The 556,837-nt window shown below is 41.2% G+C and overlaps 30 protein-coding genes and 2 long non-coding RNA genes across 68 annotated transcripts; 17 read left to right on the top strand and 15 right to left on the bottom strand.

Moving 5' to 3' along the window:
• The first annotated feature begins 534 nt into the window (after positions 1 to 534).
• On the top strand, positions 535 to 3,665 carry LOC110980905 (uncharacterized). 2 transcript variants are annotated; one of them, XM_087138968.1, is made up of 3 exons: positions 535 to 668; positions 1,397 to 1,699; positions 2,045 to 3,665. In XM_087138968.1, exons 1-3 carry the CDS (start codon positions 585 to 587, stop codon positions 2,975 to 2,977), a joined length of 1,320 nt encoding a protein of 439 aa, XP_086995094.1. In that variant the 5' UTR covers positions 535 to 584; the 3' UTR covers positions 2,978 to 3,665. The 2 variants fall into 2 exon arrangements, with proteins under 2 accessions (XP_086995094.1, XP_022093657.2); XM_022237965.2 differs by having other exon boundaries at positions 536 to 668; positions 1,397 to 1,657.
• Positions 3,666 to 3,728: 63 nt separating this feature from the next.
• Positions 3,729 to 11,563, bottom strand: LOC110980906 (mitochondrial dynamics protein MID49-like). 2 transcript variants are annotated; one of them, XM_022237968.2, is made up of 2 exons: positions 11,370 to 11,563; positions 3,729 to 8,708 (listed from the first exon to the last, which is right to left on the bottom strand). In XM_022237968.2, the coding sequence occupies exon 2, from the start codon at positions 8,686 to 8,688 to the stop codon at positions 7,291 to 7,293; it is 1,398 nt and encodes a 465-aa protein (XP_022093660.2). In that variant the 5' UTR covers positions 8,689 to 8,708; positions 11,370 to 11,563; the 3' UTR covers positions 3,729 to 7,290. The 2 variants fall into 2 exon arrangements, with proteins under 2 accessions (XP_022093660.2, XP_022093658.2); XM_022237966.2 differs by having other exon boundaries at positions 11,255 to 11,562.
• An 815-nt stretch (positions 11,564 to 12,378) lies between these two features.
• Positions 12,379 to 15,080, bottom strand: LOC147798654 (mitochondrial dynamics protein MID51-like). Of its 2 annotated transcripts, none has more exons than XM_087138967.1 (2): positions 14,827 to 15,080; positions 12,379 to 14,572 (listed from the first exon to the last, which is right to left on the bottom strand). In XM_087138967.1, exon 2 carries the CDS (start codon positions 14,561 to 14,563, stop codon positions 13,217 to 13,219), a length of 1,347 nt encoding a protein of 448 aa, XP_086995093.1. In that variant the 5' UTR covers positions 14,564 to 14,572; positions 14,827 to 15,080; the 3' UTR covers positions 12,379 to 13,216. The 2 variants fall into 2 exon arrangements, with proteins under 2 accessions (XP_086995093.1, XP_086995092.1); XM_087138966.1 differs by having other exon boundaries at positions 12,379 to 14,576; positions 14,827 to 15,078.
• Positions 15,081 to 15,124: 44 nt separating this feature from the next.
• LOC147798653 (protein flightless-1 homolog) lies at positions 15,125 to 39,659 on the top strand. 2 transcript variants are annotated; one of them, XM_087138963.1, is made up of 31 exons: positions 15,125 to 15,406; positions 16,800 to 16,910; positions 17,818 to 17,970; positions 18,328 to 18,413; positions 18,905 to 18,981; positions 19,480 to 19,564; positions 19,996 to 20,216; positions 20,883 to 21,099; positions 21,567 to 21,651; positions 22,200 to 22,359; positions 22,835 to 22,944; positions 23,161 to 23,231; positions 23,751 to 23,884; positions 24,349 to 24,395; positions 24,858 to 24,923; positions 25,478 to 25,717; positions 26,563 to 26,678; positions 27,227 to 27,356; positions 27,944 to 28,025; positions 28,185 to 28,272; positions 28,751 to 28,864; positions 30,063 to 30,173; positions 31,304 to 31,412; positions 32,202 to 32,288; positions 33,006 to 33,102; positions 33,770 to 34,059; positions 34,621 to 34,826; positions 35,197 to 35,320; positions 36,222 to 36,404; positions 37,033 to 37,146; positions 38,024 to 39,659. In XM_087138963.1, the coding sequence occupies exons 1-31, from the start codon at positions 15,344 to 15,346 to the stop codon at positions 38,156 to 38,158; spliced, it is 3,912 nt and encodes a 1,303-aa protein (XP_086995089.1). In that variant the 5' UTR covers positions 15,125 to 15,343; the 3' UTR covers positions 38,159 to 39,659. The 2 variants fall into 2 exon arrangements, with proteins under 2 accessions (XP_086995089.1, XP_086995090.1); XM_087138964.1 differs by lacking the exon at positions 30,063 to 30,173 and having other exon boundaries at positions 15,126 to 15,406.
• On the bottom strand, positions 38,639 to 46,247 carry LOC110980862 (diphthine methyltransferase-like). Of its 3 annotated transcripts, none has more exons than XM_087138965.1 (10): positions 46,194 to 46,247; positions 45,268 to 45,516; positions 44,761 to 44,882; positions 44,439 to 44,523; positions 43,153 to 43,253; positions 42,551 to 42,714; positions 41,937 to 42,009; positions 41,604 to 41,669; positions 41,188 to 41,360; positions 38,639 to 40,655 (listed from the first exon to the last, which is right to left on the bottom strand). In XM_087138965.1, exons 2-10 carry the CDS (start codon positions 45,469 to 45,471, stop codon positions 40,111 to 40,113), a joined length of 1,533 nt encoding a protein of 510 aa, XP_086995091.1. In that variant the 5' UTR covers positions 45,472 to 45,516; positions 46,194 to 46,247; the 3' UTR covers positions 38,639 to 40,110. The 3 variants fall into 3 exon arrangements, with proteins under 3 accessions (XP_086995091.1, XP_022093581.2, XP_022093584.2); XM_022237889.2 differs by having other exon boundaries at positions 45,268 to 45,522; positions 46,194 to 46,243; XM_022237892.2 differs by having other exon boundaries at positions 45,292 to 45,522; positions 46,194 to 46,243.
• A 5,422-nt stretch (positions 46,248 to 51,669) lies between these two features.
• On the top strand, positions 51,670 to 53,353 carry LOC110980886 (armadillo-like helical domain-containing protein 2). The gene is made up of 2 exons (XM_022237941.2): positions 51,670 to 52,005; positions 52,413 to 53,353. Exons 1-2 carry the CDS (start codon positions 51,795 to 51,797, stop codon positions 52,841 to 52,843), a joined length of 642 nt encoding a protein of 213 aa, XP_022093633.2. The 5' UTR covers positions 51,670 to 51,794; the 3' UTR covers positions 52,844 to 53,353.
• Positions 53,354 to 53,718: 365 nt separating this feature from the next.
• epn1 (epsin 1) lies at positions 53,719 to 66,992 on the bottom strand. 4 transcript variants are annotated; one of them, XM_087139313.1, is made up of 5 exons: positions 66,836 to 66,992; positions 64,664 to 65,378; positions 63,932 to 64,131; positions 59,391 to 60,397; positions 53,719 to 58,842 (listed from the first exon to the last, which is right to left on the bottom strand). In XM_087139313.1, exons 2-4 carry the CDS (start codon positions 65,187 to 65,189, stop codon positions 59,414 to 59,416), a joined length of 1,710 nt encoding a protein of 569 aa, XP_086995439.1. In that variant the 5' UTR covers positions 65,190 to 65,378; positions 66,836 to 66,992; the 3' UTR covers positions 53,719 to 58,842; positions 59,391 to 59,413. The 4 variants fall into 4 exon arrangements, with proteins under 4 accessions (XP_086995439.1, XP_022093630.2, XP_086995440.1 ...); XM_022237938.2 differs by having other exon boundaries at positions 59,391 to 60,301; XM_087139314.1 differs by having other exon boundaries at positions 66,864 to 66,958.
• A 3,064-nt stretch (positions 66,993 to 70,056) lies between these two features.
• Positions 70,057 to 90,743, top strand: LOC110980917 (arf-GAP with dual PH domain-containing protein 1-like). The gene is made up of 8 exons (XM_022237991.2): positions 70,057 to 70,353; positions 72,654 to 72,790; positions 73,121 to 73,215; positions 80,764 to 80,956; positions 83,220 to 83,369; positions 83,761 to 83,847; positions 84,948 to 85,085; positions 85,977 to 90,743. The coding sequence occupies exons 1-8, from the start codon at positions 70,227 to 70,229 to the stop codon at positions 86,184 to 86,186; spliced, it is 1,137 nt and encodes a 378-aa protein (XP_022093683.1). The 5' UTR covers positions 70,057 to 70,226; the 3' UTR covers positions 86,187 to 90,743.
• Positions 90,444 to 95,288, bottom strand: LOC110980907 (N-acetyltransferase 9-like protein). Of its 5 annotated transcripts, none has more exons than XM_022237971.2 (7): positions 95,172 to 95,288; positions 94,001 to 94,110; positions 93,773 to 93,832; positions 92,270 to 92,356; positions 91,985 to 92,044; positions 91,744 to 91,838; positions 90,444 to 91,652 (listed from the first exon to the last, which is right to left on the bottom strand). In XM_022237971.2, the coding sequence occupies exons 1-7, from the start codon at positions 95,246 to 95,248 to the stop codon at positions 91,530 to 91,532; spliced, it is 612 nt and encodes a 203-aa protein (XP_022093663.2). In that variant the 5' UTR covers positions 95,249 to 95,288; the 3' UTR covers positions 90,444 to 91,529. The 5 variants fall into 5 exon arrangements, with proteins under 5 accessions (XP_022093663.2, XP_086995021.1, XP_086995024.1 ...); XM_087138895.1 differs by having other exon boundaries at positions 95,127 to 95,287; XM_087138898.1 differs by lacking the exon at positions 93,773 to 93,832.
• A 29-nt stretch (positions 95,289 to 95,317) lies between these two features.
• On the top strand, positions 95,318 to 106,410 carry LOC110980894 (tyrosine--tRNA ligase, mitochondrial-like). The gene is made up of 13 exons (XM_022237951.2): positions 95,318 to 95,377; positions 99,728 to 99,883; positions 100,427 to 100,571; positions 100,698 to 100,873; positions 101,404 to 101,505; positions 101,841 to 101,955; positions 102,697 to 102,775; positions 103,037 to 103,146; positions 103,299 to 103,397; positions 103,836 to 103,902; positions 104,575 to 104,763; positions 105,076 to 105,201; positions 105,576 to 106,410. The coding sequence occupies exons 1-13, from the start codon at positions 95,337 to 95,339 to the stop codon at positions 105,608 to 105,610; spliced, it is 1,440 nt and encodes a 479-aa protein (XP_022093643.2). The 5' UTR covers positions 95,318 to 95,336; the 3' UTR covers positions 105,611 to 106,410.
• LOC147798652 (uncharacterized) lies at positions 98,028 to 99,684 on the top strand. Its single transcript, XM_087139532.1, has one exon. The coding sequence runs from the start codon at positions 98,073 to 98,075 to the stop codon at positions 99,291 to 99,293; it is 1,221 nt and encodes a 406-aa protein (XP_086995658.1). The 5' UTR covers positions 98,028 to 98,072; the 3' UTR covers positions 99,294 to 99,684.
• Positions 105,877 to 119,688, bottom strand: LOC110980844 (coiled-coil domain-containing protein 40-like). The gene is made up of 18 exons (XM_022237856.2): positions 119,601 to 119,688; positions 118,003 to 118,082; positions 117,699 to 117,781; positions 116,738 to 117,338; positions 116,155 to 116,336; positions 115,623 to 115,926; positions 114,840 to 114,997; positions 114,154 to 114,294; positions 113,892 to 113,995; positions 113,359 to 113,602; positions 112,249 to 112,431; positions 111,602 to 111,847; positions 111,146 to 111,359; positions 110,361 to 110,622; positions 109,627 to 109,777; positions 108,841 to 108,999; positions 108,162 to 108,320; positions 105,877 to 107,050 (listed from the first exon to the last, which is right to left on the bottom strand). The coding sequence occupies exons 1-18, from the start codon at positions 119,618 to 119,620 to the stop codon at positions 106,802 to 106,804; spliced, it is 3,540 nt and encodes a 1,179-aa protein (XP_022093548.2). The 5' UTR covers positions 119,621 to 119,688; the 3' UTR covers positions 105,877 to 106,801.
• Positions 119,689 to 119,823: 135 nt separating this feature from the next.
• Positions 119,824 to 146,433, top strand: LOC110980845 (TBC1 domain family member 16-like). Of its 5 annotated transcripts, none has more exons than XM_022237858.2 (12): positions 119,849 to 119,929; positions 124,827 to 124,888; positions 130,779 to 132,308; positions 134,750 to 134,929; positions 135,907 to 136,055; positions 136,749 to 136,883; positions 137,283 to 137,469; positions 138,269 to 138,363; positions 138,918 to 139,068; positions 139,215 to 139,292; positions 139,993 to 140,159; positions 141,409 to 146,433. In XM_022237858.2, the coding sequence occupies exons 3-12, from the start codon at positions 130,926 to 130,928 to the stop codon at positions 141,452 to 141,454; spliced, it is 2,571 nt and encodes an 856-aa protein (XP_022093550.1). In that variant the 5' UTR covers positions 119,849 to 119,929; positions 124,827 to 124,888; positions 130,779 to 130,925; the 3' UTR covers positions 141,455 to 146,433. The 5 variants fall into 5 exon arrangements, with proteins under 5 accessions (XP_022093551.1, XP_022093550.1, XP_022093552.1 ...); XM_022237860.2 differs by having other exon boundaries at positions 124,827 to 124,903; XM_022237859.2 differs by lacking the exon at positions 124,827 to 124,888 and having other exon boundaries at positions 119,824 to 119,929.
• Positions 146,434 to 151,506, bottom strand: LOC110980847 (peroxisomal reductase activating PPAR-gamma-like). Of its 3 annotated transcripts, none has more exons than XM_022237863.2 (7): positions 151,371 to 151,506; positions 150,873 to 151,054; positions 149,721 to 149,824; positions 149,276 to 149,495; positions 148,656 to 148,748; positions 148,181 to 148,333; positions 146,434 to 147,368 (listed from the first exon to the last, which is right to left on the bottom strand). In XM_022237863.2, the coding sequence occupies exons 2-7, from the start codon at positions 151,033 to 151,035 to the stop codon at positions 147,175 to 147,177; spliced, it is 927 nt and encodes a 308-aa protein (XP_022093555.2). In that variant the 5' UTR covers positions 151,036 to 151,054; positions 151,371 to 151,506; the 3' UTR covers positions 146,434 to 147,174. The 3 variants fall into 3 exon arrangements, with proteins under 3 accessions (XP_022093555.2, XP_022093554.2, XP_022093556.2); XM_022237862.2 differs by having other exon boundaries at positions 151,414 to 151,499; XM_022237864.2 differs by lacking the exon at positions 151,371 to 151,506 and adding an exon at positions 151,179 to 151,363.
• Positions 151,507 to 151,707: 201 nt separating this feature from the next.
• LOC110980921 (ubiquitin carboxyl-terminal hydrolase 22-like) lies at positions 151,708 to 171,295 on the top strand. The gene is made up of 13 exons (XM_022237996.2): positions 151,708 to 151,975; positions 153,437 to 153,569; positions 154,099 to 154,212; positions 156,402 to 156,512; positions 157,328 to 157,497; positions 162,080 to 162,227; positions 163,189 to 163,291; positions 163,558 to 163,691; positions 163,943 to 164,045; positions 164,844 to 164,970; positions 165,381 to 165,538; positions 166,238 to 166,387; positions 167,714 to 171,295. The coding sequence occupies exons 1-13, from the start codon at positions 151,856 to 151,858 to the stop codon at positions 167,754 to 167,756; spliced, it is 1,614 nt and encodes a 537-aa protein (XP_022093688.1). The 5' UTR covers positions 151,708 to 151,855; the 3' UTR covers positions 167,757 to 171,295.
• LOC110980923 (CMP-N-acetylneuraminate-poly-alpha-2,8-sialyltransferase-like) lies at positions 169,369 to 175,800 on the bottom strand. 4 transcript variants are annotated; one of them, XM_022237998.2, is made up of 4 exons: positions 175,549 to 175,800; positions 172,777 to 173,071; positions 171,819 to 172,424; positions 169,369 to 171,575 (listed from the first exon to the last, which is right to left on the bottom strand). In XM_022237998.2, the coding sequence occupies exons 2-4, from the start codon at positions 173,013 to 173,015 to the stop codon at positions 171,311 to 171,313; spliced, it is 1,110 nt and encodes a 369-aa protein (XP_022093690.2). In that variant the 5' UTR covers positions 173,016 to 173,071; positions 175,549 to 175,800; the 3' UTR covers positions 169,369 to 171,310. The 4 variants fall into 4 exon arrangements, with proteins under 4 accessions (XP_022093690.2, XP_022093689.2, XP_022093691.2 ...); XM_022237997.2 differs by having other exon boundaries at positions 172,777 to 173,111; positions 175,549 to 175,799; XM_022237999.2 differs by lacking the exon at positions 175,549 to 175,800 and adding an exon at positions 175,012 to 175,533.
• A 10,357-nt stretch (positions 175,801 to 186,157) lies between these two features.
• Positions 186,158 to 202,770, bottom strand: ube2o (ubiquitin conjugating enzyme E2 O). The gene is made up of 19 exons (XM_022237995.2): positions 202,513 to 202,770; positions 200,378 to 200,545; positions 199,626 to 199,723; positions 199,023 to 199,083; positions 198,604 to 198,744; positions 198,294 to 198,421; positions 195,694 to 197,014; positions 195,292 to 195,394; positions 194,767 to 194,866; positions 193,743 to 194,586; positions 193,093 to 193,188; positions 192,573 to 192,721; positions 191,526 to 192,121; positions 191,158 to 191,264; positions 190,117 to 190,179; positions 189,737 to 189,940; positions 189,005 to 189,184; positions 188,722 to 188,801; positions 186,158 to 188,527 (listed from the first exon to the last, which is right to left on the bottom strand). Exons 1-19 carry the CDS (start codon positions 202,708 to 202,710, stop codon positions 188,326 to 188,328), a joined length of 4,839 nt encoding a protein of 1,612 aa, XP_022093687.2. The 5' UTR covers positions 202,711 to 202,770; the 3' UTR covers positions 186,158 to 188,325.
• Positions 202,771 to 204,274: 1,504 nt separating this feature from the next.
• Positions 204,275 to 231,207, top strand: xpo6 (exportin 6). The gene is made up of 25 exons (XM_022237909.2): positions 204,275 to 204,499; positions 206,327 to 206,417; positions 208,492 to 208,604; positions 209,619 to 209,816; positions 210,310 to 210,469; positions 211,167 to 211,301; positions 211,636 to 212,122; positions 212,534 to 212,660; positions 213,375 to 213,493; positions 213,817 to 213,925; positions 214,183 to 214,275; positions 215,511 to 215,580; positions 216,674 to 216,833; positions 217,087 to 217,179; positions 217,421 to 217,571; positions 217,814 to 217,960; positions 219,886 to 220,075; positions 220,648 to 220,803; positions 221,885 to 221,999; positions 222,247 to 222,306; positions 222,712 to 222,823; positions 224,745 to 224,900; positions 225,253 to 225,351; positions 225,821 to 226,051; positions 227,004 to 231,207. The coding sequence occupies exons 1-25, from the start codon at positions 204,497 to 204,499 to the stop codon at positions 227,106 to 227,108; spliced, it is 3,480 nt and encodes a 1,159-aa protein (XP_022093601.2). The 5' UTR covers positions 204,275 to 204,496; the 3' UTR covers positions 227,109 to 231,207.
• Positions 229,198 to 262,557, bottom strand: LOC110980870 (meiosis inhibitor protein 1-like). 5 transcript variants are annotated; one of them, XM_087139139.1, is made up of 32 exons: positions 262,426 to 262,557; positions 260,120 to 260,394; positions 259,640 to 259,687; positions 258,467 to 258,540; positions 252,036 to 252,141; positions 250,845 to 251,051; positions 249,887 to 249,978; positions 249,416 to 249,594; positions 248,798 to 248,938; positions 248,150 to 248,179; positions 247,743 to 247,877; positions 247,106 to 247,333; positions 246,200 to 246,353; positions 245,104 to 245,215; positions 244,631 to 244,691; positions 243,920 to 244,047; positions 243,223 to 243,382; positions 242,687 to 242,838; positions 241,859 to 241,983; positions 241,554 to 241,685; positions 240,689 to 240,875; positions 239,878 to 239,976; positions 239,597 to 239,707; positions 238,738 to 238,889; positions 238,434 to 238,509; positions 237,556 to 237,731; positions 236,439 to 236,520; positions 236,000 to 236,109; positions 234,735 to 234,872; positions 234,110 to 234,234; positions 232,947 to 233,102; positions 229,198 to 230,455 (listed from the first exon to the last, which is right to left on the bottom strand). In XM_087139139.1, the coding sequence occupies exons 2-31, from the start codon at positions 260,391 to 260,393 to the stop codon at positions 232,970 to 232,972; spliced, it is 3,927 nt and encodes a 1,308-aa protein (XP_086995265.1). In that variant the 5' UTR covers position 260,394; positions 262,426 to 262,557; the 3' UTR covers positions 229,198 to 230,455; positions 232,947 to 232,969. The 5 variants fall into 5 exon arrangements, with proteins under 5 accessions (XP_086995265.1, XP_086995263.1, XP_086995262.1 ...); XM_087139137.1 differs by having other exon boundaries at positions 260,120 to 260,454; positions 262,426 to 262,477; XM_087139136.1 differs by lacking the exon at positions 262,426 to 262,557 and adding an exon at positions 262,156 to 262,419 and having other exon boundaries at positions 260,120 to 260,454.
• A 1,106-nt stretch (positions 262,558 to 263,663) lies between these two features.
• LOC110980848 (myosin heavy chain, striated muscle-like) lies at positions 263,664 to 324,962 on the top strand. 3 transcript variants are annotated; one of them, XR_015426073.1, is made up of 43 exons: positions 263,664 to 263,819; positions 265,814 to 266,164; positions 267,863 to 268,006; positions 275,708 to 275,864; positions 277,348 to 277,375; positions 278,438 to 278,546; positions 281,669 to 281,761; positions 282,123 to 282,186; positions 282,639 to 282,737; positions 283,279 to 283,382; positions 283,693 to 283,831; positions 284,169 to 284,287; positions 284,410 to 284,559; positions 284,921 to 285,091; positions 285,712 to 285,900; positions 286,701 to 286,824; positions 290,032 to 290,081; positions 291,923 to 292,128; positions 292,458 to 292,578; positions 293,222 to 293,358; positions 294,121 to 294,376; positions 294,802 to 294,882; positions 295,656 to 295,784; positions 298,674 to 298,796; positions 299,751 to 299,837; positions 300,280 to 300,425; positions 300,808 to 300,898; positions 310,854 to 310,910; positions 311,572 to 311,825; positions 312,385 to 312,463; positions 313,054 to 313,299; positions 313,883 to 314,079; positions 314,451 to 314,583; positions 315,511 to 315,727; positions 316,453 to 316,693; positions 317,373 to 317,565; positions 317,878 to 318,006; positions 318,139 to 318,339; positions 318,555 to 318,725; positions 319,099 to 319,299; positions 319,644 to 319,922; positions 322,099 to 322,203; positions 322,958 to 324,962. XR_015426073.1 is itself a non-coding variant. In XM_022237866.2 (43 exons), the coding sequence occupies exons 2-42, from the start codon at positions 265,985 to 265,987 to the stop codon at positions 322,156 to 322,158; spliced, it is 5,835 nt and encodes a 1,944-aa protein (XP_022093558.2). In that variant the 5' UTR covers positions 263,664 to 263,819; positions 265,814 to 265,984; the 3' UTR covers positions 322,159 to 322,203; positions 322,958 to 324,962. The 3 variants fall into 3 exon arrangements, 1 of the variants encoding a protein (XP_022093558.2); XR_015426072.1 differs by lacking the exon at positions 290,032 to 290,081 and adding an exon at positions 289,344 to 289,396; XM_022237866.2 differs by lacking the exon at positions 290,032 to 290,081 and adding an exon at positions 289,344 to 289,396 and having other exon boundaries at positions 319,644 to 319,799.
• A 1,275-nt stretch (positions 324,963 to 326,237) lies between these two features.
• LOC110980849 (solute carrier organic anion transporter family member 2A1-like) lies at positions 326,238 to 341,689 on the top strand. The gene is made up of 9 exons (XM_022237867.2): positions 326,238 to 326,949; positions 336,395 to 337,168; positions 337,504 to 337,836; positions 337,926 to 338,090; positions 338,450 to 338,651; positions 338,775 to 338,922; positions 339,212 to 339,411; positions 339,670 to 339,734; positions 340,270 to 341,689. The coding sequence occupies exons 2-9, from the start codon at positions 336,460 to 336,462 to the stop codon at positions 340,563 to 340,565; spliced, it is 2,118 nt and encodes a 705-aa protein (XP_022093559.2). The 5' UTR covers positions 326,238 to 326,949; positions 336,395 to 336,459; the 3' UTR covers positions 340,566 to 341,689.
• A 3,803-nt stretch (positions 341,690 to 345,492) lies between these two features.
• Positions 345,493 to 352,254, top strand: LOC110980852 (uncharacterized). The gene is made up of 2 exons (XR_002598384.2): positions 345,493 to 346,208; positions 349,974 to 352,254. It is a non-coding gene; the product is annotated as an uncharacterized LOC110980852 (long non-coding RNA).
• ccz1b (CCZ1 homolog B, vacuolar protein trafficking and biogenesis associated) lies at positions 351,496 to 368,066 on the bottom strand. The gene is made up of 15 exons (XM_022237870.2): positions 367,832 to 368,066; positions 364,948 to 365,045; positions 364,155 to 364,248; positions 363,007 to 363,129; positions 362,171 to 362,254; positions 361,472 to 361,602; positions 361,030 to 361,074; positions 360,588 to 360,669; positions 360,053 to 360,108; positions 359,583 to 359,700; positions 358,600 to 358,633; positions 358,265 to 358,379; positions 356,718 to 356,864; positions 355,686 to 355,813; positions 351,496 to 353,878 (listed from the first exon to the last, which is right to left on the bottom strand). The coding sequence occupies exons 1-15, from the start codon at positions 367,955 to 367,957 to the stop codon at positions 353,823 to 353,825; spliced, it is 1,437 nt and encodes a 478-aa protein (XP_022093562.1). The 5' UTR covers positions 367,958 to 368,066; the 3' UTR covers positions 351,496 to 353,822.
• Positions 368,067 to 368,602: 536 nt separating this feature from the next.
• LOC110980887 (ras-related protein Rab-26-like) lies at positions 368,603 to 414,591 on the bottom strand. Its single transcript, XM_022237942.2, has 7 exons — positions 414,354 to 414,591; positions 411,143 to 411,253; positions 403,729 to 403,770; positions 390,762 to 390,881; positions 376,917 to 377,039; positions 375,066 to 375,142; positions 368,603 to 374,793 (listed from the first exon to the last, which is right to left on the bottom strand). The coding sequence occupies exons 1-7, from the start codon at positions 414,423 to 414,425 to the stop codon at positions 374,691 to 374,693; spliced, it is 648 nt and encodes a 215-aa protein (XP_022093634.1). The 5' UTR covers positions 414,426 to 414,591; the 3' UTR covers positions 368,603 to 374,690.
• LOC147798651 (uncharacterized) lies at positions 381,371 to 387,826 on the top strand. 2 transcript variants are annotated; one of them, XR_015425925.1, is made up of 4 exons: positions 381,371 to 381,701; positions 386,318 to 386,487; positions 386,733 to 386,943; positions 387,305 to 387,826. It is a non-coding gene; the product is annotated as an uncharacterized LOC147798651 (long non-coding RNA). The 2 variants fall into 2 exon arrangements; XR_015425926.1 differs by lacking the exon at positions 387,305 to 387,826 and having other exon boundaries at positions 386,733 to 387,095.
• Positions 414,592 to 415,436: 845 nt separating the features above from the next.
• On the bottom strand, positions 415,437 to 428,802 carry LOC110980919 (arrestin domain-containing protein A-like). Of its 2 annotated transcripts, none has more exons than XM_022237993.2 (12): positions 428,636 to 428,802; positions 427,892 to 427,995; positions 426,891 to 426,964; positions 425,251 to 425,367; positions 423,068 to 423,130; positions 422,093 to 422,303; positions 420,952 to 421,048; positions 419,551 to 419,744; positions 419,269 to 419,341; positions 418,275 to 418,373; positions 417,916 to 418,003; positions 415,437 to 417,067 (listed from the first exon to the last, which is right to left on the bottom strand). In XM_022237993.2, exons 2-12 carry the CDS (start codon positions 427,951 to 427,953, stop codon positions 417,039 to 417,041), a joined length of 1,107 nt encoding a protein of 368 aa, XP_022093685.2. In that variant the 5' UTR covers positions 427,954 to 427,995; positions 428,636 to 428,802; the 3' UTR covers positions 415,437 to 417,038. The 2 variants fall into 2 exon arrangements, with proteins under 2 accessions (XP_022093685.2, XP_022093686.2); XM_022237994.2 differs by lacking the exon at positions 428,636 to 428,802 and adding an exon at positions 428,291 to 428,533.
• Positions 428,803 to 430,505: 1,703 nt separating this feature from the next.
• Positions 430,506 to 442,124, top strand: LOC110980926 (beta-1,4-galactosyltransferase 6-like). Of its 3 annotated transcripts, none has more exons than XM_022238004.2 (8): positions 430,506 to 431,014; positions 433,758 to 433,868; positions 434,678 to 434,734; positions 435,027 to 435,304; positions 435,660 to 435,776; positions 438,381 to 438,568; positions 439,127 to 439,351; positions 440,070 to 442,124. In XM_022238004.2, exons 1-8 carry the CDS (start codon positions 430,684 to 430,686, stop codon positions 440,278 to 440,280), a joined length of 1,518 nt encoding a protein of 505 aa, XP_022093696.1. In that variant the 5' UTR covers positions 430,506 to 430,683; the 3' UTR covers positions 440,281 to 442,124. The 3 variants fall into 3 exon arrangements, with proteins under 3 accessions (XP_022093696.1, XP_022093697.2, XP_022093698.2); XM_022238005.2 differs by lacking the exon at positions 430,506 to 431,014 and adding an exon at positions 432,458 to 433,242; XM_022238006.2 differs by lacking the exon at positions 430,506 to 431,014 and adding an exon at positions 432,460 to 433,233.
• A 2,687-nt stretch (positions 442,125 to 444,811) lies between these two features.
• Positions 444,812 to 454,240, bottom strand: LOC110980925 (melatonin receptor type 1B-A-like). Its single transcript, XM_022238003.2, has 3 exons — positions 453,933 to 454,240; positions 448,291 to 449,143; positions 444,812 to 446,492 (listed from the first exon to the last, which is right to left on the bottom strand). The coding sequence occupies exons 2-3, from the start codon at positions 448,761 to 448,763 to the stop codon at positions 445,832 to 445,834; spliced, it is 1,134 nt and encodes a 377-aa protein (XP_022093695.2). The 5' UTR covers positions 448,764 to 449,143; positions 453,933 to 454,240; the 3' UTR covers positions 444,812 to 445,831.
• A 620-nt stretch (positions 454,241 to 454,860) lies between these two features.
• Positions 454,861 to 461,122, bottom strand: nubp2 (nucleotide binding protein 2). Its single transcript, XM_022238007.2, has 9 exons — positions 461,029 to 461,122; positions 459,842 to 459,960; positions 459,116 to 459,204; positions 458,670 to 458,779; positions 458,331 to 458,402; positions 458,104 to 458,186; positions 457,360 to 457,470; positions 456,679 to 456,748; positions 454,861 to 456,244 (listed from the first exon to the last, which is right to left on the bottom strand). The coding sequence occupies exons 1-9, from the start codon at positions 461,066 to 461,068 to the stop codon at positions 456,099 to 456,101; spliced, it is 840 nt and encodes a 279-aa protein (XP_022093699.2). The 5' UTR covers positions 461,069 to 461,122; the 3' UTR covers positions 454,861 to 456,098.
• A 28-nt stretch (positions 461,123 to 461,150) lies between these two features.
• On the top strand, positions 461,151 to 505,700 carry LOC110980866 (uncharacterized). Of its 5 annotated transcripts, none has more exons than XM_022237901.2 (6): positions 461,151 to 461,261; positions 482,992 to 483,164; positions 486,379 to 486,474; positions 498,853 to 498,955; positions 501,254 to 501,388; positions 502,164 to 505,700. In XM_022237901.2, the coding sequence occupies exons 2-6, from the start codon at positions 483,039 to 483,041 to the stop codon at positions 503,015 to 503,017; spliced, it is 1,314 nt and encodes a 437-aa protein (XP_022093593.2). In that variant the 5' UTR covers positions 461,151 to 461,261; positions 482,992 to 483,038; the 3' UTR covers positions 503,018 to 505,700. The 5 variants fall into 5 exon arrangements, with proteins under 5 accessions (XP_022093593.2, XP_022093592.2, XP_086995645.1 ...); XM_022237900.2 differs by having other exon boundaries at positions 461,165 to 461,406; XM_087139519.1 differs by lacking the exon at positions 461,151 to 461,261 and adding an exon at positions 461,670 to 461,866.
• A 9,247-nt stretch (positions 505,701 to 514,947) lies between these two features.
• On the top strand, positions 514,948 to 518,933 carry LOC110990976 (uncharacterized). Its single transcript, XM_022256042.2, has one exon. It carries the CDS (start codon positions 517,365 to 517,367, stop codon positions 518,931 to 518,933), a length of 1,569 nt encoding a protein of 522 aa, XP_022111734.2. The 5' UTR covers positions 514,948 to 517,364.
• Positions 518,934 to 526,848: 7,915 nt separating this feature from the next.
• On the top strand, positions 526,849 to 544,801 carry LOC110980889 (uncharacterized). Its single transcript, XM_022237943.2, has 4 exons — positions 526,849 to 527,801; positions 532,557 to 532,698; positions 537,917 to 538,040; positions 543,826 to 544,801. Exons 1-4 carry the CDS (start codon positions 527,528 to 527,530, stop codon positions 544,237 to 544,239), a joined length of 954 nt encoding a protein of 317 aa, XP_022093635.2. The 5' UTR covers positions 526,849 to 527,527; the 3' UTR covers positions 544,240 to 544,801.
• Positions 544,802 to 556,837: the final 12,036 nt, after the last annotated feature.

The following is a 556,837-nucleotide window of genomic DNA, read 5'->3' as shown; positions in this document are numbered from 1 at the left end:
AAAGTACGGAAGACGCACGCGTTGCATAATAAAGTTTCCATCGCGTGCGTTCAGAAGTGTTTACTTGGAAATTTCGAAGAGGGGAATCAAAGTGGAGCAGCACACCCTTGAATACTGCAGTGAGGGAAAAGTACATAAAGCAGTGAAAGGATTTTGGCTGATATCATGACTACTTATTACAACAATCTGCCGGCAGGGACATCTGCCTATGTCGGTGGTACTTTCTCTCAGGGCTTGACCGGGGATTCACGGGGCGAAGTGGAGGCGTTTATTTGGAGATGTAGACAAGATCATGGCAGGAATGTAAGCATTATATGCACCTGATGACATGAGAAATATTTTATATTGTATAAACACGTGCTAGATATATTTTTAATCACCCGAACTTACTCATTTATTTACCTACTATTTGATTGGGGGGTAAGGGACAGTAGGGTTATTTCAGAATATTGGTTTACCTACTTAGTTTGAAATTACTTAGTTTCTCAAATAAAGCCTAAGGGATTCCATTTGAGGTTAAATTTCTTTTCTTTTTTTTTTCAATTGTCTCTTAGTTCTGGTATAAAAACGACAATAATCGCGAGATGGATTCAGCGTCCGTGACAATGTTCCTCAATATGCTGACCGATGTGAACACACGCTGTCGCGTGATGGAAGAACAACTCACGGTAAAAATTCGCAGGGAAATTTAACACCAAGCTCTGATGATAAGCACTGGCTTAACTACGGGAGGGTAGGTCTCCCCTCTTCCAATGAAAATCTTGGCAATCCTCGCTAGTTCTTAGGATCCCAGTATTAGGGACTTTATGACATACTATGTCTGAAACTCCAGAATTGGTGAGAATTTCTCGTTTTCTACCGACGTACAGTCTCCGAAATCACTTTTCAATCCGTTACTTGTGTAAAAGGCAGATTTCCCATGGCTTCAAAGTTAATTATGGATTGATACACACCTAGTAAGAAGATGAAAACTATAAAGTGACACTTTTTTTTTATAACGGGGAAGTGTCCTAAAAGCAAGGATTGCCAAATTCTGTGCCCTTTCAGTCTTCCCGTCCGGATTCCCCATTTGAAATGAACAATTTTGAAACGCACACACCGTCTGTACAAGCCCAAGTTGATTTGCTTTCATTTTTTCCCATGAAAAAAGTGTGCAGCCCTGTGTTTGCCCTCAGAAATTTCACCCTGGGTACCCAACTGTCTCTTAAAGTTTTAGAAAGACTTAGGGGGTTAGAATTATTGTCTGCAAAATAAAGAGGAACATAACAGTCAAGAAAATCAACAAAAATTAAGCTGGCTGTTCGTCGTGTAAAAAAGAACTTCCTCTGATTTTCCAAACTATGCTCGAAAACAAAACAACGTGAAGTCAAACAGCCTGTTTTTACTTGTGTTATAGGATCTTCAAAAACACGCACAACGCGTGACCTCCCAGCTGGACTCCATGGTATCGCAGCCAGCCAAGAGGGCCTCATCATCGTCCAATTCCTCCTCCGGATCGACCTCCGTCTCCACTGCTGACACCTTGAAGGCCATACGGAAGCTGCAGTGGAAGATCTTCGATCTGCAGAGGGAGAATGAGGCACTTAGGGCGGTGTTGGAAATGCAAAGGGCGAAAGAGCAGAGCGCAGAGGCTGAGGTTGATGAGCCTCCTCAGCAGGTGAGAGTCTTGTTTTGCAGATGCTGCTCTCATTGTAAAAAGGTGTGAAAAAATGGTGTATGTTAAAAGAACTGTAATATCCTTGATTATTTTTTTCCTGGGGGGGGCTAAATGAATTTTCGTAAATGTGCAATTTTCATGTCAAGATCAAGGGTCACTGAAAGTGCCATCAATGAACTTTGTATCAGAACCTCTGTCCATAGTTTCAGGCCAAAATAGAAAAGACACAACGCAAAACCCGTAATTAAACTTAACATTTCCCCGACACGTCTTGAAAAGTTCATCTTGAAAACACAAGGCCGGTGTTTCCACTCCTGGCAAGCTTGCCTTGCCTTCAAGACAACATTGACTTAAAAAGCATAATATGTGCTCTTTTATGAATTTTAGGAAGATACAGAAACATCACCTAAATCAGCAAAGAAACCAGCATGGGCACAGCCTGGCATCATGATCAAGACACCCCAGAACACACCTGTTCCGGCCATGGTCAGAAACAGGGGGACACACTCTCAACAAGAGCACGTGCCGTCAGAGACTGCACATGCAACACCCTCAGACACAAGAATAGTGCTTTTGACGAATTCAGAGGATGGTTTAACCAGCACCGAGGATCATCAACAAGATGGTTGTGAATGCCCACAGGAAGGTGGCAGATGCCAACCAGGAAACAGTGTTCATCATTCAGAGGGTGGTGGGTCCAGTGAACTGACCAAAGATTATCAAAATGAAGCTTCTGGTTCATCTCGTGAATTCAGTCAACCTCTCGAAACAAAGGATACGGGACAAAGAAGTGGCTATCAAAAGCAGCTGAAGACAGACTCGACCAAAGAGTCATCATCTACACCTTCAAGGTATCCATACACACGTTGGGTATCATCGAAAAGGAAAAAGACACAACTAGGTGTTCCACTGGGTCGGCAAACTTGGTGTTGGACATCTCATCATCCGAGGCTCTTCCCACAAGTGTCCACTACACCGTCAGCAAGAACTGAAACTTGTTTGGCACCAGAGCCAAGGTATCAGTCTACTCCAAGGAACTCTTGCTCTGTTAATTCAAAGGATGCAGGCCAGAATGTTGGCCAGCCTGAAAAGCCTGCTGGAACATCTGAGACATCTGCCAACCACTGCCAATGGCACAATCCCCGTGAAGAAGGCTTAAGCGATTACGACCGGCATCCCTGTGCAGAGCAACTCACTGATGTCAAGCTGGAAGATTTTACCCTGTATGCCTCGCCAGAGGATATTCAGCTGGTGCAAGGAACTTTGGAGCTGCTGAATTCAATCAACAATTTAGAATACAGGAAAGACGGAGAAGCATGAAAACAATTCCCAACTCCAATGAAAGTGCCTGACTCCAGGAAGCATCTGTTGTTGAGAGAATGGAAGCGAGTGATTGAAGAGCTGACAAATTTCTGAGGCACTCCTCCAATGCCCTTTTTAGACCTTGTGACCCTGATCAGTTCAGGTCTTCCCAAATTGGCCCAAAACCCAACACTGTGATGAAAAAGCAAAGCATTTGATTAAGACAAATTTGAAATGGTTGGATTAAAAACGTGGCAGACTGTTCATGGAAACACAGAAAAATGAAGGATTCTATTTGCCAGTTGACTTTCACAGTAACAGTACCTCACTCTTAATTTTTAAAATCAGACTTTAGTCACCGAAGCAAACCTTTTCTGTGTAGAATGAACAAATCTGAATTTCAGTTTGTGCAGAATACACCTCTTTTACCACTACAAATCAGCCAGAGAGCGCTGACAGAATTAATAATTTGATTGAAAAAAGCAAATTTGAAGGTAATTACAGATACTTGTAGCTACTGATGGCTTTTACTGTGGCATTTAAACAAATGTTATATTCCACATTTTGAAATTTGTAATAACCACAGAAATGGGTACAGTGGCTTTCAACAGGATCCGTAAAAATACAGCAATTCATGTAAATTAAAGTAGGCAATTTGTAAATCCAAGATTAAATTGTAACTGTAAAGAGAAACTCTCAGATTTAACTCTTCCGAGTGCGTGTACTTTGTACGTATTACAAAGGTAAAGTTTAGTGTACTGAGAACAAGTCTTGATGATGCATGTTCACTGCAAATATTTATTAAATCCTGTATGCTCTCAGTCCAAGATCCCTCCTGAATCCACCAAAATCCAATAAAATCCTACACAGTACACAAAGCAAATGGCACAATCTTTGAATTCAACTTTACGGGTCTACCCAGCCGTATGCAGAAAGGGGCTGTATCTTCTTTGACCCTTTGTCATAACAAAACTTTTGCTAGATTTTGAAGGATCATGGAGGGTCAGGGTTAATGGGCACATCTGAAAGCAAATGACTTTTGAGACAATTAATCCATCCCTATTAGTCAAGAGTCTGTGTGTGACGTGGGATGCGGGATGCAGAAGGCGCTACGCATGTACCAAGTCCATATATAGAGATTCTTCTGGACATCTTGCACATGGAATACACAATAAAATGGTAACATGGGGGTGTTTGGGAAAATGGAAATAAAATTCTAGCCGCAAGCGAGGGCACCATAATTATCAGTATTCATTCTCCTGAGCAGGTCTTAAATGCACATTTAAGACTGGCCAAGCGCATATTTATTCCCTTATTAAAAAGATACCTTTAAAAATTTTAACGTTACAGGGCAAGCATCTAAAATACCATGTCTACAATCTTCTGAGTACATGTAATCTTCTTTAAGCAAAAAAAGGTTAAAAACTACAGTCTTCAAAACTCCCACTCCCAGAGATATCAAAATAGATTTACAATGACTGGTTTTAAATCAAACAACACTATGGCCCTAATAATTCACTACACACATCGGCACCACCATGCCCTCATTGCAATTGGCAATCTGCCCAGTGACACATCAAAATTTGAGTGGGGGATAAGATTTTGTTTTGTTTTGTTTGTTTTTTTGAACAACCGACTAAAATTGTTCATCCACAAACAATTATCCTTCCATCATTAGAAATGCTAGTACTGTTTCCAAAATATCGGTGCTGTCAATTCCTCACAAAAATGAGATTACTTACTACCAACACTACAAACAAGCAGTGTATTGGGCAGAGCATGTACTGAAAATACCTGCACAAACTTGGGATAGATGTATGTAAAGTACATGTATTACAAGTCTTTTAATTAGTCTAATCTGTAAATGTTGTTAAGATCACTTTCAAACACACATTCCTCCATATATTTTAGCTTCTTCTGAGTAAATACATGCATTCATAACCAAAAAGTAGCACAAATTATATTAAATTGTAGATTTTAGTCTGTTCTGAGTAAATATTTACAAGCCAAAAGGAGCAAAAATTATATTTAACTGTAGAGTTTAGTCCGTTCTCAGTAAATAAACAGTATATTCACTATAAACAGGCAACAGAGTCGCACAGAGTTACATACACTTTTAGAGATTAGCCACTTCTGATTAAACATACAGAATATTCATTCTTGTTAGAAACGGAGCAAAAATTGAATAAAAAATGTTAGAGTTTAGCCTCTTCTGAGTAAATATATACAGTATATTCATATATAAGCAACAAGTAGCAAATAAACACAATGATAAAGTGCACATACAAATACGCACTGTTGAAAAGGGTAACTTTTCCTGCTTTTCTTAACATAAGAAAATAGTTGCCGGGCTGCATTTCAAGAAACATTATCTTGTCATGCAAAGAATGATGTTCTTAATATAACTTTTTTTTCCAGGTTTAAGAATACCATTTTAAGCAGTGAAGCATCATTGTAACGGACCGTAAAATGGCCGAGTTTAGCCTCTTCTGAATAGACAGTGTATTCGTTTACAAACAAAACAATAGCAAATATACATAAAACTTAAGTGCACATGTGCAGATAAATGTACATGTACACAGGAGCGTGTATTTTTGCCCGTCATATCCAAGTGTAAGATGCAACCATACAAGCTAGAGAGGGACAGTTCAAGAGTGGCAAGTGTAACACTTCCATTTTTAGCAGCTAACCAGCAATTTTAACACACTCAAGAAGTACTAAGTCTAGCTCCTGTTTATTCAATTTTCAAACAACTCCAAAGTGAAGAGAATTTTGTGTGGCGCATCACCCAAGAAACATCCTATAAACTATTCAAACTAATCATTTTCAGAATACTTTAAAAACTTTTATCGGCTTTAAGTATTCAAGGGCAAAATTGTCACTGAACAATTTATGTATTCAACGTTCATACATGTACATACAGGTGTACTGAGAAAAAAATGACTCAAGATATACAGAGAAAGATAAAATAAATATGTATTTAGAACACATACTGTACACATATATTTCAGATCTTTGCAGTGTAAATAAACGCCCAATGTAAACAGCTGAAAGCAAAATTTTTAATCTGAAGTTCCAATAACTTACATGTAGAAATAGTCAAAAACCACAACAGATTAGAAAAATTTAAACATAAAACCCTGTTAACTGTGCAAAATGGAACCTTTCTAGCAACACCCTTTGCACGGTCAGTGTTGATGTTCTTTGTTCGCCTTGAGTGAGCTGGGCATGTTATATTTTAACAGACATTATTCTTTAAACAGAAAAGAGACTGGCAATTAATCATCTGTAAAATAATACATGTACTGTACATGCCCAGAGAATACTGCAATAGTTTTGAAAACCTGTTTTCTGTCCACTCCAGTAAATTTCTGAACCACTAGGACCACTAGTCCAGTGACTTCTGAAATGACATTTAAACCATGAAATAGTGGAAGTGCTGAAGGTCAACAAAAATGTTGGATATTGTGAATTTTTCTTTAGAAGGTCAATCAATTTTGCCTGCAGATAAACCCATTGTGTTTTGCATGCATGTTTGGTACATAGACAAAAGCGCATTTGTGTTCCACAAGGGTGCCTACCCCATGGCATACTGTGTGCCATGCACAGACAGGCACAAATCAATAATGAGGTTTGTGCTAGCAATTCCTATGCTTGGGATAACGAACAATGCTAGCTATTCCTATGCTAAGAATAACAAACAATGCATGTCTACTTGGCACACAGTTTCAGTGCTCACAGAATTTCAAGAACATGTACGGAAAAGAAACTTCACAAAGCTTGAGATATCTTTGGGGCATGATTGGATTTGAAACTGAAAGAGACTAAGGCTGCATCCGAATCTGTCCTCAAGAGCTAGGTCTAGGTCTTTGTTCCATTGGAAATGTGTGGAGACGCGTAGACAAAAGACCTAGCCGTGGCTCTGGAAGCCCGTTTCGGACACGGCCTGAGACAGTGACGTTTTCTAGATATTCTGGGTAAACGTGTACAGTGTACATGAAAGTATAAGAGGCTGTATTAACACCTAAACCAAGTTATTCAACAGGTGGCTCATTACCCTTTGACATTCATTTCTAGAATGTCACATCAAAAAAACTGGGGATGGAAACCCACAGAGTTTTCACCCAGTTTTTCCTGAACCGTGTACTTGCAGGCAAGGAATACGGGACTGCTGCCACAATTTCTTTTTTTAAAAGGACGGTTGGAAATGAAAACAAACAGCAAATAAAAACAAAAAACATGCACATGTCTTGGCAGGTTACCTACCTATGCTACAAGTTTTCACTACGCAAATTTCCATAGTAAATTTGATATGGTGGTCCTGGAAATTACTACTTGGTACCTTTGAAAAGGCGATCGTATATCAGATCAGCAATGCACTCATTTGACTGCAACAAGTGGGCCAACCACTTTAGAGATTCAGCAACATCTTCAGGGGAACAGTGATGAGCTAGATTATCAGCTCTCAAGTAACCTTCCAATGCCTTCAGGAGATCCAAGAACCTCTCTGCCAGCATCTCCTCCTCCCACTCCGTCTCCTCCTCGCAGACCTCCAGGAGGACGGTGAGCAGGTGGTAAAGGGTCAGCATTTTCATTGACGGCTCAGTGGACAGCAGTGACTTCAGGATCAGCAAGCACTTCTTCCGGCATCCGCCGTCTTCGTCCAGTGACTCCATCTCCAGTACGGCCTCCTCTTCCAAGGAGTGAAGCCAGAGGTTCTCCTGTGGGATGCTGGACAAGGCTGCTGACTCCTGGTAAGGGGTGCCTGACTGGGCAATTACAGTGATCGTCTTTTCCCCCTTCTCAACCTTCATACAGGGAATGATCTTGATGCAGAGCATGTCTGCATAGCCTTTGACAGGATTTTCAATGTTCAGTTCAATGCTGCTCCCATTCCACTTGACGTCGTAATCCAATCCCAGCACCTTCTCTTCATCAAGCGAGAGCTGGATTTTCTTCTTCAAGAACCTCTGCAACAGCTCGGGGTTCAAGTAGCTTCCGCTCAGGAAAGGATCCCAGGGGCTGGTCCCAATGCTGAAGTCATCCAGGTTTATACGGCGCACACAAAAGAAGCCGCGCATCTCTAGCACGCTGTCACCAGCATCACAAATTTCCCACATCCGGCAGTCCACTGTGAGCGGGAGAAATAGGGTGCGCTCATCCTGGTGCTTAGTGATCAATCTGTCAGAAGCCGCAGGCACCAGCTCTCCCTCAACGAGACTTCCGTGATTCTTCACAAGGAACATGCTGAGAGGCTGTCTTGCCTTCTCTACAAGGTCCCGTATGGCCATCCGCTTTGCTGAGGAACTTCTGATGACAGAGCGGTAGTACTCATTCAGGTCCTCGACCAGATTGCTTGAGAACTCCCTTTTAGTTCCAGAGTCACAATCTGAAGGTGCTTGCTCTGGGGAGGGTAGATATTCCTTATCTTTCTTCTCCGCATCCCCCTCCTTCACATCACCTCTACAGTCCTCCTCTTCCTCTGGACTCTCGATACTCCCCACAATCTTCAAGGCAGCATAGGCACCAACAGCCACAGCTCCGAGAGCGGTGGCACCAAGAGTTGTCACTCCCAGCATGGCACCAACCTTGAGGGCTGCGCCCACTTTGACCCCTGACCAGAGCCAGGATCCCACCTTATCGCCAGCGGCTTCATCTTGCTCCTGGGTCTTGTTGGCTTTTTCTACTTCTTTCCCATCGTTGCCACTATCTTCTCCTCCTGTTGCCATGATTGCTTCACCAGTTTCAGCTGGTACAACAAAAAAAGAATGACGATGAGATCTCCAGTACCCAAGCTTGCTTATGAATGAAAAAAACATTGATTGGAATTAATGGTGGTCCAATATGATTAGCCCAATTCGCTTCTATTTCAATGACCAATCACACCTCAGTTTTCATCTGCCAGTGACAGGAAAATAACAACAAGACAGGAGCTGTGTTGCAATTAGTCAAGCTGTCATGCTGCTGACAGTGATTGAGAGAGTACACGTACGTGCTGCTGATTTTCCTTGGCGTGGATGGGCAAAATATTCATGAATTTCACCATTTTAATGAGATACAAGGTGAGTAACCTCCCTGGCAGACATCTATCCTCACAAAGAAGGTATGTAAGAAATTTTGTTGCACAAATATCTGTGGTGGCAGAGTAAGTTGACACAATCGAAACAGCCAAAACTGATATACATTGTATGCAAGTTTGTCCATGGCTACAATACAGGTGTTCATTACTATTAGCACCCTGTTCCTGTAATAAGGAAAACGAAGTCAACTTTTTGAAATTAACTGACATTCAGAACTTGAGGATCCATTGCTTAATCGTAGTAGCTCTAGTTAGGGTAATCTTTGACGATATTTAAGCAAGAAACCCAGAATTTTTTTTACCCGAGTTCGACGAAAGACGACCGCATCAAGCCATTTTGTTTCAGGTCTGGTTACCTGACCCAGCCATTGTGGACATGGATTTCATAAAAGAAACATTTATTGGTTCCAGGTCAAGGAACCAGACTACACTGTACATATGTGCGGATTTGTCTTTGTTCACAGTTCTTCGTCGCATCTTTTTACACTGCCGTTTTACCCAATAATTTGGAGATTGCGAATTTGGGAACCCTGTTCCTATAATAGAAGGGGGACAGGGAGAATTACATTTTAACATTTGAATTGACCTTGGTAGATGACTGTGACATCATGCCCAATAACTGTAGGGTTTTAATATGTTTTGAGTTTTGAGGGAAATTTTGAGGGGAAACTGTGAGTGTTTTAACACGGGCCACATGGTGGATTCAAATTTGCATGGTTAGTTTATCAGTAAAAAGGCACATTTTCTCACTATTTACAATTTGAAATTTGCCAAAAAATAGGGTGAGCGCAATAAAGAGTGTGTTGCCTTTGTTTTGGGGGGGATTTATCAGTTTTGCAAGATTAAAATGTCAAAAAAATGTGGGGTCCCCATAATTTCCCTCAAAACCCAAGGCCCTTCCCCACATGCAGCAAGGTATGAGACGGAGAGAACCCCTCCTGCTTTGTGTTGGTCATTGTCTCGCAGGAATCTGGGGAATTCCTTTCAGACATCTTGGGGAGATGTGTTAAGTAACAATAGTCTGGAATGTGTATAGGGATTGGATATGCTGGGGGGTACCCCTCGGTCTCATTTCTTGATTGGTACACCCTTCCCCATTTTCTTTCTGATATGAAAGAGGACATCACTGCCAATTTAGCAATAGGTGGAAAGGCTTGCGGTAGCACCATGCAAAGGAATATATCTCTTATGAGTATGTAGGGTCCTGAAAAGAATATAAAGGCGATCCCATTGGCTTCTCCATCAGTGACATCTGGTAACCCCTGCTCACCTCCCAGTCCAATGGGTCCTCTATAACCTGGGACACCCCACCCCGCCTAAGGGTCTCCTATACCCCCGGCCACCTCACCCCACTCCAACCTATGCCCAACTGACACACCTCACTGACTTGCTGGACCCCGTCCCGCATGAGCGCCCAGCTGAATCCACCACTAGCATCCTCGTCACACCCCACTGCATCCAGTCACCTTATATAAACAGCTTCATCATCAGCATCTCTTCAGTCAAGGGACTGAGCATGCAGTTCGAAATGTTAAGTATAGGCCTACTCCCGGCACTTTTCAGAACCACACATATGGGGCAGCGCGGACATCTGGGAGTTTCACAAAAACACGGGTAGCAACTACACTGCGGCCAGTGAAAACAACTGCAATGCGCGCATACATGCAGATCAAAGAAAAGATTGTATAACCCGATCCTTGGACTGGCTGGTGCATGCGTACATCGCCAAGGTTGCTGTTTTCACCGGCACAGTACCTGTCATTTTGCGAGAATCCCGGATGTCTGTGCTACCCCGTAAGAGATACATTCCTTCGCATGGCGCTACCGCAAGCTTTTCCACCTATTGCTGTCTTTCACCATGAATAGCCTGAAATACCACCGCCAACTTATTTTAGATAGGCCTAAGTTATTTCGAAAATGTAGACTTTGTTTCCTTATTATAGCATTATATAGGAACAGGATTGGTGGTAATGAACGCCACGGTATAATGAGGTTTGTAGGTATTGTCTGAGCATGGAGGTAGAATCACAATTTCTGGACCTTGAGAAAAAACAATTAGGCCTTAAAACGGAAGACAGAGCCGGCTGCCTGCGCCTTTACCGCATCCTACTATAAACTAAACGTCAACATCAGCAAGGGATAAACTTCAGTTCAGGATGTAAACAAATCGGAGATACACAGTCACAGTACACGTATGACACAACGAAAACACTCACTGCACGTTGTCAAAACCACTCTAGCAGGCTGCTACCAGAAGACTGCTTTTCAGCCACTCATGTCACTTTATTGTCAGAGTTTTGACAGATCATAGAGCAGGATTATCAGCCTGACCTGCAGCAAATTGCTCTGTTGTCAGACCACAGACGGAGCGAGGAGATCAGTCGCTGCTAAGTCGTCCAGAGCAAAGATGCCCGACGCTACACAATCTTTGGTCCAGATCAAAAGATCGATGGAGAACTTCACGGTGAATACACGTACAACGTTGTAATCGCATGAGCGCCATTTGAGCTTTGAGCAAGCGATACGCCTGCGCAATGCATATTAATGCGCAGGCGCAGGAGCTGCAGCAGGCAAGGGCACCTGGGCCCTTTTCCAATACTCGACTTGGGCTCCGTTTCAGGCTTCATTCTCAAAAACCAATCCCCGATTGTTGGCCTGAAGCGTTTAGATTAAATTAGATTACTGTAATTTCTGGCTCTCTTGCATCTTATTTGATATTTTGTGGTACTATTTAAATAATTACTGCATTTACAGCTTCAGCGTCAGCTCGTTAAATAACAGTTGAAGCCTGAACGGAGCCGCCGTTGAGAATTGGAAAACGGCCCTGGTGAGCCTGCGCATTACTGTAAACTGCGCAGGCGTATCACTTGCTCAAATGGCGCCCATGGTAGTTACATCTTTTGGGCAAAGTCTAGTTATCCAGCCTGCGCCACGCAATTTACAGCAAAAGTAGAGGAAGTATATGGGAGGCCATATGTGCCAAAATTAATCGTGTCAATTAAAAATTAAAATGAATTACTGAAAGGGACATATACCATGACACAGAAAAAAATTATAAGCTGGTCATGATGCAGCCATTGTTTAAAACAATGAAGAAAATTACTGATGAAGCTGATAAAGCAACATTTGTACATCGGTAAATTTTGGCCTCTCATACAAAACAGCTATCTGTGTTTGTAAACAAAAGAATGGTCTACACAATCCAACCATATGATCCAACCACGCCAGTTGTACAAATCCAAAACTGGAATCAAAAGCAAAGCATCCTGTAATGATATTGACAACCAATCATTTCTTGGTGGGGTGGGGGTGTTAGGAGACCTCTTTAGAAACAATGAAATATGAAAGACTTCACTCAATTTATTTTGCTTTAAAGCATATGCTTACATCCTGCTCATCGCATTGCGAAGTATAATTGCGACACAGCTGCACACAAATTGGCTTAATTCCAACAGGTATCAACGACACTGTGTTCAAAGATCTGCACTAAAAGAATACATGAACATGCAACTTCTATTACTCAATTATTCGGGTAGATCATTAATGTTTTGCTGACAAGGGCCTTAGAAATGCTCTGATTGAAGTTGAAAGTATACTTACATACGTTTATAGAATTCCTCATTAAGAGCATTGAGGAAGGAGGGGATTGTGAACAGCATGCCCAAGTCTAATTAGTGTAATTTACGTAAATATAATGAAGTTTTCTTTATTTACAAATCTGTTTTTTTAATACGAATGTCCAATGACAACACTGCTCTGAAATCAGATACTTTAAATAGCAAAAAATTATTATTAAAAGATTTTCTTGATGTGTTTCACGAGTAATCATTTTTTTTTTCAATTCAAATGGAACACTGCATACTCATTACTCACACTGTACAGATGACAATTATAGCCTCCGTCTTACATTTTCTGGCAATAAATTTCCACAAATAAACCTTTTGAAACTTTGTTGACTTCCTAACTGAAAAAAATTGAATTATCAATATACATGTATAACTTTTGAGATTAATGACCGATCAAAACAACAAGCCATCGATAAATTATTGCAAAATGAAGGACTGTATGGAATCTGGCCATGTAAATTATACCATGCCATTTTTGTTTCAAACAAGAAATTTTCTCCACCAAATTTTCAAAACATTGTCCTTAGGTCCATCTGATAAGTGGTTCAAGAGTTACTCATACAACAAATCTGAAATTCGATCCTTGGACTCCAACACATGAGCCAACCACCGCTGGCATTCTGCAATGCGTCTAAGCGAACAGCTCCTAGCTAGGACATCAATCTTCTCATCGAAATGATCTCTCAGTCCTCCAGCTCTCAGATAACCCTCAAGGGCCTTCAGAAGATCCAAAAACCTCTCTGCCAGCATCTCCTCATCCCATTCTGTCTCCTCCTCACAGACCTTCAGCAGGATGGTTGTCATGACGTAGAGCGACAGCATCTTCAATGGCGGATGGGAGGACCTCAAGTCAGCCAAGATCGCCAGACACTTGCGGCGACATCCCCCATCTCTGTCCAGGATCTCCACCTTGTGCAGAGCCTCTTCGTCTCTCAACTGGAGCCACAGATTCTCGTGGGGGTTGCTAGTGGACATCCTCTCGTCAGTTGGCCCTCCTGGGTTCTGGATGTGGATGGCAGATTGGGTTGTGATTGTGACCGGGTGGCCCGCCTTGTCAACTTGCATGTAGGGGATGATCTTGATGCGAAGCATGTCGGCATAGCCGCCCACAGGATTTTCAATATTCAGTTCCACCCCACCTGCATCACATCTGACAGAGCAGTAAAAGTCCAGCACCATCTCGGCCCTCAGCATCTGCTCTACAATTGTCTTCCAGAACTCCGTCAGCAGCTCAGGGCACAGGTAGCACCCAATCAGGAAGCGGTCCCAGGGGCTTTTCCCGATTCCAAAAAAATCAAAGTTAATGCGACGGACGCAGAAGAAGCCCGCGATATCAAGAACTGTATCGGACGCATCAATGAACTCCCACATCTGGGGGTTGAAAGCTAAAGGGAGCATGAGCCCGAATTCAGTCTGTTGACTAGAGGTGAAACTGTCAAAGGCTACCGGTGTTAGTTCCCCTTTGATGAGTCTACGATGATTCCTTATCAGGTAACTGCTGAGATTCTGTCTTGTTTTCTCGACCAGTGCTTGGATGGCCAACGTCTTAGGCGAGGACGTGCTGACATGAGAAGTGTAGTATTCATTCAGCTCATCCACCAGGCTACCCAAAGTTTTCCTCTTTGGTTTCGACAGTTGGCCAGGGCCATCTCTTACAGTTGGGTGAGATGATGGGGACGCTGAGCCTTCCCTTTCCTCCTCATCATCTGAGCCACTGCAGCATCTGTTTCTCATTGGAGTTTCCTTTTCTTCCCTTTGTGACATCTTGACAGCAGCATAGGCACCCAAGGCAGCTGCTCCAATGGCGGCACCAATCTTCAGCCCTGTCAAGAGCCAGGAACCTGAGCCCGTTCCATCTCCTTGATGCTTCCAACCTTTACCTCCTCCCCCAGTAGCCATGGTTACCCACTTTCTGAAGATTTAAAAGAAAATTTCATAATGCTATTTATTTTGGAGAGATTATAACTTATATTTAAATTTTCAAAATGCTATTTATTTTGGAGAGATTATAACTTATATTTAAATTTTGAATATGTTCCAATATGTGTTCCTGAATGTAATCTTACTTAAGTACATGCTGCCTTTGAAATGTGAAACAGATGACTGAAGACAAGATAAAATACACAAACACTACCGACTTTAATACGCAAACACCAACTTACATTTTCAAAGACAACACAAACCAAAGTGGAAAATCAAGGCAGTGTTCAGTCCTTGTTTTGTGTCAAACCACGAACTGAACAGGACGGCGGCAATCAGAGAACTTTGGAAAAACGGCTTCATTTGACACTCCTTACTGGAAAGAAATTAAGGACTTAAGTCTAGTAATAAGTCTACGTGTACTGTAAATATTGCAACATTCTAGGCGTCCAGTCATACTACTGTGCGCGCGCAACTGATGATGAGGTACATATTATGGGAATCCCCAATCGATCCCGGAAGTATTCACAAAGCTATTTAAAAAAAAAAAGGTTTTTAGGGATCTGCGTAAGTTTTACGTTCTTGCGAGGAAACAAAACTGTCTGGATATTCTTTAGTTGATGACAATTTAACGATTTCGTTGAATTTTGACTGGGACCTAGATGATAAACTGAATACAGGTTTCAAAGGGGAGATATTGTAAAATGACATCCTGAATGTCTTCGATTTTTGAGGAGATCCCTGGAATTTGGATTCAACATGGCAGCCACCGGAGTGTTGCCGTTCGTTCGTGGGGTAGATTTAAGTCGAAATAACTTCAAGGTAATGGCATTAGAACAATCACAAAGTAGATTTAATGATACAGACGTTAATAAAAAATCTTGATTAACTTCGATGGTAGGGCTTATATATAAGTGATGTTTAAAATATTACCGCTTGAAATACCGGAAATTCCAATGGCTTGCTAATAAGGTTATTACAAGCGAACACCGTGTATTTCCGACACATATTTAGTAGGTCATGGATGCATGGAGCTCTATGATTAGACAGGGGATATAGAAATTGAATTTGGACATTTCACGATGAAACTCAGACCTAGGGCATATAGGGAGGGTAATAAATTTTTCAAATATTTGTTTCTGTTTTGTTTTGAAGTGATAATGGAGAGGATGTCTTTAGAAATATTTTGATATAAATTTGGATTCCATCAGACTTTGCAAAGCAAAGAAAGGTTGATTTGAATTTTAAGATGTTTTGTAGGTGTGTAATGCAGAGCAATCTGTGATTATTTTGTATAGAAAAAGAGAGTGGATTTTGACTAAAAAGCTTAAAATTCCCATTTGCATAAAATATTTGTTCTTATTCGTGCCATATTTCAATGAATTACGTGCTGGCTTCACTTGAAATTTCAAAAACATTGGAAATTGGAAATTTAATAGAGGAGTTACGGCGTGCTGAAAAAGACAAATTTAATCACTATCAAGAAAATGAGTTTCTAAATGAACAGCACCCTCACTGTTTTATACATGTCCCCACCTGGTGCAATTTTGGACTTCAGTTTATTCCCCTTGAAAAAAATCCTCAAAAGAGTCTTAAGCTATAAATTATGACAACAGTAAAAGATATTATTAAGACTCTTTTGGAAGAAAGAAAAGCAAAGTTTGTAAAATTTCCATATCCTGTATCTTTTCAATCATAGTAGCCCCAGACAGTGCCACACCTTCAAAGTTACCTTGTAAAAGTGGGCTGATACCAAAGAACCTCAAGAAGATATAAAAATTCCAACACTGATTTTAGTGCACTACATCAAGTGGTTAAGGACATGCCATGCCAAATAGTAGCAGCTTCACCATCTGGGTTCAAATCTTGTTGGAAAAGAGTTCCATAAACGTACATCACTTTGACATCTGTGCACAAACAAACCCTTTGAGAATGGTCTTGAAAATTCTAAGTGTTTTCAAGTAAATGCTTCAAAATTTGGGTTTTTTTAGTACATGTTATCACTTTCTGATGGCTAATAAACTACTGCAAGGGAAAACTAGTGATGTCGGTATGTGGAACTCTTACCCTTTTTTATATTGCACCACATCGTGGATTTTTTCTGTGGGTAGATGCCATGACTGGACTCAACCTTGTTGAATTAAGAATGTTTCCCTCTTCAGCGAAGTTCGTACCACCAGTACATTTGTTTGTGTTCTCACATACATGTATACAGTCAGACCTGTTCCCTAAGGATGTCGCAGACATGTCAAGTCTACGATGGTTGCGTGTCAACAAGACCAGATTGGAGATGCTTCCAGATGAACTGTCATCCCTTTCAAAATTGGTAGGTTGATTCATTGAATGCCACAAAATAAACCATTTCCAACGCTTGTAAGTAAGAATTTCTGATATCATGAATGGCATTTTTTGGATTATGTAATACCAATGTCCTGAATGATAATGATGAGTTTGATACATGAAGAACCATCAGTCTTTAGGTAGTATGGCGTATGAGGCTTGTGTTTACAGTGATATATCCAACAGTGGGGGGGCCAACTTGCTTCCCCCCCACACTTTTTTCCTTTTCAAAGAATAATTCAAAGGTGAGTTGGAAAGAAAGTAAACGGTATGTTGATAAAATATTAGCACCAAAACCGTAAGAAAACAACACCAGCAAATAAAAGCAAGGATGTCGGAACCGTAAGTACGGCTTTTCAATGAGCCGGCTTTTGAATGTTGAATGAGCCCAAAGCTGCATTCACTTTTGACTTTGCCCCCCTGACACCAAAAGCTGGATACGCCACCGTGTGTTTGTCATCTGACATGAGCGAGGATATTATATTCCCTGGATAGGATGCTTTTCAATAGCAGGTTCACTCCTTACCTAGGGCCTGTATTCATTTGCGCTTCTTGGTAGGGGGATGAAAGTGGGGATATAGTGGCTTGTCTCAGGACACAACACACAGCTAACCTCTGGATTCAAACTCTCTGCCCTCTGACAATGAGTTAAAAATCTGCTAGTGGGCCACATATTCTGTTTTGGTCGTCTGCAAGGTAGACATATTACTTAACCAGTATGATACCCCTGTATGTCTATTATTTAAGAACTGATTCATGGAAAACGAGGGATCCAATTACTCTCAACCTCTTGACCCTTTTTAAAAACTTTGCTCCACTACCATGACAAAAAAATACAGTCGCTCTTTCAGCATTCCTGGCATAAACATTCCCATGACTGACTCGCATTACAGGAACATCTCCACATGGCCAGAAACAACTTGATCCAGATCCACGGTGACCTGCCCACCCTGCAGTGTCTACGCACCATCAATGTCAGACACAACAAGATCCGCAACTCAGGGATACCCAATGACATCTTCCGCCTCGATGACATCACAGTTGTCGTGAGTTAAACTACCAACCTGTCGACAAAGAGAAAAACTAAAGAAAACATTAACTGAGATTTTCACTGAAATTTCCGTCCACTGTTAGAAAACTCCATGTCAAAGAAGAAAACAAAAAACCTCCCCACAGGAGAAATATTCGAAGAGCAGAAAAATACTCATGTAATGCAAGTGCCCTTGACATGCAAGACATTTGATTAACAATCTTCATCCATGGAAGCCTCTGGCTGCAAACATGATGTTCCGAACCAAGAACATGTAATGGATTTGTATGATTTGCGCTCCTTGTACAGTTTTTCATAGTTACATGTATCTGCAGCCAATAAAAGAACTGACCCGTGGTGTTCTGTTATTCAGGATTTTAGTTACAATCAGCTGTCGGCCATACCAGAGGAGCTTGAGATGGCAAAGTCATTGCTGGTGCTTAATCTCAATCACAACAAGTATGTAGAGATTCCATTGCATCACCAAAAAAGTCACTGCTAGACCGTGTCCAGTATAAAATACTAGTCTTGTGGATCTTCTGAAATACCAGTCCTGACTTCAATATGTTTGGCGAGAGCATACGTGTACTTGCATCCTCTGAAATCTACCACGCAAGTGACCAATGACATGATTCTTTGTGCATGTATTTGTACTTCAACTTTTAATGGATATGAAACCCCATGCAAAGTAATCTTGTCTCGACCTTTTTCAGTCGTGCAGAGTGCTCCAAAATATTCTTGGGAATGTTGGGGAGAGCATATGCTAGTCACTGGTCTTAGAGATTTTCCTTCTTTCTGGGAATGGGCTTTCATAATTTTTCACTAAGAGCTGATTTTTTCTGGTGGCAAAGCAGAAAAAAGCTAATAGCAATAATGTATGAAATGTGCAGAAAAAGCTTTTTGTCGCAGACATTCAAAAAAATTCCCCTGATTTGCTTTTACTTGGACAGTATTTCCAGCATTCCCCAGCAGCTGTTTATCAACCTGACAGATCTCATCTATCTCAACATAAGTGACAACAAATTAGGTAAGCCCGAGTCAACAGAACCAATTTTTACAATACTCAAGGACAGATCAGTACAAAATTTTCAGGAGGGGGCAAACAGGTTTATGGGGGGTCCCAAAAAGAAATTGAAATTTGGTCAAGTTACCTTTTATGGCCTTTCTGAGGGGTAGGCTATATTTTGGGATACTTTTAATGCTTTTTGAAGGAGCTTTTTTTGGTTCTTTTTTTTGGGAGGGGGAGAGCTATGGCCCCTGTTGCTCCCCTCTCCCCCAATCCACCCTTGGCAGTGCTCACCAAAGGATGTTGCTTGGCAGATTCGTTCACTAAGTGTACATGGTCTCGATAATGAACGCACTGCGACACAAGCCGCTCTATCTGTTTTTCCACCGAAAGGATATCATCTCTTGTTCCTGCGTTCTTGATTATGAACAATAGCATGACAAACGATGATGTAAAATGATCGGAGTCCCTGTCGGTGGTCCAAATCAAATTCCTGTCGATTTCTTTTCTTCCCAACAGATTCCATCCCTCCTCAGTTGAGGCGACTAAGCAACCTGCAGACCCTGATACTGGACAACAATCCTCTTCTTCATGCACAACTTCGGTGAGCTTTCCTCGCCTAGCTTTCACTGATTGAATAAAGATGTATTTTGAAATGATGGGAAAAAGATGGAATTTTCATACCGTTGAATTGTATTTACCACCCCCATTGAAATCGTACGGTGTCATGGGAAAGTTTTCTATTCCTGGGAGTGTTAATTGTAATTCTGACAAGTACAGTCGAGCAGTTACAATGTATGAAGCCTTCTGAATATGACAAAATCCACCATCGAAATTAAATGTCTTTCATAACAAAGTTGAAGCCAGTAAGGTTCAGTCATTGTTCAGAGAGGGATTTCGGTATACTTGCATATGTTATGAAATGGAATCATAGTTTAGGCCAAAGTGTCCGATTGTTTCTACTCATTTATCTGCTAATGCTCGCGGATTTGCTCCCTCACCCGCATGACCCTCTGCCTCTCGTCCTTTCCCCAGGCAAATCACTGCCCTGACCCAGCTTCAGACCCTGCAGCTGCGCAACACCCAGCGCAATCCCAACAACATCCCGCCTCAGCTGGATGCCCTGGTCAACCTGTCCGATGTGGACCTGTCGTACAATGAGCTGACCAAGGTGCCGGAGGGACTGTACAAGCTGGGCTCGCTCAAGAGGCTGAACCTCAGCAGCAACTGCATCACGGAGCTGTCCAGTGCCATGGGTGAGTCTGGACTGAGAGATTGGCCTGCTGGAAGGCATGCAAACCTGCAATGATTTTCAGGATATGAGAACATTTTGAGGACATGCGAAGGATGGCGAGACAGTGCATGCTCATATAGCATGTGATGAGTCAAAATTGTCACATTTTCCATTTGTTTGTATACACATACAAGTTCATGGAGGGAGACAGGGCCGGAATATCCATTAAGCACAGTAGACACCATAGATAGGGTCTTTGAAAGTTTTGAGGGCCTGCGAAAATACCATGCATGCTAAAACCTTTCTCTCTGGATCAGCGATGTGGGAAAGCTTTAAACTAGCTAATTCATAGTTTTGCTCCACATGAAATGCGAGACACCAGAATCATAACAAACCTCTGGCTGGTTTCTTCATCTTGGTTGGCTGAAGCAAGGTCATGTGAGGGTCAGTAACAGAGACTAGTGCATGAAATATGCCTGCCTAGAGCCTGCTAAACACTCAATTTGGCCGTGGAGGTAAATAATGTTTTGCAGTGGTACTCAACTGCCATAAACAACCTCAGAAAGTGGTGGAACATACCACCTCATAACTCATCGACTGTGACAATTCACTTACTATCATTTGGAGGCAGTATCCCATCTATCCGGGTCAAGTCTCAACCCCCAAATGACCCTCTCCTGTTTTACAGACACATGGGTCAACCTGCAGACACTGAACCTGTCGCGGAACAAGCTGACCTCCCTTCCAGCCGCTCTCTGCAAACTCATCAGCCTGAAGCGGCTGTACATCAGCTGCAACAAGGTAGACTTTGACGGCATACCCATAGGCATCGGCAAGCTGATGAGTCTGGAGCAGTTTGTGGCTGCAGACAACAATCTGGAATCTATACCAGAAGGACTGTGCAGGTGTGTTCCATTTATCCTTGTCATATTTATCGTTTCATGTTTTGGCATTTCTTCACAGCATTTCCAGTCCACAAGATTTGAGGTTGGCGAAGTGTAGAGCCAAGCCAGAGTTTACCTACGTGTCTCAAAAGGCTTGAGAGATTTAGTCAAGCATTGGAGTAAACTTGTTCATGAAGCCCACTCTAAGTCTAAGGACAATTTAAATGAAGCAAGAACCAGATGCTTAATGATGAGCCACCATGTAATAGCATTTCTTATGGTTTCAAAAAAAAGTTAACTCAATGTTTCTTATCTTCTGCTTTGTATCTCTGCTTTTTCCAGCTTTCATCTCTGCTCCAACAGCCTCCCTTCCTTCTTTAAATTGTTTTGTCCTCAAATTCATTCGTTATCATGTTTCCATTCAGATGTTTGTTTCCAGTGATGCTGACAAATGCCATTTTCTTCCATTTACTTGTCTGGTTGTGTAGATGTCCCAAGCTCAAGAAGTTGATTCTCACCAAGAACAGAATTCTTACTCTCCCTGAGGCCATCCACTTGATCACAGACCTGGAGGTGAGGAGCGTTCTCTGAAAACCCTGATTCGTAGACAAGGAGTGTTGTTTACGTATTTCAAGTAACAAATCTTTTATATAGAGCATAAAGCAGGCTGTTGGCAAATTTTTATCTCTGTGTGATTGAGGCTCTTGGTTGTGTTCATACAGGGCTTGCGTTTCCATAGAGACATGACAGTTGCATCGAAGTTGTTACACAGCATTGTGTTCCCATCAAGCTTGACAGCATTTCATGTGTGATATTGTCTGCTTTCCATGTTGTCAGGCATTTCACTGAAATGTTTTCCTTTGTGCTCTGTCTCAAAAGTAGACTTCATATCCGACTTTGGCTTTCTTTCTGGCCGTAGGTCAATGTTTAGGCCTTTGAATTCCGACCAAATAAAAAGACCGTGTCTCTTGGTAATGTTTGTGTGGTTTATTGTTTTGCCGATGAAACTTCCACAATATTTAGCCAGAATCTCAAAAGGCAACAACCTAGTTGAAACTCCAAAGCCGCAGTTTCAGAAATGGCCAAAGATTCCTAAAATGAACACTGTCTGCTTTTGAAAGGTTCTTGACGTGAGAGACAATCCAGATTGCGTCATGCCACCCAAGCCCGTCCCCCAGCAAAAGGGTAGTGGGGCTGAGTACTACAACATTGATTTCTCTCTCAGTCACCAGCTACGACTCGTCGGGGCATTGCCTCCCACTCCCGGAGGAGGCTCATCAGGTATGGACAAACTGTTTCTAAAACATCTCATTGCAACCTGTTTGGTATTCCAACTGTGCATGCCCAGAATGAAGCGTGTCAGAGGTCATTCCGAAACATCAATATGCGCGCAAGGGTGAACTAATCTGTGCTTCCATATGCCAACTGACACACAGACTGAACATGTTTATGTTTGCATGCTTTATTCTTAAATGACCTTACCTTTTTGAAATGCTGAACTTGCTCAGTTCCCCTGAAATAAATATTTTGTGGTTTGTGCAACTATCCAAACTGTTCTTCTGAACTGTATAAAAATATATCGTGCGCCCTGTTGGGCTTCCTCAAGTTGATGTTTGATTTTAAAAATATCAAAATATTTGCCTTAGTCAGTGCACCAAATGTACAAATTTGGCTCCGAGGGCAAATGTGTTACTGCTGCCTTCTTGAAGCACACTTCATTTGTGAGTTAACTTTGAGGCATGATTTCTTCTCGCAGCTTCCAAGGATCCCTTGGCTCGTAAGCTGCGTCTGAGACGGAGGAGACAAGAGAGCATGACGCGAGCGCAAGGCAAGGACGATGCTGGAGAACAAGCTAAAGTCTTGAAGGTAAACACCTGTAAGATTGCTGGTTAATTTCACCCTGAAAGAGGCCTGGGGATTGGATGGGGCTGTCTTTTGCGTCGTCTTGATACCTTTTTTTTTATCGTACTGAGCCCTTTTGTGGTTAACTCTTTTCACCGTACATTCAAAAGTAAATGTGCACATCAAGAAATTTCACCATTCCCGCCAAATGACTTCTTCCCTGTTTTTCTTCTTGAACAGGGAATGAGTGATTTAGCCAAAGACAAGAACGAAGGGAAGACTCCAGGTTTAGAAGAGCAAGAAGAGGTCAAGTAAGCATGTTGTAGTCGCATTGGTCTTATTTTCCCAAAGTGTAGCTTAACATCCGGTCGGAAACGCAACGGTACGATCGCAGATGAAATCTGAAGGTTTAAATGGTGGAGGAAGTGATACGGAGTTGCTTGCAGTAGCTTCATGTAAGATATATCTGGTTTGTGAGTTAATACACAGGTTTTGAAATGAACTGGTGGACTCGATGTTTAGGGCATGTATACTCTGCCTGTCATTAGGATATTGATGAAGGACTACTTCGTCAATAAGTAGTAAGTAGTTTAGTCCGGCTGTGCATAGTTGCACTCCTTGTTACCTTTGCAGTGTTTTGAGTCAGTCCGGATTGTGCAGACTAGTCATCTGTTGTTAGCTTGGAGTTTGGAGTCCGTGTGTAAGTGCCTTTTGGTTAACGTTGCATGGTGCTAGATTTAGGAACATGTCAAGCATATGTGCCAGGGGGCTGCAAAACTGAACCCTGCCCTTTTTGCTCTGCTCTCTCTTGCCTCATCGACCCTCCGTAGACCCAAGAGCTGGTTGGATGCTCTGGAGAAGCCCCAGCTGGACTACTCTGACTTCTTCCCTGAGGAGACTGGACAAGACGAGGGGCTGACTATCTGGCAGATTGAGAACTTTGTTCCCCTCCTGATTGACGAAGGTAACCTGCACTCACCGTGTTGTCACCACTACCCCCTAACAAATTTAGCCTCTGTAGTAATTGTGACCCACCATTCCAAACCTGTGCTGTAGGCTCCTTCACCGCTTTCTGGAAAAGGACACCAGTATACACATAATGCAAATTCCACAACATTCACTGACTATAAACTACCGAAGGTTTCCTCAAACAAACTTTGCGCTATGGATCACTTTGAAGTATGAAACTTAATGATGGAGAAGAGAAATGTCAAACATTGAACTGACCTACTTGAGCCTTGTTTTGGAAAAGTGGGTAATAAATGTTTGTTAAGTTGGAAATCAGGCTTACGTCTAGCATTTAAACTGTGGTTTTACCGTGAACTCAAATCATTTAAGAAGAGCTATGTTAAAATGCACACCATGCATTTGTTATTTTTATTTGAGTTTGTTCAGTCATCTAATCTGGTCAAACTTCTTTCTTGACAGCCCTTCACGGGAAGTTCTACGAAGCTGATTGCTACATCCTCTTACATGTGAGTTGCATTTGAAACTCTTGCATTTGGCATTGGAAGCAAATGAAGACTGTGCCCACCACCTGGTTAGAATACCAAGCGGTGCACCTTGTACATGTAGATCTCATTTTTTATTAATTCATTGAGTTTGGTTAGGTGTCTTTTAGAAGAGATAAGCATAATCACCTCGGTGGATGACAAATATATAGCGGTATATAGCGGACTCTGCAGCATCCAGACTTCAGTTGCCTGATGAAGGCTAGCAGCACTAGCAGCCGAAACATCGCTACCAGCAACACGACACCGCGAGTCATCGATTATCTTTTATCTGTATTAGGTGTTTTTTCTTTCTTCTTTTTCGAGTTCTGCTTTTTTTACACGCAACTGACAAAACAGTTGGAATCCAGGAAGGCTATATTATATATATCATCGTTATGGATACTCGAAGGTAAATTTTTTAATACGCTAATTTTCTTTCTGCAGAGTTTTCTTGACGAGAATGACTTGATGAAGTGGCAGATATACTACTGGATTGGCAACACAGCATCGGTAAGAAATACAGGTGTTTGAAACCAATCAGGTCGGTACCCTGGGGACCACAAGTTTGGAAGCCATCATTATTTCTACAACTTTGTATCTTGGCAAGACCTTGGGCTAGGTTCCAAATGTCCTTTCATAAGAATAACTTCCTGTGGTATTCTGGGAATCAGACACCAGAGTTGCTTTTATGGGATATATGTGTCTTTGTGGCTTGTCAACCAATAAAATCTTACCTTTAAGTCACATGCTCCATAACCAAATATTTGATTGTAAATGAGCCATATGATATTCCAGTATTTAGACTGACTTTGGTAATAGGTAACCAAGGGCTGTTAAGCAAATATGGCAGCCAGCAGATTTTCCCCCTTTTTTATGTTTTTTTTTTGGCAAAACAAGCTAAATCTCAGCTAAACCAAGTTTCAACAGGAAATTTTTCAAGTACGACGAATTTCATGTACCTTTTCACAGTTAGCTGCCATTTTGTAGAACTGGCAGTTACAAACCAGTGCTGTCAATTTGTAAAACTTCACTATTAAGACGCACTTTACCTCCATGGTTTTCAGTTGGACAAGAAAGCCTGCGCTGCCATCCACGCTGTCAACCTCCGCAACATGCTGGGCACCCGCACGCGGACCATCCGCGAGGAGATGGAGGACGAGAGCCCAGAGTTCCTCACTCTCTTTGACAACGACATCTCGTACATAGAGGGCGGCACAGCCAGTGGGTTCTTCAGTGTGGAGGAGACGGATTATACCTTACGGATGTACAGGGTGTCAGGCACACAGAGTCTGCATCTTGAGGCTGTAAGTTGATTTCCTTTTTTAACGCGGACAAAGTCTTCAGGGGAGAACAATTAAAGCTGCTGCTCCATGTATTGTTTTATCAGAGAGCTTTGGTTTGGGATTTTGGGTGGGATGTTTAAATGTTTAAACAAAAAAGTTCCAATCTGTTTAAAGATTTTTCCAAATGTTTAAACGGAACCGCCCCTTTTTAGAGGTTTGACATTTGGATGGACTCAATCTGGCGTTCATTTTTATTGCAAACGATGCCTGTTATATACTGTTTTTCCCTTTCAGCATCCGTGTACCTTTTGAGAAAAAGTGAATTCTAAAACAATAAACATTGCTTGTTTTAAATGGCCCAACATCAATCTTCCCTTTTACATTGGCTGGACCGTGTGCATTGTTGAACTATGTAATTATGCACATATGAAAACACCGAGGCAGGCGGCGGCCTCTGCAAATTGGCTTAACGTTTAAATGCTTTGAGAAAGTTACCTAAACGTTTTTCAAATTAAACGGAAATTGCCACCCTTATTTTGGACAGTTAAGGATGGATTCAGTTATTTGGTAAGTTGTCTAATTTCCGACTTTCCAAGATCCATGGATTGGAACACAAACATATAATAGCCCTGAAGAATCTCAAATACAGTGTGGAATTGTAGACAAGTATGATTTATGCACTCACCATGAAGCTGTGATATTTTTTTAGTGCTTTGTTGAATAGTATGGAGTTTTGGTTGCCACAGAGCCCAATGCATTACTGAATAAAAAACATCAGCTGTTTTATTCATTCGTAGAATATTCCTTGTACTGTGAAGCTCCGATTTTTTTCCTGAATGCCTTTTTGACACACCTGTGGATTGTAGGTTGCCATGGAGCCCGAGCAGTTGGATCCTTTTTTTGTCTTTATCGTGGACATTGGCATGAAGATGATGATCTGGTACGGTCAGCACTGCAAGTCCCTCACAAAGTCGAAGACAAGGTATTGGAGACGTCAACAGTCTATGAATGGATTTGCCAATTTTCAGGGAGCAGTATGTCTTGGTTAACCCTGCCCTGAATTTTATGGGAGCAAACTTGGGTCTTTGTGATTAAGTTTCTGTGTATTTTTTTGCATTCATAACATAGTCTCATCGTTCATATCCAATAACTGTAGTTCCTTTTATTTTTTGAAAAAGATATTTGGTAGCATAAGAGTTGACCTCTTTGTATTGAGAGTTTGTGAGAAAAGTTTGCTTGACTGTCACACCCCCCCCCGTCACTAGCGTTGAAGACTCAATCACTCAAATGAGCTAGTTGGAGATAGTTCACTGATTTGAATTTTATATTGTGGGGAAATGTAGTTAGAACCATTGGATGGAACGTCTGTCATGGAGATTCTATTCTCTTTGATTTTGTGGGCCCTGCGTGGAAGAAACACTTGCTCATTGCTATCAGAGACCCTGTAAATAACAGAAAATTAGATGGGACAAAGTCTTGGAGGGATTCAGTGAGATTGTTGTCTGCTCACTTTCTCCTGCGATCAACCAGGCTGTTGGCAGAGAAGATCAACAAAATGGAGCGCAAGAACAACGCCAGCATCACCATGATGGTGCAAGGCAATGAGAGTGGGGAATTCTGGGAAGCTCTGGGCGGTGTAACCGACGACTTTGTCATCAGGGTGAGTCATGCAGTTGGATGAAGTATCAAGGTTTGGATCAGATATTATGCATTTGACCCTTTCAGAATCCGTTTTTAACAGATTTGTTTAATAATTATATTTTGCCTTTAAGGAAGAGTCAACCAGGACAAAAAAATCAAGCCCTCTAACTTTTGATATTAAATCTCTGAGTAATGACAAATTCATTAACCTATTTATTCTGGAAAAAGACATCCAAGGCAGTTTTGAGGATTATTACTCAAGAAAGTGATTGACTGGTTTTGAAGCAGTTCATTACAACCAAACAGGGCCTGGCACGGATGATGGAGGAGGCAAGGGTCATTGTCTAAGGCAGGGATCCAAAATAGCATTAATTAGAGAAGCAAACATTTGTTACTGTGGGCCCACATTTGCTGGTTGGTTATTAACATCTCTCACCAGTATTCAAAACTACCCATGTGACGGGCTGTTGACCAATCAAAGCAGTCCAACTCTAGCAGGCATATGTGAATTACTACTGTAAAAACTTACATTCAGTGCAGTTTCACAGACCCTTCCTGTAAAGTAGATATGACATGTTTGTGATATCTTACCATTTTTTTCTTCAGCCGTGGGTCGGGAACTTTGTGCCTGACAAGCCCAAGTTGTACAAGGTTGGACTCGGCATGGGCTATCTGGAACTTCCCCAGGGTAAGCAAGAATAAAACTTTTTTGATTTGTCAGGAGTAATGTCTTGATGGCAGTTTTCTGATTGTAAGTTTTGCATTGAAGTTAAATTGACGATGGCGTGTGAGATTTTGTGGCTCATTCATTTGACTTTGTGTTTATTTTTCCGCTTGGTTTCATCAGTTGAATTGCCAAAGGGCAAGCTGTCACAGTCGCTGTTGGAAACCAAAAACGTCTACATCCTAGACTGCAATGCCGATGTCTTCATCTGGTCAGTTCCACTCCTCTGGAATTAGAAGAGTCATATGACAAATGAATATTCATAAATACATCAGACAGAGTAGTTAATACTTTTGGACAAGAGCTGTCATTTAGAGTGACTAAGTGTTCAGTACTGCTATGATGGGTTGAGATATATTTGAATATCAAACAGTGTCTTTAGAAATACAAGGCTGAAAAGCATGTAAGGCATGAAGGGTTGTACAAGTGCAGACTACACACATTAAATCTATACATGGACAGCAGTGGAGGGTTTGCGCACTTTCTCATTTACTTCCTTAGTGGAAATCAACATGGTGTACAAACTTATAATTACTTCTCAGGAGAATTTTATTGATAAGCTCCTTGTTTAAGTAAACTTTTTTTGCTCAGCATGCCAGTGTGCCAGGGAGGTTTGAAGCATCAGCTTCTCCAGAATAAGATTCTCTAACCTGAGGTGGTATTCACATTACTTGTTTTTTTCACCTCAGGATTGGCCGAAAGTCAACGAGGCTGGTCCGAGCGGCTGCCCTCAAGTTGTCTCAGGAGCTGTGCAGCATCATCCATCGTCCCAGCTGTGCTAGCGTCATCAGGGTCCTAGAAGGGTAAGTCAGAACATCCAGAGATGGGAGTCTAGGACCGGTCTGACGATGCACTGATCTAACCACAAAGAAAGCAAGTCCAAGCTCTGGAATGTACCACCTGGCACAAGGCAGCAAAACAAACAAAAAAAACACCTGTTCCATGCACAGTGTCACAGCAGAGCTAGAATGTTTCACCCTTTATTTTGCCAGAGTCTTTGAAAGTACTACATAAATGTGCTCCAAAGAATGAATAATTATTTAGTTGATTGTAAATAGTAGTTAGCATCGCACTGCAACTTGTGACAAAATCAAAACGAGTGTTGCACAAAACCCACTTTCCCCTATCATTTCTTCTTGAACCGTCTATTTTGGAGAAGTGCAACCCTTTTAGCTTTTTTTGCATTGTAATCTAGTCACTCACAAGTGAGGTTGAAAACTGTATTCCCAAGTAAGAGGGGATAAACGACGACACAGGAATGCCTCATTTGATTAGCCCATCACTTGACTTGAGACTCAGTGACTAGCGCTGATGACATACGATGATTTGGGACTACATGATCACAATTCAGATTGTAGATGAGTGGACATTGTCTATAGTATATTTGCCATCACAAACAGAAGAGACAATATTGCAATTTTGTTTTTCCTTGAGAACACATCCATACGACAAGTGCATCCATTGGCCTTAATTTGAAACCTCAACAGGAAGTAGAATGGTTACCAGTTGACAGCATACCAGTTTTCTGTACTGAATTTGTGACTCACATTTCACTTTGATGGAAACAGAGTTCAGACTGTCAAGTCCCAGTGTTTGATTGGTTCTGTGAATTCAACAGACTCGGAAAACGCATCCTTTTTCTGTGCTATTTCAAAATTTAATAACTACACTTTCCCTTCACTGACCTAATATTGTGTGTATGGATACGCTGTGTTGTCTCTCTTATCAGACAGGCATTTCTATGCATGTAGCCACTTTGAAATCTTAGCCATCATTTCATATGTAACGAGGGCATTCTACAGGGCCTGCCTTGACCAACACTTGGAAACACAGAGCCTGGTATATAGGTTTTCCATTCGCTTCCTGCAGTCCAAACTTTTATGTGCTCGGGATGATGGCGGTAATCTTTGGCCTTGTTAACTTGTCATCGCAACACTGGTTTAGAGTAATTTAGACTAGTAAGTCCAGCAGACTCAATTTTCTGTAAACCATTGTTCCCAGGTATGAACCCTATTTGTTCAAGCAGCATTTTCCCACTTGGGATGAGATCCTAGCTGTGGACTATACATGCACCGCCGAGGTGGTGCTCAAATCAATGATTGAGCAGATGCGGTAAGCTCCGCCCATAATTCCAACCTTGGCTGCGACCCAATTGATGACCTCCCATCACTCCCACTGACAGCTGCCCGATTGGCCAGAGAATGATGTCAATAGGAGGAGCATGCATATTGATCATTAACTCTTTTCCTTTATGCAGATTTGCTCCGCCTGAACAGTATGAAATAATGACATCTTTTAATTGTTTCGTATGAGTAATTAATTGATCAGTTGATATTAACCTATTTATGTATTGATTTGCATGTTATGTAATCTTGCAACATTCAAAGGAATAATTTTGCAAGAGATTTTATAGTCACCTTCTGTTCATGTTTGGTATAACAAGTGTGGTATTTCCTTGTTAGTTAAGTTTACATGTTCATTGAAAGGTTTTTCGCAATGCAGTCTTTCTTGTGATATCTTTTCCTCTGCACAGCACATTACTGTTTGAAATTATTGAAGTGAATCTACTGACTCTCTATCCCATAATTACAAAAATTCCAAGCTCAGCCTGGGTTGTTTTCTGTTGAGCATGTCTCTTACTTCTTTCCAAAGTTAAAAAAAATGCTTCAGTAAGTTTTTCAATTCTTGCAAACTGACAATTGTATTGATTGGGATACATTTTGTTTAACACAGTTGCGATTGGTTGATTGCATTATTGCCTAACACTTCTGACAGTATTGTTTTTTGAAAAAGTAAAGTTTGAGTGAAACATAAAATTACAGCTATCCCTAACTTCAAAAAAAAGTCAGAAGACGTCTAATTGGAACTCAAGTCAACTGTTAAAGTCTACATTTATTTTTTAGTTTGTGGACTGGACTAACAGCATTTTCACTCCAATATCTGAATGTGGGTTCAAAAACTTCCCAAAGTTTTCCATACCTCCAAACTTGAGGTTCAGTTGGATGTTACACCTACAGTTTTGATTTGTAGTCTACTGACTTGTTTCTGTACCATAACTAAATGTTCAGAGAAACGTGTTGAATTCAGCATGCTGTTGCTCTTAGTTCCTTGGATATTGTTAGATTCAGCTCTTTTCATCAAAGTACCTCTGATAGGTTAAGGACCGATGAACCAAAGGAAGAGTGACGTACAGTCTTGTAACACTTTCCTGAGGTGCTTTTTTCTCCCATTTCATTTGATAGAACTGAGAGTCAGGTCTTCAAGTCTAAGTTCCAAGGCTGGGATGACGTGCTGGCTGTTGACTACACCCGCCGTGCTGAAGCTGTCCTGAAGAAACCTGCCATACAGACGGTATTCATCTCCAGAAATAATATCATGATTGTTCTTGAATGAGCCAAATACCCTGTTGTTGTCCCTTATGCACCTCAGTCCAGCCAAGAATGGTTTCTAAAGACGGCTTTGTACAGTCATTTGCAGAAGTTTAAGACCACTGGAATTTCCTTGGTATTTCTATCATGGGCCTGCATTACATTGTCTGATTGAATGATTACATAACATTTGTTTTTACAGCGGTCCATAACCTCAGAGTATTTCGATGAGCCCATTTGAATGAATTTTTTTGCAAAGGCAGGTCTTGAATGACATTTAGTCTGTAAGGCAGCTTGAGTAAAAAAGCCAGCCAAAGTCATCAGAAACAGAGGAGGGCATTCTAAATATTAGACTGTTAACATTTCAAATTATGTTTTATTATGCTGTTTAACCAAAATACTAAGGTTACACATTGAAACTAAACCTAAGTTGCAATGATTGATTGGTTTAAGTTTGGTTTTTCTTCAGGTAAATTCATTTTGTATGGGTGGTCCTACACTTTTGCAAATGACTGTAGAACGTGCATACTAACTAGAAAGACCCACAAAATATCTATTCAGACAAGGCAATTTGCTGATTAAGTAGAGGTAGGCACATGCTGCCTTTATGTTGTACCAGGTGGGATGGGAACCAGTTTTACAGACAAAGCACCACTGCACCGCACTTGATAACCTGAACTCTTAAGAATTAAATGTTTGATGGTGAACATTGAAAACATATACATGTATAAATTTTTTTTTTCTAAAAGTCTCATTTGCGTTATGTTGATAGGATGCATTGGATGGACAGAATGAAATGAAGACCGACCTGTCAGCTCTTTTCTTGCCTAGGCAACCTTCCATGCCCAGCCATGAAGCAGTAAGTGGATTGGACTCTCAACCATATTGTTACTGGGTTTTCATGTGTCTTCTTTCCCTACCACCATTTAACATACCACCAGCACCAAGGAACACAATGGATCATTTCAGCTGTAGACAAATGCTATTTGAGGTTTAAAAACTCTTCTCACTTTTGAAAGGTAAATCATTTGGTCTTTGCTTCAAGCCACATTGAAAAGCCTGTGTATTTGTTGATAGGCTATGACTATCCCAACAGAATACAAGGAGCAAGATTTCCATTTTAAAACGGGTTTTACCCTTATGCCGACGTATACATATAACACTAGATACTCAGTGCTTGTCTGAGAGTTTGCGAAAGAAGTCACAAGCTTACTCGGGTGGGACTCAAACCCATGACCTCATGCTTACTTGTGCAGACGTCTTAACCACTCAACCACTGAGCTTGCCAGGGTTGACTAGCTGGTCTGGGGTAGATGAAAAATACATCTTGTCAGATTTCCTTTGTAATACCATCCAAAGGTCTAAACAAGCTTGGACACAAAAGAATAAGACATGGGATGACTGTTTAAAAAAGAGCCAAAAATAATGCTTAAAAGGGGGCTGATTTCCACCATATCATCTGTGACTTCTTCGATTTATGTAGCCGGATGGAAATATAATGCATAACTGATGAATCTCCTGTTAAAAGCAAAATTTTGAGATCATTCATTTGGACATTTGGCAATGTTCTCCTCAGGACCAATTGATGGAAGATTGGAACGAGGATCTTGATGGTATGGAGTCATTTGTCTTGGAAGGCAAGAAATTTGTCCGGCTTCCAGATAAAGAAATTGGTAGGTCCTGATCTGTCTTTCTGTAGAGCTTTCTTTGTATTTCAACATATACCAACAAATAAATTAATTTAGAAAATGAGGCACATTTCAAATTTAGCATTCCAATAGGATATTTTCAATGTAGGTGTTGCATTTCTCATCATATAAGGTGCTGAAGTCTGAGGTCATTTGAACCAGCAAGTCTAGAGTACACACATATTGGTTCATGCACTTGTTCTCAAGCTAATGTTCTAAGACACATAATTGTGCATGTAATGTATTCACATCAGTACTCTATAGCTATTGTATTTGTCACAAGCAAGTTCTGCCCATCTGTACATCAACCCCAGAGTATAGTGTTTGGGGTTTTGTGATATTCTTTGCAGTGACGACTTGACGATTTTCTTCTCTTGGAATACTCAAGAACTGTTGACAAAAAAAAAATGACAATGTGAACACCTATTTGAAGATATAACTTGATAGAAATGAGCTGTGTAAAGTATCTAACTCTGTACATTGTAAATAAATTTTGTCCGACTGAAACAAAACTAAAATTCCTTCTCAATTTTTGGGTGGAGGAAGAGAATTTCTGCCAAGAAAGAGTAAAGCCTGAGCCATTTTTGCATGGAGACACTTTCAGTTTCTCCTTTCTTTTTGTTTTCAAAATATTTGTCTTTTTGCCCCAAAGGTCACTTCTACAGCGGCGACAGCTACGTCTTCCTCTGCCGCTACTGGGTCCCAAAGGACGTCCCAGAGGGGGACGAGGAGGAGAAGAAGGCCAGCGAAGATGCTGATGGACACGAGGATGACGAAGAAGACGACGACGACGAGGAGCCAGAGGAGGACTTCCAGTGCACCGTCTACTTTTGGCAGGGCCGGGAGGCCAGCAACATGGGCTGGCTGACCTTCACCTTCAGCCTGCAGAAGAAGTTTGAGTCCCTGTTTGGTGACAAGCTGGAGGTAGTGCGGCTCTGCCAGGTGAGTTTTACCGGGGATTGGCTGTGCTCGGGAGAGCACAGGGCACTGTGATGCAGAGCTTTTCAGCTGATAATGTCGCTCAGCACATTTTCAGTCTTGCTACTCTCGCATGTCCCTAGTTGAACCATTTTGTAAAATGTAATTGTTACTCACATTTTGCCTGCAGCTGTAACTTTCGCTGCGTAAATGATCAGTGACATCTCATACAATAAAATTTTCAAGGGACTGGTTCCCTCCGAACTGATAAATGAAATCAGCTATTGATAACCAGAGGCAGAACAGCCCAGTCTATGGTGTTCATTGTCCTGTGTTCTCAAGAAATGTTTGGGACTCTTGAACACAGAATTTTAAAAATATATTTGCTTATCAAAGAACTGTTCAAAAGATAATATTTTATTAATGAGCACCAGAAGTTTCTTCCATAAAAGATAAAGGTAGACCAGGCCCCTGGCTGATCTGAATTGTCATAAATGCTGCATCAGGGAACTTTTGCTTCATCATGGCAAATTGTAAGTAGGAGAGTTTCATACGTGCAACTCTGCTTTCGTCTCTGTCATCCAGCAACAAGAAAATCTGAAGTTCCTGTCCCACTTCAAGAAGAAGTTTGTGATCCACCGCGGCCGGCGCAGGCCCACATCGGCTGCCGACTCGGAGCAAGAACTGAGCCTCAACCCCTCCTTCTACCACATCAGGTCCAACGGAGGCCCTCTCAGCACCCGTTGCGTCCAGGTGCACCCGACAGTGCAGTGGCTCAACTCAGAGTTCTGGTAAGTAGGGTTAGTTCGGTATTTGTAATTTGGAGCTTGAGTTTAAATATATGGAACTTCAGTTGTCACATTGGTAACATCAAGTCAACCTCAAGAGGCAACTGAACAGGTTTACTTATAATAAGTTTTTCATTGAAGAACGAAAACACAGAGTTCCAAAATTCAACATCTTGAATATCAAATACTACTCTGTGTGAATTGGTCAAACTACTGAACTGAGCAGGCAACCAAGCTTGTCCGTAAGATGATCAGTAAGTTTGTAAATTTATTTTAAATAAACCACTTCCGCTTCTCCCAACGTCACAGCTGTTTTTATCAGTTAGAGCCAATTCATGTTTTTCTTGATTTTTGTTTTGTTTTGTTTTCTTAGTTACATTTTGAAGGTTCCGTTCCGGAACCAAGACAGTAAGGGTATCGTCTACACCTGGATTGGCAACAAAGCTGACCCCGAGATGGCCAGAATAGCAGAGGAGTTGGCGTATGACATGTTTGATGTGAGTTATTGGGGAACTGACCAGTAAATGTCTTTCCAGAATGCTCCAAAAATGTGGTTAGGAGATTCACACATTTTGTTCTGTGACTACGTATATGTCTCTCATCACCATGGTAATATGTACCCAAGATATCATGAAAAAAATGAATTTTCTAGTAGCAGAGTCAGATTACCGCATTGTAAGGTTAAAGTGAGTGGACAGCATTCAGACGAGAGCAATGGCAGAGTTTTATTTAGTGCTGCAAGTAGGTGCCAAGGTTCGGTTCACACTACGACTTTGATCAAAAAAGATCAAACACGAACACAAACCAAGTCTTGTCGCATGCTGGAGTGCTGCAAATGCCTGGCAAAATAAGCATTGTCTGTCTGGAGGTCCTTCGATCGAGCGCTAGTCCGACTATGATCAGCATCTACTCAAAATTCGTTTTGTGCAGCCATTTCTGACATTATTGGCCTAATATGGAATGTAAGGGTGTGGCTATCGGACATTGGCACACATAAAGTTAACTCTGAATATACCTAAGCACAATTGGATGTAGTGAGAATCTGGAATTGTTATGCAATGGAAATGCCGTCTGTTGCATGTTCTCGGTTGATTAATAGTAAATTCTCACCGCGTGCTCTTTACAACCATGGCTTTGCTTAGCAACCACCATCTCTGGAATGGACTGGTTTCTTTATGCCCGTCTTTTCCATTGAGAACAGTGTATTGTTGCAAGGCATCTCTTATGTTACTAAGGAAAAGCTTGCCCCAAATCATGAGGTATAGCAACAGTGGCTTTAGTATGGAGAATTCCAATTGTTATGTTCACGTTATTTTAAAGAACTCAGTGTACCAGATTTTATTCAAATCGAACTTGCAAAGGCTTATTGATTTGATTTCATTTCCCAACCCTTTGTAGGATACCCACAGCTTCCAGCTTCTCTCGGAGGGGGAGGAGCCCGAGAACTTCTGGTGGGTGGCGCTGGGCGGCCAACGCAAGTACGACGAGGATGCCTACTACATGCATCACTCCAGACTCTTCAGGTGCTCCAACGAGAAGGGCTTCTTCACTGTGTCTGAGAAATGTTCCGACTTCTGCCAGGTTAGGCATCAATTAGGTTAACCCATTCAGAGCCATGCTCAGGATACCCCATATAGTGAGAAAAAGGATAACCACCACATCCTGAATGTTTATACTGATTCAAATACCTTGAAATCCTTTACCCAGGATAACCTTTAACAGTGGAAATGTAATATATGCTGCAGTAAGTGTTGAGTGTCATCAAGCTCTGTGCTAGAAGCCACGTAGGATTTGGGTATTGTTAACTTGTGTGTGTTTTTCATAACCCTGCGTGATTTTCTTTGGACATCTAACTGAAGTAGTGCTTATTTTGTAAGTTTCCTATTCCTGAGAATCTTTCAGAATAAAAATACTTCCCTATTCTTTTAGTGAAGTTTAATGTTTGCAAGCTTTCAAGTATATATTGCACTGAAATATGCTCTATTAAAATGTGTTTTCAATTTCTTGAGGAGTTATGACTGGTCATTAATAATTTACTATGCCCAGGATACTGAGATCCAGTGCTGTTTCAAATGTCTCAACTTTCATTTGCTCTTGCAGAGAAATTATCCAAAGAGAAAGTGAACCTACATGGTAAAACACTATAAAACAATGCCTTAAGGAAAGATACAAGGGTTTTTTTCGATCACTGCGATTTTTCTAATACCAGGATGATCTTGCCGATGATGATGCAATGATCCTAGACACTGGTAATGAGGTGTATCTGTGGTGCGGTCCCAGCAGCAGTGAAGTGGAGAGGAAACTAGCCTTTAAGAGTACACAGGTAAGCACCACAAGCAGTTCTCAGTGCAGTGCAGTACGTAGAAATTGCCGTGCCTGGGCCACTTTACACTCAGATTATTTGGAAAAGTTGGAAGGCTAAAGATTATTTTGGTAAACAGGGAATTAAGTGTTTTGGTATGGTTTTACAGCAAAACTGAGGTTTAGGGGAAGATAACAGTCAGTATGTTATTTCAGTAGGATTGTGAGTTTATGTAGATTTTTTATATACACTGGTGTATATCTAGCACTACATATAAACAGTGAAGAACAAATGACATGGTTTGAGTAACTAATGTTGAACTGAAGGATAATACATGTGCATTCGGGGTGTCTACTGTAAAATTGGAAAGCAGTCCCTTGGAGGCAAATACTTACGGGTGCACTGTAGTGTGAATTCCTCGGGCTGGATCACAATTCATCTTTAAGCTCAGGTTGTCGTTGGGCTATCACAGCTGATTAGTGGTTCTTCATTGAGTTAAGTTGGTTGTCATGTCAGGCGTTTGGTGGCTTGTTGTGTTTATGATAATCATAGGGTAAATAAATCCCATTTTACGTTCCCAAAATTAAACATCTGATGTGATACTCCAGGAGGGTAGCATGTTTAGCATCGTATCTTTATGATTGCAGTAAATGGGTGATTTATAAATAAATGCAAACATTGTACCCTGGCATCTGAATTTGAACGGCAGTTTCAACACTCCCTCTGAACAGTAAAACCCCTTCCATTAACACTTTTAAAGTACTCTCCATTCCCGCACTTTCATTGAATTCTAGATACAGTGTCTTTTTACAGTGTAGTCTTTTGTTTTTTTTAAATTTAAATCCTTTTGGGCGCAAGTCTGGACCTTGAGGTCATTTGTATATTGTCCTTACCATAGGTGTATGTCCAACACATGCGTAACAAGGAAGAGGAACCCAACCGCAAACTGGCCATAGTCCGCAAAGGCAGAGAGACCTGGAAATTCATCCGTTGCTTCCACGGATGGGGGAACTACAAGACAGCTCCAAAGTGAATTCATTGAGGAATTGGCTGTTAACAGACCCTGTAAAGTAGTTAGTCATCCTGGCTCAAACTTTGAAGCATAAATTATGAATTATTCAGTTGTGGTTGAAACATTTTGCTACCCGGTCGTTGGTTTTTTTTCCTCGGATTGCTGTGAATGTCATTTTAAAATTTGCCTGGTAGATTTGAATGTCAGCAAGCCAAGCCTGGTAAATCTTTAAGGCTCAGTGGTTAAGGCATTTGCATCACCGTGCAGAGGTTTGGGGTTCGAATCCCACTCAATCCCACTCTGTGAAGTCACCAAGTGTGCACCTTATGCAGGCTTGAAACTCATTTTGCATGTACCTGTAGCTCTTTGTATGTAACACTTAGAACTTGTCATCGCATGATTTCCAGAATTCAGATTGCTTTCAGTGCTGGACCGCTATCTTTCCTATCTAAATACTGTGATCAAACATTTCTGGGTTCTTATGCCGTTGACAAATACATGTTGGTGCTAACAAGGGTCTTCTAATTTTATTGCTTATTTTTTTGTCTTCCAATGGAATGTCCAAAGACTTCTAATCTGAAATCTAACTAATGCAAAGCAGTTAGGCTGGACACCTTCCAAGACTTCTTTCCAAAGTCTCACAGTACTCAGCGTTTGTCTTCTGAATTGAGAGACAAGATTGGTCATTTCCATGTTGTGGAAGTAATTAAATTTAACATGGGCAAGACAATCTCTACAAGTCAGCACACTGGTGTATACAGTACTTGAATTATAGCTGGTGGGATATTTACATTGTGCTCTACATTTTGCCGTGAAAATAGGTAACACGTGCTACTTCAAAGGCTTGGTACCAGGTGTTCAGAATGATGTCTCAATCCAACTTCCTCTTCTTTCTCTTGCTCTCGGAACAAGATGTTTTCGCCAAGTCAACGACTCTTAATTTCTGAGGTGTGATCAAGACTATGAAATATCTTGTTACATTTGCCATGAGACGTTAAAGTAAAGAATTGTGCATTTTCGGCCTTTCTTGGAATTTGAATAGTTCATTCCAAGGGATAGTATGCCATAATTGTACTATCAGTGTGTGTGACCTTTGAATATTTCTAAATTGAAATTCACCATATTTTGTCACGTAGTGCTTTAGCTTCCTACCACTGCTTCATAGGCCCAGAGAAAAATCACATTGTCAAAAATGTGACTTAATTTATTGTTGTACAATACAGGGCGCAATTCTTCAGAAACATTTTTGAGCTTTACATGCATTTGGAAAGATGAAGCCTACATTGCAGTAGGAAAAAGCATGCAAGGCCCACGTTCACTTTCCATCCTTGGCAAGTACATGTACATGTAGAAATTTGTTTACTTGTGGGTAAACTACTAAATTGTTTTGTTACTTATCCTAGTTTTTACGATGTCATTTTCTTGGAGTTTAAATATTGTGCTTGGTTGTTACATATTAAAAGTAAGTTTTAATTAGTTCAATAAAAATGTATTTATCATCACGAGTGACAATTAGAGTCCATGCAAGGTGTGTTAGAAAGTGCCATTCCTTCACAAGTGCTCTTTCATTAACCCCGAGTCCCTAGGGTGATTTACAAGCAATCTTCCACATCCTTGCAAAACTCAACACCATGTAGTAAACTGTGTGCATAAACAGTTGGACTCTATTTGTGGTATGCCTCGTCCCACGTGAAACACAGCCAGTATACCAGTGCAGTACTTATCCTGACAGATTCCAACAAACCCTGGTGTTGGAGTGATTTGGGATTGTTAGGGTTCATGTTGCACAAATATTGGAAAGTGAGAGGCCATGAGGAGCATTACCCATTGTCCAAAAACTGTCCACTATGAACAATGCCGGCTGAAAAGATGACAAAATCACCCCCTCCTCCCCCATCAAAATGATCTTACTACACCACTGGGCTAAGTGTCAGGAAGAGTGATCACTCAACTGTAGTGTCCTTGACGGGGCGTCACACAATCCAGTCTACTTTCCACACATGGAGACTGTGGTCATAGAAAGAGCAAGATGCAATGGTATCCCTCACTGACAACTGGTCTGCATGTCTGTCAAATGCTTTGTCCGTCCGTCCACTCACTTTACAACTACATGCAGGGCCCTGAGCGATAGCTCCCGGTGCCCCTTGTGAAGCCTGTAAGTCATTCCTTGATACATTTGCTCTAAGAAACTGTTCTGTTAATGCCGACACATTCGGAGTTCTCTCTCCACGTTCTTGCTTCGTGCCAGATGTACAGTTCCCCTCTTTTTGACCAGCGCTTCTGCTTGTCCCCTCCAATGCACCTGCCACGTCTCCCTCAGGCAATGATGGTACAGTCCCGTCCGAGGAAGAATGCACTTGTTTTGTTTCAATGCAAGAAGACACTATGTCATCGGGGAGGGATGATTCGGCAAGCTTCTTGTGAGGAGGGTGGGGCTGTATATGTTGGCACCAATCTACTCCATATGCCAGGGACTGGTGTTCCATGTAAGAGGCTACAATAGGCTGGGAATTTCCACCTACGACACAAGAAAAAAATCACTTGTACATTAGAATCAGTCTCAGTTGTCTAATTTATGCTGTCTGAAGCCAGCTGGCAAATCCCAACAGACAAATTGACATTTGACCCAACGGTTTGCAGCGATACATTTTGGAAATGATTGAGTTTTACACTTCTTCAAGGACTGGACAAGCTAGCTACCGAAATCAACTGAAATTTCACCTCTACCCAGCTCCATTGAAAATAAGACAAATAAGGCACTCTTGTTGGATAATTCTGGGTCAGATGATTGTGTCACACTGTCAATAGTCAGATTAGATGAAGTGCGTGAAGCTATCAACTGTTCATGTTAGTTCAGTTCTGGTCACACTCAATCTTCAGCATTTCCTATACAAGTCTTGGATAGTTGATAACCTATACTGCAGAAAACAAACCAGTATGCATGAGCTCAGTGCGAATCAAAGCTACTCTTCTAGTTAGGTCAGAGACACAAGCAGAGACGCAAGCGCTACGCAAAGAAAAGTGATCAGTAAAAAGGGAAACATCAATACCATTTATGTTTGCACAGTCCAGGATGTGGAACCCGTTGTGCATGCAAGCCGCCAGGAGCAAGTGGCCATGGTGAGGGTGCCATTTCAGCCTCCACACTCCCCCGCCGACATTGGTCTGAGTCAGCGGTTGGCGCATCTGTCTGGTATCCCACAGCAACACCAACTCATCGTAGCTAGATGGTGGGGGAGAAACAATTGTCCCTGAGCAAGACAGTGTGTTTCAATCGCTCTTCTTTTATCCAGAGGTAAATGGGAAGAGCTAGAGTTGTGAACACATGGACAATTTGAAAACAGCCAACAGGACTTCCCAACCATGAATGGCCTATCAATCAAGGATAACAACTACCTGACTATTCCCTTTTGTATACGGTATAATATTATTTTTAAATAACAGAGTCTTGCACAATCATAATTACCTTCCTGAGGCTAGGAGATTCTCTCTGTGTGCATTACTATGCAAGCTGCATACGCCCATACTGTGACTGTCAACAAAATTGAATAAGGTATGCAATATAACAAATAGTTTGTGGCCAAATAAAAGGCAGGCACAAAAACATCGGCGCACAATGACAGGATTGTTCACTTCCAGTTGAACAAACCAAACAAGTTCCAGTCTGCAAAAGTGACACTGGAGAGTCTATTTTGGATGTTGCATGTGCATGTTTTGTTGGGTGACTGGATGCAACAAAGGAAGGCACAGTTTGATGCCAAACAAACTTCAGAAAATATTCTCTAATACAGTAGTGTACCTCTTGCTGATGAAGAGAGGTTTGGAGCAAGGTGTCCTCGTGTCCCATCCCTTGAACCGGCAGTCATCACCACCTAACCAGAGACAAGAAGTAGACATGCAAATGGGAACTTCAACAAAAGCAATGGTAATTCCAAGCTACCGGAGGCTGCACAGTGTTTTGAACATGTAAGACATTATGGAAGCGATAAAAAGAAAGAAAGAAATCTACCTCATTTAACTGTGTGCTGAAGTAACAATAAGTACATAGCAAATCGAACATACATATTATTTCAACCATGGAGAAAAATTTGCTTGCGATTTGAAGGGTTCCATATCAGTGAACCATTTGCAAGGAGGAGACAAACATTCGTTGATTCACTTCTTTTAAGTAATACTGGCCTGGCTGGTTGTTCCTGAATCTATCCAGAAACTGCAAAGTCCTTGTGTTAGCCTTGGGCCATGCAGGGTTATTGTTTTAGTAATACACTGCACTATGAAAGGTTCTAAACACTTGACGACAGCTGTGCAACTATTTAATTTTGATTTCACACTTTGTCCAGGAACTGCATGGTATTAAATCCACTATCCTTTCATTTTTATCAAGCTCAGAGACTTGGGGGGAGGTTGATTTACCGGAGTACACGACGTTTGGTTGCCAGTAGTCAAAAGCTGCTATCCATGCCTCAAACCCATGGGCCGGCCAACGAAGCATGCTCTCAACACTTGAGGAATCGTCACAGAGCCGACACAACGTCAGACTCCCCTTAGAATCACTGACAATGACGGAGGGAGTCTGGCTAGAAATGAAAAATGAACAACTCCAAAGCACATGCACCGTGTTTGGTTTCATGTCACCATACATAGAAATTCAGGGAGAATTCAGCCAGTTCAGACATCTGTCCAAATCCACACTGTTACATCATTTGTTAATTAAACACTAAGACAGGATGTCCAATGCCATGTCAAGCATTAATATTGTACATAAAGGGAAAAGTCCACTCGTTTTGAAACGTTGTCCAATCAGTCCCTCGTCAGCTGGAAGTACATTATCATTGTGGTTCCTCAAACTTATCAAGTGCACAGTAAATAAACAAATCTGTCGTATTCATCATGAAAAAAAAAATCAGATATCATATGCCCCGAGCCAAATATCATAGTGCTACTAACTCAGTTCAGCCACAATAAAATCAGTTTTCTTCTAACTTGGCATCAAGCAAATACCCAAAGATGCCTACCTGTGATACTTGCCAGTGTTCCAGTCCAGAGATAAAGCCAAGCAATTGTTATCCTGACTGACTCGATGACAGGCAGTCGGTTGTAGTGTGAAGCCACCAGCCTAAAACACATAAATGTCAAGAAAAGACGATCTTCATTATCCTCATAAGTGTCTGTCTGCGCGAAATGCATAAGCTTGCATTTAGCCTTTCACACACAACTCAGAATTTTAAAAGCCAGCCCTGTACTTCAACCACTGCAGTACCCTCCCATTAAAGTGTGTGGAATGATATAAACTGTAGATAATAAACAGTAAGTATGGTGTTTATGGCTGAGTTTAAACATCAATATACCAGGCTAAGGCTTTCAGCAAAGTGGTAAATTCAAAGGTACGTCTTCTCTCTTTATTCCTGGTCATATTTTCAATGAAGAATCTGCTCCGAGCGGAACAAAAGAGGGCGTATTTTTTGGTACTCTCTGCAGACGCACACCATGAGGGGCGTAAGTATATGCGCGTTTGACGCAGACCACGCCGAGTACGTGTAACTAATTTACTCTGGTATGTATGGTCTTTGTGTACACGCAGGACATGTGCAAGAACCTGCTTGTAATCACCTGTCTTTCTTTTCGCTGAGTGGGGGTGCACTTCAGGTCGGGGCGGATATAGCAGTCAGGTAAGGTCCCAGTCTTTTTTTCTTGTAATTAAATACGCTTTAAAAGTGCATTAAATCGGAGTTCATTACACTCTCTGAATCAGAAGCCAATTTTACAGAGGTTTGTGTAAACTGAATCAATACAAAGAAATGACCAAACAAATTTGTCATGACAATGCACAACATTCATACACACACTTGTTTTACATACCAAGTGTGGACATTCCTTTGTTTTCCTGTGGTTAAGGTAAATGCTCCTTTTTCTCCCACTAGGATAACTCCTTCGAGCTGGATTTCCAGCTGGATTTTTGATGATGATTTCCTGGACTGTTCCTCTTCATTTTGCCACAGATAACCTTGACCCCAAAATGCCTCTGAAACTGTTTTTCAGAGAGGGGAAAACATTGTGTGGACGTGTGCAAGTCCACACAATGCCATCATACCCTGTATTATGTGGACTTCTTTTGTGCAGAGGTCCACACTATATATGGCACGCCTGTACACAAAATCTTACTAACTTTACACAAATCTGCTTTCTGTAGAAGTTTCAGGGAAATGGCCGTTGAACAAAGCCAGGATTAAAGATTGAGGAATTTGAACACCATGAGCTGACTAGTTCTGCTTCTATCCAGACACAAGGTTACTTCATTTACCTTTGAGTTAAGAGAAAGCAGTTGAAGCTCTCCACTGGCGTTAACTATACCCAACAGTGGCTGCTCTGAAATAACATTGTGGCACCTGAAAAAAAGAGATACCAACTACGCGTGCAATTTTTCTGGAAATACTACAACAATATTGTAGACAGATTTAATAAATAAAACTTGATTTAAAGTAGTCATGGACCTCACCTGGACACCTGATGTTAATTCAATTTTTGGCAATCTGCCCAACGAGAGCAAAAACTCCTTAAATTCAAAGTACCCACTCAAAAGATTTGTCTACATACAGTTTAACCAATTTTTTCTTTCAATGTACCACTTCATATCCAATACTGCTGCCATTTCAATCCTCTGCAGTTCTGCCAACGAGGCTTCCTCCGTATCTTGATTCAGATGGTAGAGCCGTATCTGGCCTAGCCGCTGTCTTGGCTTGTCGACCTTTTCAAAGAGATCAAAGGGCAAGATCAAATTGATACTGCTCAATTCAAGGTTCTCTCCAGTACTGTTTGGAGGGGGAAATCTCCACTCATGGCAAAGCATGCTGCCTACAGCGGATACAATTTTCTTCTTTGATTTCTGAACAATTCGGAGGGAACTTAAAAAAAAAAAGGACATATACTGTCATATCACATCGGGGTTTGGGAGCTACATGCACACATAGCGTTCAGCCACACCTGAAAAAAACAAGAACGCAAAGTTTCTTCAAAATGAGTTTGTCTGGTTGGATTCAAAACTTAAAGTACGTCAAATTTGAGAAGCAACGTTTAACCCTAAGAAATATTTTGGGTTTGCACAACACAAGTAGCTGTCAAAAATATTGTACCTGACCATTATCTTCAGGATTCACCTGGTCAACTGAGCTAGGTGATATCCCCTCAGACTCTGCCAGCTGATATGTACCGCTAGCCAGGAAGCCTTCCTGACCAGCTATGGGACAGAACTCCACAGCATCGGCACTGTAATCGGTGTCCACAGTGACTAGCTGTGTGCTAGGAGACTTCTCTTGGCACGACATCCCTGTGAGCATGGAGGACTACCACCAATGCCTGCAGGTTCAAATTCCATGTCCTACCTGGCACTATAAAAGTGAGATTACAGAAATAAAACCTGTTTTACTTACACTAACATGGCCCACTTAGACAGAGAACAAGCATATATCCCAAACTGAAAATAGGCAAGCCGACCATCAAGCTCGTGTATGTGCCCGATCACGTCCAAATTATCATGTTGGAAAAACTAGATAATAGCATGTTTGAAACTAGCCCAGGTTTGATGATGCCTTAATCATGTTGCAAGACTAGATGTTGTCTAACGTAATAACCTGGGTTAGGTTAGACTTTGCCATGGGCATCTGGAGGGGGGAACGCAAAGAAGGCACCTTGCTGCCTTTAATTCCCCCTCCCCCCGAAAAAAAGTTGAAAATAAAAACAGAAAAATAAAGACTTGAATAAATCTCGCAACTGACCACCTTCCACTGTAAACGGTTTGTGAGTCCATTACTGATGAGCGGTTTGTCCCCTTCCCTTCCCTTCCCAAACCCCCCCCCCGAAAAAAGGGCCCCTCTCGTGGGAGAGACTAGTACTAGGAGCGGACGTCGGTTAGTTCAGGGGGTAGCCTACGCCCGGCATGTACGGACTTACATGACTGGTTCAGTCATGCCACTTTTAGCCAAGATATTGAAAATAAATGAAACAATTTACCAGTATTATATAATAAAGAATAAATCACTGATTCAGAGAGAAGAAATACCTCTTTTGACACCGCATCACTTTGATGAACGAGTTGACTTTGGAAAGAGTGTGCCTGTAGAGGGCGCCTTCTCTAAAACCCTTGGGGTGCAGTGTCCCAATTCAAGGAAAATTCTCCGCCAGACGGAGGCGCAGAAAAAGTACCCCCCAGAGCTTGTTTCAAAAAGAGGGGTCTGTCCGGGCCAAGAAATGGTGGAATTGTGTCAGTATGGCCCAGGATCATCTCTGTAGATTCAGGGGCACCCATCTGGGGGCAAAGCAGACAAAAATGGGATTGAAAATTAGTCAGAAGAGCCTCAGAAAGGTGAGGGATGTCATTTGAAAAATGGCCACTGGGAGGCCTTGGCAACATTCACTTTTTGGGGGGTGAGTTTGTTTTGAGCGGATAATTAAAAAAATCATTGGTTAACCTACTAAAAATTGAAAATCAAATGAAATCTGAAGGACCAAACAACACATTGATTTTTGTTTGAGAGGCCTCAGGGACTTCAGTTGCCTGCCATGGGGCTCCAAACTTGGTTGATTTTACACTATTTTCAATGGAGCTTGAATTAGTTCAGTGCACCCTATAGGGGGCCCCGGGGTACCGGTATACCGGGTGCATTCACTGTGGGTGCAGTGCATTCCACATTCCACCAAAATGGTTGTATTTCTGCGCGCGAGCTCATTAATATTTTTGATCCCGGCGGGGTTTACAATAAGACAGGCCATAATCAGCAGGCATCGTAGAAATATTTCTATGAATCTCAAATTTAGGACCAATGGTCTCCAGTTCAGGGTATAAAGCCCGAAATTGCGGACCTGTTTTGGACAGAGGTGGGCGGCTATCTTCTGGCCATAATCTTTAATTTCCAGTTGAAAAAACCGTAAACGGAGGCCAACGTCTTTACGAGAGTCAACAGGCGGCGCTATTTCGGTCCGATTTTGCACTGTTTTCTACATGGGCGCATATTCGGTGTAGTGTAACCCTAGACACGTCACTCACACTCACACAGGCAAGCTGGTCACCATGAACTTCTAGGGATTTGATTTAGTGGATTAAAGAGAACACTGTATGATATAGATCTATTACTACTTAACTACTCAAGTTAAGTTTAAAAGCTGAAAACCTGCGAGCAGTTTCAAGGTCAGAGGGACAGGGGTTTTAGACAAAGGTCAATCCGAGGTTTTCAACTTGAGATCGCGATTGGTCGAATGTAGGCCCATAATACCAAGAGACTGTGTGGGGCCGGGCAAGTATTCGCACCTCGGCTATCTCCTGTATTTTTTTATGCTGGGTGACCTGTTTCTTTGCTTTGATGAAAATATCTTGTAAAACTTACTTAATACAGAATTGGCAATAATCAAGTTTCAGTTTATGATTAGTTGCAGAGTTGGGATAAATTTTCAGAGGTGGTTAAGATGACATTTTGGAGAAAATAAGATCTGTGCTTTCCTTTACAACACAAAAGACAATTTGGGCTGATTAATGGCGCAAATAAAATTTCATTGCATCGTTCGGTTTTGCTTGAAAAAAGGAAAAATGAGAAGAAAAGTACATGTTGGACGCCGGGCTAAACACATTTCTATGAGATGTTAAATGCTTATGTTAGTGAGTAAAAAATACATGCAACAAAAGGTGAGTATCGAGTTGTCCCAGTAGGCTCGCAGCAATCAAGGGCTGCGACCGAAGACGCTTAATGTCTCGTGTTCGAACCACCAGGCCATGGCTCACCCGAAATAAGTGTAGAAAATTGATCATTAAATACATACGCAGTAAGGCTATGGTTGTGCAATAATGTTAATGAATCGACTGCACTATTTTGGAGTGCGCCACCCGTTGTTGAACTTTGAACGGTCTTTACATGTAGCCCGATTGAGCACTGTGTATAGAATTATGATTCTTGCTGAAATAGAGGGTTCCTGTACTGTGTAGAAGTTTGCCATAGCGTTGTGGCACTGTGGATTGGGGCGGTCGTCAACTGTGGCAGTGTTTGCATAATTTCTACAAAACTATACATAAAAAAACACCCACAAAATATTTGACAGCCAACGACTGGAGGACCAAATGTTTACTGCTCAGTGAAACAGACTTGGCACACACAAAAGATGAGCCTGTAAATACCTTCTCGGCGTGACACTAAGAAAACAAAAAAAATTTCAGACCAGTGTCATGGGGTTTGTGCAAAGTGTGTCGAGCGGCGTCCGTACATGGAATACTTTCCCAATGAATTAGGAAATCTGCGGTTTACTTAACACATGCATGGCCAACTTGTGAAATATGAATAGAGAACTATGTATTCCAAACTAGGGACGGACCTAGGATTGTCCAAAGGGGGGCGTGATCCCAGATTTTCCAAAGGGTGGGGGGCTTGAACGAAAGCAGCAATGGTAACATTTGATGCCTGCGAGCGTGTAGCGCAAAGCCTTTCGGCGCAGGGTAGGCGCTCTGTTGTGCAATTTCAGGCAATACGACCCCTCTTTTTTTCTTCTCTCTCCCTTTTTTCCCCTCTTTTTCATTCGTTTGTTTATTTTGGGAAGAAAAAGGGGGCGTACGCCCCCCTTGGATCCGCCCCTGCAAACTATAACAGTCAAGCAAGCTCAAATGAGCCGATCTCCGCCCGGTTACTGATCAAACTATAGCTTGTGCATCGTTCCATGTGATAACATGACACACGTAAACATGGCCCTGATGATGCAGAGCCTGACTTTAGCCAAGGTTGAACTATGCCTTCATTACCATGTTGCAAGACTAGATGTTGTCTAACCTGGGCTAGACTTGTACATGGGCGTCGGGTAGGGGCAAGGGAGACACTTGCCGCTCCCCCGGCTCCCCGCCCCCAGAAAAACGTTCAAACCTAAAAAAGGACAAAATAATGGAAAAACCAAGATAACTGAAAAGAAAGCTGAACAGTGATGAAAATCACCAGTTTGCTTAAATAAATCAGGATATTGATCACCTTCCACTCGTTCCATTGTTAATAGTTAATCAGTCCGTCGCTGATGAGTGGTTTGTCCCCGGCCTCCCCTCGGAGACCCCCTCCCCCCACAAAAATGCTTTCCTCCCCCGGAAAAATCTTGGAGAAGCCTACGGACTTTGACCTTGCCTTAGAATTAGATTAAGCAGTATAAGCGAGGTAAGTTAAAGGATTGCCAATCCTATTAATTTTCTCCAAGGAATTGAAAATAAAAATAAACGCAACAACGGAGAGAACCAAGAATAAAGTAAAGGTATAGAGAAAAACTGCCTCTTTTACATTGCATAACGCGGTTAAAACATAGGGGTAGGTAGCAACTGTGATGCGTTGCCGAACGAGTTTCGTACTATTATTAGAGTACATAAGTTTAGCGTCACTTTGAACCAGAAAGTGTAGTGCAAACGAACGGAGTATGTGCGCGTGTTGGTTCACGCGCTGGTTCTCGCTCTAATGCCTTTTACGCACATACTCGTGCGCCTGACGTAGTCACTTCGGAACTGGTTCTAGATCTCGGCTTGACTTTGAAAAGCCTGTGCGTATAGAGGGCGCATTCTTGTAAACACACATACTACTCCATTTCTTAAACCGAAACGAACTTCCAGAGAGACTGTAAAATGACCATGTTTTACAAGAGCATAACACAGTATGCTATAGATCTACTACTTTAGTTGAAGCCTTGAAAGCCTATAAGCGGATCTATGCGTTCCTGTAAAGAACGAAAGATAGGTTGAATTTACTAATGGCACAACTAAAAGTTCGTTAAATTTGTCGGTTTTCGCCTCAAAAAAAGTTAAAACAAGAGAAGGTATATATTGGACATGATAAACATATTTCTGTGATGAGATATCGATTGCTTATGTTTGAGTAAAAATAATAGCAAAAGGTGAGTATCGAGTTGTCCCAGTAGGCTCGCAGCAAACCTTTTCAAGGGCTGCGACCGAAGACGCTTAATGTCTCGTGTTCGAACCACCAGGCCACGGCTCACCCGAAATAGGTATGGAATACTGATCATTAAATACATACGAAGGATTGTGCAATGATGTTAATGATTCGACTGCACTATTTTGGAGTGCGCCACTCGTTGTTGAACTTTGAACAGTATTCCAAAACCGAAACGAACTTCCAGAGTGTAAAATGGTCATGTTTTACAAGAGCATATTAACACTGTGTGCTATAGATTACTACTTCAGTTTAAACCTTAAAAGCCTATAAGCGGATCTGTGCTTTCCTGTACAGAAAAAAATACAATTTTTTGGATTTACTAATGAGGCAAATAAAATTTCCTTAAATTTGTCGGTTTCCGCTTGCAGAAAAGTAAAAACAAAAGAAGGTATATGTTGGACATGATAAACATATTTCTGTGATGAGATATCGATTGCTTAGTTTGAGTAAAAATATAGCAAAAGGTGAGTATCGAGTTGTCCCAGTAGGCTCGCAGCAAACCTTTTCAAGGGCTGCGACCGAAGACGCTTAATGTCTCGTGTTCGAACCACCAGGCCACGGCTCACCCGAAATATGTATGGAATACTGATCATTAAATACATACGAAGGATTGTGCAATGATGTTAATGATTCGACTGCACTATTTTGGAGTGCGCCACTCGTTGTTGAACTTTGAACGGTCTTAACTCGCGGCCGGGTTGTGCACTGTGTAAAGGATTATATGTTTTTTAAAAAGGCTACCGCATTTCATTCTCGCCAAAATAAAAGGGTTCTTCTGGCAGCTTGAACATCATGTTTTGGCACTGTGGTGTTTAACCAACACTTGCTGATCAACAGACAGAGGTGGTAGTCGATTGTTGCACCTCTTCGGAGGTGCCGCGTGCGAGATGCGGATCGCCTGAAAGCCCCGATGGCCAGATCATGCCCCGTCGGATTAGGGCCTAATAATGGACCTAGGCCTATATTATCAGTTTGGCAACGAGGTAGGATCGTTCAGTTTAGTAAGGCTGCCTTGCCATTTGCTTTTGATCCGTTCCCTTTCCGCCGTCCGTTTCACTCCGGTGTCAACGAACCAATTCCGCAACTTACGCATACGGACACCGTGCGCATTGAAAACGCGTGTTTGCCTTTAAAGTTTAAGTGTGGAAAAACATTTACATGAACTATAATTTTCTTCCGTGATTCGTTGACAGGAAGAATCAATATATCGAAGCAAACATGTTTGCAACTCTTGATGTGCATAAACAAAATATTTTGATATTGTACAGGCTTTCCCCACGTCACTCAAACCCAACCTTTGAAACCCTGCGTTTTTAGCTCATTAATGTAGAGCATACGCTTGGGTGCCGGGGTACATGAATGTTCTTGGAGTGCACATTTCTTGCAGAAACAAAAAAAAAATTGCCGGAGAAAAGGAACAAATGGCTATGTTTACATAATTTCTTAAGATAACTAAGCTCGACGAAATATTTTGACGGCCAACCACTGGACCAAAGCATAAAAGGGTTACTGCTCAGTGAACAAACTTGGCACAGACACAAACGACGCGCGCGTATAACCTTCTCGACGTGACGCGTTTGGTTCAAATTTTGATTATGCATGCACGATTCAGTTTTTAAAAATCTAGATCAGATTGTTGACTGCTGACATAGGTGAAGGTTTTCTTTCGGTCTAAATAAAAGTGAAAAACAAAACTGTGAGTCATGTTCCGGTCGATGCGCCGAGTGTTCGAAAGTGTGGAGAAGACTTTACACACGCTTGCCTCGCACGGGGAAGCGGGTGAGAAGCCTTGGGACGATGAGCCAAACCTTTACAAGAAAGACATCATGATCTGTGGCTCACACCTCAGAGACGGGACGGACGTTGAGATCAAGATAGAAGCTGTGAGGAAGATGGGACATTTGGCCTACACAGGTAAAGTAAGAAGATGGTTTGAAACATTCCCTTGTCGGCTAATACCGCCGTCGTCGTGAATGCTGATGTCACGCTTGCTTTTAACAATCACCTTGTGGTTGTTTTTCATCATGAACACCAAATAAAGACCGTCAAAGCCCTTTTTTTGCCTTAATAGACCAGACTATATCCGGAATGGCTTTGATTTGAACCTGCGACCTCCGAAATTACACACACACCACAGTGTACAACCAACTTCATAATTAATTCGGGCAGTAGGCTTGTCCCAATTTGCCAGTGTTTGTTCGACTTCAAGTGAAAAGTATCGTACTTCAGAATGTCAGCAGACCCAAACTTCCTCGAGATCAGCAGTGAGTTAAACAAGGCCAGTCGGGAACATTTCTAATTTGGGGATATCTTGCCTACAGGCGGAACGGAGGCGGCGAAATGCGCCGGGACCTATCTCCCGATCCTCGCCCAAATACTCAAAGACGAAGCATCATCAGCGACCCTTAAGACGGAAGTGGTCAAGGCTCTGAGCGAGCTCTGCCGAGCACACAAGGACAACTGCGACCGGGTCTACCAAGAGCTAGACCTCATGCCGATCCTGGCCAAGTTCGTCGCTTCCCACTTCGACCCGAGGCTGGTGCGGTGGTCCTGCTACGCTCTGGTCGTGCTTTGCGCGTCAGGCACCAAGGTGGTCCGAGCGCTGATAGACCACACCGAGACGGACGGTGGAAATTTCAAGGAGTGTCTGGAGGAGATGGAGGAGATATCTTGGAAGGGTTGGCCAAGGAATTACGCGGCGGTGCTTAGAGATTTCCTGGGGCACGTGAAAGTGGACTTGAATGTTAAATGAAACAATTTGACGAATGATGTGTCTTACTTGTGGTGATGACATATCAAAGGTAGACCTAAAGTGAAAACATTGAGGTTTAGTTGTGGCCAAAAAGGGTGTTGGATGCTGGGGGTGTTTTGAGTTCATGATGATCAATTCGGCTATGACATAACAGCAGAATACATCACTAGTAAAGTTATCAAGTGAATGTGGTTTGGACATGAACTTGGAAGCTCATCTGTGAAACGCCATGCTATATTAACTGAAAACTGATGAAACACATAATCATGTAAGTTAACACAATTTGTGGGCTCAGTTCCTTTAGAGACTTACCGTAGGAAATCCATTCATTGTAGTGGAAACCAACCAACTCGTCAAGATGAATCAAGGAACTACCGGCCAAACATCTAGTGCAGACCCCTTCAAGTGCATACTTACTTTATGACGCCTGAGACCGCTCAAGTGTCCACTTAATTAACGTGTTGTCCATCACAAAATGCGAAGTCAAGAAGAAAAAACCTGTTGAAATAAGTTGTGCCCTGGACTATCGCTACTGAGTACTTCGTATCCGTCCTTGCTTAGCTCACAAACCAGAGATTCTGCCCCGGTTTGAATCACGAGAACATCGTGCATTAATTAACACCACTCCCACGCGGTCCGGTTCTCTGTTCATCCCTGTTCAGTGGGTGAAAGGGCCGTGCGAAGGACAACAGTGCTGGAAAAAAATGGGGGGAAGCAACAAAATGAACATGAGGTCCGTTGAGCTGAAAGTCTAAAGTGTAAATATCTTCCAACGGCTACTGGAGTCACGGTCTGCACTGCCTGAATCTCATTCATCGTGAAGATCAGAACACAAAGGACTCACGCTCAGTGAACACATAAAGCTAACAGTAAACTCTTGTTCGCACATACTTAAAATGTTATTCGAATCACTATGACGATTGTTAACATTAAGTCGAGCTATTACGAGTATTCAGAAGTTCACAAGGGACCGAACACAGACATCCACATCCAATAGCTCATTATACAGCATTACATAAAGATAATACTCATTACAATGTATTAAACCTATAATACAAGTTCAAAATTTGTCTATATTATGCACAATTAAGCATTTTGTTTTCTTTCACTTAGCTTGTAAATTATGTTGCAATCCGGCAAGCATAGCTTTGCTGGACTATGCTGGCAGCAAACAACAAAAAACCTTATGTGTCTACTTTTCTGAATTTAATCTTTTCAAAATTTTGCTGAATATCCGCCAGTTTACAGATGCTACCAAGCACGTTTGCGGACTACTGAAAAGTCCACGCGAGCAAAAGTGGACTACCGGCTGATGTAATTAGATATGACATCAGCGGGTAATGTTGTCGCAACTGGCTCTGAGCTGTATACGATGCTTAGCAAGGGCACTCATAAGCACCATATCCCAAATGAAAACTTTAAGGACTCATCTTCAAGCAGTAGACTAAACAGTCCAACGCAATTACCTAATACCGAGAATTCATTGCCATAATACGCACAGTAGCTTTGCGAATTGTAGTCATATCAACCAACATTATGCACTACTACACGCATTTAATGTACAAATAGCACAGCTACATTACCAACAATACACCTCATTGTATTTACTACCAAAATAATATACAATATATATTTTATAAACAAATCTTCAATAAGCAAAACAAAAATATGTCTTTACATGAAAAAGAATGCCATATTTTGTCCCAAATCACTATCTAGTACAGATGCAACGACGTTATAAGATACTACGACAGTTTCACCAACCAGCTAATTACATAGTCAATCCTAAACATTACTGAAGCCAAATAAAGTAATCAATGCATATGACTGTCCATTTAACAATTTAATGGTATAAAAAATAATCTGGAAAAAGTATTAATGAAATGTTTTTTGACACAGACATTCATCATTTAACCGACAGCACCACAGCAACTACTCAGCATTGTAATTTTTTTATGATACAATCACTCTACTGTTACAATGGCAAACAAAAACAGTCAAAAACTCACGCACGGCCTAGTTATAGACCAAACCCAAATGCTTGGTTCCAAGGCATTCTGATGCTCCTATTCTTAAAAGAAATAACTGATAACGATGGTAAATAATTGACAGTTACCAGTATTTTTGAGACTCTCTACGTCATTGAAAAGAAAAGAGTTACCTCTATCTTAAAACTGAAGAAATCGCCAACAGAAAAATTCTTCCTATTGCAAAATTTTGTCTACCCTAAAAATAAAAAACATGCAACAAACTAGTTGCTTTGTGTGTGCATGCATCAAATCTTTTCTTTTCCAGAAAGGGCTATAGCTCTTTGTCAATTTTATTCGTTTATGAAAATTTACTGTGGGAGATTCTTTGGATGTCTTTATGCCTTCAGGTGTATGTAAACATTTCATAACAAATATTCCACCAGGAATGCTGTCCATTCCAAATCAGAAGCAATATATTTTTGCCCACTGATACCCAGTCCTGCTATGGCAACCAGTGGTCTGTGGGAGGAAATTTTGTATCAGTTCAAAAAAGTGCATTCTGGAATGCAAACCGATTTTCGTACTTTGTGAAGAAAGCGAAGAAGGAACATTGGAAGAGTCTACATTTATAAACAAATAGTCTTCCCTTGTGACTTGACATTATGGTCGAGACAAACAGTACTGTTCATTGGAAATCCTAGTATATTTTTGATCGTTTACTATTGGGTTGAACAGTGCACATGCATGTTTTGTCTCACATCCACGGACCTCTAGACACAGTTTCTACATGTACAATCAGTGTCTTAGGCAGTGTCTGAAACGGGCTTCCAGAGCTACGGCTAGGTCTACTGTCTACGCGTCTCCACACATTTCCAATGGAGAGAAGACCTAGACCTACCTCTTGACAAAAGATTCGGATGCAGCCTATTAGTGCAACTACTAGCACTTAAATGTGCCGACAAACTTTCAACTGGCAGTTCTTAACTAAAAAAAATATTTCCTTCAAAACAAAAAATGTCAAGGGGGGGGGCTTTCCTCTATTGGTTGGTTTTTAAAAAGATTGAATCTATATGTATAACTTCAACAAGAGTACATGCACATCAAAAGATCTTAATGCTCACATTTGTGCTGTAAATATTCACTAGAATTGAGTCCTAGGTGTATGTGTGTATCCACAATAGTCACAAATGCCAATGAATAACCAGAATTCAATGCTTTTCAAAACAGAAAGGAATTGTTAGACCCACTACAACATTCAATGAGCTACTTTATCATTGTTTTGATGTCTCTTAGAAATTATGATACTGTGTACACATACATGTACGATTCACTTGCTGTAACACTGATGGTGTGGCTATGCTTTCTTAGTTAAAATGTGTAGGATACAGAGACTTTGCTCATAAATATAAAAATGTACTACAATGGTTTTTGAACGATTCATGCATTGTTCTGGTTGCTACTCAACATCCGCATGCTTCAACTACACTTCAACAAAATACAAGAACCCTAATGAACTAATCCATCAAGCTCTTCCCACTGCACACATGGTTGACAGAAGGCGCAATTCTCCAGTGCCATGCTGCATGCCTTATAAGTGCAAGCCTTTGGGGGGGGGAAGGGCTAGGTCTGCTGAGGTTGGTCTCATCAATGATGGGTCCCTGCTTGATGAATTGGTCTGTGAGGCTGGGGCAAAAGGGGGGGAGGGGGAGAGGGAAAGGGGAATGACAGTGTGGAGAGGGTCAAGTGGGCGGCTCGGGACATGCAACATTATGGCTGCTGCAACATGAAATGACCTCATGGTAGTTGTAACGTCAAGCAACATCATTGATTTTGTAACACCAAAAACGACAGCCAACTTAGTACCATGCACAATATATTACACATGGAGGGTTCAAAACCTGGTTGGCAGCAGCAACAGTGCCATAAAAATCTATTATTTTTCAAACTTTCAATTTCTCTCTCTGGTTCAATTCATGCCCAGTGTGAACATTTTTATTCATGTAGAAAAGGAAAGTTGTGGTTTGCAAAATGAATTGGCAGTGCCCTTTCTACAGAATCAAGTGTCTCCCTTCACATAAAAAAGTACATTTGAATATATACACAAGGAAACCATGGAGCAAAGCAAAGAAAATGTGCGTGACAACATGTAAAAGAAAAGCACACGTCTGTGCTTATAAATTGTGAAAAGACTGCTACTCAAACATGTCCAAAAGTTGGATTAAAACCCACTTCGGTTGGGCTTCCAAATGTTATTTAATACCCTAAGCTCTATGGCAGGATCCCATCCAATGGGTATTAGTTTTTAATCTTGCATTTATACAATAGTTGAATACACCCTCCGAATCTGACAGATGGGTTGTTATTCGCATGTCACTGAATAGTTGGTACAAAGGCATGGCACGGCCGCATCACAGCAATAGATGTTCTATTCTACAATCACAAGATACATTCCAACTCAAAGGTGATGCAAGGGATTTCTTCAGGCATTGTTTAAAACAAATAATTAATGCTTGGCATTCATGCAGCGAAAAGAATAACTTCATTTGGTGACAAATAAAACGCTTCATTCCACCTGTCACTTCATGAAACCACTCCAACCACTACACTTCTAAACATTTAATACTGCAGTGACATTGTTTGCAGCACCGTTTGCTGCGGAAGACGTTTTAAATCTTATCTTTCAACTTTTACATGCGGGAGTGACTTGTCAGCTTGTTCTCTGCTCACCAAAGCACATAAAACATGTAAAGGTGTAAGCGCCCACAATAAATGATAAACTCAGGCATTTCGAATTTTTAAATAGATATTGCCAATGATCTCAAATAAATGGTTCCAATCACTCAGTTCTTCCAAGACAATAATATTAAGAAACAATCAAATTAAGACAAGTCAATTAAATTTAAACTCTCAGCAGGGACCAAACCATAAGACCACTTTCTTTGCTGAACATGAACGCGTGCTTTCTCATAAAAGCGTTTCACAGAATCCACAACTAGCATTATCATGCTTTTGATACAGAACTATTTACACAAAGTGTTAATTCATTTATTTGGAAAAAAGAATTGTACTGAAGAACCAAAATGGTCAATTTGTACGAAACAAAAGATACACATATATTGTTGAGACAGGCCTCAGGCCATTTTGGTGGCTAACTCAAAGTGCTGATGGTTAGTGTTCCCTATGCAAACATACAAGTACAACTTGAAACTATAGTAGTAATAACATCAAGTGCGCTTAGAATTTGGACTGTTGGCAGCCCAACTCGGCTCTCGTGGTATTGATTCCCACTTGACACTTGGAAAACTTGGGGGACCCTTGCAGTGTACAATTGAACCATGTTGGCTGTGAGTGTGCATCCGAGCCCACGTTTGAGGGGATTTTGCTTAACATGCACAATCAACCTGCTGACTAGTCAACTGCTGATGTGGATCTTGATGTTGGCTGGCTATGACGTTGAACCAGAGGTCATGCCATGGCCAGCAGTCAAAAGAAAAACAAATTGCATACATCAGAAATAAGGGTGGGAATTTACGTTTGGTTTGAGAAACGTTTACAGAAACTTTCCCATACCGTTTGCAGAGGTCGCCGCCACCACCTGCCTCGGTGTTTTCATATATGCATAATTACATAGTTCAAGAATGCACATGGTCCAACCAATGTAAAAATGTAGACTGATGTTGGGCCATTTAAAAGCAAACATGGATGCTGAAAGGGAAAAAAACAGTACCTAACAGGCATCGATTACAATAAACATGAATGCCAGATTGAGTCAATCAAAACATCCAACCTCTAAATGGGACGATTCCATTGAAACATTTGGGAAAATCTGTAAACGGATTTGGAACTTTTTTCGTTTAAATGTCCCACCCTTAATAAATAACATACCACTCTAAGTCAGGGTTTTTTTTTGCTTGGCACAACTGAAGCACTGCCCTGTGCGAGTACCGGTATATATGCAGTTATCCCGCAGCTGGTAGCCAGAGACACTGGCCATATCAGAAGAAGATTGTGTGCATGAGTAGATAGAATCTGTGGGACAACAGAAAAGATCAAAAACCCATAAATATGTTTCAAACAAAAGTGCCTACACGGACGGGACCGTTCTTTACTCTAATCCAGTAAAAAAAAGCAGTTTGCTACTCTGTCCGGAGGCTTAACTGTAAATGTAGACTTGAACTCAGCCAAATTACGTAAGGCTGGGCAGGAGGTGCTGATACATACATGTCCCTTGACTGTGTCGTACAGGAAACGGTAGAACAATGACTACCCGCCACAAAGGCGGACGCGCCACGATTTGTAGGCTCTCATTGGACAATCGCTGAAGTTGCACGTTTGCTTCTGGTTCCATGGTTCCATGTAAACGGCATGTAACTCTATGTGCAGTGCGCGTGTGCAGTCGGCGTGGTTTAAATTGAAGTGACGTTACACATACGAACCGGACGGAGAAGGCTTGTGGCGACACCATGCAGATAGATCTCTTTTGGAAGAGGTGTAGAATAATGGTTGGCCACAAAGTTTTAAAAAGTGTAATCAATAAAACAGTGATAGCATTTTGGATGGAAGGCATTATGTCTTACCTGTTGATAGAGGCGAGTGGACCTTAAAGGAGGAAAGGGTTGTTTGCTTGCTGAGGCTGCATTTGATTCTGTGACGGCCCAGAACTCATTGGGATTAATGGGGGGGGAAGTGAGCTTCCACCCATCGCTGCACCCCCACTGAAAGCCCCGCCACCTGCAGCATACATCCCACCCTGCTGAGACATGCTCATCATGGGCTCTGCCCTCATCTGGTTGATGGTCGGGGCTGGCTGTCGCTGCTGTTGGAATGGGTTGCTCTGTGGTGCCGCCATGCCCCCTGACACCCCCCCACCCAAGAACGGATTGGGTGCCTGGGGCATGAGCTGGGCGGGCTTCGGGGGGCCCACCAATGCATCCAGGTTGACTAGACTTGAGTTCTCGCCCAGGAAATCCTCTGGTTTCTTGGCGGCCGATAACTTGGAGGGTAAAGAGTCTTCCATGCCTGTCAGGTCGAATGCCCCCGCGCTGGTCATTCCTTGTGAGGTCGCAACGGGCAGGCTGCCAAAGAGATTGCCGTTGCTGCTCGGTGGGGCTGGGGCAGCAGCCGTGTTGGAGCGGAGGAGGTCAAATTCGGCATCGGGATCTTTGGGCTGATTTGAAGGCTGGACAGCCCAGGGATCATTCTGGGGGTTGACAGCAACAGGAGCAGCCACCGGTGCAGGTACTGGTGCAGGTGTTGGTACCGAAGTGGCAGGGCTCCCCCATGGATCGGCAGCGGGTTGGACAGTAGGCGGAGCGGGGGCCCACGGATCGGCTGCTGGGGCAGGTGCTTGGAGTGGAGGTGGTGCAGCCAGGGCTGTCCAGAGGTCGCCCTGAGCAGCTTGCTGTGGTGCTGGCGCTGCTGCAGCTGGAGCGGCTGCCCAGGGGTCATTGGTCGGTGGTGACTGGCTGAGATCCAGCTTGCCTGAGTTCTGCGGGGAATGGTTGGGAGGGGGTCTGTGAGCTCTGGCCATGGCCAGCAGGCTGGGCTGTTTCTTTAATGTTGGTCCAGTTTGCTCACATCTGTTCTGTGCATGGCAAAGGCCGATAGTCAAAGATTTCATTTGTGTTTCTGGTAAAAGCCTTCTCTGTGGCATTTATCACTTTTTGTATCCCTCATGAAATGAAATGAAAAATGAGTGGTAAATCAAATCACTTGAAATCAGAGGTCTGAAAACAGAGATGTGATTTCAAAAAGTTTTTTCAGGCACGGTGAGTAATTAGAACTTTCTTGCAGGTGTAATGACTGGTCATTAGTCAACCAAAGACAAAATTAATATCTGAGTAATGTGACAGTCGGACATTTCAGCACAGATATTCATAATGTGAGCAGATTGAACCCAAAGTTTACAAAGTAAGTATTTTTTTTGTTAAAAAATAAATGTTTACCAAAAAATAAATAAATAAAAAATAACATGCGGTCATATATGTGACTTTCTTATCGTACACTGTATTCCAGGTTTTGTGAAGTAACTAGGAGAAACTGCACGAGGCATAAATATGGCAGAACAGAAAATCAGAATTTTGCACTACAGTCAATATCAGTGGATAATACACGCTAAGGTCATTCCATGAGGTTGAGGCACAATTTGTGACGGTGTCCTTGTTACATCCAAAACTTTTACCACCTGTCATGATCTGTGGAGTGGGTTATTTACTCTGACACACACTTCTGTACTCAGCCTTGCAAGATGTATAACAATGTCAATTTGGAAACCACACGCAGGGAAATAGCTGTTCATTTTTATGGAGCCCATGTAACAATTGACACCATGACAAATTGTGCCCCAACCTCATGGAATGACCCACTATCCGAGAATTATCAGCATGTAAAACTCCAAGAAACTAAATGTCAAGATTATGAACAAGCCAGTGCCTCTAAATGTGGAAATCAAAATAAGTTATTCAAACACAGCACTTTAAAAAAACATTCATTTTCTGCAGTATTAAAAAAAAACACTGAAAATGTTAAAATGTTAGTGTTGTTTCAGACTCCATTGCAAAGATGAAGATGTATCTGGGCATGCTCATTACAAGTGGCTTAAATGTAGGCATTTGTAAAAGCTAAGGTTTTGGACAGGGACAAACAAAAGAAAACAACCACTGGCATTTATCACTTTAAAAAGGTCTGAGCGCCTATCAGATTGACAGTTTGTCATGCATTTACATGTATCTAGTGCTTTTCAATACACAGGCCCTTCTGTCATGGTCTTCCTCCCTATTAACCCTAACCCCTTGGACTTTTTTTGAGAGGCACCTTCCTGAATCCTTCAAAATCCTCTTATTATCTGAGCAAAAAGTTGCATTCAGCCTAAGTCCACCAAAATCCTCAAATATTTCTTGAAAATGCTCTTTTGAGGGGTGCTCACTGTCCCAATCCTTCAATATCCTCTAGCAATTCCTCCCATTATGTTGAGGCAGTGCAAATGGTATCCTGGAGCAGTATGGAGGATTTCACATGTAATGTGGGCCTGAATTTATGCACGACTGAACATAAACAACACGAGGTCTAACCCATAACCTTGAGACAATGCATCCTTCACGATCAGCAATGCAATTTTGCCCTGTAGCCTCAATCCTCCAAAACCGCCCGGAGGATTTTAAGGATTGAGGCTGACTAGGGTTAACCAGACCTGTCAACCTTTAGAATCGCAAAAGTGTATTCGGAGGTTCCAAAATGTGTATTTTCCAATAAAAATGTGTATTTTACCAAACAAACAGGAAAGACAAGCTTACAAGTACCTTTGCGTGACTACATACTATTTGAACTTTAATACTTACTCGTGCAGGCTTAAATGGACCTTATAATTTTCTGGTGTTGCTCACAGCAGTTGCTTTCTTCCATTTACGCAACAGTTCATTTTAGTGTGCACGTTGCTGCCATTGCCTGGCTGTGGCTTGGGTGTATATTTTGTTTGTGAGAGAGTCTGACAGGACTGCAGTGCTGTGGGTTGCAGTCTTCGTTTCAGCGATGACGCGGTGTTTACCGGTCATGCTATTTAGCATCAACACATACAACTAGTACTTGAACTAGCGTCAACAAAGCGTCAACAATTTGAAAATACCCTCTGAGGATTTAAAAGTAGTTTTATCTAAATTTAGAGACTCTAAGATCTGCCACTGTGTAAACGAACGTACACTCCACAATGTATGCCGATCGGTTTGGTATGCGACGTTCCGATTGGTTGATACATGCGCTACAAGGGGCATGTGTACATCGCGTACACCAATCACGAATGCTCTACTTTATGAGTTCGCGATATCTAACTGCGTGAAATGTGGCTTAGTCTTGCTCGCAGCTGCTTTAGCAATTTTAGCTTAGATTTCACACAGCACACTCTTTTTCTCTGTCCGTGTCAAAATTATCGAAATCTGTATTCTAAGGTGATAAAAACGTAAAGTCGTGTTTTCATCAATTTTTCGTACAAAATACGCCAAAATCGTACTAGTTGGTAGGTCTGGTTAACCCTGCCGGATGAAGCATACTACAATGAGTGCACAAGTCTGGTCCACTGTTAGGTCTTGTGGTGGCTGGCAACCACAGACTCCGTGGCTGTTTGGCCTTTAGGATGGTCAACCTGTTAGATCTTATTGCAGTGGGCAGGCAAGCCACTTTGACCATGCTTTGACAAAAATACTCTGGAGGCTAAGGGTCAAGGAGTCCAATCCGATTGGGGGCAAACATGCTTATATGCTACTGAGCATGACACTTTGCCACATTTTCTACTTCCTTCCTTGAAGTAGTGGGAGTGTCAAAACAACAAAACCACACTCTGATGAGAATGCCTATCACGGCTAGGGCTGTTCCCCAAGATTTGGAACGGAGTCAAGGATGAATATACGAGAGTACAACAGTTTTTACCACCTATACAAGTTAGGTATATAGTGATTATCAAGGGCATGGTGTTTGAATGGCAAAGTGTTAACAAAGCATGAAAAAGCATCCATCTATGCAAGCTTATAGATGAGGATGTTTTTGAAATACAGCATGTTCACATTCCAACCATCATCTTGCAAAACGGAAACACCCCACAAAAATGGAATATCCCAACGGGAAATGGAACTCCTCTGTTTTTGAGAGTGACCTGAATTAATCAAGGGCCAGCGGGGTCTGCCTTGTGCAAAATAAAGCAAATGAACACATCCCAAATTACACTGAAATTAGGAACTGAAAGCCAGTGTTACACGCCAACTGCTGTTTCTTATGACAACCTGATTCAGTTTTTACGAAAAGGAAACCTGCATGCCCGGGAGCTCAAGGAAAGTTGGCCCAAAAGGTTGACGCTTTTATCTTAAGCCGCTTGCTAGTCTGAGACAAGAGCCGCTGTGATCAGATCAGCCCTGATTTCATCAAACTGCTAAAGCAGAAACTGTTGCTTAGCAGATTTATGCACCGCTCAAAAATCAGGTGAGAACAAGCCACAAAAATGCATGGCGATTCGCTGGTCAGTGGCTTTTGACACAGAACTACAAAGGGGGAGCCAGCAACTATTTCCTGGGCTGAGGCAATTTCTGAGCTTAGCGGTTCTACAAAACTGGGTCTAGCTTTCAAGCTGCCGTACCTCCTCCAGGCTCTCGTTGATGGCCATCTCCAGTCGTATTCTCTCGTTCTTCTGCTGCTGCCTCTCTTGCTCCGCCTCCTCCTTGCTCATGGCTAAGGCCAGCTGTAGCTGCAGCTCCTCCTCGTTGGTGGTCTGGGGCCGGGCCTGCTCAATCTCTGACGTCAGGTTCCTGGTAGGGGGTGGGGTGGAGCTTGGAGCCGCTATTAGGGCGGGAACAGAGCGATGAGAAAAAAGCGAGTTAGAAGAACACTAATCATGTTTTGATCACATGCAGCTTTCCTCGTTCTACTCATCCATCAACCTTGCAATAACAGCTCGCACAAGTAAAATTTTTGCACATGAAAAGTTAGGGAACCGTGCATACTTTGAGCACAAGAATTGTACATACAGAAGGGGTAATATACATAGTGAAAGACTTCAGGGCAAAATACTGACATGTGGGTACGCAATGCACATGTATCACTGCAAAGCAAAAAAGAAGTCAAACTTAATGGGCAGATATTACCCCTCCTTTGGTTGTACAGCACAAATGTGCACAAGTGCCCAAGGTCATTCTCTTGCATGTTGGTGCAGTGCACAACACAGCACAGATGTGCTTCTTTGAAGTGTTTACCAAGTGACCCAAAGAGTGACTTCAGCATAGGAGGGTTAAAGGAGAATTGATCTCGGGTCAAACATAACAAAAAAGTTACCTCCACTAAGAAAATTTGAGAGTTATTCTCTGAAGATTACCTGGAGTTGTTCCTGCTGACGAAGAAAATGTGTCTGTCCTAGAATTGCTCCCGATACCCTGGTTTGCCTGAGCAAAGCGCTCCTTGGCCTTCAGAGCCGCCACCCGCTCTGACTTCAGCCGCTCCTCGTTCTTCAGTAGCTCCACGATCTGCTTGGACTTCTCCCGCACATTGCGGCCCACGTCCTGGTTGTTGGAGTCATAGAACCGGAAGTCCTTGAGCGTGTTGATGTCCACGATCTTTTCCTTGCACTGCTGCGCTACCCGCTCCGAGCCGGTCTTGATGATGTAGTCCAGCAGCACCAGCGCCTTGTAGACGTGCCGCCAATTCTTGCCCTTGTCGTTGATGCGCTTCCAGATCATGTCCATGATGTCGGTGAAGGCCACCACATTGTAGGTCAGGTCCGCGATTTCTGACATGGTGGAGCTGGCTGGGCCCCAGGGATCATTGGACGTTGCATCCCGCACCTTCCTTTGGGAATCATTGTAGTTTTTGATCACGTTCTTGATTTTCCTGCTGGTAGACATCTTGAGGGGATGATGTTCTTTCCTCAGTCCCAAACCATACAAAACCACGTGCAGTTACTGACTTCCAGCTGTTTTTTTCCCCTTTTCAGTGCACTAGCTAGTAGAGTTTCACACTTGCACTGATGTACATAGAGTTCACAGGATAAAAGACAAATGTTCTACAAATCCAGATCAGGTAAGTTAGTCAAGCTGCAAAACAGATGGGAAGAACTTAGTAACATGTGTCACATGAATATATGCCGCAGGATGAAGGTTTGTAACAAATCAACCCTCACCTCCCAGGTCTTTCAAAAGCGTTTGGAGGTTTGGGAGACACTATTACTTTAGATGGTACTTGATACTACTTAACTCTAACCGCCCAAGGGTTGCTTGAAATCTTTTTACATTCATCATTTGATTGACTAAAAACCACATTTTTATACACCAAAACGATCCATTATATAACGCTTATTACGTTGTTAGTCCTCTTCCCACACCTGCAAAGATAAGTGGACAAGTACTATTGATAGATTGCATTTAAAATGTTGGCATACACAGAGCAGCACACCCAGGGCCAGCCTGCTTGTATTTGGTGTACCATACCCCGATTACATAACGCGCACATTGTACATGTCCAACCAAATTCAATCAACCTTGAAGTGCAACGTAGACTAGCTCTCATTCCGTCTATGATGAATTTTTACGCACACAATTTTTTTCTGTCAGGTTTATAAACTCCCGATTACTTTGCAGCAGTGTTATAGCTACACCCGTCAGGGATCTCCACCACAGCATTCTACCATCCAGCACTGAGCTTGATGAAACAGCATACTGACCGGTACAAAAATCCTTAAAACTTTCATATTATTCATAAAAATTTCATATTATTACCTGGAATAAAAAAAAAATTCTTAATCAATTTGGAAAGAAAAACTCACTGAAAAGTGATCTAGAGTCCCCTTCGGACCCTGGACCCCCAGCTATGACCCATGAGACTCTAGTCACTTCCCTCCCTTCGCCATGATTACTAAATTGTCCTGCACTAAAATATGGCAGGCTATTGCTAGTAGGGCCTGTGGGTAGGCGCAGACAGCCGGGAGTTTCACAAAAATACAGGTAGCAACTACACCGCGGCCGGTGAAAATAACTGCAACGAGTGCACGCGTACGTACAGATCAAAGAAAAGACTGTATAACCCAATCTTCGGACTGGCTGGTGCGTGCATACGTCGCCAAGGTCGCTGTTTTCACCGCGGAGACCCTGTCATTTTGCAAGAATCCCGGATGTCCACAATGCACCATAGTACATGAAAGTCAAGTAGTGTAACATTGCTTTGTTTGTGGCCATTTTTTCCCCATTTCAAAAGGGACAAATAACGACTTTTCTTAATTAATGAAACTTTTGAAATAATAAAAAGGTTAGGCCCTAGTCAGCAGATATCCACAGCACGCATCACACCAACTAAAGTTTTGCACATGTTCCATGATATTTTTTGTAATACTTTACTGCCTAGTGTAATGACGCAGCCCATTATATGCGTAGGCTACTTGTCCGAACATTTCCGCCCTTATTTTCAAAATTTCACACCACAGACAAACGTAAATTAAATCACCAGATAGATCACCGTAAAACCTTATCATAAAAAAATCGGAATAGTCGCCTCTTACCACTGAAACACGCAGATAAGACGCTCACCTTCCAATCTTCGCCCAAAATGTGAGTTCTTCCGCACGACACGAAACATACATCATGCACTAAATGCTGAAACAGTAGGATCTCGCAAAAACTTTACTGTTCCGGTTTACTGGTACTCTGCATTGTGCAGTTTGGGAGTGAATTATTGAAGTGACCAACTTTTATCATTGACATCTCGCGAGATTTTCCATGAGAAAAGACAGGTACGCCAACAGGGGGCGCTTCTGATGGTGACGTAAACGCCAGTCGGCCTTGAACAGCCCTCTGCATCAGATCTTACGTATTTGACCTTGCATCTGTAGGACAGCCTTTCCCAGTCTGAAAAGATCTGTCCTTGCTGGTGAAGAGATGGACATCAAGAAAGTTGAAGGATGGTGTTTCCTCTGCTTAAATTTCCAATCACCTGGCCTTGCATTGTGGGCCGCCCGTTGATTAACTCACAAGGGATAGGAGCAAGAGTCTACAGAGTTAAAATCAACAGCAAGAAAAGTCGGGAGGCTGGACCACACTCCGTCAATTGGGACAGGAATGCCCCTGGAAATGTAAAAAAAAAGAAAAAAAAAAGTTTTTAAACTAAATAAAATAAAAGGACAAACCAACAAGCCCGACAGGCGGGTGCGCCGAATTTAAATGGCTTGTTGGTCTTTGGGTTTGATGTGATTTAGTACATACATGTACAATACACGCACAGTTGTTTTACATACGAAGTGTGGATATTCCTTTGTTCTTCTGTGGTTACGGTAAATGCTCCTTTTTCTCTCACTAGGCCATAGGATAACTCCTTTGAGCTGGATTTTGATGATAATTTCCTGGACTATTCCTCTTCATTATGCTACGGATAACCTTGACCCCAAAATCATGCCTCTGAAACTATTTTTCAGAGAGGGGAAAACATTGTGTGGAGGTGTGCAAGTCCACACAACGCCATCGTACCTTGCATTATGTGGAATACTCTTGTGCAGAAGTCCACACTATGATGTATGACACGCCTGTACACCTTTTTGGTCCGGGTTTTGCAAGAGTTTTGTGGAAAAAAGCCTTTGAACAATTTTGGCCAGTTTTGTTTGTGTCACTGCTTTTCTGGAGCAAATACCGTAGTTTGCCGCATATAAGAGTTAACTTCTCGATTTTGGTAAATCAGTCTCGCTGTTCGATCAGTTGTCAATAACATCGCAACTAAGTATCCCCCTTTCCCCCAAATTAGCTGGTATCATCAAGTTCGCCTGAAGATGGACGTTTACGAGGAAGAACACCTTCTCCGACCCCCCCCCCAAACCACACACACACCCAATCTAATCTGGTACTAAGTTTTGGTTAGCCACGGGCCAACTCATTCTTTCTTATTGTTGAGGTTGGTTGGTCGGTTGGTTGGTTGGTTGGTTGATGGCATGTCACATAAATGCCGCTTATGCCATGAGAATTAGACATGCATCAGATACACGGGCTGTCATGTCATACCATAGTACTAGCTACCACTAACTGGACTTGTGTGCAGCGTGCGTTCGACGTTGAAGCTCTGTTATATGTGGACGACCGAAAACTCTAGGAATCGTTACTGAAAGCCGCCTGATTTTGGAAGGTACCAAAAGAACTGGGGGGGGGACAGGAAAATAGCAGCAGGGGGAAGCTTGTGATCCTCCAGACACAAGGTGTCAAAGTGCCCTGCGAGGTCGGGCCGTGTCCCGTGCAGTTTAAGGGCCCGGGCCCCGCTCGGCTGATTTGCAGGCCCGCAACACCTCCAGGTGAAGAAGTATGACACCATGTTCAGCCAACCACTTATACCACCCCTTCTCGAGAGTTTCACAATATCAAGCAAACCTCAGGGTGCATCGTGAGAATTATATATCAATATTACAGTTCTGAATGTATTTAATAATGTGGTGAAAGTTCTTTTTTTCCGCAAGAATTTGGGGAAGATTTGTATGTATTTCAGACAGGGTAAGAGATTTTTTGAGGATTTGTCTTTGTGTAACATATTTTCGACAGGTAAGGGGAAAATGTTCAACGTTATCAACACATCCACAGATATCACAAAGACCATTTGGGTGTTTAAAAATCTCATTAAGGAAATTGTTAAGACCCTTGCATGTACCTAAATCGTAACCGGTGTATGGCTACTTCCTCGGCACGATTCGTTGTCCAGTTTGGGAACAAGAAAGAGACATCATTGTCAATATTGTTGGTATGTTTTGGGATTGATTTATTCCAGTTATTTTTAAGTTTTTCTTTAAGAGTGTGTTTCACTTCATTAATCGATGAAGGGATGGTAGCAGTTACCGATAATTTTCAGTATTCTTATTGTTAATTACCCTGGAAGACCTTAAGTCTTTCTCTGTTTAATGCACACCTCCAGTAAAAATGTACTTCTACGTCCAGGCCCACAGCAATTACCACAATGGCGCGGCGTTGATGACGTGCCAGGGTGTGGGTTTTCTTTTTGTATTTAAAAACAAGTCGACACTGAGCTCTGTGTTGGTCTGCTGACGCAGCCACTCCCATCCGAGCATACCATCCAAAGCACGCAAGACCTACCCCGCCCCCCTCCACCTTGTAAACGCCCAAACCAAGCTCCTCCGGCCGCGGCTCTGCAGGGTGCAGACCACTAATTCAAGTGAGAATTTCTGACCGGCTATTAGCATTAAAAGTGCCCCCCCACAGTATCTTTTGAAAAAGGAGATTGTTTGGCCCCAAAAATGGTGAGATTGTGTAAATCGTCGCCAGGATCAACTCCCTGGGTCTTTGAGCTTTCATATGAGGGCAGAAGGGCTGAAAACTACGGTTGAAAAATGGTCCTAAGTGCCCCAGAAAGTTGAGGGTTGCCACTTGAAAAATGGCTGCAATCAGACTTCGGAAAAATCACTTTTTTGGGGGTGATTTTGTTTTGTGGGAATGATTAAAAATGTAATTGGTTAACCCACAAAAAATTGAAAAGAAATTGAAAGATAAGTGACCAGACAAGAATTTCATTTGTGTTTCAGAAATCTCAGGGATGTTGGCGTGCATGCTATTGGGCCCTGAACGGTGCTGATTTTACACGGTTTTCAATGGGGCTTGAATTAGTGGACTGGACCCTGCAAAGCAGGCCGCAGGACAGCGCCATCTAGAAAAAAAAAAGGCAGGTACCAACCGGCCTAGTATGGAGAGGCCTACAGGAATCCCCTAGGTATCATACAGGCCGCTCTTACACGGAAATAACGACGATTTGTTGGTGGTACACGAAAACGCCCTGGAACATTGAGATGAATGCGAGATTACCCGCACACGGTGACCGGTGCATATAGCCTAGCCATAGATAGTTGAAACTCCTGCTATTTTCAAAGTAAGCGTCGTCAACAAGGGCTGGTAAAAAAAAATTGCAGGAAAATGTCTGCTGATCCCTCCGTAAAGAAACTGTTGGAAGTTATAAAGAAACCGGGGAACAATGTTTGCGCTGACTGCGGCGAGAGAATCGTTCGGGACGACAAAGATGAAAATCAAGCATGTCATGGGAGTAAGTAGAGCTCAGGCCCCGGCCATGATGAGTCTATTAGTAGGCTCCAACTAGTAGAGTCTAACTACTTTGGTATTCTAGCACCGCTGACTTTGCATTGAACGAATGGGCTCGATTTAAGTTACGGTTGGAGTTCCATACACGGACATCACTCATTTTCCCGTGTAGTAGCTTCCTAGCCATCAGAATTCAGAAAGTGATAACATGTCCTAAAAAGTCAAGTTTAGCAAGGAAAAAAATGAAGCTTAACTTTAGCTTAGGACCTGATTTACATGTATGTAGGGTAAGTGTGGGTATACCCGATCGAGGGGATAACCCAATCAGCCATGATTTTATTCATATAGTAGGGCCTAAACTCTATTCATTTCATTCACGTCACAGTCTGTCCGTGAATGAAATGAATAGAGTGTAGGCCTCACTATATATAAAAAATCACGGCTGATCGGGTTCTACTTTGCTTTTTTCTGGCCAGTCCCATAGTTTGTGCATGGGGCGTCAACTTCAACGGTCAAGTGATGTCTGTATGGAACTCTTTCCAAAGTTACTCGACCCAAATAACCAGAGTGACATTACACAGTAATTAATTTTAGCAACTGTTATTTGTAGGACCCCAACCTTTTGGTTTGCAGCTAACAGTAGGTAATTATAGGCAAAAAATAGTGGCGTCCGTGTTTGGAATTCTTTCTTAATTGTCCAACTCACATATGGCTGTTACAGCAAACATGTATCAGCCCAAATCAACTTCACATTCTACAGTTTACTAGTGCCATGTTAAAAAGTATAAATAACACCTCAAGTAAGGTCATTTAAAAATTTATTCCTTGTCTGTCATCACCACCCACCTGGATTTTCCGTACTGCCCCAACTTTATTTGATATTTCCAAATTTTTAAGAGATTTCCGGCCCTTTTCAACCTTGCAGATGTGTCTGCACCACAAAAATGGTCTTGTGTGTTTTTTTTTAATTTTCTAGTCTTGCCTTCAATTATGGCCGATTGATCTGATCATGCTGTTATGATATGTGGAACTCTCAAGTATTAAAACACTGTACAAGAAAGGTATTTTTAGACTGAAAAGTCGGGAAAATACTAACTTGAAAAACCAAATATCAAAGGTCCTCCCAGCCCAAAAACATAATTTTGGGTGCTGATAAACAAGGGATTAATTGTAATCAGCCTAAGAAGTCTCTTAAACATTCATCATTGTCTATTAAATACCGAGAGCACTTTCCAGTATAACATGCTTATGATGTTGCTCATGAATCAACCTGCATTTTTTCCATTACAACGATGGCATGGCTTAAACTTCTTAAATGTTACAGCATTCCCATGGCTAAAATTTGTTAGGCCCAAATCATATACATTCATGTAGTCATGTACATGTATGTAGTAGTAGTACATCAAATCACCCTTACGTGGCCTTGAGGTTGGAAAACACCAAGCGACTGCATGGCTTGATGGCTAGTGTTATACTTGGAAGCATTGTATGCTGGGTTTGATCCATATTGATGATGCGTTCTTTTTAACATTTTCTGTTTTAATAATAATAATAATAAACTTTCTTTTCTTGTACATGTACATGTACATAGCGCATATCACTTTGGAAGTCCCTATGCGCTTAAGAGAAAGAAATACAGAGAGAGAATTATAGGACATTTGTGCCTCAAAAATAGGAAGCCATAAAGGAACCAGCAACCTGATATATCCCTGTGATTATCTATTAACAAACAAGTGAGTTTTCAACAATGATTTAAATCAGTTTTGTCTTTGGTTTTTTTTGTCCCCAAAAGGTATGGAAATATCTTTTATTTTGTACATTACAGGATATGTCATTTTTTCTTTCTGACTCTCAGCGCTGGAGGATTTCCAGGAATTGAATGAAATGAAAGGCCATTGTGGTCAGTGTTCTAGCTACATAGCCGGACTGGATTTGCACCCTCAATTGATACTGCTGTTTGGCTGGTCTTGAGCCAAGACTACGAACACTTGCATGCTGCCTTGTCTTGTAACAGTGCTAGCTAGATGTTCTCAATGCTTTCTGATGCTTGAAATACAATTGAATTGGTACATTTTCAGTAATATTTCAGTTCATTCTTTTGAAATCCGTGCTGGGCGGCACAGCCAATTTGAACCTGAGAGCCGGGCGGAAATTTGCAGTACCGGGCGGTGCTGCCCAGCGCTACCCACCGTGGCTAGAATACTGATTTTGGTGTATAGGGAAGAAACAGTGTGGCAAGTGGATACGAAAAAGAGGGAAGGTTAAATTTCAGAAATTGAAAATTTGCTGCGATTTCATTTTCAGATAGAGCGAATTGGTCATCATACAACCTGGGTGTGTTCTTGTGCGTGCCGTGCGCCTCGGTACATCGCAAGCTGGGTGTCCACATTAGCAAAGTGACATCCGTTCAGTTGGACCGGTGGAATGAGGACCAAGTTGAAGTGAGTTCCCAATCATTGGAAGTTGGAAGGTTGAAACTTAAAAAATACATGGAACCGCTTGAATAAAAGTATTCAGCCTCAGATTCCAAGTCTACTGGAGAGCAATTTTGACAAGACATAGTCAGCTTGTGCACAGGTTCATTGTACCGTGTATATGGACATGTACATTGTATATGTATGCTAATTTAAAAAAAAAAAGAGAAATATTTTGAGAACATACGTGTACATTTGGTGAAATTAACTGCAGGTGTGAGAAATTGTGACATGTTCGAAGTATGGGATTTTGAAAACGTTTAACAAATAACGTTGATTTGTTCATTTTCTAAAAAGTTTATGGAAGTGAATGGGAATCTGAAGGCCAAGGAGAAGTATGAATTAGACGTACCCGTGAGTTACCGGAGACCGATGTTACCCTCAGATCCTGAGTAAGTACAGGCATGATTCCAGTGATCCATGATAACATTTGGTGTTATCGAAATGCACAAGGCATGGTTGTTAAATGAAGGTCCTAAAACTGGGGGTAATGAAACCTGCAGTGAAAAAAAGATGGATGAGAAAATGTCCTCCATTAACTCTTGGTGAAAGCAGTCTTGCACCCTGTCTCTTTATTCTGTGTTCTTTTCCTGAAATGGGATAAACTCTTGTTTGTAACTGATCACTTTATCAAACCAAGACGTGTTTTATTCCTAGTCTAAACAGTGTTTTTTTTTGGGTAGTTTTGGCAAAAGGTGAAAATCTCTAAACGTGTGGAGTACATGTGCACATGTACATCTAGGTACATCTGAGCTGCTACTCGGATTTCTCTTTTGGAAACCCAAAAACCCAAAACAGAAAATACATCCTGTGGATTCTGTTCCTAGAGTGTAGAGTTATACATGGATAAGTGCAGTTATCTAAGTTATGAACATTTCTACATATATATATATGTGTACTTTTGACTGAGGGAAATAAGTACTGTTAATGTAAGAAATACTTTATACATGTGTGTACATTAAATTTTCTGATTTGTTGACGGGAATCTTAGAAAACGATTCTTCCTGCATATGTTGTTATGAACAGACGGAGACTGCTTCCAGTGTGGTGTCTTTGCATTCATTGTTTTTTTCCTCAAAGAATTTAACAGCATGTAGGACGCTTCGCCCAGTAGAACTGTAAAAGTATCAAATTTGTAACAGTAATTTGGTGAAATCAAAGAAATCAAGAAAATCTGGAGAAATCAAAGGAATTGAGGTCAGTGACTAGAAGTGCTGTACCAGGGGTGGATCTTAAACTTTTTCCAGGGGAGGAGTCAGGCGTCTCATTTTTGTGGATGAGCAGAAATGATGGTGAAACATTATACATGGATTGTTCACAGTGGTATTGATGCACTCTGGACCTAAGTTATTTTCTATTATTTTCCCCCCATTTTTTACTCCTTTTTTGTCACAGAGTTGGGGGAGGGGGAGGGTTCCCCCTCCCCTAATTCTCTGCCTGAGTACATGTATGTATGTAGTACTGACAAAGTCACAAAGAGTTTGGAAAGGTCATAGAAGCTGAAATGGGGGATCAAGAACCATGAATAAAAAGTTGAATTTAAGATAATTGAAATCATATTACATGTAAATCGGGAAATAGAAATAAGGACATAGTACGGTGTACATGTACCCAAACCATTGGAAACTGTGAATCAGAAAAAAAGTTACGCAACTCATGGAAACATTTACAGTACATGTACATGTACACTGTACTGTATTATTTTACGATCTAATTTTGTCTCAAAACTATTAACCAGGAAGTGCACGTACTTGAACGTTTTCCTTTTTAATCTACATGTACACCTCGTGTTTGTATACTGTATACATACCCTTTTCAAGTACTTCATATGTCTGTTTTGTTTACCTGTGTTTCCCGAGAAGCGAAATAAATAAATAAATATTAATGTTGAATTAAGTTGTATTCAACATGTTGTATACATGTACGTACATGTACAAGTACGGTACATGTAATTGTACATGTATGTACCTGCCCTAACCAGTGCCGCCCTATAGGGAAGATTTCTTTTCCTGTGATGAGCATGAATTGAGTTCTAGGGACATTTGAGTGTCCCCACACCATTTACATGTAGTTTCTCTCAATGCTGATGGTACACTACATGTATGTATGGGGTCCTCAGTCTCCACGGATGTATAAGGAAATGAATGAGTACGGTGTACCGATAATCTCGACCAACCAAATTCAGCTGCTAACAACAGAAAGTCTTTCGTTCACTGCTTTGAATAGAAATTTGTCAGATCAACAAAATCCAAGTGAAAACTGCCATTTTGGGATTCAGGTAAATGAATTACTGGCAGCCTCATTCACTGGTTGGCCATCTTAAATCGAAAGTGAGGCAATCCCTGTGTACACAGAAATTTCCTTGAAACTTTGTATGTGAGGGAATGAAGTCTGAGAGGTAATGCGGTACATGTACAGTACATGTACTGTAGGCCTTTGTAGGGGGGGAAAAAATTCCCATCTTTGTGCTTGAAAGCCATGTCATCTTTGTTGTCCAAGTCGACAATACTTCAAACTGAGCCCAGTGAGGCCGTACCTGTAATTGTTGCGAAATAGTCTGATTCCTTCTCAATCCAGAGGGTTCAGTGAATTAAGTGGACTCAGGGACACAATCCCAAATTCCCATTTTGTGAGTAATGCCTATTCAGCATGCACAACTATAATCTTTTCATTCATATATTAAATGTGCATCGCCATATACAGTATACAAGTACATCATGCACTTTTTTTGATCCTAGTCTGGTGAATTGCACATCACAAAAGTTGTACAGTTTTATTTCATTTTTGTGTTTGCTGTCCTTGACTGCATGTAAGTGATCATCAAAACTATGCTAAAGTTCACAAATTCAAAAAAAAAAAAACCAGAAGATAAACGCACCAGCACTGGGGCATGTACATGGAAGTTTCTGTAAAGGTGCACGGAGAAACCAGTCTCCCATTTGTCCAACAGTATCTCTGAATGAGAAGATTGCTGAATAAAACCTGGTTGTTTTGAGGGGGAAGTGGAAGTACAGGTCAATAGAGAATTGCCTGAGACATCTGTCATTTCAAATTCCAAACTGTTTTGTGAAATGTGTAGGCTGCTTTTAAGTTTGACTCTGGGAGCTATACATTCAGGTACATGTACAGGTGTATTGGCATTTATCCATTGTATATGTAATTAAAACCCTCTGGCATAGTCTGGTGCATAAATTAGTGATTCACAAAGCGGGAAGTAAACCGTAGATTGGAACACCAAGCCCTATGCAAAGTACTGATTGCTGGAGTCTACAAAATTAGTGTCGGAACTTACAGTAACGAGCTGATAGGCCTTGTACATGTGCATGTATGTTGGTGTGCTGTGTCGTAAACTTTGCAACAAATTTGGCCATGATTTGCCCGCACAGTTAACATAACGTCTCAAATTAAAATTGGAATTGGACATCCACACTGCAACATGGAGAAATTGTCTCCCTCAGTTGCTGTCCATGCATGTGGGCCTGTATTTTACTTCCTGTCAGAAGTCAGTCCTGTGACAGGTACATGTACAAGTTTGGTTCACAGGCTGGACACCGGTACTTCCTTTTCCGAAATCAGGCAAACTGGTTTCTGTCATTCAGGGTCGTTCTTGCAGTTCCCTGTTTTCATTTCTGGATAGTGGTGCGGTGGATATGCCCTTGTTCAAGTTTTTCCAATTTTGTGGCGAGCAAAATCTTGCGTGACTTTATAATGTCGGCCATCGTCCACATAAAAGCCAGCTGTATTTTGTATGTATGAGTACGGTATGCGAGTACTCAAACAACACTCACCTGTAAAAAAATTTCAAACTACCAACTTTTTAAACATTTCATCAAATTAGGAATTAAAGAAACCTCATGTATCTTCACACAGTAGTTTAGTGTGTGCATACTAAGATGCAAAATGAATATCCCGCACCATACATCCTTGTTCATGTGAAAAAATGATTTGTGTTTTTTAAAACGTGTACCTGTACATACATTGTATGTGCGGTGTGCAAAAATGTGTCTTGACTTAGGTATTCAGTTATGTCTCAGCTTTACTTAGAGTGCTCATTTACAATGTAGTAAACAAGGAACATGTACATGACACTGGACATTAATAGGCCTGCATTCACATGCAAACGTACATGTACATGTACCATACATTTTTGTAGGTGGCACTTGGAAATTTGACAGATGCATGCTGTCATGTGAACAAAGATTTCAAAATTGTTTTTAGAGCAAAGTGCTTGCAAGACATGTAAAAGTTGGAAATGTTCAAAGCCAAAATGGCAGCTTAGCGACGATGTAGGGGAAGAGCTAGAATGGGAATCAGTACAAAGGTACAGTGTACCGGTATGGTAGTTCCCAGGAAACCGGAAATGGAAATGCTGGCGAGGTCCAAGGGGAGGTCTGTGTGGCTAGGGTGTCATCCAAATCTTGGCCTCAGAAATGCTAAACCATATGTTTGCTGAAGCAGTGGTGTCAACTGCTGAAGGCATTATAGTTATACCTGTTTGTGGTTAGAGCACTTGGTTAGAGCACTTGGCACGTGTGTAATAATGTTTCACCGTTAAATATGGAAATGTGTTATTTACAGCTCGATTTGTTGTTCGTGGGGCGGCTGCTAGAATGCTGGAATTGTACAACCTTTTCTCTCTGGTAGTTTGTGGCAAGTAATGAGACAGCATCCAAGTACGTTCTTTACGGGTTAGTGCTTGGATAATTGGGCTGAATTCTTTTTAAAAAGGAACATTCATTTCTGTATTATGGAAAATTGCATGTATTAATGTTAATGTAAAAATTTCCATTATCTTTAGCTCTGCAAGCCATCTCACATTTTTTTTGCGTCAGTTCAAAAATCAAAATCTGGGTAGATTTTCCGTGTGTTCTTGTTAAACCCTGACAAGGAGGTGGTGATCCTGTTCAGAGAACCGTGTTCCTGAGTCAATTGTGTTCCCATCCTTCAAGCCCAAGAACAAGAAACATACATAAGAACAGGCCGCCTGAACTCGATCTTAACACGGGTCATATGAAAGGAGGTCACTCAGTCTCTTCAGCAGAAAAATCCACACTCTTAGGGTCCATACAATTTTCTGAACACTTTTGTGCAAGTTTAGACTCTTTGATATTTAGAAACAATTTGACGTCCTTTTTTTGTTTATTGAAAAAAGGAACACTTAAAAAAAAATCACAATTGTGTATAGATGCTGTTCCTGACAACTTGGACACTTGTGAAGTCATCCAGGGAAGATGAGTTCAGAGGCCCTTCCTGTTCAAATTATCAACCCAAAATTTGCTAACCGAAAACATACCTGAGAGAGAGTCCCCATGAATGATCCAAGAAATGGAAATTTAGAACAGCAATATTCCAGAATTTGTTTGAGTACAAATCATTTCAACATGGATAGTTTCTTCTTAGACTGACATCACAGAATTCCTCATGAATATTCAACCCTAACAGTCCTGAATCCTCAAATTTTAATATCGTTTTACATACACGTACACGTACCCCGGTACATGTACACCCTAAAAGGTAAGGCATGGAAACCAAACAGGCTCCAAAATATGCATTTAATGTCATGACGTATCCAAGCACTTGGATAGAACAATTTCATTGAAGTTTCTAGACACCAACATTTTCCGAAACGAAAGCTTTCATGTATGAATTTGAACATGAACACATATATATGTGACAACTCGGTACACATCTGAAATTCCCATTTCTTGATATGTCACAGTTTGCGGAAGAGATTGGGAAATTCCCCTTTGCAGTGAAATACCTCCGTGTATTGTCATTCTGGCAAGCAGACAATGTAGTGTTTTTTGAACTGCCACTGGTACAAAATCGTGCCCTGCAAATTTCCCCGTAAGCTTTCTTTTGTCATGGAGGCAATTGGCCAGTATCTCATTTTGCCAGACGTTGCACATGATAAGGTCAAGATGTGTGTACTTTACAGGGTACCGGTACATGTACATGTTACATACATGTACATGTATTGTACATGTACTTTACACTTACTTTGCACTGTACTTGTAGTTACTGCATGTGTTAAAGGTGCCTTGTGGGATACCAGAATAATAGGAAGTACCCCCATAAGGAACATTTGTTGTACTTGTGGGATACTAAAATGGTACCCCATAAGAATTTCATGAAACTGATATTTGGAATTTACTCAAAATGGGGAATTTTTTAAGCAAATTAAAGTGTTTTATATGAGGGACGTTCTGTCAAAATTTCATCCAAGGAAAATGATTCAGGACCAACTGCAAGCAATTAGAAAAGTGTGCTTTATATGCTAATTTTTTTTACTGCACAAGATCAAAGGAATTTCCCCACAAAAATACAAGGATAGCAATACAACATGGGGATTTTCTTTTGCTCCCATTTTAATCTTCTATATTCAGTGCATGTAGAATAATGCAGTTCAGCAAAAGTGCGGTATGAGCAACACCGTGAAGTAAATGCACCTATTCTGTGCAGGATGACAATGCAGCCAGCCAGCCGTGTAGGCCTACATGTAAAGTGTATTACCTGCCATGCAATACGTGCAAAAAGACCACAGTTCTTTCAAAGTATGTAAACTGTTTCATTGAACGTTAGCTGCTGATAAAAACTAGCAGAGAGTTTACAGGAAGTTGGGTTTTTTTGGCTGGTGTATTCAGGAATCGTAGTCCAGTGATAATAAGAAGGCACCGTTTGTGTTAAGCAGCACAGCTGTGATAAGGTTTGCATGTTTAGTACTGGTGGTGTGTTTCGTATATATCTGGAGTAGTAAACCTGCAGCACAGGGAGGTTATTACCTTGATTTTGAACAACAAACATCTCATCTGTCCTGTCCTGCAATTGCGCGTACACCTTTGTTTTTTATTTTTTTCAGTAAACCATAGAACAGTGAGCAAACAAGTCAGACATTGACGTCATCAACAATTACGGCCATAACGGCAAATGTTCCAGGAATTTGGAAGAATTTTTGGGAGAATTTTAGCATTATTTCCTTGTAGCGTGGTTTGCCCAGCAATTACATGTACATGCACAGTACCAGTACTTCCTGGTTAAGAACTGAATACTTTTTTCCCAGCATGAAAATGAAACCACAAGATTCCAAAACTTGAAAGTATATGTTTTCCTGTGTAACTACAAAGCCCTTGTTTTATTCACCAATCACCATACAATGGCCTTTATTTATTACTTTTTAAAGGAATTAATTAACATTTTTTGAGCACTCAGAAACTTCCAGGAACTACATGTACATGTACATTGTACCAACTTCCAGCACTGCATTGCACACGTATTTCAGTGTCACTTGTGTCACCTTTTTTTAAAAAATTGTTCATCAGGCCCAATACACAATACTATATGTAGCTCATTATCTCACAGAAGGGTCACCAATTCATGGTGCTTACAAGTTACAGTACATGTACATCGTGTGGATGTGTGGATACCCAACATGAGTAATACACAAGGGGTTTGGTGCACAGTGCCAAATGAACACTCAGAATCAATGGCGGATGCAGAAGTTACATCATTAGTTGCAGCAAGATACAATGTAGTGAAAGTTTAATCAAAAGCAGTGAATCATTATTAAACTGATTGAGAAACTAGGCCTACAATCTCTCCAGCCATCATCTATCCAAGTCAAGATTATAATAATTGTGGCTGGTTGAGGATCTTCAGTCCATCATCCTCGCTATTTTCATGTACAACCAGGACTGGCATTGCTGCCCAAGACACCAGTAGTGGAATGTACATTAAGATGTAGATCATGTCAGTTATATCTTAGCACTTTACATGTATTTGGTGTTCTTTTTTTATTTTCCCTGTAAGTTGTGTTGTGATATACTTGGTCCAAAACTGAGAGCAGTCCTGCAGTTCTGTCTGTATATGTACATGAAGTCCCACGCGCTGGAGTTGGAGTGGAAAAAAATGTTTGTTTCCCATTGGTGTTATGTTTTACTCAGGGTGGTCCGCGAGCAGTGGATCCGTGGCAAGTATGAGAGGCAGGAGTTCGTCAATGTCAACCTGCAGAAGTACCGGACCAAAGAGATGGAAGGGGTGATGTGGAAGAAACTGAGGGACAAGCAGAACTTCATGGAGCGCCGATTCGTCCTCTCGGAGACCGATTACACCCTCAAATACTACAACAGAGCAGATGTAAGTCCGAACAAAGTTTGCACGCGGAACTACATGTACATGTATGTAGAGCCCTTCCCACTCCGCCTCATGCCCCATAACTGGTTTTTAGATGGTAACCTTTCAAACCAGTTGGAAACATTCCAAAATTGAGCCACATTTCAAATAATTGGATCTTCTTTGCTGCAACAAAAATTGAGTTCTGTGGAGCTACCGGTAAGGAATCTTATGTCAATCTTATGTGTGCAACTGATTCTTGAAGCAGAGGGTGATGTACAACTATGATAGAGGCTAAGCCAAGATTCTCCCCCTCCCCCTACCCTTGAAAATGCCACTGCTCCAGTGAGGATACTTCTTGATGGTGATAAGGATAGTGCAGGTTGAATCATGTGCCTGAGGAGTACCGGTAGACACCAATTTACATTTACATGTACATGTATAAGTAGGCACTGGGCACGTGTGGAACACATTCTCATAGAATGTCCACAATATGGTTTTGTGCTGTGAATGCCGAACAGCTCTGTCTTGAGCCAGCAACTGCTTGAGAGAGATATACGTGGCACATAATGGAAAGAATGTACCTCGGTCCACCCAAGCATGACCTCTGAATTTATGCCTGAAGAACAATGAACTCCCATGCAGGCGAATAGAATAACAAAATCCAGTGTTATAGTTGAGTCCAGTCACAAGTCCAGTCACAAGTCTCTTCACAAGTCTCTTCACAAGTCCAGTCACAAGTCCAGTCACAAGTCTCTTCACAAGTCTCTTCACAAGTTCAGTCACAAGTCCAGTCACAAGTCCAGTCACAAGTCCAGTCACAAGTCCCTCACATGGTCAGTAACAGGGTGAACAATGACAAAAGAATGCTTTTGTCACAGCTCATTTGATTAGCTTGTGTGGATTGGCTTAAGATAGAATGACTGGCGATGGATTGGGACCTGTGGTGGACTGGAATACAATACTGAAACAAAAACCACTTTCCACAAGCTTTTGTCCTTAAAAGGTGGCTTCTGTTGTCAACATCTGGGCAAAACCGAAGTATGGTAGTTGAACTTACGCGATCAAAATTGGTATATAAGATGACTTGAATAAAATTCACCAAAATAAAAATTTTCCTCCCCTGCCTTTTAAGTACACACATCAGGAAACAATCACTAGATTTAGAGCTTTGTGAAGAATTGGCTCTTGTATTTGCCAACAAGAAGCAATCAGAAATGCTTAATCATGATCACCAGCCACTTTGGGGTTGTTTTTGTTTTTTGGACGTAATAGCTCAAAGTCATGATTCATCCAATTTGGTTTTTCCACTCAGTTGTGTGTACATGTGTGTACGTACTTGTCATTGATATTATTTTACCCTTTTTTATTTTTGCATGCTTAACCAACTGTGGGAGGGCCATCGGCTTTTGAAAAGGCCAAGGTCACTGGGCAAGGATGTGGGATTTGTATTCATGGAAGCCATATCCTGGAGTGATTCTGTTTTATACTGGAGTAACCCTGTTATTAGTCACATCTGTAACTGGCCCATACATATATACATGTACATGTGTGCCTTTTAGTTTTGACCTGGGACCATGGGCTGTGTATTCAAGGCTTGGGTTTAGATTCATGTAAACATTATTTGAAATGAGAGTCAACTGAAGCTGTTGAGTACTAAGTCTGTATTTGACTCTTGTCTAAAATATACCCAAAGACAAAGTTTGAAGATAATCTAACACATCAAAAGTTACTGTTACCAATGGTGTAAACTCAGGCGCAAAATACATGTATGTGAACTAACGTTAAGTCACTGTAATTTTCGAACTATAAGCCGCGGCTTATGTGTTGATTCTCATGCTGAAAAATGTCTCTGTGGCTTATGCGCTGGGTGGCTTATATTCCGAAAATTGCAGTAGTTCAGACCGGACGGGCTCTCACATATAATTCCCACTTTCCATTATGCATAGTTTGTTGCACACCATATTTTATGGTTTTTAATTATGCTTGTTTGTTATTACAATCAAGCCTTATTCGCCAGAATCCTTTTTGAATGGGCAAAAATGAATCACTTGAATGAGCTCTAAGATCTTAGATCCCAAAACAAAACAGGAGCATATGCTGCAAAATCCTGACACGTGTGTTGGGTCCTGAAGATTTGAAGGAACCAAAATTATTCGGGACCAGATTCAACACGGAACAAAAAATTGGTCATTCTACATAAGATTCAACACAGAATAAAAAATTGGTAGTGAAAAGACAGTTGTTATTGTTTCAATCTTTGGTTTCCCTCTGAATGTCTTTGCAGGCCAAGGAGCCTAAGGCTGTCATTGATTTAGGGAAACTGCACGTCGCCTTTTGTCCGGACAAGGTGGGCAATCCCAATGGAATGCAGCTTTACTTTGAGCAGAAGGGCGGGGAAATTCGTAACATCTTCGTCTACACTGACACTGGAAAAGTAAGTGATCTGTGATTAAACCAACAGAGGCCTGGAGTCATCTGTGTAGAGTTTCTGAATAGGAAACATTGCTGAGCTGAATTACTCATTAAGCAGATGTGAGGAACACTGAATAGGCAGTATGGATCAAATGACGTATTGGCTGATAACCCTCTGTTGCTAAGCAAAATTTGTCTGTGCTCAACAGAGTTCTGTCTTTAGCAGCTCTACAAAAGCCAGCCCCTGATCCCAAGAATTAAGTTACAAACAAGTCTTGCACTGCAAACCTTAGAATAATTAATGTACTGAAGAAATCATGTTATTATTGTTTAAGTTCTACATTTATGTTTGTGAATTGAGTATGTGTGTTCCATTTTATGCTCAATATTTCTTCCTCCTTCTTTTTCTGCAGGAGATCATTGACTGGTATAACGCCATCCGTCACATGAAGTATAACCGTCTGATGGTGGCATTTCCAGGTGGCCTGTGCCAGGAAGAGGTCTGTAAATGGTCCAAACCTGTTACCGTTTTGCTTCCATTTGTGCTCGTGACGTTGGCTCGTTTTATGAAAAGTGACCATTCACAAGTCAGGTTGGGGATTCAATGTATGAATGACTTGTATACATGTACATCCCTTCCACAAAGATTTACGTTGGACAGGAACACTGAGATGGCAGAGCCAGGGTTTCCCGTGGGTCACTGACATGTGTTAGATGCATGGTCAAACAAATTTTGCCAACATTCAAGTTCTTTAAACAAAGCGAGCATTTTCAAAAAGGCCTAAAATAAATTCTCTTTAGTTTAAGGGCTGGTTCATACTCGCAGCATTTGCACACACACACTGCGTTCTGTGAATGCCGCATTTGACATTCACACTTTCATTTTTTGTCAAGTCTCGGGTGCGTTTACGTATCCGACAAAAGTTTTCAAATTTCTATTTGTCTGAATACGCATACATTTGGTGCATACGCACTATCCATTATTTTCAGAAACTGCGTGCAAGGACGCGTATTTTCATTATGCATTGCACTTTCCTTCACACACTGCAGACACCTCAAAATAGACCTCCGCGCTGCGTACACAGTGAATACGCAGGGAGTATGAACCGGCCATTGTAGTACACTTTCTCCAAATTTCTCCTCTGAAAAAAAAATTGATCTTGTATTGTGTGTGCCTCTTACCATTCTGAAAAATTTAAAACAGATCTATTTCAAAATATCCAAGATATTTTGCTTTTTCCTTCCATTATTGTATATTTTAAGTGTGAGGTGGTAAAATTCAACAGAAAAGCCTGAGGTGGTCACTGAAATCAGTGAGGTGGGCCGCCTTACACTTGCATGAGCAGGGAAACCCTGGGGTCCCTGGGTAGAACACTGGAATTGCAGCCTGAAGGTCTCAAGTTCAAATCCTTCCCTTGACAGTGTTTCTGTCAACTGTAGTTTTATGGAACATGTGTCATAAGGATGAGATTCCTGGGCTGCATTCTGTATTTGTACAGCACCAGAAGAGCGGTATGCAGGTCTCAGGTCAAGTCCTGGTACGGTTAAATTTTCTTTGCATACTCCAGTTCAGAAGTGATCCGATTTGCTGTATCCACAGATAACCAAGATACTGAACAAAGGAGATATAATTAAAGAAGGGTGGCTGCATAAAACAGGTTCCAAAGGTAATGAAGCCTTCCGGAAGCGTTGGGTGATACTCACTCACAAGAGGATTACATACTACGAGACACCCCTGGTGAGGAAACAAGTTTGTCACTCTTGATGGTTGCATCAATTGAAAAATAACTCACTGACCAATTACAAATCCAAATGAAAAAACATTTGTTACTCTTCAAAAGAAGTTTGTTTTCATAGTCGAGTCCAAGATTTTGTGTACGTAATGAATAAAAATTTACAGAATGAATTAAGAGTCCATTATATCGAAGATCGTTCCGTCTGTGTCACAGAGAAAGCCTTTGCGAATGAGTTGTTATATTTCAGTTGGAATGTAGATTTAGCGTAATGTAAATTCAAGGTAAAAAGTTACCTCGTCATCGTGAAAGACGTTTCCATATGCATCACATTGTTCGCTCAGAAAGTATGGCTGGCTGCCTTCGAATGAGACCTACAATTCTGGAAGTGTTTGGGGGATGTAGCTGAACAGTGTTTATGATGTCATGTACATTTGACGTTGGTAATGTCGGCACAAACTATGGCTCAAGCTTGAACCAGCATTAATGCCAGTTATATGGAAGAGTAGTAATGAAAACCCAGGGGCGTTTTCCAGGATATTTCCTTTGGGGGGCGGGGGGCAAAGTAATCTCATCCGAACTACATGTATCAAACCATTACTAGTGGGAAAGGAGTTCATTTCAAGGAATTGCCATGGAAACTAATTTTCATTGTCCACTTTCCTTCTTTTTTTGGGGGGGGGTTGCTTTTTCTTTCCTTTTCCTGTTTTTTGTATCTTTTCCCTGGGAAAAGGTTCGTCCTGTTCCCCCTCACAATGGCCATGTGAGAATGGTTCTTCACCTCATTGCCCTTTTTTTTGTCAGTATCATTTTTTTTTTTTGTAGTATCATTTACTTTCTGGTGGATGGACATCAGGCAGTAAATTGTGAGCTTTTTTTCTGTTCATCCCACCCAGGATGACGTTTGCAAGAAGTCGGTGGTGCTTGGTACCAACTTGAGTGAGTACAAGTGTATTGAGGGCGTTCCCCCGGGCAAGCTAGAGCAGGGCTTCTCGTTCACCGTGAGAGTACCCGGCCGGGATTTCTTCTTCTCGGCCGAGACGGGAACAGAGCGCAAGAATTGGATGACCGCCATCAACAAGGAAATAGGCGTAGTGAACGAGTAATAGAGGAACAAAAACACACAAACAAACAAAAATCTCCAAGATATGTTAGACACTTGGACGCAGTTTCCATGGAGTTCTGTTTTCCAATAATTAGATGAATAACAACTGTTTTTAAGTGTTGTCTTGAGTTTCTATGTATTTGCTCAGTTACCTCAACTGGGTTCATGGTAGGAAAGAGTGAATGGGTCATTCAAATGAGGTCACTTTCCCTGGTACCCACCCAGTATTGGTACTCACTGCTTGAATAGAAACAAGTGCAAGTGGATATAAACAGTAAAGAGAAGACTGATGAGTGTAAAAAGGCCTGATTTAAACGAAGGAATGGATCATTATATTTTGATATGACCAATGTAAAAAAAAAAACAAGTCCGAGAAAAATCTGTCAAGTGCGAGGGCAGGTACGAGAAAAGGAGTTGTGACTGATTAACTCCCCTTCTATGTAACTGGTGTCAATTTTGTGTGTCCCCCTGAAAAGAAGTGCCGATCTGCCCTCCCTGAAATGCCTAGTGGCTGGTGTGTGTATGATGATTTGAAAGTATTTCTTGTAATTTGGGTAATTCCAGAAATTAGGGGTCCAAAAGTGTGACATTTGTGTGTCCCTGGTACATCTGACCTTTGTTATTTAACTTGGAAATATCACCTGAAATGATTTCAAACTATTATTTGTTTGGCAGGTTACTTGCATTAATTCATCACTCTTGGAAATTAAAAAATGTGTTCTTACAAAATTGTATCTCAGATGTGACAGGGACACACACAAAAAATGGACCCCAAATTTTTAGAACTAGCCACATGCCTCTGTACTGATGATGCCCCCCCCACTGCGCTGGCTTCTCAGGAATCCGCACATGCAAGCAAAGTGTGATGTCATCAAGACAGAGCTCGATTGACACTTGACAATCGACCACCTCAACCAACCCCCACCAAAATAATTCTGGACCAGCCACCGAAGTACTAGGACTGGTGGAATTGCCCCTTAAGTCGTGCGCACCGCCATTATCTCTCACTTGAAGTCTGAAAACAGGCAGTGCACTATCCTCGCTATCTGTGACATGACGCCATTTCATTTAAATGTAGACCTTGCGACAGTGCAAGTGCAGTTTTGGCCAACTGCAGCAAAACCACGCTGGCTTTTGAGTACAGATTTCTGCTAAATTACAATTCTCTACTTATTGAAACAGCCTTCCATTTCAACACAGATAAAGCAAAATGTATATTTTGAGGCAAAGGTTGTTGCCAACCAATGGTGAACTTTCTGCAGACTTTGGCCACCCATGCATAATGATTGTTGGTGTTGGTAAACAGACATGTCAGTGGGTGCTGGCATTTGCGTGTGTAAAGTCTGTGGAGAGGAACCAGTCCACTCAGATTACTTGTAATCCAGCATCATATAGTAGTCAAGTGTGAATTTGACTGCCTGGTGTATTTATTGTATGAGCCACATCTCCTGTCATAGCTATCCCTATATGAAGTGCTATAGTTTTTGTTTTTTTCCAAATTGTTCACAAAAAGAAGGTAGAAAAAGGTAAAAATAGTATTATTTAAGTATTTGTGTGCTGCGGAAAAAAAGAACATATCCGTGCCCTAGATGTGTAGGGTTGGCAGTCTGGAACCACGCCTCGCTTATAACCAAAGTTTGCTTGCTCCATCCCTTTGCTTAGCAGGACGCCATTCTGAAACTGCTGCCAATTTTGCAGCTTTGAGTAATTAAGAGATCCATAGATGGATTGCTGTAGAAAGTATGCAACTTCTGGCTGCTTAGTTCGTCAAGCAAATCAGCGCTCAATTGGTAATTGACATTTTCACCTGTAAAGTTTATGTCAATCTGTGCATTACTCACTGTTTAATGGATGCCGAGACTTTTTGTGGAATTGACATTCCCTCATTGCTGACATTGGGAAAAAAATCAGCAACATATTTTTGGCAAAGATCTCTTTATACTTATAGATTGAGTCCTTTTTTAACAGCTATTTTTCTATTGATAATGAAATCATACACTTTTTCTATTTCGCATTTGATATGCTTTATTTTTTGTAAGAGATATGTAACTGTTAACATATATTGCAACTTATGTAATCATCTATGCAAACAGTCTATAACAATGTGTCTTTTGACACATGTACATGATCACATGTATTGTTGGGAATTCAACACCTCGGTGAAAACCTGAATTCCTTTATGTAGTATAAAATATCTCAAATACTGAGAAAAAAATCTGTTGCATTTTATTTTTGTTCACAGCATTTGATAAATAATTCGATGGGCAGCCAGTTAAGTAATGGAGCTGAAATATCAAGCTGATATAAAGTATGCTAACTAAACTTAAATATGCAAAAATAAAAATTGTAACTGGCCTTAGAGCTGAATGGAATCCATTTTAATCCCAAGGACATACTTTGGAACAAGAGAAATATTGCATCCAGTGGAGAAGTCTACTAGTACATGCTGATTGGCCGTCACAGTGTTCTTAGGAATCATAAGGGATTGTGGAAATTCCAATCTGAACTAGTGAACTTCCATTAATGAAATGTTCCTAGTGGGACGCCTCATGCTTCACCTCAAAACCAGGTCACCAACCACTCATCAGCTTGCTTGTTTTTGAACCTCTTCCTTATCCAATCAAGCTGCTTTATGCTATCAGTCAATACCAATACCCCCAGTTAAGGAATGCTTTGACAAAATTGAATGACAAAATTTGAACCATACAAAGCTGGCTCATTGCATGTAAGGCATTTTCTTTTCTTTCTTTCTTTTTTTTGTGAGGTGAAAGTTTGTATTATTAAATGTACATTTTACTAGTCAGGATCTGGTAAAACATACGAATGGTCCCAGTGATCATCTGTTCTGAAGTCTTTCAAAATTTATAAACATTTATTTAATATCCAAGAGGGTATATTTGTAATCACTGCATTTTTTTTGGTGCTGAAAACTGTGCTTTTGGTATGATATGAAATGCTGGCATATTTGAAGGCAGACTGTATCTATTCCTGTGTTGGAAATTTAGAATGGAAGAAATGCGTACATGAATATTCAAGTTTCTGAAAGGGTAGTGAAGCAGTTTGTTTCATTTGCATTTGGAAATGTTAAATGGATTTTCAATACAAAAACTAATTTCTAAACACTGTGCATCAATCATGGGGCTGTATCAAATCACTAGAGCTTTAACTTCTTCATGCAGAGAAAATTTGACGCTGTCCTTGGCTGATATTTTGAGTCCATGTGCGTGCTTGTACAACATTCAAAATCAGATAGAATGAACATCAAATTACGTACTCCAAATGCAACGCACATTGGGTACCGCTAAAATCCAATTTAAAAAGTCACAGCAAAATTATCTGAAGTGCATACGCATACGTGTGCGTTGTTTACGCAGAGCAGAATGAAATACACATTTACTGATTGTGCATTAGTTTTGTGTTATCAGCTTTGCTGATATATTGTTTTCGAGTACGGACACAGATATGCCAATAGCCATACAAAATTTTGAGTTTTCCATTGGTTTGTGCATAAACATGGATGTGCCCAGCAGACATCACTTAATACACAAGTCATCGCTTTAGTTTATACATATAGCTCTATGGCATCAATTTATTTGAGTACGGAAGTGAAAAAGTTTACTTTTTGTGGAAGAATGCCAGGTTAATCATAGGTGACCACAGGAAATAGTAACAATTCATTATGTTGTCGGTAAGCTTTGTGAGAACAGATTCTTACCAATATGCTCAGGCATGTACATAACTAGAGCAGTATTAAAGACATCTTTCACATGGCATGTTCTTTTGATAGGACAGTCTTATGTTAATTGAATACACCTTTAAAGGCTCTGGATATACATATACATGTATCTGATAGTCATGTTGATTTCATGGACTACAATTCAGACTTGGCAGTCACATAGGGAAACACGTTGCTGTGTTAAATTATAGGCCGATCAGTCACAAGTCATTTAGACCCAAGTCAACTCACAAGCTTTTCAAATGAAACTTCAACTAAGGTTTCCTTTGTTTACGGATTTGTGATCTGACTTAAGAATTACAGAGAATTGTGGAGTCGCAGTTGACTTTTGGCAACCCCGACATGTACAGCAGTGTATTTCTAGTCTTCCACAACTTGCAATCAAAAATGTCAGGTAGCTTTGTTCTGTTTCTGCTGTCAGCAACTTTTTTAGCTCTGTTTTCCAGCACACCAATTTTCCTGATGCATAAGTTGGGGCTTGTAGTTATGCTATCGCATTTCCATTTTATTCCTCAGGCTGCAACTCGTACTCAGCATTGCTCGTCTTTCTGCTTTTTAAGGCTTAAACCAACTCTCATGGCTTACTCCTCACTCCGCAGTCAGAAGAATCATTCCAATAAACTTACCTTGCTCTGTATATTTGTATAAATGGCAGTGAAAATGTAATATGGATTAACACAATTTTCTTTTGTAAACTTGAAAAGAAGTCATTTGTATGTACCTCTTAATGTGTAAACAAAACTAGTGCTTGTTAGAAAGGACTGTTCTTTATTTTGCATGACAATGTAATTTCAATAAACTTTCTCCATAGGAAACACGTTACACTGACTGAGGGTATGTTGTCTCTTGTTACATGTATGTCAATATAAGAAGGAAATCCTGTGTGATCTTTGGAACCTATCCCTTCCATGAATTTCTATTAATAATAAGTAATGGAGCACTAGTTTGTGGTATGCCATGGACCTGTATTAGTTTAAGTGCCGTGGCATAGTCAGATGAGCTGTTTATATGCAGGCTCAATCTGTGTATGTGCTACAAATGATGGCTGCTTTCCTGGTTGATAAAAGCCAATGGAGGGCTTCTTGTCCACTGAACTGGTGGTTGATTAGCTGACTTGCTAGTAACTTTCATGATTGGCCTCGTGACCAAAAAGACAGGAATTTGAAAAGTGGAATAACCTGGTTATTATTTGGTGACCAGACTGGTCAATCATGTCGTTGTCAGACTGGCTGGCCTATTATTGTAGTTGCTGATCCGGTTGGCTGGCTATTTGCTGGACTAGCTACCAATTCATTTGGCCAGGTCATGGTTTAGTGGGCCTCCTTATGTGCACGGACTCCCGAGTGCCTTGGTCAGTTGATTACTTTGCTAGCCAGCCAAGAACTTAAAAGCCACCGAACCAAGTTGCAACAATTCCACATAATTGCGACCAACTGACTTGTCCACAATTGGTCTTCCATCTCCTTTATGCAGTAATTGGTTAACTTAAGCTGACCAGCACCCTGCCCATGTGGCTAACTGACTTGGCTGGCCATATTGCCGTCCTGTCGAATAGCTAACACAAAGAACAACCAGCTTGCTGCCTTGGCATTTGAAAGTCTGTCCCAGTCACCTTTTTGTCTTATAGTCTCTGTATTTCATGTGGTTTGTCTGCAAATTCAGAGAATGCTGGACTTCCTCAGTCACTTCAAGTTGCAAGGTCACTTCTTGGAAGACTTCACTCACCGATTCCTGAAAATTCAAATACAAAATACTTCGTTTTAATTTAGAAAGACACAAAAAATGCTGACGTCAGATTAAATTTGATACAATGTCTAATTACCTGCTTGAAGCCAAGTTTCTTGAATAGAGCCAAGCTTGGCTGATTCTGGAGCCCAATCTTTGCAATGAATCGGCGAACCTTGAGTTTAGTAGCCCCTGAAGAAAGACAAAGATTCCGGAATTAAGACATCTTGTGCTGAAAACATGCCGTACACAATGACAGAAGGGACACAAGTTAATTCAAATTGCTTCTTAAATGTTGTTGACTTTATTAAGATTTTTTTTTAAAAATTGTGCTTTACCATATTGAATCATAAGTACAAGCGCTTCTCGGCCAATTCCCTTCCTTCTACAAGATGGTTCTACAAAAGAACAATTTACACATGAATTAACAAATCTTGCAAAAGCTGGATATATATTACAATATTTCATACTGTTATGAGGGAAATGGAAAATTCAACCCCACCTCGACATTTCAGCAATTACTGGTTTATCTCACAAAACCTGTGGACTGAGCCTGCTGCAAAGTGACCAACTCTGTAAAGCAGGAGCCGAGTGATTCTTGCGAATAATTGGAATCCAATCACCTGCTATCATGATTTCCACCTCTGCAGTTTTCACACCGCTGTCATCTGGGTCTATGAAGTACAAGTTGACATCTCCACACATGCAATCTGAAAAATGAATCCACACCAATCAAATATGTCTACAATGACATGCCAGATAACACCTCATTAACCACTTCGGGCCGGGGCATTTTTCAACGTTGAGGATGCTGGGCCGGCATGACTATCATTTTTTCTGTTTTCAAAATCCTTCAACAATTCATCATTCCATTTAAGTTGTTTATAGCCGCACGGAGTAATCTTCAGGCACTACTCTAAGTTGACAGGTGACCTTCATTGACGCCCGAATATTTCAGCCAGGCCTGCAGCCTTGTAAACAGAGCCCAGATTGTGCGGTGTTATACAACTGTCTTTTGTTCACGAACCTGGCTCAGTGCACTGCTGACCTCTTTTCAATAGGGGCCAGATTAGCATGCAGCGGTGCTGTGTGGCTCATCGCTGCGGTGGTGGAGAGCTTTTGTCCCCGGTGGTAATCCGCTTGCTCTAAATACCCCAAACCCTGTTATACGGTTTCAAAATAACGCTGGATTATCACCACTTTTGAGAGTGAAAAATGCCGGTCATGCCCAGCAGCCTGGTCTTTTGTTCGGAGTACGGTCTTTTGTTACAGGGCCCTGTTTCCTTTGTCCGAGTTCGGAGACCCCGGCCACACATATAAACCATACGGCTCCGATTTCGGAGTCCCCGGCTGGTAGTGGTTAACCCTAACCCCCTCTAACTCCTCCATTATTGCTATGAACCTTATCAAAGAGCCTGAAATCTCCGACTACAGGTGCATGTAGCAATGACACAGTCTTTGACAAATGACAAGTTTCAGGGAGCATAAAGTACCACGTCAAGTAAAAGTTGCGGAAATCTACCTTCCTCGATCCTTCAACATCCTCCAAAAGCCTCCTGGTGGATTTTGAAGGATCTTGGAGGGTTAGAGGCAGTAACAACTCACCAAAGTATTCAAATTTGCTCATTGATGGATAGGAAAAAACATTGGAAATACGAGAAAGGCCATTTTGGGGATATTTTTTCTTTTCAGAGTATGTAAAAAGCCCCCAAAATTAGCCCTAACCTAAAGGCCACAAAGAAATGACTCCCAAATTTCACATCTCCCTCCCAGCCTTTGTTTTTGCCAGGAGGTTCCCTGAATTCATCCACAAAAATCATGCACTGCACGATAAACAAGTAACACATTCTCTACCAACAAGACTAGGCCATCAAGCCTTGTAGAAATTACAAGTGGCTGATGGCTCCAGCATATTATGGTCCTAGCAAAGTCAAATATCAGATGTCTGAATGTGTTTGAGGAAACAGAACCTTCAAAGCCACAACAAGCCTTGTTCAGTCCATGGGCAACCTGAAAAGTTGATGTAATTTCTCTTCAGTCTCAAGCAAAAAAAACAAATAAAAATTTTCATGTTTTGCTGATTAAGGTGCTGATTGCAACTTATAACTTCAACAGGACAGTTATACCTATCTCGTTACACTCTGGATCATCCCATTTCTCCTTCAGCAGTAGGATAAAAGTACATTCTGAGATATAAACAGAAAAAAGACATTTAAATGAAAGTGGTTTGTTTTGAAACTAAGTTGCAAAAGGGAAGAGATCTCCACAAAACGCACAAGTGAAGAAAAATAGCAATTTCTACATCACCATATACCCCCCTAACAATCACAAGCCCCCTTGTTTATGCTACTGACTATTTTCATCCAGGTGCCAGCTCTTCTGCATTTCATATTCCTGCTGGAGAGTCAGGGGCTCAGACGCTGTCAACTGTTGCAACTCTGTAGATTGCATCCAGTCATTGTACCTAAACAAGTAAATACACTATTGAAAGATAACACGGTACTGACGTCAAGTTTTATCATTTTACTCTCGTAAGTTAATTCCTGTGAAGACCTACCACAAGGCTTCTTTCAAACTGTAGATGCGCAAGGAGCCCTGTAATCAATTTTACATAACTTTATTGTAATTTTAAACATCGGTGAGACATAAATCCACATTTATAAACATGTGGGAAAAAATTCTTCTTTTCTTTTTCAGCATGAGAAATCCAATTTGGAATACAAAACGTCTGATGTTCAGTGCATGAATGCGAGTTGGCATTCCTGTAAGAAAGATGAGAATTTGCTTACAAAAGTCCCACTCAGCCAGCTAATGGCCTTGAAAACAACTGCCAAACTTTCCACCAGGACAATGGACAATAAGGAGAAATCTGCAAACTTCCTACATACACGTAGTCTCAAAGTGAAAACCATTTGCCTAACTTACCACTGAGCCAGCAACATAAAATTTTGCCAGACTTTCTGCTGTTGACCAGTTAACACTACTTGCCAGGATATGTGATGCCACCGATATAAATAGTGGCTTTGTCAGTTTGTGTCTCCTGTATTTTAATCAATCAAAATTAATCCCTCTTTTTCTGACATCACACCACTGATCATGCACACTTGAGCTGGCTGGCTAGTATTAGGGTCAACATGGTTTAGTAAAAATTAAACTGTTCACAGCATCCAGCTGGCTCACTGACCGTCCGAGTAATTGGACTCTATGAATCGCCCGACCATGCCCAAATGATAATAATTAAGCGATTCGTAGGGTCGAAGTTACTGAGACTAGCTCAGTGGAAAGTTAGCATGTTTGGCAAGTATTTCATGACCATTAATTGACTGGCTCAGTGAAAAGTTAAGTATTTCCAAGACCGTTGGCTCTTCAGTACAAGTTCAGTATCATGTTGGGCAAACTTTCATGGCTGGTACTTCTGTCTATGGAAAGTTATGCAAATTGTTTGTTCGTTTTCATCACTCTCTCCAGTAGAAATTCTACCTCTGTCCAGGAAACAATGGGCCCACTACTATTATTTCAGAGTACCTGAGAACGTGGTGCTCTTTGTACGGTACCAAAACAACACAATTTCCTTCAATCGAGAGGCACTCATTCAACCTCATAGTTTTACGCGTTGTCCCGTTCTCTCGTATCGTGTGCCGCGCGCCGGGGTACCGGGACTCTTGGTGGCGCCCTTCCGAAAAATTCAACATGGCAGCCTCCATGGGAATGAATAGTGTGAAATGTTGCTTGTAAGTTAATCGGGGCTTAATTAACTCTACCGAAAGCAAACTTGTGTGAATTTTATGCTGATTACTTTTATTCACCAGTAGTGCTTTTATGCTTGATCTTTTGATTGATGATTCCAAGAAAGATAGGCCTAGAACTTGATGGACTAACGTTATTACGCCCCAACTACAGCATAAGTCCCAACTATAGTTGGGACTGTCCTAACTGTAGTGCTGCAGTTGGGCTGGCCCAACTGTTGTTGACCAATGTCCATGGAAAATGTCTCAACATTATCCAAGTCAATCTGTCTCACACTTGACACAATTCATGTGAAATGTGGCACTTCATCTGTTCATCTAGCCCTATGACCAGTGACATGACATTTGTAAACAATATAACTTTGGCACATGCTGGGCGCATCGTGCACACAGGACCTCTCTGCTGTAGTTGGGCCACCCCAACTATAGTTGGGACGGCCCAACTATAGTTGATGCTATAGTTGGGGCGTAACATTATCACCTATACTATAGGCCTGAATACTGCCTACTGTCAGTGTCAGTAAGGAGGCTAATAAATTTTTTAATATTTTCTCCTGTTTTATTTTTGAAGTTATCTTGAATAGGATGTCACAAGAAATATTTTGATACGACTTTGGTTCCGTCGGACTCTGCAAAGCATAGAAAAATCTATTTGAAGCAGGGATGTTTCAAGATGTTTTTTGTACATTTATTTAGGCTTATTCATGTATCACCTTCCACTGGTGTATTGCAGAGCAAACTGTGATTATTTTTACAATAAAATGAGCGTAGATTTTAACTGAAAACCTAAACATTCATAGTTTTGTAAAGTCTTTGTTCTTATTTGTGCCTTATTTCACTTATATGCTGGCTTCACTTCAAATTTTAAAAATTTTGAAATTAGGAATTAGGGCCTAAATGGAAGAGCTACAGCATGCAAAAAAATACGAATTTCAATCACAATTTCCTATTTAAGAAAATAAGCTTCCAAATAAACAGCACCCTCAGTCATTTATTAATGTCCCATTTACTGTATATTATTATTATAGTCAGAATAGTTGCGTAGGCTTTTTCAACATTGGGCTTGATGGCCTGAATAGCTTCAGTCATGTTAGTCCGAGTAGCTTCCGGGAAATTCCTCTTTTTTCTCTATATTAAAACCTTACCACCATCATTTGAACCTCTGATCCCCACTAAATTCCAAGGGCAAGGTGGGTGCATTAGACAGTTTAAGGACCGTTTTGGAGGTGGTTTCGAGATACAACCATGTACGATACAAGCTATTTTGAGTGAAATTGATTAATGGAATGGAAGGCCTATTATGAAGGGTTTTTGGACTCTACTACCACCTAAGTCAAAATATTAATAAAGGTGATTCATTGGTACGTGTGTTGTCCACGTTTCTCCGACTAGGCTTAAGTAAGCATGCTAAGCCTTAAGGAAAGAGTAGGGCCCTGGCCTAAGCTTAGTGAGCATAAACATGATAAATGTGATAAAACAGATAAAGAGTTGACTTTCCGAAGATGCTTGTCAGGCTTGTGCAAACGAAACAAATTGTTGGACTCTGATTGACGGTCTGGTCATGCACGTCTAGGCCCACGACTGTGTCTGCATACAATGGACACTGAAGCATGTTTGCTTGATGGTATAAGGGAGGTTATGTAGGTCAGGCATGTCAGGAATTATAATAAAGCAAGGTCATGAAGGTGATAATTTGCACTTTCATCTTCAAGACTCATTTGTCGTAAATTTAGCTAAAACATATTTTTCTTCCACCATTTCCACATGTTTTGCCCGAATCTCATTAGCCTTTATGTAGGTATTACTTACTTTATTTGGGAATTTAATCTCAATCCAATTAATTTCAAACTTTCAACACTTAAAGGATAGGCCTGATATGGTTCAAAATTTCACTGTCCTGAAAAGTAGTTCTAGCTTTTATTAAACTGAGTTGTTTTTAGATAAGTCTTGAAGGTTTGCATGGTGAATAGGTACAATAGAAAGTAGGTTTGCGGTAGCACCATGGACGTATCTCTTTTGTGAGTATTTGCGGTTCTGAAAAGAACCAGTGGTACTCGACGTTTCGAGCAGTATGCTCTGCTCGTCATCAGGAGAATGCCGGATACTGACTGGGAGTGGAGCTTAAGTAGTCTGGTGGAGGATTCTAGAGACAGGGGATTAGTCCGATGATGCGGACAAGCCCGTCAAGCCCAACATCTCTAAGACCGAACAGCAAGCCATCAACAGCCTACGTAGAGATCACTCCATCCACATCCTCGCTGCAGACAAGGGGAACGCAACTGTCGTCATGGACAAAGCTGACTATGACCGTAAGGTGCGGGATATTCTTGAGTCGGGTGCCTACCGGCCCCTTCACAAGAACCCCATACCTTCCATCCAAAAGAGATTCCAGGCTAAGCTCCTAGCCCTCCAACGGTCAGACAGCATCTCCATGGCCCTATACCGACAGCTTCGACCCTCAAGTTCAAGATGTCCAAGATTCTTCGGCCAGCCCAAGATACACAAGACCGGTATCCCACTCCGACCCATCGTAGCTTCCCGAGGTGGCCCCACCTACAACACTGCCAGGCACCTCACCAAGATCCTTCACCCTCTAGTTGGCAACACCCCACATCATATCAAGAACTCGGACCAGTTCGCCCAGTTCATCGACGGGTTGTCTCTACGCCCCACAGACATAATGGTCAGCTTCGATGTGGTCTCGCTCTTCACTAATGTTCCCACATTCGAAGCATGCACCATCGCCAAGGATAGGTTACTTCAAGATCCCTCACTCAGCGACCGGACCAACCTCACACCACATCAAATCCACGATCTCCTGAGCAGCTGCGTAACATCTTCCTGCTTCCAGTGGAGAGACAAATTCTTCGAGCAGTCTTCCGGAACCTCCATGGGATCGCCTCTATCCCCGGTTCTGGCAGACCTGTTCATGGAAGAATTTGAGCAGACAGCCCTCTTCTCCGCAGACCTCAAGCCCAGCGTATGGATCCGGTATGTGGACGACACTTTCGTCGTCTGGCCACACAGCCCACAAGACCTCCAGCTGTTTCTTCAACACCTCAACAGCCAACACAACGACATCCAGTTCACCATGGAGCAGGAACAAGACGGTCGCATTGCATTCTTGGATGTCGAGGTTTCAAGATCACAAGATGGCACCCTATCCCGCACAGTGTATAGGAAGCCAACACACACCGACCGCTACCTAAACAACCGGTCTTTCCACCATCCCAGCATCAAGGCCTCCGTCAACAGAACCCTCGTGCGCCGAGCATACAACATCTGCGACCAAGACCACCTGCAACTGGAACTTCATCACATCTCCACAGCACTACAGCGGAACGGATTCAAGTCAAGACAGATCAAGACCCAAGACCCTAGACCCCCTCCAGACCAGCGGGTCTCCTATACCCAAGGTCAACCCATTAGGCACATTAGTTCTGTCACCCTCCCCTACATAGGCAATACCTCCCACCGGATCCAGCGCATCCTTCTACACCATGGCATCAAAGTCTTCCATACCGCCCCCAACAAGATCCAAGCAGCTCTCCAGTCACACAAGGACAAGCAAGACCCCAAGACCAAGCCAGGCGTCTACAGGATCCCCTGCGAATGCGGCAAGGTGTATATCGGCGAGACTGGCAGAGATCTCACCACCAGACTCAACGAACACCGAGCCCATGGACGACGAGGGGATCTCGAGAAATCTGCCATCATCAAGCACTCCAGCACTGAAGACCACCAAGTCCACTGGCAACAAGCCCATCTCATTGCCAACATAGAACAATGGTATCCACGCCGTGTTCGTGAGGCAATTGAGATTTACAAGAACAGAACAGTTCCGCAAGACACAGGCTTCATCTTCAGTGACATCTGGCGCCCCATCCTCAACCCTTCTTAGCTCGCCTTATGGGTCATCTATACCCCTTGGCACCCTGCCCCAGTTCTTCCTTTAGTCTGCCTATGGGTCCTCTATACCCTTAGCACCCATGTTTACCAATCCACACCCCCAACAGTACTGCCACACCTGAGTAAGTTTACCGCCACGCATCACCGAGCCAGCCTAATCCCTTCTCCAGAGTTCCCGCCTTCACGCATCATCGGACTAATCCCCTGTCTCTAGAATCCTCCACCAGACTACTTAAGCTCCACTCCCAGTCAGTATCCGGCATTCTCCTGATGACGAGCAGAGCATACTGCTCGAAACGTCGAGTACCACTGGTTCTTTTCAGAACCGCAAATACTCACAAAAGAGATACGTCCATGGTGCTACCGCAAACCTACTTTCTATTGAGTTGTTTTTAGAACATTTTTTCTCCTTTTTTTTTTTTCCAGTGTGTTTGTCAATCGAGCACTGGCATGCTGGGGTAAGAGGCAGGTTATAATGTCATTATCTGGCCCACATACACTGAGAAGATGGTACAGCAGTAAACGCAATGTCTTGACGCTGAGTGAGAGAGGCGTCTTCCATGACATCTTCCCTGAAGCAAGGTGAATCAAATGCTTGACCTGGTAGAAGTTTCAATCAGTTGTGTGCCTTAAACTTGTTTTTCCTTTGTATTGAAGTGATTTCCAACCGTGCTATGTTAAATTAAACTCTTTAAGATTGTTGCTTTACATCCTTAATTGACTGTGTGAAGATATGCATTTGAAGACCAGAAGAAAAATTTACACAAAAAAATATAAAATTACAATTTAAAAAAAATGAAAAAAGTAACAAAACCAAAATTTACCAAATTTTAAAATACTTAAATATTTCAACTGTTTGCATCACTTATTGGCTAATATTTGTTCACTCCTGATACGTTGGTTTGGAAATTATTTTCGTCGCTCTTATGGCCTTATAGAACTGAAGCTAAAAAGATATGGGAGAGAGGAGATGTATCCAAATATTACATACAAAATCTTCTTTAATTCCATTAGGCTACATTTAAAACTAACGTTTTTGTAATATTTTGTAGAATTATGAAGACTTAAGTAATGCGGTATCTAAAAACTGACATTCTTCATGGTCTGTTTTTCTGTTTCTTGCAGTGATCTACCCAAGTTGCTGACCTCTGAACCTCAGTGTATTTACTGTGGGTTTGACCCTACAGCAGACAGTCTCCATATTGGTAACCTTCTAGCCATCATTGCGTTACTGCATTGCCAGAGGGCAGGACACAACCCTATTGCTCTGGTGAGTATCACTGGGGACACCAGTATTATTTTCAGGGAGAATAATTTGAATACCCCACTCTCTATACCGAAAAATATTACACTTCAGAATTTATTGGTTACAAACTTATCTTATGGTTGTTTTCAGATTGGTGGGGCAACAGCATTGATAGGCGATCCCAGCGGGAAGACAAAAGAGAGAGCACCCCTTCAGTCTGCAGTGGTACAGTCCAGTGCAGCCTCAATTAAGAGCAGTCTGGAGAGAATCTTCACCAATCATGAGAGGTTTTTGTGGCAAGAGGACAGGCCACTGCCTCAAATCAGGTTAGAAATATCTGCATCTGTCAATAAACCCTTTTATGGGGAAGGCATGTTTGATTGTGTTCCCTGAATCTTATTCAGTTCAATCTTATTCAGTGTAATCTTTTAAATGGGATGGTGCCGGACTATTTCTGGTTTCATGCCTTACTTTCACTTTATTTAATGTGGCTTAAAACATTTGGATATAATTACTCACAAATTTTAAATTCATAGTCATAAGTGACTTTAAATGAAGTTTCACTTCAGTGCTTTCAGTTTTATTCTCAGGTGCCTCTAAAAAGTTAATCTCATGCTCAATTCAATAAGGCCGATGTGTGAATAAGGCCAGTTGTGGAAAACCTTTCCCTTTGAGCCACTTGTGTGTCAAAGCAACTAGTTTCTTTCTCCCATCTGTTCTTTACTTTCGAGGTCCTTTCAAATATGCCATTCAAACGTGTTGAAGGCAACCCTTATATTACATATATCAGACTAGAGAATACCTTTTGTATGCCAACTCCTTGTTCAGTTGGACATTTACTTATTTAACTCCCCAGAATTATGGACAACCACAGTTGGTACAAAGATCTGAATGTTATCAAGTTCTTGTCCAGTGTCGGTCGTCAGCTGAGAATGGGCAAGTTGCTTTCAAGACAAAGGTAATATCTTACGTCACTATGACCTTAAACCTTTACTTCAAACATTTTCTGTGATGAACTTCTCCTGGCAAGTAAAGTGTGAGCTGTACCCATGGAGTTGTGGCCAATTACTTAAATCAGCTCCCCAAGAATCCTCAAGAATTGTAGATGCATGTTATCCATAGGATTGGTTACTTCATTGTCATGTAGATGAAATCCTCAAACATTAGAATCTTTGGTTTTTTAAGCTTTCCTTAAAGCACAGAAAAATCAAGCTCTTCTGCTCACTTCCTTGTCTTATATCTTATATGTCCACAAGATCATTTCATGGTGAGAAGGTGCATTTTTTCCCTCAGTGTCCAATCTCGTCTGAGTAGTTCTCACGGAATGAGTTTTGCTGAGTTTTCCTACCAGTTATTCCAGGCCTATGACTTCCTGCATCTGCACCGCGAGTATGGCTGTCTCATCCAAGTGAGTGTTTGTCACTAAACAGGCAATTTCACTGAACATCTGTATTTTGAGTTGCTGGTCTCAATTTGGGAATTGACATGGATAGGTTTCCCGGTACTCAGTGTTTTGCCATGGTAATGTACATGTATGATTGAGTCTTGAAACCACTGATATTTTGTAGCGAATAAGATCTGGTCAACTGAGTAGCACCTACCTTTTCTTAATTCCAGAAGTGGAAGGTTGTCCAATTTTGAGAACTCATCAGGGCTTTTTCTATTTCCACTGTCAGTCTCAAGCATAGTCACTCAGTGGGCCAATTTCATAGAGCTGCTTAAGCACAAAATTTGCTTAAGCAGGAAAAAAACTTTGCTTAATAAACAAAGATCGTCAATTCAAACTATATCTAATTGTTATGCTAACCAAAAAACTGCTAAATACTATCCCAAAACAATATACATCACATGGAGTTTTGGCTGGTTACCTGATTTATCAAGTAAGGTTTTCTCGGGCTTAAGCAAATTTTGTGCAGTTCTGTTAAATTGGCCCCTGCCAGGCTTTTCGGAATACTCAAAATATTTAAATGTTAAAATTAATAGCGATACATGTACTGAGTTAAATTTTTATAAATGTATTTCTGCCGGCTACTGTCTTCTGCTTAAATGACATTTTTCATCAAGTTTGTATTGTTTTCGAGCTTACACTGGGAAGCTGCCATACAGTATTACAGAGAAGTTTCAGTGTGAGATTTTGGGTTTTTTCCAGCTTGGAGGGACAGACCAACTCGGTAACCTGATGACTGGTCATGACCTGGTCCAAAGGGTCACAGGCAAGAATGTCTATGGTAAGCAGCACTTGGATAGTCATACTCTAGTCTGTGTTGGAACAACTGTTTCGTTGAGACAGAACTTAAGCTAGGCTTGGGTGTTCCCAAGTTAACATGCACATATGTGGGCAAATACTGGTGTTCCCACGTAAAACGTTGAAAGTGGTCTTAGTTTTGCAAGTTTCTTGAATATTCTAATGCTAACATACCATTGTGAACGTCTTACAGTATTGGAGTTTTCAAGGCACTTACATTTTTTAAAAATGTTTATTTGAAAAGGCATTGCTATCCCATTAGTGACAAGTTCATCAGGAGACAAACTGGGCAAGACTGCCGGAAATGCTGTCTGGATAAATGAGGACAAGACTTCGCCCTTTGACCTCTACCAGGTAATAATGGCACATGGAATAGCTCTTCCTTACTTCCTGTTTTGCTTTCAAATGATAGAGGGACTGTCTTTCGAACTCATTTCACTGCTGTGTTAATTGAGCTTTCTTACTTTGTATTTTCAAGGACATACTCATTTTTTTTTCCCTCGTAGTATTTCTTGCGTCTACCCGATGCTGACATTGAGCAATACCTCAAGCTTTTCACCTTCTTACCACTGAATGAGATTGCTGATATCATCAGACTTCACAAGGTAGGATGACATTGTCTGCATTGAAAGTTTATGTGAAAGGATCAAGGAAAACTGTGACCTCTAACTCTCATTTGGCCCTCTCGGAGAATGTTGCCTCTGGTTCATGTATCATCATGTATCATTTTCTTGTCCATAACATTTTTCCAACCTTCCTAGAGTTTTGAAATGCCAAAATGTGGGCCCTAAGGTTTTCAGGCAGCAGCACTGCCCACTGTTCACGTGTCTATCTGCATGATAAGCATTCCCTCTTTCTCCTTGTATACTTTTGTCGGTTCTGTTTTTCTCAAAATAAAATTCACATAATATTGTTTTGCTTTTGTGTGTATGAAATTGCTCTAGGTATTTCCCATGTATTCCTTGTGCTTCATTTCCTCTTTATTTTAATCAGGCAAAGTTAACACATGTTTTGTAACCTGACATGGTTCTTTTTTGCCACAGAAAGCACCCAAGAACCGCAAGGCCCAAAAGAAACTAGCAGAGCAAGTGCTGTTACTTGTGTATGGAGGTAAGGATTGTTAACAAAGATCATGGAACCATATTTTTGCTCAAAGTTTAATACCAGCTGGGGCTAATTTCATAGAGCTGCTTAAGCACAGAATTTGCTTAAGCATGAAAAAATGCTTAATAAAAAAAGGTTACCAGCTCAAATTTACCAAAAGACAGGTAAGTACCATTCCAAAACAATATACATCACAAGAGGTTTTGGCGGGTAACCTGATTTGTCAAGCAAGGTTTTTTTCATGCTTATACAAATTTTCTGCTTAAGCAGCGCTGTGAAATTGACCTGTGGATATTTCTTGATGTCTGTTGACCTGTCCCTTTCTGTTCTCACAAGGCATTATTGTGGTTGTACAATTTTTCAGTTTGTCGACATTGATGTATTCAGTGTTTTTTTTAATGTGGATATTTGCGAATGATGCCTCATGCAATTAGACATCCAAGCGGATGAATAATCGATCGATAGTGTGTTGTGACGTTTTTCTATTAAAGCTTGAAACATGTGGAATAAGGAGCCCCTAAATAATTGGACAAAATAGAGAACACATCCTGGATGGTGTAATCAAAGAGCTTAAATGTTCATAGGATGTGTAAGTTTGCCTACTGGTGGGAATCACAAATGGGCCTGAACATGGAGCATCATTTGTCCCGTCATTTGGTTCATTTGAAACTTTTCCAGAGGCTGGTCTGAACAGAGCACTGAGACAGACAGAAGCCTTGTATCACACCAGCCCAGCAAGCCTAGAGCAGCTGAATGATGCAGAGGTCATGGAACTCTTCCAAGGAGCGGCAGTCACCAGCCTCCTCTTGGAACCAGGCTTCAGTATAGAGATGATGCTGGACAAAGTCAAGTGTCTGCCCCAAGGAGGTAAGTCTAGTCTGGACTTAAAAAAATAACACATCATCATCGTGATTTTGACGAGGAACACAATATGGACTTGTTAGCTGTAACTGAATCATACTTGTTGCATCAAAAAATAAGAAACTAAGGCTGCATCCGAATCTGTTGTCTAGAGCTAGGGCTAGGTCTTCACTCCATTGAAAATGTGTGGAGACGCGTGGACAATAGACATAGCCATAACTCTTGAAGCCCGTTTCGAACATGGCCTAAATATGAAAATATAACCCCCATGTAATCACAACCTCAGTCCCGTTCACCTGCTTCACTTTCATTCTGTAGAACGAGGCAAGTTAATTCTACAAAGTGGTGGAGTGTATATCAACAATCAACGCATCACAGATGCCTCACTGGTACTGACCAAAGGTGACCATGTACTCAACAATGGTCTAACGCTCATCAGAGTAGGTAAGCTAATTTAAAGGGTACCGTCATCACATTATTCTCTGTGTACGCTGAATTAGAGCTTATCGTCTTGCATTGGGAATGTGCAATTTGGTGGCATAATTTAGTAAAGATGAGAGACCTTTTGGCCAATGAATGCTGGGTAATGGCCTCAAAGCTTATTTTTGATTGGCTGTTTTTGCACCGTGAAGATTTTTTCCTTTGTGTGTACACCCAGTTGCATGAGAGGTCACCAAAGTTTAACACAAACTGCTTTGAAGTGTTGGTAAATTACAGTTGTGATATCAAATTTTGTTGAATGGAATCATGCTCAAATTCATGCTTTGCAAAGTGATCATGCAAACACTAAGCAATTTTTTTCTTTTTTTTTTTTTTAGGGAAGAAGAATTACTACATAGTGAAATGGGTATGATGGCAGTCGGCACCCAATTCCTGGAGGTCTTTTTCAAATGTCCATGCCAATACCTAAATGCATTCCCTCCACGCTAGTGTATATAATCTGGAATACGGTTCTGGGTAAGCCAGCTACAATGGCTTCACTATTTCAACAGAGAATGCAGTTGGGTGTTTTGAGGTGAAAACAAGAACAGCAAAGATAAAGGTTTACATGATAAGGAATATTTATCTGAACAAGGGTTGGCCAACATAAAAATAAGTTCACCATGACATTATTCAAAATTGTGTCTTGAACTGAAACATCTTTATTCACACTTTTCTTTCCTTAATGAAGGTTAATTTTTGTTACAGCATATGCTAATTTGCTGTCCACAACATGTTAACCCCTTAACGCTGGGACTTTTTTCTGAAAGCTGACTCCGAGAATTCCAGCCTCACTTGGCCACGAAGGCCACCTGCCAAACCGCAAATTCTCGGTTAGTGGCCCTGCGTGCTCTGCACGCTTTGATTTACACAGTGAAAAGGCTGATTGTTCGGTGGCATGCGGCTCTACTCACGCTTCCACATTCCCGTTGCCTCTTTTCAAAGTGGGACTATTGTGAAGCTGGTGATGATGCAAATTCGGCCTTTTTATTTCTTGGCAACACACAAAGGCCAATCACCATATATACAAGAGCCAGGGTGTGCCAAGAATAATAGCTGAAAAGCGGGCTGAGGGATCTCAATTTTTACGACGTCTCTTACCGCTTCCCGATGAGAAGGGGTTAATAGAAGAGACTTTATGCAAATAAATCACCCAATATTGGTACAATTTAACATCAGTCTGTATTACATTGTTTCCATTAAGTGTCATTCAAACAATTTTCCTAGATGTATACCTACTAAACTTTGAGGACAGAGTTTTTAAAGTCTCTATTCACGACAGAAGTTAAATCTCTTAATAAGCAGAGTGTGTTGTGAAATAAAAACATGCCATGTACTACCCCACATAAACAGTGCTTTCCAAATATTCAGATTTACAGCAATTCCAAGGGTTGCAATCACACCCTCTGTACTTCCTCCTCAACAGGCTGTTCCATCTATTGCTCACCACTCACTCCTTCACAAGTTATATAGAAACAATTGTTCTTGACCCTTCTCTTCAAACTCGGTGCTGTTCCTTCAACTTCTCCTCCTCCCCACCCTGTGACCATGGTTGTCATTCCGCCTACTGCTCCTCCTCCCCCACCCCCCTGGAGCTCAGCATCACCATGACCTTGCGCATGGCCGGCTGGACGTGCGGGTACTCCTGGTTGATGCGATCCACGATGGTGGCGATGGTGTGGGTGCGGTCGGTCTGCTTCTGCATCTCCGACTCCAGGGCGGCTTCTGTCTTGCACAGCAGGGTGTACTTGCCGTCCTTCAGGGCCTGGTAGTACTTGACGCGCTGCTGCTTGGCCAGCAAATCCGTCATGTGCTGCAGGTGGAATGTAAAAAGAAAGCATATGAGAAAAAAACTCGGGGGAAAAAATATTTAGGCATTTAAACCCAGGTGACAATCTGGCTTAGTATAAGAACTCGAAATTGTTCAGAGCTGGGAAGCCAGGCTTTGAAATTACCGTGGCTTTTAGAAATATTATCTGTTATGACAGCAAATTAGTTGTTTCTGTTTCGTCGTTTTTTCCTCGTAATCTCTTTTCTTGTAACCTTTGCTGAAGGTGGCGTAACTTCACAGAAGCAAACATGTCAGGGGAACCCTGCTGACACAATCCGACCCAGGCCATTGTATCGTAGGCCGTGTCTGAAACGGGCTTCCAGAGCTAAGGCTAGGTCTATTGTCCGCGTGTCTCCATGTACTTTCAATGGAATGAAGACCTAGACCTAACTCTTGACAACAGATTTGGATGCAGCCATACACAAGTTCATTTGCATGCATGCATACAGTTTTTACTGAACCTGACAGCGTTTTTTGGTTGCATAGGCTCGTGCACAGCTACAGAAGCTCTGTGTACCTGAGTACCCTCGTACATTCCACAACCAGTGCGGTCATTTACAAGTAAGGATCTGCTGAATTTTGACCAGTTCATCTTCTTTTTCTCAGACCGTCAGAATAAGCCACTTGCGAGTCAAATTTGAATAAAATTTGGTACACTGTGTTTGAAACGTAACAATTTGAATTCCCCAGACTAAAGACGGTGTTGCTATACCTCGTGATTTGGGGCAAGCTTTCGCATAGTGACCACCATCTCTGGAATGGACTGGTTCCTTTGTGCCGTTCTTATCCATTGAGAGAAGTGTATTGTTGCAAGGCATCTCTTATGTAACTAAGCAAAAGCTTGCCCCGAATCACGAGGTATAGCAACAGTGGTTTTAGTATGGAGAATTCTAGTTGTTATGTTCCAAGAATTTAAAGAACTCGGTGTACCAGATTTTATTCAAATTTAACTCGCAAATGGCTTATTACCTGCAACAAATTTCCTACAGTTTTCCTAACAGGAAATGATGACCTGACAATCTCTCCATTGGCACTTCACATACCAATGCGCTACCAACACAAGAAATGACCCCGACACGGCCTCAGCACTGACCTTCTGCTTGATCTCCACCAGTCGGTCCAGGTCTCCATCCAGCGTGTCGGCCGTGCTCTGGAGCTGCTGGAAGCCAGTCTGTTTCTCTTCCAGCTGTTGGCTCAGCATCTGCTGGTGGCTACGCAGTTCCTGGATATCCTGGTCACAGTTACCAGCATCCTGGGGGGAAATGTAGGGTAGGGGGTGGGATGTGTTGACAGAATTATTGCCCAAAAATACACTTCTTGCCACTTTGAAAAACGCAAACAATAAACACACTCTAATATTAGACAAGTTTACACCCCCACGCTATGGACTTAATGGGAAAGGGAAAGCATTCAAGGCTTCATAAATGTGTAGATGGGGTTGAATTTCATGAAAACGGTCCACTAGAACAGGTTTTTACCTCAAGAAATGTGCAAGACGAGAATAAATAGGACAAGTGCACTGAAAATATCTAGGTCAGGTTTATCTCGGCTGATGGAAGATAAACTTGAAGGCCACCTTCATGTTTTCTTCCAGGAAATGAGGCAGAAAGCCAGACTTTAACAGTCACTTCGAGATTCAGCTGAAAAAAAAATCTCTCAGACAGGTCAGTGGTTTAGCCAAAGACTCCACAAGATCAAGTGACTTGTTTCAGTGATTTTAGATCCAGTGATCTGATGAGTATTTCAAGCTCCGGGGAGGGGGATCTTTGTACCTGCTGCGTCTGTTTGATCTTCTTCCTCATCTCCGTCAGTTTCTTCTGGAATGTTCCCTTAGTCTCCACCTTCTTGTTGAGCTTGGACTGGGCATCACCACGAGTCACGATGGTGTCCCGGCGAGATACCGCCTTCTCCATGTCCTGAATGAGCTTCTCCTGGAAGACCCAGAGATATTTAGGAAGTAATGGAACCGGTCTTAACAAACGGGCATTTTCTCGAGAAAAAAGATGGGTATTTGTGCAGGATGAAATGCGAAGGAGAATCCTTTTGAAATACGTTCAACTGTTTTCATACACAGTGAAATTAGAGAACACTATGTGGACTTCTAGAACTATCCGGCCTGAGCATGAAGTGCACCCCCAAGTGGCAAAAGAAAGACAGGTGGTAGTAAGTTTTCCAAGTGGGTTCTTGCACACGTTCTACGTGTACACAAAGACCATACATTAAGGAATAAAAGATTTCATTTGTTATGCGTGCTCCGCGTCAGATGCGCCATTGATCTCCATTATAAACGCCCGCCTATGCGGGGAATACCAAAAAACATGCCCTATATTTTGTTGCGGATAGTTATCAGATTAAATCAACGTTCAACAGTTCACAGCAAATGCTGTAGGAAGCTGCAGACATGAGAAGTTGCAGAGCACGTTGTGATTATTAACAAAAAAATTAGCTACAATCAATTGTATCTGAATCTGAAAATAAACTTGATTTTAAATATGCAGCTTCTGGTCGTGAAACATCGCAGTAGTAAGTATAATAGTTGCCTCTAAGCCTGAACTGACCTGTAGTTTCATGAGCTGGGTGTGTCGCACCTCCATGCGGTGGATCTCGGCGGTCATGGCTCGAATCTCACCCTGGCCGACCTCCGAATCTACGGTGGCCTTGGCCTCGCGAGCCAGCTGGGTTTTCTTCTCCCACAGCATGATCTGACGCCTGATGGGGATACACAAAAATGGGGTCACTGACACGGATATGTGAAGCTAAATTTATGAAGACCGACTACTGTAGACACCACTGACTTGAAAGATGTTTGTGATTCTGTTTATACTTCTAAACATCCAAGGTGGTTTAGTAAACGCCTTTAAACACCATCTGACTTTTTTTGGTAGATGTATTTACCCACACCAATAAGCTGGTTGAGTGTGTCAATGAGGCAATGGTCATTCAGAGTGAGAGCACCTGACATCGCACCGGCTCATGTTCAGTTTCCATCAGTGCACAGCCATGCTGATAGGGCCGCTATTGCATTTTCTGCATGAGCTGTGGAAATACTGCATAGTGTCACATAGTGGCCAGGATGATGGAGGGTTTGTGCACATTCAGTTGAAAACTAATCACATGCACTCTGCATCATTTGCCAACATAAATCTATGAGCTCATGCAACATGTGCTTTGTTGGCTGCACCTCTCATTTCAGCTGCAAGTTTGTCGACCGTTAGATTCTCTTTTGTTCAGTCTTGAAACTCCAGCCTGGCTTTTCTCTGAAACCTTATCACAAGACATCTTCCCCACTTACTCCGCCTCCACCAGGCTGTTGAGCAGCCGCTCCTTCTCCTCCCCGAGCCCTTCCAGCTGGTTCTGCATCTCGATGCTCTCCCGCTCCGCCTCCTTGAGCGACAGGATGAAGTCATTCTCCATCAGGACGTTGTCCTGCTTCAGCTGCTCTCGCGTCTTGCCCTCCTTGGTCAGCAGCAGGTTCAGCTTCAGCATGTCATTCTGCATGCTGCGGATGCTGCGCTCCACGTCTCGGTGCTCGTTTTGCTGGGTGCTGATGTCGTCTGATTTAGGAGTTTTTAAGAATTGGGACAAGAATACATTCAACTTAGAAATGGATGGACAACAAAATTCAGGCAAACAAACATAAATCACACAATAACTTCAGTGGTCAAGTTTCTCACCTACTGTATCAATGTGGATACCCTTTGAGATACATTGTTAGTTGGGAAAAAAAATGTACAGTGCCAAACATTTTTTATCTTTGCCAGCATTTTGGTGATTGAAAAATTGTTTCTAGATTTTGATTGATGTTCATACATAAACGTTTTAAATATCTTCATAAAAAAAGGTTGGAACAGCACTTAGGAAATCTGGTTCAATTATAAAATTGTTTCTTTAAATGCTTTGAAATGGATTGTAAAAAGTGACTAACGCATTAAAGAATAAACCACAGGAAAGCTCACTTTGCACTAAACTAAACTCAAGAAACTATGTTTGCATGCTGACTCATTTTGACAGCTGCAGAATGTGTTTGAGGAAGGGCATTTAGAGAATTCAAGTATTCCAGATGTAACAGACACTCACTCTCGATGCGCAGCTTTTTCTGGAAGAGGATGGTCAGGGCTTTCTTCATGGTGTTGACCTCCGTCTGCTGGCTGTCTTTTTCCTGGGTCAGCTTGACCAGCTCACTCTGCTGCCGCAGCCAGTACTGCTGCAGGTCAGCAATTTCCTGCACCCTGGCATCGATGTTCTTTTGCAGGCCGTTGACCTCCTGCTCCAGGGGGCCCAGCTCCTCACCCTAGCAATCAATGAAATTTCAGACAACATCGTCAAACAAATCTGTAGACTGGGAAGTGCGACCGTTTCTTTTGAAAGAAGTTTCCCATTAGCCAACACTGCTGCCAATGCCAATTTGCTAATCAGAGCAGTACACTGCCTTGTCCTGCCTTAAAGTTACATCCATGAGTACTTGCCCTAAGCCAACAGCACCTAACTTCAATCTGACCAATTCTTCCCCTTCCCCCTCCCCCCCCAACTCACCCCTTGGGAGCTGATGATGGCCTCAATTTTTTTGTTGTACTGGTCGATCAGTCCCTGCTTACGCTCAATGACAGCGTTGCGCTTGACGATCTCGTTCTCGCTGCGGGAGATGATCTCATTTTTCTCGTGGATCTCCCTGTCCAGCTCCTGCATGCTCTTGTGCAGGTGCTCCACGCGAGTCAGGGTGTGAGACAGGTCCAGGGTGTCCCGAGAGATTTCGTTCTCCACCTTGGCCCTGGCTGCTTCCTGAACATAAAAGAGGACAAATTACAGGTGAGGTCAGTACTGGTAATGAGACCGACTTCTTTATGTCAAGTTGGGACTCAACAGTCAATTAAAGTAGGATTTTCTTCAAAAAATGTGAAAACCTACGTGAATCAGCAATTCGGTGGTGATAACTTTGGGGTTAAGACACAAAGCTTTCCATCGCACAAATGGCAGTGGATTTTGTAATATGTAAATCACACTACTAACACTGTGTCAGTTTATGATAACTTACTAAATCACTTAATATCAAAGTCTACTGACATAAAAACCCTTGAGTTCATGCTAGTTTGCTCCATAATTACTTTTTGTTTCAAAATTCATTCTGAAATGTCTTTATCCCGATGCCAAATAAAATCAGAGGGGAAAAAAATAACACCCACCTGTTCCGCGATGAGCTTGCGGGTTTTGTTGGCCATCTTGTTGGCATATTGAGACACTTTGTCCATCGTCATCTTCTGCCGCATGGTTTCCATGATGGCCTCCTCCAGTCGCATCTTTTCCAGGAATTCGCGCTCGATCTGCTTGCGCAGGGCATTGACCTCGTTCATCTTCAGCGTTCGGTCCTTGGAGGTAACCCAAACAAAATTGAAATCAAATTTAATCTTGAAGGAAAACAATTTAAGCAAAAGACGAAGGCTTTGAATACAGGGAAAGTACAAATATTTATTGTTTGAACTGAAGAGGCAAGAATCACACATGCCTGTATGACTGTGTGGCTATGTGTGAATAGCCGCAAAGCTGAAACCTTGACTACAAAGACAGAATTCTTGGATTTTGCCTCAAGTACATGGTCTGACTTCATGGACCTCCTGGGCATAAACAGTTGCCAATGAATTTTGACATGGGAAACCAAAGGCTGCTAAAAAGCAGTGAGAACTTTACATGTACATCATGGTTAGTTTTGACTATCTTCGTTTGCTGAGCAACAGAACATTTATCCCAGACAACATGCCTGCACCTAAACCGCTACGGCGTTAGAAAACGCAGCGACAGCTTTATTGATTTAATTTTATTGACACTGTATATAATTTGATATATACACTGCAATGTGGAAATAAATGTTGAGTCAAAACAAAAATACAACAGAGAGTACAAACAACACAGTAACATTTTTGTAGTTCCTAGAAATTTACACGCTGAGGAAATGGAGACTGCAAATCCACTAACGAGGGACAAAGGTCATATTCTGTGGGCAAAAAAGCCATACCAGGCCACAAGGCAACTACCTCATAGAATGACATGGACTAGAACACAAGTTACAAGACCAAACCAGAAACAAAAGTAATTATGAACTATTACTTTATGTCAACACATTTTTGTTCTATACAAACATTTCAGAATAATTTGCAGAAAAACATGAGGGAAAAGAAACCAGCGGACCACCTAGCTTGGACTGTTATTGATGCTGCAAGCCCAGTCATGAAATCGCTGGCTTCAGTCCACCTGGTTCAGTGGGTGAGTATTTTGAACCCTGGAAGGCCGTAGCTTACCGTGGTTGCCCTGTTGAGGGCCTGCTCTGTTTCATGCAGCATACGCGTGTAGGTGCTGTAGTCCTGCTTGATCTGCTCCTGCCGGGCTGTGCAAGTGGCGATCAGCTTGCGCACCGTGTTCATGTCCGCCTCGTTCTTGTTGACCAGGATGGTCAGCGTCTCGTTGTTCTCTTGCTCCTTGGCGATGGACTTGCGGTAGCCATCGATCTCCGTCTGCAGCGACAGGATCCGTTGCCTCTGTTGGCTGTGAGAAAATGAGGAAAATGCTCTGCGAAATGCTGATGAATGCTCACAAAAGCTGCATTTAATGTGAAATACAGTTAGTTGCTTGGTGGATAAATTAGGTTCAGTGCAAGCATGAGAAACCAGATTCAATTCTTCAAAGGGTCAACTTCATAATATTGACACGTAACAATTCACTCAAGCTTAGCTGCCCCTCAGTCCTTGAATTTCAATATTTTTCAGAACCTGAGGATTGGTTAATAAATCCAGGACAAATGTTCCATTTATTTGGACTCATGCAAATGACTAACCTGAGAGCTTCCTGCATTGCAGCATGGGCCTCGTCACGTCGTCTCATGCCAATAATGCTGCTGTTCCATTGCTGGTATAGCTGTTTCCTCTCCAAATTTATCGACTATTCAACCCAAAAAATGAACAAACTCATACCTAAACTGAAGTCACTGAAAAAAAACTGGATATAAAAAAAAAACAGCTCATTCCAAAGGGACGGTGCCAAATTGAATGCTGAAAATCTGGAGTTTTGGGATGATAAATGGGGAGTTGGGGACTGACCTCGATCTCCAAGCGGGCCTCAGCCAGTGCTTCCTTGGCCGCCTTTGTCTCTTCACTCTGTGCAAAACACTGGGCTTCATACAGAGCAATCTGTTCACGGAGCTTGTCGACGTTCTCTGTCAGTCTGTCCACATACAGATCCTAAAAGATAGAAAGGACATTTGTTAGCATTCTGTCGAAATCTAAGTGTACCTTTCTGGGTAGTGTTTTTAAATTCTGCCCCCAGCGTTGTTTCTAGTTTCATTAAGAGCCTATTCCCTGTTTGCCAACCATGGAAGAAGTTTGGAAGTAAACTAAAATGGACTGACGGAACTTAGAAACAATCATGTGAATAGCAACTTTTACTATTCCTTATGTGTCAAACAATGTTTCAGCAAAACTCTTAATGAGTCAACCCTTGAGTTAAAGGACTTTGAACAATTCTTGCAAAATGGAAATTCATGACAACTCTCACCTTTTGTATCAATTTAATGCCTGAATTTATCGGGTTGCCATACTAAGTGATATATCGAAATGAAGCATTGAGAACGGCCACTTACAGCATGAGAAACAAATACCTGAAGCATGTACTGAAAACTCATTTCGTGGGATCCTGTCACAGTTATTTCATTCAATCCTTCCCCCCCCCAAAAAAAAACAAGAGAAAAAGATTGCTGCCTTATTCAGGGAATAGAGGAAATTCCGACCTGTTTTTGTTTGGTGATCTCTGCCTGGTTGACTTCACTGTCAGCCTTCTCTGCTGCCCGTCTCATGACAGCGATGTCCCCCCGGATGTCCTCTTTGGCATTAGTCATGTAGAAAAGATGTAGGGCCAAGTTTTCCACCTCTGTCTGTAGGCTGGAAGCTGTGGATGCGACCAAAGGTACTTCAATTTCAATAATGCTTTGGAGGTGCACTGGATTAACAGTCTGACTTTGCAAGTAGGCACTGCTATTGCTTAAAATTCGTACAATTTCTGCATGAGGGATCTACTGATGGTCTGACAAACCTTATTTACTTCTGGGGGGAAAGAAGGTGGGTTGGTAAAAAAGAATGATAAAAACAAAAGTGAGTCTATTCTTGACAAACGACTCTTGCATGAAGACTTTGAATGAGGAAAAGGTTAGGACTCATCCTAAAGTAGATCTTAAAGCAAGTGACTGTACAAGGTCTGTAAATATCTACAAGCTCTTGAAGAGTGGAAGTAACACCAAGCCATGACAATAAGGCCACGTCTATTGCAACTGTTTCAGCTTAAGCTAATCAAAAAAGCATGCCAGTGAGAACAGCTAGTCACAGGTGTGAACACTGATGACGTCATACTTCATTTGGATATGTCTTGTCTTCATGGGAACTAGGTGGGGATGATGGATTGGGAGCTCCATGGAAAAGTATACATGTCAATAAAGCTGATCATCATCAATACATAGCCTTATTGGGACTGTTGTCTTTGAGCCTATGAATCACTGACACACTTTGCATTGCCTCACCGTCTTTACGCTGTTGTGTCACATTCTCCTGCGTGCTCTTGTACATGCCCCGCACGTCCTGCAGCTGCTCCTCGCACTGCTGGCGCCGCTGCGCTGCACCGCTCAGCTCATCGTGCTGGTGCTCCAGCATCATCTGCAGGCGGGCCAGCTCCTGCTGTAGGCCGTACAGGTTGACGCCCAGTTCCTCCCGCTCCCGTCGCCTGTTCCTGAGCGCCTCAGTCAGCTCCCGCAGCTCAAGGGTGACCTTGGTCTGCTGCTTGGTCAGGTGGTCTTTCAGAGCCACTTGGAAGCGCTTCATCAGGGGCTGTTGGAGTCAATGGGAGCAAGGTTGGAGGGTTACGGCAATGCAAATTTTTCTGCCATCCCTTTATAAAGGATTATCACAACACAGATGCATAATGTTCACATAATAGAACTGCAGCAGATATCAAATACTTAATTCCCAGAATATTTTGATAAAAAACATGATCTCAGACCTCACAAAGGCCTGTAAACTTGCTTTTGCATGGATTTGGGGGAAATTTTGACTTACATGATCGGGATCCAGCACCACCATTTCGCTCTCGTCATCGGACACGTCTGAGTCTTCGCCCACATCATCTTCTCCTTCCTCTTCCTCCTCCTCTTCACCGTCTTCCTGGTTGCTGTCTACAGGGACCAACTCAGTGTACCTCTGACGGTCTCCCCCACCGCCACCCTGGCTACCTTCCGTACCTGGAGAAAGGCAGATCAGGTTAGTTGGAAAGTCACAACCGGTTGTAGACTGCAGCTGAACAGCAGACCCTGGCCTGGTCTGCCGGCTATGGCTGACATGAGCACCAATGACAAGTGGATTCAGCTGCTTCTATTGGCACACAGACCGTAGCAAAGTATTTCAAATGAAGCCAAAAGATAGCTCTTATGTTTGCAAGCCACAGGGAATGGTTTGGACTCAGCGAAAGCAATATAGAATACCAGTCAAAAACAAAAGACATCTCATTAAATTGTAGCTGGTAACCTGTAATCTGCCGGGGAAATTTCTTCCACAGTTTGCATAAATTCGCAAACAATGACATTGGCGCTTTGACCTCTGTTGACCCACCCTGACCTCTACCTGGCCTCTGGGTGTTCATTACCTGTTACACGTCTGCTGAATCCTGCTGTGTCTTCCTCATCCTGGATTGGGCCATCACCACGTCGATCCTGCTCGACTTGAGGGGATCTCCTGGTAGAAGAGCCAGGTCTGGTTGCCGACCTTGGCCGAGTAGCAGAACCTGGTCTACTTGTCATGCCTGAGGCTGGTATTGGGTCTTCTGCTGGTTGTCCACCAGATGGGGGTCTCTGGGCTGAGCCAGGTCGCTGGGCTGAACTAGGTCGCTGACCTGAGCCAGGCCTCTGACCTGATCCTGGCCGGCTGCCAGACGGAGGACGGTCAGGTGTTCCAGCCCCGCCAGCTGCTGGTGATCCTTTCCTTGACCCTGCTGAACCAGGCCGCTGTGCCGAAGCTGGCCTGGTTGTGGATGCTGGGCGGTCAGTGGAGGGTGCCCGCTCAGGTTCTTCATCCACCTGTGGCTGGTCTTTAGGCGATCTAGGTGCAGATGGAGGTCTCTGACCCGAGGGTGGACGCTGCCCACTCCCTGGCCGCTGAGCAGATGCTGGACGCTCTCCAGACCCCGGTCGCTGTGTAGACCCCGGTCGATTTTCACCTTCACCGGGCACTCCAGAAGTATCCTTTTCCTTGATAATGGACAAAAAGATGGAATATTAAAAAAAAAAATCAGCCTGGACCGAAGCCCATGATCCCTGAAAATCATTCAAAGGACACAATATCAAGAAGTTGGTGAGGAGAATAAAGTGCTCAGCAAATGTCCACACCACTGAACATCCAGTGAAATTTGGTCCAGTGACACCTTTCTTACATTAAGCAACCAATGCTAAGAGCATTGGTGTGTATTTAACCAGCAATCAGCTCCTAAATAATAACTGTTCCCACTGCATCAATGATCTCTCAAAATATTAATTTACAGCAAGAGGGGCTGTGGTAACCATTTTACCTACTTCTTATTACAGCTTATTCATCAAAATTTTCCCTTTTACCTCCTTCAGTGCCTGGACATTGATATCCTCGACAACATCTGTTATTCCTGTCTTGTCCTCACCATCAATGACCTCCTCGTTATCTTTAAAGTAATTACATTGAAATGAAAATGTCACATTCAGTACATAAAGAGCAAAATCGTATCAATTATCTGCAAGCCTTTAGGCTCCACTGTACAAAACCCCACAGAGTCCAGAACTTAATCAACTTTGTCAGCTTCAATTTTGGCCTAAACTTTACATTTGACCTTCCATTCTTAGCCTACTTAGGTATCCCCTTCCTGGCCCTTCCTTCACGCCCTACCTTGAGACTGGGGCATTTCTTCTGTTGGGTCGCCATCCTGTGCTGTTTCAGGCTGGTCATTTGCCAGCTGATCTTGAACACTAAACAAAAAACAAGAAATAGGGCCTTATATCCTAAAAAAAATTAACATAAAGGAGGGAAATGGGGCATTCTGTAAAGAAAAGTCTTGGGAAACAGCTCCATATGTGGGTAACACTTGATGCCTTTTGCACAAACCTATCAGACTTGTCTGAAGTGTTTTCTAAGTAAATGCTTCAGAATTTTCGCAGCTAAATTTCACTTTTTGGGACACGTTATCACTTTCTAACGGCAGTCATAACATTTTAAGGGAAAATTAGTGTTGTCCATAGGCCTAGGTTGTAGGTTGGGACATGCATAAATGAGTGGCGGCACTGTTCATTTGGGAACTCATTTTCTTAAATAGGAAATTGTGATTAAAATGAGTCTTTTTCTGCACACTCTAGCTCCTCTGTTTAATTTACAATTTCAAAATATTTCAAATTTCAAGAGAAGCCAGCATTTAATTCATTGAAATAAAGCACAAATAAGAACAAAGATTTTATGAAAATATGAATTTAAATTAAGCTACTCAGTCAAAATCCATACTCATTTTTGTGTACTAACAAATCACAGTTTGCTCTGCATTACAAAAGTACAAAAAGCATCCCAAAACATCTCAAAATATCCCTACTTCAAATCAATATTCCTTTGCTTTGCAGAGTCCGATGGAATTCAAACTTATTATCAAAATGTTTCTTATGACATCCTCTATAAGGACAAAGATCACTTCAAAAAGAAAACAGAAAAAACAGTTAAAAAAATGTATGAGCTTCCCTAGCCTAGCTAATGTTAGGCCTAAGCCCCTAGCACTTTTTTTTTAGTAGGCCGAGGCCTCTCCGTACTAGGCCTATGGGGCAGCACGGACATGTATCCAGGAGTTTCACATGATACCAGGCAGCAACAACACTGCGCCGGTGAAAACAACTGCAACGAGCGGGTGCGTAAGTACTGATCAGAGAAAAGATTGTGTAACTTGATCCTTGGACTGGCTGGTACACGCATACGTCGCTGAGGTCGCTTTTTTCATCGGCGCAGTACCTGGCATTTTGAGAGAGTCCAGGATGTCCGCGCTGCCCCACACATGCCATACGGAACTCTTTCCACGCCTGGCATTAATTTTCTAAACTTAGTTTTACTTTTCGCCCCAAAAAGCAAACCACCCCACTATCCACACAATTTACCCAGTGCAATATCTGCAACAGTTCACTATTTCCACACTGCTACAGGCCTTGAAGTTAGCTTGATCATTTATGCCTCAGACTAAGTCGAGTCACCTGGTCTGCTGGTCATGCATTGTAAGTCACACACTCATCACAGCCGAGCATAATCATAATTCATATTCATGGCCTATGCATGGCCAATGCCACATCTGTTTTAATTCTGTGAAAAAATTCTGCAAATTACCTTTTGTTGAAATAAACACCTTGGGCATATAAAAACTGAAATTAGAAATTACTAAAAATTTCAGTTCAATTAGCGTTAATGAACCCGATTAACAGATAAAATGCTAAATTTTAAGTAGTCTACCCATGGCCTACCTGTCACCGGTATCTGCCATTTTCGCTTGTTGTTGCTATGCGTCGTAAATAGAAGTTAGCTGGTACTATTCGTTCACCTCGATAAAAATGAACATAACATAAGTAGTTGCAAGGTACCAGTCATATACTGTATGACAGTTTTATGTTCTAAATCTTTGTTTGAAATAGCAAAGGTCAGTACATAAAACAGCCGTCATATATTATACACTTGAAGCACGCCCTCATTGGTGATGTCAACCACACAGTGGCCGTACGTGATGTGCACTCGTTCATTCGTTGCATGCACGACATTGACGTGACAGGGTTATCTTCTTTTACTTTGACAACAGGTGGGTAAATCTTCTTAATATTTTGCACATTTCGCTCAGTAAGTGAATCAGTGTAGTCAAATGAAAATATTGTGTTCAGAAGAGGGTATGTGACGTGACTGTGTGTGTTATTGTAATGTCCATGCATTTGTGTGTGTGTGAGAAACATGTTTTCATGGACATGTGGATGTGCCACGATCAACATGATGAGTGAGGCCTGGTAATCGTTATGCGCAACTTGAACTTAACGCACATTTATTGTACTTTCTCCTGAATTGATTATCCTATGAATGGATGTTATTCAAAGGCAAATCAACTCAGGCATGTCAGGATGGAGCACCATAAATACACACAAAGTTCCTTGCTCTGTGGTTCAAGATTGCATATCGTCTGATCGTCATTACCTGATCATGATGATCATGATGATCATGGAGGATTTTCCATACCAGGCATGATAGGGGGGTGATGTCATAATTAATGATTTTAAAATAAAAGTCAAAAGTACGCGGCAAAATTGTGTCAGCGGCGTGGTCAGAACTATGGTGAGAAGGTAGTCTGTAAACTGAGTCAGTGAGTGGCGAATGATGGCTTTTTTACAAGGGCACATCCTCAGTCACGCCAATCCTCCCAAATCCTCCAATTGCCCAGCTCCAAAAACTGCATTCATCCTCAATCCTCCAGTTTTTGGGCTTATGCACAAAATGAAAGGTACATGTACATGATGTACCTGAATCCTCAATCCTCCATGGCCCTACTTGGGTTTTTTTTTGGGTCGTTGTTGTTGTAATAAACAAAGCAGACATGTGCCTTTGTTTTAACACATTGCAGTTGAGGATTGTATAATTTGTGACCAGTAGCAGTGAACAATGGAACACACTCTCCTTGGGTACATGTATTGTAAACAGTATATAGCATGACTATATGTATCATTGTGACCAATTTTTAGTACTTCACTCACCATTCATCCTCAATCCTTGAAAATCCTCCAGCTTTTAAATCAGCATTCATCCTCCAAAATCCTGTGTTCAATTCATCACTCATCCTCAATCCTCCAAAATCCTCCAATACCACCCGGAGGATTTTAGAGGATTGAGGTCGGTTAAAGTTAAAATAAAGCAAACAAGTAGTGCCTACAGTGTACATGTAATCGTTTAGGAAGAAAAATGTAAAAAGAGTTCCATAGCCAACGGACTGGACGTCACTAATTTGGCCGTGCAGTGACCTACATGTATTAATCATCTTAAAGAAATCAAAAGTCCTAAAAAGTCAAATTTAGCAGTAAAAATATGGACATACAGTATTCACTTTGAAAACACAATTTCTCAGACCGGTCTCATAGGATTTGTGCACAGCGTATCAAGCAGTGTTTGTACACAATGTACATGTATATGGAATTCTTTCCAAAAATTGACCAACACAAATTTTGAGTGTCATAATTCATGATGATACCAGTACATGCTTTAGCCAGTTAAATGGAGCCAGGCATTTGGGAGGGATTTTACCTGTTGTCAAGTGAGGGAAGGCATGAATTAAAAAAGTGAGGTGAATGTTTGGAATTCTTTCCAATATTTATTAATGATTTAGATAATAGTTGACAAAATGGAGAACACCATAAATTATGTAAATGTAGAATTAGCATACATGTACATGATGATCGGAAAGAATCATGCATCCCCTTTCTGCTATGCGTTTACCATCTTTACTGTTATTATTGTTGAATAACATAAATTGGGATGCGGAATGGCGACATCAAGAGTGTTTCATGTTTGGCAAAGTGTAGCTAGCTCAGCATCCACAGTTGGTCCCTGATTTTGTGAGACTCTGTGAGTAGCGGCAACAATTTGCATGAGTCATTTGTTGGGCTGTGGTACCTACGGTACACTTCACTTCCCTCGTAAAATAATTCTCCAAGGTTGAGAATAGCCCAAACAAAAGTGATTTTGCCATCAGTGAATAGCAAGGCTTTTGTCTAGATCATGTAAGCACTTCGACCACTGGCTTAAAAGACTTTTACATGTACTTTAAAGCATCACAATCTGAAGTACGTATGCACATTGTTGCTGCTGTTTGTGGAATCTCATGTTCAAGCTTGACTTGAAAATACTGAATCACTTCATCAAGAACAGGCAGCTGAGTAGATGTTGCCCTGAACGTTGTCTCATGAACGTTCATACAACACCTAAATTTCATTAAAAATTAAAAAGCAACAAAAAATAAAATGTGTAATCATTGTTTGTGAGAATTACTGTTATGACCGTGTAAATTGAAAACAAAAAAATCGCAAACGCAAATGTTACGCATGATACATAAGTCTTGCAAGTGCCTATTATCAGTTGCAATAAAATGTAAACAACAAATGGAAACAATAAATATCATAGCTCATTTCATTTGAATTTTGATCAGTGTAAGTTTTAAAATGTACTTTTAGATGATTTGGCTCAACCCAATCACCTTATTGAAATCATACAATTCCATCTCTCTTTTCCTTCTCCTTTTCTTTTTCCATCTGGACGATAATCCTCCTGGCCTTTTCCTCAACATGGTACAATGCGTTAACTTGAAAATTAGTATGAGCACACACGTACACCAAGGTTTTATTTTTGATGGCTCAATAGGCATGATAAATGCTGAATCCAAGCATTTTTACGTGGATTTAGGGTCCTCATTTTAGTTAACATACAAAAATTGTGCCCATGGGTTGTTGCATAAAGAATCTTGAAAGAATCATGAAAGTCCCAAGGGAAAATGAAAGTAGAGTGAGAATGGACTTGCATAAATTCTTTTCAACTTGTTTCCAATGGAAAAACCATACTTTAACCATGTACACGTTGGCGCACCTTTGGGTCTTGGTGTGTGTACATGTGTGGGGTTTTTGGCTAGCTGTTACCAGTCATTTAAAATTGTAGATTTTCATTCATATTTTACTAATCTATTTGTCTTGGGCCCTGAAAGGAAGGCACCAGATTGGAAATTTGATATTGCTCACTCCACGGCGAACTCCTCCGTAATAATTTATCAAGATGGATGTGCCATCGGCTTGGCAAGCCAGTCACGTACTGTCAATGAGGATTTTGCATGCTCACTTGCCTCGCAGATGCTCAGGAAAATGACAAGCCGGCAGGTCCATCTGAGTTGAACTGTGTGTGCATCTCATTGCAGCTTCATGGCCCAGACTATTGATTTGCAACCTTCAGTGCCCTTGAAGTTCTTAGGGACTAGTTACAACAAACAAAAATTAGCCTACCGGTTCATGTACATGTATATTGCACAACTAATGTGTGACTACAGTTTCAAGACAAGTTTTCAAAAGCTTGACGTGTACTCGGAATTGATTTTCACCGCTAATTTCGCCTCTGGTTGAACATTTGGGAGTTCTTCCACCATTGCTTAAATTATGAAGCACAATCTGCACTCGGGATAAACCTGTTTTATATGGGATTTAATCCTTGACTCACTGTTGACTGGTGTGGTCATCTGAACCACTCTACCACTAACAGCCCATACATGTACATGTTTAGATTTACATGTACCGGTACTTACTAGTATGTACAATGTATTTGGGTAATTCCAGAAATTAGGGGTCCAAAACAGTGACTTTTCATGTCCCTATTACATCTGACCTTTGTTATTATATACATGGAAACATCACTGGAATTGATTTCAAACTATTACTATTTGTTTGGCATGTAATTTGCATTTATTCATCACTCTTGAAAATTAGAATATGTGTTCTGAACTTACAAAATCATGTGTCAGATGTGACAGGAACACCAAAAAGATGGACCCCTAATTTCTGGAATTACCCATTTATTAACCTTAACCTTCCCAAATCCTCCTAAATCCTTACATACTGTACATGTAAATGGAAGATTTCATAGGATTGAGGCTGTATATATTGTACTATGTACTGGTACAGTATATGTCACATGTGCATGTATGACTGATTTCAGTGATTTTGACCCACTCATTTGGTCAAGGTCTTTGGCTTGCCAAGCTTTTAGCCGTTTTGCGCATCCATGATGCATAAGCATATCTTCATAGGCTTAGATGTTACAGACCACTCTCATTTTGCCTACAACTTCATGTACCATTCGCTCTTTGCATAGGCACGCAGAGCCTCCATCTGGCAGCTCTCAATAAATATACATGTAGCTGGTTCAGCGATTCGCGTCGATGTTGCTTAATAAATTTGCATGTGTTGCGTTAGTTCTAGTCGCAACGTGCATTTATTAAGCAACATCGACGCGAATCGCTGAACCAGCTACATGTATATTTATGAGAGTTGCCAGTTCGAGGCTCTGCGTGTCTATGGCGGCGGCATGCAAAGAGCAAATGGGCAGCCAAATTTTGCAGAAATATCCCTTTTTGGTTGGTTTTGGATTTTACCTCAAATTTGTTCAAAATGGACATTTGTCCCATTAGTTTTAAATAGGGTTGTATTTTCATTTGGTATTTGATAGCACGTGTACCTGTATTATTACCTGGTGTTTTAATAGCTGCATGGGATTTCAAGCACTTTGTGAGTTAACCTTATTTACTTTTGTACTGATTACCAGTCATAGGAAAAACACAAGTGTGACATTAAAAGATCAGAACCTATGGGGCATTACTTGCACTGCTCTATCAGGTGTTCATTATATTGATTTTGAAAGACAGAGATACACGGAGTGGTCATTCAGAGAACACATTCAAGAAATACAGGTATGGTACATGGACACGTACATGTACATATGCCGGTTTGGGGAGAGTTGAGGCTGTATCCAATTGGAGGCTCTATCCTCAGTCGGAGGATTTTGCAGGACGGGGTTCCATATCAGCAAAAATGCCCCTGAGGGATTTAGGGTTAAGGCTTGACACTACTGTACTCGAATCTAAGCTCATAAGACTGATATTCCAGTGCTCTGCCAACCTATTACAGCAATGTACATGTAGCATGAAGGAACCAAGTGAAAAGAGCCAATACAAATCTTCCAAAACGTCGTAAGTACTGTACAGGTACATGTAGTTTTGTAGTTGACAGTGTAGGCCTACTTTACATGTAAAAATGCATAGCAGAAGTCATGTCCTTACACCAGCACATTGTACTTACGTGTACATGTACATGTACAGGTGTATCTCAGTGTGGAGGTGCAACGCTTAAGCATTTTTATTCAGAGCACTGTTTCATCATGCATGTTTATATCACGCAATAATACTCTTTTCCGATGAAAGGAGAGATTTTTTGGCCTGCTCATTCGTTTTCCCTGCAGCAGTTCACATTCTTCAGATTTAGTGTCATATCTTCCGTGTCTACCGGTGTGTGCTTGAGTTATTGCAGACATTAGCACTGTACTCCACAAAATGCTTCCCCTAACCACAGGTGCCTTGCATTACTATTAATTACAGTGTATTGTGTTGTTACAGGTGTGATTCAAATAGTACCCAGTGTTTGCATATACATGTACATGTATATGCATGATTGCTGTGAAGTCACATGATGATAATGCATCCACGCATCTGACGTCAGTGCATGTACATTGTAACTGTAATTATTGACAGTGTAAGAAATCCAGTCTTATTTTATGATACATATGGTGCATACAATATTTATTTATTCACTGCATCCAACAGCAGAAGGACCACCAGTTACTGGAATGGGATCCATTAACAAATGTATTTACAATGACGATTAAAAACTAAATAAATATTAAATTCTACATTTGAAAATAAAGCATTTATCATCAAACACAAAACAAAACAAGACAAAATTTAACAAAGAGGACAATCATATAAAAATCAGTAAACACAATTCAATTATACACAGAAATTGTACATGTTTACAGGTCTGTAGATCCTAACTTAAAAGAGCAGGGTTAAGCTGTTTGTGAAAGCAATGAAGAGACGCTGCACCAAACACCCCTACCATTCACACATTCATCATTTTATGAATGCGTAATGCTAAATTTCTTGTTTGTCATCAACTGTTAATCATCTGATGGCTGTGTTCTATTGCAGCAAACAAACATGCAAGGAAATAGGCCAGTTATATGTTTTTTGTGCATGTGCTTGATTTCGTTTGTTCGTACGTGTTTTTGTTTTGTTTTGTTTTAATGTTTCCAGCGCTTCCTTTCCAACTTTGATTAGTGGTCTACTCATTAAAAAAAATAATATTGCAGGAGCAATTTTTTTCATTTTCTCATACACTTATCCTTGCACAGCTCTGCAAATTTACTTTGAATGCATGTTTTCAAGGCTGTGAATTAACATGTGGACTTTGTTCTGCAAAAGGAGTGGGAGAAAAAATCAATTTCATACAGTTTTGGAAGAGGAATATGGACAGAAGTCCCACAGAGGAAGAGATTCCTGCTGTGCCAAAATTACTCACAGCAAGGTGCATAATGCATCATGCATGATGAAGACATGCGTATGCCCAACATACAGTATGAGTCATTGAACTGAGTATCAAAGCCATGTTGAAAAATCTATTTTTAGGGTGCATATAACGTCTTCATAAAAGTAGTCGTATGCCAGGCTCACCCACTGCTTGCTTGTAATTACCACAAACTGTTCTTTAGGAAACAGTGGCCTTCTGGTAATTAGACCACTGTTCCATAAACCAGGTTAATTTTGCAGATGATTTGGCCTCATGTAAATTTAAAAAAAAATAATAACAAAGGCCCATCATTTAGCTATATGGTGTTGAAATGTTGCTTGGGCTGTTTTTCCCCCCACAGGTTTGGACAGAAATGTTAAAAACCATTCTTTTATTCTAAAATTTAGAAATAGCAGGTTGGACGCATGCTTGATTGGGTCACCAACCATCCACAATTAGTTTAAACCCTTTACAGGAAGAAGAGTGTGTACGGTACGTTTGAGAGGTGTAACTTAGCTTTGTACACAGGAAGGTTTTGAAAAAAAAAGTGCAGCCAAGCATTGATTAACATTCTTCAACAAATGTTGCAAATGGAAATATCACTTGGTACATACAAGTAAGTATGTATGTGCAATATGCATGTACATGTATACCGGTAGGTACAGTGTATGTGTGTGATATGCATGTACAAGTATTTACCTGTAAGCAGCAAGTGTTTGTTGAGCTAGTCGAGTGGTTTCGTGTGTTGTGACAGCTGTTGCATGTTTTTATTGATCGTCCGCTGCGCTGTGGAGATTCTCAATACCGAGCTTCATTTTTCTATTGATTTTTCTATCCGGCGTCATTAACCATTAATATGAAGCAGTCATATGTGTGCTTAAATTCACCGGTTGGATAGCAAATTATGATATTACTGTGCATGAGCACTGATGCGTGAAACTCAAAAAAGTGGTGAGTGAAACCTTGTCCAAGTATGTACATTGACAAAAGTTAGCACAGTACATCCAGTTTCAAATTTGGAAGTAAATTTGTGTAAAGCATCTCGCGGAGTATGCCCTTGAAGTTCACAGATGAACTGTATGCCCGTGAATTTGTATTCACAGATGTGTGCTGGATATTTTTAATGGAAATACATGTACCAGTACATTGACGGTTTTGCCATTTATTGACCCCCAAAACAGACCACATTTTTAAAACTGCATTTACTGTACATGTGCATTGTACATACATGCACAGGTACGTTGTTCATCGGCACTGTTTTCCAGACAGATACATGTACATGCAATTTTCACTTGCAAGTGCTTGCAAATGATACCGCAGTGTATGTTTTCTTGGGTACCTTGAATATACATGTACATGTACTATACGTAGCGCATGTACGTGTATGTTTCTTCCTTGCTGCAGATGATCAAAAATTCTTCTGTGTTGTGGAATATTGCAGTCGTAATTGTCAGTGTGTTGAAAGTCCCAGAAATGCCTCGAGTTAAATCATGTAGCTCATATTCAATCACATGAATCACGATTTTTTAGTTCCAGTTCAAGATACTGAAGTACATGTGTTTAAAGGCAATAAAAATGATTCCTAATTCTGCCTAACATCTGTGACCATGTACATGTAGTCATCAGGTTCCAAATGTTGCCACCCAGTGTAGAGTCTGATTGGTTTTCACAGTAAGTGGCAAAATAAGGGACCTGAAAACTATATGGTCACAGTTGTCAGACTGTCTAATGGACCACTGGTAATAAGACCACCTGGCAATCCACTAAACACAGCATGTCAGTGCATTTCGTCATCTTTTTTTCAGTACTCTTTTTACTCTGTACATGTAATTTATCCTCAACTGGGATTTTTTTCCCACTAACCAATCTCATCTCACTGTAATTGTAGACTGAAATGTGGGGGAGAGGGTTGATACACAGGTGGCTGAGGTTCTTCAAGGTGAGACAGAGAAATTTTGAGGCTATACAGTGTAACGTCGCTATTCTGAACACCGCTATGCCGAACATTCAGCTTTACCGAACATCATCCTTGGCTCCCAATATTTTGTGCACAAAACCAACCGAACATTATTCAGTTGCAAATCAACTGAGATTCGCCTCAGCATGCATCAGAGATCAATCATGAGCGGTAGCTTCACAACTTTTAGGATAAACTAAATAGCAATTTTGTAACTCAAGATTTAATGACAAACAAAAATAATTAACAGATACATTTCTAGAAACGTCAAAACGTGAATGCAACGGCAAAACATCACGAAAACAGTGAACCATAGTATCAAAAGAGGGTGCACTTCAGTTAGACAAGAGAGGGCGCTATTCAACACGGCAACAAAACGTTCTGCAGTTAATCACGCTATACCGAACGACCACTGTACCAAACATTTCACGCGGATCCCCTCATGTTTGTTATAAAGGCGTTCCACTGGACATGTAATTTCTGGGTATTTTTTGAGATCAAGTTTATAATAAAAATCCAGTATATGTATCTGTTGGAACATTTCAAAGGGCATTGTGGGAAGGGGGTTTCTACATTACAAGTGGGGTTCTGCTCCCTTCCTCTTCCTCCCCCCCCCCCCCGATGCATGCCCCTCCCCTGTAAAATCCTACACTTGGTACTGGCCAGCAAAACAAATACTCTGGTAAAAGAGGCAATACACATGGGAAAATCACTGAGAAAAAATGGCCGTTGTGACAGGGTTCCTCTTTCGTGGTGATGGATTGGATGTTGAGATTACACACAGCCCAGTGATGTACCTGCCAAGATGTGACACAGACAGTTGCTGATAAAAATTTGGTGATTCAAGCAAGGCCAATGCATTTGATGACCTCCAAACAGGTTTAAGGGTCATACATGTACATGTTTCATTGAGAAGAACCCTACTTGTTATCGGGTTATAGGGACAAGGCATGTGTCCAAATGGGACCAAAAATGTCACAGGGACACATTTTTGTCCCCACAACTTGATCCCAACTTTACTAACATGACTAATGAAATAAATCGTCCCCTTAATGTCATAGTGCCTTGAAAGCCAAGCCACCTTGTTATGTGCATGTACACTGTGCTTTGACAGTAATATTGTCATGCATACATGTACGTGTACATGTACATGCACACTGTTAATTAATGAGCCAGTTTGGTATTCCAACAGTGCATGCCCAGTACATGGCTATTTGGTAACAGCTACACGCGCGCGCGACAGTCCGTCCTGTCAGCGCAGCCATACGCTGACTCACTCACATGCTTTGTTCCTGAAAGACCATGGCTCCCTGAAATACCAAACCAACTCATTCTAGAGGCCACAGAGACACTTTGTATAAAAGTGTACATGTACCATAAGACTGAATTTAAAAATCCATACCATACTGTACTGGTACATGTACAGTAAGTCACAGGGTGACATACCGGACACGTCTATTAATTATTTGTAATTCATTAAAAATTTTGTTTACAAATATACATGCACATGTACATGTAGGATAATAGTTGAGAAAATGTTGCTTATTGGTGTTCATTTTATTTTGAGATGGACTATGACAGTTGTCGAAAGCATGATTCATCCAACCATTCTCAGTGAACACCTGTTACCCTGCATACTTGGTCAGCACATGGCACTGCCAGTGAATGAAACCAGATTAAGAGCAGATGTCCGCATGTCCCCTTGCCCTCCTTTTTTATTTCAAGTATCAGGAACACCCATCCATTCAGACTTCAGAGTTTGCCATTTTCATCACATCACTCAATTACGTACACAGGTCAAATTGGTCATTTGGGGCCTTTCTAAACGGTAAGTATATTGCCCGCCATGTACTGTACATTTACATGTATGAGTCTAATTAGAACCCCCTAGGGACCATTGAAATCCTGCATAACCTTGTTGGGTTCAGGATGGTTTGGGTTTTAAGCAGTCGAATAAGACTGGTCTGTGTAACTTGATTCGTGTCTCTGATTGGAATTTATTCATTGAGTAGGTGCCGTCGCATGTTGTATGCTTAGGCTGCGTCAGGCATGATAGCATTTATCAGGTATGATCTGTGTACATGTAATATGCACTTATGTTCATTGTGCAGTTGATAATTATTGCATCCAAGTACATTGTACATGCAGTGAATGGTTCATGTAGTTAATTATTTACTATTTTGAACTCTGTATTCAGTTCTGTGAAAACTGCACTCTAATTTGAAACGCAGATTGTTGTGACTGGAATGACATCATGAACTCATGAATTCATATGGCCCATGCCTAGCCTGCATGTGCTTATATTTACATGAATGGTAGACCCTACCAGATCAATTCATTCGTGAATTGCTTTGTGCGGGTTCTTCAGTACTCTTATTAATAATAGTCATTACTAGGAATTGTATCTCAGTGTGCTTTGAAATGTGCATCTTGATCAATAAATCTTGTTGTATGAGACCACTTGAAGTGAACCTTTCTAACTGAAATCCTCTTTCCAGATGGTGAACATATGTGTACAAGCTTCCATTTTTCCATAATCTTTTTTCTTTATTTGTTAGCAGATGCGGAGCTCTGTCATCCAAATCTCAGTATGAGGCAGATAGAACCAGAATTAACAGCCGTAGGAATTCCAAACTCGGCAGTTTCTACGTGAAAGTTTTCTCTGACTTTCAAATCGCAGCAGCAGCTTTGGACTCTTCCATTTCACCATGTCTTTCCTTCTCAAGAAGTTCAGTGACTTTCTCGGCATCTCCGACCCGGAGTACATCAGGGCGCCCCCGCTGGATGGCGAGATCATCTATTGCAAGAACAACGTCTGTGTGCACCCTCCGTCCAGTCTGGCCAAGACGGCTGAGCACTACCCGGGGTACCTGACCCTCAGGTCTCAGGGTAATGGGCGGGTGGCATCTTCCCTAATCCTCACATGGATACCCAACTCCTCACTCGAAAAGCACCAGCGGATGTCGCCTAGGACCTCCCCTAAGCAATCACCAGTCAAAAATGAGGAGGAAGAGGAAAATTTGAAGCCGCACGCAGCTCCAACAGATGCAGCTGCCAAAGGAGACGCTGAAGCTAGTGTGTCATCAGAAGACGATGCCCCTGAAGCTGCTCATGATGGTGGTGGGGATGCGGGGAGACAGAATCCTGTCGCAATTTCTGAAAGTTGCCAGGACTCAGAAGCGGAAGGTGATGGGTCAGTAGAACTTGAATCTGGCCCAGCAGAGCAAAACAGGTCTGTGTCTGTGGAAATGGAAGATAAGAAAAACAAAGAAGATGCCGATGAGCTGAACTCAAATCCTGAAAGCCCTGTCTCTCCTCAGAGGCGAGATGTTTTTGAGAGACCATGTGATACCAGCCCATCCTCAGAGAGCGACAGCTTCTCAACAGATGCTCGGCTGGCTCACCTGCTTGGCAACAAGAATCCCTGCCCTGAGAAATCTTCAACTTCGACAGAGCTAGAGAGGCCCAAGGACCTGAACGTCGGCCCCGCGGACACAATGGCAAACATCTCCAACAGTAAAGTCAAGGATGAGAGTCTTAGCTCAGCATCGTCCAACCCCAGCTCCTTGCCCTCTCCTCTCCGCAGTCTGATGCGGGATCAGATGCTCCGTGACCTGCAGGACAGCTCGGACATGGACTCGGAGGATCGCGGAGCTTCCGTGTCCTCCTCCACAACCCCAACCACCTCCAACCCTGACCCGGGCTCCCTGCCATCCAGCCCCGGGAATGAACCCTTCGACCCCTTCATCCCACTCTACAACCAGAACACCCCACCGTCGCACATGTCTCCCGCCAGCCCCATAGTCAGCCACAATCTCACCTTCCCGGAGAATTCCATCGAGTACACCTCAGCAGGATCCAAATCTGCAAGCAAGACTCCCAAGGAGCAGCTGTGCGGCGTCTTCTCAGTCGATCTGAGCCACATGCGGTCACTGCGAGTTTTCTTCAGCGGTGAGAACAGCAACAGTGGTCAGTTGGTTATTGCAAGCCAGGAGAGTCAGTATAAAATCCTGCATTTCCACCATGGTGGCTTGGAGCGATTGACCAAAGTGTTTGACCACTGGCAATGTTGTGTCAAACAGAAGACAAAGGTAAGGAATCCACTGTAAAAGTCACACCATTAAATTGATTTTTAAAAAATTCCACAAGAATTCCATTTGTGTTAGGAATTAAAAGAATGTCATTTTAATTTTGTATTTTTGGGGGAGGTTGTCGGTGGTTGATCAGTGTTAGGTGGCTTTGTTAAGAAAAAAGAATGGCCATTAATTGCCCATCTGAACTTCTTGTATGAAGTCTTTGAAATAACTGTGTGAGATCAGCTGCTCAGATTATTAGCTTAGGCTGCATCGGAATCTCTTGTTTAGAGCAAGGTCTAGGTCTTCACTCCATTGGAAATGCACAGAGACGCGTAGACAATATACCTAGCCGTAGCTCTGGAAACCTGTTTCGGACACGGTCTTACACTCTAGAGATAAATCATAGTTTTAACTTAAATGCACAACTTGTAAACTTTGATATTTTGTTGCACAATTTCAAGGAATGGTACATGTAGGTGTTGACTTGGGAAAGCTAGTCTACTGTTTCAAGGGCTGCCGTTTTGAAATGAATGCAACACATACTGTTTAGGGTAATACATGTTGACTTATTCGCAAGACCCAGTGGAGGGCATGTTGCATTCCAGCACCTGTTGAACCTTACAGTAGGCATGCAGTACGTGTACATGTACATAAGGCCACTTTTTAGCTGAATGTGTACAAATCCATGGCATACTTACCCATACCCATAACTCCCACCAGGTATTTGCCAGGGACCCTGCTAAATGCACCAGAATGCACCAGACCCCAAATGGGACCCTGCTCTATGCACCAGAATGCACCAGACCCCGATTGAGACCCTGCTAAATGCACCAGACCCCAAATGGGACCCTGCTAAATGCACCAGAATGCACTAGACCCCGATTGGGACCCTGCTAAATGCACCAGAATGCACCAGACCTCAAATGAGACCCTGTTCAATGCACCAGAATGCACTAGACCCCGATTGGGACCCTGCTAAATGCACCAGAATGCACCAGACCCCAAATGGGACCCTGCTCAATGCACCAGAATGCACCAGACCTCAAATGGGACCCTGTTCAATGCACCAGAATGCACCAGACCCCAAATGGGACCCTGCTAAATGCACCAGAATGCACCAGACCTCAAATGGGACCCTGCTAAATGCACCAGAATGCACCAGACCCCGAATGGGACCCTGCTAAATGCACCAGAATGCACCAGACCTCAAATGGGACCCTGCTAAATGCACCAAAATGCACCAGACCCCGATTGAGACCCTGCTAAATGCACCAGACCCCAAATGGGACCCTGCTCAATGCACCAGAATGCACCAGACCCCGATTGGGACCCTGCTAAATGCACCAGAATGCACCAGACCTCAAATGGGACCCTGCTAAATGCACCAAAATGCACCGACCCCGATTGAGACCCTGCTAAATGCACCAGACCCCAAATGGGACCCTGCTAAATGCACCAGAATGCACTAGACCCCGATTGGGACCCTGCTAAATGCACCAGAATGCACCAGACCCCAAATGGGACCCTGCTAAATGAACCAGAATGCACCAGACCCCAAATGGGACCCTGCTAAATGCACCAGAATGCACCAGACCCCAAATGGGACCCTGCTCAATGCACCAGAATGCACCAGACCCCAAATGGGACCCTGCTCAATGCACCAGAATGCACCAGACCCCGATTGGGACCCTGCTAAATGCACCAGAATGCACCAGACCTCAAATGGGACCCTGCTAAATGCACCAAAATGCACCAGACCCCGATTGAGACCCTGCTAAATGCACCAGACCCCAAATGGGACCCTGCTAAATGCACCAGAATGCACTAGACCCCGATTGGGACCCTGCTCAATGCACCAGAATGCACCAGACCCCAAATGGGACCCTGTTCAATGCACCAGAATGCACCAGACCCCAAATGGGACCCTGCTCAATGCACCAGAATGCACCAGACCTCAAATGGGACCCTGTTCAATGCACCAGAATGCACCAGACCCCAAATGGGACCCTGCTAAATGAACCAGAATGCACCAGACCCTAACTGGGACCCTGCAAAATACACCGGTATGCACCAGTGCATTTTGGTGCATTATGCAGTGAACTAATGTTTATCAGTCTAGGTACCTGTAGTACACTGAAAAATGCACTGGTTGCAAGATTTGTGTTGACTGCTAAATGCACCAATTTGCAACAACTTTTTCCCTCTGGTGCATTCTGGTGCATTTAGCAGGGTTAGGGGTATGACAGGAGTAGTGTACATCTGAAGATGAGCACACAGTAAACAGGGCCATAGCTTGCATTCACTTAAACCACAACCTTTCACATTATTGTCACTGAGTGTTTGCTGTGCTTTATGCATGGAGCTAAGGACTCGGGGCAGATTATCCAGAAATCTTGTTACAAGTTTCAAGACTCTGTCAAATTATGTCGCCTTGTTGAAAATCCACGTGCGTGCAGAGCAAACTGCTTGACAAGGACAGCGACAATCTCTACCATAAGTTCACCATCCTGCAGTCGAGGATGAAGCCTGCCGATTACCACCCCGAGGAAGGGGTTTACGACGAAGTCAACGAGGAGATGTGGTGGTCATACCTCAATGAGAGGGGACAAGTTGAAGACGACTATGAACTCAGAAAGGTAAGGCAATTCAACCTAGCACTGTTGCCTTTATGAACACAGAGTGTGCAAGTCAACCTTTAAAAAAGGTGAAATACGAGGTTTTGAGCATATTGTATAGGAGATACCGGTATGTTGTAAGCGATGTTTGAGTTTTTAGATTTATAATTTTTTGTGACTCAGCCTTGTTGGTCAAGGGCAATAAATTGAAAGAAGAGGCATCACGATTTTCATTACTAAAAATGTTATGATGATCATGATAACATGAAAAAATGTGACACCAACTTCTGAGGTCAGGTGTGCACAAAACCATTTGTCGAATAGAAACACCAGGGATTTTCATACAAAACTGAACTGGAATTGGCAAGACTTGCACGACTTGTAAGGCAAGTTGAATCATGCTTTGTAAGGGTTTCATCCAAGCAGCGCTCAGGGCTGATTAAACAAACATCCATGTACACAGTATCGTAGCTAATCTGAAGAGTGCTGGAGCTGATTGAATTAGCTAAAGCCCCAGAACTGACTACAAGGAAATGAGATCATGTGATCTCATGGCTGTCGTGTTGCCTGAGAATGTAGCAGAAATAGAGATTATGGTTGTGCCTTCCAATAAATATGTAGCTCGGCCTTCATGAATATGAAACAAGAATGGAAAATTAACCTCTGATACATGTACTCATTCCTGGCCAAGTGATTAAATTTGTGCTTTTATTGCAAACTAAAGTTTTGGGTACTGTGCAGTCTGAGCTTGCCAGTGTAGAGGAAAAGTGCAAAGGCACTGTTCAACCGTCATGTCACTTGTCAGGTCATATAAAAATTGGGGGCCTGCAGAAATTCTGTCTTTATATATGTACACGTATAATTCGATGGTATCATCAGGCTTCATCATGCATGCAAGCCGTGCCATGGCTGCCAAACAACATCAGTTCTTTAGTCTGCAAACAGTGACATTGAATTGTTACACGTAACTGTGAGTACGTCCTTTTGTCCTCTGCTAGGCAATCTTCTTTGGAGGGATCGACGAGTACCTAAGACGTGAGATCTGGCCATTCCTCCTCCACTACTTTGCCTTTGACTCCACCCTGGAGGAGCGCAATGCCCTGCGAGGGCAGAAGAGGGAAGAGTATGAGGCTATCAAAGAGAAGAGGTAGGGAACTAGACCTGGCTTTGGCCACTTCAAGTACTTCTCTCTGTGGATAGGGATAGTCACAGTTGGGTGTTTAGGGAATAAATAAAGCCACAGCTGGGAAAAAAGGGAAGTGATCAGCACACAGTTTCTTATATTAGCATTGGTAGAAGGAATTTTATAGTAGTGGTTAGCTTGGTGGAACTTCTTTCTCTGGTTGATTGGCTTAATCTGCCATTAAAAAGTTGCCCTGACAGCCCCAGTGTTCTTATGAGCAAATACATTTACCTCGCCTATGTAGTTTCCTTGGTTATGGGGTGTTTTTTCAATATTTTTCAATTTTTCTGAGAAGTTGCTGCTTCATTTTAGGGGCCTGTTTTGTTTCACGCTGATCCGGATCAAGATCAGTGATCCAACATTGGTTCGCTGACACCAGCACCCGCGTAATGGATAGCATGAACCAGCTTTGGGATCATGGATCGAGATCCAGCTCCATGTGAAACAAAAGGGCCCTGGATATTTTTGGGTTATGTTTGACTGTTTTTTTTTCCTACTGCTCCCAAACATTACTCAGAAATTGAGTTCCGTAATACTGCAGCTATGCAACCACAATGAATATGGCTAGTAAAAGAAAAAATCTTGCTGTTTGATTTGTGACTTTTTGGGCTCTTTTTGTCTGTTTAAATTGTGCCATCCTCTTCAACCTTTTTTCAGGTTGGCAATGAGTGTGGAGGAACAAGAAGTATTTTTCCGAAATGTCAAGTGCACTGTTGACAAGGATGTAGTTCGCACAGACAGAAGTCATCCCTACTTCAAAGGAGAGAACAACCCTAACATCGACATCATGAGGTCAGTAATGAAAAATCTCTGGCCTGTATGTGTTCGTATGTAGCCCGCATAAAAGCTGTCAAATTGACTTTGTCCAGGAAAGGTTCAGCAGTTTTGAATCTGTTCATTCAGCTTTGAGCGATTCACCCCAAAATCCCGGTTTCCTTCTTTTTCTTTTTTTTCCAAGACAACCTGTACTTCAAGGTTTTGCATATACTTGGCGAATTTTCTTTGGTGGTAAATAATGCATTGAAGGTTTCCATGTGGATTGGATACGTGAATTGGTTCTTGTCTGAAAACTGTGATGGCAGTGGTCAAAGTCATTGCCAGAACAATTGGCAAAAGAGCAGCATTCCTTGAAAGACTTTGTGGGACAGAAAAGAACCTCCTTGAGTTCTAAACTTCATTTTGATCATTCAGAAATATCCTGTTAAGTTTTGCCGTCTACAAGCCCACCCTGGGCTACACCCAAGGCATGTCGGATCTCTTGGCACCTGTCCTGGCTGAGCTGCAGGACGAAGCGGACGCCTTCTGGTGTCTGGTGGGTCTCATGGATGACGTCATCTTTGTCAGTTCACCCAAGGACGAAGACATGGAGAAACAGCTGGTGAGCTTGGGGATGTATCTGGGGGTTATATCTGTCTTTGTGTTTCTTTCATTTACATACATGTAAAATGTTGCCGACGTTTGTGAACAATTTCCAGTTGGACGTGTACTGGCATCTCATTTGTTACTCTCATATTCGGTTTCTTGAGACACCGACCAGTTTAGTTCATACAGACACAGCCAGGTCTTGAACCAGCTTTTCTTGTGCTGTGATCGGCTTGCAGGTTTCAATCTTCAAGAGTGTGAAGGCCAAACCATTGACCTCTGTACCACCTTAATTTGGTGCAATATGATTTCATTAGAAATATCCGGTAACCTTTCAAGATAGTAATTACAGATTGGTTATTGGAAATTCAGCATTGTGTGTTCACTTGGATTAGTGAAATACACACTACTGTCGGGAAACAAAATGATGGAAATGTGGATTCAAGTTGATCAGGCCATCCAGCGTGTTATAGCCTGGTGCTGTTGAGGTCAGTTGGCCAAACTGTCGAATGCCTGGACCACTTGGCTAAGGGTATCATCCGTCGACCATGGTAATCCAGATCAGGTGATGGAGCACGACAGCCAACTTTGCTCAGAACTTTTTAAAAAAGACGGTCACAGATGCTTCCTGTTTGCCTCTGTGAAGATTCCAGATTGTTGTAAAACCCCAAATTATTATACACCTTACATTAGGAGTATCCACCACTTGGTAAAATCCGTTATCGTAATCTAGGTTGAATGTCTTAATTGAGTGGAGGTGCACTTGGTGCTGTCACTTTTTGATACTGACCTTTGTATTTTGGTCTCTTTGTCAGGGCTACCTGCGAGCTCTGATCAAGCTGATGTTACCTGATTTCTGGAATCATCTTCTATTCCTCAACGACGCCATGGACCTTCTTTTCTGTCACAGGTCAGTATTATCTGATGAGAACTTTCGACCAGTGTTTCAAACCTTCACCCATAGAATTAGTAGCAGGATTTGTACGAAACTCCAGCATTCTGATAGAAATTCATAATTTACCTTAGAAACAGTGTATTTCTTTGTTCACCTTAACGTTCTAACTGGCAATTGAACGCTTCTTGAAGTTTTCATGTGTTAGATTATTAATTTCTTCAATATTTGCTCTGCTTTTCATGACCTGATTTCTGGAACAGATCCTGTGAATTCCAATAAGTATTTATACCACGTGACTGTAAATCCTCAGTGTTTTTGGAGTGTTCACTCTGTCCTTTGTTGTCTTGTGATGTACAGTCTCCTGGCAACAAACAGAGCATGCTGTTCATTGGGTTTTGGCAGGCTTTTCTCCTTGCCAGCCACTCTTGCTGACTTCACCTAGGACAACTTCATGTCTTCTAATAATTTAGCCCTGTTTTTGGGAGAAGAGGGGTAGGGTTGGAATGGGCAGTGACCACTAACCAAAAAAACCCACAAAACTGGCCACCTTGTCACTACCGACACTGCAGGTGGATCCTGCTGTGCTTCAAGCGGGAGTTCAACGAGCCGGAAGCCCTAAAGATGTGGGAGGCATGCTGGGCCCACTACCAGACCGACTACTTCCATCTCTTCATTTGCCTGGCCATCATTGCCGTGTACGGGGAGGACGTCGTGCATCAGGTAGGATTAGGTATCAGTTGGGCTGTGTGCGTGCACGGTTGAGGGCGCTGTGTGGCTTTCTCGTGGCTGGGAATGACACGCACATTTGTTTTCAAGGTTTTTTTCAGTGGTGCTACCCACACTTAATTGTCTTTCTGTCTGTCTAGAAACTTCCGTCAGATGACATGTTGCTACACTTCAGCAACCTGGCCATGCAGATGAATGGAGATCTAGTCCTTAAAAAGGTCAGATTTCTATCATGCTTTCTAAATCTTGAATTGGCACTTCAGCGGATGATCCATTTTGTTAAAATAATTTTTTGTAAAGTGTACCCAACATAAAATTAGTAAAAAGCATTGCTAGGGAAAACATATGGCTTAGGAGAAATATATTGGAAAAAATTTATCAGAATTTAACTATACCGTTAATAAATATTGCCTTCAGCTGATGTAAATCACTGGTAATTAGGAGGTCTTGGTTATGATCCCACCCAAGCAAGTGTGTGAGGTTCTCTCACAAGACATCAGAAAGTTCTAAGCTGAACCATATCGTACCAGCAGAGGAAAGATTTTGTCTTGGAATCGATGGTGCCTGGATGCAAACATTCCACTCAGTACAGTCGTAATTTATCCAAGAATTTATAACTGCCTTGCTAATATTGCCCTTTCCATCGTACCAATGATCTCAAAGCATGTACTGCCATCATCCTGTTCATTGGTCCAGACCCTTAGGCAGCAGGTATCAGCAAACTTAATGTCTCAAATCTCACAGGTACCATTTATGCTCCTGGGTGGAGAGAAGTACATGTAGAGTTGACTCCCCCTAAGCTGCTAGATTTGAAGCCCTGACCCTACGTTCAAAAGTCAGTCAAGTCACAACCCTCAACCACTACGCCATACGTCCCTCATCTAATCTACCCTTTGGTTTCCCTATTCCCACCCCCAGGCCCGTGGTCTCCTCCACCAGTTCCGTCTCTTGCCCCGCATCCCCTGCACCCTGGACGGACTTTGCGAGACCTGCACCCCGGGAATGTGGGACAGCGGCCATACCCCCGAGGTGGAATGTGTCGGCCTGGGCGTTCATGGAAAGGACTACATTTGCCCGCACATCAGGTGAAAAATACTGCATTAAAAAAAAGAAAAACATTCAGGAGCGGGAATTCCAATGGACGTACATTGTTGAGGTGTATTTATTCTATCATTGATTGGTATCATGACAGTAAATCCCTTAGTGTCTGAAATGTAAATCTGATTGAAGTTTGGATGGGAACCAGGTACCATTGCTCTGACGGCCCAGTGTTTGCCAGCTTTGCTCTCGGACCAAAAATTAATGTCCTATGGTCAACTTGGGTGCCAGTCTAAATTTTCAACCTAACAGGTTATTGTCCATTGGCTGGAGATCACACCCAATTAAATTAACACCCAAAGAGATAGCAAAACACGGAAACTGACAACTGAAAGAGTCCAACATCTTTATTAATTATTTATTGGAAAAGCATGCTGAGCTCAGAAAAGTTTGGCCTGGCAAGAATGGTTACCAACCAAAATGCCATGTGATGTTGATTACTCATGACTGGTTTTCAGCCTGTTTCCATGTGTGATGTTTCCATCACACATGCCTCTGCTGAGCAGGTTGTACTTCCACCAGAATAGTTCTCTTCAATTCAGTTCACCATTTTAAGCATTTTACTCCCATCTTCCAAAATGTGATTAGCCTGTAAGTCCTTTCTGCACACATCTTGTCGGTGATTTCTTCAAGTTAGAGTGTGTTGATATTTTGCCAGGTTTAGGTCATTCGTATTAGGCAGTATTCGAACATTAAGTTTTTTCTGTCTATCTGCTTGTTGGTTGGTTTGTTTTATCGAAGGAAAACATTTGCAAACACTCAGAACTTGAGGATGCATTAGGTTTTGTGTTTCATAGTCAGGTTTCTATTTTAGAAACGTGGGTACATTTCAATCAGTTTGCTTTTCAAAGGATAGAATTTGAAAAGCAACTTCAGCTGAACCGTCGGCCACGGTGTACACTTTATTGTGATTTTAAATTCGTGTGTGGTTGTAGGCCTTTGCATTACAGTGCTTTCAGCTTTTCTTCTGCAATACCATATCAAGTAAAGAAGGCTTGCACTTTTGACAATACCGAAATTTGTTCTTTATTTATTGTGAGAGATTCCAGGAACCAGACAAAGATGGCAGCCATGTGGCAAAGAGTGTACATTTATTAATTACCTTTCTGTCAGAAATGCACTGCTCAAGAGCTTATTCTAAACAATTCAGATTTCTTTTTTCCCCCTGTTTTTTCAGTTGGTAACCTACCATATCTTCTCACTTCTCTCCTCTATCTGTCATGATCCGTCTTGCAGCTCGGATGGAGTTTTGCAGTGTGTGGGTATAAGTCTTCGGAAGTGATTGCATTGCCATTTTCCCTGCACACCACTGCTCATTACTGTTGCTGTGATTTGTGCTTGTTTTTTTTCACCAAACTAAATGCAAGTTATGTCCTAGTACGTGCAATAGTTTCAAAAGATACGGACGGCTGAAGGTATTTCTGGACAGACTATGAGCACAGGTGTGGAAAATGTGGCTTCTAATTTATGTTGCACTTTTGTTTTTGATTTATAGCACCTCCTTATCACTCAGTGGGTTTTTTTTTGTATAGTTGTACCAATAACCCGTAAGGTTGCCTCGAGTCCTGTGATAGTGTTGTGAACATTTCTGTTGTCAAAGGAATTTTATAGACTTGAAAAGAGCTTCTGCAAATTTTAAGCAATCTTTTTAAGTCATAGAAAATATAAAGCAAAGGAATAATAAAGTTGCTGCAGCATTGTGGGACAAAAAACAGTCAGTCACATCGTTTCCGACATTCTACCAGGTTGTTTTCAGTGGATTCATAGATAATATTCTTTCAGTTTTCCTGACCTTGAAACAATCAGGTTTTTATATATTTCTGTATGTCTATTGAAAGGATGAAGCAGATGGAGAAGAAATGTATGTATTCTCTTGAGTTACTGTATCTCTTTGATCATAGAAAATTTTGTGAGGATTCTGTGTCATTAGCTTTGGAAAACGGTGTGATGTTCACCTCTCCATGTCAAAAATAATGATTTTCTTTTTCTTTGAACGTGTGTAAGGCATAGAATTTTCTTTTTAAGTCAAAAGTCTGAGAATTCTCCTTTGTGGTCGTGAACTTTTGATTTTGTAGTAGAAGAGTGGTGTAACGGGGAGAAATATTTGTTTTCTGTTCTTGTGATGGCAAATTCAAACAGACGTACTAAAATCCTTGTTTGTGCCAGCTCTTCCCATTCGGCATCTCACCATGCAGCCATTGTGAGGAACCTCTCTCGGTTTTTATTTGATCCATATTCTTTTCTGCCTCTATTGAACATTATTCATGGTTGGTGTATTGTATGGGTCATTCCATGAGGTTGGGGCACAATTTGTGACGCTGTCCATTGTTACATGGGTTCCGTACAAACGAACAGCTATTTCCCTGCATGTGGATTCCAAATAATACATCCTGCAAGGCTGAATACAGAGGTGTGTCATTTTTACAGAGTAAATGACCTACTCTGTAGGTCATGACAGGTGGGAAAAGTTACCCATGTTAGAAGGACACTGTCACAAATTGTGCCTAAACCTCATGGAATGACCTGTATGTGACATTTTGTAGCACTGCCTTGTTAACATTTACTTAATGACCAAATTCTAGCCACACAGCAACTTATGAAGCTAGGGACCTATTCCTGTTTACATATTCCTTCCGAACAGGAAGTTATCACAAATCATGTTGATGTATTTGACTTTTGTATTTTGCACAAATTTTATTTACAGATCGTCACTTGCCTGCAAACGTTAGATTTGTTTACTTTAATACTTTGTTTAGTAAAGGTTGTTTTTCCTGGCTGAAGTCACTGAGCACAGTCCTTTGTGCATGGTTTATGTTGAAAAGCACAGGTGGATAAAAGACGCAGGTGAAGACTTCTGAAACTTTTTCCCATGTTACTTGTAATTGAAAAGAAATCTTGTCTTGGCGATGTTCCAGAATACCTGCACAGGACTGTAAGTGTCGCCAAATTTTTAACCTGCCAGCTGGCCCCTTGTGTACAGATTTCCAGATCGTGTTTATTTGGTCCTCCAACAAATAACAGTCACTTGAGTCAGCTTACTGGTGTAAGCAAGCTTGGACCTAGTTTGACCAGCAAGCGTCAGTCAACCACTGGTCAATTTTTGCCCAGTGCCCAGGGTATACCTTTTGCATAGATTGCCAAGGGGAATCAACCAGTGGTTTTTTACAATAGCCTCGGTGGTAGAGTGTACAGGACCTCTGCATGAAAGTCATTTCTGGGCATCCACTCCAGTAACTTGGCCGTGTGTTTTCTCACAAGCTTTCTAAAACTTCTTTTGCTGCACAAAATGCACCAAGGAAGGAAAACCTTGATTTTAAATCACTCCCAGCATACTTCATTGAATTATTGTTCTGTTCAGTCAGGTGTTCATGCCAGCTCATTCAAAGCTGACTTTCAGTCTGTCTTTCTCATTCAGTCTAACAAAGTTTCAGTGGGTTTTCCTGTATTTACCTAAGCTGGGCCAGTCATATTGAGCACTGCCTTGAATTTAATAGTGTAAATAACAGTAAGCAATTTATTTATTTCGGTATATCCATACTGCCTTTATTATAGCTGCCTTGCCTAAGAATCTTTCAGTATTTGTCTCTCTAATCTTTGGAGATGTTTAAAATACTGTGCAAAATTCTGTCTAGAAATTAAAAACTAAGAATTAAAATTCAGCTTAGCATGTTGTGTGGATAGCTGGAGGGACTGCACATCCATGTGTTTAATAAGCAGTCTTCACAGACTTGGTTAGAAAAATTAAGATATCGAGCCCTGTTTTTAACTTACTGAAGCAAATTTTGTACTCTTTCAATAGAAGGGTGTGAGTTGATAAACAGCTTGACTGCTTAGCAGAACATAGTGTTGACTACTATAGACATACATGTACATGAGTGCTGAGATGGGTTCAAAAGGGGCCACAGTCCTTGTACTGTACAGCAGCAACGCAGCGTCGATTCTGCTTAACCCTAACCCTCCTCAATCCTTCACCTGTTGGAGGACTGAGGAGTGTTAGGGTTAATCTTCGTGCAGGATATACAGAATTTGGTAACCTGGGTACAAATGTAATATAATATTGTACCACTAAACAATAGCTTGCATTACACTTATTGTGTTCTTTATAAATATGCATGGAATTCAGCTTTATGGTAACTAATGTTAGCCTTGAAGATGTAGATATATAAAGAGAAAATAGATTGCGTAATTTATGTTTTGTGTTAAAAGCAGGGAACTTGTTGAAATCTGAGTTTAGTGTACAGTACTACACATTCCCAGTACCCTCCTAATTTCATTGTAATTAATTGATTGGACACAACTTATATTAGGCCCACTTAAGGAAAGTTGGTTTCCTGCACAGAAAAATAGATAACACATTGGCCAAGCAGGGAACCAATATTTTTCACGTCAAATTAACCCTGTCATTTCTCCTGAGTAAAAAGTAATAATAACTGTTAAAAAAGTACATTAGTGGCTGTGGAATGTTTGCGAAACTGTGCATAACAGCCATGCTAGTCTTGGTGCAAGACGGCATCAGCATGGTGGCACATTAGATTGCAGTGCATTATTGTCTTCAGTGATTAACTGATAGAGGCGCTTTACAGCTCTGAGCCGGCCATGCACGCAAAGGCAGTTGGTCTACAAGTCGGGTTTGTGAATATGTACGGAACACCCTCTACTGGTGAATCGGGGTGTGTGGGTGAGTGATGTGATGATGGCAGGCATGCTGGGTGATTGTACGGTGAGAAAGCAACTTTGAGAACATCTTGCACTAAGACTACAATTGTGCCAGAATGGGAATCCAAAATTTTTACGTGTTTTGGCAAAAATGCACCCCCCTCCTCCTCTTGTGTTTCCAACTTTCCCCCCCCCCCCCATTTATGCTCCCAAAATTGCTCACGATATCCTTAACCTGTCAAAATGTGGCGACTGTTTTAATACTGCACTTGGACCTAGACCCTCCAGACGAGAGGTCCAGGAGTACATACAAGGGAGATGGGAGCAGGGGGCAAGGGGGGCATGTGTCTCCCAGCAGAGGTCGGTGTCAACCCTGGAAATTTCCGTTAGTCATGCCACTGTATCAGAAACATCTTTACCAATTTTTAACCTTGATTAATGAACTTTTAAGATACTGTGCTGAAATTCTGTTGTATTTACTTTTCCTCATGTTTGTACTGAATATGATTGTGGCAAGGAGTTGTAAGCAAAGATCATGTAGCACCGAAGGCGCAAGATGGATAACTCTGCCCGAAAGGTGTAATTACCATGGGCACCATTTGAGCAAGCGCTACGCCTGTGCCGTTTACGGTAATGCTTGGGCGCAGGCTCACCAGGTGCATGTGCCTGCCGCGGCGGCTGCGCCTAAGCAGTAATATGCATTGCGCAGGCGTATCTCTTGCTCAAATGGCGCCTATGCGATTACAATGTTTTACGTGTATTCGCGGTGAAGTTCTCCATCTTGCGCCGCTACGCGGTGCTATACGATCTTTGGTTGTAAGTAACCTACATGTAGCTGATGATGCTGGTCCTCTAAATTCGGCCTGTACTGATGATGTCACACGTTGTTTACATGTGCACTTTCCCATAGAGCCAGTGGGGGCTCATGGTCCACCAAGCACCGTAGGAAAGTTCAGACGTAAACAAAGTGTGGCATCATCGGAACAGAGTTCTATCAACATCGGGTGTGGTCAACGGATATCAGACCACACCCAAAAGATGCTCATGTGAGTGTTAAATTTAATGAGACAACTAAATGGTGAAGAGGCAAATTGGCTGATAGAAAAATGGGTTAACCTTGCGTCTGCTCGTTGGCTAGTTGCCCACCTCTGATTACTGGCCTCATTTGTTGAAGCCTCATTTAGTGAAGCTGGTTACCTGCTCTCTTGGGTGCAGGTGTTCTGCTCACTGTATTGTTTTCGGTGACCTGTCAATAATGGTGAGCATTTTCAGTGCCCACTTGCGGTTTTGTGGCCATGTGTCAATTCCAAACGCCCATTTCCTTCTTTAAAGGTTTTTCAGTTGTCACAAAGTGTCATCCATGATATGTAATCCCCCTTACTTCATTTCATGTAGAAATTGTATTAAATAAACACAGTTCAGGTACAGAACACTGAAGTTCCACAGACCATGGAGGAAGGAACACATGCATAGAGCAGTAGTTTCAAAATCTATTTATTTGTAAATATTTGCTCATGCTCACATTGGTTCAACCTGCAATACATGCTATTGAAATACTCCTGCTTAACCACAAACGAATTAAATAAATTGATGTCAACAACTCTATGCTTTTGTCCAGTGTTTAATTTATTTTCATCAAATTTCCAATCATTACAGGAAATGATTTATCAACTAATAAGGTTTGTATCTGGATTTTTTTTTTGTTTTATCTCAAATTGGATCTGATTACGAAGCATTCATATGTAATGAACTTGAAAGTGTGTGCTAAAATTATTTGGAATGTCTACTTTTTTATTGATAGGATTGAAGTTGAAAAGGAATAGAAAAACTACAAATTTTATCAATGAAAATTATCATTTCAAGGTGAACCTCGATTCTGGTGCAGTGACCATTAGCATGTATGCTACTCTGTCCTGAGTGCTGACATTAAAATAAACCTTGCAGCATAGGTCATAAAAAGCATTTCTCTTTGCCACGTGACCTACATTCAGTTTTTTCCATTCAATGTAAATCAATTGATTTTCCCTTGGAAAGGTATGCCCTTGTGACTTCAACTTTCTCTAATAAGGTACACCTCTGAAATGTCGGAAATAAGGGTTCCACATTATTAGAAAGAACAATATTTATCACTTAAAGTCGTTATTTCATTGAGCTGCCGGGCAGAGGACATTTCTTAGTCAAGTTTTCCACTGAGCAAAAGTGAACGGAGATTCAGTTTGAAGGAATATACTTTGCAAAGCAGTATGGCTGGTAACCAGTTGTTGCTGAGCACCTTTTTACCACAAGTTAGGTGCTTAGCTGATCTGTGAAACTGGCCCTAGCTAGACCTTCAATGGAACAAAACGGTTAAACATCACCTCCACGGGCTCGGAGTGCCATGATCCAGTCGTACAGCCGTGGGGACAAGACCCTCACATAAATGGCCAGTCTGTGGTGGAAGGGACCCAGGACCAGATCACCTTGTTTCTGGATCACTGCCTGAAGTATTTCCTTCACAACATAATCAGTAGACATCCCTGTCGCGATGTTGCGATCCATCTCTGTAGGACATTAAACAAAGGGCACAAACGGTGGGGTCTTACTCTTGAGATAAAGCCCGCATCATGTCCATAGGCTTGGTCTTTGTCTTGGTGGTTGCAAACACATGGGCACAAGCTGACAAGAGACATAGCCGTAGCCCTAAAAGCATGTTTCAGATAGCCTGTTACTTTAGCAGTATTGATGATGACAGAATTTCTCATAAATGAAAATGTTACATGTTTGTTCACATTTCCATCAGGTGCGCATGTGCACAGATATGCTTATATCCTGGCCAGCACTGCAGTGTGAGGAAGATTTCTTTGGGAAAATTTGGATGGAATTTTGGAAGGTGTTACAGTTTTGGTCCACAGAGTGACCATATTAGAGTACGTGTGGTCCCTGTAACAGCAAACTAAAAATGTGTACCGTATATGCGACAACTGTCTCCTGACCAGCGCATGCACAGAGTGTGTCTTAGGAGTCTTATCTCCAGGGGCGTATCCAGGTCGGGGGGAATATGATTTCTCTGTCTAAATTGTTTTATATGAAATAGACTTATCAACCCCTCCCCTAAAAGGTGGCAGAAACACTCTCAAATGCTAGCCCTTTCAATTCCTAAAAAAGCAAAACTTGTCTCAAGGCGGGCACTTTCCTCCCACCTCCACACTGGAAAAGCCACTCCTTATCTCTCTCACAAGGAGGCTGCACAGCACTATGTAGTTTCTTCACAGAGTACAAAGCCTGGATCTTTACTTCAAAAGGCTCAGACTCGTGCTCTTATCAGATAGAGAAAACATAGGTTTTTACTTCCAAATGTCGGCCCACTTCCTACCTCCGTGCCGCGTGCCATCTGCAGTCACTGCATTGTAGGATATGTTGGTCTTGATGTAACTGGGACTGACGACTGTCACATTTATCTTGTGCTGTGCCACCTCGGCACGAAGGCAGTCGAAGAAAGCATTCATTGCATGTTTCGACGCTCCATCTGAGAATGTGATGAGAAAAAGAAAAAGGATTTCCTCAATATTTTCATGATCTGGAACAGAAAGAAATTTTAAAAAGAAAGCCAACAGTTTATCTACATGTAACTATAATACTCAAGATGTCTCAAGATTTTTGTTTCTGCTGTTTTTATTTTTTCAATATATGCAAATTCTACCTCTAGTTTTATGATGACTGATTGAGATTTAGGGGAAATGCAGCTTCTGAGTAAAAATGTAACATCAGGTGTTTATAGAAAACATCAACTGAAAGGCCATATTTTTTTCAAGCATTTTCATAACTGCAGTTTCAGGTGGTAAACCTACATGCTGAACGATATGGAATGGCGATCTTTCCCTGCACGCTGCTGATAGCAACGATATGGCCACATTTGTTAGCAATCATGCTCAGGAGAAGTTCTGAAATAAACAACAGTTATCAGAAACCGACTTAAAAATCTCTGATGAATGACTGCAATGCAGGTGTGCCTGATGGCTGATAAGAGAAAAATTCATTGGGGGGGTACAAAAATATTTGGAGGGTGTCAATGACTCGTGCAAGTTCAGATTTCTTCCTCTAGTTAAAGACCTTGTTTCCTTATGCATTTTTGAGTTGAGACGATTGACATTTCTAGTTAAATGTCGGGGGACTCTCTTGGTACAATGGTAACTTGCCTTCTGCCTCTATGTCCCAAGACTTTGTAGCCCACCAGGCCAACATTGGGCTTGTGTTTCCAAGCCGTTTCTGTGGATTTTCCCTGGAATTTTACCCAGGGTTTTCCTCTCACCACTGAAACTGAAAGTTTATTCTTCGTCCTCTCTATCTCCAGATTTCTTTCAGGCCTCTGGGCCATTGTGACTGCACTTTTGATGAACCTACGGTTTCAGTACCAGACAAAATTAAATTGTAACTGAATTACACTGATTACACGACCAGACAGCATTACCTTTTGTCAGTGCCACCGAGCCGAAATAGTTGATGGTCATGACTTTCTGGTGGACGGACATCTCTGTATCCTCCACGGCCCCTTTAGACGTCATGCCACCATTGTTAATCAAGATGTCCACCCTACCATGCAGGGCCAATGCCTCCTGAGCCTTCTTGGGAATCCCTTCCAGGTCCTCCAAGTCAAGGGGTAGGATGCAGGGAGGATGGGTGGGTGTGGTCTGGGAGACAGCAAAAAATGTTTCTACTCACGTTGAAACTAGCTTAATTGATGAGTCACACCAGCAGTGACACACTGGTCGGCATGAAGGCACTAAATGTATGAATGAAGCAAGGGTTGTAAATTTGAAGTCTGAATCTTGAATGGAGACTAACAGTGCCAGGAAAAAGGCTTGAATTTAGACCACGTGTCAAGATCCAGACAAAATTCAGTTAATCTTCCTCACCAACTTGAGTGAACTGAGGTCATTCTTGACTCGCTCCAACTCTTTGATCCTACGGGCACACAATATGACCTTTGACCCCACCCGGTAGAATGCGTGAGCACATGCTGTGAATAAAAACAGATAAACATTACACCAGGTAGCTTGCATTTCAGGATGTCATGAACAGATGTGTCAACCAAATAGCGATCGTGAAACCATGAGCAAAGGAGATCCATATAATGCAAGTTGCGTGGACTAAGCCAGGTCCACACCAGGTTGTCCACTCTCCAAAAAATAGGAAGTGACATTCAGGGGTCTGGGTTATTTAAAGAAAAAGGGAGGAGAACAGTTACAGACACCATCAACAAAAACCAGCTTAAAAGATGCTCATAGTAGAGGAAGGTTAGTATTTCCACTGAGTTTTCTCAAACTGAGGAATGTCCACACTAGGTAGTGTGGGTTGGTAAGAGTGTAGCTATAGGTTGGAGGAGTACGAACTGATGGATATGGGGATGGCTTAATAACTACCATTTCTACCATTTTACTTAAAATTTTCAAAGCAAAATGTTGTTTACTTTCCTGGAAACTGTAAACAAACAATTACAAAGAGCTTAGTCTCTGTGTTTCTCTGATTTCACGAAGTGACAAAAAGTCACATCATTAGCATGACCAAATAGAGACAATATACACAATCCCTGCATGAGTCTGTGTGTACACACATGAACGATGTTGTGTATGAACACATGCGTGCGTGTTGAAATGTAACAATATATAACAATTTTCTTCAACTGCATATTCTTTTCACAAAGTGACAAAAGTGTGTATGATGCAACAGAAAAAAAAAAGGACCTCCAGGTTTTTCTTTTTCATGAAGTGAAAAAAAATTTTATTAGATTTTATTACTAAATTATTTTTTAATTAAGATGATATATCTGCAGCTAAGTATAGATAAGCATTTTCCAAATCTTATATTTCATGACTTTCATCAATCATATCATAAAAGTGACACGTTTATCTTGGATTGTCCATTTGGCAAGATTTTGAGTTTTTGTGACTTCGTGAAAACAGTGACAAAATGTTAAAAAAGGCAATTTGTACAGTTCTAGTTACTTGGACTAAGAGTCAGTGTAGTCGGGCAAAGTGATTGATTGTCAGTAGTCAGTAATGAATCACCTTCTCCTACTCCTGAACTCGCTCCCGTGATGAGCACCACTTTATCCTTCAGAGCCGCTCTGCCTCGTCTGACAGCGAGCCGACGCCACAGCCAAAGCAGTCCCAGACTACCAAATGCCAGTCCGGCTACAATCTGCAGTTGACCTCTGCTCAGTCTTTCCATTGCAAAGGTACATGTATCTCTGTTGACAATACAAATGAAAATTTGTTAATAGGCCTATACAAAATTAATAAAGCAGAATAATCATCCAGTGAGGAAACACAATGCATGCAGTTTTATAAGAATGATGCATATATGGTGCTTACACCTGGTTGCACTTTTTTCAAAAGCCGGCGTAGAATTAGAGCTGACAGTGACATGACTGGTACAATATAAATTTTCTATCGTCTGCTATTCAAGGTAATCATGTTATTAATCGCCAGATCGCGATGTACACTACTGCTAGAATACGTTCTTCTGAAAACTTCAATTTCAGCAAGGGGTTTTACTGGACAGACCTTCACAAATATACACTTTTCTGAGCACAAAAGTTCACTTTACGTTTGGAGGCTCGTAAATTTTATTATCCAGCTGATCAAACTGTAAACAAAACCGTGAACCCGGAAGGGATTTCCCCATGGTGGTGGCAATCGGTATCCTGCTCAAAACCAATACAGTACAATGGTGAATACAGTTAAAGTGAGCACCAGTCTGAAAGAATTTCTGAATGGCTTCTCCCAACGTCTGAGGGCGCACTTTAAGATTTACGGTTGTCTTATCTCCGCCTCGAGGCGGCACCGGACTATTTTCGGCATGCTTCGAATGCATTTGTTGACAATCACTACTGTGCAACTTGCAAAGTACCCGTGTGTGTGAACATACCGCATTTGAACATTATACGGACGTACATGTACAGTGCGTGCGTGAATGTCATTCCCAACGCTGAAATTCCCGAGAATTGCCAGAAATATTGAGTGCAAAAAACGCGTGTTTACGGCCCACCATGAGCCTGTCTGGGTGCCCGCACGTGGCTAACTTTAAGGCTGTGAACGGATCGACACCGTACCGGTTAATTCTGTCTTATTTCGTGTCGTGTAGCACTCAAGCAGCAGTTAAAAGAAAGGTAGGGGTCGTCGGGGGATTGTTGTCCGGTACACTGAGCTGAGGCGAAGCTCTAACTGTAGCCCTCAGCTGAGTAGTCTCGCCTGTGACCACGAGCTTGTCAATCCTGGTGTATACCTAAACTGTATTACAAAGGATTCTTTACACATTATTTTCGAACTTGTATGCGTTTAGGGGCATATTAAACGGAAAATTAATTCTTGCTTTCGCCTTTAACTTTCAGGGTCCATGTCCTACTTACGTTCGTTTCATTGCACAGTGTGTGTTTCCGTGTGGGGGTTGGGTGACCTTGATTTCGAGTTATTGTTTCGATTGTGCGTGCAACAGGAACAAAGGATTTCATTGCAGATTTGGGACACAAATTTGCAGTTTTTGTAATGGCAAGGATGAAGTTTCTGTGTGCTGAAAGAGTTGACTTTGTTGAGTTTCCTCCCTCAGTGCCTTGTTTCAAAAGCATATATCATTGGTCATTTGGTGGTAGGCTGTTTCCATTTTTCAATTTATTTTCTAACTGTTAATGAAGAAGTAAATGCAAAGTTGATAACCTTGAATTTAACTGTTCAAATGGAAAATATATGCAGAATGGACTTTTTGTAAATTAAAGCTGATAAAATATTGATTTACTTTCTGTGGATCGAAATACTCATTTAATTTTATTCATAATCCTTTCCAGACACTTTCTATGACAGCATTGAGTTTTGGAACGGTGAAACCTGTTTTGAAATATTTCCTTTTTCTCTTCTTGTTGGAGTTGATTCCAGATCACTCAAAGGGGTTTTTCATTCGTAAACAATCCCACCAAAAAGGTTGTCTTTTATAGAGGTCTTCTTTCGATCATTCAGATAAACTATCCTGCATCGAGTCTGGCAAAATGAAGGAGATTTAGTTCTCAAAGAACCCTTCCCCATACACACAAACACTCTCTTTCTCAGCTGCCAAGTATTTGAAAGTCTGTCCTGTTCTGTATTTAGGAGGGTTATGAAAGTTGTCAGTTGATCTCATTTTTTAAAAAGTAACCCCAGTCAAAGAGCAGCCTGTAGTTTAACTTTATCTCCTTGTTGAGCTCACTTGTGAGGTCCACGCACCTGTACATTCATTCCTTCTACCTGCGCCAACATTGATTGCCTACTGTGACCATCTCCGCCCCGTCCGCAGGTGTGCCTCCTCACTTTGGTCAAAGCGAAGCAGTTGCAGTAAATTGCCCAGCTCAAGGGCACGTTGATCTTGATCTCCTTGTACAGAGAATTCTGTCGTGCCCATTAGCATGGTTGAGACGTCTGCATCAGCCCACCAGGCAGAAGGTCATGGGTTGCGACCTGCCCAGATGGCCTTTGAAATTTTTCAAAGTCTGAGCCTCCAGAGCTCACAAGATATCATGATACAGGCTGCTAATAGCCACAGAACCTAAGTGTTGTCAAACTGCCTGTTACATATATCTTTTTTTTTCCTTTTCTGCTCCCAGGCTCAGTCATGTCTATGTCACGTCTGTCGGCAATCAGACCTTAGACTCCACTCATGTCTCTACTGCGTTTTCTTCGGGTGCTACTCTGCAGGCCACATACACGACCATGCAAAGGCAACTAAACACAACCTCGGTAAAAATTTTTAAAAAGTCAAATTTTGGCATTGATTTACGCAAAGATTTCAGATAGGACTGACATTGAATCGACTTCCAGGTCTCAAAATCCCCAGGTTCCAAAGTAGGCATACAGCACACCTTACAATGCCTAGGATAGCCTGTGTGCAGCATCTACAGGAAAGAACATTGCCGGACTGAAGCAAAGAATTATGAGTTATGAAGTTTAAAATTATAGATTTTTATTCTCTCTCTCTCTGCGGCATTCTCTCACACAAACTGTCTGACAGAGTGTCGAAAGATCCATTGACACTCATTTTAATATTCTAGTGAAGTTGGAGAAATTTGTTCATCAATGTTTTTTGCTTCCAATTTTGTAATACTTAGTTACATTCACAGACGAGATAGATTTCCTACCAATATTGTGATCAATGTCTTGTTTTCATTTTGAAATAAAATTTTGACATATGCTTATAACAATTTTGTTACCCGTCCTTTATTATGATCTTGCAAACCACCCATTCTTTTTTTCGTTTTTTCTTTAAAAGCTGTTGATCTTACCTATGGTGCTGTTTACTGTTATTCCTGTGGTGACTATGTCTATGACCTGGAGTTTGAGGCCATTGCCAAAGAAGAAAGAACCAAAGCTGCCAAATTTGTAGGTAAGTCAAACCAAGATCAGAGAAGGATTGTTTCTCTTTGAAGAAGGGCAGAGGAGAGGCTGCGGAAAGACGTTAAGGAGTTCAAGCAATAGGATTGGAGATCACTGTCCATCCAAAGCAAGCAATCAGAAGCAGTCATTCCCAGACTAGCAGAGCTCTGGAAGGCCATCAACTGACTTGAGCTATATCTGGCGGGTGGCTTTTGCCAAGGGCCTGGCAGTCGTAACTGCCAGGAGGGCAGAGCAGTTTGGGCGCAAGGCTGACTGCTCGCTGGGTCTGTAGAACAAGAGGAAATTGAATGCAGAATCCAGGAAAGTCATACCAAAGTTTAGTGCCGTATGGCCACCAAATGATTCAGATTTCACCTCTAAGGTTCCTTTACAATTCTTAAAAAAAAAAAAAAAACTTTTTAAAGTGCTAAACGTATCGTCGTAATTCTTGGGGTATCATTTTTGTGAAAAGAATTCAATTTCACTGCAATTCCTTGAAACCATAAGTATATGTTGGGGGCCGGGGGGGGTGGGTAAACTGTAGGTAATGTAGGGTTTCTCTTATTCAATGCCTAATGAACGGACTAATTACCTGGTACATGTTTGCGTTAATAGCATCAGTGTGTGGAGTATTTCCCTTTATTTCATCACATATTTTTTTTAATTTTCCTGTAGATTTCCCTTGCATATTTGTTTACCTCTCATGAGATTTATGATTGGTAATAATTGTTCCTAAGTGCATTAGGCACAAAAGGGGAAACTCATTCTCTGGAGAACCAGTGTATATTTTGGACAACAGCTTCACTTTTTTTAGAACTGTGAAAATTGCGAATACTTTCAAATGTGTTTGTAGTCTCTGGAATTCCGAAAATCAGATCTTCCATTGCAAGTTAGGCGACCTTATTCAAGTATTTCAATCCAATTAGACTGGGATGGTCTCCAAGGAAAAGTGGATTATCCCTAATCCAGTTTTAAACTGTCTAATGTTGGCTCATGCAGAGAGAGGGGCATGTTGTAGCTGTTTATGTGTACAGTATGGCTGCCCAGATATGCCACAGCAGTCTAGGAAATTCAGAGCTCTCGTTGGGCAGTTCATGGTCTTGGACATACATTTCGGACGCTTCATCAGTGTGTGTTATTAGACTTGTATTCAAGAAGCAGATTTTCATTTTGATAACAGGCATCAGCTAGTTGGTACATTAATTTCAAAACCTACCCATCCAGCATTATTCCTCTTGTAGTGATGGACTCTAAAACTCCACAGTGTCAGAGACACTCAGAGGAAGTTAATTTCACTACTGTTTAATTCTGTGTGGTTGGGGAAGGTTAGGGTTAAAGGCCCCAAATGGTCACCCAAATTCCATGAGTTTAATTACTAAACTGGCTTTTTTCCACCCAAGCAACCCTTAACCACATTACATCTCCTTGACATACCCCATAAATGAAAGGTCTGTTTCCTTTTTAATTTGATTCCACATCATATGTTGCTTTGGTGCCTGTAGTTCTGATGATTTACCAAATTTTGCATTCCTAAGCCATGTCCATTTTTCTGTGGAATTGCCTCTAATTATTCTAATCAAAACATGCAATACAGGAAAATAGATTGGCACGTGTCCACAATCATTTACTTCTACATCAATTAACAGTTTCAAAAGGGGCATCTGAAATTTCTCTTAGGTTATGCTACCAGACTGCTGAATGTCAGTCGTTCCATCTACTCCATGTCTTTAAAATTGAAAATTCTTAAAAGTGAAATCATTTGGCTTCACTGTGAGGTGTAAAATTTACGAAGAAAAGTCCTCCTTAAAGCTTGAAATTGAGACCTCAAAGGTGAAAAATGGAAGACCTTCCATTTGCCTCCTGAAAATTTCACAGAGCTTTATCAGTTGCCACATGTTTTGTTTTGCACTTTCTTGTGCTGGAGGCCTCAGCCTGGAGCTACATTAGAATCTTTCATTCGCTCAGCGAAACCTTGCACGGGTCATGTATGTGTCAAATCATTGTTTACAGTAAATTTCATAGAAGGAAAGCTAGCCACAGATGGCAAGTGATTACAAGAGTCGGTTGGCCACAGTGAACAGGTGGCTTTATGAGAACATTCCAAATTATCAGGAGAAAAAGTGCATTGAGAAAAAAAGTCTCCCAGATTGAGACAGCCTCCAGAAAGTTATATTTGATGACTTTGGAAAAATCTTGCAGGTACCCCTTGTAGCGTGCACGCTTTTCTGTCTTGGGAGGTTACGGCGTCTGAAGCCCAACTACTACGACAGAATCCCCAGCGTAGGAAAATCACGGCCAATTCGACGATAGGTGAGAGTCTAAGCTTGATTTTTAGATTAGTTTCCTTTTAAGGTAGCCTACATGTACATGTACTGGTACATCTACCTAGACCTGTCAGACCACAATGAAATGTGGTCTGGCCATATGAAATGTGTCTGCCAATATTAATTAAAGGGCTTATGCAGTTTTTTGTAACTACATAGCTTATAAATGCACCTTAATGCAGTAACCTAAAATCAGTTTACCTTATTTTCAATTGTTTTTTCTGTTTTGAAAAGTTTACTTGTGTCATTGTAGTTTTTATGCTTATGAGAACTACCATATTCATTTGCAAAACTGTGATGTCATTCCAGGAAGAAAAGCTAAATGTTGTATTCATTTGTTTGCAAAAAAATGCTTGAATTCTGGACATTTTGACATTCTAAATTTCCATTTCATCGGTGAGTCGTTGCTGTGTAAGTACATTAAGCCAGTGAGTGACCTTTTCTGAGAAATATTTTCAATGACCAAATTTTGGGTTCTTCAATGTTTAATAGAAAAGCCTATGAACTGAGCAGTGTCTTCCCTAATTGCCATTGCAGCAACAGCGCCCTCTGTTTTCTGGAAAGACACAGACTATTTTCAGTGTTTAAAAAAGTGCAATTTTCAATACATTTACCCCCAAAAGAATGTTAAATAATTTTTTAACTTTGAAGACGAGTTTAAATTTGCACAAAAATTTGTCTCGGAGAACTTCATCAGAGGACCCTGTGATTACATTTCACGCGTTGATATCCACCACTTCAAGCAACCAACAAGTCTGTGCATCAGCCAAGTTGCAACTGCATTTTGCTTCATATCCACAGGTTTACGTGGGCTCATCAACCTAGGCAATACCTGTTTCATGAACTGTATCGTGCAGGCATTGACGCACACACCGCTCCTACGAGACTTCTTCCTAGCTGATAAACACAATTGTCAGATGGCATCCAGCGACCAGTGTCTAGTCTGTGAGATGTCTAGAGTGTTTCAAGAGGTGGGTTGCGGAACTTTGATCACAAGCTGTTTTTTTTTTTTTCTGATTCCCTGAAGCCTGAATGCTGAATGTATTTGTGGGTAATTTTAACCAGGCTGGTTTTGTCTGCAAGGCTCACGTTGATGTTGCTAAATTATGTTGCAGAAGATAAAGGTCGGCTGCTGCACTAAAGTTGGGCATTTAAAAATTAATCATAAGAGAAATGCAGTAAATCTTTAGAAAGAATGCCGACATTTATTTTACTGGAGCGGTTACACATTTCTTTTTATTGTTATGGTAACCTAAGGATTGATTTAGTTTTTTAATGTCAATTTTACTCTTGCTTAAAATTGATGATTGCCAACAATCAATTCTGTCCTTGCAGACGTACAGTCAACCCCTCCCCGCCCAGTTTTCACCAAAATGCAAAAATTGTTTCCAACTAAAGTGTCTTGCTTGCTCAGAGGACACAATTGCTATGATCCCTTGTTGGCTTGTTTTCAACCAACACAAGACACACTCTTCAACCACAAAAAAGTGTAAAAATCTTACTCTGAAACCTCTAGCACTCTTGCACAAGGCACATGTATACAGTACATGTATGGGTTTTTTCACAGAGTATTTTAAACTTGATCATGACCAACGTACTTCCTCCAAAATTCCAACACCCGATTTTAACTGATATTGATGATTCAGGATTGTATTACTCAGCTCCAGTTTCTTGACATTTGGCTTGGGATCCTCAAGTTTTTGTTAAAGTGTGTACATTTGTGGGTTACTGCACAGTGAGGGAAAGTTACAGGATGTCAAGGGTCTATCCAAATGACTTATTAATATTTATATTTGATTGGATGTGTTAATGTTTGTCGTTGGGGTGGTAGTGGCTTTTTTGGGGGGGAGCTTGGATGATATGGAGAAAACTCTTCAAGTGGATGTACGCAGCTTGTTATACTGGTATACATGTACTTTCAGTACAAACTCAGCTCTCAGACAAATCTGAACTTGATCAGACTTGTTAAGACTGAGAATAGAGTTCCGAAGTGTGACGTCACTGTGAACCAGAAAGTGCAGTGCAAACGAATGGAGTACGCGCCCGTGTTGGTTCACGCGCTGGTTCTCGTGCTAATGTCTTTTACACACTAATTATGCGTGTGACGTATTCACTTCGGTACTCTATGGCAAAATCTTGTATCGGTGTCTTCTAACTGACTATGTCGTGAATCTGACTTCCTCATACTCCCACTGAAAGTCAAGGGTCACAAACTTGCTTAGCATTTTTGGGTGTCACTGCTTGTGTTGCTGCCAACTCCCCTTTAGCAGAAAGCACTTGTGCCTTTTGGGTAAGCAAGACCTTGAAATATTTGTTAACTTCAGCCCAGACATTTAGAGTTCACCTGAACTGGTACACGGTGGTGGAGTCATCTATCAGTCTTTTACTTTTCACTTGAAGCCTGCGTGGTGTAATCCAACTCGGGCATAACTTTGATAAAGAGAGAAACAGACATTGTTCACTTCTCAATGTTCAGTTTTTATGGGTCATTTCTTTATATGAAAGGGAATGGAATACCAGCCACCACCAAAAAAGTCACATGTTTGTCAAATGCCTGCCTGTGAACTTCTTATCACTTCCTGATCTTTCCAGATGGGGGGGGTTTCAAGGTGAAATTTGAGATCGACTAAGTACCTTTTTATCAAAGGTTATGCTGGTGTCAATGAAGTCAAAATTATGATTGTTGTTGCCTGTTTTGAATTTTGAATCTTGCTCCAATCAGATCATCTGTTTTCAATTCTTTTTTACTTTGTTTAAAATTTAGTATTCTTATATTATGACTTCTAACCTGTAAAATTGTATGAAAATGTGATGAAATTAGTTTGACAGAAAGGTTAAACTGAAGCAATTGTGTGAATATCTATTCTTGGGGGACCCAGGATTTTTTTTTTTAATTTACGCTGGACTTATAATGCTCTATATCGGAGCTAATAGTTTAAGATTAGATGCATATAGTATCTTCATTTTTCCAGAAAGTAAGAAAAACAAATTGACAACCGGGGTGGGGTGGGGGTTCTCCCTTGGTTACGCTCAAAGATGCTGATGTGTGTCATATATTCACTTTTTCCAGATGGAGAGTTTTTGTCAAAGGATTAATAGTGGATGATTCTTGACAATTACCGTGCATAGAGCTATTGTCAGAAAAATTATCACATTTCTCAAAATATCTATTCAGTTCTAATGGTTACATGAGCAGTATTAACTTCAGTGCATAAGCATTTACCTGTAGGCTTTTGAGAGCTCTTTTAGTTTAAATAGGTCATAAGGTGCAGGTACTGTTCCTTTTGGGGGGGTGGTAAATATTTTAATCATTCGAAGAATCCAAGCTGCATTGCTCTTAATATGGACTTTTTGGCAAGTGAGACTGACTCTGTATAGCCAAGCATGTTACACTCGGCAGCTGCTTACATTGTTAGCAGAAATGCACATGAACTGAGTGCAGAAATTCCTGCAGGTTAAATTTCCCATCTGTCTAAGTATATTTCTGTCTTTTCCTCAAGATGGATAATTTGGTAGACTTACTGATGCGTTAACTGGGTATGACTCAGTACTCGCCACACCCCAAACTACATTATAGATGTCTCTTACTATTCCACAGGTTTTGTGCTTAATTTGTTCAAAGTAGAAATTACATTTACTGTTTTAAAAAACAAAAATAGGTAAACAAAACATAGACTGATGGTTCTCCTTCCATATCTGAGATTTCCAGGAATGCTGTATATTTTTGTTCAGATAGAAGATAAATTGTGGTTTTGCTTTAGAGACTACCAGGAATTGACTGTTTTTAAGCAGTACAGTCATATCCGCTTTAACCTTTATAGCCAATTTATTCTCAAATGGAAGACTTCTCCTGAACATCTCAATGCTTTGCATTGGGAACCGTTTTGTTTTTTAACAAATGTTATTTCCCCCATTTCCTCAACGCAACTTACACATATGCTGTGTATATTTCACAGTAACAGTGGAGCCTTGCCTTGGTGACCTGATTTTGTTTTTCTGTGTCAGGCATTTGTGCCTGTTTTCTAGTATCTACAATGTAGCGAGAGAAACGTATGCAGAATCTGTTTTGTAATAATCGGTGGGATATGTGGCTTCTCCTAATGAGCAAAAAAGACCTTCAGGGCTGGGTCTGTTGATTTCTTATTGAGCTGACAGTTTTCTGCTTTCAGAAAGATATGTGATGTTTGTTGGTTGTGAACTATCATTTCAGCCATCATGTGTACTGAAAGCTGTCCTGCTGATCTGAATAGCGCCCTCATTAGCAGACATACAAAGCAGACAGCAAGAATTCCATGCTCACTTCCAAGTTCTTTCAAATGATTCAAATGATTGTAACTTTCAGCCTGTGCATTCACTTACATTCTACAGTTTAGAATCCTTTATCTATCAAATTAATAGCCTTTAGTCAAGGCAGTTGCTACAGTATTAAAATGACTTTTTAAGTCTATGTACGACACAAATTGCACTTGAGCAAAGACTAGCATGCAGTACAATTGACAGCCAGTGTAATGACTGCCTTTACCAACTCATTTGTTGGGGGCTTATGTTTCTCTTGAGTTTCTGATACTGATTGTGTTAGCAAAAAAAATCAACAGACACAGTCTTGTTTTGAGCAAGATGGTGGATATACTCAATGGGGGCATGCTGGACCTATGACATTTGTGTGGATAATTAGTATTCTTAGAGAGGGCAGCCGGCCACTCTGAGTGGTCAGCGAAAAGAAATTTGCATACAGTCGGGGCAAAAAGGTTTCATACACTTGGTAGAAAAACAGTTGTCCTAAATTTTTCGCTGCTTGAAATAGTTTGGCCAACTTTTTCTTTACGAGGTCAGACAAAATGTGTCTGAACTTTATGTTCATAGTGTGTACTTCAAGTGAAAATACTTTTGAGACGTTTATTATGGTTTAGACTATTAATATCTCTGAAAAATCATTTTGTGAAAAAATTAAATCTTCCAACTTATTGTGGTTCAAAAACACTTCAGAAAGTGGTCCACATTGACTATGAGATGTGACCAAAAATACAGAAAGTGGCATTCAATATAAGGGTTTGGGTACGTAAAATTTAGATTTTTTTTTTTGTAAATATAAATATGAATCGTATATACATCTCTGGGTGTTTTTATTTGACGCATACACTATGTACATTAAGTAGAGACCCAGGTGGTAGGAATGAGTAAAGTTGTGAAATTTGAGAAGTGTTTTTGTTCTACCAGGTGTATATAAACTGTTGGCCCTGCTGTACATCATTTCCAATGTTGAATTATTCAGCATGAGTCCTCAGGCAAACAAATTAGTAAGAGCATTTGCAGCTAGCTGTGAACAAAACCCACTAGTCTTTGCATTTTTCTTGTATGCATTGAAATCATCGCCACGATCACCTTGGCTAAAGTCTAATTTAGGAGGGTACAGAAGTAACTTGTGCAGTGTAAGTTGACGCAGTGCAGTTGTGCTGAGCAAGAAGTCCCGTGTTCAGATTAGAAATGTTGATGGCATATTGCTTACTAACCCGTTAAATTCTTTTTTTTTCTTCTTTACGTTTGTGCTGACAGTTCTACTCAGGGTTACGTTCAGTGCACATTCCATACCGTCTCCTTCATCTTGTGTGGACTCACGCAAGACACTTAGCAGGTTATGAGCAGCAGGATGCACACGAGTTCTTCATTGCTGCACTAGATGTACTTCATAGGCATTGCAAAGGTGGGACTGCACTGTACATGTGTGTAATGAAATCCAATAAACGGAGCTGAAAGTTGGCTTTGCTTGCGTATGCCGTTTTGAGGGAAACAATGCCTTTTCAAAATTCTATTTAAAAATGATCACAGTGTTCTCGTGGTTGGCATTTTTAGAGACAAATCATCCATTTGATGCAAGAGGTAATATTTTTTTATCATTGCTTTTTAAAAATTCCACCCATAACATTCACACAAGGAGGATCTGAACGCTTTTCTGACGGAATCACGATTCCATAAATGATTTAATTGATGTACGGTGAAGTTACTCACATCAGCAAGCCCAGAGTCTGGCCGTAATATTTGGCAATGGGCCAATTCTGTACTTTGGGGATTCAGTGTATGGCCACACAGGTAGGAGAGACAATTGTGTTCGTGTACTGCTGTTCCCGAATGACCCCTGATGTGCTTTATTTTTAAACATGCCCTGTTGGAAATGGCTCATGGAAAGATGATGAGGCTGCTACAGACGTAGATTTTTGGTGTTGCAAAAATGAAATGTGTAAATAAAGCTGAGGCATGCGCATTACTACCACTGGTCGGCAAAGTTGCTTAAATCTATGACATAACAATACAGATTCCTATGCGCGCTCAACCATGAGCATATACACACCGTTTCTGCTCTGGTATAGTTTGGCATGAGTGCCAAACTTAAAGGCAAGGAATTGTTACTTTCCAATCTCGGGGTACCGAAAAACTTTCGAGTTTCAAGAAAGACGTGCTGAAATATCGGACAAAGGCCATGATACGGTTTTATTGACCTTCATCGCGCCAGGCTATGGTTGGAGCAGCTCTCCTACACTGCCGACGGTGATGACGGCTGCGCTTGCCATCCAGTGGTAGTAGCACGCATGCGCCTGTCTAATTTGCACATTTCATGGGAAAGGTCCATTGGTATTTCCTTCTTGTATCCTTGTGTTTATTTTTAGGCCACAATGGTGTCTCTGGCAACAATCCTCATCCTTGCAACTGCATCATTGACCAAATCTTCACGGGAGGGCTGCAGTCAGACGTAACCTGCCAGTCGTGCAAGTTAGTGTTCATTCTCTCCCCCAACCACCCCCCCCATCCCCAGAATCCCCACAAACAGGAAATTTGGAGTAAGCACAAGCACTTTGATAAAAGGGTGTCGGTTTGATTAGTCTTTTTATAGCTGTTTCTGGTTTTGGATGAAAAATTTCGTTTAAAGTCAAAACGGGGATGCTTGTGATTTCCACGAGCGCATCACCGTCGCCGTTGACAAATTTGTGAGCAGGCTCTTTCAGCATAAGATGCCATCGTTCTGATTGTTGTGACAGGGGTGTATCGACCACTGTCGACCCCTTCTGGGACATCTCCTTGGATCTGGGTCCCTCAGGTAGTCATTCGTCATCTTCTTCATCCTCTGCCCCGATTCCTAATGCTGACCTCTCAGTCGACAGCAACTCCTCAGGTGAGTAGGCACCAGAGATTTATTTGTCGATTTGGCTGAGTCCAAACCTTTCGCCAACCAATGGGTCATTGGTACAAACTTTGGTTGCCCATACGGACTGTAGGCAATAAGAGAATGGCCCATTAAAACTCAGTATCTAAGACGCAGTGCAACAGTACCTGCCAATAGGCCTCATATTGCTCTGCGGTAAGATTTGAATCAGTAACATCCAGAGCTTTTGATTTGACTTTTTGTTCCTCTGCCTTTCGCAGGTTCCAGTACTAGTAGCGGTAGTGTCAATAATGGAGACTCTGGTCTGTTGTCTCCGACGGGTTTTGAGGATGTCCCTACCTCACTAGATGACTGTCTGAGAAGGTAGTGTGTCTTTTCTCCAAGGAAGGATCTGAACACTCAGAACGTTTCGATTCTTGTTTAGAACGCTCCATCTGTGTCTTTGGCTTTGCCTCGAACTTGAGAATTAGTTTCAAACATTTATTGTCTGCCGACGAAGTGGAACTACTCAAACGCTAGCTTCATGTCAGATATTCCGATGCTACGGTGAGTTTGCATGGGGCTGCATTCAGTTGAAGGGTCTTTTCGCAGTGGTCTAATTGAACCACAAACAAGGGTGGACCCACGGATTTCAGAAAGGGGGGATGTAAACTTGGAGGGTCAGATGCGAGCATACACTGTGGAGCCACAGATCATTTAAAATGGAATCATTTAAGATTCATTGTCATGGAGGCAGTTAGTGGGGGGGGTTGCATGCTCACCCGGTGTGCCCCCCTCTCCCAAATCTGCCACTGACAATGCAAAAGACAGAGGCAAAAGCCAGATTTGGACACACACACCGCCGCCGGTCTTTTTCTCAGCATGTGTTAAGAGTAGGCACTTTTCCGTACTACACTTTTCAAGATTTCCTTTGAGGGGCCTTTAAACCTTCATGTACAGTGTTTGTATGCAAAAGTACCATTTTTCTTGATAGAACTGCTCCCTAAATCAAACAGAACATCAGTGACCAAAATCGTAGAGTTGGTATGTGTTATTTAAATGCACGCCAAATAAGCGTGAATTGTCCCAATGCTGACTATAATTGAGTAGCTTTCAACAGTTTCCTTTATCTAAATTGGATATTGCTTCAGTCCAAATAGATTTTCTCTTTTGTACCCACAGGTTCACAAGACCAGAACATCTAGGCACCAACTCAAAGATCAAATGTAGCCGTTGCCATAGTTACCAAGAGTCCACCAAACAGCTCACCATGAAAAAGCTTCCTCTTGTAGCATGCTTCCATCTTAAGGTACTGGCCAACTTATATCTGAAGCAGCACAATTAATAGTAATCATGCTTTGCTACAAGGCTGCATTATAACTTGGTACTCGTGTTGGAACATGTTCCTATTTAAGGTTAGTAAGGTGAAACTGAACTCGTAAGAAAAGATTATAGATATTAAAGTTTGAAATGAATCCATTTGAAACACCAGAGTTAAAAGCCATGTTTTCCGAAATTAACATTTTCATTATGTGACAGCTTTTCATAAATCTCAAATTTTCAAGTTAAGAATTAAAGAAACTAAGAAGAAAGAGGGTACTTTAGTCATTGCAGAAATTTACAAGGAATGTGCTCTTATTTTTTGTTTAAAAGTGAAACGATTGAACTCATGCTATATATGCATAAAGTGGCATTTTCTGCCGATCTGTTCATTTACAGAGATTTGAACACTCCAACCGATTCCGAAAGAAGATTTCCACCTTTATCGCCTTTCCCCATGAGCTGGACATGACGCCATACGTCTCCTCACATCGGCGAGCCAACGGCATTAAGAACCAGTCACACTCCAGTACCTTACTATCTACCTCAGAGAACAAGTGAGTCGACCAACCACACGTGCTCTGACAAAATTATTTGAGCATCAAAACTGCAAACATATTTTACACATACTCCCCTCCTGTTTATTGTCGTTCTTTTTTTTTTTCCGTCTGTGTTCTATGGATGGATTTTTAATCTTTGTGATTTTTTTTACGTATTGTCTTTATGATAGGTCAATCTGAAATACCCCTTTTACCATCCGTGTTTCCTGCATTGTATCTGGCCATTATAACACAGGCCATATCTGAATCATTAGTTACTGCTGGAAGTAACATACATGCAACAGCGGTATGATTTTCAAAGTCGGGGGGGGCAGTCGCTAGACCGTCAGGCATCAGCCATAAATAGGTCAATCCATTAACCCCCATCCAATCATAGGACCTGCAAAAAAGGGGTGGGCTTGAAACAGTGGGGGGCACTGGTCCCCTGCGTCTACCGCCAGTGCATTCATGTCTTTGAGAAGTGGCTCAAGCCACTAGACCATTGTCTTCCATAAGTGCCTGTGCTATTTGGAGCCACAGCCATAACGTTTGGACACAGCCATTCTCCTGTTTCTCTCTTCACGGTCTCCAGTTGTCCTTGTCCTTTTAACATTTACGGGGATGATTAGTGACTGTCGATGGATCGCTGGATTGTCAGACCTTCCTGAAAAAAAAAAATCTGCTGATCCTCTCTTCTCTTTTTGGGTCTCCCACCAGATACTCGCTGTTTGCCGTCGTCAACCACCACGGTACGATTGAGACGGGTCACTACACATGTTTTGTCCGACAGCACAAGGACCAGTGGTTCAAATGTGATGATGCCCTGATTACCAAATCCAGCGTGCAAGATGTACTACATAGTGAAGGGTGAGTAAGGATTACAAGAGTTAGAGATCAAACTTATGAAATCCTTTTTTTGCACAGCTTAGCCAATAAAAAGGTGCAGTCCATCATTTTTCTTTTTTGCATTGTTGTTTGTCTGAAGTAACAAAATAACCCAAAATCTAAAGAAGGGTGTCTAAAGAACAAACTTGGTGAAGGTGCAGCTCGGTGAGTTCTGTTTATTCCGAGAAAAACAGTATTGTAGGATTTTGATTTCGGATTGAGTTTTCTGCATCACGTTTTGAATTGTGCCTGAATTTGGTGTCTGGGACATGTTCTCACATTCATTTGAATGTAGCTACATGATGTCACTAAACTGACAAATTATAGTAACCACACACACATTTATGTCGTGTGAAAGCTTGCGCGCACTTCTAATGGTAATTTTCAAAATGTACGTCTTTTGTTGCATCTTTGGAAATGGCCTTCGTTCATTGTTTTCTTCAAAATGACAGCTTGCTAGAAGAATAATTTCACAGGGATTTTAGTGCTGTAACTTTAAACCAAATATGCTTTTCAACAATATTTTGGTCAGGTACCTTTTGGATAATTGCAAATGATGGACTGTTCCGTTAAATGTATCTATTTATTTATTCCATTTTAATTGTTTTCTCCTGGTAATGAACCAAGGGTTGCTCAAATGTACACGGGCCCTGTAGCCCAGGGAGAAGACAATGTAGAAATGTTCAGTTTCAGAGATGGGATGACAATTCTAGATTGATACGGCAGGGAAACCCATGAATTCAGGCAGGGACTGAAAGCCCAGTCGGCCTAGGTGGGATTCGAACTTGGGTCAACGAGATGGAAGGCGAGGAAAGTACCACAGCCCCATCAGAATCAGATTATTCTGGCTGGACGATTACAGGGTCTGGCTTGTGTTTCCATTGACTCTAGGTAGCAGTTGTACAATAATGTACATAGATAATGCCGTGGTGCGTACGCACAAGAGCCTTTAGTGCATGGCACATCTCATCTGTGCATAAAAGTATGCATGACCAGATTTCATCTGGATGTGCACAAATACACGGCATCCAATCGTTGGTGCTGAGAATAAGTGGCAGTTTCATTCCGGTTTCTGTCGTGTCTCTTTTGTCGCTGTTGAGGGAACATTTTGCTTTGAGTCCATAATTGAGGCTGAAGTCTGAGCGGAAGTTCGAGTCCCATCAGGGGACACACTGCAAGTGTCCATAGGCAAGGCACTTTACCTTATATTTGTTTCACTGCATCCAAAGTGCCAGTTGTAGTATAGATAATAACATTATATTACTTGCAGATAAGCTGCTGCTATCATTTGTGTCCCTGTCATTTCAGGTATTTACTGTTTTACCACAAGCGCATCTTAGAGTACGAATGACGTTTGATGGACAGTTATACCAGCTTGTTCCAAAGTACCAACAAGTCAGTGCAACTGAAATTCTTCACCTCTAGCATAGAAGAGGCCACCCAGGGGCTGGTTACTGTTTAATATTAGTGTGGTTCTCAATGCCAACTATATGCCTATTCCATATTTACCGCCCATAGGTGCCGTACTCAGTAACACACAGACCTTTCTTCTATTTGTGCTTGCCACTCAAGCTTTGGTACGTAAAAATATGCATTAGCATTTATTATTCCCAACCCTCTGTTAATTCCGCCATGGTCTGCAATTGCCAGCCAAACAAAAAGGTTTTCTATACTTAGTATGGTTTCCCAATACCTACAATTTATCGAGACCCGTAGTTGCCATGTTGTATTCTGTTACATTGCTGTGTGCTCTATCTCAAGCATGTAGGTGGCCATGTTGCTGTACACAGTTAGAACATTACATGTATTAGCTACCAAACTTTTGTGATCATATTTCCAGTGTATTTTACCACAGGAAAATATGGCCAAGTAGACTACATTTGCTTCAAAAATTTCCATACCCCCTAAAAAAACAGTTTCAACGCAGTAAAAACAGGTGGTTTTAAGCACGTTTGCAAAGGCTTTCACGACTTGCACATTTGTGGTAATTCCAACCTTTTGTCTTATTTATGAGAGTTGGTTGATAGTCCCAGATATTCTGGAAATGCGCAGAGCAACCTGAAAGTATTAGTTTCTTCTCTTTGATGATGAAGAAGGGAAAAAAGGTAACAGTGACACCAGTGAAATGTGCAATTTGGCTCTTGCCAAATTTTTTTAAATTCAAACTAGGGTACACACCTTGCTATATTAACACAAAGGCAGGAGTCATTTCACCGCCTCCCTTTCAATGGTAGAAATTTCCACTTGAGTCCTGTGATAACCCTCAAAGAAATATGTTCCTCAAAACGTGCTGGGTTTAGCAAATTGTATCAACACTGCTAATCCCCGCCAAGTGTTCCCCTTGAGTGAGGGGCAGTGCTTTGGCTGGAAGAGGGCGAACAGTTCTGGGAAAGTGCATTATCTCATCAATGGTCTTTTTCTTGGTTTCTCTCACGTACACGGATGCAATTATACTCGTTTGATTACTTGAATATTATAATGTGTGTGATATCAACAGTCCTCTGCAGGGAAAAAGAAATACGTTGTAGCATTACAGAAGCTAGTGGCTTTTAAAAATACTACTATTAAGTAGCAGGTAATGAATATTATAATTTCCCGGCAGATTGTCGGAATTGTTATCGTGAATATGTAGAGAATTACCAAGTTTTCTTTAAACTTTTTTTTTTTGTATTTTCTAAGAAGGGCTAAGAATTGTCTGACCAAACCTCGCCGCTTTTTATCTCTGTCTCCCCCCCCCAAAAAAAATGCAACACTGGACATGTAGGTTAGTAGTGTTGCTTATGTATACTTCATTGTTGTTTCCACAACTGTAATGTAACAGAATCTGGAGGGTGCTTTGTGCCCTTTCATCAAGATCAATGCCCCTTTTACAACCCCAGCAAAGTAATCATATCCTCCCCTTCCTATTTGGGTGATTTCACTCACATTTCATGACGAGCGATGAATTCACTTCTGCAAAATACTCAAAATGGGTGATCCAGCACACAGACCCTTTTATTAACTCGGACATTCATATTGACAGTAAGCTGACAAAGCACGTTACTGAGGTACATTATAATCAAGTATATAAAACACTGGAAGCGGTCACAAATTTGTCTAAATTCTATATTTGGCAATTTGAAAATTCAAAATTGGCTTATGAAAAGATGGTCTCATCCATGGAACTGTTTTTCACTCTGGCTCGATGCAAGAAAATGCATTCTGTATAATGATTGTGCGTATTACCACTCCTAGGTTCAGAGCTGAAATCTTCTTCTGAACAAAAGTAAGTCAGTGACAATCATTTCTGTACACTGTTTTAAACTTATAAGCTACAATTTATCAGTCATTCTGCAGAAAAAAAAAGCAGAAATAAAATCTCATAATATAAACAAGCAGCACCGTGCCACAGTTGCATCAGCCCAACTACAGCACCCAAGATGGGATAGTCCCAACTACTGCTGGGACAGATTCTGTTGGTTGGGGGTGTACGATTCCATACTCATCAACTAATAACCAATAGAAGCTTGACTCAAGTCAACTTTGCACGCGTTTTGAGAGATTGTCCAGTTTTTTCTACATTCAACTTCATTAACCACCGTAGAATTCAAATTTCAAGTTTTTTCTCATGATTCTTGGAAGCAAATTTAAGCAGTTGTATTTCTTGGATGCACTGGGTATAAAAGCGTCGACTGCAGCCAATAGGCTGAAAATGTGCACAAATGTCAATGTGGTAACTAAGCTGCACTTTGTCACACACCATAAGCATAATATGGTCTTCCATTTCTTTGACAAAGGAATACATATAAATGCTGCTGTTTATATTGTGGCTTAATTGGGCAAGTTTTAAAAAATAACCAGACTCAAATACTAGATGACCCAGTGTGTAGAGCTGCCAAGTTGTTCCCAACGGAAGACAGAAAGCCAGTGAAAGGCAATGTGCCAGACATCAAGTTCTGTAGGCCGAAGTTTAGAGGAGCAGCAGATTTAGGTTTTTTTTTTTTCCTTCACTGCAAACATTTACAGGGGTTTTGGTGGCTCTGTGTAATTTGGGCCCAGACCATTGACTGGCACACAAATAATCAGTGTGTTGCCTTCATGGTTCAATTTTTGCATGGTTGGAGCTGAGACTGGTCGATTTTGTCATATGAGTGTCTTCATTTGTGGATTGTCAGACTTTCAACAGTGCCTCACAATATGGTTGTATCTTTGTCAAGTTGTGATGTTCGTCCAGCATTGAACCCCTATATTGGAATGAGTGATGGTACAGTACGTTGTTTGTTCATTTGAAAACGTAAATATATTGATCCTTTAGTGAAAAGTTGAGCAAATAGCACCAGTTTGAACAAATATGGCAACTGGATGGCCTCCAGTTTGGCAAAGTTTAGAACACAAGCGAATAACAACTTGCCATCCTACGATTCGGCACAGACATTTTGCCTCGTGGTTTTTTTTTTTTTGGGTCAAAGTTACGTGGCACATTGTCGCTGCAAGAAATGTGATGAATAGACTGATCCATTAACCCTTGCGTGTGCGTGTGTATGATACACGGCTGGAACATGTAGTGTGGCACTAGACAAGAGCACATGCAAAGTGCCCATGTGAGCAGTGGGCGGGGGCTTACTGGATCGGTCTAATTAATCTGTGCAGGATTCTTCCATGCTGTCAGTGTTCTTCACTTCCCCCAAATCACTTTCAGATGGAGACTGACAACCTCGTTCAAAATTTGGCACAGGATGTCTGTTTCCATTGGTATTATTATACTTAGACTGTGTAAGGTATCAGCACTGTGGTGTATGGTGTCACGATTTTATAAAACAAGTGTTACGGAAATATGCAAGGTGAAAGTGGAAACCTGTTAAGTTCAAATAAAAAGCAAGGTGAAAGAATGCCTTGAAGTTAGCGTCAAAAGCGTGCCAATGTTGTTCATGCACTGCAAGCTCTTGTCACCAGTCGCACTTCCCCCCTCGCATCCAGTTCCTTTAACTTCTGATACTCAAGTAAGAAGTTGTGAACTGTTCCATTGTAAGAAAACTCCACGACATCTTCATAGTAATGATGAGGTATTTTTCTTCCATCTTGATCCTCATGGAACGGGAAGAAGCCATACAGGGTGATGTTATCACAGAAGGTCCTAGCCACGGCGAAAATGTCGAAGCCAAGTGTCCCCGTACCTTTCAACGCCCACTCCCTGGTAGAGGGAAAAAAACAATGACATTTGTGTACTTCAGGTAGTGTCAGTGTAGGTTAAACGCAGTTTCTCTTTACTTTGGTCAACAGGGTAATGGCATTGAAATCAGTTAAGTTTTCTTTTTCAAGCCATTCATTTCCTTTCTCCATGGTAACATGTCTATAGTCGTCAGTTTGTAACTAACAGTCAGTTACCTCGCTGACCAACCTACAAACTGTATCAACTGATAAACTAACAACTTACTTCTCCACATGTATGGGCTTCCAACTGTATGCATAATGAATCTTTGTATGTTTGCTGGTGGACTTCAGATACTGCGTGACTAGACGAAACATTTCATCATACGGCTCCCGCAAAGTCTTCAGATACCACAATATTGTCTCATCCAGAGTCGATAGGTATCGCAAATATTGCCCCAAAAGGTCTAGTGTTTTATTGGTGGCATTGGGAGCTAGTCCGGCAGTGAAATTCATCAACGTCATGGTGTTGAATGCTGACAGGTTGGCCGTTCTGCCAACGTCTTTTTCATAGCCCTGTAACGGTGGCAGGTTAGAGCGGACAACGAAGTCGTGGGAGTCGATCTCTGCGCCGCATCCGCTGCCGACGAGGATGCCACCATTCCCCACGACAGCGCAACGCCTCTGCTGCTCGATCAGCCTCATGTCTGGAAAATGATCCTTCATGTAGCACCGCTCAGTGTTCAGTTTTTTGGTGAGAAATTTGGTTTCTCTCATTGCTGGGACTCGTACCGCAGGATACATACGGTTGTAGGTGTGCTCTTTTGCTGGGATTTCATCTCGATAGACGAAAACAGCCAAGTCAAGAGGGACGCAGGTGCCTCCTGATCGCCTACAGAAATGACACAGAATAATACGTTAACCTGTTAACTGTGAATGGGTCAGTGAAGAGAGATGACACAAAGATTACAAGGTTTTATTGAGGCAAACTGGTAAGTTTATTACCTCAGTTGATCAGTTTTTTATTGAAGTGAGATCAAATTTGGTCTACATCAACCCCAACAGAGCTTTTAGCTTCTTTTGTGTGGAATTATTTTCATGAGTACAATCAAGTGCCTCATCTCGCAGATGCTTGTAGCATCATGCCAATACCCAGGAGTCATTTCCCAAACCCTGACCTAAACAGTCAAAATGGATCGGCCAGTGTCCCCCCCAACAAAGGAAAAGAAAAATGAGCCACCTACTTGCTACAGACGGTGCTACACCTCAGCGTAGCCTTCGTCCATTTCTCCAGGCGGATGAATTTCCCTAATTTCTTGCTCTGAAACACACCGGCATTGTCCCTTGTCCTAGCCACCACACCTAGCTGCTGGAGTCGGTCATCACCGACATACATGAAATGTTGGATGGCCCACAGGGTTACCAGCGCCACCAAAAGAGACAGGCAAGAGACAAAGACGTAGAGCACTCGCAAGCACATCATTTAGAGACACTTTGAGATTGGGTAACCTCTGCAACTGGCTTTGCAAGAGAAGCTGACTGGAAAGCAAGCACGGGGAGAAGATGCGAAAGGAGGAAACTTGGGAAGAAATTAATAGTTGTAACTTTCTTCAGTTGTGACAAAGGAGATGAATACTTACTTGGAGCTGGACTTGATTAAAAACAGCATGGGAAAATGAAGCAAAATTATGAATAATTCCCTCACAAACTCACTGCTTTAGCTCGATGTACATGTATGTTGAAACGATGCTATTAATGTTTTTGAAATATCGTTCAAAGTGAGTTTCATAAATTCGATAGAAATTAAGATCAATCAGTGACATGTTATTGGGTGGGAAATGTGAATGGCTATAAAAACAGTTCCTGTTAACATGAAAACTATCTTTCTGTCATCATGTAGCATCATGTTCAGCATCTCACAACTCTCCCCAACCCCCTTACCCCAATCTCCCCCAACCCCCTTACCCCAATCTCCCCCAACCCCCTTACCCCAATCTTCCCCAACCCCCTTACCCCAATCTTCCCCAACTTCCTTACCCCAATCTTCCCCAATCCCCTTACCCCAATCTCCCCCAACCCCCTTACCCCAATCTTCCCCAACCCCCTTACCCCAATCTTCCCCAACCCCCTTACCCCAATCTTCCCCAACCCCCTTACCCCAATCTTCCCCAACCCCCTTACCCCAATCTCCCCAACCCCCTTACCCCAATCTTCCCCAACCCCCTTACCCCAATCTTCCCCAACCCCCTTACCCCAATCTCCCCCAACCCCCTTACCCCAACCCTCAAAAACCCTGCTCTCTTTCTGCACAATTAAACCTGCAGTTATTAAACATGAATTCATCATTACTTACTCGGCGAGTCCAAAAGTTTAGAACTTTCTTGTTCTATAGGTTATGGGTCATTCCATGAGGTTGGGGTGACGGTGTCCTTGTTACATGGGTAAGTTTTACAACCTGTCATGACCTGTAGAGTAGGTCATTTACTCTGTAAAAATAACACACACCTCTGTATTCAGCCTTGCAAGATGTATACCAATGTCAATTTGGAATCCACAGGCAGGGAAATAGCTGTTCACTTTTATGGAACCCATGTAACAATTGACACCATCACAAATTGTGCCCCAACCTCATGGAATGACCCTTATAAATACAAACAAGGTCCAAATACATACAGGTATGTTCAACACCTGCTTGGAAATAGTGAAGGCATGCTGTGAACAGACCAAATCACAACACCTGACAAGATCGCAGTGCCCTGCAGCCAAAATATTTCACTGCACACATATTGACAATAGAGTGAACCAATGTAGTACATCCAAATAGGGGACCAAACTAGATAAAGTTGATTGCCAAGTGTCTGATCAACTGGGTGGGATGTTTATGCCAAGGTCAGGGAGCAGCAGGGCTGATGTCCAGACACAAAAACAGACCCACTGGGCTGTTATCTGGTTTATTTGTTGAGTTATGAAAAGATCCTTGGAGTGACAGTTAAGTTTCCTAGTGGCATTACATAAATTTATACAAGTCTTGGTTTTACGTATGATTGTAACATAAAGACTAAGTTTTGGAAACTCCTTCCTGAGGTCAGGCATTACCACACAATACGCTAGATTAAAAATTTAAATGAACTGAAGGCTTCTGACCTCAGGAAGGAGTACGGCAAGGTTGGCAGATCTTTAAGTGGACATGGTCTCCAGTCATTTTCATTTAGGCCTATTTTGAGCTAACCCAGCAGCCTCGACAGGTTTGGTCGAGTCTCCACTTGCCCCCTAGGTCTAACTGTTTTAAACAGAACCGTCACCAGCTGTGTCCTAAGATCCAGCAGACATGGCAAAAATGGTCCAAGTTCTCCTGAGACACAAAAAAGCCACTATACAAATTATCATTAAATACAAATCTTGCACTTTATGTTGGAGGTAATGTTTAAACTGGGTGCAACAGCACAAGTGTCAATCAGATTTGCAGCACAATGTCTTACTTTATGGGTGAAGACACACAGACCTGTTTTACATACAAAGTGTGGACATTCCTTTGTTCTCCTTAATAAGGGAACCCGAGGAAAATGCTCCTTTCTCTCCAACGAGGATAACTCCATCGAGCTGGATTTTTGATCGTGGAAAGTTCCTCTTCATTTTGCTACGGATAACCTTGACCCCAAAATGCCTCTGAAACTGTTTTTCAGACAGGGGAAAGCAGTGTGTGGACGCGTGTGCGAGTCCACACAACGCCATCGCACCCTACATACGTGGACTTGTTTTGTCAGAGGTCCACATTAGCATGCCACGCCTGCACAACGCTACACGCTTACAATGTACATGTACGTGTACACACGCATAAATACGTGCGCACACCCAGACGTAACACCGTTGTAAAATGTTCATACACTGACATATACGTGTACAAGCAAACGTATCCCAGGTGGACTGCCGCACTACGTACGTTACGGAGGGAGTCCAGGAAATGGAAGGCAAAAATTGGCGAAAAACATTATAACTAAAATTTTCAACAATTCTACCTTTTCCAAGGAGACAATTTCACGTCTTTAACTCCTATGCGTCCTTATCTCCACAGCTGGCGGGATAAGAAATTCGGCTCATCACCACCAAAGTCAAAAACGGGAAAATATAGTCGGACGTAACATTAATTCTTGCCACTGTTGTGGACTGTTTTCAGCCGTTTTCCAGTGCAGTTCGTACAGTGTGCGCGCGCAACTATTCGGCGTACGAGATTCCGACCTGCGTACACGCACAGCGACACTTCATGTTCTGACTGCAACCAGCGAAACTGAAGTCTAACCGACTTCACTCGTTTCGAAAACGCTCACATAAAGCACGTAACGCGCAACGGCACAGTGGTTCTCACCCACGAGTACCATTGATCTCCGCTCCATGCCGAGTACACACAACATCGGGCCGGGGGCCGCCGGCGAGGCTGTGGCCTGCGTTGGTGACAGTTGGCTTAGTTACCTGCACGCAAGCCGAGTCTACAACGGCTAGTACGGGAAAGCTAAAATTTATGATGTGAACAAATCCTGGCCATTTTAGCATGTACTATGTGTTAACAGGTGGACTTAAAATAGACAAAAGATGTTCACAAAATTCGATTTAGTCAAGGGACTCGCGGTAGTTCCGTCTCGAGGAGAGAGGGTATTCAATCCAGCAAGGCTTTGTCACATTTCTGTTGCGAGCAATTTACTCATATCTGTTTGTCCCGTTTTAAAAGTTATACCGAATACCTTTTTAGAGATGGAGAACTTTTCCAAAACGTGCTGGCACAGATAAGTTTTTTTTTCTGTAAACTAGACTGGTTCAATAACGGCAAGTGATCTCTTGGGCCTGAGTGAATTCATAAGTGAAAAATCATTTTTTTTTTTAGATTGAGTATTTTGAAATTGCACATTGATGGGGATTCATCGCCCGATAACCAGGCAGAGCTCCAGCATGAGCATAAACGTCAACCTCCTAAGCCAACGAATTTAAAGACCACTGGCAAAACTGTTCGGCGACATTTCTTCACTGGTGAAAAACATTGACAAGAATATTGGAAGGCACTTATTATTACAGAGGACTCCAAATAACTACATATGAATTAGAGTTTCTCGCTGTTTGATATTGGCCTAAGTGAGGCTGAGGGTTTTAAGAGAGCATCTCCCCCCCCAAAGTATGATTATGAATTAGGAGATTTTTAAAAACTTCGACACAGTCTAGCTCTTTGCCCATTGCTCTAAACTCCAACTCGTCGCTTCCAAATACAAATTCAGTCTACTGATTGTATGTTTAGTTTACGAAAAAAACAAAAGGAAAGGCCGATCAACAGCACGATTTGTGCATGATCGCTACTTACCGCACGTGCGCGCGCCAACACTACCTCTGCATAAAGTTCCCGGTCAGTGTGGCATCGCTCTCGCCTGCTATTCACGATCATCATGCCCGCAATGTAATCCTCTTTTCATTCCTTACTTTTCAAGATAAGTTACTGTTTCATTTTAATAAAAATCAGATCTCTACAACATGATGTATTTATACATCTTTAACCAATAAAACTCTCGGAACAAATTAAACATGTTAAACACTTCAAAGAGAGATCGTTGATGATCATATTCCCGTACAAGAACCCTGCATACACAAAGCCTTCTTCTACGCTAACCGAGGTTATTCTTAAAAAAATAGCAGGTTGTGTCGCAAATTTATGTTTATAAACCAAAATATAAAGCAGAACAAAATGTGAACATTTTAGGGGTAACCAATAGGGGGTTAATTGGTCAGTTTGAAGCCCCCGATCCGACAAAAACGGGAGGCTGCAATTTTTTTTTATCGACGGCACGCGGGTTAAAGCCGGGTACCAGTCACGGCCTCCGTGAAGCAGGCGTGCAACAGACCTTCAATGGAAATGCGCACGCAAAGCGCGTGCACGCAGCTCGGATTCCACGTACATTGTACGTGCGGACAATTTACAACTCGAGAACGGATGAACTACGTCTACAAATGTAACGTTGTTTTTCACTTATTTTCCTCGACTTTGCAGTCCATGGTTCGTTCTGAAATTCCTTAATCCACCAGACGGATAGATAAGGCAACGAAAAACTTGTAAACATGAACAATTAGTTTCTTCAACAAGGTAGACCAAGAACAAATTATAACCAACTTTGTGGTCGTTGAACACAACGTCGAAAGACTGTATAACTTAGTCAACTTTCTTATTCATGGGCCACCTCCCTTTGGTCACATCGCCATTTGCCCTCGGTCTAGACCAGGATTCCTCACAAAAATTGTTTCAACCCTCCTTCAAATCTCACTAAGGAATGAATTGTACAGCAGAATGAGTTACGACACAAGAAGACCCACCAGCCTCACTACCTATTTTTTGGTTAGTGGAGGGCCACTGTCGCACCGCTGTGATTTGCACATTATAAACAAGCTCTGTTAAAGGGGCAGTTTGAGCTCATTGTGCTTAAAGGCAACACACATTAAATTCCCTTCCTTCGTAACTTATACTTGGAACAACTTACATTAAAAATGCCCCGTAGGGCCAAATTCAACGGATAATCCACGAATGATTAGTGCTTTACCTTCGTTAATCAATCTATGCACATATTATTGGAGCTTGAATTGGTCGATCGGTTATGTTATGTGAGTGTCGTGTGGGGATTATAGACTTTCATCTATGGCGTTCCGTATTATGTTCATCAGTGTCTCGTAATATTGCAGTGTCTGTCAGTGTGATGTTAATGAATTCAGCATTAGACCCGACACTGAGATAAACGATGGTGCGGTAGGCCTACATTGTCATTGGTTCATTTGAAAATGTAAAGGTATTGATCCTTCAGGGAGAAATTTAGGCAAATAGCACCAGTGTGAACAAAAATGAAAATAATTTTATGAGGACTTCCTTTTTGCAAAGTTGAGAACGTAGAAGAAATTACTTGCCACTCTATAATTCCGCAAAAATCAGTTATGCCCACTGGCAGCAGAAGGGGGGGACACTCCTTCCCAGGCTCCCCCCACACACTTTTCCGACTGGCGGTTAGGAGATGGGGCTCAATGGATTGACCTATATTGATCTATCAATGGCTAATGCCGGATGTTCTCACAACTCACTCCCCCACCACTTTGAAAATCGTTCTGCTGCCGTTGGCTTTGCCCATTCATTATTTTCTGTTGGACAAAAGTTACTGAGAAAATGCATGCTGCAAGAAATGTGATTCAGCAATCTGTACAAGATTTTTCCATGTGTTCAGTGTTCTTCATTTCCAAATCTACTTTCAGATTGAGACTGATAACTTAGTTTGAAATCAGTGGTGTATCCAGCTTTTGGCGTCAGGGGGGCGGGGGACAAATTCAAAAGCGAGTGCGGCTTCGGGCTTAGTCAACATGATGTTGGGCGAGAAAAGAAAGTCAAAAGCTTTACTCACGGTGCCGACATCCTTTTATTTGCTTTTGCTGTTTTCGGGGGGGGGTTCCTCTGCCTCCCAGCTGGATACGCCACTGTTTAAAATGCTTCCATTAGTGTATAATTACTTGGAGTGTATAAGCTAATTCTAGCACTATGGCATATCCGTGTCATGATCTAATAAAACAAGTGTTACAGAAACGTGCAAGGTGAAAGTGGAAAACTTGTAATTAGAATAACACGTAAGGTCAACGGATGCCTTTAATTTAACATCAGAAGCGTGTCACTGTTGTTCATGCGCGGCAAGCACTTGTTACTAATCGCACTTCCCCCCTCGTATCCAATTCCTTTAACTTCTGATGCTCAAGTAAAAAATTGTGGACTGTTCCATTGTAAGAAAATTCCATATCTTCAAAGTAATGATGAGGTATTTTTCTTCCATCTTGATCCTCATGGAACGGGAAGAAGCCATACAGGGTGATGTTATCACAGAAGGTCCTAGCCACGGCGAAAGTGTCAAAGCCAAGTGTCCCAGTACCTTCCAACGCCCACTCTCTGTTGGAGAAAAACATCATGTGCTTCGAGTAGAATCGACGTTGAATAAAAAATGTTCCTTTTTAAATGCCATTAGAACCAATGCATCTATCTGCATTAATATCTTTCAACACTTGGGATTAAATATAAGTTTACACCAGTCAGTTGCGTGACTGACCAACTAGCAATAGCCTACAATGTATCGTCACCAACACCACGAACTGACACATCTTCACTTTTGTGCCAGTTCGTGAAAACCGCGATTGGAGTAGTTTTGGTTTCACGAAGTGACACAAATGTGTGCGCGCGCATATTGAACACTCGTGCATTATCGAACAATCTCGTTTTCACGAAGAAGCACAAATGTGTGTTTTGTCAATATAGCATGGAAAAAAAGCTTTAAATGTCTAAAATGATTTTATTTTACCCGTAAATGGGTGACTCAACTGAAAGAATTAATGCTCTTAAAACTTGTAACTGTGTAAATTAAGGAGAACGTCAATTTCTGAATACGGCAAATCTCGGAGCACGTGGCGCAAGACATTTGTGCCTCTTCGTGAAAACGAAAATACATGTATCACATTTCTCTAAAATACGCGTTGAAGCGCGCACACATGTATAGATTTGTGTTGCTTCGTGGTGTTGGAGACGGTATGTACACCGAATACACTGTAGACAAATAACTAACCACTTACTTTTCTACATGTATGGGCTTCCAACTGTATGCATAATGAATCTTCGTATGTTTGCTGGTTGACTTCAGATATTTTGTGACCAGACGAAACATTTCATTATATGGTTCGCGCAAAGTCTTGGGATACCATAATATCGTTTCGCCGAGATCAGAAAAGTATCGTAAAAATCGCTCCAGAATGTCAAGTGCTTTGCCTGTGGCATTGGCGGCTAATCCGCTGTTGAAATTCATGAGCGTTCGGGTGTTAAAAGCCGATAGGTTGGCCGTTCTGCCGACGTCATATTCATAGCCCTGTAACGGTGGTAGGTTGGCACGGATAACGAAGTCATGGGAGTCGATCTCTGCGCCGCATCCGCTGCCGACGAGGATGCCACCATTCCCCACGACAGCGCAACGCCTCTGCCGCTCAATCAGCCTCGTGTCCGGAAAATGATCCTTCATGTAGCACTTTTCAGTGTTCAGTTTCTTGTGGGGAAATTTGGTTTCTCTCGTCACTGGGACCCGCACTACGGGATACATACGTTTGTAGGTGTGATCGCTTACAGGGACGTCATCTCGATAGACGAATACAGCCAAGTCAAGAGGGACGCAGGTGCCTCCTAATCGCCTGTGCAAATGACCAACAGAATTTAACAATTTTTAAGATGTACTTTGCGTCGGAGAGATGTTAATTTTAATTACGGGTTTCGGATAAGGGCAAAACCCGTTAGGTATCCTGTGAATGGTACAATGGGGGGTTCTTATGCTTGGGAAAATATGTGATTGTGAAGGGCACGAAATTAGCAAGCACGGTAGAGTTGGGGGTTACGGATGCGACATGAAACAAACAAAAATCAGAGAACTCTGCTTCAAACCCGCTGAGATTCTGGCTTCTTTTTTTCGCTGAGATCGTTTTGGTCATAATTTTATCAAATCAATTCCCCACCGTAATTACCTTCAAACTATTGCATCCTCAAGTTCCTCAACTCAGGACTCTAGGTTTTTTTTAAGTTATAAACTGGCTTACAGTGTCCAAAAACGGACAGAAAAAAATGAACTATGCGCTTACTTGCTACAGACGGTCTTACACTTCAGCCTGACCTCGGTCCATCTCTCCCGGCGGATGAACTTTTCCAACCTCCCGTCGTAAAGCCCACTGCCGCTGTAGTCCCGCGTCCTGGCCGCCAAGCCGAGCCCCAACTGGTGACGGTCATGAAAATCCCAGAAATATCGCACAACCGACAGGGTTACCAACACGACCGATAGAGACAGGCCAGAGACACAGGCCAAGAGCATCCGCAGGCGCATCGGTGAGGTCAACGGTAGGCACGCTGGCAAGGGAAGAACTGTCGGTAGATAAACATCATCTGGCTCTATTGGAAGCATTTTGAGAGCATTAATTAGACTGTGCGCCGCAGGAAAAATGGGACGTTGATGATAACAACGATGAAAACAAGCAACAACGACGGCAACAGAAATACAACTTACGAATTCCACGAAATTGACAGTGCAAGAGTATTCAATAGAGCTCTCGTATTGCCCGCTATCGGGGGGGGGGAGGCGGACAAGTAAGCATCCCCGTACACTTCCGCATTAACTGAGCGCACCATGGTTAAGTCAATTAAACGTCAATCAAGTGGCTGCTCAGAAAGTTTCCCGAACAAAATGGCTCTGTCCATACAAAACAACCTCCACTGAAGACCCTTAATACCTTCACTTTGAAGATATTAAGGGAAAATATCATCTTGGGGGGGTTCCCTTTGCCCCCCCCCCATCCGCACTTGGTGGGCAGTCGGTCAAAGTCTGTGGAAATACACTATTCTTACTTGGTGTCGGGTTTTGCCTCAATGTGTACATTCTCCCCATCGAAGGTTTGTAATTTCATTGAGTATTTAGCAACAGTGAAGGTTATCAGGTATTTTGAAAACGTTGTGATATTTTGAACACAACACAGTGGATTATTCTTTTGTTTTAGAAGTGACGGTAAGACAAGCTGGCAAATTAGGGAAAGAGCAGTCTGCTAGGGTCCTCATTTTCCTACCAGTAGTCGGTGCGGGTGTATATCCATCAAAAATGAGAGTGAGGGGTCCCCCCCCCAACATTTCCAATCGCTATACACACTCTATAGACTATTGTTACCTAACACACACCCCCCCCCCAAGATGTCTGAAAAGAATTCCTCAGATTCCAGTGAAACAATGACCAACACAAAGCAAGGGGGGTTCTCTCTGTCCGCCTTATCTTGCTTCATATGTGCGGGCGTGCTTTCAAAATGGATCATGTGATTTGGGTAAATGAATGGTATTGTTTGATAGGAGACATCTCGTTCAGTTGCTAACCTTCTGTTCCGCACCCAAGCACGTGAAAGCGACTAGACGCGAGTCACTGCTGCCGTGGCCTCTTGAGGCGCAGGGCGATGTCATAATTGGTTTTTTTTTGGGCTACGGCTTTTTTTCCCCTGCACACGTTACGTTAAACAGCCGTATCCGCAGACAAGCACAGCCTTGGTTTGACACATTATCACGTGACTGAAATGCTGAACTCGTCTGTGGTGCTTAATTGGACCTACAAGCGTTCTTCAGTTCGCAAACGGCAAATTTTGCAGTCCTTTTAAGACTTTTAAGCCCGTTTACAACAACACGAAAGGCTAAAGGCTGCACTCCGCGTTGTTTGAGAACAGTTGCATGGTCACTTCCAGTCACGTGGTTCATTTTCAACATGGCGGGTAATAACTGACGGCATTGGAAAATTCAGCACGTGGGTGGTAGCATATCGTTGAAATGGTGACTGGAAATACCATGCATGTCATAAATATACATGTACGCAGAGTACGGACGAAGATACACGTGTCCCGGCATTTAGCTGAGAACGGGAGAAAAGGAGAAAGCAGTGAGCAGTGTCATCACCGATCTCCACACTGCAGTGAGTACCGTATTGAAAGTGATGTTGAGTACTGTATACTGAACAGAATTTATGTGACATTATTGCCTGCACGGGGAAACCCTGGTACATGTATTTTTTTTACCTGACCATAGTTGAATTTTAGCTTTGATATAAACGTAATACTGGCTGGATAGTGGATGTCTTGATGATACTGATCTTCCACTTAGATCATTTTTTTCATCATTGTTTAAATTATCAAAGAAAGTTAGAGGGACGAACGTTAGGGGGGCCTAGAGCCAAACTGAGCGAGTAATTTTTATTAATAAACTAAATACTAGTAAGAATTTAAATATAAACCATCTGGAGCCTTCCCTCGGATTTAAACACTTTTTAGTGTTTCTAGTTTTGACAAAGATGGTATATCGTTCGAGTATAGGCCCTATAACAAGCGAACGAAAGCAGATCCTCAACCAAATTTTAGGGGGACGAACGTTCAAGTTGGGTGGGGCAAAAGATGGAAGATATAATTATCGTTGTGTTGCTTTTTCAAGTTTGAAGCTAAAATTGGAGATTTTTTACAGACTTTTGTCGGTTTAGAAAGGGAAATGAAATCGTTCAAAATCGTTTATTTCTTCTTATGCTCAATGTGTCTTTTATGGGGAATGAATGGTCCCGTTTGCTTCCGAGTTCCCTTTCAGATCTGCCAACGCATGTAAAGTGTGCATTTTTATGGTATTAAAATATAAAGTTAAAATCCACGACAGCGTTTTCTCAGGGCATAGATTTACTACAAAAATGTGGAACCTTTGAGGCTTTATCTGACATGTAGTCTCTGTATTACGATCCCTTTAGGCCCGAAGTGACATCTTTGACCATCGGCATTATTTTGTGCTAAATGTATGACAAAATTATTAACTGAGGCCATGTCGCTCTGAAGTAGTGAACATTGTCACACGGAAGCATCTAGTAAACGTTGATGGAATGACCAAGAGAACTATACGGGACTTTGTGCTCGAGCGACGGTTTCAAAATATTATTCATACTGTTGTGAAAAAAAAAATATTTTAGATTTTGTACAATATTTTTTCCTGAAAACCTTTAAAGCCAGGGAAAGAAATTAGCATCAGATGTGCTATAGAAAAAAGATCTTTTTTTTTGAAAGGTCAAGGTTTCGATATATCCTGTGAATAACAACTAGGATCTCATGGTTTGACTATAAATTTCATGTTATTTTGAAGATTGGAGTTCTGGTTTTTATTATCTTTTCGCTTTTTTGTCCATATTTATAAAGTGAAAAGACATACACGCAATACCATGCATAATTCACAAAATTATTACCCCACAAAAACCGAACAGTCAGAGAATTAGCAGTTTCCAAAAAAATACCATGCATAAATTACTGCTATAGTCTCAAAATTAATGAAATCTGCTTTTTCAGCGCGAATATGTCTATTCGGTCACACGTGCGCCATTTTGAAAAAAACCTGCGTCTTGCTGTATAATTATGCGCGCATTAAAATACAACACATTTTATCAGAACTTTGCCCTCAGCAAAACAAAACAAGACACAACAGACAAATATCAGCAAAATTGTGTGTTGAAGCGATGCAGAGCGTGCACCCATGCCTACCTGATCTAGCGCCAGGGGAATCACTTCCGTCAATCGAGTAGGTTGTAAGCAGACTGTCGACCCGTGATTTCGACTGTTCCTGGCGGTTAAGTCATTATCATAATTAATGCATGATGTCGTGAGTCTGCACCCATGCCACGCGTGTCTATGTCAAGTAGGTCAAATTATTGTGATTCATCAAAATCTCACCTAAGACGCAGGCAAAGTGCGCCAAAAGGTCCGCGGGACGACAAACACAAAAGGATCCTTCATTCATCCTCCCGCTTTCTTCCACCTAATTGAAGTGTTTTGAAGGGTCAAATTGATTTTTTAAAAGACAGCACTCATCGAAGTGACAAATATTATGACTTTCCAGAGAAGATGGGAAAACCAAACAAAAAGACACAGTCACTAAGTCTTGACGCGAAACCAGAAAGGAAAACACACATCAGTCTCTTTCTAGCTCGGTCAAAATAATGTTGAAAAGCAAAACTTCTCATGCGTAATTCATGGCCTAAGTAATGAAGCTTTCCGATCTTGTGTAAACTTAGCATTGATACATCACATGTAATTAATTTTAGAAACGCCCTATCACCTCAGCGTCTTTGACTTCCGTTGGCAAGGTGGTCGCAACATATAGCGGAGTACTAACCTGGCCAAATGTTGACATCCCAGCAATTGCAGAAGCTTCTTCTGGAGCAAGTGGAATCGAGAAGTTCAAACTCCTATACAGCCGTTTTAGCACAAGGCTTAAGCAAGCAAGAAAACAAATACACCACAGTCTATGAAGAGGCTTGTTCCACTACGCAACAAGCGAGCAAACCAACCCATTCGCAAATGGCACAACATAGTAGAAAACCACAAACATGTGTGTTACTTAACCGAGGACACGAAGTCTCAATATTGGTGAGCTCTTGGGCTCCCAAGAGAACATCGTCAACAAACGCAAATTTGAAATCCAATACCATGTTATGTATCGGTCGTTATATAAGGTAAACTGACCTTGGAAGACTAAACGAAGTTTATTTTGGATCGAAACTTTGGCTCAAAACTGAAGACAAACATAACTTCTACATCATGTATGTGGGGGGGGGACATTTCCAGCTAAAACATTTTTTCTGGCAATTTAAATTCCATTTTATTAGCACATAGCACTGGATAACACCATAAAAGGCCTAAACATCGGGACTATAATGATATCCATAATGTACATGCTGTGACTGACCGATTTCGAGTCAAATCAAGCCAGCCCAAAGCTAAATTCTATAAACACGGAATGCAAAGCGTATGTTGCCGTTGGTAATTGGATGAACGCTCCAACATGGCCTCTCTCTTTTCCCTCCGACCGGAACTTTAGCCTGAAGCAGTACATGTACAGGGTTTCAGTGAAGTCTGACCTCTTGTAACTTAGCTGCTATCCGTTTCATTCCATTGGGTACCCGACTTAACTACTCATTTAATACAACCCTAGAGGGGGACTGAGGGACAACGCTATTTATTAAACACAACATGGAAACCACACAGATACAAGTGACATTTAGCTCTCGGAAAACGTCTGCCAAGTCGTTTTAATTGAAGCTAGGCTCTTTCAGAGGAGTTTGAAGCTTACATTGGATTTGTTTTAAAACCAGGGGGAATATATGTAGCTATATTCAGCCAGAAAGGAATCCCATCAAAAAATAAATAAATAATAAATAAAAAAATCGGCCGATCAACAAGCAAAATATGATGTATCAGTGGAACAAGTGACAGACACTACCGACCACCCAAGGTACAATAACTGACCAACTGCCAAACCGTCCAATGCACCAAGTCGTAAATGGTACTGACATTTCTATACATTTCTACAATATGTCTTTTTTTTGATCCAGCGAGTGCTGTAAGTTACCGCGGCGCAAACTTCCACGCAGCATTAAATGGTTCATTTAAAGAGGCTTATTAAAAACTGAGAACATTTTCGTACGATGTTTCGAAAAAAAATTAATAATCGGGACCGAATTTTTCAGCAAGAGCACGTGGCTACAATTCTCACAAATGACCTTGTTAATACAGTTAATGTGGCTGCGATCAACATCACACACACCACCACGACAATCTGCAGTCTCATGGTTCACTTTGGCAAATTATCAGTGCATGGGTTGTCATGGTAATACCTTAAACAGTAATCACTAAAGTACTTGGTGTTAGAATTCGGCCAGATAAATTACATTCATTAATATGTCCGTCAATCCCAAGGAATTTATAATGGAATTTCCACTGGGACAATAGTGCATATCAGAGCAATGAAAAACAATGGGGGGTGTAATCGACAACTCCAGTTCTTTACAAAGTTGATGTATTCTGTGACCACAAATTACGAGTGCGGCAAATTCTGCATGTACACGTATGCATCCGTTAAAGTATATTTCAATTTGTGTTTCATTCCTTTCTTTCCAAAAAAAAAAAGTTACAATGTTAATGATAAATCCAGGCATGTCTGTGAAACGGGCTTAACCACAAACCCCATACACATGAAATGTGGATAAGATTGTACATTTACACAAGACAAATCTTCTGCACAAATCCTATACAAACTCCACAAACATTTACAGAATTCACCACACTTCCACACATTTACAACAATATTACAGCTGTGCCTTGCAGTGTTTGTTTATATATATATAAACTTTGTCAATAAAGTACCTTAATTTCTTGTAAACAAAAGAGATAGTGGCAGCAAATAAGTAAATAAATAATTTGTTTGAAAGATTTACATAATGCATTTTTATGGGGGAAAAAAGATACCAATTTTTGTATTTGGCATTGAAAACTTAAAAAAAATCTTCTCCATCTCGTCAGCACTTCAAGAAAAGTCCACGTGGGCACACACACATTAAAGCATATGTTAAATGTTTGATTATGGCGAATATTTAAGCAGTTATACAAAAACTGTGGTGAGCAAATATCTATCTTTTATCGTTAAGAAAAAGTGAATGGCTAAGTTTCTTCTTAGAAGGTATCACAGCAGTCACTCTGTCTCTGCTCTTAGACTAAACATCAAATTGAGAACTTGTACTGTTCTTACTTAACAAGTTTTCCTGACAGTTACCTTGGTGAAGTGCAGTTAATGACATACCTGGTGACCACTCCATTTGAAGATTTGTCTACTTTTTTTTCATGGAAGTCCCCTTTTCTAAGCAATCTACGTAACCTTGGATTTGCTTGCTAGCAATGAGGGTTGAATCCTCAGGAATACATAAGTTATGAGTTGTTAATAAAGATCCCTCCACTTCAAAGCTGCAACATGGCAATATCCGTCACAAAACCACAACTTTTTGAATCAAAAAATAAACAGAAAGATTCTAGGGCTTAAGACCACTGTTTGTTTTCTTGGCCTGCATTAATCTGTGAGTCAATACGATGTTTCTCCAAAGGAGAGATTACATTTAAACCTTGCGTCTTCTGAATGATGTTTGAAAAGTTTCTCCTCTTGAAATATCCTGCGATTGGGTGACAACATGTCGGTGGCTGTAGGAATTTGAAATCTTTCCCCTTCTGACCTTTGCCCTTTGGATCACCAGGACAAGCTCCAACCTTCCTCTTCAGTGTTACTGGCATCACTGTGAAATGTGAAGGGAACTATTCCTAGCAGAAGCATGGTTCAAACCAATACAGCTTACAGCATTACATAACTCTAGGGACACAAGGTAGCATATGTCAGCCTCTCAGTTGTCAGGTATCCCAGCTACACCCAATGCTGCACGGTAAGCTCGTAGGGCCTGCCTCATACTGAGTATGAAGCCTTTGGAGAGTGGTAGAAGGGTGAAGGCAGGAGTGCGAGGCATGTCCTGGTGCCCTTTCCCTGGTTCCCCACTCTCTGGAGACACACTACTAATTGCAAGCCAGTGTTCAATCCGCTTGATCAACCTGTGCATGAATCACATGAACAATCTATTCATAAACTGTTCACCAGTCCTTAAAAAGGAAAGGGAGAACTCTGACTAAACCTGGACTCTAACCCTAGACTTCTGTCCTGCAACTCCAGTGCTCAACTAACTGAACCGAGCCAAAGGTCAGGCACAATTTCAAGGGAGAATCCCACATTAAAAAGATGTACATACCTGAAGCCATGATTGTGACAAAAGTCTACTGTCTCTTCATGGAATACATCAGGGGGATTGGTCAGCATAAGTGTCATTGACTGCAATGGAAATGAAAAATATCCTCACTGCATCAAACTGATAGATAAATCAAAAATAAATTACCAAAAAATACAGTGTAATCAATAAATTATTGTTACAAAGAGAAAGCAAAACCACAAATCAAAACATTTCAATACATCACTGAAAAAAAAAAAGAACCTGGACAAACGTTAGTGACTGAAAAAATAAAGGACATTATTACCTGAACCATCTTCAGTACAGCTGTCTCATTGTACAGTCTGCTGTTCTCCTTTCCAGGCTGCGTCCCACGGTGCTTCTCATAACCCGCCTCATTGTAGTATGGCTCGCTGACCAAGATCAAGCCTTGAATGGAGACTAGCACTTGCAGCAGGTTGGATTTGCTAGTCCACATCTCACTTCCCTTGGGGTCAGAGGTAAAAAGGACTAAGGCAACTTGTATTACGAGTACCAAGGTAAGAACTAGGTAGCTGAAGTTAAGACCACAAGAAAGTGTTACCGTTGTTTTAACTTTAAAACTTGGCCATTCTTGTCTGCCTATTAAGAGGGATAATGTAATGCCACTTGTTAGTCAAATTGTTCACAGTACGTTTCACAAAAACAGAATGATACACAGAAAATCACCTATCAAGATATACTTTTGGATTCAGGCAATGGTGTTATCAACCTCTTGAATGTCATTGGACAGAAATGACCTGTCAAAAATGGCCTGAGGAGCATTTTTGAAAAGTTTGTTCTGAATTGTATGTTTGTTCAGTGTTTATCTCCAGTTTGTTTGGTGGGAAATAACTGAGAATAAGTTACCCTCTGGACGGGATGCCAGTCCACTGGTGCTGTGAAGTCAAGGGCAAATGTGGGTAAAGTGGCTTGCTCATGGACACGTCACACAGCCAGCAACCAAATTTGAACCCCCCGACCCTCCTATCATGAGCCAGGCACAATCTATGATTCTCACCTTGCCTGTCCAGGTGCCCAGAAGACTGACGCAAACCTTGCCATCATTGTAGAGGTTTGGGTTGAGTCGACCACTGCAGTAGGCGTGGTAGTGCATGACGGGTGGGGATTTAGGGTAGTCCGGGGGGAGGTGGGCGTCAAAGAAAAACAGGCCGTCCTCGTACGGTGTGTTACTGGGCCCCTCAAACAGCACAGAGAACAGATCCTGGGAAACGTGTGGGGAAAAAATAACAGAATGGCAACTCCAAGAGGAAATTTCATCATCCCAGAATCATCTTTAGCACGTTTAACGTCTTTTCATTTTGCTCTCAAGGAAGAATGGATGTTGATCGGTCAGTTCCGAGATGAAGAAGGCAAACTGGTGTGAAAGCCTTCACTTACCATTCTGTCGGCAAAGCCCTTGACTCTGATACCCTGTGGAAGAGATGTCTGCAGCAAACGCATCTACAGCAAAATAAGGAAGGCAACAGAGGAAAATGACTAAAAATTGTTTAAATTGTGGGTCCAAAGCAGATTTGTAAAGAAAAAAGAAGACATATTGGGAAAGTCAGGATGGCAAAGTGGTTGTTTCCTCGCCTTCCTCCTCTGCAGTCCGGGTTCGAATTCTGCCTCCGTCCACACGTGGATTGGGCTTCCAGTCCCTACCTGATTCTGTGGGTTTTACCCAGAATATTCCTCTGGGGGTTTCCTCCCACCTCTAAAACTGTGGCTACTTCTCACTGTCTTCTGTCTACAGGTTTCTTCAGGCTTATGAGCGACAGTGCCTAAGGCACTTTTGAGGATCCTTGGTGTCATTACCAGAAATAATAATAACAATAATTCAAGCTGACCAGAGACTTCCTTGTGGGAAATGGCCTTTCAAGATAAAATTTAAACCCACTGTTCCTGAACTTGATTACCCATGGACATCTTCCTTTTCAGATCCATTTTCCCATAAGGGTCATTTCAGAAACGAGGGGTCTAAAAGTGTGACTTTTTTGTCCCTGTTACATCTTACCTTTGTTATTGGACATGGAAATGTCACTGGAATTGATTTCAAACTACATGTATTACTATTTGTTTGATGTAATTAATACATCACCCTTGGAAGTTAGAACATCGTAACATGTGTTCTGAACTTACCAAATCATATGTCAGATGTGACTGGGACACGAAGAGACAATGGACCCCTAATTTCTGAAATTACCCATAAAACTGTACTTGACTTGCAAGCTGCTTCCAGGGAATTTCTGTGATACCACAAGCAGGCGCCAGGCGTTTAGTTTGGTTCTGGAGAACATCTGCAAGAAATCCGAGCTGCTCAAAATAATTATTCGCTACAGTAAGCCGCAACTAGTTGTGAAGAGAGAAAAAAAACCCTGTCAACTGTCCACTAGGAGGACTGCAAAAAGACTTGATGTTATCTAGGAATGCTGCCTTTACCTCTCTCCTCATTGTCAGCGAAAACTGTTTAGGATCCTCGGGCGAGAAAGCCACACTGGGCATGTTGAAGTGATGGGTCTCCGGAACCTCCTCCATAAGAAAGAAATCTGGCAAATAAAATCGTCAGAAATGTACGGTTTGTTACTAATTTTGTGATGAGATGTCTGTGTGTGATGCAGGAGAGCGGCAATATTGATGTATTTGATTTTCCTGGGGTAAGTTTAAGAAAATAGGCACATCACACGACAGTATTTAAATTTGTAAAGTTGATTTTCTTAAAGCAATGTTTCTGCACACACACAAAAAACCGAATCTGATCGGTACGGGTGAAGTCATTCAGTAACAATATCAGTCCATTCAGGACTTACTATCGCAAGCTTGTCCAGTGGCGGTAGGAGCAGCCCCCTCTGTTGGCAACTTTTGGCAAGTTTCTTGGTTGTCACTGTTTCCTTCCCCTTGACCCACTTCATCTTCAGAGCGGTTTTCCATTTCTCCTTCCACAGTATTCTCTGCAGATGATGACATGGCAGGAGCGGCCGCCTCTGCAATTTCTCTTCCTGAGCTGTCGCCGAGTTTGCCTGGTTCAGACGATGCTGGGGTATCTGATGGAATGCATGGCTCACCAGTACCTGTGCTTTCACTGGTAGCCTCACTTTCGACACTGTTTGCTTTTACAGCAGTGACCTCCTCCTTAATGTCTCCTTCGGGCACCTCCTCGTCTCTCCCCGCATTACCATCCGGGTCGAGCTGCAAGGAATTTGTCCGCTTCTCCAGGATGGAGTTGGCACAGGAGTTGATCCGTCTCATCTTGTCCTCCACCAGGCTCAGCGCAGAGAAGGTCTGCTCGAATGTCGCCTCATCCAGGTTCTCGGGGAGCCCCTCAAGATCTCCCGCCTCTGATGGGGTAGCGTCCCTGTCCGGGCTTCTTGGTGATGAGCTGGCATTTTGCTGATGTGGGGGTGGACTGGGAATAAGATAGAATAGCAACAAATTGCGTCTGTCTCATGAACACAGTTCATTTGAAAACAGGTTTCTCAAAAACTTTACACTGACTGTTTGCCTTCTGTAATTGGTAAAGATTCACTGTGGAACAAACCGTAAGGCAACTACTGTCGTATTTATTTGCATAAATGTTTGGACTTTTTACATTATCTCAACAAAACACACTTGCCTTCATTAGATCTACAATTTATACAATGTACAATGGTAAGCAACCATTTGTAAAGCAAGTATGGGTAAAGTCTCTTGCTTTGGTCTCACTACATTCCCACTGACTGGACTCGAACCCACCACCAGTACAATGACTGACCAGGTCAACAGTCTGATGAACATCACCTGTAGGTCTTAGTCAAGCAGATATCGAGGTTTTAATACCACTCCAGAGGAGCAGTCTTTACGAAATGACATGCAGATACCTGATGACGTTTGTCTCTTCGGCAATATCGGAGGCATCACTGGCCGTCTCCCAGCTGCTTGAGGTGGAATTCGAGGAGTCTACTAACTGGTCTTCATCCTTCCAGTCGTCATCTCCCGCATCATTATCTGACCAATCGGTGTCGCTGTCCTTTTACATGGAAAACAACCACCAGAACCAAGTTTGCACAACATCGCATCCATAGAAAGAATCAATCTTCTGAGGCACTACTCAAGTGCACACAGTCAATGGGGGAAGAAATTTAAAGCAGTAATTTTTCTGCTTTTTTTTCAGTTCCTGTGCCAGTTTCTATTAACCTTGAAGTTTTAGTGTAAATCCATGTCACTCAGTGTTAAGAGGAAGCACTGGGGAAATCTGTCGATTACAGAAAAAAGTTGCTCGTTTCGCTGTATTTGTGAATATAGAAGTTTCATGGGCATTTACAACCACCTAAATGTAGATGCTTGTACATGTACTTTAGAGTCCGATTTTGCGATAGTACCTCATAATATTCTCCTCACCTCCTCCAATTTGTACAGATCCTGTGGCAGCACACTGCACTCAGAGCCATCCACCCACGCAACGTGAATCTCTCCATTGGTACTAATCCAGCGCACCTGAGAAATCCATACCTTCCTCAATCCTCCAGAATCCTCCGGGTGGTTGTGGAGGACTGTGGAGGACTGAGGTTGAACTGCAAAAGATGCCCTGTGTTAAGGTTACCCTCTCTAGGGGTTATAATCTGTTGCTTTCATCATGTGGAGATATCTACCAAGCCAAGACCTAGAAACATTTAGTAAGCTGTGAGAGTGTATTATTGGTGAAAGAACAGAAAGCGGGTTCCTATAGACACTGCTGGTGCTGGGTATTGTTTTGAAAAGATGCCGACTTCTGAACTTTTCATTTGGAAAATGGTAAATAGAGGTAATGTATCATTAGCAACTTCATTTAATCTGAGGATGAATGTTTCTTTGTATTGGTTTTCTTGGGTGCTTGTTTTCTAATTTACACTTTTTAATAGGTTTTGTCAAGTAACAACTGCCACAAAGAATGACTGAAACTAGGACAAAGTAAAGCCCCCGGAAAGTCAATGCAGGAACAGGCTTCAGGATGATATAATGCTTGTAATGTCAATGAAAAAAAGATAGCAAGGAAGAAAAGTAGATGCTACCTGCCCAGCACAAGGTACTGCTGCTTCCTGAGTATCCTGGCAATTCTCAACCTTCGAGGAGGAAATGCTGTCTTCTTTCGACGCCTCTGCATTAAAGTTTTCCAAATTAGCCAAATTCATGCGATGGACATTGGCCATTCCTGCATCGTCAGAATCGTGGGTCCCTCCTCGAGTTGATCCACATTCATCAGTTTGAAACACCTGTTCTACAGGGCATCCTTCCTCTATATGGTCTGGTGCAAACGAGTTGATCTGTGGTTCTTTTACACCAGCGAGTGAGAGTGTTGTTTCTGTATGCTGGTTCTCCTCTTTTGGGCTGTCAATCTTGCTGCTGGCCTGAATACCATCTGGACTACAAAATGGGACATCGCGGTTGTTTATTGTAGTATCGCTGGGTCTCAACTGATCGCCTGGTGTAGTGATCTGAGCATCAGAATTACACGACTTGTTACCAGAGACATCAATGTTGCTGCTAGCATTACCCTCTTGGGTAATGTGATTACCCATCCGGGCATCAGAGTGACCCACTTGGGTGTCTGATTCAATGGCATGGGTCCCAGCCTGATTCCCTCCGAGTAAATGGTTGTCTGTCTGGGTACCCAGCTCAGCAGTATTGGCACTAGCTCGGGTAAGATGGGGTGCACCATTGCCTCTCTGGGTGTCAGAGTCACCCACCTGGGTACATGGGTGGACTCCTCTAGGGTCGGGCTTTCCTTTCTTCAGGGCTGCAATCCCGTGCCTGCTGTCGGCTATCCTCACGATCACGTCCCCCACGTTGAAGGTGAAGTCTGGGTGGGGTGTCAGCTCATAGACACTCACCTCCTCCGAGTTGACTGGTGTGGGTCTGAAACCACAAGAAAACACCATAATGCTACAACAGGCTAAATTACATACTACAGTCCAGCTATATTCAACAGATTCCAAGATAACAATGCCGGTTTCTCAAGATATATATTCCAACTCTGCTACAGACTTACGGCTTTGTGACAGAAATGGGCCTTTATAACCTGGTGTTAAAACTTACACATTGCACTGTTGGTTTGGCCTCATGATCCACTGGACTAGACACGTTCTCTCCTTGTGGTCTGTCTTGCAGACCAGACCATAGACATTCTCAAGATCCTCTGAAACCAAAACAAGTCCAGAAAGAAATAAACTGTCTCACTCCCCTTCTTTGGAAAAAGAGTCCACTTTATTAGGTTTAATGAACAACTTGTGCTTGGTTATACATAGCCCAGAAAATAACTCATTTTTATACCACTGGTGGAATGTCTGACCTTGATCAAGAACATTTGTTTCCTAGAGACAAAAAAGGACTTCAAACTGAATGATAAACATGCAAGTGATGTTTTTGTAAATTTTAGGGCAGATTTTGTGACTTTCCTTGAGAATTAACCCATCTTGTTTTCAAAATGCAATTATCATTACAACCTATATATTCACCTAGATGTACACCCAAACTATAACGGTCAACTGATGTTTTGCATTGCTGTGTACTGAATCAATCATAAACCGATCAACACTAAAAGTAGGGGGAAAAAAACTTTACCATTATTCTTGGTGACAAAGTCTCCAGGAAAGAACTCAAGCTCGTCCAGCTGGTGGTCAGGAAAAAGGTCTGTGGACACCACTCCCTTTTGTAATGTACCATCCTGGAAGGACATGAGAATCACCAATAACGTGCACTGAACTCTCTTCAATCACACTGCATCAAGCATTTACATGAGGGAGGGAAAAAAACAGCTGGGGGCACTTTGATGGGTAACCTGACACAGCAAGAATCATGCAGTGAGTGCAACTGGTTGCCAAACAAATGTTCACATTCTGTACACAAGCACATTTTGTGTTATTCACCGATATCCTGACAAAAGATGCGTTTAGAAACAGAACTTGAAGCTTGGCTGCTGTATTGAGGAGTAAAAGACAAAACTTTGAAGTGAGCCCATCTTACCTGCCACATGACATCTACCAAAGTTCTAGTGTGGGTGACTTCGACACACACTCGTTCACCAATCTCTAGGGGCTTAGGAGGTGGTCGGCGTTTGGAAGCCAGGCGTTTATGCTGCTTCCTGGTGTGTCGGTGGAGGAGGCTGGACACTACCTTGTATCGTCGGCTCTCTCCTTTCGATGAAGCATTGGAGTCTGTGTCATCACTGTCATCCATCCCGTCCGAGGAATCCTCCTCCTCCTCGCGATCTTCCGAGGACTGATCTGAATCTCTATCATCATCCAATTTTCTCCTACCTCTGTTCTTGGCAGACAGTGCCCTGACCTTCCTGAGGCTTTTGCCGACAGCAGTTTTCCCAGATGCGGTGGCGCCCCGGGTCTCCATCTCGATTTCATCCAGCTCCTTGAGGCTCTTCTTGCTGTCCACAAGAAGGCCCTCCGTCATCAGGATCTGCTGCTGGAGTTTCCCCTGCGACTCAAGGAGACGTGCAACCTGTCCACTGATCTCTCGGGCGGACTCATTGGTGGCGCGTTGCAGCAGCGTCCGGAAGTTTCTTGCAATGTCTGTGACGCTGTCGGAGGCATCGCAAAGCTCTCGATGCAGCTCCCCGAGGAGGTCCACATCCCTGGACAGACCCACCTTCAGCTCCTCGGCCCTGGCCAGCAGCTCATCCTTACCCTCCGCTGTGGATTCTGAAGGCTTTTGCTTATCCAGATCACCTTTTGCTGCTTTCTTATCCAGTTTGGACTGATTAGAAGCAAAGCCATCCTGCAATCTGAGGATTCCCTTCGGCTCAAATGAAGCAGCTTGTGCTTCTCCTGGAGTTGCTGCAAAAGCTCCTAGTGAATCTTCTGAGGCTCCTCCTTCCGCGGATTGGGATTCTTGCACGGCAGAGGCTGTGCCTTTAGACCCTGATATACTTCCTGCCATGCACTGGCCTGATGGGTTCTCGTCAGGCCTATCAGCTTGTGTAGTTAATAAACCGTGCATGCACTGATCCGGGTTTTCCACACATCCGGTTCCTGTACTGGTAGTCAATTTCAAATCAACACTCCCTTCGCTGCTATCCTTCTGGGCAAGTTCAGGTCTCTGTTTCGGCTCCTCGTTTGCATTTCCCTGTGATGTCAGGGCCTCCAGGCCACACTCGGCACCCTTGACAGCAGTTGATGCCCCACTACCTTCCCCCTTGGATGGTTGGACATAACAATCCAAGCTGCCGCGAGGCACTGCTTTAGGATAAGCTAGATCTCCCGGCCTGACTTTGTACATTACTTTGTCGCCAATTTGTATACTGGCAGCAATGAAGTATGACAGCGGTCTGACTCTAGGGGAAATATGAAATTGGAAAACAGACACTAAAAACATACAAATAGATCTAGATGGTCCAAAAAGGAATTCAAAAACAATATCTGATTCTGGGCTTTTGAGTATCATTCACAGGCAGGGTTGCCACCAGGCCAAATTTAGTATCGGGTAATATTTTGGCAAATCACAGCGCGAGGAGCTCTTGCGGATCATGGCCAGGGGTCCAGGGGCCTGTTCAAGAGCCCCTGGTGGGCTCAAGGGGCAATGCCCCAGTGGGGGTCGAGGGGGCAGAGCCCTTCTAAAGCTCCACAATTCTTGGGTTTTTCAGGGGGGAAATCAGGTTTTTGAGGCATGTTATAAAGTGTAATTTGTGTTTGTAAAGCATGGAATTATCAATAAATAAAAATTAACACAGGATTAAACAACAATTTTCTAGTATTTTTTTAACAGTATAAAGTAAAAATTCCAGCGTTTTTTGTGCCATAATTCTAGATTGATTTATCTGCGTACGCTGTCTAGCTGTCAAAACACTGTCCTGTCAAAACAAAAAATATTTTATGACCTTTGAGCAGGCGAAGGCAGATCCATTTGTCGAAAACGTTTCGACAATCTGTGCGAAAACATGAGCATGCGCATGCATAGTATGACCATCATTTGCCTCGTACACAGACTTCAAAGTGAATTGTGTACCACGCATACAAGTTCTGAGAAAGAGGAAGTCAGTTGATACTACGCGTCAATCTGCTGTACCTACTCCGGCTGGAATGTGATTGCATGACCATAGACATTTATTTGCGCAGCGGGGGTGTTACTGCTTGAAGTACTGGCGCACATCGGAGCTGAGCTTTTGTTTATTTGTTCATTCATATGTGTACACACTACATGCATCGTGCATCATGTATACGTATGTGTACAGGACAGGGAATACTGCATGGGAAGCCGGCCTCATGTGTTGGGATATGTGGTCATATGGCTGCCGTTGTTCATTTCAAGGCCTGGATTGGTGCATAATTTTAAGCTTACTTCAGTGTTTTTGCAGTTTTAAAACAAGGAATTAAACAGAAATATCTTATAATTGCTAAAGATAGGAACAGACAAGTACATGAGAAATTTTGAGATTTTGTAGAAAGTTTTACCATTTCAGGGAATGAAATACGTGCCAGGCGGTCAGGCTAAAAATTACCCTGAGTGCCGGGCAGGGATTATGAGAGCTGGGCGACCACAACTGCCGCAGCCAGCGTAGCTACAACTCAGTTCACTGGTATACTACCCCCCCCAAAAACCCCACTGTACTGTACCTTGGAAGTATGTCCTTTGAGACTCTTCTTGGAGGTGGCTGCAGCTGATTGGAATCAGTGCAGTCTCCAGCAGGATATCTGCAGAGACCCCTAGTCTGCCAGTGAACCTCAAGCTCCACAACATTAACCTGTTGCCGAGAAAAAAAAACAGACAGACAGTTCCAGAGAAAGATGCTCAGCTTAAACAACAGTTACTGAAAGAAGAAAAATGGTTATCATACAGACTACGTTGGTAGATTTTTGTATTCATTCAGTGTCGGTATAAGCGTGCGAGACCACACCGTTGAAAATGCTATTCAAAATGTGTCACCTCTTCCACGGTAACGGTGAAGTTAGCTTTGCTGCCAAGTATGGGCTGCTGCCCGCTGAGCCATGCTGTGTTCTTGAAAGTTGTGGCTGGACCTCGCAGGACCTGACCAGGGTAGAAGCTGTCGCAGCTGAATACAGAAGCCTTCAATGAAAGGGGAGAACATTTCAACGTAAGTCTGGGTGGACTATCTTCCTCAGGGTCCTGGGTAAAGCTTAGTCCTTTTTTCCCCTCAAAATGTAGGGGATGAAGTTGTGCTAGGACTGACAACAAAATCAAATTTTCCAACGTGTCGCCTGAAGATGAAAAGTGAGGAAGGCTTTGCTGCGGTGAACTTGGTGATTGACAAGTGCACTCATTGCTTAAGAATCAACATACTGAATAAGGTGAGGATATAACATTTGACTAAACATTGGCCTTACATCGTCATCCGTGTCATGGATATCAGTCAATCTGCAGGCGCTGTCATCGGAGAGGGTACACCTGCAGAAATATGGCACAACAAATGGAACATTCGTGCTACCTTCCTAAGATTGTTCAAGACTTCCCGCAATGTGCAGACTACAAATGTCTCCCACTGTGTAACCCTGTATAACACTTCATACAGTTTTCTGATTTGTAAAATCTATCCTGTAGAAGTATGGACACCATGTCAGCCAATGTCTTAACTGATTTAAAAGGACCTCTGCAACATGGTATCCACTCCCTGCAAAAAGTCATCCTTCACCTGCAGCAAGGAGAGAGACCAGTGGGGTGGACTTATTTTAAGTGGGCACATGGTGGTGCGTTCTCTGTGCCATGTGTGTGTGAAAGCCTCAACAGTTGCAGGGTACGTCGCCCCAAAGGGACACTTTTGCTGTGTCAAAATCACTCCATGTCTTGTAAATGCACAGAGGACATAACCGATCTAGAAGCAAGTATATGCTAGGTGCATTATGTCTTAGGGTCAAAATACTGTAACCGAGTTTTCCAACACCAGAATATACCAAAGAATAGGTAAAAACCACCATCAGAATAACCGTTACCTGGCTCCATTTTTAAGCCGCACGATTAGCTCCACATAGATATTTCTAACTACTCCAATCCAAGACCCCATGACGACATGGCACCCAGGTGTATACATCTACACATGGAACAAAAAAAGATAACAATAAATTACATTTTATGTACATAAAGAGTGGGACTGAAAACATATCAAGTACTTCATATATTTGTATCGCAATATAACAATTACTTTTATTTAATGAAGGAGTAAGTTTGTGCTCCTTTCCGGTTGTCTAAAACCCTAACCCTCCTCCCAAAATCCTCTGGGTGGTTTTTGAGGATTGAGGAAGAATGCCAAAACAACGTGGCTGATTGCAAAGGACGCAATGCGTCAAGGTTGTGGGTTAGACCTTGTGTTGTTTTTGCTGGGCCATGCACAAATTCATGCCTACGTGTACATCATATGTGAAATCCTTCATAGTGGTCACGGATACTATTCACACTGCCCCTACACAATGGCAGGAACTGCCAGAAGATTTTGAAGGATTAAGGCAGTAGGCAGCCCTTAAAGGAGCATTTGCATGAAATATGGATGGATTTAGGAGGATTGAGGCCGGGTGCCATTTTTTGCATAGATAATCAGTGGATTTTGAAGGATTGAGGAGCGTGCCTAGCAAAAAGGTCACACGGGAGGTAGGGTTAAAGGTTTTTGTTTTCTTTTGTTAATTGACACATCTTTATTATTGTTTAAAAAAAAAAAAAACCCAGTTTCTGAGGTATTGGAGACACTGACCATTATATTCTCAAGGTCCTGGCTGCACACATCGTAGATCATTTGTTTAGTGCGTACAACCTGAAGATGGCAAGACACGTGAACGGAGCGAACGATCCCTCGCTGTGAGCCCTCCTGGTCACGTCTTACAGCATCGCCTGGCATTAGCGAGCGATCGTACAGGCTCACCTGCAAAGAATGAATCAGAAGTACACGAATGACGAACGTCCTCATCACTGCATAACGTACTTCCAAAGAAGAGCAAGCATTCAAACAATGTCATCATATTGTGTCTTCCCGCTTTGGCTCATATAAGAATCATTTGCAGAAACATTGAAACTCAAACCACGCTGAAAAATTCTTGCTGATGGACCTGAACATGTGCTGTTACATTTCACATGACCTACACTCTAGCATCAGTGTGATGCTTCAGTTAAACTTGTGAAAACTGGCCTGGATATTGGTGAGCACAGCGATGTACATGTAATAATCTGCCACAATACACCTTCATGACCTTGCTGACCATGTGCAACCTGATCTTCAACAATTCACTCAACCTTTATAATCGCGGCACAAAAATGCATTATGGGCAACCACCATCTGGAGAGGTAACTACATGTATTCGCTGCGCTGACAGAGACATGGGCAGGTGAGACATAATATGACAGAATGGAGGGTAGCCATTGAATTCTTTATCTTCCTTTTTGGTCGCTAGGCCAAATTAGGTCCATGTCCACTTCACATACTAGTTTTGGTTTCAAAGCATTGTAGATGTTTGCATTTACCTGCCACTGTGAGAGGGACACTTCCACAACAAACCACCGATGTCGACTATCATGGGCTAATCATAGATTTAATAAGCTTCCATTTTTGTGTTTTGACAAAATTAGCAAGACATTTATGACTGGTCACTGTCATGAAAATAAGTTTATTTCACATTCTGTTTGTGCACAAGTTTTGAAAACTGGTTGCCTGTCGGATTGACTGCTGACAGGATGTAATAGCCTGAAGCATCAGCCCCTAGAATTTGTCAACCCCTAACTGACCAACTAAGGAGCATGCCTGCAGTGCAGTTCATTGTGATAGAGCCCTTTAGCGTTGGTATGTATATGTAGGTTATTACAAACATTTACAATGACGTCTTCTTCAAATCAAGAGTATTCAAATACCAAAAAAGGCTTATTCTGTAATAAACCTTAAATTTGACATTCTCTTTGCATAATGGGATAAGAGGGCAAACAATTCATGCATTTCATGCGTGAATCTATGGGGAGGTGAATAAGTCCAACACCAATTTGTAATTAAAAAAAAAAGGCAACTCTCTCTTTGTTGCATTGACCTCATTTTTTGGAAATTTCAAATTGTAAATTGTGAGACATTGTGACTTCCTTACTGATAAACTAACAGCAAATTTGAATCCACCATGTGTCATGTGTTAAAACACTCTCAGTTTCCCCTCATAATTTCCCTCAAAACTCAAAACCCAGCCCTTTTTGACAACACCAACCCTGCAGTTATTGAGCATGATGTCACAGTTATCTACCAAGGTGAATTCAAAAGTTAAAATGTAGCTCTCCCTTCTGAGTTCTAATTATAGGAACAGGGTCCCCAAATTTACAATCCCCATTGTGGTTGTGCGTGCTTTATGTACATCATGTACGTGTATGCAGCCCAGAATCTTGAACGCCCAATACTTGTGCACGCACACTGTACAAACTTCATGCATAGAGTGATAGAGCTACATGTATATTATATAAATGTACTAATGCTGTATGCATGCACCGGAGAACAGCTGAAAACAGTCCACAACAATGAAAAGAATTCATATTTTTTTCTGTTTCTGTCTGTAGTGGTGATGCGTCAAATTTCTAATCTTAACCCACATCATGACCCACCGTAGGCGTACCTGCCAGTAGAAATTGACAGGAGTTACAGACATGAAATTGGCCGGCTCCTTGGAAAAGGAAAAAGTGTTGAACGTTTTAGTTATAAAATATTTCGCCTCATTGTAGACCCTTTATCGTATTTATATCCTGGATTCCCTCCGTAAAGGTAACGTAGAACGGTCAGGGAGTCCACCTGGGCTAGGCCAAGCTAGGGCCTACATCAGTACATAAATAATGGGCATGATGGGGGGGGGTGGGCCTAGGCCCTACCTTTTTCTCCGGCAAAACATTTTCTCTCCCCTTTGGGTACCAGGCCACCCTGACAAAACCTTTCTTGATCCTCTCCTCCTCATCTTCTGAATCGTCTACGCTGCTGTAGCCATCGTAGTTCCGCACGACAAGACCAAGTTGCAATGTGCCGCGATGACTACGCTGTACAATATCTTCCTCGAACAAGGTAGACGCCATTTTTATGTGTAATAGGACGGTACCCAGAAGGCGATCATGATGTCCCTATTGTGGGCGGAGCCTGCAAAAACTGAACTGTCGGCAGATCATGTGACTTAATCAGTTAATAATATCCATCGAATTGTTTAAAATATCAGTTACTTCATCAATTTCATTGGAAAATAACTTACAGCAGTTCCACGAACTGTGAGTGCCAAACTCTCTGTAAATTTTAGTGAGAAAAACTACTGGAATTTAAATAATAAAAGAATAGTGAATCATAAATCAATCTCTCTTATATCAGTGGATAGCGATTTCGCTTGCAATCAGTCAGTCGACCTTTCTCAAGCCTAACCATACTTGAAAAACAACTGCCAGCACGGCAGCATTATTTGGACATTAAAGAAGCCGTTCAAAATGACGTCATCTCATTTGCTGATAAATATCGACTTTTCTGTTCCACGGCGAAGTCAAATTATTGATTAATTGGCAAACAGCCAATCAACCGGCTGGGTATTGTTTGATAGAGAAAACTTAGACCTCACGCTGAGATGATGTTTTGGTTAATATGATTCCAATTTCAAAGAGCTTGGAAGCCGTCACTGTTCTCTCGCCGTCTGCTCACAAAATTGATTTTTGCATCGTTTATTCCTTACCGTGCTGTTTGATTTTTTATTATGTAGGTACCTAAAGTATCATTAAGTTGAATGAAGTGCATTTTTCGTCCATCCCCAGGTGCGGATCCAGAGGGTGTTGGGGGTGTACCCCCTCCCCGTCCTGAGCCAAACAAGAAAAAAATGGGGAAAATAATAAAATAACTAAAGCGCACCAATACTATTGGCACGTAAAATGTTTCATCGTCGTTTCCGCTTGGCCGCAAAACTGATAGATTTAAAAAAGTCTCTGGCCTGACCCCCCGGAAAAATTCTGGATCCGCCCCTGATCACCCCCACCTTACAGAGAAGTACTCTATTCTGGGGTTTGCATGGTTTGGAAACAACACCTTGACAAGTGTCATCAAGTGGGTAAAGTTTTGTTGTTTGTTTGTTTGTTTTTCAAATACAGATGAATGGATGAATGTGCTCGATGAAAAACACACACAAAACTTTACTGATTTAGTCTGCAAACAAATAGACAGCGGAACAGGGGCGTAACTAATGCTAAATTTCCGGGAGGACCCGGGGTGCACAGATATTTTCAAGGGGGCCTCAACAAGAGAATAATTTGCAGCTGCGTTACAACGGACATTATTCAAGGATTTCAAATGGGGGGCACTCCAAAGTGCACTGCACTGAAACGAATCTTTGAGATTGGAGGATTGTGTTGATACTCTGAAATCTACATTCGTGTCATCGTGTTATTCCGTTGCAATGTTTTCTGTGAAATAAGTGGCAAAAGAGTGACACTTGCGAAACACATCAAACAGGACCTCTCACGGCTAATGAATATCCTGTTCCATATTTGCTTGGGTAGAAGGCAACTTCTACTACTACTGACCAATCACTAGCTTGCCCTTGACCGCAGCTGAGGCACGTGATTCCACATTCGCACGAGCGATCCACGCATCGAGCAAGTACTCAAAAAAAACGGCGGAGGGCGGTCTACATGGTCATGCGCACTACGTTGCATCACACGTTGGTTGCGAAGAAGTCAGCAGCAAACCTGGCAAAATGAGCTGAGAATTTGCCCGTAGAACCACCAAATTTTGGTTTGAAAGTCGCAAAAGGTCTTTGAAGGCTAAAGCAACGCATTCACAGACGTACAGTGCCCAGACAGACGGAGAGTCGCCGTTAAACGATACCGGAAGATGGTAAGATTTTGACACGGAACTGGATGGCATATGCGAGCTTGAAGCGGGCAGGTACAATATACGGACAGGTTGGCACGCACAATGTTGGGAATGCAGGAAGGTTGAAGTAATGCTAATGAATGGCATTAAGGGTGGGCGTAGGTGGTGGGTGGGGTTTGACAAGATTGCTAAGGTTAGATCATTCCATAGTTCCATTATTTTAGTATTTAGGGCCTATGATAAAAACGATATCAATCTTGTTAAAAATAAAAGTGAACGAAATTAATACGGAGTAAAATGGCAGAGCACTCCATGTACATACATCATGATATAGATTTTAGCTCTCTGGCCCAAGTCGGTGCAGTCAGAATGGTCAGCCATGTTCATGGCCATGCCAAAGGAATAGCTGCCTTTATGAGCATCTCCTAGCAGCAGGCTTGAATTCATCCTGAAATTGGATAAAGTTTGATTGGATAAAGATTTGTGTCATTACTATAGGATGTTTAGTTACTCTTATCGCAGTAGTTATCACATTTCCCGATTGAAATAAAGATTGCCTGCTCGCCTCCCTGAATTATCCCATCCTTGCTGTTGTTTAACTCTTACTTTTTAACTTGATTCATAAAAGTTTGTTAGTGGTTGCTCAGGAAATCAGTGTGCGCACCATACATGTGTGCAGCCGGAAGTGGAATCTCTACTATTGCGGTATTGAAGAATGGTTTCTACGATAACCTTTAAAGCACTTTGTTTATGAATGAATAAAGATAAACAGAATGATTTAGTTTTCAGAGGAAACAAAATAACCTCATTTTGTGATAATGTTCCATTTTACCTGTAATTGACTCCATTTGTCAAGTCTCCTCCATACAGATGCCCAACGCCGAGCGATGGGGACAGTTGCATTGCATCACCTTACACTTATTAATCCCGCAAGGAATGACTTCATTTGTTTCATCAGAACTTTTTTACCCCAGTCTTAATTTGTTCAAAATTAATGTTCGAAATTCTAAATATCCCTTGCAAAAATATTGAAGCTGTATTAGATAAGCAAAAAATCTGAGACATTAATGCCGACGTAAAAAAAGTATAATCAATACAAGGCTATTTTAATGTCTTTTAAAGTCTTTCAGCAAGAAGCCCTTATTTTGACCCCCAGACATTTTTGCAGTAAAAATATGTCTTTAGATGCCTTTGACCATTTCGGAAGTGACATGTGAACCAAACCATGGATATCCAAGGGTAGGGCAGCGTTAAAAATAATTGTTAAAGAGATAGATGGTAGGTAATGACTGACATGGTAAAGGAAAATTTTCAAATTAATTGAAAAATTTCAAGTAATCAAAACTTATGGAAACATGCAGAATTTGTCATTCTGTTTTAATAAATTGTATCCTCAGGCCATTATTTATTGATTACCTTGGTAAATATTGCCAATTGGGAACTTACTGGCAAGGCAAAATTAAAAATTTCTGAAACTGCAGTAATAGAGTTACTACAACAATATAGGAACTGAGTATATATGGACATCGCTAAGTTTCCCTTGCAGTGATTTACTAGCAATCGGAAAGTGGTAACATGTTCTAAAAAGTCAAATTTAGCAAGGAAATATTGAAGCAGTTACTTAAAAATGGAGAATTTTTCAGGCCAGTCCCATAGGTTCGTGCACATGGTGTTGAGTGATGTCCATGTATGGAACTCCTTCCACGAGACCAAAACTATCTGGCAAAGAAAGTGTGTAGGCCTACTTTCAGATCATACTCTCCTGTGGTCACGTGGTGTCAGTTTTGTTCATGCTTTTCAGATGTTACATTATTTCTAAGTCCAAGACATTTTGGTTTGTTTCTTTAGGCCTCGAATGAGTCGTCCCTCCGAGCTTTGGAGAGCCTGATGAATGAGTTCTTCTCCCTAGCAACAGTTAATCAACGGAAGCGAGAAATAGGTTAGTATGCTCTGACCATTAGACCTTCTTGAGAGGACTCTATTCTTGACTGAACGTCAGCCCCTGATGCAAAGTAGACCCTGGCCAGAAGTCCTGGCTACAGCTGGAAACAGCATGTGTGTCAATGGAGGTCAATGCCAAGTGGCTAATGCCAACTCCCACTTACATGTGTGTCACTCCTGGCTGCAGCCAGGACCCATTTTCATGGCGCCGCGTACTTCATAGAGGCCGAATGCAGTAAACACGGCAAAAGGTACACTTACCTAGGAGGGAAACTTTGTTTAGCCCAGCGATGTAGTAATGGAAATCTCTATGTGCACACGCATGGGTAAACACAAACACACTACGCAAAGCCATGAAATCGTGTTTACGGTAAGCAAAATATTCTACTATAGGAAGTACAACTTTTCTGCCGACTGTTAAACATGAAACTGGGCTCCATGAAATTGGGCCCAGATCTTTTGGATATAGCTGTATTTCAGAGGCAGAAAAATACAGAAATGCTATTGTGTAACATTGCCCATCTGTTTCCTCCTGTTCAGCCCTTTGATGTGTACGTGTATTTACCGACGTGTATTTAATTGCAGACTAGATTTCCTGCTTCTTCTCAGAAAGATTTGCTGTTAGTGCAGTCTGCTTGTAAACTTTATATTTTGTGGGTTCGGTTGTCTCTCTGTGACACAACCTGTTTATGATTGTGTGCATTCTGTTGTTCTTGATTTATAATTTTGTTTTTTTTAACACTGAAATTGTTAGTCCTGTCACACATTGGGTCCGCTCCTGTTGTGGTGCTTGAAAAGACATATGCATCTGTTGTCAAAATGCTGACAATATATATGTACGGTAATTACAGAAATTAGGGGTCCGAAAGTGGGACGTTTTTGTGTCCCTGTTACATCTGACCTCTGTTATTTGACATAGAAATATCATTGTAATTGATTTCAAACTATAACTATTTGTTTAGAAGATAATTTGCATTGATTCATCACTCTTGAAAATTAGAAAATGTGTTCTGAACTCACAAAATCATACGTCAGATGTGACAGGGACACCAAAAATGGACCCCTAATTGCTGGATTACCCGTATTTCAAATAAGACACATTTGATTTGTAAATTTCTCATTTTTCCAAAAGTGCCTACAATTTTAAACAAAGTGTGAAATTATGTCTGTTGTGTGATGGTTCCATGGTTGAGTTTGGTGACAAATGTAGAATTTCGAAAATTTTCAGCCAACTAAAATGTAAAATTGCTTCAGCTTCTCAAACAGCGAGATAACTTATAGTTCTGGCTTAACCCTAGACCACTTACATCCTTGGGAGTGTTAGGAGGTGTTTTGCAGCAATGAGGAATGTAGAACCCTGCAGCTTTTCCAGGAAGTCTAACCGAAACTCCCAAGTGTCTGTAACTAAGCATTGGACCAAATCCATCACATCCAATACTACTTGTGCAATCCACATTTCTTGCTGAAAAGTCCAGCACTGGTATAATGGTCTCTGTTTAAAATGGACCTCTTACAGCTCGCACAGCTCACATGAAGGTCATCAGTGCCGTTGCCATGACTTTAACCTTAACCTTCCCCAACCACACAGAATTAAACAGTAGTAAAGTGTTTAATTCTGTGGGGATAGGTCTGGTAGGCCCATAACAGCTGGCTTTTGCATTGGGTTTGGCATACCTCAGAAAAACAAAGTCCAAACAGCCTCTGTGCACAAATTCCCATATGGGTGTTTAACTTCGTGTGAATGGGGAAGGTTAGGGCCAGCAACCATTGGGGTGTTAGGGTTAATGACATGACAAAACTGAATGCTCTGGCAGTGCTTCAGGCCTCCTGGACCTAGCTCATCCTTCTCTGTTAACATTGAGGTCGCCTTAGGCCTTCTGGCCCGAGCCCATCAGAATCCTGCCAAAAGGGAGAATGGATTTTGGGGGATTTGGGGTGGTCATGGTTAATGGATAATTAGTTTGGCGTGGGCCTCCTGTACAGTGGAAGGTTTGGAAGATTTTGGAAGGGTTTCTAGCAAAAATGCCTCGGGCGTTGACATTTATCGTGGACGTGTTTTTCGTTGGCTGCAGAGGAGTTGTTGAACAATTTCAGCGCACAGAGTGGCTCCTGGAGACACTGCTTCTACTTCTTGGCTCACACCCACAATGAGTATGTCATGATGTACGCGCTCAGCGTCTTTGAGGTATGTTAGCAAATATCTGGGGGTACATTCTGCCCAGTGGGCAACTCAGAAGAATACCGTTCAGGCTTTTGGAAAGGCCATTTGAAAGTCACAGAAAAGGTCAGTAAAGCCTCACGGAACTAGACACTAAAAATAAAGGCATTGGTTGTTGCTCGTAGAAAGGGTCAGTGAATCTCCCACTGATTTTGTCTGGAACAAATTCAAAAGATCACGCTTACATACATTTGTTTGGAAGATCAAGGGTCGATAGAAGTCATTCAAATGTCAATGGAGTCCACAGGGAAAGTCATCCTGGCTCTATGGAAGCATTCAAATTGAAAAAAATGTAGACATTCAGGAAATATTACCTAAAATCATATAAACACAAAGTGTAAACATGACAAAAATCTAAAAGTTAAAAATGCATAGCATGGAAAACAACACCGTGAACCTTTTTTGGGGGGATGCCCCTGTTTGAAATTTGTTACAGTGGCTTAGCATCCATGGGTAATTGGAAGGGTATCACTCGTTCCCCTAACAATTTAAAAATTGCCCCTTCCCCCCCAAGTGCCCTTTTTCATGAGAGCCGTTTATCAGTGTTGTTCTGCCGTAAAGAGTGTTGCATATTGTTCAGTACTGTCTGCTCTGAACTATGCTGCCATAGAAGATGGTGTCAAGTGCTCATTCCCCACTCCCCGTTAATTTTACGGATGTCAGATGACCAGGGAAACATCCCTGTCTGCTTCAGCATGGATGCACAGAATTAGATTTTGCATCTACTCATGCATATAAAAAAAAATGACCTTTACTTGCCACTGTATTGAGAAATGGCACAACATCTCCCATAAAATAGTACCAGGAAGTCATCCAAACATCCATTTGAGATTTTCAAATTTTAACCCTAACAGCCCTGAATCCTCCAATTTTAATATGATTTTGCACACACCCTAGGGAGTTAGGGTTAAAAAAAAAACCCTTTTGGGATGATGTTGAACTCTTCTTTTGTCTCGTTCCTCTCCTGACTGTCATCCTCAGAACTTGATAAACAGGCAGTGGCTGGGGGTGGAGGCACAGGACAAGATGGAGATACGATCCAGCTTGTCCAAGTTCTTACTGTCTCACCACAAGCTGGTGCCGCCCTTCATCTGCAACAAACTCATCAAGGTCATTGTGTGCATCGGGAGACTAGACTGGCCCCACTTCTACCCGGACTTTTTTTCAAATATTATTCAGGTAGGATTGAGTGGCCAGTGGATTTGGAGCAGTGACGAGAGCAGTATAGGAAGTGATAAACTTTGATTGTATTTGGAGATACCCAGAATAGATTGATAAACAAAGCATTGAAGATCCGATATCCTACTGAAATTTTTGCTAGAATTACATGTAAATCTAGGTGATGGTGGAAAGTTAGCTCCATTTTATCAACTGTGCTATTCTTTCTAAATCATTACACATACGTTTCTTCCGCAAAAATCCTTTAAAATCCCTCAGAAGGTTTGGAAGCGTTGGAATGATTAAGGGTAGCAAGGACCTTTCTATAGTGCTGCACATTGAACTGAATGCTTCTCTTAAATCTAAGTACATATACAGTAAATATGCCGGGGGTTTCACAGCAAGAATGCTTTAGGTTTGACTCGGCATCCTGCCCAGGGGAAGAGACTTTTGTGAAGGAATTTTAAGGTTCAACGTGCAAAAGGTGAAGCTGATTTCTGGTTGATCTTTCCAGCTGATCCATCAGCCCCAGATGGTGACCCTCGGCCTCAGGATGCTGCAGACGACCTCCGAGGAGCTTGCCTCACCCCGGGAGGACCTGAGCGTGGCCAGGAAGGAGCAACTGCAGAGACTGCTGCTGGACCAGATACCCACCATACTCAGTATTGTAACACGTCAGTATTCCGTGTTGAGTTGTGGTTGAGTCCGTGGCCAGTCACAAGACCAGCCACAAGTAATGAGGTGAACAGTGACAAAGGAACGCTTTTGGTGCCGTTCATTTGAAAAGTCTGTGACTTGGAACTCAGAGTGGAAGTTTTTGTTGGTTTTGTGAGGGTCTTGTGGGGTGTTGTGATGGTCAGAAAAGGTCTGAATTACAAACTGATTCCATGTGATGTGTGCTTAAACTATCGAGGATGCTTTACTTATTGCTCAGAAGAGCTAAGTGAGTGAACTTTGGTGGGCACAAATTGGGTTGTGTTGGCCAAATATTTGGTCCGTTTTTGAAACAGTGTTCAGTGCCTGCCGCTGATTTTGTTTTTGAACGAAAATTGAGCAGTACCATCCACTTGTGTTCCCACCACGAATGCGTCCGTGCAACAGAAATGCACCCAAGGCTTGCCACTCGAGGGAGAATTTCACTTTACCACCATGTGAGAATCACTGTTATTGAGTGGAGTCCATCCCATTTGGTTCAAGCAGAACAAAAGAAGAATGTCCAATATGACATTTGCATTTGATCTCCTGAATTCTGGACCAAATGAGCCATCCACTTCTCTGTTCAGTCAAATTCAAATCCACAAAATTCAAATGATCTGTTTGGGCGTGGAAGACATTTAGACCACCTGATTCATTTGTGGGTCCTGTTTGCAGATATTCTTGAGACGATATTAGACAAGCATCGGCAGTTGGTGACCACCGCTACTCCACCACCGTCTCCCACCCATGGAGACTCTAACGATGGCAGCCCTAGTCATATCGCTTATGGCTCCTCACCACTCCAATCAGGTTGGTGGAAAATGCCATTGCTAATTGGGATGTACAGGCTATTTTATCCCTATATTTTTCTTTTACTGTGTACATGGAAACATGTTGTTGTATTTTGGCTCAAACAACACGAAAGAAAGGTAACAGCATTTAAAGTGAAATCACTTGACTTGATACATGTAACAAAAGCAAATGTTCCTCTTCAGAAATGCTACTCTACCTGCGTAGTTACTTGTGCAAGAATGCTTATTTCCTTGTGAAAACGTACTTTGAACTCTCCTATAACTTTAAGGACAGGACATTCCACATTTCAGACTGTGCTCAACTTTGCGTTTTCTCAACTTTGACATCTCAGGTAGCAGCATTATCCGTAGCATGTTCAAGGCCACGCCAGTCAGCAAGCAGAATGTGCTGCCCCTTCCCCCTCTGGACCAGGAGAGCGAGCAGGTCAGCCTGCTCTGCCTGGACTGCCTCTGCCACCTCTTCTCCTGGATCCCGCTCTCGGGCAACATCACGCCCAACCTCCTGACCACCATCTTCCACTTTGCCAACTTTGGCTGCGACATCCAGTCGGTGCAGGGCTTGGGCGGCAGCGCCTCGCCGCTGGCCCACAAGGACCCCAACAACAGCGGCAGCAGCAGCTTCAGCAGCAGCGGCAGCTCGTCGCTGGGCGTGCTGGCCATGAGCTGCATCAACGAGATCATGGCCAAGAACTGCGTGCCAACAGACTTTGAGGAGTACCTATTGAAGATGTTCCAGCAAGCCTTCCAGCTGCTGCAGAGGGTGACGAAGGATAACACGGAACAGTCTGTTGGCAATAAGATGTCGGAACTTGACGAGAGGTGAGTTGGTGTTGATTCCTGATAATCTTATAAAGCTGCCAAATGCATGGGTCTGTTGAATGCATCAATACATTTGTGTGCTTTGCTGAAAAACCTAGAGTCAATGACAGTCTATAAAAAAAGAAGTAAGTGTGGATATTTGCTAACATGTACACATTTTTCCACTCCTATTTTTTACATTTTTGTGAAATAAGACTCTGTATATTATACAGTTTTATGGCGGCATTGGGCATTTGCCCTGATTGGAGTAGTGGTATTTTCCTCTCTGTTGAAACAGTTGCTTTTTCAGAAACGTACTTACATTTCTTCCTGGCTTTAATTATTCCTGGAATTTTTTCCATAGATGCGAGAAAAACACATTTATTTATCCCATCACTGTTTGTTAACCTGAAGATTTGATTCTGTTTGAAGATACGTGGAGAAGTTTACTGAGTTCCTTCAGCTGTTTGTCAGCATTCATCTCAGACGGTTTGAATCCAACACTCACTTTCCTGTTCTGGAGTTCCTCACACTACTCTTCAAGTACACATTCCAGCAGGTAAAAAAAAGAAATTGAGTTGCTCCTCCAGATTTGAAATAGTTGCATTCATTTTATTATTTGTGTAGTTGTTTTGCGTAGTGTTCAGAGCAGTAGAATCTCTAATCCTAGTCAATTCTAGTTGTTTTTTTTTTACATCTCAGAGAAGTTCTCAGCATAGTCTCATATCAGATTCTTGACATGTTTTTGAGTTCCACTAGGTCTCTGCACCTACATGTAGTCACTTTTAATTCAGGCAATTCACAGTACAGTGCGCCACCATAAGATTGCCAGGGAACCCACTGTTCAAGCTTACCGCTGTAGACAATTTGAGGACTTGTTTGATAGACGGGGACATTCTGGGCCTCACAGAAAACACCGTCTGGAGTAACTAACATGGATACTCAAAAAGTCATATCAGAATCTTCTATCTGAACATACATTGAGAACAATTAGTGACTGGAATTTGTCAGCCATTTCCCACAATGCACCGCAAGCAAATGGCCTCTCTGTGGCAACATCTTGGTGGAGCTCTGCATTAGGAATCACCTATAATACCAGTGTTTGCCCCAATGAAGCAGAAACGTGATTGGTGATGTCTGTTATTTGATTTGCGCTCGAGACGTCTCACATCCACGGAACTGTTCAAGAATCTATTTTCCCAATTTGTAGTCTGCAGTGTCAGAAGATATCCCTCCAAATTACACCTGTTCCCAAATGTCAATTTTCTCCTAGCCATCCCATGAAGGCTACTTCAGCTGTCTGGACATCTGGGCCATCTTCATCGACTACCTGTTGGACAAGACCAGTACCTCAAGAGGCGCCAACTCAAACAGCCTTGTACACATAGACAGGTGGGAGGCTGAACATTTGACCTTGTTGTTGAATGAAACCGGCCCCTTCAGCGTGTTCAGTGAAATTCACTCGAAGAATGATTCAAGATGGATTTCCGATGTATGGTCAACAAGGAATTTCCTCACAGAAAGAGTTATGACGACTGGTATTACAACCTGCATTGCTGAAGCTGAACGTGAAGTTTAGGTCATGCCTTGATGCCTTGATTTTTTTATTTTTTTGGCCTACTCATTTATTTCGTCGCTATTTATAGCTGTTTACGAAATCACTTAATTTGAACATGGGGGCTTTGCTATTTAAAGTAGTTTTGTTTCTTTTACAGATACAAAGACGCGTTGGTGTCACTAATCACTGAGATTCTGCACAAGTTGCAGTTCCGCTGCAACCAATCACAGCTGGAGGAAATAGACGACGAGATTCTCAATGATGATGTGAGTTAACTGTGCCCAGCTTGCGCGAGAGATTTTTCAGAGCAACAGACCACGTAATGCAGGGAACTGAGCATGTGTGGACAATTTGCTACACAAGCCGTTTCGGAAGATATTTTGTAAATACTTACATGATAACAAATTTTCTATGGAGATAAAAATTTTTCCTAGTCATCAATCCAGTCTGCTGCGTTCAACAGCACATTCTTTAGAAGCTGGTAGCATTCATTGTGGTTTTGTTTCTTCGTTTTTTTTCTCAGTCAGAGACAGAGTGGCAGAATTTCTTGAGGCAGTGTCTAGAGATCATCGCGAAGGTAGCAGAGCTCCTACCCACGGAGGCTTTCAGAGTATTGGTAAGTTGCTGGAGTGGGGTTGAATGGGCATGAAGGGTAACTTACAGACACTGTTCTTGAAACAAATTTGTTTGTTTTCAAAATTGTGCACACGATATTCGTATCATCATCCTACATTTAAATTCTGCAAAATTGAGGGACTTAACCCACCCCCCTGCTACGTATATATGCCACGTAGTGGTCTGAGCCTGAAGGACCTAGCCCTACATATTACTTCTGACTAGGGCACTTCCACTGTTACTCGTACAGAGAACAACGAAGCCATGCATTCATAGTGCCACAGCACTGTATAGTACATTGTCTTACCTGTTGTATTTGATGGCTTCAGAGAACAATAAGGTCATGTCCTCTTACAAGTCGCAGCATTGTATGCTATATGTTACACCTAAGTAGTACATTGTAGCCTTCAGTTAGGTTAGTGTCAAATTCAACCCTCTTTTTGACATGAAATGTTCAAAGGAATTGGTATTAAATGAATCCTACGGCAGCTGAGTAAAACTATGTCCAAACACAGACAATTTTGGTTGAATAATTGGTCTGTCAATCAGTATAGTAAAAGCACCTTATTGTACTCGTGGGATGGTGTTGGATCGAGTATTTGTCCTCTTAGCAACTACGTTGTGTTTGAATTGTGCGTTTTGTTGGATTCAGTGTGGTCATAGCAAAGTGTGCTAAGGAGCTTTGAAACATGTCGGGGGGGGGATAGTATGCAAATGCATACAGTCCTGTGGCAATTCAATCAACGGAGGTGTTTGTACACACTGAGAGTCCTGTGGCAGTTCAATCGACGGAGGTGTTTGTACACACTGAGATGGCACCCACAGGTTGTTCACAGGAAGTGACTTCCTGTAACTGGGTCTGTGTTTGATATCTGTGGTTGTGCATGTGGAAGTGCATGAAGTGAGGAATGCAATGGGGAAATAGCCACAGAGAAATATAAGGCCGACAGTTTTGGTTAGTTGTGTTATAAACCTACACACTTTAAATAATGCAATTTAGGAGAAAACAAAATTTATCATTTGACATTTTATACCTGACGGTTCTTTTAGTGTAAAAAAATACGGACTAAATTCTATTTTTTTTCACCTCTGACCCAAGATAAGTTAATTGCAGAGAAAAATGGAACTGTAGAGTTTTATTTTCTACCATACTCCGTTTCTGCAAAATTTCATGCTATGTTTGTAATCCAATAAACAAAAAATGCTGGCTTAACTATCCAAATTTTGTCCCTCCAGTATCCACCGTTTCAGGAATATTTGGACATTTACCTGGGACTCGGTCAGTTCATCACAGAGACACCAGAGGGTAGGCTCGCTTTTTTCTCCATAAATCCAAAGAAATTTGTTCGGTTGAAAGAGTTTGTAATCTATGATTTCAGTTTGCACCATCTTTCTAGAAATTCTAGTTGATATCTCTTACCATTATACTTGAGCCTACTGATTGAAATGTTGATGAGATTTCTTGCTCTATATACATTTATAAGGGTACTTCTAGAGATATCCCTTGCAGGTTTTCATTCCTTTGAGAAATGCATCATTCTCGGCTCTTTCTTGATTTACTGGAAGTTTGTAATGCGAAGTTTTTATGTTGGAAAACTGTTTTACAACAATGCCTTGGGTATACTATTTTTAAAAGAGCTACAATGCAATGAATCAAAATGAATAAATTCTATGTGAACGGTACAGAAAATTTAAAAAAGCAGCGCTCACCAAAATAGTTCCAAGTTTTCAGATCACAACGTCCCTCCAGGGGTTGTTCTAGCATGTACAGAACACAGAGAGCTACCCTGAAAGAGCAAGGTCCGAAAGCTTGCCGACCGTTTTGGTGAGCCTTTTAAAATTTCTGTACTATTCACTTTTAGCCCCAGTGCTACAGAGCTTCTCCCTCTAGTTTCATTAGGGTCATTCCAGAAATTAGGGGTCCATTTTTGTGTGTGTCGCTGTTACATCTGACTTGTGATTTTGTAAGTTCAGAACACATTTTCTAATTTCCAACAGTGATGAATTAATGCAAGTCAATTAACAAAGGTCAGATGTAACAGGGACTTGAACATTTCACACTTTTGGAGCCCTAATTTCTGGAAGTACCCATTACTGAATAACATGCTATTTGTATCACTGAAATGTATTGTAGACATCAATTGACCCTAACCTTCCCCAACCACACAGAATTAAACAGTAGTAAAGTGTTTAATTCTGTGGGGATAGGTCTGGTAGGCCCATAACAGCTGGCTTTTGCATTGGGTTTGGCACGCCTCAGGAAAACAAAGTCCAACAGCCTCTGTGCACAAAGTCCCATATGGGTTTTTAACTTTGTGTGAATGGGGAAGGCCAGCAACCCTTGGGGGGTTAGGGTTAAGGAGTCATGCCTGTAAACTGTGCTTAATTTATTCACACAGGTCAAAGGTTAAACATCACAGCTGAGCATGAGTGTAGGAGACTACACTGTACATTGCGTGACCTCAGCTCCTTGTTCCAGGCACTGGGAAGACTAGCTGATCACTTCATCGCTGAGAGGTTATCTGAGCGATTTGATGATGCACTTTCATTAATTGACAAGTATGTTCAAAGCAAGAGTTTGTGTTTTCATAATTCCTCTTTGTCAGGGAAAACTTGATGCAACAGCATTTTGTTTGTTGTTATATGGGCGAAACTCGATTACGTGCTTTTTTCCTTGACTGTGAGAACGCTTTGATGAAAATGTGAAAACTTGCACAAAGTATTGATAATTGATTTACTTCCAACATTCTGTGCTATATAGAAATGGTTTGACTAGTGAAGAATGAAACTGATTATTTTCTCTCACTTGCAGGTTTTGTCAGGTGACAGTCTACGGGACTAAGATGAAGTTGTATAAAGTTAAGACAGCTATCCCTACCGTACTCAAGGCAGACTTCATTGATGTGTGAGTTGTTGGCGCCAGTCTTTTTTGATTTCGTTCTTGAGCTCTCCACAAGAGTGATGACTTTGTATACTTCTCTGGTTCTACAGTCACATGGTCGGTGAACTTAGAAACAATGTTCCAAACTTTAGAAACGGAAGGAGCCCATTGCTGCCCTCACTTGAGAAGTACCAAGTTCATGAAATTTGCTTTCTCTCGAGGAATAGAAAGTTGCTGATGTTGTAATTCTCTGCCCTGTTTCCAGCCACGCCCAGGCCCTAGCTGCCCTGCAGGCGTTCACACACTGGATATCTCAGTTCTACGGCGAGGTCCAGAGGAACAGCCAACACCACGATAAGTTTGTGCCGCTGGTCACCAACATCATCAATGCCGTCACGCCGCTACTAGCCAAACAGGTAAGGCAGTGGGGGTCGGAGGTCAGCGGTGTGACCGTTGACACGTGGAAATCGGAGCTCATACTTGAGTGCAGCTGTGGACCTGGACAGTATTCCATGGTTTGTTGATTTTGCTTTTGCCTTGATTTCATAGAATATGCTGCTAGTGTCGCCGTCTTTTGTGTGGTTTGGCTTGGTGGGATAATGGGCCAGGTGCAGCTGTGTTACTTGTGATATTCATTGATTCCACTGATTTCTCCCAGGTTCCCGAGAAGATTCTCGTCTCAGCTGCCCACCTGTTCCTGTCTGTAGCCACAACTGTCAGACCGACATTTCTCATTGAGCTTTCCTCAGTACAGATGTTATTCAAGGATGTCAGCGGTGGGTCCTTAACAGGGCTACAGGATGAGGTGAAGAGATAGGAAATTTATCCACCATCACCCAAAAGGCTACCCAGTTTAAAGATGGGTAGAATGTGGACAATTCTGGTAACCGGGGTAGTGCTGTCACTGGTCATTTGCTGTGGCCCCCGCCAGTGGTTATTTACATATGCCAAGGGTGTTAAGCAGTGCAGTAACTATTGTACGCAGCTACTGTTCTGTGACATTTGGGGGCCTGTTTGTTTCCCACGGATCTGGATCTCAATCAGTGATCCTAACGCTGGTTCCCACCATCCACCATGTGAGTTTTGTTGTCTGTAAACCAACGATGGATCACTGACTGTGATCTAGTTCCGTGTGAAACAAACACGGCTTTGCTGTCCATACAAAACCCAGCGCAGTGCTTTCTGCCATTAAAGGGGGCCATCAAGAATGATCATTGAAATGTCACGGGATTCATTTGTAAACAAGCTGTGAATTTGTTCCATATTTATCGCTCCAAAGGCAGCCAAGACTTCATGTTAGAACTTGATCCTTATTTGCAAGAAGAGCGCTCACTCTGGTTTTGATCACGCTTAATCCGACACTCGGTCTAATGGAATGAGTCACAAGCCACCAGAGCCTCGTCTTAGTGGACAGGTTGTTGAACAAACCTAGCACAATGGAAAGCAACAGGAACTATCATTTTCTTTCTGCCAAATTATGCTAATTTTCATTGGTAAGCCCAACTGAATTAAGGACGAAAAAAGTTCCAAATCACAATTACAGATTTTCCCAAACATTTAAACAGAACCATCCCTTTTAACCATATGCTGCTGGGGAGCCCGGTTTCGAGCACATAGGCTTGATACATGAAACCAGGGAGCCCGAAATCGGACAAAAGAGCTGGCCCTTGTAACTCTGAAATAAAGACACGCTGCTGGGAATTGCCAACATTTTTTCAGCTGTCAATAGCGGAGGAAATCCATCATTGTTTTGAAAGATTATACCGCTGTTTGTGGCATTCAGCACAAACGGATTACCACCGGGGACAAAAGCGCTGCAGCACTCCAGTGATGAGCGATACAATACCGCTGCTCTTTAACCTGGCCCCTATTGAAAAGACGCCAGCAGTGCACTGTGCTGGTTTCGGGAACAAAAGAAACTTACATAACACCGCACAATCTGAACTCTTTTTACAAGGCAGCAGGCCTGGCTGAAATACTCGGGCATCAATAGATGTTGTCTGTCAGATTAGAGTAGCCACCATACAGTCATTCGTGTGGGTGTAAACGTCCGTTAAATGAAGTTATGATTTTTTTTTTAAGAATGTTGAAAATGGAAAAAATATTGAAAATCACCCGGTTTTACGTCATGCAACTTCAAATTACACCCGGCAGCAAGTGGTTAATAGAGGTTTGACATTTTGATTGACTCAATCTGGCGTTCATTTTTATTGTAAACAATGCCTGTTAAATACTGTTTTTTTCCCTTTTGGCATCCATGTACTTTTTGAGAAAAAAGTGGATTCTAAAACAAACAGTGCTTGTTTTTAATGCCCAGACATCAATCTACAGTTTTACATTGGTTGGACCGTGTGCATTGTTGAACTATATAATTATGCATACATGAAAACACCGAGGCAGGCGGCGGCCTCTGTAAAGTGTTGGCTAAATGTTTAAACGGTATGGGACAGCTTTCTAATCATTTTCAAATTAAACGTAAATTCCCACCCTGAAACTGAATGGATATGTCAAACAAAGTTTGCTCTTTCAGATGCTAAAACTTAAAACAGAAGAACTGAAGAATTGCCTTAAGACTCATTTAATGGGATTGGGTCACATCCACGTTTGCTCCACATCATGTGATAGGGCAAGACTGTAAGTGCAGAGAATTAAAGTTGGAATGGGTTAGTGTCACCTGTTTTACCATTGTAACTTACAAATGACTTGCTCCATGCATCATTTTCGTTTAAGGTTCAGCTATTAGTTTGTAGGGGCTTATCCAACATCTTGATCCTGCCCTGGCCCAACGTTCCCGAGTCGGACCAGCAGTGGGTGCTGCGGTCCGAGCACCACGCTGAGTTCATCCAGCGGCTGACCAAAGAGTTCTGCTCGCTGAAGACTGTCTCCCAGCTTGCCAAGGACAAGAGTTTACAGGAGAGAGGTGGGGTGTTGTGTGTTTTTGCTTGATGCATCAGTACTGAATGAGCAACCTCAACCCACCCCCCCCATCCCAGTTACAGTGGCCCGTTTTCTTTTGTGTAGCCCAAATGAAGTAAATCATTTTGCTCCCTATGTCCAGCGGCTGTCAGCGTTATGGGTCTAATTTGAAAATTGCCCTTTCTTAAACAGAAATACTTTTCAACCCTGTCATATCAATATACTTGAGCTCCAGACTGTTCACTTTTTAGTACTTCGGTGTAAGGTCATAACCTTGACTAGTTACAGGCTCTGGACAATCATAACAGGCTTTCTGATTGTGTTGAAATTTCACTGAATGTGGCACTTGAAGAAAAAGGAAAGAAACCCCTCCCCTTACCGGAAAAACTCTGAGACTTAGATCATCGGTTTTAGCTATCACAGGCTTCAGGTGATGTCCAGTTTGTTTTTTAACTGGTGTGAGAATATAGTTTTTGCACTGGAAAATGTGCTTGCTTGAGCGCAGGTTATATTTTTGTATTCGTTAAATGCACTGTGGCTAATACATATCTGTGATATATTCTTTTTTATTCACAGCCAAGCCAACGATCAGAAGAGCGTTACAGTTGCTGTCAGACCAGGTGGAGTCCATTGCAGGGGAGGTATCCAAGACCAAGCAGATCTGTCACAACTCCTTACAGGACTCCATCGACGTCGCCCTCTATCTGTTCCCAATCTACATCCAGCAATCGGGTAAAAGTTGCTCTTGTGCCATGTCCGTTCCATGCGTTGTGCAGCCCTCTAGTGACAGAAATTGAAGACTCCCCTTTCAGCAGGGATTCAGTGAGCTAGTTTGGTATTCCAACAATGCATGACCAAAATGAAGGCACTGGAGGTCATTCAAGAGCAGCAACATGTGACCTGTCACCACAAAATGAGGTGAAAGTCAGAATTTTCAAAAACTCGGATATTGGTATTGTTGAATTCAGCAGAAAAAGAGCATTCTGATTGCATGTACATGGAACACTAAAGGTGTAAGGTCTTTTTTGCGTCTTTGTTCCCGACATTGTTTCAACATTTCAGACCAGGCATGCATAATGCTATTGTCAAAATTGCTGAGAAAATGACATTTTTAAATATGTGATTCTACAAAACATTTGGAATTAAATGGGAGACGGGTTACTCTTTTCAAATATTACAAAACCCCAAAATTGACCTCCACTTCAATATAACTTTAAACCCTCAAAATAAGAAAGAGATGAGATGCGACTTTACTCTCATTTTGTCGTGACAGGTCACATATGCACACACAAGGTCTGTCCCATCGGTACGGCCATACACTGACTCCGATCAGCTTGGTCAGGTCCCCTAACCTTCACACAAGATGTGCTTAAATTTTGCTCATGGACAGACAGAAATCCCTAGCATGCATTCTGTAGTGTGTAAGAGACTTAGATTTTACAGCATACAGACTGCTTTTCTCACCTTTAGTCTACAGGTTTGGGGTCTTTGTATAAAAATGAGCTTGAAAAACTGTCCCGAGGATTAGATCACGTCACAAAAAGACAGGCCGCACACCTGCCCATAATCCTTTTAGCCATACTTTACCTCGCAGAGATCTGAAAAGTAGCTAGGCTAGTCCTGACGAACAAACTTTTAAATTCGAGAATCATTTTGAGAATCATTGAGGAAATTGTTATGAAATGATCCGGTCAGCACCAGTAAGGACGCGTACAAAACTGGCAAAGCATTCCGACCAAATCCACTTTGAATATTCTCCTGCTGGTGTTGGACCTTGTTTCTGAGGCAAATATAGTTTGTTTTGTCTTGTCAGACGTCATCAATGACATGATGGGGTTCTACCTGGCCACATTCCAGAGTCTTCGCGTCCAGATGGGCATACCGGCCATCCAGCACACCATCACCATCTTCCTGGATTTATTCACAAGGTACGGGGGACCCAATGCATGGGGGTTTGGTTCAGGAATAGTCCCGTCAGTTGGCTCCGATTCCCCACTCACCAAACTACCAGATGCTGGGGAGGGAAAACTACTTTTTCTGCGGCTCATTTGCTGTTGCATTTTTATATCAGTGCTGGCAACGTCGGCATTATTTCATTAGAGTGATTGCGTCTGTCAATTCGTAACTTTTGAAATAAGTCTCAAATCTCCATGTTTATTTTTGTTTGTATTGCAGAGAGAGATTAACAGAAACAATTCTTGAAGAGGGAAATAAAGGAAGAGGTGTCGTAGAAAAGTAAGTGTACCGTACTGTTTCTCCCCTGTAGATCTTAAACAACTTGCGTTTGCAAACGGTCTGGGCTTGTTTGAATTCTTTGCACTGCATTCCAAATTGTCTCCCATGCATTCAAACCATGAGCTGTAGTCTGTCGCTGCTTATGAGCAAGAGAATCTGTTCTGGTGGATAAGTCAATTTGAAAGTGAGCCAGGAAAAATTGATCAGAGCTGCATGAAAACCTGTAGGAGTCATCTCAAAATTCTCAAAAACAGTCGTTCACGGTCGACAAGTTGCTAATGAAAATTCTTCCGGAACTAAGCGACTCCACCCTCAACTTGTCCGCAACTTGTCCGGGACAAGCTTTGAGATGATTCCTGATGTCTAGCATCTTATCAGCTCCTGTTATTGGGCTCTCCTCTGCAGGTTTCTTCAGATTCTGGAGATCATTGTCCAGGAACCAGGGTCAGCCTTCAAGGCTTTCCTGCCCACCATCATCGGCATCTGTATGGATCACATCTACCCGATTGTTGCCCAGGTATGCCCGTGTTTTTCTTGTGCTGCTGGGAGAATAAGTGGCACAAAGTGGTCATCTGGGATCTCATTGGATCTGTATGTCGAGGTCCCCAGCGATGGAAATGTCAAAATGATTGCTCTATGTGGGCACTTGCATTTCTTGCACCAATTTAATTTGGCGACCCGAATGAGAAGTCATACCTTGTAGACACGCTTGTGGAGAAGGGATACCTGGGGCCGATTTCATGAATCTCATCTTTATTATGCAACGGTTTTTAGGGCTTAAGGTGAGTCCCCAAGTCTAAGATTGATCTTTGCTAAGAAGGGTTCCAAAATCGATTTCACCAATCCCGTTTTAAGAAAGATGGGTCATAACTAGAAATTTGGTGGCTGTTTCATGTTTTGTTGTACCCTTTCACAAAAACAGTTGTGGAAAATATAGGGAAAGCCAAAATACGAACGTGTGGCAACAGTTAACTCGTGTATGCTTTCAGTCATTTTGGTAATTCCATTTTAAAATGACGAATAGGTTTTCCTGTACTGTTATTTTTTTGTGCGTTTTGTTTAAAACTGCCTGATTGTAAATGGTAATACTTTTCAAGTCTGTTTCTGCAGCTAGTTTTCATCCCACAAAACTGTTACATTTATAGCTCGAGGACAATATTTGTCTTTCACTTCGTCAATTACTGGATGCATTAATGAGATAAGAAAACCCTCAGACCAATTTTAAGTTAGGAAGAATTTGTGAAGAAGACTTGTTGAATGCATTCTCAAGTTTAGTGAAATTGATCCTAAGACGAGTTGTAAGATAAACCAAGATACCCTTCTCTAGACATGTCTCAGTGTTTCATGAAATCAGCCCCTGAAGTTTCCATTTGTTCTGAACCAGTAGGGGTGCTGTGACTTGCCTGATGCACTAGTTTGAATACACATGAGTGTGATACTAACCGCATCAATGGCATCACATTGGATAAGTCTATTGCGATAGTGTTTGGGGAACGTCAGTGGGATTGTCTAGCGCCCTCAACAGGTGTGCACTGAGCAGATGCATTGTTACGTGCGGAGAATGCACGGCAGAAGAAAAATCAAAAGACGGGAATCAGGACACTAAAACATACGAGCAAAGGACAATAAAGGAACTAATTTGGAATAACATTTAATTATTAACTTGAATCAGCAAAGCAGTAAATTAAAACAAAGTAAATCTAGTGGTTTGCTGCAACTTAAACTTCCCATGCAAAGGCATCGTGAATTTGAACAGTCAAAAGCATAAAAGGAAATTATTTACATTAGCACAGCCAAGCAGAATTAATTACACTGAAAATTAGCAAGCCGGCAAAACAAGTTAATATGCGAAGAGGCAAATTATATTCGGCCGAGTATGATTACCTTAAGGAGCCAACAAGAGAACAGAAGAAAATTAGGCCCCGCCCAGTCAGTGCCATGGCTAAAAGGGCGCGGTCGTCGGGCCAAGCACCTCCGCACTCCGCGCCATAACAGCCCAGTTCAGACAGGCAGGTCAGTGTCGATCCCCGAGATTCAGCTTCCACATGGAGCCACGACACTCCAGGGTCCACGGTCCCTCAGCGGTGTCAGCCTTGGCCACGGTGCGGCAGTAATCGGGGCGTAGACGACAAGGAGGTGCTGACCCAACGCCGGCTATTTCGAAACGCACATGCTAAAAGCATATAGGCACTGACTGAGAGCGAAATCAATGACTACGGAGTCTTTTATAGGTTTTTGGAACGTGCCTAAATTCCACACGTACCTTTTCAGGGAGACACAAAAGGATTCGGATCAACTGGGATCGTAACATGCATCATTGAGGATTCACTTCCTGTCAGTTGTGCGGTGTTGATTTCCCCCTCGTTTAGTTGTGTGGTTGTACCTTTAAACTTGGATAAAGCCAAAGTCTGCAGTTGTTGGTTTCCCATTTTTCTCAGAGAGCATCACCGGACATCAAGCCGGCACTGTACAAGCTCCTGTTTGAGTTGCTACACAGCAAGTGGCGTTACTTCTTCTCGGTGTCGGTCTTGACAAAGCTGCAGTCGGGTACGGAGACCGTGGAGAATGAACAGCAGTTTGTAGCAATCATGCAGGTAGGTAGGATCCAGGACAGAAGTGAATTTTGGATGAAAATTCCCCTTCTTTGTTTGACGAGCCAGTTATCATGACGTTGCACATTTTGGGGTACAGACACCTCTCGTATTACCTACTTTCTTACGGGCTGCCAACATTTGGAGAAATATCAATCTTGATTGACGAAAGGGTTTCCCTGAAAGTGCACATTTGCTATATAACTCTTAAAGCGGGGTCTATTCTTGTATATTCTTCTTCATTTCATTTTCATTTACATTTAGTATTTATTTAGTATTTATTTTGTATTCTAGCATCTGGTCTGTTCTGATGGCAAGCAATCATTCACTGATTTGGGGGTTTGGTTTATTTCAGGCATTTGGCCAGTCATTTCTACAGCCAGACATCGACATCTTCAAGCAGAATCTGGAGTCACTAGAGACGCTCAATGCCAAGTACAAACTGTACCATAAAGTAAGCCAAATCATCTGAACAGATTTTGAAAGATTAATTTCTCGTGTCGGCCCAGTACCCGCGTGGCTAGGCAATGTTTGAATCCCACGCAGGCATACTGGATCCGGTTCTTTCGGAACCACCACCACTAGACAATCATTTTCAAGAGCACATGGCACGATGCTTCCATCATTACTACTGTACACCGGAAGGGTGCTGGTACCTTGTGCTCAAAGTGGTTTATGGCAAATTAACGATACGATTTTGGAATTCTCTGGTAGCAGGTTTTTTTTTTTGGTCCAATTCTGTTGTATGTACAATCAGGAATAAATCATTGCATAAGAGTGGCATTGTGAATGCTGCAAAATTTCAGTAAGCCAGGTTCGTTGGCCAGTGGATGCCTGTCGATATCCCTGACATTTTTATAAGTTGGTTTTTAAACTGTTCGTCTCTCTCTGTCTCTCTTTCTCTTTGTCCCCCTAACCTGAAGAAAATCTTTCGGGATCTGATGTTGTACTCGTTCCTCAATGTCTTCCTGCAAGTCATGCTGCACAAGTCACATGACCTGCTGCAGGAGGAGATTGTGGTCACCGTCTACAACATGGCGGCAGTGGACTTCCACAATTTCTTTGGGACGTTCCTGCTGCAGTTCCTGCAGAGCTTTGACGGGCTGGACGGGAACCAGCGGCAGACACTCGAGTGCAATTACAAGAAAGACCAGGTGGGACGAGAAACGTTGCTTGACCAGAATATATCAACAAATATTTATGCCAGATCTTATTTCAAGGATGGATTTACGCCAGGGAGATGTAAATTAATTTTGGATTTTTTGGGCCCTGCCCAAAGTGTATTTTAACACTGTATGCTCAGTGTTTCCCCGGAAGGCTTGTGAAAAAACCAAAAAGTGTACTTGGGTACACGTCGGGCAGGGCAAAAAAGCAAACAAAAATCCAAAATTAATTTACATCTCCCCGGCGCAAATCCATCCTTGAAATAGTTGTTCGCGCTACCCGCTGCTACATCTGATTCGAACCAGCCAGCCGACACCGGCAAGCTCGGTGGTCGAGCGGTTAAGACGTCTGCACTAGTAAGCAGGAGGTTGTGGGTTCAAGTCCCACCTGAGTACACTTGTGGTTTTTTTCACAAGCCTTCGGGGGCATACACTGAGCCTACAGTGTTAAAATACACTTGGGCAGGGCGAAAAAATTAATGCCAAATCTTGCGGACACTAGTAAATCAGAGGACAGTGTCATGCTAACATTTTCCGCGTGAAACACTAAAATAAATGAGTTTTAATTTTGGAAAATATTGTCTCGCTTTCTGATAGCTTGATTTCCCCCTCCCAAAAAATTTAAGTGTGATGTCTAAATTTCACGTTTACGTCATGTTGGGTTGTCGCCCCTCAAATGACCTTTAACTCTTACACGTTCAGATAGCACAGAAGTAGGCAGGACTGTTTTGAGTGGTACAAGGGTAGAAGATATCGGCATAAAAACTACCCTCTTTTTAAACCTCACCAAAATATGATACTGTGGTGCCTTTGCATGGAGTGCTTGGTATAGTGCTGTTTAGTATTTAGTGCTACAGACAACTGAGTGATATTTTGTAGTATGTATTTCTTCACCCTGACTTACTTTCAGAGGACTTTAAAATGAAAACGTTTTAATCCTCAGGATCTTCCATCCTTCACCCAAAATCTGGCGAGACTCATCAACGACCTGAGGTACTACAGAATATGCAACAGTGCGCTACCGGCCGGCTCTGTGAAACTGCTATGATGATTGGAGAGCCTCAAGTCTTCCCAAAGGTTTGGACCAATCGGGCAACGGTTTACATTGTTTCCAGCGATAGGAACATTTGATCCACATTTATAAATAATGCTGTTCTGTTTATTGTTAATATGAAGAAACTGGAAAAAAAAGTTGCAATTTAAAGGTCAATCGCAGAGCTGATATATACGAGAGTTGACGAATTTTTGAGGAAGGGAAGCTTTGAGGGGGAAACAAATTGTTGAAGGAGAATAATCTTGTGAAAAGTACACTTTTTATTTGAAGAAATGCTTTTTGTTTTGAAATTTTTTTTCCACCCTGACAATAACATATTTTCTTTGAAATATATCTACAAGTTTATCTCCTAATTTGAATTTGTCTCAAATTGAGCTGGGGAATGTTCAAGATACCTGATTTTTTCTTTCCCTTCCTTTTCATTACTCCTGTAGATTCTTGTATTTTGTACATATACGACATGACAAACCAAATACGTACACTTATATATTTGTACTAATTGAAACAAAATAATGACAGAATGATTCTTTGTATTCTATGAATGGCGGGGGAGCATGTTTGATATATATTTTTGGTCGAAAACTGCCGAAATTATTAGCCTCATTTGAAGTTCTTGTTCCGTGTATACAATACTTGACGGCTGACCATTGTGTAGTTTCCTATGTATGTACACTTTGCATGTAAAATTAATGTAAGTACGTATTTATGAAGAGACACATGTGTACATAGACGAAATAGCTGTTCATACGGCGAAGCAAAGAATACACGGCATTTCGACTGACTAACAGGCAAAATTGTGTCCCACTCATGCCCAGGTCTAATTCCAGTTATCTTTTATTTAAGCCTTAACGTTCCTTTTTTTTTTTTTTTTTTAATACCTGACTTCAGTTGCTCAAGTATTCAGAGTGTGCATGAAAATACAATTGACTCATGTCAATTCAAACTTGGTAAAGACTAACTCCTGATTAAGATTAACTCGGCTCAGTGCTTCGATGGGACAGCTGGTGTGCTCCAAAATTTGGATGCCGCAAATATATTGGCAAGGTCCCATATTAACCAGGGTTGACTGTACAGACAGCTTGGTCCGTCTGTGTTCATAACAGTCACTCTTTATCTGCTAAAGAATCGGTTCCTGTGAGTGTAGCATACTGGTACCAAGCATGATCAGAAATAGGCCAAGTGACTGTGGAAGTTGAGACTGGATGCATAAATGACCACAATGGCCCTGAGGAACCTTAGGAGATTTGCAGTTAACCCGAAAACAGAGTAGTGAGATGTGTTGAATTAGGTGTAAAAGTGGGATTGGTGCAAACCACCGGGAGACGGCATTCACCTCAGCATGTTGACATTTGGAGGAATCGGAAATTTTGTTTGAAGTGACAGTATCCTGTGTGAAGATGGTTTACAGTATTTTGTGACATGGCAGCTACCTTTTGAAAAAACTATGTATCATGATGGCACATGACACCACGTTTTCCTGAATGCATGCATCTGCTTGAATGCAATTTCAGCAAGATTGGTTTCTGTATTCAGCATTAATGATTGAATTTCAAGAGCACTGTTTGGAATTTTTGCGGGAGTTACCAAGTGGTACAGTTGAATTTCATATTGGCACCAAAAGAGGGGGCAGTTCACGGTTAGGTACGATTGGGCTTGAGGGTCATTCTATAAATTCACACTCCAAAAGTGTGACTTTTTGTGTCCATGTCACACCTGCTCGGTGTAATTTGACATCGAAATATCACTGAAATTGATTTCAAACTATTTCTATTTGTTTGGCAGGTAATTTGCATTATTTCATCACTCATTCCATCATCATTCCTGGTCACTGTTGAGACTTCTTCAAAGGTAGACTAGCCAAATGAGGCAACTTTGGTTCCAAAGATGCATGTGAAAAAAAATCACAGCTCTGTCATTGCATCCGAGCAAGCTTTTACCGACTTATTCAGGTTGAATGGAAAGGTTGCTAGTGGCGAGTTACATTGGCTTGATTGGGGTCACAGACCAGAAGGGCTCAGATCACAATATCATAGGGTCACTGTGTTCCGAGTACTAGGACAGATGGCAAAATCAACAGCCAAAGTTAACATTTCTGTATTGTCCCATTACCTAATGTCCACTCCTAGTTCTGACAGACTGTGTGTCTAAGGAAATCATACAAGCTTACTTCAAATTTGTAAATGCCAGAAGACATTACACTAGTACCAATGGCTACCAGTTACCATGTTAATTATGATAAAATACTTCAAAGGATTCATACACTTGAAACATGTACTACTATTTCATGTAAGTCTGTCTTTCAGTAAATCTGCTTTCCACCACATAGGCAAGTGTCAGCTCCAAACTTCACTTAAAATAATGTACACCTTGAAGCCGTTGGTGTGAAAGCTGTTTGCTACACTGGCATGTAACACCGATGGACTGTTGGCTCTATTCAAGAGTATAGTTTACAACAGTTAACGTGCAAAACACAAGTTAGTGATATCCACCATGCCTATTCGCTCTTTGCACGCTGCTGCTATAGACATGCAGAGCCTCGATATATCCAGTTCAGTGATTCCCGTTTATGTTGCTTGTGTAATTTTGCACGTGCTGCGTTAGTTCTTTTACCATGCGACTGGACAAAGCGACTCTGACGCGATTGTACAAGCTGCCAGTTCGAGGCTCTGCATGCCTATGGCGGCAGCGTGCAAAGAGCTAATACTCGGCCGAGTTCCTCTCATGGGATGATGCTATGATTAAGTTGAAAGTAGATCACAGACACTGTACCGATGTGTTCGATTTCTTCCCACTTGCTTATCCGTGATATTGTCATAGGTTCAAGTGAGCATGTACAATATGTGGTAATAATGGGACAGATCTCGGGTTACTCATTGTGCCCAAATGGGTCAAAAAGTCATGCAAACATTAAATTTGTAAGATGAATTCAAACGTTCAAAGGCAACGGACATCTATAGACACTGTGTGGCCTTTCTTACATGTAACTTTCTTGACTGGAGCCAACTTGCCCTTACATGCAATGAGTTTTCTGAACTGTTTGCCAGAGTATCAGATGCCCTTCCCATTGTTCAACTATAAAAAGCTGCCATGTTTTTGCACTGCACTGTGGGACACTTCCACAAGTAACCGGCAGTGGCGTTTTAACACCCGAGTGAGCACAGAGAAAGTCATTGCACGCGCTGCACATGAAACGAGTCTACTACGTCATGCTGCCTGCAGCTTGTGTGGTTTTCTCTGCCAGTTACAAGAGACAGGTTTGAGACCACTCAAACACATCAGTCGTACATCAGCTGGACTTGCGGTCTTTTTTTTCCTGAGAGTCAAGGTAGTGTATGGAGAGTCTAAAAGGAAATAAGAGCAGAAAAAAAATTACTGTTAAAACAGTGAACAAGGATGATCAAGTAATATAAACTTGCAATTCAACTCTGCTATTTCTTATGTTGGTCGGACTGGTTTGTCTGACTTCTCAACATCAGCCTCCCAAGATTGGATGCACTGCCATTTGCTAGAGCTGTGGCAGAGAGCCAGCACCATATCCAGCCGTGATAACATCTGATCCTAGTTTGAACTGAAGATGTTCACACCAACTTCAAGTCTGCGAAGAGCCCTTGATCAAATTTGTTCACTGTTAACTCTAATATCTTAAATCCAAGACATGGTGTTTGGGCTTTGGCAAACCTAAAGCCTTTCTGGGATACCAATCAAGATGGCTAGAACGTGTAAAAGGTTGCACCCTCTGTTTTCTAAACATAGTTTGTATCATTTTTGCTGATTCAGTCTTTTATAGAGGTTTTTTAGGTGATGTAACATGACGGGCAATGGCATTTCAAGAAACATACCATGTCCGTGGAAGTGAGTGCAATTTCGAATCTTCATTTTTCTGTTGGCAATTTCATGTACAGCATAATGTTGAGAGACTTTGAAGGCGTGCACGTTTCTGAGCACATCTGTGTATTAAAATTGAACGCCGACCGTCAAACATCACATGACTAAAAACCCTCTATTGACAGGGCCTTTTGTGCTATTTGTAATTTACATTTGTTACTATGCAACCCCAATGGACGCTGTATAATATTAAAGACAGCTCAATGAACTCCCGGGTTCTATTTGAGTTTTTCTTTCTGTTTGTTTTGTTATCACAAAAATTTGGTGTCATAGTTTGCAAAGTAGCCCTTGATGGTCTAAATTTAACGTTTTAAAGGGAACACTGCAGGGCAGTAGGCCCATAATTACGGAAAATGTTCTAGAGATGGTATTGAAGTACTTTGGGCATCTCTGTCAAAGACAAAGCTCTTATTTCAGCCAAATCAAGATTTTGTTTTTCTCTCATTTTTTTTCTCCAGTTGTTTGCAAGGGGTAACCCTGTAATACAGTTTTTATAATATAGATATGTGACAATATTCACACAGGGAAAAAATGTTTTAAAATAAGTATGCTAAAAATAACTTCTGAAGATAAAAATACTCTTTTGTTAATCTGGCATCTTCAAGGGTAAAGGGTTTAGGATTGTTTTAATTTGATTACATTTTTTCCTGAAACTTGTCCTTGTAAGAGCCCATTCATTTAACTACAGGATAGCCTTGTAATTGATATTGGAGAATTCAGTTTGGTACAGACAGATTTTTGCTCTTGGATAAAATTGCAAGGGGTTAGACTTGCTATCTCTTGAAGTTCTCCATCTCATCAAGTCATAGCAAGGATTTGCAATAGGGGGTTAGCTATACGTTTGAATCTTGTTAATAAGAGCACTGTTAATACAAGATTCTGCTTATAACAGCAATTTTTAGGTCCCAGTCCTTTGTTTTTCATTGTTTTTATTCCTGATAATACAAGGATCCTGACAGGTGATTTGCCAAGTCCAAAGGACCTCTTTTTAACGAGGTTCGACTGTATATTTTATCAAATTCTCAACCTGAATGACAATTTTGCCGTTGACTGCAAGGGGTTAACTTTGTTTCCATTTTTGGCACGAGAAGCTAAAATTTCTACACAAGTTTAAAAACGACAAGGTAGAATATGTCAAAGATCCAGGAAACCATTTTGCAAAGGGGACAACCTATCGAGGAACACTCCTTTGGCGTCAAATGAAAACTTTTCCAAATCTTTAGAAATCCAGAGTACCTTCTACAGATTTGATATGCAAGGGTTTAACCTTGCATTGCTGTGAAATGGTGTTCCAGATCTTTTCACGTCAAGCGATTCATTTAACAAGTGCAAGGCCTTATGTTTTTATTCAGATATGGCTGGGTATGTAATTTCAACTTTTTCTTGAATGATCTTTTTTCATGCAGGCTGCAAAGGGATAGACTTTGCATTTTGTTTTTAAAATACAAATTAAGCTTATGCACCTTCGGAAAATATGTTTCATACATTTCCCTTTAAACTGAGAAGTAACAAAGGCCAGGTCCCCCATACATGTGTGTCATGACCAAAAATGCGGCAAATTTCAAGGAAATGAAAGTCACCAGATAACAAAGTTGAGTTGTAAGGCGTTAGCCTTGCTCCATGTTTAAATTTGCTTTAGTGCATAATGAACGTAGTTTCATGTTGTTGGTGAAGCTCAAGGGAGACAGTGCTTCTGTTACGTGTGTGCGTTGGTGGAGGGGAGAGGCAAAGAGAAGACACTGTGACCAAAACTGGATGAGAATTTCTGGCCGTTTTCACATCAAAATGTTACATCAAGCCTTTCAAAAGAAATTGCACATTTTACATTAAATAATAGATAAGAGTAGGTAGCGTAGGAATTGTGCAGAATCGTGGAATCTGCAAGCAGTCTGATCAACTGGTACACCTACCAACCAATGAAACTGACCGGATGGCCAACCAACTTACCCGTCCACGAGGCGGTGTTTGATTCATTCCTTATACCTGGTGAGCTTCTCGAGCAGATCTTTGGCAAGAAAGGGGATCTGGTGAGCTGGTGGACTAATCATCTTAGAGTCCATGGTGTAAGACCTTGGATGCTGAAGGACCACACCATTCAACCGACTGATGTCAGGATGGTGTTAAAGAGAAGGTTCTTTCTAGTTTGATCGTTAACTTATGACATAATTGTTAAATTCAGTTCAATCATCTTAACCAACCACTCAATTCAACAGCAGGACCCAAACGTTTCAAAATGCGTCACATAGCTCTAAACTTGTGGAGTATAACATCAAGCACAATTATCTGGAAGAGTCGTCGGGTACTCAAAATACATACGGTGCACATGACATGTTCAAATACTTTCAGCATCTGTAGCGTTTCCACTGGGTGGGCCCACCTAGGACTGAGCACAGGGTGCCATTGGCACTCAAGGAGTCTTTCAGGAACTGTATTATTTTGCATTTTATCACCGAGAGCGCCTACACTAATGAGAGCAAACTTTATGCATTCACAAGTCAAGATCCCTAGAGGATGTTTCAGGAGGAAACTAACCAAGTAGGTACCAAGTTCAAATACCATTGGGGAACACGGAATTCCCCCCTCCCCAATGGGGGAAAATGGAATTCCCCCTCCCATGGGGAACACGGAATTCCCCCTCCCATGGGGAACACGGAATTTCCCCCTCCCCCATGGGGGAAAATGGAATTCCCCCTCCCATGGGGAACACGGAATTTCCCCCTCCCCCATGGGGGAAAATGGAATTCCCCCTCCCATGGGGAACACGGAATTCCCCCTCCCCATGGGGGAAATGGAATTCCCCCTCCCATGGGGAACACGGAATTCCCCCTCCCCATGGGGGAACACGGAATTCCCCCTCCCCCATGAGAGAACACGGAATTCCCCCCACCCCCATGGACGAACACGGAATTCCTTCTCCCATGGGGAACACGGAATCCCCCCTCCCCCATGGGGGAATACAGAACACCCCCCCCCCCATGGGGGAACACAGAATTCCACAGGGTAATTCACATTTGATTTTTCTTGTCTGACGCTTACACATGGAGAGCAACTTGGGAACAACTTCATATGAGTAAGACTTTTACACCACGGTAACAAGTTTGAAAGGATACACGCATTTCAGATCATCTTGCCTCTCCAGTGACTGGTACTTTGCAGGATTGGTAACCTGCTGCAGGAATGCACCAAGACCTTGCACTATGTTGAGCGTCACCTTGACATCTGGTTGGACAATTACCTGCAAGCGAAGGGCAGGAAATGGAAGTTATGAGATATGCTGCAACGGGATATTAGTTATCCTCCAATGAACGAGAAATCATATTGGTTTGGAGAGTTTTCCAGATTGGCCAATATAAAATATCTTATGTCTGCCTTGACCAAACGTTTGGTTCAGAAAGGACATGGGGAGAGTTATTTCATGATTCTTGGCTGATTAGAGGGCAGATGAAAAGTATGATTCTTAATTAGAAGACAGCCAATGTTTTGGATCAGATGTGGCAATGAGGGTTGCAGGGATTGGGGGTGCCAATTTTCTTTCAGAGGGCATCTCAAAAGCACACTCAAAGACAAACCTTCACACGTAATAGAATACATACTGATGACCACAGAACACCCAAGAAAGCAAGGAACTACAAAGAGAAAGCTTTTAACAAAGACAGGGAATAAAAGGATTTTACACATTATTAACTTCAAGAAGTTATAAATTGGAATCTGTCTTGTATATGAATCTGTAATTACCTGTTGTACCATCAATAAGGCATCCAATACAGCCTGTTGGTTCATACACTGAGATATGTCCAATGATTTCAGATAGTCAGTCATGCCTTGTAGATGCTGGATACTCACCATCTTCTCTCTCTTGCCATGCTGTAAAAACTGTAAAAAGGCATTGAACGAGATACACCAGAACAAGGAATGACTGGTTACTGCAGTAAATGGGAAACAGAACCAAAATCTGATCTGATCCATAGAGTTATTACCTAGGGTGCTTGCTGCACTGGATGAAAAGGGGTCGAGGGAAGAATGAGAAAAAATACTCTATTGTGGTCTGAGAGGTTCAGCCAGAAAAGCAATAACTATTTTGGCACAATTCCGTTTTTTTGCAAGGAGGGTCTTCTCTGACGATCAAAACCCACTTGAATATCAGTTCCATCACAGCAAGGGACTATATCATGCAAAACTTTTTGCAAAAAGTTTTTCAGAAATTGCTTGCCAAAACCGTCTCCTTGTTATTGTTTCCAATTTGCCATGTTATCCACCAATAAGATGGGTCCCCTAAAACAAATTTCTTTAACCACTACCAGCCGGGGACTCCAGGATCGGAGCCGTATGGTTTATATGTGTGGCCGGGGTCTCCGAACTCGGACAAAGGAAACAGGGCCCTGTAACAAAAGACCGTACTCCGAACAAAAGACCAGGCTGCTGGGCATGACCGGCATTTTTCACTCTCAAAAGTGGTGATAATCCAGCGTTATTTTGAAACCGTATACCAGGGTTTGGGTTATTTAGAGCAAGCGGATTACCACCGGGGACAAAAGCTCTCCACCACTGCAGCGATGAGCCACACAGCACCGCTGCATGCTAATCTGGCCCCTATTGAAAAGAGGTCAGCAGTGCACTGAGCCAGGTTCGTGAACAAAAGACAGTTGTATAACACCGCACAATCTGGGCTCTGTTTACAAGGCTGCAGGCCCGGCTGAAATATTCGGGCGTCAATGAAGGTCACCTGTCAACTTAGAGTAGTGCCTGAAGATTACTCCGTGCGGCTATAAACGACTGTTAAGTGGAATGATGAATTGTTGAAGGATTTTGAAAACGGAAAAAATGATAGTCATGCCGGCCCAGCATCCTCAACGTTGAAAAATGCCCCGGTCCGAAGTGGTTAACATTCCAACTCAAGAATGGTTCCCGAACAGTCAACCAGTCCTGAATCAAGCTCATTTCGAAATGCTTTGATCTGTGTCTCAAAGATTCAAATGACAGTGACAGAGCTAACACATTACCATTGTTATAAGCTGGATGACATAGGTTGGGACGTGGTTAGAGTCCAGGCTGGATTCCAGACAGTAATTGATGAGCCGGTGGTTCCAGGGCTGGGCAAGGAGGTGATGAGCTGTGACGTGGCAAACAAGAGTAGTCCTTGTTTATGTAAGACTTTATCTGACTCTACAATCTCTCTGTAATTATTAGTCATATGTACAGGCTTACATGCTTTTCTGTTGGAATTGGTTTTAAGTAAAATGACGTCTGCAAGTATTACAGGCATACTGAAGGTCATATAATCTACATTTGTAGTGTCTTCGGCTCTTTTTAAAATAGTTGCACGCCGATGTTTCACTCAGTCTTAGTTAAGCTCCACCAAAATGCCAGAAGGCATGACTTTTAGAGATATGACAGTTTTAGAAGAGGCATCCTGGAGAACTAGGTGCATGATGGACTCACCAAGTGTTTGGCTTCTCCCAAGGAGGTAAGCAATTAAGCTTCTCATACAACTCACGGCTGCTTGGCAGAGCAGAGGGTTGCCCTTCGAGGGATAAAAACAGGAGAAAAATTCTGATTTTAGTAGGTAGTAATTGTTGGTGCGTCATAAATGAACATACACACAGTGTCCTGAATATGCCACCAATGCTTTTTTTTTCTTACAATGCAACAGAATTTCAAGGATTCAAGATAAGTGGTTACATATTCCCCTCACCTTCCAAAGAGGGTGTTGTACTTCTAGCCTGGTCCTTACATGACTCTATACATCCCTATGCTGAAAGCTTACTCTTGTAACTGGTCTATATTTGTATTCGGCAGTTCTACAGCCAGCCACAAACGGTCTTCCTTAGCTCAGAGGTCTACTGGTCTCTACCTCTACCATGCTACTCTGCTGCTGGACATACACACTGACTATTCTCTCTTTGCACGCTGCCCCCATGGCCATGCAAAGCCTTGATCTGGACAGCTTGTAGAATCGCGTCAACGCAGCTTTTCAAATATTGTCCAATCGCATGGTATAAGAGCTGATGCAGAATGCATAGGATTACTGAGCAACATACGCGGGAATCACCGAACTGGCTTGAGCGAAGATCGAGATTGAGGCTCTGCATGCCTATGGCGGCAGCATGCAAAGAGCAAATTATGCTTAGCCCTACAAGCACATTACTGTAAAGAGGTCAATACCTGCACTATGCTATTCTGTAGCCAGACATATAGGTTATATATACTGTACATGTATACTCTTGGGATCCCTGTCTTAGAAGCCTACTCAGAAACCAGTCTAACTGTATTACGCTTTTCTACGTAAACTTTTTTATGTTCCCTGTCCTAGGAACCCATTCCAATGGCAGGTCATCAACTACAGTACTGTAGCCAGACATATATAGGTTACACTGTACATGTATACTCTTGGGATCCCTGTCTTAGAAGCCTACTCAGAAAACAATCTACCTGTATTATGCTATTCTGTGTAGACACTCTTATGTTCCCTGTCCTAGGAACCCATTCCGCTGTAGCCGGACGTAAACACCCTTTAAATTCCCTGGCCTAGAAGCCAATTCCTATAACTTGTCTTTACCTGTACTATGCTATTCTGTAGCCAGACATAGACACTCTTGAGATCCCTAGCCTGGATGTCCAGTCCTATGTCCTCATCTTCACGTAGAGTCCTCAGTGCCGATTTGCAGGTTATTCTTAGCACAGGTGACTCAAACTTGGCGTTAAATAAAGCTGTCCAGAGCTGTAGTCCACATACTGACGGAAATAGGTAGAAAGTGATCAGTTCAGAAAACTTTGAAGAAATTCTAAACATGAACAACTCTGGTGATATGTCATCAGACCTTACAGGGGCTTCAACAAATCAGGAAGGTCTATAAACTCTTTAGGCTGGGCGGACCTTGGCTTAAAGTGGTTGCTGACAGATTATTTTGGAAGTCATCACTAGGAAAAATACACTAAAAGGTTGAAGTTGTAAGCCTAGATGTCACTACGTTCCTGTCCTGATATATCCCACCTCATAAAGTATCTAACTTTGATGTTGCTATTCACAATTTTCCCATTTAAAACAACCTGTTGAAAATGGGAGGTCTACTTCATTAATAACGCATGGCCCAACTTCACGGTGCTGCCTACCGCAAGCAAAAAATCGGCGCTTACCGTAGCAGAAAATTCTGTGCTTACGGCGAACGTATATCACGGGTTGGCAAGGAATTTTGGCTTGTGCACATGCATACATCCCATAACTAAGAATTCTGTGCTTAAAGGGTTAGTGCACAGTTTTTCTGCTAGGGAGGTTAGCGCAGAATGGAGGTCGTAAGCGCAGAATTCTGTGGTAAGCAGTGCCATGAAATTCAGCCCAGATCTGCTGTCACAGTTGAGCACGTCTGAGGTGAAATGTTCTGTGTCTTGATATCAAAGATTTATTTCAAAGAAACTCACTCTCAAATACAAAAATACCTTTTCTAAGACGGTCTTTGTTTTGGCGCATTAAGTCCATCGCAAATCTAAGTTCTAATGTCATGGTATGTGAAACCTGCAAAACAGGTGGGAAAACGAAATCTTGGTTTACCCAAAAAGATTAACACTCTTCTTCAGAGAAAGGAACTCGCTAAATTAAAAGATGTCCTAAAGCAAAGTGCTTCACTAGAATGTTTTGCATGAGAACTATCATCAATCATTTATTTTATATTCAAAGATGAAAAAAAATCTGGGGTCATCATTTCCATTCCAAAGACTTCAATGGAATTTCAGTTCGGCTTACCCTGATATTAAATTTGGCTTGGCCAGTGATAATCTGAGCCACAAGGCTGAGACTAGAGCACTGCTGAGTGTGTAGTTGGGAGGGACTGTCAGAGGACACTAAGCTCTCTAAGAGCTGAAGGATAGACGTGTTGGACAAGAGGATGGAAACAACTAGAGAAGATGAGAACAAAGTTGAAAAATGACAAAGAAAATCACTGTTAAGAGCACTCATGAGTATGTGAGATTTGAAGAACTGGCAGAGAATAGAAGACCTTGTGGAAATTGATGACGAGTTTGAAGAGTAGGGCATCTCTAGATTCAAACCGACTGTCAGTCAGACTAGAAAAAGGTTTTAGGCATAACACGTCTTTTTACGACAGTTATAACAAAGTTAGAGCTTTTGATTTTGGAATAGTTTCAATTTGTCAAATTTTGCTATGGATACATTGTATCAAAAACCTGAAAGAATTTCTTGGACTTGAAGATTTCACTGATTTGAAAACTTGAGTTCAATGCCCTTCATCAGTGGAGGATCAAACAAGTGGTGGTGGCTGACTACTAAAGAGTCCTTCTCAAACTGCTCCTCAAGTGTAAGGTACCTCTTGCGGTGCTGTAGTCGAGACCATCACAAGACCAGACACAAGACCATGCACAAGACCAGACACAAAGACCATGCACAAGACCAGACACAAGACCATCACAAGACCAGACACAAGTAACAGGGTGAACAATGACAAAGGAATGCTTTTGTTGCAGTTCATTTGAGTAGCTTGTGGCTTGAATTCGGACTGGAGGTCTTGTGTTGGTCTTGTGCTGGTCTTGTGAAGGTCTTGTGTGGTCTTGTGAAGGTCTTCAGTGGTCCTGATTACAACACTGACCTCTTGTTTCCTCCTGAGTTGACGTCTGGATGAGCAGGCATGTCAGGTAGTTGAGCGAGACCTGTAAGATGTTAGGGTTGCTATTGGTAGACTTGCTGATCAGGTTGATTACTATGAAAAATCAGAGCAATTAAAACAATGGTTTGAGAGCAAGTTACTACTTCCTATAGGAATGTAAATTGTGAAGAGATTGTAGTTCCATATTTGAATTTTTTACATCAGAAGTACAACCAGATTAGTTGCACAAGAAAGACCAACAGTTTAATTTCAAAAGGTTTTACCGTGATACATCAGTTTGATATCAGTCGGATCCAGCTCAGTCTGAGGGCATCTCTCTAGGAGAGTACATCTCAGCCTCAGTAATGCAAGAACGTGTACATCTGAGATCAGATTGTAAGGAATCCAAAATACAAATAGGCCATTATTTACAACAAACTGAACTGATGGAAACATGAAAACATACTTTTCAAGTTTATCTTTCTTTGGGTCGAGTGAAAGAGCTCTTTGCATAAATCTTTACATTAAAACTGTTACCTCATCCCCTCTGACACTCACAAGAAAGAAAGTGAATCTAACCAGTTTTCTATTCAATCCCATCTACTGATGCTTCATCTTCAAATGATACCGTTTCCCCTAATGCAGCTTTTGGCACAGCGTCATTTAGGTTCTTTGTGTATATAAAAACCTATCAAGCACACTTCCACAGAAATTGGATCTCTATTTCTCCCTGGTTTTGTATCTATTAATTAATTATATCTGTTTGTCTCACAGTGCACTTGGCGCCAATTATAAGATGATGTGATAATGAAGAAATGTTCAGTTTTAGAGGTGGGAGGAAAACCCAGGATGAAAATTCCACGGAAAAACCCACAGAATCAGGCCGGGACTGAATACCCAATGCACATGCTGACCTGGGTGGGATTGGAACCCAGGTTGTGAAAAGCAAGGAAAGAGCCATTACACCAACCTGACATCTCAAAAATTGAGAAAACAGTTCTTAATATTGAGGGTCGATTTTTCCCACAAGACTATTGGGTCCAGAACAACACCTGCCGTATCTATAATAAGCAACTTGTAACCAGTCTAACTGACCCATTGGTGCCTCCTCCTCTGACATAAAGATTCTCTGCACAACATCTGGTAGTCTCTTCCTCAAGGCCACCAACAGGCTCTGAGTTGATTCTTCATCACTGGCAGAGGATGCTGCACCATTGAAGACACTCTCCAAGACTGCTAGAGCTTCCTGGACAAGCCCGTCGCCCCCACTGCTCATGATGTCCTGCAAAAATGTGCATTATTGTGACTGGGTCAGAGAAAAACCAGATTAGATCTGTGGAAAATTGAAGTGCTGGACTCTGGCACCAGATTACTGTGGTGTAATCACTGGAAGAGAGACACAGTGGGACATGTGATCCCCCTAGCAACAAGTCCATGTCCCCCTTTTGAAAGTTTCAAATGCACACAACCTATGTACAAGCAGCAGTTTATTTGCTTTTAGTTCCCCCTTGAAAATATCCCCCCGCCCCCGCAGATGATTTACCCTTGATAAGCAACTGACTGTAGATGCCCAGATGGGAAGTTTACAGACTACGGGGGAGGGGGGGGAGTGGCACTTAGGGAAGGGCTTGGTAGCTTTCAGCTCCTAAAAATTTTGTCAACTTTTGAGGCCGATGCAAAGACGGTCAAATTATTGCTTAAAATTTCTCAAGATGTTCACGTACTTTAGGTCTTTCCTCCAAAGTTTAATGTTTCCCATTTTCTTAGAAATTTCCCATGCAAAATTCTACAATATATTGAAACTGAACTCCTTACAAATTCATTTCCAACATATATGATCTTCAAAATCATTCAGACTTGAATAGAACCAAGCTACTAAGGAATGTTTTATCTGATGAAAAAGTTCAAACCGAAACCTGATTCTTTTCAAAGGACAAATGGTTAAATTTGAGTTACCTACCAGTAACATGTCTAAGCAGTTAGGATTGCTCCTTAGCAGGTTAGATAGAATGTCTCCTTCACCCCCCTGTTGCCAAGCTTCTGTAGCTTCTGCCTTGTTACCAGATCTACTGCACAGTAGCCACTGCTCAATCTGTTAGATTGATAAACATTATTTAAAAATACCAAATTGGTATTGACTACAGAAGTATAAAACAAATTAATATGCTTTAATCTTCAAGAGAAAGGTTTCTATAAAAAGTCAAATGTAAGCGTGTCCAACATACTGCTTGATGTATCTTCCGTGTTTTGTCACGTTTTACTTACGATTCCTTGTGCAAACTGAGATGGTGGGCTAGCAGGTCCGAAGCACCAGTTTAAAATGCATGGATGATGGGTGTAAACTCTTGTTATGTCTCGTTCTTGTAACACTTTTAAGAAAGACAGCACACCTGTTGAGAAGAATAAAAACAATGCGCGCTTACACCAACAAGTCATGTCATTACTAGATACAACGGCTGCTTGATTCGGGAATTAAAGGTATCAGGTGGTCTAAATTAGGGAATAACAGAAATCAGAAATATCAACAAAAGAAATCATCTTTGGAATCTATGGAAACACATCTTCAGCCGATTTTTAAGAGGGGTCTCTTTATTCACAAGATCGTGTACATTCTACATACCCTTCCCTCAACATAAAAGCACTTGATAACCTTTGGAGGATATTTGTGCTAAATTTGTACTAAATTCGTCGGGTGCCTGGCAGAAGGGCATTTAGCACACATAGGCCCTTTCGCTGGGAAGCATGATCACAGCAGAAAAAATGTTCCCGGCAAAAGGGCGTAAGAAATACATTCTCTTTATTTAGTAAAAACGGATATAATTCACTACAAAATCAACCTGGGCTGTACAAAAAGCAACCTTTGAACAACTTATTAAAGGACTTGGGCATTTTTTTTTCCTTTTTGCCAAGAAATCTTCATGTTTCATTAAAATACAATAGTTGCCTACTTTCGTCCTTTTGCTAGGAAAATTCTTTTTTGGCAGTGATCATGCTTCCCGGCAAAAGGGCCTAAGCGCTTACGCCCTTCTGTCGGGCACATGACAAATTTTCTTCGGTGAAAACTGTCTGCTAAATTACTTTCCCCCAGGTTACCTGAGTGCATGGGTTGGTCCCACCCCTTGCCATGACACATCGCCAACAGCAAAAGGAGATGCTTTGCTGTGCTCGTGGGTAGTCTCTTCAGATTGGAATGATTGGCGAGAAAAGAAACGACGGCCTCACTGACCGCACTCTCTGGTGCTAATCTGCACAGAGAAACATCACTTCAAGTGGAGATTATGGGCCTCAACCAGATAAAACGATGCAGTCTTTTTAGGGTCACAAGGGCGATTTACTACCACAGATAACGGACAGAAAAATAGCAGTGCAGTGGGCGTTGCCTTGTTATGTCTGGAGGAAACGATGATGTACAAGTCAGAGTTTTTAGCACTGTGGACTGTGAAACTGATTAATTTCTTTACAGTCAAGGCAGAGCTGAGAGGTGGGGAGAGAGACAGGTATAACCAAGGAAGGGCAACGAAACTATCTTTGGATGTGGGCTTGGAATATGACCACAGAGAGGGTGCTTTGTTACCTCCTAATGCACCAGTGTGAACACACAGTTGGAGGGGAGGTCAAAGGATCCATACTTGTCATGATAGAGGAAGGCATAGTAGAGCAAGGCCAGGCAAGCCTGTTGCTTGATGTGAAGGGCGCTATCTACATCATCTTGACCCAAGAAGTTACTGGATGAGCTACTAGCAGATGGGGGAACCTCATGCAACAAAGGAAGCATCTCATCAGCACTTCCTGAATTGAACCAAAATGTACATATTTCATCACAGTTTCAAGATTTATGCGGCAAGTGACCAGGAACAATTCTCTAACCTAAGTGACAGCTCTGTTGACTGTTTTTAATACCTCCAACATTTATCATTCCCAATTTTCCTGCCATAGGCTGGAGACCTTCGACAGGGAAAAGTGTCAACATACTACAGTCTTTGAGGGGAGACGGTGATGAAAGTGTGAGTCTCTCACCTAGCCATTTCTAGATCAGACCAAGCTTCAACCACAGTGGTGTAGCTAGGATTTTACAAGGGGTAGGGGGAGGCACAAAGGGGACACCAGCATCTTATGGGGGCACCACCTTTCAGTGGTGTGTTTTACTGGGGCAAGTTTTTGTTAGGGGGGGCACCTGGGAGGTACCAGGAATTGTGGAGCCCCCCCGGCTACACCACTGCAACCACAGCATGAGAGTGTCAATAACACAACTGTCATTATAAATAAATCCAATGAAGCCTTTTCTGACAGATAGCAATTGTGTCCAAGAAATCGACAGGCTAATACCGTGAATGTGCGGTAGGGCTTTCTGTAGCGTATCTCTCAGCTCTTGCTTCTCCTCCAAGGCAAACCTAGGATCTTGAATGGAGGTGCACAGCTCAACCAAGAAACAGTTGATTGCATCTTGAAGTAGCCTGAACAAAGTTGTTGAGAACTTTAACTATGTTGCTTAGTCAACTCTGTTGCCATCCAATAGCAGTTGTAACAGGAAGTGGGCATTAAAAAACTTTAATTAGATGTATGAGCAAAATACAATGTAATCCCAGCCAAAATCGTCGGGACACGTGTCAATAGCCATTACTTTCCCCAATCCCTTGCTCTCCTGATCAATGTTGTCATCTCAAGCCGGAGTGCAGACCATGCAATAAGACCCAACACTGGACGGGGCGTGGGGTGGGGACCCAACAAGACCTGGCCAGGACTGTAGGCTTGTGCCTCCTAGTATTTCTCAGTCTTTAGTTTTTAGCACCTTGAATTAAACAAATGGACAGAGATATAGGTCGGATCCACTCTACTGCCTGACACATTTCAGGCATCTCCTTGAATGATGACAAAACAAATTATGACTGGTCATTGCAAACTTAACCTTCAAAAGAATCTGACAAAGATCATTTTAACATTCTATAAATAAGGGTGCTGGGTCATGATTAAAAACTTGATGGGTGCGAAAAATGTGCAACATATACTGTACTTAAACAACAGTTGACTCCCAAATACCTGTCTTGTGTTGGGAACTTGTTCCTGATCGTTATGGCAAGTTGTATGAAGAATGATGAAACTGTAAGAAAAAAATCTCTGTAAGTAAACTCCTTTCAAAGCCATGTAATCCCAAAGTGCTCTTTAACGTCATATTCAGTAATGCATAGATCCCCTGTTCTCTACCAGCAAGTTAAGACGTGATCCAATTGTTGAATTTAGACCTAGGTCCATTCTACAACACCACAGAGGGGAATTTTTGAACAGTTGTATCAGCTAATGTCTCTTATGTATGGTACTTCTCTACAGCCTCATTCCTTGTACAAACATTTTTTGATGACACTGGACAAAAATACAGCCAACTTAATGTACAACACAAGGCTTTGGGCATTTTAAAGGATTGGAGTATCATTGAAAATCCATGGCTTGTGACGTTGTCTTCAGAATGAAATGTCCTCAGAATGAAATGTCCTCAGAATTAAAGGTTGGCTTACCCAACTTGACAGCAAATTTGTTCATGTCTCCCACATCAAATTCCATAGCAACACAGAGCATAGAAAACAGACTTGTGAAGATATCAGGGATGGAAATAGTCTCAATATTCATCTGCCATGGAAGAAAAAAAGATTTTAGTGTCGTCAGATCGTCACTGATGGAAATAACACGTCAAAACACCATGGCAACCAGATAAGTCATATTCCCCACTTTCCACCACATCTCCAAATGACCCGAGAAAACAGAAGTTTTGAATTGTGTGTGTATAACAGGAAACAAGAATTAACTTCATTTTATCATTTTTTCTCTCATTTTTCCACCACTTTATCTGAATGTACTAATTACTTGGCATATCCAGCGGGGGAAGAGGGGCACTTGCCCTCCTGAAGACATATTCAAATTAGCTTTTTGGAGTGGTCAAGACTTGAAAGCATTTTTACTTTTGAAGTCACATTGGCAGTGTTGTAGTCGAGACCACTGAAGACCTTCACAAGACCACACAAGGCCAGCACAAGACCTCCAGTCTGAATTCAAGCCACAAGCTATTCAAATGAACTGCAACAAAAGCATTTCTTTGGCATTGTTCACCCTGTTACTTGTGACTAGTCTTGTGCATGGTCTTGTGTCTGGTCTCCTGTCTGGTCTTGTGCCTGGTCTTGTGCCTGGTCTTGTGCCTGGTCTTGTGCCTGGTCTTGTGCGTGGTCTTGTGCCTGGTCTTGTGCATGGTCTTGTGTCTGGTCTTGTGCCTGGTCTTGTGCCTGGTCTTGTGCGTGGTCTTGTGTCTGGTCTTGTGCATGGTCTTGTGTCTGGTCTTGTGCATGGTCTTGTGTCTGGTCTTGTGCCTGGTCTTGTGCCTGGTCTCAACTACAACACTGCACATTGCGGGGGGGGGCAATGAGGAATTTTTAAGGATGAAAAAATTTAGATTGTCAATCTTTGCCCCCGCCCCCTTTGACCCAAAACCTGGATATGCCACTGCTAATCACTAGCATTTCCATTTTGCTCACAGCACAATCTGTCCACTCACTGAAATCTAAAATTCGCAAGTTTTTATTTATGAAAAATACATTCATTAGAAAGCCATCCACGCGCTACCATAACCAGTGGGATGCACGTCCCTTCCACAGCTTGCAAGAGGAATTGTATCAGACAGCTCAGTCCGGCGTCCGTGGCCTTGGTATCTTGGGAGTTTGGTGCAGTGAACTGACTCTCAGTTGTAGTTGGGTCATTCAGACAAGCTGCTGCTAACCTTGGGAAAGGCGACGGGGGGATTTTAATAATATCTGTAGATGGGGAACTACTTCATGTCTGCCTCAGGTGTAGATCAGAGATGACAGCCAGTGCATTACTCTCTTTTCTGATCCAGGATGCAGGGCCAACTTTCAAATATTCACACTTGAACAAACACACACTGCACCTCTTCAGTGAATGGGATTTGGTCAATATTACAATGTAAATATCATTTTCCCCCCCCAATGCATGACTGCATGACTTAATTGCACAGTACTGCACATTGACTCATACCATGTGCCCAAACTGTAACTAAATCCAGTGAGCGACACCCCTGGAAGACGAGGACGCCCCCCATGCCTTTATACAGATTAGATCATACAGTTTTACCACAGTCCAAACTTCATAAAATCCCTTCCCCAATAAAAATATCACATCCACTTTTCCAACACTCTGACTGAAATGAATTTCCCGACCTTAATACCCAAGCTACCTTTGAAAGCACCGTGAAGTAGTCTCAGATACATGTAGATTTGGCTTCAAACAAGATTTTCTCTCTTTAAACTGGTCTTTCTGAAATGCGACTGTCAGTTGCGGATCTGGGTTCATTCAAACAAAAGAATACAAAGGGCTAGAGGGGGGACATGGCCCTGTGTGATCCATCGTATGCCTGTATTTTAATAAGCCTGGATCCATCCTTGGACTGGCAGTGATCAATGTTCCTCCTTCTCTCCTCAATCTCTCTCTTCTGAATGATGAGCCCAAGCCTACCTGAATGCCTTGTGCAATGCACCTAGCCCAGTGTTGAGTAACATTTCTTGCTTGCTGTGAGATCTACCGAGCCCTTCCTGCCTTGAGTGCCCGCGACGCGAGCATCCGTGATGGCCGCGGTGACTGTGTCCGACCAATGGTTTAGGAAGCCTGTGAAATGCATCTAGCAAGGCTTGGAGGGTTGTAATGAGTGTCTGGAAGGGAACGGGGCTGGGTAGCTGATCCCGTCTGGAGATATTAGTCAAAGAAAATCATCTTTTGAGATTTTCTCAACTTACAGCTGCTGTAAACTACAGCTCCTGGCCGTATACTTGCATATTTTACTCAGTGTAGACTATATCGCAGTAGTTTTGGCAAGGGGGGAGGCGCTATCATGGGGGGGTAGGGGGTATACATCCACCCCAGCATTTTGGGCTCTTGAGCATTTAGTCATTCAGTTTATTCCCTAGACTTGCTTCATAACACTGCCATCGACACTTGTTTTGGAATAGATTTTGACGGGTTTGCAATGAACAACAAGCCCGTGAAAAAAAATTCACTGAAACGAGGGCCAGTTGAGTTTGCGTTATCAAATGTTTGAGTTGTCTAGGAGATCCACCTCATACTCGTGCCGTTATTTCCGTCTTTCCTTAAGCACCTGAGTAAATCTGCCAGTGCCTGAGTTGCATGTGTGACTGTGGGCGTCTCTGTGTGTGTCATGCAGTCTGTCAGGGTAAGTGTCAGCTGAGTGAGGGTGCTATCATTGTTCATCAGGTGGATGTCCCCAGGTTGCCTGTAGATAGAAAAACGTGACGTAAACCAATTCAGTGACATTGAGTCTGACCGTGTCCTGCCTTGATCAGATGGAGCACATCGATAACAGAAACAGGTAAAACTCAGTATGTTGAATATTTCCTTTTACCTCCTGGAAAATAATAATTGATAGAGTCTACAAGGGAGAAGGCCCAGGTGTTTAAAGCCTTGTTTAAGGGATTTGGCCCAGTTTGAATATTCTCATCTCTTTAACCAATGTCTTGAAACATATCCTCTAATAACGTTACTTACTTCTTGAAGATTTCTGAGAGAAGCTTCAATCTGTTAGAAAGCACACATGAACAACTTGAATCAAAGAGTAATAATGAAACAAATGACACAGACCTGAGTGATTAAACTTGAGGGAAAGGAACTAGGAGAAACCATAGGCGAACAAGCAGTGATGTAGTCGAGTACTTTTTGAGAACCAAGTTCTCTACCAAATATTTAACTAGTTAGGAGGGAACAAAGCTGAAGTACATCGGAATTTGATGGTACATGCATAAAGGTAAGATTACAAAGCAACATAATGACTTCAGACCTTCACTGTTTGATTAAAATTAACTTTTTAGGACAAAAGTACTCAGAAATGCTGTTACCTTTGTGGTTTCAATTTCATCTAATTAAGCTTAAGATGTTCTAGTTACAAAATCCAAAAATTAGAAACAGAACACAAGCCTTCTGTATGACAGGAAAACACTTTCAACCGCACTCAAGTATTGGCAACATTAGCCGACCGAAGAACACTGTTTCATCCCTGTTCTGTTGATTTATTGTCCATAATGTTACAGGGCTTTTAATAAATAGGATTGAGACAACACATATTGTGGAAGACATTGATAAAGCCTTTTGTTTTATTTAAATCGCTGTCCTGAAACGACAGACTTGAAACCGTCTTACCCTTGGTTCAGTGCCTCAGTGTTGTTGAGTTTTGCACTCTGCTGTACCGCCCTGACAATTGACTCAATGCCGTAGACAGTGTGGCACTTGCTGAAGAAGCTGTCAATCTCAGTCAAGAGAAGTAGGCAGCAGAATGTTGAACTGAAGATGGATGAGAAAATAAGCAACCAGACTTGGGTAAAGAGAGTTAACAAGTTTGGTGTCAAACGTGCGCAGGCTTGTAAATATTGACAAAACTCTAGAGCAATTGGAAAAGTTTAACAAACAAATCCAGTCAACTTTTAAAGAGAGAGAGGGGATAAGAGCCAGAAGGTTTTCATAATAAGTTTTCAAAGCAGAAATGATTCAGTGTCAAAAATTCAAACAAATAAACTTCTTCTTTGCATTCATTTACCACTTTTTTGCAAGGATAAGATCAAATTACTTTTTGAGGGGGGAGTTAAAAATGGAACAAGAGTGGTGCAGGGCGTTGACCAAATCCCCCTAGGTCAAATCTGTAGGAACAACAAATAATGTAGAAGGGCTACACAAACTCATCTGCAATATCACCCCAACTAGACCGTAAAACCTTAACTTGGCCCGTTTCTCAAAAGGGCCACAGAATTACGACCTAGCTACCTTAACAGTAAACCGTTTACGGTTGCCAGTGTCTCATAGAGAAACTCTGCCACGTCACTGTTCAACAGCTCCTCTGCATACTGACAATGGTGGGACAACTGAGCTTTCTGGTGCAAAAGTATCTGGGCGGTGCACTGCACGCTGGTTACCTGCAGTGTGTCATCTCTACTCATCAGCATCTGCCAAAATAGCAAAAGTCAAACAAACATGATTGAGTTTCTGTGATTAGATAAAAGTTTCACCCCGCAATGAAAATAAACCCTATTTTCAAAGAACGAAAACCTTTACAAAAACGTAAGGAATTAAACACGTCACCATCGGGATTACTCTAAAGTAACATCTTCACAGGTATTTCTTCAAACCGTCTGAACAGCCGTAATATTTCAAACGGATAAATTTCAGGCTATCAAAAATAACCATTGTGTAACCCCCTAAAAAATTGAAAACTGTTTATCTACCAGCAAGACCGACCTTTTTTATTACTGATGAAAGGCTTGTCTTTCCCTGGTACTGCATCAATATTCTGGCTGGCTCCTCATGCTCCAGTAGCTTCTTCAACAACCCTGCCAAGGCCAAAAACACCAACACAAGAAATGAAGTGACACTGAAGGTCTGCTATCCTTCCGTCATTGTTGGATTAAGTAGTTCTGCCCTTTAATTTGGGTCTGCTAGCAAGAAAAGTCTGGGAGACACTCAGAAGTGACCTCTAAACTGCATAGGTCATATTCAGTCTGATTGTGTCGGTTGAAAATTCAAGCCAACAGTTAATATGCAGGCCTGTGTATGCAACAGACACTGAGACTAAAAACGCCCTTGTATAAATATGACTTAATGGGGAAGCTCCAATTAGTGACAGAGAGCTGGTTTTAATATCATGACACCCCTGAGCACACAATTTTATTTCATGGAGACCACACTGTATTTCATGGAGACCGTAAGCACGGAAAAGGGCCCACTTACCTTAGAGGAAAATATTCACTTAACTATTAAATATTGATGTTACCATGATGGAAGTTTTGCCACACCATTCCATGAAATAGTACTCCAGATTAAAACATTTTCTGCTACGGTTTCTGCTAACTCTTAAGCAGCACCATGAAATCGGGCCCAGGTAAGGCCCGTATTCTCTTTGCACGTTTTGTAACCATTTGGTGGAGTTAGTACTGACAAAAAATAAATAACGCGATCTGGTTTGGACTTACTAGGACAAATGGGAAAAAATTGTCTGACGAACAAATTTTATCTTCAAAAGCAGCAAAGCTGAGTATGGTTGAAAACAGAAATTTAGAGACACAGCTGGCAGAGTGCTGGTACTTTGTTCTCTTGGTCACCGTTTCAAATCCCAACACAAGTACCTCTTTGACATTCATCAGCCCCTAACGGAACACAACCAACAAGCAATGTAAGTGACAGAACATGGCAGACGTACCCAAAGCATTGACCCTTAACTCTTTACTCTGCCCAGTGGCCAGGAGAGAGAGAACACTGCTGGGCAGGTCCCCATTCCGTGCCCAGAAAAGTTGTCTGTCGCCCTCTGCTGGCGATGTGATGGCATGTGCAAGTATAAATGCACAGACGGACTTGACCTTCTCATCCGGGTAGGAGAGGCCGGTCAGCAAGAACCCAGTCAGGGACTCTGCAAGGGAATTGTTGAAAAAAAAAATACTGAGAACTGCAATTTGGAGATTTTTCCTCTTTTGGGAAGTGGAGCTTGATCCGAGGAATCATAGCCTCTCCACTAGAACATTCCCTCTGCTTGACTTTCAACAATAGGCCTAAAGAAAGGCTTTTGGAAGCAACTTTATACATGTCAAAAAAATTACAATTTAATGCATCTAAATCTTACTGCAATTTTTATTCATTTATTAAAATATACGATAACTGATAGAGTTAATACTTCTGATTCTAGTGAAACTTTTGGCACCACGCCTAAACAGGACATAAGCAGAGCAATGAACCACTGCAGTATTCCAACAGCCAATGTCCAAAATGAAGCCCATGTGATAGTCATTCAGGAGCAGCACTGTATACATGTACACCTGTTAGGTCTGCCCTACCCTGGCAGCCATGTGCCAACTCGTACTCTTGCCTTGTTCTCAAATTATCTTGCAATTAGGGATATCGAACTGGCCCATTTGGTGTCCACAGTGACTTTTGTATGTTCTTTGTTTTCCAACTTAGTCTAAAAAGAATTTCCCTACAAAGCAATTTTGCCATCTGTTGGCTTTTTGGAAAATTTCCCCAGTACTTCAATGAACAATTGTAACTGCCTGAAGTCTAACCTAGAAACCGAGACAGAAGTGTGCAATATAAAAGCCAAATTTTCATTGTTAAAAGCAATAAATAATAAAAGCATATTAAGGTAAACTTTTTCAGAGCAGAATTTTCAGCAAGCTCTCCTGGAAACTTCGCATTTCACTTCTGATAATCAGTTCCTCGTTCTGTGACTACATCAGTCAATTTTTTGTTTGGAATGAGCCTACGGGCCTTCAGATACTGATTCCCAAATTAGAACTACAATCTCAACTTGAGTGTGGATGACGGTTCACTCAACCGCAAGGGAATGCCTCAAGGCAAATACCAACGAATCAGTTGGATCAACTTTCTCTGCTTTTCCTACCTTGGTCATGGCTGACCATCTTGGCTAGGCCTGGGATGGTGTGGAGAAGTTGGCCAAGGAGAGTGAGGGCCGGGAGACTGGTACTGAAGCTGCTTAACTGCTGCACCTGCAAATAGGTGTGCGAACAAAAATGAGTTTAAAAGGCCGTACGTTTTTTGAACATCATTTTCACAATCATTTTGGCAAGTGTACGAACTACCGTATGGCCAGGGAAGGGTAATAGAGGGCTGTGTACACTTCAAACAAAGTTTTCAAATCCAGCAGAGAAATCTTTTCTTCTTTCATTCGGGCAAAATAAAAGGTAAAAATCATGATTTTACTTTTCAGTTTGTACTCTCAAAGAAGGGTTCAAAATAAAAGTATTACTGGAGAAATAGTTTCAGAACAACTTACAAGAAATTCTTGCGAAAGTATTGCTCTTTGAAAAGAAACGGAGAACTCCACTGAATTTAGGGCTTTCCTCATAGCCTATATCATTCTAACATGGCAAAAAAAACCAAAGAAACACATATGCATTTCCTTCAAGGTGTCCTCATGAAGTCCCAACTGCAAACAAATTCTCCTTTATGAGGTCAACTGTGGTTTAATTACATTGTAACAAGGATGTAATGTACTCCTTAGGATCTTGGCCTGTGTAAGCTGTTTTATCCTGTATCTCAATTAATTTCAACAGAGGGAAGGAAGAGTTATGAATGGTGTCAGATGAAATGGCACGAGGGATGATCTGGACATTTTTATTGGGCACTGAGGAATGTAATGTCAAGATGTAACTCTTTCAAATGTATCATGAAAAATATACTGGACTATTAAACATGCAATATCTCTTAAAAAGAAAAAAACAATAAGTAAGTTTGGCAAGCATGACTCAAAGCATCATTGCCTAGTCTACTTTGCTGTCTTACATTCAATCTTTATGAATACAATGAGATAAATGTCAGTAATCTGCAACATAATCCTTTCGTTCTGCTTTGAGCAATCGGCCAAAAATCAAACGATCTGAGGTATCTTCATTCACTCCATCTCTATTCACAAAAAGTCGCCCCTGTTCCTCAATTTATTTATGCAAGTTCAGAGCCATTCCACCACGAGATAACTGTTACCTCTCTAACCTGCTGTGAACATAAACAGGCTTTAGAGGGCAGACACGATGGGAGAGCCTCAGAGAGGGGGCCAGATATGCCAGGCATTTTATCTGAGTGGGGCCTGGTATCGGCCCTCGCATTTCAAACAGGCGGCAAAGAGGAAAGACGAACTGGGAAGATGGTTTTGGTATCGTCTGTGAGGAGCCAGGAATTTGGAGACATGGGAATTTGATGCTGCCCTACCAGCTGAGGATGTTGTCAAATATCTGGGGATTTTTTTTTTATGGGTACGCTATGTGAACGGATGCAGACATCACACATGAGGGGTTTATATCTTGAACATTTCGGAATTTATAGAACCGTGGTTTGGCCTTTGGGAGATGACATGATCATGGATTTTTTGAGCTGTAAATTTTTAAATCAAAGTTTGAGTGAACAAAACAAAGTCACATGGGTATCAATTCTCTTTGTTCACTGAGATTTTTCATTTTGAATCTTGAAAAATATGAAAATAGAATCACAGTTTTCCCCACTTTTCGTCCAAGTAATATGGTCTATGTTCAAGTTTCAAAGCTTAATGGCTATGAAAATTGCACAAGAGTGTTAAAATATGATTAAAATACTACGACCAAACATTTGAAATAGTCACTCTTTTTTTGAAATATGTGAAAGCTGAGTTCCCAAGCAACCCCTTTTCTATGAAACCTTCCAGATTGAACCCTTCCAAGAAAAGATCTTTTTTTCCTTTATGATAGAACATTTGTAACATCGTTAAAAAAATTCCAACCGGTGAAAAGGCCATGTCTCAATGTACACCACATTGCTGTACCTGTAGTCACACTTTGGAAAAGTTCGAGAGATAAAAAAACCTCACGTCCAACTGGTAAGATTAATTGTTTCTGACCCATTCCTAGAATGCAGCGATATTCTCTACATCTGCCTGGGGACTTACAGATACAGAAATAGCTCCCCGCATAAACCATCCCTTCAGAGCATTCACGGTAATGTTTATGAGGCCCACCAGAGATTAACTTAAATCTGAGGCCAACCAAATGGGGGGAACAGTTAATGGGTCACGGTCGGATTGAATATAGACATGCCATATTTCTTCTTGGTGTATATACTCAAAGTCATAGCATGAAATCATTCTTTTCAAGCTATTTATCATCTTTGACCCCAGGAGGCAAGCAGCAGTGGCGAGACTTATCCTGTCAGCTTTCTTTCCACTGTCGTGACTGTAATTGTGTTTTCTCTGTCAATATCTTAAATCTGCTTAATTGTCTAAAATGGAAAAAAAAAACCAAAATAAACAGTTCCACGAGGATCTGTACTAATTTATCAAGCATAAGATTGATAGACCCAGGGAAAAAAAAGCATCCGTTTGCTACATCAACCCTTTGGGTCTTACAGTACAGAGGGGCTCTTGGATTTCGGAGGGAGAGTGGAACACTGTGCTTCTTCGTGTTGGCCCAGATTATGTCATTCCACATTTCAGTTGACATCAAGTTGTGATTCATGAGACAGTATAGTTACATGTACCCTTCTGAGATGTCATGGCAAGGATTTCTGTAAGCCAGGAAGTATTTATCATGTAGGAAAATCTTTCCATTTGCATCGGTGTATGCTTTTATTGCAATGTATTTATAAGACATTTATATATTTGTGAATTAAAAAAATATTGAAAGTTAATTTGTGTCTGATTAAAGTATTTTCAATAATTGCTGTGCTAAATTCACTAAGTGAATGATAAATTGGTACCTGCCCTTCATTCTCAATATTGACGCAATGCTGGGATTTTTCCATCTTTCTGAATTCAGTAGCTGCAAAAACTGCAGTTTAGGAAAGTACTGCTCAACCTACTTTATCAATTAAAGTTTTAACTGCAGTTTTAGAAAATATGTGTACATGTATTTAAATTTAAAAACATGGCTGAAGTGATTTAGAAAGATAAAACCTTTCGATTTTTCATCAAAATAAATAAAGGGCTTTAAACTATGAAAAAAAAGCACATCTGCATAAACACAATTGCATGTTAGGTCTACAAATGGAACCTCCAAGTAATTACCTTTCAAGGATTTCATTTCCAAGACCAGAGGCACCCAGAGGTATTTTAACCCCGCAATTGATGAGCTGACAATCTCAGGGCTAACGGCCATATATCACAAGAGCAGAAGTGAACAGAATAGAACAGACTTAAGGAGACCTCGCCACGGGTACTGCAGTCAGCAGACATGTCTTAATATGGTATGACAAGGGGCACTTGCCAGGGTCCCCCATACGTGTTCACTGAATTATTCATGAGATGACTGGAGGTCGACTTGTCAGTCTGGTATCTGCCATAATTACAACAAGGGTGAAGGGGTTCCTAGTCTGAAATGATGACGATAATCAAGATGCCCTTTCCTACTCTGTCCTTCCTTTCTATCTGATCCTCTGCCAGCCCGGCTTTACAGCATCGTTGATAGACTTTCATCTGAAATACTGCAGTCCGTGAATTCTGCCTGGTTCATGTGTGGGGTGAAGACCTGTGCCTTTCCAACTGACAAGGGCATATTAGTATCTGAATCAGGTTAATTGATGTCTGAAGTTACGCCATGGAAGATTAATTGACAGACAAGCTTCAGACATACTAAGGTCCCCCCCTCCAAGGCTGGGAAAAAGTTAATGCTCTCCAAACCACCATTCTCACTCTTTCCGATAATATTTTTACTCTTCATGAAGCAGTATTTCTTTAAAGATATCTGTTATTGGTTTCACTTTTGGTCAATATTACACTTTTCGATTTTATGTTTTACCCGAGCTAGAGTGAACATACTCCTAAAAATGATACTTCTTTAAGAAACCAATAAAAGATACATACATTTCCAAGATTCTAATAGATTCGGGTCATAAACGGAAAGGGGAATTTTGTTCAAAATAATACTAATAACCACAGACCAGGACCGTGAAGTAAAATCCGTATTTTCCCCTTCAGGAGTCAAACTTAGAAGCACATTTTCTTAGAGTTTTATGACCTCATAAAAGTGTAGTAAAGGCTAAGCCAGTCCTCATTTTGGTGGCTTCTCTGTTGTCAGTAAAATGTCCACTGCACATAAAGGTTTTGTGGGCACACTGACAAAGTGACGATTTTTTTTTTGTCTGGAAAGGGGTCCCCTACATTTTGGGGCTGTGAAAATAAAGGGGGGTGTCTATGGCCTTCAGTTCAAAGGGGTGGGTTGAGAAGGAAGGGAGGTCACAGCGTGCGACATCCAATTTAAAAACTAAGCTCATGAGCTATTTTCAAGGGTTTTATGAGAGAAAAGGGGAGGGGCTTTGTCATCTCTGTGACACCTTTACCTTAACCCTCCCCCTCTCTATCAAGTGCAGCTGGTTGACATGTCTGACACCAGCTGTATATATGATATCAGCTGGGACATGTCCTGTAATCAAAGTCAGTAGTTAGATCCCCCCCACACAGTTGGGTATAAATCCCTGGGCAAAATCTGGCAGCTACAGCTCCAGAGTCAACTTCCCATGAACTCTAGGGCTCCACTGGCAAGAAGTGATATGTCACTACACAAAGTAGGAATATGGGAGAAAGTCTTCGGCCAAATTCCTTGTACAACTCAAATCTTGCTTCAAGTTATTTGACATACGAACTAGAGAGTTTCTACTTAAATCAATGAAAATTATCAAAATAGCCAAGACCGTGAAAAAAAATGCCCTGTTTTTAAACTGCACAATTTTATTGTAGGATACTTTTTGCGATCCACACCAAAAGCATCACAGGGAACAACATGTTGGATTAAAAGCAGTACAAACAAGGAAGTGCTAATCGAAGCCTCTGTTTCTGAGGAGACCTTTGATTTTCCTGATTAATTTGTTTTCTCATTCGGAGCCTTTCCTTGCATATGGCAGGTCAGCTTGATCTTTCTCTTGCTGCGTGGTTAATGTGCTGTTATTCAACTTCATTGTTAATGAGCAGCATGCAGAGCAGGTGCGGCAATTTATCAAAGAGATGTAGCTTCACCAAAGTAGAAATGCCAAGGTTTATTGAAGTGAAGTGTGCGATTTTTCATGCACTCAAATACTGTTAGTACAAAACACATTTATAAAATTGACAACGCCAAATGCAAAAATGAAAACAAAACATCCCCAGAAAGCTCTGAAGTCCTATTTGAAAGCTCAGCTTCTTAGAGAAATCCTTGATACACGCATCATTGCCCTTGATTTCTTAATGTTTCTCTTCTTACTGTTTTTCTTCACTGAAGCCTTTCTCATAATTATCACTCATCTATTTCATCAAATATGAAATACGCATTTATTTTTGCATCAGTCATTTACATCTTTGATGGTTGATGTAAAAACTCTCCATTTTATAAACAAATAGTAAGGCAATGAATTATTGAATGTAATGGATTCCTTAGGGGCCATCTATTTTTTAAATCATTTTCATGAGCACGGCAAATATCGGGGAGGGGGCTGACAGCCAGAGCTGTAGACTCAAGTCACTTGATGTAGACTCCAATTGTGAGGACAAGTCGGTGTTTTTGTGACTCCTGACTTAACTTATAACTATCAGTTGTTCACTTGTGACTTGTGACTTGACTTGGACTAACACACTATGACTTGTTACCAACACAAGTCAGAAACTACTCAATCAATCCCATTAACTTTTTAAATTAAGCCTATCAACATATGCCTTGCGTTTGTAACATAATCAGTGTAAGACTTCGTTTGGCTCGTGTCTTCTACTTTGGTCTTGTCTGCCCAAGGCCATGCCCGAATCACTTAGGTGTGACTTGAAATCACACATAGCAGACTTGACTTGTACTTGGACAAATTGACCTGTGATTTGCCTTGACTTGGCCTGTCATCAAATGACTTGTGACGTGACTTGTGACACGAACCAAATGACTTGTGACTGGACCAAATGACTTGTAACTTGACTTGTGACTGGACCAAATGACTTGCAACTTGGCCGAGACTTTCAAAAATTGACTTGCTACCACCTCTGCTGACAGCCTCAGTTTTCTGTTCACAAATTGTGAAGAATGATGACTGGAAATCACTGCTTGCTTTTGAATGCTCTTAGGGTCGGAAGAGGAAAAAGAGCATGTTGTATGATGGGGAAAATGACCACAACAAAAAAAAATTACTCCTAGGCCGTCCAAACTGTGTGAGGACAATCCTCAACAATGACATGTTAAAAGTGAAGCTCTTTATCAGATTCCCACAGAGTAAACTTACAGTGTACTGTACGTTAACCACACGACGAGAGTAGGTGCCATTCCATTGCTTGAAACTTACACAAGTTCACATCCTTGGATCAAGAGGAGATTAAGTAGATATGTTGTCAGATGTACATACCTGCACCGATATTTGATGTACAAGGCAGCACACCAGCTCCTCGGACTTGAGCATGCAGCACAACTGTACCAGAACTGCACATAAAGAAAGTACATCTTTTCAACAAAATGAACCGGAGAGAAACTGCAAGATGCAAAATTCATCCCACGCAGTGAGCTGAAAAGCTGGTTTAGATCAACACTGAGAATATTTTACTGATGTCTAGTGAACCATGTTATTTGGAGCATTGGGCTACTGAATCCCTTAACATTAATTTGACACACTGTTTGCTGAGTGTTACCTGAAATTTGGCCATTACAGAAGCAGAGCAATATCATACTGAGGTCATAAGGACACATTAATGTTGGTCTGAGTGTTTAAACCCCACCAGCCAAGTATTTTTACAGGTAACGTGCAGATGAGGAGTGGGTTTCATCCACAGTTGTGTGTATATATTTGCCTCTTTCAAAAGTTTCAAAAGCTTGGCAACTGCTACCTGACACAAGCTTTGAAGCAAGTTTGTTCAACTGTTACGCACAGTAGAGAGGTATTGCAGTTCAGTGGCATCCACTGCACACAAGTGAGTTTAGTGAGTGAAAGACTCTCCCATATTTAATTTGACAAGGTTTGGGATAATTTTGGCACCCCATATGAGTGTGCTTTAATCACGGCCTCTTCAGATTTGGCATTTCTGCCAAGGGTACAATGTATGCAAAAAATTTGTCTGACACTTTCATTTACAAGTTGGGGTACTTCTTTCTATATTTTGAGAATTCTGACAGTTCTGACGTTTTATCATTAGCCTATCACTACCACATAAAGATTAAACACGTTTCAAGTTCCAATCAGTGGTGAACAAATTACAGAAGAAGCAAGTCAGTGATTTATTGATCTCTCTGATTTTACACTGCAAGATCAGCAGGGGTTACTTTAACTGACACTTGAACACTGACCGTGGAACCAGGGGTAGGGGCCAGTGTCCCCCCTTCTTCAACTGGGGGATGACACCCTTACTTTTAGTCAGAACATAATGCGGTGGCGCTTCATGGATCAGTCTTTCAATGGCTGATGTGGAATGGTCTCACAACTGCCCTCCCCCCTCCTGAAAAGTGCTCTATCACTGTGCACTGGAATTTAATAGAACACTACTCCAGCTATAGGTTTTCAAGTGGAAGAGAGACAGCGGAAAAGTACCTTCAATGACAATAACGGAGAGTGCCTCGTCAGGTATCTCAAGAACACCTGCATAAAAGAAATAAAGAAAACAAGTAAATGATGAAGTTTGAATGGCCATGAAGGTCGGGCACTACTGCAAGGCTTAGGGGAAATTTGCTCAAATTTATTCTCCTCAAACCTCTTGGCTAGATGGAATCCTGGAGATTCCAAACCACTGGTAGAACTATAAAAATCATGGATCAATGGATCATGTCAGTCAAGACATCAATATAATATTCTCTTTTTATCCCATACAAACCAAACTTAAAAATGCCTCCTTCCGACTTCTGAGTTATAACAACAAATAGTGTAGTGTTCTCTGTCCAATGACCAGAGTGAATAATCTTACATTTAGTTTAAGGATATTCAGTCTTTTAGTTCATCTGTGTATCTGGTTTAGACTCAGCTATCAAGTCTGAGCAAATACTGCAAAGTGGCATATAAACAGAATCCGCTCACGGTAAACTGTCTGGGCCAGATGCCAGGCTACACGGCTGTCCCCTGCTAAGAGGTCTGACAGAAGTCTCTCGTGTGTGTTGATGGCCTTCAGGAGCTCTCCCAGGAGGTGCTTCTTCTTGACCATGGGAACCTCCGAGTTGGGGTCCTCCATGGTCTCCACGATGCAGGCGAGACAGAAGAGGGATGTGGGACTAGAACCAGTGATGGTCCATTCGGGATCATGTTGGCCATGATTACCGGTGAAGGAGGAAAGTTGACTCAGGTTGGACGTCATGCTGGAGAAGAATTACTTATATATATGAACCAATTCTGACTTAAGACATGGTGCAGATTACCTGAAGTGGAAATTGAGAAAAGGAGGGACAGGTAATTTAAAAATAACAAAGTGCATATTTTGTTGGCATCCAACTGAACTTTTTCCAAGCTTCCACACAACCGATCCAATATAATTACAAAATTCACACTCTGAGACTGAGCACGTGGCATAACGGTTACATGGCTGAAGACTCCGAGATGTAGGTTCAAGACCTATTGTGGGCATTTGGGCTTTTTACCTACCCACAGCAAATCACAGGGTTACTCTTCCATTGTTTTGAATAGATTACTGCAATACGTTCCAGCATCTTTTATTTCATTTTTGTGATTCGCAGCTTTGGAGGATTTGATAATGGAAAGTGCACTGGGTCTGACTTCTATCTCCGAATCTCATAAATATGAATTAACAATGTCAATGTAAGCAGGGCAACAGATGAAGATGAGACACGGTAAAATTGGGATGCATCCAAACAACACTCGCTATACATGTACAAGCTGCTGAGCCAGCACAACAGTAAAAGCATGTACCAGGACTGTGAGTCAGTCAAATAGTCACTGCTCAAAACTATATGTTCAAGTTACATGCCTTACAGTTTGTACATGGTTTCAAAAATATTTAGCCGTCGTGGCTAAAGTTAGCCAGCTACAAGCAGACAGCACCCTCTTTGATGCGTATGCACAAATAAAAAAAGTTATCAGATTACCACTAGATTCCAAGAAGGGTCCTTGATTTAGTAGATAGCACACACATCTTGAGATCATGATACGCGTAACGCCAGGTTCAAGACCCAGCTGTTGCCTTTTTATTATAAAAAAAATGTTTCTTCTTCTGCTAATATTAAACTGACTCCAACACTTAATTACCGGGTGTTACATTTTCTTTTTCTGATTCAAGGCTCTGGAGGACCTTTTCAAAGGGAAAAATGTCTGAAACTGTAAAATTGTCTGATTCCCATCTCGCGAATCCGTAGTCGCAATGACTATGTTGGTGCAGTACCAGACTAAGATTTGTCACACTCACAGTAAGAATGTCCAAGTCCCAAAAATAGTCACTGGACATTTAATTAAATTTAGCCGGAGATGGCTAAATACAGTTGAACCTCGTTAATAAGACATCTTTCGGATTTGGCAAATCACCTTGTTATAACAGGAACCCTTGTATTATCAGAAATGAAAACAATGAGTAACAAATGATTGGGATCTAAAATTTTCCTTGTTATAAGCAAAATCTCATATTAACAGTGCTCTTATTAATGAGGTTAGACTGCATACACTTCCAAGAAATATTCCCCTGCTTGTTAAATTGTAAATAGGCCTAAGCTATTTACCATTTTTAAAGCATTTCAGTTCAAATTTTGTGGATGAAATAAAAGTCATGGAGAAATCTTACATCAAACATATTAAAATATTCCAAACAAGCAAAATACCCTCAGTCACAGTAGAACCAGGGCGGAATATGAACATGGTAGAACTGTTCAAGTTACCCTGAAAAATTCAATAGGCCTACAGTACTAGGCTTAGGCCAACGAGTACTTCGCCTGTCCAGTAGAACAAGATCATAGGAGAGCGAACAGAAGTGACTAGTTTGTGGTCAAACACAGGTCACTGCTATAGGGTCTGGGCCTACACAAAAGTTGCCCTTTTCCGTGTTCCCCAAACCAATTTAGGTCTTATTAAAACAGCTAAGAATAAATAGAGGTGAGCTAAATTTTCTTTCTCACCTTGCCTAGGCCTAAGACTAAGTTTAAGGTAGGTGAAAATGAATTCCCCAAAACATCATTCATCAATCATGTTCACAGTTCGCAGAGATCCTGTGCCAGCAAAAGAGGCCAGACTCGACGAACACCAAAATAATACAATGGACCGGCAGTCGAGAATACTGCATTCCCAATCGAAGTTGTAACACAAGTTAACAGTAAGTGAAAAATAACAAAAAAAACAAAAACAAGCAGCATTCTCTGTAGTTCAACTTAAGACTCAAGTTCACCAACCTTCGCAGCTTCCAACAGAGTAGATGACGTCATAAGATAAAAAGCCAGCACTCTGTCTGATGATTGGTCAAAAGTTGACAAGAACCAGTCTAATTCTCGACCGGTCGCAATTTTGTAAGAGCGCCCTCTGCCGAGTGAGGGCAACCAATCCCCTTCAAAACACTGAAATGGCACTGAGCTTTAAAAAAAAGGATATTGAAATACCTGAAGAATCGTGAACAAGACACTCTTAGTGCTTTTTTGGGCTCTTTAGAATTGATTTCAGGCACCTTGAACCTTTTTTTCTCGTTTTAGATTTTTGAGGTGGGTGTTAACTATTCTCAATTTCAAACGTTCAGAAATGTCTGAATTATTTTTGCGTTAGTCTTGCTGCTGACAAGTTGACACAAAGTAATGAATTCCTCGTATGGTTGTAGGGGTTCGTCCCGAATTTCTTCAATTTTATACTTAGACCGGAGTAAGTACAGTAATATCAAGTGAAAATGGAATAATGAAAGATCAAGTTCGTCCCGTTGATACCGGTTGTTGCGGAGAGGTCAAACTCTACGCCGTTTGCCTTTTATGGATGGAGCGCCCGTGTCATTAGATGGACCCTGGTGGATATGGGCGGGTTGGGAGAATTTACAGCATATCATTGGGAGAGATTAGGAGCAAACAACATTCAATTTTTCACTTTTTTTTCTTCCAGAAATAACTTAACGAGAGTTGATGTTATTTTCTTGAAACACCTTGGATGTTTTGCATTGTTTTTTGCTATACAAATTAACAACATCAGCTTCCCATATATTTTAATAACCTTTGTTTCGAGGGATCCAGTCAAAATCATCATGCAGGTTCGGTAAATACTGTTAGAACATAAGCGAACATGAGTTGCACATCGAACCTTTACCTACATTCTCCTCACTGCCACCTCCAACCCTCACCCAACAATGGTCTATCTGGTGACCAAAATTAATTTTTTAAGACGGGACCGCCAATGGAAAATTAAAAAGCTCCTCTTGGTAACTACGCTCCGTTCTACGGCGATGGGCGGCACAACACTTTCCCTCTTCACCTCAGTCGCAGGGAATGCCTGTCATGTCGCGCATTCCTCTAGCATTCCACGAGATGCGGTTTTGACGTCACCCCCTTCTGACTCGCGGCCTGGTTTTATGCAAATCATATTTTAACTTGCCGGTTGTACTGCATTCTGATAGGTTGGAAGTAACCAGGGTGGGCAGGGTCAGAAGCAAGCCAATGAAATTCTGGCTTAGATGGTCGACCCGGGATGCATAAAATTAATGGTGGGAAGGTGACGTGAACTGGCTCTACTTACTGGTCGCAGTCGGCTCTCTGTGGTTGAGACGACTCCACCGGATTGCCTTCAGCACTAGCTTTCTGCTGCTCGTTGAAAGGTAAGAACAGATTAACATTTAAACAGTACTGGTAATGAAGTTTCTTAAATTTTGAAAGCTCGATAATTGTTACAATGACGTGAATGTATCCTCTGTATATGCGCACATTAACATTTTACTGAAAATATTCATTGAAAAAGTGTCAATAATTTTAAGAAAAATACAGCGACAAAATAGCATTGCAGTTAGTTCCCTCATCTGTCGAATGAGCCAATGGAACAGCATACGGTATATCTATGAAAAAAAAAAAACAAGCGAAAACTTGAATGCTTCGATGCATAACCAAAGAAACTGAAACTGCAATTTGCCTCTTTTTAAGCTAAACAAAGAACATCCAAGTTATTTTAGAGAGAGAGAAAAAAAGAATTATGGTGATTAAAAACTCGTGCTACAATGCCTGAAAACGCTATCCCGACACATTTTAAAATGTATTTGTCATTTTATATTAGTATTGTTTTTTTGACAAATGTAAATGATTTTTACAAAATATATATAAGATGTGTTTAGAAGCACACCACGAACCATTATCTTCTATCTGAAGAAAAGCTTTAGCGGTTAATGTACTTTTTGGATGAGTACCAAATCCTTGTTTGGATAACGGAGTGCGGCCCATTTGTTGCTGTATTTACAGTTCGGACATAATGAGCCCTAACGGCTGTGTTCATAACACCTTATAATACAGGATAACCAAGTTGACTGCTAAGATTAAAAAGAATGTTGATGAAGTGTTTTCGGAAAGCAGTTGATATTAAAAAACAAAAACAAAAACTTGGAACCGCAATAACAATACGCATGCACCTGCAGTTGTAAGCAGTTGTATACTTGTTAATTTTTAGTTTCTTCCGAAAGTTCGCTTCCCTTTGTTCCACTTTTCTGTTTTGTGTGTCTCTTTATTTCCTTGCTCGCCTCTGCAAGTGAAGGGTTGCATGATAATCCAATAGTTTGTCTACATTCGCAAATGAGGCCATCTTGGAGGACTGTCAGATGACGTTTCCAACATAACTGTAATCAGTTCGTCGCTATGGGGGCCCGGAGGGCTAGCCCATCCCCCTGCCGAGCAGCTGCCCCCTCCCCATCGGCAAAACCATACGCATCAACCATGGGCGTATATCCCGGGGGACGGGGTATATATATACCCCCACATTTTTTTTGAGGTGGCGTTTGGGTTATTGAATCACCCCCACACACTTTTTTGTGGTGAGCAAAAAAATTAGAGTGGATTGTGAAAAAGTTTTCAGACTTCCAACGACTAAATAGCATTCAGTATCACTCAAAAAGGAACAATAGTTAAAAAGTCATAATATGCCATTCTGAATACATAACCTATTACAGATGTACATGCATATTGATATCATGAACATCGGCCTCTACATAGAGTCATATTGTGTCATCTCCCACCACCCCACCACACCCCACCCCAATTTCCGGCACAAATTTACACCATAGACATCAACATCATCAACTGTTCTTGCGATGTTCCTCCACATACTATTTTGCCCCCTTACCCGAAACTGAATTCGTTTACGATGATGCTAACAAGTTTAATCTCTCTTCCCGAAAAGCACTTTCAAATTCCCCTTCTCGACAGGTGCAGTGAAACAAGTCGATACACTATTGGCCGGGTCATTTATGAAATTCAAACAACAAAGATTTGGAAAAAGATTGGATACAAAGCTTTAGAACTTTTAAATTCCACATTGGGTTAATAAAAATAGGCAATGAAATGGCAGGAGAGTTTCACAGAAAAAGTTCCAGTGACCCATAAATCAGTTCAAAGTTCGCCGTTGGACCGCAGCTGACCATTGAGAAGACGAGTGCGCTCCAAACGTGGCTCCAACCAATCACTAGTCGTACACGTCCGAATACACAGCGCAAGCGCAAATCCTAGAGGCCGATTGGAATATCGTCTGCTATTAGTATTTACATCGAGCTTAGTTCTGAACTTCTGTTGGCCTACAGGGCTAACCATGCTTTTTGTTTCAATTTCTTTCCAGCCTTGCTCAGTACCTCTTGATCTCAAGTTCCCCAAGCAACACAGGGCAAACAGAAACCTTGGATTCTGGAAGGGCTTGTTTATCGCGTCCAGACAGGCGAAGCTTCTCCATAACTAAACTAAAATTCTCTGCAGTCAACGCGAAGCGCTCAGCTAGCAACTGCTCGCCAAGATGTCGGACGATCCGGAATCATTCTTGACGGTCAACCGCAAGGATCAGTTGGAAGCGGCGGCCACCCAGTTTGACACCAAGAAGAACTGCTGGGTGCCTGATCAAAAGGATGGTTTTATTGCCGCCGAGGTGATCAGCACCAAGGGGGAACAAGTCACTCTCAAGACGGTCACAGGAAAGGTAAATGAACCTCAGTGGCACAACCTTATCACAACTCAGTTTCTGAACTCTTATGTTCTCCAGAACTAGCAGTTTCAAGTAGGCCTAGAGCCTTAGTATGCTTAGTGCATGCATAGGCCCCAGACCTAAAACGAAGCAAAACAAAACATCTTAAATAGCCTAAAAATAGTACTAATTAACAAAAACAGTACACACGGAAGACTAAAGGACACCTAGCCAACAGTCAACATTTTAAAGGTTTTAGTCTACATGGTCTCCGAAAGGTCTGTGAAAGTGTTAGAGCAGACATGAAATAAAATTAGGAGCAGGTTAAATTAATGTTAATTGAAGCATTGAGACTATGCCTGTGAGCCTAACTGTCACAGATTGGCTTAATTAACAATTAGGCCTAAATATTGAAATTTCGAGCCCTTTCACTGAATTTACTAGCTAAGAAACAAAAGAAATAAAAACAAGCATGAACAAGGATGACAAACTAAGAAAATAACCAATTAATGTGAAAGGACCATTTACAGTGGTTCAACTTTTAAAAGCAGTTTTGAAAACTATGTCAGCAAGTGTAATTGATTTCAGTTTCAAATTTTGGTCTCAAAATTTGTTGTTGGAAAGTTATTCAGTGCAGTTGGGCCTGTTTGACTGTTTTTGAAGATTGAGCATGAAGGTAAGAGTGACCAATCCAGTGATAAATGTGATTGCACTCAGTTTCAAAATGGATAAAATATTATTTCTTTGTATATAGTCATTTTTCTTCCAAGTATTAACATGGTTTTGAGTGGACACACCAGTTTAAAATTCCACTTCACATGTCCAAACGCAACCTGAGCCCCATCACAAAATCCTTAACCTGCACACTTTATTAGTTTGACCCCATCTTTGTTACAAAAGTAAACATTTGCCCAAGGTCTTAGCCCTTGTTGATTTACAAGATTAGTGTGGTGACTTATGTGTGAAACACTCAGCTGAACAAAAGGCTTGCATAATCATTGAAAGGGATACAGGCACTGGTCAGTTATTAAAAAAAATGACATTTCTCACGGATTCATTGGCCCTTTCTTATCAAGTAATTAAATAAATAGTTGGCTGGTGCAAAAGTGGAACTGGAATTAAAAGGAACAAAACACAGCACTGTTTGATTCGTTGCACAATTATAGAAAGTGTGTTCAGTACATTATCTTTTCAAAGGAAATCTTATTTTGAATCAAGAAAAAACTAGAACGATAATACATTACAAATACAAACCAAATTAAATCTGCTCAGTACAGGATAATAATGAATTTATAAATCTAAATTATAATTTATAATTATAAGTTAACACTATGGGACAGTAGCCAGCAACTCACAGTAACCTTGTTTTCACAAACTTAATTTGAATGGTAGATTAATTAACTCTCCTGATAATTGAACAAGTTTTATAGGGTGGTTGATGTTTACTGTAAAGGCTTCAACACTTGATATTAACCTTGTTTTTCAATTCCGTTAAGGGACACTATGTTCAGCTCCTATCTGTTGCAAACCTTTTACAAAGGGTAATTTTTCTCTTACATCTCTCGGGCTTTTCTCCTGGGGCTAAAATTTCCTTCTTAATCTCCTCTCATTTCAGTAATGAAGCATGATCAGACTACACATGGAACATGAGAAATTTCATAAGAAAATGTGGTCAAGTGATCAATGCTTTGTTTTCTCCATTGCTCTTTACAGCAAGTGACCCTCAAGAAAGATGATACCCAACAGATGAATCCTCCCAAATTTGAGAAGGTGGAAGACATGGCTGGTCTTACCTTTTTGAATGAGGCTAGCGTACTGCACAACCTCCGATCCCGTTACCACTCAGGTCTCATCTACGTGAGTATTTGATCAAATTTGTTAATTGGCTATTTTGTAAACAAAATTTTCAGATTGACAATTAAATAGTGCATTCTCTGAGTGTACAGTATTCTGCGCTGATGTATAGAGAGCATTCTTGCAGGTGATAGTATACTTTACTGTTGCAGACAAATCTTTGTATTTCACGTTATCCAACCTGAAGCCAATCACAAATTATCCATGATTTGACTTATAAAATATTGGCTTGTGATGAACTCAGTTACAATCCTGGTGTGAGTACAGAATAATGTATTAAAGTATCGGTACATGTATCAATATTAAGTATGAGTATTGACCGATGTTGTCCTTAAAGTGCATTTTGATACTAAGATTATCAAAGTATCAAAATTCCTGAGTATTTTGTAAGTATAAGTGCAAAATTCCACAGTGTTTAGGGCCACCTACATGTAAGCTGGTGTGACATTTTTGGTTGTGCTGGTGTATCATTTAACTTTTTGCTTTGTAACCAGCAAGTCAATGTAGATAGTTCCACTTATGCTTATCTGCATTAATTAATAAATCATGTTTTCCATTGTATTGAAGTCAAATCTTACTAGATAGGTTGACAGTGCCTAAACCTTACTTGTTGGGCCTTGAATAATGACTTAATCTGTTAAAATTGTCACAACCGGTTTTATTTATTATGCAAATGCAGACTGTTACAAGAAAGTTCTCTTATTTGAGTGCATCCAATCAGATGTTGTAGAAAAAAATGACCAAATACTAATGCTGAAGATTGAGAAACTAATGTAAGTTCTTTTTACTAGATTATTGTATAAATTACTGGGGCAAAACCATGCATATGGCACATATCTACTTTGCACCCATGAGGCTGTAGTAGGTGTTGATTAGTTACTTGTCCAAATTGTGGCCATGCCCGCATTCAGTATTCACTCAAAAGAAGACAGTATTGTGGGAAACTTAAAAGTTTGCGTGTTATATACACCAATGCAAACCAACACAGCACACGCCTTTTGGTCTAATTTCTGTGGTGTGTGTGAACTATGGCATTCCATTTACATGTGAACAAACACATCTTAGCTGGCAGTTGTCCAGTTTTTAAAGTAATTCGGCAGACCAGTCAGGGAGTGCAGGATTTGATACCAAACAGAGAGAAACTGAGAGAAATTGTTCACCAGCCAGTGTGCCACAACTGTAATTCTAGAGGTGACTATTATGGACTGGCACCCCCTGGTGACCTTATTAAAATTTTGGCCTGAATAAACAACTCCCTTGGAGTTTGTGAAAAAAAAGTAAGAAAAAACTTCCAAACTAAGTTACAAGTATGGTTTCCAGATGTAATAAATTTGTGTTCACTCAGGAAATGTTTTGTAACAAAGCATATTCCTTTGCATCCATCGTTTTTTGATGTACATTGTACATATATATCCCAGTACTTAAAGAATTTTTATGCAAAAAAACACCTTTCTGAAAATTGAAGGTAAACTGCATATCCAGGCATGCTTTAGGTCCAAATATGTTTCATTTGATTTTTATAGTGAAGGCATCCAAGTTGAGTTTTAGATTTGATACTTCTAATACTCCAAATTATAAATCTACTCAACTTGGATCGACTGTACTTCAAGTCATATTGAAATTGGCATATTGTACACTGATGAACAATATTGAAGCAAATATTATATATATTTCAAAACTTTCTTTAATGGTAAGTTTTGTTTTGAAATTTGTTTTGAAATTATTAATTTTTTTGTGATCTAATCTTTTGGAAGAACCTGCAGTGTGGCAGTACCATTTCAGTACTTACAGAGCAACATTTAAAGCATCAAAATATAATTACTACGCTCACTGTCAGTTTTTGCGCAAAAGGAACTTGGTAACGTGTTTTCGGTGGTAGGTCTTTTACATGCAACTTAACCTTCAGCTTTCCATAATCCATATACATGTAGTTTACTTGTATGCATGTTTGTCTGTCCACACTACAAGGTACGTTTGCACAAAACCAAAATCATCTCTTTCTTTAACAGTGTTAAGAGTCAAGAAATGAACTTTAACAGTTTTAATGATTGTAGAGATAATAATTTACACAGTTTAATAGGATTTGGTTGTTTGTTGTTAAAATAATCAGGATTTGGATGAAAATGTCCAGGATATTTTAGGGGTTCCAATGGGACATGCACATAATTCTGTCAACTCACGTTTTTCCAGGTTATTTAAAATACCACTCTCATGGAGAAAAGCAATTCATCTATTAAAACATTTTGAGAAATGTGTTAAAGTCTATGGCTTTTTATTTGTTTAAGTTATTCAGGAATTCAAGGAGAGCTAATTAAGGAATAACGGTGTCCGTCCACAGAGTGACAAGCATGAAACAGACTGATTTTGCCATTTTTTGAGCAGATCTTCCTGAGAACAGTTTTTACAATAACAGTTTACATCATATTTGTGTGTTTTTTCATCAGACGACAAAACTAAGATTTGATTTTAGAAATTGCAAATGTTTGTCCACTATTTTGTAATGTTTGTCACAACTATTTTTCCCCTCTGAATGTAAAAATCTTAGAAGACTTATCTTTATGAGTATATACATTTATTAAAAAACCAAATTTAATAAATAACGAAAAATTCATCAGAAAAAGTCAGTTCATTTTGCTGAAATGAAAGTGAGAAGACTGTCTGTCCACAGATTGTGATGTGTCAAACGTTACATCTGTCCATGTAACAAATGTTACTCATTGAGAAAAACTTACAGTGTTCATTTTAGCTGAATTTAATAGTCTTTTAACAAAATGATTTTGAAAACTGAAAACGAGCAAGTTTGGTTTGTGATCAATTCTGTTTTCATGCTCTCATTCAAATACCAGAAAAATGTCTGTCCATGTGACAAACATGATGTCTGTCCAGTGACAAACGTTACATTTTGTTCTTGAAATAAATTTCAGTGCTATCTACACTGGAACTGTTTTTGTGAGATAATGAGAGTTTCTAACAGTAAAAACTACTAAAAACTACTAAGAGTATTTAATACATTCAGGTAATTTTCAGTTGTGTTTTGAATTTAATTTTCATATTTAAGAAACAAAGTATCTGTCCATGTGAGAAATGTTTTATCTCCAAGAATATACTTCTGTAATTTCTCAAATACTGCTCAATATATTTTTACCTTTCTGTGGCAACAATCAGTAACATATCATAATCAGAAGACATATCTAAGCAAAAAATAATCGCAAAATTTCACAGTTGGAAATTTGTATTGAATGTCATGCAAATGTGTCTTTTAGTGTTGGCAGACCATCAGACCAGTGCAGGTCTACACAAGGCAGAATAGCTCAACCATGCATAGAGTGTGGCACCAGACAGTCAAACATGAAATGCTACATTCCATCTGTACTGTGTGGGCATGCCTGACCATATAGGGTGATGCCTCAGATTGCAGTGAGAAGAGAGGCAGGGCACGTAGTAATCACTTCCCCAAAAGCTAAAGGTCTTAAGGAGCATGTGATAGTGTGACCAAAGACGTTATGCCTACAGTTAAGCCTCTAAGAAGCAGGCTGGTGGCACCAAAAATATGTTGCCCGGAGCTCAGCTGTCACCTTGTCAATTAAGAAAGTTTTGACTTGGGTTTGGTGTGATTAACAGTACATAGATGCTAGACATTTATATGGAATATATTTAAAGATGAAAGTAGACCATAAGATTTTAGATGCAATGAAAAGGTTGGAAAAGGTTGCATGTAAAGTATGTTATTTTGTGCAACCTTTAACTGATGCATTGGAAACTTGAATACTGTGTTACTACACACATTCCTTCATCAAAAGCAGACCAGTTTATTGCCATATATAGTTGCTTTGGGAAGGGCAAGAAACCTTTTAATTTAGATTTTTAGTCTTTCCTAAATTGAGGGAACAACATGTTTTTTTTTACCTATTCATACATGTATTTATTGACCATTGGGCAATTTATTGAAAACACCTGAGCAGTTTAAAAACCCATCATGTTTGGGTGACCTTTACTATGAAAACAAACAAAACCCTGGACATCACTCCCCAAGGAGACCTCATTAATAAATGGGCAGTCATAATATTTGGACAGAAGAGGGAAATATTTAGCATGATTCATTGTTCTCTTGGGTATATTGGTACATGTATACATAGATTAGGATATTTTTTGTTTGCTTGTCTGGTGGAGATTTGTTCTCATTTTTGATGGAACTATTGTAACATGTTAGTTGTAGTTGCAAATTGCACTGAAAATTTCAGAGCAACATAAAAGGAATTCAATGAAATTCAGGTTTTTAAAAATCAACCTCATAAAACAGTCCAGAAACTGTACATACATGTAGATTACAATGAGTGACATCTAAATGGGAAATTAAGATGAAACGTAAGGTTATAATAAAATAGAAGTAAAAAATGAGAACACTTGAAAAGTTGGAAAAACAGGTCCCGATTAAGTGACATTTAGCAGGAACAAGCAACCATAAAATTATGTAACAAGTACTTTGGAGAATGAAGAAAGGAAGATGAAAACTGTGTTCGGAATAATTAATAATAGGGCCTATAGTAATGAAAGTTTGAATGAGTATTGTCTGAATAATTTTCTTTCAGTAACTGCTGAAATGCAATACTCTTTCTGTTTTGAAGGAATTTAAAAGGTAGATAAACTTGAAAGTGGGCAGGGGTTCAAATGTATAAAAAGGCTTCAAAGCAGAGTTCAAAGCACTTTACATTAATTGGTCTCGATCTACATGTATACATGCAGCAAACATGAATCACATTATCTGTAAGGAAAAATGTGGAGAAAATAAAAGAAGCCTTATCAAGTGATCAAGCATGAGCCTGATCGGACAGGATGAAGAAAGACGAATATAAGTTGTTTCCCTATTCTGAACCTCATAATCTTAGAAATTTATTCTTTACCATGGTACTTTATGTATTCATTACAGCTGAAGTGTAGGCCTTGTTTGCACACAAATATGCTCAATGTACAGGCAGATTCAGGCTTTTGAAGGTTACATACCAATGGCAATTTTTGAGGATCAATTACTTATAGTAAAAATACTTTGTTTTCATTCAGGCCCAATTGGCATTTGTTCTAAATATTAAAATGAAGTGGATCATATGGTTGGGAATACAGTTTAAACCAACAATGACAACAAAAGGAAAAGGAAAAAACAACAGGGAATTTAAGAAAAATAGTAATAGAGTTATCAGTACTGAAGGTGAGCAATAATTCAGTAAATTTTCAAAGAGTTAGCTGTAGAGCGAAACTTAAACCTACTGACCTATTAATCTGGCTGAATACAGGTGTACTGTGACCCCTTCTCAGCTTGACTTTGTACAAAGCAAACACAAAGGGAGTTTGGGGATTACATCCACTTAACTTTCTAAGTACCAGGCCAGTAATCTTGAGTAAATTTACTTAATGGGCCATTTGTCCAGCATGAACAAATGTGCATACAGGAGACATGTAAAGTTTGTGTACAAAGAAGCTAATTTTAAATGCAAGTCAAAATTTTGCTCTGATTTATTGCTGTTGTTGATGATCTCCAATGGGCCAGTGATATTCTGAAACTGCAGTTAGAACATCATTAAATCAAAGGATTTAAAGAGTAAAACATCTCCCCTCCCTGTTCTATTGACAGAGTTGGATTGTCCATTGTAAGCTATGTGTACCTGTTCTGCTCTGTATATTCAGTGATCAAAGAAAAACATGTCCAGATTACTGGTATTTATAACCTGTATCTTCAGTGGTGTGTATTTGTGTAAACAATATATGTGGCAACAAGTTTGGTTTACTTACCAGAGGTGTCATTGATTTTAATGTTGGGCAAAAATGCAGGTGTTTTTTTCTACAGATAAGAAAACATTCAGAGTTGCATTTCTTCCTTACCAGCACTTCAAATTTCCTGGTGCAGATCTTTGATGTCAATTACCCATTCCAAAGAAACTGTTGCTAGACAGTCTGGGAATACATTATGGAATCAATAGGCCCCCTCCCCTTGTGAATAAATCAAGCTATTCAATCTGCTGTGTTAAATGAGTCTGAAAAGTAATTCAGTTAGGAATGCTGGATTGCAAAAGAGAACACAAAACCAGTTTGACAGAAGAGGAATGCTGATAAAAATAAAGACTAGTCAAGTTTCAGAGCCAGATTTATTGGAAAAACATATATAGTGTTACATTAACACAGCTTTTATATTTATTGCTGTATTCTGCAAAAGTTCATTGATCTATTATGAAGGAGATTCAAAAGTCCTTGAACAGAGGACAGGATTACAGCTAAGTAATATTTAGTTTCAAGATTACAAAAAGTTAGAACTTGAATTGAGGTATTTGCAGTACAAAAATAGGGATTAAAAATGACTTCATAAAGGAACAACCTGGTTTTTATTGTATGTGATCGCAGAGTTTTGATGTAGAACTTCTTGCACACTACTGTCTACATAATTGCATGAAGAATATGTGTTTGTAAGACCTTTGCTAGTCAGACAAGATTCACTCATTTCTTGGTATGATACATGTTCAAACATGTACAAAAACTTCCTCATCTGGTTCATATACACCAAGTATCATAAATTTCCTAGTTTTCCATAGACTAGCAAATGTTCTTACAGCTGTAGGGCCTGTTTGTGAATGGGCCATCAGATCCTGTCACTCTGGCCTAGCAAATGAGCATAATTTCAAATCTACATGTACCAGTAAGCAAACCCAAGAGGAACTTGGAGCATCCTTTGGGCTCCATGTCTAAAGCCGTAGCTCTAGTGCACTTCACTGCCATTGAGTAGAGAGTGAATGGCTTTAACGTTCACACAGTGAGCACAGCTAGCAATGCTTAATATGGTCAGGACTTGGCTGGGGTATGGCTTGGTGGATATGTTAGGAATTCCACAAGGGGTTGATGGGTATCTTAATGGTATTTGGTTGGGGTTTCCTCATTTAACCTGACTGATCCTCCAGGGGTTTCTTTCTAATTTTTCTTTCTAATAGTTCTTTATAATATTTTCTTAGAGCTGAAATGGGCATTACTTAGGGACTCACAAATTAACAACTACTGTGGAAAAGTTAATGGTGAGCTTTTGAACTTGTCGATATTTTGTTTTACTAGGATGTTGCTAATATAAACTTTATGCACATACCATTTTACTAGGGGTATTCATCCACAAATTTTACGTAAAATATTAAACACACATTTAGCAGCAGAATTAACATTTTGAATAATACCACGTAGGACATATGCACGGCAAAGTCAAGGGATATCATGAAAACCAGCAGGATTTTTATAACTGACTACTAAGTTGCAAGCGAAGTACATGTGTACTACATATATGCTAGTACTTCAGGGTTTCAATTTGAGAATGTTTGTACATTTTGTGCTCCTTCTCAGTATCACGGAGAAAGTCCTCAACTCGATTTAGATTCATTGACTTTGCAAAATATGTTGAATTCATTAAGTACAGCCAGATCATTTTTTTCTTTTCTTTGGGTTGGGATCGTTATATTTTTACGATGGGCATGGGTAATTAGAATAATGTTATGAGATGAAATCCTCCAAATGACACTTCTTGATGGTTATTTTAGGCTTTAACAATGTACGATTGATTTTTGCTTTGCGAATTGTCTCCAACTGCAGGTGTCATCCTGAGTAACATTTCATGAGTTTTGTTATTTTTTAAAAACTTTTTTATCAAATTATTTGTTTGTGTTTTAAACCTAACTGCAGACATACTCTGGATTGTTCTGTGTGGCCATCAACCCTTACCGCCGTCTGCCCATCTACACCGACAAGGTGGTGATGCTGTACAAGGGCAAGAGGAGGAATGAGATGCCACCCCACGTCTACTCTGTGGCTGATAATGCCTACCATGACATGTTGCAAGGTACAATACATGGGGCAGAGCCACACCCATAGACAGGTGGCTAAGTGGTTCATGCATGGGTGCATCTTTTTTGACTGTGAGATTGACAGCACCCACTCTTTACATACATGACATTGTGGAATTTTAAACAATGGTAGCAGAATGATTTTCAAAGTGGGGGGGGGATTTGTGAGACCATCATGCATCAGCCATTTAATAAGGACCTGCTAAAAGTGGGCGGGGGGGGAACTTTCCCCCAAGTCGGACGGAAGGGGGGGCAGTGGCACCCCCCACCGCTACAGGTACAGCTTCGAGTGAGTTTAAAAGAATTTAGATCTCAGACTCTTCAAAACTGGTCTGACGTATTCCAATCTGAATATGAAATGGTGCATCTGTATCTATGTTGTAATTAAAGACGATTTACGTGTAACCAAAGATAAATGTCACTCTTAGTTTGGCATAAGTTGGTTGGAGTTATCATTACAGATGGTTAGGAGCCACCGGTATAAAGTAACTACATATCCTTTGTTGTGGAAAGAGGGGTACATGAATTTATTTGAAAACTCTAGATGTAAAGATTAGTTAAGATAAATCCACCAATTGGCAATTACTGTTAGGGAGGGGAGTCAGATAAATATTTTGTGTAATTCTATCAAATGAACTTCTGCAGGGGTCTAAAGAAGGAGCACAGGATGTTGGCAGGAGGTATCGAATAAATTTGTTGTTGGAAATTGACTGTTTCAAATTCAACATTAACAAGACTGTAGGACAGGAGGTCTGTTCTTGCATGGGAGTTTCTGCAAACTAGTTTTCAAATGATACACTTTGCTACCACATAATTTATGATGAAAACAACATGTAAGGTTACTTGTAATTTTCCACCTATCCTCCCAATACTCACATTGGTACACTGTTATCTTGATATGTTTACGACCACAGTTCCCTTCGCTTTATTGGGAAGTCCAATTATGTTGTAAGTTGGTATACTGGCCTGCTGTGCAGGAAAATGTCATGCCCATTAAACTGTCTGCCAAGGAAAATATATGTCGCGCATGATTATGTGATGACTCATGAACTGAAAAGAACGCTGTGTGTTTGGAAACAGGGTTATTTTTCCCAAAGAGAATGGAAAGAGTATCTCAGCCGCCAAAACGTAAATGATTTGGTAAAAAGTTCAGTGCAACAAAACCACCCCATCATTCACTGTGTCTGTAGTATAGACAGATTAAGTTTGTGTGTTACTCAAAATGGGTCAGCAAGTTGTTATGGGTAAATGTGATCCGTACCATGAGGTTTAGGGAGGACCATTTCACGAATCCCTAAAATATAACAATCAGTGTTTATTTTTATATTGATATGACTTCTTATAAACATGCGACTTGGAAAATGAAATCGGAAAAGTTGGCATTTGATAAAGTTAAAGGCATGGTCTGTTTGTAATTAGGTGTGTTGAAATCCAACCTTTACTACGCCTTTCTCCTTTCAACTTTCACTTTTCCTCCAGATCATGAGAACCAGTCCATGTTGATCACGTAAGTTTCTCCTATGAATAACAGAGTGTGACTGATTGGTAGTGAATTTTGTTTTTGTTTTTTTTTGATGGTGGTGAAAACTTCATTTGCATGCATTTTCCCCGCATTCATCATTACCAAATTGTGTTGTGTCATCCAATTTTAAAGATATATATACATTATATGATGAAGATATTTTTGGTGATATTGAAGCTTACTCGTTGAGTCTTGACATGTCTAAAACTTGCAGGGGTTTGAAAGAGTTTGCCATTTACCCCCTGCAGTCTCTTTTAAAAATGTGCATAAAAGTCTATTTAAATAGACACATATCAAAATATAAAAATCAGGGATCTACATTTTATTGATTGTAACACAAAGTGCTGTGTCGGTTGCAAAAATTCTATTGCACTATTTTGATATGACACTTTGTGGTGCAATCAACAAGTTGTTTGACTGTATCTATTCAGTGGTTATTTTAACATTGCAGTTGTACGTTGTATTTGTTTCTGACTAATAACCGATTTCTTGCATCTCTTCTAACTTCTAGAGTTTTTCAAGTCCAGGCATCTCATAAGCATCACTACTCGACAGATCATATAAAAATGAAGAAAAAGAGAAAACACCTTGATCACAGTCTCTATAGAACATCCATTTCCTACCAGACACCTTCTCTTATAGGCTTAAAAACCATCTTGTAGATTGAGTTTCCATACATTGGAGAATTTGACCAGTACCTCACTTTTGTTACTTATTCGGTTGTTGTACTCTATGAACTTTTTATCCCTCCGTTAATTGAGTGCTGTGAGAATGTGACTTAGATAGGTTTGTAAGCAGACATATAGTTCATCATTTTATCTGAACATAATCCTAAAAATAATCGTAGGTGTGGCAATACTAAATTCTCCCTTAAACACTTTGATTTAATACAAATTTTCATTTTTGTGTTGTAGTGGACTCTCTGCTGTTAACTGACAACGGTGTGATTGTGAATAATCCCTTTTTGAAAAAAAGAAAAACAATCCCGAAAAATTCTCTCAACTAATACCCTTTAATTGTGAATTTTTATACTGCTCATCTTTACAGCGGAGAGTCCGGTGCAGGAAAGACGGAAAACACCAAAAAAGTCATCCAGTATTTTGCCAACATTGCTAGTTCTTCAGCGGGCAAAGGGGCCTCTGAGGAAGGGAAGAAGGTAGTTTGCTTCTGAACAAGCCACGAGATGCTAGGTCACAGTGACGGGGCAGTAGTATAAGAGCAGCACTGCACACACCCAGGCTGCCTGGCCTCCTCCACCTCCTGTGCCATTTCTCCCATACCCGATGTTTACTTTTTTTTTCTTCCTTGCACGATATTTTATTTATCCGAGTTTGAAGACAAACTACAAACTCCAGAAATTGAATCCTGTACCAACATGCATTTGCTTGATATGCAGACAAAGGAATGAAGTGACAGACAAAAAAATGAACCCATTCCTGAAAAACTATAAAGAATGACTTCCTGCCAAGGAAACAAGATGCAAACAAAGGTTGCGTTAGTGACTCATTTTATCCTTCAAGTAGTGCATGCTTAACATCCCTAGCAGTGATCTAACATCTAACACATTAAAATGATGCCATGCATCATAATTCAATTCTAGTGTGTAAAGCAACGGAATTTGTTCATGTTTTTCAACACATGCTCTTCCGTCCATAACTTCTGTTATAGTTTTTCCATGGATTTTCCATGAAAATGACTGAATAACTTTGGTCCCCTGGTATGTGTGTGTTTGTTTTTCAACTGTGATCTGTTTTGCAAATGACATTGATTTAAAACAAGTTTTGAAATTAACCTAAATTTAATATCAAAATTAGAAGTCTTTTATTGCTCAAAAGGCTATAATTGTTCCTTTCTCTGGTTTTATTGAAAATTTTTGTCAAGTGTGAAGAATGTTTTGTTTGAAAAACATTCAAATTAGTTGTTGAAAGATAACCCCCAGTAGATTTTCATTGGGTGAGTGAAAAGGACTACACATTTCATTTGTGAATGTTTATGCTGTTGAAAGTGATATTGTTATTTTTTCTAGAAGTTGAAAATGTTCAGGTCGTTTAATCAAATTAGAGGTTCTAACATTTACTAAACTTTGCAAGTAGATAGCTTCTAACATTCCTCCAGCTTGCATCTTAAACTTCTCAAAAGACCAAATGGAGTAACAAAAACCCAGCTTTTGTTAAAAGCATACGGTACTTGAGAAAGAAACCTTGACTGTATACTCCTTTGAATCCTTGCATAAAATTCTGATCTCCTCACATTTCCCTTTCTGCATTTCCTGCAACAGCAACAAAATTATGCATAATAGTCATTTGCCATGATGAAAAACCCTCTGCCACCAAAATCTGTGACCCACTATCTTGTTGGCAATAGTTGAAGCCTGGAAAACCTCGCATCACTGCTGACCCGCCCCTTTGTTTTTTCTCATTCATTGTGTTTGTTGTATTTGTTGGTGGGTCAGGGGTCATGCAAGGTGCCTTCTTGTCTCGTTCTCAGTGTGCGCTTATGGTGATGTTGGTACGTTCTGGGTGTTAGTTTGCAAAATGGGGCCCTGCTTGGATAACTGTTGAGGGACCGTTGATGTAAGCACCCTTGTACATGTACATTTGGCAACCTCCTTTGCAAAGCAGCTGCATAGAAACAACGCATTCTTGATACACATAGGGTATTTTTCATGTGCAGCCCGGTCAGTGTAGTATTCCACGTAAACAGCAGCAATATTCATTCAGTTGGGAAAATGCCTCACCTCACAAGAGACAGAGCAGTCTCCCAGTCTAACTTAACTCTAAAAAAGCTGGGGGGGGCAGAATCCCTGCCACACTGTGAGATCGGCCAAATAACCCGGCTTTTTGAGGGTTATGTTCTAGCTCACACGTTTTCTTGATCAAGAGAGTTGAGAAGAGTTAACGCTGATCATAATAATACAAAGACTCAAAAGCAATACATATATCAGTATCGTGTCTATATCCATCTGCTTCCACCTGTAATGTAAAGGGGTTGGGCACCCTCATATGTTATCCAGCCAACAAGTGTCAAGGGTTCCCATTCCTAAGATATTACCCAAAACTATAAACACAGTACTCATTTTGGTTCTGTAAACTTCACAAACCAATCCGGTCAGGAAATTAATGTGGGATGCATGTACTATCTTCTGCGCTACTGGTTATAGTTTGATTCCAAAAGATCTATTCCCTGGAATTTAGAGACAAGTAAATATCATTTGTTATTGCTTGAAATAAAGCCTACGCTGGCAAACAATTTGGAGGGGATGCTTTCAGTATTAAAGTCTCCTACATTCCAAACATTCTATCTCCACTCACTCTGGCACCCATATCCCGTTAAACAATCTTCATCACCATGCGCAGTTCCTTGCAACGTTTGACTCAATTAGTAATTGTTGACAATCTCATGTGGTCTCTTTCCGTCTGAGGTGTACTGTATGTTTTCTTTTTAGATCTTCACAGAGTAAGTCTTGAGAGCTGCTAAATCTTTTGATGCATTGCTGTAAACATTCCAGGACACTTCTGAGAAGAAATAAAATAAGGTTGAAATTTTCAGGCTTGAGAGACAAACCATTGTAGCTTGTATGGACTAAGCAAACTTCAGGAAGTCGGAATGGATACAATTATTTCTTCTGCCCTGGTGTAAATAAATCAGCCTGACTTAAGACTTGCACATCACTAAATCAATTACAGAACTTTTAATCATAATTTATAATTTTATTGCACAAGTGTGATTATGAATTCATTCAAATTGATAATCACGTAAGACATAAAAGAGATCTTATAGTATAAAACAAATAATTTCTTTTCAAATTCATGGAGATGAAATGCTTGAAAAGAAAAATTTAGGAATAATTATAGTTCAGGCTCAGGGAACACCTTCCTTAAAGCAATCTGCACCACTTTATAGAGGTGGTATGTGCCTCCACTTTGGCTGGATGTGACCATTAGAATTTAAAGGTTGCAACTTTAGGTCAGAGGTCGTGCCACGATGCCAGAAGTCAGTTATGAAATGCATCAATTCCTTTCTAGGAGACGTCACCTCAGTGAGTTACATAAGTTTTAAAAAGACATTTATTCCTTGTTCTCTCTACATGTTCTTGTATCTGCTGTTCACTGTTTGTTGATTTTGTGTGAAAACTTGTCTTTCCTCTCTATTTCTTTCCATGTGACATAACTTCAAATCCTTACTTCATTTTTCCCGTTATCTTATATCTCATCACTGCCTTTATTTGCATAATATGAATATTCACTGTCCCAAAAACAACCCGCAATGCTGTACTAGGGTAACTTGGAAGATCAAGTCATCCAGGCCAACCCCCCTCTGGAGGCCTTCGGAAATGCCAAGACGATCCGTAATGACAACTCCTCACGTTTTGTAAGTAATGAACAATGAGGGGCCACTGCCTTCATTTGTGCTGTGGTAATGGATTGCCGTGTTAGAATCACTCATCATTTTCCTCATTTGGAAAATGATTTGTTTTACCATAACAGTGTGTAGTAGTCTTGCTGAAGAATCACAAATACCGTAGATGTGATTTAGTCTACTTCCATAGATGATAGAGATACTGATTATTCTTAATTTTCACTGAAGTAGTCTGAAGAGATAATTCAAGTCTTTGTAGTAATTATGTATTATTAATATTTTTGATCATGTTGTGAAGGATGCATAAAACTGGCACAGTTTCCTTTTTGGTATTTCAAATAATGTCTGATTTATTTTCCATGGATGAATACAGGGTAAATTCATCCGAATCCACTTTGGTACAACGGGCAAGCTGGCAGGAGCAGACATTGAGACTTGTGAGTTTCATGTCTTTGGTTGTATTTTTTTGCCTATTAGTGCAGAAACAGGGAGTGTGAGGTAGCTATGGAGGAGGCTACATTGTCTTTTCTCTGATGACGTTAAATGTAAACCACTCGGTGTGTGCACAAAATTGAAAAAAAAAAGACAAATATTGTGTAATATTCGAAAAATAAAAATAAATCATCCCAATATCAAGGATGATTTCTTTTTTCACATGAACAAATTTGATGTCACAGGACATTCTTAGATACGAGAATTTGCCATCATGTCACAAATTTGCATCTGTCTTCACTTTCACGCTGAAGTATGTGAAATACCTGTGCCCAGTATATCAAGAATTTTTTTTTATTTTTAATTTTTTTACCACGATGTATCTGGATTGCATCCACATCTTCATACCCTTAACCCTCACCAAGGATATTCAGTAAGTGATATTTGCTTATAACAGATTTGCTGGAGAAATCTCGTGTGATCTTCCAGCAACCTCTGGAGAGAAGCTACCACATCTTCTACCAACTCCTCTCTGGGCAAATCTCCGGTCTCAATGGTAAGTCATTGATTTCTTTACAGTAGGAAGCTGCTCAAATGGTGCTTAACATGCAGTGGGAATGCTGCCCGAGTGGCTACCTGGTCAGGTCAGGAACACAAGGCTAGCACAGGAACAGTGTGAAAACGACTAACATTACCAGATGGATATGAATGCTGTACACATTGGCGCTTCGTTCAAAATGAGTGTTTCACTTGAAACACATCAGCCCAATTTTTGATACAACTTCTTTAAATCAAGGCATTGCTCACTTAATTATGTGAATGTTACCACTTAACTTCAGCACTCAACCAAAGTTGAAAAAGGGTATATCATCTTATGACTGTTAAAGCTACTTTGAATTTAAAACAGGAGTGTTCCCAATTGCACAGCATCAGCCCCTATTTACTGGTAGATACTCTCTTAAACCAGCAACATTGTGGTCATGAGGTGACAAGTGAATTTCCCCACTAATATTCAACACTTTCTGATCATCAACAAGATGAAGGAGGCCAGTAGCCGGAGTTCCTCACGATGTAGATTTCCATTTCTCTTCATGCAGAGAAACTTCTGCTGACTGGCAAGGCCACAGACTACATATACATCAGCCAGGGAAAGACTGAGATCGACAATGTAGATGACAAAGAGGAGATGAAGATCACCGATGTAAGAAACCTCTGATGTCTCCTTCTGGGGCGGCAAGGGCCTGGTTGATTTTTTAAAGCACGCTTGATTAATTATCTTGCGTTTGCTGTATGCGTGTCTTTTGATTGATAAGAAACATATATAATGTTTTCTGATTTTTATTTTCTCCACATCTTTGTTGAAGGAAGATACTCTTGTATATAGCCACACTGTTAACATTGTTGTAAGTCAAGCCTGTAAAGTCCACACAGAAGTTGAGCCGGTGGTTTCTTACTTAGCACCTGATGTGCTAATTCCCTCTCGGAATTTGGGTTTCTTTGCCACGTTCCAGGACGCTTTGAACATCTTGGGCTTTGAGGAGGAAGAGAAGTTATCCTTGTATCAGCTGACAGCCGGTATCATGCACTTCGGCAATATCAAGTGGAAGCAGAGGCCAAGGGAGGAACAAGCTGAAATTGAATCCACTGACAGTAAGAGTTGAAACGTGTCACAGGAAAAAACAAATTCAGGGCAGGGAGACGGAGGTATTTTTTACCCTCCACACTATTTGACACAATTTCATGCAGGGCTGCATGAAGATGCTCAATATTTGTAGGTAGACTCTCTATGATAGTAACAGTTTGCTGAAGGTAGAGAGACAGCTAACGTTGGGGAATGTCATTTTGTCCTCATGTAACAACTGTTAACTTCTTTTCAGGCTTTTATACAAAAAACAGTGGGGAAGAAAAAAACAGGATAGCCAGATCCACTTAGAGACATCCATGGAAACCTTTTTCCATAATGACCCTAATTTATTATTCCTTGTAGCTGCTGACAAGGTTGCCTTCTTGCTGGGTCTGAACTCTGCTGACTTGGTAAAAAACCTACTGCGACCCCGCATCAAGGTTGGCAGTGAGTATGTGCAGCAGGGAAGAACCAAGGAACAGGTGAGTTAGAGAAGATCAGAGTGATTCATGTCCTATTATTGCCCCTGATCAGCAGGCCTGTGGTGTTCCTGAGACAAATTCAAAGCTCTTAATGTGCAACTTTGACGCTCTTTTTTTCCCAGGTGATCTACTCTGTTGGTGCCCTTTGCAAGGCAATCTATGACCGCATGTTCCGCTCCCTTGTTGCACGTGTCAATAAGACTCTGGATACCAAGGCAACTAAACAGTACTTCATCGGTGTCTTGGACATTGCTGGCTTTGAGATCTTTGACGTAAGTGGTTTAGAAAGAGGTACTTGTTGTGTAAAGCTTTCAGAGACTGAATTCTTACCTTTTTGGAGGGAGGGGGCACTTTCCAGGCATAAGTGTTATTTGTGTCCTGTAATTTACTGCCAGGTTTATAAAAAAAAACTTCATAGTGCATATGAAGTTTGTGAACATTTTGGAGAGAATTCAGTTTCGGAGCTGTACTTATGATCCAAATCCCAGAAATATGGTATTTTTTTTGCTTGGTTTCTTTTTCGTTGTAAACTTGAACAAAAAGAATGTCATGAAGAATGAGATTCGAAGTATTTGTAGTAGCAAACTTGTTCCTGAATAAATTCCTCTGTTTTCTTTTTGTCTGGATGCACAGTTCAACTCCTTTGAGCAGATCTGCATCAACCTGACCAACGAGAAGCTGCAGCAGTTCTTCAACCACCACATGTTTGTCCTGGAACAGGAGGAGTACAAGAGGGAAGGCATCCAGTGGGACTTCATCGACTTTGGTCTAGATCTGCAGGATACCATCACCCTCATTGAAGGAGTGAGTCTGATAGTGATTGCGACAGTTTACAGCTGGTGTCGCCATGAAAAACTACCACAGTACTGAATATTTGGGTGTTTAGAGTGCATTCCCTATGTTTCCCAGTCTGCTGTTTGCAATTATGCATGGTGATCACCTCCCCAAAATGACTCATCATGGTGGCTTTCCTGATCTGTACAATAAGAACTTCCAGCAAAGGTCATAATGAGAGATATTGGAAAAGTGCAATCAAGAATAAACTTCTGATTGTCTCACAGTTGTAGTTACATATTTCAAATCGAGCACATCATTTTATCACTGTATTTCCAACCAAAATATAGGCTGTTCTTAATCAATATGCTTACCCTGTATATCCTATCTCTTCTAGGCTAAGGCTAGATAGAAGCTAATATAAAGTTTGAGAGAACAATTAAAATGGGAAATAGCGTGTATCCCCCCTTAAAAATGATCTGAAATAAAAAATTTATGGGAAGATCTTTGCTTAAAAAGAAAAACATGCACCAAAAGAAATATAATGCCCAAAAAATGTTAAGTAAAATAGAAATAATAGGCATTGAAGACATCCCTTCCTTTACAGATTAAATGTTTTTCTCTTCCTCTCCCCTTCATCCCTTCTCCAGCCCATGGGTGTCTTCATGGTGTTGGAGGAGGAATGCATGTTCCCCAAGGCCACCGACAAGACCTTCCTGGAAAAGCTAGTCAAGAACAACTCTGACAAGCCCACTGTTTTTGGTATACCCGCCGTCGGCAAGAATAGGAGCAAGAGCGGGAGGGAATTCCACTTTGAGATCCATCATTACGCTGGCACAGTAAGTCAGATGTAATAAGCTTGAAATGTTACAAGCAACTGTTGACAGTGGTTTTTCGTGTTCATCAGACAGGGAGTGAGATGGAATGGTCTCCCACTGTATTTGAGGTGGATCAGATGCAAAATACTACCGCTTACTGGGCTTGTACAAACAGGGGATGACAACAGGGAACAATCATCCTTGCTCTGTGAAAATCATCATGAATCATTGAAGCAATTTGATTCAGTTCAGTATCGATTTATAATATGACTTAACACAGACAACTGATGACTGGATTCAGATTTGAAAGGAGGACCTATATGTATAAGCATATAGTGTGCTGGCACTTGCTCGATCAAGCTACCAAGTCTGGTGTTGGGAAATGTCTTGGTGATCAAGACTAGGGGTTTTTTTTTTGGCTTGTTATAAGCAGCATTAAAACAAAAAATACTTCCAAATTAGGAGACTGCCAATATTAGTGTTTATAGCTCCGTTGGTGGTAATGTCCATGTTGTAAGGGTTGAAGGTTTTCATGGTGCTTTAAAACTGTTAAACTGTTCTACAACTAAAATTTAGGAGAAAAATCAGTATTTCCTTTTCCTGAACTGGATGCTTCTACCTCGTGTCTGCTCAATAAGTATTCTTTTGCTTCAAAATAATACTTGAAAAAGGAACAAAGTGGCCTGGGGTCAGGATTTACAACATCAGATTGACACACCAAATTCAGGAAAAATACAAGTTAATATTCACAGTTGTGGGAGAACCTTTTCTGAAGTCCCAGCATCTTTATCATCTCCCATATGCATGGTTCCCTGTCATAGGTTGGCTACAATGTGGACTTCTGGCTGGACAAGAACAAGGATCCTCTGAATGAGGCAGTTGTTGAGCTCTTCCGCAAGTCAACCATGCATCTACTTCAGTCTCTCTTTATTGAAGCTGCCACAGGTAAGGTTATTAATGTAGCTTATATGGAAAACTTCCCCTTTCCTGCAGAATATTTTATCATTTCACAGCATAAAAATCATACTTGGTTTCAGGGTGGATAACCGATAGTAGATTAGCTCCCTGATGTGTTGGAAGTTGTCAAACTAGTTCCTGTGGCAAAAACTCCCCCCCCCAAAAAAATATAAAATCTAGTATGATATATCTGTTTCACCATACCTCCGAGATGTTCACTTGCCATACAAATTTCAGAATCAAGGGAAAGTACATGTGTTGACATCTGTTCATGTACAATATGCATGTGGTATAGTGACAGAGATGGTCATGCGTGCGTACTTCACATAGGCAACCGAACAGTTCAGTGTGCTAGTATATATTAGACCTGTGCACAGGTCCTCACTGGTACCAGGTAAACAATGAATTTAAAGACCCAAAAAATTGGACTGGCACGTGATGGTGACAAGACCGTGAGAGTTTTGCTCTCCCCCATGAATGAAGTATTGTGATATCAGATTGCAAATTCAAGTTTCTTAAGTTTTTTTGTATGAACTACACGAGTACCCATCAGGTCAAATTATGCAGTATTTCCGTGTGAGCTAAGATTCTGGCCTAGTCTGGGTCTACCCATTTGAAACAGATACGTAGGACTTATTAATTAATGTGAGTTGTTGGAAAGCAAGTGTGAGTTCTTGCCCAAATTTATATGTAAATGTTTTTGTTGATTTGAAATGATTACTATCCTTGTGCAATGTGGTATCTGAAATGTTTATTCACAACCACAACAGTTTTTGCTGAGCCTGCACAACCTCTTCGGCAATGAAATATGAACATCTTTTTCTTCATTAGATTTAACTCTGTTTTACTGGTTGACATCACTTTTCTCTCTGTTCACTGACTTTGCACTTTGTGATACCTGTCATTTTTGTATTTCACGAACTCACATTAGTAGACCAAGCAAAGCTTCTCAGTGTCACTTTTTATGAATTGTTGAATCTGTAAGGTGTTTGCGTTATTCTGTCTAAACAGAATTAAAAATGCATGTGAAAAGTGTCATTCAAGGTAACTGTGCAATCGTTATTGCTTTCAAACAGCAGTGACTTAAAAACTTACAAAATCCAAAATTCTTGGAAGCCTTTGTTCAGTGGTACATGTATCTTTTTAGTAACAACATGTTGCAAACTTGTGTGAATTAACACATTATGAATTTTTCCACTACGTGTTCAATTCTGCATGGATATTTTGAAGCCAGTTTTGCTGAAATCAGTCGTTTTCCATTGTTCTTTTTTGTCATCTGTTTGCAACTCCTTTTCAATTAGTTTGAAAAGTTTAAAGGTCTTCATTATTTCCTCCTGTTCACCTTATCCATCTTAACAGTATGTTTCTCGTGGTCAGATTTCCGATTCATTGTGACCACATTCTAGCTCGGTTTGCTCAGATAGGCCTTTCTCTCTTGCTATCTTATGGTCGTAGTTTTTGCTTTCCAGTGATTGGCAAAGAACAATATAAGACAGTTTATTTCCAAAACGATAACATTCATTATATGTACAGGTATATTCGTATAATAAAATAGGTACCTTCCTTGTGCAAGTAGTCCAGAATAATCTCTTTATATGGACTTGGCACATGTGTAGCGGGTTTTGGGTGCTGCAGATAGAAATGGATTAAATTGTCTCGTATCCAGGTGCCAGCACGTTTTTATGCAGTGGACACTGTCAAATGATAATGCACGGGTCACATTGAATAGGGAAACTTTCTGAGGTATTAAAACTACTTAAAATGAGACTTCCTCTGTCGAACACCGATGGGGCAAATGAGCATTTTGAGGCAGACGTGTTAACTAGTCTGGGGTGAACTTTCTGCAAACTTTGGCTGCTGTAATAGGCAATCAGAGAAAGGTCTATAAACTGTGTCAAGTTCACTTTTGTTTTACTGTTGTTACAGCTGACATTGTCTGCGATCATTGTTGCTAGCCAGTCTCCAAAAATGCGTAAAGCATAGCATATTCTGAAACTTATTCACAACCTGAAAATCATCCGATTAAAAATATTTCACCTTAGATAGGCTGGAAATTTGAGGGATTTTTTTCCAGTGCTTGATGGGGAAGTTGGCAGATTGAAAAATTTCAACTAGACAAATTTCATAGAGTCACATGTTCCCTCCCCCTTCTGAACAGGACACATCATTACATCATTTATCCTTTGATGAGAAATTAGGGGGAATTCTGTAGGACTCTCTTCTGTCACTTTTACCATTTCTGTCCATCCTAAATACAACTGTAAAAATAAGTAAATTGTGTTTTTAGTGGTTTTTACGTAACACCTTAACCACAGTCATTTACAACGAGGTAAAGTTAAACGAATATAAGAATCTCCAATATGTATTATGTATGTTGGGGTTAAAGACTGGCTAGCTTGAGATTAACAGGTTTTCGTGCATGTGATCTTATCTGACGTTAGTATCACTGTATCTTTTTTTGTGCTTCTTTCCCCTTCCTTTCATTTGACTTTGACCCCCAATGGCAGGAGTTGGACGTAAGAAGGGTGGTTCTTTCCAGACCGTATCTGCTCTCCACAGGGTATGGTATATACCGACATCCACACATGCACCCTTCGTCGGCATCAGCACGTGGCCTGCAATCAGTCTACCCTCACTGGCTTCCTGATCTAGTGCATCTTCTCACTGCATCTTTCTCCCCTTTAGTTGCCTGAACCTCTCTTTCCAGCCAGATGTCAGATACAAAAGCCTAAGACTCTGACATTTACAAATTGACGGTAAAAGAGTCTGAAGACTGTATCTGATGTTTGGAACAACTGGACTCTCACCCTTTAATACCGGTACATGGGAGGAAGTTTTAAGGAGCTGATTCACAGGAATGATTGCTCAGGAGAGTGTCCTAAATACCATATTCTGATTATGCCAACCAAACATACTGGTTGATGGACTTCGGCATTGCGACAAGCCAGGAAGAAACTTAATCAGCACAAATTTTGCCTTGGTTTTTGAAACCGATACAAAATTACAAACCGTGCGCACTGTATCATGCAACCACTCAGTTTTACTCACAAACTCTGCCGAGCATAAATTTCTTACTTCAGCTCTGAGAGATTCCCCCAACACACACACTTTGCCAGGCTGCGCTACTACCAATAAATGGCTGAAGCTCACACTGGTGTCTTGCTTGTTGTACCATCTTCCTATTCTATTATGCAGGAGCACCGGGCAAGAAGCAGAACATCAAGACCATTAGCGGTGGCCACAGGGTTTGCATGAGCTGCTTTTGGCTCCTCAATATCTCTCTCTTCCTTGCATGCAACCAACTTTTTGTTTATCTTTTTTGTGAAAAAAAAAATTCTTTTTTTGCTTGCAATTCTTGCATGTCATTTTTAGCTTATACACTTTGGAGAGAATTTTAAGAAAAGACAGTTCAGTAGATGACAGGAACAAGATATATATATACTCTTCTTTTGTTTGTCATCTCTCTGTGGCTAAGGTCTTTGTGCTAAAAAAGCCTTTTTTAAAATCAAAACCGTGATTCAAAATTGACTATAGCAGTATGTTTTCCCTTTTTTCTTTACACATTTTGCCTTTTTGCTTTCTTAAAGAATGTTTTTGAGATTTAGAAAAGTGAAGTGAATTGTACATGAGGATCATTTTTTTAAATCGCAGCGTTGGTGTTGAGAAATATTGCGGTGTTGGGAAATTTTTCCCTTCCATGAGTGTTACTGTAGTTATTACAAAATGAATGTTGAGATTTCACTCTGAGCATCATTTTCCAGTTTCTGTTTGTGATTTTTGTCATCACATTCATCCAATTCTGCTCAAGAGTCTTATAGGGTTCCCGTTGATGTTGACAGAAGATATAAGATTATCGGCCAAATGTGTTTAAAAATAAGTATAAAAGGGTCAATTTTTGGCTTTGCGATAGCAATGAAATTTGCATGAAATAATCAGCACCCCAAAACTAATAACAATAGCTTAAGCTAATAGACTCTGAAAGATGGAAGCAAGTAGACTAATTTCTGAAATGAGCAGCTCAAAAAACACTTCCCCACAATGCATGATGAATTGGAAAAAAAAAGCCTTGCAATGCATGGAATAGCAAATTGCAGCAAAAATGCCTCCATATATCAATGCCAAATAGCAAAATTTGTAATTACCACTTGATGATGTTATTGTCAGATTGGTTATTCGTATCTGAGCATAGGCCTCGGTGGGGACAACTTCACAACAATTTTTCAAACTCATCAATAAAAATACATTCCCTTTGACTTTGCATATCTTTCTTCATGTTTTCAGAATAACTTGTCATTTCATATATTTGTAGTGCCTTTGAGGGAGTTGTAAAACATGATTTTTGTGGAAGGTTCAACTGAAAACAAATATTGCAAGCATTCTGCTGGGGTATACATGTTCATTCAGTACTGCAATTATAAAACCACTGTAATATTATGCTTTTGAGAAGTTCAGCTCAACTTCTCACCTTTTAAATTTTAAATAGTTAAGGCAGCTAAAACCCTCCTTACTCTGACATGTATCAAATGTTGTTATGGGCAGTAGCAGATATAACTTAACATTACTGCAATAGTGCTTCATTTCTGATCACTGTCAGCTGCTTTTTGCAGTATCACAGGTGTATTACTTAGAGACCTATTAATTGCCACAAAAGTGATGTTTTACAATACTTTTGTTGTTCCACTTTCAAACATGATTGCCACAAGGGTGACATTTCACATTTGCTGTTCTGAATCATCAAAGCAAGATGCAGACCAAGCTATACTTAAGCTGTAGGAGCTTCATGGGCAGAAAGGGACTGAATTGATATGTCATGCCTAAGGGACACAAGTTGAATTTTTATGGTCATACTGTATGCTGTTTACAGCTTAAAGAAAAATCCAGTATATCAAACCATCCCAGAAGGATAGGAGCTTTGGTTGGCTCAAGCAGGTGAAATATTGCATGGCCTTGGTCAAGGTTTACATGACATACAGAATGAGCATGGTTTGGTCTATTGCTGAAGTACATGTTCATTTGTGTAACCACCTGCACCCCACTTATGACACATGCCAACATTTATCCCACCACTGCCACCACTTTCCCACAGGAACAACTCAACCGTCTGCTGACCACCCTGATGAACACCAAGCCCCACTTTGTGCGCTGCATCATCCCCAATGAGAACAAGAAGCCTGGTGTGATCGATGCCCACTTGGTCCTCCATCAGCTGGCCTGTAACGGTGTGCTGGAAGGCATCCGTATCTGCCGCAAGGGATTCCCCAACAGGATGCCCTTCTCTGACTTCAAGCAGAGGTTGGTCAAACCATCAAGAAAAGGGAATGCTGTCTAGTCAAAATCCCACACAAGAGCTATGTCCAGTTTTCAGAACTCAGAATATTTGAAACCCAAGTGGGCACCACTTGATCAAGTTGGATGACACTGTTCCCATTGGTGAGGGAGTTCAGGGACTTCAGATGTTTCTAAATGAAATCCATGATATTTGCTTAACTGGTTCCAGCCAGAGACACAAATGCATTACTAATGTAAAAGTGCCGAACACCTTGTTCTCCCAAGGTTTGTTCCAAAAAAGTCTTCCGGTGCTAAATGTTAAATGTGAAATTCTTGTCTCATATTTCACCCAGATACATGATCCTGGCTCCTAGTGCTGTACCTCAGGGTTTCATGGACAGCCGCAAGGCCTGTGATCTGCTGCTCAAGTCCTTGGAACTGGAAGCCAATGAGTACCGCATGGGCCACACCAAGGTTAGTTGAGAGGATATTTGGCACTTTCCAAAGCTGGGACAGGATGTAATTCCCTGTTTTTTTTTTCAAGTAACAGACATGGTGTCCAAATACTTCGATAAAAGTAGAGGTTGCTCACATTTTGATGAAGAACAGCATCTCATGAATCATTAATTTGTAGCCAGCTGGTAAGGGAATATTGCAAGATGGTAACAAATGTTGCACAGAATGTTTCAGTGAGACAGAGTTGCATCACATGGACATCTGAGTTTGAAAGAGAACAAATTCTTCCCAGTGTTGTAGTCAAGAATATCACAAGACCAGACACAAGTAACATTGTGAACAATGACAAAGGAATACTTTTGTTGCCGTTCATTTAAATAACTTTTGACTGGAGTTCAGACTGGAGGTCTTGTGTTGGTCTCGTGTGGTCTTGTGAAGGTCTTAAGCGGTCTGGATTACAACATTGTGCTTCGCCCATAGTTTGTTAGCTTAAATACCACATGATTTTTAGAGGGGAGCTTTCCTACAGTAATAACTGAGGCACTTGCTGCTTTGAGCCAGTGGGTCGAAGTCCCAGTTTGAAGGGAGTATCCCACTTATAAGATGCTACTTAGTTCAAGAGGATCTAAAATCAGGTCTTATGTTCATTCCCCTTCTGTAGGTGTTTTTCCGTGCTGGAGTTCTGGGTCAGCTTGAGGACATGCGTGATACCCGCCTGGCTAGAATCCTTTCCCTTCTCCAGGCTGTCTGCCGTGGCTTCCTCATGCGTAGAATCTACAAGAAGATCTTAGACCAGAGGTTGGTAGACAAACTACATGTAGCCATCTAAGTCAGTGTTATATTCAAATCTGTTACAAGTCCCTGCAAGTCCCTGTAAGTCCAGCACAAGTCATTTCGTCTTCAGCCAATCCACAAGCTATTCAAATGAGCTGTAACAAAAGCATTCCTTTGTTATTGTTCACTCTGCTACTTATGACTAGCCTTGTGAAGGAACTTGTGACTGGACTTGTGAAAGGCTTTGTAATGGACTCAAATACAACACTGATCTAAGTACCACATCAGTGTTCTGCCAGTGTATGTGCTTTTGATGGTAAGGTGGGAGAAGTATGATTTCACATCCCTTGCTTTGCCTTCCGGAAAAGAAAATTTACAATTATGTGCTAATAGCAATTGTGATTGTGAGCACATCTTTTAGCTGAAGGAAATTAACCGTCTGAACTTAATTACTGCTTTCAAAACAGCAGAATGGTCCTGTCTGTCGTTGTGATGCTTTAGCCATCCCTAATGTCCATATGGAACTTAAAGGGCTGTCCGTACACAAACATGGCTGAATAGTCCATTTGAACAGTTCAAGCTGTAACAAAGATCATACAGGACTGACACACTTTAAGCACATGTCCACAGAGTATATTTACTGGAGTCAAAATGTGTCCCAGGCTAAGCACACATGCATATGTACTACTAAGCTAACTGCCCAGTTGAGGTCAAGCTTTTTCCAGAAATCTTGCGATCACACCCCTAACCCTCTCCTGCTTTCCACTATGCCTGTTCTCTCCACAGAGTTGGTCTCGCAGTCCTACAGCGTAACATCCGCAAGTACCTCATACTCCGCAACTGGGGCTGGTGGCGTCTGTACACCAAGGTCAAGCCCCTGCTCAATGTGGCACGCGCTGAGGATGAAATGAAGGCCATAAACGAGGAACTGCAGAAGGCCAAGGACAAAGTCGTGAAGGAGGAGAAAGAGAGGAAGGCACTGGAGGAGAAGAACTCTGAGCTCTTGAAAGAGAAGAATGACATCTTCATGCAACTACAGCAGGTAAAGACATGGTTTATAAAAGCAGGGATGGTGTCTGGACAAGTGAACAAAAAGTATGAAGGAGAATGAGAAAAGGCAGAAAGACAATATCATGGAGATAAACACCCTTCAAGTGACATAGGTTAGACAATATTTACCAAACTCATGCCATTTGCAAAGATTCAGGATGGTGATGAGGCTAATAACCAAAATTGCTGAAATAAGTGAAGTGAAGAGAAGAAGGTGAAAGTAGAACTAAGCAGATGCGAGATTCTGGAACAAATTGGAGGGATTTGCTGAACCCCAAAATCCAAAGGAACCACTGGCAGTTACAGAAAACAGCCAAGCCCAATGCAGTTCTTGAAAGAAACTATGAAGTGAAGAAATGGACGGATGTGGATGCAATCTATAGTTCAACCAAATTTTTTCACTTGACCACTGTACAGGAGCAAGACAATGCAGCTGACCTGGAAGACAAGCTGTCCAAGGTCATGAGCCAACGTGTTGATCTAGAAACCCAACTTGCTGTAAGTAACCAGCTATAGGAGTCTTTGTATAAGCCTGAACTCCTTATCATAGCGACAAATATATCCAATCATTGGTAAAATTTGACACAGCATGCAGCTTTTAAATGGACTGATCAACTGTTGCCAAAGGCTGCTGATGGGGTCAGCTCGTAAGTCTGATGCCTCTTAGGTCGGACGATTCTTTATTAGTTCATTTTGGCCTATAGATCTGACACATAGAAAATCTGACACCTTATTGGATTTATAAGGTGTCAGACCTTTGAGGCATCGGAACTGTGAGGCCAAAAACAAAAATTGCCCATAAATCCGATGCCTCATTAGTCAGATGTCTCGTAAGTCCGAAAATTCGGACTTTTGAGGCATCAGACTTATGAGGTGTCGGACTTATGATACGCACTCCTGCTGATAAAGTGTCGCTAATTCTCTGTTCATGCAAAAAACCCAGAAAGACATATATAATCATCATGCCTAATTAAAGCTGGATTGCAGGTTTTGAAATAAACCCTTTTACATTTGTCCAAGTAACACAAAAGACATTTGAAGAATTCTTTACAAAATGCTTTTATACCAAGGATAAGGGTTTCACAAACAAATATACTTGAGAGAAAACATTGTATTGTTATGAGTTTACATCCACTTACGATTGAAAAGTTCTCAAGAATTGATGAGGAAATGCCTGCACATACCTCATCTGATGATAACACATCTCTCGGCCCTCAATACTCTGTTGTGCTCCCTCTCACAATCATGCCCTCATCTCCTGCCGCCTCCAGGAGCTACAGGCCCGTCTGGAGGAAGAGGAGGATTCCAACGCTGACGTCACTGCCGCCAAGCGCAAGCTGGAGACCGAGTGCGACGAGCTCAAGAAGGACATCGAGGACTTGGAGATCACTCTGGCTAAGGTACTGGTGCACTTGACCATCTTGCTGTGCGTGTCCTGCCCACCAGCTAGGCCGGGCTGCCGTGTTGCTTGTTCGCAGTCAGTCACAGACGTAGAGTAAACCTAGTTTAATGGGCAGAGGGAATAAGTTGAGTGGTGTGTACGTTGAAGGATACAGGTGATGCAGATGACAGATAATCACTGATGGTAAAAGACATCATTTTGGGGAATTGGTCAAAAAGAATGAAACTTATTCATCACTTGTGGAGGGATGTTAATAATTGTTGACTACTTTGCCCAGGTTTGTTTGAATAACTTCAGTCATTTACATTTCAAAAAGTGCATGCAGAATGAAATCTGTCAGTATAGCTTCATTATACCAGTAAAACCATTTCTCATGCTATGCAGAAGCCCGTATTTTACATTTCAAAGCATGCCTTGCAAAAAGCAGGACTGATTTGAACATTCTATGAGGTAAATTTTTTACCTCATAGAGAATGATGAAACTACATCATTGTAACTTTGGACATCAGCTTTTTGTTTTGGATAACGATACTTGCACACCAAAGCTACATCTATTTAACGGCTCTGATTAAAAGTGAAAAGCTCAGACTTCTGGTTGACAATTACAGTATCTTTGTGACTGTGAGCATGCAACATTGTAGCCAGGCCATGCATGGCATGGATGCCCCCAGTTGCCGTGGTGATTTGGCTGAAACATACTGAATAATAGGCTGAACAGGAAGTGACCTCATGACGGTGCTCTTTCCATTGCATCCATTTTTTCTTTGAATGTTACCCGTATCTTAAACTGTGTGAGTGCGTGTTTGCTGTGGATATGTAAATTTCAAACCTAGTTTTTCTTCAAGAAATTACAATGTTTTTAAATGGAAAATTATTTTTTTTACATTTTAACCTCAAAGGCTCTGTGCATTTCCTTTCAAATTCTAGAACTCTTCATTTTGTGAATGAGCATTGAACAATGTAATAAAAAACACTTTATTTGTTCCAGTTATGATTATTTTGCCACATAGATGAAATTTTGCAACAAAAGACAAACGCATTCCTCAAAGAAACAAATACAACTCAGGCAGGGTTAGATGGTATAAGTCACCAGTTTGCATATCCACATGGAACTATTGCATGTCTTGTTCCCCGGCTGTCCCCTTCCATCCACATGTGGAATATTAGTAGTTTCCAGTCCAACAGTGTCTATAGAAACACATTCCTATTCTAACACTGTGAGCGTACCAGTTGCCATGCTGGTAACCTAGTGATTATTTTGCCAATATACAATAAAATAAACAGGGTTGAAATACATCAATGTGAGGACATCACAGGGTTCAGTTCCCATAATCGTTCCCTAGATAGTATCTCTCCATTTGAATGCCCCATCCAAAACAATCCTTTTCACGACCTTCATAAACCTAGTTGTGCTTGAAACCAACACAAAAGCCACACCAAAGTGCTTACATCTGCTTAATCTCATTGAAAGAAACTAACTGCCTTCAAACAGCGGCATGAAGAAGTGCGCATAAAACCTGTTTGAAGTGCTCATGTGTAAGTATCATGTAGGATTACGCAGCGTTTATTCAGAGATGCAGCTTTGAATGGCATGCAGTGGGGTGCAGATTGACAGAATGAGTTTGACAGTCTTGGTGCTTGAATCTTACTTTCTTTAAAGAAAATAGTGTGCTTCATATAAATGTGTGCATTGCTTAATTTCAGATAAATTCATTTGAAAAATATCAGTTGAAAAGATAGTAGTATTAAACTTGAAATCAAGGAGATCTTTTATGTAAAGGTCAATGGAAATGTCTGTCACATAGTTCAAATTACTGTTAGGTTTATTTTGTACGTTGCTCCAACGTTTGTGGTACTTAAGTATTACTTAATTTTTATCTTATTGAAAAGTAAGAATTTCAAAGAAGCAACTGCATGCCGAGTCCCCAAAATTCTACATCTTTTTTCAGTTAATATCCATGTGTAATTCGACTATTTCACGCTATTCTATTACTGTCTCGTTAGATATGGGTTCATTCAGACATTGCTTTTCATTCAGATCTGTTTGAATTCAGCTTTTATCTCAGTTTTGTCCATTCCTGTTATTAGTGGACTTCTTGTTAGCTGTTAACACATCGTAAATGTTTTCCATCATTCACTGTCATTCCCATGTATCATACGTTTTGCCAATGCAAACGAAAGAGCCCCTCTTTTGGTCAGAGGATCCTGTTGAAGACTGTATAACCCAGTATTCTGTGTGTTTCTGATCAACATGGTAACACGGTCATTGCAACCAAGATGGTAGATGTATCAGTGCAGCAGCCAGGGATAGCTAAGTCTTTCCGTGAATTTTATTCATTGTTTTCGGAAGATCCCCCCAATGGTAGCTAAAGATTGTAATTTTCTCATTTACATTTTTTGGTTTATCAGTGGGGCTAGTCTTGTCCTTAGATTTATCTTTTCTTTGCAGAATTTGTAATAATATCTCAACTTTAATGTCTGATCCCATTAATCTTTGTGCTTTAGTTGAAAGATGTAGTTCCGTCAGTGTTAAGATTTGGCAGGATAGTATTTCATAGAATGATGATCTTGGCTATCTCAAGTTCTTTGCATATACTTCAGGGTGTTGGTCTATGGATATTTCTCCAAAAAAGCAGACAGAATTTCCCTTGTAAACATATCCCGTGTCATCCATTGAGGTCATAGCAGTACTTCATAATTTTGGTATTCAGTGTGTATGGTCAAGTGCCCTTATTTCCCAGAGTGCACACCCCACATTTGCCTCTCACTGAGTGGTCAGGATCTAGCCCCCACACAGGTATGCCCTAGGGTAAAGGGCCAGAGATCTCCACCCAATTAGTGGGTGGGATCTGCCTTCCTCATTGGTCAATCTTCCCATTCCCCTTAGGTGGAGGAGGAGAAGAAGGCCAAGGACAGCCATATCAAGATGCTGAACGAGGACTTGGCTGCCCAGGATGAAGTCATAGCTAAACTGAGCAAGGAGAAGGCTTCTCTGGAGGAGACCAACCAGGTACACATGAAGAGACACGCATATTGTTTTCAACTTTATAAAAATTGTACCATGAAACCTTGACCTCAGTCCTTGAAAAGCACTGATGCGATGCACTGGCATTAAAATTGTGTTAAACAACTATTCTGGTGTGCAGAAGTCTACCCCAAGACTTGTTCAGGTATCATGTACATTTGGTCGGCCCTCAGTAACGTGTGCCAGTAGTGATGGTGATAAAAAGCACCTTTATTGGCTCACACATGTTGGTTTGTAGTCACCCCAGGTGGCAAATTGCTTTTGTGAGTTGATGAGGCTCTGAAAAGAACCATGACCCTCCATGGAGAGTTTGGGAGTCTCTTTGATCTTTTTTAGAACCTTTTATAGAATAATTTCACGATATAGATTTACCGTGACCATGCTATAAACCTCCGAACTGGACAGCTCACCGCTACGCAGAGTTCGATAGCGGGCATGCCCGAATGGTTGTTTGGTTCCAGTCTCCTTGTGTACACCAGCACATGGCGCGCATAGACAGTGAAGAGTGCCCAAACTAAAGCTAACTACACAAGTATGTGTACATCTTGTTCGATTGCCACTTATGGGTATGGGGTGGCAGATGTGACCATATTTGTCCGATTTTGTCATATCCCACTCAGGTCAAAAGTGATTTTCACAGTGCTGAGAATGTATTCCCTTAGTCTTGCACAGCAAATAAACGTTCCGTCATGGTTAAAAAAACTTTGACACAAAGTAATGTCCTGGTAAGTTTCCATGTGGCAACGGAAGAAACAGTCAGTGGAAACACGGCTTTAGCTTGAGAAGTCCACACAGTGCCCTACACCATTCTTGCACAGGCCCACTGTATTTATCTTACACTGTTCTGTCTCCTCTGTACCGAGTCATGATCCTAGACGATAGAACATTGGTTGAGGCAGAGTTCTTGTTTTTATATCTTGTCTTAATTCCGCCATTCAGAAAACTCTTGAGCAACTTCAAGCCGAGGAAGACAAATGCAACCATCTGACTAAAGTCAAGGCTAAGCTGGAATCTACTGTGGATGAGGTCAGTTAAACAAAGAAATTAAGATAACATCTTATCCACTGATGTGACTTGTCCTATATGACATTTTATTGTATTCACGAAGCATTAGCTGACGTGTTATCAGGAAAATGACATCTGTTTAAGTATAGATATCTAAGCCAGAGCCATGACTCTGACTATTGGTAAACTTACACTTCAAGTGGAGGAATTTTTATCAATGTCTTTTGGGGAGGGGTCGATATATTGCAAGCCGCGTCAAACTTATAAAGCAAATTAAATTGGGCAATTTCTTTTTTAATAAAAGGTAAAAATAGAATATGCAGATAATAGCCTCTACCAACATCAGACAGAAATTTATTCCATTGTCAAAGAAAGGCTAGTTGTTCCTTTTCTGGCAGTTTTACGCGAGTATATTATAAATCAACCATTCTGTCATTTGACCTTTGATTGCTCCCCCCTCCAGCTTGAGGACAGCTTGGAGCATGAGAAGAAGGCCAGGGCTGATGTTGAGAAGGTCAAGAGGAAACTGGAAGGTGACCTCAAGATGACCCAGGAAACAGTGGAGGATTTGGAGCGTGCTAAGCGTGACATGGAGGAGACCATTAAGAAGTATGTGCTTCTCAGAGTCTTGGCATGCCTTAAAAACTTTCCTGCTTAGCAGAATAAAACCAGACAAGTTCTAATGTTGATAGCCACTGTGGCATTACCGTTAAATTTTATCACATCTTGCTGTTTAACAGATTAGTGTTTTTTCCCTGAGCAGCTAGTACTAAGTTGACTTTTCAAGCATTTCAGCATTCCAAGACCATGGGTCAGTCCGTTTAGAAATAGTGTAAGGAATTGAGGATGACTGAAGCCTATTGAGTTTCGGATTCGTGGATGATAGTGAGAGAAAAATAGAGGTCTACTGTAGAGTGCGCCACTTTATAATTTCCACCATTTCTTTCCATTTGGCCTTCTGTGAGTAACTGTTCTTTTTCTGTTTGATCAGGCGTGATTATGACATCAGCCAGCTGAACAGCAGACTGGAGGACGAACAGAGCCTGGTTGCACAGCTACAGAAGAAGATCAAGGAATTGCAGGTTAGACATTGCTTTCTATATTCATCTCTTGCTGACTAATCAAAAGAATAAGGGTGAGGGTTGTTCCCTCCTGATATGAGTCAGGAGTTCTCCCTTCAGTTGTTATACTGGCCTTGAGTCTGTAAACACTGGCTGCCTAAATGTAATGTCGTTGGAACTGGCATTTGAAGAACAACTATTTTCTTTTCAGTTGATTGAGGATTGTCAGACTGGATTGAATTGACAGACCAGTTTGTCCATCCATAGTTATTAACAAAATTGAATACAGCTTAAAATGTGAACACTAAAGAGATCCCTTGCTCTTAGATTAGTAGCATTTTTTTGCAAGAGGAAGCACTTGTGAATGCATGGCAAGAAATTCTTTCTGCGAAAGTATGAAAAGATTTTCCCAAATAAGTTCATTTCAAACTTAGCATGAACTCCTTTGCCTTGGAGGTATAGATAGAGGTTTCCAATACCTCTGTAAAAATAATGACTTACAACTCTAAACTGTAATCCCAGTCATAATCCAAAAGGCATTTACTAGGTTAGGAAGTCAGTCAATTTGCGGTAGACAGGCTACAAACTCAAGGGGATTGTAGTTAATGTTTCACAGCTTTCAGCTGCCTTTGTAGCTTATAACTCAAGTTGTATATCTTGTAAGTGGCATATTAGCAAAGAGTTAATAACTGGGTGTTTCAATACATCCAAACCATACATACTAACACCCTTGTCCTAGTTCCTCCCCGACCCTTTTTGCTTTAACAGGAGGCAGAGACACTGCAGGTAAGTCAACCCCCCTCCCACAAATTCCTCCCTTTCCTCAAATGTGAAACTCGCTAGCTTCCTGTCGGTTCATACGATGTGCAATTTATTTTATAGTACATGTACCTGGTCAAATTCATGCCAAATTCAAAACTAAACTTTTCTTTATCCATTTTGTTGTGGTTTAGAAATGTACGAAAGATCAACATTATCACTATTTGTATTAAGATGCATATTTTATATGTACAGTTTACTTGTTGTTTATCACATGTGAAATTTGTCTGTGCTGTAAGACTTTATTCTGTCATGATTCTGTGATGCTTCTTTGCAGAAGTGTATTAATGAACTGTGTATTCTTGTGTTTGTGGGCTTAAAAAACAACTTGCAAAATTTTTTCTCAGTGCTAAAAAATGGAAGTATCACTAGTAGAAGGCAAATGTACACATATTTCTTAAATATACACACATGAATAAATATTCGTTGTGAATATTCATGAAATAGAAGAAGTTTTGAGTCATAGTTTTTCAGCAGAGAACGCCCATGTAGATCCATTAGTAACAAAGGAGACCCTCTGTAGAACCTTATTGCAGTATGTTTGCTTTCAAATCCATGCTGATCAAAAGAATTTGAAAGTAACTGTCAGAGATGATCTGCATTGATGAAGCACTGAAGAAGATTAACAGGGGTTAATCCTCCTAGCAGGGTTAATCCTAACAGGTTAATCCTCCAAAGGGGGGGGTGATCCTCCAAACAGGGATTAACACTGATCTGTCATCCACAGAGTAACAGGCAAAGGAGTATTAAAGGATTGGCAGAATTAGTATAGGCATAGCTGTTAACAGTTAACAGCAAGTTTCTTTCAAACTTGCACTCTCACACAGCTAGGGAAGTACATGTACATGCAAAAAGCAGTTGTAAGGAGAGCAAAGTATAAGATTGATATCTGTCGATCATGGAAGGTACATGTTTTTCATGAATCTTATCCTTTGTTTGAAAAAAGAGCTAGGAGATTGTTGATGGCAATCATATTAAATGTTTCATAAAGTATTTTGGGGGCAGTACTGCAAAGTTTTGTTAAGCCTGAATTGTAGAGAAAAAAAAAGCATTATTTCATGCTGCTGCAGAAATGCATTTCTTCCTAAATGCAACCAGATTGGATTACAAACCTGAGGGATAAACTCAATCCTTCTGATTGAATTGGCCCCACCAGTAGTTTATGTGAGAACACGAAAACAAAAGTGATGTTAAGAATGCATGACTGGAGACCTACTGTACAGCTCAACCTACTATATGAGAATCTTGTGTCAGCTAATTTGCAAGCAGTTATTGCTGAACTGCTTGCAAATTAGCTGACACAAGATTGAACAAGGACACTCCCCAGCTGCGCTATTCAATTTCAGATTGAATTTTCACTGAGATCAAAATGGTGAAAGTGGGAATTTTCATCTTGCACTACATTAACTGGACATTTGAAACATCCATGCTATTATATGCACACAAAAAGCCTAGAATTATTTTGTTACAAATGGCAGATTTCTAAAGGTGGTGATGCTTGATTTTGTGATTTCAGAAAAAATGTGCAGTGCTGAACAAGCTTGTGAACGAATTTAATTTCTCTTTGGCATTGAGCAAAATTCGAGCCTTTTTTCTGTTTTTTATCTTTCTAAGAAAAGGAATGTGTCTGGAATCGCTGCAGGTTGTGGAACTGTGTATAATTCCAACACGCCTGCAAAGCTATATTTGTATGTCGAAAAACGTGCTCTTTCCAACCAGTTCAGCTGTGAACTGAATATGAGTGCCCTGTGGTGAATACCTCAGACACTCGCACAAACTTTGGAACTGGACTATCCAGATGGCAGGCATGTGAAATATTGCCAGGACCCCCCCAAAAAAAATAAGAAATAAAATTCCTGAGCATTTTTGTAGATACTGAGACTCCTGAGTGACATGGGTCACATCATTCAACGTCTACTATCTGACCTTTACAAATGATAGCACCTGGCACTAACAATAAGTCACCAGACTTAAAAAACTCAATGCTATCCATTTATAACATCCTTAGAAGAGCGCGGTGAACACCAGAGATCATTAAGCTTGACTTTCTGAATTCTTATCATGCCACAACAGGATTTACCTTTGACCTTAATCCAAGTATAGAGTTAATTACATGAGATTCTTCAAGAGCCTCATTATGATACTCGCTTTTCTTAGCTGTATGCATCATTTAGTAAGTTTTCTGAGGTATCTATTTGTAATTCAGCTCCCTTTCATTTCATGTATGATAAGTAAAGCTGATTTCAAACTCATTCAAGCTTGTATCTCAGACATTGTATGTTGATGGCTTAAATAACTCTTTACTGACCTACTCGACATAAACTTGGCTCATAAATGTTTCCCGCTCACCTAAAAAGGATGAATTGTAAAGGATTGGGGAAAACAGCATTTTAACTTGAACCAAAGTCAAGATGTTGCTCACCAGATCAAGTTCCTGTGTAGTGTATTGAAGAGCAAGGATCATTACGAGCGGGACTCTTTGTCATCTACTTTCCGTCTGAATTAAAGCGACTCTCGTGGGCAAATAATGTCTCAAGCAAGATGCAAGGGGGGTGCCATCCTTCAATACGACCAAAAATGTATGAAGAGGCCCCCTTTAAGTTTTGGTATCTAGGAAAGTGATTTGTCAGAAATCCTAACTCAGATTTGATAAAGACCTTGCACAAGACTGGCCTTTGCTTGAGTTTTTGGCACTCCAAAAATTCCTGGACTGGACAGGCAGTACGATTAAAGTCCAGAGAGATTTATATTTTGGTGACATGTTAGAATGCTCGGTGGCCATATATGGCTTCTTGGGCTATAACAAAGTTACTGTAGGCTCAGCATGCATCAGAATATTGCCTTGAACAAATAAATTTGAGCATTGGCTTGACAGAAAGATGAATCAAAATGCTGGAATATTCAGAAATGAGGGATTTTTAGATATATCTCCAACATGAAAGTGTTGGATGCAAATTCCATCTTCTGTCCTTATTCAAATATTTGTTTCTCAGATAACACAAAATGGTGATGTTGCAATATGAGCATGTGATCCATGTCATGGTTAGTTATTCAGTCATACTCATTAAATCTGCTAATGACTGCTTAATTAGGTGATTAAACCCATCCACACAGCACTCAATTCGTCCCCCGTAAGTTGTACTTGTCTTGTAAGAGCACCAATCCAAATTCCAGCCTCCTTTAAGCAGCAATACTCAGACTAAATAAAACATCTGGTGCTGTAATTACAAAACTTGACATTTGTTACAAGACCTCTCCCTGATCTTAGAAGTGCTTGGTATGCCAGACTAAATCGCTAAGATTAGTGGTACACTTACTCCAAGTTGTTCACTGCTGAAGTTGCATAGCATGTAAACATGCGTGCCTATTTTTGGCTTATGTAATGGCGGTATAGATGTAGTGTATTTTATTCGATTCATTTTATTCGATTCAGTGAAGCATGTAATGTGCCCTTGAATGTTGCTGTTGTTGAGATGAAGTCAGAGACTTTATTCCGAAAGCAAGGTGAAGAATAAATGATGCTGTTTTAGCTCAAGCAATAATTTCATTTTGTTTCCAAGTGAAAAGTGAAGATTACCCACAAATGTGAAATAGTACTCATTAAATTGCCTGTCTACTTCATGAAATCTTTTTGAACAATAAATTATGGCATATCAGCCGCCAAGTGAAAACATTGAAATAAATAAGCTGTCTTCCAATGCACCTAAGTAAAAATCAGAACAGAGCTCACTTTGGTATGTGTTCGGTTGTAGTCTTAACGTTTTTAACTGTTGCAGGATCTTTGTTTAAAAAGATCTTTAGTGGAAGGAAAACTGAATAGCTCCCCAGAACACATTTTGCCTGTCTTTTCTGTAAGCTTATGTTTTACTAGTGCGGTTGAAATCATTTTCATGGGTGGTTGGTCAGGTCAGACAGTTGAAAAAGATGAGTCAATGATGGGGAATCTTTCTCCGGATTTGGTCTGGTATAGTCTTGGTATTTGAGGAATGAGTGTAGGAATGGAGGCTGGATGATGTTGTCTTTGTAGGAATGACTTCTACACGTACCATTGCTGTAGTTTAAACGATTCAGTGTGTAGGCTTTTACAGGCTATTGCAGACACATCTTTAAAAAAAAAGAAAGATAGAAAAAAAGAGGATAAGGTCCTTTGTGCTTTTGGAATCCAGACAGTGAGTTCCAGGCTTAGCAATTGTGCCACAGATGAAGCCATGTCCTGTTGCAGTTTGTTCTTAAGGAAGATGTCACAATGACAGCGCATGAAGAGAATAGCAGGCTCACCTGTCTGAGACATTTCTGTGGTCTGCCATCAGACATGCGCAATCAGCTTTGGTTATCTCCAAAGAGCAGGGAGAAACTTGGCTAGGATGCGGAGAATCCTACCACCAGGGAGTTGGGTTACGGTCGCGGCATGCAAAGTAGCCCGCTTGAGTGGATGGCTCGCCTGCTCTGGCTGATGCCATTTACAGACCAGCCACATTCCAATTCCAAATATGCTCAGATTGTCCCAGTGTGAGCACAGAGTCAGTGGAAGGGCTGGGGCTGTTGCTACAGCCTGTGATTGGTCTGTGGTTCCCTGGCTCATTTGCATACATGATTGACGGGCAGTGCCTACTGGATCCTAATAAGCAAAAGGGCTGCGCATTCTCTAAACATTGCAGTCTTTCTAAGTAAGTGTATGGTGTGCACGTTGAAGTCAAGTTCATTAGTTGCCTGTCCTGAGGGCATAGCATCTGTACAGCGGTCCTATACCGACAAATAGAGTATACCCACATACCACTTGATGGTCCCAAGCTAGTGCAATCTTACCATATCCGGTGTTCCAGTCACGTCACTTGTGCTGCAGCAGCCGTCGGCATCCTCTGTGCAATAATTTGTGCTCTGAGCTGTGCTCCTCACTTCAGACGACAGCTTACACTCTTCTTCATCGTGGAGTAAACCGCAGTGGAGATTTGCTCTCTGGCAACAGTCCTGTTCTACTACACCCGAAGAACTATCGCTTTTTCTTCTTGTCGGTATACAAGTTGCATCCAAGATGGCATCTTCATCAGCTTCAACGTTTAGAGCAAGCTCATCGAGCCAGTCCTACAGCTCCTCCATTGGGGGAGGGGGAAGTGCGGGAGGCTCAATAAAACTGGTCTCATCTGGCCTCACACCAACCTACCAAACAGACACGGAAGGATTCACAAATTACAAAAAACTCAGCTCCAAAAGCAAGAAGCTCATCCGACAGAGTTACGAGATGGGAGACAGCAGCGTCGGAATGAAAAGGCTGTTCCAAGTAGGCTGGTTTGTTGTTACTTTATCAGTGCTTTGTTCAGTGTTTGTTTAGTGCTTTATTTACACAAACATCAATATTTCAAGGCTAGAAACTAGCAGTCAGTTTTGTTATCTTCTGATTGTTAGTTTTTGACTATAAGTGCTTCTTGGGAAGCTTTGGGAAAAAACACAAGTAACCAACAAGTTGGCTGTCAATCACAAATGAGTTATTTTGAGCTATCAGTGTAGGGCACTGTGCCAAAGTTATTGCAGCATAGACATAACCTTTTCCTGTGCTGTGATTTAAAGCAGTGGTAAGGAGCGAGGCTAAAAATCCCGCCTTGAAAATAGCTGGCATAGCAGCAACATTCCAAAGAAAGTCCAAGATGGCTCTCAAAAATGAAAAGCAGCATGCTTGATCCGTTCTTAATTATTTACTAAAATCACTCAGGGGAGTGGTATTGTTGGAAACAAAGTGAAAAAAAAGAACTTAAATTTTATAATGTTACATGAATGGCCGTCATAGTTTTTATTCAAAGTAGTTTGTGGAAGGAGAAGTTGGTCCATGACTTGCTATGAATTGCACCTTGTCTGTATATCCCCGCCTTCAGCCCCCTGGAAAGGAGTCGGTCTGGCACACAGACTCCACATCATTCAAAAGCTACGTCAACTTGAGCATGGCATCCAAACGGCTGATCCGCCAGAGTTACGAGCTTGGCGACAGTAGTGTCGGCCTTAAGAGGCTTTTCCAAGTATGATGGTTGCATTGTGTGGGAATGAGGAGCTGTGGAATTAGCTTCAAAAAAAAAAAAATCATGAAGCGCACATGCTGTGTCTGTATTATGCTATAGTAAGAGCAACATGCATGGACGTTCACTTTTGACTTCGCTAAAATCATTACAAAAAGATAAACCTTTTTACGTTTCACTAACTTGCAAGCTATTCTTTCTGAAGAGATTACCAGCGGTATGTTTTATTCATCATTTCAGGACTGGACAGCTCTTTGCCTTTCAGTAGCATAACTGTTATGATAAATGGATCAATTAATAAAAAAACAAAATCCTAAATCCATTGCTGTGTTTCCCTGCAATTAGTGAATAACATCATAAAAGTTCGTAATAAAAGCCAAGCTAGATAAGTTGTAATTTCAAACTGAGAGGAGTTTTGGCTAAACAGCTTAAAACTGCCAAACAAATAGAAATGTGTGACAATTTGCAAACTTCATCCCAAGCAAAATTTGCTGTTGGCACCTTTTTTTTTCTCAGTGATTTAATAATTCCCATGCATGTGTAAAACCATGTGGGCTGTTTTCTCACTTTGGAACAATAACATTTCATGAAACTATTTTTTCTTGTAAGCCGTGTATGTGAAAATGAAAAAGCACCTAATGGTTTGAGATATTTGTTTGTAATAAGTGCTCAGCATTCTAGAATTATACACACAAGGACAGCCTTCATTCCAAATTTAAATTCCAAAGATAAAATTAGCTCCGATGATCTGGGCTGTGGAGTTACTTTTTAAGCACAGGTGCAGGGTAGACTTCCTGGAGGATGGTGTGTCCTGAAGTGTCAACACACAGACCCAGTAGGGGTGCAATGTCCGCCCTGCTGGGTCTGTTGAAAAGTGGAGACTGCGTCTCAGGGAGAGCTGTAAAAGATGAAAAGGATGGTGGTGTAGGGGGGTCTTTTGAGAGGAGGATGCAGCTTGATTTAGAGCACGAGGACAAGATGACGAGAACAGCTGGGAGACAGAAAAGGATAACAAAATGTCTCTTAATTGGAGCTTCAGGAGGATTTCTGTTTTGAAGGAGGGCATTTCTTGCAAGACACAAAACAAAAGGAGTAATGGCATATAAGATAAAAATAGCCATTTTCTTCTCATCAGTTGCATCAGTGGGATAGTTGTGAATTTCTAAATGGAAGGAAAAGAGAAAATTGTGGGAAGAAAAGTCACACTTCGAAAGACTTCAGTGATGACAATTGATAGTGCAGACAGTTGACATGTATGGCCTAACATCGTATGAGCCACAGTTCATGGTACTGAGGGTGGAACTCCCGAAGGCTCATTATTCTCTGTCTGATGTCTTGGAATGCAGTCATTTTGGATGGAGAGAAGCCAACATCACCTAGGAATGTCTGAACAAAAAAAAAATCTCCACATTCCATTCTGTTGAATGTGCCAGATGATGATGATCTAAAGACTTGCTCTCAAGGCATTGTGTGTACATACATCTGTCCATGGAGGAAGGAATGGTCTGTCTTTCTGTCTGTCTGTGTGTCTGCAGTGCACAGACATCAACACATACCCTGGCTGAGCAGGGACTCTGTCATCTCATTACTACCAAATTTGGTGGCTGTTCGACTCAGAGGTTCTGGCAGCCTCCAGGAGATTGTGGCTTGGAATACTAGAGAAAGTCGTGGATAACATTCCTTCACATTTGGCCCAGCATTGCTACTGTATTAGCAACTGCAGTTTATAGCCCCATTCACATGTACTTTGACCAGTGACGTGGAGCTGCTGAACACACTGTATTGCTTAACATAGAAAAGCTTCTTCTGGATGATGGCCAAAATCTCTATTCACACATATAGCATAATATATGTGTCAAAAAGGGAATGCATCCTGAAGGACCCAGTATAGTTGGCAGAAAATTGATAACTATCAGCTGATCTTTGGCATGGTTTGAACAACCTAAGTAGGTTGGCCTTTGTGGATTCATTTTTAACTTACCCTAATGTATATTGAACTGAAACCTTTCATCAGCTTGATGTCCTCTATTTTGCAGCTTCAAACTGTTTTTTTTTAAAAAAAGGAGGGATTTTTCACTGGTAGATGCTGAAGACATTGTTACTTGCTCTCAATGGTAATGTAATATGATCCAAGTGACCTTACCTCAGTCTGACTTCACCAGAGAGTGGAAGTCTGGGTCTGGAGTCTGTCCATCACAGCAGCTGATCTTTGCTGAGTGATGGTTGGGTTGGAGGCTCCCCTTATTGGGTTATCACCCTCTGGGGTATTCTGGATGAGTTGCTGACAAATTGAGACAAGTGGTTTGACACCTCTTGCCAAGGACACCTAGCCATTATCTAGAGGGTGACAAGGAACAGCTGGCTGGTAGAAGGGTGTACAGACATGGTTCATGAGGACATAAGGAAAAACACTGAAGACAGTGTGTGGTGGAATGGTGGAGGGCTTGCTTGAAGGACTTTCGAGATCAGTGACAGAGGAATAGTTTACAAAGACTAAAGGATTGTCATGATGTAAATCTTAAATTGGAGACTGTTAATGATGCATCAGGGTAAGACTCTAGACTTTGAAACAGTCTGTGAAGAGAAAAGTAAGATGATTGTGGATGTGCTCTTTGAATTAATTGTCCTCTTTAGAAGCCTGCTGTTTAATTATGGACTGAAATCAATGGATGTGTAGACCAACATCTAGCATAAAGACTGCATATCTTTAAGGTGGCATAATTAGGTTTATTTGTATTTTGTCAGTTCCCTTATGTGTATCTTCCTTACATAATGATTTTACAAAGTCTGCAGTGACTAAATGTAAACATTTCGTCAATTTTTTGGTCTTTCCATTTGATTTTTGAACTCTAGACATTTTTATTTGTCTACACACAATCAGTGGCCTTTCAGTTTTCCCTGCAATCACCGTCTCTTTAAATTATGTTCTTCTTCTAATTTCATTATTAAAAATGCACAGTTTATGTTCAGAGGTTTGTTATTCTAGAAAAATAGACGAAATTTATATTTGTAGACTTATAATTTTGATTATGTGGGTCTGTTATTGAGTGAAAAGCCAGATCAAATATTTTTGTTTTTTGCCTATTTCCATATCCTGATGAAAACCTGACATCTAAAATAAAAGTACTTCATTTATATTTAACTGCTCACAGGCCCGAATTGAAGAGCTTGAAGAAGAGTTGGAAGCCGAAAGACAGGCTCGTGCTAAGGTAAGATAGGACTTCAAAAACTGTCTTCTTGTTGTCTTTTTTGTCAAACTTTTGCTTAATTCTGTAATCTAATTTAACCCTATTGTTTAAAATTGTCTTTTAGACAAGTTGCAGAGTCAGGTCAGTAAAAAGGACAGTGCTAATTGTTTTCAATTCAACAATGGGAAAAGGTTTATCTTATGGCAGGGGCGGATCCAGGAATTTTTCCGGGGGGGGGTCAGGCCGGAGATTTCTTTTAATGTCATGGTGTTCATGTAGCTTTTAAAAAGACAGTGAAGGAAAAATAAATGACTTTTTGGCATGCATAGCCATGAATCTGCAGTACTGTGGAAGGTTCGTCTAAGAACAGATTCATAAAGAATTTGTTCATTTCAGAGTCAGATCTGTGTGAGCCCTTTTTTCAGACAAATAAGTTATGATTATTTATAGGTGACATGTAAGAAACTTTATATTTTAGTTTCATGGAGTCCTTTTTACATGTTAGTTTCATGGAGTTCTTTTTGCATGTTAGTGTCATGACACAGTAGAATACACGATCCTTTATTTTGGACACTTCAGCTAAATAGGTTTATCTAGAGCCTGCAGCTAAAGGATCCCCTAATACAAAGTTAACAATCATGACAAACTTTGTGAATGTTTCTTTTTTTTTTAACCATTGTAGGCAGACAAGCAGCGTGCTGAATTGAGCCGTGAGCTTGATGACCTCAGCGACCGTCTGGAGGAACAGGGCGGAGCCACTTCCGCGCAGATTGAGCTGAACAAGAAGCGAGAGGCGGAGCTGATCAAAATCAAGCGGGATCTGGATGAAGCCCACATGCAGCATGAGACCTCCATGGCGTCCATCCGCAAGAAGCAGCAGGAGACCGTTTCCGAGCTGTCCGAGAACCTGGACCAGCTCTCCAGGGCCAAGACCAAGTGAGTGCTGAGCTTGTAGCTGTTTTGTGAGTGTGGCAACATTTGGGTGTGGTGTAGGCACATGGTCCTCATGTTTGCACAAGATAAGTGACAGTTCCTTTGTAAGTATTACAAAGTCACTGCTGTGGAAATGTGTGTGATTAGAAATGTTATTTATTGATTCGTCTTGATTAGAAAACTCCCATAGGCCTTCATAAATTCGAAAATTTTAAGTCATTGGATTGTAATATTATATACTTAAAAAATAAAGAAAACTTAAAAATCACCTGTTAATTAAACTAGAAATTACAGCGTAACCGTTATAAAAGGTTATAAGATATAATCAAACAAGATTAAAAGAGTTAATGATACGAATAATTTATGGAATGGCCACTTTTTTGTATCTTCTAGAATGTTTCTTGACATTCTTCTTCACCTAATGATCTACATTTGCTTTAAAGCACAAAGTACACTTAAAGAGAATGGACTGCATTCTCAAGAGGATGGAAGCAGACTGAGCTGGAATTTGATTTGTGCCGGTCTGTATTCCTGACACTCCCATTTCTTCATTTCTTGGTAGGATCGACAAGGATCGTCAGATGCTGAAGGTAGAGGTGGAGGACCTGAACACAAACATTGAAATGCTACAGAGATCTAAGGTATGAATACAGTTAAAGGTTCACATTTTGCCTCCAAGGAAGAGTGGTACAATTCAGAACGGGGATGGATTGGCCCCTAAGTGGGATTCTGGCAAGCATCGGTGTATCATGCTCAAACTCAGAATAAGGTGCTGATCTACAGGCTTGAGGGTCTGGCAAGGGATTGGACCACATGAGTTTTATTATCATGTGTTGATTGGTCACACAATGTGAGCAGTGAGTACCAAAGTGATAGGTCAAAGTGTCCTTCCACACTGATTCAAGAACCTTACCAGCCCATGCCTCCTTTCTGTGTGAGGACATTGTCAGAAATAACAGGTCATACAAACAAAGCAGTGCTTGCCAAAAAGATCATTAGTCCCTTTAAGATTAGAAAATCTGACTTGATGTCTTCTTCACTAGAGTTATTTAAAGAGAGAGTTGCGACATGAGTGTCTCAAGTGTTGGAACCAAAATGGTTGATTAAGTGTCAGTGCACAAGGACAATTAGCACACAATAGCTGCACAGATAATGAACAGCCATTTTGGTTTTGAAGTCTGAAGTTGGTGCTACTCTCTATATACAGCCGTGTTCTTCACCCTCTATGTAGTTGAACTCTGACAAGGCAATCCACCAATTGGAAGCTCAGCTTGCCGAAGCCAATGCCCGTCTCGATGAGCACACCCGCTCCATCAGTGAGCTCAACTCCCAGAAGAACCGCCTGAATAATGAGAACTCGGAGCTGACTCGCCAACTGGAGGAGTCCGAGAGCAACTCTGGCCAGATGAGCAAGAACCGCATGCAGCTGCTGGCTCAGCTGGAAGAGCTCAAGAGGCAGCTGGAAGATGAGGCCAGGGTAGGAATATGGGGAAAGATGGGAGAGATCCTTACCGTCACTTTGAAGCATTTTATGTCCTCATTCCATTGCAGAGGCACACACTGAGAGAATCCTAGTTTGCAACAGGGAACTAGACCTGTCTTTGCAAAGTGTACTTAAGTTATAGATCTCTGTCACTGGACACCATCTTTGTAGCTTAAACAGGTGCGTGTGCATGCACTTTGCAAAATGTTTGAAACTTGCACTTGTGCTGATTGAAATATGTTCCAAATACGGTAAAGCCAATGCGCGTCACTGGAATTTTAGTAAAAAGTGGCGACGCAAGTGGCAATCTGTAGGGAGTGACGTCATTTGAGAGAGACCTATGGTAGGTCCACCTCTCCCCACCAATGACATACCCAGTCATGTCATTGGTGGGGCTTACGTCACCGGCTGAGTAACCTGAATTATTCAGAGAAATCATCCAGGGTCAAAGGGTCTTTGAGGGAGTGAAGCTCCGTGATCCCCAGGGTATGCCGCTACCTTGATATCACTACAAGTTTTGTGGCCCTCCCAAGATTTAGTACAAAGACTCCAAATCTTATCTTTTTTTTCCCTGTAGGCTCGCCAGCAAGTGAACCAGCAACTGAAGCAAGCCCAGATGGACAATGACTCTCTCCGGGACCAGTTGGATGAGGAGTGCGAGGCACGTTCTGACCTGGCTCGCCAACTGGCCAAGAGCAACAAGGATTTGCAGGATATGAAGGCCAAGTTTGATGGGGAGGCCGTACAGCGGGCAGAGGATCTTGAAGAACAGAGGTCAGGACTGCATTTTGTAAGATTATTTTATCCTCAGTAGAAAGTGCTGCGATTTGGAAAGTAAAAAGAAAACAAGTTGACGTATCTTCTCACTGAACTTGATAATTATATTTCAAAAATTGATAATCATACCTTAAACATTATCTGTACAAATGACAAATGATTTACTTTTTATCCATAAATTTTCTGGTCAACTCTATTATTCTGTCCAGATTGTAGGAGTATTGTGGATATTTTTATGTATCTTTAATAAAGCTCCTCATAATACATAATTATGCTGTAAATTTGTGTAAAGTTAAAGAATGGAAAGACATCACAAGTAATAAAAATTGGTCAGGCACTGAAGTTTGCGTGGACTTTGTGCATTTTAGGAAGAAGCTAATGGTGCGCTTGGCCCAAATTGAGGAGCAACTCAGCCAGGCACTGACCAAGAACAGCAGCCTGGAGAAGGCCAAGACCCGGCTTGCTGGGGAAGTAGAGGATCTCCTGATTGACGTGGAGAGGGTGAGTGTACTAGTTACTTTCAGCTCTGCCTTCTTGCAGTGAAAATGGGAAAAAAATCTGTATAATGAGGCAGGGTTCCTGCAACCTGGAAAAGTCATGAAAAGTCCTGGAAATTTGTTTTTCCTTTTTCAGGCCTGGAAAAGTCATAGAATTTTGTAAAAATGACTAAAGTCATGGAAGTTTGTCATGGAAGTCATAAAGCACTGTGTAATTTCTATTATCAGAAATGAGCGCATAAAATCTGTGATTGTATTTGCAACCTAAAAGGCCGAATAGTCCATTATTTGGTCGGGGATTTTCATAAGTTGGTCATGGAAAAGTCATGGAATTTAATTGTCCTTTAGGTGCAGGAACCCTGTGAGGGCACATTAGCAACATGTGAGGTCCCCTGTCGGGAGAACATTAACAGGCGCATATTGTATCGTGACAGTTGTCGCCCATTTTCTCTTTGAGTTTCACCTATATACTCAGGACTTTCAGCAAAGTAAAGCTACACAGAAAATACATGGTCCTTTTGTATTGAAAACTTTACTAATGTTTGTTCAGGACTTCAAAGATAGCAGCTATATAATGAAATATCAACATCTTCTCATATCTGTCCACTGTCATCATTTTTCTGTATCTTTATTCAATTTTTATTTTTTTGGTAGCACACATGTAATTTGGCCAGTTGGCCATGAAATGTATGAATAAATATTTCAACATCAATCAATGGCAGTTCTAAGGGCAATCCATAAAATTATGACCATTACCATGGCAATTCAACTCTGTCTTCTGCTATTGGCAATTCAACTCATCGCTAGTGAATGTCAATAGCAGTCCTAAATTCCCCTCTGCTGTTATGTGTTTTATATGATACTGCACTTCTTTTCATAACTGAACTTTGCAGGCGGACAATCTTTTTTAGTTCTGTTTTTTGTCCTCTAGGAATGCAGCCGCGCCAATGCCCTGGAGAAGAAGCAGCGCAACTTTGACCAAGTCTTGGGCGAATGGAAGGTCAGGGTGGACGACTTGACTGTGGAGCTGGAGGGTGCCCAACGTGATGTTCGCCTGAACTCCACTGAGTTATTCAAGGTTAAGAACTCCTACGAAGAGGTCTGCGAGACTGTTGAGTGTTGCCGCCGGGAAAACAAGACCTTGCAAGGTAGGTTGCTCTTTTGCTTTGGTTGGGGTCTATCCTTTTGCATTTTTAATAACATTTACCATTCTAGAATACACAGCAGCCACAGCTGGATTTGAACATTCAACATACTGAGAAGTCTTATCAAGTGATCTACATCTTGAGCCATCCTTTCCTATGTTTATATCTCCATTTGATTAAAATTACCTTCTTCATAAAAAAGTAGTATAAGCCCCGAGCTTGACCCAACAGAGTGCAATTTTCTTAGAAACGGAGGCTCCTTTGGTCGGAATTGAACTTCGCTGGTTCACGAGCAACTAGGAAATGCACGTTTTACAGTCGCATCGCTACTAACAAAATGAACACTTCTGACCAACATGGCTCTTTTCAACCAATGAGGAGGTGCTTCTGCTCAAGGCAGACAGTCTGGAGCTTAACAGAAAGATATAGTCAATATGCCAGTCAAAACCTTTAGGATTCAAATCAAAAGAATTCAGGTAAAATTCAGGTATTCTTTATTTTTACGAATTCTTTCATAACCCCACAACATGACAGAATTTACTGTGGTATGAAAAACTCCAAACAAGTGATGTTGCTATAAAACCGGACCACTACTGGTAGGGTCCACCTCATATTTGTAAATATGAAAACAGTAGTTGTGGAGAAAAGTAGTTCCAAGGTTTCTGGGTGACTTTAGTGTGGCCAAATTTCCTCCTCATCAAACATCTTATTTTTTTCCCCCTGTCCAGCTGAGATTGCTGAACTCACCGACCAACTCGGTGAGGGTGGCAAGAACGTCCACGAACTGGAGAAGGCACGCAAGCGCCTGGAGATGGAGAAGGAGGAACTTCAGGCAGCTTTGGAAGAAGCCGAGAATGCCTTGGAGTTGGAGGAAGGCAAAGTGGTCCGTGCACAACTGGACTTGGCCCAGATGAAGAATGAAATTGAGCGACGCCTCAACGAGAAGGATGAAGAGTTTGAAGCCACTCGGTGAGTGTGGCTTGACATTCAAGTCCAAGGCCGAGTCCAAGTTATTTGGCTGCAATTTGAAGTTACACACAAGCCTGTGGCTGTAGCCACTTTCCATGGAGTCTTGTTACAATTTTACTCTGCAGCCAAGTAGTTGCGACACGGCTGAGTGCTTTTCATAGATTTTATGCATTTTTAAACATTAACCACTGATTTCTGGCTGAACCAAATTTGGTATGGTTTCTACTTGATAAAACTTGAAAAAAAGCTGCATCAGGTTTCTGCTTGCAGCAAATCTAACTTAATGATGCTATTAATATTCCTCCATTTATGTGAAGGAGAATCCTTCTTATATAGTTACATGGTTCTGAGGTTTTGGACACATTGCAAAGTGTCCTTGAAATAAATGTGGAATTTATTTAAAAATAAGAGGCTTGTCTCATCTTACTCAAAACAGAGCCTCTGTATTTATTGTTCTATTTCCACTCACAACACTTGAGCTTTTACATCTAAAGAAATCTGTACCAAACAATGTCCAGGTTTAAAGCGAAAGAAGACACCATGTCTGTCAGCGTATTAAGGGTGGGTCTTAGAGATGAAAGGCAAGGAAAGTACAACTGTAGCAAACCGACTCCCCAGGGGAGTACATTTGTTAGCCCCTCAGTGATAGCTGAAGTGTCCATTCTGCTTGGTTTGACAGCAAGAACCACCAGCGTGCCCTGGAGTCCATGCAGGCTAGCCTGGAGGTGGAGATGAAGGGCAAGGGCGAGGCTCTCCGACTCAAGAAAAAACTGGAAGGCGAAGTCAACGAGCTGGAGATCCAGCTGGATGCTGCCAATAGACAACTCGCTGAGTTGAACAAACTCATCAAGAAGTACCTGGCCGATCTCAAGGTAGGTTTGGAGGAATGGTTTGGCTTCAAAAGGTGAACAGTTTGGTATCAGAAGCAAATCAGACCAGCACACCAACACACGTGGTGAAAAACACTAAAATTTAAAATAGGTTTGGTGATTTGAATCCACTTAACTGTGTAATTTTTTTTTTGTTTCTAATAAGCTCCATTATGGAAGTACAAAGGCATGCTACAGCAGGTAGCACATTCATGCACTGTTGTAGTTGAAAAAGCTTCTTCACTACGAGGTATTTACAAACTTCTTTGGTTTGAAGATGTTTCAGAGTAATTTGTTATAATTTTGCTTCAACAGGAATCACATGACCATTGTGATGAACTGTGCCGTCAACGTGATGATGCACGTGACACGCTGCAGTTGATTGAGCGTCGATCCAACCTTCTCATGGCTGAATTGGAAGAGCTCCGTGCCACTCTGGAACATGTATGTTAGCCAAATTTGATTCCCGTCAATAACACCACCACCACCCCCCAGCCCTTTCCCAGGTTTTAAAAAAAAAATCCCTCACCTCAGACTACAGCTGTTTATTTTCCCTATTTAAATGTGCAATTTCAGTCTGAAAGATGCCGCAAGCAAGCAGAAGGGGAATTGGCCGACCAGTCTGACCGTATGTCTGAACTGACCACTGCCAACCATAGCCTGACCAGCCAGCGCCGCAAACTTGAGGCCGAGATCCAGACCATCCAAGGCGAGCTGGACGACATGAGTAACGAGGCACGCAACGCAGACGATCGCTGCAAGAAGGCTGTATCAGATGTAAGTTAGCTTGAATCAGATACTCTGAAGTTTGATTAACAACATGTTGGGAAACTGTACTTGAAATAGTTAATCCATCCAATCATGACTAGGAGTTTCACAGTTTTTAAAGAACTACTGGATGTTCTTTATGTAAGGTGAAGAGAGACAAAACATGGCAAGAGTTACAAAATAACTTGCCTGACTACAAAACTCATTTTATTTTCTTTTTCCAGGCCACTCGCATGGCAGAAGAACTCAGGGCAGAGCAGGACCACTCCTTGCACGTCCAGAAGATGTACAAGTCAATGGAGATCACCATCAAGGACATGACATCAAGACTGGAAGAAGCTGAGGCCATGGCCCTCAAAGGAGGAAAGACCACCATCATGAAGCTGGAGAAGAAGGTAAGTGATGCCTGGTAGCCAGTGGAAGAGAATGAGGGAAGGGGAATCAAAGGTCAAGTCAGGAAGGTTTTGAGTGTGGTACCTATTACTGTGGCAAAATTGAAACGGCCAAGTAAGCCATGGACAGTTTAAGTGGTTGATGATTACAGGAGACATTTCACCTGTTGACCGATTGCAGGTGTGAGTCCAGCACAAAAAGAAAACACAGGATGCAGCAAGAGAAGCGGATGAATAATGTTGTGTCACTTCAGAATTTACAGCTTTTTTGTTTGGTGGATGAAGTGCGGAATAAAGCTTTCATTTTATTTTGACATGCAATCAATCTCCAGACATGCTTGATTAGGGCAGTCCTCTTTTATTTCCCCCTCCGTAGCTGCATGACACTGAGCGTGATCTGGATGCCGAGTGCCGCCGCCGCAGTGACTTAGACAAGGCTATAAGGAAGCAGGACCGCCGTCTGAAGGACATGATTGTGTCTGCCGATGAAGACCGCAAGAGCCAGGAACGGCTCCAGGAGGTGGTTGATAAACTGCAGATCAAATGCAAGAACTTCAAGAGACAAGTGGAGGAGGCTGTAAGTTGGCTTTAGGTTGAGAGACACGTGGCTAAAAAAATTGTGAAAGTAATTTTGTCTTGATGGATATTGAGATGGTTCCAGATGCCGATTTCTACTCGCAGTACTGTTGATATCACAGAAATACCATCACAGCTGAGTGTATGGCACTTCTCTCACGTGGCCATGAGAATATTGTTGTTCTATATATGAGTATGTCAGGGTCCCACAACAGCTATTAAGAAGTAAATGGTGAAGGTCCCTCCACAACACAGTCATGAAATCTCTTAAAGCCACAGCTGTTTCCTGAGAAACTATTCAGTTTCAACTCTTCCCCTCTGAAACTTGAACCTTAATTCCTGCAGGAAGAGATGGCCAACCTGAATCTCAACAAGTTCAAGGGAGCCCAGCGTGAGCTGGAGGATATGGAGGAACGCGTGGAGATCGCCGAGTCCACAGTCAACAAGCTGCGTGCCAAGCACCGCAGTGGTGCTCTCACCACCACCACCCGCGTCACCACGGTACATTGCGATTCCGATTCCGAACAAGAAATCGATTACGAATTTGAGCGGCCTGATACGTACCTGTACTACTAACTGATCTCAGCAAGCGAGCCCCCTCGATTCTCTCTCAATTTTGCCACGGTACTTTTGCGCATTTCTCAAATTCTTTTCTCAATTGTTGGTTTTCATATTTGCACTGCGGCCCGATTTCATCATGTCAGGCGGCATGGTTGAGAGCCGGAAAATGCACCAATCATGCTGTATGTTTCAGCAAGGAATGGAAGGAGCAGTGGACGTCATTGTGGCGAGAGTCATCATTGGCCGGAAAAAAAATATGCAAATAAGGAAGATAGTTCCTAAACCTCAGGCCTAAAGTACCTGGCATTATTTACTGATATCTCATTTCCATTCATAATTTTACAATTTTCAATGGGCTAATTGTTTGAGAAGAAGAAAACAATATGGCTGATGTGTTTTTAAAAATGCCTGACAATTTGTCTGTTGCAGCAAGTTTTTTTAAGTGCTGTCTTTTTCAAATTCCTGATTGACTTTTGCCAAAGCTGACGCAGCATACCTGTATTTCCCACCAGCGAGCGATCATGCCAATTGACCAATGAATGGGGTCTCAATTTAACCTGCAGTTTGTTGTTTTAAACAACCCAAATTTCCTAAAAGGCAGAGTCATTGCATGACACAGTTCCTTGTTTTTCTGAAATACCCAACACTCATTTCTAGCCTAATTTGCGCATTTCTTAAGCCATTGCTTTTATTACTGATCCACAAATGTGGGCAGCATGGCAAATGCACCACAGCTTATGGGGTTCTTAGATTGAAACTAGAAATGTTTGCATGAGGGCATCTGCCAGAAATGGCAACAGTAGTGTGGCAAACTGAGCAGAGAGACTGTTAAAAACATTGAGAATTTTCTTGCTGCTTTGATTGTGCATGACTTTTCTAATTTCCCAGTCCCATTTCTTCCTTCAAGCCGGGATTGGGTTGAATTTCAAGTGATGAAACCAGACACCAAGGTTTCCTGTACAGATCTTTCAGAATTGCCTCCGTGATTTAGGTCTCTGGGTATCTTTAGTCAAAGTTCTTTTTCTTTGTCTGCCGCCTCAAATTCCTGCTAGCCACACACTGTGGTAGCCAGAAAGTATTTTACAAAGCATGTTTCCATCTTTGTCCTAGAATTCAAGCATGCAGGCCCCTCTCTTTACTAACACCATGTCAAGGTTTGTCCCAAATGCTGCTTTCATCTGCAGAGAGGTTATCCACTCTTCACTTGCTCAAATTTAATCACTCTTTCATAGTGTCATAATTTAGGTCAAGGAACGTGGGCAAACCCTGTTTTGGTTGTTCAAACAGTAGTGCACTGAAACATTATTCCAGAGGTACTAGGTTATCCCTGAGTGACAGAGCCACCGGTAATAGTGTATTTCACAGCATGGCAATGTCATCCAACCTCACTGCAGTCAGGCTTCTTATCATTTGCATACCCCTCCCACACTAACAATTCTTGCATCCTTGCAACTTTTTCTTTTCTTACTAAATGCTCACTCTTCTGAGCTTCAGCAGCATGATTATCATGATTGAATCTACATGCCTCATTAAATGTGATAAGGTTAACTAATTCTACTTTGCCATATCATTGGAAGGTTAATCGTTTGAATTGCTGAATGTAATTTCAGTTTGAAAGCTTGGTTTTGTTTCATTGAGCTGATTTCAATTATGAAAGTTCCATTCGCTCGATCTTTATCAAAACAAGTAATTCTTCCAGAGCTTGAACTTACGACATCTCTAAATGCTTTCCATGAAGTGTTGTTCATAATTTTTCTAAATTACATGAATCTGCATGAAGCATTTCTGAAGCATAACTATATTTTCATTTTATTTTTCCGTGTAAATTGCACATTTTTCCCTGCTTGGTTTAAAAAAAAAATAAATGTAAACCTTGTATTTTTGGCACTTAGAAAAAGGGATTTGGAAACAGATTGCTTTTCAATGTACACTTGAAAATTTGCTTGGATATTACAAACACAGAAATCCTATCACTCACCAAATAAGAGAAGAACTCAAGCTCCTAATCATGAACTTCTTTTTCTTTTCTTCACCCATCCTTAAACCTAACCTTTCCTCTCTCTCTCCAACCTTTCAATCTCTCCAACTTCATGTTCAATCCCTCAAACGTGATTCTTTGCATACCTCATTTGTAAAAAAATATCCTCCTACACAAACAACCCACACAAACCAACACCCTGTCACTATACCATCTTTGGCCTTCCTCCATCAAACCTTCCTCTCCCTTACCATCTCATAGAAATCTGCCAGTGGATCTTCAAGCTACACTAAGAGTGCCTCATCTTCTAGCCGTCGTTAGATGTCTCATTACCACCATCCAAGCATATCATTGTAGATCTCTATGGTAAATCCTCTCTGATCAAGCTCTTCTGTCCAAAGAGGTTTGGCTAATCGGAGGGTTTCTTTGTCTGGGATTTGAAGTTCACCACCCAAGTCTGTAAGAAAAAGTGCAAAAATGGATCAAATCTCTCAAAAAAAGGATGCACTTGGAGTAAACAAAGAAATGTTTTATCATTGTAGTTTTGTAAGGAAGCTTACAAGTAGTTTTATTACACGGAGGGCACTCGTGGACGTGGATTCCATTTTCTGTTGGTCCATTGGATTGGCATAAAAGGGTAATGTATTACAAGTATACACATACCAAAATCGTAATGTAATGGTAGCAATCTTCACCATGTTTCTCTGAAGTTAAAGTATTGTAATCAGTTTGGTAATCATCTTACATCGAGAGTCTAGATCTTTTTTGTCACAACTGTAATTTACCGTTTTTTGTTTTTTTTGGTTTTTTTTTTGCAAAACATCCAAGTATATTGATTTAGCCAAAAGATGTGCCTGCAGCACATTGTACAAACTGTTCTGAGTCATTTCACTGAAAGGCATGTTTAGTGAAATTCTCGAATTTTATTTTGGGGTTAGGCACAAAGTAAGGCAGTACATTTAACAATCAATTTCTAGGAGAGGTAAAAAAAAATCAAATTAGAGAACTGAGGACTGTTGGATATAAGAGTTGAGCTTTCTCAGAAGTTGATCTTCTCGAATGTTGTTTTGTAGACTTTTTTATACAGAAATATATCTGCTAGTTTGTTGTCTTTTCACAGGGTGGTTTCAGCCGATTCTCTTTGCCAACCCCTCGAGCCCAAGCTTCCCCAGTAACTGATCGCAGTAGCCGTAGCAGCCGCAGTAGTCAGAGTTCTGTAACGTCAACCGATGGAAAAGATCAGGAAGAAGAAGAGGAGGAGGAAGAGGAAGAGGAATAGGTTGATGACGTAGACTCTGATGTTTCTTAGCACTTTGCAATGAGGCATAGCTTTGCATGCAGGTTATTTAGCACAGGGATATGTGACCTTTGACAGAGCAATGTTCAAAAGCAACATTTTCAGAAATTTCTTGTACACTAAATAATACACACTCCTGTCACATGAATTCATTTTTTTCTTTTGAGTGTTATTTCTTATAGGCCCTAAACCCCCAAAATGCTTTGTGGGGGCGGAGCAACTTGGGGGACAAAAGGCAATAATTATTAATAATTTTGCTTGTATTCAATTAGTACTATATAGCTCAGTACTTTTAAAATGAATAATATGCAAACAGGTGCATTCAATAACATGCAATAGTTTGAGACAGATGATTAGTTTATTTATTGATTTCATAGCATTTTATGATATAGTATTTAACTATAGTATTTAATTTGATGACAAAAAATCTACTTATTTATATTTGTCATTTATGCAACTTTCTATTCTTAAAATATACCTGTAATAAAATAATGTGAAAGGTTCTCAATACTTTCGCTGGCTTGACGAAGTATAAATGTATTAAGTGTTTAAAATGGCATCGCAGTCAACAAAACTGAGGCAAAGATTTGGCTGAAAAGATTCGGAGCCTTAAATCTTCACCTTTGATCTGGGAGCCATGTTTGAATAAATATATACTGTTTGATGATTAATCAATCGGATGAAGGCGCTACAAAGTTAATGATGTAAGCGGAGTGAAAATGCATGCTACAGGGGTTAGTTAAACGGTTTATAAACAACATTGTGTGGTTTATGATTAAACCATTTGAAATGTTTACAGGACTTTAACCGATTGTTTGAATGCTAATGCGGTTTGATGACGATGAAAGGCAATCGCAAGATGTGACCTTAACCAAATCAGTTTGTACATGTAATTGTGAGAGTCAGGTACATGTATTGGGTTGATGGGGAAAATTCTGACAGAAGCACGCCAGTTTTGCAAAATAAAAAGCACGGATGTTTGCAGTTGTAGTGAGAAGAACTTGTTAATTACCAATCGTGGCTGAAAAGATGGTCTAGTAATGGTACCAATATTTTTGTCATTACCGTAAATTCCCACATAAAGATCACACGTGAACTGTATTTTAACAGTAGGACCTAGTAGTACTAAACTTCATGTATAATAAGTCCTTTATTTACTTTTTCCAAATCTTGTATTGTAACTTTGGTGCACACTTCATATTTTAATGAAAGGTTGTTTGGAATTATGTTACGGATATCATGGTCTCATTCCAAACTGAAAACATTTAATCGTGAACCTTGTATGCTTGAGAAACTTGAACCATGGTTTTTGATTAAGTCCAACCTATCACAAAATATAATCATGATCTGAAAAGTGTACATACACAACAGCTCATCTGTTCATCAGATGCGGAGTTGTAACCCTGGTGAAGATAGTCACTGTGTATCATAAACCAGTATTGTCCTATTAACTAGTTTAGTTGGTTTTAAAGGTATAAACCCTTGTAATGGAGGAGGAGAGACTTGGGCTGGTTACCACCCATGAGGTTTTTTTAGACTGGTGGAGGCACTGAACGATATGTAAACTACGTTCTGGCATGGTACTTAGAATGCAGTAACTTGACTCTTTATGACTGCGTTATCTAAACTAGTTACAAGTAAACCGGTTTTGAGTTAGGTATAGTTGATGGTTTATGATGTGAAACCTAATGTGGCTTTCATGGCAATCGATTGCTTTATTGTATGACTTGTTCGTTTATTTCATGTGGTCGTTTCCCCTTTAAAAACAAATGCTTACGATTAAAACTTGCGTGGGTTGGTACCAATTCGCTGTTTAACAAAATTAAAATTTGTCGAAAGTTTTATTTTGTTTTGGTCATGTCCTTAAGTACTTTGCTTTAGCTTTGTAAGATGGGTCAAATTTCACCGCACCTATTCTCTGATGACTCGTGACGGAGTCTTTCTTGCAGCATGCAACAGATGTAAAAGACCCACGAACAACTAGAGTGTGGCAGAACTTAATTTGGAAACCACATACATGTGTATCTCTGCGCGTGCAAGCAGCAGCAGCACGTCTGTGGCCCGAAATTCGCACAAGATTGGAGAATACATACAATGTACGTTTCCGCTACCGTACCTACAGGTTGTGCTCTTTAATACTTGAAAAGACTGCTATAAAGGTCATAAACTTAGCACCACAACAAGTTTTGCTGGGAACAAAATCATCGCAATGGACGTTTTGCTTTTTACAGGCACGTCAGATCAAATGATATAGCTACCACACCATTTCTGAATTACAACCCAACAATTACTGCCCAACAAAAAATCAGGCTAAGTTTGATTAAAAATTGTTCTTGTTAGTCAACAAGTGGTCTATGGTTTACCGAACTTCGCCTGAGCTGAGAAGCAGCAGTAATTAAAATACACGTGTTCATGTTGTGACCTATTTAATGGGACGTTGTGTTCCGCAAATGTAGTGAAGATGGATTTACACCAGAAACCCTTTACAGGCTAAACAGCTGTGTAAAGTTTGCTGTGGTCTCAAAACGGTGGGCAGATCGAATTGCTCAAAAAAATTACCATAAAAAATGGGCGTCACAAAGTTAAGCCACGCCCACTAAGAGTGGTTTTCACAATGGCGCATTATTAGGCAGAAGCAGGGCATGATGGCAAGACATTTTATAGGCAACGATGGTATTCCATTTTCATGCCCGGACTATGAACTTCCCTCGAACTACACCGAGTTCATTTGTCCCAAGATATCCGCTATTCATGCCCACTCTCTCAAGTTTACTATTTATAGAAGCTCCTTTTGTTCAATTCGAATAATAGAAACCTGGGAATGCACCAAAAATAACGACAGAGTCACTATATTTAGCACCAGATTACAAGGCCAATTTCAAACTTTTGTGCTAAAGACTCATTGTTACGTTTGCCAGTTGAGTGATACACAAAGAAATAAGCCCAGAGCGTTTCCAAATTTAACTCTGCCACCTTCCACGTGCAGTCTGTAACGGTCTGGTAGCCAGCGCTTCGTATCTGCTGATTGATTACCCCGCCCCCCCCCTTCCAACGTAACTCGGACTGAAAGGGATTTGTGGATTGGTATTACAGTCTTGTTACTGGCTTCCCCCAGCCAAGTTGCCGAGCTGAACACAGTTGGTGTCAGTTGATATTGTTAGACTCTAGATATGCTGGACATGGAGCCTTTTTTATTATCTGAAAAAAGCAGCAAAATGCTGAGGATTGATTCTTTTTTCCTCCGTAAGAACGCACTTCTTATGAACAACACACTTATGAGAGAAATACACAAAGCACATGGCAAATGGTCTTTTGAATGCCAAACTGAAAACTGATGAATAAAAAATACCCGAGCTTTCGTAAAGCCTGAGGCAAGGCGTTGGCGCTCGTTCATTGGCTGCGCTGCCTTGCGCCGTCTCATAGTGACGTCACGCGTCTGACCAAAAGATGGCGTCCATGTGAAAAAAAAATCTTTTCGCCACCTTGTTTCAGATTGTCCACTGGATGCGAAAGTGGTGTGCAATATTTTTTGGAGAGAACGCTGGCAGGAGGGCTGCATATTTTCTTACCAAGGACTACAGTGCGTTTATACAGGAAAGGGTTAATTAGGACGGGGAAACTTTCAGTACGGTGTATAATGTAAAGAGCTCTCTGGAACTCTTTATTTGCCAGTCACGTAGCTACACTTCACCGAAGGAGGACCTTCCGTAGAGCCGACGACGATTTCATCACCTTAACGCTCATTACCGTATTTTTGGCTGGCTGCGACGATCAACCTGGGACTTAGGAGCCTGAAAACGACTAACAGAAAGCGGGTAAGTGGAATAAATCTCACCATTAGTGGTGTAAACTTTGCAGAGAAACGTTTTCGATTATATATCAAATGCAAATAATGGAATCCCCATACAAAGTCATGTAGCTAGGCGAACTACTGCTTTACGCAAAGAGTGTTAGTAGCCTACAGTTTTGATTTGCAAATGAATCAAGTACCCAATTTTGGTGAAAATACGCAAACTTATTCGTGCAGAAGTGGATCATGCTGATAACAACTCGTGACCGTAAAGTTCAAGCTAATTACAAACAAATAGGCCTAGAAGATACACTTCGCCGATTTGGAAAATTGGCCGTGATGGCTATTGAAACCCTCAGTTCGTAGGATTTTTGTTGCCAATTTGATGTCCAGAAGAAATACATAAATTCATTCATTAATTGAGAGAATAAAAATAAAAATGTCAGCATGTTTAAAAAGCAGGTCACTGAGTTTCAAGTCAGTCACAGGAAAAGATACGTGAACTGCGAAGAATACGGGCCTTAATCAAAGGACCATAACATTACAAATTCACAACTTCCTCTGATCTCATTTTAGATAAACTCTCCGAGTGGAATTTCGCAACGATGAATCTTACAGTAAGTAGAGCCTGTCATACTCAGAAACAGGTGAATGACAGCTTGACTGCTGTGGAGAATTCTGTGTGAAAATGGCAAATACAAGCGCTTGCTTTCACCGTCAGCCCTAATTAACACTCTACAATCGTCCAATTTCAATATGATTTTACATACACCCAAGGAGTAAGGTGTTTATTAAATGGTTTTAAAATTCAAGTGAAGAAACAAGATTCGTTGCCTAAAAGAGAAATGTACCTAATCCACCAGGAAAAGGGAGAATGTGAAAAATAATTTGTAGTGAATAATTTAAATTAAATGTAAAAACACTGAACAAAACTTGTCAAGTGGGGTCTTTATTTAGTTGCAAAAATTGTGTACGTACATGTACATGTCTTTGATATAAACACAGACCATCGTCGGCCATGAGACAGTGATTCGATACGGTTTTCATACCACACTTGTAATTTGGTCACATTGAATTCCTTGAGAAAATGCAACCCCACCAACACTGCGTACTGGAGGTACCGTTCAGACCACTCTGAACACGGCCGATTGTTTCCATGCACACGGTGATAACCTCTGATAACCACGGGCCTACGGCGGTCACGCTGTCTTCCGGAAGACGAAATCAAAGTTTGCCTTTAATATAATTTCCAATCACAGTGATCAAAATTCACCTTAAATGTATGGCTACTCAAAGACAAAGTCTTCAAAAAGTGACCAAACCCTTTTAATAAAAAAAAAAACACCCTAGCTTAAATGTCATCATACTATCATTGATATGTATATTATATATATATCGGTTGCAACCAACCGCTTATCGCCAATACTGCAGTCTGCAGAAAGTTGTTCAATATCAAGCTTCTCGCCCTCTAGGAAGATTTTGTCCAGCTCACCCGACGCAGATAAGAAATTACATGATCCTATGGAGAACAGAAATTCACCAGACAATATATACTTTTCAGCTGAAATGGTTCATTATAGCATTTTAACACCACTAATCATTCATATTTATGATGTCATCTTAAAACTGCATATACCGCATCCATAACAACTATAGCCAAGCTCTGTTCAGAAATTTCAAGGGTTTTTCTCAATTTCACCACATTACGGGTCACTAATTTGTGACGAAAACATCAGGCTTTACGTGTAACTGTCATAAATTCAAGGCAATGTAAACATAATTCCATTCAGTGTGCATCTAATTAGGTGTTGGTCGTCTAGTCTAGAAAAATCAAGACTATACTTTTAGGGACTACAAAACGTCATGAAAGCTGTACCTCCAACAGATATTACCCTTTTGTTTCCAACATGTTAACTTCATGTGTCCCACACAAGGAATTACAAAGATGAACATGCAAAGAAATGACCGCAGCGGGAGTTGAACTTTCGTTTGAATCACACTACCAACTACCAAATTTGAAATTAGTAGGCCCCATTTTACGGTTCCGTCCCAGTTTGTCTTTTTACAGTAAATTCAACGGCACCTGAAACAAAATCTTAACATTTCGCGAGTGCAGTAATTTATATCACATATTTTATCGTCTCTTTTACAAGCTTAACTTTTGGAGAATACTGTCCCTTTTCACAGGACAATTCTTGAATTCATACGAGTCACAAAGCACAACATTTCCATTGATCGAGGCTCGGCAATTAGCCGGACAGGAGGCTTGCGTGACATGGGTGGTTGAAAGTTGATGTACATGTACGGTACGGCACTGATTTCAATTCCTTTCTACAGACCTTGTTCTTGTCAAGTACCGGGTCTTCATGTATTTCAGAAATTGTTACTCCACATTTAACAGGCTAGACAAAACGGTTTACGAGACTTTTACAGACAAAATTTGGCAAAGAGAATTTCACTGATCAGTCACCTTTCAAAACTGAGACGGTTTTCCAACAAAGCTTGCTAACACTGTAATAAAAGATTTGATGCTGTTTGTTCATCCGGTTCCCACCGGCGATGACCGGTAAAAAAAACCACAGCAGGCTCGGTCGTTCATACTTCACGATGCGGTCCTATAAGCTCACACAGGTTTTTCTGGAATAGGCTGCTATGGTGGACATAACTTCTGGAAACAAAATGCAGTTGTTCATGTTGGCCTCCTCTCAACCCAATTTTCATGCTGTACTTTTCCAGCCACAGTTTTTCAACATTATTTTCTCACATTTTGTCATTGGAAATCGATAGGGATTGAAGGGGGTAGACTAAAGTACTAAACCAACACATTTTAATAGTACCTACTTGGGGAATTGGAAAGTCTGATTTTACGTAAGCGTGGTAACTTTTGGATCCGCTCGAAATCTGATTTTATACGCCTGCTGACTGACTTTATAAGTTCCACTGCTTATATTTTCATATGTTCAAATTATTGATTAAACAATCAATTCTATTGTAATTCTATTTTTTCTAAAGTATGATAAATACCTCATTAAAAACAGACAGAGAATTTAAAAATCCAAAATATTTTTTAATTACAGGTTTGGTCCTTACCCAGTATATATTTATAAACCCTGTATACTCAGTACTTGTGCGAGAGCTTGCGAAAAAATTCACAAGTTCATTTGGGTGGGACTCGAACCAACGACACCGTAGTCTATGGAGTCCCTCCCAATTTTTTGTCGCAAGCTCTCGCACAAGCACCGAGTAAACACTGTTTGTAAATATACAGTGACTGGGTAAGAGCAAAACCCGTAATTTAAAATTAACGTCTCCCCAAGCCAATCTTGAAAAGCAACATATTTTTGTTTGAATGTCGATGTAATTTTTTCATTGTCAGACATTCCTTGAAGTTATCCCTTTGTCCCTGGATGTGGTCAGTGCTTTGACACCTGCTTGCAAATAGTTGGTGGCAACTGCCAACAAACTGCATGCAGGAATTATGCTGAATGCTGACTGGTTCAAATATTTTCCAGTCCAGTGGGAATAACCTTGAGAGAAGGGTCCCAAGCCAAATCAACCCAAACCTCGCCCACTGTTAATGCGCGACATGATGGGAGTCTTTCAACAGCCCACCACTGCATCCACTGTTCCGGCGTGAATTAGAACGCCGAAGGTAGGAGGCTAGGGCAACTGCGCATGTGCGCACACATTATCCTGTAGTTTTCTTTCTTCAAAATTGCAAAATACATAGAGGTACATGTATACATAAAGTACATGGAAGAGCGGCATGGCTTGAAACTGCCGTTTTGGGGGCAAGTTCGTCACGTCGCATTACATCAGCTCGCCGCTTGGTCTGGAGGAAGCGCGATCCACAAGAAAGCATCCCACACTGTGACATTTCTACTTGGCAAGTAGCGCAAGGTGTGCACAGCTGTTGATAAGAAGTTTTTTTTTGTCGTAGTTGACCTTTAGAGCTTTCTCTCTCTTGAGTCCCCGCGTTGGGTCTTTTGGACTGAAAGGTGAGTTGTTTCCGTAAAGTGGGGGCACGTATTTAAATAAGCTTGAATTCGCTGTACAAAGGAGTTTGATTAGGTTTCGTTTTCCCTTTTCCCGTTTATGCCCATACTGATGATTATGGGTAATTCCTGAAATTGGGGGTCCAAAGTATGACATTTTCGTGACCCTGTTACATCTGACCTTTGTTATTTGACATGAAAATATCACCGGAATTGATTTCAAACTATTACTATTTGTTTGGCAGGTAACTTACATTAATTCACCACTCTTGGAAATTGGAAAATGTGTTCTGAACTTACAAAATCATATGTCAATGTGACAGGGACACGAAAAAAATGCGCCCCTCATTTCTGGAATTACCCTCAATCCATCAGACCGGCGGTAAAGACTTGTTCGGAATTCATGAGCATTATTTCGTGCTGTTAAAGCATTACTGTTAACAAAGAAATACTGATGGTCTCGAAGCCCTGTATTTCTTAAGATGCTGAACACTAAATCTTTCGAATCTTTCTCAAGAGTCTGTGCACCTGCGCTACAGTTCGTAGTAGGTTGGATTTTGTTCGTGATTTTGACGCTTGCGGTGCTGTCGCAAATGCGTCAAATCCACAATGTTTTAATCCAAAGTGAAAATACCTATAAATTCACTTTTAAGGTTTGCCCTGTACCCAGTGTAAAGTTAAAAACTCCACTCTGGCTGGCAGGTGCTGATTTCAGAGGTATTTATACTGAAGAATTAAAAATGGAAAAATAAAGCGCTTCTAAAATAGGCTTCTGGGTGTTTGTTACCTCAAAGGCAACCGATTTTGCTTCTGTGAGACAGGCATAATCTACACAAGGAACTAGGCCTATTTCCTATTTGCTGACGTTCATTTGTAAGGTGATTATCATTATTATCTTGAACTATTGTTTAGACTGCCAAACTTAGAGCTGTGTTTCATAAAACCTTAGCGATGCCTTATAAAACCAACGTTCCGATACAATTTGGCACGAGCTTGCCACGTCACCGTTACATAAAACAGAAAATTCACACGGCACTGTGTCGAATTGACAGTCGTGCCTTTCCAATTCAACAATGGGTCATTCGATACCAAATCATCCAACATCACGTGAACCGGCTTCGGTTTGCCTGGAAAAAAATCGAACAATCCTTTCACACACCGAACGAATGGGGAAACGTTTCGGTGTAACAGCTTTTACGTTATTCCCGAAATGGCATCTGACAGTCCGGGTGCTATGCCACGTTTTGACACCAATGCTTTAGCTGCGTCTTTGAAGACATATTTTTTTTCTAATGAAGATATAAAGTTGAAAATGGTGTGAAGACGAATTCTGGCCCATACTTAGACATGTCTGACCCTACAATACTTTCAATACCTCTTTGAATCTGTGAGCTATGGACCCAATGAATCCCAGGTACCGGTATAGGCCCCTATGCCTCTTAATTTAAAAATTACAAAACTATTGAAAATAACAATAATAATGTGTCCGAGGGGTCAAGCAGTTCTTGGGGGGGGGGTAGTCATTCAGAGGTAGTTTATGTGTCGGTACATGTACTTTGTTTAGGCTTCCACTCTAGTGGGGATCTGATTACTGTGAAAATTGAATTCCTAAATGTTTAGGAAAAGCATTGATGATCCCTCTCAGCCAAAATGGTTTGCTGATATCGCGGGCTTCCAGTTCTCGAAACAAAACTACACTGAATGACAGAAAAGTTCAGGATTTGAAGCTTTTAGATTGCAGAATCTATAGAAAACGGGCACGAATTAGCCTCCCTCGATTTTCAGCTTTCCAACTGAAAAAGAGAGGAATGCAGACTTTCAGTGCTGAAACTTTCTTTTCCTTCGAGCACAGCATTTTAAAGACTTTGATATTAGGCAAGTCAGGGCTAGATCTGGTCGAAGGAGTTTAGAATTGGCATGATTCAACAGTTGGCCCAGCTATTATTCAAATTATTTTGGTGACTCGCTCACGTATATCTCGTAGCGTAGCCACGCTCTGAATCAAAAGCCAGTATTAAGTAAAGACATGGGCTATGGTCGATTTAGTGTTAATCGTGTTATTTTAAGTACCTGGATCATTTGGATCACCTTGGGAACCAAATAAATGGGGGGACACATCTGTGAAGTGACTGAAGGAAAATAACGGGGTACATGCACAAGCAAAAGCTGGGAAGAGTTACGTTTTCGTGTTCCCCAGTAATACTAATCAGTGATACAAGTCATTCAAAAAAGAAGTCTCATATCCTGGCATTTGAAAAGCCTCTTAATTCAGCCAAGTTCCAAACCTGATTTGATTTCGCTTTCCTGGAGGCTTTACCTTTTTAGTTTTGCATATTATGTTTAAAAATATAAAACAGTTGGAAACTGTGGAGAGGGTACAGCAACTCGGGTTTTATTGGGTCATCTCCAATGTGTGATTTGAGCGCCAATAACTATTGCACTTTATATACTGAGTGTGGCGCTGACTGCTTCCTTATTAAAATTCCCTTTGTCAAAGTAAGCCTTGGTTGCCACACGGCGTCGACTGGGTCCTTGATGGTCACCCAGAGAATTCAAAGGTGGTCAAGTGGTGATTGAAGGCTTCAATGGGCTATTGTGGATTTGGTTGCATTTTTTTTAGTCAGTGGGAAGATTTTTAGTCGGTAGGGTAAAGGTTTCAAAACAGAAATGAGTTGACCCGAAAATTTTGCCGTTCTTTTTGTGGGCCTAATTAATATTCTTGAAATGAAATCCAAAATGTTCTGCATGTATAATGTCTAACTGTTTAAAAATTGTTAGCATGTACATGTACATCCACAGACCCGTGTAGAGGATTTGGGGTTTAAACTTCCTCCTGGGCCATCAAAAAATCAGGATAATTTGAAGAAGGCAACAGACGCCTTTAAAAAAGCTCTCCTGGACAGCTGAACTCTCTTTGTACCCACACCCACACTTGTCCGTTACTGAGGCCGATGTCGTTTGACAGAGGTACGCACAAATTCCAACGAATTTGCTGTGTGTGAATTACATAAAATGCGACAGACTTCCAAAATGTCATCATATTTGTCTTACCTAACCATTCTTATTCCAGGGAATAATCCTACATATAACACAAATCGAAAAAAGTACTCACCTCTTTCCGTTTCTCTCAAAATGAAGCTACACATCTCCGACAGCTGTCTTCGTAAAAATATATATTCCAGAATGATATTCCTTCCCTTTTACACACACAACAGCGGAGTGATCCATTATTCCGAAATAAGCTAATTTGGTTTCAGCTCAGTTCTGTCCAGAAGTTTCCTCAGCTTCTCGGGAAACTCAGCCTGACGTTCCAACTGGTGAATACGTCCATGTACTGTCGCAATTAGGCCTACTACACCAAAAGAGTGGCTTTCGTCAGTGTATTTCTGTCCGCTGTACATTTTCTTTGTGTGCGTGCCTACACACTCAGTTCCAATACGTTCGGTATGCGCATTGTTCTAAGACATCCGGAAAATTTGTTGTTGTCCAATGGGATGGCTGCCCAGTTGCATTCCTAGATGAAAACATGTCGCCGATTTCTCTCGGCAGGACAAAAATAAGCATGGATTTTTGTATTGAGTGTTAAACATACACGTTAAATGCATTCGACAATTTGACAAGGTTTGGGACAACTAAATTGATTTTCTCAAATGACTGTTTAATTTTTAAGGCAAATTTTATTTAGTGCTAATTTCAAGTGTCGGGAGTGGGTTGATTGGGGATGACGTGAGTGGAACTTTTATGTCAGAGAGAAACGCGAACAAAAACGATTCGATAATTTTCGTTCAGAGTCGACCAGAACCGTTTTGCTTCCTCCTGGTGAGAAAACCTACGACAACGTCTTCTGTAATCACAGAGTGTTAGGCCATGTTCATCGTGCTAGTAATCTAGGTTCTTTCGTCGTAGCCTCCTTGCAGGGATCGTGTGCAATCGTCAGGCCGTGCTGCACTAAAACAATTCTTTCCACCGGCACAGAGAGTGCGATAAAATCGTAATTCTGCAGTAGAACAAGACAAGCGACTGGTGGACATTTTCATCCGAGGCCTTGCTTTGACCATGAATGTACATGTCCTTCACCGACGCTTCATATACTGTCACAGAACTCGCATGACTTGACAAGAATGACTGATTTCGAGTATTTCATTTATATGCAAACTGCAACGTTTCATTGTGCATATAATACATTGCTTTAATTCTTTTTAATCTACACTGTAAAAACGCAGGGCATTTTTTGCCCAACTTTTTCGGTAGGCCTACCAGGTGAATCGCTCAACTGTTGGGCAGAAAGATAAAAACGCTGGGTAAAAAGTGGTAGCGAAAAACGGTTGCATAAAATGAGACAAGTTTGTCCATATCTCAGGAGAAAATCAAGGCGGTTGGGGAATCTGTTAGCCCAACAGTTATAAGGCGATTCACCTGGTACCTAACGCTGTGTAAAAAAATGGCCCAGCGTTTTCAATCCCATGATGCATTGCGAATGTCGAAAGGTTTCCAATGGTCTTCCTAACACGTCTGTCAGCAGATAGCAATAAACTTCAAATCGCAGATTAAAACAAAGCACCAGGACCGTCGACAGGGCGACTTAGGTTTAGCGCTAGAGGGCGGGGATTGTGAACTTTACGAACCCCAGGACGTGACATTGGATCCGCTGAGAATGCGGCACGAGAAAGCCGCCTGAATCTGGAAGAGATTATCTCAGTCTGCGAGGACCGAACACTTCTCGCTGGTTTTGTATTTCCCAAACGACCGGAGGAACATTAATCTGGGTGGCGACCAAATCTCTTGGGGTAATGAGCGGTGCTGACCTTAAAGGGGAAATCCCGAACCCCGTCAATCTTTTTATTCAGTCAAGAGAGCGACACAAATTGGGTGCTTTGTGACAAATGTGTAAATATACAATTGAAGTGCGTTTCCCGACGTGTGACCCCGCGATCGCTGTGGTACTTTGTGGGCTCTTTTCTCAAGAAGAAACCCATGCAAGACACGGGGTTCCCGTTCTGTGTCTCCAAGGGAGATGTCATCGTACTTCCGGACTGGTGAACGGCACAACCCCCCTTAATCTTTCGTAACTCACCACTTGACATTGTTTATTCTTAGCCTCCCATTTCTGTTTTCGACGCCATGCATAAACTGGATTAAAAGTACGTGACTAACCAGTCTGATTGATCCTTTAATTTCGGAAGGTTCAACAAATTGTCCTGCCATTGGTGAATGGTGATCCATGTCAGGTTGATTCATCACCGGAAGGTCATAAAATGCGCAAAACTTAACTGTTTGGTTAGGGATGTGTATACGGCACATTGAAAACCCCAGTAGAATATTCACTCTTGCGTTGGCACATTTTGACTTCATCTCGGTGTTGGATTGGTCCTGATACTTAAAAACTAGACCGAAGATCGGAATCCATGCTCCGAACTTCTAATTTGGTGAACCTGCAATTACATAAGGCCAATTCTTTTTCAATTTTTGTATTAGTATAAACTACCCAACTACGTTCTTTGCGCCGAGGGAACATTTGAACTTCGAACGGCAAATCTACGATGAATGGAAGCACTCAGCCAGATATCGCCGGACCGAGCGGTGACGTCTCGACGCCCCGTCATGATGCGACGTCCACGCGCGAACCAACCAAAGATGAGTTGTGCTGTGGCTTCATCTGTTGCCATCCACGTTGCCTCCAACGGTTTGCCTCTCTCAAAGTCTTCATCCTTGTGGTGTGTCTCCTCCTGTGCTTCTCTGCTGCTGCCTTGGCCGTCTTTGAAGGTCTAGTCACCACTATCGAGACCCGCTATCAGCTCAGCGCTTCGGAGATCGGCCTCAGCGCATCCATGTTCACGGCCGGCACGGCGGTGTCTACCGTCATCGTCACACACTTCGGGGGTAGACCTACGAGCCGCCGACCGGTCTGGATCGGGCTGGGTGGGCTTTGCCTAGCGGTTGGCGCGGCCCTGCACGCCCTACCCCAGTTTGTCTTTCCCCCCTACCAACTTCCATCCTCGGTCCTCCTCGAGTCGTCTTCTGATAACTCCTCGGAGGTTCGGGGTGGGCTCTGCAGTGCCAATTCAGGGACAGGCGATGACGCGTCATGTGATTCAGAGGAGCAGCAAATACTCCGAGACAACAATATCGCTTACATCATCATTGTCGTCGGCCAGATTCTCCTGGGTGTTGGTTACGGACCACTTGTGCCACTCACACTGGCTTACGTGGATGACAATGCCGCCAGAGGAACAACTGGTTTAGCATCGGGTAGGTGAAACCAAACAGTTATCGCAAATAGTTGAAAATTCAATTTAATTATTTTGATGATTTTTTTTACGGTCCGTACATTCCTTCATTAAAAATTCTTTCACGAACGATTTAGTGAAAAAGTTGCAAAAAACAAACAGTTCATACAAACCATATCATTTAACACTGTACGTAGTTGGCTTTATTATCAAATTGTCGAATCGAAGAGGTGGCAATGGTGTGATAAGCTTGTATTTTCCGATTTAGGCCTTCTCGGAAATGATTGCGACATAACTTGACCCATCTCGATACTACTTAACTCCATTCATGAAGAACCTACCCCCATCTTATCTCAGGAATTCTCGAGAGCATGTTTGGACTTGGAGCTATCGTGGGCTTCCAGATCGCCAGCGCAGTGGTCAGTCTCTGGGTGGACTTCTACCGCGTCGACGCCGCTACCTGGAGCGGGCTGACGCCACGGGACCACGACTGGGTGGGAGCGTGGTGGCTCGGTATGATTATCGAGGCCATCGTCTTCTTCGTACTCGCACTCCCACTGTTTGGATTTCCAAGACGTCTTCCTCGAAGTCACAAAGAGAAAGATGAGGATCCACCGAAGGCTGAGGCGATCGATTTGGGCGAAGATGGAAACGGGCATGTGAATACATCGGCACTCAAGGACTTGAAAGGTAAAAATAATAAAATAAAAAGGGCACTTTCCAGTGTTGTCATCGAAATTTTTTGATTCATTATTCACATCACGTTTCTTTTCCCACAGACTGGCCTGGGTCCATTTGGCGTCTGTTGAAAAACGTGATTTTTCTCCTAGCGTGTCTCTCCTTCATCACAGAGGGCGCCCTCATCTACTCACTGGCTGCATTTTTCCCGAAGTACATGCAAGTACAATTTGGACTTGATGTTTTCATGGCCAACCTAATAGCGGGTAAGGAACTGAATTCCCCCTTAAACTCATAAGACATTACACATTATGAGAACGAACAGAAAAAAAATGATGTTACGAACGAAGTTTGGAACGATACACTTCACTTTTTGAAAATGTACAGCACTACAGGGCTTTCGTCAAACATCAAACTGTTAAGAATGAAAGAAACTTAACTGTTTCTACAACAACAAAGGTTTGGAAAGGGCTTTGATTTTGTCTTTAAAAACGCCTTTCTGACTTAAATGTATTACATTGAGGAAAAAGGTACTGTGTTGTGTTGACTTTACTGTAATAAATACACTTTAAAGTTATTACACAAATGTAAAAGTCTGCTGTTTTTTGATTACTTTTTCTGGCAGGTTTTGCCTTCGTGCCACCGTGGGCTGTGGGCGCGTTGATCGGAGGCATCATCGTCAAGAAGTTCAGTCCAGGCATACAGGGCTCAGCTGCCATAGGCGTCGTGTCCGCCGTACTCGCCTGCACTTTTGCTGTGGCGCTCATGTTCGTTGGATGTGACAATCCGCGCATCGCTGGCGTGACTGTGGGATATCAGGGACACGAGTGAGTGGAAGCAACAGTGATGCCTTGTCTTCAACTATCAACCTTTTCCCTATTCTTTGTTGATCGAACAAGGCATTGCAGAATTGACCGATACAAGGAGCCTTTTCCTTTTATCTCCCCCAGTTTGGGCCCCACCACTAGTCTTGAAGCAGCGTGTAACACTGACTGCTTCTGCCCGAGCGAGACGGCCTTCTCTCCGCACTGCGGCCCAGACGGTGTGACCTACTTCTCTTCGTGCCATGCAGGGTGTGCCAAGATGACAGAAAACAAGGTATGCAATCTTACTGTCAGTCCTGCTTCGATCTGAAAAAGTAATTGAATTTAATATCTGATTTGATTCTAATAACATACGCAACCCAGAATCCTTCCTGTGGCAGCAATAGGCTGTAGGTACATAATGAAGGTTCGACAAGGACATGAAGTTGAAAATACGTTTGGAGTGTTGTACTTTTTTCGTATGTTTAAAACAATTAAACTAGAACTTGTCGTATTTGCTCGCTGTAATTTCATAAAGGAAGACTGGCAATTTACAATGTTTTGTATAAATCTCTGGCTTCTAGACATACACAGACTGTTCATGCTTGATGCCAGATCCCGCGACTGCCTCTTCTGACGTCACGGTTTCACCACCGCCCGCTACGTTAACCTTTGGCCATTGTCCATACGCTTGCACCAATAAGGGGGCTTTTATCGCGTTGATGGTGCTGTGGGCGATCACATTAAGCTCAGCCACGTCCCCGCGGATCATTGTCATCGTCAGGTATTGCGTGTAAAATTACAGTCAACAACCCCATCATACATTACTGATTTTACCGACATCAAGGCATGATCACAGCACGACAAGACCGACTGCAGTCTACACCAGCAACTGGCTCAGTTTTGTCCGTTGTTACTTTCTTCCAAAAGGGAATGCATTTTCTGAAGTAAAAACAATCTTATGTCCCAAACCCTTGAGAGTTTTGAAGTGAATCATAACATTTGGCCGATGACAACTGCTGTTCTTTTGTTATTTCTTTAGCTCCGTGCCTCCGTCTGATAAGTCCTTTGCGCTTGGTATCAGCCGGGTACTCATGCTGCTAATTGGTAAGTGTATTATGAAAAAGTTAACCAATAACGCATACATGTACTGATGGAATAGCTTGGCAGCATTATATCCAAGACTGTCACTTTGCCAACAAAATATGGCCAGATTCACCACTGTGTATCGAGAAACCAGAAACAAGACAGGCAAGCCAGGTTAGCCTTCAGGATAACCCATGCGCTAGCTCAGTGGTAGCAGTGGTGTATCGGGCAGGGGGGAGGAACTGCCCCCGTGGTAACTCTCCATCTCCTCTAGAAGGGCCTGCGTACGTATAGCCAAGAGGGGCAAGGGGGCAGCTGCCCCGGACCTCTTGTCTTACCTCCTCTGCGAAGAGCCTAGTTACGCTACTGGACGGTAAGACTCGCACATTGAGACACCAGGACCTGAACGAGAACAGGCACCATAAGGCAAGGCTTCTTGAAGATAATTATACCAATGGGCACGAGTGCAAGCAAAATGAAGACCTGCATTGAAACTGATGACTCACAATATAAACGACGTACTTGCCCTGACGCGTTGTTTTGTCTTTTCTAACAGGCTCCCTTCCCTTCCCGTTCCTATATGGCGCATACATCGACTCTGCCTGCTTCGTCTGGCAAACCCTGTGCGGTCAACGCGGCTCCTGCGTCATCTACGACATCGAGCAGTTCAGGCGCACCATCTACGGCTTAACGACAGCGCTAATTGCTGTGCAGTGTCTGGCTTTTGCAGCCATTTGGCTGATCGCGCGGGTGAGAGCGAGCCGATCCGGGAATTACACGCAGGAGCACAAAGTGGCTGAAACGAAAGCCGTGGGAAAAGACAGCGCCCAAACAGCGCCCTCTGACGGCTAGCAAAATGATGGCTACGCGCGTGACAGTGACTATAATTCAGGCTATTCCATAGTCTATGGGCTATTCACAGTAGTGCACCTCCAAGAGTTTGCAACGCGCTGGTCAATCACAACGAGCGAAATATGGGCCGTTTTCCAATACTCAACTTCGTCTCCCTCTCAGGCTTCGTTCCCAAATCCAATCCCCGATTGTGGGTCTGAAGCGTTTAAATTACATTGAATTACTGTAATTTTTGGCTTTCTTGCATCTTATTTGATGTTCTGTGGCACTATTAGACTGATTATTGCGCTTACAGCTTCAAAATCAGCTAGTATAAAAGTCTAAGCCCGAGGCGGAGGCGAAGTTGAGTATCGGACAACGGCCCTGTCCACCCTTTCCAAACGCGCATTGGGTCGACAGATTTTGCGCATTGTGATTGGCCAACGCGCTGCGTACTGTTTTCAATGGACAAGACTGTTTTGCGTATGATTTGACAACGTTGCGAAGCCTTACATCGATAGGAGTAGAGCTGACCATGTAAATAGCTATACTAATTAAGTCTACGTTTTGCTAAAACACAAACTACGCTTGGCCTACCGTTACACTTTAGCAACAATAAACACTACATAAATAATCAAGTAAAAAATTCTAGGTGAGAATAAAAGTCTCGTTCCATATCGACGACCAGCTTTGCCCAACAGTTCCCAATGATACACACTGGAACGAGTTATCACGATCATGACTATCAACTTTGCCAACTGTCTTCGTCCAGTCGTCAGGGTTATAATTATGAACGCGTTAATACAAACATTACACTTTCATGTGGTGGGCGTACAACGTCTCTCTCGCTTGATTGCCCTTTGACAACAGGAAATCAAACCCCAATTCAAAATTGTGAATAAAATACATCGAAATTGAAGAACCGGTTTAGCTTCAAGAAAAGGTACTATCACCTAAAATGGTATTTTCTTAAAACCATAATTTTGTCCGAGTTTTGGACGCCACTTTATTTTCGTTTGGAGCCATACATCAATTATCCGTGCGTTCCTGTGTCTATTGCTGTCAGCGGATCATTATGTTTTGGTGTTGGTATTATTTTAGCTGTGCGAAGTGATAATAAAGTAGACTGCTACAATATAAACGCATTTCTATATGGGGGTGGGCAATGTAACTTGTGTTTGATAACTACGCTTTTTTTTCGTGTGCTACAGATGTAGTCTTGTGGGTTTATGGGTGAACTAGGACAACAAAGGGTTATTGACCGGCTTTGCGTAGAGCAGTGCCATTTTTCTGTTTGGTGGCAAAACATTAAGCTACATTATTTGGTACTGCAGTGTTTAAGAGGGGGAATATAAGTCAGAGGAAATCATATGTGACCTGTCACTAAAAAATGAGCTGAAAGTCGGAATTTTCAAAGATTGAGATGTCGCTACATGTATTTTTGAGTTCAGCAGAAAAAGGACTCTCCAATGGCATGTACATGGAACACTTAGGGTAGAAGTATAAGGTGACAATGTGACATTATTCTGGCAGCTTTGCGTCTTTGTTCCAGACATTGTTTCAACATTTCAGACCAGGCATGCATAATGCTTTTGTCAAAACTGCTGTGAAAATGACATTTTTATCTAGGGCCTATATGATCCTGCGAAATGTTTCGAATTAAATAGGAGACGGGTTAGTCTTTCCAAATATTACAAAATCCCCAAATTAACCTCCACTTCAATATGATTTTGAATCTTCAAAATAGGAAAGAACGGAATGTGACTTTACGCTCATTTTGTCATGACGGGTCACATATGTTTGAGGATCAATACGAACTAAAATTGAAAGGGTTATGACACAATTCAGAATGCGTTTCCACGTGATGTGATTTCTTTTTAACATTTAAGTCACAAATACCCCAAAAAACGAAGATTTTGGTGAAGAAAAAAACCCCGCAGGTTTTGAGGCAAGGGGCAAAGAATTACGGCCACTATTTATCCATGAGGTATGGCGGACACACTAGGAGGGCGCTATTTGGTTGGGATAAAATGCGTTTACTCCAAATTTACCCCCTTGAAATAGCGCCCTCCTATAGTGTCCGCCATGCTTCAGAAAAGGCTATTCTACAGGGTGCAGACCACTAACTCAAGTGAGATTTTTTTTTTAGCATTAAAAGTGCCCCCACAGTATCTTTTGAAAAGGGAGATTGTTTGGCCTCCAAAATGGTGAGATTGTGTAAATCGTTGCCAGGATCAACTCCCTGGGTCTTTGGGCTTTCATGCGAGAGCAGAAGGGCTAAAAACTACGGTTGAAAAATGGTCCTAAGTGCCCGAGAAAGTTGAGGGTTGCCACTTGAAAAATGGCTGCAATCAGACTTCGGAAAAATCACTTTTTGGGGGGTGATTTTGTTTTGTGGGAATAATTAAAACTGTAATTGGTTAACCCACAAAAAATTGAAAAGAAATTAAAAGATAAGTAACCAGACAAGAATTTCATTTGTGTTTCAGAAATCTCAGGGATGTTGGCGTGCATGCTATTGGGCCCTGAACGGTGCTGATTTTACACTGTTTTCAATGGGGCTTGAATTTGTGGACTGGACCCTATACAGAATTGTGCCACTGCTGTGAGGTGTGGACCATTATGCTGCGTCCCAACTCATCCCGTAAACAGGGCCCGACGTACACGAGTCCGTCATATACAGGAGGAGTATACGTCGGGCCCTGTTTACGGGTCTGGATCCCAACTAACCCTGGCTGCACCGTACGCGTGATGTACCGCCCAGGCATGGTATACAGTTCCCTCTAACCATGGAAGGAACTACGACTGCATTCTTCCGTTGAAAGTACATTATTCCAAACTCACCGTGCTACGAGAATCTGCCTCTCAAACCACAGGCGTTGGCACAAGTTCACAGCTGTAAAACCATGGAGCTGGTAAAATGTAAAGCCACAAAGAAGCCCTGTCTCCCTGCGACCCATGTATGATGTAGCCTACTCGCGCTTGCCGCACGAGCAAATAGTATACACACGTGCTAAAATTTCTGTATTTACTTTCGCCGGATACCAGCCGGCCACAAAATCTCACGTACTGTACAAAGTGTCCGAAACGGGCTGCCAGAGCTACGGCTAGGTCTATTGTCTATGCGTCTCCACGCATTTCCAATGGAGCAAAGACCTAGACCTAGCTCTAGACAACAGATTCGGATGTAGCCTTAGCTTCACTCGTCGCCAAGCTAGCTGCAGCGCCCACACGCCGCCTGGGCCAGGGTAAGCAAAAATCGCTTCGAGCTCTCTTTGCACTGATCTCGAAATAAGTGTCTCATTGGCCAGATTTGTGTGACCTGCGACCCTGAGGTCATCACTTCCTTTGCTTGTCTCCTGTAGTTACATTACCATGCAGCATCTTAATCACCTCTGGCAAATGACACATTAGGCCTATATACAACGTCATCAATTTAAAGTAGGCTACGTATTTTCCATACTTATTGCTGGGCATTTTTCACTAAAGCTCGGCTCCTGAAAAGCTTAAAGACGTACGTATAAACCGAGTTTTCCATCAGGAACGGCACGTATTCCACACACTACACACATTTCGTTCACAAACTTTACACTGGTGTCGCAGTTTTTGCGCTATCGCTGGATATCATCATTATGACATTTTTGTTTTTTACACAAGCCACCTTCGCTGTCACAAGCGGATAAGAAGCTGGCAGCAAACAACCTACAACGTTCCACGAGTCTGCGGCTGTAACCCCTTGTGATGTACATGTATTTCCTTCACAGTAACATTTTTAGTTGATTTTTTACTTTATTTAACCCACAGGTTCTGTATCTTGATTGGCCGAGAACAAGTCTCACGGCGTTCGCTAGTTTAGCCAGTTTCTTGCTAGTTGTGCACGGCCAAATGAACTACACCCGCAGGCCGCAGCTAGTTACTGTAGTTCTTATTTAAATAGGAGTATTCTAATATAGGCTAGTTAGGCAAATTAATCAGTTGTTATAAAATAAAATATTGACTGCTTCACGGTGTAATACACCTAAATCCTCCCTCAGGCGATCACCCTGGGAGGCCAGCTTACAACAATTATGATCAGATGAAGCATTTATTATTATTTTGTATAGGCCTACTACAGTTTGGAAATGAAAGGTCACGCAGCGAGTTTCCGGATGGAACCCTCACGTGGCCAGGCCACGGACGTCATTTATTTAAAAACAAATTCCATATAGGTCATTATACAAAGGCTTGCCTGCCATTGTTTAACCAAATTGTTTGTGCTAACGTAGTTACAATGGCACGCGGGCAAACGATTACCTCTTTTGTATTCGGCACGGCAAGATGGCCCCAGATGGCGTGGTCGCTGGGCTACAAAGGGCATTGCGATTCCACAGATTTTTTCAAACGACGTCTGTCCGCGCCGGGTCGCCGATGGAAATTTTACATATACAAGAATTTCATTAATGACCTTCCACTTCCGGCATCGCTCCCAGGTCACCGAGGACCCTTGGGTTTATAGGGGCCCCCGTCCCCCCCCCCCCCCCAAAAAAGAGCCCAAACCTCGTTCTGAAGAAAAATGAGACGAAGGCGATATTCTGACGGTTTCTCAGTTTCTAAACGTAGCCCCCCCCCTTCAGCAAGGCCATAACTGTTTTTGTTTTCAATCCCTCCTCCACATATAAATGCAGTTTTGGATCCGCTCTTTTACGATGACATTCCGCCATGGGAGCCGACATGTTTAATACCTCATCGTGTCATTGCATTGCGTATTGCATGGACAGCACGGTATCCAAGTTAACTGATGTAATGAGAACGATTCTATTTAATTCCCTCATTCCCTACAGGTGCAAAATTTTGGGGCTTTTTACTGAAAGCCCCGAAGTTCAAGTCAGGTCAGAGAAAGTCCATCAAGAAATTTCCCCCTCAAATCCCCAATTACCCTCCACTGCTAATTGGATTCTTGATTCCCCACATCAGCCTACTGCTGTATTCGTCGAGACTTCTCAACTCGCCCTCAGTGTCCATACATTATGAGTGGATGAGACTGAGAGTGATAATTCATGTGAAGACTTAACGTATTAACTTCGCGGCACAAGTTGTATATCTCATGGAATTTGTATAGCCAAAAAACCCTAAAATAACAATGGCCTGATGACAGTGTCGGACACAAATGCTTGAATAATTGTGTGCAGCACTCTCATAACCGGGGAAGCATGTGCACTGTTATCAAGAGATCAGTAAGATAATTTTCACCGGCAGTAACACCGTGCCGTCTGTGATGACGAGGTGATGTTGAGGTGATGCTCAGTCACGCGTGCCGCGCCAAGCAGGCACGGGTGATCTCAGCGCTGCATTTAGTTGACTCGAAGCATTCTAACCTGAATCCTAGCGGCGCGGCAGCATTTGCGATTCCAATGAGGTCTCTCGCCCGCAGCCAGACATTGCGTACAACAGCTCGTGTTTGATGGTTTGTAGCTCTATGGTTTGACCAAATGTGTAAACAGCCCTGAATGTTGAGCGGATCATGTCGTGGATCATATCGTCTGGAACGATGGCGGTATGCTACAGTGGTATCCCGAGAGTCTGTGCTTGATTCTTAGCAAGTATCATCTGAGAGAGTGCTTGGAGGAATCCGATGGATCTTTGGCGTGTGCATCTCGCAGGCTTGCCTGAGTAGCTGACCATCAGGTTTGTAAGAAGCACATCACAGTGTAGGCATTAATTACCTTAATTAAGATTTCTTCTATTTGATTACAGTAAAGTAGACTGTCCAAATATTGGAAGAAAGTGCAGGATTACAGAATGCTTGCCAATAGAAAAGGCGTTTGAGTATACCTTCATGGAACATTTTAAATTTTGTGGGGGAAGAAAACAAGCCGGGAAAAGGCGCACTTCTCATTTCAATTCTGGCGACACTGTCTGATAAGATCTTGTACACGATATGATCTGATCAGTATCATTTGCCTCAGGTGTGAAAATAATAGGCACTATGGCATTAAGGCTATAAGGTACTTGACAGTAAATGCCAAGAATCACGTTTTAGGATATGATATGTGTTAAGTGCTAACGGGCACAAAATGCGACCCTCCTGCCACTATGACAATTAAAGAATCCCCCAAAAGGGGAAATATTGTTATCCCGTGAATCGTCTGCTTCTTCTGAAGAATATAATACTCGCCTACCAAATCTTCTGGAGGATCCCGAATAGCGTCAACTGAACCCGCAGGACTTAGCACCGAATACTAATCAAGCCCGTTCTTTACGCATACATTAAAGCAATATTTAATCACATCATTATGCGAGATTTGTCGTCGTACGGTAGGCCTTAAAACTGTTATGTTTCTGTCATGCAAAGAACTCAGCAGCAGCATGCAGAATAAATGGCATCATTAAGGCCTCGTAGTTGGGACAGACGGCTATTCTTCTGACCCTTCTTACTGCTTCTATTTCGCCACACTAAAGGATAACGTGAGTGTGAGGGCGTGAAGAAACATTTTGTGGCCCACGTCAGATACCAAAATGATCTTGGGCACGACACATATATATATGCCGCTCTAGCCTTTGGCATCATGGGGGCAGAGCAGGGAAATCCCTTGTACAAGCATGTATTCTTAGTTCATTAAATGGCTCCAGGGTGCTACGGCTGCCGAAAAACCAAGGCACATGCAGCTGCCTTTAGGGGCGATGACATCACCCGCAACCCAGTTATTCTGTTTCGTCAGAGCAAGGAGCTATTCCTGTCCCATAAAAACTCAATGCGGCGTGAATGTACCCATCAGCTGTAACACGGGCAAAAGCTATTGAAAACCACTGCCACTCCCTACAAAACGGGCACGAGGTTTATTCAGTGAGAGTAACGTATGCCTTCAAGATTCAATTACTTTTTTCCTAAATTTTGTCATGATTTCCAAGCCCACCCTTTCTTGGGCGCAGGACATGTCGACAGCGCACAGACCTTGCTTTCTGAAATAGGCTTCATTTGAGCATGGATTAACAATAGCCTTGTTATGATGCAGTAAATCATTTGAAGCGAGATATGGGACGGAGAGACCCCCCCGCCTTTGTGTTGGTCATTGTTTGATTGGAATCTCAGGAATTCTTTACTGACCTCTAGGGGGATGTGTTGGGTAACAAGAGTCTACAGTGTGTATAGGGATTGGACAGGTAAGGGGGGGGGATCCCTCCGTCCCATATCTTGCCTGGCATAATAATTTATACATGACGCTCGTGTGAGGGGCGACAGCGCGAGAAGTCCCCCGGTACTGGCGCACCTGCTCCCGTGTCACACGGGAAAGTCCAGCTCCAGTCCCCTTGATGAGCTAATACATGTACAAGCATCAGCCTATAAGTGCAAATAAAATTCTACCGGATCAGAATAATTCATTACTTTCGGTAATAAATACCACCTATATCATCGTATCATACGGCAAGATACAGTGCACATAGGGCGAGGCCAGCTTTTGAAAATCCGTCTGTTTAAATCTCATTACTAAAAAAATATAAATATAGAACACGCAATTGGAGAAATTATGGTGTACAAAAACAAATCACTAAATTTAAAGATTAAAAAGGGAGTAAAAACAGGAAAACATATCACAGCGCGTAGACACAAAACGAAGGAATATGAACACTTTCTGAAACCACCCTAAACTTTCCACCACTTCCGTTTTCCAATCCATCGATCTCGCATCATCATCACAATGTATTTCAATTTATTATGAGAGTATTCATTAATACCACTACTACCAACAATGAACCTCGCGTCTAACACTCCTTCCTATGCACGAAAACTGCTTTGATGACAAACATTTCCAGTCACAGCGTACTAGAGATTACTACACGCGGGCTGCCGGTTTCGAACTTCAACTTTCTGCCAAATCTACAGTCCAACATTAGAGTATAACTGGTTTTACTTGAGACGCGAGGAGCGTCCAAATTAGCTTTATGCACAGAGGCACTGATCTCCGCATTGATAAGATTTTGTGCTAAGTCAAGCCCAAGTAACGCAGACACCCTTCCCCGAGTATTTTGACATTAATGCCATCAGATCTATCGAAGCATTAATTTTGAAGGCTCCTGGTCTTGACATACATTGATCGGCACCAGTCTAGCAGGGTTACATAAATTGCTAACGATTCATCTTTTAAAAAGACGCATAAATCCATTTGCCGGCGAATTTCATCACCGAGACGACGATGATGCTGAGAGCTGAAACTAGCATGTGAATCGTTCGTAGACAGATGACAGAGAGATGCAAATGTGCATTTCCCCACTGCCAATGTACTTGACGGGGACACGATTATTTCCGCTCGGCTGCCGGAGGACCAGCAAGATCAATCTTGGGATCGTCGATCCACTTTAAAGGGCCTCTACAATTTTTTTTCATCATGCAGTTCGTGTAAATGTATTTCTTTGTCCCACTGAATTCCCGTTTTTAATTTTATTCTGACATTTTAAAGATTTTTTGGGTGCGCATTGGGGTTTTATGCCATAGCAAAGTAGCAAATTCGTGAGAAACAGTGTGGTGTTATTTCAGGAAAAAATCAATGATACAGTTACCCTGCGCAGTAAGTGTTATAAATTATGTTGAAGTCTTAAAATTTTCCTTCTGTCGGTGAATGTGTTTCTTTTTTAAGGGGGGGCGCATGACAGTAAGCGAGTGAGCAATACTGTTGTCAGAAATTTTTTAAAAGTGAACAAAGTTTTAAGTTTACAGTTTTCAAACATTTAAGACGAGTTCGAAATATCGCGTTCCAAAATGCATCCAACAGACCATTTTAAACATTCAAGCTGTATGACTAAACAAGGTGCTGACGTAGGTGCACTAGACCGAAGAGTAGACTTGTGTCATTACGACGCGTACGGCAAGGTTGAAAAGCATTTCTACACTTTAAATGTAAATGCATAACTTGAAGGCGACCTATAATATATGCACATACAGCGCAGCACGTAATTTATGGTGTGAATGTGCTCTGGGGGAAGACCTAAATTATGTATCAACCCCAAATAAGCCATTTGTATGCGGAAAGATGACCACGATGAGGCTTCAAACAGTGCCGACACAATTTCCTCATAATTCTGGCTTAAATCCTCTAAGGGGGGATTTATCGCAGGTAACATTTACGCTACATAGACGCAACTCCTTTTTGGGTGATGAATTAAAGCAGGTTCTCGGGACAAGCAAACAGGTACAGGTGTTCCGCGAGTTCTCACTCAATCGTTCTTTATCGCTGCGTTCATATGGTAACAACTGAGTGCGCATATTTATGGTTGGTGTCATTACGCAGGTGACCAATACGCCTTTTCATAACTGCAACCAACTTGGAATGCTGCAGCGAGTTTCCGAGAAAGATTTCAAGCACGGAGCGCTAAGTATTTTCTCTTCTCTTTTTAAGCCCGTTTCACGGTCTACAAAATAAAACTTACTTCACACTTCTATTGCCCTGATTCCAGGTAGATTCAAGGCAGAAACCTGGCACAACAAAGAGAGGAAGACGAGGTCAAGTTTACGACTGGTACGCCACTGAATACCTTGCCAGAGCCAGCCATGCCAAATGTTGACGAACTTCTCATACGAAAAGAGCGGGAAACGCAGACTGTTCCGAGCGTCACATTACTTAGTCCAGAGGACCGTGAAACGGCCATCGTGGCGGGCACTATCGGTGCGGCTCTGCTGCTGGTGTTCACCGTGGTCGTCGTGATCGTCTGGTGCTCGTACCGCAACTACCCCTCGTCATTGGAAAGAGTGAAAAGAAAGAGGCAGGGGTCAGGGTACCAGCATCACAACAGGGTGCGGGCAAATCATGAAGTCTCACGACAATGACATCTTAGTTGTCATAGTAACCACAGGCTGAAAATCCATCATATTGTGGACGCCTTCGGTTAACAGTGGGCATCCACGAAAGGTTTACTCTTATATTTGAAATACAAATTACTTCTTGAAGACAACCGTGGACGGGACGGCCTTAGCCAGTATTCATTCAAACTGAATTATAACATATTGAGAGTTGCTTAATTCTAGGCATCATTCCCAATTTTTGAATGGTGCTCCCCAAGCAGGCGTTGACCGCTCCCTGACACACTGACTGCGGTTATTTGGCCCAACATCCATTACCCATTCAACCAGAAGGACGACAAATACGACTTTGAGATCAAAGCTTCCGATCAATGACAGTCCATTGTCCCAGAGGACAGTAGACAGTTCGAGGAAATGTGTCAAGATTGTAAAAGTTTGAAGGTGCCTGTTTGGAAGTCAACTCATGAAATAGTTTTTTCTGTCCCTGGGGGTTTGCGACGACAAAACAAAACCTGCAATGAAATGAATTAGGAGTGGCATGGTATCCAAGAGGTCAGCACACAGTGAACCAGTTCATGACCCTTGTGCCCACCTATGGTATCCTGGAGAAAGGCTCGTGATTCTTTTATGAATATAAGGTGCCCTGGACGTCAGTCAGTGGTGTCCTTGAGGTAGACTCATGGTCCTTGTAGCCACCAGTTGGCATCCTTATGGTTAGCTCTTAGTCCTTGCACTTGCAGCTGTCCACTGTGTCTTAAAGGTTAGTTCAATGTCCTTACTGACACTCTTGGGACCCTGGTGTCCGGAAGGTCAGTCCATGATTCTTGCAAATAGCAAGCACCCACTATGTCCTTGAGGTCAGCTCATGGGCCTTCTGTAGGCTTCCAGAGTGTCTTGAAGGTAGGTGCATGGTCCTTGTAGGCACCCATAGTATCCTTGTAGGCACCCACAGATCTTGGAAGTCAACCATACAACAAAGAGGCCACCTTATAGGCCAGAAAAAATGTCAAACCATTGTGTTGGAAACAGCACCATGGTTGTAGTAGTCACCTGGAGTCTTAAAACAGTAATACCTCTTGGTCCTACATGTCACGAATATTGTAACTCTGACATCATCTGCATTTTTTCCTGGACACAAAGTAGCACAATGAAAAACACATCTTCCCGTTGTGAAAGAAATTTGGTTTTTATCACATGTATACCTTTATTGGGTTAAAATTAGAACAATGTATTGCACACTGAAAATCCCAGTACTTAAAACAGTGTGATTTGTCACTGAGTTAAAGAAATTTTGCTATGAGGGTTTTTTAATTGATAGTTTGAAGTATGCAGCTTCCAATTCTTACGGCCATAAAAAAAAAATAAAAAAACAAATTATAATGCCCAAGGCTTGGCAGAGGCTTGTTATTAAAGGGAGGGGCTTAATGAGTGAAGGGGTTTAGTAGAGGGTGGGGCTTGGTAAGGGGAGGGAGGCTTAGAAAGGGGCAGGTGAAACTGGGGTCAGTGCTTATAAATGATGCGTTGCACTTCAGACTTTCTAGCTTACATACTTTTTCAGTTGCACCACTATATAATGTACGGTGTATATATTGTGGTAGCTTTCCTGCATGGAATCCATCTCAAATGGTGTCTTAGTTATGTCAACAACCCCATCTGTTAGTTTGTATATCCACTGACAAATGGCTGAGCCAAAGGGGTCTGTGTAGTGTACTCAGAAATGAGCACCGATCACTGGCAGTTTGAAACGAGCCCACGGACAAAAAGAGAAGCTATCTTTGATGTTTCGTAAGGCCAACTTCATGCTGCTGTCATCAATCAAGATTTTCGATGAAATGCCAATAGCAAAGACTGTTCTTAAGATGATATTTGCTTCCTGTGTGGACTGACATTCAGGAGGATAATGCCAATAAAATTTGACAAGCTACTCTTTACTGGGAATCTGAATTAATTACTTTTCTTATTGTAAAGGACGTGTGCGGTTCTCCTGAAATGTTAAAATTCGAGGCTTGAGTCTGGAATTTGATGGACCTTGCAAAGTAAGACCTGCTTTAGGTAATCCAGGTGGCAAATGAAAAATAAACAGGGAGAGAAAAATTGTTCATAATTTGAACTTCATTATTGAGAGGAAAGAAATTCAACAAGTAACTTTCTGACATTTTTTTTTAGTTTGCAATTTCATCTCGGAAATGGATATCGTTACTACATGCACCTTAGCAACAGATCCCTGATTGTAAAAAAAAACAATTCAGAACAACTTTTTAATGCCACAGGATAGAGTTCCCATATTTAACACAGGAGATCCTGAAATAGTTCAGTGCACCTACGTATGTAGTTGCATTTCCCACTCTTTGATTTTACGATGTGTATAAAAACATTCTATATACAGTATACACATACACATAGAAGTACAGTATTTACGGTAACAATCAAATTAACTACATCGATACGCTTTTCATTCCATGTGAAAGAGTGATGAGGAGAAAAACTTGACCGATGTTAAGGCAGATTTTCAACTCGGCCCAATTTGATTGGGCTTCTGGGAATAATCTTGTTTAGCCCGACCAGTGTATTAGTTCCATAATAACAGTAAGCACCTGCTGAAGGGATGCCGTTGAGCAGTTTCACAGCTTGGTGGAAGCTGTGAGCAGTAGAAATACTCCCTTTGGTGTGGCAATCCACTCTTCAGCACAACTCGGGGCCCGGACATACATGTGCAACGATTGTGGGTGCAGACTAATTTCTGATGTTGCTTTGCTATTAAAAAGTACAAATACCATGCTCTCCAAAAAATAACAAACACCATTCATCAAGAGGAGACAGCTCGTGTTGCCAAACCCTGTTGCAACATACGGAAATCCGTATCAGTGCTCAGATCAACTTTGTTACACTGTGCACCTCATGTAAACTTAAATCAGTGCGTAAAATCCTGGATAAAAACTTGTATGCTTAATTAGTGGCCAAAAAAAATGATATCATCTAGTGTGCAATATATGCTAAAATGGGTGTGGTTTGTGTGGTGTGACGGATAATGTTCAGTGCAGAAATAGCTGATCAAGGGAAAATGATGATTGGCTAGAGGGCCTCTAAGAGTGTGAAATTGATTCTTCTGGCATATTGAAAAAAAAAACCTGTTTTGGCACTCACAGTTAGATAGGATAAGCCCAATCAATAGTCCATCTTGATGCAAATGACTGTCTTTGTGTGACTACCAGCAATTTTGCTTGGCAAATGACGCTATCTATCCGCTCCGAGTGAAGTACACCCCCAATCGGCGAAAAGAAAGACAGGTGGTTACAAGCAGGTTCTTGTGCGGGTTCTGCGTGTACGCAAAGATCGTACATGCCGGAATAAATTAGTTCTGCGTACTAAGCGTGTTCCGTGTCAAACGCGCATACACTTGAGTACCAAAAAAACCACTCCCTCTTTTGATCCGCTCAGAGCAGATAGTTGTATTGCTGGGTGTGGTCGGTTAGTAACAAGGCCTCTTAAGAAGTGCTACCTTCTCATCAGTCAAGGAAGAAGATGTTGGTGAAATGTGCGGCACACAATCTCTTGACTTCCTCTGTCAACAAACCAAAACATTCAAGATAAGGTGAGTTAATTCTGCAATCAAACCAGATAACGCCTCTTAACCAATGCTTCTAATGGCACAGAGATAGCTAAGTTTTGTCCAGCACTTTTTAAGGACTGTACCTTTAAGGTCACCTAAACAGAATTTCATTTTCATTGACTGTTTCCCAATCAATTCGACATTAAAAAAAAGATAATGCAGAGAGAATGGCTGAGATTTTTAAGTCTTCATTAAAAGTCAAGGTTCTTCCTTTATGCTTTGCCACCATCAAGCCACCATTGTTCCATCCCCAGTTCTTCTTGGGTTAAAGTTGTAATAATGCCTGCACAAGGGCTGCTTTTGCACCTGTTACTCGCAGTAACTGTGGGTGTAGGAAAGTGTTGCGTGAGCATTACATTCAGATTACACTGTTTGCTTTCAGCATGCACAAAATGGCTGGCCACTTTTTAAGGTCATTGTTGCCTAAACGTTATGGGATTTTCTCTAGTTAAACATGGTGTCCTTTTCAATTTACAGCACGGATGATTACTTCCCTCATGCTTATCTGTCGCACTGTCATAGGTTTAGGTGCGCCTGTGGAATATGTGGTGATAGAGAAATGATCCTAAGCAAGCAGCTTAAGTAACTTAGTTTTTTTGTAGATTTTGTGATCAGTTGTAAAATCGTGTTGTAGTGTACTGTACTGAGTGGTAATCTATGAGTTTTTGTGGAACTGCGTGCAACTTTTTTGGTTTGATTATATTTATGAAAAGAGTTCTTATTTTTTTTGCTAATTTTTATCCTTTTTTATTTTTTGTATTGTATTTTTGGTATTTTAATGTCTTAAATTAAGTGAGCTGGGATCCATGGGAGATCAGTGAGCAGGCTTACTGAATGGATCACCCAGGGTAAAAAATAAACAAATAAATAAATCTCAGGTTCTTTGGGGAGCCCCACCTGGATCAAAAGGCCAGGCAGAGATTATAGTTGCAACATGAATTTGAGCTGTTGAAAGCAACAGACATCCACACACATATCTGGCCTTTATTTCACGTAACTTAATTGACTTGAGCCAATTCACCTCAACATGCAACCATTTTCCGAACTTCTTGGAGTCAACTACCCTTTGAATCATTCAACTTAAGGCTACCCATGTTTTCACACTGCACTTGTGGGATACTTCCCCAAGTAACTTGCTCGGTAGGTTCGTCAGTTACTTGGGCCAGGTCTGAGTAAGCATGTGAAGTCATATCTTTACCAAATCCAATGCAGTTTCTCTGACATGAGTAAGCACCATTTATAGCTGTGGATCTGCTTAATTCGGTAGAGATTCAGCACGTTTTTTCAAAGCATTGAGTTAAGTGGTTAAACATTGTAAATAAAGCTCAATTGTCATTACACACCAACAGATTTTCCAATTTTCATAATGTCACATATGTCCAAAAGATAACTTCAAAGCTACAGAATAACACAACATTTGAGGAATTGAATTTGGACATTCCTCCGTCACGAAATAATCACATAATGCAAGAGTGTATTCCCCATCTGACGGGATGTACTCTTGCTTACTCAGGGGTTGCACGTCTGCTGTTTGTAAATTCAGGAATACACTTGTCTTAATGTGAGCAAACATGCTCAAATGTAGGCAAGGCAGCGGGGGACTCATAGCCATGTTAATGATTCCATATTTGCTATCCACTTGTGTACTTGTGAAGCATGAACTGGGCTTTCAGTGTATGTTGACTTTTGTTCTGGTAACGAGGGATGAATTTCTTGGCAAGTTGCTGCGGTAAAAGTCCTGCTCTTCCTTGGGCCTCACCATTGATTTCTGTCAGGGTTGCGCTCTTCTGATTAATAACCACGTAGAATTCTCGCTGGTCGGATTTCTTGCCCACGACCCAACAGTCTGACATTGTCTTCATTAACGTCTCCCCATCCTCCTCAAATCTGGAACCAAACCAAGTTTTAACGCATAGGCTTGTTAGCTGCTGGACAACAACTTCCGGAAATGCAAGAACAATGAACAATTTGCAACCAAATTCACAGGTGCAAAAGAGCAAGACTAACCCTTATTTCTCCAGAATTTTTGCTGGGAAGAAACTCTTGATAAATTCCTTGTGTTCCTAACTTTCAAGGGGTATCAAGCCTTCTGATGGCTTTTGAAGGGCTTGGAAAAGTTTGGCCAAAATTGGTTGAATTCTTAAACCGTCACGCGGCTATACCAAGAAATCAATCGAGCAAAAGCAATAGTTTCAAATGTTCACATGAAAAAATGTCAGATGCTAAAATGCTCCTGGAATGGGGATAAGGCACTTAGACAAATCCATCTCAACAACTGCCCGAGTTTAATTACTCCTTCCCAGAAGTGGTACTTAAAATAAGAACCAGCAGCGTAGCTAGGATTTTACTAGTGGGGGGCACAATGGGGGTACCAGCATCTTATGGGGGTACCAGCATCTTATGGGGGTACCAGCATCTTATGGGGGTACCAGCATCTTATGGGGGTACCAGCATCTTATGGGGGTACCAGCATCTTATGGGGGTACCAGCATCTTATGGGGGTACCAGCATCTTATGGGGGTACCAGCATCTCATGGGGGTACCAGCATCTCATGGGGGTACCAGCATCTTATGGGGGGCACCAGCTTTCAGGGGTGTGATTTTTTGGGGGGCAAGCTTTTGTTAGCCTTGTTCATCCGTTTGTATAGTGGGGGGGGCACCTGGGGGGCACCAGGAATTTGTAGGGGGGCACATGCCCCCCAGGCCCCCCGTGGCTATGCCATTGATGAGAACTAGTTGAATATTTACGGAAGAACAATTCCAACAGCAGTTATCTTGACCCGCATGTTACCTTGTAAAATCTGCATTGATATCGCTGATGAGTCGAACCATTTCAGGACTTATCGTGGCGCTGGCGGTCTTCCGATTGTGCACAGTTGTCTTCTGGGCCAAGTTCATCTGATTAAAGTAGACAAACTTGAAATCTGGACTGGAACCACTGGGAGGGAGATGAAACGGGAACAAAACAGATATGGACATTACAAATCAATGCAACAACCCGCTCCTGCATTTTGACGTTTGGCAGCGGGTAATTAAGGTCCATTTGCAATTTAAAAAAAAAGGAAGTGAACACAAAACACCCAAAGACACCCCCCCCAAAGAAAACCTGTTAAAGTAAGTCATGGAAAAGATGAGATCTTGTTCCATGAATAAATGCAACATCAAAGCTGTGTTTGTGTGTGCGACTCTCAATACTCCTTGGAGTATGAAAACAGCGCCAGCACATTACTCTCGGAAATCACCACATTATGCGAAGGTAGACTCTCACTCACCTGTGGGCGGAGCTGTAAACAGAGAGTAGCATCAACTTCAGCCTTTGGGACCAAAATGGCTACAACATGCAGCTATTATGTGCTAATTGTCCATGGGCACGGACGCATTATGCGCCATTTTGGTTCCAGCAATTTAGACACTCATGTCACAACTCTCTCTATAAACAGCTCTGCCTGCGGGCCGTTCTCCTGCAATCTGTGAGATCAGGAGAACACTCACGCTGAGAAGATTAAAACATGCTTGAATGCAGCCATTGACAGCACCTTGCTAGCATGTTTAACTATAAGCAAATCCATGTTGGGAACACGGTTGAAATCACATGCATGCTGGACGTGTTGCTGATAGGACCAAATCTAGGAGCACCTGCTTACGGTTTCATCAATGGGGGGTAATTCTGTGTACAAGCCCACAATTAGACTGTATCAAGCTAGTACCAAGTCTTCACCGGTTGCAAACACATGGCCCCAAGCTGACCAGAGATGCTGGGCAAGTTTAAGGCAGCCACAGTTTGTCAACTGCTGGTCGATTTTGACCCACACCCAGTTATTAGGTGTTTAGGTTACCAGGGAAAGTCAACCGGCCATCAATAAATGGTTCATTGATTGAATCTGCTCCTAGCTGTAAACCCTGCACCATGCATGGCCTAACCACTGCCTGGTTTCATGGAAATCTTCAGCACATCAAAGTGCACCGCAATATTTCCTTTAAATTAAAAAGCAGTTGAAAAGTGCTTCCAAGCAATATGAAACAAAACACAGTCGAGGGGGCAAGTCACATTAGCAGTGTTTTCCTCAAGATTATACATCTCTACACGTATGTCAACATTCTGGAATCTGTATCCTTGTAGAGACAATGCTTTGTTCTCGTGGTGGAGTACTCAAAGCCTGGCAGAAATGTGAAGCCATAAGGGAAACACTCTGCTAACATGACAGTAACTTTAACTGGCCCCATTCACAGAGCTTTTTTGCCATATGCCACACTCTGCAGCTGGGCTGTAATTGCTAAGCAAATAAATTCTGTGTTTAGCAATTTTCCAAGCAAAGCCCTAGTCACACCTGTCATTACCTGCTTCCTTTCCTATTTGCGTACTGTTCACCAATGTCCGATGCAAGACTACTTAATTGAGGACCGATGAAACTGTCGATATTCTTATACCAGTCCAATGGTGGTACAGTTGACCCTGATCAGTAGACAAAAAACACGAATAACTCACCATACATAACTACATGTACAGGCATGAGACATGTTCAACAGTTCTTTTTCTGAATCAAGGAAAGTCACTGGCAGACTCCAGAAACCTGATGAAATGAATAACGACAGATGTGTTCTCTTGTAACTGACTGAAAACATGCAGCCGAAAGTAATAAATAAAATGGTTGAATGAATCAAAGTCGCCTTACCATCAACCATCAGACACACTGTTGCACTGAGGGCCTGAGGACAAAAAAAAGGAAAAATAACTACACGGAAGTCAAGTGACGATATAAAATCTTTAAGCCTAACCCACTAGGGTGTATAAATATTGCACTGAAATCGAAGGATTGACACGATTGAAGACTGCTAGCATATTCTACTTCAAGCTCCTGAAACCGAGGCTCTATTCATTCAACAGCTAGGTGCGTAGTCCTCATAAATATAGAATAAGCAAGTGTGTTCGCACACCTCTAGCATGACTTCATACAAGTAACTTTGCAGTATCTGGAAGCATTTTCCCACGGGTGCTGGTTGCACAGTGCCAGTGGAGGTCGAGTATCGCCCCAGGTTCTTTAAGAGTGACTAGTGAGACGGAACGGAGGTGGACTTGAACAGACAGGCAGAACATTTTGTCTTGTGCATGCCAATACGTGTAAACTTAACCTATAGCCAAAAGGTTTTGATACACTTGGGCAGAGTACAGTTGACTTCCATTTATACCTCTTGCAAACTTTTGTAAAAATCATGTAAACATTTGACCCCTTAGTTTTGTCACATCAGGAGTGAAATTGTGAATGAAGTCATCCACAGTTGCGCCAACTTTGGATGAAAATAAAGGAGAAAGGATGAAATTATGACTACAAAGAATGATGATCACCGCAGAGAGAAGAGGTATAAATGAACATCGACTATTTGTTGCTCCAGTGTAAGTCAACTTCTGGGCATGACTGTAGACTGTAGGGCTGGTAAACCAGCATGCAATAGTGCAGCGCCTAGCACAGTCTGTTTTTTCATGTGACATAAAAGGTCTCTTTGTTTCACGTGGATCTGGATCGTGTTCAGTGATCCACTGTTGGTTTCCTGAAATCAGAATGGAGGGAAGTAAATTATAACCCCGGGGGGTTTGTCTCCAATAGGACTCCATAGCTTGGCTTCAACAGACGAAACTCCAGGACAATCTGGACCTTACCCGGTACACCACAAGGTGCAGCTCTTCTATGTGACATCCGTTATTGACAAAGATCTTTGGCGGTCGGATTTGACTGGAAGACTGCTGGTTGTGTGGATCTGTTGGTCCTGTCACAAATCTGACAACATAAATAGACAGATGGGCAAGTGAGGGTGAACTTTCCTCACTGAAAAAATATGCCCCAAAGAACGTTAGCCTTGAACAAACAACTGTGTGAAATATATGACATCATATGAAAATGCTTGTATAAACCCTTTTGATGACAATTTTGCAATCATTTCTCACGCGACAATTTTGCGACGTCACAGTTGCATCAATTATGAAACTGACCTTCATGCAAAAAAAAAAAATGAAGCTAGAGAGGGGATACAAATGTCTTGATAGACACGGACGAATTCTTTAAGATGAGGAGATCCTGAACCCTCTTTGTACATGGAAGGGAAACTTTCAAAGAGTGACATTCAACTTACTTGCCATAATGAGTGCTACCTAACGTCTGGTTGGACTTTATTGTCGTTTCTTTCAGCTGCAAACAACACACACAAATATAATGGTTACAGTTAATACTTTACAACACGTTTACGCTTTCATGTAGATGACTAGTGCTAGCACAGGACCAGGTTCAACGTCCACAATCCTTACACCTCAGCACCTTTCAAAAATCCACCTCCAGGGCTGTCTTTCCGTCGAGCAAATGTTCCCAAAGTCTCCAGCCTCTCCCTTGGCATTTCTGCTGGGAAATCATTCCCGACACTGGCAAAATTTGCTTGAATGGATTACACGTTTGCTCTTTTGGTAACTTCATTCTTTGGGACTGTAAAGCACGGCAGCACTTGTACTTTGGATGCCCAGATTGTGTTGAAGCTAAAAAAAAGTCACAAGTTACTGGAGAGTGATACACTCTAGTAGCTGCATGACGATTCAAAAGGTCGAAGGTTAACATGTTTATGTAAATATGATTTTGATACATGAGAATGCTAGATGGATAAGGCTATCAGAACCTACCTCAGTGTCTAAGGAAGAGGGGAATAAATTTGTGGTAAGGTATTTGTACAAAATCCTCATGTCGTCCTGCTCAAGACCACTCCTGAAGAAACGAGATACACAAAGCATTGAAAGTTTCCTGGACACAACATCCCAAATACAAATTTCAGTCAGCTGAAATGTTTGGTCGTAGAAAATAAACAACACATGGGCCGTTGTCCAATACTCAACTTCGGCTCTTTCTCAGGCTTCAACTGTTTTTTTTTACTAGCTGACTTTGAAGCTGTAAGCGCAGTGATTAGTCTAATAGTGCCACAAAACATCAAATAAGATGCAAGAGAGCCAGAAATTACAGTAATCCAATGTAATTTAAACGCTTCAGGCCAACAATCGGGGATTGGTTTTGGGAACGAAGCCTTAGACGGAGATGAAGTTGAGTATTGGAAAATGGCCATGGACTTACCAAACAAGTTGATTGTTGTACAGGAATGCTGTGTACTTTATTTGACTGGAATCAGGAAACAAAAGGGCAGACCGTCACTCATGTGAGAAGGACCTTTAAAGTTTCACTCATACAATGACCCATGTGTGTCTGAAGCGAGTAGTAATTTTTGGACAGCTGTGCCAAAATGTTCAACTGATCTGGATAGGGTAAACTTTTGCTGGTCATGCTTGAAGATGAAAGAACAATGAATGCATAATATCTGAACATGAAGTGATATTCCTCCAACTAAAAACCTTCAAAATCTAGTAAGGCCTAAGACAGTTCCACAGATTACTAATCTTCCACTTTTTTCATTTTTTTTTCAGTCATGTCAAGACGCCACTGCCCAAGTGATGTACGGAGATGCAGCGCAAATCTCAACCGAGGAGGGGAATCGTTATCACATTTACTCCCAAAGTACCTAAACGATGCCTCGATGAGGTTGATGAAACATTGTATTCTTAGGTAGGTGTTCTTGTCCAGCGGGAGGAACAGGATGCCGTGGTGGATCTCCAGGATGTCACTGTGACTCAACCTCAAGTTCAGCAGGTACTGGAAAACAACATGTCAAATGACCTCAGTCAATCTAACATCCAGTGGATGTTGCCACTGGCTCCGCCCCTTGGTGTGTCCCACACGGCCTTCTTCCCACTTTTGCTTTAAACGGTCGACGCACAACTGTGTGCCAAATTAGGATATTTCTAGTTTTTGATGTCAATATGAATAGGAGAGACCCCCCCAGATGTGCTATCATCCATGCCACAATCTAACTCATTTCACATGTAGTCTTACACGTATGTGATCAGCTACACTGTCTGCCGTTTTGAACATAACTGGTACATTCAACTTGCTGGTAAAAAAACAAACTTTTGATAACCCTGAGATTATCTGCATCAAGGACCACAAAGAAGCCAAATTATCTCAGTAGATTTTGCCTTTCAAAGTCATAATTTCAAGCTACGCAAGTAAAGGGCACCACCAAATATTACACGTAAACTTTCAACCAGTCAAGCTGTGCCTCACAGATAGATGTACACTACAGTAGCTATCATTATGCCTACTATGTCACAATCACATACTTGGAGCCTCTTTACACACTGATCGTTTGAACTGAGATTACCCGACTGTAGAAGTGTTCCAATCTGTGCTTGAGTTGGTCAATTCCGTTGTTCTCCATGATGGACGTGAAAGACCCCATAAAGAGCTGACAGAAAGAAAAGGGCAGAGAAGAAGTGTGGAACTGTTTGCAGCGAGACAAGAAAATGTCACAGCCAGGCCTACTATGCAATGAAGGTGACGATGTTATGCTGCAAAAGCACCGTTTAAACCTAGATGCAACCACTCACGATCCACAAAAATCTTGGCAATTCAAGAGTTACTTTTATCTATTCTTTAACCATCTCATCAGGGTAAAGCTCTCTCAGTTATCAACTGTTCTCCCTAAGGGCCCTGGGGGAAGAAGACAATGAAGGCATGTTGAGTTTTAGAGGTGAGAGGGAAACGTCGACACACAAATGATCTGGGGAACCCAAGAAATCTGGCCAGGGACTGACAACCTAATCCACAAGTTGGCCTGGAGGGATTTGAACCCGAGCCGCCGAGGTGCAAGGCAACGAAAGTACCATCCAGTCAACTTGACCTGACGACAACAGATTCAAACAGTTGTTCAGATCGAGAGGACAGCCGTCGGTCAACTAACGGCTAATATTTACAAAATTTGGTTACAATCCTGAAAAACCACGCAAAATGTTTACTTTTAAAGCACCGCATACAAAGGCAAGTGGCTTCACACTGATGTGCATTGGCCCAAAACTTTGGTTGTTGTTTAAGATTTACCAGCATGGAACCCTGCAGGGGCTTGATGCACAATATCTGTCTTGAGTACAAGGACTGCGTCACTGTGCCATGCTATGAGGTTCAGGACCAACACAAAAACACATTTAAGACAGGCCCTACCTTGAAGAGCTTGTAGGCGTGCTTGAGGACGGCCGAATAGACTGAATCTTGAATGTCTTCTTCATGGTATTCATGATATGTCTTGCCATCTTTTGTCTTGTCACTGAAAGGCACAGTTATAACCTAAAACGAAAGAAATTAAACCTGCGTATTAGAGTGCTAGAATTAGAATCACTTGAGAAGTGGTCTGAGGGACAACACATGATGAACCTGTAATTTATTTCATCACATTGGGCAATTTTCTACAGTCCTACATTGTGCATGCTGATAAAATTTAATTGAAACTAGTCACAGAGTTACCCATACATTATCACTGGTCATTTAGACTTGTAACCAGTTTATTTAAGCCCCAAAAAGTTACGTCCTCTGTTTGCTTATATACCGTTTTTGAAAATCTTGGTGATATGAGAACTTGGAACTAAGGGAAAGATGAATCTACATTAGTTTGAATGTGTTGTGAAGAGATCCAACATATCTACTTATGTATGAAATTAATATCATTTAAAAGTTAAAATTTTCATTTGAAACAAATGAAACATAACTTTTGTTAATGCTGTTAAATTTTTACCACTTAACACTTAGCAGCACACTGAATCACCATAAAAACCCTTCCTACCGACCCTGTTTTCAAATGCCATGTTCTGCGAGGCAGGACTATTTCTTTTTATGCTCAGTGTACGTAATCGGCAAGAGTTCCAAAATTGAACTCAAGTCCTTTTTTAATTTTTATGCTCAGTGTACGTAATCGGCAAGAGTTCCAAAATTGAACTCAAGTCCTTTTTTAATTTTTGGTCTGTTTGTTCAGACTGGAGAAAGGTACAGGGCCCAATTTCACTGCGCTGCTTACCGCAAGCGTATTATCGGCGCTTACCGTAGCAGAAAATTTTGCGTTTACACCGAATATATTTCACGGGTTTTATAGCGAGGAATTTTGGCTTGTGCCCATGCGTCATCCTGTAACTAAGAATTCTGTGCTTAAAGGGTTAGCGCAGAATTTTTCTGCTTGCGTAGTTAGCGCAGAATGGAGATCGTAAGCACGGAATTCTGCGGTAAGCAGTGCCATGAAATTGGGCCCAGATGCCTTGAGGCAGCAAACTGCCCTGTCTTTGTGGAAATCAGTGAGCACACGGTACAAGTATACTACTAACCATTACAATGGAGAAATCCTTCTCGGGTTGTAGGTAAAGATGTCTGGTCTTCTGTGTGTGCATAGATTCGCATGGTTGCTCTGTTGAAAAGGTTCTGAAATTGAGAAATTCAAACTGTGACGGGAAAGTTGAAGTCTGTTGCCGTAATGTACATGGAATGAATCTAATACTTAAAACCGACCAGACCCAACCATGACCAAACAGCAAAGGAAGATCTTTTGGATCTTGTTAATTCACATCCACTGAAACTGCTACCGGTACGTTACGATGCCATGGCTTATGGATTCAGTATTGTGTCTGGAGAGATTTACTGATTATCAAGCTGAAAGTGAGCCACTGGTGGTATGGGCAGGAAAGCCGAAGAAATCTAACCCTACTAAGAGCTACCCATGGTGTAATCTTCACAGAATTCCTCTCAGTCCAATGGCCTGAGCCTTTTTGCAAGAAAAACTTTAGTACGTTCTCCAAAATCCTCTATGAGACCAATGGCACGTTCTTTGCACATAAATATCGAGGCATATCATGTCCTATGTACTAGTGATCATGACTAGGCTCTGCCTACCTTAATCCGGCAGAAAATGGGCTAAAAAGGATCCAAATATAAAAAAAACCAAAGATTGAAATTGGCGATGATGCCTGGTCAAGGCAAGGGTGAAAAAAAGGAGGTTAAACACTTTTTTTATATGGATATTCTAAGGTGCTACATGAAAACCCAATCTTTTACAAAGCACTTCCCTTTCACAGTCATGTAGCATCAGCTGAATGAAAACAAGGCATAAATACCCATTCTTACTCTGTAAATTTGATGACAGCTTCACTCAGGCCTACATTTTTTATTTGATTATCGATGGTTGTATTCCTCGGATGATAAAAGAGAATCTTCTTTTCTTCCTGCAGATAAATGAAGTACATTTATTAAACAATACAATCTGTGCAGTACTCAACGAGGCGACAATATTTTACTTCGCTACAAGTATCTACATGTGTGACACAGAAGTACAAAGTATTCACCAACATGTACATGTATATGTATATGTACATGTATCTACAAAAGTATCATTACAGTAATTGCCATGGTTAATTAATAAATTTCATTAAAAGGGCCCCTTTACACACACGGGATAGGCCTAACGGAATGCTGCACAATAAAAAATACAGAACACGTGGTTTTCTGTTTAGGTCATTGACATTTGGAGTGGACAAACCATGTTGTTGCTTGATAAACCCCTGGGGTTTGTCCTTGGGCAGTGCCAAATATCCAAATATTCAATTGATTATCAAATATTTGAATATTATTTTCCAAATTTGAATATTTGAATGCAAAAATTTATGATAAGGGAGAATTTTCTTGTTTTAAATGAAAAACATTGCACTATGGAAGCTTGTTTCAAGTGGATTCAAATAAAAAGCGACAGATATCTTACAACTCAAGAATTTAATTATTCATTAAATAATTTAAAATGAATAGAAATTTTCAACAGGGCAAGAAATACTGTTCTATGTCTTGAATCTTGCAAACTCGTGGCTGGAAATACTCCTAGACGTGAGAAGCTTTTATAGTTATTATAATGTACAATTGTGAGCATTATTGCAACTGCTTTTGTATATGATTTATTCATCAGCAATCTGCCAGTTGGTACGACCAAGTACAGTATATTTGGATATTCGATCAAATTGAAGGTCGAATATTCGAATACTGAAGGCCGAATTGACTCAGCCCTAGTTCATTCAGAGCAATTTTTTTCCCCAAAGGTAACATGCTGAGACTGCTCACTCTGTCAAATAATGATAAGAAGCAGCAGCACCTGTAAAGCACCATCTATCTACATTGTAACAAACTATTCAGAGGCGCTGTATTATTATTCTCCCTGTACAATGGGCTCACACATCATCTGAACATTCCTGAAACCCATCTCAGCCCCCTGGGGAGTATACTAGCCCGGTGCTGCCACTTCGGCGCAAACAGCTAAACAACCGTGTCTGCCCTCACAGGTACCCACTTACTCCTGGGTGGAGAGAGGCACATAGGGGTATGGGACCTGCCCAGGATCACAACATGCTGCCTCCAGCTGGATTCGAACCCCTGACCCTATGATCAGAAGCTACAAACCCTAACCACTAAGGCCACATGCCTCCAATCAGTGTTCTCATTGAGTATGACATAATGATGTGGCTGCTACGTCATTGTTGTTGTGGAAGATCATTAACTAAAATAACCAACTGCTTTCGGCTCCTGTGTAAATGCAAAATATCACAAGGCATTACCGCTCTTTGTTACCGTGCACAAGTGTAAACGGGCCCTAAGGTAGCTTTTCAGTTTTTTCAATAGGCCTACTGTCCTTTCTGTTCTTTTAGGTCATGCTATTTGGTGTGTGCAAGTGTCAACAGGCATCAACAAAGCATTTTAGAAAGAAAAAAAACCAAAAAACAGGCTTTTTACATTTACCCAACTATCATGACCACCCTGTGTGTATCTAATATGGCAAAGGGAAGAGATATTCCTGTAGGTTAATCCACACTTGGAAATGTTGCAATAATACGTTGTTTACATGAAGGCAGACACACATGGGAAAGAGTACCATATACGGACTTCACCCTATGAGACTGGTTGCAAAAATTCAAAGTGTTTTCCAAGCAAACGACTTGGATTTTTCCCTACTAAATCAAACTTTTGTTGACATGTTTTTGCTCTCTGATGGCTGATAAGTCACTGTAGGGAAAAATTACTGGCAACCATATATGGAACAGAAAGAAGACTTTTTAACAACTTTTTTAGACATCGATAAAAGAATGAGTCCATCAAAAAAATGGAATTTACAAATCCTAAATATTTATTATTCCTTCGGCAAAACACCAATTTAAGTAAAAAGATGAACGTCAAAGTTGTTGCTAGATTTAAGATTGAGGTAAACAAGTTCTGGTAGAAAAATGAAGTCATTCCTTATCGGATTAATAAATGTAAGTGACGCAGTGCAACTGTTCTCATCTCGTTCTCTGGCATCTTTAAGGAGGAGACTGGAAAACTGGAATCAATTACAGGTAAAATGGAGGATTATCACAAAATAAAGCTATTTTGTTTCCTCTAAAAACAAAATCCTTCTATTTATTTTATTTATTCATGAAACAAGTGCATTAAAGGCCATCGTAGAAACCATTTCTCAATACCGCGATAATAGAGACTCCACCTCCACTTGCATACAGTGTGCACACAAATTTCTGTGCTATCGTAGAGGAAAATAAATTGAACCACAAAGTAAATTTTATGAATCAACTTAAAAAGTATGAGTTAAACGATAGCATGGATAGGATAATTCAGGAAGGTGAGCGAGCAATCATTATTTCGATCGGGAAATGTGATAACCACTGTGATAATACTAGAGTAACCTATCCTAGCCTACTTGTACTAGGGCCCCCATAAAATTGGCTCAATCGATAAAAGCCGTAAAACTCAGTTTAATCAATCAAGATTTTTCGGGACAATTATTAAAACCGCATTGTGACCAAGATTTAAGACGTCCACAGCTCCCTGCGACCGTGTAGTTAACATGGTTAAAATCCCACAAGGATGTTTCAGGAGAAAATATACATGTATACCCCTATACAGGTACCATAATGCCAGGCCGGCTGTAATTTAGTATAAATTCTTCACGAAAAGGGTGCATCACTGTTATACTTACCTCACCCTCTCTCGGACCGAGTGTTGGGTTATAAATGAAGAACTGTTGAAGCAATACACAACTCCTTGGAGCGGACGTCATGGCGTCTGTGAGAAAACTTTCCAAGGTTGGAAATCCTAAATGCATCAGCAGTATTTCGGGCAAAATTCGAACACGGAGTCTCCATCAATTTCTGCTAGTTCATACATGTAGTATGTTGACCCTCACGTACGATCGATGTACAGGGTAATGTATGGAAACTCCCTTGTATATTTGGCTCCGTCCACTCTACTGAAGAGGGGGTTAATCCTTATTTTGAAATCTGATGTGCATTCCAAAGTATTAAAATAAGAAATAATAATAATGAGCACTACAATAATAGAATACTATCTTCTTCCCCTATAAGCACCTACGCGATAACGGATTACTCTAGATAAGATTTATTTGGATTTAAGATGCTTGGTGTTATTTACATAAATTCCTTACCTACAATAATCAACGATCCTGCGAGTTCGGAGGGCTAAGGTTAAAACTTATTTGCATGTTATGTCCTGTCAACACGACCAGCTGATCATTTGACAACAGAAATTATTCTGACTAACTCTAAAAAAAATTAAAGGAAATCGATGAACTTTTATAACCCCCAAAGAAAAAAAATAAATATGTGAATTGTCCAATTTTATCTTTTTGTTTTGCATGCTTTTTCATGTTTTGTTTTGGTCTGTTTTAGTTTATTCTTGAAGTCCAATTTCTTCTTTGAAATAGTGATGTATAACACACACAAACACTTAATTACAAGTACTATCACCAGAAGCGATGGCTACCTTTATTCAAGGAACACAGACAAAACTTAAAATATGGAATACATTTATTCTCAATTGTACTTCGACACAATTAAATGAATTGTCCGAGTTTCACCTTCAGATTATAAGTCATCTTAGTTTTGTTTTAACTAAAACACAGAACAGTACTTTTTAACATCAAGATAGTATTGAGCACTGGCATACAGCACTGACCTTTGACCCACATTTGCCACCATGAACGGAAACTGTATTAAATGTCTATGTATGTGGTACAGTAACAAATTCAAGAATTACCAAGGAAGAGATTTCAGCGATGTCTTTACCTTAGCGACTTGCAATATTGAATAACAAGTAAACTAGACTTTCCTCAAAGAAAATCAATTTCACATCACATGGCAAGCCAAAATTTGCATTTTTCAAATCATACAGTACAATGTCTGAGTGCTTCTTTCTGTCCATTCTATTTTAAACCCATATTTACACCTTTGTGAATACACATACATTATGTCTTCACCTCTTCTCTGTCTTTTGATGCAGACAACATTCATAGAAACATTATTTACATTTCCAGAAAAAAAAAATTATTTAGCATAAATATACATGACAAGTTAGATGAGATATATTCTGCTTCTGAATACACTGAGATAGTACAGCAAAAGACTGACAAAAGGAGTTCCCAAAACATAAATCTAAAAATTGTTTTATACCCAACTGATGCAAGGTGACTGCCTCAAAATTTGAAGTAAAGATTTAACAGACTATATACCTTTTAAACGAAGAAGAAAAGTTAATTGGAAAATGAATATTTCATTTATCCTAGTTATATTACGGTTTCTTTTTTTCACAAACTTGACAAAAGCTGGCTAAATTTTGTCAATGCATTCCACAAAAATGTGAAAAAGAATAGTTTTTTAACTTTGGGCCTAACTTTGTGTCAACACTTGCAACAGGAAAAATGGAAAAAGAAAAAAAAAAGAAACTTATGAAATTCATCCAGCACCCTGAAAACACTAAGCAAATATATATGAAACAGTTCTTTTTTCTCCTGTAGCTACACATTCCTGAACAGAAACACTAAGGTTCAAACTTAAAATGAGTGTACAACCAAATTAATCCTGGGACTTCAAATGGACAGGGATCACAACATTAATCTCTCTGCTAATCTGATTATCTGAGCCAGTTGTTGACCACTTTGGAACACGCTGAATTTTGATTGAGAAGTTTTACATTTATATAACGGGTTTTTGCCCTTACCCAACGTACATTAATAAGCACTGTATGCTCAGTGCTTGTCTGAGAGCTTGTGAAAAAAAAACCTCACAAGTTTACTCGGGTGGGACTCGAACCCACAACCTCCAGCTTACTAGTGCAGATGTCTTAACCACTCGACCACCGAGCTCGCCGGGGTCGGCTGGCCGGTCTGAGTCAAGTGAAGCAGCGCGTAACCGCGAACTATACATCTTGAAAATACATCTCCCCAACGCAAAAAAATACATCTTGAAGTTTTACATTGTTACTTACACATACCTGTGCGAGATCAAGATATTTGTTTTCATCAATTTGATGGAAGGGGGATAACAAATCAAAGCAAGTGAATAACATTAGGTCTTGGGACCTTATCCATTAGCTGTTTTTCTTCCTGGCCACTGGTTACATTTACACTGAACAACAGATCCCCGATTCAGATCAACAGAGAAGCAGAAGCCAAGTAAGGACAGAATTTCCTGGATATCAATGTCACAGAGCTAGCAAGTGCACACTTCTCTCAAGTACAAAAATGTACCGTTCAGGAAAAACTGGCAGCTAGCCCAAGCATGTCTTGGAGAGCTCTCTGTCTTGCTCAGGACTGTTTCCTAGCTGAATTTCTTAGTTTCCCTTAGACCCCCAGCCATGTTCTGAGAGTGGTGGTGCTGACTTTTTGTTATGTGGTATGTATTACCGTTATGAGAATTGAGATAACGGTGACCATTAGAGATGGTGCAGGTTTGGGATGTGGGAAAAACTGGGTGGCTGTGTCACTTTTTTTCTGAATGTACTGATGAGAAATACACTTTGCTTTAATGTAGGAAGTCAGAAAAAAATTGTGACATAACCTGGTTTTCCAAGCCACATAATGAGTCCTGTACGCACACCCCTTCAAGTAATTGCTATTTAAAACTGTTTTAGGGAGACTCTCTATGGAAAGTGGACTAGCTTGAACTACTTTGGTTGAAAACATTATCACAAGTAAAAACATTCACAATTCTAAATGACACTGTTCTTGGCAACTCTGTGAAATTGATCTTGTGTTAGTTACTTGTCTCAACCAAACAGTACACTGATTTGCACAATATGCAAGACGCAGGGCAGGGACATGCACAGGAAAGAACACCCCAAAATCTACTCATTTCCTTCAATCAAAGTACTGTCAACAACTAACAGTTCATGCCGCATAGAGCATTACTTTGAAGACTATACAGCAACTCAGCTGTGTTATTGCACATCAACTACATGCTAAATAAGTAAAATGAAGCGACAAATACCACATTCACCACTAACGAACCTCAGACAACAAATTCAAAAACTAAAAAAAAACACCTATTCACCCACATTAAGACTCAAAAGCTTTCAACGACATCCTAGGTTTTTAACCAAAAAAAAAAAAAAAAGATGAAGACGCGTGGTGTATAAATAGGAAGTTACAATTAGTAACCATCTGTTCCCTTTCTTGGGGATCATGTACATGTACACTGTCTTTAATTGGTTATATTGAACTCAACAGATTACTTCATTGTGAGTCAAAAGTCCCACATGCAGACTAAAGTAGCTTCAACATTTTGAAATTATAATTTCTATTTCGAATGGCATGATCAATATCAGAGCACCGATGTGAATGCACATTCTTTGAAATGTAATACAAACCACGGATATTAAGATACTAAACTCAAGTCAGACAAATTTCAAGGAAACTACAAATTACTAAAATTGCTGATATTCACTCTGCTTTCTGTGAGTTGACTCACAGAAGATGTTACCGATTCAATTTTATGGAAAGTAAAACATGGGCAGGTTCATGAAAGTCCATAGTAAGAGTTTACTCTGACACTGCACATGATTATTGAATGTGAATTCTCATCACTAACAGAAAAATATAGGTGCTGGATCCTTGCCAAAATGACGTGTATTACAATAATACTTCTTCAACTGCCTTTATCCCTAATCTCCGCTCAATCGCCATGTATTTGTCACCATCCTTTATGCACTCCAATCCAGCACTTTGCGGTATTACACACTTGTATGCATGAAGAGAAGTGTTACTTCAGTACCACATCAAGAAACAGGACCAAGTTGCAAGGGTTGTAATGGTGTCAATCCTAATTAAGTCTGAAATTGGGTCACAACTCAGGTATTAATGGTGAGTGTGACGAGTCTTTAAGTAACTAATTACAAGTATTAAAGTAAGCATGACAAAGAAATGCCTCCGTCAAAGCTTATTTGAAGAGGCTTGACTCAAGACAGGATGACTTGCGGTTGATCTACCAGGACTTTGATGGCAATTAGTCCTCCGCACCGGAGGTAAAGCCAGGTGCTGGATTTAAGCAGAGTTGGAATGATTACAGTTTCAAATGCAATTATGAACTGAACAAGATTTATTTCTTAAATAAATCTACTTCATCTTATGGAATGGCAAGTTTGAGTGGGTGGACTGGTCAAACTGATTGTGTCTTAAAAGTTTATCAAGGGAATGATTACATCCAATCCGTTTGGAAAGAGCGGCTATATACAATTGTTTAACAACACTCCTGCTTCAAATTTCATACACTATCTTATTAAATTTGGATATTTCATTACAGTACTGATTTTCTTCAAATATTAATTTGACACTCGTATCTAGAGGCTTCAGATAAGTCCCACATGGGTGTGTCTACAGATGTACCTATACAATTGTGATTTGTATCATTCATAAGCATGGCATTTGATTAACTACTAAATATTAAATATACATTATCGTTTGTAAGCTGATTTCTCTCGGAGATGCTTTGAGAAGAGCTCTCGGTGCAAAATTTCATTTGCCGAGCAAATAAATGTTTGATTAGGAGAGGGAATTTGATGATTAGAGGTGGGAAAAGACAGACATGGCTATAAGTTCTCAGATTTCATCATAAACTTTACTTACAGTGAGAGACGATACCTGACTTTGTAATCGAAGTTACAAAGTTCTATGGTCTTCTAATTTATTTATGTTGATCTAAGAGAGCTCTCCTTCCATTTTGTGTGCTAGATAATTTTCAATGCAAGGGCTGCAGTTCAATACTAAGTAAAGCAACAATTGCAATGTGAGACAAAAGAAGACAAACCACTTTAAACAACCGACAAATTGGGTACATTTGTTGGCTTATTTTTGGTGAGTTTCTTTAGAACTGTAATTTTGATCACAAGGGATTTTTCATGCAAGAAGAAATTCAAATATAAAGCACATGTATGGGTGCATGGAGCCAATCAGAAATATGAACAGTGCTACATGTAGTATGAATTTCCCATCCAATGTGAGAGTGTCCTTTCGGATACTCAGAATTAAAATTTAATTTTAACCAAAAACATCATTATGACAGAGTGCGTTCAATAGCATCCAAGGCCTTTAAAGAAAATAATCTGAACTGCCAAACTCTGCTCGCTAAAAAGCATCCATGCACATCGTAATACATTCACCAAGCATCCATCAGGGAACTTCATTAAGAACAGGCATCCAAGTTTGAAAGGACATTAGAAGTGTGGATTTTTCCATAAATATGACATTTAAACACAAATAATCAATGCCGATGGAACTCGCAGCCGTGCACTTCCTTGTTAAGTCTCCTCATTTAGGGGTAAAGGCCAATTTGGGAACCGTGATATTGGTCAGAAAGGAATGCAGTGCATAGCTCCGGATGTTATGCTGTGACGCACTGGTGGTTTCTTCGTTCACGGTCTGAGAGCGCTGTTGCAATTTAGAACGCAAAATCATCCTACGTGTGGATCATGTGTTCTGACTTTGGACAGAGTTGACAATAATGAACCAACACTTGTACGAAAATTCACGTATCGCTTAAATTAAAAAGCGTTAACAAACAAGCAGGGGACAGGCTCAAAAAAGAATCGTTGTTAGTATTATCAATGCAGTCAAGGTACACGTTCTTGAGAGAACTCTCACATTGTGTGAGTCGGATAGATTCTTCCAAATGCTAATAATTAAATTTCATTATGTATTCTGATACCATTCTTTTTCCTCCTTTGTTGAAAGTGTACACCCAGGATGCCAACTCTTAACACGGTACTTGGAAGTGTGCTTTTTCTAATGTTTTGGTCTGTTCTTGAATGACTTCATAACCTTTTACCATATGCCTTGTGACACTGGTTTAAGACATTATCTCCTTCAAGATTACATTTGACTTAAATGTATGTACAGTCATGTCAACTGTTTTTCAACGACTGGTTGGTTACAATTACGACTTCCTCTTGATTAATTCCTCTATGCCAAATATGCTCTACCCAAGGTTCAACTTCTTCATCCTGAGCAAAAAACTGTAATGGCTGGTGAGCTGTATGAACAGCGCCCTCTACTGCACGTACGTATCTGACAGGAAATCATCAGCCCCTGGATTCTGGGGCTGGTTCCGCACCGGTGATGATCACTTGAAATTAAGCCACGAGGTGCCCAAGCGTCACGCTACAATAACCAGAGATCAGCTATCTTCGACGCCTAGCAATTCTGTGCTGTAAATATGAAGGTAGCAACAGAGTCATCTCATCAAGAACAGTTGAGATCTCAATAGATACAATCCAATTTAGTGGCCTTTCTGGAAAAATGCATTCGGTCTAAGTCTTAACAGGCCACTTTAAGCCTTGTCCAATCACAGCCTATTGAAGAGTTCTCTGATGCAAAGTTGCCAAATACGAAACCGTGTCAATGCCGTTCTGGACCCTCCTTTTCAACCTTGTCCTCAAATCGGTCTACTTTCCAGCAGTTGTTGGATGCCTACGTTTTTCAACGTCAAGTACCCAATATACAAAGTTTCTCTCAAGGTTGACTGTGCCATCTGCACTGACTGGAATTATTTCTAAAAGCAGCATCCGGAGGGGGTTTGCTTTTGCTGGTCGACAAAATCTCGGACGTTGAATTTGGGCTCGTTTGGTCGTCTTGTCTTCTTCATTTTCAAATCTCTGAAATGATCAGGAGACAGTTGGGCTCTGTGTTAGATTCTAACCTCAACAAACAACAAACCTTTAATGAATGTTGGCAAAACAATCTAAAAAAGATATCACCATGTTCACACTCGGAAAACTTTACGCTTAAGCAATAAGTGGATGTCATCTTGGTTGGTTTTCTTGCTTTTATTTGTTACTGGAGGCATGAAAGCCCACTGTGTCTACAATATTGCTTCAAATCAGTTTCCATGACTACACGACCCCATCTGTGTGGATGTGCAACTTACTTAGCGACAGCCATAAAGGAGAGATCCACGTTAAGTCCTGTCTTTGCACTGGTTTCCATGTAAGCAATACCATTGTCCTGAAATTAAAAAAAAAAAGATTGCAAATTAAGGTAACATCCAAATTCAGTTAAGAAAGCAAAGAGAGGCTTTCTTTTATGCCTAGAGGAGAGGAACTAACTTGTAAAGAAAGGAAGACAAATTGAACACACGTCTTCATCTGACAGTCGTCATTTAATTATTGTTGCATCATATGTGTGCATGCTGCACCATTCTTCAGGTAAGACTAGCCGACTTGGTAACAGTGACAACAAAGACAATCATGTAAATGCTCCAGGCAAGAAATAAGGGATGGCCAGAGCTTTTGTGAGATTATCTACGTCAGAGGAGGATCTTTGCCATAGAAACGGTGGAGTAACTGTACTCGGCATCTTATGATCCAGCTTCAACGTGGCTGTTTTGGCCAAGGTCAGTTTCGAGCAACAACGTCAGAGTTTGACCTCTTGCCCGCAGTCTTCTGCCAGACTGTGGATCAAATCCAGTGGGTGGGAGACAAGGGCAGATTATAAAGAACCAAATTTGTTTGGGGGGAGGCCAAAGATCTAGAGATATTTGTCCGTAGCCTTTCATGGCCTGTTTTGAAGGGTGAGGCTGCATGGGAGGGGGTTAAAGCACATTTGGAAGGAAGAGAAAACTGAAACAGACCTTCACCTCCCTCTCAGTCAATTTTTTTCTGGCTCCATCTTTATGGGAAGGGGAGAATAGCCACATTTCTCCCTCCAGCTATGCCCCCCCCCGATCTGCTGGAGGGGGGAGGTATGACAAGGTTGTACTTTTTCAAGACACTCTACTTGTAAACACGCATACATGTTTACGATCCTTAAAATGGAACACACATACATGTAAGCAGTGTTGTAGTCGACTACCAAGTTCCCTGCCAAATGTTTAACAAGTTAGGAAGGAACAAAGCTGGAGTACATACATGTGGGCATTTGATGGTGAAGTCACAAAGGTAAGATTACAAAAAAAAAATGATGATCTCAGACCCATGACTGTTTGATAAAAATCAAGCTTTCAGGACAAAGTACTAAAGAAGTACTCAGCTGAGTACTTTCTGAGTACCTTTCTCCTTAAAACTTTATTTTTTTTTATAAAACTGGAAGTGTCTGAAGTCTAACTTTTAGTTTGTAATCTTACCTTTGTCCATTTACCATCAAATGCCAATTTACTCCAGCTTTATTCCCTCTTACCAGTTCAGTATTTGGCAGGGAACCTGGGTACTCGAAAAGTACTCAACTATAAGTCTGCGTGTATGTGCATTTCGTACAGTATAATTTTACATAGGCCTGCTGAAATTTCAGACCAATGGATGCTTCAGGTACTTTATGTAAACACAGTGAAAATGCATGATCTCTTCATTTTGAAATGTGATTCTGACCAAAGGTCTCACAAACACAAGTCTTTCCTATTTTATAACTGCAATTCTGTCTGGGGGGCAAGTACATACACAAACGATTGTTTGACGGGGTTTGACCTTATTATTTTATTTTCAGCCTGTTAAAAGAGAATTCCCTTTCGTTGGGGTCAAGCCAAAAGTGTGTGTTCCTGAGCAATGTACTTTATCACAGTTTCCTCCTGCCACAAGTACATCTAAATGAGCACATGCATCTATATGGCCGGAGATGGTCCTTGTATAAGCACCAACCACCGGTGAATAAATCACTTAAGAAAAAATTTAACACAAAGGTTGTTCAGAGCTCAACGGAACAAGGCCTTTACTCCGTGGCACACATGATTTCAAGTGTTTACCACATCTGCACTGACATGCACAAAGAATTTGAAAAGTTTGAGCACCTTGGCCAATTTCTCCGCCTCCTCCCTCTTGACGACCCTCTCTGATGTCATGTCCGACTTGTTGCCTAGCAACATCACCACCACATCATTGTTGGCATACTCATGGATCTCCGACACCCACGCCTGAGGAAGATAAGATTTGGGAAGGAGAGAGAGAGGATGAAACCAGCTACGGTAGATGACTGACTGAACACTTGCAACGGCTTGATGACAATGGAGCAGGCAAGCTTAGCCACCTGTCCATCCGGAAATCATGACAAATACAGCCTGCGCAACAAATATGACAATATCCATGTGCAAATGATATTGATGACAATGACTACAACGAACCTTCCTTACATGCTCTTTAGACTAAATACATTACAATCCTAAGGGTAGTTTTTTCTGCTGGGGAAAGAACACATGTTCTGCACTTGTACTGAAGCAAACTGAGTTTTTACATCTCACTGAACCCGTTTCACCATTTCAACTACTGAAAATACTGGGTGGAGAAGGGTGGATCCATCCAGAATGTACATGTATGGCCCACCAAACGGTCTAACAGAGTCACAAGGACGGCCACTTGTGAGCTACAGGACCACAAACGAACCTTGCAAAATGTCAACCCATGAGAAGTTTTCACTCATAAGGGGTGTCTATTTTTCATCAAACTATCAAACAAGGAGATCGGTCTGCTCTGTCTAATGCAAAATAAAACACAACAACTTTAAAAAATGCCCATCAAATTCCTTTTTTGTGAAATGAACAACCGTTTTTCAACAGTGATAACCATTCAAACAGTGAGGAGCAGAGTTTTTCATGGCAAATGTCACCAACAAGTTTGACCTATTGCCTTCACTTCCAATTACTGTACACACATGTATGAACATTACATGTATGTCCATTCAATGTAGAAACCACAAGTATGATTTCAATGTTGTAACATTTGTCTGATATATTAAAGATTTGTTTCTTGCCAAACTTTTACACATGTATTGTCACGATACTACGATAGTTGGTTTAGCGCCCTCTATTGCCCACGTGTTTAAAGGGTCTTGTCTAATGGCCGCTGTATTAAAGGGCCCTACCCGGTTTTGCAACATGACAATCTGCCTCCATCGACTGCCTTAATTGAACTGCCACCGAGTAAATTACATGTATGTAAACAAACTCACGTCACTAATTTAAGCAAAGTACACGTACGTGTTGGGGTCCATTTACACAGTAACTGATGGGGGATATTCTGCTCATTAAAAAAATTAAATGCTTTTGTTTCCTATGGGACCGTTTCAATACTGAAAGTATACAAACTGTATGCAAGGTGATGAACAGGATTGCACATTCTGGCCAATCAGCCGCCTTATTAGGTATGATGTCACAGACTGACCGTTTCCTTGTTATACCTTCCATTCTCCCTGCATAGCCCAATCATCACTCAGTAACTGGAATATTGAGCATGCCTGCCTTAAGCGCCACAGGTTAACATCACACTGCAGACCAGTTTCCACTTTCCAATAGTGCATTTGGTAATTGTCGGTATCTATAAATGGGCCCTTGAGGTAAAATACATTCAAATGAGTCACATCATTCTATTGAAAAGAATCCATGGAAGGGGTGAACCCTATCTCTCTGAGCCAATTTGCACCCACTGATGAGGCAGTCCACACCTCCTTGTGTGGATTCCCCTGATGGCCGAACAAGAATTAACCCAGTTGAATATTAACACCTTCAGCTCGGCCTGTTAACGATGCGACGTCTTCTCCAGACAACTCTATCCTGGAGGGTATTTCAGTGAGCCACTCAGAGGATGTGTAACCTTTTCATAGTTTGTGGGTCAGTATTCCTCACTCTGTGGTCTGCACAGTGTACCTGGATGTAGAAATCTGAGATGGAGGGGGCGTGCAGAATCAAATTCAATGTCTCAAATACATGTTGGGGAAGTCTTCCAGGTGAACTAGCTGTTTTCCACGGTTATAATTTGTGGCTGGATCCGCTAGAGGAAACAGGTGTGAAGGACTTGTTTCTACTGGTACTTATTAATAAGAGCATGACTGTGTATACTCAGGTTTCATTTTGGTACATGTATATTTAAATGACACTGTTTGACATCGCATTTCAGATGTGTTCATTTGAAGAGTAAACTTAAAAACTCAGCCAATCGGTGTTTACCTTTCACGGAGTAAATGGATTTTGTTCGTTTTATCAAGCGGACTGTGAATTTTAAACCCTGCAGCAGAGGACCTACATGTACATGTATATTTACTGATGGCCAAGCCTCAAAGCCTTGGTCACGACAGGTGCATGTAAGTCGGATTACCAGTTGACCTACATACTCTTCGACGTGACTTACAACTTGGGTCCTCCATGCAATATCTCTCCACTGTACAAAATGTACCGCTGAGTAAACAAATACTGTCTAGATCTGCCCCCCAAAAAAGAAAATCGCCCTACTAGCTACATGTATATCAGGGTTCTAAAAAGGCTTTGAATTGTTTATACCTGTTTATACATGCATGTCTCCTTTATGTAGTGACAAATTTTAAATTTTACCACCAATGGAGGAGGGAGCAAAAATTTCCCGGCAAAAAACCAAGTGTAGGTGTTTGCCGTGGAAACTTATATCTTTTACGAGTTACCAGCATATGAGAGTGGTTCAAGCAAACAAAAGGCACCCCTCCATTGGCAATTGGTTCTAACTTTGCAGGCAAATTTAACAGGGCTTGAATCCAGGGGCCAATTTCATAGAGCTGCTTAAGCATAGAATTGGCTTAAGCACAAAAACTTTGCTTAATAAATAAAGGTTACCAGCTCAAACTCTACGTGATTGTCATGCTAACCAAAAGACAGGTAAATACCATTCCAAAACAAAATACCAATATACATCACAAGAAGTTTTGGCTGGTAACCTGATTTGTCAAGCAAGGTTTTTTCACACTTGAGCAAATTCTTCTCTTAAGCAGCTCTATAACATTGGACCCAGGACTGTTCTGCAATGATAGTCCTTTGGTGAAAACAGACCACTTGTGTACATAAATTCATACAAGTTTGGCTTGCAATGTGCTAAACATGTCCAGCCAATTTCTATTTGATCGTACGGTCTTTGCGTGCTAGCCTGACACATGCAGGGGCCCATTTGAAATACAACGCACCACCCTGTCTCCTCTTTATCGGTGAGGGAGCCATTCAACTCAGGGCGGAGAGGCTAGCATTTCGGCATTCCAAACACTGAGCCATCATTTCCTACAGCTTGCAGTCAGCAGTTCTCACTCGCTTGTACCACTGAAAACACCTCTATTTCTGACTGCACATACATGTATTTGAGGTTATCATTGACCTTCCCAAAAGCTGAAAACAAAATCTGTCCTGAAGATGATTTTATCTCTTTTTGTGGACCAGAAATGTAGCAAATGAGCATTTTATTTCTTTGACGAGTCTTTCCAACATGTGCGACTACAAGTAACACTCTGAGTCCAACATCACAAATGTTGAGGCGACAGCCCTTGGTAAGTCAATACACACCAACATCTCAACTTATGACAAATGGTCCCATTCTTAAGGGTCTTTTGGAACTGACTACAGCTCTTTGATCAGTAAAAGTCCCTATTAAGTTTCTCCTTTTACAAGAAAATTGCTCCTCAAAATGTCAGCAGACTCCAGGTTCTGCGAATTCCAAACTGGGCCAATTGTCGAAACAAAATACAGACCCAAAAAAGGTCATAAAAAATTGTCCTACCCATTCACAGAAGGAAAGAAAGGCAACAGTACCAACTGCAGACTTACTTTGTCAAGAGCAGTCAGACTTTCGGGCGATTCAATCACTTTTCACCTCAAATGACACCCACAACAACAGAGCAAACTACCCTACTATGCTACCTCACTGTGTGGATCAGACAGGCTATTAAAGGTGGGCTGTCAAGCATTCAGGAGCTACTACAGCAAAACATGTTTTTCTCCCCGAGTCTGGCGATATTCCTGTTATTTGGGGTCAAATTCAGCCGGGGAAAGGCCAACCAAAAGCAAATTTCCTGTGAAACACTGTATCAAAGACAGATATACATGTACACATCAGTTTCTTCTCATTCCTGATATGAGACAGACTTTCTTGGTCTTTGGAACAAACAAGATTCTATCTGGGAAAAAAAAAAACGGTGCAACTGAAAACGGCTCAGTCAGAAGCAGAAAATTGAGTACTTTTTGTCTGATAATGGTAGAGGCATGTTTTCGCTGTTTGTCTTATTAAAAAGTCTGTGCAGTTCTTGAATATTTACAAATGTACTTAAATCTATCAAAATATCTATCAATGAAAATGAGTCACAAGGTTTTCATACATGTACCAGTAGAAGGCCCATAAACAAATCTTCCACTGTGGAACTCAACTAGATTTGTCCATGTACATGTACGGTACATTTTACCCCCATCAAGTACATTTCATTTACACGATGGGAAAAGAAAATGAAACATCGAAGCCCACTCTGTCCATTTTAACACATAACCACATCTTGCATCGGAGAGCCAAAATCTTCCCAAAGTGCACTGCCAATTCTTTCAAGCATTTTTGATTTTCAACTCCACTGAAATTGGAGTAACAAAGTTGTTAGCAGTAGGCAATGACCCACAAACTACATGTACATGTACACTGACATGATTAAGGCATCACATGGGAGCAGACTACCAGGAGAGTAATAACAAAAGCATGCACACACAAGGTGGTAATCTTATCCAACATATCCAGTATCAATGGCATTCTTCCCGGTTCTCTGCACACACAATGGACACCATAACTAAAAACAGGAAATACGCATACCGGTAGGTGTAAAAGCATCGTTTTCAGTATTTCCAAAGAATTTTTGAAGTCAAGCCGGGAATAGCAGTGGCACTGTTTTCTTATTACTTTGTTCTAAATCAATTTCTCCAAACCTAAATGTAGCAAGAAAATTCATGCTGTCGCTGTACAACTCTAGCTTGCATAGACATGTGCACAAAACAGACAAAGAGGAGGAGGCAAGTCTTCTCTTTTCCCTACTCTGTTTTTAAGGTACATGTACAGTCTGTCATTTGTCAACTGTGCATTACAGCTGTGTGTTCATTTCAGGCAACGAAAATGTTCAAAATCTAAAGAAAGTGATTAACAACTCAAGTTTGAGCTCAATGAAATCTGTATGTACCGGAATATGTCAAGTGAAACAATATTCTAGGATCTCGGTTTCAAATCAAAAGTTGCTGAGTCATGTTTTGAATTGTGCCCGAAGTCCACATCCATTTACGTGTCCCGGTATGTACATTATATGCGACGTTGTGCACTGAATCAACGAATTATGGCAACTACGCTCATGTGCATCGTGTCACTCTCAATGCTTGCGTTTGCTTCACTGCATTAAACATAAACAACAATCGGCAAATTCCAAAATGTCTATAGACACAACATTGGGAATGGCCTTCTTTCATAGCTTTCTTCCAAATCATAGCTTGCCCAAAAGGATTATCTCACAGGAAGCTCAGTCCCATAACTACATGTATGAGTATATTTAAACCAAGTGAACTTTCCGGCAATTTCCTCAATTTCTCCAATGGTCAGCTGCAAATGTGAGACCATGACTTTACCGGTAAGTGACAAAAATCGGGACTTCCACTATTTTACTGTCTTCAAAAGCCCTCTTTTCCTAATTCCTTCAAAGGGTTGATCAAGAAACCAGAGATCCATGTACACATACGTGTACAAGCGAGCTTGGGCAACCTGTTTCCCCACTCCCAGCTTGAACTCTGGCCTACTAAATGTCAATTTTCCACAACTGAACAACATAATCCCTCCAAAGCCAGCGAGGCAATGCTTGTCTTAATCCATGAATATTGTAACATACGTGCATCTAATACCCTGATCACTTGCCCAGGAGGCACTGGGAAAAATGCACATGAAAATTCTGAGACTGAATGCAATGTACACGTACTGGGTACAGTACATCTACGTGTACATCCCTTCTTATTCCTGCTTATTCCAGGATTATCCCTAGCTAGAAAACTCATCTGCAACTCAAACAAGGCAGATGTAATACTCGGTAGAAAACCCACTGTGTGCTGCGAGTCTGTAAATGTCACGAAGGGAAAGTTTAAACATCTTACACGACAAAGAAGTAGCAAATTCTCTCAGCGCAGCTTGATATAAAAACGAAGTGTGGTAACTGGAAATCATATTTTGTTTTTGCAGAGGCACTATGGAATAAATTCTGTTGGTAAAGAACAATTTTCAGAGACCTTCCTTTTTTGGGCTTGTGGAAAATGTTCTTGGACTTGTAGAAAATTGCAAACAACTTGGGGAAGTATTTGGAATTTTTGGGCAACCTACAGTACATGAACAATGTACATGTATAACAGCCTGCTCTTTATTGCCCATGTACATGTATATGTACACTGAATAGGATTATTGGCAATTTCTTCATCCTTACTTTCTCGTCACTGTTCAATCTTTTGGAAACTAATTAACCACTTGATGCCGGGGTGCCCGGTACCCGAGACCTTAGGTTTGTGACCATAGCCAGGGAGCCCGAAATCAGACACAGGAGCTGAGCCTTGTAACAAAAGAATGTACTCGGAACAAAAGACTGGGCTGCTGGGAATTGCCAACATTTTTTCAGTTGTCAATAGCGGAGGAAATCAGTCATTGTTTTGAAACAGTATACCACCATTTGTGGCATTCAGCGCAAGCAGATTACGACCGGGGCCAAAAGCGCTCCAGTGATGAGCGATACAATACCGCTGCATGCTACTCTGGACGCATTTGAAAAGACGCCAGCAGTGCACTGGGCCAGTTTCGGCAACAAACGAAAATTACGGACCACCACACAATCTGGGCTCTCTTTACAAGGTGGCAGGCCTGGCTGAAATCCTCGGGCATCATTAGATGTTTTGCCTGTCAGATTAGAGTAGCCACAGACAGTCATTTGTGTGGGTGTCAATGTCCAGTAAATGAAGTTATGAATTTTTGAAGAATTTGGAAAATGGGAAATCTTGAAAATCCCGCGGGAACTCATCAAGCAACTTCGATTTACCTGGCAGCATATGGTTAACCTACAGTGGGAGAAGGTAGCAAGACATCAATACAACATTGACTGCAATTAGCTCTCCCATCACTGATCTAAGGAGTACCACTCTTTTTGTCAACAAACCGGGCAGTGACAGCTCTCTCAAACAATATCAGGAATGGCCATCTTCATCCAGTCACTGAATCTTCTCTGCCTTTAAAAAAACCCAGACGACAACCAAATCCTGGCGACAGGATCTGATGCATAATTGACTCCGGCAGTCAACCTATGGACTCGTCGCTGCCGCCCACGCCGGTGCAGGCAGTCTGCATGAGTTGTTCCCCAAGACACCAAGGGATGATGCATGCTCCATGCGGGATTCGCTTTCCAAATGCACTGTGAATGCATCCTTGCCCTGTGAGATGGCACATTTGGGCAATCTACCATAGAACCTCTGGACTAATCCACATGAACTCCAAAGACTAAAGCACAAGTTCCCCATCTACAGGGTTCATAGTGTCAAAACCACAAAAGATTCAGGGACGTTTAATGACTTTTATGGTATATTTTCAAAGACTTTTTTAATGACTTCCATAGGTGCAATTCTCCTTTGATGTGACATCAGGGGGCTTTGACATAATAATAACTGTCCATGATTCGCAGATTGGCACACTTAACACAAAATAATGAAATGTGTCTTGAAATGCACGTGCAAGATGTGAAAGATGAATATTTAATGACTTTTAATGACTTTATACACTTTTAATGACTTTTCCAGGAATTTTATGACAATAAACTATAAAGATTTTAAAGGAATTTAATGACTGCTATGAACCCAGATCCATCCACACCAACGCAACAGTCACGTGGCACTAACCAAAGAAACTGTATTATTAATTTGAATTTGTATTGTTAATTACACCCAAATATTCAATAATTATGAAAGTGAATCATTTGAGATTATCAATATACGTATTTCAGGGAGGGATAGGAAACTCCCAGTGAAATGTTAAAACTAAAGACAATTTGGTCTAAACAACGGCCATATAAATAGGGCTGAGATCAATTCAAATAATTCACTGTTCGAATATTCAACCTTAAATTCGATCAAATACCTGAATACTAGGTGGTACCTACCAGCAGATTGTTGATGAACAAACCATACACAAAATCCGTTGCAATAACACACGCAATTGTCTATATATATTATAATCACTATAATAGCTTGTCACGTCTATGAGTATCTCCAGTCACGATTTAGCAAGATTTGGAGACGAACAATACTTCTTGTCCCGTTGAAAATTTCTAGTTCTTTTAATTTTTTTCATGACAAATTTACTTTTTGAATCGTTAAGATTTCTGTCACTTTTCATCTGAATCTGCTTTGAACAAGCTTCCATGGTGCAATTTTTCTCATTTAAAACAAAAAATAATTCTACCTTTCTTTTACTGAATGTTGCATTCGAATATTCAAATTCAAAATAAACATGTAATATTCAAATATTTGATAACTGATCAAATATTCAGATATGTGGCACAGCCCTACATATGAATGTAGAAAAAACGGTAAGTTGGTGTCAGAAACAGTTTCATGGGTAACAGAAGCATTTTTGGGCCAATGAAATGGGTGACTAGATTCCCGTACATCAGCCCTCACCCCCTGACAGGCCATTTACAAACATGCACATGTTGAAATGCTTTAAAGGGTATGCTGGTCGAAGACCAAGGCTAAAGTCCACACACCCACAGAAATGAAACATTTCATCTAATCAATTTTATAAGCAATGCACACAAAGCATTTTCTTCCAAATAATTTTGAAGACGCGACTTTTTTTACTGGAGAGTTTTGTAGTTCAAAGTGAGCTCAGCACCACTGACCACTGATATGCAGGTCTAACCTAAGCACAGCAAGTTTATTTCCCCATCTACGTATTCTTCCTAACGGGGTAAAAATACTTGTGAGACTGAACAGTTTGTAGAGACAACAAAGGACTGCAGCAACACCGTGGAGAAAACAGCCTGAAAGCAATGCTGAATGACTTCACTTCTCAGATCACCACCATAAGCCCCATCACTGTACGACTCTCAAGTACAAGTGAACGTTGTGCGATGGATTGGCAAAGTACATGTTTATGAGGTGGGGAATGCGATTCCCAGCTTTCGTGTGATGAGATTTTGAGTCAGTGACTGTGCTTGGGGTTTCCAGTATCTGAATCAATGGTAAACCAGATCTGCAATTGCTGCTGCAAATACAATATTATTTAGTTGATAAGACAGATATATACATGTGCGGCTGTTTTGTTCTTAGTATATATGTACAATGTACGAGTCCCCAATGATGCTTGTTTCAAAACTATTCAAGTTTACATACTGCTATGCTGTACATGTACATTTTTATCCTTACAGGACATACATGTGCTGGTATGTACTCATCTTTGGCTTTTCTTGGGGACTGTAAACTAAAGCGCGTGACACAGTCTGAGATGTGTTGTGTTTACCTTCACTTTCTGGTGCTTTACCTACACCAATTTGACCAGCTCCATGAACTCTGCAGCAGGGTCCCCCCTGGGGTACTGGTAGGTGTGAGGTGCTTCAACAAGTTTTGCCAAAAAGTTAGAGCCTAAAACATAAGCGAGTGTTTTTAAAAAAGCCTAAAATAAATTTGATATGACACATTTACATGTAATCCAAATTTTTCATCTAAAATAAATCCATCTTGTATTCAATGTCCTTCCTTATCATTCTGAATGATTTAAAACCGATTTTATTTCAAATTATCTGACTTTTGTTGCTTTTTCCTTCCATCTTTGTCTACTGTAAGTGTGAGGTGGTAAAATTCAACAGAGAAGCCTGAGGTGGTCGCTAAAATCAGTGAGGTGGGCCGCATCACAATTGAATAGGCAGGGGAAACACTGCTCCACAAGAGGACACAGATGAAGAGTGCACAAAACGTGTCTGGAGACAAGACTGCTGTTGCAAAGACTACCATACACATGCAATGTACCACCATCTCACAGTAATGATCTGTCCATGTAAGTGTACCTTACACACAGCTTATCTCCCATGGGCGTTGGCAGGATTTTTTTGGGGGGGGGCAGCAAAGCACACTTTCCCAGGGGAGGGAAATTTCCAGAGACAGGGAGAAGAAGGGAATAGCAAAGCACTCATCAGCTAAGCAATAGGAGGGGTCAATTTTGAGGGCTTTTGTTTTTCAAGCAACTTGGAGATTTTCATGTATTTTAAACATTTTTATTGCTTTTTCCTCCTCCCTTTTTAAAAATGTTTCTTATGTTTAAATTTTTGGTGGGGCCAAATGTCTCCCTTACCACCTCTCAACCCCCTTCCCCCAGCGACGTTGAAGTCATTGACATTTTAGACACTTTTCTTCATCAGGCTACAAGTCCTTCCAAGACAACACTTGCAAAGCTAACTCAAAACATCATCGGTCAAACCAACTTTCATCAACCTAACGAGCTCTAACCGCAGGTGCACTGTCTTGCCTTCAGCTTCACAATCCTCCCCCACAGTTTCAGCAGGGGGGAAAAACAGCATGCAGTGCCTGATTTCTACAGAATGGAACTGACCATTAATGTCATCGGCATTACGTCCTGTCAGCTTTTGGTCTCCAACGCACAGGCTCAACCATCAGATTGATCAAACTTTTGTCTTCATTCTTTCCCTCCCTTCGGGCACCTAACATGCTCTGCTTTGATTCCCGTTCCCTTTTGTCCATCCTTACAGGATGAGAAACCAGGGCACCGACCACAGGGGAATTTAATTATGAGGCAGTGTCTTAACCAACTGCCTGTGACTTAGGGTAACCAGACATGCACGTACATGTACATGCACCGAGACACCTGTACATGTACGCACTGTACAAAAAATAACTGCAGCCAAAATCCAATGGCTTCCACTACCCGCGCTTCCACATTCACAAGCTGTACATTAATTAAACCTCTCAATCACGACCTTTCCTACTTCCAGAGGTCTTCCTGTTTCATATGCTCCCATTCCACTCACTCCAGGTGTGTGTTTTCACAACTCTAACTGAAGCATGTTGGTGATATTAAAGGAATAACCAGGAACATATTTAAGGTGCTCTCCCCCCCAAAAAAAAACCACTGCAGGACCAGAAATGATTATGTCCTCCGACAGAGACCAAGTACAAAGGAGCAGACAAACTTTTCAATGAACATCATTTTCACTCAATATTTGGCACGTCTTTTGCCAGTGCTGCTGTCTCTTTTCACATTTTAGGAGAAAGTACATGTACAGGTACCTCTTTTGATTTGTTGTGACAAAAATTCTGGAATGTATAATTCACTGAGATGACAAAATACAGTCTGCTTGTTTTTTTGCAATTTTTAACAGACACTGAATCAACTCTGGCTCTCAGGTCTCGTTTTTTTTCAGAGCACAGACATACCCATACATGTACATATCATGGAAGCATAACTGAAATTGACAAAACACCCAATGCGCCTGGATGTGCTAACAAGTGGGTCAATGAGTGATTAGCAACATCCTTGCTGCATCGGCCATACAAGTTTTCCTACCCAGAAGTACTGTGTATCGATGTACACTGTACATCATGAAGTGTAATGACCATGCACCAAAAGGGTGTTGAATTTTGTTTTTTGGGGGGACATTAACGTGAATATGGACACTTTTAGGAAATTGGCCTGTCACCCAATCTTCATGAAGATCAAGTAGCACAAGAAATGCTCTGTTGGCCTCACAGGTTGGCCATATTGAATTGAAAGTGAGGTTTACTGTTTTACTTTGGCACCTGAGAAGAAAAATGAAACCACTGAATTAAAAATTGATTACAAAATAATGTCATTAATGCTGATGAAGAATTAACAAGTCATAATAAATATCAAAATGTTTTGAGCAACATTTGACAAAAGTGAGGTACCGGTATGGTGCCTACTGTCACTGCCCTATTTAACATATTACATCAAATAAGATTCAAGGAACACAATCCAAAATTGCTTCCCAATGAAGACAGTTGATTCAGGCCTGACTTCAAAACGTCACAATCTCAAACAATTCAACCACCATCGTGTTACTGTTAATGGATGTCAGAGCAGCTTGTCAAACAATCTCCATTCACGTCCACTAATTAATGCAGAATGCACCATAATGCTCCGTACGTGGAGGCTTAGAGACCAAGACATTGCAAGCATCCAGACAGCGCACAAACCCATGCATGTAGTTGTTCAATCGTGCAGCATGGCCAGGCACAGTGTGGAATCGCTATGCTTGGGTTGTCAGACAAATTAAAATCTCTACTTCAAATGAAGACCCTGTCCAGCAGAAATAATTAATCCACACAATATACATGTATTAATCGGAAAAAATCTACATAAATACAAAATAAGAGCCGTACATGTACATGTATATGTTGCCTTTCAGTTGACAGATTTTTGCCCTCACCTTGACAACTTTCCAGATCATTACTTCATTATTCGGAACAACATTCCGAAAAACTCTTGCAATTTTCAACCCAAGATGTACCCGGTACATGTACATGCCCCAACCTCATGGAATGACCCATATACACATACTGTAAAAAATGAATAGACGCAACAAGACGTGTACACCACTACACCTGAAGGTAATGCATTATAACATTCATGTGTTGTACGATGTACACGCACGTACTTGTAAAATTTATGCTGGGCAGACAAATCAATCATGCTAGTCTGGAGTCTGTATGGCGAATTGTTTTTTAATTGTAATCTTTAGTGTTACCCAAGACACATAACGAAGACTATTCCTAATTGAAATTCAAGCTCTCTGTCATCAACCTATCACAGATGCTGGTGTCCTCTTTGAAACTGACAACAGTATGGTACATCTACATGTACACTGTACACGTTTCATGGTTGTTCTTTTGTAACATTAAGAAATTTTTCTTTGATTCAATACGGGCGTTCACAATGCAGTTCACCACCATGAGGTTATCATGGAGAGGTCTTTCATAGTGCATCATGGGATAAATAGTCGACATACATGTAGTCTCTTTCACTAATGGAAACTTTCATTTTTCCAAATGTTTGTTTATCTCGGTTGAAAATTCAAAATTGCTTATTGCGAATGGGTGTTAGGTAGTCAAAATGATGCTTTTATATGTGGTGCAGGGACGAACTCAATCAATCAAATATATACATGTACATGTAGTTACACTCAATCGCGGCAGCATGTCGACCATGAACTTGGAAAGTGGCCTGTCTGCAACAAACTCTTGGTGGCGCACTTTATTGTGAATCACCCGTATTGCTGAGCGTACACTTTGTTTAAAGTCTCAGACACGTCTCCAACAACACTTTGGTGTGCACGAAAAACCACCGAGAAAAAAAATTTCTGAAGTTCTGATTAATTTATCATCTGGCCCCTGGTACCTACCACAAGAGAAATCAAGCAGTGGAATGCCACTTGGCCTACATGATATAACAGTAGTTACAAATCTCATCGGGAAAACCCAACACACTAGGATCTCAGCTATTCTAAACTGTTTGCACAGAGTCCCTTCTATAAATATCTTCAGAAAGGCATGTTTTCAAATTTCTCATTGAGCCAAAAATGTTCAGATTTTAATTTTGATCTGACATTTAAAAAATTTTTAATCCTGGCTAGCTACAGGATGAACTTGAGAAATTGGTAAATCAACAGCTCAGTTTAGACACAAAACACTGGTACAAGAAATCTACAACGTTTGGTGCACTTGAACAAAAAACAATGTACACGAACAAATGCACTTTCCTAGTAAGATTTGCGCAGAGCATGAACGGCAATAAATAATAGAACAACCAAACTGACGGCCCTCTTCTCAGGTGCCACTCACCCTGATATTCTCAAAAGATTGTCTGTTTGTCACATCAAAGAGCAGCAGAAGGGCATGTGCGTCCCGGTAGTATGCATGCGTGACGCTGCGAAATCTCTCCTGGCCAGCTGTGTCCCAGATCTAAAGAAGGCCGGGGAGAAGGAAAAAAAAAACAAGAAAAAAGAAAAAACAGAGACGTAAGTGTAAATTGAGGGGTTGGAGATGGGGAAGACTGAGACGTGAATCAGCCTTTCTCTGTTGGGGGTTAACCCGAACGGTAAAGGTCTGACCTGGCGGCGTGATAACATCATGATCAAGATGTCGACGAGGGAGGAAAGGGGAAGGAGGCTACTGAAGCATATTGAACCACGGTTGAACATCCATGACAAAGGAAAACATCAATGCTTCCTAGGGAAATCAGATTGAATGCCATCTCTCCACATGTGCATAAATCAACATGTGCAATGCATTTAGACTTTTGAAAGGCCTTGTATTTCTCACCCGAACATGTGTGTGAAAAAATCTTTTTCAAAGGCTAACTGTAAAATGATGGACCACATGTCCATGTCCATTTACAGTACATGTACCGGTACCATACATGTACATGTACATCTAGCAGTCTGTACATGTACATGAACAGTATCAAGACATCAACAGGCCTGAGTACTGATGATGTCACACTGAACTGCACATGTACACTTTTCTGTGGAGTTTCAAACCGTTCCTCCCCACCTACTGGTAGCTCCCAATCACACTGGAAAATGTACATTGTACACGTGCATGCGTAAATCTATTACATGCATCTGCACGGCAAATTAGAAATGTAAATCATAATATTACTTAAAACCTGCATGAAAAGGTTCTCAAATCAACAAAAATGGACAAATTTAAATTTACAAAAAAAGGCAGTGATTGGGAGCTAACTGGAACATGCACAAGTTTTCATGAAGTACACACTGTCTCAGACTAATCTCACACAAACATACAACCACTCCAGCGCCTGTGACTTATCACTCCTTTTCATTCCACTACAAATACATGTACTTGAAACACAGTTCAGCGAAAGTGGACTGATCAGTCCCCCTCATCCAAGCCCTTCAAGTAGTGTTACATCTACAAAGAGTTAACTGCAATTTACATGCTCCATCCATCATCCAGCTTTTTTTCAACATTCTGGGCACAGACAGCACTTATAATATTCACATTAAGACACAGAACTAAACCTAAAGGTCAGACACTCAATCATCGTAAATCTTCTGTGCAAATTTGGTCATTCCTGCTAGTGCATTAATCCCTTTTAATTGCATCTGTAATCACACCAGCCACCCACTGCTTGGCCAGTGTACCACGGTTGCTGCCTAAGTGCAAATTCAGAAAGGGATGACAGATGCAATCATGTACATGTATCAAAGATGTTGATAAAAACACAGCTAGTGTAAACCATACACTGTGCCCACTGACCGATTTCAATTGAATGCTTCCGTGTTGTTATTCAAGCCAAACAGTGTACAGTGTACCGGTATCTATCCAATAGTCTTCCCGAAAATCTGAAATGTCACCATTATTCCATTTTATTCGATTTTGTTACAAACCAGAATTGTTACAGTCCTCTGTACTACTGATGCCACTATTTGTTCACCTGTGCACTTTTCTATGGAGCCAGTGGGGGCCCACGGTTCACTGAGCACCATAAGAAAGCACACACATTTGACCAATGAGGCACCATTGGTGTGGAAGCCCGTATATGTGTGTGACATGTTGAACTCAAATAGAATGTAGATGTACATTAAATGAAATAATTCTCTTAGTGGAATTTATATCTGTGTACATACTGGAAATACAAAGCCTGGCTATCAAAATCTTGAATAACAGGATATATGCATGTATATCCTTTTTGAATTCAATGTGCAATACACACCATTGACCACCAAAAACATTTTTCACTAAAAAAAAAATATTCTATTACATGTACCTACTAAAGTTCAGCAATTGGTATTTTGGTCTATTTGAACACCTGGTGAGTGCACGCACAACCTTCTGTCACCAAAAACAAACACCACAAATCCGCACCATACATTACAAACAGGCCAGAAGTGATTGGTTTAACTGAGCGCTCTGCCACATGACGACAACATGCCAAGGCACCGAGCCTATCGCCGTCATTCACCGAGCGCCGACAGTGTTCAAAGGCAAACACCCTTGGGATGTCAATGCCCGCCGTGACGTCACGGCACCTCAATTTGTGAGGCTTGCCAACTTAAGACGAGATCTCCCGGCTTTCCGGATCCCGGCACTTTGAATCAATATGATCTAGTAAGCAGAGCAACAACAACTCTGCTTACCCTCCCACAAACCCATTCAATTATCCCTCTGTCTTTTTCTTTCCCCCAGCCAACAGTGCTGCACATTTTGGACACATGAATGTGCTCACTTTCATCAATAAAATTGCCGGCCTGTAGTGCTTACAAAAGCTGGGGGGGGAGGGGAGTTTTGGAGTGGCTGAGAAGGAGGCTATCCATGTTTTTCCCTCAATTTTTCTTTTATTATTTGTGACAATGAGGCACAAGTCCCCGGAGACAATCTTGAGATAAAGGCCTTCAAAAGAATCTTGTAAAAATGTCAATGAGTAATAGGAACATTTTCAGTGATCAACTCCCTGCGTCTATTTTCACCAGGATGCCAACACAAAAAAAGGTGAAATTGCTCTTTTGTACACAAACTAAGAATAAATTATTGGAATAGAAAAAAAAATGCCTTATGACATATTTCCACAAAGTGGGTCATATTTCAGTAAATAGGACCACAATATTTAATGAAGTCTTTTTTTGGGCCTTTCACAATGTAGCCGGAAAATTTTAAAATGTGCATCACGAACATTTAAGAATATACATGTACACATGTATACAGGAACTTTGTACCATTTCTACTATAAAACGCATGAGCAATGCATACGAAAAGTAAAAATGAGAGGGGGGGATTTCAAATGTCCGGCATTGAGAGGGATATCCAATTTTCCTGAAGAGCACACAATTACCGGTGCCTGTATGCTGGAGTCTAGCCTACAAACATGCACATGTACCTGTAATAGATGTGCACTTTTTGAGCACTGATGCCATTTGTCCTTAATTGAGACAATTTTCTGATGAATTTATCTTCTTAAATGAGATCATCTTGCCACCATCAGCTACACAAAGTTATCAACCTACCAGTACAGTGTACATGTATACCATTACAGTACCAATTCTGGTCTGCTGTACCCCCAGTACATGGGTCATTCCATGAGGTTGGAGCACAATTTTGGCAGTGTCCATTGTTACGTGGGTTCCATAAAAGTGAACGGTTATTTCCCTGCATGTGGATTCCAAATTATACATCTTGCAAGGCTGAATACAGAGGTGTGTGTTTTTACAGAGTAAATGACCGACTCTACAGGTCATGACAGGTGGTAAAAGTTTTGGATGTAACAAAGACACCATCACAAATTGTGCCCAAACCTCATGGGTTGACCCATTTCCTTCTAGTGGTCATGCTCAAAACCTAGCCCACAGTTGATGCAAATTAGGACACAGTGTCTGGCATGATTGAAATAAAACTCAGCTTGCAGGGCTGTGCCAAATATTTGATCAATTATCAAATATTTGAATATAGTTTTCAGAATTTGCATATTCGACTGCAAAATTCATGAAAACGGTGAATTTTCTTTTGTTTTAAATGAAAAAACTTGCACTACGGAGGCTTGTTTCACGCAGATGCAAGTGAAGAGCAACAAAATTCTTACAACGATTCAGAAAGTAAATTATTCATGAAAAAATGTAAAAGGAATAGAAATTTTGAACAGGGCAAGAAGTATTGTTTTTCTCTTAAAATCATGGCTGGAGATACTCCCAGACATGAGAAGCTATCAAAAAGATTACAATTGTGTGTGTGATTGCAACTGATTTTGCATATGGTTTGTTCATTAACAATCTGCTGGTCGGTATGACCGAATATTCGGATATTCAATCAAATTGAAGGTTGAATTTTGAATAGTGAATTATTCAAATTGACTCCAGCCCATCAGCTTGCAATTTGATCATACAGTCCCGAATCCGCCAATTTTTAGCGTAATCCTTCACGGTGTTCATGCATCCTTGGGGGAAAGGTTAATGCACGAAAAACCATAGGATTTCAATGATGTACATGAACTCTGTAAATGAACATACACGTACAGTACGCCTACGTACATGTACAGTACTTCATAGGTACCTCTTTCACTTAATCACGCATGCCGCCATGTCAAATGCAGTAACTGGCTGCATAAAATATTGAGAAACAATGGGAGGCCCCCACCTACGGAGTGGGGCCAGTCAGACAGTCTTATGGACTACGTGTACATGTATGTGGCTCAGTGTTTACAAGGACAGCTACAGGAATATAAATCTTTTGTTCATCTACGTACACAACAGGGTGGTTAATGGGAAAAGATCTCAAGAGGTAATCCCACGCACTGCCCAGTGACAGCGGTCATACATGTACTTTTTGAATGTCGAATGATGCAGAAAGCAAATTTTTCACAATTTTCAAAAGTACCGTTGAAATTAGAAGAATTTTGCCAAGAATTGAATCTTGTCTTCATTTCAGTCAAATACCAGGGTATCAAATATAACGATGAATACATCGATCAAAATGTACTGCGTAATATACCACTGTATACAATGTATGTACATATTCCAGAATACTGGAGAAATAAAAATACTGTACTAAGTACAATATTTCTCAAAACCCATTACTCCTGCACTTGGAGTTGATAATACAAGCAAAGATGTTCCACAACACATGTAACTCAAACATGGATGTGTAGTATGTTTACATTCTGCATGTATATTGCAGCAGTGTATACGTACACATGTACATGTGCCAAGGGTACATCACGTGCTCTCAACATGATTGAACGCGGTGCATCCCCAACAGAACACTACAGCCACACAGGTAGGCTCTTTGCATGCAGAATGATCTACGAGTATTAACCACTTGCTGCCGGGGAGCCCCGTTTCGAGCACCATGGGTTTATATGCAGAGCCGGGGTGCCCGAAATGGGACAAAAGAGCTGGTCCGTGTTAAACAAAAGACCATACTCGGAACAAAAGACCTGCTGCTGGGAACTGCCATCATTTTTCAGCTTGCATTTATCAAAGGTAATCTGTCACTGTTTTTTTTTAAACAGTATACCTTTGTTTTGGGCATAGCGCGTCCTGGGATTAGCACCACGGACAAAAGTGCTCCAGGGCCCCATTGATGAGCAACACAGCACCGCTGCATGCTAATCTAGCCGCGTTTGAAAAGACGCCACTCGCATTCACTGGGGACAAAGGAGATAACGCAACATCTCACAATTCTGGGCTCTCTTTACAGAGCGGCAGGCCTGGCTGAAATATTCAAGAGTCAATGAAGGTTACCTGTAAGCTTAGAGTAGCCACCAAACAGTCATTCGTGTCAGTGTAAACGTCCATTAAATGAAATTATGAATTTTTGAAGAATTTTGAAAACTGAAAATCTTGAAAATCCCCCGTATGTGTGCACTGTATTTTTGAAAGGACCCGGCAGCACGTGGTTAATGTACACACGTGCCAGGCACTCCCCGTGTACATGTACAATGTACATGTAAGCGTATGTAGTGTTGTTGTGTATACCCACGCATTGCAGTAACATTCAGTGTGGCATGCCAATTTGGGCAAAAGACCTGCATGAAACATGAATGTATAAATGTTCATGTACAGTACGTATGTATGCACACACCTACATGTACGTACATGTATGTATGTGCTCTGCATGTACATGTAGATTGTGTTGTATGCCTCTGGCTGGTGCCCTACCGTATCTCCTTAATCTAATCTCTGTGCGATCCGAAGGGGAAGTCTTGATTCAATTGCAGTCCAGTGGGAAAGTTTATGGAAGAAAATTTGGTCGGCTAAAGGGCTAATTAAGTGCTAGATTAGGCCCCTGGTAATCAATGAGACTTTATGTTATAAGACCTGTGCTCAGTAACTCAATCTGGCTGTTTGGTGTGTAAGTGCATGTACTGAATGCACTGGAAGTGCTGAAAAAGTTCCTTGACACAACCACGGGGAAAAAAGAATCTCAGAGGAAGACATTTTCTGAGCAAATGCATTCCCAGGGATAATAGTAATGGATTCGGTGTCCCAATGCGGTCAGGCAAAATACACCTGTACGGGTACTATAAATAAAGTGTATTAGTACTTGAATTACCAGTGCGTCGCACACAGAATGACAATTTGGTACTTTACTGACTGTTCATTTCTTTCTTGTTCTAACTGCCCAGGGCACTTTTGCTAAAAACATTTCCAAATCCTCCAAAATCTTCGGTTACGTAGGAAACCACTGAGAGATTCTTGGTGCACATTCAAGGGGGGTGAGAGCGGATAGTCTCTTCCTTGATCCTGCCCTATCCTTCAAACTGCCTGGTGGATTCTGGACGACTTAGATGAAGGAGAGTCAAGGTTAAAAATGCACATTATACTTACCTCAATCCCTTCTTGACGAAAAAATAAAGAAATAAATTAACTGTTTAGGGAAATCTATCAAGGTATGACAAAGATAAAACATTCCAGATCGTGAAATTACGGTCGGACATCGGTCATTTTCCGAGCACTTATTGTGTTTGTCCGAACAAAAATCAAAGATGCTCCGACAAAAATTGTCTGACCAACATATCAATAACAGCTCTTAAAATATCAACACAATATGTGGGATTATGGCGTCCAATTTATTATTAGTTTTGTGTTAGAATTGCATTAATCATGCCCAAGGCATTCATCAGGGCTGATTGCTCATCACCGGCCCATGTCACCCAGCGCCACGCATGTATGAACACACGCGTATACTTTACTTGCACAGACATGAAATTGCCCCATAAGTCTTTGCGCATCGAAAACATAGGTCATGCTGTCAAGCAATGTTCAATTTTCCGTGGTAACCCATGCATGACACACAAAATGGGTACCAGGCAATATGGACCAGTAGTGGTTGGCTGTGTTCGTGCCGTTCCTCCAGTTCAACCCAAGTGTGTTGCGCGCGCATTATATTTCTGTATGTGCAATGGGAGTATACCTTCGCTGACCCCTGGGTCTTACTCCTGCCGAACACGAGTAGCTTGACCTGTACACTTACATGTACCTCAGTACAAACTTACGTACATGTATACAAGTATTCTTCAATAATCATAATGTTGTTGTGTGCATTAAGTGGTTGATGCAGAGTGCGCAAATTTTACACTGCATGTTACAACTCTAACTTTTATATACCAGTAATATGGCAGATCAAAAGCTGATAATGGCAGAACAAAATTGATTGTGTTATGACATTTTGTCCGAGCACTTTTTTGGTCTAATTTCATGCTCTGTATTGTGTTTGATCAATGAATAAATAAAACAAAAATAAGCATTAAACTCTTTGATTTTTTTTCTCCCAAATGCCTCCCTCTTTTATCAATTGTCAGTAACCATCCTATTTTATGTATTTTTTTGTCCAATATGTAAATACTAAGAGACAGACCCAGTTGAATGCACCCTGCCTGTCAAATATGATTGTCATCATCCAACTGTAGACATTCCAACACCAAACTCCAAGCCTCACGGGAGACTTATTAATCGAATAATGAATGCCCCATGAATATATGCACGTTCGTTCACCACCTCAGAATAAGCAGTCTGTTGTCCAGCGGTATGGATTGGTGTTCAGTTCTGTAGTTGTAACTTTTCTTTTCCTTGCCTGTTTACTCTTCCCAACTCGGAACAGATACAAATGTGTAGAAGACAAGACAGAGTGAAGAGGAATTGTGACTTTGCAAAGATGGAAATTTGAATTTGGGCTGTGCTTTGCCAAGGTAATTTATGAAGAATCCTGTGGTCTCACTATTGGGTACTTTATCTCGGAGGGCACTGACAGCGCACTGCCAGGAAGTACCAGTGCTTAACACCTAGGACAAGCTATAGAGTCCATGCACTACAACCTCCTCATCAACAGTGAGAAAGAGAGCGACACAACAGACAACTGAACTTCCATCATCCCCATACACCTGGTGCCACTGCAACGAGGCTACAAATTTGTACCCATTCCCATGAAAAATGGTCCCAGGTTTTTAACGTCATATGCACACAAGTCAGTGCACACAAACACTGGGCATGACACTCGCTGGCCCTCTTGAGCAGGCCACACAGTGTTATCTTCTGTTCCTATGTTATACATTATCCACTACGGGTGACGAAATACATGTACATGTATATGTACCGGTCCATGTACATATGCGTAGGTGTACCCTGTGTGTGCATAGTTTGATAAGATAAATGAACGAGTAAGGTAGGGCCGCCAAGTCACACACTGAGTGAGGCTCACACTTACCAGGTTATTCTTACACTTTCACACCCACACAGAATTTCTCACACAAAAAAAAGGTAAAAAATTTGGCCCATGTTTCATTTCACGGTCCATAATAATGATGATCTTTATCTCAAAGCTTTATTGAAGTGGTCAGTAATTGCCTAAGATCGAACAACAGTGCCTCTGGTATCCAAATATTAGTGGGCTTGTCAGTGGGCCCTGAACCTCACAACATTAGGGCTTAGTGCTTGCACACTCACATGCTACATGTACATGTAAATATCTACATGTACAATACGTACAGGTACCAATACATGTGTACTATCCATACAACTTACAAGTAGAGTAGACATGTACATGTATTAAATTGACTTCCTGCAATACATGAACAGCACATGCCAGTATTGGGTATTGATAAAAATAGCCACATTTGGACAGACGGTCAGACGCAGCATGATAATAACCCAGATTAAAAAGCAGCTGCTACGTTTCTTTCCTTTATATTGGTGCTGTACATACCGGTATTAGCCGATGTTTGTCTCTGGTAATGGTATTGATTTATCACATGTCTAGTTTTCCCACAAAAAAACAAGGCAGCCTACCTCCATGGCAGAATCACCCATGGGTGCTTAGGCAATACCAGTAACGCTATAAATCAAAGGAGTGGCATGTAGGGCCTGCCTTCATTGGAAAGGTTACATGTGTACTTAAAACATGTTTGTGCTCCACACTATCTTGTTATGAGTATCACAAGGCTCATTATCTGCTAATGAGAGATGGGCTTCATGACCAAATTGTCCAGATGCCTCGAGAAGAAATTTAAAACACCATACATGTACATGAAACTTTTTTTTACTCTGAACTCCACACATGCATCGTGCGTATACACGTGTAGATCTACAGATACTGCAATGTACATGTACAATGTATCTACTTACATAAAAGTCACTCATTCAAACAGAAGTGTTTGGAAAAAGAGTTCATTACAAGTATTTCAGTAAAAACTGGCATGCACGGATCTCGAGAGTTTGACGAATGTGCTGAATTCTGTAAGTCTTGGTGGTCAGTGGGATGTGGATACACGTACTGGTATTCTTAACCTCAACACCCAAACACATTTGAAATTTTAAGTTGACAAAAATTCACAGGATATTAAAGGTTTCATTTACATGTACACGTACATACAAATAAATCATTGATAAAAAATGTTTTCATACACATATCACCTTAATACATGAAGACCGTCTACATGATATTTATTAGAAACCACAACCTGAATGTCAGAGTGAAAGCAAGTGAAACACTATAACAAGTCAGCAAACACTGATAATCAGATTTGACATACCGGTATGAAGCCAATTTAATAACATGGATAGCCCACAGCTTATTGTCTGATTCAAGATACTGGCCCCAGTATGCCTGATAGAAATCAAATTCCATTCCCTAAACTCGCATTTGATTTGCGGTTACATTAAATTTCAATTGCCAAAATTATGACACCGGGTTACCCTTGAATTGTCCGTTGCTAAGAGCTGTACACTGTAAATGTACAGCGTGATACATGGATGTGCATGCATTTCCAGTGATAACTAAGAACATGTACATGTACATGTAAGTACATGTACTTACAATGTACATGTACATGTACATGTAAATGTGCAGTACATGTTTAGTTCACACAATGACAAACGAATAACTTCCATGCAATAACAGCCTCGCAGAGGAGAGGCAAAACACATAACACCTTGTGGGTTCAGTTGGGCCAGAAATACCTGTATGGTACCTCTGTAACATAGTTGACATGTGATCGATATGAGGGGGGGTACATGTATGTGTAAGGTATACATGAAGCCACATAATAAAATGACTTTCTGGATTCATTAGCACAACCTTTTCAGGTCATTAGGTAAGCTTATATAGTCGTTAAGTCTGCAGTAAGTTTAAATACAGAAAGACTGATTACTCTCTGAAGTGTCATCTACATGTACATACATGAGCACCCTTATGTGCACATCTTACTCGAACTTCAATGTTCAACCATCCATACTGTGCATGTATTGTGACCGGGTATGCACTGTACTTCAGCATGCTTGGACTAAAAGTTTAATAGACAGTTGCGTAAATTTACTCATATCGCTGCACAAGGCCATTGCATGCTTCATTAAAGTACATGTATCTGTTAATCACTCTTACACGGTTCGATACCATCACAAGCTTTTCTCTCTCCAAATTTTGTTGTCGTGCTGTTTCGTCTAACTTTGGTGATATACACAGGTGTGTATCGTACGTGTTTGCACACATCTGTCATACATAATTATGTACACTGTACTCCTTACAGTGTACATGTATGAATATGTACACTTGCACATCTGGACAGTGATTTCAATTTATGTAGCGCAGCGCAGAATCTTTGCCAAATACTGTGATGTACAGTATCCCCCCACCATGGCACACATGCAGCTTACAATTGTGCATTGTGTTTCTGACAACACCGAGTTATTGATGACTTTGAAGTCTGATGGTGCACCGTCTAGCCTATTATGTGCTTTTCCTAATTTCAAATCCACTTTGCTGTGTCCATTGAAAAGTAATTACATGTACATTATGCAAGTAGTCTGTACACGCACCGGTGTTGCTCGTGTACTGGTCAAGATCATACTATTACTGATGTGTATCACAGTGTCTGCATGGATGTATGTAACATGCATGGCCTGTCATCTGTAGCAGTGCAAGAATAGGAACCTCTACGTCTTCTTAATTTGAGTGCGCCGTCTCATTTTAACAGATCCTTATTATTCATACATGAATGTGCGGTGTTCATGAACATGCATACATGTACAGTGTATGTGCGTACGTATACTTCATGCTATTGATTCGTGACGCCAGGGAGCGACCTTTTGGAGGCTGATTTGTTTAGCAGGTACATGTACATCTGAATGTAAATGCTGGAAAATTCACATTCCATTGTGGTAAATTTTCAGTACAGTGGACTTATTTTTAGACAAGTTCAAATGCCCATTGTTTCCCCTCCAAGGTTAATTTCTTCAACATTGATAAGGCTGGAGAGAAGTCGCAAACCAATTTACTGTGGTGGATTTCAATGCACATGTTGTAACTGCTGTAAATAAAATACAGAAAAACTGGAAGACTAGAGACTACGGCACACCGCTAGTACTGGTACATGTATGTATGGGTAGGCATTCACCACGTTCAGGGGACAAGTTCTTTTGTTAGGGAAATTTGAACCAAGTTGGGGACATTTCTGAGTCCCCACAACATTTTCGGTCCCCACAAAATAGGTGAAATATCGAGTGTACAATGTATGTTCCTGCAACTATGATGCGGGAGTATACATGTACTGGTCTGGGGGGTACCAGATTATTCCGACAGAACTGGAGTAGAGCTTTCATTCTCTAAACTGAAGCTGTAGGGGTAAATGGCTGACTTACTGAAGGTTTGCTCTCAACTCTTGGTAAGGTACATGTACAAGCAAAGGTACCGTACATGTGCGTATTTAGTAGGGCTATGATTTTCATTTTTTCTCGGTTGAATATGTGTATACATATGTACATGTAAATGCACACTGTATAAAAGGTCTCGACGGTTGAGACACAGCAAGTTTCCCAGACCTTTGCTCTGAGATGGAGACAGAATTGTAAACTTTAAAACCTTGATATTGCCGAGACCTCAAAGAATAGATCTGCAGACCAGCCTGGACACTGAGACCTGACTTAAGACCTGTATGTACGGTGTCCGAATTTGCATACATTTGGTGCTTACGCACTATCCATTATTTTCACAAACTGTGTACATGGGTGCAAATTTTCATTACGCACTGTACTTTCCTTCACACACTGCAGACACCTCAAAGTAGACCTTCGCGCTGCATACACAGTGAACATGCAGCGAGTATGAACCGGCTTTTAGAGATTTCAAACTGTAAAACAGCAACAATTACTTGCAATCATCAGTAGTAGTCTGTCATTTACATCTCCTGTATATAAACTGTTGTAAAGTGGTGACAGAATGATACTCAAAGTCTGTGATTCTGTAACAAAATACACTGTTTATTCGACATGAAAACATTTCTTCACATACCATTTTATGCAGGAATTCTAACCAAAACAATTGGGACTTCAAACAGCAGGTGAACTTGTAAATAGGTACAAGTACATGTATCCGCTCCGGGTTGAAATACACCCCCCAAGCGGCAAAAGAAAGACAGATGGTAGTAAGTTTTCCAAGCAGGTTCCTGCACGTGCTCTTCTTGTATACTGAGATTATACATTAAGAAATAAATTCGTTACGCGTACTCAGCGTCAAACGTGCCATTGGTCTCCATTATAAATGCACGCTTAGGTGGTGAGTACAAATAAAAACACGCCCTCTTTTGTTGCACTCGGAGTGGATAGAATGTTAGTACATGTACATGTATGCCTACATACATGTACATGTATGTACATGTACATTGAATTCCTGCATACTGGTATACATGTACGTGTACATGTACCTAATGGAACATCTCAAATTCAATCCAAACACTCCATTTTGCATTAAAAAATGAAACCAAACACATGTAGTGTTTCATCATCAAAACGACAAGTAAACTCACCTGTAATTTAACCTTTGACCCGTCTATGTCAACAACTTTATTCTGCAAACAAGAAGAAATAAGATACATCACTTTGTGGAAAATACACATTTGAAGTATCATTTAGCACTTTACAAATGTTTTGAATTTACTGCGCCAAACCCCCCCCAGATCTGCTTGGTACATGTACCACCTGTAACATGATGGATGGATGTAGAAAAAAGCACATTCGGCAATTACACTTCATTTCTGTTTGACCACCTGTGTAACAAAATGTATTTGAACATGTACATGTACGCTGTACATACACCATAATATCAGATACCTTTAATAAAAATATGCACGTCCAATTTATGCAGGTTTTTGGTCCGAGTTCTGTGCCAAAACATCACCTGGTTTGCCCACCACTGCATTTGCAAAGCAGAGTGGTTTCCCCCCTCGGCCAAAGAAAAACGAAAATATCACTGAAGGGGGGGAGGGGGCTGGCAGATCCCAGAACACCATCCTGTTATTAGGACACCGGCCATCTTATATCAACAAACAGCTCACGCCCCGAGGGCCATATGTGAGGGAAACTGATTCCTAACAAATGCATCCACACTGTTTGCAAATTGTTAACTGGTTGAAATTGCACTTTTACGACTGGGAGATTGGATGGATTGAGAGTCAATCAGGGAGGATTCAGTTTGTGAATATGCAAGTTTGGAAAGATAAAGGTAAACCCGTCAGGCATGCACATTTGTTACTCTATATATTAACAAGTACACACATGTACTGTGACACGTTTTGGTGTTAGTACATGTACATACATGTACCGGTATCATGTACAGGAGCATACATGTACATGTACCCTATGTACATGTCAATGGACGGAGTTGCATGTAATTCACGACAAAATCTTGCCATTTTCGAAATGAATTATTTACATACACTGTACATGTACGGTATGTATTCTAACGCTTCTTATAGACTCCACTTGAATTTTGTTTGAAAACAAAGTCACGTACTGTAGCAACGGTCGTGCATAAACAGCAGACCCTACACATGTAGATGGTCTGCATACATGAACATTGCACAGTACCGGTACCTTTGTACAACAGCAGGTTTGGCAACATGGTACATGATGCAAACATGTATGGTGCATACTAGGACTGTGCCAAATATCCGAATAACTAAATATTCGATCGACTGTCGAATATTTGAATATAATTTTTTGAATTCGAATATTTGAATGCAAAATTCATGAAAAGGAAGGGAAAATTTTCTCTTGTTTTAAATGTGAAAAATTGTACTATGGAGGCTTGTTTCAAGCAGTGATGAGCACACAAGTTTGATTTTTTCTCATTCGCTCTTCGTCGAAGACAAATTATGATCATGATTCTGATGTGACTTGTCACAAAATATGTGTACATCTGACAAGAGACACATCTGCATATTGGTGCGTGCTTTATTTTTCCTGAGAATTCGTACAAATCTGTGGACTTGTACTAACTATAAAGAAAAGATTGCTGATATTTTGTGAACAATTCATAAGAAAAGGGTCCTGAAAATATCAATGGCTTCATGAAATCAATTAAAGGAACACCCCTCCCACTTTTTAATTGAAGCTGCAGTACACCTGAAGGCACGAAGGACCTACTGTATCGGAAGTGTTTTGATGAGGCACATACAGTACACGTACAACCACCACTGCATGTACATGTGTGTCCGTGTACCGGTATATTTGTAACACCTCACCCACAGATTCTCTATCTTGATTGGCCTAGAGCTACCATAGTCACATGGCATTCGCTCTTTTAGCTACCGTTTTGTGCAAAGCCAAAACAACTATACCCATAGCAACCAGAGTACTATACCCATAGTAACCAAAGAACTATACCTCTGTGCGCCTTGTGCACATTCCAAAGAGATACACGTATCGCTATAGTGTTCGGTTCAAACATTTTGTGAAGAGGTACACATGTACATGCAGTTTGGAAAAGTACCGCACTGATACATTTTCAACAAATTTCTTCAAAATAATATTTGATCAAAATAATCAGTTACCACTTAAAAATAAAAACAAAAGAGAATCCATGGAAGAGGTGTTATACCTGTACATGAAGAATAAATATCGAATGGGTATGGTGTAAAACTAGCCTCCTGATTTCCCCCAAGGCAAATTTTTACCAAACAACTTGAAGCAGTCGATATTTGTATGCATGTACATGTACACCAGATATCAATATCTGATCATACCTCCTTCTTCATAATCATCAGACCCACACATACATGTACACGTATCTGACATACTGTGTACTGTGTAAGAACTGCTTTAACCCTGACAGCCCTCAAACCTCCCATTTCAATATGATTTTATGTACACTCTAAGGGGTTAGGGTTAATAACATTGTTATTAGTATGTATTAGGTTGGTGATGTATACACCCATCCATCTACATGTACACGTACATGTAATGGTACTATCCATTACTTATCAAACTGCACAACAGACTGCTATGAATCAAGGCCATCACCTACCGGTATATCTGTTCATTTAGGACACATTTCTATTCATTTAAGACTGTTAGCGCAGTGCTTATTCCCACAAAACACCGATAAGCATAATTGAAAACCTTGACCTGTAGTGTTTACAGGTGCAAGGAGATACTAGGTGCGCTATGCAATTACTCATAAAATGTACATGTGTATTTCCCTGGATTCAATTTAACATGGCAGTGCAGAGGAGGAAAAAGGCACACGGTGTCACTTTTGACTTCCAGAAATTAGGGGGCCATTTTTTTTTTGGTGTCCCTGTCACATCTGACATATGATTTTTTAAGTTCAGAACACATTTTCTAATTTCCAAGAGTGATGAATTAATGCAAATTACCTGCCAAACAAATAGTAATAGTTTGAAATCCTTTCCAGCGATATTTCCATGTCAAATAAAAAAGGTCTGGTACATGTAACAGGGACACGAAAATGTCACACTTTTGGACCCCTAATCTCTGGAAATACCCACATCTTTGTCCTGGTTTTTTGCTCTTCACTTTTTTGCTGTACGGTGCATGTACACAGAATTGTTTGCAGAGGGGGACTCGATGTTCTGAAGAGATAGAGACATTTCAGAAATCAATATACACATACATGTATACCGTTGTGTAGTACATGCATATATACATGAACATCCCTGTACTAGTTTTCAGACTAATTTTCCTTGTTTCCTTCCAGGAGGAATTGCCAGCAGTGTATGGATCAGTCATTGCAATACAAGTAAAGGATCTTGCATAAATAATGGCCCATTTCTTTGAAATTCACGAATCCATGTGTTCTTTGCCAAGAGTAATTCTCCTCAAGGTCTCTGAATCTTGAGATGGGGGTACTTGATAACCTCTTTTTTCCCCCCGACCCATCATTTCCACCCTCCCTGTAAAATCTCTTGGACTTGGAACCCCCCCACAAGACGGAAATCCCTAGGCCTTTGCACCTTCATGAATCACAGGCAACCCACCATCGGTCATCTGCCCAGCCAGCCGACAGCGAATCAGAAATCGACACCTCCTTAATACATTGTTGTCGTCGCAACTAAATGATTTGCCCGGCCTGTCTTTTCTCTTTGGATGGAACCGAGAAGCTGGGACAGATTGGAGGGGGAAACTGAGGAAGACTCTCTCTGATGGGGAGCTGGGGTAGAGATCTTCCACACAGGGCAAATTGTGAGCTGGGTCTTACTTAGAGGTTAGGTTGCATTTTGTGCAGTTTGGACATGTTTCAAGATGGGGTAGGAGGATGTTGGATGTGACCCTTCTAGTTTTTTCAGAATGTTTCGATGCATTTTGAAGAACCAGTGTTACCAGCAAGCTGCAGGTAACGAGGAAACATCATTATTTTTATTAGGTTTGGGAAAAGGCTTACATTTTTGAAACCAGCTTCTCCACAAATAAACTGCCAAAACACAACAAACCATTCTGATTAAGAAACTGAATGTGAAGTCTCAGAGCTGAAGGTACACATACATGGGTAATACCGGAAATAGTCCAAAAATGTGACATTTTTGTGTCCCTGTTACATCTGACCTTTGCCACTTGACATGGAGATATCACCGGCATTGATTTCAAACTATTACTATTTGTCTGGCAGGTAATTTTGCATTAATTCATCACTCATGGAAATTAGAAAATGTGTTCTGAACTTCAAAAATCATATGTCAGATGTGACAGGTATAAGAATTACCCACATACTGTACAGGACAAAAAAGGAATGAAATGTTTCTGCCAACAGTGATTATAATTATATTATAACATGTACAAACGTGTACATGTACATGTACCGGTTCCATACTTCCAAGCCCATACATACATGTATATGTACACGTGTACGCTACGTATACATGTAAATCTACTGGCCCCAGTTTGGGCGAGGTTTTGGAAAATACTGTAACTTTGGGTATGAAAACTGTTCCTGCTTGATGTCACATACGAGTGCATACTTGTACATGTGCAAGTAACTGACCTTTATTTCACCTCTGACCCAAAGCCGAAACGTTGAAACCCCCCCAAAAAAATGATTTTAAAATGGGGTCCGTAGATCAGTATAAATGACATAATGGAAAAACATATGGCCATTTTCAGAGGCCAAGGAAGGTTACATGTACAAATGTACATTATATGGATTTTCCAATTTTTTTGTCACATACATACGGAATCCAGACTGGCCCAACTGTGAATGCCCTGTGTGTAAAATCTCCAAGACCTTTACCACAATGTAAATGCCATTCCACTCTGTCAGGTTCTACATTTATTCCCAGGGTTGCATACAGCTACATGTAAATACTGTACTTGAGTTATAGGCATGGTGCCAATAACCATAACTAATAAAATTACTGTTGGAGAATCGTTAAATTTATGACTCCATCTTGCTGGCTAGACTAACGGCTTAACACTGCAAGAACTGTTTCTGGATGCTCACGTACTGGTATTTTCACCCAGGGCTGCTGGTATATGTCAATATAGTTAAAACATAGAATTGTATGGGGTGGCACATCACTGGAATCGCCATGTTCTGATTCCGTCTCCTGCGACTACGGCTTTGAATTTTGTTTAAAAGAGGCAGGCAGTAGTGAAGAGCCCCAGCCAGTGTTCGATATTTATGTGTGCTTTCTAAATTTTAATACGGTACATGTCCATATTCATGAGCAAAACTGTGATGTCATCCCAGGGAGAAAGCCTACATGTAAATATAAATGTTACATGTACATTAGTTTGTACACAAAAAAGTCATGCCATTTTGTAGGTCTTGCTGGGTTAATTTAATTGTCACATCTTTGCTACCGGTAATTCATTGTTCTTTATGTAACAGCATAGCAACAAATGGGCACCGCTGCTTTGCTCAGAAATATTTTCACAGTTTTAATAGAAAAACCTATAGATGCAATGAACTACATGTATGCCTTCCCTGGATGACATCACAGCAACAGCGCCCTCAGTTGTCCAGGAAAAGGTGGATAATTTTAAGTGTTTAAAAAAGTGCACCTTTGTAAAAGAGTGTTCATACACTGAAGAAGGGTACAGCTTTGCAGAAAAATTGTGTCCAAGAAAACTTCATTCGGCTTCCCTTTAATACCACGATATAAAAAAAAGCATTGCATGAGCATAAAAAAGTAATGCTTGTAGGATTGGTTAAAGAAGGATACAGTGTTCGGTAAAGTGCACTTCAAGCAAAAGTGAAAGTGAAAGAATTTGACATCACCAAACATTTGCGGCAAAGTTTTGCAAATTTGCTGGGCAAGCATTGAGGTTACAAATTTACAAATCGTGTTTGCTTCCGTGAACTGGCTATATGCAAAATCACCAATTTCCAGGTTTGTGCTTTGAAACACAATGTAAACCCCCTGGGGTGTTCAAGTGTACATGTACATCATATTGAAATAAACGCACCAGGATTTGGAACGGTCAGGCTTAACAAAAAGGAAGGGGAATGCACTTCAAAGGGCATGCCTTGCCTGGCATGTTACGCTTGACTGCTAAACTGAAACACAACATTGGATATTCAATACTTTAGGTGAGGCCGTTCAGTCTGACAAGATAAATTTGGACGAATGCATACAGTGCACAAAGAAAACAGGTTTATCCAAATATTTCTGCAAGGCTATGAATATATATGGCATGTACGAGCTGTCTATCTACTGGTACATCTGTCAAGCCATGATGCAAGTACATGTTGGTACAGGGCAAGTGTGACATTTGCTCAGGGCAATTTAATTTTTTTAATAACAAGGACACGCTATGCAACAAATGCACGTATTACCATCCTACATGTACATGTACAACCGGTACTACGTGCTATGCACTCTACGCTGCCTACCCGTAACTCAAAACCCAAAAAAACATGCACCGGTAATCAACAGATGTACATGTACTGTACTTCTACAGACTTGCTCAGGCAGGATTCAAACATACAGGAATGTTTACTTTTTCCCTATCAGAGGAAGGGCAAGGCCTTTAAAGTGGGAACTTAGTGATCTGTCACTGGTTCACTGACACCAAAACCCGCCTAATGGATTGGGCGAACCAGCGATGGGACCACTGATCGAGATCCAGATCCGTGTGAAACAAAGTGGCCCACAACTTTCCCTTTACTGTAGGTATTTAGCACACAGCTAAATTCAACAGAATTTTAACACACAGAACTAAACGTCTTAATAGACTGCATTCGTATGTCGCCCATCTTGAATTGAAAGTGAGATCACCTTTTCATTTCTGGAACGTGAGACTAAAAATAACAGCAACACATGAATTCCAGCTCCACATTTTGAAGAATTTTAAATCGATGATAAAGTATATACATGTACATGTAAATGTTTTAGGCCACATCCCCCCCAAAAAACCCTTTAAGTCAGGTTTAGAATCAAAAATTGTCTGGCATCATTACCAGATTGCATGTACATTGAATATATAGATTCCAGGACAAGGTAAAAGGTCTAATAATGACATTCACTGTGCAGAGAGAAACTGGACTGACTTCAGGTACAGAGGAGCTCAATACCGTCCTTCTCATGTCGAGATTTTGGGCTCAGAGGAGCTCATACCGTCGTTCTCATGTTGAGATTTCAGGCACAGAGGAGCTCATACCGTCACTCTTATGTTGAGATTTCAGGCACAGAAGAGCTCAAAACTGTCATTCTCATGTTTTCTCAGTGTGTCCATTCATCAACCACCATTTTGCAAATGATGAATGTTTGTGCAATGGAATGAATAACTTAATGAGGAGATGGATTGAATGTATTATTTTCCATAAGGCACAGCTGAGTGAAAAACACTCCCTCACGTCACGAAAGTTTACCTGTACCAAAATGCACAGGCAAACTGACAATCGGGCAAACAGAGAAAACAATAGCCACGTGCAGAGAACAATACAAGCAACCCTCCCCCTTCCAAAATTGATTCGTCCCTTACCCTAAAGTCAATCCCAACTGTGGAGATGAAACTTCCCGAGAGGAAGGCACCATCTTTGAAGCGCACTAGCAGACATGTCTTGCCCACGCCTGAATCCCCAATCAGCATTACCTGAAGACAACAAACAAAAAGACGATTTGAAGTCGAAGAACTTGGAGAGGCCATGCACATTAGTGTTACATACAGTAAGTCTTCAGACAAGTCTCAATCTCCGTCTCAAGCCATTCATTGTACATGAGCATTATCTCGGTCTCAAGGTCTTGGTTTTTCAGTCTCAGACTTTCTAGCGTCAACTTTAACACTGCCACATACATGTACCTGCTCATGCACACAGCACACAAAACATATAAATCTCCACAAAATGCCTCACTAGTAAACAATCTATACAGGACTATAAATGTCACACTTTTGGACTCCTAATTTCTGGAATTATACATGTACAGGTACATGTAGAGCCATACAGCTGTGTACATGTTCTTGTACAAATATGGTTCTTAATATCCAAACGGTGCCTCTAGGTAGAGTACGTACATGTACATGTACATGTATCTGACTAAAATTTCCATAAGTTCTCATCCAACTTCAGGTAGAACAAATAACAAAGAATACTGTGCATATGCAAACTTTCATGGTAAGCTTCCTGAAACAATAGCCTTTTGAGTGTAAACAGCTAACTGGTCTAGCCCCTCTCCCCCTAAATTCACAAGTCCTTCTCTTTTGGTCCATGATGTTGATCAAATGAACAGACAAATTCATTAAAAAAAGACTGATAATGACAGTTGGGCTGTCTGCTGTGTGATCTGCCTCAAGGGAATTTACAACACCATCTTGATGACGAAAATCACACATCAATTACAAAACAAAAAGAAAGAAATGTTGGGACAGGACAGGTGAATGTGGCACGCTGTCACCCCTTCTGTCACTTGGGGGTGTTGGCGGTGACCTTATCACCACCCACTCACTATCATGATGTCACTTTCAAGAACACCTGCAGACACACTGAAGGTAAACCGGGAGGACACATTTGAAGATACCAGAAAAACAAGCAAAATACCATTTTTAAAGGCTGTGATTTCTTCACACACAATACGGTAGAAATTTGACAGAAAAATTACCCGCGTGTAAACGGCAGAAGTATTTGTAATTTACACTGGCCGAATTCCACTCAAAAAGCCCAATTTTCAAATTTACATGTCAACAAAATTTGCACGTACTGTAACTTCACTGTGTCCCCTCCCCCCCAGGAAATATCCATTTTCTTTCACAAAATGATTCTCTAAGTTTTTCGCCTCAGCACATTCCAGTATACTGTAACATCCAAGTGCACGATACATTTTCTTAGTAATATATATTATTCGGAAAGTTTCCATGTACTGTACACGTGTACCTCAATCACTCTTTTGATCTAAATACATTTAGAAAAGAAATCACTCTCTAAAAACAGCATTTCTGCCTAAAACATGTAGTTAACATCCATTTACATCTGAACGTGTAACCTCATTCAAATCAAAGCACATGTCATTTTGGACAATTTTTGTTACTCCAATGCACTTTCAGACGTGCATAATGCATGCACAGCAACCCACTGGTACAGTGAGCTGTGTTCATATACGATTTTTTGTACACGCAAAAATGTCATTCAGATAACCATCTGGAGCATTTAGTAGGGACACTTTATACTGAGAGATAAGAGCAATCAATAAGATACACATCTACAAAGCTACACATGCATGATGAACATGTAGTCAGCGACATGTACATGTACAAAGTGCATGTACATGTAGGGTCAGTATGAAAATTTATACATGTAAATGTACACGATTCGGGTAAAGTACACTGTACATACAACATGTGTCCTAGTACCTTACAGTGTGTATCTTTCATGATGGTGCCCTGTATTGTGCAGCACTTATTAAGATACACACGGATACACCAACGGAGCCTACTGGTATGTTGCTAGAAAAATTGTGGCCTCTCTTGGTCCAGATTGGGGCTCATAACATTGATGCAATTTTATACATTCCCAAAATTTAAACTGTTTTTTAAACTGTTTTTTGGAACATGAATTGTTATTTCTTTTATCGCTTACATGTAATATGCATAAATGGCCTTTTAAACTATAAAGACACTTTCCACGCTGTCCTTATCGAACTGTCACACGCTTGTTGTTACGAAGTTAGCAGTGATTGTTTGGGACTGTAATGGAAATACATTTTTCTGAACTTTTATGCGTTATCCCTGCTTTTCCCAATGATTGGTTTTTCTTCTGTGTTCCACATTTGTTTGCATTTGCATGTGTTAGTATTGTGGAAAGGTGAATCAATCAATTCAATGTGAATTAAATGGAAGCCACGATAATGTCTATTTTGAGTTGTGTGGTTTTTTTTATCAGTTGATAACTAGCTTCCATTTACATCGTACAGTGAACATGTACAAGTACAAAAGTACACGTACAGTGTGTGTATACATCTACAATGCATACAATATAATCTACACTAGATCTACATCTGCAATCCATTTGTAACAAAAATAAACAAGCTCTAACGTTAATAATGCTGTTCACCATCAGAAATTGTAGATTTACAGCCCTGTGGTTCAGAAGAGAAAAAAGTCCACACTGCACCAACAGTTATGGTTACAAACTCAAACTGACAATTACATGTAAGTACGGAAGGCCTAAGCCTAGACTGGATGGAATCAGATGAAAATTTGTCGTGATAAAATTTCTAAGTAGGCCTAAGTTAACCCCAACTCAAAAACACTTGAGCTTGTTCAGATGCCATGCCAATAAAAAAATGAAAGCTAGGCCTAGTACAACTGTTCATGGTCAAATATCCACTGCCTTGCTATCAATGCCCCAAACAGGCACCCCTTTCAGACTTCTGGCTATGAGTTTGTCGTACATTGCAATAAAAGAAAAAAATGTTCGATGGTTAGCTACTGTACGCGTATGGTAATGATGCTACCGGTAAAAAGTGCATGGCATTAGAATTGTCATCCCGACATCTGGGTGGTTCGACTTCAGCTGGTTAATGTACCTCAAATACAAACAAGCAAACCTATAATAGAATGAATAACACAAGTGACAACTTGGTATGTTGAATAACAGCAGCTGAGTGGAGCCTAAATCACCGGGCCAAAGTGGATACATAGGCCTGTAGGCACAACAAATCCAACCACTCGTCATAGCCCATGCCTTGCCCATACCCACCTTGCAAGCAAAGTCGTAAAAATCACCGCCCAGCGACCCCGACCGGACCACTCCGTTGCTGTTTGCTGACATCTCCCAAGTAGTCCTTCAGTGCTCAGCTATCCTATCATCTCCTGTAATAATCCCTGGCGTCCTTTTTCGGCGTTATTTCGGAGAAAATATGCATTGAAGTTGATGGAAATCGTGCGTCCATCAGGGTTGATCAAGAAAAAAGTAATCCGCGAAAAACCAGGGTAATTTTCGATGACAGGTGGCGAGCGCCCTCTGCCGCTCATTAAAAAATTTAGCAGACGTGTGAATTCAAGCCCCATTGAAAACAGTGTAAAATCAGCACTGTTCAGGGCCCAATAACATGCATACTAACATCCCTGAGATTTCAGAAACACAAATTGTCCTGTCTCTAGTCTTTCAATTTCTTTTCAATTTTTTGTGGGTTAACCAATTACATTTTTAATTATTCCCACAAAACAAAATCACCCCCCCCAAAAAGTGATTTTTCCGAAGTCCGGTTGCATTTTTCAAGTGGCAACCCTCAACTTTCTCGGGCACTTGGGACCATTTTTCAACCGTAGTTTTTAGCCATTCTGCTCTCATATGAAAGCTCAAAGACCCAGGGAGTTGATCCTGGCAAGGATTTACACAATCTCACCATTTTGGGGGCCAAACAATCTCCTTTTTCAAAAGATACTGTGGCATGCACTTTTAATGCTAATGAGCTGGCAAGAAATTCTCACTTGAATTAGTGGTCTGCACCCTGCAGGGCCAGGTCATAACTGATGAGAGGTGAGCTCTGTACAGAGTCTGAGATAATGTGCGACCCCCCCCCACACACACACACCCACACCACACGTACACCAACAGAGTAAGGCCATTTTATGCAAGCAAGGCTGGGTGGTGAAGTCCACTTATAATGTTAACAATCACCAAAAATTTGCACTTTTTAAAGTCTGGCTAATTAAAGGTCAACACAACCTTATCAAGTTACTCTTTCTTTTATCCTATTTCTAATTCAAGTTATCCCTAATTTTCCTTCACTATCTTGAATGCATACAAAATAAACAAGACACCAGAATATCAAACAACTTGCAAAATCATGAAAACTAAGTTTAATAGGATAATGACCACCAATCAAAAATAGTATCTGAGTTTTATCCTCTGCAAGTATCTACATACTTATTTTGCTACACGTATTTCAATTTTGAGCAGGAATTCCAGAGAACTGATTAATTCACACAAACAGTGCCTTGTTTTTCTGCATCAATTTTTACAGAGTTATCCATAAAAATAAATCTTTGTTATATGAACAGCATTCTGAGCAACACAGTGAAATTGGGAAACATTCCACTTCCTTCACTGACTTCAGATACCATTTGAATTAAATCTCACATCACTGTCCATATCTACTATCGACAGGGCTGCTGTGTCTCATGTAACTGGAAGACTCAAAGCACCATAGAAAATTGTAACTAATAAAACCTGATTTAATATTTGCTAACTCGCCCTTCTTTGGTCAATGAAAACACTCTGCTCAGGTAACTCTGTTTATCAAGCATTAGCATACACTATGAGAGAATCGTGATTGCTGACTGTTATTTTGATATCTGTATTTATAGATGCTTACATGAAGCCTCCGGCTTCATTGAACAATGAATGACACTCACATTTCTGATAGACAGCCATATGTACACTGGTGTATTTAAGTCAATGGTATGTCGGCTGCCCTGAGTAAAACTTATTGCAACTAATTTGGCAATCAAGGTTTCACAATGCATGAAAAAAAAAAAATTTCTTTCAGACGAAAGGTCAAATAAACCAGGCAAAACAGAAAGCCCACCCACATCCCTGGCAATGTTACATTCTACTGAAAAATTTCGAGCTATGCCAATGACACATATATGGAATCTGCAAGTCTCTTCTCTAGATACGGTGCTGTTGCACTGATGAAATGAAAACTAATGCACTGGGTAGGAGGCTTGTGGAGGCACAATGTATGAGGATCTATCTCTATTCGGAAAAGGTGTGGTTCTGAAAAGAACTGGTGAGTCAGAACTCACCTTATGGGCTTCGAGCTGGACCAAGAGAGGGTGCAATTTTCCCAGCAATGGAGGCTTCTTTGGTACTTGTACGGAAGTTACTGCGCATCGCTGCGAATGACTGTGAAACATACGTGTTGTAGTCACATCACTACAAACAAAGAAACACTCCTAACCAACATGACTCTTTTCAACTGATGAGGGGGTGCTTCTGCTCAGGGCAGATACATGGTGCATACGCATGCCTCCAACAGTTGAGCCACCACCTTGCTAAGCTTTGAGTCTTAGATGGAAAGCTTGCGGTAAGCACCATGCAATATCTCTTTTTGAGTCTGTGTGGTTCTGATAAGAACCGGAGACCACGATTGCATGGTGCTTACCTCAAGCTTTCCATCTTAGTCGTCTGTCACCATGAATAGCTTGAAATCCCATCTTTGAGTCTTACTTTAAAAAGATGCAGTTCTCTCCATGGATGATTCACTGAGTCCTGAAATTTGACATAGCTGTAAGAAACACTTGAGCAGGCTCTGGGTTTGTGGAAAAAAGACCCCACCTTTTCCAGGCACAAGAGACCAACAGAATGAAACACCTGACAAGTAGAGTGAAGCTTTGGTCTTCTTTTCATGGTAATGTTTCCATCATGGATGCACTTTCAAAGCAAGCCTTCGTAGACAGGTGACTCTGGGGAAGAAATGTCATTACAGTCTCATCAGCTGTAGGGAAACTCCTGTGCTACACAATAAATTCAGGGGTGGTGTTTTAAATTTTCAGCGCAATGGAAGTACAGATTAGTTTCACTAATGATGAGGTTGATTTTTAACAATACTTATAACACAGAAAGGCACGTCACTTCACTTCTGAGATATCTGGTTGCCCTATCGATCATGAAGCAAGATTTTAGCCTTGCAGATTTTGGCAACCAGCCTATGAACATACCATTGCTCTTCTAAGGGCCGGCGACCATTTAGACCCGGTTTGAAAAGGGCCCCCGGTAAGCTCGCACTGTTGCAAAAACCCCTTTCATACCGGCCTGGCTACCGGCCTGGGATGCTGGACTGGTTGTTGATCTCGAACTTCTCCATCCTGGGGTCTATTGTTTGCAAGTACTGGTACATGTAATCTATCCCAAAGGAACCTGCTCAGCCCTTCAGCTCTATACAATGTCTACACTAATCCACTTAGACCCCTATTAATCTGTGGAAGCATGGTGGGGGAGGCCTTCTGTCAGGGATTTTGAAATGCGGACGTGCAGACAGGCCTGATACTGGCCTGGAGAAGCCTGAATACCGGACAGGCATTATACAGGGCGGGCTACCGGGGGGCCCTTTTCAAACCGGGTCTAAATGGTTGCCGGCCCTAACTGAATCTGAATTTTTTCCAAAACCTTTAATTTTCCACGAACACTAAGAATGCACTTCTTTCTTGTACGAAATCCAAGGAGCAAGAGTTTAACAATTCCCAATGCAGGTCATATCACAGCTAGCTCCTTCTGTTGAAATTTGGAGAGGCATAGGCAAAACTGAACTCACCTAAGATGGACCTACTCACGGCCAGTTTGTCATGCCTCGGCAACATCTGACAATTCTCCATCCATTTCTCGGGCCTCCATTCCAGCCACTGCAATGGATAACGGGAAGAGGTCATCAGTGAAGATGTGAAGCATAGTGTTGCAACCACTGACAAAACTACTGATCTGAAGTTTCACCCATTGGCTGTGGAGCAGTCTGTCCCTAATGTCTATACCAAATTCCCCAAAATCACTCAATGAAACAGCACAGCATGTCTCCGCCTTTCACTGCGACAGCTTCATGTATGATAAATTCAACTCAATATTCAAGAACATGGATGAACATGTGTACCAACAAAAGATGCAGACGACAGATCCTACCTCTGAATTCCTGGAAGGTAGCACGTGACTAACAGGAACTGTGACAATGAGATCGCTGGCTCTTGGCACAGACACGTGAACTTGGATAAAGTAGGCAACCTGTTTTTTGGGGTGAACAAAATAGCAAGCATTAATGGAAATGGGTGTGGAGGTGACTATCATCAATCAAGCTCAGACAATATGGCTCAGATTAACTGGTTTCTTTTATTTAAAGGTGAAACTGGGGTGAAATTTCCGAGGGGGAAACTGGGGGGGCATGGACTTCTGCTGGGGGGGTCATGTGCCCCTCATAGTTACACCAGCGGTTTTATTTCAGTTGTTTGATAAGTTTGATATAAACGTCATACTAGGAAATATAAAAACAATTTGAAGAAAGTTGAGGGTTTCTGGTGCTTTTCTTGTTACTTTTATTACCTAAGACTCTTTCACTCAAGGAGACTTCCACACCTCAATAAAAGAAAAAGTACAGTCATATAAGACATGGATATCAATGCTGAAACATTATCTATACGAGCCCTAAAGATGTAATATCACGTTCATTTTCATTCCTTTGTCATTCATGAAGTCAACATAGAAAGTCCAATTTGCAACACTTTCATTTTCTACAGATCATGGCCCAATTTCATGACAAAGCAGTGGCTTATCCAGTGAGCGCAGGGCAGGGGACAAGTTACCCCCAGGAGACGAGTTGGTAATTACAAAAAATTTTAATTGGTTTACTTTTTTGGTGGAGAATGGAAAGATTGAGCATTAGTTTAAAAATGAAAAAAAATTGAAAGTTGTTCGAAAAACTTCCTCCCCCCCTCCCCGACCCAAAATCATAATACGCCACTGTCACTGAGGTAGTTTGGGTTATTTATAAAGAATGAAAAATGTGAACAAGGACTGCTTTCAGAGTAGGCCCACAGTGTCAGCTTTGTAAAGAAGAAGAAGAAAGAGCAGTATTGATGAGAAAAGAGCAAATAAAGGCAGGACACTACGTGACATGTCTTACCCTTAAATAATTCCCCGTGGTGGAGGGAGGCAAAAGCACACCATCTGAATCAGAAAGGTGAATGCTACAAGTCCTGCAAAAAAAGTGAGCACCAAACAATGAAATTGACTAATCTCAACTTCTTTTCTCTGATATGGTTTCCAAAGCAGAAGTATAACTGATCCTCCCTGAAATGATGTTCCTCAGCATGGTCAATGAATTATTTGATGTCAATCTGGTTCAAAGATGCAATTGTCTGTGTTAATGTTGCCATGGTAACTAACAGAACCCATTCTAATTTACCATTCGCAGTTCTCCTTTGGTTTAACTGAACCTAGGTTCTTGAAGCCAATTTCTTCGGCATCTATAGACACTTCATCCTGAAGTCGGACTCGGTCGGCTCCCCGGTAGGTGGCGTAAATCAAGGAGGACTGTGGATCTTCCTTGGCAAGCTCTTTGTTCATCCAACAGCCATACATCCAGACTGTTCTCTTGAGCTGTGAACATCACCCAACCAAGGTTTTCAAGTTATGATAACAGATCTTAAATTCCGCCAAAAAGACACTGATGGCATTATCTGCCACTGTGCTGGATATGCACTGGCCGGCCATCTTCAATAAGCTCAGTGGTCAAGTGGTTACGACATCAGTTGCACTATTAAGCAGAAGACTGAGGGTTGGAGTCCCGCACAAGTAAGCTTGTGAATTTTTCTCTCGGGAGCACTGAGAATATGGTGCTTAATAATAAAAAATTCAAATATTAGAATGACGAAAACAAAGACTTATTTTGTCCTTCATATGACAATATCAGTTGAAATTATTACAATAACAATAACACTGGAAAGCACTTTGATCTGAGTTAAAAGCGCCATTTAGAAACATGTTATGATTACCATTAGTAACCAGACTCTGTCTTATATGAACTTCATGCTGCATCCTTGGATAGATCACTGTGTCACTATTAATTGCCCAACTCAAGAGCAAATGGGCACTTATGAGGACAGATAGATGGATATGTTTAATCAGCCATTTGTGCCTGAGATGGCAGCAATGAGCGGCATACTTCCTTGGGAGTGGACGCTGTGATGGTTTAAGGAGTGTCTATCCACAAACCCTGTTGACCGCGAGTTAGCTTCTATATGATTGTAACCATTATGCTGAGAGCACGCAAGAGAGATCCATGGAAGAGATGGTGAGTAGTGTCATTTGATCAATTTTTTTTTTTTAAATATCACAAGAAAATCTGAAAATTGTTTTTTTTAGGTGATTATACCATTGTGTAAAGTTATACTGGTGCTCCAGTTTGATGTAGTAATTCATTTTTGTGGCAAGGTAAAAATGGGCAAAATACCTGGTACACAAGCATGAGGAATGTTGTTGTACATCCATCATGTCAGTGTGTGTTTGAATGGACAGGTCTAGGTATTCCAATGACTCAATGCAGAGTGTTCGCAAAGATGAACTTTGCCCAATTTTGCTGAGTGTCTGCATTCATGATTGTGTCAGTCACAAGAGAATGTTGGCTCTGCTGTCTCCGTCTCTTTATGTCAGTATGGAAACTAGGCTTTATAGTATTGAGTCTCAATATGGCATACAAGTACACTTTTAAATACGTAAGTTTGCTCTCTTGCTACAAGAATAATGTTATATCTAAGAATTAATAACCCAGCAGCTGCCGTCAACGGATAGGTATCTCGTTACTTACCCAACATTTCACTGACTTGGCAAGCTCAGACGACTTGTTGTTCACGTTAACACTGAGCTGTATCGTTTCTCCAATTGTATAGGCCAATTTATCCAGCCTAAAGAGGTAAACATGAAGTTATTTGGCTTTTTATTTTTTATGTCGGATGTCGATGAGGGTGACAAGTCCTTTTGAACTTTGCCCCAAAAATGTCACACTCACTCAGCACAATGGCAGGCACAAGGGTAGAGCCAGAATAGAATTCTCAGGAAGGCCAAAAGTGGTTTTTAAAGGTAAAAACATTGGAAATTTTTCAAACACTTCATGGCCTGTCTAAGAGCTATATTTGGGTGTTGTTTTTTTCAATGCTTTTGAAAGGAAAGGTAATAGACCCCAAAAGTCGCCTTCAAATTATTATTGTTCGCTCCCTTTTTGGAGGGGGGGGGCATGGCCCCTGTTGGCCCACCCCCCGGATCTTCCCCGTAGGCAGGTAGAGGATTGTTTCCTGAGGGTGGATGCTGAGATTTTGGATGCAACATATGTAGTCATGAATTGACATTGGAAATACTGTGCTATCCATTTCCGGCTTAACTTTTCCAAGCTTTCCAACTGTGGAAAAGTTGAAGTATTGACGGCTGATGCATGATGATCTCACAAATGCCCCCCCTTGGAAAATCATCCTGCCCCCCTTGTGCAAAGATGCTTAACATGCCTGTTTGGGAGAAACTAATGTCTAATAGGTCGAACTGGTTACTGGATACAGTGACCTGAAGTACAAAATGGAAAGGGCCTGACATTTCAATCCTAGCAGAATCTTTCTTAATGGCAAATCGTTTTCTACACCAAAAAAAATCATAATAACAGAGAAAAAAAAAGGGCCGAGAGGTCAGGCCAATATGGCCATTCAGGGGTCAACTCATAATAATGTACATGCATGTCAGAAGAAAAGTACCATGTCAATTACAAGTACTGATAGGTTTGAAAAGCCACTTGGACAAAAATTGACAGGACAAGTGCCATAACACCGGGCAAAATTACTTGGAACTTGACATTGAAAAATTGACTTGTGGAAAAGATTGGGACTTCACTCGACTTGAAGAAAAACCCGACTTGAAGAAAAACCCGACTTGGTTGCAACTCTGCTGCAATTTCTGCCACTTACTCTGCCATGAGTGACAGACCCCCTCGGTCGTAACAAAAACAGGTCTTGATTATCTTTTCGTCGAGATAGGCAACTTTCACGGCATTGTTCGTCCTTTTCCCCAGACAGACGAAGGTCTGCGTGTCACTGAGCTTGTTGGAGGCCAGGGCCGTGACCCTGTAGATGACACTGCCATGCCAGTTGCCCCTCGGCGAGGAAATGGAGGTTGTTGCTAAATGTTACAGGAAGGAAAAAGAACGCTGTGCATTTTCAGTGCAATTTCAAGCTGTGCGTGTTAGTTTTGCTTCTCACATCCATTCCACATTTCTGTAGAATTGGTAAACTTTTTATCTTCATGCAGAGATTAATTCGTGAGTCTTCACTGCAATTTTCAAAGGGTTCCTTTGTGATTTTTAGTAATGTGAATACCATTCACAATTTGAAAATGTCAAAATCTCCACTTACAATGACAATATCAGAATTTGGCAAAGACAAAAACATTATTTTAAAACTATGACAAAACCAACTGTCTCATCCCCGAGATAAAAGAGGCCTTCATTTGCATCTTTATGTTCAAAATGCTTCTACTGTTGTTATCTTATCTGGCCAGTATTTGCCGTTTTCAAGTTAAAAGTTGGCTTCAGTCTTGCCAGGGCTAATTTATTTCTGTGATCAGATCCGTGACGGAGGCACAGTCCATATCCCCCCTTTATTTTTCCCCCTTTTATGGGTATGCATTATTCTCTTCCACGTTCTTCTCTCAAATGCTTACTTCACAGCTTTAAATATGCAATGTTCAAATGTTCAGGTTTCAATTTCATTTTGGTTATCTAGCCCCCCCTTTCAATCAATTCTCGTCATCCTTTCTTTTCATTAATACTGGATCTGCCACTGCTGCAGGTGTGTTTCAAAATGAGCAAACTTCAAAACCTCTTTGAAAAGGTCAAGGAGAGATCAATCCATAAACACCTTGGCGAAGAACTAGGGCATACTCACAAGGAAGATTCGGTTTCAGTTTGTAGTGGAAAGGAAATTTGTAGTTGCCAACAGGAAGTGGTTCTGGGAAGAAGAAGGAAGTACAACAGCCATGGAGGCAATGTTATTGGCTCTTGTTGTCAGGTGATAAGAGGACACTTCCTTGCTAGGTGGTTCAAATTTTTGTCACAGATCCTAAATAATCAGTTCCAATCATCGTTAAAATAATGCTCCTTTCCTTTTTGTTAAATTTCCTTCTCGTTATTTCACCTGTCTTTGTATGTGCCAATGTGCAGGAAGTATGAGAAGATTGGTTGATGGAAGATGTTTGGTGCAGTGGATGGGTAGTCGGGTAAATGTAGGTTGTTGGTTTGGTTGGTGAAAAATTAGAGTGAGCCTTTATTAGGGTTAGAAGGGGTAGTTCAGATGTTTTGTAAGCAAGTATTTCTGAGTCTGGCAAGTATCTTGATATGAAATTAAGAAAAACAAGGCAGCACAGCCAAGGCATTTGTTTGTTTGTGTTTTGACACGGGGGGGAGGGGGAATGCAAGAGCTTAGGATAAATCTATCCTGAAAATGTTCAAGTTCTAGGCAAGGACTTAAGTTCCAGTACTCTTGGGATTAATTCATTTGCTCATCTGTAAGTTCAAACACTCATGTTCCTAATAATTTAAATTATTCATCAACATAACCTTAGCAAGTAAGCTGAGTTCCTTCAGCACAAGCTTTGTATTAACCATGCACTTACGGCTGGTGGTATTGGCTGAAAATTTTGACTTTCAAAAAAGGCAAGATAAAGCGGCTAATATTTGATGTACAGCAAAACACCACAAATACTGATTTGCAAGAGTCATTTCAACAGTACCTGTATTTGTATGATATTTCTACCACAACCATATATTTGTCAACAATTTGCCAGTACAGGAGGCCATGCACGGTGGCCAAGCTCAAGCTCAAGTTCATCACTCGCTCTGCCTTCACAGACATCTCAGACTTTGGATACATGTACAAAACAGGGTGGTGGGGGGAATAGCATGTACCAATGTCAGCTAGAAGTGAGTCAAGGCATGCTCGATGCACATTTTATTTTATATGCACAGTCTATCAGGTCGACCTGTGTGTACAGATAGCCAGATCTTGTCCTCCCGCAGGATGTGGTTAAGGTTTTCTTGGGGACTTGGAAAAAAATGACTCAACTGCAGCCAATTCTTTGCTGTGTCTAGCTGTGCACACTTTATGATGCTGGAGAATTAACTACATGCAAATTTTCAAATGAAAAATTCACCGTGTGACACTTCCTTCATACAACATGTGCAATAGTGTAACAATGCAAAGTCCCCATCCTGATCCTCTAGATTGTCTCTTTAACCCTGAATGTGTTCCAAGCCAATTAGGAAATCGATCTGAGTTGGCCCATTTAACCCACAAAACTGCACCAAAGTGTCAAATTTAAACCATTTCAGCAGAATTGCTTGTCATGTCCTGTTAAAAACCACACATTACATGGAATGATTTTGCTTTGTTACTGCATGAAGTAAATTAATTTGATTGCTTCCTGTTACACTATCTGCACTGACTCCTGATATAACTGGCAACTTTTGACAATAGCCTTCTGGAATGAGATCCTACAGTGTTCAGACATTACATGCTCCAAACGATGTGCATCATGGGTCACTCATGAGAATCAACACCTGCACAAAGGGCCAACCCTGTCAGAGCAAATGTGGGCCGACTCACAGACAACCATGCCCCTCTTGAAATACCAAACAGGCTTACTCTCCAGTCCGGTAGAATCCAATACTTCACAGCAAACCAAATGGCCCATCATTTTCTGCTCTCAACAAGGACTGAACTTGGAACTTGTAAACTTCTTGCAAAGTAAACAACAGTGCTTGAGGTCTGCTTTATTACCAAGTCCTTCAAAATTGATTCAATAGCAATAGCTGCAATTGGGAATATTCAGTCCAGGCTCATACAGAGGGTTGATCATTTCCTATAACATGTTCAATTCCAAAATTAGTGCATTCTGAGAGGCCTTGTGAGGTTGCCAATATGCTCCACAATATGCCTCAGGTGGATTCGAATCCACCACCACTGGCTTTTAAAACCTAGGGCAAACATCCTAACCACCCAACCACCAGGCTTTGCTGGTGTCGGACGGCCAACTGCAAACTAAATTCACTTATGAAGACAAATTCACAGACCTTTTAGGGCCAGAACCTCCACGGGATTAGCCATGACTTTGTCGGTGTACGGATTCCGCAAGCAGTCATTGGAGTGGTTGATGGACCAGTCATCACCATCCACAGGTGTATAGTCACCTGAATTGGACAATTGGAACACAAATTCTGCTGGTAAGACAAAATCTGCTTGTAAAATTCTTCGGCACAGAACAACTACAAAAATTGTTGTGTCATTGCAACAAGGTTGTAACTCTCATTTATTTTGTACACGAGATACGACTTTGTTGCACTAAAGTGACAAAAATAAGGGTTGGATGGTAACTAGTTTACTTAAGGAAAAAGCTACTTCAAGTTTCAAAAATCATATCTTGGAATTTAAATTCAATGCTTTTCCTTCTCCTTAGTACTGGTTTAGAAGACAGACATTACTGCAAAGAATATAACTTGAAATCTCTCCTGAATACCATGGTCTCTCAGCTAGAGCTGTACTTGTTGCACAGCAAGCAATCGCTTGACACTTTTTAAGGTCATTTCAGAAGCGGGATGAAGTTCCTTCTGATTCCAAGGCATTTTCATAGAAACTGACAATGTTTCTCCCTTCCCTCTTATTTTGGTCATTCCATTTCCACTTCTGTTGTTGGTTTTTGTTTTTTGATCCACTGTCCCCCTCCTAATGCCAATGCACACTGATAATACTGCGGAGCAAAATGACTGGACAGGGAGGTATTTATTGTTTCCTTGTTGGACTAAACGTGGGTTTTTTGTACTGAACTAATTGGACTTTTTGGACTAGTCATGTGTGGGTTTTTTTGATTGACCCTACTGAAAATGTCCAATTCATTTACCTATTGAGACCAATTCATGTACCCATTTGATCCAATTTACTTACCCATTGGATGCAATTCACATACCAATTGGATCCAATTAACTTACCAAATTCACAACCAATTCCAAAACCAATTGTTTTGCTTGGAATCAATTGGAATGCAATTGAAACCAATTGTTTTGCTTGGAATCAATTGGAATGCAATTGAAACCAATTGTGTCCCATTTGAAATCTCCAATTGATGGAGGAAAACAAATGGGAGAGAAAACGTACCAACTGAAACCAACTGAGCATCAATTGATTGCTAATTGGAATTAATTCATTCCAGTTAAATCCAAAAAAAAATCCATTGGTTTAAATAGGCCAATAGGGAACTCTCATCAGACAGGAATATTCCCACATTTCCTTGTGCCCGTACTGACCAAGTTTCAGTGGTCATTGCCAAAATACAGTAATTTTCATTTAACTTCAACATTATAAATCTCAGGCTGGCAACTATGAATTTGTTATCGCATTGGTACAAAGCACAAATGTGTTTTAGAATGCATAGATGATGTTTGTAATGGTGTTTTTGTTTGCACAGCCAATTAAAATTTGCAAACGAAACTTTTGGGTGAGTTTTTTTTGTTCCATATACTCCAACATTTAAGAAAAGCACCTTGGGTCATGAAAACACAAGCAATCCTTTGCAGGCCGCTAGAACAAGCCTTGTGATCGGTCAGATTGCATGAAATTTGTGACGTATAGCCTGTCCAAATAGAGTAACACTCTGGACTGCTTATGGGTACCAAAGAATCCGAATGTAATGGAGCAAGTAAAGAGATGGGAAACTCACACTGTTCAATGCCTGATATCTGCAACTGTATTTTGTCACTGAAGTCTGCAGTGACCACTTTAAGATAGATCATTCTGAAACAAAAATAGAAATATCAAGTGCACACTGAATGAACATTAGTTAAAGCTCACAAATGGCAGCTAATATTCCAATAAAACCATAAAAAAATAACAATGTAATTTATTAATGGCAAATTCTGGGTAAACGTATTTGAATGCGCTGTACAAACTTAAATGAAAAAGTGACATTCTTTAGCTGATAACAGTTTCCAATTTAACTTGGCAAAATGATTTACCTTTAACGCACGTACATTGTAGATCTGAAACATTCATGTTCACATGTGATCATGATGAGTCATTGCAGTGTCCTGTGCGAGTGCAAAATCAACTGTGCACATGACACTTCATAATTTTTAATCCCCCTTTTGATCACTTCCTTCAAAAGGCATATAGCACTCTTACATATTTCCTGGAATAAAAGTGTGTGAAATCAAAGGTTCCCCCAAGCCACCTACAAGTATGTACATGTACGTACAATGGGACAAAGTGCAAACCACTAAAAGAAGGAATTAAGAAATTACAGTATCTACTCATGAGATGGAGGTTAACCCTAGGACAACATTCCAGGAAATCTGTGAGACTGGGGAAGGCCCTAACACCTCATCCACATGAAAAGAGCTCTAAATTCAGTTGAAAGAGATGGAAAAACAAGACGTACATGTCCATGTACATGTACAGTGTATACCACTGTGCTAGCATGATACATGTACTCATGACAGTTGCCATATCTCTCCAAGAGCAAGCTATATTTTTACAAGAACCAAACAAGATTGCATTATCAAACAATACTGCAACTACAGTGTACAAGAAGTTAAAAAATTGATGCAATTCCAGGTTGACAGAGACTTTATGTACATCTTTAAAGGTGCGTGCCTAACAGCATACATGTACACAACGGAAATCAGTTAATCTTTCACAATCTGCACCTCAGTTTACACCTACCCATAGACTGTATCCCCTGCGTAATATTCCCCTTGATGCGTCCGAACTGCAATTTCATTCATTCTGGCTAAGTATGAAAGACTGGAGCTGGAGTAGAAGACTACCTGGAAATCAACATGTAAACCCATGTGAACACTTTTAGATCTGGCCCCGTGAAACAAAAATTGAGAAAAAAAATATATCACCTGCAATGAATCACATTCTCTGCGATGCTGTTAAAGTTTTGAATTTTTATAGCAGAAATGGCAATATGAGTTAGAAAATTAGAAGTTACAAATGGTTTTTTCCACTTCAAGGATCACATGGCAATTAAAAGCTGTCCCAAGTGAACTCCCTGAGCATGTTAAAGGCAATCACACAAGACAGTGGTCATTCTACGATTACAAAGCAAGAACTCACCGATTTAAGTCGTATAATGTTGACAAACCTATTACCACAGCTTCCTTAACAAAGGAAGACCATGAATGGAGACGAGAAGAGGCTTAGTTCGATCTTTTACTACTCCAAACTGAAGGCTGAAAATCAACAAAGCAGTATCGACCTGGAACTCAACCTGGCACATGTCAACTTGAACTGACTGCAGTTGAACCGCGCAGGAATATTTATATAATATTGATGACGATGTCATTGGACACGCCTACAACAACATCAGACATCGAGTCGGACACTCCTACAACGACTCACCACAAACGCAGCAAATTTTATTTTCCTGCATTCCAGAAAAGTTTAATCGTTTAAACTTACCTCAAAAACAAGTGGAAAGTTGCCTGGGCCATTGTGTTAACTCTGTTTTGGACACTTGACCTGGGAAATCCCTATTTCTTATGTTCTACCTTGTGCCGGACATGTGGCTTTCCACCGAACCTGACGACTGCCGTTACTGACTGCGAGTGGTTTGTCACCGGTAGCCCACTTCCGGACTGAACGGGACTTCCCCATTCCCCATATCTTCTACAATATTTTAACTTGCGCCCCCAATTGTCCAATAAAGTACACTTGTGCCAGTAAGTTATGCACTGCAGTTTGCATGAGTGGGAGTGGTCATCTAGCGCTCTTTTTTTTCAGAAATGGATTGTTTGCCGAATCATTAATGTGATTCGTAATTTCAAATTCACCAGCTTGCTTTTATTTGTCTTCTTTTTCAGAAGAAATTTGTAAAGCAGCTCAGTTGAAACAACATCTTCATTTGGGTCATGCAGAATCCAAGGGTCTCAGAAACCCCAATCATAATCGACGCGCCAAACCTCCAAACAGGCAAAGCAAGTTTTGTTTGTGATGTTCGAATTACAAATCATTTCCCTACTTTATTGACCTCTTTTCTCCCTTCCGCTTCCGTTACCATCCCCAGAGAGGGAAAAGGGAGGTGTTTCCATGACAACTCTTCCTTAGTGGAGGCAGCTGTGTAACAACATCATGTTACCCAGGTGTCTGTATTCAGGATGCTGGATGTTGGTCGTTGCCAAGCAATGTTTGATCAGCCACCCCAGTAGCTTTACTATCCCTAATAGACTATATGACGTACTCCCAAGAAGCCAAATTAACCAAAGTCCAGACTCCACACTCCATCAGCTAAGAGGATTTACCAGGTTTTAGGGGAACTTCTTTCAAAACTACCAGTACACTTCTCATGTAAACCCTCTAGTAAAAAATGTGTCTCTGAATTCAGTATGGGCTACATCCTCACTTTAATCCGGATTTTCACTAAAGATTGGGATCCTATGTACTATTGTATATCATTTATTAGGTTTTCTGCGCCTATGAATATGTATTTGAAACTCGAAGGAAAATAAATGAATAAGCAGACACGCGTAAGATTATCCGTAAATGGCCCTTTCCTTCTCTCAAACACGTGTCCCTAAGTTATTGAGATATGTGGAATCAATCAGGAAAAAAAATCATTTGTATTAAGTTGGAATGGTACTATTACTGGGGTTACAGTTCTCGCTTTACGTAAAACCTGGTTCAAAAACATTTTCCGAGGTGTGGGTACGGGTGAAAGTGCTTGTGAAAAATAGTTGGTTGAAAGACAGAGTTGATCATAATTCTTGTCAATACTTTCGACCAGAGTCACTCGAGTTGACTTGATTCGAGTCGACTCGGGAAGTGTTTGACTGCGAGCGAATGACTCATTCGACTCGAACAGTTTACAATACTGCGGACATGTAACTATGGTTTACACACAGCTCTATTGGTATACAGCCAGGGTTTGTAATGTTTGTGTGTAAACATATGTATGTGGGCAGGATGTAAATTTGAAAGTATCAAGTACTGAATCCCAATCGTGTAACAACCTCTTGTGCTTACAAACACCTGCGACTTGACTCAACCTTCTCGACTCGAGTCACAATGACTCAACTTAAGTCACACAATTTATAGGCTCGTAACAGTCCATAGTTTTTCATGTAAGTAGCCACGAACGGAGGTGTGGTGCTTTGCAAACACGTGGGTTGGAGGTTTTTTTATATTTTTTTGCCATATCAACGGCAAGTACACACAAAGTTTTAGTGCTATACCTGTACTCAGGCTAAGCACTTCATATGGGTCATAGAAACCCAATCTTATGCACATATCAGCTTTTGTTTGGGTTATCTATTAACTTGTATGATCTTTGGTGCAGCAAGGCTAGGTCCAACACAGTGAGAAAAGGGGCAGATCCTGTGGGACATACAGATATGATGTTCCATGTTCAGTCTTGTGTTCAGCTGATTGCAACACTGTAAAAACGAGTCGGAAATGAAGTATGACAGACTGAGATATTTGAAAGTTGAAATTTTCTGGTGGAGTTTTCTCCTATGACCGTCTCGGTGCAAAATGCTCCTGTACGAGCCGTCGTTATGAAACACAAAAGCTATCCGTACCGACTCTTGCAGAAGATATTCGCTTGGATCTTCTACAATCTCATCGTAACGACAAAGAGGTCGGTCGAGCTGACGAGAGCGGCTGGTCAGAAATGGGGAGCGATCCAACAGAACGGCAGGCCTCCTGCTGTGGGGAGGAAAGCCCTGACGAAGCCCCTTTTCCGGACCGTGAGAACAGTCGATTTTCAGGCGGTGTTTTGGCTACTGACCCTGCTGGCAGTTGCGTCAACTTTGATGTTGTGGTCTTCTGTCAGCACTATCTACGGTAAGATCAACAGATATTTTGTGTAGGCTATATAGGAAGAGAGAGAGAGAGAGAGAAAGAATAGACCGACAGCCCGGAACTAATTTTTAAATTGTTTTGAGAGTGCCGTATAATTTTGTGAGTACCGTATTAGGCCTATGCATGCAGCCACCGACAGTTGTCAATGTTTCAAACTGTACAATACTCCACTCCCGACCAAACCAAACAAAACAAGAAATAAAGGATCACCAATTACATCTCCCCAGCATGTCCATCTGTGAATAAAGCATGCATTCTGTTTTCCCCTTTTGATTATGCCAGACTTGAAGAGGCAACTGATATCATACTTCTGCATCATCCTTGTTTTGCTCAAACGGGGTATTGGTTAAGAGATCACGGACCAAAACACGAGGAAAGACCGACCGACCTGCAGTATATTTGGTTCGTTACTTTTAGCTACTTGGTATCTACTGGACCGCTTTTCAAATGCGGTCCAGTAGATACCAAGTAGCTAATTAACCTGGTATTGAACTGCACTCATATGGATATCTGGGAACTTTTTGGGAGGGGAACCAATCACAAGGTTTTTGACTAATATCCCGAACAAAACTATTGACAAAAATATAAGGTTGGATACCTCACTTGGTAGAGCGGCATAGTGTCCTGGTGAACGCAAACCCCACTCACGTCAATTTCATTGCATATTTTCATAATTATAAGTGTGAATGGAGATATTTTTTTCGGTGGCTGACGTAACATCAAGTTATTTAAAAAGTAGAAGAACAATGACCAGTCTTATTCCTCAGGGATTGGTTGTTCAGTTGTACAACGAAGGAAGGAAAACATACCATTGTAGATGTATGAGGCACAGAACGGGAAGTCGGTAAAAGGTGTCCGAGGATTCATTGACAATTGGTTTGGAATCTGTGACTAGAATGGGGAGTCAGGTTGGCGTAGTGGTTCTTTCTTCGCCTCCCACCTCTGCGGTCCGGGTTCGAATCCACATGTGGATTGGGTTTTAGTCCCTACCTGATTCCGTGGGTTTTACCCAGAATATTTCTCTGGGGTTTTCCTCCCACCTCTAAAACTGTAACTGCTTCTCATTGTCTCCTCTCTACGGGTTTCTATCTTCGGGCTTGTGAGCTACAATGCCGAGGGTGCTTTTGAGGAATCCTTGGTGTCATTACCAGAAATAAATAATGATAAAAAGAATACTGCAGCTTAACTTGCCGAATTGCGCTTTACACTAATGTTGATTTCATCCATATGTATCCAGCCGAATTTTTCTTCATTTAAAACACAGGAAGTCAAGCAGAAAATGTTGAAGACGAACTAATTCTTAGATTTTACACCGCATGGCCTCGCCGTGCTTCTTAAAATGCCACAAACGGCATTGTTGTCCTATTGTGGACCCACCTTTCGTCTTTGTAAATGTTACGTAATATTTCTTTGCTCTTTGATTAAGGACATTCTTCTGCCTACGTGGTCATTGATTCTCACGGTCACATAAGCGCACACCATTTCGTTGAATCACTGGGAATCCGAATGTCTCCGTCATGGAATAAGAACTGTGTTTCGAGTCAACGTCAGTGTTCTATGTGCTAACTTGAAATCAGAAACAATAGGAGGGATTGTGTGGCTAGAGATGTTGTGAATCTATGATTAAACAGAGGACTTCCGGCCACAGTTTGGGATTGCTGATGACCGTCGTGTCTACGCTGAGTGGAAGCTTGTCGTCGTTTGGCCCTCACCGCACTAGATGGCACTCTTTCCGTCGTGTTGCACCCTGTTCCAGATTTGTTTGATTAAAATGGATGCTTTTAACGTAACTCACTAGTACCTTCTAAGCTTTGTAAAAATGCTCAGGTAATATTTTGTGGTGTGCTGCAAAAACTCACTCTGTAAGGAGGATAATTTCATCATATGGGGTGAAAGGTCTCACAGAACGTCTTGAAGCATTTGTTGTCCTTTTGGGATTCCTGGACATCTGTGGACAAGTAACGATCTCATGCTTTGAGGGGTATCATCCTCCGGTAGTCTTCTAATAAAACCTGGGCATTAGATAGCCAAACCACCGACTGTGTCGATGATGAGTCTGCTCATTAACTGCTTACCTCGGTCAATCAGGTACCGTTGTACCCTCAAGTCCCTGGCCATGAACAAAACTCTGATCGTACTGATGTGGGCCTTGGTAGCCTTTGCACTTGTATCGACCACCGTTCTCTGGAAGTCCATGGACAGTAAGTATGGTAAGATTGGAAATTAAATGTAGGTTGAACACAGCTAGGTGCAGGTAATCGTTGTGGTGAGATAGAAACAACTCCTTTCCTCCTTTTCATGGGCTCCCCCTATTTTTGTCATTATTTTATAGGGGGACGGGGCCATTCCCCTGCCCCTCTGACGACGAGTGTTGATGGTGAGTCTTATCCAAATGTTTTCAGGTTTTCTGGTTGGCAACTTTGACCATTGTGTTCTCGGATCAAATGTAAAAGCGCGTCCATACCGAACTGAACAAAATTTCCTAACAAAACCAATTTCGGTAATTCAATCCCTGGGGCGGAAAAGGCGATTTCAAAAAAGTAGCAATACATCAATCAATAAATGCTGTGAAATATTCTAATTGTTGAAAAAGAAGCTATTTAGTATAAAATAACGTGTGAGAGAACATGGTGAGTGTGCTAATAGTGCACAAGTTAACGGAAACACGCATTTTCTTTTATACTGTGCATCATTCCCTTGATTATTTTTGCTTTATAATCCTCAGGTGTCGAACAAGATGGTGGGGGATACCGCTTATCTGATTGGCTGAACCGATTGCGCAGAAGCATTGACCTCGCTTATGACCCCAACCAAAGAGTATCAATACGTAGTCAAGGTGATGCATCATACTGTTCACACTTTCTCAACAATCCTCGGTCTGATTTTATACGCACACTCCGTGAATTTACTGTGCAAATGAGGAATGACTCTGTGCTACTTGACTGAGAATAACTAACAAAATAATATCTATCATCATTGATCAAAAGTCACAAAAACAGGTTGAGAACTAAAAAGTCAGAAGGTTACAATACTGTTAGGAAGGACCGTGAAGGGAAATTCATACACACTTTGACTGGCCTTTTTATTCTGAAATCCTTCTCTTCGAGGCTACATCACTATAACGTTAAGCCCAAGAGAAAATATAATGAAATAAGCCAAACTGATTTTCTTTTTCTCCGGTGTCTGACCGCAGTCGCTTCCCACCAAGAAATATTACAGAATGGGGCCAAGATGTTCAACACGTCTCTGGACATTTGTTGCGATACAATTCACTTGAAGAATCTCGCAAGTCAACCATTGGTCGTAAATGCAAGACCAACTTGACGATTACTTACTGCCAGAACATGATGGATCTGGGGAAGCACCGGCAGGAAATTAAAACCAGACCACTAACATACATCTTCTTTATAGACGTTTGCTGTGTAAACGGTCCATCAACCCTGTTTGAAGTCGTCCACGCGCACCTGTACAAGCACTGATTTGATTTGGTACATTCGGTTAAGGATAAGCATGAAAAAAGAGCCATTTCCTAGTTGAGGAGAAAGATTCCACCCCCCCCCAACTCGGCTATCCATCCCATGCTCGCTCTGCGCATGACAAGGATTGTTACGTTTCCACTAATATTTTTTTTGTGTTTTTACACAGATATCAGGTATGGCGAGACTGATGAAATTTGCGAAGAGAATGATTTTGCTGGATCGGGTAAGTAGTTTAAAGTAAGTCAGTGATTTATTTTCTGAATTTTTTTCTCCACACATAGCCATTGTAGCGACGGAATAACGCGCAGTCCCGGTCGTGTTTGGCAGCCGTAACCACTGAATTCGGTTGTGGTCATCGGTTGAATACATCGAGGAATAAAAAAGGATTTTCATTTTGCACGATTCTTCATGTTTAACCGTTTTCCTGCCTTTATTCAGACTAGGCCTAAACCTACAGATCTCAACCATTTTCGGATAGTATAATATCATCTTCCTAATTATTTTCATCTTTGTAGACGGCAATGTGACCTTATATATGAACTGGACCGAACTTTACCACGCTGAAGAGGAAATCTTACGAACATCCACAAGTTTTGTGAGAAAGCACCTCCATACAGACAACGTCCTGGTGCGGTCCATTTACGCTGACGCTGCACATGGTGGCCGACGACCAGAAAGGAAACAGCCGCATAGGACTGTTTCCGACGCACTCTCGGAGGGGATATTAATTGATGATTATTATTATGTATCTGGAGGACACTGGATACCAGCAAAGTGCCATCCACGATGGAAGGTATGCAGTTTAGATGGTTCCCGTCTGCTAATCCATCCGAATTACCTGGCTACGTCTTGCAATATAACATTAGTCTATGTGAAGAGGCTATAACCGCTAGCTAACGGCTTGCATTTATATAAGCGCGTGCATATTTTTTTTTCAGTCATTATAGACAAGTAACTCCAGCACGGCTGTTTCCTGTCAATTGTGATTATCTTTGAATTGCTTGAAGATTGCTTTTCTTAAAAATGACAATTTGTTTTCTTGCATTATTATGTAAAAGATTTCCTCATGTGAAGTTAGTCAAACAGACTGGAATACCTTTCCCTCCGAATCAGTAATCAACAGTGTGGTTATTTTCATTTATTCGCAGGTGGCAATTATTGTTCCATTTAGAGATAGATTTTATCAACTGCCAATTTTCCTGAGAAACATCGTACCATTTCTAAAACGACAGAAACTTGAGTTTGGAATCTACGTTATCGAGCAGGTGAGATGCATTTGTGTATTTTTAGAAATGTATTCATCCACCTCGATCCCACGTGTACGGCATTACTAGAATCCTCTGTGTCGATTACGTGTAAGCGACCCCTGTTTCATCTGAAAGTGACTTGGGCCAGCCATTCAAACTTGCTATTTGTTTCATTGTTAGCCATATTTGACAAAGCAAGATGCTTCAGTTCTCTCACTGTTCCCGTGCAGTACATCTTCACTCGATGTTGTTGTTATTGTGGTTCATCTTCGTTTCTCGCTTCTCCTGGTTGTTGGCTTCTTCCCTAAACCTCACACATCCAGGTTACGGTACCTAAGACACGATAAATGTAGGGAAAATCACAACCTGACGTTGTGATTCATCTCTGCCTAAAATCCATCCTCGGTTTCCACCAGTAACGACACACACAACCATGACTGTCAACCTGTTTTAGTGGGTCAATAAATCTTTGAAAGGTATGCAAGTATTGAAGTCAGATACATGAAACGAGTAGGGTAGATGGTTTTGCCATCTTACCTGCAGGTTTACAAGCAGTTTAATGGATATTCTCGAAGAATACGTGGGTAAGTGGACCAAAATGCACAGTTCGAGTGTAAAAAAAAGTTATAGGGCATTATGCATCCATATCAAGAACAGATAGGTTTTACACCTGCTCAAAGTATCTTTTAAAAAAAAAGCCGGCTGACGTAAGATATCAGTTAAATGGTCAGCAGAATGAGAAGTACACGTATAACTGAATAGACTCAAGAAAGACAGGTTGATCCTGCTTTTTTGCATGATATTTTCGGACCATTCCTAAGCATTCGACTTAGTTATCGATTCTATTGATTACTGGCATGAACATACTGGTTTTGGATGAAGGCTTTTTTACAACAGTTATTTCTATGCACGTGAACAACTATCGCCGTTCACCCGTAGCAAAATTTCCAGCCTGCTTCCCGAGTTATAGGGCGAAAAGGACTAACAGGGCTGTTCACAGTGTGTTAAAAGGGGTTGCCTGAGTGTCGATTCCCATAAGTATAGCTATCCAGGTCGTAGGTCCAGGGGGAAAAATGTCCAAATATTTGTCAATCGTAAAAGAATCCCCATTTCCCTTTTAGTTCAATAAAAAAAGGGCAACATGTCTAGGCTGACTCTCCCTGTCCCGCACCGGATGCGTCACTGCTTCCCTCGATCCCATGATGCGGTCTCCTTCAAAACGGACACCAATTACATTATGGTGCATTATAGAAACCTCTTATTGGAAACTGACTTAGTTCAGTTAATGTAAGATTGAAAGAACTTCTCGAACTAGAATATCTAGGCTACCAATTCTAGAACGAGAACACGCCGTGCTTGCACTTTTCGTTGAAGTCAATATCTAAGTTAAACATTACATCTTGGGTATAGTTCTAGTCTCCACTTCAAGTGCATGACTTGTATCTCTCCAAAAGCTAAACCTAACGAAAAAGGTTGACGCCGGGAACTATGGAGAGTTATCTGTGACACACCTGTACGTCAAATTTGTTTTGATTAATTTGATGTGTGCAGATACGGTTTGGGTGGTATCGATTCACACTGTAACATAAGTTCGTGAGTGAAGTTACGCCCCACTTAACTCTCGTTGCATCACCGGTGACCTAGTTGCCATTGCATACCCTTTGCATCTATGATGGACACTGTGCTCGGTCTTGCTATCAGCTCGATCTCACGGGGATAAAAAGGTTACATGCATCTCACGTTCTCAGAATCAATTCCTGTAAAGACTGGTTCCTAAACAGTGGAATTTTGTTTCTTTATATGCATGGTCATCCATCTGAATTCGGGCAAGTTGGCCCAATCCAAAACATACAATGATTTTCTTCAGTTCTCACTCTATCCACACAATCTTGTTCATGTTACAGTGCGCTACTTTAAAATAGAAATACATACTGTGAAAGCCCGGAGTGCTGTCAATTATGTATTTTCAAAAAGTGAAATATATTTCTTCGAAGTTCGTTTGTACGCTCGCAAGTTCGTTTGTTCAAGATATATATTCTTCAGTTCGTTCCCGTAAAATTATAAATAGAAACGTTATTTCTATTTCTGGAAACAAGTCGTTTTTACGAGAAATATTTTTCCAAGTTCGTTTTTATGAGTTATATTTTTTGAATTTTGTTTTTGTGAGAAATGAATCCAAACATGACAATGCATATCTCCTGAAAATTAACTTCGAAAAAATACATCTCCTAAATACAAACTTCATCAATAGTATCTAGTAAAAACGATTTGTTTCCAAAAATGGAAACAATGTTTCTACATATAGATCTCATTAGAGAATGTATGCCTCAAACAAACGAACTTTGGAAAAATACATCTCGTACAAACTAAGGCCGTGTCCGAAACGGGCTTCAAGAGCTACGGCTAGGTCTATTGTCTGCACGTCTCCACGCATTTCCAATGGAGCGAAGACCTAGACGTAGCTCTAGACAACAGTTTCGGATGCAGCCTAAGTCGAAAAAAAATGTATCTCCCAAAACGGACTTCGAAGACATATACTTCACTTTTTGAAAATATATACGGGATGTTACTACAAGCCTTTCGTAATAGACCTATCAATAAATGTACCGAATTAAATTCCAGGCCAATGGGTTGGATTTTAACCGTGCCATGTTGATGAATGTTGGCTTCCAACAAGCCCTCAATTTCAGTCGTTGGGATTGCTTCATCTTCCATGATGTGGATCACCTCCCTCTGAATAACGCCAATTATTATGGATGTAGTCACATGCCCAGACATTTCATCTCCGGCGCTGACAGATGGAATTACAAGTAAGTGCGTTTTTTTTTTCTCAAGTGTATCTAACTGGGGTACGGGTAAGTGACAAGGCGCAGAACTTCTCGGAAGAGAGAGCGACGTTGTTGAATCTTAATCGGAACACCAGGGCCTAGAAATAGACAAATCCAGATGATGCATTCCAAAGTATAGTGGGGTCTCGATGTGTCTTACGAAAAGACGGAAATGCTCTAGGTAACGTCATATTTGAGGTTCATTCGACCGCTAAATTCGTGACGAGTTTCTGTACAATTGGAAACCATGCGGCAAATTTTAACCAAGTACATGCACAGTTGATGCAAAACGATTAAAATCCAATAATACAATTTTGAAAAATGGAACTTTTCTACGAAATGATTCCTTTTGTAGGTGCCAGGCAAAATATAAAAAAACACTTTAAAATGAATACCGTTTTAGTTACTAAGAATCGATGCAGCGTTCCATAGATCCCTACAGCGAGATACCGTATACATCCCTTTCAATGTAATGAAAATTGAATTCCGAAACAAACTGAGCTTTATGAAGTCACATCAGTTGCATTGTCTCCTTTTCAGGCTTCAGTATAGCTTTTTCTTTGGCGCAGTCACTGGCTTCACTCGCTCCCAGATACAGAAGTTCAACGGGTTCCCCAACGCCTACTGGGGATGGGGAGGCGAGGATGACGACATCTTGATTCGGATCCAAGCCCACGGGTTCTTCAAGACCCGACCCTGGGGAGTAACAGGATTCTATAACGTCATCGCTGAACACCACAAGAGTGCTCCAAAGAACAAAAAGAGGTACTTTTGAGAGGGGTTGAAATTACTTGCATATATATATTTTAGTATCGGTATTTTTGTTCTAATTACACCCAAAATCTGATGAACCTGAGAATCTGAGAACCCTGAACTGTACTGGAATTAAGTTATGCACCTTTACCTTCAGTGGACGATTGTACGCCTTCTCGTTTATCAAGATGAAAAAAAATGCATTTTGCTGGTAGTGTAAATTCACCAGCTCCTCAAAATCGTTTAAAGAAACGCAAAGGACTGTGGTTGACTATATTACCATACTGTGTGGCAGTACAGTGACTATGAATGCATGCTGAAAACCAGCAGCTTGGGAACCAATCGTTGCCTAGGCCTGTAGTTGTCGAGACCTTGCCTGTAAAAGCCTGTTTGTTTCACACGGATTTGGATCTCGCTGGTTCGTTCCATCCATTGGGCGGGTTATGGTGTCAGTGAACCAGCGACGGATCACTGATCTCAATCAATGATCCCGATCAGTGATCACATCGCTGGTTCGCTCCATCCATTAAGCGGGTTTTGGTGTCAGTGAACCAACGACAGATTCGGTCACCTGACTGAACCTCTGTATCAAACACACAGGCCCTAGAGACAAAAATAAATATCGTGCCTGAAATCATCAGTGCCTAATTTTGGAATAATATATCAAAAGCTGTTGGTAACAGCTTGTTCTACACGGATGTTTATCTAAGTGCGCTTGTCTTTGTTTCAGAGTTTGCCTTCTGGATTACGCGCATGAGAGACTAGAGAGCGACGGACTCTCTAATTTGGTCTACCCGCCGGCACGGGTGACCCTAACCCCCCTCTACACCAACATCTCAGTGAATATCACAAAACTCGCCTTGAATCCCACCTGGACCGTGTGCACGCGGGATTATAAGAGAGCCAAGAAGGACGAGTTGGTAAACTGGAAGATGAACTGATGGGAACGAGCTGGAAGGACGCCACATCCTCACGGCTGGCGCTATCTGACGCCCTCTGCTGTGTCGTTCAGACAAACCAACAGGCCAAGTATGTGTTTTCCCGGTAAATTTCATGGCAAAAATCGTTCAGTTTAGCGCGAGCAAGTCTGGTCTGAGCCAATTTGGTTCACCAGGCCGGTATTATCTCTGGTTTCCTTGGCATGAAACGACTGAGATCATTTCTATTCCTCCTGGAGGGGATGCCAGTCCATCACAGGTTGCTTCCCAGCTAATGCTGTTACCCATTTATACTCCTGGGTGGAGAGAAGCAAGCAGGAGTGAAGTGGCTTGCCAAGGGCCACAACATACTGCTAGCAGCTGGATTCGAACCTCCAACCCTATGATTGGAAGCCACAGACCTTAACCACTTGGCAACATGCCCCCTAAAAATCGTTCAGTTCAGCGCGTGGCTCATTCAAATTCGTTTTCAATTGACATGCTCCTTTACATTAGCTTTCGAAAATCAAAGTATCCTTGTTTCATTCATTCAGCTTTGTCAGCAAAATTAGGAAAATGATGATCAAGAACTAAATTTCTTTATTTTCTACACGCTTCCATTCAACTTCGTTTCTTTTTCACAGAATGCTCCCTGCTTTGTGTTTTCACATATCAACGTGGAAAGAAAAAAAATGAATAAAGCACTGAAACTGACAATTTTTTTTCATGTAAAAACCAATCTGTAGCCTTTGGTTATCTTTGCCACACGCTTGATTTGCATTTGCATTGAAGTGAATTACCCAGCAAAGAAAAACCAAATATGTATAAATGCACAGGGAAAAAACAGATTCGTTTTTTAGGTTCTGCCTAAAAAGAATTGTATTGGAAAGAAGGACGCACTACTCAAACATACTTGTCCAAATTGAACCCTTAAAGTTTGAAATTGATTGACTATGACCGACGACAAAAAAACAATCTTCGACTGCGTTAATTCATAAACGTCGGGGGATATTTCATTACGACTGTTGAAAATAAAGATTTGATTACCTGTATAACGAAATGGAATGAATAAAACGCGCATTTGTTTGCCCGAAAACGAAAATGAATAAAATTGTGAAAATAGATACAGTATGAAGAAGATTAAAAAAAAAGAGTGCGTATGAAAATTGAAAAGGCCTCGAGGACAATGAATGCTTTTTGTGCTGAAATTGGTCGGGAAACCTGTATCATCAAGGGAAACCTGTATAGTCAAAGGAAACGAGGGCGCAACTGTACCGCTCTGTGGATGTAATTAAAATAGAAGTGATCGTGTCTGTTTCTTTGATGTCAGTCGTCCTCTTGTAAAACTTCGAGAAGAACAAATCAAATGTATCAGAAGGGACGGAGACAGCTCAAGATAACAAATATCAAAGAAAAGGTTTCTGCGCCGCTGATAACTTTAGCCAATTTCTTTCAGTTCACTTTGCTTGCATGGCAACTCGAAACATCTTGCAATTTTAACCTCAATTTTATAAAGCACCACACCTCTTCACACCTTCAATGTTGACTTGAAGGCCTTGAATAAAGTCTGTACGTGTGAATTTTGTGGCATCAGTGAAAGTAAGCCTTGGTCTGCATTTGTAATTACTCTTTCATAATGTAAACTGTTATCTGATATTTTCTTCTGCTCAATAATCTTCTCTCGTGCTTTATGATGTGGAGATGTCTTGAAAGACTGGCTCATTTTATCAAGTTAGAATATTTTTATGTATTTCTCTGAAGCCAGTGTGTACGTGTAGCTGTTCCTCGGTGCGTTGTTGTGTAAACCTGTACAGCTTATACATTTCAGATGCAATAAAGACATAGAGCTTTTGAAAAGGTGAAATAAATGTGTTTAAAGACCATAAAAGTGTTACAACTAAATCAGTTTTTTCCATCAACAGGAAGACGTACTTCAGGCCTGTTTTATTTCACATGGATATCTGAATATTGATCAGTGATCCATTGTAGATGGTTCACAGAACATTTTAGGTCTCTGAGTCTACGTATCTATGTTTCCCAATATAACATGAAGACCCTGTTTTTGTAGGGTCGCAAGGACATTTTTTATAAAGGTGTGCGACTGTAATCGTTTACTGTTTTGAAGCAAAAATATCGGCATCGCTTGGCAGCCCCCAAATGCACGGACATATATTCAAAATATCAGCATACATGTACAATCATACATGTATGTTTACTCACTTGAGTTTTCCGACCGATATTTCTTCGAGTAATCCCCAACTTACGTCTTGACATTTACCGTCGGGTCTTGGCAAGCTGAACTATGTAATTAATTCACGTTGCATGCATATTAATAAGCTCTCCTAGTCGTGAGAATCATAAGTACATGTATATCGATGTACCTGAATACAGCCTTTACGCAATTTCAGATGTTGTCTCCATCCACGGGGACCCGTTTGGACTCGAAATTCTTTAAAGGTCAAACCATTTTTATCCGCTGTCGTAATTGGAAAAATGTCCCGTAACATTCATATTTCGCATTCCTTTGTTTCCTCGCACACGGACGAGCGCCTACAGAGTTTAACGAAATCCGTTTTGCTGATTGAATACATGTACTTTGACCAGAAAGGGACCCACATTCAACACAAAAAGATATGTTATCTGAAAATAATCCTGCAGTCTGTTATGTATTCTCGACTGTTCCAACTCAACTAATGCAAGTGCAGTATTGGTGACAATTATCTTTTTCTGTGAAAACCACCACTCTTCCCGTTCTTCTCAATTGTTTTTAAATATGGCCTGACCAACACCAGGAGACGCTGATATCACCGACAACTGTGGTACCAGTTGGTGCATTTTCATTAATCGTCGGAGCATAATGTTCTCTATATGCGTCATGCCCAAACCCTATTTCCTTATCACGCCTGTTTCATGTCACCTCCAGTGTACGTCATCCAAGGTACGTCGCGCTTGCTTCGGTGCTTAGGTGATTAGATGTGTATGGATTTTTCTGCACATCAACTCAAGTATGTTTGAGACAAAAAGTACGGGAGATCTATGATAAAATGAAGTCTAGCAGAACGATCTTCGTCTTTCTAAACAGCGAAGGAAACGTTCTGCCCCAATGAAGAACGGGAATATAAGACTTAATTTTACATGACACACCTTTAAGGAAAGTGTGCATGCTGAATATTTAACTGATGAACTTGCAGAGTTCTTATAACTCGTTTCTTGTTACTTAACATCTTTATTTTATGTCGCTAATTTCCCCCAACGACACGTATGTGCTAACAACGGAGCAACAACATTCAGTTCCGGTACGTGTACCGACTTTTAAATCACTTTCCTGGCCCTAAGAGGCCCTTGTAGTTTGTTTTAGTTGAAGCCATGTCTTCATAATGAAGGACTGTGTTTTTTAGTAAATGTGACGGACCTTAATTGCTGAAAGTTAATCTGCAATATTCGTAGTCTATAAATAAACGACGCGTTGGTAGACGACGTAATCAAACAATCAAACTATGGCCGAAAAAATACTCTCTCGTGTAAACATACACACTGTCGATTGATTGATTTAAGGCAAACAACGGCACATCGATCAAATAAACGATTCCCCGTGGTCTACATCCACAGTTCACCTAGATACACGGTACGCGCGATGTGCGTTCCGTGGTGACACCGGGAACGATCCAACTTCAAATCTCAGTGAATGATAGGCGCCAACATTAAGAGATCCAGTTGAGACTTCACTGTGGAAATTGGAGTAAGATCGAAACATCTCTGTTAACTCAGGCCATTAGTAGGGGACAGAGTTATGTAGCTTAATTTGATGTCAGCGGCATATTATGATCAAAACAAGACTCGTTATTTTCTTTTGGTTTTGGTAAGGTTCATTAATTTACAGCAGGGTCTTAATGAAGTATATTTCAAATGAAGATCTACAACGAATCATGTTCAAAAAGGTGTTCCCGCTCTAACGGTCTTGTGTTTTTCAGGATAACTTCAAGGTGAATTTCTCTGCATATCACATTTATGCATTGAAATCACCCCCTTTACGAATTTTAACTAATACATTCTTATGAAAATAGGGCCTATGGTGTCCAACGTTGACCGGTTTTGCTCAGTTAAGTTCTGTGCTGCCTTATTCGCCTTTGTGTCAATTATTTCTTTGGGACCCCAGCTACTGGCAACTGGGTACTTTCACCTAATTTTATTTTTAATGGTGACATGATGTAGAGAGATGATTTTTCCCAGTTTTCGGCCAAACACAAGATACTATTTGGAAATCTGGCAGGTTTAAATATGACAGGAAGACGCAAAGGAATTGGTAATTTGACGCGTAGAGGACGACTTCTCGTTTCCCCACGATAGCTCGCAGATATTGGTAAATTGTGAACGGTCACGCGCTTTTTGAAAACCAAACCCATCTGTATGGTAGAAAATTATTTCTCTTTTACTAAGGGCACACGTTTGGGTTTTCGATGGAAACTCCAAATTTGCACAAAATGCATCGTCTCCGTCCTCTTCCCGACGTGGCAAATCGGGCCCTCTTTTACGAAATGAACTGTGAACTGACAGGTTTATAATCAGTCTACTAATGAACAATGTCTTGCAAGACTTTATTTATTAATATTTCGTAGCAATAAACAGCTTTAGCTTGGCAGTTCCTCTGTCAACGCCATATGGCACAAAACGTTTGCGCTGAAGGCCTAGACAATTAATGGCCAAGCCGTTAGCATTGCCGTTTTGGGCGCCAAAGCTGCCATCACAGCTTGCCATTTACACCTCCATCACCGTCGATGCGCACATGCAAAGTGAGTAATGCTTCTTGCAAGCACTGCTCCCGCATCCTCACGGGAGATTCGTGCGAAAATCTGTAGGCAATTGAAGGCGGTTGACAGAAACAACTCATGCTTAGAAATTAATATATATCTATACAAGAACACCTATTGCGTATGTCGGCTTGGCGTCGAATTGACGCCAACTCCTGGTTGTTGAACAACACGCACTTTCAGGAAAAACCTAACCTCTGTCTCCCTATACCTCTTAATTGATTGGTACAAGTTGTAAAGCGTTGTGTTCGAATTACCCCGTCGCACCGCACAAGATTCCGGATAATTCGATCTTCCTTCGGGAAGTATATTATAGTGTACATGTACGTGCATGCATTGAGATCACAAGGCACAAGAAACACGCATACTACCTCAAGGCTGCATTAAGCTGTACTGAATGAACTATTCGAGTTATTAAAGTGAAATAAGTAAATTTCAGTCTTAAGGTCAGTACAAAGTTTTCTTTAATATTTGGTCTAGTTTATAGCCTTGAATTTGTGTTCGACTAACTGCCACAATGCATGTCAGGAATATTGGCTTAGAAATGCCGTATTTTGGAAAGTACTGATAGAAGTAGAACACGAAACTTTCCGTGATGTTAGAAGTCCAGCTTCAAAGAAACATGGAATAGTTCATTTTTGTTTCGGAAGGGAAGAGGCTCACTCTTCTGTTGCCATCACGTGACCGGAAAGTTCTAGTTGTAGTTCCCAAGCACTGAGTTTGGGATAGGACAGGGTACCAGGCAGGCATATAGGATAGGTGATGCATCAGCTTGAGTATGACATGGGTCGAGCATCTACAACATCATTTTTCGACATGTTACGGGAATGGACCTGATTCTCTGCCACTACGGTCCCTTTCAGGCACAGCAAGTGCCTGAGGAAGGCCACATAGCCCCGTCGAAACGTCGGGTTGGTGGCGGCATAAATCACGCAGTTGACGCTGCTATTGGCGTGGCAAAGGTTGACGAACAACACATACAGGGTTCTGTTCCATGTGTTCTGGGTATCAAAGAGAACGTACACCGTGTACGGGGCCCACATGATCAAGAACACAACCCACAAAGTCATGACGGTCCGGAGTAGCGCCATGTCTCGTCTTTTTATCCTACGCCGCCCCTGGCCTAGAGTCGCGAACTCGGTGGCACCTTGGCTCAGACGGCGAAGGGTCCTCCTGCTCGCCCGGACGAATAGTAGTATTCGAATGTAGCAGTAGGTGACGATGGCGATGGGGGTGCCAACACCGACCGACACCAGAAAAATCGTGTAGCTGAGAGATGCAGTGTAGTTGAAGGTACAGAACATGACCTTAGGGTCGTAGGCGTGGCCTCCCCAGCCAAGCAGGGCGGGTAAATCCATCAAGAAACAACCCACCCACAGTCCAGCCAACATGGCAGCCACTCTGCTGCGTGTGAAGATGCGATGGTACCTGCAAAAAACACGCAGAAAGAAATACATATGAATGATGTATGCGTGATGCGGGTACAAACGTTAGCAAACCATGACGTGAAAACTGATTATTAATTAAGCCATTAAAAATTCTCTAACCATAAGAACCATGGCCAAGTATAACTTATGAACGAGCGGCATCATATTGCCTTGAAGGAATTTACCTTGGGAAAATTCAAGAAAAAATTGAAGAAATGAACAGTTGCAACTGTGTAAGGCTTGCTCAAGCACACAAGCGAGCGATAAGTGACAGCAACAAAATATGACAGCTACCATCTACTGGACTACAAACTAACAGTCGAGGGATATGTATCTGTTCATCATCCTAGATGCCAGTCGCAAAAAAAATGTTAAATTAAAGACCAATTGAAGTGGATATTGTAATGCTTGGCTCCCTGAAATAATTAGTTTCGCGGAACCACTCGGGCTCATAATGACCATAAATTGTCCATTGCCACGTACAAATTACGTTATTATCCGAACCAAAATTGCTTTCCGTTTTAGCATGCATGTATCGCAATCACCTGACCTCATTAGATACCCATTTTGACCTCAGATATCTGGAACTGCATCCGCACCTTATGACTATGCCGGTATGATGGGCGCTGGAAACAATATTAGGAACATACCACACATTCAGAGAAGTAACGGTACCAGGAAAGGGCAATATGGAAAAGTAGACTTTTGCTGCTGTCTCTGTCAGCCATAAAAAAAAAACTGTTCTAGGCTTCTAGCTATGTTGGAAACGAAAATTTTTTGAATTGCGACTTTTAAAGATGGATGTCTCCAGACCTCATAATTATTAATGTGGAAGACGTCCAAGGATTGACCGACTGCTCCTTTTCATGAACACAACATGACTCATTGATAAAAAAAAACACGAATCAAAAACAAAAGAAAAAAGAAAACAAAAGATTGGAGCATTAAATTTGACCCAAATCCGGGAAAACTGTGGCGGAAAATTCAAGCCTTTACTTTGATAACACGCTCTGCTCTTAACAAATTTAAAAAATGTGCTCAGAATTAACTACGAAAGGGTCCAAGTCGTTGAAACATGACAACCGATGGAACATGACACTACTTACCGTATGCACAAAGTAATTTACAATCCTAGCTTTATATCAGCATCATTTTACCTAAATACTACCTCCTTTAATTTTGATAGGAATTACCAAACGCTTTTTATTTCCAATTTACACCCAACTGTCCTTCAGCGGCACTTACAATACACCTTGTACAGCCCAAGGTTTTCTCACAGAAAACTTCAGATGCATGTAATGCTATGGAGTACCGAAGTGAATACGTCACACGCTCTATTATTGTGTAAAAGGCATTAGCGCGAGAACCAGCGCGTGAACCAACACGCGCGCGTACTCCATTCGTTTGCACTGCACTTTCTGGTTCACAGTGACGTCACACTTCGGTACTCTATACATGGACGGACTTCAACGTGCACTGGAACAGCTATGTACATGTACACTTCTTTCATGTACACATATAACATTATGCAGGAAATTGCCACTATCAACAACTGCAAACAGGGTTTATTTTTGACCGATGTTATAGTCCCCATTTGATCCTTTACTTCGAGATTCTGTAGTCTCAGTCATCTTTATCGCATGACTATCTGAAGTATCATTCTTGTTGAAAGTGCACTGTGTGTTGCTTATTGGGACTAAAATGCACCACAACTAGGCTGGATGTTGAACTTCAATCGCTCAACAAACTTCAACGGCAATATTATTCTCGAGAATGAATAAGAATACCAATTAACTTACGCTGAATTATGGCATATACAGACATATCTGTTGATGCTGATGGCTGTTATGCTCCACAGTGAACAGGTACAACTCGTGGTACATAGGAAGCCGAAGAAATCGCAGAGTGCCGGGCGATTCCTGAAGGTGGCGCCAAGCTTGAGCAGTGCATCCACGGTGGCGAACTGGATCAGGGCAGACACGCACAGGTCGGCCACGGACAGGTTGACGATAAAGGCGTTGTGGAGTCGCCGCAGTGGTTTGTGGACCAGCACTGAGCCGATGACCAGCAGGTTGCCCAAGGTGCCGGTCAGGCCCAGCCCCAAAGAGATGCACAGGAACCAAGTGTTGGTGGCGGTGTCATTGACGTACGGGTTCCAGATCGTGGGAGCATAGGTGACTGTTCGTGTCCATGATGGCGTCGGCGACATTGACGGAGACATCGACGGCGACTGTGACTGGAATGGTTCTCCGGTGGGGCCATTCGTCGCCATGACCCAGGCACTTTCAGGCGGAGTCTCTCGAAAATGTCACATGCAGCGAGAGACTTAAGAGAATATTTCACACGAAGTGTTCATCCCTCTTCGGACCGCAAGCTATATTTATGATCGAAACGGCACCAGCAATTGATGAGTTCAGGAATTTCCTGCGATAGGCACGGCGCACAACAGTCCCCTGTAAAATTCCCGAAAGCAATTTCACCGACGCAAATGAGAACCCTGAGCGTCAACTGTCATGTTCGTTCATCCATGCCAGCACAAGAAGTCTGAAACACTGAATGGCTGCAGTTGTCTGCCTGTCTAATGGTTTCAGTCAGTTTTCATCGAGACGCGGCCAAGGGACGAGTTCTTTGGCAGACAACCATCGCCGACGGCTGCAGACGACAAAATGATACAACACTGGCGTCACTGAACATGCAACAACAGAGCCAGGCACTTTTAAAACTTAGTTTCCTTCCAACCCTGATGTCACCTGTTACCAGGGCAACGCTATCCAGCAACAATGGGAATTTCGAGATAGTGGAGGCCTTTTGTTTTAAAAACTCCAGGACAATGCGTCCCCTTGGTAACTCGACTACGCGGCTGTATACGCAAAATGTCTAATTTGGTCTGCAACGAGCACGGTTGTGTGTGTAGGTGTGTTTGCATAATTTACATGCAGGTCACGTGTGGTAATATTTATTATGGATAAGCTTCTTCCGCTAATAGGACCGGCGCGATGTCATTTGTATATTGTTACTGCATATAGTAAAGCTGTCATCTTGTCCTGTTTTTAAACATGCGCATAACTCATGTTAACTGAGGCTAATTGGCCCACGTATTTCACAGAAAATATATCCCACCTTACTGACAACCTGATGGGCATTGTAGGCCTATGATTTTTTTGTTTGGAGATATTTCGCCCGGGTTAATTACACATGTGGTGAATATGACACCTGTAATATGCAGATTTTCGTCGTCAAATTTTTTAGTCAACCTCTATAATTTCATTCTATTATTTCTTGAAGTACGTTAAGGTATCAAGGTTACCATTTACACACCCCCACTTAAAAAAAATACATTTCAGGACGAAATAGAATGCTTTATTTTGCTCGGACGATAATGAATGACACAAAAGTTAATGATGCGGAATTAATGGTGTTGAAATTCCGGTTACTCTTGTTCTTTTCTGCCGAATACAAGCGCAATAACTAATGCACACAGTTACTTGGATTCGCCACAAAGCAGTCCGACTGAACGCCAAGTGTGACGTAGGCACATTAATTTTGTACAGGGGCGTAATTCCTAAGGGGTGGGGTGCATAATTTCCCCCTTCTTGATCGGGGGTGGGTCATTAGATCATCCCCCACAGTTTCATGGCAAGAAAAAAAACCGGATATTCAGATATTTTTCGAAATTCCACACAAACAAAATGTATTTAATTGTATTGAAAAAGGAAAAGGTATAAACGCTTTAAAAACGCCGTTTTGGTGTCAGCTTAAAGGTGTAACGTGATATTTCTTTGGTGGTCATAAGATGTACATCTGTATTATGAGCAGCGCCCCCAGTGTCATCTGGTGTCCACTGACCCCCTCCCCCACACACACACTTTTCGAATTTCCACGGCCAGGCTATTTGCTAATGTCATCCCCCATCCCCGCAGACAACGGCACAATAATACGCCACTGATTTTGTTGCATTCAACTTCTGTGAAATTGCAGGAAGAGCTGTCGGTTAGAGCTGGTGGCTCACAGCGTGTTTATTTATTACTTTTCAAAGAAGGCTTGGGTACTTGCCATCTGCGTGTATCGTATTGGGATGTATTTTTATGTCAACAAGAACTGAAGTTAGTTGTAGAGGTTTGCGCGGTTTTACCATGCACGGATATCGGTTTCTGTGAGTATGAGTGGTTCTGATATGAAGGTCAACGCTTCGGACTGCGAGTCCGAAACGTTGAGAACCCTTCGGTTCTTTTCAGAACCAGTCATATTCATAAACGACATAATCCTTGCATAGTGCTACCGCAAACCTCTACAACTAAATTGCTACCTTCACCATGACAAATTTCAAAGCTCAAGAATCAAAATATGAAAACACTGTAAGTGTACACCAGTGGTGTGAATCTGTCCCAGAAATATATAATGGAGGATGGGGAACAATGGGGGGTGACTTACCCGGCCACAGAAATTAAAAAAAAAAAGGGGGGTGACACAATTATGACAGTAGGGGGCGATGTTTATGATACAGATGTAAATATTGTAGTATGCAGTGGCGTAGCGACTCCTACACCCCCGGTCGCTACGCCCCTAGACTACATGTAATATGTAGGGCCTACTGGAATCCTGCAGAAACTTAGATCGAAACAGCGTATTTATGGCTTTGTTTTTTTTATTGTTCTCCCTTTTTGAGTGATATTGAATATATTTTGGTAGTTGGGAAGTTCTAAACATCGCTCACTGCAAAAATTGAGGGGGACGATTGAATAGCTAATCTCCGGGATTTACGCCCATGGTGTGTACACAGAACATCACGAGCATTACGAATAATGTAGATGGATCTCAAGTTCTTATGGGATTATTGTCACAAAGGAAGTGTGGTGTCAGCCGTTCGGGAAAGAGGTTAATGGCCGGTAATTGTATCCTGTACATACATTATCACATAGTATCATCTGTTGTATTACGACCACAGGGCACGGATCCGTCTATGAGCATTGCACAGCTGCATGCCGAGTCTTATGGCTGCGACTGAAACAGCATTAGCCTATTATACAGCCATGCATGTGGACGCTAATGGCGGCCGCGACTGCAGACAAAACGGTTGTTTCCGGTCCAGGCCGAGCTAAGCAGTTCGTTTGGTACAGTGCTTTGTATAACTATAGGCTCCGTTGGTTACTATCACTCTTATCTTTTGACAAAAACCAGACCTCGTCACTTTCCCGAAAATGACGCACTTGAACATTTCCAAGGGCCAGTTTTCAAAGCGAGAAACTTGAAACATGGTATTCAGGTCACATTAATAAACAGATGACTATGCAAATGAACCATCTTAGCATGTACTTTCAAGAAGGCCACAAACAGGTGTCCAGAAAATTAGCTAATGTTATTCTTCTAACATCGGTTGCCGTGAGTGCAGCATGGCGATCGACAAGTCACACCAAATCACATCTATTATGAGCTACTTTTCTGTTTCGGTCCTCAGGCACTACATCAGTTAAATTTTCTTGAAAGGTTTTATGCTGTCAGGATTCAAAAGAACATATTCAAAACGAAGACGAAAGCAAACTACAGCAAATTTCAGCACACGATGGCCATTGACAATCATTCGTCTGGTAGGTCATTGCGAAATCAATTATCCCTGCACCCGTACCTCGCAGCCTGAGGAAATTCAATATGCACCGAGATTTATAGCCAATCAGAGTGAATGCTTCGACTCTAACACCCACAATGTTTAATACACTATTGTCAGTTGGTAAGGGTTCAAGAACCAGAAGATGATTATTTGAGTCGTTTCATAGCAGGAAACGAGAGAGTAAATCTACAGGTTTTGATGGTTTTCGATCGTTTCACGTTCTCAGTAACGCGTAACTGATATCAACGCTCCTTGGTATCACAACAGAGTAACGACTTTTAGGAAGCTCTAGGTCATTGGCTCCTTACGGGTTTAATACCCCGAGCTCCAAAAGGACTTTATAAAGAAAATCATTTATCAAACAGAAAATCATCCGATAAGTTGTTAGAGCTTGAAATTAGTTTGAGGAATTAAAAAGTAGAAAAGCTCTACAAACAGCTCATTGAGGTTCAATAGCGCCTGGTTTGCTATCACAATCCAGGCCAAGATCAAAACCTAGGCTAAGCCCTTTTACAATTCAGCCGAACCTCAGATGAGGATCGAGTCACACCTTGTCTGACGATGCGCATCGAGCCTTTTAAGCCAGACAAAAGTTACAACCAGAGAAGACACTCCCACACGCCTGCCGACCGGCTGCAGCTGCTGGCTTGTTGGTCGGACGCGCGCGTTCACGGAATGAAAAGTGGAATGGACTAAATCTGAATGAACTCACACTAATCTTATCCTACCAGAGATGATTCAACAATTTCAGAAAGGCCAGCCCTGCAGATCAACAAAATTGGGCCCGATAAACACATGCCCTGGACAACAAATTTCTGGGGAAAACACATGTATGTGTCATCGTTTCCTTGGACAGGGCTTATTCCAGATGGAAAATCAACATTATCAAAAGCAGTTAACATTACTTCCAGAGACCATTCTACATGAATTTGTGCATGTCAAGACTTTTGTAATCTGCAGTTTGCATGTATCCACTCTTTCTAAGAAGCAATCACACTGAACCTTTTGTATTAAGGCTCGATACGAAAGCCGGCGAAATAAATGACTAACTGCAATATTTCTCTCTTCTACAATCGTCTCAAAAAGCTTAAGGAAAGCAGATGGCAGTAGCGGAAAACGGAAGGGATGGCTTTTACCTAGGCGGCGGTTAGTTTTCGCAGAATAAGGCAAGTAAATTGACCCACAGTATTCTCGAAAACCTTCAGGCGTACATACCTCAAGCGACTGGAAAAGCAATCTAATCAATATTTTGTGACAGAAGTATTGTAAACAAAATGTACAAAATAACGATTTTCAAAGAAGCCAAGCTCTGCCATCTTCCAATGGCAGTCAAGTTAACCACACGCCTATTTTGCCAACAGCTCGGTTAATTTGGTTTGAGATATCTGCGAAAGCGTCAGACTGCGCGAGCAGACGTACTCTTGCAAAAGCCTTCAATTATACAAATTCCTGCTCATGAAAATGCCACCGTGAAGTTTTGCCCGTCATGCGGAAGGTCGGCCTACAAAGCACTGTGCATTGTTCATGGAGGGAGAAACCTCCATTGTCTACCTAAAGAATTTTACATACGTTTGCAGAGATACCTCATCAGAGAATATCTAGGACATCAGTTTCCTTTACTTGTAGCCTGGGTAAGTTCATAGAACAAGTATTGAAAAGTCAAAGAATTTCATTGGCAGGCGCGAAGCCGCCACAAGTATTACCCACCCTGCGACTCACTTTCACACCAGAGCAAAAGAACTTCGAATTCGTCAAAACCTACAACAGAGCAATAAAATGTTGCACCTTAAATTCAATCTGTTAACAATAAGATCTCTCTCTGATTTAAAAGCTCACCTTTCCACCAAGCCTTGCACTGTTTAACGGGACAATACCTTCAGTTTACGGTCTGTCGCAGTGTTGGTAGCAACATGATTTCTCAACGCCTATGTCAGCTGCAGCGTCCTCGACCCTTGACGCCCTAGGATTTCCAATGTAAGCCTCGTGCACTTTGCTGTTTCCCTGTTGTTATTTCCTTCTCGGAAATGTAAAACGAAACCACTTTCAGTGGAATTCTGAACCTGAGGAAAAAACAATATCCTCCAGCAAGGCACGTTCGGTATATTCACAATTGGCCACTGCAGACTGGCACCCTGTGCCGTGGTAGTTTTAGTACTCAACTATTTCTTCTCTATCTATCAACATTTAGTGATTTAACGAATTTTAGCACTGCGGATAACATTTTATATCTTATGAGTGTCCTTTGTCAAGACTCCAAGTCACAAGTTGTCTATTCCCATGTAAATAATTTGGTTGACAGTCTGCACACCACTTGAGCCGACAGCCTACTGCGGCCGTGACCTCGGAGCTAGCAAAACACTCAAGTCGGTTGTTCTAAAATGGAGTGGTAATTTCCATGGAATGGCTTGGAAAAGAAAAGGGAAAGGTATTCATCGCCTATAATTTAAACAATCATCCCCCCCACGGATCGCGAGAAAAGACCACGATTCGGTCAATCATCCTCTTTCATATACTCTTTCAAGTTTAACGAACTTCTCAACTGGACTTCCCAATGGACGGTGCGGCATTTGAAGAATGTGACAGGCAATGCTGAGAAGTTATGAATGAGCCGAGGTCATTTAGGGTCAGCGCTTAATACTAAGTCGCTCACAAAGAAAAAAGACAGGAACATGTTTATGAATGGTATCCTGCCTGTTCCAATGCATCAATTCAAACAGCGTAAGTTAAACACATACATAGTGGAGGATACAAAAATGGCTCCACGTGGATTTGAAATAGGTACATAGTTTATTTCAAATAAAGACGATTTCATACATGTAATAAGATACTTACAAATAAACCAGCATTACTTTTGTTTCATTTTTAAAGCATAATGAGGTTAACGACATTTGAAGGGTGTCCTTCACCTTTTATTTTATTTTTAAAATATTTTCATGCAATAGCAGGGTATCTGGGATGCTGACCTTGGCACCTAGCAACAACTGATTGACATGTACGGTTTGACCAAAAACAGCATAAGAATAAGTTAGCATGCTCCCTTAACCCAGAGCAAAGAACGACATCCAAACGTTGCCGTCTGGGGGAGGGGGTGTGGCTTGGGGGATAAAAATCACAAAAAACCTCCCCCTCCCCCGTCAAATATTTCATCAGTGTCCCCCCCCCCGATATTTTTCCCACTGGAAAACAGTGATTTAACCCCTCCCGAAAAAAAATCTGGTGGCACCCATGCATCCAAAAATACAATGGCTCGCCTCAAAGGCCCCAAGAAGATCTGCTCTCACGTAAGGAACCTGATCTGATGATGTGGGGCCATAAATATGTATAAATGCGATGTAAATTAAGCGTACTCATCCTACAAGTGATTGCTTCTCTAGGATTTTGTTTTAAACAGGATTGTAATATCCAGGCATCAATAACATGTCAATAAACAGACTCCCGTGGTCTGGAGTCCCATTGTTTACGGAGTCTCGCCTCAACAAAAGGAACCCACCAACCTGGTTCCCATGGCCATGGGTACGATCTTGCCACGCCATGTTGGTCCCCACCACACCTTGTACGATCTAACCCCTGGTGTTGTATAATTTAAATATCTCACCATTTGAGATATTTAAATAAGGACTTTTAATTTAGTCAGTGTTTTAAGCACAATGCACATTTATGCGTGTGTGACGTGCAAGAGAATACGTGAGCATGAGCGTACAGCTTTGACTATTCAGATTGACAATACATTCATATATATTCATCTTGAATAGCCAGTCAGTCATTTTTGTATTCAACACGACCAGGGGCTAGTGAAGGAACACGCAAACAGCCCATGGAGTTGAGGTTGGGAACCCACTGACCTCGGATAGTGTAACCCAACTGTAATTTTAGGTTTGATTCAACAAGGTATTGGATTTTGATTTCCACTTAAAGCCCCAGGGCATCAAGGTTATGTTATTACAAGAAATACTCTTTAAACAGTATGGGCTAGTTTGAAAAAAATGATCAATGGTGCAGTAATCAAGTCCTGGACAAGCTATTGTTTTGTAGTAACGTCCTAACGATGTCCTGGATTGCGCCAACCGATGGTGATGTCGGGAAGCAGTCAACGAAACTCTTGCCCTCCTCCAAGCATCTGGTGAGTTGTGGGTCTAGGGGAATGCATCCTGAGAGAAAATCAAAGAGAACGTGAAACAAGACAATCAATTCACACCATGAAATTGTGTAAATCTTGTAAGATTCAAGGTCAAGTAACTGTTTCAATAAGATGTTTGGGCCGCTCAAAAAAGTTTTTAGATTGCACCACGATAGACAAAGTAGTGTTCAGTCAAGGAGATGAAAACTAGGAATAAAATTCAATATTCATTACAATTTAAAAAAAAAATAATGTAATGAAAAAAAATCATTAGTCTGACAGGGTCTCTGGAAGATTTTAGACTATTTAGCAAAACTTGACTTTTTTTTGGGGGGGGTGATACAGTTTGAAAACTGATCCTTAATCCTCCAGCAAACGAATACAAATGGCAGAGATACAAAGAGAGTTTCTGAGAAGTTCTCACCAAGACTGGCACTGCCAACATACAATAACCCGAAAACTTACCAAGAAATGGTATGGAAAATTCCCTGGCAAATAACTCGCCTCCTCCCTTTGAAAAGATGTTACTGCATTCCTGAGAAAAAAAAGAGAAACTTCAAAACTGACATATCACACTGAGAACAATACTCTTTCATATTACATCCCTGCCACATTGATTGATGATAACTCTGGTGGGCTGGTTGACCAAATGGTTGGGGCTTATAACTTGTCATAAAAGGGTCAGGGTCAATCCAACCTACTGGCCAGATGTGTCCTCGTTGTGTAAATGTTGCCCAACTGTCATGCTACAGTCCCATGACACGTTTGTGAACTCAAGGCAAATTCTGGCCGAAATTTTACCAGGAGCTCGTGCGACGTATGCAAATGTGTCTTAAGTACCAAAGCAGTGTGAATCCAAGTAAAAATTGTCGCAATTTTGTGTCTCCAACTAGTCGCGAGCTGTCGCAGCCCAGTGAGATACAGGCTTAAGAATTTGAGTAGACAGTCTGAAAATTCCTCAAAATAATTCATTACTTTCACCAGCACAGGGCGTCATCACTCATAAGAAAGGATTAACCCTAACCGTCCTCAATCCTCTAACAGGAGAAGGATTGAGGACCTCCAACAGGTGAAGGATTGAGGACCTCCAACAGGTGAAGGATTGAGGACTGTTATGGTTAAGTAAATGCTGGAGAGCAGACTTACAGAGCAGTGCGGGCAGACATAGCCACTCATGTTTTCTATGACACCCAAGACTGGTATGCCAGTCTTCCGACAAAATGTGAGTTCTCTCCGGACGTCACCCACGGCAACTGCCTAAAACGGATCAAGATAACAATGCAATGCATAAACGTGGAAACATTCAAATACATCGATATTGGACATTCATCACCTTGTCAGTCCAACAAGGGTGCTCAGGCTAGCAACAGGCAATTCAGAATAAAAACAAAAGAAACACAAAACAAGTATAAGCTGCGTAAGACTTTGTTTAGGCTTTTTCAAGTTCTAAAGGTAACACGGCAAATGAAATGCTTGGATCCAAGGAAAAGTGGCACACAATCAAGAGATGATGATCACACCACACTGGTCGAAAGTGTGTAAGTGGTAATCTGGTTCCATAAAAAAAAATTGTTTAACTACTGAGAGATTGCTCAATGGAAAATAACAAGCGACTACAAAACTCCATCCTAGCTAGAGCCTTAAACTTGTTAAAGCTAACAGTGACCAGAGGGGTTTATCATACTTGGTTCTATTCCCATCTAAGGCTTTGTCTCTGAAATCCACCCTGTTGGCTTACAGAGTTTGAAATGAACAAAAATAATTTGATTTTTGTTCCAATTTCAATATGTGGCTTACTACTGAAATAACAACTTTAAATTGAAGGAGTTAGGAATCAGGCAAAGGCAGAGATGGAGTTGAAGCCCAATATTGGAAAACTCTGTAAGTTACCTGGGGTGTTGTGACTAAGATGGCTCCATCTGGCCTGTACTGATGTAAACTCTCAACGACTGTGATGTGTTCATCTGATGTGCCTGAGAAAACATTCCAAGCAATGAAAATGGTGTTCAATATTTCATTTTGCAAAACTGCCATAATGATGAATTGGTTATCAATGTTTCATTTTCAAATTAATTTATGATTTCTCCTGATGACTTTGGAGATATTTGTCAGCTTACCAGGTGGAGTATCAATGATAAGGTAATCAAGATCGCTCCAGAAAACATCACTCAGGAATTGTTTAATCATTGCTGGAAAAAATAAACAATTTAAAATAAGAATGCATTTAAATTATGGCGTTAATGCATTATGCGCACAGTGGAATAAGAGTTGTTCCATCTCTTTTAGAGTGGTTGCTCCAAAACTTGGACAATGACCCCAAAATGACCCCAAAACCTTTGTTTGACTCAGACCGGCGACAAAGAATACAACTTTGGCCCACTGTGACATCATGGGTATGACCACGAATAAAGTCTGCAAATTAAAAGGGTCAATTGTTTTCTCATTGGCTCACGTACCGTTCTTCTTGGGTCCTCTCCACACCACGGCATCATCACTGCCTCCTAACAAGAACCCAATGGACATCACTGCAAGGCGTTGCTCCATGTCTGCATATACCGGAACCCACCTGCGCAATACAAGACCACTGAAGGTTGAAATTAAGATCTGTGCAAGTGCCACGATGAGCTTACGTATTAACAAGAAAGAAATTCTGTTTCTGCAGATTTTGATATGCCGAAGAAGATTTGTTTAACACCTCTCCAATCTTCGGAAAAAGTTTCATTTCTTTTTCTATTTACCACAGGTACATGTAATATTTAAAGACATTCACATTGGTCGTCACAAATAAGTAGCTCAAGAATCCTATTTATATGATGAAAAAGCAAAGAGTCCTACATTCGTGAAAAGTGAACATGGGGACAAGAGCTTTTATCCAGGATATGAGTAGAAAACTGGTACCCACCCCCGTGAACACTGGTGCACATCCTTTCCCTGCACATTTAGCATGCGAGGAATACTTGGACCACACAGATCAATGTCAAGTACACCGACCTGTCAAAGGAAACAATTCAGGCAATTTTTTTATTTTAATCCAATCCTTTTCAATAGCAGCTTCCCCTTCAGATTTGCTGGCAAACATTGAAAATGTAAAAAACTGCAAAGCTGCCGTATTGTTAAGAACTGCTGGAACACAAATGTCAAGCTTCAGATATGTTCTCAAAAAGTAACCAGCCCAAATTCCCTTTGCATTTTTCACTCAGAACAATCCCATGCTGTCCACAATTAGACACTGTACAGCAACCAGAGGGGTAAATTCCTTTGGGAAAAGACCTCTGGGGATGAAAAGTCTGCCCAAGACCTCCAGCACCCAGGATCTACCGATAGCTTCACACAGTTGCTTCCCACAGAACATGCCATAAAGGTACACATGAACTCAACATACGCAACAAGGTCCTAGGGAAACAACCCACAGCTGTACATGAAAGCCTACTGCATATTTTTTTGCAGACAGCAGCTTCTTAATACAGCGCTGTTAAATTAAGCAATAGTCACTATCCAGGAATATACCCAAAGTTTTCACCATCTGGCTACAGTGGTGACTACTGAACAACCAGAATCCTGGAACCCTGGTAGACCTATTTGGGGCTTTATAAAGAATGCTGTGGACGACCCCAATCACCTGACCTACCTTCAGCCCATTTTGTCTGAGTGCCAGAGCGATCTGGGTGGTCACCGTGCTCTTCCCAACTCCTCCTTTCCCGGACAAGACAAGAATTGTGTGTTTCACTGACTCCAGATTATGCCTCTCTGAAATCGAATATGTCAGCAATGAATCAAAAAACGAGGAGGGAGGAGGTTTTTTTTTTTTAAATACTTTGGTATGCATGCTGATCTGGACTGCTGCAACCATGGAACGAAAGTGCCATGTTCACTTGAGACTCGTGCACAGAAGTGCACATTACATTGTGTGTACGTATGTATTCAGGTCGCATGTTGTACATGCATAAGGTTGTGTGGGCATTGTAGAAACTATCGGGGACGGCTAAGGACATCGGAAAAGACACCTTAAAAAAAAAACTACGCGGCAAGATTTTTTAAGGAGGGCGATGATGCTAAGCTATTTTTTTTTAATGTTTTAATGAGGGGCAGCGAAAATGTGTCACCCAGAAGCGAATACTTCCTTTGGTAGGGACATGCATAATGAGTGAGGGAGCTGTTCATTTGGGATCTCAAATAGGGAATTGTGATTAAAATTTGTCCTTTTTGGTATCACCTGGCCCTGGCGCATGCGCACACCAGTTCTCAATTGCCCTTTGACACCACACACGCTCTGCAAGACGAATCCGAACTTACAAGGACAACCCGAGGAACTGACCGACCACAGTGCCGTTTTTCGGGACAGTTCTCTTACTTAACCCCACTAGTGCTTTGCGGAGGCCAACAAAATACCTGGAGGACCTGTCGGAGTAAGCCCAGTCGAAGATAGGTTGAGTCGGCCGCCAAAAAACACTACATAAATTTATGGTGAAGCAAGCATTGATTCATTGTAATAAGGTACAGATGAGAATAAAGACTTAACAAAAATATGAATTCTAACTTCTAGGTAAAAATCCACACTCATTTTTGTGTACAAATAATCAGTTTGCTCTACATTACACAAGTACAAAAAATATGTTAAAATATCTAAAAACATCCCCGCTTCAAATCAAGTTTTCTTGCTTTGCAGATACCGATGGAATCCAAACTTTGGAAAGAGTTCCTTATATGTATGCGGACAATACTAAGTTTCAGGCCGATATATATCTTTCAACCGAATGCAATGACTGCCATGGCCGCTGATGGCCAGAAAAGAATACTTATGCCCTACGTACTTACCCTCGGTGTTTCCACTTGCATTTCCTATGGAGGCTTCCATCTTGAATAGCTCCAATCAAACCAAGTGAGGGCGCTAGGTAAGTTAAATAAACTTTTTTACCAAATGAGGGCGCTACATTACTTTAACCAGCTACAGCATGCGCACACGTACACAAACACGATAAACAAAATGCTCGAATCTCTGGTTTCCTTTCCTTACTCATAGACGTTCCCGGATCCCAGGTGCCCGATCGGTGAGTCCATTCTGAGCCAGGCAACACAATTACAGCGAGATTCTAGTTGTGAATCTCTATTTTCGCCAACTGCATTTGATTCGGGTTTTTCAGCACATTTCTTGGACTGGAACTCCGAGTGGGAAGAGAGTGAGCGCGAACCGAGGTAGGCCTAGGGCCTCTACTCTAGTAGTACTTTTTGTAGTAGCCTAGGCCTAACCCGTAAACAGGGCTCGACAAATACTCCTCTGTCGTATACTGGGCCTGGGCCCTGTCGAGTCCCAATTCATAGGGATTTCTTTTGAAAAGATTTATCCGGGATATCCGGGGGCATAACTAAACTTCAGTACTTACAAATTTCGATCAGATACGTGAGAAAACCTGTCGATCTACGTACTCATGGAAAATCATGGCCGTTTTGTGTCGCAGCTAATACGCAACACCCTTGGCTGGTTCCCTGTCCAGTCACACACGGCTTGCGGCAAATTATTGGTAGCGTGGATTGCTCTCTGTGACGTGACACGAAAGTGACGAAACAGCTGTCAGTTTTGTCCAAGTGGGACAAAATTCGTCCGGAGTGGGAAAACGGCAAAAAAGGCAACATTTCTTCCTCCGAACGAGAAACGGTGAGTTTTCTGCAATAAGCCAACTAGCGGAATGTTTTCCTTGTAAGTAGTGAATGTACCGGTGCGATTTCAGCTCATAAAATCAAGTGGATGTTTAGGCATGCCATCGGATATCCCGTAAAAAACTTTTCGAACAAAATCCCTATGAATCGGGACAGGGCCCAGTGTACGACGGAAGAGTATTCGTCGGGCCCTGTTTACGGGTCTAGGCTTCTAGAGGCAGGTACAGGTTAACACTAGGGACGAAGGGCTGACTATGCATCATGCTGACTGCCTGAGCAGAAATACATGTACATGTAGTCTGAAAGTGCTTATATTTGTAGCTTAGCAAGCAAAGCCAAGGCTGAATACTAACCAGCTAACATAACTAACGTGCTAAGGCATTGAAGAGCTTGGGCCTGACCAGTACAGTAGGCCTAGTCTAGTCCGAGTAACTTGGATCCTACAAATCACATTTTTTAACATTTGGATATGGTTGGGTAATTAGTAGGGTCTGAGTACATGTACCTTTCATATATACTTTTACTTCAATTAATTAATTTTACTCAATATGGCTCGTGACCCGAGTCAAAATCCTCCAAATTCACCTCTAAAACTGTCCTTAAAATGCCTAATGGGCCTATCTATGGATTAAGTGAGAATTGGAGATTCCAATAATGATTATATGGTGTATTCACATGTGGGAAAAAAAGAGAAATTTCCCCTTTAAATCAGAAACGCTCTTATCAACGAGCTCGAAGACACCATCTTTCCTCCAATAGCGATTTGAACTGTATGTTGATGTCCTTTTGACGACGTCACGGCGGGCTGGCCTCGTGGACCATTCACAGAAAGCATTCTGTGTTGGCACACGCACTCCAACGACTGTTTCTTGAGCAGCGTATCGTTCAATGTACAGTTTCGATATGGTCACAGCCCCACACGTCTGGCTGTGGATGGCTGTCTTTTGATATTTGTCTCTTTTCTGTCGCCATCACAGCCCTACTTCAAGGCATGACTGTAATGCCTGAAATCCAAACTGCAGGATTGTCACAAACTTTAAATCCTAATATCTGGCCCTAGTCTAGGGTTACGTATGGTAGATGTGTGCACTTGCCTGTTCTTTGCACAATCAGTCAATTTTATTGCACGGTTTGTTGATAATTCCACCATCAGCCAATTGCCTTTTCTTACAAATTCACAGAAGTAAAATTGGAGATCAACCAGTCATGGAGGTTGATCGGGGGGAGGGGTGTGCAGATCAACCATTCAAACCCAACATGCATGTGTTAGGGGCAATCAGTCTGTCTATATGATCACTTGGTCGTGCTGGCTGTTGGTCAGTCCTGTATGAAATCTCAGACGCAGTGACTGCAGAATAACCCCCCTTGGAAATGCTCCCACAAAATCTCTGTCTGTTCAGTCGAAGATGCTCATGCGATCTGTTGGAAATGAAAAAAAGACTTTAGTATCAAGCGGAGGATATTTTGAATAATTGTTGGTCAATATGTCTTTATTTTGTTCCGGCACGGTACAGTGGAACGTGTGCAGTGGGTGTTAAAAAATCTGAAAAGAATTCCAAATAATGACATCAGTCACATCATTCACTTTTGCCTGCAGAGACGCATCAGCCATCAGAAAGGGATTGTAAAGGGTGTCAAGTAATGTCCAGACCTGGAAGTCTGTCCCGGAATTCGGTTGTGAGAAATCTTCATTTGGTGCCATGCTTGCATTGTCAATGTGATTTTGTATTCATGAGATGGAATTCAGACCTAGTGCAGTTCTGGACATTTTTACATAAAGGACTTTTCTTGAAAGCTTAAGTTCAGGACCCATGTGTGAGCGTGGTGGTCCTGAAGTTATACGGCATCTTCATTGGCATCGGTCTAGGTTGTTAGGATTACAATTTGTGAACAACATACCCGATGCAATGTACTGGTAAACGGAAACAAAAACAAAAGGAAAAAAAAAGTCTCCCTACTTTTGGTTTGGATAGTAAATATGCAGTATTCAGTATCCCACGTTCTTACTACACCAGCAATGAAACATACCGTCTCTACATGTACATGTATGCACTAGTAGGGATTCCATCAGTCACTGCATACAGTGTTTGTATTTTTATTCTCAGCACTACGTCATGAATTTGATCTGACTTCAAAACTGGACATTGGTCTGCAACCACCCACAAAGGCCTGTAGACCCCTACTTTGTTAAACCTTACGTGTACATTTCATCTGAGAGCCTGATCAGCTGATAACTGTATCTTTGTTCTGTTTGTGCAAAATGTTGGGAATTCATCCGTCTTGGTTCGTTGAATTGAATGTACATTTTATGTAAGTACACATCAGTCTGCAGGAATTGGTTACATTGCATGTAACTGATGTTATACATGTACATGTACGTGGTGATGAGACATGCACATGAACAGTACGGTACATTGGCTTTGGACATTTCAACTTTCAACAGCTTTGTTATTTCAGTGAGAGGTACAGTGCAATATACATACATGTACCGGTGCAAACTTGTGCATCCAAGTATATTCATATACATGTACATGCATCTGCACAGTGAATGCCTTCATGTTTCCGTGCTCCTTCCCTTTGCTCATCCACATGGAAAGGAGTTTGATTCTTGTGAATGAACACTGAGTGAATGGAATAACACAGAAAGCAAGGAACTGATGCCAGGTTTTATTAGGCAGCATGGGAGAGGGAGTGTCACAGCAGACGGTGCCTCGACCGTCTGCTTGTAGTGCAATAAAAGTTGAATACAAATTGGTAAAACAAATTGTTGTAGAACTTTTATTTCAAATATAAAATGAACATGGCGTCAAACACCAATAACACAAAGATAAGTAATCCGAAGTCTACCAGATAGTGTAAATTCTGAACAAAATGGCATATTTGGTACAGCTATTGAAATATCACAAACATTGAATGCATCACTCATGAATAAATTATCCAAACTCCAACTAAAATAAACTACATGTATGTACCATACAGTGATCTTCCAACCAAGGGCCAAATAGTAATAATGATTGATACAAAATTCATGCTGTTGGTATCATGATCTAAAACATATGCAGTATTAGTGACTTCAATTTGGTACAGATTGCACAATGATCCTGAAATGTTACAAACATGCAGTATTGCATTGATAAGGTATGAAATTACATAATATTGCAAGAACAAAATATTATACAGACTATTTCGATGAATTAATCTGAAAAAAATTTAATATTGAATCAGAAGCTGCTGCAGATTTGTAAACGCACAGGAAGAATTGTACCGGTAGACTTATACTTGATTTTGATATATCTGCATGCAGGACCCACACAGCACACTGACGCCGATAATAACTTCACTCACAATTAATTCTTTCCATTGAGGCCATTGCATTAAATTGACATTATATTACTTCATTAACCTCACTGAAAGCTACAAAATACTACTTGCATGTACAGAATATCGTACAATGCTGTGACTTGTATGAGGACATGACCTTATTGTTCTCTATTGTTCTCGCGTAACAATGGAAGTGCCCTAGCCAGTTAACACATCATTGTTTGTTTTCTGAAAGAAAGATGCTTTTGTGATAATTATGTTTTTCTTAAAACACATTGTATCAGATGCATTCTTGATTACTTGCACTCTCGTCAGATGTCCAAATGAAAACTTACAATTCGAAATTGTGTGCCTACATGTCACAAGAAAAATAATGTTCATGCTGTTCTGACAAAATTCCATTCCTTAGGCATTAGATCTTACACATTCAAAATCATGTCTAAAAATCCACAGCCAATTGGTTGATTGAATTCCGTTGATCCACACTACTGTGTTAAGTACACACCATACATGTACATGTACATGTACTGGTAGTTTTTTTGTCAAGATCTGATCTGGGCAACTTTAGGAGGTTGTGTACATGTACGAATAAGAGTTTTGCCCCCTGTTTACCTGCATCTGTCAAGAGCTTCATTTTTATAACTTGCTGCTGTTTGGACTGAAGAAATTGTAGCAAACGGTTGAGTTGACTCCATGTAGTGGTCGCTGATTGTTCAGAATGAATGAGGTACGGTACATGCACAGGTTACAGGGTAGAACAGAATGCCACAAAGATGCAGGCCATCTTGAAATACATGTATGAGGGTTGTCACTGAAACAATGGTGTGTAAGATGTGTGGGATCCATACATGTATATGCAGGTTCTCCATGCATTATTACAATGAAAAGGGAAAAAAAACACCAAACAAAAAAGGCAAGCAAAAACCTCTGCAAAAAGAGCGTTTAAACAACAACTAAAGTCTGTAAACAAGACCCTAAACAAGAGATGAAAAGTCATATGAAGGACACTAAATCTCTGCTGCACAGTAACGGCACAGAAAGACGGAGATGACCTAGAGATACAAGTACCATTTGGGTCTTGAAAAAAGGGTGGCTGGGGGCTCTGAAGATGATGAAGTAATCTATGACTTATCGGAAGAAGTACATGCAATAGAAATGCAAGAGCCCAGAGCGATGTACTTGTACAAGCAGAAGCACTCAGCGCAAGTGAAGACCTGGAACTGTTTTCCGTTTGTCAGAAAGCGCTTCACTTGTAGATACACATAGGTGACTAGATTGAATTGGAAAAGAATACGTGACTGCAACGCAGGAAACACATCCCAATTCCAAGGATGCATTCATTCATTGACCGTTCATTGAACCGAAAGAAACTATATTAATTTTTTCCAAAATTATTTTCATACGTATACATGTTACACGTACATGTAAGCCACATACCACCCGGTATGTGTGGCAACCACAATGTCTAGCTACATGTACATTAATATCACCTGAGTGAAAAAATCTAGGGAACCGAAATTTGGGCATGATGGCCTTACAATGTGAAAGTCATAAAGCTGCAGGATATTATTTTCTGATTTTAAGTTGACCTACACGGACTGATGAACATGTACATTACCATTTCAGCCGATATCAGAGAATCAAATTTTTGCCAAGTTTCAGTTATTACAGTGTACAGTGCACCTTTATTTTCAATTCCTCTCTCTGGTCATGTCACACGAGCTCAGGCTAAAAGACATCTCACAATAGAACCCTATGAAGACAGAACTGCCCTTGCGGTACTGGTGGTCTGGTGTGCTCATATCACATTGTGTAATACAGTCAGGTGTTTTTTTATCACTGTGTTTACATTCAAAGCATCTGTAGAGAAATACAGGAAAGTGACTGATGACTTGTTTTTTTTTGAATGAGCAAACTCAGCGTTAGAAATGATGATAAGATCCAGATAGCGTCTGAGGTCAGATGCTTACATTTACATGTAGGTGCATGAATAATTTAACTTACATGTACAATGTAAAACGCATTTGTTTCTAGGTTGTTCAGTTACGTGTAGATGATGCGTCCTACATGTACTGGTATGTGCATTTGACAGGCTTGTGATGATCAAGTTAAATAAAGATGAAATTGAAATCCATGTGAAATTGTGAGGAACTGGGGACATTCAATTTTAAAAAGAAGGGATGTCCCAGATTGTGAGATGATTGATTCATCGTGGACAACACATCTGCATTATTTTGTTACATTCAGAAGCCAACAAACCATGCAAGTTCTCAATGGCAAGCTTGGGTACGTGTACACGTACATTTTGGTTCAGTGTTCAAACTGAGCACTGGCCTAATTCTATCATCCACAACCAGTAATATCTTTCAAGTCTAGGGTTTGAGTTGACTTATGCTGATGAGGGCGTGTGTGGTCACATCCAGTCATCGTTCTCTGTCACATTGTGAGAAGAATCCACTTGTGTTCCATTTCACAGATGCAAGAGAGGCTAATGTACCTATGTTAACGATAAAAAATACGTCCGAGTGTCTTACCACATATTGAAACAGCTCAATGCTCATAAGCATGTTCACACATATCATGTACATGTAGTTTAAAAAATGTTGGGGTTTGTATTTTCAGCTTTCTGTGTTGGCTTTGGTATTATCGGCTGTATTGGAACGAGTACATGTACTTGTACCTGACAGTATAGAGTACCGAAGTGTGACGTCACTGTGAACCAGAAAGTGCAGTGCAAACAAATGGAGTACGCGCGCGTGTTGGTTCAAGCGCTGGTTCTCACGCTAATGCCTTTTACACACTTATTGTACGCGTGACGTATTCACTTCGGTACTCTGTATTTTGTCTCACTTTTCTACAAACACTGTGTACATGTACACTTTGCTGCTGCATTGCACTCTTTTGCAGCTTGACATACATGTACATTTATTAATCTTGTGAAGAGCACTTTTAGGAAGTTTACATGTATTTAATAAAACTTTAATGACTTGAAGTCACCTTGAGATTTGCGTCACTTTCAGAAAGTTGGCTGTGAGAGCGTGTGATGCTTTCTGGTTATAAAACTGGTTCTACCGGTACGCGTATTTTGCCACCACTTTTGGTCCAGTATTGGGCACATACATGTACATGTACGTGTGTGGTATAATATCCAAGTATTCAACAGGGTTCCTGTGGCCTGGAAAAGTCATGGAAATTTGTTTTTCCTTTTTCAGGCCTGGAGAAGACATGGAATTTTGTAAAAATGACTTAAGTCATGGAAAAGTCATGTAAGTTTGTCATGGAAGTCATGAAGCACTGTGTGATTTCTATTGTCAGAAATAAGCGCATAAAATCTGTGATTGTATTTGCAACCTAAAAGGCCGAATAGTCCAAGAAATTGCATTATTTGGTCATGGATTTTCATAAGTTGGTCATGGAAAAATCATGGAATTTAATTGTCCTTCAAGAGCAGGAACCCTGATTCAAGTACTTGCACACTGTACAATACATTTGTACCTATCCCATCCCTATTTCATTGTGCATGCATTGAGGCACACTTGTACATTATGTTGTGTAGTGCAGTCGCAATTTAGTTGAGGCTTTGTGCTCCTGAGGCAAATTTGACAAGTATTGCACGTGCTCAGTATGGGTTTCCTGCGCAATTGATGAACAGGTGCCTAAAGCAGCATGATGAAAATGAGTGTCAGGAAGAACTGGACTGAAGATAGATGCTACGTGTAAGTGGTTGCTTGGAGACCACTGCCCTGAGAACCTGTCCTTGTCATTCCAGAAGCTGTGCATGTCGATTTGCCAGTTTAGTCATTTTTTTCCCTCAACACTGGTTCAGCAAACTTTCCAAATGCTCAATTGCTTTTAAAATCATTGCTTATAAATCATTTCCTTGTCACACCGATGTACATGTACCCTAATTAATCCTTAGAACATGCAGTATTTACATAATTTACATACTGTATTCAGTTTTAAAAGAAGAAACCAAAGAAACTGCTACCGTACGTGAAGAGTTTTCAGTCAGTCAGTCAAGTTGGAGCACACACTCACTGGCTTAGAAGAGACAAGCTGTTGGGAAGTCCTTGCAACTGGGTTGGAGCACACGCACACGCCCACTTCACATGTGAAGATGTGCAAGCAGAAATTGGCTCTGCGAGTTCAGTGTGTCCCATGCCAAATGCGCACAAACCTGTGCGTGCACACAGTGAGTTCACACCAATGGATTGTCGTTATGTCAAAACATGCCATCTGTTGTTCCTGCGCTTAGCGGATACCAGTACATGTACCTTTGCTTGTCCCCGCTGCCCATTAAGAAGGGAGCTGAGATGAGCTAATGCCCTTCCAAATGTATGCATTTGAAAAGAAGGGAAGGGTACGGCATCTCCCAATAATTAATTCCAGTTGGCAGATAGAGTTTTGGTCTGCAAATGAATCCAAAATTGGTAAATAAACGATATACTGGTTCATTGACCGTCAGCATTTCCCCTGAAGCATGAAATGTAATGTACATGTACCACAGATTTCCATTTTACCCGACATGAGGTTGGTGAACAAGTAGGTAAATTGACTCTGGCGCACCCCTCCCCCCCAGAAAATGCCTTTGCTACAACCCTGACAAAGCATCATAACACAATCCCCACCAACCTCGGGGCACATTCAGTAACACGTTGTAACTCCTAGTCACAGAATTAGAAAGCAAATTGGCATTCTCTGATGGATGACAGTCGGGTCACTTTATAAATTTAGGGTCCAGTGTACATGTACATTTGTTTCATGTTCCTTCACATGTGTGGTACATGTATATGATTTTGTAAGTTTTTAATTTCCAAGGGTAAAATAATGGAAAGATGTACCTGGCAAACACATTAAAAAATAGTTTGAAGTCAATTTCTGTAATACTGTATTTCCAAGTCAAATTACCGGTACATAGGCCGAGTGTGACAGGAACACCATATACAATATCTCAATTTTGGGCCCCAAAGTTATAGAGTACCCAAAGTGACTATATCATGCGCACAATTATTATGTGTGTAAAAGGCATAAGTGCGAGAACCAGCGCATGGACCGACACGTGTGCGTACTGCATTTGTTTGCAGTACACTCACAGGTTCAAATGATGTCACACTTCGGTACTTTCTTAAGTAGGTATGGGGCTGAATTTCATAGAGGTGTGCATTGTACATGTACGTACATGTATGTGTGCACTGTAAATGTACAGTATTTGCTCATGGAAGATTTGGTGTCTGTAGAAGTGTGGGATTTTTGGCAATTAGTGGTACATGTATACGTGCATTGCGCGCTGTACGTGTAAATTAAACGTGACTCTCCTTAGACAAATTTCATGGGCGTGCACTGTAGTGACGGTGGCTTTGTATGGTGCTATTGGTACACATACAGGGTTACCCAAACCTTAAGAGTGTACACACTGTGTGCGTCATGCACCATTACAAATTTATAAACACGAATTCTGCCTGCTGTGTGTCTTGCAAACTGTTGATGTTACTGTACATGCATACCGGTACCATTATTAGGCCAAATAATAAAAAAATTGAGGTGTTTTTGTATTGTATTTTTGTATTTGTGTTTTTGCATTAAAGGGAGGAATTGACTTTTCTTTTTAGATGACAGATTTTTCCAAGATGGTAAATATGGATTTTCATTATTCTTTTGTTGATACCAGTATTGTAAGGTTTGTGTCTAAAGGGACGTCATTCATGCAGTGTAACAGATTTCAAACCTGATTTACATGTATCCCTGTGTACATGTAAATGTATTTTGCTAATAACAAACTGTCAGAAGGCTGTAAATTTACATGTACATTTAACTCAGCTGCCCCTTTTAAAAAATTAATGCAGATTGGGAAAAGGAATCCGACAAGGACAAGAAACTGGACATGTACATCTAGAAGTTTTGTCAGTCTGAAACTTCGGCTGTGACACATTCAATTCCTTTCAGCATGCAATTTTTATTTCATCATGTGTCATAGTAATTCCAACTTTAAAATGAAAGCAAAGTTTCACAGACTTTTTTATCTGATGTACATGTAATTACTGCAGCCTGAGAGACTGGCAGAAGTACTTTAAATAGCCTATGGCTCAAAAGAACAATGTGTGTATATATATTGTATGCGTGTATTCATGCGCTACATACATGTACATGTACATGGAGATCACAATGAAGAGAATGTACATGTACTTCTTAACCTTTAAGAAACCATTTAATGCTATTCTTAATGAGAACCTACTGTGTATGTGCATGAAAAATGGAGGTTCATGAATCCTGTAAATGTCAGATGTGAGACCTTAATGCAATAATGCCATGTAGCAATATAATGTACATGTATCTACATGTACCTGTCTGCTGCTCGTTAATTAGTTGAGTTCTCCCTTTCATCTGAAGGCCATGGTGGTCCTACTGTACATGTACATTGCATGGCAGGTGTAGTCAGGAAGACTACATGTTGGAGCCGTCTGTCTTCATCATCATACATACATTAATTTTCAACATTATGTCTACATTTCACATTCCCATCTCATACTATCACAAACATTTTGCAGTCTGCCATATTCGGACCACATTTGGTACTGTATTTGTATAACCCAAAGCAGAAGTCATTGGACCATGGACACAAATATGCAAGAATTTCCTTTCCTAAGGGAGGGGGGGTATGGCCTATTAATTCATATACCCCTTGATTAAAGGAAACTCTTGCATATTTGCACCCTTGCAATGGGCAAACTACCGGTATCAGAAGGACTTATAAAGTTGAAAGGCCCCAAAGCGAAATCTTTGTGGGTTTTTTGGTTCTTTTTTTGTGTGTGTTTATTGCATTTAAGCCACCGCATGTGAGTGTGTTTTCATGTGACCATGTACATGTACATTCATGTTTTGTCTGACCACCATGTTTTTTGGTCAAGCTTTAAGCACTGCTGGTGCAACATGAGTGGGCATAGCGTCTCTTTACAAGATGTCCAAATGTCTGCGTTTTTGGTGAAATGGTTTATTGAGCACTTTTAGAAAAAAATTATGGGTACAACCCTAATGCATATGTACAGAAAAAAACATGCACCTAGAGTCGAAATTGTATCCGGACATGCATATGGATGTATGTATATGGCATGTAAATTTGTCTGTTTTGAAGTCTGTATTTACCAATTATTGATGCGGGTCTGCTGCACAGCGATTTAAAATGGTTTCAGTCCAGGATAACAGTTGTTCAAATTTTATTTGCAAAAAAGTACTGGTACTGGATTTCACTCTCTTTTTTAGGAGGCTATACTTTTCTTTAGCAATTTTGAATAAAATACTCGGCAAGGAGAATATGATTGAAGTGTTTGTACGGAATACAATGTCAGCTCTCAGAATAGTGGCCTTGTGGTTAAAAGCATCGGATTTGTAGTCGGCAGGCAAAGCCGCAGGTTGGGGGTTCGAATCCAGCCTGGGGTCATGGTGCATGTGCCCTTGGGCAAGGCACTTTGTCACTCATTGCCTCTCTCCACCCAGGAGTAATTGGGTCCTGCGAGGGCAGAGATGGTTATTGTGGTTGACTTAGCTGCTTTGCGCCGAAATGGCAGCGCCAGAGCTGTATACTCCCCAGGGAGCTGAGATGGTATTTGGAATGTTTCATGGGCCCAGTGAGCAGGGGTAATAATAATGGAATTGCACCGTGATCAGTTTTCCACTTTATAAATCTATATTATTATTGTTAATATTTGGTACATGTAGGTAAATGTACCGGTACATGTACGTGTAAGGGTTGTAAAGAGGAGTCCGCTTGGTTTTATCATACATACATGTACAGTATGTAAGGTAAACTGCTTGCATTGTAATTGAGAAACGTGCACTGTACTTGGAGGGACATGAATGGCTGTTACACTTGTATTTCCAAAACTCCTTGCACATACGGTACTGTACGTGTAGTAATGCTCAGGTGCACTCCTTTTGAATGAAGATGCTGTTTGCACATGTTGTGTCACATGTGTGCAGTATAGCATTCTGCTATTGTGTGCTAAATGTCCATGTGCACTGGCCATTGATCTCCATTATAACTGGATAGGACATTTCACATTGTTTGCACAGCCGAACAGTGGCGACGTGTTGCGTTTTAGGAGGGTGATGTGATGCTGTATGCTGTGCATTAATCAAAATTGATTATAGAGAAAACCTTTTTCTTGTGGGATGGTGTCTAAGCCCTTGTCCCACCTCCCCAAAACAAGCAAAAAATAAACAGAAAATGCAAGAATATCATTTCAGGAATTAACTGACCGTTTTCTTCCTAAATAACCCGCTCGAAATCGATAATGTTAATTTGTCTTTGTGTATGTGCGTGTTTCGTTTTTATTATTTTTTCACACCTGTTGCCGGTCTACGGTCTTGCTTGGGCAATATTTTCACTTAGGGTCATTTTAATCATGATTTGTCCAGTGTGTATAAATTGGAAAATTCCACCTTCAATTGAGATACTCATGTTGCAACTCTTTCTAACTCGGCTCTGGGCTTGACACCAGTTGACACCTGTGGGCAGAGTCTACTTTCTGAACTGTACAGTGTGTTGGTGCTGCGTTCCTAGCCTTCACGCATTGGCACTGTATTGGTATTACCTGACATACTGTACATGTACTGTATCCATTATACAGGTTGTTCGCTTACAAACTCCTAGTCTAAAACACCTGAACACAATCCACTCCATTTGCTCTAGTCTTCCTTCAAAAAACTTTGGGAACTACAGTACATGTAATAGTCTGTCCACCAAGTCCACCTGCTGCATTGTTTTCTAATTGGTTTACATGCACAATGTATGTACTGGTACCTGTACCATGTACATGTAGCACTGTGTGCGTATCATGTGTATGCGTTCTTACTATACACAAATGTATATACAAGAATACTCTGAGCATTCTTACGTACATGTGCATGTAAACCGGTACATGCATGATAAGTGTGTGCAGTGGCATACAAGTACATGTACATACCTACATGTATGTACATTTTCAATTGGTTTTATTTATAACACGTGACTGTCAGTGTTAAAAGGAAGAAATTATTCATGAGGATATTTTTTGTTTTAAACTGAGCTACATGTACTTGTACAAAAAATTCTGTGTAATTGGACTACCGGACTGCAGAATCTGGACAACTGAGGGTGCTGCTGTTTGCACTTATACATGTTCTTGTAGGTTTAGCTGCTTGTACATCCTCCTGTTTCACAACTGTAAAAGCCATTTTATAGGAATCAAGATCCAGAAGTGGAGAAATAGTGAACATGTTCAAGAAAGTGAAATCAGAGAAGAAATGTTCCCACCCGTTCAGGGCAGCCTTTGTTAATGTGAACACTGATTAACATATCCACACACATGTAAGTTCTGTGCTGTTGTGCTTTAAACATGTGGGCCAGACTCAGTCAATTTGTGAACTGTTCCTTGTTTGTTTAACTTTTGTTAAAGTGACAACCGTTTTATGTTCATTGACACTTTTACATGCTCAGTACCCAATGAACTACTCAAGATCTCACAGTGCATATAAAGTACTATAAACCATCCCAGCCAGCCTGTATTGATGGTGCATGCACTGTGAATGATAAATGGTTTCTGTCATGGCGCTCTTGCTAATTGAGCACTTTGCGTGCTGAGATGTGGATCGAACATGTCCACGCTTCTAACACGCTTCCCAGCTGTAGGCTATACTTTAATTTAGTATGATGTACTAGTATTTTGTGGAAGTATTAACGGCTGGATATCTTCTTTTGTCCGTTCTTTTTAGGGGTTGAAAGGAAGCTTTGTCGATATACATGTACATGTTACAAGTGATGTCCAGAAACTTATTACATTCAAGTAAGAAATTTTAGTGGTGGTATAGTTTAATTCAGAAGACTCACACGAATGTGTACATGTTGTTGCACATCAAAATAAAGGAAATGATATGAGGGTTCCAGATAAAAAGTAAATGCTTGTACATGTAATAGATCAGGAATGTGGTAATTACAAATTAAGAAATACATTACAATTATATTTATTATATATTATTTATTGTTATATTTATATTCATATAAATATCCATGTTTTGCATTGAACAGTTAGAATCAGACTACAAAACTGAATGACAGTTCACCTTGAAAAAAAATCTCTGTCTTACATATTGGTGCATATAGGCAGAGGAATTTACATGTAAATTCACTGAACATGTACATGGCGACATGTAGGTGTTGGAGCAGCTAGACGTGTCCGTGAGTGTTGGGGGAAAATTTGTCCTTCCTTACTGGCTTGCTTCCTGGCTACATGGTTCAGGTTACTTGGCAAAGTGAGAAAATTGATTACTGATATTGTCTTACCATCCAGTTGCTGTTGGATCTTTTAATGGGGAAGTTGATGTAGATGAAAAAAAGAAAAAAAAGACTGCATTACTTGGTGGTTTTGTTGAGTGTTTCTAACATTGGCTTGGTTAGTGTTCTGCTACCAGTGTTGTCTGTCAGGTTGTGGTACATACATGTATATAAATAGCTCTGTAACTGTTGAAAACATGATCCTCAAAATTTGGTACAATTGCATGTTACCAGTAAGTCTGCAAGTATGGACTTGTGTGATACATGTACATGTACAATATATTTTTTTCTATAAGTTCAATTGGGTAGAGAGGTTTTTACATTGAGATACCCGATACGTACATGTACAGATGTTCTTGAAATGCCCTGATTATCAAATATATAAACAGTATACCAAATACATTGTAGCCATGCTTAAACGACAAAATATCGAAAACAGCCATAATGATATTTATTCAGAATTAGCCAAAAATGAAAGGGAAAAATGAACAGAACATCTTAAGAAGAACACTTCAGAATGCATCGGGGTCATTCTATAAATTTGGGGTCCAATTTTCTTCCCGTCCCTGTTAATGTACATCTGGCATACAGTATGATTTTTTTAATGTTTCTTAAGTACTGCAAATTACCTGTTGAATGAATAACAATAGTTTCTAATCAATTTCAGTGATACATGTACATCCCTTGTCAAACATGTCAGACCGTATACATGTACATGTACGAGGTAAGAGGGACAGATAAATGTCACACTTTGGACCCTAAATTTAAAAACTGACCCATCTACATGTTCTACTTCTTTTAAACATTGGCAGTTTATTATAAAGTGCATTATCAATTCCATCTGACAGGTGTATACCCTAACAGTCTTCGATCCTCCCATTTCGATATGATTTTACATACCTGTTCATCCCAGGAGGTTAGCGTTTTTAATAACATTCAGGAATTGTCTTTCATCAAGTGCAGTGAATGTGATGTCTGTGCATAGCATTTGTGAGTGTTCAGCTGTTGGCAGTGTAAGGTCTGCACAGGGTTGGTTATTAATGGAGCAATCCTGTATTCACCATCTGGGTCATTCTATAAATTTGGCGTCCAATTTTTCCCCATCCCTGTTACGTCAGGCATATGATTTCCCAATCTTTAGAACTCATTGTTTAAATTCCAAGATTGAATAAGTATTGCAGATTACCTGCCAAACAAATAACAATAGTTTGAAATCAATTTCAGTGATACGTCCCTTGTCAAACATGTCAGATGGTATACATGTACATGTTCGAGGTAACAGGGACGGAAAAATATCCCTCTTTGGCCCCCAAGTTTATAGAATGACCCATCTACATGTTCGCACAGTCCACTCTCAATATAAAGAGCACTTTTGTAATACATGTATAACTACAGGTACTGCTATAAAACACATTCTGAGGTCCTCAGTCTCTTGAATGTTTATTCTCGTCCTTTTGTAACAAGAGGCAGCTTACAAAGAGGTAATTTGGCTGTTCTCAGCAGGCAGGTCATTGTATTTGTAATGAGACTTAACGGCATACATTTTGTGTTCATCTCATCTGCAGTGCTGAATACATTTACCAGTATTAGTAGTCCAATTAAGGCCTGGTTTCATGGCTAAATACCGGTATAATGACATACATGTACTTTGGAATTCTTCTATGGATCACTGGTCTGTGCTCTAGTATGGACAATTCTGCAATAAATTAACATGTATAGCAAGCAGACGTGGGGAGGGAGGGTTGTACTGGTACCGGTATATGGGCCATCCATAAAGTACATTGTACATGTGTATATGTACATGTACATTGTACCTGTATATTCCCAATACAGTATGATGGGGTTGGGGATATATATACAGTATTGTTGACGCTTCGTTCATCTTATGTATATGGGCAAGGACAGGTGTCTGAGGGTATTGCACAGTGTTGTCAGTCAAGTCCATCACAAGCCCTTTCACAAGACTAGCCATGCTGCAAGTTATGGGTGAACAATGACAAGTAAATGCTTCTTCGCAGTTCATTTGAATAGCTTGTGAATTGGCTTAAGACTGGATGACTTGTGAATGACTAAGTGATGGATTTGCAGGGACTTGCGATGGATCGGACTGCAGCACTCAGACTGTACATGTAATTTTGCCGGACTTGATGTACATGTACCTCATACAATGATGTCACATTGTTCATATTTAACTTTGATCCAGAAAAATTGCAACCTACCGGTATTTATGACATGTACTGGTGTATTGTATGAGTTCTGTTGAAATTATTATTATTATTAATCATTTCTGGTAATGACACCAAGGATTCCTAAAAAATTCCCCAGGCACTGTAGTTCACAAACCCTGGGAAACCTGTAGATGAGGCAGTGAGAAGCACTTAAGGTATTAGAGGCACCTGTAGGAGGAAACCCCCAGAGGTATATTCTGGGTAAAACCCACAGAATCAGGTAGGGACTGGAAGCCCAATCCACATGTGGACCTGGCCAGGATTTGAACCTGGACCGCAGAGGAGCAAGACGAGGAAACAACCACTGTGCCAACCCATTAATATAAAAGTTCTCTGCAGCATTTTAAATGTGTGCTTTAAGAATAGATTTGATGTTTTTACGGGAGTTTACTGTTCATCAATTCAATGTTTCGCTGTCTGCAACAGTTTATAAGCAGTGAAGTGTCACATTAATGTGCTGAAGTGTTGTGCAGTCAACAGTCAATTCAGTTTAAAAGCCACTTATACATGTACTAGACATCACATACATGTACATGTAAAGTGCCCTACATGTGAGCTGAGTCACTGTGCATGTGAGTTCCTTGGAAGTCCTGAGATTATGAAAAGGGAGTCAATAGAAAAGGACACAAATGGCTTGATGTTCACATCATTTATGAGATTTAATGTGAGGTGCATTTAAATGAAGTGTGGGCGTCATTGACTGGGTTGACTGATCGTTACATATACTGTGCATGTACATAAATGTTCCTACATTTATCAACCTACAATGTAGTCTGAGTACCGGTAACTTGCACCCTACGAATTGTCATTTTTAACATTTGGACATGGTCAGGCCTTTCTGTTGCCCGACTACATGTATGTCCAACTGTTTAAAAAGGCAATCTGTTGGGTCCAAGTTCAAGCAAACTGCCATCAGCCCATCAGTAAAGTTCCACTGCAGAGGATCAATGGCATCTTGTAAGGCATTTAATGGAACAGTGATGCACGAACAGACGTATGAGCACCGAGCGTGACACCATGTACAAGTTAGTACATGTACAAATACATGCAGCAAGACAGGATGGATGCAGCATAATGCAATACTGAGGAGCAGCATGCACAGTACACATGCGTACATTCATGCAGTTGTACGGAGTCTTGGGGAAGAGGCTTATCTTAGAGAGCTCAGTGTGAATACTCCAGTGCACCTGTGTCCACTGACGGTTTGTGTGTGTTGGTGTAGTGGCCAGTATGTACGTGTCAAGGGTTGCAATATACATGTATGTGTGACTACTTGTATACATGTACGTGTACAGTTTTCTGGGTTGGTCTACGTCCAGGTGAGCTGACTTGTAACGTTTTTTGTTCATTTTTGGCTGTTTACATGTACGGTTTCACAAGTCGGGAACAATGTCTCTCTGAGATGGGAAGGCCTTCACAGGGTTAGGGGACAATTTCTTTTGTTTGGACAGGCGGGACCAAGTCATGGGGACAAAAAATTCATAATAATATCTGTGGTCCCCATCACATTTTTATGTCAACATGGGTTGTCCCGACAACTGTGGAACATATATATGCATGTGTATGGAGTGCATTCTTACACTGGTTTCATACATGTACACGTATCAGTACATGTATCTATCTGTATAGAAGTTTTGTGATAATGGCTACGGCCACGACCCATAGAGTTGTGTATAAACATTTTTTAAACCACAGCCAAGTAATTCGGATATGGCTTAATGCTGTCAAGTAGCAGGCCCTAGTAATGTACATGTATAGTAAATGTACTGTACATGTAGCAGCCAATGACAGGAAAGAATGGACTTACTGTATGTTGTGCACAGTGGGGGAGTATGTACATTTTTACATGTACGTGTACGCTGTACGTCTACATGTGCACGGTACCTGTGATTTGGGGGTAGAGAGCAGGCCAGTCTTGTTGTCTTTGGGCCTGTTTGTTTCATATGCATCCAGATCTTGATCAGTGATCCCAAGGCTGGTTCGCTTTATCCATTAGGTGTCGGTGAGTTCTGGTTTCAGTGAACCAATGTTGGATCACTCATCGCGATCCAAAACCTGCTTCAAACATGCAGGCCCTTTGCAGTCCTTATGCTGCATCAGTATTTTGCAAAGCCGCGTATGGACAACCTCTGCATCCCAGGCCCTGCACACTGTCACAGAAAGGTGTAGATTTTTTGTGGAAGGTGATCCTGTAGTCATTGTTCTGCATATTTGGGTTTATTAACCCAACAGTCTAGCATTTAGAATTTAGAGTCAGGCGAGTCAGTAATGAACTTGAATGGAACAGGATTACTGTTTTTGGATAACAGTAATCAGATAACAGTAAAAGTAAGTACATGTTGGGTAAAATGCAAAAAGGGAAAATCATTAGGCCTAGTTCTTGGAGTGCATAACTTTAATAAAAGTGTCCTTGTGAATGAGGGATACATGTACATGTACGTGTACATGTCGTACATGTACCGGTACATGTATATAGTGTAATACCCTAACCCTCTAACCACTTACAGATCTTTCGAAATCCACCAGAAGTTTTTTTTTTCTGTTTTTGCTTTTGACATCGGCTCCAGCCATGTTCCGCTGACACAGATCCACGTCTGCATGTTGCTGAAGGGCTAGCCAATACACTCTCCATCGTAGAAGATGGCTATACATTTTTAATGCTGATGAAGGACGTACAGGATGTACACATGGATTCATGATGCTAAAACTGATACTGTGTTATTACCGTGCTCATTGGGCTTGCTAATTATTCACAATTTTCCTCTTGAATGCTGCATGATATTTATAAATAGCCCTGGCTACATGTGTAGGTGCATTTACACGTAAACCCGGGTAACTTTTTAAGTTGCACAGACTGCACATTAGGTTTGATATTGGGTAAGCTTTGTATGACGTGTACTTGAGATTTTTGGAAAGCAGCAGTATATGTATGTACAGGGACATGCAGCTCTCTCTCCCATCCATTTTTCTCTGTTGTTTTTGTTTTTTTCATGTTACAAGTACAAGTAGGATTGTTGGGTGCAACCTGTACATTTTGCACCTGTTACATGTACACTGTACATTTTTTAGCACTTGTTCATTCAAATAAAATCTCTCTGAAGAAATTGATCAGAACAAACCTCATTGGTGGGCTACTTTAAAGCTGCTGTGAGTGTAAAGTGGATTGCTGTGTGTTGGAAAAAGTGACTTTGCAGTGTAAGGCAGAGTTGGAAATTGAAGCGTGGAGACAGTTTTTTTTCTCATAAATATTCTACATACAGTAGGCTGTACTTGAAGATGTGACTTGTTTAACAAAGGAAGGTGTTGATTGGTTGGTCTAATGCCAGTGACGTTGCTTATTTGTTGAGTGTGTTCGATTGTAGGTTTAAGTTTCCGGAGGTGCCGGCCAACCCTTGGGGAAAACATTTAAATAATTAAGTGCTGAAGCAGTCGACATCGCTGAAGTACGGTACATGTACAGTGTAACAGTACGTACATGTACATGTACTTGAAGAGGTGTACACATCTTGGCTTCATCTTAAGGTTAGCTTTATCGATCAAACTGGGGTTAAGCAAAGAGACGGTCTTTTTAGTTTCAAGTTCTTAAGACGGACAAAGCACACTGCTTGAACTTTTGAGTTATGCAGCCAGCCACTTCTTGTCAGAATCTAGCCTTCAGTCAAGGCGCCCGTGGCGCCCCAGATGCTAGAATGGTGGTAACACAAAACCGTGGCACCCCAGTCATATAGTACAGGGGTAACATGAAAAAGACCAGTGCAAATGGCACACTTGCACTGATGTTGTTGTTGTTACCAGCTGAGCGTCCAGGGTGCTGCACGAGCCTCGACTAAAGGCCAGTCAGAATCACGCTTTGAAGAGGTGCATACATGTACATGTAGTGTATCTGTACATGTACATATGTATACACCATAAACTGTGAAAATGCTGGTCTTCGTCAGTGCAGATTTTGTAGAATTTTGACTCATGTTTTTTTGCCGGAAATTGCATGTCTCTTTCAATCAAAAGATTCACAGAGAAATGCCTATATCATGAAAGGTCATTAAGGCTATGGCTTGGTGTCTGCATTAAATGGAATTTTATTAATTCTATACATGTGAGAGAAAAAGGAAGATTTTTTCCTAATTTCGACCAACAAACGAAGCATTATCGTGAAGCCAGGCTGTGTCATCAAGCATTACGCCAAGATTTCATCTGCTTGCTTCAGGGACTGCAGCACACCGTAGTGGCTCATCTCATGTTTGTATGACGTCCCCAGGCAGCCAGGCACCGCATGCCAGCCTCCAAAATAAAGCTCTGAGCAAGCAGCTTCACTGACTAATTTGCCATTAGCAAAAGACAATATCCTGGCATCTACTCGCCCCTGTACACACGTGTACTCTAGCTCTTATTGATGACTAAAAGTCAGCCACCGAAGGCTCGCTCTGCAATCTGTCTCCTTGCGCTGGGCGGCCTCAGATGAAGGAGTGACTTTGTCTGTCCTGGTTAACGTAAAGAATGTAATTTCTGCCGCATTTGTTGTTCGCTTTCTTTTTCTGGCAAGGTGCATCATACATTTACCTGTGTGTATGCAGGAGAGTTTTGTTCGTTTTATCTGACATCAGTGTTTGCACATGTACATGTACATTTAGCATGTTAGGACAGGAGGTTGCCGGTTGGAAGAAGGTTGTCTGTGATGACAGGAACCCACTACAAAGAACAAATCTTCAGGATATTTGCTCAGTTAGCTACAGGTAGAGGGAACATGCCCAGGTCTCTATTTTTCATGATATCATTGCTGCTCACTTTGACATGTAATAAATGTTGCCAAATCAAATTGGCACAATGCTGCCATTCAAGTGCAGGAACAATTACAGGTATTCATCTTGATTGGTTTCCTGCACACTTTATTGCATCCTGGCTCTTTCCTTCCTGGCGGTTGTCAGTGATGAATTTGGCCCAAAAGTGATGATTTATTGTATACATGTACATGCATATATATGTGCAGTGCCCCTGCCAATGCTGCCCTTGACGCTGAACGTTGAAATTCTGTTCATTCCAATTTAAATTATAGTGTGCATGAAAAAATCATGCATACGTGTACGCATGATTTGACTTGGCAGTGTTCTATATTAATGACAATGTGTAATTATGTTTTGACACGAACATGCTTAATTTTCATTTCTGTTTTTGAAGACATATTTACATGTACTCCCTACACGAAAGTCATTTCATCTTTCAAAAATGTGACCTTTGCAACATGTAAGTTTATTTACACTGCTTTTTTGAAAGGTGTGGCCATTTTGTCTGAGTCGGGAGCTGGGAAGAGTCTGGCCGACATGAACCCAATTTGGAGGGTCACCATGGAGATGAGTAAGTCGCGCTCAGAGAACCAGAAGCTGAGCAAGAAGCGACGAGAGATGCTTCGGGAGAAGACCAGGAGGGAGAAGGAGGAGAGGAGATTGGTACGTGTAAATGACTTCATGAATTGCTTCTCTGTGCCCTACATGTACAGTACATGTACCCATGTATGCACAGTGCAGTCTGTGTGATATACATGTACATGTAGCTGCTAGCATGCTACACACAAGCATCTGTGAAATATGAGCATATTTCACTGATAAATTATGCAAGAAATCTCCTCTGGACTTCTTAATCTTGACCAATCGGCCTTTGGCAAACTTGATGCTGTCCTGTGCATGCTGTTCGTGGAGTTTATTTCGCATGTACATGTATTTGCATGTATCCCAGGTCCAAAACCCTCATAGATGCTTTCTATGGAGACCAGCTAAGCCTCTTCAGCTGATAAGGTCAACTAACATAGTATGGTCATCTGATTAACCAATCTACAGCCTTTATAGCAGATTTTTTCTCGAAATTATATCACAGTTGCTGAAGCTGACTTTTTGGCTAGTGTGCGGGGTCACATAAAATTAGCATTTTCACATGTATCAGATGCTGTTGGGAGCCACAGGCTTCGTTGAACGGTGGATGACACTCAGACGTACACATGTGTTCAGTGCATGTATTTTGCCCAACCTACATGTACATGTAACTGCCTCTACATGTATAGTACATATGCATTGTATCTCTTTATACATGTCTGTACGTACATGTACATGTATGGTACTTGTACCTTTTGTTGTTTTATTCATGGCAAATCGTACATTTACATGTACATTGTACGTACAAGGAAAAAAAGTTACAAAAACTTGAAAGGCCAGTTCAAAAATTTATCACACAGATGTAAAAATGCAAATGGTGCAGTCAATTTAGTGTCAGGGAATACTTGCAGCAATCTCTCCCAGAGTTGAAATATTGCAAAGATGCAGCCTGAATGCTTGTTGTGGCAGCACAAATTGGCATCTGGACTGAGCTCGAAACAAGTTTACATTTGAAGGCATGAAAGCTGAAATTTACTTTTTTTGTCATCTCTCTATTGTGCTTCCATAATGCATGTATGATGTTTGTCTACTGCATATTATTTTTGGAATGTTTGCTTTAAATCTTCAATTCCCTCTTCCATCCATTACTGAACAGACACCATATACATGTAAATCAAATTTCCAGAGTGGTTTAATGGACTCAGCACGCTTGCAGGTCCCGCCATTTACATAGAAATGAAAAGAAAACAGGAGAGACTTCTACTCATACATGTGAGTGTGCATGTAGTTCATATGCACTTGTCTGCCAACGGGAGAGGCAGCTTACATTTTGGAATAATGGATGAATTGCCGTTTCCTTATGATGAATAAGCAGATCAGTCAAATGATCTGTTAAATTTCCCTCATGGGTGTTGAGGGCACTGCGTATATTGCTGTTATGACAAACTAATAGCAGTGAGCCTCATCATAATGTTTTGCCCGTGTGCATCATGCATGCAGGTACGGTATGAGGGGTACCAGGTATGAGGGGTACCGGGAGGGAGAATCAAGCTGTCATGCAGCCCATGCTGGCAGGTTGAGTAATGATGACATTGAGAAGGCTTTGGGTCACTTCTGAATATTCATCCTGCTCTGTGGGGCCCACAGTGGTGGCATAAAAATTACCATTCCTACTTTGCTGTATGCAGAGTTGAGCAACATGTCCCCCAGCCCACAGTTTCTTGAAGCTCTGGATGGCCTGTCTCTTAGTGATGCGTCTCAGATAGGGGGAGGGGGGGGCTGAGCTGCACAGGAAAAAAAAATGCTTCAGAAGAGAGAATAGGACCCCAAAGGGCAGATTACTTAAATTGCTGGTGATGTGAACATAAAGCGTAACCCAACGTTAACGAAATGAATCTCACATAGTGGAAGTCAATACAGTGAACCAGTCCAAACATTCAAAAAGCATAGTCAATCAAAACAAAGATAGCACTGTACCTGAAGCCATACATGGCTGTGCGGGTAGGGCAGACCCTATGGTGCATATTGCTGTTCCCAAATGACCTAAGATGTGCTTCGTTTTGGACATGTGACTACTCATAAATGGATTCATTGATAGAAGCCCTAATTTTTTTTTAACTTCTACCAGTCCTTTTTCATCAGAATGGCAAAATGTTGTACAATGAAGAGCCTATTATTGTGCTCTTGCGAATGCAACTTTCAAGTTACTGAAAAATATGGCCTTAAGACTCATTTTATGGGATTCAGTCTTAAAGATTACCCATCTTTTCCAGACTACATGCCTGTCTGACGTAAGTACTAGCGTATATAACAAAATGAGACAATCTTTTGTAATTGTTTTTAATCGGGACTCAACCATTTCGCTAAATTTGAACATGGCCAACTATAAACTTACTTTTCTTGATATGTGCACATATGTACATGTACCTGCATTCTGTATTTGCATGTAATGGTGCAGTACAGTGAAGTGCTTGTACACGTATAATGCATCAGTAGCCTCCAGCAGTCAGGAAGGTAATTAAGGCATTGGGCCTCTGCTGACTGAAATTTAATTTCTTGAGTGGTTCAGATAAAGAGAACCTCTCTCTTCTGTGTTGCTCTCTCAAATTATTCCTCAAAAGATCAGCCAAACTCATTATGTTCTTTTTACATGTACCGTATGGTGGTGTTGTTCGGCAGTTAAATTTGTAGATTGCACTCAGTGTCAAGGAGCATTGTGAACTGGTCACCAAGTACTTGAATAGTTGAGCATTCTATCAGTATGGAGCATTACAATTAAGAGGAGGACAAAATAACCGGCATGAAACAACCTGGGGCTTGATCACTTAAGAAACCATCAAGTGTACTCCAACTTCTCTGCTCTGGTATACATTTTCTGTTTAAACCTGTGAGTAATTGTACCTGCTACCCTTTTCTGCCTGCCATAAATGTACATTTTCTGATCAGCAAAAAGCTCCGGTTACATCTAGTCTTTGTTCCAGTCTATAGCAATGTCATTTTAAGGCTTGTTAATCCAGTTGACTAATTACTGTTTATGAGTTAGCCATGCCTCTTGTACATGTATAACCAACCAAATTTTGGTATGTTGACCTTTGTCACATGTTTGCGAGTCCTGCATGCATTTTGTATTATTTTGTATTGGACAATACGTTGCGAGCTTGGCTGACATGATTTACTTGTGTTACTGAGTCACCATATCCTCCCTTGGCATATCAGAACTTTGACTGAAAAAATATCATCAAAGACCTCTCTCGATCCAAAACTACTCATCCTGTTTTACTGGTTTGCTTGGCAGGAGGCAGTTGAGCGAGACAGAGAACGCTTCATCATTGGTCAAGAACAGCATCAGGAGGGGCAGGAAAGATATGAAGAGTTGGAAGACCTTCAAGAGGTTAGTCTACAGGCCTAGGAAAGTGAGGAAGTAATGGAGTGTTTCTCACCAAGATGGCTTTACCTCCAAAAGTCACCTCCAGTTGGGTGGCATTCAGGGTTGAAAAAAAATGGATGTGACCAAACAGCGTATCAGACATTTGTTACAATCAGGCTTGATGAGCAGATGATACTCTCACTACACGGTCTGGACATTTTGTCATTGCTGCACGATAGGCAGAATCGTGCTTTGACACTCAGACCGTGAATGTGTTAGCAGCGTTCATGGAAAGCTTGGTACCGGTAGACGAAAGCTACCAGATGCGTTCTTGAAAGAGTCTAATTGGCTGTTGAGTGATGCAAAAGTGCAAAGAACTGGTGTGTTTGAATTGATGACATGTCTGTACTGCTTGCAGAGGGCTAATCTATTCCAGTTTTAAACCTTTTTGTAGAAATGTTTTGAAAATGTTTGAAAATTGGGAACAGTAATGTGTGGGTATTATACAGGTACACGTACACCTACGTAGAGTTTTCAGATGATCTACGGTTGATGCCACAATCACAGCCCTACTATTTTCCTTCTTTTGATCATGTTGATTTCCATGAAAATATCAAACTATGAACATGCACATACACATTTAAATACCTTAACTGATATGGAGTACCATATTTCCAAGGAAATATGTGAAGACCTGTTCTGCGTGCCCTTTAACTCCAAATAGTACGTGTAAGTATAACGGTACAGCACGTACATGTGCTGCTGTTTTCGGAAGAGTTTGGAAAAATCAAACGGTATTTTGGGAAACCCTACATTCACATGAAAATCTTTTAGAAAGTACCATTTGGCATCGCATGCATTAACTTGATGAGAAGTTATAGACCTTTTGTGGGTAGCAAACTTCTACAGTCTTGTCATAAAACGACAATTCCTTTTTAGGTCTCTCCATCAATCAGATTTAGTTGTTTGCTTTTGACAACGGTGTTAGGATTGGAGACCCCCCTTTTCTACTGTACATTTTATCTTTTAAGCCTTGATGGGCCAGCTTTTAGTGTTAGTTGAAAGCTGTGGTGTTTACCATAGATCTACTGTACATGTACATGTATGTTGTTTGCATCCAGGCCAAGAGGTACAGTTGTTTGCTTTTAAAGAAAGCATCCCAGTCATGGCTTGGTCAATTGGCAGTGACTGACAACAGTCTTCTTGGATTGGCAGTTCTGTTTGGAAAAGTTTCAGTTACACGTATTTAAGCACTGAAATTAACTACTTCCAGAACACCATATGAAGTATGGTACATGTAGTTCGGTTTGTTGTCTGTTGATTTCTTAGTGGAGAAAAACTTGAACTACAAGCACAGCCAAAAGAAGGAAGTCTCTCATCTGTAAATATTCAAAGATCCCGAATGAGCCTGTTTCTCTTCTTTTTCTTCCTCCTGTTGTTTGTTTTTTGTCCCTTGTGTAAATAGAAATAACACTAAGTAAACATTGCATGAAGATCCACATGGCTTCCCGTGATGTCATTCGTGCCATATGCAGCACTCCAATGCATTAGCATCAGCCATTTGCCATCATGCCATGGATCATTCCAAACAAGATATCGATCCCTCGTTAGCCTTCAGTCTAATAGACCCCCGTCAGCTATCATGAGCTGTCTGTCTCAAGGTCTTCTTAGCTCCCTTCCCGGCTGCTCTCCGGCATTAAAATTGATAAATAAATGAATTAAAGGGAGATTGTATTGTCCATGCAATTATGAATGCTTTCCCTAAATTCTGCCTGTTAATTTTGGACAAGCACACTCGCCAAGTTTGATGCTCTTGTCATGTCATAATATGGCCTGTTTGGATTTCACAGTTAGACCATCACTATCTACATGTTCCAGTACATGTACATGTGTATGTCCAGATGCCCAGGGTTTTCACACTAAGTGCTTGCTTGTTCAGAGGAAAGATGATATGTGATATTAAACTGATGTGCGCCGTTGGGTATCCAAACACACTCCACAATCATACCAGCCCAAACAGGGCAGTGCCAGGCACACTACCCCTCTTGTCTAGCACCAGTGAACCCAATCAAATGAAAATTTCACAGATGATTGCCTGAAAAGAAAAATAGCTTGCATGTGTTTGCAATGTGCAAAAAGGTTTTCACCTTTGTTGTTCATGTAAAACATGTGAATGTACTTGTAATCTGCAAATGATACTTTACTGAATGAAGATACACGTTTTAGAGGGGAGAAATGGATGTAAATAGTTAACCTCTAATTTAGCAATTGCATGTTTTCACAGACTCACAGTATTACCTTGTGATGTGTATTTTACGGTACTTTTATAATTTCTGGTGGATTTCCTGCAGAAATCATGTGGTTTGCTGAAATAAAGTGTCTCAAGTTTTTAGTACGTACATGTACATGGGGGTGTGCGTACATGTACGTGTGCATTACATGCACAAAGTAGTGGCGTGGGTTCATTGACATCACATCCAGACATCAGGCCCCTCTGGTCCTTCTTACACATACAGTAGTACTCCTGGGAGCTACTGCACCATGCCTGCTGGATGACTTTCTCTCAGTGAAAAAGCAAAATTTATCAGTTGCCTCACAAAGCGCCAGACAGCGTCCTGCAGGACATTGCCACTCACGTTGAACTGGAGACAGTTGAATTTATTTTATGGTCGTTGGCACGAATGTTGCATGTCCGTGTGCTTGGATGTGAGCAAGCACATGGAGCAAGCAGTGCAAACAACACTATGTACCGGTTCTAGCTAGCTTGAAGGTTTTTCTAAATTGAAAATTCAAAGAGTGGAACATGTACACCGTGGTTTTTTGTACGCCAGCCCTGAATTTTTCACACCGCTACAACTCTGTTGTGTATTTGTACAGGTACATATGCATGTAACACTAATGGGTAATTCCAGAAATTAGGGGTCCATTGTTTTTCGTGTCCCTGTTACATCTGACATGTAATTTGGAAGCTCAGAACACCTTTTCTAATTTCCAAGAGTGATGAATTAATGCAGATTACCTGCCAAACAAAAAGTAATTCTGGTGATGTTTCCATGTCAAATAACAAAGGTCAGATGTAACAGGAATATGATTGTGTCAGTTTTTCACAGTTTTGGACCCCTAATTTCTGGAGTTACCCTAATAAAAAAAATGGCTGGCCATCACTAGAAAGAGCACCAGACTAGTTCGAGAAGTGTTAAAACATCTCTTTCAGCAGTCAAAACACCAAGTAACAAGCACTGCACCAAATAACAAACACAAAATTCCAAATGAAAATACCAGTACATATTTGACCCTCTTTGAAAATAATGGGACAAATACATTTTTGAGACAAGATCTGACGCCAATCCAGGGTGATACAGCGTCTCTGCAAACTTCGGCCGCCAAGAGGAATACCGGTAGTAAAACAATATGAGAGTGGTTTTCATCTACATGTATATGAAATTCCCGCATCTAGACCTAGAAATTCAGATTAGACTGTGGATAATACAGCAAGCGGTATGCAAGCGAGCATGGCTGTGTCACCTGATACTTGGGGATCAGGCGACAAATCTTTACTCCCAAAATAGCCAAATTTAGCACTGATTTATCAGAAAGTTATTCAGGTAGGCTTCCGGCCTGCATCAAGTAGAATAGAAACTAGTCCAAAGATATGTCTGCCCTCCTGCCTCTTTACCATGTTTACAGCTTCAGAAGATGGATCTTGTCTCCATGGCGGGCACTGTTAAAAGTCACCGACCCCCCCTCCTTCCCCTTTTCTACAGTCATTTGAAACTGGATCTGCCCAGCATTCTTTGCTATTTGAGATAACGATACGCCTGGGCTGTTGATACGGCATTCACTCTTCAAATGGAAGCTGATAACGAATCCAGCAAATGAGGAGAGATTTATTTCCCTCAAATGACACAAGGGGCCACAGCGGGCACCATACTTACATTTACATTTGGAGAAATATCCATCATCAAAGCAAGATTTTGAAGATGTTGTACTGGTATATGTACTGTACGCGTATACAGTATACTGTCTTATATTTTGTCTGGATTCCCTCCATATTCATTGACACAAGGTTACATGTAATTCCAGAAATTAGGGGTCCATTTTTTTGTGTGTCCCTGTCACATCTGACATATGAGTTAGTAAGTTCAGAACACATTTCCTTATTTCCAAGAGTGATGAATTAAAGCAGATTACCTGCCAGACAAATACTAATAGTTTGAAATCGATTACGGTGATATTTCCATGTCAAATCACAAAGGTCAGATGTAACAGGGACACCAAAATGTCACACTTTCGGACCCCTAATTTCTGGAATTACCCACAAATGTACACAAACATACTGTACTTTCTGAAACGGTTCTTTATAAAAAGAAATAGGTTACCCACATGTGCCATGTGGGGTCCAATTTTTTTCCTGTCCCTGTTACATTCGGCGTTTGCTTTAACTTTCAAGAGTGACTAATGCAAATTACCAAACAATGAAAATTGAAGACAGTTTCAATGATATACATGTACATGTTCATGTACAATGTATCCCTTGTCAAACTACATGTGCGCGGGTGAAGTGTCATCCATGTAGGTGTTTTTAAATTTTTTTGCCGGCTTACACTTGCAAAACACAGAGTGCACACCCTTTGACTTTCCTCATGCAGTGTTGCCGACCATCTTTTGAACTCATTCAGTTAAGTACAGGTACTGTTACCTTCATAATTAAGAATTTTCTTTAAAGTTGATAAGTTCTGATGAATCATTATTTCATACACGTCTTCATGTATGTTGGAAAATTTTTACTTATTTCTTGGGTGTATTTTAAAGAGTTCACTTGTGCACTTCGGAAAAAAAAAAGATTGGCAAATCAGGCCAAAATACAATGTCATGGGGACTTTCTTGCAGGGTAGGGTATGTACATGTAAACGCACAATTTATCAATGCTAACGTTGAGAATTTGAGGTACAAAGATTGCTCCGGCGAGGCATTAGAGGCCAAAAATCAAATAAAGTGTGCTACATGTCTTCATTTAGTATGTCATCCAGTAGAGCCTAAGGACATCAGAAATACATGTAGTGCGCATGACCTTTTAGAGTGTGTCAGTTTTATTAATTGGACATATATATACAGCGTATACACATCCATTGAAACCCACCGTAGGTCCACATCTCACTTGCTGTCATTAATACACTGTAGTCTTTATGTACTTGACCTCTGGGTCAAAGGGAGGCTTCAGAAGAGGAGAATCCCAGATGAAGAGCAACCAGACATCAACAACCCAGAGACATCCTCGTCAGCCTGTGGTGACACAGATGATTATGAAGCATCAGATGAGGACAAGGCAACACTGACAGTGACAGACTTGATATCAGTAGTTACATTTGTATGATGACACAGCAAATGCCTCAGACTCTTCAACTAGCAACAGTGATTTTTCAATCATCAGTACTTTTCCTGTTTGTTTTTGAATTTTAAAAAAAAATGTAACAGGTTTGAATCCTCCACTTTTTAGTTTTAAACTTGACAGCATCTCCACAGTAAGGATTGTTTAAAAAAGCCAGTCAGTGTTAGTTGTTCTTTTAAAAAATTCCAGTGTTAAAAAGTGTTACAGAAAGCTTAAGGTCGAGGCCTTATGTGAACTACAGTGCATTCATAAAACATGCCCTGTATACTCAAGTGCCTTACCAGCTGCTGCAATTCTCACACCATGTTTGTTTTTCATTCAGAGAAATTGATTCCTCCCAGAGGAAGTCTTAAAATGTCACTCCGTGCAGTGCATATCAATGTCCTAACAATTTCTCTTCTGTAAGTGTGGAGGTGGTGTGAACACATTGACGGGGGTCCGGTTGGATATTGAAAAGTGTGTGGGAGCAACTTGTTCCTGGCTCACTCGACTGTGGAACATGATAAATTAAGCTGTTACAGCTTGTCTGTAAATCCTTGGACAAGAGCAGCATTGTCCATATTGATTACCTTTTACATACATGAACCGGTGCTATAATAATGGGAAAGAAGATTGCTTTTCTTTTCCTTTTTTATACTACAGTTGCAAAAAGAGCAATGATGATAATTAGATTTATATACATTTATGGCATTTTATGCAAGCAGCAGTGTCAGTGAAAAGATGGCAGTGAAAGGAAAGTTGATTTTATGTCGTATTTTGATCCACGTGCCTATGTATATGCTGTTTTTGCACTCAGTCCTACGTGTCTACGTGTTCTTGTCAAGGTGACATTGTGCGTGAAACGTACACTTGGCCTGGCCTGCCCCATGTTGAGGGGACAGGTTCTCTTGGTTGGGATATGGGGACCGAGTTGTAAGACAAAAATCCACAACAAATTGGTCCCCACGATCACTGTTGTGCAACATGTGTGGAGTCTTTACAGTCACAGTGCCAGTGTATGTAAACGGTTTGGGCATGCACCTAACATTCTTTTTAGCTCTGATTGGTTCCACATGGGCTGTAACTAAATTTCCCCTGCTGTAATGGTCACTTTGTAGGATTTCCCCTGGAAAAATGGAATGGAAAAATTCTGAGACCAATTTGGGACTTAAAATGTTCTTCATGCGCCATTGCACTTGTGTTCTGAACGAATCAAACTCCTTCAAAAGCCACTCGTCAATTTTGATGGATTGAGAACAGTATTTAGCTCTCCTTATCAAGACAAAAATTTTAATTTAGTGGGCCTATCCCATCTTCCAGATTTCTAGCATTATTACTCAGAGCAAGGTTTATACCACACTTGTTTTCTTCACAGACAGGTGAGGTGAAAGGGGCATGTCTTGGAAAAAGGCCCAATTAATCATACATGTAGGTCCCTAATGGAACCAATACCGTGTTAGTACACCTACGTCATATATCAAATGCGTTAATCATGCCTTCATGGTATTGTTTACTTGGACGTGTACATCCGGCAAATTACGTCTTGATTGAACTCGCTCCGCTAGGGACGAAGCTCTCGCATTAATAATGGGAATGTGATTCTTGTCTGGTTCTCATATTGGCTAGTACCACCCAAGGACTCTGTAAATACCATCATTACATCCAGCAGCCTCCTAAGAGCATTATGAAGTTCACATAATTGTTCCAGCCTCAGAATCCCAACATGTCATGGTTTCTGGAGATTAAAGCAATAGTTTGTCCTCCTGCTGTCAAGGCTTCACTGCAAGATGCTCCACACCATGTACATGTAATATATAGTTACCAAGGGCACCCCTGCAGACTGATTGCAAAGTTGGCAATTTACAGTTTGGTGATTTTTATGTGATGGGGTTCATTCTGCTGAAGCTAAATAAGGATCTTGTGGCAGATGATAAAACTACCTGAATATATTCTTTAGGACATTTAGGAATCTTCCTTGATCCACTAAAATCCTCCACTCTCTAAGAAACCAGTGACTCTTTTTAGAATGGGTATTTTGCCTTTCACCTGTGTTTTTTTTTCTGTCTTTGTTTGTTTGTTTGTTTGTTTGTTTGTTTGTTTGTTTACTGTACTATCAAGGGGCAGTACACATGTAAGCCCATGTGAAGTAGACACACATGATTGGACTGCTGTACATGTATCTTTCCATCAGGCATTATCTTCCAAAACTCTTGAGGCAGATTTTATAGGATCCTAGCCGGGTTAAGGTTGTGGTCTTGTGACCACACTCCTGTTTCACATTCTTGGACTAGATCCAGTAATTACTGTAGCTGTGGAACATGTTGAAGTAGTTTTGGTTTGAGATCAGAGTGCAAGAAGACACTAGTGACCCAGGAATATTCTTGTTGCAACCTGTCCCAGTTGAAGCACTCCCTCAGTGGTAAAGGAGGGACAGGCTGATGGGAATTGTTTTATCTGGGCACTGAGTGCACATGTGGAGACTGTGCATTCCAACCGTGAATTGGAGGCATGTGCTCAGGGTATCCTGTGCCAAACACCCATAAACCTTTGCGTATGTATGGTGAATAGACCGATCCATTAAATTCCGCCCCATTGTTTTCTGACCAACCACAGCCGAGATTTATGTTCGACATGCATGCAGAGTGGCATGGGAGAAGAGCATGTGCTAAGCACCCATGTGCGCAGTGGGCGGGGCTTATTCCTACAAAAGGACCATCTTGCTATTTTTGAAAGTAGGCCATCTCTTGTTCCCATACGGAGCGGATTAGTATGATGTACTGGTACATTGTACAGCATGCTTTGATTTTAGGGCCTTATTTTTTTATTTTCTGTTAATTCCATGGACCACAGCCAGTAATCGTTTCAGAGACCTTGGGAGTTTGGCGTAGAATTAAAGTGAAGTCAGACATGAAGAGTCCGCTAAATAGTATCTTAGTGAAGTAATGTATCAGAACTTTGGAAGCCTTCAGGAATCAGGTAAATTGGATTTTGGCTGCATAAGGTCAGCCTGTCTTAATGCCAACGCTTGCAGGGTTTTTTTTTAAAGGCCAAGGTGACCAACTACCTGTGGGCTTCCTCTATCATTACAGTCCCCCTTCCACATCTTTGTAATTTTTTTCAATTTGTTTTGTTAGTTTTTAGATATTCTTTCAAATCCAGTTGGAAAATGCTGGAACAATTAAACAAAATTAATTTGTAAACTCCATTTGGCAAACAAGCCTATTGACCACAGCCAACTTTCTGCCTCGACCCTTCCCCCCGCAGCTTTTGGCAAAGTTTAATTATGCCGCTCATTTCCAGGGTGTTCAGATGACTCTTAACATGAGAATGCCATTCCTTTGAAAATGCCATCCAGGTTGGGTAATATGTGACTGAATTGCTGACCAGGGAAATTATACAGTAGACCTCCGCACGTAGCACAAATTGTTCCAGCTGATTTAGTTTCTAAAATTGGATCAAGTTGGGCCCTTCAGAGAGAGAGATAGTCATGCTGAAAAGGTTGATGTGGCTCTGTGGTCTCCCTGGGATGAATGTGTAATCAGACACAACAAGAAGGACTAAATGTCATGCGTGAAATGCAATTTGGACCCCTACGTGCTGGAGATGAGATTCCTATACATCTCGCTCGGAGTCGATAGCATTTATTGGCTCGCAAAACTAGGCCCGATCTCAAAGCAGTTCTGACACCGAAATTGCAGATCACATCAGTGTAAACGTTTTGCATTCTGAAAACCGGTCAGCTGGAGAGATGTAAATATTGGAATTCCAGAACTCATCTTCTCATAGAAATAAGCAGATGAACAGACTTCTGTCAGCTTATGAAAACACTGTGAGTCAATGGATCGGGGGAAAAAAAGGTGAAGATATTTCAGCGAGACCTATGGCATTTAAATTGGAAAGCAAATGCCACAGCCTGTGACTGTGTTCTTGGCTTGTTGCTCATTATTTGAGAGGTAAACAAAGAAGCAGAGAAATCGATACTCAGCCAGTCAGCCGGAGTTTCTATTCCATTTTTAATTGAAGCACCTCGCTTCTGTTTGGCATTGACTGTCACGGTGGCCAAGGACGAAAGCTATCATACCCATGGGCTGCATTATAAATCAGTAATTACCAAAGAGCCTAAACTGTATTGTAATTAGCTGTCCTTATACATGCTTTCAGCTCGTGCAACCATGAACCTGGCCTTGGGGTTTTGCTTAATGTCTTTAAAGGAACAATGAAATGAATTTTTCTTAGTATCACTTTTTGCGCATCTATAAGCTCTTCTTCAATGTATGAAAACTATTTGAAATCTTTTTGGAGTTGAGTTAACTGTAAAGTACCCTTTTTAAAACCTTCAAGATTGACCAAGCTTTTCCAGACAAGTGAGGGTGCTGTTAGTGTGATGTAGATCCAGGAAGATACTGTTCAGTTTGCATGGTTTCATGTTCCGTTTTTGAACCCCCAGTGTTCAAAACATTTCTGAGAAAAGGTTAATGGCTGGCTTATTGCCATATCCCGTATACAACAATAAACTGCCAAAGGAAATGGAAATCTTGGAAAGCTACATGTAGCAATTTTTGGTTCAAAAATTAATGCAACACAGAATTTCAGTGCCTTGGATTACATCACAGTTTTACTCAGGAATGTGCAAATTCGTATTTGCATAAAAATCAAAAAGGCCCAAAAATACAGATAAAATAGCAAAACAAAAATTTAAAATAGGGTTTACTGAAATACAAAGGTCGAGTTTCAAGGATTTTAGTAAAATACTTCTATTTCTGGTTCCTTTAAGCTCACTTTACATATTTTCAATACCAAACTGTGGATTCTTCACATGCTACTCAGGTATACATACACGTACATGTAGGCATAAAATTAGGATGTCTGCTAGTAAATATTGACCCCGCAATTTTGCAGAGGTTGAATGCAGCTCAATTGAGTGAATATTCCACGGCGTTCGTCACTCCTTGTGTTCTTTCCTTGGTTCTTCCTGATGAGGCAGTTATTAAGAGAGAGACACCGCATGCCCACTTGTCACGTCCCCCCCCCACAGTATTCCCAGGCATGGAGCTACCTGTACATGTAGAAACAAGAGCTTCCCCCCCCCCCACAGCTTTTGCCAGGGGCAGGCTTTTTCCATTCTAAGATAGGAGTACAGTACGAGTATCTCTGGTCTGATAGTGAAACCAATCAGGGCTAATTGTATACAGAGGCAGAACCAGAAAGGGGGCAAATCTCTTCTGAGAGAGGGGGGAGAGAGTTCTGTTCAGCAACAAATTGGCAAGCCATCAGTGGTGGAAGGGAAATCAAATCCGAGGTATTTTCATGCAAATTGGTATTTTTCATCTCCTTTCCTATCTGTTTAATTGTTTTAATCTTCTAGGCAAGTCTCCCCTTGCCACCCCCCATGCATGTACCAATATGTGTGTGGCTACAGCCCTTGCTTTTCATTTCACCTATTTTTGCCAAGAACATGGAAAATGTCGCCGCATTTTGAAGATTACATGTAACACAGTAAGGACTCAAGCAGCCATTCTAAAGCTTTAAGGGTGAAGTTAGAATAACAGCGCTTCTGTCTTCAGAAAACTGGAAGGTGAAGGCTAGTTTTGAGAAAAGATAACGAGTGACACAACTTTTACAGACATGTATAGTGTTGATTTTGAACATGAAACTGGAAAATCGCATTTATGCTTGTGTTTCTCTTTGCTGCAGCATCAAAATCAATTTTTTTCCCCCAGCACTTTACATGTACATTTATGTTGCAAGTCCATTCCACAGAGCTTTTCCTTGTGTATGGGTCATTCTATAAATCTGAGGTCCAATGTTTTTCCTGTCCCTGTTTCTGTACATCTGCTGTGTGATTTGTAAGATTTGTAAATCGTTTGAATTCCCAAGAGTAATTGAGTAATGCAAATAACATGTACACGTACATGTACCTGACAAACAAATTACAATACTTTGAAGTCGGTTTCAGTACTACCGGTGTATAACCCTTCTCAAATTTTATGACACCGGTCAGGTGTCACACAGACGGAAAAAGTCACACATCGGTTCCAAAATTTATAGAACGACTCATGTACATGTATATTCATGCACACTCAGAACCAAATGGTTACCATCTTCAGACAGTCTGCATGTTCCTTTATTAAAATTGAAGTAAATGATGCCACATGTGGTGAGCCAGTGCCAAGATATCAAGTAATAATGTCAGGTTCTTGCACTTTGTTAATGAACCAATATGAATTCAAGGTGAAGAACATTAGCGAAACTGCCATCACGTTCCGTCTGTCTGACATCATCGTGCATATAATTTAACCATGTGGAAATCTTCAATACAAATGATATTAATTTCCTTTTCTTGAATAAAGAGAAAATATGTGCATGTTATTTGTCATCAGTTGTAAGACCCAATTCTGAAGGCAAAATGCTGTGGGTTATGAAATAATCATTATCATTCTGTCACATGCTCAAGAAATATTCTAAGAAAAGAGGAAAATGAGTACTTAAACATCAGTTGGAGGGCCCAGTTCTGAAGCCAGTGTAGCCAAAAAATTACAAGGTGACCACTTTCAGACCTCACATTTGATCATCACCTACATGTATATTCATCATGCAACACCAGGATTACAAACCACTGATACAAATGACTGATACCAGTAGGACTCTGTCGTTTCACAAGAGAAATCAAAGCGACTTTCATATCTGTGGCACAGATTAATAACATGTAGTATTAGCTTCCATACAAATACCACACGTAGTATGACAAAAATGTCTTCCATTGTTGAGCTACATCTTTAACCCTAACAGTCCTCAGTCCTCCAACAGGTGAAGGATTGAGGACTGTTAGGGTTAAAGACACGTTATATGCTTGTATCAGTATACGGTACGTATGTAACTGGCTACATGCACAGGTACATGAAGTTATGCATCCAGGAAAAAAAATTGAAAGCATCTTTGCTAAAGTATTTCTTTCATCAAGATATCACTCACTTTAATACTGAGTGGCCAAAAATACAAGCTAATAGTCATTGTTTGCCTGGTCTCTTTTCCAGTCTGCAGCTGAGAAGTTTCAGAAGGAGCTGTGCTGGTGTATACAGCAAACCAGGGTGGGACTAGCCAACATCAAATCATCAGCCAAGGAGGCAAAGCCACAAGGTACACTGTATTGAACAATACAAGATCTTCTCTTGCTCCAGGAACATGAGAATGGTGTGCTTTGCTTGCCAATTTGGCAGATTACAGAGAACTAGATACCAGATGCTATGCAAACTGCATTTCGGTCGTACCAACTTGACGCACTTGCTGCAAAGTCTGAAGAGTACTTACATGTAGCATAAAAGAGCAACAGCATTATGGGAGGGTCTTAAAAGGATTTCACTTTCTTGAAAAAGGTGCTCGTTGGGATTGGTTGTAATGTTGAGCATACATGGACCATTGTGCAAAGTTCCATTTTCCATTGAATTCAGAGCTATGGGCACAAGTGGTGGTGCTTGTTGGATGACTCAGGGTGGAAATGTGCCCCTCCTACTTTGTAATTTCCAGGTATCTTCATACAGTATTTGGGAACATCACTGATGAAGTTTACAGTAATTCTGGTAAAAAATGAGGGCATTTTTCTCTTGGTGCTAGGGATACCACACAGTAGCACTTCATTCGGCTGTTTTGACAATATTTTTCTGAATGGTCATTGCTCAAACTCTGGGTTGGTATATATGCTGGAACTGAGCTGACATTTGTACTGACTTGATGATGCAATTTACGCCCACCACTAACCCCCCCCCAAAAAATATTTGCAGTGAATACAAAAATGTCTGACAGGAACTAATGATATATGTACTTGCAAAAGTAAGTGACTGCACTCTTCATGACAGTTTTCCTCATACACCCATCTTCCCCCTTCAATTCCCTCTGATTGAAAAACAGCTGTGCTCTTTCTTCTACTTTTCATAACTGCCTTCCCAGCCTGGCAATGTCAGGCTAGCCATCTCTTGCGAGGAGCATACCTTTAGAGTCTTAAAAATCAATCAAGCTAAAGAAAGCAGCATATTAATCCCTACAGACGAATCTTCTTCCAGCCTCCTGGCCAGCTTCTTCACTCCTTCCTTAATTAATCTGGGCCCTTCAACAAATCCCCTGTGTTGCCTTCAACAACAGGAGAAGGGAGGTATTTTAAAGTTTGAGGGAAGGAAGTCACTGAACCTCAGATGCCATTTTGATTTGGCAGTCAATACTTCTTGTCTGCAGGGAATTTTGTCGAGGAAGCAATTAGGATTCAAACTTTTAAGTCATATTTTTAAAAGCACTCGCAGTTCCAATTTTCTTAGAGTGTTTTCTTGCATTCACATGTAGGCAACGAATAATGGTTGAGAAAACCTCTTTTTTTCTGTCTAGCGTTTCCTTATTTTTCCCTGTACAAACGATGCCCATGTCAGAGCACAGAGGTAAGAACAAAAAATGAAAGAATAAACTTTGTAAACAAGAAATGGAAGACAGCAGGTGCTTTAACCAAAAAGGTAGAAACTGTTGTCGTCCTATGAAAACATTATTTCTGTCATTCATGTACACACAGTTTACCATTATGCCTTTGCAACATTTTTCCCCCAAACTTTCAACTTCACACCAGGGTTTTTTGGACAGGTGCAAGATGTGCGGGTTTTTTAATTGCGACACTCATCCCAGCACAAACCTGATGCATACGAGGCTGAGAAATCAGCACAGTGCAGAAGTACTGATTGACTTTCAGAAAACTGTGATCATGTGTGAAAAGCACTTAATTCCCAAGGCTGTTTCTGGCCATGTCAGCAGACAGCCTGCTGTCTCTGCACAAGCTCACTGATATATCACTGGTGATGAATTTATACCTATAAAAATTAAATGCACACTTCCTGAAATAATGGTTGAGCGAGATGAATGATGACGTCAGAAGAGAAGGAAATACATGTAAATGTACATAAGCAGTCCAAGGCTTACTACAAGAGGCTTCAGATGACAGAGTTTACAGGCTTGGCAGATCTTAAACCTAACCCCTATCAGATATTCCCAGGCACAATTCAGCATTGTTAGAATGAGAGTCAGGTGAAATAAAATGTGCCTTGCAGCATTATGTTACATAAACATAAGCTTTTGCTCTGTGTACTTAAAATCTAGCAATGTATATCTAAGGTACGTGACTGTTGCCTTTGGTTCCATTGAGCAATAGACCGATAGTTAAGGGATTTCTGTCAAGCGCTTAAATGCATTTGGCAAAGCACAAGGTAGTACAAAGTTACAGAGAATTGGCATCATAAAATACCAAAGTCACTCTCAAATTACATTTCTGTGAACAAACGACTATTATCCCACATCAGAAATCATTGCCTACATCACCTATTGTTTCACAAGTTCTCCTCTGGAAATAGAAGGTGATTGTCACCACTAAGCTAATCCTCTGGATCCCCCCTTCCCCTTTCACAGTGGAAGAGGCTCACAAGCTGCTGCGGATCCTGACATCCACCAAGGCTCCCATGGCCAGGAAGAGGCAGGTCATGAGGGCAGCATTCGGCGACTACAGGAGCAAGATGCAGCAGGAGGAGAGAAAGCATAAAGCAGGTGCAGTGAAGGACACGAGAAGTCCTTAGGAAGGGGGGGGAGTTGAGGGTTGAAGCAAGGTATGGGTTTCAGTTTAGAATAGGTCTTTTACTTGAACCAAACGTGCGACTTTACCACAGAATCGGCAAATTCCCTTTTAGTTTTTTCTACTTCTTGTGCATGCCATTCCTAATTGGCAGACACGTCACAAAATCCTGTGCAGTCGCAAGCTTGGGGAAGAAATTGGCAGTGCAGTTATAAAAGAGACAAGTGGGGTTGAAGTTTTGAAGTAGTATTTTGGGGTCCGGAGGTCACAGAAATGAGAAGATGGGAGTATAAGACTTGAAGAGAGCAGGATGAAGGATTTCCCCCTCCATGCACACTTATTGATTGTACTTTGCAACCTGGCAACAAGAGAGCCAGGAATGGTTATTCACAGCCATGCAGTAACATACAGTGCCCAAATGAAACTTCAGCAACCTCAATATTAAACAAGACGCTGTGGAGAGAAAGCAGTATGTTTGTGGGCATGTGGAACATGTTTTTAATTTTAAATGCTGTGTTGAGGAATTTGGCCTTACAGAAACTTGTAGAATGAAATAAATTTGAGTACAATCTATGCATGAGCATTGTACCCCCTTAGCCAACTCTGCTCAGTTGTTGTTGCCTGATATTTGATCAGTGTGGTAGTTTGGGATTGGAGGTTTTGAAGCACATCACACCACCAAGCATGTGGCAGAGTGAATTTCTGATATACCCTGCTGAATCAGTTCGCCAAACATTTCCTTTGTCTTAGAAATGAGCAAACGAATGTGTCTGGAGCCAGTCAGCACGAGCAAGCAAGGCGGCAGTACGTTCTACAGGATGTCCAACTTAGCCAGTGCTTCTCCCCCGTCACAAATATTGTCCACCAGCAGTGACCTTCCTGGTGAGGCAGGGCCCTCCCGCCACGATTCGGGGCCACTAGGTCACGGATTGGGGTCGGCGGACAAGAAGTGGTTGGAGGGCGGAGAGGTTGACACATCAATGCAAGAACTGGAGAAGAGCACCGAGGGCATGCACATTGTAAATCCCTCTGGGAAAGAAACTGAAAATAAGTCTGTCGATCACGACAAGGCGAGTCCAAACAGCATGCCCGGACCACCAGTCGGCAATGACCAGATGCGTTTAAAACAACATGAGGGAGAGTGTGCTGGGTCACCCGCAGAGAACGCAAAACGGCCCAACCTGCCCCTGAACCTAAAGAGTGAGAGTCAGCCGTTCACCTTCAACTTTGACATCCGGGAGAAGGATCTTGACCGGAGCGAATCTAGGTGGCGGGGCTCCAACAAGAACATCGACGGCTCCCTGAGCGAGAACAGCACCCCAGAGAAGTTTCCCCTGGGGGGTGGGAGTGGCCGGAAGAAATCGGGAAGTAGGAGGCGGAACCGTGGAAAGAAGAAACAGCTGTCCATCTCAAAGGACAAGGATGCGGTGGTGGCCGTTAATCAGGCCACCGTCACAGATAATCAAACCACTGTCAAAGATGGACAAACCACCGATGTCGACAAACGATCCACTGTTACCGATAATCAAAAAAATCACTTGGAGGCTGACGGGGAGTTCAGATTTAACTTCCCGGAACCAGTTGAGCAAGTTGTAATGCTGTGACTTTTTTGTGCACTCAATTAGCAAGTGAATATTGGCCAGTTTGTAGCAGCTTAGCTGAAACCCCACCATGATGGCAAGCTTTAACAGGTTGTGACACCAGGTCACCAGTCATCATGCCATGGACCTCTATCATGGGGTGGCCATCTTGCTTTGCTATCATTCAAACTGGAAGGGAAAATAGTTTGTTCCTCTTTATCAACTGTGAAGTGTATTACCGTTGTCAGTGGATCTACAGGGAACAAGGCAAATATGGCAGCACCATTTTAAAGGTCTATAGCCTTGACCTTGTCTCTTTCGCAACCGTCACATTTTAATTTCTTGGCTTACAGACAAGTACAGGCTTGTGTCCTCAGATTCACCTCCAGTGTAACGGGATGTGTTGATAAAATGATAGGGGGGGGCAGATTGTGTTATTCACAGTAATCTTCTCTTCAACTACCGGTACTCACTAGTCGTTCAGTACATCTATCAAGAGCCTAGTTAAGGCTACTTTGTAGAGATTCCTATGCCCTTTTTGATGAGATAGATCTTTTTGCAACAGTATCAAGAATTAACAAAGTTGTTTATTGGTACTTTTTTGAATTTATAACCGTATGTATAACAAAAAAACTTCATAAGCTCTGCGCACAGTTAGTCAGGAGCTGTGATCTAGTACAAGAGGTGAAGTACATGTATTTTCTCCCCTGGAGTTTGACTGTCAAAGACACTTTTTACATGCAGTAGCCAGTGATTTAGCAGGATTAAGGAGACTTTAGGATCAGAGTTTCTTCTGACAAGCTCTTTGGACTCTGTGAGTAGAGTGCTCAATTTATTGTGTTAGGTAATTTTTTCCAGTAAGAAATTCCATGGACAATAAAACATGGCATTAATTACTACAGTGCACAATTTTAAAGGCACTGGGTAGTGTGTAGGGTACCTTCAATCACAAGTACGCGAATCTGACCTAAAATGTTCACTTCCATTTCATCATTTCAACAACTCAGAATTGCGAGAATTTTTGCATCATTTGCATGCCAGTTCTGCACAAAATATGGAAGAGGATTATTTTCCATTTTGGGGGTGGGGTGGGAATTGTGCTGAGAACGGGGGGGGGGGGAACTTGCCCGGTCAAGAGAATTTTAAAATTTGTTCACCAACTTTTAGTGCTGGTGAATATATTTTGGTTGTTGGGAAGTCCACCTCCTCACCTGTAAGTGGGGGGATGTATACCTCTCATATCCCCATGGTTTTATTATTATTTTTAGGCTTCGTTTTTTTGCCTTTCCTTTGGTTTGATTTTCCTTTGTCTTTTCTTTCACTATAGCAGTATCTCTGTAAAGGAATCAACCTTACCGGGAATTTGTACACCCCCACATTGCATTTCTTTCTTTTTTGGGGGGGGGGACTTGGCAACATGCTGTTGATGTTTGGTTCCAACAGATAAATCCCATGTTCCCGACAGTAGAATTTTAACTTGCATGGCTGTGATGCCAATACTGCTCATTGCATTCCTGTAATAGAAACACGAACTCCCCTGAAAAAAAGAAGAAACAGTCTCAAGTCAGATTAATGCCACCCCTCATCATCAAGGGTATGGTGTGGCCAACAGGGCTTTTGCTCCTCCCCAACCCAGCAGGTCAGGTGTTTTTCTCTTTTTTTTAATCATGAAAGGCAACATGTATTTTATTTCCCTGTCTTCAGAGAGCATTAAAAAAGCCCTAAAGTGTAATCCCGCCCCTCAGAAAGGAGATAAAGGTTAAAGGAAAAAAATCCAATTTTTTAAGGCCTCCCCTAATGCGGTTGGTTCGAAATCCACCCTTATCCACCCTGTTTTGCAATTACTGCCAATATATTCTGTCACTAGTGTATAACTGTTGTTATATCCAAGTATATTTATTATGCTACCTGTACAATTTACCCAATAGCCATAGAGCAAGAAATATGTAGCATTTCGGATTTGTACCAGTCAACATTTTGACAGGACTGAGTTGTCCAGCTCGGGGCACTTTTTATCGTCTAGAATATTCCTGCCCCATATGGGATCATAACAGAGTAATACACTATGTTCAGTTTGACAGAAGTAAGCTTGCTGTTTTTCCCCTCAATTAAATTTCAAGAATTTTCCATCATGCCTTAGGGTAATTTTGGGCGAGTGGGACATTCAAGCAAAAATGGTATAAGTGTTTGATGAGATGAAGTTTGCTTCTACAAATTGACCAATTTTTTCATACATTTCAGGCACTGAATTAATTTGAATATCAAGAGAGGTGACCAGCACTGTCTTTTGTCCCACATACTCAAGACAGTGGAACGGCCGTTTAAATATGTTATTTTAATCACAGAAATCATTACTTCTCCCTTTTGTAGCAATCGTGTTACATCTGTCAGATGATTGAAATTTATAATACAGCAAGCAGATATTGTGAGACTTTGATTGATTGTCAATATTTTCTAAGAATTGCTTCAAATATTGATCAGCGAAAATGTACGATTACAGGTGATTTTCAAGACAAAACGATGGCTCTACCTGCAAGTGGACACCGTTTCGTGTGCTAATTTTTCTGCTGAAAATGTTCCCTCCAGTAAGTGTTTTTAGGAAGTATTAGGAAAAATAGCCACCAAGTTAGTGTCCTACTTGCCCTATTCTCACTTACCCCTCTTTCTGAACAATTAAATGGGTTGTGTTTTGTATTTGGTCTTTGCAGTCTGATTGTATGCCGCCATTTAATTTATTCCCGGTACTTACCAGAAAAGCTTTTAATGTGCACATAACTGCTTGAGAAAAAAAAATGGTGTGACAAGCGATAATCGATGGTAAACTATTTTAAGTGCGTATTTTGATTTTGTGCACAGATACATGCCTGAAAAGTGGAATAGTATTAAAATTGGTATGTGCATATTCATAAGCCTACTCCGCATTGCGTGGAAGTTTAATGCGCATCCAACACTGCCGAAGCTGCGTTCACATGTGCTGCCGATATTCTGAACAGATATAGGATGGTGCTGCGTTAGTGTGTTCTCGCTAAGTTTAAACCACACCCACTACACTTAATAAGCTTAGTTTGATCAGCGGCGAATTGTCAACCAATGGTCCATTTTGACTGGTAACCTATGCATGACATATATACTGGGCACCTGGCAAATTGACCAGTGGTTAACAAATTGTCGCTAATCAAACTAGAAAATAAACATGGGACCATGGAACTGGAAATCAATGCGTAACTCGAGTGTTCAGCTAATAGTTAATGATCACTGGTACGTGTGCGTTGTAAGTGAAGCCACTTCAGTACAAACCTCTTCTCATATCATTCGCGCAAACAATCAACAGTTACATTTCTGCCATCTTGAAATAACCACGTGATGGAAGAATTAACTCGTGATACTCCTGTTTTTTGTCCACTTGGGTGGCGGTGTGCTATTGTCCTTATCGCATATCCTGGGCATTTACATATCTGTGAGGTAACACGGGTGTGGCCGGCCCATACCTGTACATGCAGCCTTTGCAATCATTACAACGGAAAGACTGCAAAACGACATACGTGCATGTGTCTGCACGTATGCGGAGCCTACATCGCACGGATCTCTAGTTTTGAATGGCATTTTTTGTTTATTTTTCACAGGTGATTTGAAAGAAAAGTTATATAGTCGTCATAGTGCTGCAAGATATAAAAGTCAATTTTTTTCCGTTTAATCGGGAAATGTATATATATATGAACACTGACAGGTTTTCATGCCATAAAATAATTTCACCTCTGACACAGTACGGCGTCTTGAGAGCAATTACCTGAATTACATCCGGTTTTTATAGGTTACAATAATTTATCAATAATTAGTTCGTCCATAAGCTTGTCGCAGGAACCATGTTGGTTCCAAAGTCTGAAGTTGGCGCTACTAATCAGTTCTGGTACTGGATGGAACAATGTAAAATAGGCCTATTAATTATTAAAAATAAATATCGTATGAAAATGAACCCTGGAATCGAGCCCATGATAAACAAAGAGAACATGTCTACAAAGTCAGTGAGCTAATAGGAACTGCGGAACATCCGCGATTTCAACAATGTTACTCTTCTTCGAACGATTTCTCCACAGATCCACGCAGTGGAGCAGTGAAACCCTAATACATCAGTGACTGACATAGTAAAATCCACAATTATGGTTATTGCGAGGTCCTCTTTCTTGAAAACGGCGACTGGCTGCCATTAAGTTAAGCGTCAAATAGGCCCTCGAGCCTTTTAGGCGTTGAATCATCGCTTACGGTATACGGAGCCCACGTGCTAGCGGTGCCTCGTACATAAATAACCGTGGCTGTGGTGGCTGCACGGTCCTGATGGAGAACGCCCTCAATGTTCAAATTATGAAGAAAACTGACATTTCGGGAATTTCCCCGTTGAATTACAAAACAGGATGTACATGTACTGTGCGCAGCAGTTTTACAGAAATAGGCCTTTACTGACCTGAGGCCTCATCCATCGTCGCAGGATTAGAGGAGTTTATGTCTGGTTCATGTTTCTGAAGCAAACTGGTAAGGCTCCTTTCTGCATCGTATGCAAGTTAGATATACATGTATATGGATAGCAGAGAACAAATTTTCGATCATGTCATTACCCTACCTTACCCAGAAATTCAAGTCTGTACCCTGCAGGGATTTCAGTTTTCAGGCAAATGCCTTATTAATGTAAGCTCAAGGCTTCCCTGCCCTTTCCGGTTTGGACAATGGCCTGATTGAAAGCCCTCTCCCTGCAAAATGTTGCAGTGTAGTAGTACTCCTACATGCACTGCGGATTATTTGTCAGGGTGGATCCAGGAATTTTTCCAGGGGGGGGTCAGGCCGGAGATTTTTTTTACGTCTCATTTTTGCGGTTAAGCGGAAACGATGATGAAACATTACACACGCCATACATTGTTTACAGTGGTAATGGTGCGCTCAGGTTTGTTATCTTGTATGGTTTTCCCCATTGCTTTTCATTCTTTTTATCTCAGAGCAGGGGTTCGACCAAGCTGCATGCATCATTGAGATCAAACCTGTATGAAAAGCCAGAAGTCAAAGTGCAAAGCTTTCTTGGCGTTATACGAATTTCTTTAATTGCACTCTCGATTGAAAATAAGGTACGCCAGGTGTCAGGACATTTCAAATTTTGCTAATTTCCGATCTGATTTTAAGAGCAAAACAGGAAAAGATCATTTGAACATAAACATTTTATAGACGTGCGTTCTGGCTACTGCCTGCAGCGTATTTGTTAGGTTATCAGTGATGCCAGTGTATTCAATGTACAATACAAAACCTTTCATTTTCTACGAGTATACTCGTAGTGGCAGAATGCACACATGTAATTACATGCATACCCATTGTCGACAGTCAACGTGTTAACCCCTTCAGTGAACCTCAATAACTTCAGAATTTACTTTTACAAAAAATGGCTAGCACTAAATGATGCACTCAATCCTATGTACATGTACATGATTGCCCTTGTTACAATAAACCTTTTTATGCCTTGACTGAATTCGATGACGGGTATACCGCCCTCTAGGAACGTGGGCCGAGACGAAAGTGGGAGAAAAGTAGTTCTTGGCAATGCATGCTTGTCGCGTTTTATTTAAATTTCATTATCAATACACAGCAAGCAAGGAAAATAAATGTTTAAAAGAACATTTCCTCAGTTTCTTCTACACCCTTTGTGAAAATTAAATCGCCCCTCCAAAGTAGGTAAAATTCAGTGCAGTTCCCTTTCTGATATATTGCAAAATTCCATACTTTCACAGCAATTAAACAATGCACGAAATTGTTTGTGCTCCGTATCAGCCCCACAATGTTTGCCAAGCAACATCACATGCAGCGACGGCAAATTTTCAAGGCTTATCTCACCACTACACTTCAACTTAGCTAAAGACATTTAGTCCCCATTGTTTTGAAATCAGCAGTGCTCAGTCATCGGGGAAATAAGATATTTGAAATGCCTATAAAATAGTCTTTATAAAGCATCATCAAAAACGATATGTATTGATTACCATGATGTACATAGGTTTTCATTCTTCTGTCAATTTCCAGAGTTGTATTTACTATGGACATGTTTCTGTTTTGATTCACACTGATTGTTTTATTTTGAAGGTAACTATGGCAATTCATAACAAGGAATCTCTCGCCATCTCCCTTACAATCACCGGAATGTCAGTGGTGGCGAGCGGACCGACGGCTGTAGCCGCAGCTACGGTCATATCCCTTACAGCTATCACTGCGTTTGCTGTATACAAGATTCACCAATTACGCAAAAAGTAAAAGAGCTTAACTACTGTATGACAACTTCCAAGGTATTATGCGTGGAATAGGAGGCAATCGACAGACACCGACAGACTTTCATTCATCATGTTTCCACATCTTTTGGTCAACATCAAGAACGAAAATGGCATTGGCGGAATTCTTGTCGTACCATTGATTACTATGTACATGTAACTTACCAGATGATCGAAAAGTTGGCAGTATTACAGTTGTAAATTTTATCATCGTCGTAAACAAATTGTTTCCCAGGAGGGAAGTTTTGCTGTAGTAAACAGCTGCAACTAAACACCAACAAGACAATCCTGAAAACGTCCCAGCACGCACAGGAATCATTTACCATTCCTCATTCTCATCAGTGAATTCCCTGTTCCTCCCATTGCCGTGGTTTGAGATGTGGGAGTCGCAGCCTAAGCAAGACTACAGACACATTCACATCTTACTCGTTAGTGTTCTTCTTTTTCCCTCTTCAAGAATCGGACTATTCCAGTAATATCTTGACAAACGTACCACAGAGAAGCTTGTCCGCCTTGATCATCGAATTGCTTCTGTGGGCTACCAAATTACACAATTCAAAAAGGGGAAGCAGGACTGCAGGTCAGAGTTTTAACATCCTCACCCGTACACTTCCCATTCTCCGTCAACTTCACTGGCTCCCATCACAGGATAGTTTTCAAACCGCTACTCCAGGCCTACAAATGTCTTTAATGCCTATCCGCTGCTCACGTCGAGGGAGTGATCAAATTTTGAACCACGAGAGGAACATGACTGCTCCTTCTCTTTGGATAGCCAAGTCCTTACGTGTGTCTGACCATCTATAAAAGAGGTCACAGATATTGTTCTTTCTCTGTTGTCTCTCCAGCCCTGGGGAATAAACTATCAAAAAGTTTCAACCTTGAAACGCTTAAAATATACATTTTTTTTCTTCGTAATTTTGTCTTTGTTCTTGTCCATACTTTTCCTTATTTTACCAAACGGGTGTAATAACAGGAAGATACTGTTCATTTTTAGGTTATTGTGTTCTTTTTCCATTCAAAATTTGCTCGTTCACAGCGCTTCTAAAATGGTTGCTCGTTTTTACCTTGTTGCCATTTGCCTGCACAATGAATCACTGAAGACATGAAACTTGAGGACACTTTAAAAGCAATGCGTCAAACCCCAGCGGTGTTTTTAACGATTCAATGCAGAATTTGGGGTTTCTCGCTGGAATGACATCACAGATTTGCTCACAAATAACAAAATTTGCATTTGCATAAAAAGGCAACATAATACATTTTAAATAGTAAACTTGCAAAATTCGAAATAAGGTTAATTCGAACATGAAGGTTATTTCAAGGGTTGAAGTACAAACTGGAACGTGTGGACTCTTTCTTTTCTCTTTCTGTGGGACCAGTTAAACGACGGGTGACACTCATACACTATCCCGAGACTAGGATTCCTCAGATATTTCTTTTCCAAATGATTTTTCTTTAATTAAATTATAAATTGTTTTCATGCTTTTGCTTTTGAGTTGTTAGAAGTATTTCACACTACCAGTAATCCGTCCCCGCTCCTTGACAGTTTTTCCACGCTTCAGTTCTTCAGGATTTTTATTATCTTGCAGTCATTTTGATAACAATTTTGTGGCCTTAAAACCAAACTATTCGTTTGATTGAACTTATGTTGAGTTTCTCTACATATTTGCCAAGTTTTAGCAAATTGAGCATAGGACAGGCAAATTTGGCTAGAAAATACTCAATGAATCAATGAATCACTGCAATTAGTGCACTCCAATATTTCTGGGAAACTTAGAAAATGTTTGCAATGTGAAACTTTCATTTTCTTAATCAATTCAACATTAGTAAAGACATAAAAATACTAATAAATTAATAAACTTGTTTACTTTTTCGCAGATGTTCTTATCTAACCAGTGTTAAGGCTCGCTTAATTGTTGTATTTTTTCACTAGTACTAAAACTCTTTACTTGCATTTAAGAAAAATGAGAGATAAACGGTCATAATGTATTAACCAATTCACTGACTATTTCAATGAGGAGGATGAGTTTTTCTCCCAAAAAGAAATATGACCATTAGTGGTTATATCCTTCTTTGATGTACATGTACATCAAAAAACATCGAAGGTCCCTGTAAAGAACCTCGAGGTACCCCATAAGATATATATCACACAGGTTGGCCTTAGTTGTTAAAAAGTACACACTGCTATCGATCATAAATTCAAATACTTTTAACCAACTGTGAGCAACTCCAGTATGCTGTAGTAATTTAGTTGATCAAGAAATAAATTATGATTAATGGTGTCAAAGCTTTAGATAAATCCAAGAACTTGCATTATGGTGTAAACGTCTTTTTGTCTGTGATTACTATCGGACCTACAATAATTTTAGACATCCAGAGAAATGGCAGGTCCGTGAACCAGACTATGCGACCGGTTTACTCTGTTGCGGTCACATGCAAATTACGTTCCTGTTGATCACACGGTTTGATAGTGTTGCTCACTTTGGGAAAACCCGAAACTGTCTGGCGCCATAGAATAGTACGACTTGTCTGTTTACCTAACAATCCAGACCCCCCCTCCCAATATTCTTGTTCGATTTCAATTCATTTTAGTGTCATTTTTAAACTTAACACGGCAGTCTTTGTTTTTAAATGACTTCATTACTATTTTTATTAGTTTTATTTCGTCGTGAGGTCGTGACTTGGATGAGGTCTGCTTTGACCAAATTGTTGGCTGTGAACGCAGCATTGGCAATTGTAGCCGTAGACCTACTGTCAAAGCAAATACAATAGTTGCTTTTAGAAAGCACAAAAAGTAATATCAAAAACATAACCTTTCACCACGAGTGAAGATTGGAATGGCAAGTTTTTCATGCGGTGATTCTTGCCGAATGATTCATTTTGAAAGTATAGAGGTCGCTAACAAGTACGGTTGCGTCGCGTAGGGCTGTGTATGTCAGCAAAAATAGGACATCATAATTTCGGGATTTTCTGATCGGATGGTTGACTGTGGTGAAAAAAGAAGCTCGATGCATACGTCAAGAGTTAACTTGTTTGGGGATATTTGCGCGCTAATTTTAGCAGTGATGTAGTCGAGTACTTTTTGAGAACCAAGTTCTCTACCAAATATTCTAGTTAGGAGGGAACAAAGCTGACGTACATCGGCATTTGATGGTACATGCATAAAGGTAAGATTACAAAGCAACATAATGACTTCAGACCATCACTGTTTGATTAAAATTAACTTTTTAGAACAAAAGTACTAGGCGGAGTACTTTAGTAGTAGTTTTCTCCTTAAAACTTAAATTTTACACAGCTGGGTGTGTCTGAAGTCTGACATTTATTTTGTAATCTTAGTTCTGCACATTTACCATCAAATGCCTGTGCACTCTGGCTTTATTCCCTCTTACCCAGTTCAGTGTTTTGCGGAGAACGTTGGTACTCGGAAAGTACTCGACTACAACACTGAATTTTAGTTTGTTATTGTTGGTTAAGGCGTGGGGGGCCTATTGTGAGCTCGAGGCCTTAAAAACGCTGTTAACGCATGAGAATGAAGCTGTCACTACCGAATCAGTCAAACATACATTGCGTATCAGGAACATTACTGTATAGATTCGTCACACCGTCAACAGCAGTAGCACGTAACTCTCCTAGCCCCACGCGTAGGCTGTGGATGGCTCTCTTTTGAAATTTCTCTTTTGTCCTCTTGTTGTTTCGTCGTTGCTTGGGCTTGACTTTCTTACTTTTGTAAATTTGTCCTTTTGTTGTGCTCAGATCCTTTGCTTGATTTTGAATATCTTTTTTGTGCATTGTCATAATTACAATTTCGTTCTCTTTGTGTTTTGTAATTTGTTAACGGTTGTCTTTTCACAAGAATATTCTTGCCTGTTGTTTTGTCCTTTGGGTTTTTTAATGTTTATTATAGACTTTATTGATTTTGGCCCTTTTGGCCATCCATACCTAATCACCCATAAATTCAAAGGTTTGGAATTTACCATAATTACTCTATTGGAGTGTCATGTATGCCCGCTTTACCACCGCTTACACAACACACCTTGTTTGGAAACAGTCTGTACGCAACCCATCCTTAGCTGATCTGCAGTTCACTACAAGATTGGACTAAACTCGATTTTCATAAGCACTGATGTGATTTTTTTCGCTCCATTCTTTGTTTCTTTAAATTTTCAAACGTTTGTCAAAACCAACCAATGACAGACATTTGGATGTTCATGCCTGCGCGCCGTGTTGCGAGTATTGCTCACATGGCGCAGGCCAGCGGGTTTTTGAGGTGTACGACCGTCAGACATGCACGGGGGGGGGGTTCCCCGTCCCCGCTCAAAGACACGTTTCCTTTCTTTGACGGAAAGTATTAGTATTGTGGAAAGGCTCTACCTTTTCTCCTATCTTTGGAGTGAGGGTTCTTTCAAGAGAAATAAGCATTCGAGAAATGTTTTTTGGGGCGGCAAAATCTAGTGTACCCCTCCCCCAGTCATGACCTGAATACGCCACTGGCGATAGACTGCTCATTTAGGTCCATTTAGTAAGAAGTTTTCAAAATCGTCCTACCAGGACAAGCCCATCAACACCTTGATGAAGGACAGTGGATCCGAAGTCTGAGTGTTATCTGATCCGCGGCTCGTCTGCAATCGCTTCATAAGCCTCTATTGGCCTGAAACTATAAGAACTCAGCCCAAAGTGCCTGTTCAAAACAACATCAAAGCTGAAGTCTTGGTGTCGGGGGTCGGGGAAAGGGCTTGAAGACAGGCGCTTGATTGCCTAAAACAATGTATTACTTCATCAGTGGTCTGTAAAAGCAAATGTCTGACACATCAACGGTGTAAATCGTGTTTGGACTCTTCGTATCGGAAAATAAGTTGAAAATAAGTATGTGAAAACAACCAAGTTGCCCCCCCCCGCACACAGATATGTATTTCTTTCAAGGACCGAAAGCATCAATTTTTAAAATGGTGCCACCTCCTTGCTTGAAGGTTAAGGTTCTTTCACAGATTAAAAGATTATACAAAACGTTTTTAGGAAAAAACGGATACGCCACTGGCGATTAGCCGCTGATTAAACCTCTGATTGGGTAATTTTTAAAATCAGACTCGTTATCTTGCATTTTAAAGTAATTTAGTTAAATGAAATGACTTTCTAATCGTGTTAATTTGTCGTATTTTATCTTTCTTGTAGAATACACCATGTCAGCATCAGTAGCTGCCGCACTTCAAGTCGATGCTACGGCAAAAACATTCACCTGTGCCGTTAAGATTGCAGGTTTGACACCCATCTTGGTAGCAATAATTGTGATAGTGGCCATTGTAGTGGTCGCAGCAGTGTTGGCGTGCATATTGAAACGTAAAGAAATGCAGGCGATGATGAATGAAGGTGGCAGGGGTTAAATCGGCACTGTTATCATACAGTTCTCACAAAGTGATTGAAAGCTGTAAGTCTACTGCAAATTTCTGCTTAATTTCTATTGAAAACTCTTCTTTCAATTTACCTTATCAAAACAGACTCACCGTAATTTTTAAATGTGTATTAGTTCCAAATCCGTATTCGAAATTTCAGTTTGTGCAACTGATTGAAAACTAAACTGAAAATCAAAGAAGTCATTTGCTTGAACTTACAGAGGCTTTTTCTTTAACTGCGTACCGCAGCAATATCAGCTGTATTTTGCTCATGTACAATATTTTGTAATAGGATGAATTTTGTGCCCCCCATTTTTTTGAAATTCTAACTCCCCCAGAGTTAGGTCATGCAGTTTCTTAGAAATGTGTGGGTTGCTTGGCAGCGCGTGTGGGCAGGTTGGTAGCAGAACTTGCAACCAACCACAAGAGTCCTTGAGGAGGAGCAGATAAATTCAGTGGCCAGTGACCCTTCACTCCACTTGGCTACTGGACTCCACAGAGACTGTTCTGTTGTCTCTGTGATCTCTCCTTGCATTGAACCTGCCACAATTACATATTCGTCCCTGTCCTGCTCTAGGTGAGTTTGATGATACTTTTGTCTTACTTTTATGCCTAGATTGAAGTGTCTGTTCTTCAACGCTTAGACCAAGTCGTCATAGGTCAATATCATATTGCGTTTCTGAATTGTAGTCATTGTAATTTTGGCTGAGAATGCTTTGAAAGAGTAAAAGAATGTGCACGTCTTAATTTAAGCCAAAGTCTATTTTAGAAGTTCTATCCATGTTGATATCTGTTTAAGGTTCTGTTGTTTCCAGATACAAACACCATTTCTTTTGCGATATCTTCCACGATCCGTCCAAACATTCTGACTTCCTAGTCCCAGAATACTGAATGAATTTAACTTGTTGTATGAGTTTCCATTGATTTGGAAGTTTACCATTTCCATGTAAAAGATCTCTGGCGACTTGTCTAAATTAAGTAAAACTTAATTTAGGAAGACGTGATTCCTAGGATTACTTGTATAATACTATTTTACTTAGGTTTTTATGATATATTTCTTCTAGCATACATTGAATAATCACATTCCCTTGACTAAAGTGAAGAGAGGGATATTTCCCTCTTGTACAAGTTAAGTCTTTGAATTTGCAACATTCTTCTGTGATTTTATTACTTGATAAGTTTCAATCATTTGACTTGATTCACTTTTATCTAGTTTTTACCATAGTTCCATATATTCAATAGTTAGTTTTTCTTTATTCTATTTCAGTTCTTATATCCGTGTGTTTTATCTTTTGATGCGTATTCCTTTTGCTTTAAATCGATTTGATTGCCCAGAACTTTGACATTTTAGTGTTTAATCTTAATTAACTTTTACCTCCTGATTATGATTCACTCATATTTCCCGGACTTAGACTTCCAAAGTTTGACCGCAACATTTGTAACCTTGTAATTCCTAAGACACCGGTCTTGGTATAGTGTCCTTGTAACACCTTAGTCATTTCTGTGTAGACCAACCCACACACACAAATGAGGTACCCAGGTGGACGAAGGCATTGACCGACACTGGTAACCATGACAACCTTACACACAGTGTAGTGTTTTAAAGGGACTTTCACTTTTGGTAGTCCATACAACTGTTTTACTTAGTATAGTTAGTATTTCACTCCACTTGGCTACTGGACTCCACAGAGACTGTTCTGTTGTCTCTGTGATCTCTCCTTGCATTGAACCTGCCACAATTACACATTCGTCCCTGTCCTGCTCTAGGCAAAGACACCACTAGTACTGAGGCACCAAGGTAACCTCAGTGAGCCTATCGAGCTGTATGTACTGCTGGACAGGGAGTGACTTGAAGCAGAGTCGCATGCATTGTGTTCCCCACACCTGATTTACCCAAGCCGGGGAAGGAGAGACTGTGCATCGAGTCCTACACACCATCTGCACATAGCCAACGGCCCTCAGAGTTCATCCAAGCCCCCTTGAACCGCAAGTCCTTCAACTGCAGGCTCCCCAGCTTAGTGCCAAGTGAAGCTAGGGCCAGTCATCCCCAACTTCAACGGAACTTCAAGCTACGCCCTTCATTTAGTTTTATTGTTAATTAATTTCTTGTGTAAACAGAATCCCTGGGTTTCCTTGTTGTTTTTTAAATATATGTATCCTTTAGATTTAGGATATCTGTATTTTTGTACAGCGTGTTAAAACCTTTCGCTAACTTAGCCGGAAACGCACTTATCTCCACTGGTTGGCTGACAATAAAATGGCGTAAACTAGTAAACAAATAAATAATGTAAGCAGGTGTCATAATTTTCATATTATGCCCGCTACATAATTGGCGCCCGATGTGTGGTTTACGCTGTACGTTTCTGTCATATTGATTGAGTGCATTCATTTCCATGCACCCTTCGACGGCTAAGTAGTGAAGCCCACAAATTCTATCTGATATCATTTGTTTTACATTTTGTTGACAGCTATATATTTGATTGTCTGATCTTTTCTCGCTACCCTTCCACCTAGTCCTTACCTGGCAACTGTGATTTAACCATTTTGTCGTTCAAATCTTTTTATGTAGAGCATTGAGTTCTCTTGTTGGGTTAGTTACTTGCAGTCATTGCGTAATCTCGTTCTTTGCATTTTGTTTATTTCCCAATCTATTATTGTATTGCTGGTACAATACCCTTTTATATTGCTTCCATCATGGAAAATTCACCTTTGAGACGCTTTACTAGAAGCACGGTCCTTGTAACCAATATCCCCAGTCAAGCCACTGCAGAGCAGGTACAGAGACATATGAGTCGTGCAGGTTTAGTTCAATCAGTTAGCAAATTGTATCATTCTAGTGCCGACTATGGCACTTACTTATACTGCCATTATCGCTTCCCGGATGATGCCACTAATGCTATTTACTTGTTAGATAGACAGCCCTTCCTCGATGGACACCCCCATGTGCTGCGCTCATTCAAGCAACCTCCCCCGCCGGGTACAGAACCGATCGCTCTTGCGTCCCTTCTTCCTTCTGCGGAAAGGGTTTCCCCACTCCCCATTATCCATCCACCAACACCAACCCTGGTTTCGCGATCAAACACGTCACCCCCACCACCTCAAATTGTGCACCCCACGGGTGCGTTCTCTGCAGTAACATCTTCCGAGCCTGTCTCAGCACCGACCATGGGACCGATCCCTGTGGCCCAACCCTTGCTTAATACCGCCGTTCCAGGCCCTGTTCAAGACAATCTGACTTCGGCATACAATCCCTCTCACCCTCTCCAATTGCCGCTGTTAAGTCCCCTTCCCCAGCGCCCCATGCCCGCCTACCCGCCACTGCCCCCTCCCCTCTTACCAACGGGTTATGTCCAACCCCCGCGAATATCATTATTCATGGGCGATTCAACCAAAGGGCATGGAGTGGACTTTGATACCTGGAAGTTTGAAGTGGAGTCACTCCTTCGTGACGCCACATACTCTGAACGAGTACTTGCCCCATATGTCCGACAGTCCATTCGTGGGGAGCCCAGTCGGCTTATTCAGACACTTGGCCCCCATGCCTCAATCCCCCAACTCATTCATGAACTTGAAGCCAGCTATGGCACAGTCCACGATGGACCGGCTCTCCTTCAAAAAGCCTACAATAGCCAGCAGGAGGACCAGGAGTCTGCAGCAGCCTTTGGCAGACGCTTGAAGCTCCTGGTTTTTGATTCGTGTCGCCGGGGTGGATTACCCCAATCCTCTATGGACACTGTCCTCCGTCAAATCTACTGGCGGGGACTGCGCGACCCTGACGTCCGAAATGCCTGCCGCCATCTTAAAGACACTGTCGCCGATTTTGATCATTTAGTTCGCCTTGTTCGTAAGGGCGAACAAGAAGCCCAGTCCATTTCACGACGGCCCTTGACAGTACAACGCCCCCTACAACAGCCTGCCCCTGTCTCATCCATTTCGGACCAGCCATTTTCCGAGGCACTTTCCAGCATCAACTCCACTCTGGCTGAACTCAAAGTCGCCCTTCACCCCCCTCACACTCCCTCACCCCAACCTTCTTCTCAGAAGCCAGGTACTGCCCAACCCCCTGTGCGTCAACAACCTGTTGAATGTTTTCGGTGTGGCGAGCAGGGCCATATCTCCAAAGGTTGTCGCAACCCTTCCAAACCAAAGACGAGTGGCACCACCCACCAAACACAGTTAAACAGTCCTCTGCCTCCACAGAGGGGAATGTGGCAGGCAGCAACACCAGGTCCCCGCATGACATCATCCACCCAAACAGTGTAATCCATAGACTTGTCGGTAGTGCCAATGAGGCGGATGCATTCCTCGGAGGAGTTAGTTGTAAATGCCTCGTTGACACTGGCTCACAGGTTACTACAATATGCCATTCCTTTTACAAGCAATACCTCCCTCACATTCCTATCAAGCCAATTCGTAATTTGCTGCATGTGCAAGGAGCTGGAGGTGCATCAGTCCCCTTTCTGGGTTACATAGAAGTGGAAATTTCTTTTCCCCTGCACTTCAAGAAAGGTTCAGCTAAGTACTGGACTTTAGCCCTTATTGTTCCCGACACACCCTATCACATGGATGTACCTCTTCTTGTTGGCACCAATGTAATTGCTCAGTGTAGGTCCCACTGTTTGCAAGCGTATGGGACACGCTTCGCTCAGAAGGCGCCCCTGCCGCAAGCCTGGCGGCTGGCTCTACAGTCATTGAAGACCTATAAACCCAATAAGAAAGATTGGGAGGTACGGACAGCAGGTACTAGCCAGGTTGTCGTACAACCAAATGACACAGTTGTCATTAATGGCTACATAAAATCCAGTCCGCTCGCTACGCAGTGCCACGTTGTGACGGAAGCATCTTCAGGCACCAGTTTACCAGGTGGCTTGGAAGTCCTTCCTTCGGTGGCCACACTCCCACCACAGACTACAATCTTAGGTGTTCCTGTTGTTATCAGGAACTTAACACTAAAGCCACTGACAGTCAGTCCAAAGTCCATCCTCTGCAAGGCAAACCACGTTACTGTCATCAATCCACTTGATGCTCTGGACGTGGCTTCGCCTGACTCGGCTGAGAACAAGACTACTGATGGTTTTCTGGAGCAGTTTGACTTCACGAAATCACCAGTAGGAGCTGAGAACTTAGACCGAGTAAAACACTTCCTGAAGGAGTGGAAACAGGTTTTCTCCCTTCATGACAATGACCTCGGTCACACGACCACTGTCAAACATGAGATCAAGCTAAAAAACGATGTCCCTTTCAAGGAACGCCACCGCCGGATTCCACCATCCCAGTATGATGAAGCACGTCAACTGATTAAGGATATGCTTGATGCAGGTGCAATCAGGGAGTCTACTTCGCCATGGGCATCTCCGGTTGTGCTTGTTCGGAAGAAGGATGGTTCACTTCGGTTCTGTATAGACTATCGTAGACTGAACGAGAGCACTATCCGAGATGCCTATGCACTTCCTCGCATCGAGGAAACTCTTGATGCCCTGCATGGAGCACGGTGGTTTTCATCCTTGGACCTGAAGTCTGGGTACTGGCAGGTTGAAGTAAGAGAGGAAGACAAGGCTAAGACTGCATTTACAACCCCCCTTGGATTCTATGAGGCCAACCGCATGCCTTTTGGCCTCACAAATGCTCCAGCGACGTTTCAGAGACTAATGGAACGTTGCGTTGGTGACCTCAATCTCAAGACGTGCCTTGTTTACCTTGATGACATCATTGTATTTTCTCGTACTTTCACAGAACACCTTGAACGACTCAAGTCAGTTCTCCTGCGACTTCAGGAACACGGCTTGAAACTGAAGCCATCTAAATGCCAGTTGTTTCGGACCTCTGTTAAGTATCTGGGACATGTAATTTCTGCAGATGGAGTTGAAACTGACCCCGATAAAGTAACCGCTCTGAAGGAATGGCCCACACCGACGAATCACCAGGATGTCCGGTCATTTCTTGGGTTTGCTGGGTACTACAGGCGTTTTATAGCTGGTTATTCGAAAATTGCCAAGCCACTACATGCGCTTACAGCTGGCCTCCCCGCTAAACGTAAGTCATGCTCCTCACGTAATAAAAAAGTGCCACCATTCACTTGGACCCCTGATTGTCAGAAATCTTTCGAGACGTTGATTTCACACTTGACAACAGCACCAGCACTGGCATATGCAGACTTCAGCCAACCTTTTATTCTGCATACAGATGCTAGTCTCACTGGACTTGGAGCTGCACTTTATCAGCTCCAGGATGGCAAGGAGCGAGTTGTGGCATATGCTAGTCGGGGCTTGTCCAAGAGTGAACGGAATTACCCCGCCCACAAGCTAGAATTTCTCGCTCTCAAATGGGCAGTCACAGAGAAGTTTCATGATTACCTATACGGAAACCAGTTCAAGGTTGTGACTGACAATAACCCCTTGACATATGTGTTGACAACCGCAAAGCTGGATGCCACTGGCCATCGCTGGTTAGCTGCACTTTCTGCATATAATTTCACATTGGAATACAGAAAGGGAAAGCAAAACGGAGATGCAGATGGCCTATCTCGCCGTCCCCACTCTGCTCCAGCAGAGAGTAACACCATGGCGACAATAAACAGTGAGGTGTTTCAGGCTGTTGTCAATTCCCAAAGTGTAAACTTCACTGGGGAATCCCCTACCCTTCATATTCCATTAGTCGAGGCACTTGCTTTGCAAAGCAGTGCCATGCCCTCTGCTATTGACAATCCTCCCCTGTGGCCTGGGCAGAGCTCTTTACCTAGGGTAACTATGGAAGAATGGAGGAACTATCAGCAGAGTGACCCTATTTTGGCAAGAGTTATCAGATACAAAGAAAGTGGTCACCCCCCTGACAAAGAACAGAAGAGGTCTGAAGATCGTGACGTCCTCTTAATCTTGAGGGATTGGGACAGATTGATATTTCGTGATAATGTCCTCTTCCGTCAACGTCAGGAGCGCGATGGTGAAAGACTCTTTCAGCTACTCCTCCCCAAAACTCATCGTGATATGGTTTTCAAGTCACTCCATGATGAGGCTGGTCACTTCGGTCGTGAACGCACCCTGGATCTAGTTCGTTCAAGGTTCTTTTGGCCCCACATGGCTAACGACATTGACAAGAGAATACGAACATGCCCCAGGTGTATTCGGAGGAAGCTCCCCCCGGCCGCCGTGCGTTCTGCACCTCTGGTTAACATTAAGACCAGTGAGCCAATGGAGCTTGTCTGTATAGACCACCTTTCTTTGAAGTCATCTGGTGAGGACCAGTCCAGCATCCTCGTCATCACTGATCATTTTAGTCGATATGCACAAGCCATTCCTGTTCCAAACCAGACAGCAAAGACTACAGCCCGAGTCCTCTTCAACAACTTCATCGTACACTACGGTTTTCCAGGTCGTCTACATTCCGACCAGGGAAGAGGTTTCGAATCTGAGGTGATTAAGCAGCTATGTCAAGTGACTGGCATAACTAAGAGTAGAACCACGCCATACCACCCTCAAGGTAATGGCCAAGTGGAACGGTTTAATAGGACACTCTTAGAAATGCTTGGCACCCTGCCTGAGGACAAGAAAGCTGTGTGGAAGAAGTATGTGGCACCTCTGGTTCATGCTTACAATGCAACGAGGAATGACGCCACTGGATTTTCCCCTTATTTCCTCATGTATGGGAGACACCCCAGACTTCCTATTGACATTGCCCTTGGCCTGGAATCTAGACAACCATCCAAAGCGTCCCACAGTATGTATGCAGACCAACTTCGTGAACGCCTCTCAGCTGCTTATAAGTTGGCTTCTGCTCATGCAGGCAAGTGTGCAATGAAAAACAAGGTTCAATACGATCTGAATCTGAGAGCTGCAGTACTGCATCCAGGGGACCGAGTTTTGGTGAGAGTGGTTGCACCAACAGGCAACTACAAAATATCTGATAGATGGGAACAGAATGCATACAGGGTAGTAAAACAGGTTAATCCTGACATCCCAGTATATGTGGTAAAGCAAGAGCAGGGTGAGGGTTTGACTCGAACACTCCATCGGAATTTGCTCTTGCCTTTCAGTTCTTTGCCGCTGTCGGTTCCCGCAAGTCATTCGAAACAGCCCCCCGCATCAGGTGAGAAATCTGGCCCATATATATCTTGCACTGTCGACTCAGATAATGAACAGGGTACAAGTGGTTCAGGCAGGCTACAGGAGAGTGACACTGCAGGGAATGCTCCGTTTCGGAACACTGTGAAACAAAGATCGCGAAGACGAATCAAACCCCCTGACCGCTTAGGCTTTTCTAATGCACAAGTTGTATCACATTCAGGAAACGTACCAGGTTGGAAAGCCAAAGCAGACTTTCTTTATACCATGTTGGACGATACTTCAAGTGAACGAACCAAAGAAATGTGTTTGGCAGCAATAATTGACATTGTTCGTGGAAAGTAAATGGATGTCTCGTGTGTTAAAATGGAACAGACAAAGTTGGTATTGGTGGTTGGACGTGTTGGATGTGGGTCACAAAACCCATAGATTATTTTGAGAGAAGAAACGGTGATTTTTATTTTTCCTATGTCGGGACGACATTCAGAAAGCAGGCAAGAATGTAATAGGATGAATTTTGTGCCCCCCATTTTTTTTTTGAAATTCTAACTCCCCCAGAGTTAGGTCATGCAGTTTCTTAGAAATGTGTGGGTTGCTTGGCAGCGCGTGTGGGCAGGTTGGTAGCAGAACTTGCAACCAACCACAAGAGTCCTTGAGGAGGAGCAGATAAATTCAGTGGCCAGTGACCCTTCACTCCACTTGGCTACTGGACTCCACAGAGACTGTTCTGTTGTCTCTGTGATCTCTCCTTGCATTGAACCTGCCACAATTACATATTCGTCCCTGTCCTGCTCTAGGTGAGTTTGATGATACTTTTGTCTTACTTTTATGCCTAGATTGAAGTGTCTGTTCTTCAACGCTTAGACCAAGTCGTCATAGGTCAATATCATATTGCGTTTCTGAATTGTAGTCATTGTAATTTTGGCTGAGAATGCTTTGAAAGAGTAAAAGAATGTGCACGTCTTAATTTAAGCCAAAGTCTATTTTAGAAGTTCTATCCATGTTGATATCTGTTTAAGGTTCTGTTGTTTCCAGATACAAACACCATTTCTTTTGCGATATCTTCCACGATCCGTCCAAACATTCTGACTTCCTAGTCCCAGAATACTGAATGAATTTAACTTGTTGTATGAGTTTCCATTGATTTGGAAGTTTACCATTTCCATGTAAAAGATCTCTGGCGACTTGTCTAAATTAAGTAAAACTTAATTTAGGAAGACGTGATTCCTAGGATTACTTGTATAATACTATTTTATTTAGGTTTTTATGATATATTTCTTCTAGCATACATTGAATAATCACATTCCCTTGACTAAATTGAAGAGAGGGATATTTCCCTCTTGTACAAGTTAAGTCTTTGAATTTGCAACATTCTTCTGTGATTTTATTACTTGATAAGTTTCAATCATTTGACTTGATTCACTTTTATCTAGTTTTTACCATAGTTCCATATATTCAATAGTTAGTTTTTCTTTATTCTATTTCAGTTCTTATATCCGTGTGTTTTATCTTTTGATGCGTATTCCTTTTGCTTTAAATCGATTTGATTGCCCAGAACTTTGACATTTTAGTGTTTAATCTTAATTAACTTTTACCTCCTGATTATGATTCACTCATATTTCCCGGACTTAGACTTCCAAAGTTTGACCGCAACATTTGTAACCTTGTAATTCCTAAGACACCGGTCTTGGTATAGTGTCCTTGTAACACCTTAGTCATTTCTGTGTAGACCAACCCACACACACAAATGAGGTACCCAGGTGGACGAAGGCATTGACCGACACTGGTAACCATGACAACCTTACACACAGTGTAGTGTTTTAAAGGGACTTTCACTTTTGGTAGTCCATACAACTGTTTTACTTAGTATAGTTAGTATTTCACTCCACTTGGCTACTGGACTCCACAGAGACTGTTCTGTTGTCTCTGTGATCTCTCCTTGCATTGAACCTGCCACAATTACACATTCGTCCCTGTCCTGCTCTAGGCAAAGACACCACTAGTACTGAGGCACCAAGGTAACCTCAGTGAGCCTATCGAGCTGTATGTACTGCTGGACAGGGAGTGACTTGAAGCAGAGTCGCATGCATTGTGTTCCCCACACCTGATTTACCCAAGCCGGGGAAGGAGAGACTGTGCATCGAGTCCTACACACCATCTGCACATAGCCAACGGCCCTCAGAGTTCATCCAAGCCCCCTTGAACCGCAAGTCCTTCAACTGCAGGCTCCCCAGCTTAGTGCCAAGTGAAGCTAGGGCCAGTCATCCCCAACTTCAACGGAACTTCAAGCTACGCCCTTCATTTAGTTTTATTGTTAATTAATTTCTTGTGTAAACAGAATCCCTGGGTTTCCTTGTTGTTTTTTAAATATATGTATCCTTTAGATTTAGGATATCTGTATTTTTGTACAGCGTGTTAAAACCTTTCGCTAACTTAGCCGGAAACGCACTTATCTCCACTGGTTGGCTGACAATAAAATGGCGTAAACTAGTAAACAAATAAATAATGTAAGCAGGTGTCATAATTTTCATATTATGCCCGCTACAATTTATTTAATGTATAATATATTTTTGCCTTCTTAAAAAAAATGTGTGCACTCCTAGTCCCCCCTCAGAAATTTCATCAAATAGTTACGCAATAGACCTCATGCACATGAGCGTATCTTCCGATGGGATAGGCTTGAGTAAACGTTTTGTTTAACGATACTAGAATACTCAGTCTGAGACACGGCAATGCATAACCTCTGTAACAAGCTTATGTGTCTGATCTGACAACCCTGCTCAGCCACCTTATGCTGATATCACTTTATATAACTTGCTTTAAGTTTTAACAATCATTTCCTTTCCTGTCTCATGTAATCAGAATTACTGCTTTATAGATTTAACGCAATAAATGAGTAAAATAGTGGCTTTGTTGACTGTTAATTGATTTTGGAGTAGATGCAGTCGTTGACTTGGAGAGGGTTGCAGAAGGCTGTAGAGGTTTCCCTAAATCATCCCTTCCTCTGAATTCCTTTGGATGTGACATTTGTGTTCTTAAGAATGTTGCTGTGTCCTAAACGGGCGTTTCGAGCTCACCCTACATGCGCAACTTATAACAGACCACGTACGACTTCCCACCAGGTCGTCATAGTTACATCATAAAGTGACGCGTAAGATAGCCTTTGTCCCGAAGTAACGTACCGTCCATAGACTGTGTACTCGCGGTATTACAGTTCATGGTGCAGCAACTACCACCAAGCACGATGGTTGCACTGTACCACTTCAAGGCAAATTCTGCGCTGGGCAGACGCGCTTAAAAGTGCCCTCACGGTTTCTTTGGAAGAGAGGAGTTTCGGTGGCCCATGAAATTGTGGGATTGTGTATGTATGGCCCAGGATCAATTCCCTAGATTCAAGGGCTCCCATCAGGGACAAAGCAGACAAAAAATTATTAAAAACTGCCAGAAGAGCCTAAAAAGTCGAGGGATGTCATTTGAAAAATGGCTGCTGACAAACTTGGGAACGTTCACTTTTGTTGGGGGGGGGAGAGTTGAACTTGTTTTTGGTGGATAATTAAAAATCTAATCGGTTAACCTACTAAAATTTGAAAATCAAATGAGATCTGAAGGACCCTACAATACATTGGTTTTTGTTTGAGAGGCCTCAGGGACTTTATTTTCCTGCAATGGGGCTCCAAACTTTGTTGATTTACACTGTTTTCAGTAGGCTTGAATTAATGCAGTGCATTGCGATACATCAGGTCGTGATGCAACCACCGCCCACTCGTGAAACCAAGTAAAATTGATGACGAAACATTTTTGTTCTCGCACCCTCGCCTGTATCATGTCAGACATACGAAACCAAGCAGGTATCTCTGATGTGTCCACAATTCTTAACAAGCCTGCAGTTAAATTTTATCTGAACCTTCCATACATCTTTGCAAACTCATGCAGTGGGCCACGAGATGCTTCGGGGGCATGGAAAGATAGCGGCGTGTTGGCTGGGGGCGGGCTTAGGACGGACATGAACACATGATAGAACTCGCTCACCGTGAACACGCCGAACGAACCTTAAAATTGAAGGACCCCCTCTATCGTCCCTGACAAGAAATTGCACAGTCGATTTCTTTATAGCGGTAGTGGCTGGTTTCGAGCATTCATCTCGACAGCAGAGACAGTCCACTTGTTACCTCAACAGACGGAACGACTAGCATTGTTAAATCAGCAGCACAATGCTATGGAAAGTTCAAGGCAACACGCGGGGGTATCTACCTCCACTGTGATGGTTACAAAGCAGCCATTTTCTAGAGTAGCCTTTTTGGTCTCGTCACGCAGCCTGGAGTGGTACAATGCTGGCAGCAGCGGCCGCCGGCATTGAGCGCCAGAAACACCCAACGGGCCGTGGCTGTTGGGTCGCATAGCTGGCACGAATCATCGGTCGGTAAAGGGGCTGATTTTAGTGACAGGTTTGACTTGGAGTCCGGACTGGCTTCAAACGCACGCGGTGATAGTCTCATACTGACATATGTATATTGCGTAGGCTAACCGTGATCGTCTACCACGAGGCCCTACAAGTTGTTTCCGTGTGAATAGGGCCTACCCATGTATTTTGCATTCCTCCACGATCATTTGCCAAGAAGGACTCCTTCATGTGGAAATGAAGTTTTTGCCGGCAATCAAGGCATTTGTTGGAAGTTCTCGTCACAAAAATCGTGATTCTTGGATGAATGCTGCCAGCTGGGATTTAAGGGGGCCATTTGTTGGATCGGACCGGCCAAGCCTGCCTAATATTCACCGCCTCTAGTCCCCGTGGGTTTTGCTATGCCACACTGTGCCAATCCTACTTCACATGCCTTCGGCCCGGTGCTGGTGTGTTTCCTAATCCTCTCCCTAAGTGCCCTTCCCCGCTTCGCGAGCTGTTCCAGTAACCCGACCGGCTGGCTGGCCTCTGACTACCCGCACCCACGAGAGCAGCCGCCCGGAGCCTGTGGCTTTACGTCAGGCGAGTTTGCCTGGGTGACACCAGCTAGGGACCCAGTCAACACCACCGATTACTGGATATGCGACCCGGACCGTGTGCTGTCACTCGACGAAGGTTTGTTATAGACTTCTCTTTTGCCCATCCACTTTGTAGAAATGATTTCCTGTCTTTATCAGCGTCCATCAATGTGTCATTCCATGCACTCTTTAGAATGTGACCTCTTCAAATATCTTTCGCCGGTCATAAACGCTCATGTAACTCTCCCCCACGGCATAGACACACTTTGACTTTGAAGCTTAGGTAGGTCTACCTTGATGCGAATTTAATATAATGCAAATTTAACTTAGTAAGACATAGTAAAATGGATCATTTCTTTCTCCACATCACGATGTAGGTCTGCTAATATGAAGTTAACCCACGCATCTCACTCTCCCATTGTGTAAACAAAAATATATAGGCTGTAAAAATAAATAGAGCAAAGTTGCAAAACATTCTGGAAGGACTGTTATATCACCCCACCTCCGTAATTGATTAGGAAAAGGAAATACCTCTGAAAACTGTTTTTCCTTGGTAGCAGCTACTTATACAAATGGCATAAAATCTTGGTTCCAGAATCATCGCAGTGAAATTAAGTCCAACAAATGACTCAATTGAAAATTTCTTTTTTGTATTGGACATGTCATTGATGTATACATCTCACCCGCTTTGGGGTCTATTTTTAAAATCTGCACTAAATGGAAGCCGATTCTGCCGCACATTTTCGCATTCACAGTCAGAGCTGGTGGTTATATATTTCTCCTATTTTCCCCACTCCTGACCTTTGTATGGTGCTTCTTAGGGGCAACAGAAAAAGCAAGGCATTTCTTTCCCTATAGCCGTTACAGTTTACACCTGAAAACAATTGCAGACATTGAATGCAACATAATTTGATCACAGTCGCAACACAGGAATTACACACCTATTCGTTACGTCTGTGTGTAGGCCTATCCATATGTTTGTTCTATTCCGGTTATTCAAAAGAAGTCCGAGATTTCCATCATCGGCAACCGAATTCGTCTCCCTTATTATAGCAACACAGTACATATACATGTATGCTGGTGCCACACGCACGACAGAAAATGACAATGTCGTCGCCGCCATAAAAAACGCACTATACACCACAGGTGACCTTTGGACTAAAAAACCCCTTTACACGTACCGCGCATTTTATTGGATGCCGTGCACGTATTGTTACTGAAAACCTACATGTAAGATAGCAAGTCAGGCATGTTGTTTTAACACGCCCACATTCGCTGTTTGCACATTACCATCTGCCACTTCTACCCGGTTTCATTTTATGGGCAACCCTCTCCATGACAGACTGTTACTTATTATAATAAATCTTTTGTCCAAACACGATCTGATAACTTCTCTCTTATCATTGACATTTTGAAGATTTTTTTCCCTTTCGACTGCATGCGTCATGCGAGCGAAATGCAAAAGATTCTAATGATATGCTCTAGCAAAAGGGATGATTTCTGTTGTTACTCGGCATCTCTCTGTGTCACGACTGCGGGTCTAAATGCGATGCGGACCATATCGGAAGAACCTTGTGTATTTAATTTTATAAGCACGCTGACACTTTTATATGCTAGGGAATCTTCAATTATTTATTGATCGGACTTTCTGGTGTATCCTCAAAATAAACAGAACTGCACTGCAAGTCAGTATTTTACTGGCAAAAACCCGTGTATGGGTGTTAAAGAGTGAACTTAAAGGGCGAGCTATAGAAACGTAAATGTGGTGAATGCTTTAGCCACTAGAAGCTAAACGAACCGTGCGGTATACTTCTCATCCATTGGAACTGATCCAAATTAACGTTTTCTCGCTGTCACACATCTGTTGGTGTTGTTTCGATATGGTATTGTAAAATATCCGCCCAAAATGAGCGTGAAATATACAACTGAACAAATGTACTGTTCTTTGCTCGTTCAAACTGCAGCTGATCAGTTTTAAACCCAATTTCCCGGATGTAGAATGTCGATAAGTTTTCGTCAGGAGTTCCCCCTTTTTAAAATTTAACTCCGTACCGAAGGAAACATTGGCCTACAAATCGCAAGTGCACACAGAAGGATTAGAGCAGACAGGTTCACGTTCATTTAACATGCAGTCCACAGCCCACATACAAGGGCGATGCATCCCACGTCCCAGTTTCATATTTGAGAGTGTCTGTATAACCAGTTTTGTGATACTACATTGATCAATCAGATGCGTGAGGCCGAAGGTTTCTCACTTAACAGAGTCACAAACAAATCGTCTGGGAGTACGGTACACCATACATAAGAAATATCTCTTGTGGTCATTTTGGCGAAGCACTCGGGCAAGACGACAAACAAAATCAGCAGAGCTGCAATTCAATTTCGACCTGTCGTGCTCCCCTCTGCGATTCTGTGCGACTCGCACCGGTACAGAACAAAAATAGTAGTCACAGAAAAATGTCTACTTTTCAGAGGATGTTTTAAGGTTGAATGGCGAGATTGCCAGCGTGTCAGGACTGTCTGGGACTGATATGAGGCCAGCCAGCTGGACTGCAAATCGCCTTGGACAAAAATACCTGAATGATGCTGCACGTGGCGGGGTATTATTGTCTGGGTATTGAGTTGCAGAACAGCGCATGCCTTCGCTTATGAATCGCTTCCTGGGGCATGACCGACGGCTGTTGTCATTTCCAGTGTTGGGAGGGGGGCGATGGTGTGTCAGTGGTAGTAGAGTTTTGGGATGGTGAGATGAGGGTTAATGACGACTGGCGTGGTGATCCGAATGTAGTTTGAATGGTGGGGAGATGGATGGCTGTGTTTCTGAGGAATGTTGTAACCAACCGTGGGGTGGTAATGTTGTTGGTTAAGCAGCTGAACATTAATTTGTACACGTATTAATGTATAGGACTAATGCATGGTTTTCACGAGTATTCTGCATTTGGTGATATTGGTTCAATCATAGAGGAAGGACATAGAAGGATTTCGAGCTGCCCGGGCTATAACATCTGGCCAACTACCGCTTTCTGGCGTGCCTGGTATGTCCAAAGCCAGAGAGCAGCGAATGCTTGCTACGCACCATCTGTTTCACAACCACGAAACCCCTTTGTACCCTATGATCGCCGCCGCAAAAAAGTTGTCGCTGGTAATCTGTATCCTTAAAACTTTGTGTTCTGATCATTCATGCATTCGTTGGTGCTTGGTATGATCTCATAACAACATCAAATTTAATGCTTGCGCAGTAACTTGCATTACACCGTGTGCCCTAAATGTATGTGTGCAGCCATTGCCCTTAATGAGCTCTCTCTTCTGTTTGGTTTGAATCATTTTTATTATTGCATTTGTACGAAAGCTATTTTATGAGATTTCGTGATTCTTTGATGAAATAGCGCATTTTGTTCCTTATGAACTTAGCCTGGCCATTCTTTGTTTGGCCAGTCTTAGCCAAATTTGTTTCAAGACTTTGAAAACTGATGTATTGGGGGAGGAGAATAAAATTACAAACTTTGCATGGGATAATGGAACAGTGTATCAATTTGAAAATAAAAAAAATTATTCACAGAGGCAAAAGTAAGTCTAATATCAGAGATTTTTTTCTCTCTATTCCCGGTCACAGCAATAAATTGTATTTCATTGCAAGCAAAACACGACAAGTATCGCTAGGATATTACTGGCCCCGCTTGTTCGGCTAAGATGCAGGCAGTAATCGAGCATTTTTGGAATGTTTGCTATCATTCATCTGACTTGGCGCAGACGATCATTGAACACCTTGAAGTGCCAGAATCGCAGCTCCTTCAGTGTCCTTCTATGGTTCAACTTGATGAAGAAATATGTTGGTTTGTGAAGTGATGTTGATTTTTGGACACTAGGTGAAAGGGTTCTGAGGGTGGGAAAAAGGCTGGAGTTTTGCAGATGAAGATTTAGGTACCGACCACAATATATTTACTGATATATGTATCCGATAGTTATTTATGATGATAAGAAAATATAAATTTACAAATTAAAAGGTGAGGCCAATACAAAAATCAATTGTTTTGGACAGATATCGTACTCCTATAGCCTGATTCACCTTAGAAAAACTCAATCAAGAAAACATTAAATCTTCCCATAAACTATTGTCACCCTCTTAGATGTAGTTCGAGGATGTAAAGAATATTTGACATTCCTCGTCATGTATTCATCCGCGAACATTCTTCCCGCAAGACATAAAACAGTGCCAAGTCGTCATTCTTCCCGCAAGACATAAAACAGTGCCAAGTTGTAGAAGGCGGTGCGTGGTCCAAATAGTTGACATTGCAAGATGATTATCACTCGGAGGTGCTTTCCATTTGTCACCTGTAGGCTTCCGTACCAGACATTTATCATTTTTTAGATGTTTGCCATCGTCACCATCGTCTGTGAACCGTTTTATTCGCCCTTATAGTTGCATCTCATCTTTCCATGTCACTGGAATCTCATTGTATAATCAATTGCAGAGATATGAAAATTTGAATAAATATCCCAAACATGTACTTATTTCTGGCATTCTGCCCCAGCGTCTTTTGACAGGAATGAATGTCCATCGATAGTTGCTCTGACACTGTGACAGGGTTAAGTTCAGTAAATCACAGCTAATAATTCCACTGTTGTGTTATCGAGTGGTGACGTACATTACTGTGGGAAATGCCAACAGTGTCCGTTATTTTTATCTTTCACTCTGAAGGGAGGAATCGGAGCATGTTTGGTGCCTTTCTCACATGTAGCTGACACTGTTGTGAAACCCAAGTTGACATGGAAACGCGCGCATGACATTCTTTACTGTTGGATGTTTTCATTGAGCTGGAGTTTTTGTATTTGCTCTCTATGATCTATGCAGCCCTTGTACTCGCTGACTACCTGAAAAGTCTTTTCCACAAGTCTCCCTGTGACTGCGAGGCGGTAGAGTGCCCCGGAAGTGATGTCACACCGACGGGCTATCTGATTGGTGTAGCCCTTGTCGAGCGCTTGGATATCGAAGGGTAAGATGTGCAATCTTTAAAATATCTTGGCAGCATTGGGTTTATCATGATTATCCATTCAATTGATAAATAAATTATCGTGTGAAGATGTTTTTAAAATAAAAGGGTTTATTTCACACATTCAGTTCTGGATTTGTACCTAATTGGCCAAATATCCGTTAACTGGAACGATTCATACGCACGGACGTATTATATCGGGTACAGGCAGTGGGATATCGAGAATCAATTAAGGCATGTTCTTTCCGCATTCGATGTATTTGAAAAAATATAACACTGGTAAATTAACTCCGACAGTTGTTCTCTTGTCCAGAATACATTCGCAGACATCAATCAACTTGTGTCGCTGAATATGGTGGGAAAGGCTCAGTTGGATGGCGTCATCGCTGTAATTAATATTTGCATTAAAACTGGGGAATTAAGCAGTATTAGCCGAGATTTTGAGACAATGTCGAGTGCCACTTAAATCACACTTTTTTCTTGTGGCATTCTCGGACATGTTTTAAATGTATTCAGTAGAGCTGGGGTGGAAACCGTTCTCGACATTTTTTTCCGATATCTTCGCAGTGCATTTTTTTACAAGTCGAGCCTTTAAGAGTTTTTACAATAATACCTTACAGTTATTTTGACTTATTTTGTTAACATATGACATGCCGTTCTTGCGCAAGGTCCATTATTCCGAGACAGGTCAGCCAAAATGTATGACGTGCCTGATGCACGCAGGCTGACTCGCACGTGGCCTTGAGTTTCAAACGATCGTAACAGAACCATGAATCAGATTGAGTTGATTCCTCACGAGTTTGAAAAAAATCAGGCATGGGGCGGAATCCAACCCTCCAGCAGTCGATGGTCAGGAAAAACGGCCCTTCTAGGGTAAAAAAAAGACAATTGTACATGGGCACCGTGATACACGACTCCGAGCGAAAGAGCTCTGTACAGTTTTGCTGCCTTGCCATCAACCGAAACATGGAACTGCATGGCCACACGTGTATTTGTCATCGAGGAATTGTGGGCTCATTATACGATATCGTAGGACAATTTCAGCCACTTGTGCATGAGATCAACTCGTCTAAATATGGATTTATTTTACGGTTCATGTAGTTGCGTTTGAAATTATTACCATTTGAAATGCTGTGTTCTTTTATAGTACAAGAAATGCAAGGCGATTCAAGTATATTGCATCTCAGTAATAACATACGTACATTATGCCGTACAAAAAAGAAGTATTGCCAATTGATCCATTATATTGTTGTTGGTTGTGCGTGGAACATACTCTTTATATAAGTCAACATTACATTCATGTTATCAGAACATTGTGTGATGCATCAACCATCCAGATGTTCGTCAACCTGTTCATGCCTGATTGGGCACACGAACATACTCAGGGGCTGTCAACAGTAATCAATATCGCCATTATTAATACAGAACTCAGAAAGTCCAATAACTCCTGCCACAAATAAGCACTTCTAACGTGATCCCCAACCATTGAATTTATGTAACCTTTTATGGCCTTTCTTAACGGTGAGTCTGAATCCTTTTTAGGGAGGGAGGCTTTTCACGTGCATCGGGGAGGAAGGAATTATTGAAAAGGCTCCACCAATTGCCTTTCAGTGTATTTCAAAAACTCCCCTCTTTTTTTTCAGGGAGGAGATAGCCCCCTTTAGTCCCCCCTCCCCCGTTAGATGTGACTTTCGATGAAGACGAGACTATCAAAGTCGAGGAACTAATGTCACGTCAACTTTAATTCATTATTCATCATAACACGGAACCGATATCGGTTGTCCGTGTTTCCGAATGCTTAAGGTATTAGTTACTTTAAGATGAGGAAAATGAGTAAAAACACCAGCTGTCGTCATAATGATTCAAATAAATGATCACGTGGGAGCAAAAGAACCCCTTGTACGTTGACGTCAGAGGTTTTGATGATGGACCCAAACTAAGGAAACCTAATGCTGTCAAGTGATAATGACGTCACAGATACACCTCTTCTCATCCAATATTCATTTCTTTCCAATTCGGCACACATCTGATGGCTCGTGTCAAGAGGCCCCGGGGGCGATGTGTCAAGCCAAAAAGCTAAAGTCCCGTAGAAAATCACGGGGAACTTGTTGGCATGATGATGTCTTTAACCTGCTGGGATTGCGACGCCCCGTCTCTAGCTCTCTCCCAGCCCCGTTGCAACTGTGACAAATCTTGTGATGACGTAATTGTGACTTTTAGCCTGATAAGTGGCGTGCATGTATTCGTGTGAATTATGAATAGTTACATGTTTCGGGGGAGCATAATGTGTTTATTGTTGAAATCCTTCGCAATATCCTGGTGGAGTGGAAAAATCTGAGGGGGTTGTGGTGGGCGCAGGAAATTTATCCGACATCAGGTGGCTTTTTCGAACTTATTTACGTAATCGTGTACAACACACGTACATAATCCCTTGTCAGTACAGTTAAGTTTGTAACAGGCTAGTTCCATGAGCGGGAACATATGAAATAGGCTTTATTTGTAAGTCTTAACAAAAAATGGAAGAATGGGGAACATGTCCCTCAGCCTCCCAATCAACTCATGGCATTCAAGTTGTTTCATTTATAATGTAGGTATTGTTTTATTGCGCCAGTTAAATTAATTTGAAATACATATGTATCTGTGTAACAAATTATGTTGACTTATGAAGTAGACCGATATTTATTGCCTTCATTAAGCAAATAGTTATGTTGATTGTGTCAAAGATATGATATTCGGAGTGTCAAATAAGCGTACGGACACTCGTAAACTGCAAAACAAGCGTCGTTACGAGCATTCGGCCGGTAAGGTCCTGTATCAGTGTTTGATATTGTTCCAAACTGAACGGCGTAAAGGCTTAGCACACGCATGAAGGGAGTGTAAATAAACTAGACTTGAATTAAAGACTATTCTGTGATGGCGAGAGTCCGCGTCATCCAAACGCGATAACAAGCGTTTTTCCCACAAAAATGTTGGCGCTTTAACGCTTTAATTAGGATTATCCTTGCATGGTGGGAAACCGTGGATTCCAACGATGACGTCAAAGGTGTGTGATGAATAACCCTATTTACGAAAGTGGCCAACCGTTGGGTTTACATAGGCCGGGAGCATGTGCCATGCATATAAGCAGAGGTCCCATCACCTCCTTCTCTCCGGGGGCGGCGTGTAAGTGCTATTTTCCCCGCCAGTGCAAGTGCAGAATTTCCCGGGGGGCTTGCGGTGGATTACGCGCTAAGGTGCCTCGCGCATAGCATATAGCTGGGCGCAGCGAGAGGTGTCACACGTTGTACGGGATGCATTTCTCTTCGTCCGGCATCCGTTGGCTCACACTTTCCGCGCTGATGCGGCAGCGGCGATGCCTGTACAAGTATTGTCACTTTGAAAACCGTCACATTCTCTTGTCGCTATATAGAGCTGTTATAAAATGCAGTCCTGGCCATTTACCCCTTCACTTCCCACCTGGGCATAAGCAGAGCGTCGAGAGTTAGGTGAGGCTTCAACCAAAGGTGTGACTTCTCGGTCATATTTCGAAACCAGACTGTAATTGCTCAGTGCCCATTACCGAGTCCGAATTACTTGCCAATGGCTAGAAATGTCCTTTGGAAGCCACTTGCTTGCGGTTGCCGCTATTTCCCGTTGACCGTGCGTAGCATCGCTAGTCGTAGCCACAACTTTAGACATGGTTGTTGTTTCATGCGCATCAGGCTTACAATCATATTGACGAAACAACTTTTGTGTCATTACACAACGCGAGGCCTTAACACTTGAAATGAAATTGGCCTTTACAAATCCTTTCGAGACACAGATAATTTCGAAGATTCCCAGGTGATTGTCGCTCTTCCAGAACCCAGGTGTTACTGGAAAGATGAGTGGAGAGTTACTTGAATCAACCATGGAGTATGTGGCGGGAAGCAGCGATGAAACTTTTATACATGTATCTAATCAACTGACCCGCCATGCGGTCACCATCTTCTCTTAATCCACTAAGAGACAATGATTTCATGCACGGCACCTGTATTTTAATTGCCACTTCGTAGAGATCTGTCAACCAGCATGGAAGTTGAAGGCATGCATGTAAAACGGTCAAAATCTGAAGGACTTGGGAATCCAGTGACTGCAAGAGTTAAGAAAAAATCGCTCTAGCAATTAGAGATTCAAGTCCTTCAACCTGTATCAAAGCGCACTGTTTAATTCACAACTCACGTCTTTTCGAGCGTAAGATTTCTGTGTAATGTACATCATACCCACGGAACTTAGCCGACCGTTATACGAAGCCGCACGTGCGCTGACAATTCAACAGAGTGCCGTGTTGGTGTCGCTGCTTGCACATAAAGGAGTCAGGCTTGCTATCAGCATGCGATAGCAACACTGTTCAATGCAGCGTGTACCTCTATGCCTTTGCCAAACCCTCTGGCGTTCTTGAGATGTTAATGTTTCGTCCTTCGGCCGTGCTATGTTCTCTCATTACCTTAATAAACTTTCATGCGGTCTGAAGGGCGTAAATTCTTCCGTTGATTTAGTTATTTTGCTTTTACGGTAACTTTATTATACTCCCGAAAGCCTTTTTAACGAGGGTTTTAAAGCCTCCATTAGTGGGTCGGTCTGGGTCCCATGTATCGGCTTGATAACGACATAATGGAGACATTTTGGTATGAAAATTATTCCAGATTAATTTCCAGATGCGCAGACATTAGTGTCAACTTTTTAAATACAGGATTGCTAAAATACCAGTCGAAGTGCCAACTTCAACTAAAGAGGCTTTAATTAAGAAACGAATAAGTTATGCAAACAAAAATCTCTGTAATGTGCAGAATTGAATAAGAATGGTCTCCGATAGGTCACGCGACCTGTAATGGGTATCAAACATGAATTAACGTAGCAACGTGTGTTTAAGTGTTGTTTGCCAAAAAGATAAACCGATTTTCGCAATAATACTCAGAACATCAGTAGTGTGAGTACTGTACCAACCGTCAGCTTTTGCTTTGGTGAACGACATTTTGACACACTTTATGTGAGGACACTTGATGTTTGAAACCCACTGTAGGTCACATGACTTAGTAGACGTAATTGGTCTATGGACAGAGTCTCTGATTTTTATAGGCCAACTTGAAAAATTAATGCAAAATTTAGTCTATTTGTTTATTCAAGTTTATTAGGGTATGTAAAAAATGATACTTTAAAAAGTGAGATTGACAAATGACTTGATTTTTCATGTGTTTTTCAGGATGAAGTTTGAGCCGATTAATGTCAAAGCTGCCAATTTTGCCAAGGCGACAAGAGAGAAATGGTTCTCTGATCTTGGCTGCGACGACAATGCACTAATATTCTATTCCAGATTCTCCAATGAGGTATGTGTAACAAACATCCGGCTCCTGGAGAAGCCATTTAGAGAAGTAACGTTGTTCAGCCTACCCAAAGTAAGGCAGTTTTCCAATTGACCCACACTAATTGTCCATTGAGCCCACAAGACGGTTAAGCGAAAATTGTTGTCTAGCCAAAGCTCTGCCGATCACATTTGTGACTACGACTGGGGGGCGTCACTTTATTTAATACTGCAGCCGAAAGTAATGCTAATGGGACAGCATTACGATATAAACATGTATGACGTTCGTTTATCCCAGCCCCCAAGAAGATAATTTCTTTCGCATCCTAATTTAAGACACAGTAAAATTAAAGAATAATCTAATTTAAAGTTCCCACATAATTTTTTTCCCGGCAGTGACCTTTGGCTTTTGTTCAACATTCTTGTCCAACAGCTTTTCGACGTGGCGTTCATCATAATGAAATATCAACGTTGTATGTAATAGGTTTTACCCGCTTAATCCCGATCGCTGCATCAAAAAGCACATGACGTCATTGGCTCGTCTGGCACTACCATGCTTTTTGAAAGGCTGCATTATGCTGGCATTCAACAACAGGCAAATGTACGCAGTTTATACGCTGAGTATCACAATGAAATCTGTCCACGGCGCGGCGAGTTACAGACAGAAGACATAATGATGCGCATGTAATTCAGTTGCCAACGCAAATGTGTTATTAAACCATTAACGGTTCGTTGGACGCGTGTACAGCAATGACCCGCGACCTCATTTGTTTGTTTTGCATGCTGCTGTATTCCGTTAAGGCACAGAGCCTCAATTTGATTCTTTGAACACACGAAAGGATTTGCTTGTCTTGTAGTTTAACACTTTGCGAAATCATATTCGTGCGTTCAGGAGAAAAATAAATTCAAAATCGATGGACTTTTATTTACGTGCTCAGATTTGCAGGGTATTTATATAGGGAAGTATCTTTCTTCGAAACATCACTCCAACACAAGCCTCACATTCATCTCCACGCCATCGGAGAAGATGGTGCGCCGTGTGAAGCTATATTTCAACCTGCTTGTGTCACTCCAAGCCCGCCACTAGAACCCGTGTTCATTCGGCTTACCCGTCCCTGAAACCTTATCACTCTCTTTCTTTTAACGTGTGTGTTTTAATGTTAGACATGAAGGCAACGCTGCACGATGTGGTCATAAAACTTCGTTTTCGATGTCTTTCCGCCAATCATTATTGTGGTTCACAAATTCCAAACACAGGGCTTGGACTGGAATGGAGTCTTAATGGCTTTAATAATTGTATATTTAACGATATTAGTTGTCAACCTATGTAGTTTTTATTCTCATTACAATGTTTATTTCTAGTTCAACTGTTTGAAATTTCGGGCATCCACTGCTGGCGCTGCGAATTGTTGTATAATGCAGTAAATTGTATATGCGTGCCTCCATTATGTCGACATCACACATATATGCCCTTTCAGTTACAGTTAAAAGCCATTAAGCAAGTCGTAATGGCTAGTTAGTAGCAGGGAACGTGTCGCACGCACGGTATAGGTCAACCAACACACTTTGTTTTAATATTTAATGACGAGGAGGCCCTAAAGTGTGCGCATTTTGCACACGACGCTGCAAGAATAGACCAAGTGCTGTCTTCCTGACAAATATTGAGACAGAGAGAAACGCATTCCGATGAATCACCATTGACATTGTTTTCAGTTCTCGGCTGTTCGGTACTTTTGATGTGGCTGGCAAGCCCTCCGTTCCACGGTCTTATCACACGAAAGGCTTTGGACAGCTAAACATTCTGGAACCTTTCTCATGACGGTGTGTTCATGGAGGCACGTGTGGATCATTTTTTCCAGTTTAGAGAAGATCGAAGATTCCTGTGAGACAATTTACGTTTCCTCTGGGAAAAAGTATAACCTCGGAGCGTCAATGCCTCTTTAGTAAATATCCATTTGTTGTTCATTCACAGATTATTATAAATTCGCATTCAGTGAAATTTCAGCTTTCAAATTTCACATTTTTCGGCTCACAACAAATAACTCTCCTTGTTTGTTTTCCGTAAACCTAAAACATGACAATTTCAAACAAGTGGTTAAAGCAGAACAGGATAAGACCGCATCCCCGGACTTCCCTGCAGAGTATTTAAAGAGGAAGTTTCCTAGATGTAAAATAACGGTTACATAACAAACGGACACGTAGGGCACATGCTTTCCAAAGGCAATTATACGATTTAAAAAGAAAGCGCCGCATGACAGTTTCATGCAGTCTATGATTCTACCCGTATATTCTTGACGCGAAAAAACCTTGACAAGACCGGTAAGACGGCAAACAGAGCAAACGGTATGATAGCATAAAGTCGCTTAAATCAGCAAGCAATGTAAAATGGCGGTTTGTAAGCCCCAGGGTACCAGTTGTGTGCGTCACAAGTTTGCTTTGGAAAAGATGAGATTTTCGTACTAATCTGGTTTGATATTTCCCAGAGTGTAATGTAAGAATGCAACCGAAAGCCGTTGCCGCAGCCGACACCGCTTGTTCCCTTGGAAGCTGCTTGCTAGCCACTGTATGCCTTTCATTTTGTGATGGTGCACGGACAGCAATACTGTCAATTGAGACACACAATGTACTCGAATGAAGACTATGTTTCGACACTGCACCGTAGAGCAGTGACTGCAGTGTGGATGGCGCTTGGTAGCCTGGTTTATGGTGGCGTCATCAGTGGGTCTGAACGATTCTTGGCGTTCAGATCCATCATTCAAATTAGGTTAACGCCACATCAACACCATAAGATCATCATGTGTGTAATACCTGACGTCGACGTCTCTCTTGTAAACCATTATGTTAAACCAAGGCCATTGGGAAGCATTTCAGAACCTTGGTGTCGTTGGTAAGCAATATTGCAGACACGAACTAAGCATTAATAGGACTGCAAGCTATATCCACACTGTTGAAACTGCGTTTAGAGTATTTGTAGCCTGTTTAGTAAGTTTAATCCAAGACATCTTTCTTGAAATGCGTTTACAAATGTGTTCAAACTGTAAACACTTTCCATGCATGGTACATGTTCAGCTTTGGGAAATTTGCTTAGCGTTTAAACACATTCCTAAACGCATTTCAGTGTAGATGTCTAAATATGTCGTGGTACAGGCGTGTCACACATAGTGTGGACCTCTGCACAAAAGAAGTCCACATAATGCAGGTACGATGACGTTGTGTGGACTTGCACACCTCCACACGATGTTTTCCCCAGAGGCACTTTGGGGTCAAAGTTATCGTGGCAAAATGAAGAGGAAATCACCAAAAATCCAGCTTGAAGGAGTTATCCTTGGGGGAGAAACAGGAGCATTTAACTTAAGCACAGGAGAACAAAGGAATGTCCACACTTCATATGTAAAACAAGTTTGTTTGGTGAAACGTGTTTAAAAAATGGGTACAAAAAGTGTTTAGAAATATGTTTAAACTTTAAGCACCTTTTTACAGTGCACGGTTTGCAGTTGTTAGAACTGTTTCCTTATAAACTCCCACCTTATTCTTGACGAGTTAGCTCCGTCAACTAAAGTGTATCAGGGATAGTTTATTACGCGAGCAATGGAGATAAGGAAGTGTATACCTCGCCTGGTTCCTTTCAAGATAATTTGATTTTGAGATTCTTATCCAAACTTTTAGGTTTTTTGACACAGAGGTCGATGAAAAAAAATAACGTCAGAGATATAGTCAGTGAAGAATTTCAAGATGTTCTTTCCGGCAACATAAGTGGATCTCTACATATTAAACGCGCGACAAAACCTTATCTGGGTTCACTTTTATTCCCAAATTTTATTTCCATGCGGATGAGAAACACTTTAAATTTCTGTGTCAGTACTCAATGGATCAATTACAGTGAACAGATAAGCAAGGAACTTGTGGTTCTTGTCAGGTATGATAGGGAAGTTGAGGTCATCTGCATGCAAAGGATAACCGCTGGTGGACAGTGCAACTTTAAAAACATAAAAGCTTTATTGCTTGTTTAGGCCTTTCTCAATATTATGCCATTCCAAATTTATATTGTTTACGGTTGGGCACTTTATTTCCAGACAAGTAGAAACGAAAGAGGCCCGTGTCCTTGATGGACCTACAACTTATATAGTCTGGCCATAAATCTTCACTGGGTTTCTCCATCGATTATTCTGATAACAAAATAATTTCTATCACTCTACCGAACGGCCTCCGTCGTCAATAAGGCCGTATTGATGACTGGACAAGTGGAACGGTTCTTTTATATTTCTCCGGTCAGTTCGAACGGTTGCTTTGCCTTATTGCTCGTCGTAGAAAGCCTGACTTTCGTTATTTCTGTTTTCGCTCCTAAAGTATTGCTGAAGTTTAATACATTTTAAACACGGCATTGCGCTTGTTTTTGAGTGTTGTTATTTTGCATCAAACTGCTCGTTGGCAAAGATGGATCAACAGCCACATTCCTGGGGGGGGGGAAACGGGTTTTCGGAGGAGGATTTAGAAGTTTTTTTAATGTGACCTTTTATGGTCTTTAGGGGTTAGGATACATTGTGGTTTCCCTTATTTCTTAAGGAAGAGGAGGAAAATAACCCCCAAACAATCGCATTTCATTTAAAAACGAATTTTCTGGGTGGGTCGTGGGCTCCGTTGGTCTCCCCTGGATACGCCCTCGCTGTCAAAATAAACAAGAATGCGAATAAGAATTGGATAGACTGACATTTCTGGTCCGTACACCACCTCTTCCCCCAAGGCACAAAGGACTTGCACTTTTCACTGATGATAATTTTAGATTGTAGAAAGTGTGACATTTTGATCTGTAGTATCAAGACCGGGTCTTTCGGCTAGCGAAAAAAGACTTCGCTTGCTGAATTGATAAGGGAGAAAAACACCAAAATATTCGTAGTTGAAGCTCTATATAGTGATGTAGTCTCCCGATGCGCAAGGTCTCCGCAAAGCTCAACGTTGACTGTATTTTTTTGAGGCCATTACTGCCACATGTGGAGATCAGCCAGCGCACGGAGCCAAAATGTAGCGGGCATCCTTGAGACAAGCCTCCCCGTGATTTACCCAAGGATATACGGGGATACGATTGGAGATGGAAACATCTGAAAAATGTATGCGGGCGGCCAACGGACGGCACCGCGTGAATATTCATGGCGGTTTTATATTGGACGGGAAATGTCACAAAATTAAGCCCGGCAGTCACGCTGCCTGAAGAATATTAGTAAAATTCGGCTGTTCTGATTCAGGCGTGTAATATCTGTTGGTGTTTTGGATTTATGTGTATTGCAACCCCTGATTTGAGAAGTGTCATTATGTCGATCTGGGCCCTTGAGGATGAGAAATAAATATGTCCCCAGAAATCCATAGCCTGATTTTCTCACGCCAATGTACATGTATATTATTTTCAGGGGCAATGAACACTTTATATATCTGTTGATAATACTTTCTGAATTAAAAGCTAAAAATTATGTTCGCCGGGAACTTCAACAATTTAAGGGAAGTGGCAGGGTACGGTGTTAGATTTGTAATAACCAATCGCCCCAAAAAAGAAGAAAAGAAAAAAAGAAGAAGAAAATTATGAAAGCCTTTAATATTGCGCTGAGGATCGGATTTTAGTGTGTAAGATTTATTGCTATTTACGGGATTTGGGCCCCCGAGACGTGAAGCCCAGAAGTCATTTGCTATAGTTAGTTTATGCTGTCATCAATCTCCGTCTGCCTTTGCAGTTGGTTCTATATCATCAGCCAGATAAGAGCCGCAAGTCATTATTGATTATATCAACCAAATATCTTGTTTGTTTTTTTTTCCTCTCTCAGCTCTATATATCCATCGGGGAGGAGATGAAGGGGGTTGTGTCTGACCTGGAATTGGCCAGCCTGTACCGCCTCGGGGAGGAGTTCTTCACAGTGAAATCGTCCGAGGACCAGGGGAACGATCACAACCAGACAACCCCCGCCGGCACCAGCGCGACCTATGAAGGCCTGAAGGCTGTGGTGGACCATCTCAACGAGGCCATCCTGAACGGGCCCAGCATCACCTCCGACGTCGTCTTCGCCTTCTCCATCCCGCTGCTGCTGCTGGGCATGATGACTGCCATGTGCCTGATTTCGAACATTTGTTGCGCCCAGGACATGACGGTGCCAGAGCCATCGCGCGGTCGGAGGAGTAGATCCGAGGACGCCGTGTCCGAGGACCCCAAAGCTGAGGACGACAGTGAGGCAAGCAGGTGATAGATTACGGTGGACCAATCATGGAGGATACTGGTCTATCACCAGCAGACCAGCTGCTATTACGAACCTGATGTTTCCTGAAAGTTCCATATAATTATGAACCCAAGAAAAGCAACATTTTTGGCTACATCGAAATGACCTGAAGAGTTTTGAAATAGCCACTCGGCGTTGCCCTTCTCCAGGTAAATTGTTACTAGGACAACAAACTACATCCCTTATAGTCAACTAATGATTGATGTAAATTGGTCGACGAGAAAATTCCAATTCTCGTTTAGACTATGTAAATTTTCCAAGCAGCCGTGCATCATTCTGACCAGTCTTGGGTGATTAAGTTGACGGATTTCAGTTTGAGAATTTTGCTGTGGTGTTGCAGCGCCCCGTGATTCACGAAGCCGAAGTTTCCCCCAACAAACAGTGGGAATTCCAGGGGCAAGACATTAAGGAATTTCCGGCATGCACTGTACTGTTGGCATTTCAATTGGATTTTATAATGTACAAATATGCCTCTTAACTTTGTACTCTCAACCAATTAAAACTCTTAACGAAATTGTAAAAAAAAAAACCCTGTCATTTTGGCTGGGAATTATCACCTTTCATTATAAGCGCTACACGGTTGCTCTTAGCATTCTTCACAGGTTTAACCCCCCCCCATTTCGAGGATGTACTTTTCATGTGGTTACATGAGTTTCGTCTGTGAAGAAGAAAAAAACATTAATTGAGCACAAAGAACCGTTGATGAGAACGGCTTTTTCGACGGCTCATACCATATGTCGTCATACGAATATCAAGAAGACAAGCCCGTCATCGGTTCTTCGTCAAAGGAGCTGGAGAGATAAAATGTCTGCAGCGTGTTGTTCACCCGTATATCCATTCCACCGTCACGCAAAGCTTGATATCCTATTTGGTCTCCGTTAAGTGTAACCATATCACCCATGCTGAGTGCATGGCTGTATCAGACCCCACGGCACGATCTAAATTCAACACATTGTGTCCGATTCAACAAGACACATAGATCGAAATTCTTCCGGAGAATTTCAGTTTCGTCTCAGCAGATGCAAACAACTGAAAAGTGTTTTGTAAACCAAGCAGATCGCACGTAGTTGTAAATGTTCATCTTGGTCAGCATTGTTATACGCTACACAAATCCAGTCTCGAAACCTGACCTCTTTATGAAGTCAACGCCAAATCCTCACAGCATTTTCCGTTGAAGAAGAGATGCTGTCCAATGTTTCTTTTGTCGTTCAACTCAGAGCTTGCAACCATTGCGCGAACCGTCACTGACCACATCTGTAAACAACATTGTTCAAATTATTCCGAAGTGTTACTTGTACATATGCAAATGTAATATTTTTAAGAAGGTTTATAAGGGGCATACATATTTTTATACATTATTTTGTATTGTATACTACAGTAGAAACTGAAGCGTGAAGCCTCGGGGATAGTTCGCTTATGCCATACTTCGATAAATTTGTGGCGTTCGTTTTCGTCACATAGTGCTCGAGTTGCATTACTAAGAGCATTAATTTCATTGGTTGGGGTTATAGTCTATGAACATGATAGCTAGCTTCATTTTTGATGGATGGTTTCAATTAATGTTTGATCCAAAATTCCAAATGTTGTGCAGGGCCTTGCGGTCCACAGTACTAGTAATGAGATAATGCAGTTTTGTGTTGGGGTGTTTTGGCGTATAAATACAATTACTAAAGATGCAGCTTAGTTGGTGCAGTAAGCATCGTCGAGTTCGGTATTATTTTTCTTGATACAAGTAATATGTAATTACCGAAGTAATCGGTCTTTCTGTCATTTTGTTTTGATCTTATTCATACAGAATTCGTCTTATACCTTCTTTACATGCGGTTGGTTTTGTATAAGTTGCCAAAATTCTGTCGCATATAGCACTGAAATTGCACATTTCCATTCTACGACGCCAGTTTGACACAGTCATGCACGATAATGCTTGGCACCAGTTTTGAGTTGTAGCGGCGGCCCGCAATGCGTTTATGTCTATTTAAAGTATAGGCTTAGCCTGTCCTTGTTCGTTTTTCTATTTTTCCCCCGATTGCAAAGCATGTCGATGGTAATTGAAACCACATTTTTATGTATACAGTTTGCCAATCTAAAATTAGTAGAGAATCGATGGCAAGGATGACGTAAATAGACCACGTGATCCAGTCACTTTATAGCCTTGGCAATCGATTAGAAGGAGTTAAATGAACACAATCAATGCTGGCGCACGAAATACCGTGATTGAATGTCACGGTAAAGTGGGGTCAACGTTTGCACAAAAATGGCAAATTCATTGAGGTGATAAGAGCACCATCACTACCAGACGCTTAACTATATCTTCCACGTGTTGGCTTGCTTTTTCTTTCTCTGTAAAACTAATAGATCAGCGTGACATACGTGTCATATTTTTACGTCGTTTGGTAGTTTCTTAACCATTGCTATCACTGTTTCGACAACTAAGTAAAGTGATCCAGTCACTTTATAGCCTTGGCAATCGATTAGAAGGAGTTAAATGAACACAATCAATGCTGGCGCACGAAATACCGTGATTGAATGTCACGGTAAAGTGGGGTCAACGTTTGCACAAAAATGGCAAATTCATTGAGGTGATAAGAGCACCATCACTACCAGACGCTTAACTATATCTTCCACGTGTTGGCTTGCTTTTTCTTTCTCTGTAAAACTAATAGATCAGCGTGACATACGTGTCATATTTTTACGTCGTTTGGTAGTTTCTTAACCATTGCTATCACTGTTTCGACAACTAAGTAAATAGTACAGGTACTTACCCTTTGACATACAAGCTCTATTGTTTTGTCACAGTGCATCAGTGAATTTTCACGTTCTTTGAAGTGAGTGGCGAATCTCAATTATGTCACGTGTCATTTTTACTCAGCGCCCTCTGTCGGACGGTGTTTGACTGGAAACATTAATCCCATGCAAATTGTGCACGTGGTGGAAATTACTTCTAATGGTCGTTGGATATTGTACCAAGTGTAGCATAATTAACATCCCCAAAATGGCAATGATCGTCAAATAAATTTACACTTTATCTGCAGGTTATTGGGCTTGGTAACTTTACTATGAATCTTCAATCATCTATCTTAGTGGTGTAGTTTTACGTGCACATACTTATAATGTCAGTTTTGTACACAGTTCTTCTGTCCCCGTCTCTCGGTTTTCATTCAAAAATCACTCCGCATACTTTGTCAGGTTTAAGGGTCTCAACGAATTAACGTGTATGGATATTAAAACTACTTATAAACTTGCTTTTGAACGTTCGTTCAAACTTTATTTCATTAAAATTACTAATGCAACGTGCGTAATCTGCTGACGCTCGTCAACGTAATTTATGCTCTGTTATACAACCATGTGAGTTTTTCTTCATTACAAATATGTATACCTGAATGGTTGCTAAGGACTTGTTATTGTTGACACGTGAGATTATATATAGAAGCACAGGCGCCATTTTCACTAGTTGTCTGTTGTTGAGGCACCTATAAATAACATCAAACGTTTTGTCCAGCGTGAGAAACACTGCAGCAACCTCGTCGTTGGCGCGGCGAGGGCTTCCTGAGACAAAACGCCTTTATTTTTGTGGCATAATGTCAAGTGAATTGCGTCAGGTGTGTTTCCACGACAACGGTTACCTTGGCAACAAGGTCTGGTTGATTATCATGGCCGCAGTAATGTCATGCCGGCAATGTTCGCCCAATTCAGTGGACTTGAATCAGAGACGTGGCCGAGAGCCAGTGCCTGAGAGGACATATTACGTGATCGGCCGCTTGAATCATGATGCGCATCACCTTTATTATATCTGCTGTCATGATATGGTGGATGGTTAAATGCAAGCAAGAGAACATCATCGAATAGCCGTACTCTATCCACGCCACTTGCATAATACCAAAGCAAACAAGGCGTCATTAGGCCCATAATACAGATACTTCACCGTTGCCTGGGGATGTGGATATATAGTCATCCTGCAAACAACTGGATTACCTAAAATAGTATGGGTCACATTTCTGATTTGATAGTCATAATGATTAATCTTAAATATCAAAGGTCTCCAGACTAGTCCATTTGTTTAGACCAGGTATTTACATTGTCATTTTGGCATTTCGTTTTTGAGAAATATTAACAACTATAGGGCACACGTCCACGGAACGTTAGGTATATAAACAATAGGCCATGTAAAGTTGTTTACATTTGTTGACTTTCGTTTTGTTAAATTATTTATATAAAAGGTTTCCCACGTGACACAATACCAAAGTATATCCTGAATACATGTTCCGAATGACAGACCAGGTTTCTAGTTTTGGGAGAAATAATTCAAAAATTTTAAATCTCTTTGAAAAACGAAACAAATCGAAGCAAAGCCACAAGCAAAGTAGGCAAGTCTATCCCCCAGTCGAACGTAATTCTTTTGTGGCTGAGAATCTTGCCTCTTTATGAAGAAAACAAGGCCAAGAAAGGCGCACATTTTCTTTTGAAGGTGCCAAACTTCCAGTTGGTTGCTCCTGATCAAGAATATGAAGATTTGAGTTTCCAATATAAAAGAGGCACGACTTTAAACCGATTGATCCTGTATAGTAAAATTTGAGTCATCACCTTAGTTTCTTCATTTAGTTCTCATCTGCCGAAAATTTGTTTACTTGACTGGAATTGTTTCTTTTATTTTTCTCTTGTATTTTGATGTTGGTGGTCTTGAAGAGTTACTTCATCATCATTATTTTCATATCACCGTTTATGCACCTTAATATTAGCTTTTGAGAAATGAGGATAATAAAACTGCAATTTTGTAAGAAAACCGACCGTGATTAACTGATTATTTGTCTGACTTTCATTTTGTTGTTGACGTTTACTTTCCAGTATATTGCGTTCCAAGGTTTCCCCTGAGTTTTTACATGAGTTAGTCTTTAAAGAGTTTATCTGGTATTTTTGATTTTATTTATTTGTTATTTATTGTATTTTCCCCCTCAAAACTGTCTGGCTGGTAAACATTTTTCTTAGCGTAGAGCCTTTTTGGATTGCTCTCTGAAAGGCGTAAAATGACAACCACCGTAAATGTAACAGAATTCGCTGTGAACTTCAGAATGTGCAAGAGAGTTTTGGAACACCCACAGGGTGAAATGTTTCAAGGAACTGGGAAAACTCAAAGTAACTCGTAAATGTTCCCGAATCCCGAAATCGTTAATTTGCAAGGCTTTCACTGACATGAACCTCGTGAAACTAAAGATTGTATTGGTGTGAAACTAAAGATTCTATTGGCGTGGATTTGGCAGACATTCAGGATGTAATTGAAAAGATACGTGACGTGTCATATAGGCACAGCTGTTCGTGCTCACGACAGCTGAGCCAACCTGTTATTATTACAGTTATCAATTTTTATATTACACGTGGGGCACAAGTCTGCAGTGAGCATGCACGTCCTGTTTATAGTGAACAAAATCAAGTTGTGTCTGCGTTGTTTTACCGTGATGGCGACCCAAGGGTTGGGGGCGCACTAATTTCCACATTTATACAGGGATGGCGATGGGCTTAACACCTCCACTGTGAGGACCCACGCCTTTTTGTAAACTATATGATGGACCCGCCCCTGCCTGCTCTGCCGCCTCACGATGAGGCCTTTGATTTTTATGTAGCAAAAACAGTCATCACCGCGATGACACAATATCTTGATCAAAATGCAAGTGATCTTGTTACTGATTTAATGAGATACATATTTCATAGTGTGACGAGTCGAAGGAGTGAACTTGTCGGGCACACAGTCCTGGCGGAGCCAGGCTAATTATTGTTGGGCGTGCGTTTCTCACTAACTGGACCAAATTGTTGAATAATTGAAACTGAACGATGTTAACGCAGCGGCACAGTGAATGGTACAGAAATTCAAAATCTGGGAGGTCCTGGCCGACAGCGAAGGGGATCGCAGGGTGGTGCGGTACCCTGGGATATGACACGATTGAGAGTAGAAAATTACTCTGAAATTAGAATAAGATACTTTGCAAAAGAACGTCTGCCTGCGGGGACAAATTGAGTGAAATTCTGATCTGGTGGAGTGAGCAGATTCACTCGAATTCGTTGTATGCCTAGTTTCGGTCGGAGAGGGAGTGAATTTAGAAAGTATGGAATAGCTGCTGATTAGCTGCTGCGGCAGGGTGTGGCTACAGAGGGACGAGGACACACACCCCCATCCCCCATGCTGAGTCTGAGACAGTCGTGCTATTTGGTAATTTTGGAAATGATTATAGGCCATGCCGTATGGGCAGTACTGATCCTAAAAAAGTTCTCCCTACCATGGTTTCATGTTCTGTTTTGCCTGCAACTTGTATGGGCGGCCTAAGTTTGCAGAAATATCACCTTTTGGTTGGTTTTCAATTTCACCTCAAATTCGTTCAAATTAACATTTGTCCCATTTTAAATAGGATTGTATTTTCAATTAGTAGTTAGTGGTACGTGTATTGTCTGGTTTTCTGATAGCTGTGTGTTTTTTTAAACTCTCTGTGAGTTATTCTTCAACATTTTTTTACCGACGGCCAACTATAGTTTCAGCAGCCACTTGAATGAAAAACACGACTGTGACGTCAAAACAGATGACAGCTTCAGCCAAGTACATGTACGTGTATAAGACACATATGCCACAGTACCACGGACAACTATTCTGTACTTGAAGTGGAAAGTCCATACTGCCGCAAGTAAAAGGGCTCAAACTGGTGTTTGAACCATATATGAAATCCTTATATAGCCCAGCCATGGGGGATGTAGTCAAAACCATAAAATGTATTCCAAACTATCTGGATAAATAGAAAATTTCAATGAATCAAAATTGGTGGCTGAGTAGTAGAGAACTGACAGTTCTGGATCACACGCCCTTTTCTGCCGTTTTCAGCAAAAACCCCTGGGTAGTACATCGACTCAAAAAATCGGGGGAATCCCCTAAAAATCTGGAATTCCAGATTTCCCTGGGTACCTCATCGACCCAAAAAAATCCGGCTCTAAAATACCGGGCGAATATATACATTCTGAGCCAAAATCTCTTTTACCCATCACTCGCTACGCTCGCTCACCTTTTGACCCCAGCTGACTAAACAACTCGTGACTGGTACCGGCCTACACAAACAAAAAAGGGATTTCCCCTTGCGAACAAGTCGAGACTTGCCCGACCTGAACTCTGGACCTCTACTTAAAGCATGGCTCTGTTTACAACCGCCTTAAGTAAATGGTCTATATATAAAATAGTAGTATAAAAAAAAAACATGTTGAATAAAATTGATAAAAATTTTATAAATCTATATATAAAAAGAGACATGAGCTATCAACAACATCGACCTATATTAACGAACTTTATTCGATTTAAGAAGGTGTTTTTGGAAGATTTTATTAAACGGTATAAGATCCCATTACCGTCACCTAGGCGCAAATATCATACACGATCAGAGCTAATAAAAGCTATCAGAGAGGATCAAAAACAATTTAGATATCTCCCGCGTCAGTCATATCGGCAGCTGTTGAAAACGGTACAAAAATATAATATTCCTTATGCAAACAAAGACAGATACGTCAAACAGGACTTTATTGATGCGATTAAAGCTTATACACAACCTAAAGAACTCGAGGAAGTAGACATTAAACGTATAAGGCGTTTTAAAGATAATTTTCGTAATTGGGAGTTGATTCCTCGCTTCTATGAAGACGATTTAATACATTTTTTTGATTTTTACAAGCAGTTGATAGAGAAAACAGCGTTAGCTGAACTCAAAGAAATCGGGAGTTACAAATTACAAACACATCTTAAAGTGCAGTTTAGATTGGAAAAAATTGACGGAACGATTGACTACGGCACCTTTCCCTTTCAGAGTGATCAAGACGTAGTAACGAGTAAACCAAGCGTTAAAAATGCACTTGCTAAGCAACGCGAAGAACAAATCGAACAGGTGGAGGCTCATACACAAAAAGGCTCGGGGTGGATCTTTGACAAAGTTGTCGCTTTTTACATCAACGTGGTTAAATATAATCCAGTGGGTTCTTCTTACATTCCATTGCCTAAGGAACTGTTAGACAAAAAAGCAATCATAAACGTCCAAAATAAAGATCAAGAATGTATCCGATGGGCGTTGAGAGCAGCTTTAAAGCTGTATTCAGACGGCGTCAAAAGTCAGCTAGAAACAAATCCAAAATATAAAATAAATAAGGAGCGACCTTCGACTTACCGGTCAGAATCGGATGGTTTAAATTTTACAAACATAAGCTTTCCAACACCGATTTCACAAATTCCACGTATCGAATCGCAAAATAACTTGGCGATCAATGTGTTTGGTTATACCAAAAAAGACGGTATTTACATTCTCCACAAAAGCAAGCGTCCAGAAGAAGGAGCGAGTGAAGCGAGCGGACTACGAGCGCAGCGAGAACCAATCAATTTACTTTACTTTAACAAAGGTGACGAAAACCACTACTGTTGGATTAAAAACTTTTCTCGGTTGACGGGTGACATCAATAAACACGACGGCCAAAAATACTGGTGTTTCAAGTGCATGACACATTTCCTAACTGAAGAAAAGTTAGCCAGCCACAAAGAAGATTGCCAAGGCTTAAACGTTCCTACGTGTAAAGTCGAAATGCCAGTCAAAGGCGAGAATATACTCAAGTTCAAAAATTACAAAAATAAGCAAGACGCGCCTTTTGTCATTTACGCCGATTTTGAGTCTGTTTTAGAAAAATTACCGCTGACTGACACAAACACGGTGAAAACTCAGATTCACAGGCCTTGCGGGTACTCATACGCAGTCGTCAGATGCGATGGAGTTTGCACTAGCCGAAAAACATATAGAGGCCAAGACGCGGCTGTAGATTTTGTAGAATCACTTTCTCAGGAAACAGAGAAAATAAATGAAACGTTTAAAAACAAAGAGCCGTTGATTTGGAACGATCAATTACAAAAAATTTACGAAAAATGTAATAGATGCTGGATCTGCGAAAAGTTGATAGATCGAGCAAAAGCGGATGAATCTCACTGTCAATGTGATATTCCAAAACCACCTGAGACAAAAGCTGACAAAATTGCTTTCTGTCATAAAAATGAAGCTGGGTTCAAAGAGTGGAAATGTTTAGATTGTGAAAAGCCCATCAACAATTTTAGAAAAGTTCGCGATCATTGTCACGTGACGGGGAAGTACCGAGGCCCAGCGCACGCTAGTTGTAATCTCAAGTTAAGAATAGTGCCCGACCAAACACCTATTCCGGTTATCTTACACAACTTGGAGAAATACGATGCGCACTTGATTATGCAGGGTGCTCACGAATTTTATGGGAAATCAATTAAGTTGATCGCTAAAAATACCGAGAACTACATTTCGTTTTCTTTTGGCCAACTCAGATTTTTAGACTCCTTTCATTTCATGGCGGCTTCGCTAGATCGGTTGGTTAAAAATTGTTCACCAGATGATTTTAAATTACTTTGTGAAAGGTTTCCAGCGAGTAAAAGCGCAGCGGGTACGAAGCGACTGGAAGGAGCGAGGACGAGTTTACTTTTGGAAAAGGGAATTTATCCTTATGAGTATATCGATTCCTTTGATCGATTTCAAGAAACAAAACTCCCACCAGTAGACGCTTTCTATAGTTCTCTGAAGCAGGGAGGGATAACCGAGCAAGAATACGCTCGTGCGGAAACAGTATGGGAAGCCTTTGGTTGTCAAAACTTGGGGGACTACCACGACTTATACGTGGAAACGGACGTGCTATTGTTAGCGGGTGTATTTGAGAACTTCCGGAAGGTATGCAAGAAGAACTACGGCCTTGACCCAGCCAACTATTATACGGCGCCAGGCCTGTCGTGGGATGCATTGTTAAAGCATTCGGGTATACAATTGGAACTACTGACAGACATTGACAAGCACTTGTTCTTTGAAAGGGCAAAAAGAGGTGGTATCTCGAGTGTGGGTGCAAAGCGATATGCAAAGGCAAATAACCCAGAACTACCCGACTACGACCCCGATAAGCCGGAGTCACAGATCATGTACCTAGACGCAAATAATCTATATGGTTGGGCTATGTCTCAGTTTTTGCCGGTCGGGAAATTTAAGTGGGTCAAAGACTTAGGCAAATTTACGAAAGAAAATATCACTAGGATATCACCCAAGTCGGACGTAGGCTATATATTTGAAGTCACTTTAGAGTATCCCAAACACCTACACGACGCCCACAATGATTTTCCACTAGCGCCTGAAAATATGGCTGTATCAAAGGGATGGTTTTCGGTATATCAACAGAATTTAATTGGTAATGGAAAACCGACCTCAGTAGACAAACTCGTATGCACTCTCAACACTAAAGAAAAATATGTGGTTCACTATCGTACATTGCAAAAATATCTCGAACTCGGGATTTGCTTAAAACAAGTTCACCGGGTGATGTCGTTTAAACAATGGCCTTGGATGAGCAACTATATTGACAAAAACACCGAATTGCGCAAGAAAGCAAAAAATGATTTTGAGAAGGACTTTTTCAAATTGATGAACAATTCGGTATTTGGCAAGACGATGGAAAATGTCAGATATCGAATTGACGGCCACCTCTTAAGGGACGAACAAGACGCCGCAAAATATAAAAAATTAACGTATAAACCGAATTATAAATCGACGGTACCATTTGGGGACTGTTCTCTTTCGTTTGTGGAGATGTACCGAACCAAAACAAAATTAAATAAGCCAATCTATTGCGGTGTAAGTATTCTCGATATCTCAAAAACGTTAATGTACGATTTCTACTACAACGAACTAAAATCAACTTTTGGTGAAAAAGTAAATTTACTTTATACGGACACTGATTCTCTATTAGTTCAAATCGAGCAAAGCTCTGACGATTTAAATGGTTACCTAAACGAAAAGCGCCATTTGTTTGACTTTAGTAATTATCCACCGGGTCATCCGCTTTACAGCGTCAAAAATAAAAAAGTCATAGGTAAAATGAAAGACGAGTTTGGCGGTAAAACAATTTTAGAAGCCGTTTGTATTAGGCCAAAAATGTATTCAATCTTAACTACCGATCAAAAGCGAGCGTCAGCGAGCAACGAAGCGACCAGAGGGAGCAACGAGCGAAGCGAGTATTACCGAAGCGAGTACTTTTCTTTAAAGAAGGCAAAAGGGGTTTCCAAAGTAGTAACTGAGAAAAGCTTGACCCACGAGATGTATAAAAGATGCCTATTTGAAAGGGTTTCTCATTTCAATAAACAACAACTATTTAGATCGGATAAACATCGGGTGTTCACCATTTCACAAAATAAACTTAGTTTGTCGCCGTTGGACACAAAGCGTTATATATTGCCGAACGGAATCGATACGTTGGCTTACGGGCATAAGCGAGCGCAGCGAGCGAGTGGAACGAGCGAGCTACTCCGGTAATTCGGTATCCTCGGGCACGACCTGAAGTTCCTCTTTGACGAAACTCCTATTTGGGCCGTTTAATAGGTAGTACAATGTTGGGCCCGTTTTGACGCGTTTTCCTTTCACTCGTTTAAACTGACTAGTTCGCTTTTCAATTTGGTAGACGTCCACGGACCATATCGGATCTGTTGCCCTTCTGACGGTGCCGCCCTCTTGCTCACCCGGGTAATAGAGGTACCTGACGACTGCGTCTGGAGGAAGTTCTCTTTGGGTAGTTCTTACAGGTGTACTCGGTTCTTGGTTCACTCGCTTTGATTTTATAGCTTCTGCAGGAACGGCATCTATTAACCGCGTTTTTTCCTCGTTTAACGATTTCACGACCTGAGGCAAACGTTCCACCCATTCCACGTTACGCGCACCTACGTTTAACATCTCTTGAGCGTATTGGTGGCCAAATAACCTTTCGGCTAAAGTACGGTTAAACCTTTCTACAATTCCTTGAGATCTGTGTACCCCAGGTTCACCCACTTGAATTTGTACTTTATTTTTTGTCATTAACTTTTTAAACTCGCCTTTGAATTCAGATCCCGAGTCTACCATTACGAATTTGGGCCATGTCAGAGGTGATCGCCCGTTACTCCCTTTGGTCGTAGCTCGCTTCGCTCGCGAATAAATCTTCTTTATTGCTTCACTCACTTGTTCGGCGGTTTTACTGGTCAACGGTTCTGCCTCTTTATACCGCGAACCCACGTCTACCACGGTCAAAGCGTACTTAAACGTTTTTCTTTTAACTCGGTCCCAGGGTAAATACAAAACGTCAATTTGATGCGCGTAATTAGGTTCGACCGATTCTGATTGCAACATTGTAGGTCTGGGTACGTAATGTGGTGCGGGTAAGTATATTTGCCAAACGGCCTGCTTTTTTAGCCACTTCCTAATAACTGATTTGTCCGCACCGGTCTTTTCGTGTAGACGATCGACAGCACTTTCTCCTCGCCAGTAACCCTGTGGGCTGTAAAACAATTTTGAAAATTCTCTCTCCATTTTATAATAAGTTACAAGTACCGGTAAGCCAACAACCCGACTATCGCAGTTCCACCTATAATCCAAACAAACTCGCGAATTTTTTGATCTTCGGAAGGCTCGTAAAAATCGGACAACTTAGGCTCTGGCGGTAACGGGGGAAGCGAGTGGAACGAGCTACCGGTCAATTC

Source organism: Acanthaster planci, linkage group LG07 (assembly GCF_054643075.1).
Source record: "Acanthaster planci isolate LZ-2023a linkage group LG07, COTS_SCS, whole genome shotgun sequence".
Taxonomy (NCBI): Eukaryota; Metazoa; Echinodermata; class Asteroidea; order Valvatida; family Acanthasteridae; genus Acanthaster; species Acanthaster planci.
Note: the sequence above shows the minus strand (reverse complement) of the source record. Positions and strands in the feature narration are given on the sequence as shown.

Bases quoted from the DNA above. Each gene is read 5' to 3' on its own strand.
- LOC147798652 (XM_087139532.1), top strand. From the start codon at position 98,073: ATGGTCAGCTTCGATGTGGTCTCGCTCTTCACTAATGTTCCCACATTC.
- LOC110980887 (XM_022237942.2), bottom strand. From the start codon at position 414,425: ATGTCAGCAAACAGCAACGGAGTGGTCCGGTCGGGGTCGCTGGGCGGT. The intron at 411,254-414,353 runs GTGGGTATGGGC...TGTTGTCTTCAG, and splicing joins TTTACGACTTTGCTTGCAAG to GTAATGCTGATTGGGGATTC. The intron at 403,771-411,142 runs GTAAGGGACGAA...TCTTGTTTGCAG, and splicing joins CAGTTGGGATTGACTTTAGG to AATAAAGTTGTTGACATAGA.
- LOC110980923 (XM_022237998.2), bottom strand. From the start codon at position 173,015: ATGATGTGCTTGCGAGTGCTCTACGTCTTTGTCTCTTGCCTGTCTCTT. The intron at 172,425-172,776 runs GTAGGTGGCTCA...TCATTTCTGTAG, and splicing joins TGTAGCACCGTCTGTAGCAA to GCGATCAGGAGGCACCTGCG. The intron at 171,576-171,818 runs GTAAGTTGTTAG...TCCCTCTACCAG, and splicing joins AAGCCCATACATGTGGAGAA to GGAGTGGGCGTTGAAAGGTA.
- LOC110980906 (XM_022237968.2), bottom strand. From the start codon at position 8,688: ATGGCAACAGGAGGAGAAGATAGTGGCAACGATGGGAAAGAAGTAGAA.
- LOC110980926 (XM_022238004.2), top strand. From the start codon at position 430,684: ATGACCGTCTCGGTGCAAAATGCTCCTGTACGAGCCGTCGTTATGAAA. The intron at 438,569-439,126 runs GTAAGTGCGTTT...TCTCCTTTTCAG, and splicing joins GCTGACAGATGGAATTACAA to GCTTCAGTATAGCTTTTTCT. The intron at 439,352-440,069 runs GTACTTTTGAGA...TCTTTGTTTCAG, and splicing joins GCTCCAAAGAACAAAAAGAG to AGTTTGCCTTCTGGATTACG.
- LOC110980862 (XM_087138965.1), bottom strand. From the start codon at position 45,471: ATGCTCACAGGGATGTCGTGCCAAGAGAAGTCTCCTAGCACACAGCTA. The intron at 44,883-45,267 runs GTACAATATTTT...CTCTTTGAAAAG, and splicing joins ATCCTGAAGATAATGGTCAG to GTCGACAAGCCAAGACAGCG. The intron at 40,656-41,187 runs GTATTGATGTTT...CTTGTGTCGTAG, and splicing joins GGACTGTGCAAACATAAATG to GTGGAAATTCCCAGCCTATT.
- LOC110980907 (XM_087138895.1), bottom strand. From the start codon at position 95,248: ATGAGGTTGAATGAGTGCCTCTCGATTGAAGGAAATTGTGTTGTTTTG. The intron at 92,045-92,269 runs GTGATTGGATTC...GTTCTTTTGTAG, and splicing joins GGTGGAAATCATGATAGCAG to AACCATCTTGTAGAAGGAAG. The intron at 91,839-91,984 runs GTAAAGCACAAT...GTCTTTCTTCAG, and splicing joins TGTACTTATGATTCAATATG to GGGCTACTAAACTCAAGGTT.
- LOC110980919 (XM_022237993.2), bottom strand. From the start codon at position 427,953: ATGAATGAAATTGCAGTTCGGACGCATCAAGGGGAATATTACGCAGGG. The intron at 422,304-423,067 runs GTGAGTATGCCC...TGTAACATTTAG, and splicing joins ACTGAAACCGAATCTTCCTT to CAACAACCTCCATTTCCTCG. The intron at 421,049-422,092 runs GTAAGTGGCAGA...TTACCTCTTTAG, and splicing joins GGTCTGTCACTCATGGCAGA to GCTGGATAAATTGGCCTATA.
- LOC110980917 (XM_022237991.2), top strand. From the start codon at position 70,227: ATGTCTGCTGATCCCTCCGTAAAGAAACTGTTGGAAGTTATAAAGAAA. The intron at 80,957-83,219 runs GTAAGTCCGAAC...ATGTCTTTGCAG, and splicing joins AATACTACAACAGAGCAGAT to GCCAAGGAGCCTAAGGCTGT. The intron at 85,086-85,976 runs GTGAGGAAACAA...CATCCCACCCAG, and splicing joins CATACTACGAGACACCCCTG to GATGACGTTTGCAAGAAGTC.
- LOC110980845 (XM_022237859.2), top strand. From the start codon at position 130,926: ATGTCTTTCCTTCTCAAGAAGTTCAGTGACTTTCTCGGCATCTCCGAC. The intron at 132,309-134,749 runs GTAAGGAATCCA...ACGTGCGTGCAG, and splicing joins GTGTCAAACAGAAGACAAAG to AGCAAACTGCTTGACAAGGA. The intron at 136,056-136,748 runs GTAGGGAACTAG...ACCTTTTTTCAG, and splicing joins GAGGCTATCAAAGAGAAGAG to GTTGGCAATGAGTGTGGAGG.
- LOC110980844 (XM_022237856.2), bottom strand. From the start codon at position 119,620: ATGGCAGATACCGGTGACAG. The intron at 117,782-118,002 runs GTAGGGCGTGAA...ATTACTTTAAAG, and splicing joins AGAAATGCCCCAGTCTCAAG to ATAACGAGGAGGTCATTGAT. The intron at 113,603-113,891 runs GTTAGTCATTTG...ATTTTCTCACAG, and splicing joins GCAATGCAGGAAGCTCTCAG to CCAACAGAGGCAACGGATCC.
- LOC110980849 (XM_022237867.2), top strand. From the start codon at position 336,460: ATGAATGGAAGCACTCAGCCAGATATCGCCGGACCGAGCGGTGACGTC. The intron at 338,091-338,449 runs GTAAGGAACTGA...TTTTTCTGGCAG, and splicing joins CATGGCCAACCTAATAGCGG to GTTTTGCCTTCGTGCCACCG. The intron at 339,735-340,269 runs GTAAGTGTATTA...CTTTTCTAACAG, and splicing joins GGTACTCATGCTGCTAATTG to GCTCCCTTCCCTTCCCGTTC.
- LOC147798654 (XM_087138967.1), bottom strand. From the start codon at position 14,563: ATGGCTACTGGGGGAGGAGGTAAAGGTTGGAAGCATCAAGGAGATGGA.
- LOC110990976 (XM_022256042.2), top strand. From the start codon at position 517,365: ATGGAAAATTCACCTTTGAGACGCTTTACTAGAAGCACGGTCCTTGTA.
- epn1 (XM_087139313.1), bottom strand. From the start codon at position 65,189: ATGTCTACCAGCAGGAAAATCAAGAACGTGATCAAAAACTACAATGAT. The intron at 64,132-64,663 runs GTAATCTTCAGA...CCGCCCTAATAG, and splicing joins GTCAGCAGGAACAACTCCAG to CGGCTCCAAGCTCCACCCCA. The intron at 60,398-63,931 runs GTACGGCAGCTT...TGCCATGCACAG, and splicing joins TCAACGAGAGCCTGGAGGAG to AACAGATGTGAGCAAACTGG.
- LOC110980894 (XM_022237951.2), top strand. From the start codon at position 95,337: ATGGCAGCCTCCATGGGAATGAATAGTGTGAAATGTTGCTT. The intron at 101,506-101,840 runs GTAATATCTTAC...TTTTTCCCTCAG, and splicing joins AAGTTGCTTTCAAGACAAAG to TGTCCAATCTCGTCTGAGTA. The intron at 102,776-103,036 runs GTAAGCAGCACT...TTATTTGAAAAG, and splicing joins CACAGGCAAGAATGTCTATG to GCATTGCTATCCCATTAGTG.
- LOC147798653 (XM_087138963.1), top strand. From the start codon at position 15,344: ATGGCAGCCACCGGAGTGTTGCCGTTCGTTCGTGGGGTAGATTTAAGT. The intron at 26,679-27,226 runs GTATTGGAGACG...GCGATCAACCAG, and splicing joins CTCACAAAGTCGAAGACAAG to GCTGTTGGCAGAGAAGATCA. The intron at 36,405-37,032 runs GTTAGGCATCAA...TTCTAATACCAG, and splicing joins AATGTTCCGACTTCTGCCAG to GATGATCTTGCCGATGATGA.
- LOC110980848 (XM_022237866.2), top strand. From the start codon at position 265,985: ATGTCGGACGATCCGGAATCATTCTTGACGGTCAACCGCAAGGATCAG. The intron at 284,560-284,920 runs GTAAGTGGTTTA...CTGGATGCACAG, and splicing joins CTGGCTTTGAGATCTTTGAC to TTCAACTCCTTTGAGCAGAT. The intron at 314,080-314,450 runs GTCAGGACTGCA...TGTGCATTTTAG, and splicing joins GAGGATCTTGAAGAACAGAG to GAAGAAGCTAATGGTGCGCT.
- ccz1b (XM_022237870.2), bottom strand. From the start codon at position 367,957: ATGCATTTAGGATTTCCAACCTTGGAAAGTTTTCTCACAGACGCCATG. The intron at 362,255-363,006 runs GTAGGGCCTGTC...TCTTTCTGTCAG, and splicing joins ACGCCTACAAGCTCTTCAAG to CTCTTTATGGGGTCTTTCAC. The intron at 356,865-358,264 runs GTAATGACAGGT...TCTCCCTCCCAG, and splicing joins GCAAATAGGAAAGGAAGCAG to TGGTTCCAGTCCAGATTTCA.
- LOC110980866 (XM_022237898.2), top strand. From the start codon at position 478,985: ATGTGTGACTACTTGTATACATGTACGTGTACAGTTTTCTGGGTTGGT. The intron at 486,475-498,852 runs GTTAGTCTACAG...TCTCTTTTCCAG, and splicing joins AGTTGGAAGACCTTCAAGAG to TCTGCAGCTGAGAAGTTTCA. The intron at 498,956-501,253 runs GTACACTGTATT...CCCCTTTCACAG, and splicing joins CAAGGAGGCAAAGCCACAAG to TGGAAGAGGCTCACAAGCTG.
- LOC110980886 (XM_022237941.2), top strand. From the start codon at position 51,795: ATGTTCCGGTCGATGCGCCGAGTGTTCGAAAGTGTGGAGAAGACTTTA. The intron at 52,006-52,412 runs GTAAAGTAAGAA...TCTTGCCTACAG, and splicing joins GGGACATTTGGCCTACACAG to GCGGAACGGAGGCGGCGAAA.
- LOC110980921 (XM_022237996.2), top strand. From the start codon at position 151,856: ATGAGCCTGTCTGGGTGCCCGCACGTGGCTAACTTTAAGGCTGTGAAC. The intron at 153,570-154,098 runs GTAAAAATTTTT...TTTCTTTAAAAG, and splicing joins GGCAACTAAACACAACCTCG to CTGTTGATCTTACCTATGGT. The intron at 164,971-165,380 runs GTACTGGCCAAC...GTTCATTTACAG, and splicing joins TAGCATGCTTCCATCTTAAG to AGATTTGAACACTCCAACCG.
- LOC110980905 (XM_087138968.1), top strand. From the start codon at position 585: ATGGATTCAGCGTCCGTGACAATGTTCCTCAATATGCTGACCGATGTG. The intron at 669-1,396 runs GTAAAAATTCGC...CTTGTGTTATAG, and splicing joins TGATGGAAGAACAACTCACG to GATCTTCAAAAACACGCACA. The intron at 1,700-2,044 runs GTGTGAAAAAAT...TATGAATTTTAG, and splicing joins GCTGCTCTCATTGTAAAAAG to GAAGATACAGAAACATCACC.
- ube2o (XM_022237995.2), bottom strand. From the start codon at position 202,710: ATGGCGTCTACCTTGTTCGAGGAAGATATTGTACAGCGTAGTCATCGC. The intron at 198,422-198,603 runs GTGACACATTTT...TCTCGGCAACAG, and splicing joins TCACCGTTACCGTGGAAGAG to GTTAATGTTGTGGAGCTTGA. The intron at 191,265-191,525 runs GTAAGTCCTGAA...TTTATTTGCCAG, and splicing joins CACTGGACAAGCTTGCGATA to ATTTCTTTCTTATGGAGGAG.
- xpo6 (XM_022237909.2), top strand. The intron at 222,307-222,711 runs GTAAGTGTACCG...TCTCCTCTGCAG, and splicing joins GGAAGAGGTGTCGTAGAAAA to GTTTCTTCAGATTCTGGAGA. The intron at 224,901-225,252 runs GTAGGTAGGATC...GGTTTATTTCAG, and splicing joins AGTTTGTAGCAATCATGCAG to GCATTTGGCCAGTCATTTCT.
- LOC110980847 (XM_022237863.2), bottom strand. From the start codon at position 151,035: ATGGAAAGACTGAGCAGAGGTCAACTGCAGATTGTAGCCGGACTGGCA. The intron at 149,825-150,872 runs GTGATTCATTAC...TTTTATTCACAG, and splicing joins GAGTTCAGGAGTAGGAGAAG to CATGTGCTCACGCATTCTAC. The intron at 149,496-149,720 runs GTGAGGAAGATT...GCTGTCTCCCAG, and splicing joins ACCTCAGTTCACTCAAGTTG to ACCACACCCACCCATCCTCC.
- LOC110980889 (XM_022237943.2), top strand. From the start codon at position 527,528: ATGCCACACTGTGCCAATCCTACTTCACATGCCTTCGGCCCGGTGCTG. The intron at 527,802-532,556 runs GTTTGTTATAGA...TGATCTATGCAG, and splicing joins TGTGCTGTCACTCGACGAAG to CCCTTGTACTCGCTGACTAC. The intron at 532,699-537,916 runs GTAAGATGTGCA...TGTGTTTTTCAG, and splicing joins GAGCGCTTGGATATCGAAGG to GATGAAGTTTGAGCCGATTA.
- LOC110980870 (XM_087139139.1), bottom strand. From the start codon at position 260,393: ATGACGTCCAACCTGAGTCAACTTTCCTCCTTCACCGGTAATCATGGC. The intron at 252,142-258,466 runs GTATGTACATCT...ACCTATTTGCAG, and splicing joins TACATCAAATATCGGTGCAG to GTGCAGCAGTTAAGCAGCTT. The intron at 238,510-238,737 runs GTAAGCCGAACT...CCTGTTTTGCAG, and splicing joins AAGCCAAATTTAATATCAGG to GTTTCACATACCATGACATT.
- nubp2 (XM_022238007.2), bottom strand. From the start codon at position 461,068: ATGGAAGCCTCCATAGGAAATGCAAGTGGAAACACCGAGG. The intron at 459,205-459,841 runs GTAGGTCAGGTG...TTCCTTTGACAG, and splicing joins TCAGACAAAATGGGCTGAAG to GTCGGTGTACTTGACATTGA. The intron at 457,471-458,103 runs GTAACTTACAGA...GATCCGTTTTAG, and splicing joins TCTTAGTCACAACACCCCAG to GCAGTTGCCGTGGGTGACGT.
- LOC110980925 (XM_022238003.2), bottom strand. From the start codon at position 448,763: ATGGCGACGAATGGCCCCACCGGAGAACCATTCCAGTCACAGTCGCCG. The intron at 446,493-448,290 runs GTAAGTTAATTG...TGTTTTTTGCAG, and splicing joins TGTATATGCCATAATTCAGC to GTACCATCGCATCTTCACAC.